The 576,716-nt window shown below is 39.2% G+C and overlaps 8 protein-coding genes and 2 long non-coding RNA genes across 14 annotated transcripts; 4 read left to right on the top strand and 6 right to left on the bottom strand.

The window, feature by feature from the left end:
• Nucleotides 1-57,479: 57,479 nt before the first annotated feature.
• On the bottom strand, nt 57,480-150,027 carry CREB3L1 (cAMP responsive element binding protein 3 like 1). The gene is made up of 12 exons (XM_032235261.1): nt 149,516-150,027; nt 108,959-109,187; nt 102,015-102,175; nt 94,275-94,353; nt 90,641-90,798; nt 86,886-87,035; nt 83,598-83,656; nt 78,413-78,481; nt 70,935-71,034; nt 63,852-63,972; nt 59,954-60,218; nt 57,480-59,070 (listed from the first exon to the last, which is right to left on the bottom strand). Exons 1-12 carry the CDS (start codon nt 149,603-149,605, stop codon nt 59,034-59,036), a joined length of 1,518 nt encoding a protein of 505 aa, XP_032091152.1. The 5' UTR covers nt 149,606-150,027; the 3' UTR covers nt 57,480-59,033.
• LOC116520854 lies at nt 123,368-140,589 on the top strand. Its single transcript, XR_004256850.1, has 2 exons — nt 123,368-123,490; nt 137,955-140,589. It is a non-coding gene; the product is annotated as an uncharacterized LOC116520854 (long non-coding RNA).
• A 99,806-nt stretch (nt 150,028-249,833) lies between the features above and the next one.
• Nucleotides 249,834-377,859, top strand: PHF21A (PHD finger protein 21A). 4 transcript variants are annotated; one of them, XM_032226718.1, is made up of 18 exons: nt 249,834-250,270; nt 299,068-299,109; nt 299,763-299,918; nt 309,909-309,941; nt 311,532-311,597; nt 344,984-345,175; nt 349,881-350,132; nt 351,332-351,418; nt 353,029-353,328; nt 354,642-354,740; nt 359,698-359,749; nt 360,237-360,316; nt 360,952-361,012; nt 365,418-365,578; nt 369,382-369,537; nt 371,473-371,548; nt 371,818-371,921; nt 373,486-377,859. In XM_032226718.1, the coding sequence occupies exons 3-18, from the start codon at nt 299,865-299,867 to the stop codon at nt 373,738-373,740; spliced, it is 2,028 nt and encodes a 675-aa protein (XP_032082609.1). In that variant the 5' UTR covers nt 249,834-250,270; nt 299,068-299,109; nt 299,763-299,864; the 3' UTR covers nt 373,741-377,859. The 4 variants fall into 4 exon arrangements, with proteins under 4 accessions (XP_032082609.1, XP_032082627.1, XP_032082601.1 ...); XM_032226736.1 differs by lacking the exon at nt 365,418-365,578 and adding an exon at nt 365,344-365,366; XM_032226710.1 differs by having other exon boundaries at nt 351,329-351,418.
• On the bottom strand, nt 359,686-370,959 carry LOC116514911. The gene is made up of 4 exons (XR_004256170.1): nt 370,463-370,959; nt 369,867-370,005; nt 360,976-361,020; nt 359,686-359,742 (listed from the first exon to the last, which is right to left on the bottom strand). It is a non-coding gene; the product is annotated as an uncharacterized LOC116514911 (long non-coding RNA).
• Nucleotides 377,860-384,957: 7,098 nt separating the features above from the next.
• Nucleotides 384,958-429,283, bottom strand: LARGE2 (LARGE xylosyl- and glucuronyltransferase 2). 2 transcript variants are annotated; one of them, XM_032226662.1, is made up of 15 exons: nt 429,104-429,283; nt 403,881-404,026; nt 402,609-402,868; nt 401,483-401,565; nt 399,945-400,068; nt 396,150-396,321; nt 393,754-393,858; nt 392,516-392,628; nt 391,923-392,048; nt 391,598-391,744; nt 391,069-391,232; nt 388,853-389,131; nt 388,040-388,186; nt 386,603-386,798; nt 384,958-386,499 (listed from the first exon to the last, which is right to left on the bottom strand). In XM_032226662.1, exons 2-15 carry the CDS (start codon nt 403,966-403,968, stop codon nt 386,302-386,304), a joined length of 2,202 nt encoding a protein of 733 aa, XP_032082553.1. In that variant the 5' UTR covers nt 403,969-404,026; nt 429,104-429,283; the 3' UTR covers nt 384,958-386,301. The 2 variants fall into 2 exon arrangements, with proteins under 2 accessions (XP_032082553.1, XP_032082545.1); XM_032226654.1 differs by lacking the exon at nt 429,104-429,283 and adding an exon at nt 415,846-416,098.
• A 107-nt stretch (nt 429,284-429,390) lies between these two features.
• Nucleotides 429,391-446,683, top strand: PEX16 (peroxisomal biogenesis factor 16). The gene is made up of 11 exons (XM_032226675.1): nt 429,391-429,604; nt 431,992-432,027; nt 436,103-436,179; nt 439,192-439,325; nt 439,785-439,885; nt 440,939-441,019; nt 441,166-441,318; nt 442,980-443,052; nt 443,681-443,800; nt 444,650-444,714; nt 446,243-446,683. The coding sequence occupies exons 1-11, from the start codon at nt 429,469-429,471 to the stop codon at nt 446,299-446,301; spliced, it is 1,035 nt and encodes a 344-aa protein (XP_032082566.1). The 5' UTR covers nt 429,391-429,468; the 3' UTR covers nt 446,302-446,683.
• Nucleotides 446,684-447,366: 683 nt separating this feature from the next.
• On the top strand, nt 447,367-451,215 carry C1H11orf94 (chromosome 1 C11orf94 homolog). The gene is made up of 3 exons (XM_032209148.1): nt 447,367-447,828; nt 449,603-449,676; nt 450,648-451,215. Exons 1-3 carry the CDS (start codon nt 447,710-447,712, stop codon nt 450,782-450,784), a joined length of 330 nt encoding a protein of 109 aa, XP_032065039.1. The 5' UTR covers nt 447,367-447,709; the 3' UTR covers nt 450,785-451,215.
• A 922-nt stretch (nt 451,216-452,137) lies between these two features.
• Nucleotides 452,138-499,394, bottom strand: MAPK8IP1 (mitogen-activated protein kinase 8 interacting protein 1). Its single transcript, XM_032213081.1, has 12 exons — nt 499,342-499,394; nt 493,359-493,464; nt 477,613-477,843; nt 470,740-470,821; nt 469,272-470,144; nt 467,998-468,073; nt 464,509-464,681; nt 463,266-463,375; nt 461,770-461,889; nt 460,123-460,193; nt 454,768-454,866; nt 452,138-453,405 (listed from the first exon to the last, which is right to left on the bottom strand). The coding sequence occupies exons 1-12, from the start codon at nt 499,392-499,394 to the stop codon at nt 453,333-453,335; spliced, it is 2,067 nt and encodes a 688-aa protein (XP_032068972.1). The 3' UTR covers nt 452,138-453,332.
• A 24,479-nt stretch (nt 499,395-523,873) lies between these two features.
• CRY2 (cryptochrome circadian regulator 2) lies at nt 523,874-563,022 on the bottom strand. Its single transcript, XM_032208635.1, has 12 exons — nt 562,739-563,022; nt 552,200-552,308; nt 545,238-545,380; nt 538,091-538,275; nt 536,100-536,188; nt 534,670-534,810; nt 533,233-533,544; nt 530,646-530,797; nt 530,191-530,393; nt 529,361-529,450; nt 528,908-529,041; nt 523,874-524,825 (listed from the first exon to the last, which is right to left on the bottom strand). The coding sequence occupies exons 1-12, from the start codon at nt 562,930-562,932 to the stop codon at nt 524,808-524,810; spliced, it is 1,770 nt and encodes a 589-aa protein (XP_032064526.1). The 5' UTR covers nt 562,933-563,022; the 3' UTR covers nt 523,874-524,807.
• Nucleotides 563,023-571,478: 8,456 nt separating this feature from the next.
• Nucleotides 571,479-576,487, bottom strand: SLC35C1 (solute carrier family 35 member C1). The gene is made up of 2 exons (XM_032226641.1): nt 575,312-576,487; nt 571,479-573,424 (listed from the first exon to the last, which is right to left on the bottom strand). The coding sequence occupies exons 1-2, from the start codon at nt 575,874-575,876 to the stop codon at nt 572,865-572,867; spliced, it is 1,125 nt and encodes a 374-aa protein (XP_032082532.1). The 5' UTR covers nt 575,877-576,487; the 3' UTR covers nt 571,479-572,864.
• Between the last annotated feature and the right edge of the window lie 229 nt (nt 576,488-576,716).

Here is a 576,716-nt window from a genome sequence, read left to right as displayed (position 1 = left end):
CAATAAAAAATGTTTTTCTGATCATTCCACCACAATATATAGCCATCACATCAACAATATCCCAAATAAGAATCAATAATCTGGGTGTTTACCCAAAGCTAAATTATAATTACACTAAATCTTCAATTCAAAATCCTTATGGGTATCAGCAGAAAGGATAGTGGGGAGAAAATTACAAAATGTGGGTGAAGATATGATCAGATAAATGAGATAATTTACAGGTAATGCTCAACTTATCACCATAATGGACCTGGCCCAATACAGTTGCAAGTCATGACGATTGTTGAATGAGGTGCCCATATGATCGGCTCAGTTAAGAACCTTCATTTCCCCAATCTGGTCATTAAGCAATCATGTGGGTCATTAAACAGAGCATGGGGTATCTCTGGAGTGGGGGAGACCCTGATAGGCCTCAGGTCCACACTGCAACAACTGTCTAGTTCTCACATGACCTGTGGGAGACATGGCATCAGGCAACCTCTGGGGCTCCAGAGATCATGTTGGAGAAGGAGAGCAAGCCATTCTGCCCCTGAGCCTCCCTATACAGTGGAGGCTATGTGGCTCTGTTCCAGAATTGGACACCATTTAGGAAGTGGTCCGAATTAACTGTGGCTGTTCTAAAATGGCATTTGCTTCTGGGATGAGGCTGAATGTCAGGGTTTCAAGTAACACCTCCAATGAAAGAAAACTCTGAGGCTTGAAGTTCCTCTAAGTTCCATTTTATTAGAGATGTCGTATTGGCGCATTTGGGAAAACCCGAATCTGAAAGCTTCCAGTTTTTCCCCACCCAAAAGAAAGTTCAAGTCCCTGCCCAGCACTCACATGTCCATCACATGATCCAATCAGGTATCATCCAAAACAGGAGATGCCTCCCAGTTACACCATCACAAATGCTATGGCAAGGGCAAGATGTCCTTGACTCTGAGAAAAGAATGTTATTCTGACAATATATCACCTATACTCCTTATAATCCTCCTCCAATTTTCCACAGTAGAAAATGTAGCAGGCCTGAAGGCCCAATGTAAAAGATGGCTTCCCAGTCTGACATTGTACAGTTTCCATTGTGTGAGAAGGTTGTGCAGCGAAATCCCTGCTTCCAGAAGGCGATCTATAATATTGAAAAGGTAACAAAGGTGGGTTCCTATCAGTTTGGACCAGTTTGGCTGAGCTTGGCCTGCCAAGCCCCCGAATTGGTTCTCTTGGTGGCGCCATCTTGTTTTTTAGTACTATGCATTAACGTGTAGTGCGCATCAAGCGTGCATGTGCATGCAGTGCTTCCCTGAGCGAACCGGCAGTAGCAGCTGCCGGAATCCACCTCTGATAGGTAAGTGACCAATTGGTGATGGGATGGGGAGGAAGGGGTAGGATTCTTGGGCATGGGAGGCAAGACAGACTTACAGCGTGTTGCAGCAGTCATAACGTAGGGTACAAGTTCTAAGTTCATTCAGTTCATTCATTCAGCTATCACAATTTCAAACCATTGCTGAACAAACAACCATTACCGTAAGTCATGGATTACTTTCATGTACTTGCATCAGACATATAAAAACATATATGTCATGATGTCGCCATAGAAGTGTTATTTTTACAGCATCATAGCAGTTTTCTAAGGATATCATCCATCAGATAGAAACAGTAACTGCTGTAATTTTCTGCAATGGCTACTGATGCACAAGACTGTTTCAGGCTTGCTATATCATGTCAGTTATATCTAATGATTTTTCAAATCTGTTGACAGTATGTAGTGCAACAGAATTTGAGATTCTTACATCTAACTCTCCAGAGACGTGATAATTACAAAACATCATGGTATCACACTGGCCCATTTTTAAAAATTTGACATGCTCAAATAATGTTCCTTCTTTCAATTATATTCAGTGGTCTGTGGTAGTATAATAAAGAGATAAAGAGAATCATCTTTTGAAGTACTATTTGAAGAGGTTAAAGATCAAGATTCTTAAAGTAAATGGATTACGAAGTTTATTAATTTGATGAGTACTAAAGTAAGTTGTTTCTGGTCTCTTAATGGCCTTTTATTTGACTAGGGGTAAGACTTTAAAGACTTGTTTATAGATACTGTAAGAGATATCATATGAGAAAAGATTTTTTTGCTGTATTTTTAGACGAAGTGGTGTTACTATGTTAAAACTAAAATAAAGGAATAAAAATTGATTATATATATATGTGACTTTAAGTATATATATATATATATACACACACACACACACACACACATACACATACACATACACATACACACACATACACACACATATATACATATATACATACATACATACATACATATATGTGTTTTTATTTGTGCTGATAAATAAACAAAGGGAGACTAGTATAGATCTATTTCAAGCTATTTAGCTCTCATCAGCTAGCCATACCCTTACTGGGATTCGAACCTGGGCTATATTACATATTAGGCAGACATCTTAGCCATTAGGCCACAGGCTCTGATCCGTTATCAGCTGAGCCAGGGAGAAAGGTATATATTTAAAGTCACAACCCCTGGTATGCCCCAATTATGGGAGGAAGCTAACTGCTTCCATTCTCTGTCAATTGGCTCGTCACAAGAGTCCATCACGACAGAAACCCAATATTTTTACTGTTTAGATTTAGATTTTAGATTTTAATAGCATTTATAGGCCGCCCTTTTCCATGAGGGGACTCAGGGCGGCTTACAATAACAAGGAAGGGGAGTGAAGACAAAACATAAAAAGAAATGTGCAATAACTGAAAAATACTAAAAACACAACATTCTCTCAGCATTCGGGAGGGGCGGAAGAGTTTATCCCCAGGCCTGACGGGCTAGCCAGATCTTGAGGGCTGTACGGAAGGCCTGGACTGTGGTCAGGGTACGAATCTCCACGGGGAGATTGTTCCATAGCGTCGGAGCAGCAACTGAGAAGGCTCTCCTCCGGGTAGTCAAGGTAGTCAAGATAAGAGCCAAGGTGGCGCAGTGGTTAAATGCAGCACTGCAGGCTACTGCTAGATCAGCAGGTCAGCGGTTCAAATCTCACCGGCTCAGGGTTGACTCAGCCTTCCATCCTTCCGAGGTGGGTAAAATGAGGACCCAGATTGTTGGGGGCAATATGCTGACTTTCTGTAAACCGCTTAGAGAGGCCTGAAAGGCCTATGAAGCGGTATATAAGTCCACTGCTATTGCTAGTCGCCAGTCGGCACTGACTGGCGGATGGAATACGGAGGAGGCCCGCTCTATGCGATCTGATGGGACGCAGGGAGGTTATTGGCAGAAGGCGGTCTCTCAAATAGTCAGATCCACTACCATGGAGCGCTTTATGGGTGGTAAGTAAGACCTTGAATTGCACCCGGAGATCCACAGGCAGCCAGCGCAGCTCGCGGAGGATAGGTGTTATGTGGGCGAACCGAGGTGCGCCCACAATCACTCGCGCGGCCGCGTTCTGTACTAGCTGAAGTCTCCGGGTGCTCTTCAAGGGCAGCCCCATGTAGAGCACGTTGCAGTATTCCAGCTTAGAGATCACAAGGGCTCGAGTGACTGTCGTGAGAGCCTCCCGATTCAGGTAGGGCCGCAACTGGCGCACCAGGCGAACCTGGGCAAATGCCCCCCTGGTCACAGCCGATAGATGGTGATCAAAACTCAGCTGTGGATCCAGGAGGACTCCCAAGTTGCGGACCCTATCTGAGGGGTATAAATTTTGTCCCCCCAGCCTGATTGATGGTACGGTGGTCAAATTATTGGGAGGAAAACACAACAGCCACTCGGTCTTGTCTGGGTTGAGCACCAGTTTGTTTGCTCTCATCCAGTCTTTAACAGCTTCCAGACCCTGTTCCATCACGTCCACCGCTTCATTGAGTTGGCACGGGGCGGACAGATACAGTTGAGTATCGTCCGCATATTGGTGATACTTTATCCCGTGCCTCTGAATGATCTCGCCCAGCGGTTTCATGTATATGTTAAATAGGAGGGGGGACAAGACCGACCCCTGTGGCACCCCACATGTTAGGGGCCTCGGGGACGATCTCTGCCCACCCACCAACACCGACTGCGACCTGTCCGAGAGGTAGGAGGAGAACCACTGCAAAACAGTGCCGCCCACTCCCACCTCCCGCAGTCGTCGCAGAAGGATACCATGGTCGATGGTATCGAAAGCCGCTGAGAGGTCAAGGAGAACCAGGATGGACGCAAAGCCTCCATCCCTAGCTCTCCAGAGATCATCGGTCAATGCGACCAAAGCAGTTTCTGTGCTGTAACCTGGTCGGAAGCCGGACTGGAAGGGGTCAAGATAGTTTGCTTCCTCCAAGGTACGCTGAAGCTGGAGGGCCACCACTTTCTCAACAACCTTCCCCACATAGGGAAGGTTGGAGACTGGACGGTAGTTATTAAGAATAGCTGGATCCAGAGACGGTTTCTTCAGAAGGGGTCTCACCACCGCTGCCTTAAGCTCGGTGGGAAAATGCCCCTCCCGAAGAGATGCCACAGCAACCGCTTGGATCCAGCCTCGTGTCACCTCACTGCTGTTGGCAACCAGCCAGGAGGGACACGGGTCCAGTACACAAGTGGAGGTACTCACAGCTCGCATAGCCTTGTCCACATCCCCAGAGGCAACTTCCTGAAACTCAACCCAGAGATGGTTTGCCAAGTCTTTCCCCTGTGTCTCAGCTGGCTCTGCAAGAGTGGAGTCCAGGTCCGCTCGAAACCGGGCAACTTTGTCCGCCAAGAACTGAACATACTCCTCAGCCTTACCCTGTAAGGGGTCCCCCGTCTCCCTCCTATTTAGGAGGGAGCGGGTTATCCTAAACAGGGCGGCTGGGCGGGACTCGGCGGACGCTACCAAGGAGGCAATGTATGTTCTTTTTGCCGATCTTAGAGCGCGAGTATACTCCTTGGTGCATGCTGTTACAAGTGCCCGGTTCAATTCGGACCTGTCTAATCTCCACAGGTGCTCTAGGCGTCTCCTCCGGCGCTTTATCTCCCGGAGCTCCTCGGTGAACCAAGGAGGCCTCCGGGGGCCGCTGACCCGGAGGGGCCGTAGTGGCGCAATCCGGTTTAGAGACCCCGAAGCTGCCGAGTGCCAGGCAGCGACAAGGGTCTCAACCGAACTGTGGGCGAGAGTATCTGGAATAACCCCAAGCTCCGTCTGGAACCTAATGGGGTCCATCAGTCGCTTGGGGCGGAACCACCTGGTCGGTTCCTCCTCCCTACGGTGGGGGTTTGGCCTCCGGAAGTCTAGCCTCAGTAGGCAGTGGTCTGACCATGTTGCCTGCCATACTGTTGCCTTTGTTATATTTGTGTTTTTATTTGTGCTAATAAATAAATAAAGGGAGACTAGTATAGATCTATTTCAAGCTATTTAGCTCTCATCAGCTAGCCATACCCTTACTGGGATTCGAACCTGGGCTATATTATATATTAGGCAGACATCTTAGCCATTAGGCCACAGGCTCTGATCCGTTATCAGCTGAGCCAGGGAGAAAGGTATATACCAATCGGCTCGTCACAAGAGTCCATCACGACAGAAATATTGGGTTTCTATCGTGATGGACTCTTGTGACGAGCCGATTGACAGAGAATGGAAGCAGTGAAGCTTCCTCCCATAATTGGGGCATACCAGGGGTTGTGACTTTAAATATATACCTTTCTCCCTGGCTCAGCTGATAACGTATCAGAGCCTGTGGCCTAATGGCTAAGATGTCTGCCTAATATGTAATATAGCCCAGGTTCGAATCCCAGTAAGGGTATGGCTAGCTGATGAGAGCTAAATAGCTTGAAATAGATCTATACTAGTCTCCCTTTATTTATTTATCAGCACAAATAAAAACACAAATATAACAAAGGCAACAGTAAAAATATTGGGTTTCTGTCGTGATGGACTCTTGTGACGAGCCGATTGACAGAGAATGGAAGCAGTTAGCTTCCTCCCATAATTGGGGCATATCAGGGGTTGTGACTTTAAATATATACATACATACATACATACATACATACATACATACATACATACAATTTTTGGTAATTCTTAATGAACTTTTGCTGATTAGAACTGAATGATGAGTCTTTACAATGTGTTTATTGATAAGAGATATGTGAAGAAGAGAGCTTTTGTTGAAATATCAAGGAAGGAAACAAATTATTGAAGTTGTTTGTACTTCTCTTTATGGAAGGGGAAATCACAAGTCTGTGCATGCATGTATTCTTTACTATTTTTCTCCATGTCAATTTTATCAAAAGGCAAACAGAACAATATCAAATAAGACATTTTGGACTATCCGAACCATCACACAAGCTATATTGATGTGTTCTAGTAATGTGTCAGCTTTAGTGTTTCATTTGAGCATAAGATGATTTTAACTATGAAGGAATATGTTATGTAAGTATTAAACTGTGTTCTTATAAGTGAGTTGAAGGGCAGGATTTCCATTTCTAACTATAACAACCAATAGTTAAAAGACTATAGCACTCTGAAATGTTTTCAAGTACTCCACATTATCCAAGCAATTACTGATATGGAAACTGCACCTCCGGGTTTTCCTTACAGAATAGGAAAAGGTTGAACATGAATATTGGAAGAACTTTGGCTGATGACACCATATGGGCCATCCACTGTACACAGGGAAGGGATGAATGCAAAATGCCATGCCTGAATCCTGCTAAGATGATTAGAACAGAATGTTTCTGCCTTTATTAAAACTGTCATGTTCCATTTTTGATTTACTAAACAATAATAAAATTATTGTTTATCTGTATTCTTTTTAAAGATGAGATATTCATATCAGCCTCAAATCTTTGAACTTGAAGTCTTGAAGCTGGGTCATTTCAATACAGTACAAAAAGCAGGCATCCTAGCAATTTATTTTTGGGAGATGCATGCTGTAAGGACACTTTGGAGATTTCAGTTTTTGTGTAGCCATCATACACCGTGATCATTCCTGAGATAATAAATTCTTTTCTAATCCATCCTTCTCTCAAGCCATCTTTCAAACAAACTCATTTAGCTTTATGGGATTTGCAAATAGTCAGGCTACAGTTACCTTATTACAGGTTATGAAATGTGACAATATAGACAGCATCACAGAATCCAAGTCAGCTAGTCCAAACAGCCAAGTCAGCATGGCCATATTTCAGGCTATCTGTAAATTTTTGTACCAAGCCTCCTTGATTAACACAGCATCAAGTTACAGCCAGTGGTTAAAATGTAATCGCCAGATTGTTCCTTTGCTCAGTTCAAATGCTGCATGAAAGAAGCAGTGCCCACCAGCCGGGAGGAGAAAGCACAGCCATATGCAGGGTAAGAGAGCATACTACTAAGCAAAGGGCAACGAGCTGAATGAAGAGGTGGAATTGGCAGGAAGAGAGCAGAACTGAGATGTGCACCATGTGTTGGTTCCTGCATGTGTTCAGCCTCTTCAAAAAGTCTCATCCAGCAAAGGAAGAAGGAAGCATTAGCAAGTGAAAACCATCTGTCAGAGGAGAAGATTAAAAACATGGGGGCGACTACCTCAAATTATTCAGCAAACAAAACTGCCTGCAAGTGGGCTTAGGAAAGCTTCCTGGCAGAATTGTGTTGGCCCTTCCTCATGGAAGGGAGTGTGAGGGAGTTGCCTCACCGAACAGATGAAGGCAAGTGTAGACGGGGCAGCAGAAGCTGCCACCTGGCTTTTCAGCTCTCTTGAAGGTCAGAACTACGTGTTCCATGTGGGCTGCTCTGCATCTGGTTTAAATAGCCCGGCTCTCTCAGTTTTCAGGTAAGAGAAAACCATCTTGTGCTTTGTGTCAGGCAGTGTGATATACTGGGGCGGTTCTCCTGCATATATTGTACACTTGGAATGGGCAGCATTTTGGAACCATATGCTAAAAGGTGCTTCAAGTGTGCAGGATCATGAATCTAGGTCTAAAACGTATGAAAGAGATTCTGTGCAATCCCAGAAAAATATGCATTTTGTTTAAGGAGCTGTGGACAAGCACTAAATCTGTGATCTCCCACCCTACAAAAAATGGTTTGATATCAAATCCAAACTGTTGCATTGTAACATACCATGTTATACAGTACTTTCCTCCACTCAACAGCAGTCACTTGTGCAGAGCAAGAGTTGGTCTTACTCGTAGAGAGGAGAACAAAATAAACTATAATGAGTGCTAGTGAAGTAAAGCTAACAAGTCTGGTAATGCTATACATATTTCTATTGTATGTCAAACTCTCCTTGATCTACACAAAAGTTATTTAAGAAGAATATATGCAGCTCAGGATTGAAATGAGGGGTCCTTGGTGCTCTCTGTGCTTGGTCGTTTTCTTGCAGATGTTTCATTACCCAAACTAGGTAACATCATTAGTGCACAGATGATGTTACCTAATTTGGGTAATGAAATGTCTGTAAGAAAACAACCAAGCTCAGAGAGCACCAAGGACTCCTCTATACAAAATCTGTTAAGAGTAGGCAGAAGAGGCACTGACCTGGAAATCAAGGCTATTAAATTCCTTCTCAAAAGTCCCAAACTTTCCACTTTGAGTCTGAGGTAGTATATACTTCCCCTAAACTGCTAAATTCCTTTGCTCCAGGTCCTGATGGAACTATAGTAAGCTGAACCATCTTTAGCAAAGCACAGACAATGATAATACCTCTATACTTGCAGCAATGTCCACCTAATACTATGGCACTGTGATTTTCCTTGGATCAGAGGTGATATTCAGCAGGTTCTGACCAGTTCTGGGGAACCGGTAGGGGAAATTTTGAGTAGTTTGGAGAACCGGAAAATGCCACCTCTGACTGGCCCCACCCCCATCTATTCTCTGCCTCCTGAGACCCAGCTGATCAGGAGAAAATGGGAATTTTACAGTAACCTTCCCCTGGAGTGGGGAGGGAATGGATATTTTACAATATCCTTCCCCTGGAGTGGGGTGGAATGGAGATTTTGCAGTATCCTTCCCCTGCCATGCCCACCAAGCCACGCCCACAGAACTGGTAGTAAAAAAAATTGAACCCCACCACTGCCTTGGATCATACTTATTTTTCACTTCCCCAAAAACTAAATCTCATTGTTTGAAAAGCACAGTAAATATCAGCTGCACATGGGAATGCCCCTCCCCTTTAATTGGAAACATAATTAAACAGTGTTTGGTTTGTTTGTCTGCTGTTTTATGTTCTCTTTACAAATATGTACAGCAAAACCAATATCTACTACCACATCCATTCCATTGAGCCTGGTGATCAAGTGTACCTTAAACCCTGGAAAAATGACCCCCTACAACCTAAGTTGAGGGATTCCTACCAGGTGTTGTTCACACAATGTTGAAACTTGATGGGGCCAAGCCATGGATTCACTATACCAAGGTGAAAAAAGCTGCTACCCCAGAAGAATTCCACCCCCATCCACCCACCACAGAGTGTTATCCAGGATTGGACTAGTCTATAGAAGGTATGATATTTATATTTAAACAACAAAAAAAGATCAAAATATAAAGATACAGAAAGCCTCTGGATAAAGTTGGCAATATTAACAACCATAGGGACTTCAATGTAGACTTAAAATTCAGGAGCCTGGGGGGAAACAGTTACTTCACAACTGTTGAGGAAATGGCAAGGATGACTGGCAATACTAATTTTGGATATGTGTACATCTTCCACCAGAATCTGGAAAGGGGATGGTTTTAGAAGGTATATTCCATGATAAAGAATGGGAAAACATTCACTTAACAATTAGGAATTGCTCATATTTATACAGGATTACCAAAGATAAGGTAAAGGTTCCCCTTGCACATATGTGCTTGTCATTCCCGACTCTAGGGTGTGGTGCTCCTCTCCGTTTCAAAGCCAAAGCATTTCAAAGCATGACTAAACACCGACGGTGCATGGAATGCTGTTACCTTCCCACCAAAGGTGGTTCCTGTTTTTCTACTTGCATTTTTTTACATGCCTTCGAACTGTTCAGTTGGCAGAAGCTGTGACAAGTAACGGGGCTCACTCCATTACACGGCGCTAGGGATTTGAACCACTTAACTTCTGATCTTTCTGATCAACAAGCTCAGCGTCTTAGCCACTGAGCCACTGCATCCAACTACCAAAGAACTATATCCAAAATGCCACTTGAATAGAAAAGCTGCCCAAAGGCAACTATTACAACCAAATTGTGTTACCTGTGGGGACTCATTGGGTAACTAAAGCAGGATTATGCTTTTCTTACCCAAAAAAGCATCTAGCAGCCAAAAGGCCCATCTATGTTGGAATTTATTCAAGGTGTTCCTTAATAGGTAACATTACCCTAAAAGAGATATGGCATTAGTCATGTTTCTTGCCCCATGTGGAATAAACTGTACTAAACTGACTTATGCAGCAGATATCATGTTTTTACATTGTGAATTAGCCCACCAAACATCATGTCACCTACCCAAGAACCAGAGCCCGTTTTTGGGGACTTGATTATCCAGGACTCTGGTTCTTGGGTAAGTGACAAGTCTTAAAAATTCTACCTTCTGATTGGAATGGCAAATGCACTTGGGGTTTTGTGGTACCAAGTGTCATACCAATACCTGATATTATCATAATACCACCAGGAAGTATAGGGATCGAAGAAACAGTCCCAAGAAACCCCAAGAAATTCCAGATGCCTTTTGGAAAATCACCTTGGGGACAACCATGATCTGGATGATTGAGAATCTCCATAGACCTTTTTCCCTAACAAACTCATCTCATCATATCCATACAGGAAAAACCATTGGCCGAAGACTAATACCCTCTATGGATATCACATTAAATTACAGGAATATTTTAGCACTAGGAAACATATTTAGCATGTTCAACAGAACCATCACAGCACTGATGGATCTAAATGAGGAGCAGGCATGAATTAATCAGATGGTACTTCCGAATAGGCAAGCTTTAGACATTGTTTTCGCTGCTAAGAGGGCAGTATGTGCCATTCTGCATACTCGCTATTGCACATATATTAATAACTCTCTGGCTGACATCAACAGATCCATACATGAAATGGAGGAGTTGATGAAAAATAACTGGGACATCTGGCTCATCAGATGTTTACTTTTGGAATTGATTGACATCTTGGCTTCCTAGCTTTGGCTGTCTAAAATCCTTATTTTCCTTTCTAGTTCTCACTGTATGCTTTGGGATATCTAGCTGCTGTTGTATTTAATATTCATCTATGATAACCACCAGCTTGAAGTCCTGTCTGCTTCAGAAGACAGATGGTAGAGTAATGGTACTGAACTCTTTGACTACTAAACATGATCCAAACTACTTTCTGGCCATACAACAATCATCACAAGGGGTTGCCACAAAAAAGAAGGAGTCAACTTATTTTCCAAAGCACCCGAAGGCAGGACAAGAAGCACTGGATGGAAACTAATCAAGGAGAGAAGCAACTTAGAACTAAGGAGAAATTTCCTGACAGTTAGAACAATTAGTCAATGGAACAACTTGCCTCCAAAAGTTGTGGGTGCTCCAACACTGGAGGTTTTTAAGAAGAGATTGGCCAACCATTTGTCTGAAATGGTATTGGGTTTCCTGCCTGAGCAGGGGGTTGGACTACAAGACCTCCAAAGTCCCTTCTGCTATTCTGTTTTGTTATCACCTGAGATGTATGACTCCATGGGAAAGGGAGAATGGGAAATGATAAGATAGCCTATTCATCTACATTTAAGACAGGATATTTCCTCAAGTTTGATACAGCCAGCTTGCCAAAAAGAGAGGGAGGGTAGGGGAGCGCAGACAAATTATAGATTAGAGTTATAAAAATGTGATTTCCCCCCCCTTCTTTTTATAATCCTGTGATCCTTGTATTAGGATGGAGTCAGGAGAGAGACTGAATAGAGCCGAGCGTTTACTAGCAGGATGCCCTTCCTGTCACCTAACCAGAGTTTACAGCAGATATTTTCTCTTTGGGCCCTGATAGAGAAACATCTGTCTGCTGCCTAGGATTGAACTCTCAACCTTCCGAGTGGGAGGTGAGCATCTTCACCTCTAGGCCACTACATCCCTCAGATTTATAAAGGGTGATAAGCAGTAAAAAAAATAAATGAAAATAAAAATCACAAGGAAACTGTTAAACCAACAGGACATGAAACCTGAGAAAACTGTCAGGATAATGGGACATTAAACAGAAAACAAAGTAATTGCAGATCCCTCTCAAATCCTGTGGTGGGAGTGGAAAGGCAATAAGAAATCTAACGATTTATGACTGGATATTCCTTTAAGGGAACTTGTTCTGTACTATATAAAAGGAAATCAGTTTTTAGTGGCCAGCATGCTTGATTTGGAATCTATTCCCAAGTATCAGTTATTCTGCACAGAATAAAACTTTGCAAAGATTTTTATGTTTGGTGTAGCTCAACTGGGCAGAGCACGCCAGGCTAAGAACCTCCAGCATTCCTGGGGCAGCACTAAGAAGCCTGATTAAAATGATTTAAAGGGCTGATAGATTCAGAAGAAAGGATGAGCTAGAAAAACTATTAATCAACTTATACCCATAAAGCATCTACTCTGCTCCACTTGGCTGCCCATCTGGGACCCAGACAATGTGCTTTTGCAGCTCATCTCCCAGTCCATAAATAAAATGGCATAAGTTTCGCTGTGGTCAAAATGGGACTCTGAAAGGACACAAAGAGCATCTACAGGGTAGCAGTAGTGGTTGATCCCAGCAGAAGCACCACTTCCCTGTCATACCTATACAAAAAACATGCTGAACCAATCGATAACAGAAAAGTAGAAATGCATATAACAGCATCAACACAGCCTCGGAACTAATAAGCACAACAATAAAAAGAAAATATTTCCTTGTAGTCTCTCCATCCTTTTCCCTTTGTCATACATAGCTTATTGTTAGCCTGCCATCCTCAGAGAATTTAAAAATCTGTAAGCCATATGAAAGAAAACACAAGGTGATAGCAAACAATGTCCAAAATGAGAAAGGAAATAGAAGTACATTGTGGTTTGAAATATAGTTTCTTCCAATTTAATACAGTTGGCAGAATTTTTTGAGTTTGGAGAAAGAGTTTTATTTTGATTTGGTTTTGGAGCGTGGAAGATTTTTTTTTGTTCAGTTTTCAGAAATTTTATCTGGCTAAACCTGTGGTCTTTCTTGTAAATTAGGACAGCATTTTCCCATTCTCAAAAAAGAAGAAATGCACTGGAAAACAAAAAAAGTGATCAAAAGAAACCATATATCTTGATAAACAAAATATGCATCTCTTAATTTATACCTAGCTGAAATAGGGGGATCTTCACAGCAAATTACTGACAGATAAATTGAATGTGTAAGATTAGATCCATGTTTCTCAACCTTGGCAACTTTAAGCTGTGTGAATTTCAACTTCCAGAATTCCCCAGCCAGCATGTCCACACACCTTAAAGCAAAGTTGAAAAACCTGGATTGGAATATAAGTAATATCTCATTTCATTGCACAGTATTTCATTCTGTTCCTTAATAAATGTCTTCATTGTTTTGTTTTTTCTATGTCATCAAGGATGCAGTCTTAAGAAAAAAAATATTCACTGAATTCCAGAAAATGTATTCAGGATCATATTGTATCAGAGATGCATAGCTAACAGATGCTAAAATGAAGTAGCAAGCTGTTGGCACTGGAAAAACACCAGCTCTGGAGAATAACTGAATCCTAAACATTTCCATAAGTCTGGAAAAGGAATTGGACTCAGTAAGGATGGATTCCAGATGGTTCAGGGAGGGCTTATTGCCAGTTTGAGAGAAACTGAGGCAGCGTTGGTGGTAGTTTCTGGAGTCCAAAAAACACAAATGGGATTCTGTTGCTATGCAGGTTTTGGGGAGTTAAGAAGCTGCTCTGGTTGCACAAGTGAACTTTCTAGTATGTGAGAGGGGCTTGTATTGTCTTTATGATCTTTCAGGAAGGAAACAAGGACTCCCATTAATTCCTAACAGTCAAAGTGTTGGAGAGAGTTTTACTAATCACATAAACACCAGCCCACTGTAGGAAATATAGAGACAAAGCAGTGCTTGCAACATCTTTGCTTGGCAACTTCTAGCCAGGGAGAACTCACTCTACCTCTAAGAAATTGGTTGTCTTATTCTGGTCCATGGTTGTAACATAAATTTAATTGATCAAATCATTGATTGGATGATTGAGCTGCTCTTGCCATCTATACGTGTAGACTCTTGTAGATGTAATCCTGTCTTGCAGAACTCAGCAAATAAATCATAGCCCTCTTTTACATGATGGATTTGGAGGTATATTAAGTGCTGAAAACATAGTTGAAATGAGAAGAGAAAATCTTTCCTGATTGCTAATAATAATAACAGTGATGATGATGATGATGATGATGATGATGATGATGATGATAATAATAATAATAATAATAATAATAATAATACACTGCTATGGATGAAGCATGTAACAGTGATACCCATTGTGATTGGGCACCATGTCCGAGAATTTTACAAGATACATCAACAAATTGCAGCTTCCTGCAATAACACCAGCGGAACTGCAAAAAACTGTGCTACTCGGAACATCTTATATTTTAAGAAGATACTTGGTTGATACCTAGGACGCTGGCAGCAAACCGTAACAACCATTAACACCAGTCACTGGTATTTGTAATGCATTTTTGAATGTTCAGTTGGCTGAGTTTCATGTTTAATGAATTAAGTAAATAATAATGATAATAATGATAATGATGATGATGATGGTGATAATAATAATAATAACAATAATATGAAGAAGCAAAAACTATTGGGAACATCAGGTTCAGAAGGTTTTAGAGAATGAGAAAGTCAAGATCTTGTGGGACTTCAGAATTCAGACTGACAGGCACTTGGCCCACAACACACCTGACAAAACAATAGTTGAAAAGAAAAAAGTATGGTTCATCGACATTGCAATACCTGGAGATGCACGAATTGAAGATAAACAACAAGAAAAAAATCACAAAGTACTGGGACATGCAAATTGAAGTTGAGCGACTATGGAAAAAGAAATCATGCATTGTCCCAATTGTAATTGGAGCCTTTGGAGCAATACCTAAAGGGCTACCTCGCTATTTGGAAATTTTAAATTTATCAGACTTGAACATTCTGATTCTACAAAAAACCACCCTACTTGGAACAGCTTATATCCTCCGACGCTACCTTAACAGTTCCTAGGTCCTTGGTTAGGACTCGAGCTGTTGAGCTACTAACCAGCCCCAAAGGCTGTGAATCTCACCAAAGATTAACTAATAATGATAATAATGATAATGATAATGATGATAATGATGATAATGATGATAATGATAATAATGATAATAATGATAATAATGATAATAATGATAATAATGATAATAATGATAATAATGATAATAATGATAATAATGATAATAATTCCGCCGTTGCCAGTCCCAAGCCCAGATGAGAAAGGAGGAGGGTTGGGGTCAGGTTGGCAACCTGGCCCCATAAAAAAAAACCTGCCAACTCATACAATATGATGAAAGAAACGAATAAAAATTCTATACCACATCGGTCGTCGCACGGGTTCACAAGGGCCGCAGTGGATGTTGAGGTCCCTGGACATCCGTCGACAAGTGGGCTACAAGTGGACCAGCCAACAAAATGGGATTTTCGCATACAAACGGGCAAAATACTGGCACATAATACACCAGACATCACACTGATGGAGAAAAATAAGGTTACAATCATAAACATCGCAATACCAGGTGATAGCAGGGTCGACGAGAAGGAATATGAAAAAATCATGAAATACCAGGACTTAAAAATCGAAATTCAATGATTATGGCACAAACCAGCAGTGGTAATTCCAGTGGTAATCGGCACACTGGGTGCTATTCCAAAATCACTGGAATTACATTCAAAACAGTTAAAAATTGACAAAAAGTCAATTGCAAAAAGCCGCACTGCTTGGATCTGCACACATATTACGAAAACACGTTACGATGTCCTAGGCCCCTGGGTGGGGCCCGACTAGTAATCAATGGCAAATCCAGTGAAACAACTGGCCACTGTGATACAATTCTGTCGTTGCGATAATAATGATAATAATTTGAAGGGTGTTTCCAAGCATTCAATTACACTTTATATTGTCCATTCTGCCCATAGGGTACTAAAGCTTATGAAGAATGATTGCTCCTGGCTATGATTATTCAGTGATCTGGAAAAGGAACCGTACATTGGCTCACAATGTATTCTTCTGTTTATTTCTACTTCATGTTCTTCAGAGCGAAGGGCCAAACCACATTTTACATATAGCGATTTTCCCTGCTGTTTTTGTTTTTGTTTTAATTTTAAATGAAAGCAGCCTTCTGAGAATACAAATTTAACACTTTTTCTCCCAGGCTATTAAACTTCTTTTCTATGCACAGAAAAGTAGAAGGGGAGATATTGAGAGGACAAAAGTGCAGAAAATATCCACTCTTGTCACCCTTATTTCACCTTGTGAATGGTATGCATGTGTGGGTTTAACTCAAAAGTGAGTTTCAAGTAACTGATGTTCAGGAGCATTTTCAGAGCTCGTTATAGAAGATTGTATGTAGAGTGATGATCTGGAAAGCATGATTCAAGGGAAAGGAAGATGGAAAACAAAGCAAAGCAAGGTATGGCAAGAAAGGAAGGAAAGAAGGAAAGAGAAGGGAAGAAAAAGAAAAGAGATAGGATAGGGTTAAAAGAAAAAGGAAAAGGAAGATAGGAAAAGGAAAATAACTCATGGAAATGAATGAAATGATGTATATAAATGCAAAGGAACAAGGAATAGAAAGTTAAAAAAAAGTTTGTTTCTAAAATGCCTTGTGTTAAAAAAGAATAAAACTGCAGAAAAAGAGATGAAGAATGAGTTGGAAAAGAATAATATTAGGCACAGTAAGAGTTGACCTAGTTGGTTTTGCAGGTCACAGAATAAATAATTAATTATGAATTATTGCTATTATTATTAAGATATGCTCTTATATTATAATAAAAAAATCATTAGTACGGAACACTGTGTCTACTGATGGGAAAGAATGCCAGCCTTAGACAGCAAAATATCTTATGTGACCGACCATAAATATGAAAGAAGTTTATAAAAGAATAAGGAAAGGGTTTTAGCTCTACATCTTGGAGATGTAGATACAAGATACATATGATGAAAGGGAGAGAAATCTGTTCATTTGGGAAGTTTGTGGGTTCAGCTTTTATATTGCCAGGGGAGGTTTGGTGGTTTGATTTGACCATGTAACTTATTTACACAGAATATCTCCTTTTACAAGATAATTCCTTTATTTCAGTTTTTAGCTGCCAAATCCTTACAAGACAGCTTTTACTGGAGGAACATAAAATTACAAAAAATAACAAACCAGCAAAAGGCATAAAAATGTATGAGAGGCAGGAAAAACATAGCTGTAAAATTTATTAAAGAATAATAAAATAATAAAGTGGGAGCAGAACAGCAAGTATCCTACTCTAACAATGTCATAAAACAGATAAAATAATTAGTTTATTTGTATAACACAAGTTAATAGGATTGTCCTATGATTTCTATTAAAATGTAGAATCATATTATTCAGTTGGTCTTTAGGTGTAGATGTGTAGCTTGTTTTGAGGTTATGCACTTTGAGTCTGATACCATGGCTAAGTATTTCAAAATTGTTGGACCAGCTCCAACCTGATAGCTACTACATATGTTGAACTATTTCATATAATTCTCAGTTCAAGGTCATGCATGCAATTTTAGGAATTGTAAACAGAGACAGCTGGAAACTTTGCAGTTGCAAAAGACAATTATGTGACATTATCTTATTGTCTTTCCCGGATACTATTGTTGTGCTGCCACTATTATACGGAGAAAATCTACCAAATGAATCAAAAAGAGGAAAACAAGGGGATATCTCAATTAAAGCTGCTTCTGCTCTCTAATATATCTAATTTTAGATCAATCTTTGAGCTGGCATAATAAAAAATAAGAGGCCAGGCCTTGCCATAATTGAATCTCAGTTCAACTTTTTTTAGTTTTATGAAATCCACTTCAGTCCCTACTCTCTGCTTCTAATTTTGTAATGTGCAGATAAATGACAATCCTATAATTACACAGGGGCCTGGAGAAAGCTTTGTTTCAAAGAATGGCATATATATTTAAAAATGTAACATAAAAGAACACAGAATTGGACCTTAGTCCGGATTGATTTTTTAACTACCTTCCACAAGGTAGTTCTGGAACTTCTGGGACCAGGTACACAAACACGAAACCTTCTTCGTTCCAAACACAGCAGTTTCTGCAAAGGTTGATGCCAATAAACCTTGTAAATCCACTCTTACTAAGAGCTTTGGCTCTGGAAGTGCTAAATATAACCTGTGCATTCAACCCACACTCCACCCGCCTGAGACACCTCCACACACCACAGTCTTGTCTATTTCTGGAAGAAACATTTAATTCCACCAACTTTATGTATCAAAGGTGTTCTTTTTTTAAAGCCTTTATGTAAAAAGCTTATGCCATCCACCCCTTTTGCTAGCTGCTGATGCAGAACAGGAATAAATGAAGGTGGAACAGGCAGAGTCTCAATAAGTATTGTCCTTTCTTCTAGATAAGGCTCTTCTTAAATTGTTCTCCCTCAGTCACGGCATTGGATGGGAAACCCATACGCACAGTGGAGTGTGGTGCAGTGGAGGTGTAGTAGGGGGGGAGTGCAAGGTGATGGAATGGCAGGGGCAGTAGTGGACAGAGATGGGGAAGTTAACACCCTACATTGACATGCACCCTGGAATTGTAAATATGGATTGGTTGCCAAGTGCCCAGATATTGATAACATGCAACAGCTCTAACTTCAGGTACTTTGCCTAACTACCATTCATTCAGTGGAGTTTCTAAATGAGTGATCATTAAACAAGGATTACGGTACTTATATATCTAGTTAACTTGTAGATAACTATATCTATAGTTATAGTTGTGCCTATGAACATATTAATGAACGCCACGGACATTAAGTGAACCAATGGTTTGCTATGGGGGTGGTTTTGCTGAAAATCAGAAATAAATGCCAGCTTTTAAAATGTGGGTATGTGACTATAGAACACTGCAAAAAGCTATAATTGTTGCTAGGCAACAACAGGCGTTGATGTGAAGTTGGGGCCAATAATTAGAACTTCAACTCCAGAAGTACACCCCAGGTAGGTCCGTTGTAACTTCAAATGGCCATTAAGCAACCAGTCATAAGTCAAGGACTACCTGTAACATTGATCCATTCCTTGACCTAAACATTTCAGAATGCATTGAATTAACCATAGAATAATCCAACCCAGAACTGAGGGAAGAGTAAAGTCGAGTGCATATCCTTCCAACTTTTACAAAGAACAATCTAGCTAAAAAGTTCTCTGGTCCAATCCTTGCTTAATTATAAAGTGAGGGCCCTTAGAGTTGCTCATTAAGATGTATTAACTGTATTGCAAAAAGAGCAAGTGTACAATCAGCCTGATAATTGAATCTTATCGCTACATTTCTGTTTAGAGTAATTATGGTATTTCTAAATTTGTATCTAATACATTAATGTATGTTTGTAAAATGTGCATATATGTGAGCTTGTATGGTAGTCCAGACAGAAAACATGCCCAGATGATCTAGTCAGAAATGTTTGCCTGCCAACATTCCTTCTGTAAGCTAAGATGCCTCATATTCTGCTTCTCCCTGGCTGGGACTCTTTCCCTGACTCCAAGGTCATTCCTACATTCCATTATAGAATTTATACAGTAAATGTTCAGCTGATGAGTAAATAACTCTTGAATAGGGAGGACTGAGGGCATCCTAAGAAGAACCGATCAAGAATCTGATGATGGATTTATTCAGGAATGGGACCACTACAAAGTACTTAGGCAATTCTTACAACATGCAATTGTAAGGTGTTGGGGGGGGGGTTGTTTCTGAATAATAAGAGTTGTTGAACTTGGAGTTTATTAATCCTTACTTTTCCTTTGCTCAACATTAAATCTAGAGAGGCTAGAGAGGCTATATGAAAAATGAAGTTGTGTTGTTGTTTTTTTCACTTCTTTTAGCCATATGAGAAGGAGGGTAAAATGTGAACAGAAATTAGTCTGAACTGGCCAAAATCCATCTCTCACCCCATCCCACCCAACCCCCAATTTGCCCATGATATGGTAGCTGATTGTCCTTCTATGAATGTTTTCTAGACTGGATTGGAATAATAATAATATGGATCAGGAAGTGATAGCCTGCCTAGAATCGCCGGTAGGACTGTAAATATGGTCCCCTACTATGCAGAGTAATGTGTGTGTGTCTACTCAATGGAATCCAAATGGAGATTCCAGCATATTGTAATTTGTCACTATTCTGCATATATTTTAGATGGAACCTAATTTTTCTGATAGCTGCCCACAGGAAGTACACCAAAAGTCTAGCTCACAGACAGCTGTTCAACATCTTGTCCCTTGTCTCTGTTTCATTTTCCTCATTTGATTGCAGGTCAGATATTGATAAAAACGCCAAGCTTTCCTATATTCTGGTTTGAAAAGTGATTGTTTCCCATGTACTAACATGTGTTAATAATAGTTACCCCACCATGGACCAACACATTGTATTCTTAGAGTATTATAAATGGGGCTTAGCGCCCCCAGATATTGTACGTCTTTTTTGCACTATAGGAAAAAAAAGTGTTTGCATCTATTCTTAAATTGCTTAAGAAACAAAGTTTGAACATTTTGTCCTGACTGACAACTCGGTGAGTCACTCTCAACAGCTATCACTGCATTAATTATAACTAGAAATGGCAAGGCATGGAGGATATCAGCGTGTTAGATGTTTTCTGGGTTACAAGCAGATACACATAAAGATCAGAGCAAGGGTCCGATGGTGTGGGCAGAAGAACATTAAAAGAATCTTTGGCCAGAGCGGAAAAAAAAGAAGAGGAAGACAGTGTCCAACAATGCAAGTAAGAGTCTGGAACCAATCCTATCATTTGTATTGCATTGCACCTCTCTTCCAGAGAATTTTGAATAATAATCATCAGCTGGTATACTCAGAATATGTAGCCTGTGACAATGCTATGAAAAAATAAGCCTTTTTGTATTAATCCTTGATAATCTATTGTTCTGCATAATAGTTAGGCTAGAAAGCGTTTACAGCAATTTTCAGGATTTTATGACACTTCATCTCTCCCTGATTTTAAAGTATTTCCCTCTATGCAACCGCCTATTCCAAAAAGGTTGTTTCAGGCTGATTAATGAGGGTTAATGACCATGGAATCTGTCCCAGATTTCTATGAAGGATCACAGCCCCCTTCTTCCTTTGCTGCTTTAATCTTAGCATTTTAAACCAGTGCTTAGGATAGCAATTGTTTTAGGGGGCCCAATACAGACGCGGGGAGTCTGGCTAAAGCTTCTCAACACGCTTTGCACAACTGGCATGTTTCTGAGTGTAACATGGCTCAAATGTATTTACTGATAGAATATAAATCTTAGCTGGACAGTAACATTCAAAGCAAAGTAATCAGTGTTTAAACAATCTAAACAATTAAACCCCTCCCCACAAACTGAAACAGGGCAGCAGATAATTAAAATGCCAAGTTAATAAAAAGCCTGGCTAAACAAATGGCTTTTGCTTAACATCCTGAAAATCAGAAGGCGGTTTTCAAGAATGCCTGATCAAACGCCTCTGTTACCTTAGCATTCATCCAACCTATAGAAAAGGTTCAAGCTGGTCTCAGGTCTTAAGTGCAGCTCTGCAGAAAATCAGACCCGAGTTCAAAATGCATGTGCATTTGCTAAATGAAGGAAATAAGGGTAATCTGCCCCGCAGGAGGTTCCAATATCAGTATAGCAACATTATTTTCTGTGTAAAATGTACAGCCAGACCAGATTTTCAGAACAGAGAATTGCTCTCTCTGTATCAATCTCCCCAACCGAATTGGAAGTTATTAATAGCTAAAATTGCTATATGATAATAACCACAGAGAGTTGGTAGCACAATGCAAGTTGAAAAAAAAGGTACCACTCTAAATCCAAAGTAGATTTAGGTTGTTCAAACATTAAGTATGTGTGCATTTTTTTTTAATCACAGTAAAACAAAGAAGCTTGATATTCTTTTTAGCTTTCCTGATGAGGAATACAGGGACATTCCAAAAAGTGTTCGCATTTTCACCTGCAGAAACTTAAGATGCAGCTTTGTAAGTCACAGGAACGAATTGTTCTAAATCAGGAGAAATGAGGCTGTTTCATTTCCTCAGACTTCACATTACACTTTGGACACTTCTCACTTGATCACTCCAATTTACTATGTTGGTATACAATGTGCAGGTGGCTTTTCTACAGTATGTGCTTCCTTGTCCTTCATACAATATAAGTGCATACTAGCATTGTCAACATTTCACATAAAAAGTGTAATCGCATAAAACAGTTCCCTATCCTGGGCCAAGAACGGAAGTGCTTTGCTGGAGATGAGACAAATATGAGCGCAGGGCAATCCCTGGTTCAGACACAAATCAGTGCCAGCAGCCTTATCACCCAAGAGCCAAAAACTCTGTGTTCAGCTGTTGGTAAATCCAGACTGGACACAAATGGCTGCAGGTGGTTTTTGCTTGTTCAGTCAACCTCCCTCCTCCCTCCCTCATTGTATTCCCAGTTTCCTATTTACTAAACTCCAGAAGTTTTACTATCCTTTTTATGGCTTAGGCGGGGAAGAGATGCTCAAAACTAAGGAACAGATTTTATGGCTGGAGGCTATTATCTTGATTTAGCCAACCGGTAGAATTTACGAGCTACTCATATTCACCAACCCCTCTTACTTATAGAAGGTTCTCACTTAACACGTGTGTGTGTGTGTGTGTGTGTGTGTGTGTGTGTGTGTGTGTGTGTGTGTGTGTAAAAAAGATTAAATGGCAATAGAGCTGTATGAGGTCAGCAGGATTTATTTCAGGAAAAGCCCAAGATTGGAAGGAAGGAAGGAAGGAAGGATGGAAGGAAGGAAGGAGGGAGGAAGGCCTGTTTTAATATTAGGACCCACCGTGATCCCTGTGCACCACCTTACCTGTAGGAAACCTGCTTCTTGATAGCCAAATGCAGGAATTGGTCGTCCATCCCCGAGGACGGACCTGCTGCGGCTTCGGAGGGTTTCAAAGTGGGCCCAAGACTTGACGGCAGAGATTTCCCAGCTCCCAGGACCCTCCATTCGTTTCTGGCCAGCCTGCGCAGCGGCGTTTTTATCTCTTGGGCTGCAGCCGCACCGGCTTCAGCAGCATCCCAGCCGTTCCGATTCCGGGGCGCTTCAGCCATTCTCCTCGAGCGGCTCTTTTTGCGCTCGGTTTCTTCCGCGCCCACCTTCCCCCGCCGGCTTGCTCGGGGGCTCCGGTTGATCTTGGACACTTTGGGGCAGGTGGATCGGATTTGTTCCCCTTTTCTTCAGGAGGGAAGCAAGCAGCCCGACGTGTAGCAGCCTTCTTTTTCGGGGGAGGGGGGGCTCAGAACCTCGTCTTAGTCCACTTTTGGGGGAATCCAAGTTGCCGGGACGGCCGGGGTGGTGGTGATTGAAATCCCCCAAAACTTCGTTCAGATGGAATGAGCGCCCAGCGCGTCTCTGGCGCTCTGGAAGAGGGAACGTAAAGGAGAAGACTGAAGTTTTAGTCCGAGAAGAAATCGGGATGGGAGGCTCGGAGAAAAAGACCCGATCTCGAAGCGAGAAAAGCGGCTGCGTCTCCTCTGCCGGCGGTAGGGCAAGACAGAGGCCAGCGCAGGTGGCTTGGCGGCTTCGGTCCAAACACTCGGCTCCCAAATCCGGAGCCTGCAGGTATATTACCGTCGGCAGAAGAGCCAAAGCGGAACAAGCGAAGCGCTGGTTCCTGCAGCTCCGGAGATCAGAAGAGGCAGGCAGAGAGAGAGAGAGAGAGAGAGAGAAAGAGAGAGAGAGAGGTGGTGGGGGGGCGTCGCTGTGTTCACTCTACCCAAGATTGCAGTGTCACCTTAGAGACACGCGGAAACGGCTTCTTAACCCTTGCCAGACCAGCGATAGGAGAAGGGAAGCCTGAAAGTAAGTAAGTTTGGGGTTCAAGAGATACCCACCCACCCAGGGGCGAAATTCAATTTTTTTTTTTTACTACCGGTTCTTTGAGTGTGGCTTGGTGGACATGGCAGGGGAGGATACTTCGAAATCTCCATCCCCTTCCCACTCCTGGAAGAGGGATATTGCAAAATTCCATAACAGCCAGAGGTGGTATCTTCCGGTTCTCCGAACTATTCAAAATTTCCGCTACTGGTTGATTCTCCAGAACCTGTCAGAAACTGCTGAATTTCACCCCTGCACCCACTCCTCCACATCCGATCCAGGACAGGTTGGCCAAGATCAGAACAGTGCAGGTCAAGGTTTTGCTGGCTGCACTCTATGGTTCTCAGTCACCCAGCACATAGTTGTCCCAAAGGTGCTTTTTCAGGAGGCAACTGGACTTTCTGGTGGAGTTTTTTTAGGTTTAGGTTTATTGGACTTCTATTCTATTGAAGATGTTTCGCTTTTCATCCCAGAGGTTTTTTTCAGCTCCAAAGAAGCTTCTTGCTGAAGACGAGGTGAAGAACCTTCTTGAACAAGAAGAGAAACATCTTCAAAAGGAAAAAAAAACACACACACAAGAAAGTCCAACTGCCTCCTGAAAAACTTTTGCTATGAAAGCAAAAGTTGGACTTGGAAGAAGAAGGACAGAAAGAGTATGGGCCAGTGGTAGTATTCTACTGGTTCGGACCGGATCACCCGAACCAGTAGGGGACATCGTGGGTGGCCCCTCCCACTTGCCCTGGCTCTAAGACATCCCATTTAGGCCCTTTTTTTTTGCCAAAAGTGCACACATCTGTTTACATTTGCAAACCAGTAGGGAAGGTAAGTGAATCCCACCCTTGGTATGGACACTTTTGAATGTTGAGGACCCTTGAAAATACCAGGCCAAATACCAAGGAAGCCAACTGATGGATCATTGAGCAAATCAAACCATAGTTTTCACTTGAGGCACAAATGACCAGGCTGAAATTAATGTACTTTGGAAATCCCAAAGGTGTTTTTTCAAGAGGCAACTGGACTTTCTGGTTTTTCTTTGAAGATGTTTTGCTTCTCATCCAAGAAACTTCTTCAGCTCTGACTGGATGGTGGGAAATGGAAGGCTTTATGCTCCTTGAAAGCAGCTGGTCATTTGCATTCTTTTAGCGAGTTCAGTGGTTAAGAGACCACCCATGTCAAAATTGAACAACCCTCTCTCAACAGAGGAGGAGGAGGTGTGTGTGTGCGTGCGTGCGTGTGACTTGCGTGCCTTCCGTGGCGTGCCCAACACCTTCGGACACCCATCAGGTCACCACCGAGTGGCAGAGAAATCAGGCTTCAGCAAAAGGGAAAAAAGCCCTCTCTGCTGCTCTGCTAAAAAAGCGGGAACCAAGGCCAAGAGATATCAGGACGACTAACTATATTCAGTTAACCCCCAGAATGGTAAGAGGCTGGATTGGGAGCTCTGTGAATTTGCTTGTAGGACACAGAATGCCATGATCGTAGGATTTATTGGGCACCAGTTTTAGTTCATAAAATATATCTACAAATATAATTGGAAGGGATGTGTGTGTGAGAGAGAGGGAGGGAGAGAGAGAGAGAGAGAGAAAGAGAGAAAGGAAGAGAGAAAGTTTGAGTTTGAGTTTTGAGTTTTATTAGAATTTGTAGGCCGCCCTTTTCCCTGAGGGGACTCAGGGCGGCTCACATAAAACTGGGAAGGGGGGAACACAAACATCAAGATAGAAGACATGTAATAAAATGGTAGGCAACATACATTCATCATTCGGGAGGGGTAACTATCCTTATCCCCAGGCCTGACGGGCGAGCCAGTTCTTCAAGGCTATGCGGAAGGCTTGGACGGTGGAGAGGGTACGAATCTCCACGGGGAGCTCGTTCCAAAGGGCCGGGGCTACTGCTGAGAAGGCCCTCCTCCTTGTGGTTGCCAGCCGACACTGGCTGGCCGATGGAATACGGAGGAGGCCTAGTCTATGGGATCTTATTGGTCGCAGGGAGGTAATTGGCAGAAGGCGGTCTCTCAAGTATCCAGATCCACTGCCATGTAGGGCTTTATGGGTGATTAATAGCACCTTGAAGCGCATCCGGAGATCGACAGGCAGCCAGCGCAGCTCGCGGAGGATGGGTGTTATGCGGGTGAATCGAGGTGCACCCGCAATCACTCGCGCGGCTGCGTTCTGAACTAGCTGAAGCCGCCGGATGCTCTTCAAGGGCAGCCCCATGTAGAGCACATTGCAGTATTCCAGCCTAGAGATCACAAGGGCCCGAGTGACTGTTGTGAGAGCCTCCCGATTCAGGTAGGGTCGCAACTGGCGCACCAGGCGAACCTGGGCGAATGCCCCCCTGGTCACAGCCGTTAGGTGGTGGTCAAATGACAGCTGTGGATCCAGGAGGACTCCCAAGTTGCGAACCCTCTCTGAGGGGTGCAAAATTTGACCCCCCAGCCTGAGTGTTGGAATATTAGTCAAATCTTTGGGAGGAAAACACAACAGCCACTCGGTCTTTTCTGGGTTGAGCACAAGCTTGTTAACCCTCATCCAGTCCATAACGGCCTCAAGACCCCGGCTCATCACATCTGCCGCTTCATTGAGTTGGCACGGGGCGGACAGATACAATTGAGTATCGTCCGCATATTGATGGTATCTAATCCCGTGCCTGCGGATGATCTCTCCCAGCGGTTTCATGTAGATGTTGAATAGCAGGGGGGATAAGACCGAACCCTGAGGCACCCCATAATTTAGGGGCCTAGGGGACGATCTCTGCCCCCCCACTAACACCGACTGCGACCTGTCCGAGAGGTAGGAGGAGAACCACCGTAGCACGGTGCCTCCCACTCCCACCCCCCGCAGTCGTCGCAGAAGGATACCATGGTCGATGGTATCGAAAGCCGCTGAGAGGTCAAGGAGGACCAGGATGGAGGAATGTCCTTCATCTCTGGCTCTCCAGAGATCATCAATCAATGCGACCAAAGCGGTTTCTGTGCTGTAACCGGGTCTGAAGCCTGACTGGAAGGAAGAGGGAGAGATACACACAAGGAAGGAAGGAAGGAAGGAAGGAAGGGAGAGAGAGAGAAAAAAGAAAAAAGAGAAAAAAGAGAGAGACAAAGATAAAAAGAGAGAGATAAAGAAAGAGAAAGAAGGAAAGAGAAAGAAAGGAAGAAAGAAAGAAAGAAAAAGGGAGAGAGAGAGACAAAAGGAAAGAAAGAAAGAGAGAGAAAGAAAGAAAGAAAGAAAGAAAGAAAGAAAGAAAAAGAAAGAGTAAGTTCTCTTTCTTTTTCTGACCACAATTGAGGCCAAAATTTTGGTTGCTAAGCAAGAGTGTTGTTAAGTGAGTTTCACCACCTTTTCCAAGTTGGCCATGCCCACCCGGTCACATGACCACCGAGCCACTCCCACAAAACAGGCCACACCTACAGAATAGGTTCTAAATATTTTGAAACCCACCACTGATATGACATCACCTATCTCCAGTCTATAACTCAGTCCTTTCAACAGTTCCAAGAAGACTCCACACCCATTTGCACCACTCAGGTGACCTTGATGACACAGTTAAACCTCAAGGTGACACGAACTACTTTCCAAATGAATGCAAATGATCAGCTGTCTGCAAGGAGTATAAATCTTTCCATTCCCCACCATGGAACAACCATGACCTGGATGACTGGGAATCTTCATAGACATCTACTTTGGACATATTATGTGAACACCTAACTCTTTGGAGAAGGTTGTAATGCTAGAAAGTGTATAAGGAAAGAGAAGAGGATACTTAGCTGTAAGGCGAATGGAATAAATTACAATAGCAATAGATGCACCATTGCAGGTCTCTGACCAGCCAGGTTGGGGACAGATTGTCTTGGAGAAAATCTGTCTACATGGTCCCTAAAAGTCACTAAAGACCTGATGGCACATTAGTCAGTCAGCCAGTCAGGTACAAAGTCCAGTTGCCCAGCAACATGGTGCAAAAGACAGCTGCTGAATGTATTGGATCCAGGAAGAGGAATTGATGGAGGACCAGGACTGCTGGCTGAGAGTGGGTGATCATTTGGTTTTGATAATTGCTACAAAACAGGCATTCCCAAAACTTTGTCCTATTCTTCTCCCAGGGATTTACCAGCAGACATTAGATTTCTACTATTGTCACATCTTTGACAGATGTGTTATCGTCCACATTAATCTCCCAATCTGGAAAGACTAAGGTAGAGAAAAAGGGATGTGGTGACTCGGTGGCTAAGCCACTGAGCTTGTCGATCAGAAAGGTCAGCAGTTCAGCAGTTTGAATCCCAAGTACCGCGTAACAGAGCGAGCTCCTGTTACTTGTCCAGCTTCTGCCAACCTAGCAGTTTTAAAGCATGTAAAAATGCAAGTAGAAAAATATGAACCACCTTTGGTGGGAAGGTAACAGCATTCCGTGTGTCTTCGGCGTTTAGTCATGCCGGCCACATGACCATGGAGATGTCTTCAGACAGCGCTGGCTCTTCGGCTTTGAAATGGAGATGAGCACCACCCCCTAAAGTCAGGAATGACTAGCACACTTATGTAAGGGAAAACTTTACCTTTACTAAGGTGGAGAAGACAAAACTGACAGATCTGGAGTGGTTTGAACCCCCTCCATTTGCTCATTCTCAAGGGAGGACATTCAACACTCCCACTTCTTCTAGCAGAAGGTTAAATCTACAAACCAAACAATAAAAGCCTTACAGCTCATGTCTCAATTGTCAATACACAGTCCCTCCTGTTCCACTTGCTCCTCCTGGAAGTGGAGAAGAATATCTAAGCTAGAATATCTGACTTGAGTCCCACATCTTGGAAAATGAACAAGCTACAATTGATTGGAATTGAGGATGAACAAACAAAAGACATCATGCATAGTGTTAAATATAAACATAGCAACTCTCTGAAATACCAGAGAAAATGAGTTACAAAGGAATTTCAGTTATTCTCCAGCCTTAGGTAAATCACTATCAGCCCTACAAGGTAGACCAGATCAGGGAACCAACTCCATAGGAAGATTAGCGCTGTACTTTATTATGACATGCTATAGGAATGAAATCTTGCAAGCCTGATTGTGCTTTACCTCCCCTCCCTCTATAAATCGGAGAGGTGTATGCTTAAACTCTTCCAAATGCTATCTTGTTTCTCAGACTTAAAGAATGTTTCAACCTTCTTTGCCTATTTTCCTCTTCTGGACTCTCTTCAAATACTATAATGTAATCCCAGTTCTTCATCTGTAAGACTGGAATAATACTGAGTCTATTTTGACAAGGACATTCAAAGAATTTTTTTAAAAAAAGAATCCCAAGGTTCTTTCATTCAAAAGGAGAAATAGACCTTGGTAGGATATTGTTCATAATGAAATTTCAAATAGCACATTGCATTAGGGCTATCGAAACGATGAAAAAGGAAAGTGAGCTTTGCAAGGCTTCTTTTTCTGCAAAGCAAATGATCTTCCTTCCTTCCTTCCTTCCTTCCTTCCTTCCTTCCTTCCTTCCTTCCTTCCTTCCTTCCTTCCTTCCTTCTTCCCTCCTTCCTTCCTCTTCCCCTTCTCCTTCCTTCCTTCCCTCCCTCCCTCCCTCTCTCCCTCCCTCCCTCTCTTCCTTGGAGAACTATATTTTTCTTGATCATCTTTATCTGAAATCCATTTTTTCCTTGACTGCAAGAACAATTCAGTACTGCTTGCCAAATGTGATTCTCTCCAGAGCTAATAACCGAATTTTTACTGAGATTGCAATGTGCAATATAGTTGAGCAAATGTCAGGGGTACTTATGGTTATGAAGATAGTGCTCATGGAGTCACTGATAATCACACATAATTTTTAAAAAAGCCCCACACCAACACCATACAGAAACACGCTTCTGAGTAATTTCAGTCCTAATTTGTTCTTGTCTTTTCCACTTCCTTGTCCATGTACTTTCATTTTCTAACACCAAGGAGCAAATGTTCAATTATTTTGATTGATTATTTGAGGGAACAAACATATTTTTTTTATAACTCACCACAATTTAATGTGTCCTGTAAGAAAGCTATTTACCTCCATTCTTTTTACAAAGCTGCAATTACTCTGTTGTAGGACAGGGATTAGCTTAAGTGTAATTGCTCAAAAATCTTTCATATAAACCCTCTGATTTTGGATCAAAGGAATTATGGAGTAGTATATAATTTATCTTAAACCCAGTAGAGGTTTGCTGCTTAACCTTCCCTATCATTACTCTGTTTCCTTTCGTATGGAGTCTTTCCACACTGGTAAGATGAAATCTTCCCAACCCATTTTTGAATTCACGGAAAATAGTACCCGCATGACATTGCCAAATCCTACCAATCAATTACTGCCTCTGTTCCCAGTTACTGTCATCACCTCACTTCCTTCAAATGACCAAATCTAACGGATTTATGCACCTCAAGACTGCCTTAGACACGCAGAAGAAAGGGGAAATAGTTACATAATGATGTCTGTCTTGCCATCCATACAGTATAAACTCTTTGGCTCAGGTAAAATATTTTCCACAAGGGAGGCATAGTCTTTACTGTAAATTTAACCAATATGATCATGATGCTTTTTTTTTAAGCACAGATACGTATTTATTCAACCCAGGTGTTTTTTTTTCTTAAATTACCTTATGGAACTAACCAAACCATTTTGAGTTATAGTGCACCTCTGTCTTGTGATAGTTCATTGCTTTTTCTGATTTTCTCCAGGGTTTTGCTCATCATTCACCTGATATTTCTAACCCCACACACAATCTTCCCACGTCTCCCTCCTGTCTTGTCGTGACTTGTCATTCAGCCAAACTCCAAGCTTTCAATTCCTCCCATGACTCAGTCCCACCAACCCCCAGATGACATGAATAGACTGCCAGGTCTGGGTTGCAAAAATCCATACAACCAACTAGATGGCAGCGAAGTGGTACAGAAAAATTCTATTGGTTTGTTCTCTTGCCCTGTTTTTATGCCCCTCCAGTCAGAGTTGACCCTGAGCAGTTTAGGTATCCAATACAGCACAGTAATCATATTAAAAACAAAATACTTTATAAAAATGTAACCTAATGCACTAGACCCATTTAACAAGGGAAACCACAGGAAGAACCAAAAACAAGGTCTCAGATCCCAAGGGCCAGTTGGATGTTCAGGAATTCAGGTAACGGGCTGATATGAGATCTGGTAGAATTTATTTATTTATTTGTATCCTGCCTTTATTATTTTTTTTACAAATAACTCAAGGTGTCAAATATATCCAACACACCTTCCTCCTCCTATTTTCTCCCCAATAAAAAGCCTATGAGATGGATTGGGCTGAGAGAAAGCAAATGGCCCATGGTCAACCAACTGGCTTTCAAGGCAAAAGCAGGCCTTGAATTCGTGCTCTTCTGTTTTCTAGCTTGGTATCTTAAACCACTAGACCAAACTGACTATTCCAGAGAAGGCCATATTAAGAAGACCCTGCTTCAGAGGGGGTATTAAGCCAGTGATGACTGGTTCTGGTGAACAGGTAGCGGAAATTTTAAGTACTGTATATACTCGAGTATAAGCCTAGTTTTTCAGCCCACTTTTTGGGCTGAAAAAAGCTGCCTCGGCTTATACTCGAGTCAGTGAAAAATTTGCCCGAAATGGAGGAGAAAAAGGGGCGGGGCCATGCCGCTGGGTGACACTCGTGAATGGCCCAGTGCCCCTGTGAGTTTCCCCTCCCTCTGTGTCAGTTTGCCGCGCAGCGCGCACCGCACCATCCCCCCTCCTCACGTTCTAATGTAATGCAGGGCTGTCTTACGATTCCCCTTCCTCCCCCTCCTGCCGCTCTGCAACGATGTCCCACCTCCTCCTTGTTATGGCAAGCAGCCACATAGCGATGTCCCACCTCCTCTGGTACAGTGATCCAATGATAGGAATCACTGTGCCGTGTGTCATAGGAGGCGGGACATCGCTCCCGCGGCTGCACGGGACATCATCATCACAGCGGGACATCAGCATCATGAGGTGAGTGAAGTATTTCATTGAATACACCGCTAGTTTACTGTTTTTCTTTGAAATAAATATTCAAAAACATTATTGGTATCTATTTTTATTTTTGAAATTTACCGGTAGCTGCTGCATTTCCCACCCTAGGCTTATACTCGAGTCAATAACTTTTCCAGTTTTTTGTGGTAAAATTGGGTGCCTCGGCTTATATTCGGGTCGGCCTATACTCGAGTATATACGGTAGTTCCGAGAACTGGCAAATACCACCTCTGGCTGGCTCTGCCCCAATCTATTAGCTGCCTCCCGAATCCCAGCTGATCGGAGTCCAAGCTGATTGGTTGGTATTCTTCTGTTGCCCTGCACAGGAGAACAGAGCTGGAAAGCAGGTTAATGGGATGGGGAGGGAATGGGGATTTTACAGTATCCTTGCCCTAGGGTGGGGTGGGGTGGGAATGGAATGGAAATTTTACAGTATCCTTCCCCCAGGAGTGGGGAGATAATGGAGATTTTGCAGTATTCTTCCCCTGTGATGCCCACCAAGCCATGCCCACCAAGGCACACCCATCAAACCATGCCACGCCCACCGAACTGGCAGTAAAAAAAAATGAATCCCACCACTGCCCTGCTTCATGGCCATGCAAATATCCCTTCCCAAGGAAGGCTCCAGCAGGGGACCTTCTTTTCCAGATATTAATGGATAGAGAGAAACTCTTGGGAGAAGATGGACCCAAAGATATTCAGGTCCTGAGTCATGAAAGGTTTAACAACCAACACCTTGATGTGCACCCAGCTGTACACTAGTAACCAGTGCTACTCTAGAAGCAATTATATTAAGTAAATAAACTGACTGGTCCTATAAAGTCTGAGCTGTTGTGTTCTTAATTTCTTGCTAGTGGCTGTCCAGATATTTGCAGTTTCAATACTGTTCAATGTGTGAAACATGCATTTATCAAGTTGTATTGTATAAACCCAGCCTTAAGGGGTCTTCATATTCAGTTTGAATTCTGATCGGTTTCCACAATCTGTTTAACTGATCTTGTCACCCACCAGCCTAGGAAGCAATCTAAGCCTCTCTACAGGGAGTCCTTAACTTCCAAAAGTTCATTTAGTGACCACTCAAAGTTATAACCATTAAGAAAAATGACTTGTCACCATTTTTCACACTTATGACCATTGCAGCATTCCTGTGGTCATGTGATTTACATTCAGAAGCTTGACAATTGGTTCATAGTTATGACTCTTGCAGTGTCTTGGGATCGTGTAATCATATTTTGCGATCTTCTGACCTGCAAACTCAAAGGGGAAGACAGATTCACTTAACAACCGTGTTACTAATTTGATAATTGCAGTGATTCACCTAACAAATGTAGCAACAAAAGTTGTAAAATGGGGCAAAACTCACTTAACAGATTTCTCCCTTAGCAACATAAATGCTGGGCTCTATTGTGGTCATACATCGAAGAGTACTTAAATTACAGGTGAAACTAGAAAAATTAGAATATCATGCAAAAGTTCATTTATTTCAGTAATGCAACTTAATAGGCGAAATTAATATATGATAGACTCATTACATGCAAAGCAAGATAGTTCAAGTCATGATTTGTCATAATTGTGATGATTATTGCTTACAACTCATGAAAACCCCCAATCCACAAACTCAGAAAATTAGAATATTGTGAGAAGGTGCAATATTCTAGGCTCAAAGTGTCCCACTCTAATCAGCTAATTAAGCCATAACACCTGCAAAGGGTTCCTGAGCCTTTAAATAGTCTCTCAGTCTGGTTCAGTAGGAATCACAATCATGGGAAAGACTGCTGACCTGACAGTTGTTCAGAATACCATCATTGACACCCTCCATAAGGAGGGAAAGCCTCAAACGGTAATTGCAAAAGAAGTTGGATGTTCCCAAAGTGCTGTATCAAAGCACATTAATAGAAAGTTATGTGGAAGGGAAAAGTGTGGAAGAAAAAGGTGCACAAGCAGCAGGGATGACCGCAGCCTGGAGAGGATTGTCAGGAAAAGGCCATTCAAAAGTGTTGGGGACTTTCACAAGGAGTGGACTGAGGCTGGAGTCAGTGCATCAAGAGCCACCACACAACAACGAATCCTGGACATGGGTTTCAAATGTCATATTCCTCTTGTTAAGCCTCTTCTGAAAAACAAACAATGTCAGAAGCGTCTTATCTGGGCTAAAGAAAAACAGACCTGGTCTGTTGCTCAGTAGTCCAAACTCCTCTTTTCTGATGAGAGCAACTTTTGCATCTCATTTGGAAACCAAGGACCCAGAGTATGGAGGAAGAATGGAGAGGCACACACTGCAAGATGCTTTAAGTCCAGTGTGAAGTTTCCACAGTCTGTGTTGATTTGGGGAGCCATGTCATCTGCTGGTTTTGGTCCACTGTGCTTCATTAAGTCCAGAGTCAACGCAGTCGTCTACCAGGAGATTTTGGAGCACCATGCTTCCTTCCGCAGATGAGCTTTATGGAGAGGCTGACTCCATTTTCCAGCAGGACTTGGCATCTGCCCACACTGCCAAAAGCACCAAAACCTGGTTCAATGACCGTGGGATTACTGTACTTGATTGGCCAGCAAACTCGCATGGCCTGAACCCCATAGAGAATCTATGGGGCATTGCCAAGAGAAAGATGAGAGACATGAGACCGAACAATGCAGAAGATCTGAAGGCCGCTATTGAAGCATCCTGGTTTTCCATAACACCTCAGCAATACCACAGGCTGATAGCTTCCATGGCATGCCACATTGAGGCAGTACCGTATATACTCGAGTATAGGCCGACCCGAATATAAGCCGAGGCACCTAATTTTACCACAAAAAACTGGAAAAGTTATTGACTCGAGTATAAGCCTAGGGTGGGAAATGCAGCAGCTACCGGTAAATTTCAAAAATAAAAATAGATACCAATAATGTTTTTGAATATTTATTTCAAAGAAAAACAGTAAACTAGCTCTGTAAGTGGAAAAGAGGGTCAATAAAAACAATATGGTATCAACAATAACTTTAAAAGTACAAAAACCTTAGCTCATTCAGCAACCAAGCTAAAACACGAGTTAAAATCCTTCAAAACTCATAGGCTCATAATATACATTCTACCAGTGTCCTGCCTGTGCCCATTGAATATACAGCCTGTCCTGTGTCCATTAATTACAGCCTGCCATTGCCCATTGAATAACATATACAGCCTGCCTGTGCCCATTAAATATACAGTAGCCATTGTAAAAATTTGCTCTGGATAACAAATTATTATCACACAATACCAGTGTATTCAATGAAATACTTCACTCACCTCATCTCCATGCAGTTTAAATTCATCTCCCTGGAACACTAAGTTCTCTTTTTATTTGCTAAACTGTTGGACTCCTACAGTAGCATGCAGCTTCATTTTCAGACTTTGCTCTATTGAATGATGCCAAATAAAACTTAAAAAAGAGGAGATTTCTGCAAAGTTTGTCCAAATGTATGCATGTACAACATACCTGTGTTAAAAATTCTTCTCTGACACACACACACACACACACACACACACACACACACACACACACACACACTTATTTCTTGGTTATCCCAAAGGGCCACAAAAGCATCCCATTGCCACTGTTGCTTTCAGCATGTTACATTCCACCATGGATATCTTTAAAGAAAGAATTTGAAACTAATAAAGGATGTGCTGTCCAATTTCTTAAATGAATTATATTTGGTGTAAATAAAATGAACCCTGAAACAATTACGTTGGCCATTGATGTGTTTGACCCTTCCCTTGGGCTCAGCTTGGTCATCTCCTACAGCTATCAGTCTTTTGCATACGTGGATACCAAAAGAACAGTTTACAGATAATCCTTATTTAGTGAACATAACTGGGACTAGTATCTTGGTCATTAAATGGTTGTTAAATGAAACTGTGACTGGGCTGAGGATCCTATTCAGTTTTCCTTTGCTTTACAGGTCTTTTTCACCATCATTATAGCTGCAAACAAAACAATCACTAAACAAGGCAGCAGATACAAGGGGGTAATTCAGTCCACCTCATCCCTTTGTAAAACACCCCCCACCCCCAGCCGCTCTGTGAAACACCCCCCACCCCCAGCCGCTCCTCAGCCCCACCCGTTCCCAGACACCTGATGAGTCAGCACTACTTTCCCAGATGGGGACAGCGCACCCAACGCTTAGGTAGTCCGAGAAGAAGCGGGGAAGGGCCCCACTTCTTCTTCTTTCCACCCCACCTCCGCAGAAGGAAAACTCAAAGCATCACAGCGATCCCGGGAAAAAGAGGCGAGCCGGGGAGCGGCGGCATTTCTCTCTCTCTCCCTCTCCCTCTCTTTGCCGCGACCTGCTGCCGGCGGGCAACAAGGACGGCCACCCACGCCGCAGATCCACGTCCAGCAGGGAGGAGGAGGAGGGAAACCCACCCACCTGTCAGCCACGGGAGAAAGGAAGTCGGCGAGCGGAGGAAAAGACGGGGGAAAAGGAAGCTCGGCGGGTGAAATGCGGTCCCCGCCAGGATCTCACCTCGCCCTCTTAGCCTCCCCACCCTTGACACACATGCATGCACACGCACCCTCCGCCTAGCCCGCCAGAACATTCCCGGGTGGGAACAGCCGGGGGTGGGGGGAAGAGAGAGAGAGAGAGACGCGATCGCGTTCCCGGCAGTCCAGAGCAGGAGGCGCTTTTTTCCAAAAATAAACACCGTGGATCATCTATCTCAGTGTTTCTCCACCTTGGAGACTTGAAAGTGTGTGGACTTCAACTCCCAGAATTCTGGGAGTTGAAGTCCACATATTTTCAAGTCTTCAAGGTGGAGAAACACTGATCTATCTAATTAATATAATTAGTTATAATTAGTTGGGAGGGAAAAGCGCTTGGTGCAAAGAAGGACTTTCTTTCAACCAGCGGAACCCCCTGGCGCAATCGGGCTGCGATTGGCGGCCGTCCTTGCTACAATCCGCGCCGAGCTCTGATGAGGGGGAAATTAGATTCCGGCTGATGCGGCAGGGGCTGCGCTGGTGGGGACGGGTGGAGGGGATGGGACTTGGAGTCCTACCATCTTGGCGAGTGGGGAGTCTCATCCCACCCCGCCCCGCCCGTCCCCGCCAGCGCAGCCAGGCTGCGATCGGCGGCCGTCCTTGCTACAATCCGCGCCGCCCGCCTCATCAATGGGGTAAAGTCCTTACGTCCAGCTCTGATGCGGGCGTAAGGAAAGTCCTCTCTTTCCCCCTCATCAGAACACAAGCCCGGGAAGCGAGTGGAAGTTCTCTGCGCGACTGAAACGGAAGCCACGGCAGGAGAGTGAGGCTGCTGCCGGCCATTTCACCTCGCGCAGAGAACTTCCACTGGGTCCCGAAATGGAGGAGAAAAAGGGGCGCCCCTTTTTCTCCTCCATTTGGGCAAATTTTTCACTGACTCGAGTATAAGCCGAGGCAGCTTTTTTCAGCCCAAAAAGTGGGCTGAAAAACTCGGCCTATACTCGAGTATATACGGTAATTGCTGCAAAAGGGGCCCAAACCAAGTACTGTGTACATATGCATGCTTATACTTTTCAGAGGTCCGATATTGTTTTATGTACAATCCTTGTTTTATTGATTGCACGTAATATTCTAATTTTCTGAGATTGGAATTTGGGGTTTTCATGAGCTGTAAACCATAATCATTACAATTATGACAAATCACGGCTTGAACTATCTTGCTTTGCATGTAATGAGTCTATCTCATATATTAGTTTCACCTTTTAAGTTGCATTACTGAAATGAATGAACTTTTGCACGATATTCTAATTTTTTGAGTTTCACCTGTACTTAGCAGCAAGTTGATGGACGATGTCCCTCTGTGTCCAAAAACTACATCAACTTTCACAAAAGTAGAAAGATACAAAGATAGACAATGGTTGGATCCAGTGGTGAAATTCATTTTTTTTTAACTACCGGTTTTGTGGGTGTGGCTTGGTGGGCATGGCAGGGGAAGGATACTGCAAAATCTCCATTCCCACCCCACTCTGGGGCCAGCCAGAGATGGTATTTTCTGGTTCTCCAAACTACTCAAAATTTCCGCTACTGGTTCTCCAGAACCTGTCAGAAGCTGCTGAATTTTACCCCTGGTTGGATCCGCATATTATATGCTAAGCCAGGAGAGCCATTTTGGCTGGTGATTTCACATTTTGATTTTGTACTTTTTCCTCTCCCAAGGCATAATGTGTTTTTATTACAGGCTCATTGGAACTCCCCTAGAACATATCCACCAAAGCAAATAGTGATTCCTTCCCCCCATCTGTTCATTCCTCCTGCTTGGCAACCACACTACACTTATGCCAGGCTTGCTTAAGCAAGTTTTAGGAGTCACAATTGGTTCTATCCATCTAAACTGTAATCTAGGACTGTTGAAACATAATGGCTGAAATTCACTCAGTGTACAAAGCTAAGGCTTCTAAATAGAAGCTTGCAAAAAATGGGATGAGGACTAGATCATAGCAAAGACTTACATTGTGGTCATACATCAAGGACTACCTGTCTTATATGCCAGAAGTTGTTAATCAAGGTTTCCATGTTTCTCGTGCAATCTTTGTATGAAAATTGAGTTTTTACCAGTAGGTTTTACTCTGTTGCTTTGCAACCAGCGGGGTTGCAAATGTCTTCTGCAGTTAACATTGAACGATTTTTACTTAATCGGCTGCTCAGTGGAAAAACTGCAAAAGTAGTTCTGAAGCAGCAGGGTAAGCTATTTCCCTTGGGTGGAAATTCCCATCCCATCTATTGTCTCTACAGGGTTTCCCCTCCTGCCTGAAACCAAATCATCGCTTTGTCACCATCCTTCTTGTTTCTGGCTGTTCTGAAGCAGGGCTTGGGTGCTTCCCCAAGAAAATATTTTCTTTTCCATGAAAAGCATACGGCTCAGGGGAGATGGAGAATTGGGTTGAGGCATTGGCTGGCTGGCTGGCTGCCGTTTTTGTGCTTTTCCCAAGGGTCCTCTAGAAGGAGGATTGATGGGAGTATAGAAAGTGGGACAGTGGAGCAAAAAGCCTGCAAAGGATGCAGGGGAAATTTGAGTGAAGCCAATGGGATTCTTAATAGACTAAACCAAGGATGTCAAACTCAAGGCCTCAAGGGCCCAAATCCGGCCCAGGAATGCTTAGATCCGGCCTGTGGGGCCACCCTGGAAAAAGTGAAAGATCAACCCTTGGTGCTTCTGCCAGAGAAAACTGGCTCCTAAGCTCTGCTTTGGGCTGGGACTGCCTCCTGCAACCCTCTGCCAGCGAATACAGAGCTCGGGAAGGCGGCACTATGGGCCACCACAGGCACCCCTGACACGAGTGAGGTGAAGCTGGCCACGCCCACCCTGGTCACGCTCATCCTGGCCCGAGGTCAAACACAACCCTGATTGAAACCTCAATGAAATTGAGTTTGACACTCCTGGACTATACTTTAGTGGTTAGAAAAAGGAGACAAAATGGTCTTCAGCCCTTTCTTAGCCAGGAAACGTAAGGGTGACCTTCAGATGTTCATTATGGCTCATCTTACCTGGGAGATGGAGATGAATAATCTTGCCTGTTACTTTTAAGTTCTTGATGGAAAGATTGCATTAAATGTCATACTGCAAATAGCCTCCATTATTATAATTTGCTGACTATAATCAATAGAGGCCTGCAAAATTAATCAAGAAAGAATTGCTGGGTGGTGAAAACCACTGTCTAAAAACTTTGTTTTTTGTTTCGAGATGGAGAGAGGCAGCTTAAAAAGCCAGTGTCCTTATTATCTTTGCTGTTACCCAGAAGGAAAATCTCATTTGGTAAACACCTGCTACAATTAGAAATCCAGTTAAAAACTCCTATATTCTGGAAAACAGTTATTCAATTTCTACCTGAATGGAACTTTCTTCTACTGATGGCACAGTTCCCCTTGGCTGAGAGAGCCATTCGTTGCTCAGAAATTTATTTCAAGGAAAAAGAGTCCTGTCTAAAGTAATTTGTCTATGGGGATATATGTATCTGAAAGCCTCCTTAGTCACAATATCTTCCCAATGAAGAGCTGAAGAATCTATTAAGGAAGATGATTGAATTTATCAAGCATAGCTTGTTCCTTATAAACTTCATTATGATGATTTCTTCTGGTGCCATTTCTCTCCAAATGGCCCTCTGCCCACCAGTGCATGCCTTGTGATATGTTACAGCAGCAGCAGGTCAAGGAAAAAAAACAGACTTACTATTCTTCAGTGAGTTTCACTAGTTCGAATTAACTACTTGTTTATTTGATTTCTATTCTATCTTTCTCTAAGAGTTCAAGGTAGATAGTTATTTCCTCAAATTTTGTCCTTACATAATAATCCCAAAAAAGTTTGAGCTAAAAAATAAAGACTGACCCTAAGCAATTGAAGGGACGTGGTGGCTCAAAGGCTAAGACACTGAGTTTGTCGATCAGAAAGGTTGGCAATTTGGCGGTTCTAATCCCTAGCGCCGCATAACGAAGTGAGCTCCCGTTACTTGTCCCAGCTTCTGCCAACCTAGCAGTTCGAAAGCATGTAAAAACGCAAGTAGAAAAAATAGGAACCACCTTTGGTGAGATGGTAACAGCGTTCTGTGCACCTTTGGCATTTAGTCATGCCAGCCACATGACCACAGAGATGTCTTTGGACAGTGCTGACTCTTCGGCTTTGAAACGGAGATGAGTACTGCCCCTTAGAGTTGGGAACAACTAGCAGATATGTGTGAGGGGGACCTTTACCTTTTAAGCAACTGAAGGAATTTGACATTGGATTTCCCAAGTACTAATTTAGTATCGCCTGAGAGACAGTCTGGCATACTTGTTAAAGCAATAGGCTAGAAACCAGGATACGACGAATTCTAGCCCTATTTTTAGATACAAAGTGGGTGATTTTAGCCCAATCATTCTCTTTCAGTTTTAGGAAGAAAATAACTGCCTGGGTTGGACATTCCTTTGAAGGTTTTGGTTTTATTTTCACTCCCCTCAGAAGGTGTTAGCTCTGGGATGAGTGCGAAAGTGAGACCTTGCTTAATGCCCAGCTGGCCTCCCTCAGCATCCAAGAAAGAAACCACTTAACTCCATTTTGCAGAATTAAGAGTACTTTTACTGGTTATTAAAAGATAGCATCTAAGTAAAGCAAGGTCTGAGGCAAAAGCACGGGAAATCATACATATCGATATCTGTCCAACCTCCTCCCCCTGGTAACCCCCATCCCATCGTCCAATCTGCAAATCCTTCAGGTGTCATGTGGGTTTCATCTCCAAGGAGCATCATCAGGTTGGTATGCAGGACGGTTGGCCTTGACCAACTCTAAACTCCAGTCTTCAGCATGCGCAGTAGATGGTGAGAACAAAACTCCCTTTTAACAATCTCTCCTGTACCAAATCTTCCCCTCCCAAATACCAGCCCCCCCCCCCATTTCAATGGCAGCTGAAAACAAATAGCAAAGCAGAGGCTGACAGCAATGGCAAACCACTTCTGAAATCTTGTCAAGAAAACTGAAGGATTATGTCCATGAAGTTGACAAGAATCAATCTAATACATTAACCGATATACCATATACCTGCGATGACGAACCTATGGCACACGAACCTATGGCCATATCTGAGGGCACATGAGGTGTTGCCCTATGTCAGCCCCAGAGCACATGTATGCACTGGCCAGCTGCTTTTCAGTCTTCTAGAGGGCAGGGGAGGCCATTTTTGCCCTCCCCAGGCTTCAGGAAAGCTTCCGGAGCCTGTGGATGGCAAAAAATGGGCCCAATGGGCCTACTGGAAGTTTGGAAATGAACTTCCAGTAGCCTGTTGGGCTGTTTTTCACCCTGCCCAGGTCTTCAGGAGGCTTTCCTGAATCCTGGGGAGAGCAAGAAACGGCCCAACGAGTCTGCCGCAAGTCCGGAGGCTTCAGTGAGGTTTGCACACATGTGTGTGTGTGGGGAGCATGGGGGGGTTGTGCACGCATGTGAGTCATTGCATTATGGGTGTGGGCGGGCACGGGATATCACGCATGCCCTTTTGGTACCCTAGCAGAAGAACGTTCGTCATCACTGCCATATACCAATGGTTCTCAACCTTTTCTTCACCATGGACCCCCTTTAAAAACCATTTGTGGCCACAGACCACCAAGACTTAACTCAAAATTTAAATCATAACATTTCTTCAAGTTTTTGTGGGCCCTCTTTGACATCTTGCTTCCCCCCCCCCCAGTCTGCAGACCACAGGTTGAGAGCCCATTTGCAGTAGTTGCAGAAGTAACCTATTTAAATACCACCTCCTTTTTTATTCATTCAAATGAAGAATGCTTGCTGCAAAATAGTTTAGGAATCAAATTAGGGTTTTTCTTCATGTGCACAAGCACATTCCAGCAAGCATGTTCTTTTCCTACCCATTGGCCTCCTGGCATTGTCTTCATGTCATCCTCAATCCCTATCTAAGCCTTTTAAAATTTGTCTTTAGCTGTTCTACAGTTTAAATAGAATTCTACATTTTAAACATATACCAAACAATGGTACCTATACTATGGTTATGATCTTGCAGGCTTCATCAACCATTAGGACGGTTGCCAAGGTAAACTCTCAAATGGCACCTCCTGACCATTTTAAGCTGGCCCAGCTACTCTCCCTCCACCCTTCTCTCCAAACCCTGTGATTTGTCTTTTAGGATCATTCTGCTTTAGGTTGTAGTCTAAAGTCTGGTTCTTTCAAATTGGATTCTGCCTCTCTACAGGTGACCAAATTGATTACTGGCTCAGAGAAGAGCTGCTGCTGATCAAGAGGGGTTGGGGGTGGGGATTACCCAGGGAAGTGAAAGAAAGAACCAGCTGTTTATGGCTTCACAATAAATGAAGAAATGCAGTCAAGTGTTGTTTCAAGCTGTTTTGAACCTCTTTTATAATATAGCATTAAGCCTGTGACAAAAAGGAGTACAATAATCAGTTGTGCTTTAGCCTGGCTGCTCTTGCGAGGATGTATTTAAAGAGAGCTTGACACTTACCCAACATCAGGAAACTTTTTTTTTGATGCTTCTGGTTTAACTTTGTTAAAACTTGCTACTCCTCACAGCCCCAACTCTTCCCATCATACCAAGTAGTGCAGTTGATGGATATTTTCCCCAAAGCTGATCACAGAACAAAACAAGGCCAAGGGAACCGATTAATGTGCCTTTGGCATCCTAAAGACAGCACCATTCACTCACCTTGTGCCTGAGAGGCAGCAAATATTATGTTGATATATATTATTCTGCTAGCACAAGACCTGGGTAATACGATACTAAGGCAACTTGGAGAAAAAAGCTGTAGATGAACAGCAAATACTTCATTCCTTCCTGAAAGCTATCTCTGGGAGTTCTGTCTTTTATTTCTTTTGATCATTTTAATAAAATTTTGGTGCTTATTCTAAATGAAAGTAATCAATTTTTCACTTCTTATAAACAGAATATCTTGTTTTAAGACATTACAATAGATGAGATTTTTTTTAAAAAAAGAAATATACTTATTTCAGTGAGATTCAAAAAAGAACTACACTTATTTCAGTTATAAGTAGATTCAATAACAAAAACCATGAAGCTCAAAGCTTAGTTCCTTATTTCCTTTTATTGCAGTCATGAGTTTGCTAACACTACTAACATTGTGATTCATTATTCATCTGCCTTTTATTTAATTACCCGATGCAATATGATTTGCCTTATCTGGTTGTTAGGGCTGTGATTGTTTATACAACATTGTTATATAATTACAGTGTTAATACTGTTTTCATATTCGTTTACATCATACTGAATATTTAATTTCTATGGCTATTTAAGCTTCTGTTCTTTTGATTTTATCTGCTGATAGCAGGATAGGGTGAACTATACATTTCAAATTCTTATACTTAATTCAATTTGCATGTTGTCTTGTTTAAAAAACGACCTTTAAATATTTGAGCTTGAACAAAGTTCAACAAATAAGAATCAAACTGCTGTTGAAGGAAAGTTGACGTACAAATTTCTTTCTTTCTTTTCAGAACTTAATTAGGGATATAATAAAATCAGAATACAATTAAACATGCTCAAACAAGTTCTGAAAACAGTCCCCAAAAGATATACTTCAGCATAAAGCTGCCTAAGGTCACTTGACTAGTTGATTTATCTATCTGTCAAGACAGCCAATAATGCAACCTTATCCATATTGGCTTACAAGTAAGTCTTAATGAATTAAAGGGGAATTTGCTCATGGCAAACTTGAAATCAGATTTCACTCTGAATCTTGTAGCTGTAGCGTTGTTTCTAGCTCTCATTTTACCACTAATTTATTTGGCTGAAATTTCACTTTCTTAATGTCTGCTTGTCAGGCTGCTCTTCATAAGCCCAGGAGGAGAGCCAATTAAAAAAAAATGACAGCAGCAGTGCTGTCTGCCTTCTTCGAGGCTGAGCAATTTGCATCTGCTTTCAAGCCTAGTAGGAGGTTTTAAGAAGATGTGGACAAGAGGACACATCAACACAGGTAGGCCTTGACTTACAGCAGTTCATTTAGTGACACTTCAAAGTTACAATGCCACTGAAAAAAGTGACTTAGGACCGTTTTTTCACAATTGCATCATCCCCATGGTCATGTGCTCAAAATTCAGATGATTGGCAACTTTTTGTTACTTCAGACTGTTGCTGTGTCTCAAGGTCATGTGAACAATTTTTGCGACCTTCTGACATGGGGAAGCCAGATTCACTTTACAACCATGTTACTGGCTTAACAACTGCAGTGATTTAATTAACAGCCATGGCAGGAAAGGTCATAAAATGGGGCAAAACTCACTTAACAAATATCTCACTTAACAACAGAAATTTTGGGCTTTATTGTGGTCGCACGTCGAGGACCATGTGGGATGGTAGTAGAGCATTCCAGAAACTCCAATCATCCTATAAGTTATTTTTATTTCATTATCTTTTAAATAAATCCATTTTATTGTTTAAGAAACTTTAAGAAACTACTATTATGCTAAACTTTTCAACAGAAGAAAAGTATAGACAAATACAATATTAACAAAACAATATACATTCAGAATTAATGATTGTAACAGGAAAAATGAATTATGGATGCTGATGTTACAAAGGACTTCAAAAAAATTAACCTTATTGGTTGAAATTATTATTCTTTGCCCTTTTGTTTTAAAAAGAATCTAATTAAATATTTATTAAAAAAACAAATTAGATGTAAATTTTTCCTTCTAAGAATGTAATTCAATTGGCCTCACAGCCCCAAATGCCACAATGCTTGATGTCTTATTAGATTCTCAATTCTTAATTTGCAGCCAAGAGGAACATGTGCATCTTATCACAAATTGATTGATGTAGTTATATTAATCCTGTTGAGGTTTACCCAAAATGTGACAATAGGACAAAAACAAATCATACGAATTAATGGTTTAGCTTCTGAGATGCATCTCCAAGAGCGAGATAGCTGCAACTTATTAATACATTCTTGTCTGATATATAAGCAGCAATTTTATTTGTACTGAGTTCATTTTAAATCATAGCTACTAAATGGCAAATTGTGTAAAGCAAGTAGCCATTGATTTATCACGTGAGGACATTCAAATCCATTATTCCAGAATCACACAAATAATTAACATTGATTCCATCAATTTCACATTATTTTGCAAACCTTTTAGAAACAGTCTTTTCATAATTAAGTTAATCCAAAGTCACCATGTAAGAGGTCTAGTTTATCTCTGCTGCAAAGCAAGCAGAGATGTTATTTTTAACTTGGGATGGTTATCCCACGATGTAAATATTTCATGGATAAAGAGATCCAAACGATATCTCTTGATTCAAAATTCCAATTTATCCACGCTGGAGGAGGAAAGCTCTATGGGAGTTCAGGATAATCTCTTGGTTTTTTTTTCCTCAGGAAGAGAACCTGTATGTGAAGTCCAAGAGTTTCTCTGGGCTAATCCATAATCCATTATTTCATTAATGTCTTTGATCCTGTGACATTTCCTCTGACACCTGCACAGCACACCCAAGAGCTAATTAGCAAAGCAACCAACAGAGAGAGCAAAGCATGATTTCCAGTCACTTGGAAGTGACATTTTCTTCCCTTGATATTCTTGCTGCAGTTGATAAAGGCTAAAGTGTTGATCTTAGAACAAGAGCTTTTGGAGTGGTACAAAAAAACCCAACACCTTATCAGACAAATCTGCCTTTGTTCAGGTCAGAGAAGTAAATGTTTCAGGTGGAAACTGAGGATACCTGGGAATGGGGGAATCCCATCACTCAGCAGTGGGTTGGGTTGCTAGCCATCCTTGGCAAGTGAGTGTGAGATCTGCTCAGAAAAGAGTTGGCCCTTTCCAGGGTCCTTCACACCTGGGCTTGAGGATAGCAAATGAAATGAAATACAGATAGACCTAGCTTTATGACCATTCATTTAGCAACCTTTCTTAGTTATGACAGGGCTGAAAAAAGTTCCTTCCAACTGGTCCTTGCACTTAGGATCATAGCATCCCCAGAGCTAAGTGATCAAAATTTGTACACTTGATTTGTGGTGGATGCAGTGTCCCAGGGTTATGTGATTGCCATTTGCAATCTTCCCACTGACTTTTGACAAACTCAATGGAGGAAACTGGATTCACTTAACAACCGTGTGATTCACCTAACAACGGTTGTAGTTGTAGTTTATTGGGATTTATATGCCGCCCTTTTCCCTGAGGGGACTCAGGGCGGCTTACAACCACAGGGGGGGGGGGAGGGGGGGGTGCAAGGTCAAAAACAAAACAATATGTGAACAAAGAAAAAATAGTAAAACACAACTTTCATTCAACAATCAAACACTCGGGCGGGTGAATTGGAAGCCTATCCCCAGGCCTGCTGGGAGAGCCAGATCTTGAGGGCTGCGCGGAAGGTCTGGATAGTGGTGAGGGTACGGATCTCCATGGGGAGCTCGTTCCACAGGGTCGGAGCAGCAACAGAAAAGGCTCTCCTCCGTGTGGTCGCCAGTCGGCATTGACTGGCAGATGGGATTCGGAGGAGGCCCAGTCTGTGCGATCTAATTGGTCGATTTAGGGAAGTAATCGGCAGAAGGCGGTCTCTCAAGTACTCAGATCCACTACCATGGAGTGCTTTAAAGGTGGTCATCAGTACCCTGAAGCGCACCCGGAGACCAACAGGTAGCCAGTGCAGCTCGCGGAGGACAGGTGTAACGTGGGCGAACCGCGGTGCGCCCACTATCACTCGCGCGGCTGCATTCTGGACTAGCTGCAGTCGCCGGATGCACTTCAAGGGCAACCCCATGTAGAGCCCATTGCAGTATTCCAGTCTAGAGATCACAAGGGCTCGAGTGACTGTTGTGAGAGCCCCCCGGTCTAGGTAGGGCCGCAACTGGCGGACCAGGCGAACCTGGGCAAATGCCCCCCTGGTCACAGCTGACAGCTGGTGATCAAAAGTCAGCTGTGGGTCCAGGAGGACTCCTAAGTTGCGGACCCTATCTGAGGGGTATAAATTTGACCCCCCAGCCTAAGCGTTGGTATATTAGCCAAATTCTTGGGGGGGAAGCACAACAGCCACTCGGTCTTGTCCGGGTTGAGTACCAGTTTGTTAGCACTCATCCAGTTCTTAACGGCCTCCAGACCCCGGTTCATCACGTCCACCGCTTCATTGAGTTGGCACGGGGCGGACAGATACAATTGCGTATCGTCCGCATATTGGTGGTATTTTATCCCGTGCCTCCGAATGATCTCGCCCAGCGGTTTCATGTATATGTTAAATAGTAGGGGGGATAAGACCGAACCCTGTGGCACCCCACACGTTAGGGGCCTCAGGGACGATCTCTGCCCCCCGACCAACACCGACTGCGACCTGTCCGAGAGGTAGGAGGAGAACCACCGCAAAACAGTGCCTCCCACTCCCACCTCTCGCAGTCGTCGCAGAAGGATACCATGGTCGATGGTATCGAAAGCCGCTGAGAGGTCAAGGAGAACCAGGATGGACGCATAGCCTCCATCTCTGGCCCTCCAGAGGTCATCGGTCAATGCGACCAAAGCGGTTTCTGTGCTGTAACCGGTGGCAAAAGAGGTAGTAAAATTGGGCATACATCACTTAACAATGCCTCGCTTAGCAATAGAAGTTTCAGTCTCAACTGTAGTGCTAAGTCAAGGACTATCTGACCACGTGGGATTTACACAGAAACTGTTGAGGCTTAAAGTAGAATGTGTTAAATCAATCTTCCTTGATTTGGATGTGTTATACGATTATAATTTTCAGATTTCCCAGCCAGAGGTAGAAGATGTGACTTGGGTATTTGGTGATTTGAATGCTGAAAATTGCAGTAATACTTTGTGCATAAAGAAAAATAATGCAGCTGGATTCATGCCTATTCTTAGTCACATTGGATTTTATTCAGTTTTGCCTTACAGTGTTGTCTGTGTCTTTGCTAATAATAATCCAATATTAATCATATCTTAAAATACAAGCCCGGCCATTGTCACTTATTAAACAAACCACAGATAAAATGCAACTTGCTGCAGTTTCATAAACAGGTTAAATTGTTTTATTTCAATGTCCTTTTAGATTCAGTTGAGTGATTGGAGGTGCAAATCTTAGGTTTTATTTGGACCTCGTATTAGTTTTTGTGGTCATTGTTTAATATTTTTTCTTAATTTAGTTATTTATTAGCTATTTATTAACAATAATTATTTATTATTGTTTTCTTTTTGTTTCATACGGTATGTCACCGAGAATCCTTTGGGGTTCTGTCAAACAAATTTATATATATAAACCAATGAGCAAAATACAGGTTCCACATTAATAAGTATAAGGTCTGATTTCTTAAAATATTTTAGGCGTGACTGTTGATTACAGAATCAAACTATTACTAGATTTAACCAGTGAAATAACAGGAAATAGGAGAGGAATTTCCTGAACTTCAAGGACATTGTTAGCCTTGAAGCTTTAATGTCGCCATTCGTAGTTTGGATTGTTGTTTGGATTGTTGCAAGGATGACAGACCATTGCATCCCCAAACAGCTCCTCTATGGTGAGATGTCTCAAGGAAAGTGGTCGCACAGGAGACAAAGGAGATAATACAGAGACACGTTGAAAGCCTCTTTCAAGTCCCCGGAAATTGACACCACCTCCTGGGAATCCCTGGCACAACATGGCGCATACTGATCCACCAAGGCTGCCAAACATCTGAGGACAGAAGAACAACCAAAGCACAAGAGAAGCCAGCACTCTGCAAAGCGAGAGCTGCAAATGCTGCAACAGTGGTGCCCACACATGTCTGCCCAACATGTGGCAGAACATTTCATGCCCATATAGGCCTTACCAGCCACCTGCGGACAAATTGTGGACAGCCCACAACCTGATAGATGTCAAGGTCCTCTTTGAACATGATGCACAAACATCTGTTTGGGTTGGATATGCCATTTTCAGTACTCTTTGGAACAATCTCTCTTTGCTGAGAAGTCAGCTTCACTTCTCTCCTATCCGCCTTCTAACTTCTAGATCTAAACCAAGTGGAAAGAGAAAGCACAACTATACTGCCTGGCAACCAGGACTCCATCACCATTTCAATTGGCATGTAAGTGGGAGGGAAATTGTTCTACTGCTCCATCACAGTCACATTGCTTTTTAAGGAGGAAAATGAGTTAAAAATTAGAGGATTAGTCAAAAAAAGATCTGAAATGGAATTGCTAGGAGGATCAGTTCTCTTCAACTGCAACAAAGATTTATACACTAGGGTTATAAATACATTCTGAGTTAAAAGCTAAGGAAAGCAATTGCTTGGAGTGTGGAAAATTCACTTATTTGCTTTCCCAATTGCTTTTTTTTTAAAATTAGAAGAATAAAATAACATGAATTGGGGCGGAGAGTTTGCTGGGTGCCAGGAACCCAGCAATATACCAAATTATGTAGCCTGCCTCTGGTCTACAATGTTGAACAGCTGAGAGAAACACCAAAAGAGGCTAATTCAACTTCTAAGCACCTCTCTCTCTCTTCTAATCTATCCTTCATTCTGCTGGTTAGGTACCAACATAACCCTTTTCTTCTCTGTCCCTCATTTACTTATTGTATTATTCCAAAACATTAAATAGCACTTGGAAGTCCACCTGTTCCAAACATGCCCCCTCAAATATTAAGCACACATTGAAGAAAGTTCAGTGAGGTAGAATGATAGTGCCAAGTGATCTTAGTTCTCCCACCCACCTTTATGGTCAAACACAACCTTTTGCTAAATTTTGAAATGGAAACTAAATTGCACAATCAATTCATCAGGGGCAAAGTGGGTTGATTGTGCACACAATGGGCAATAACATTTGAACTGTATTCAACATCTAAGAGCTGGGAGGTAAAGGATATGATTATCTGTTTCCAGCTTTCAGCATTCTGCAGCATATAGGAAGTCAGATGGAACAGGACTGTCAAGCACCATTCCAAAAGACTTAGGAAGCTAAGAATAAAAATGTCTTAATGCATCAAAAGAACAGTGCAAAGTGAAGGCGACAAGCAGAGTTATTGTGGAGCTAAGTAAGCACACAGAAAATTACTGCAGCTAGGTGATGTTCATTACTAATTTTTTTTTAAAAATTGCCAACTGATCAGAAGAAAATCACCTGGCTTGCTTCTATGTCTTTAAGAGCAATACCATTTCTTTCTAGGATGTGAAAATTTATCTGTGCTGATCCTTGAACATTAAACTGCTGCGAAAGATACTGGAGCCAAATTGTTTTCAGTCAGTTGGTTATTCTTCTGTAGGAATCTAGCTGGAGTTGGAGGAGCAGCAAAAAAGTAAGTATGCTTATTGCGTGTTTTCATCCAGCAACATTTACATTTCTCAGGAATGAGGAAGACAGAGTTGTGTCATGACATCCCCTTGTGAGCAAAGAAGTCAAGCGTTGAGAGGGAAGTGAAATAAAACTGTCTTTCCATCTGGTTCCACCAAACAATGTAAACACAAATCTTTGGCACAATGAGAAGCTCGGCTCAGAATGCAAAACTCCCAGCTGGCAGGCAGTCACAGGACAACCGTTTGAGCCCCGCCCTCATAGCATTTGAAATCCTGGGGAAATAACCACCAGATGTGAGCGCACATCATTCACAGGTGTGGGAGTTCGGCTTTGAAGAGAAGCTGGCAAAAAGATCTTCCAAATGGTACTATGACTGCTGAAAATTGTTCCCTAAAAGGCCAGCTAATGTTTGTTCCATGACTTCTCCACCAGAAACCATATCCATAAAATAGGATGGCTTTTTCTTTTTACCAAGTTAAATATCGCAAGTATGAAGCATGTACTTCATACCTAGTAGGTGGTGCTAGGAACTTAATGGCCAGTGGTCATGATTTTCTGGGCAGCAGCTGATGCTAAGCTATTGTGGCTTTTCTTAACCAGTTTTTGATTTGTGTTAGCTAATTTTATTCCCTTCTAGTATATTAGGTGAAGGTTGAAACCCCCAAAACAGTTCTGTTCAGAAAATTAAGGTTTAGGTTCCCTTCCTGCTATTTCAGGGGTGTCAAACTCATGGCCTGCGGGCTGGATGCATCACACACTGGCCACCCCCACCCCCAGTTTAGCGAAGGGGGGGAAGTCGTGGTATGTCACATGACGACATGATGGCGCGAGTTTGACACCCCTGTGCTATTTTCTCCTTGACACTTTTTATTTTTGTGATCTATTTGTTATCTTTTTATTTAGAGAGTAGAGGCAGTTCATTAGTGACCATTCAAAGTTACAACGGCACTGAAAATAGTGACTTATGACCATTTTTCACACTTATGATCGTTGCAGTACCCCCATAATCATGTGATTTACCTTTGGTTGCTTAACAACTGACTCCTATTTACGACGGTTGCAGGATTCAGGAGTCATGGGACCCCCTTTTTGCAACCTTCTGACAAGCAAAGTCAATGTGGAAACCAGTTTCACTTAACAACCCCGTTACCAATGTAACAACTACAGTGATTCACTTAACAACTGTGGCAAGAAAAATTGTAAAATGGGTTAAAAAAATTCTCACTTAACATAAATTTTAGGCTCAATTGTGGTCGTAGGTTGAGGACTACCTGTACTCAAGGGAATGAACAATATAATAATATATAAACATTAAGACTCCAGTATAAAGTTCATGTTAAAACAGAAAGTTCTTTAGCTATTCCGACATAAAGTCTTTTCACAGACTACAGTTTAAAGATGTAAATTATGTTCAATAAACAATTGGCAATAAGCGTAGGCTTTTCAACCCGGATACAGCATGTTCCTTATATCAAGCTTTGTTTGTTTTCTGGTGAACCTCATAAATCAACCTGATCCACAAACCAGGTTCCTCTTGTAAATTTTGAGATAGTTGTAGAAACAGCCCAACTTTTCCTGGTGTGGAATTTTCTGTTAGCAGCACCTATAAATAAATGTGAGACTATATTGCATCTCCAAAACTCATTGTCTATGTTTGCATGACATAAATTGGCCAGTCACAATTTGCATTGTGAAAATACAACTTATGTAAATAATGTTCAGTGTGTCACATAAGCTTGAAGAATTGTGTTCATTAGGCCACAGTTACTGTAGGTACATCATTCAACTGCAGTCACTTTATGTGCAGCAGCAGCACCTGGAATTGTAATGGCTCAAACAAAAAGAAACTCTGGGTGAGGTCTATTGTTAACAAAAAAATAATATCACTTGTATAGTGAATTGGAGCATTTGGATGTGAATTCTAAGAATGAAAACTGTTCAGATCTAACAGTTGGATGCAGGAAGTGAGGGAATTGTAACGTGGTTTAGTGTTGACATTTCCCTCTGCATTACCTGAATTACCGGAGACTTTAAACAATGTGGTTAAGGCAACAGGCTAGAAACTGGAAAACTTCTAACTTCTAACATGCCTTAGCCATGAAAGCCAGCTGGTTGATCTCATTTATTCTCTCTCAGCCCAACTCATCTCATTGGGGCTCTTGTTGTGGGGGCAATGGGATGGAGGAATATTATATATGTTCACCACCTTGTGTTGTTTATAAAAATTATAAGGAATAAGGGATTAAGAGACATGGTGGAGCAGTGGTTAAATGCAGTATTGGAGACTAATTCTGCTGACTGCTGCCTGCCGGGAGTTCGATCCTGACCGGCTCAAGGTTGACTCATTCTTCTGAGGTCGGTAAAATGAGGACCCAGGTGGTTGGGGGGGCAATATGCTGACTCTGTAAACTGCTTAGAGAGGGCTATAAAGTACTATGAAGTGTTATATAAGTCTAGGTGCCATTGCTGTATAAATAAAATTAAATAAATTTCCAGCAAACACCCTAGGTAAACAAATAAGATGCAACTAAATGATAAATGGAGGACAATTATACTTTAAAAATGCAGGTACAATGGAAATGTTGATAAATATAAAAGTCTATGTTTAATTGTGGAATACCACTGATGGGTCTTACAGTTTACACTAAACCATGGTTTGTCAAGGCATGGTACTGTTCATCCATTGCACTAAAATATAAATCTTATTTAAAGTTATAAGGGCTGAGTTCAAACTTATCTATTGCCAAGGGATAGAATCAAGGTCATGTGAAGTGTTAATACCACTTTACAATGCCTTGGTAAGGCCACACTTGGAATACTGCATCCAGTTTTGGTCGCCACAATGTAAAAAAGATGTTGAAACTCTGGAAAGAGCAACAAGGATGATTAGGGGACTGGAGGCTAAAACATATGAAGAACGGTTGCAGGAACTGGGTATGTCTAGTTAATGAAAAGAAGGACTAGGGATGACATGATAGCAGTGTTCCAATATCTCAGGGGCTGCCACAAAGAAGAGGGAGTCAAACTATTCTCCCAAGCATCTGAGGGTAGGACAAGAAGCAATAGGTGGAAACTAATCAAGGGGAGAAGCAACTTAGAACTAAGGAGAAATTTCCTGATGGTTAGAACAATTAATCAATGGAACAACTTGCTTCCAGAAGTTGTGAATGCTCCAACACTGGATGTTTTTAAGAAGATGTTGGATATCCATTTGTCTGAAGTGGTGTAGGGTTTCCTGCCTAAGCAGGGGGTTGGACTAAAAGACCTCCAAGGTCCCTTCCAACTCTGTTATTCTAAATTCAGGTAGTTTGTGGCCTGAACTTGTGTTAATATGGGTTTTTTTAAAGGATAGATTAATTAGTTGGCATAGTGATTTGGTTCATTGCTAAGTCATACCATAGTTTTATTTTTGTATTAATATATTGAGTGAACCTAGCCAATCATAGCTTATTGTCATGTATAGCCCTTCAACATATTATTATAATGAAACTGTAGTAAAGGTAGTCTTCTACTTCTGACCAAAACTGAGTCCAACATTTATATTGCTAAGTCAAACATTTGTTAAGTGAGTTTTGTCCCATTTTATGACCTTTCTTGCCAAAGTTGTTAAGTGAGTCATTGTAGTTGTTAAGTTAGCAACATGGTTGCTAAATGACTCTGGCTTCCCCATTGACTTTCTTGATCAGAAGTTTACAAAAACTGATCACCTGACCCTAGAGCATTCAACCATCATAAATATGAACCAGTTGCCAAACATCTGAATATTGATCACGTAACTAAGGGTATGCTGCAATAGTTTTAAGTGTGAAAAATAGTCATAAGTCATTTTTCCTGTTGTGCTGTTGCAACTATGGTCACTAAATGAACTGTTGCAAGTTGAAGACTACCTGTACAGCAAAACAAGGCTAGAGAATATTTACAGTAAATTGAGCAATGAAATTTCATATTACAGTAACAGTGGCCTTTTGTCTACTCTTTCTTCTTGACAAAATCCTTCCCAAATAACTGTGTTATATTGCACAGAAATGTGAATTAACATGTTCCTTTGACATGTTAATAGCACGTACCACCAGTCCACCCTGTTTTCTGTGAGGCATACTCTGAATGAGACACCCCCACAAAGATTAGGCCTGCAGAGGTGTCAATGGCACAGAGCTAAACAAGAAAAGGGATCCATCAGAAGGACAATTCTTCCTGCAGTGCCTCCTGATTGTGGTAACTCCTGCTACTTAGATGAAAGCTCCTGACAATCAAGCATTTATGAAGCCAAATGAAAAATGCAGAACAGCTGTTATCATATGGAAGTATATTGTTTCAAAAAAGAAAGTGTCTACAGTTTCCATGGCATGAGCAAAGTTGATCTAAAAATATAAGAAAAAGATTACATTGGCCATGGGAATAGTGTACTGCTGAAGTCAACATGCTAAGTTCTCTCCCTAGTTTACGCTTGACACTTGAAATGTGAAGAACATTTTCTATTTTAAGAAAGTAAAAATTCAAAATATTTCTACTGAACCAGACTGAGGGCATGTAGCCCAGCATCTTGGACTAGATCTGGAATTCAGTGGGCTTTCAAATTAATGTTTCTAATTAATTGTGGTTCTTAATGCTACGAGTTTTCATATCCCCGCAGACAAAGGGCTCTGATATGTATGGCTGTGTGCAGTTCTGTGAATACTGTTAATGTTAAAATTTATAAAGAGGAAGAGTGCCATTAGAAAAAGAGTATTCATTATCATTACCATAGCTTCCTTTTTCACTTGAGCTTGAAATGCAGGAAATTAAAAATATGAACACCCAGTTATCATGCAACTTGTGAAAACAGCCTTCATGTGTACTCTGATTGCAAGGATTTGCTCACATTTTATGATGGAAAAAGCTGGCAGCATCCTCCAGGCTGTGATATTTTTAGATTGGTGGGCGTTTTGTGCTGAAAGATTACTTGAATATTTTGAAGCAGGATCTGCAAGTCTTTATTTGCAGGCCAAGCTTCTTAATTTAATATTCCCAAGATTGCTGGGGTGTTGCACCTTCAGAGAACAGCTCAAAAGAGTTTGTAGTCTACTTTTCCACCCTTAACTTTTTATAGCTCTAGACAATTTTATTTCTTGAGAGATAATCTGTAATTAGTTATACACCCACTTCTTCCTCCCAGGTCATGCTACTATCACCAATGGAAATCCAGTATTAATTGGAATTGCTGGGGGAAAGAGGAGGAATCCTATTTATCTGTGGGCCTTGATAGAAATGTTACCAGAGGCAGTACCTGCTTATGACCCCTTTACTTCTTGCAACTTTTTCTAGACATAAAAAAGGTTTGTTTTTAGAAACATGACTCCAAGAGAAATGGAGGAACTGAGGAAGTACCTTTTTGGTTTGGGTAGCTTATCCCCTGGCACAAATTCTATTGCGCAGTCCGTGGGGTGGTGAGGGGGAGGAAACTGCAGTCTTCTTCACTGAAAATCCCTGCTATGTCTCTGTATTCTTTGGGCACTTGTGGGTCGCCTGGCAACGTGTCTGCGGTTGGGGCAGGGTCTTGAACTTTCAACTGGGTGAGGAAAACCTGGAAGTCTTCAGATTCGGGTTAATGTCAGGGTTCCAAATAGCATCCTCAATCAAATAAGAATCTGAGGCTAGAGATTAGAGAAGGGAATGAGTGGAAAACTGCCTTCAGCTACCCGATGGGAGTTTCCAAATTAAAGTCATGCCATTTGGCTTGCAAGGGACCCCTACAGTTTTCATGCAGCTAATCAATGAATTGCTGCATGAACATATGTATCAGGGGTTCTAGTCTACCTGGATTACATTCTCATATTCAGTGAGACCAGAGGTGGGTTCCTATTGGTTCGGACCGGTTCGGACAAGTAGGTAGTAACATGGCCTACCATACCCCCAAACTGTTTTTCTCGGCAGTGCCATAGGCAGTGCCATCTTGTTTTTTGCTTCTGTGCATGTTCCTCTAAAGTGAGACTTTAGAGGAGCACGTGAAGCTAGTGCAACAAGTGCTGAAAAAAACTCCTTGCGACCAAGCTATATACTAAACTGTCAAAATGTGAATTCCACAAAACTTCGCTAGACTATCTGGGCTACCGGATATCCAGTGAAGGAGTGGAAATGGACCCAGAAAAAGTAAAAGAAGTCTTCAACTGGCAGCTCCCACGTACCCATCATCGACTTCAAAGTTTCCTGGGATTTGCAAACTTTTACAGACAGTTCATCCCAGTGTTTGCAGAAGTAGCCTTGCCACTGACAGAAATGCAAAAGATGGGGTCTCCTCCTACAGCACAGGTGAATTTGTGCCAAGGGCTAAGTTACCCAAACCAAAGTTTCGTACATATTACTAGCTCCAATATCTGAAAATATCTCTAGGTCAGAGTTGAATCTTCCATTGCAAAGCAGAGCTAGCTCCATAACATTTTCTGTTGTTGTTGCTTTCCCAATGGCCAGAAAACATATTTTCATTTGTTTTAGAAAGCAAATATCCTTTTCTCAGAAGAGTGAAATTAGGCCTCCTGCAATATGACTTTTCCCATCCATTATATATAATATTATTGTTGATTATTACCAGGCTGTGGCTGCAGGATTGGAAAGATAGATTGAAGAGAGGAACTGCTCTCATAATTTCTCAGTAATGCATGTTCTGTACAAGCCTTCAGAGAAGCCCTTTTGGCTCGGGTGGAAGACCTCTGCTCAGGAAAGCAGGGGTGGGCGGCGGCGAAGCTGTCACCATTCAGGGATGGATAGTGGGGCTACACAAACATTTACTAAACTAATAACCTCTCAGTTAAATAATGAACAATCCGAACAACAGAGCTGATGCTGCATCTTTTTTTTTAATTTTGCTGCTTGAAAGCGACTGCAGAGCCGAGAGAAGGAGGAAAGAGCGATATATTAGAAACAAACAGGGCAAACATCAGTGGCTAGACTGAGTGGAAACAGTATGTTGCAAAGAGAGGAAATTCACAGGTGCAAAGCCCGCAATAACTCTTAATAAAATACAATACAGAAAATAGGACTTAAGGATCTCCAAAATACATTATCTTAAGAGTTGGCAATAATACAAAATAAAATTCATTATGTACAAACAATTTCTGCTTTTGGTCTCTGTACAACAATATGAATTTGAGGCACATGTGGACAATTCTCAGAAGTTATGACTAATGACAAGGATGTCAAGGATACACACTTGTTGAGAAGTGGTTCTTTATGCTGGTTTCAGATTTTTTGAGAGGTGAATACATAGAAATTTGTAGTGTGTGTCCTAGTGGACTTTAACAAAGAATTGCTGGGGAAAATTTCTGTATATTGACTATTGAAATGGCAATCATTGCAGAACTATGCTGATCTATCTGTCCCAAATGCATGTATGTAAGTTTGCATATGTGTGTATTGTGGGGGCGGGAGACATCAAGATGCCCACTATCTTTGGTCCTCTGCATATTGAGGAGGAACATTTGTAGAAATGGTCAAACAAAATTTCTTAGTCCATATGGAGATGGGTCATTTATGGCAATCTCATCTTTTAAAGGAACAGTAAGATAAAGAAGGACTTCATTCAAATGGGCTGCTGTTGGACTATTTGAAAGAAAAGCCAAAGTTTAAAAAACACCCAACAAATATCAAAGATTGCAATATCTTTTACTTCTTATTCAGAAGTAAATTTCAGACTCTCCAATCATCAGATAAAAGGACTGATTTTATTGATTATGATTTGTATTCATGAGAAACACTTTTTAGAAGACTATTTTTTTTCTTAACTGGACATAAACGTGATATGCAATCTGTTTCACGTGGTGATGTCATATTTGATCAGCAAAAGTTTCTTTTTGAAATATCCTCTTATCTGGATATTTAATTGTAAAGTATACAACTATGTAAAAAAACTAATGCAAAAATCTCAAAAATCAGTAGCTGAACAGGAATGTTTTTGTTGACATAGAAACAAAAATTATTTGGGAATGATGGAGTTGGGTAGTAGACTTCAATTACAAGTGAGAATACATTAGAGGGTGGAGGTGCTATCCCTGATTATGGAAAATGTGAAATCTGACAGAAAGATCAGTATTAATACCAGGGCCTAAGTGTGAGTGAATAAGAGGTTAAACTCAAGGCCAGCTTGGAGCTGTCTAGGTAGGACATCTCCTCCCACAGTGCAAGCCTGTTCATTTTACTCAGAAATAATTCCCATCCAGTTGTATTTATGAGTTTGTCAGTTTAGACTGCAATCCAACCCCTCAATTTTGCAATCCTAGTCATGCTTACTTAGAATTAAGAATGATGCTTACTTCTAGGTAAGCATGCAAAGGATTGCAACGCCAGTCACATCACTAGGAAAGGATCCTGCATCCAGATGGAAGAGGCCCGGAGAGTTTGCAGCTGCTACAAATATTCAGCTGTGTCACTGGAGGTTCCATTCCTGCAGAAAAGATAAAACCAAAACATTACCCATATATTTTACCACCTCTTATTACCTCTTCATGTCAGTCAAAGACCATTGAGCGGATCCTCCTTTGGTTGGATTCTTTGGCAGATTGTTTCAGTTCCTCAGAATACCTTGATCTCTCCGTTATTTTCAATTGCCCTAATGTCACATATAGTGTCAGATATTATACCGGCTACAATCTGTCACAAATTGAATAGCAAAGGTTCTCTTTCAGTGCTAGAGCTGAACACATTGTCTGCAAATAAGCCCTTAGCCCTGGCAATGGTTAAAAAAGGGATAATTAGCAAGGGAGAAGAAGGATAGAGCCTTGAGTGGGCTAGTAATTCCTAAGATGAAGGCCAGTCTAATCAATCTGAAATACACATATGTCATATAACATTCTGATTCTAACATATTTTTGATAGACATTGAAAATTATTCTCTGTTAATTGAGGTTTCCATAGTCCATAAAGCTTCTTTGCCTGAGATTTGAAACAGATAACTTATAGTTGGAGAAAAAGAACCAAAAATTACTCATTCTAGTTTGAGCTTTTGTGATGCAGAGCTTGCCGTAATGCATGTCCTCAAAGTACCACACAACTCCTTAATTGTTTCTGCTGCAGCGGATCGATAGTGCTACCCTGCCGGAAATTGAGAATGAGAAAGCCCAGCCTGTTCTTTGTCTTTAATAGCAGACTGACTGGCAGAAATCATCAACAATGAAGATTCTGATATAGACTCATAAAAACGTGCAATATTAACTGCTGGGGTCGGCAATCACTGAATGGCCTAGAAATTGGTTAAAAATGAGACAAATTTATTTTAAGGTCTAGATAGGAATGGAAGCCTTGATACAAGCAATCACAACTCTGCTTACCTCTCATGGAAGCTTTCCTTGGAATGAGTAAGAGTTGAGCTGGTCTGATTCTGATTTGGACCTGTAACAGGGGTTTTGTTCAGATATTTGACTGTTTCATAAGCCGCAGTCAGGCTACTGTGCACGTCCGCTTGTGGCTGCTTCTCTTCTTCCACATTTTTTTCAGCTTCCCACTCTTCAGGATGCTCCACAGAAATGAAGGAGCTGTAGGTCTCCTCTAAGGAGCCCCTGTGCTCATCATAGAACAGCAGGCTCCGTGATTGAACTGCATAAAAGAAGAGCCCCTTTAAGCAGCAAAAACACATTGCCTATTTATTTGTTATGTCTTTATAGCAATAAATGTCATCCTTGTAATTTCCACCTGTCAGGAAACTATATAACAATCAAACTGCCAAATAATTGCCTAAAATATAATATAGTTTGGATCATTTCTACTTTCTACTAAATTAAACTAAGGCTGTTCTATGAGGTCTCATCATTTGGCTTCAAGAAATAAACAGCAAAAAGCAAGTCTCTTCCTCAAACCCAGTGGTGGGTTCCTACCGGTTCGGACCGGTTTGGCTGAACCGGTAGTGGTTTGGCAGCCTGGGTTGCTGAAACCGGCAGTGACCCAGGCCTGCCATGCCCCTGAACTGGTTCTCTGGGCAGCGCCATAGGCACCACCATCTTGTTTTTCACTTCTGTGCATGTGTAGAGCAATTTTTATTGCACTGTGCATGCACGCACAGGAGCAAACTGGCAGTAGTGCCTGCCGGAAGCCACCTCTGCTCAAACCCCTTATTTGGGTGCAAAGTTTAATTCTGACGGCTAAGTCTTCAAAATGTATAACTTGATACCACCAATTGTAATAAGATGCTTTTTTTTTCTTTTTATGACCCTGTATTCCTTAATTCAGGATAGAGTTAGGGTGACAGAATGCAGTTGAGCATTTAGAATGCAGTTGAGCATTTACTGGCCAGATAGCCTGGTTCCCTATCACAGAGAAACTATGGAGTTAGATTAATGTCATTGTTAAGGATGAAAAAGAGACTGCTGAAGTAAAAAAAAAAAGTAAGAAAGCGAATTGATTGTTAGAACCGAGGAAACTGCCAAGAAAAGAAGCCAAAGTCAAGAAAGACAAAAATCTCAGGAAGGTTCTTAGTTCTAACCAAATGTGGAATACAAAACAGTGGCTAGCAGATGGGAAGAGGCCTGTCTAAGGACTAATAATAAGACAAGAGGCTTAATAGAATGTGAAAACAATCATAAATATCTTTAATTTCATAGGCTAGCAAAATAATGCTGAAGATCATTCAGTGCAGGTAAGAATTATACATGGAAATGGAATTGCCAGAAATTGAAGCTGGTTTTAGAAGAGCCCAGGGAACAAAATTATTGCTAATGCAGGTTGAATAACTGAGAACACAAAAAACATTAAGAAGAAATTAATATATACTTCATTGTATATAGAAAGGCCTTCAACTGTGTCAACTATGTTAAGATCTGGAAGGTGCTTTGGAAAATGTGAATCCCAGAACATCTTATGATCTTGTGCAAAAACTGTACCCTTCCCTGTATGGCGAAACACACTAGGTCAGGGTTGACAGAGGAGTAACATACAAGCTATGTACTTCCCCTTTATTTATTCAGACTACATACCAAATGTACTGTATATGGAGGGAAACTGAATCTATCTATCTATCTATCTATCTATCTATCTATCTATCTATCTATCTATCTATCTATCTATCTATCTATCTATTTAGTTTATCACTCATGTACAAGATAACAGGAATAAGAATAAACAGGAATAAGAACACAGGAAATGAGTACAAATAAATGGGGACAGTAGGACAGGGATGTTAGGCATGCTGGTGAACTTATGCACGCCCCTACTTGGAAGATTACAAAATTTAAAATTAGAGGAATAAATATCAATAACCTGTGTGGTAAAGCTATTCTGCAATATGCTCAATATGTGCTGCCCTTGAATAGAAATCATGACTGAGGCAAAATGTGGCTGCTATAGATTATAGACGTTGAAGGTGTCTGCATTGGAAACTCTGTACAAGATGTCAGTTGCCTGTCAGACACAATTTAAAACACTGGTGTTGATTTTTAAAACCCTAAAGAGCTTAAGATGGTATCTGTGCATATCATCTCTGTCTTACAAATCTACTGAGTTGCTTACATCAGCAGAAGAAGCCCTTCTGAAGATATCTTAGCTGCCAGAATTTGGCAGTCTGTTATGTGGGATGGGGCCTTCTGTTGTGCAACTTCCAGGCCACAAAAAGGTTCTCCCTAGGGCAGTGGCTGCTTTCCTACTCCCATTATTTACAAAAATGCTAAGAATACATCATTTAACTATTTGTTTTTAATTGTTAATCTACTTTATTGATGCTAACTTTAACTCTACTGATTTTAGTGTTCTGCATTTTGATTAATTGGTGGAAGCCACTTTGAGTACTACTACTAATAGGAAGTAGAAAAGTAGATATGAATTTATTAATGAATAAAACAAGGTAAGTTAATGGTTACGAAAAAGAAGCAAAAAATTGGAACTTTATCACACATTCTGAATTAATGACTATGAAAAAAAAATTGCAACCAAAACCTCTGAAAGATGTTACCTCAAGATCTAATTATCCCAGTATTGGACAAATTACAGCCTATTGGCCAGAGATTTACATTTTTCCATTGCTCCCTGAAATCACACTGCTGAAATTTGGAGCACAACGGCCCAATTTGAGGACTGCAATTCATGTGTGTAAGTTAAATAAGGTTGGGAATAGGAATGGGAAGGCTCTTGGAGGATTCCACATCTAATTCCCACCCATAAACACCCCAAATCACACAGTATTAGAATTGATGGAATGGTGACTAGATATGTTTTTTTGGAAAAAGTTAAAGGACGGGAATGAGAGCAGGAGTTCTGGGGGTTGGGGGCAAACTTATTCTTGCCCTCACCAACAGTCTCTAAATTGCTCTCCCCAATTATTTCACGTGATTATTCAATTTATGGATTTTTTTAGGCTTGCAATGGGAGTGCCTCATAAAGGCTTCCCCTCCTGTTGTGGCCGGCAGGAGCTGTTGGAGCTGCCACCAGACACCGACAGTGAGGGGCCCTATGAGTCGGCCCTGGAGGATGTGGAGGACCCTGGACAGGGTCCTGACTCCGAGCAGGGCGCAGAGAGACTGGTTGGCCACCAGGTGGTGCCTGAGCCTTGGATCAGTGGGGAGAAGACAAGAGAGAGTGATCCAGAAAGCAACAGTGAGTTGTTCCGGGATGCACGCCGTCGAAGGACTACTCAGCGTCAAGAACAACTATGTATTTACAGGAGGTAATTACGCTCAGCTGATGGTCATTAAGCTCCTCTCCAGACTACAAAAGAGACTGCTTGTGCCATGCCCTTCTTGCAGAAGTCAACGCTTTGACTAAAGAGAAACAAACTTGGCAGGCTGGATTGCTGCCAGAGTTTGTCTGAAGTGCTGCCAAGGTTTGTCGGCCTTGCTGCCAAGGTCCTTATCTGTTTGTTTATTTGGCTTTCAGCCACCGAGATTCTGGTCTTGTTATTAAAGGACATTCCATTTTACGCTTGTCTCGGCTTTCGTTACTGGACAGAGGAGGGGGTCAGAACACCCTCCCATTTGTATCCTTAAGCAAATGAACAGGAAGCAAAAAAAAAAAGCCTCTACACTCTTAATAATATTGGTGGGCCACCAAGTGTCCTTAGAAATTAGAAGAGCAGAGGGCCCACAACTCAAACTCCCACATTTTACCTGCCCCTGCAATACCATGATATATCTGTGGATAAAATGAACCATGATGGGGCTATCCCTGGAAAAGAAGGATCATTAAGTATTAAAGAAGCATTAAAGAAGCTTTTAGTAATGAAGGAAAAGTTCACATTTGACTCACTTTTACTTGTTGTGTAAATGTCTGGCGTCGGAGCTGCTTTTACTGTTTGTGATGTTGTTGAGAATTCTGGGAGACATGGCATCATGGAGCCCAAAACCAGAACAAAGCACAGCACCAGGACCTATGAGGGGGAAAACACATAGTAGAAACATTCAGTGCACTGACTGAATAAAAAGGATATTTGAAGAGAGGAATAGTAAGAAAGAGAAGAGCTGGAAATCATCAAAACAACTTTGTAATGGAGAAGTAACTATAACAAGGAAAACCCAGTCTCACTTCTCTATTGAGCCATAAAGCTTATGAACTATTCATGTGGGAAAGATGAGCTATAGATGTAATAAATGAAATATATTTAGGAAAATCAATATACCGTATTTCTAGTTTATGGCTACATTTAAAAAATTTTTTAAGATATGTGTGTTTACAAGAATTTAAGAACAGATTTAAATTTGTAATCATTCCAGTCTATCACAGGGAAGTTTTACTTATTTATTTGTATATCACATTTAGAAACTACCTGTCAGCTTCTGCTTTCCTTACTTGCTATCGGTTTCCCTTACTTGCTATCGGCTGGGTAGAAACGGGGAGGGTGGGGGCATGATATTTGGGATGGGAATAAATGGCACAGGAGGTGATAAGGAAAAGGGAGTTTTCTTCTCACCATCTTCTGCACATGCTGGAGCCGGTATTTGGACCTGGTCAAGGCCAACCGTCCTGCATACCAACATGATGATGCCTTTTGGAGATGCATCCCACATGACACCTAAGGGGGTTGCAGATTGGACACTTGGGTGGGGTCATTGGAGGGAGGGGTGGGTGGGTTATCATTTGATATGTACTTGTTCGCGCCTTTCTGGCTCAGATCTTGCTTTACTTTCGCTGCTATCTCTTCATAACCAATAAAAGTATTTTAATTCCACGAACAATGGAATTGGGAGTTTTCTTTGTTATTGAGAGAGGCATGCCTGACACCACCCATCTCCTTCATAGAGCAACTCGAAGTTAGTGGCAAATACATTCATAGGCTTTTCAAAATGATATCAGGCTTCCAAATACCCCTGGTCACCGTACACACTCAGCATATTTTTCATCCAGCCCTTTAAACTATATGCTATAGGTCAGAGTTCAGGAACAGTCTACATTGAGCCTGCCACTGAGGAGGAATTGAACCTTGCATATTCTATTTAATTTTTTAAAAACTTTTGTAATATGTGTTTTTTTAATGTTGTACGCCGCCCTGAGTCCTTGGGAGAAGGGCGGCATATAAATCCAATAAACCACAAACCAAGCACAACCTTGCATGATTTGTTTCACCCTACAAGCACATCTTTAGGTAAGAATAGGAGGAATAATATTAAAGTCCTACTGAAACAATATTCTTTTTCTGCTCATCTAAAATTGATATTCTTTCCCCAGCAAGTGATTTAGGGATGAAGAAAATTTCATCTGCTCAATTTTTGCCTATCAGGGGGGGGCGTGGCCTGTTGCCGAGGAGGGCTCCACCGAGCTCCTCAGAGATCTGGTCTGTATATCTAAATAACATCATAGATAGCACCCCTTTTTGGCTAAGAAAGGGGCAGGGAGGGTAGCTCTGTAGACTAGGGTCTATTCGTAAGCCACAGCCTTTTTCTTTTTTTGGCTGTGGAAGAGATTAGATCCAGCCGAAGCGGAGCTTTTATCTCCGGCCAGTTCTTCTCAGCTGCCTTTTTTTTTTTTTGGCAGCCCCAGACAGGCTAGCCCCCCCCAGGACAAAACAAAGTTTTTTTCAAGCTAGATTTGATACGGGAGGGTACCACCCCTGTGAGATTTATGCTTTTATTACTATCTTAAATACCAGCACCATTCGTCTTAAAGACTTCTTTGTTTAAATAGACTTCAAAATGGCGATTTCTCTCCGTGGATGATTACTGGATGTACTTAGCCGGGCTTATCTTCCTGCAGACCGCTCCTTAACAAAATAAACTCTTTTTCTTTGGAAATAGAGGGGAGCGAAGCGCTGCTTACTTGTTTATTTATTATGGCACCCAGATCAAAGAAGCGTCTTGCTACAAATGTATCTAAAGAATTTAAAGAATCTTTTTTTGGAAATACAGCCTTTGTCTCCTACGCCCTCTACTGGAGAAGTTTTAACACAGGAATATCTCTTTAAAATTTTTGATGCCTTTAAGCAAGAACTTAAGGAATTTGTATTGCAACTTTATGATGATCTAAAATCTAAAGTTAATCAAATGAAGGCGAATACGTTTGCAGCCGTGTCTGCCCTGTCGGATTACTCTGCTGAAATAGAGAACAAATTGGAAAGTCTGGAGAAGGCTAATTTTGATTTGACTACCAATATTCAAATTTTACAAGAAAAAATTAGAAATAACGAAGAACAGCTTATGATGCTAAATTTTGATAGGAAGGCATTTTCAATAAGAGTCAGAGGATTCCGTGAAAAGGAGCAAGAGAATTTGAAACAGACCTTTGCTGAAGCCTTCAGCCATGCGCTGGGAAGCCCGGGACTTAACTTTGATTGGCAGATTCGGAAAATCTATCGCCAGAACTCATTGACAGCGGAACAGCGACAGCTCCCGAGGGATATAATTATACATTTCTCTACCAAAGAATCTAGAAACGCGATTGTGCAAAAGTTTCATAATAACAGTCTCCGAGTTGATGACCAGGACGTGATTGTCTTCAAAAATATACCTTCCCAGATGTTGAAAGCAAGAAGGGACTACACCTTTTTAACTAAAGAGCTTAGGAGTCAACAGATTCGATACAGATGGGAGGCCCCTGCCGGCATCACGGTTACATTTGAGAATCAAAGATTTCGTCTTAATTCTGTTTCAGAGGCTCAAGATTTCTATTGTAGGATTCTGAAGGCGGGACTTCCTGATGCGCTTGGAAGAGAGGAGAGACAAGCGGAAGGAGAAAGCAAACGGCTGGCCATGCGGCTGCAAGATGGAGGGGGTAGCCCTCCTCCCTCGGAGAAGCAGAAGAACGCAGATCGAGAATTTAGATACTTCAAAAGACTTCCTAAAGTTGAGGACTGAATGGGGGTTTGAGACCTCTCTCCGGTAGAAAAAGTGGACTAATTTTTATCAGAAGGGAAAGCTGGGTGAAACTACTTTGAGCTAGATTCTAAAGTAACGTTAGCATAAATTTGATAGTGGTTAAAAGAATGCGGAATGATTTATGTTGTTTAAACTTTGTTAGATGGGACTATTTTAAAATAGAAGGTTAACTGACTCCTGCTGAAAGTATTATTTGAATATGATCCATGCTATTTAACTTTTATTTGAAGGGAAAGTTGGTTGTAATAGTTTTGAGTTACATTTCAAATAAACGCTAGTATAAATTTGATAGTGGTAAATATTAGACAAGCAAGAGATGAGGGTAAAATGCATGTGGAATGAACTACGTTATTTGAGGTAAATACCAGACAAGCAAGGGAAGAGGGCAAAATTTATGTTGTTTAAAGCTTATTAGAATAAGAAGCCGCTTGGGATTATTTTAAGATAACTGTAAAAAGAATGCGGAATGATTTATGTTGTTTAAACTTTGTTAGAAGCGACTACCTTAAAATAGAAGGTTAACTGATTCTTGCTGAAAGTATTATTGGAATATGTGGAATGATTTATGCTACAAATCGCTCTGAGTTATATTTTAAACAAATGGTAGTATAAATTTGATAGTGGTAAATATCAGACAAGTGGGGGATGAGGGTAAAATACATGTGGAATGAACTAAGTTATTTAAATTCTATTAGAAGGGGAAGTCGGTTGGAATTATCTTAAGATAGAAATTGATTCCTGTGTAAAGTAATATCTGATCTACGCTGCTTAACTTTACTAAGAAGGGGAAATCTGGTTAGATTATTTTGAATTACTGTTTGAAAAAGGGGTAAAGAAAGATCACTTACGTTGTTTAAATTTTACTAGAAGTGAAAGTTTGATTACTTGTCTGTAAAGTTATATTTGAATATATGGCATGAACCACGTTGCTTAAATCTTATTGGAAGGGATCATAAGGTTTAGGAAGGGAACGGGAGAGCCTACAGAAGGTCGGGGTAAATAGCAAAGAAGTAAGAGATGAGAATAAAATATAGATAGAATGATTTATACTATTTAAGCATAGATAAAGATGGGGGGCTGAGATCAACGCAAAGAGTGGTTTCTTTTTTTTCTTTTTTTTCTTTCTTTTCTCTTTTCTTTTTTTCCTTTTTTTTTTTTCTCTTTCTCTGCTTTTCTTTTTTTTTTTTTTTTTTTTTTGATATATTACTTTTATTTTTTAATCCATATGTATACAAGATATTTTAGACAGAAGGTAGTGCCAGGTGTGGGCCCTGGGAAGTCGGGAGGATTAGGGATGGGGATTGTGGGGGGTGGGGTGGGGGGTGTTAATATAGTTTTAATAAGAACAAGAATGTATTTATATACGGTGGTTCTTTTTTTTTTATTATTATTATTATTATTTTCCTTGGTTCACTTTACTTTTATCAGATCAAACAACACTCGAATAAAGGCATACACCAAGGAGGGAGGTAGAGGGAAGGAAGAGGGAGGAGTAAGGAAGGAGTAAGGGGTATGTAAGGAGTATGTAAGGAGGGTGTCTGGGGAGTAAGGGGAGAAGGAAGGTTTGAGGGGAAAGGGAAGTAGGAGGGGAGTGTTAGAGGGAGAAAGGAAAGTTGGAGGGGGTAGATGGGGTGTATGGAGGATGCAAGGGTTAGGTGGGGTTGTGAATGATGAGTTGTGTTTCCTTTTTATTTGTTCGTTTTATTCCCCTTTTCTTTTTTTTTTTTCTTTTCTTATAGTAAATACCCTGTATATAAATGATTGCAAATGGAATGTGAAAATTGAATAAAATATTTTATACACAAATTTTTGCCTATCAGGAAGAAGTTATTCACAGGCCCAGAAAACTTTACCAGAAAAGGAGAAAACTTTAAAGTTGTAATGAAAGGGGGGGAAAAAGAGTGGGATGGTAATTTGGGCTCAATTCATCAAATAATAATCTTTTATTTGGTCACTTTGAATCTGCAGCACAGAGAATGCATATCTGAAGCTGTCTTTATTTTCGCCAGAATGGAACAAAGGTAAATTATATTTTAAACTTATTCAACTTTCATTTAAAATTGATAGAAAAATTGTACCATTATGGGTTTTTTTACAATGAAGTTTCCTGTGACAGCTATAAAATGGATGTCAGCTTTTGCTATTTTTATACCAGAGGTAAGAGCCCATTAGCATTCATTAGAAAAATTCCTTGGTTTGGAGTGGGAAGCGAGGAGGATGAACCACACATTTAGCTGATGGTTACAGGAAGGAACATTACTCATTCTATGAAGTTTGCAATATAAATCTTATGCTGTGGATTCAGCATATGCAGAAATACCATAATTCAAGCTACATTTGGTGATTAGAAAATAATTATATAAATTCTCCTGATGCAATAGCTAACAAAAGTTTATTCGAAGTAAGGAATAGAAGAAGGGGAAGCAAGTTGATTAAGCAAGTAAGCTCAAAATATTCATCCCTATTGTTTTTATTCTGCAAAAGTGACTTTACAATACTAAGAGCAATTTTACACTGCAGCCTATTTTGCTTGCCTTATGCAATGTCCCAGCTGTTTCTTAACTGAGACAGAGAAGATGCTTAGTCCAAATTGCAGCCATGCATTACCCTTTCAAGGGAATCCAAACACGAGAAGCACAGCCTTCAGTACTATCTTTATTGTAAGATTGAATTAACAGAATCTTGCAGGTCTGAAAGTACCTCTCCTGTCCCTTACTTTTATTCTCCTGAAAATTAGAGAGGGTCCCTTCTGGGATGTTTTCTCTAATTTTTGTCCTTTGTGTTCAAATTTCATTTATTATTTCCCTGCCTATAGCTTTCCCCCCTGTCTTCCAAGGACATTCTCACATACCATTATACTATGCAAGACTTGATTGCGAGCCACTCCCTTGCTTTTTGTTTTTTCCATTCACACAGGGAAGACAGCCTGATAGGTTGGCTGACTCCTGTGTAGAATGGTCTATTAATGCTTGTCTTTCCCTTCCAGGGACTGTTCCTTGTTCATGAGTCCCTGGGTGTTTCCTTTGCTTTCCTAGATGTGTGCACATAGATGCCTTCACTGCCATTCCTTTCCCACATTATGTTTTCAGACACTAACTCAAACCCTTTCTATACTACCCCCCCCTTCAGAAACCAATATTTATAACCTCAGGATTATAAAAATCAGTCACTATTAACCAGCAGAGATTGAAACCTAACAGCTTAGAAAGAAATGACTACTCTGGGCATAACCAGCTATTGGGAGAAAGCAGTGGTGGGTTTCAAAATTTTTTGGAACCTACTCTGTGTGTGTGACCTCCTTTGTGGGAGTGGCTTGCCGGCCATGTGACCTGGTGGGAGTGGCTTGCCGGCCATGTGTTCTCTCTCTCTCTCTCCTTCCTTTTGTCTCTCTGTCCCTTTTTTCTTTTTTTCTTTCATCTCTCTCTCACTTTTTTTCTTTATTTTTTCTTTCTTTCTTTCTTTCTTCCTTTCTTTCTCTTTCTCTCTCTCTGTGTTGTCTGTGTGTGTGTGTGTATGTGTGTGTGTGGCAGTGGTGGGTTTCAAAATTTTTTGGAACCTCTTCTGTAGGTGTGGCCTGCTTTCCGGGTCCACTGGTGGAACCTCTTCTAACCGGTTCGGTAGATTTGACGAACCGGTTCTACCAAATAGGTGCGAACTGGTAGGAACCCACCTCTGGGAAAGAGGGAGCATAACAGATATTGTGTTGTTGGAGGTCGCTATTAGAATGGAACAAACTTTCAGAGACCATCTTCTCTGAAGGGCTTCAGATTCCCAGATCAGAAAACAGCTGATTTGATTTGAAGCTGGAAATGTGGGTGAGGTGTACATTTGCAATGGACCAGGAATGGGAAAACAGCATCCTTTTCTGCCTTCAGGAAGTGATGAGCATCCTTAACGGCAATGGGCCAAACAGCAATTGGGTAATCTGTCCTTAACTTTGCAAACTTTCAAAGCCAAGATCACCATGAATGGAAAATGATATGTCTACAAAGAAAGTTTTAAAAGGATACTACATAGACCTTACCATCAGGCATGTTCCTGTCTGTGTAGAGACCATTTTGTAAGGCCTGGAAACCTTCCCTGCAATCAGAGATTGTAGCTTTTGTAACTGCTGCAGAAGAGTCCTAGGAAATTAATTAAAAAAATAACTTTTTCATCATCAGAAGAAAACACATATAAAATCAAGAGCTCTAAAAATAATATGTTTATGTCCTTCTCTAAGAAAATACATCATTTCTTTAATAGATTTAAATGGTTGCTTATCTCACAAAAATGACTTTGGGAGACTGTTTTATAATAGTTAAAAAGTACTTAGTAATGAAAACAGTCCAAATACCCGAAATGAACAATTTGTACAATGACTTGTATACCATAGCTGAAAATCATATATTATATATTTATTATTGAATACAGGAAGTCCCTGGGTTACAGCCACTCGTTTAGCAACTGTTCAAATTTACAAAATTGCAGCATTGCAGTGTCCCTGCAGTCATGTGACCATGATTTGGGCACTTGGAAACCAGCTTCCAATGATGACAGTTGCAGTGTCCTGCGGTCGCATAATCGCCAATTATGCTCTTCCCTGCCATTTTCAAATTCAACGGGGGAAGCTGGTGGGAGGTTACAAGTTGCTCCAACGAGTCCCCCCTACTTGCACTGTTTTTTGTTCCCAAGGTACCCAGAGCGGCATGGGGATGTTGTACTCCACATTCTCTACTGCCTGCCCATGGCACTCACTTGAATGTAGCTTTTGCCAACCCACTGTAGGTCTTGCTTGCCTTCAGTCCCTCTTAAGATGTCGTGATCACATGAGATTCTCATTGAATGACCTGCATGGTCTTCATTAAAACAACAGCAACTGGAATTGCTGGGATTGCCATCACTAAGTGGTGTGGTTGTGCACCATTGTGCTTTATGACCATATCTCTCAGCAACATAAATTTCAGTCTGTACTGTGCTTTTGTTGTAAAGGCATCCTACTAATAGTTCACACTCTCTCTTTTGTTCCTTTTGAGTCAATGTTAATCCGTGGCAACTATCTGAACTATTTCCTGTAGGACTTTGTTGTTGCTGCTGCTGTTGTTTTATTTTCTTCCTAGGACTGAGAAAAAGATCAGCCAGTTGGTTTTGTACCTAAAGTGGGATCAGAACTCAAGGTCCCCTAGTTTTTAGCTTGGTGCCTTAACCACTACTTTAAATTGGCTTAACTAGGTAGGGACTTTGGATTCTCAAAATGGCGACTGCTGGTCCAAATAGTTGATTTTTTTCCTGGCACAGCTACCAATAGGAAGATTGGACTTGATTAAGGTTAAGGTGCTCTTGGCACAGATATGCCTTCTTGAGGTTTTATGATTAAATGGTTTTTAAAATGTTTGTAACCTGATAATTCATCTAATAATAAATCACGGAATATATTAATTTGAACTGCATTTGTATCTGAAAAGCTGGATACAGTTTCAGAAGAACTACATTGTGCCTTGAAAAGAATACTCTTAAGTGGAAGAAAAAGTACAAGAGACAAAGATTTGGTATTCTGAATGCAGCGGCGAGTCCAGAATTGGTGGGAGAATCAGAGAAGGGTCATTACTTGTCCAGTAGATGGCAGACATCAGCTATCAATAAAGCTACCAAACCTACTGAAAAGCGCAGAACCTTTGAAAAACAGAATATGCTTCAAGCTTCCAGAATCCTAAGTTGCTCTATCTAACTATAAAGTAGGACCAGAACCAGATGTTGAGCATAAGAGAAATGCATCTGTTAGAGCTACTGAATGAAGGCAGAAAGCACAAATGGAGTGGAAAACTCAAGCACAAATCAAGATTATTTGAGGGGAGACATTCTGGATAAAAAAAGTCAGAGTACATCTAAAATTGTACCCATAGCACATTAAGCAAAAACAGATTCCTGTATTATTCACGTTTATTTACTGAGAGCATTTATTTGGGCACGTAATTCAAACAATAAATTGATACAAACTCTGAGCAATGAGAAAAAAAAATGCCAAAATCAAAATTCAACAATGCTAGCTAAAAACAATTAATCAATTTCCAAAGACTTAAATTTAGTACACGCTTCCAGATAGGAATTCTTATCTTCCTGACTCAAACACCTGAAGAAGCCAAGATTTCACTACTTTGCTAAAGGCCAACAGGTCTCCAAGGGTAGCATCGTGTAGGGTAAAAGTAAAGATAAAGGTTTCTCCTGCCCAGTCCAACTGGAGGGGACAGTACTCATCTTCATTTCTTAGCCAAGGGACCCAGTGTTGTCTGAAGACATTTTCTGTGGCCATGTGGCCAGTATGACTATATGCATAGGCACACGGAATGCTGTTACCTTCCCACTGAAGTGGTACTTGTTTATCTATTCACATTTGCATGCTTTTGAACTGCTAGGTGGACAGGAGATGGGGCAAGTAACAGGAGCTCATCCCAGCGCTCAGCACCTGGGTCTCGAAACTGGGCTGCCAGCTTTCCAGCTGACAACTCAGCATCTTTAACCACTGCGCCATTGCACGCATCCCCCACATAGGGTATATTACAATATCAAACTGGGAATGTCTACAATTTGAGTGACAGAGAGAAGAGGTTACCAGTCCAGAAACAGGTACAATTGATGCAAAAGATAGAATTCTGCTAATATCCCCTCAGAAGCAGGAGTTGTAAATCTTGGAGGACTCCGAAATTGTATTATACTCCCCAATGAAACTATATCACAGTAGGACAATGTCAGTAGGTCATTGCAGGGATGTTTTTCTGTATTTTATCAGCTATTACTTCGTTTAATTTTCACCTTTCATTGGCAGTTAAGCCAATTCTGAGGGATCTTGCTGTTTCCCCACATTTTTTACTTGGAGTAGATATCTGAGTTCCCTGCATGTCTTTTAGTCCAAGCAAATTCCTTGGGTTGAGATGTTGTTACGTAAGACACTGTGCCACAAAGACCAATTCTAGGGAAGCTAAAGTACATACATTTCTCCTTTCCAGTCATTATGATTTGTAAGTTGGATTGGAAGGGCAAAAACAGTGACCAGTGAGAGACACTCCCCCCACCACCCCATTGGGTTAAGAAAGACGACAAATTTATAATCTCTTGATTAAGATTCAAATCCTGGCAACTATTAATGTTATTTTTGTGGCAACACAAGTTGTTTGTGATCACCTTCTTCTGAAATGGTTTTTAGTTATAGTCCACAGACTTTTGTGATCTCTCATTTAAGTACTAATCAGTTCTGATCCCACTTAGCTCTTTCAAACTTGCCAAGCTTGACTAGATGCTGCCATCTGCAGTGGTTTATCTTCTGCTAATATACATCCCCCCAAAGAACCTGTCAGCAATTGCTTTCCCAAATGGGACTATGCCCTTTTCTTTTCTCTGTCTGTGCTATGTAGTATAATCAGAAAGCAATTTCCCAACTAACAGTCAGCTCACAAGGTCTAGGAAAGCATAGCACTTCCCCACAGACCTCTAAATCTACAGGGATTTCTCTGTCTCCAGTGAACTCAGGGCTCAACAAGTTGTCAGCTTTCTCTACCCGGAACCTTTCCAAACTATTATTAAAGCAGAAGTTCAGGCCTTAATCAGTAAAATGAATTGTGAAGGAGGAACCAGATGCAACAGGGTTGCCTTACCATATTTTAAACTAAGAAAAGAAACACTTCCCTTTAAATAAACCTCCACCCTCCCCTAATATGACAGTTATGTCTAAAACCACTAAAACCACTTAATAGCTGTGTTGGATTCTTCCAAGAAATGAGCTTTAGGACTGGAATCAGAGCACACTGCCTTCCTGACATTTTTTTCCGGTGTCCTTCAAATTTTGTTCTCTTTATCTATTCTGTGTCCTTGGCTATAAATGCCTTTCCATAACTCTGGTTCATACCTATTTGACATTGGCACACATCTCGCCTGTGAATCTAATCCTTGATACATTTCAGATTAACTAGCAGCCAGCTGAGTTGACCTACCATGCAGAAGAGTGAGGAGGCTGATTAAGGTTGCAGGTGTTGTGTGCACCTGCTACATGCAGTGTCTGGCCACCAAACTATATTTCAATACTATTGGCAGAAGATCATCCTCCGTATACTAAAGGCAGCTGGACAGTTTATAGAGAGCAGAACAGTTCTGCCTTTGGGTGCAATGCAGTAATGTGGCTTTGGTGCAATGGAAGAAAGCCTCCTGCCTTAGCACTGAAATATGGTTGAACTCCCAATCATTTTGTGAACCTAGACTTGAGGAAGGATCCAATTTATCCTTCGGTATATGTAACAAAAGGGGTTGAGTCAGCCTGATGGAGGACAAGTCCCTAAAGATGCACTTTCTATTTGGCCCTGTTGTGGCCCACCAGCAGCCAGCAGAGCTGGTGGCAGACTCAGACAGTGAGGAGGTTGGGGAGGAACATGGGCCAGTCCTGGAGTCTGGGGAAGGCTCTGATGAGGGCTCTGTGCCGGAGGCAGAGATGGGGCCAGGGCCGTCTGACAGTTATCAGCTGCCTTCAGAATCGGACATCAGTGAGGCAGACGAACAACTGGAGCCTGTTCCCAGTGTGCACATGCACAGAGCTGCCAGGAGAAGGGAACAGCTAAAGAACAAGGGTCGACTCAGGAGTAAAGCCACAGGTGGACGGTGAACGGTGCTTCCCTTAGGGAATAAAGAGGAGCGAAAGGGGAGTGGAGTTTGCAGGAGACAATTAGTTCTCATTAGGGTTAAGATCTGTTCCTGACTTCTTGCCAAATATTTTCCGCTACAGAGTGGCGTTCGGAAGATATCGGACTGGCAGCTATCCAAGCCTGATAAAGGTCTGTAGTTGTGAAATCTCTTGAAAGACTGTTGGCTGGGACTTTGCTGGAGAGGAATTCACTTTAAACTAATTAAAAGGGTTTTATCTGGACAAGGAGTCTGCTTCGTGCTTTTGGGAAGCCTAGGCCAGAATAGGCCCATCACCAATAACGGACATTCACCACTTGCTGAGCACAGGAATGGTTGATGGCCTCCACCTCCCCACTCTCAGCCAATCATAAATGCATCTCACACCCATGTTTCCCAGCTCCCAGCTTCGATTCAAAAATACTATATTCTGACTTGAGACATTCAGAATGGATGATCTCCCTCTCTTCTTTCTATTCCAGTAGCAGGCCTAGTTCAGGTTGGGGACAGTGCCTCAGATGTGTCCTCTGCCCTTCTGGCAGGTTGCTGCTTCAGCAGTCATCTCATCTTAGGGCTGTGGGTCTGCTCTGATCTCTGCTGGTTGATAGTGGTGGAATTTTGTTAATATTGTGGTTGCTTCACTGATGACCTATTAAGTCCATGAGCTGTCCTCCCCATTAGAAATTCCATTCAGGCCCTAAATCCCCCAGTGAGTACTCTAAAAGTCTCTGCCCAGACTGGGTGAAGCGTGTGCCCTTTACTTTCCTGATCCCTGCCAAGTGCCCTCAGTACAGTAAAGCTTTCCTTCATTTTTCTCTCCTTTACATTTTTTAAAAAATTGTTTAAATGACAGCATAGGAACAGGGCTTCTTTGTTTCTATGAAACTGGGGGCTACTAGTTGTAGCCTTCCATGGACGTACAGAGAAGCAAGGGAAAGAAAGAACAACAACCTGTTGCCCCTTGCTTTGGTTTTTATCGTGACCCAACAAATACGTGCACGACAAAAGCGCGCCAACAAAACCGCGGGGAGAAAACTGCAACGTCAAAATCGCATCCACAACAGCGTGCGGGCAAAACAGCGCCCACAAAAGCATGATTAGGGTTAAGGTAAAGGGTTAGGGTTAGGTTCAGAGTTAGGTTTAGGGTTAAGTTTAGGGTTAGGATTAGGGTTAGGGTTATTACGTTGTTTTCGCGTTGTTTGTTGAAGGCGTACTTTTGTCGGCACGCTGTTGTGGGCGCGATTTCGATGTCGCGGTTTTCCCACCGCGGTTTTGTCGGCGCGCTTTTGTTGTCCGCGCATTTGTCGGTGAACCGTTTTTTATAGCACCAGAGTTATGATGACACCACAAAGGATTGTGGCTGATGATGATGTTTTTTAAAGAAAGAGTCTGCTTTAGTATCAAGGGAGAACATGTGGGAAGAGAGACGAAGGCATCCATGGGAAAGCAAAGAAAAGGCACTGTACTTGTGAGGAAGGAGTAATCCCTGAAAGGAAAAGGAAAGGTAGACTGTTCCACACAAGAATCCACTAGCCAGATATCAGGTTTACCTTCCATATAAGGACACTAAGGACACTAAGAACAACAAACCAGGTCTTACTCTAATTCCAATTCCAGTTCAGACTGGAATTTCTGTAGTAGCCCTCAGAAAAGGCTGCAGGCAGCATACTTGAGAAGCAGTTTTGGCTGCAGGATATAATTGTTCTTAGAGGAAACGGTCAGCTTAAGAATTGGTCTGGAAAGACATTTGTAGTAGAATTTCAGTACAGTGCTGGGGTTGGAATACACCCAGGAAATGTGCCTATTTTTCTCTCTCCTTGCTCCAATTATTCAAACAGCAAATAAACCACAGAACTTCAATCCTGGCTGTCTCAACACAAAAATTCCTAAAACTTACTAACCAAATACAACTGATTCATTGCTGGGAAAAAACAACTAGGACAAAAGAAAACCCAAAGCTGTTCCTGTCGGGTAATCTAACATCTATCAAAAAGTAGATATGTAAAAGAAATATATTGGAGATTTATTTGCTAGACAAGTCAAAGAATGCATTAAATGTAATCTCTTGTAGCAGGAACGGATAGTGAATCCTGTAATATTCAACTTGAAGCATTTTGGGGCCTGCAAACTGCAGTATGTGGCATATACTAATGGAGATATAGGAGAGGTTATATAGAAATATAGGATATACTTGATAAAACTGCATATCAACATGCATGTATAAGGAAGTACATATACATGTGTGAATATTTAAGGAAAGTACATAAAGATAATACAGGTAGTCCTCGACTTCCAATAGTTCATTTAGTGACTGTTCAAAGTTACAACGGCCCTGAAGAAAGTGACTTATGACCATTGTTCACATTTATGACTGTTGCAGCATCCCCATGCTCATGTGATCAAAAGTCAGATGCTTGGCAACTGACTCATATTTATGACAGTTGCAGTTTCCTGGGGTCATGTGATCACCTTTTGTGATCTTCTGGCAAACAAAGTCAATGGGGAAGTCACTTAACAACCCTGTTACTAACTTAACAGCAATGAATCCCTTAACAACTCTGGCAAGAAAAGGCATAAAATGGGACAAACTTACTTAACAAATATTTCATTTAGCAACATAAATTTTGGATTCAATTGTAGTCGTAACTCGAGGATTACCTGTATACAGATTTTAAGACTGCTGTAATAAAATCCGAAAATCTGGCACGTATGCACTACTGACGTGAATTAAAGATCATCTGTATTATTTATATCACGAAGGAAGCGGTGGATCCAAGGTGATCTTTTTTCTGCATTCTCCCAATTCTTTTCCTTAACAGGACATTTTGGTAAAGATAGGAACATTTGGGTTCTCCTCACCTGTTTGCATTTTCTAACGTCTCCACCTTTTTCCACAGTTCATTATTCTCAGATGTATATGTTTCAACTCTGGAGAAATAAAATAAAATAATGATGTACACCCATTCTGCTCCAGATTCTAGTTCCTAAGCACTCAAACCAAATGGAATGTTATTTGTGTGAAAGCAATTAAAGTGCACACATTTTGTTCTGTAAATAGAAACAGGGAAAGCCTGTGCAGGCTGGGGATTGTGGTGGGTGTGCATGGAGAGAATGGAGGATTTTAACCTGTTCTTTTCTCTGCCACAATTCTGACAAAACTGGTCTTTCTGAAGCTTTTATTTAGAATTCAAGGAAGCCTCTATTAGGCATGTGGTAACAGTTGTACATATCAGACTGTCTCAAAAGACTCCGCAATGATGATTACATTTCATTTTAAAAACCCTGAAGAGAAAACATGCAATTTTTTTTTTTTTAAAAAGAGGCATTTTAAATGAAATTAATCCTAAATTATCAGTCTGCCTAAGGCCAGGCCCATTTTGGCCCCTGAAGAAATTATGCAGCACAACCACTGATATGAATTCCTCTTAGAAAACATGAAGGATTTTCTTCCAGGCCTTGCCCTTTGCCTGCTCGTGGGAGGCCTTGTGGCTTGCTTCTCAGCAAGACAACACCCACCATTTGCACCATTTGAAACTAAAACAGCAATTTTGGAGAGGCCATTTTGTTGGGATTTTGGCAATCAGAGAAAAACCTACACTTCCATTCTACCCTCCCTCATAATCCCAAAGCTGTTCAGGCTTCCTTGGGACTGCTAACATTTCTATAAAGAATTTGTGTGGATTAACTTTAACTGCTTGGGTAATATGACATCCAGTTTGGTTTTAAGCATTTTCTGTGTTTGCTCCCTGCCAGGAAACAGACTCTATCTGATAAATGATTTGAAGCAGCTTAGCACTCTGACTAAAAATACAGAAATCAGGGATGCGTAAGCCCTAGTCATAAATCCTGTGTTTGTTCTGAGGACTGATATGTTGCCTTAAAATTAGGAAATATTCAGGGTGGTTAAAAATTGTATTAAAGATGACAATAAATAAAACAGGCAAAGACAAATGCAATTACACAAAGTCACCATGGATTCCTTGGGATTTTTATGTGATTCTCACTGTACACAATATGTACCAAGAAAAGCAAAATGGCTATTATTGTCTGCACTGCATTTTGAGTCCCTCAAAATTACTCACAATGTTTATTGCATTTATTTTCATTATACATCAGAAAATAGGCAATAATGATTAGCCAAAGCAATCCAAGGAGTAAACAACACTCCTATGCCTTTTACCAAGAGAAGCACCCAATAGTAGAATAAAATCAATTCAAACGCTCAAATATCTCTCAAAAATAAATTTCATCCATAGGAACAAAATAACAAGAAATTCAGCAGAAACTTTTGCTTAGGTAGAAGCAGGCTTGAGTATAAATGGGGATGTGCCTTTTTTGTTATTGGTATATTTTCCCCCTTTTCTTTGTTCCATGTTATTACATGAAGAAAAGGTTTAAGAAAAGATTAAACTTAAAAACAGTAATGTAAAGTATAATAAAGACTGCATTAACTTTTAGATCATAAAACTCTTATGGGTTGCTGTGTGTTAATCAGGGTACATTTGGAAGACTGTGTCCAGTTCTGGCTACCCCGTTTTAAAATGGACCTTAGAATGAATTCAGAGAAAATCTCTTATGATGGTGTATAGGCTGAAAACCAAATTCTATGAGCTACAGCTAGTAGATTTGCACAGGTTTCGCCTGGAAAACAAAAGAAAATATAATCGCAGACCTCAAATATCTGAATGTCTGTCGTGCAAAAGATGGAAGAGATTATTTCTTTCTCCAGGCCTGGAACCAGTGAATAGAAATTCCAAGGAGGCAAATTTCAGTTAAGCATTAGAAGAAATATACTGAAAGAGCTGTTTGGCAGCAGAAATGGCTGGCCTGGGAGGTGGTGGACTCTTCTTTGCTGGAAGGAAATAGATGGAGTCTGAATAGCCATCTGTTGGGGATGCAGCAATAGCATCTTGCACTGCTGACCTTGCATTGAGCAAGGAGTTGGATGACATGATGTTCAAGGTCTTTTCCAGCACTGTGATTCCATGGATGTGAGCTGTAAACATCTTGGCTCCTTTTCCCTCTTTACTCAGCTATTTGGGCTGCTTGGGAAATTAAGGATTTTTGAAGGGGTGAGGGAGAGCACTTTATTTTCCATTCTCCTATGGATTCATTTGCATAATGTTACAGAGTGAAATTACTGCTTTAAACTGTGCTCTGAAACACACATCACATTGCTCTATTATTTATTAGATGCCTTTAATAAATAATTTTGTTAAATTTATTAGTTTACGAAACGGGTGGAAATTGTGTATAACAACAAATCAAAGATGTATCATCAGCAAAGAGGTAAAGGACAGAAAGACTAGACATAATCTCGAGGTGTTTATTTGACTAACCATAAACAGGTTCTGATTATTCCATGGCTGATGAGTTGCATAAATCATAATTATGCTTTGATACAGCCTCTGAAATGTGTGATACTTGATAACATTTGGTGGCAGAATAGTTTCCAATCTTCAGTGGAAGTAAAAAGAAAATGGAGATGTACAAATGAATAATTATGCTTGTGGGAAAATAAGATTATTTAAAATCATTTATTTTAAATAAAATAAAATCTATGAGGAGATTCAGAAAGGGTTTGAGCTTGAGATCTCTCAGACTGGGAATTATAATAAGAGTGAAGATTTTCTAATAAGTTGGAATAATATTTTCATATTTTAACCTGCACTCCTTATTGCTTATTAAATTAAGAATTATATAATCAAAAGGCTGGAAGGGACCTCAGAAGTCATCTAGTCCAACCCCTTGCTTAAGGCAGGAGCCTTATATTATCCCAATCAAGTGGTTGCCCAGTCTATTTTGAAAACCTCCAGTGATGAAGCATCCACAATCCTAGGAAGCCAGGTATTCCATTGCTTAATTGTTCTCACTGACAGAAAATTTCTCATTACCCTTCGGTTGGATGTCTCTGTGACAAGCTTTAACACATTACTTCTTGTCCTGTTTTCTGATGCCTTAGAGAACAAAGTAAATCCTTTCTTTTTTTGTAACAGTCCCTTAAGTCCTGGGAGATAGTTATCATGTCTCCCTGATCCTTCCTTTTTGATAGGCTAGACATACCTCGTTCTCTCAATCATTCATCATAGAATTTGGCCTCTAGACTCTTTATCATCTTTGTTGATCTTTTCTAAACACTTTCCAGGACCTCAACATCTCTTTTTGTATCATGGTGAACAGAACTGGATGCAGTATTCCAAGTGTGATCTCACCAGTGTGATAGAAAGTGGCACTATCACTTCTTGTTGTCTTGATGCTATCCCTCTGTTGATGCAGCCTAGGAATGCATTGTCTTTTTTGTTGGCTACAGCACACTGCTGGCTCATACTACTGCTGAGCAGTTTACTAATAGAACATTTGGACCGCAATAAAGAGGGAGGTTTCCTGAAGAACATTGTATTACAAGCTTGATTTGGAGAAGAAAATGGATACAAAGAAATTAATTAATATGGAGGTGAAAGAAGATCTGACCATAAACATTTGTTCTGAGTCAACCCAATGTCTTTTGGTGCAATCCCCTTTCTGAATACACAAGACTGATTGCAGCCCTTCATACAAATAAATTTCTATATTTTAGACAAACTAAATCCTAGCAACGTTTATTTATTTAGTTGAACATTAATGCTCCTTAATCTGAAATCTTTATCTGCTTTTAAACGATCCAGGTAAATGTGACATGGGATCTATGATCAAGATCTCCTATAGCGCGGGTGTCAATCCCATTGTGTCATGTTGCTGTCACATGATATTTTGCGACATTTTCTCAATCACAGAGTTGGATGTGTGTGACGTATCTGGCTCACGGGCCGCCAGTTTGAACACCTTGTCCTGTAGGTTTTGTGTTTTTGTTCATGGAATTCTTTGAAACAGGGAAAGTGCTAACAGCTTGGAGAGGAGGAATTTCAGTGGAAAAAAATGACATTAAAAGAAATAGCAGGCCAATCCCAAGCAACACTTCATCATTTTGTTTTAAATACCATGTGAGCTTTATTTGTTTGTTAGTTTTTTATACTACCTTTATTTCTGGTCAAGTAAAGATTGTGTACTCAACTAATGTTCTGGCCTGCTTTTTTTCTTCACAACAATCCTGTGAAGTGATTTGGGCTAAGAGATTTGGCCCCAAATCAACCAGCCAAGTCTTCTAGGGAGGCCTATAACTAATGGCCTCCTGGTTTCTAGTCCAGTACCTTAGCTACCACACCAAACTGGCTCTCTAATTAGGCTTTCTAATTAGTCTTCCTTTTATTTTTACTCAGAAAGATTGATCTCTCATGATACATTTATTTTGGCTCAAAAAGCTCTAATCTGTTTTTAGAAAGTTGTTTCTAATATATAATTTTAATCTTTTTTGCTGAAGCTTTAAACCTATTACTTTTTACATCTGAACCAAAAAAAAAAATCCTGATCCTTTATTTTTCTTAAGGCAAACTTTACATGGAGCGTTAGGTACCACAACATATAATTTTGTCCCTGACTGCCAAACTGCCCTTTTAGTACACCACTGTCTGCTATAGGTCATATAATTTTTAAACATTAAAGAAAATGTATAAAGGATAAAGGCAAAAGAAAATGACAGAAAGAAACACTAGCAGGTCTTATGGTTGCAGGATCAATCTGAGTTGGTCACCAGGACCAGAGGTTTGTTCTTCCACTCTTTCAAACTCATGCTGGAGCCCATACTCAGGGAATGTCTCAATCTCCAGGACACATCTGGAGATTGAGAAGTTCCCCAAGGATGGACTCCAGCATTAGTCTGAAAGCTTGGAAGACCAAATCTCAGGCCCTGGTGACCAACTCAGATTGGACCCTGAAACATTGTCCCGGGACACATATATTTGTCTTTATTCACAGTCTTATGATTGGTACAGATGCAATAATACAAGAAGAGGCAATTCTATTGGGCAGTAACCAAACCAAAACAAAGGCTAGTTTGTCTATTAGATAATTATCATACTAGAAATCCCAATCAAGTTCAAGAGAAACTGATGACCTCACAAGCCTAGCATCAACTTCATAGGGTGACCCAGAGAAAATAATGGCCTACTTTTTCTCCAAGCACTCTACATATTCTTTCTTCTTTCTGCGACTCTCCTGTGCAGAAATCTAGAATGAAAAAAAAAAGAAATATTAGTTGCACTCCCAAGAATAATTCCATGTTCAGTAAATATAGCAACTTATGGTCAAAAACAGGAAACTGCAAGAAGGATCACCCACAATTACAGAGGAGTCCCCTTTGAATCAGGACTGCTGAACCTTCCTCTTGTGATTTATGTTGCTGGACAAAAGAATTGCTTGATGAATATTAGCACAGTTGACAGATTGTGGTTTTAGACCAGGAAATGGCATGAATTCTTTCCCTGCATTAAAGTTCTAATTTAATTTGGGGAAAGGGGGTGCTCTTCTAAATTAGAAGACACAGGACGGTTGTTTGTGGAAGCTGTCTCAGAGGAAGGCTCTTTTAAAGAAGCTGCCAGGAGAAGATCTTTATGATTTAAGGAGATGTCATCAGGTGCAACACACACACACACACACACACACACACACACACACACACACACACACGGCTGCAAATCATATTCTCCCTTTTGAATCCAGATAACTGCACAGACCTAGAATATAGACTGAAATGTTATGACTATCGTCAGGGCTGGTTCAGGAAGTGTTGCTTGAGGCAAAGCAAAAAAAAAAGTGTCCTTCCCAATTCTGCACATAGAAGCCAATCCAAATGATGGTTGACTATTATTTCAGATTGATGGTAGTCCAGCATGCTCTACCATATCTGAGAATAACAATGGCAATTTGGAGATATATAGCAGATTGCAATATACCTATGGCTCAGACTTTGCTTCTCCAGCCTGAAGCAAGTGCCTGACTTTGTCTAATGACAGAATCAAGTCTATCCGTGAAGCAACACTCTCTTATTGATCACCCATAAATTGTCACAGTTAGCAGACAGTCTATTATATAAATTGCATGCATAAATTTCTTGGTTTTGATCCCCGTGTTAATTTAGCCTTTAAAAAAAAATACATATAAAGATCTTGGAGACTTGTATTCAATCAGTACAAAGTGACCTAGATGGACTAACAGAATTATAGGACTAGGATCATCTAGTCCCAATCCTTTGCAGGGTTCAGGAGAATCAATTAATCCATGAAGTTGTTTGCCTAGTCTCTTCCTAAATACTTTCAAATATGGACCACCCACAATTTCCTTAGGTGGACTTTTGTTGTACAAAGATTACTGTCAGGAAAGATTTCCTTATATTTAAATGAAATCTCAATAGCTAGCTGCAGCTTATATCTGTTATAGCTACATACAGAATTATTTTCTGTAATAGAAATGGTATGTCTCTCCATAGCATTTTTGCTGTTGCATTCTTGTACTGGTGACCATTAGCCTCTGGTTAAGCGATTTTAAGTCTGAACTCACATGACTCTTCTTGTATGCTTATGGTCGAGCTGAGCATATGTTTTTATTTTACATTTATTCTTTTATATTATATGCAGAAATAAAAGTTCTTGGCATCTTCATTTTAAACATTCTTTCAAATAGCAGTACTAAAGGAGAACTGGAAAGTAACTGCCAGACTGACTAGACAATAGTGTGACAGAGAGACCAATAGTTTACTCACTCTATGCATATGTTATAGATTAAATTGGATTGTCTACTCACATTAAATTTCTCCATATTTGAACCATCTTCCTAATGTATTATTCTATGAAAGGATTACTCCTAAACATTTGATCTCAGGCCACATTGCTCAATCCAATATATAGATTTCTCATAATCTCTACACAGATCTGGGTGACATAAGTTGTAGTCTAACACATCTGGAAATTGGCAAGACCACTCTAGGATATCTAATACTGTACAATATTTTGCCTGAGAGACATCTCATAATGTTCCCACAATATTAGTATAGCACATTGTCTTCTGAGGTTATGTGAGAACTTTATTTTAAATATATATTGATGAATCAAGTCTATGTTATATTCAGAATGCAAATCAGCCTGCAGACAAATGACTGTGGCTTAACCTCTTGGTGGATGAGAATTGCGAAAAGAAGGTGAATCATTCTTGCCAAATGGACTGTACCTTATGTTTGATTTATAGAAAGTGACTAACACAAGCTGTTGGTTCATGAAAACTCTCATTTAGGAAGGAATGCACAATTATGGATGTGTGAATCAGTAAAAATCCTATCCAGTTTATTGTCTGAGTTACTGACCACAATTGCAGTTTGATAAAAAATTTTTTTTTTGCAATCTTTGTAGGTTTTCCAGACAACCTTTCACAAATTTAAATATTACTAATAATGGTTCAAGTTGGGAAATGGAAATATTCTAGATGAAGACAATGGAAAATTACTCCCATACTGTTGGTAAGAAAATTAAATATAAGGGTCCAGTTATTTGCCAGGAGTATCTTTACCTTTTGATTGCATTAGTACACTATTTTCAGCAATGCATTTTCTTTTCAAAAGTGTGTTTTGTTTTTGCAGATTGCAGGAAAAAATTAAATGTTACCTAAATTTTAAAAATATTTTAATAGTTCATACTGCTAGGCAGCATAGTGAAATGGAACATTCAACTTTGCAGATTCACCCTTATTCAGAATCAGTATTGTAGACATTCACTTGGATAAAAAATACAACCAGCTGATGGAACTACATTTAAGTGTTTTTTCACATTTATAAATGAGAAATAAGACAGTAATATGATGTAAATACTTCTTATCTTGACATGTATACATGTACTTTATAGCAAGGATGTGAAACTGGAGGCCCATGCGCTGGATGCGTCATGTGCAGGCCACGCCCATCCCAGCTCCGTGAATGGGGAAAATGTTGCAAAACATCACATCACAGCAATGTGATGTGGTGAGTTTGACACCCGTACTTCATACTAATGTTAAGATTGTTCACTCAGGTCCCAGTTAGTTAAATTATTGTTTCTCTGGTTTCCATTTATTTCAGCTTTCCCTATGTTGAATTTTAGATTACAATATATCCTCAGGGATATATTTCCTGCAAGCAATTTGCACACTAATCACATGGAACAGAGAAATAGATAGACAAGTAGGTAAACTGGTAGGCCTGTACATAGATGATCAAAAGTCAATTTATGTTGAGATTCCAAAAATTACTCTTTCCGATTCTTGATTCCTTTATAAATTAATAAAGTGGCTTTGAAAAAGTCAATCATTGCATGATTAAATATTACTGGGTGAACAGAAATCAAAGTAATATCTGCAACTATATTTATATATAACTCACACCTGCCTCTCTAGCACTGCTCGTTACCAGTCTTATACAGTTGGAATAACAGACCTTGTTCTTGATCTTTCGCCTTACTCTCTTCAGTGCTTTTTCTTCTGCTTTAGTCAAAGGAAGCTTGGTTGGGATGGGATAACCCTCAGCAATCAGGGTGCGCTTTTCCTCCTCAGTTAGGAGCAGGGGCCCTGAAGTCCCCTGTAGTTTCTGGGAACAAGAGCAAGAACAAACCATTTTCCCAAGATATACTTTATAATCTTATCCCAATTTTTTTTGTGCAAAATAATGCATTGTCAAAGTCCTACACTGTAAGCATGAGCACAAGGACTATCAAGGAACGAGAAAAAAGGGAAGGAAATTCTTGTATATCAAATACAACAATATTTTAAAAATTTCTAAAATAACACAGCATTAACATAATAACATTTTAAGCAATAGTATAGTTTTCAAGGAGAGAGCAGTTGGGTTTCCTGGGCCACAGTGTAAGGGTTCCAAATAGCATCCAAAATTAAATCAGAGTCCGAGGCAAAGCATTCCTCAAAGTTCCAATTTATTAAGACAACCATGTTGGCACATCTTGGAAAACCTGAATCTGAAAGCTTCCCGGTTTCGCCCACCCAGCTGAAAGTTCAAGATCTTGCCCTCACACCCACAAGTCCATCACATGGTCCAATCTTCCACTGCCATGCTGGCAGTTCCACCCACGCAGTTCCAGTCAGGTGCAGAGGTTCAAAGACAAAGGATGACCTTGACTTTCTAGAAAAAAATTGTTATGACTACATATCATCTACCTCCGTACAATCCCCACTGCCCATTTTCCCACAATAGAAAACGTATAGTAAAATAATAGAAAGTGTGGCAGGCCAAAGACCCAAAAGAAAAGATGGCTGCAGGCCTGAAACACAATTCTTTAGCATAGACCATAATCATGTGGCTCCATGAATCCTGACTTGGAAGGGCTACCTCTTGTTTATATGTTAAGATTAGGTGAAAGAAGGTTATTTAAGTCCTAAGCCTTTAAAGATAAGGGCTGAAGTACCACTCTAAAACCCCTCAAATGTCTACGAGCACAACCTCAAAAAAATCCAATTCTAGACAGAATTTTAAGTCACCATTTCAGGTGAAATTTTCTGATGAGCTTTTATAGAAAGTATATTCTGGAGCAACCTAGCCTCAACAAAACTTAAGGTTATGCAGGAAGAGGGTCAGGACCATCTTTTTAAAAAAGGTGTTGATGGAGCATTTGAAACTAGGCAAAAGCATATCTGGTCTAAGCTGCTTGACACACAATAAGGACAGTCATTTCCAGGACACTCCCAAATTGGATAACCTAATTTAAAATAGATTAAATGGCTGACAAAGATTCAGGGGGCCAATAGCTAATGAGTGCTTCCAGTGAAGCTCCTTGAGCAAGGGCTAGAGACTTTAATTCAGAGATATTGCCCAGCCTCTGGCACTGCAAATTTGTAGGGTCCCATCCTATCCTTCACCCTCCTCTTCTCTCCTTAGAGGCCTTCTGAAAACACGAAGGAAATGGATTTAACTTTTATTCTGGTTTTGCAATGGACCAGCACCAATGTTACTGTCTTGAGGGACAGAAGGAAAACAGCAGAAATGGGAAAACTAGGAGAGAGAAAAGCTGGCATAGAGATGGATGAGTGAAAAACTAGGATTGAAACTGCGGAAGAGGGTATCTTACTCAGTGTTTCCTCAGTCTTCATTTAATCCAAATTAACCTCAAGTGTCTTCCCTCTCTCCCCCCTATATATTACAGATCTCAAGTACTCATTCAGAACCTCCATGGATTCCTTAAGCTTTGTTGGAAAAAGAAAGACAAAGCTAAGTATAATTAGCATTTTGATGACAATCGATTCTAAATCTCTGAAGCAGCTTTGCTTTCAAGCATATCATAGCCTGATAAATGCCTCGTGATGGCACTATTTTTATCTTTCTCATTTCTGAAATACTCTTAATTAGTAGCAAATTGTGATTCTACCAGTGTGTGAATACATGAAATATTTTCACCTTTTAACCTTTCTTCTAGATTCTACGATCCATTGTGAATTTTATGCTTTGAGCAAGGAGATGAGTTATTCTTAGTCTTGTCAAATGCTCTATCCAGAGTGCAGACTACCATGTCTCCCTATTGGACAATTCTCTGGTTCTTCTGTCCTCCTAACTTTCTGCTCCAGTAAGGTGATTGCCAATCACTTTTCTTCCTGGGGTGTATCATACTGAATATAGGTACCTTTACATATATGTGTTTGCATAGAATCTGTGGGGGGATGGGGCCAAAATAAGTAAAGTGTTCTGACCTAGGCTTCCCCAGCAGAAGAAAACTGAGTCCTTGTCCTGATAAATCCCTTTTATTTAATTTACAGTGAATTCCTTTGCAGCAAAGTCTTTCCTCTCCCACAGTCTTTCAAGATAGTTCACAATTACTGACCTTTATCAGGCTTGGAGAGTGGCCGGGCCGGTATTTTTCAGATGCCGCAATGCGTGGCAAGAATGCAGAAATGAACTAATTGTCTCCTGCAAACATCCCTCCCCTTTTGCTCCTCTTTTATTCCCTATGGGAGGGGCCATTTACTGTCCACCTATGGCCTCATTCCCAAGTTGACTCTTGTTCCTTGATGTTCCCTTCGCCTGGCAACTCTGCGCATGCGCACATTGGGAACAGGCTCCAGCTGTTTGTCTGCCTCACTGATGTCTGACCTCGAAGGCTGCTGATAACTGTCAGCTGGCCCTGGCCCCATCTCTGCCTCCAACGCAGATGCAGAGCACTCATCAGAGCCTTCCCCAGACACCAGGACTGGCCCATGTTCCTCCCCAACTCCTCACTGTCCGAATCTGCTGCCAGCTTCACTAGCGGGCCACAACACAAAGTAGTGGATGGGACATCACAAGAAAGCTGGGGCTTGCATCATAATAGTCATCCACTTGCTGATTTGGACTCCCAGTGGACACTGCTGTATGTGTTTATGTGTGTCTATAAATTACATTCATACATTCTATGGTGAAGCATCCATCCATCCAAAAATGAAGCTTAGAATAAAAATAATTCTACTATTGCCATGTAGTTTTCACATAGTGTATCTTCTGGAGCTACTATGCTCAACAAGTAGAATATTGTTGGCTCAAAACACCACCGAAACTTTTTTTTAAAAAAATACTCCTTTTCTTTTCCTCAGTTACTGACTTTTCCACTGGGTGTTTTTTCCTTTCTAATAAGTCCACTGGTGCACCATTTCATTGTTTTGGAAAAAGGATGTCCACTACAATTAGAAAAAGACAGCCAACTGAAAAATTAGATTCATAGGCCTTTCAGCCCTCTCTAAGCGGTTTACAGAGTCAGCATATTGCCCCCACAATCTGGGTCCTCATTTTACCCACCTCGGAAGGATGGAAGGCTGAGTCAACCCTGAGCCGGTGAGATTTGAACCGCCGAGCTGCAGAACTAGCAGTCAGCTGAAGTGGCTGCAGTACTGCACCCTAACCTCTGGGCCACCTTGGCTCTTATTCCAGAATTATGGATAAATTACAGAATTTGGAATCAGGTGAAGGGACAATATTGATTCTGTGAAGCCAGAGTGTAGTGTTGGCCTTGAAAAAAGCAAAGCACATCAGACAATAGCAGCAATTGTGGTAATAGGAAAACCATACTTTGAATGCAGAGCAGAAAAATGCACCCAAAGGTTGTAGTTGTACTGGGTGAGGGTGAATATAGAGCAACAGTTTCAATTCCTGCCCTCCTAAAATGATTGCTGGCTATTGGGGCAACCTGGCATGGTTAAAGCTAACTCTCTTCTTACATGTGGCGCCGTGAGGAGTGGAGAAGAAGAGATTGCTGTAGAAGACCGAGCAGTGGGGCGGGCTGGGCTGGAGGGAGGCAGGGATCTTGGGCTCTGAGATCCATCACTGTCACTGCCATGGCTGCTGGGAGGTGTTGGTGGCATCTGCACCAAGTCATCTAAGTCAGAAAAATATAGAAAATGGGTTAACATCAGACTGAAGGTTGGGTCAAAGATAACAGCAGAAAAAAGCTATTTGGTGAAGAAAGCTATAAATCTAATCAGTTCCAGCTAGTGTGAATTATAATCTGAGCCTTCATTTGTGAGAGGCAATATTCTTTTTAGGAAATGACAGAAATAAACCAGGAGATTCACCTTCTCTTCATCATTTGTTAACATCTCACCATCCTTACTTACCAATGGGCTTTATTTTCTTGTTTTGGTTTTATGTAAAAAAAAAAAAAAGGCCTGTGTCAACTGCCTAACTAATACTCCAGGACAAGTGGAAACTTTGAGAGAGATAGGCAGTACAGAAACATGAAAAAGAAATAAAGAAATAAAAATAAAAACTTGTCTCCAGGTTTAAGATGTATCCAGATCTTGGAACTAAATATACTTGGGGACTGGGTCTAAGGGACTTTTAGGGCTGTTTACTGGCAGTAGTTGGGCTTCCATAGGGAAGGGCTAAAAGAAATCAAGTTGGCAGGCACAAAGATATATTTGACATCCTACCCCTTTTGAACATGTGTTTTGTGTGTGTGTGTATGCACAAAAAGAGAGCAGGGTTTCAATTACATAGTTACATCCACCATCTTATCTCTTTTTTTTTTTGATCCTCAGCCCCACAGATGCCCTCAACCAAAACTGTTACAGCTTTCCCAAGTTCTTATTTCTTTGATTTCATTTATTGAACTTTGATTATGGCTAAGATAAAATCAATGAAATGAAGCTGATTTCCTTGTCTCTTCCTCTGTCTTCTAAAAGATGAAATTGTCCCAGAGGCATATCAGGAATTAGAGAATCTGAAGCTTAAGTGGAGTTTACCTCACAATAGATAATGCCAATGGGGTTATCAACTGCCTTTAATTCTTGCATTCATGAGATATCTAGTGTTTCTTTCAGAAGAGCATGATCAACACACTCTGTTCTAGGTCCAATAGTAGGTGATAAATATTGATGGCAATCTTGTATGTCCCTGACCTCCTTCTTGTCTGTATATCCACATTGTCTCCATAGAGCTACCTCGTGCATTTTTTTTAAAGGTGTACAGCCAAAACATTTCCACTGTTGCATCTATTCTGTCCTGAATAAGTTACATCCTTCAGTTGCTAGATTCCAGTCGTGGGAGTTGTCTCACAAGTCTTTTGGAACAAGTTTTACTATGTCATTTGCCAAAATGTGGATTCGTTAACTGCTGGTTCTCCCACGAATCCTCTAAATTTCCTGCTGATAGAAGATGGTGCTCTTGCTAATGCTTACATTATGTACATATATAAAAAAGCCTGTTCTGTTGGGATACATTGTGAGCCAAACATTTGAGAGAGCCTAATATATTCTGTAAATTATTGTTTGCTTATTTGAATATGAATTTCCAGTACTCGAGAAGGACGTTGCAGTTTTAAAGTAAATAAATAAATGTGTTCATTTGGCTAAACAGGTCCCTCTGTGCAGCGTTAGTGACTGCCAAGCAGAATTCTTGATATTGTTATCTTTCTGGAATTAAGCTAAGATCTTTATACCAGGCACATTAAAAACTGGCAGTGTTTGTTATTATCCTTCCAATGACATGCAGCCAATATCTAATCCAAAAAAGCCAGAGAAATGTGGGCTGGATTTCAAATAAGACTACTGAAACTAGGCAAGCTTTTACTGACTTAATTTAAATCTGTCTTAAAACTTAACAAAGTGATTATGATTTTTGTAAGGTGCTCAGCTATTGTAATGATGAAAAGACTCCCATTTAAGGAAAGACGTTTCAGTGTCTAATTACTACAGACTACACCAGCCCTTTGCCTTCTAAAGAGAGGGTGGACTTCTGGTGGACCCAAGGAAAAGTCTAACCTTTAAAAATCGCAGGAAATGTTGATTTATTTTAAAAAAAAATAACGACAATCTACTAATTCTCACTCCAGAAAGGCTGGCAATTTGCTAACTTTGAGCCATCTTTTCATATCATACAAAGCATCTACATAAGGAGAAGGTCAAAGAACATGAGGCAGATCCAGAAGAAGATGGAGAGACACCCTCAAAGACACACTACTACAGCATAAATTAACAATGGTTAAGGCTGCCAGAAGAGCAAGAACCAGAACTTTGTGTCCCTTAACACCCAAAGCAGTAAAAGAGGAGAAGAAGGAAGAGGAAGAAGAGGAAGCTTTCCAACACTGCTGATCCTCAAGGTTTGCATTTCACAGACTTAGGCCAGACATAATATTGCTGAAGGGAAAAGAATATGATTAAAATAGTTTGGTCTTTAAAATTATATCCAGAAAATGGAAATTGCCCCAATCAAACTGCTATGAAAGTCAATTCTCTTAAGAATTGTTCTTGCATTCTCTTAATTAACTATTTTAAATGACAGGGCAGATACATGCTCCTTTTTAAATTAGAAATTCTAATTTAATTATAGTAATGCCTAATAGATAAGTTTGTAAATTTTGATAGATACTGTTGTATTGATCTGCATTTCATATTCTAGAAATATAGGGAAATACTACTGGTAGATAAAACATTAGGAGTAAAACTTCATAATGTCACATACTCACAATGCCCATCAAATCCTAGTAGTAGCCTTTTTCAAAGAGATAGATGTCAGTGCTGGTTGCTATCTATAAAGCCCTACATGGTTTAGGGATTGCCTTTCTCTCATAGTAGCTGCCCAGCCACTTTGATTCTATAGGGTTGGTACACTGGGGGTTTCTTTGATGAAACAGTCATCTATTGGAACCCCAGAAATGCTTCTTCTCAGTAGCGGTTCCTGCCCTCTGGAATTAGGTTCCCTCTGATATATGGGTGGCCCCCACTTTCCTGTTTTTTAGAAGAGCCATGAAGCTGTGATTCTTCATTCAGGCTTTTGACAACGGAAACTGAGCCTTCATAGCATATTATCTGGTTTGTCACAATTGCCATCTTTTATCATAGATCTATGGATCAAATTGATCAATTTCATCAAAATCAATCTTTGAATAAAATAATGCTTTAAATTTGCAGCTCTCTCCCAATTATTGATTTTAATCATTTTTAATCTGATTGATTTTATTGTAATTTTATGTTGTTTTATTGTTGTACATCACCCAGAGTTGTTGAGCAGTTGGGCAGCATGCAAATTTAATACATTATTTTTATGGTTGGTAGTACAGTCAGCCAGTTGTTTACATTGGATTTGTCATTTTTATCCACTATGGTATTGCACAGTCAGCCAGATGTTTAGATTGAATTTGGCATCCACTCCCCACGAATCCAGTCCTTCCCAAGGACCTGGGATAAGTCTGTTTGATGGTGTTAAAGATATTATAGCAGGATGTGGTTGTATTATCATTATTGTTATTTTGTCTGGAAGTTTACTCTAATAGCATAAAGGCAATATGGTCTATAAAAATAACAGATATGAGGTTGGAGAGCATTGAAAGCTCATTGAGTTATCCAATTTTCTCACCTGTTGGCACATTTAAAAATTGATTAACTTCTCTAGGTTCAGCTTTGATTACAGGTTGGGTAGTCATTTCTATAGGTGCCTGAAAAACAATTGAGAAAAGTATTAATGATTTTCTAAATATCTTGCTTTGAAGAATAATGGATTTCTCAATGAGACTACATCATTTGCAAGGACTCAAAACATTGTCCCTTGAGGGAGATAGACAATGAAATATAAATAAAAACAAAGAAGCAAATAAATAAAAAATAAAATTGTGCTGTATGTTATCATTTGCTTCTGGGATCAGGCTACATACATCTCTCAGGTTTCTTCTGAGATAATTGAATTGAATTGAATTTATTGCATTTATATGCTGCCCTTTTCCCCGAAGGGGACTCAGGGCGGCTCACAATCCAAGTCAGGGAAGGGGGTACAGATAAGGGATAAAAAAGACGAACAGAACAATACACAATTTAAAAGCACACAACAACCATACCATTCGAGGGGGGGGGGGCAAAAGCTCTTTAGCCCCAGGCCTGTCGGAACAGCCAGGTTTTAAGGGCTTTGCGGAAGGCCTGGAGGGTGGTGAGGGTTCGAATCTCCAAGGGGAGTTCGTTCCAAAGGGTCGGAGCAGCCACAGAGAAGGCTCTCCTCCAGGTAGTCGCCAGTCGGCATTGGCCGGTGGATGGAATTCGGAGGAGGCCTAATCTGTGGGATCTAATCGGTCTATTGGAGGTAATTGGCAGCAGGCAGTCTCTCAAGTACCCAGGTCCAATACCATGAAGGGCTTTATAAGTGACGACTAGCGCCTTGAAGCGTATCCGAAGACCACTAGGCAGCCAGTGCAGCTCGCGGAGGATAGGTGTTACGTGGATGAACCGAGGTGCACCCACGATCGCTCGCGTGGCTGCATTCTGGACAAGCTGAAGTCTCCGAATGCTCTTCAAGGGCAGCCCCATGTAGAGCACGTTGCAGTAGTCCAGTCTAGAGGTCACAAGGGCATAATAGGGCTCCATACAAGGATGGTGAGACCATAATCCTTCTAGAGATCACTACACACTATTTTTTATTATTATTCATTTGTATACTATGGTAAGTGGTATGGTATAATCTGCTCTTTGCACCAACTGGCCTCCTTTTAGAAGAGAAAGATACATTGTATCACCAATTTATACTAAATTGGTAACACAATGCACCAAAATATTCTGGTGTATCAAGAGGCATTGAATTCTGTGCCATTGCTTGAAATGTATTTCCACAGTGGGTTATTATATTGTCAGTATAGACAATACATCAATGAAGGAAATCAGCAAAGTATCCATTTGCACTTTCATAATGGAAACTTGTCTACTTTCTGTTTCTTCTCCTTAAGCATTTGCCATTTCTCCAGTCATTGGTAGCTTTATAAACTGGGTAGCCTTTGTACACTATTTATGCACAGCTTGTTTTCTACCATTGAGCATGGCAGTTCCCAGGTACATGCATACATGCAACGGTGTAAAAGCTACAGCTTAATTATGGCTAAACCAGCAGAGATTTAAAACTGTAGTGAGTGTCAACATGCCTAGTGATTGCAGCCACTATTATTCTAACTTTTTCCCTAGTCATCCTTTTTTTTATCAACTTGCATATTAAAGGCTGATTCCATATGAGTGTCCAAAATTGCTTGACTTGTTTCCAAAGACAATATAATTAAAAAACAAGAGCATTTGGTAAAGAAAACATCATGTACATGTGATAAAGAAGTGCATTGCACAGATACCGTGTTTCCCTGAAAATAAGACAGGGTCTTAATTTCTTTTGAAACCCAAAATAAGCGCTTGGCCTTATTTTTGGGAAGGTCTTATTATTTTGGGGGTGCAGGAGGCGGCGAGCATGGTCATCTCATGGCTGCTGCTATGTTGCAATATTTTTGGGAAAGGCTTATTTTCAGGGAAACAAGGTAGTGTTTCCATGATTGATAGTCATTTTTGCTATTATCTCCTTCCTGTCTCTAAAAAACTTACTCAGATTCAGATCTTTGATCTGTTGTAATATGCGTAGGACAGTTTTGCACAAACTTTGGCAATACAGAATACCCTCTAATGTTCACTGGATTTTCTGCAGGGCTATTTAACAGCTGTTTCTGATCAAAGGAGACCAAGAGTTAATATGAAGAGCCATTAATTCCCAGCTGCACCAATGTGATCTTCTCTTACCAGCTTTCTTTTCCCACCAAATGCCAGAGATTTTTTTCCCCATTAAACAGATATATTTCACGCTGTCTCAGACTGTAAACATAGCCTGGCAAAGGAAGTTAATATGGTTTTCAAACACACACCACATAGATCTACATTTGGAAATCCAGGGAGTTCAAAGTTAAAGCAACAGGGGAAGTTTTGTGTACAAGTTTGATTTGAATGGTGTCCTTGTTTTTCCCTCCTACTTTTATCCACAGTAAGTGAAAGGAAGATAACCCACAATTGAGTCCAAATGAAGGGAGTTCTCTTACTTCACAGGTGAAAAGCGCTGAGGGGTTTTGGCAGCGCGAGAGAAAGACTTCAACGTCAGTGCTGTATATATATATATATATATATATATATATATATATATATATATATATACATACATACATACATACATACATACATACATACATACATACATACACATACACACACACATATGATTCTCTGACCTTTCAAAGTGCAGAATAAATGATTTTATTGAATTGACACATAGTTCATTTTCTGAAGCCTCTAGGCCCACACCTAATCAGGCAAACCCTTTAAAATTAACTCATTGGCAATGAAATACGGTGGGAGGAAATTACTACCATATCCTTCAGGACATACCTTGAAGCACCACACTTTAATTTATGCAATTTAAATTGATGTTACAATGAAACCTGTTGTGTGATTTGGAAGCAAATAACAAGGACACTCCAGGTCGGAAGTTATCAGATGCCGCTTCTTGACATTTCACACACATCTATTGTTCCATTAGTTGTCTCAGTGAAGATGGTCAGTAAAAGGGAGGGGGGCGTTTTAAGTCCCCATTGTAAGCTGCTAAGAGTAATCTAGAACTACGAGATGGTCGGCAAAAAACAAACTAACAAACAAATGTTGTACCATGCATATTAGAAGCACTCAGTATACCTCTGACCACCATTGTGAGGGAAAAACAACAAGAAGGGCAAAAACGGAAAGAATGGTTGAAAAGACATCATAAGCTGAATCTGGGCCAAGCGTTCTGATTTGTCATCTTGCAACATATCCTGCCCCTTTCCCCAAATTGGTATTTTCCAGATGTCCTGGACTATAAGTTTCTAAATTTTGATTGCTATTCTGGGAGCTATAAAGGACTTTGCACTGACAAGGCTGCTATGCTTTACCGTCTATACAGCAACCTGGTGTACCTTTAACAGACCAACAAAATGAAATGCCTTATAGGAAGATGTTTAAGAAGACCAATCTTTATTTGTTTAAGCTTTGACATCTCCACTTCAGCTTCTTAAACACTATCCTAGAATTATGCTCTTTAAAAAACATTTGAAATATCAAGGATTGCTTCTTGTGGGGAATGGTAGCCTGGTGTTCTCTGAAAAGCAGAGAGCCGCTGCAGCTTTTGAAAGGCTGATGGGAGATTTTTGGCTGGCTCTTATTTTCCTGGATCAAAGGGAGATCAATAGATTAACCACCTGTGTTTTGATTAAACTGAAAAGTCGGCTTAGCTTTTTGCAGCTAGATCCAGGAGCTGAGTTCTCGGGACCTCTGGATGTTCATCTATACTCATAGCAGAGCCATTACAAACATTGCTGCTTTGCTCTCCCTTCTCTTAATCACTTTAAGAAGTAATCAATTTCAACTTTGTTCCTTTTGCAGCAAAGATAAGATTCCTTGGAATGAGTTAAATCTTCTTTTGAGGCTACAAAAATACAAGAGAGACTTTGGTTTATTGAACTTATTTAAGTTTTATTGGCAAAAAATCAATTAAAAGAGAATCTACAAAAGTTTTCAATGGTTAAAGGTGATGGCCTTTATTTTTTATCCTGCTATTTTTATTTTTATTATTTTTACTTTTGATGAAAGTGCTTTACACAATTCATTAGCCCTGATTGCACAGTGGTTAAAATGCAGTACTGCAGCTACTTCTGCTGACTTCTGGCTGCCTGCAGTTTGGCAGTTCGAGTCTCACCAGGCTCTAAATTGACTCAGCCTTCCATCCTTCTGAGGTCAGTAAAATGAGGACCCAATTTTGGGGGGGCATTAGGCTGACTCTGTAAACCACTTAGAGAGGACTTTAAAGCACTGTGAAGCGGTATATAAGTCTAAGTGCTATTGCTATTGCTATTACTAAATTGGTTAAAGAGAATAATCCAGCATGGAATGTTTGTTAATTATTTCTAAAGTTCTGCATAAAAAAGGTCTCAGTAAAGACACAGATGTGACTTAGATTGTGATGTTTAGTTACCATGGAGAGTGCTGTTTTTACATTTTACCAAAGACCTCAGATCATAATTCTGTGAGTTTTCTTTATAAAAGAATATCTAATCCTTTCAGATGGAGATGAAATGAAGTGTTGCTATAGAAAGAAGTTGTTGAAAATTGTAGAAAGAAATTAAAATAATATTTTTGAATAAATAAAGGTATAAATTTGAAAATGGTTTGGGATACAAAAAGAGAGAGAAAATACAAAAATTTGGGGCTGAACTAAAAAGAAAAGGAGAATAAACTCTCCAGGGAATACAAGTCTCTCCCAACAAATTAAGATTTTATAGCAACAGTTATCGATGTTATCAAGAAGAGAGGGAAATAAAATTGAACGATGCAAAGCAAATAAAATTTGAATTTGCGAATAAATTAGGGAGGTGGTTGGCTTATAAACTGCAAAGACAAAGAAAAAAGAAAATGGTAATGAAATTACAAGTGTGACATACTATACTAATGGACAATGTTTTTACACAAAAAAACATTTTTTCAATTTTATTTTAATCTGCATGAATGACATGATATTGTCTTGAAGAAAATAGATGAATATCTTGGAGAATGAAATCTACCAGGGATTACAAATGAACAAGTGCAACTGATGAATGGACGTATAATGATAACAAAAGTCTCAGAAGCAATTAAAAAGAGTAAGCCAGGAAAGATGCCTGAACCAGATGAATAGAGTTTGTATTGTAAGTGGTTTGAGGATGAACTTTTACAACCTTTACAAAGTATAATGAATTATATTCTACAGGCAGGAGGGATACCAGAGACTTGGAAAGAGGACAACATACCATTAAGAGGAGCAAAATTTGATGTTGGTAAGAAATTACAGATCAATATCATTATTGAATAATGGTTATTAGTTGTTCACAATGATTGCAGCTGAAAGATTTTTTGATAAGATTCTGAAAGATATGAATTTTAGGAGAATTTTATAAAATGGCTGAAATGGATTTTTACTTCATAGATAGCACAAAAAATCATTAACAGGGATTTAACTAAAATATGCGAGCTTGGTGATAGGTTGGGTTTTCTTAAGAAATAAAAGATTACTGAATTTAGAAGATCATGGTTTGAGATTTGGGTGGCATGGATATCTATGGTGTGATAAAACTAAGGTGAATATAGACTAAAAATTGTGATGTTAAACACAGGCTATTCTGAGAGAATGGACTAAACTGAGGTTTTACCTGAAAACATATTTATGACTTTCAGCACAAGAAATATTTTATAGATGAGAAATAATAAGCAAACATAAATGGCTAGTCTACTGAGATGTACTTGATTTTTTTCCCAACAGAAATGTAAAATGAAATCAAGAGAAGGTCTGATAATAAAAGGATAATCTTGTCAATGGTTTTATTATGTACAATTGATGGTAAGATTTATGGTGGATAAAAACGTAAACATGTTATTGTTAAACAGTTGCTGAAATACATTATGACACAGAAGATGAACAAGTGAAAGAATGTATAATGATAAAATGAGCGAAAACTTTTTGCTATAGAATACAAATGGACCAATGAAAAAGAATATGGTTGAAAGGATTGAAATTTACATTATATTCTAGACTTAAAGAGAATTTTTATAAAATGACATATCATTGGTATTTGTCACCAGGGAAACTGGTGTATGTATAAATGTATTTTGAATCTTTGCTGGAAATGTGAACAATGTGAAGAGACATTTTATCATGTCTGTTGGACATTTAAAAAAAGCCTAAATATCTTGTATACAAATATATACATTAATTCAGAAGATTTTAAAAGTTAAATCACAAATGAAACCAAATGCTTTTCCTTGGATATTAATAGACAAGAAACTATTAAAAAGTTATGAAGCTTTGTTTTTATATATGACAACTGCAGCGAGATTATTATATGCTCAAAAGTGGAAAAGCTCAGAGGAATGTTGATGAAGATGATAAAACTTGCAGAGATGGCTAAATTAACGGCTTTGATCAGAGAAAAAAATGACATTTATGTTCAACTAGAAAAGATTTGTAGACTTTTTCATGAAATAGAAAAATGCACTTACAATTTGTGGTTTGATGATTAGAAAAAAATGGATAATACAAAAAAAATGGGTTTTTTTATAATCACTGATTAAAGAAAATTTTGTAATTGTACTTATAGTTGCTGAAAAGGAAATGGGAACTTTCTTCCTATTTTTTCTTTACAATTCATTCCATATTTTTGCTTTTTTCTTTTCTTTCTTTTAACTGCATCTGTTTTTTATTTGTGTTGTAAAACTTGAATAAGAAATATAAGAAATGAAAAACATCTTTGAAATGTCACCAGCAGAAATATTTGTATTTTTACAAAGTAACAAAAATAAAGAATAGTAGTTCAACAGAAAAATATCTCTTCTTTTGCAAAATCACTAGCAAAAGTTGAAAAAAGTTAGTTCAGTCATCCACATGTACTGAACAATAACTCCGAATGTTCCCATGCTGCCTGATGGTAATGGGAGTTGATCAAATATATAATTGCAACAGATTGTACTACCATGTTTCCCCGAAAATAAGACAGGGTTTTATTTTCTTTTGACCCCCGGAATAAGCACTTGGCCTTATTTTCGGGGAGGTCTTATTATTTTTGAGATGCAGGAGGCGACGAGCACGGTCACCTTATGACTGCTGCTGTGTTGCAATATTTTCAGGGAGGGCTTATTTTAGTGCATGCGCTTATTATCCAGGGAGGTCTTATTTTGGGGAAAACAGGGTAGAACATTAGAAGGTGCCTCTTCTGAGAAACTGGCCACCTTGTAATTATTAAAATTAGTCTATTTTAGAAGAAAGAAAATTTGAATTGTATCTCAGATGTTGGCTTCATCAAGGATGATGATGCATTATTTGTAGACAAAACAGTTCTAAAATAGAAACAAATGGGCTTGTTAACCTGTAGGAGCTTCTGCAGGAGATTCACTTTACAGTTTTTATTTTGGGTGTATTTTTCCACTTATGCTGATCATTAATAATCCTGTCCACTGTTTGAACTAGCATCACTAATAAAGTCTGCCATTTCTGAATCAGGATCGAAAGCACGCTATCCAATTATCCTTCAATTGCTCACTTTTCTCTCTACTATGTTGCTTTTTAAAATGTGGTTATTTCAAATCAGCAGTGATTAAAATAAAGATTAGGCACTTTTTTCTTATTTTTATTTTCCACCTTGTAGTAGCCTTTCTATTCAGAATGAAGGATGAAGAAATCATGTTTTAAAAAATGCCACACTCTCAGGTCCTGATGCTCAGATCATGCCAAAAATTCTTGGTGCAATGAACTCACCTCTTTGGGGACTGGCAACCTTTGCAGTGGGTTAAGATTCATCATGGGAACTGCATGAGTTGGCAGCTGAGTTTCAGGTATTTCTGGCACCATGTTCTGCTCCTGCTTCACCATGATGGAACACAGCTTGTGCTGGAGTGTCCACATACCATTTTCTAATTCTAAGAAAAGAAGCACATCACAGTCAAGTCATATTAGTGCTGTATATGAGAAGCACTGCACCATATAATGAGGTGTATTCTCTTCCACGACAGAAGTAAACGTGAAGGAACAAGCAGGGGTGGGCTTCTGGAGGTTCGCAGAGGGTTTGGGAGAACCTCTAGCTAAGATTCTGTACAGTTCAGAGAACCCCCAAATCTCACTCCTGGCTGGCCCTGACCACCATGCCCCTCCCCTCCCAGGAGTTCCCACACACATGCAGGTAAGTACAAGGCGTGTACGCCCTTGGGGAGGGAGAAAAACAGGTGCATGCAGAGGGCGAAAAACAGGCCCACCGTAAGTTTGGGAAGGCCAGAAATAGGCTTGTTTTCGGCCTCCAGAGGGCCTGTGGAGCTTGGGGAGGCAGTTTTCAGCCTACTGGAGGCTTGAGGAAAGCCCCCAGAGTTCGGGGAGGGCAAAAAGGACTTCCCCGCCATGGTGCAGGAGGCCAAACTAGGCCATGCCCACCATGGCCACGCCGACTCAGCAACTGAGCAGAGAACCCCTTGCTAAAATTTTTGAAGCCCACTCTTAGGAACAAGGATTTTAGAGCTAGGAAGCAACACCATAAGATTTTCTTTGTTTCAGAATAGAAAATATATTCTATTAAACTCTAGTATATGGATATGCTACACTTTACAGGCCAAAGGCTACATTAAAGCCTTGCCCAGAACATCCCGGTCACTTTAGGCATTGTGCTTCAATTTTAAACAATTTTAGAGGTTTTTTAAAAAAGAAATGGAAAAATTCTGCAAGATCACCAAATATAAGGTGATTTGGTGACATTTCAGGTGAAGCTGGTGAGACTTCACCAGCCTCACCTGAAATGTCACAAGACCTCAAAGAAGATCTTGATTAAATCCAACCCCATTTTGACAATATTTAAACATTTAAAGAGGCTGATATCACACAAGATGGTTGATCTCTCCTATATGAATCTTCTCTGTCAGGGTAGTCTGTCCTATATTGGCTTATGAAACAAGTATGTTTGTAGGTTGACTCAAGAAGTTTCTTTAAAACAAGGATGGACAATATTTTCTCAGTTAGACCCAGCAGGGTTAACTTTTTAATCCCTCCCTCTCCCCCATGATTCTAGAAAGCCAGGGTGAGGTATTAAGGGTGGAAATAATAACATTTGACTTTTGAGAAGCATTTTGCTCTCAACACATCCTTATTGTCCTATTTTAAATCCCAAGCAGTTCCACAGAAATGTGTTCATTTTGCTTCCAAACTTCAGCAGTAACAGTTCAGTCTGTTTTTAGCACTTTGGGAGTTTAAGGGCAGGAATGTGAACATTTCATTCGTTCAAGGATTTCTGGTCCTGTTTTCATTCTTATGTTAAATTGAATGTGCACTGCTCCAATTCAGTCATTTTTGCCATCAACTTAGGTCGCATGGACTCAGTGTATTCTAGGACTACAAAAGGAATATGTGAACAGGTTTGAGGTGTTTACCGCTGCATTGTGAGAAAAAGTTTAATGTCGCTATCAACCTGGAAATACTTTCCTCAAAAGAGTAGAAATCCATACAGCAACTCTTATGCTGTTAGAGAAAGCTCTCTTTTGTTATCTCTCCTTCATTCTGCCCTTTCCCAGATTTCTCAGTCTCCATTCTTCTGTGCTGTATCTCACAGCCATGATGTTCTTGTCATGTTCTAAAAAATTGCATTCCACTATGAAGCAGCTGGCATGATGCTTCTAAAAGATGCAAGGCACTTTCTGTCTCTAGTTTTATTGGTAGCTTCTACCTCCCTGGTCAACTCTTTGGCTTAGAAAGGGAAGGATTTGGGAAGATTTTGTACTAAGCACAGGACCATGGAGAAAAATGAAGAAGCATTTACATTAAGATCTAAAAAACTTTATAATAGAATGAGGAAATACTCATAATTAGCACCTGGGTATATAAACAGCACACTGCATCATTTTCATTGCAAATAGCCATATTTACAGAATGTTAGATGTGAAGGAAAACCAAGAGCAGGAACAGGAGGAGGATGAAGAGGAGGAGGAATAGAATGGAATGGAATATCTATTCATAGAACTTGTAACTTTCTATGAACACTAGTGCCCCAATGCTCCTTTTCCAGCTGTCTTACCTAAAATATATCTCTTCTAGATATTGAGGGGGTTTGGAGAGTAAATGTCCTCCCTCATCTGAGGTGAGATAGTTCAGTAACAGCTCTACAAGGAAGAAGGATATTTCTCTGGAGCAGAACCAAACAAGAATGACCTATGAAAAAATTGTAGTGCTTTCACCCCTTCTCTTCTTGATGTCTGGCAGCACTCAGCCAGGATAATCCCTGACCACTGTGGGGAAACTTATTCCCTGCTTTTATGGTTTTCTAGCTTTTTTTTTTTTAAAGAAAGGCCTTTCTTCTCTTGTATATACTGAATCTGTGCCATTTCCTTTTCGGGCTAACGGTTGTCCTTCAACCACTCGGACACCCACAGGGTCCCACAAATAACAGGATCCTCTGCTAGGATTGCTCTAAAAATATCCTGTCATCATGAATCATCCCAAAATGAATTGTTTTAAAAATAGGTTTTGAAATGACTGTGCTTCTCCATCTCCTGCAGACAAATCTGCTGGTAGCAAAGAAGCCCACTTAGGCCTCTACATGTGCCAATAAGCATTAACTCTAAGCAGTAGCTTTCATTCGGTCTATACCCAAAACAGAAGTATCAGGGAAGGTGCTGATTTCCTTGCATCCACACCCAACAATCTCAGGGTCCCTCTCAGAGGCTGCCCAGAGCTTGGCAGTGGGGAGAAAAGAGTAAGTTGACATATTTTATTTAACTTCCTTTTTCAGTGTGAGTATTACAGAGCTTTTCAGGGCAAAAAACAGTCATTTAAGCCTTAGTACATGGAGCTTAGGGGATGCAGTGGCTCAGTGGCTAAGACAGTGAGCTTGTCAATCAGAAGGTCGGCAGTTCAGCGGTTCGAATCTCTAGCTCTGCATAATGGGGTGAGCTCCGGTTATTTGTCCCAGCTTCTGCCAACGTAGCAGTTCGAAAGCACGTAAAAATGCAAGTAAAAAAACAGGGATCACTTTGGTGGGAAGGTAACAGTGCTCTGTGCGTCTTTGGCATTTAGTCAGGCCAGCCACATGACCATGGAGACATCTTCAGAAAGTGCTGGCTCTTTGGCTTAGAAACAGAGATGAGCACCACACCTAGAGCCGGAAAAAACTAGCATGCAATACAATGCAATGCAATGCAATACAATACAATAGCAGAGTTGGAAGGGATCTTGGAGGTCTTCTAGTCCAACCCCCTGCCTAGGCAGGAACCCTATACCGTTTCAGACAAAAGGCTATCCAACATCTTTGTAAAGACTTCCAGTGTTGGGGCATTCACAACTTCTGGAGGCAAGCTGTTCCACTGATTAATTGTTCTAACTGTCAGGAAATTTCTCCTCAGTTCTAAGTTGCTTCTCTCCTTGATTAGTTTCCACCCATTGCTTCTTGTTCTACCCTCAGGTGCCTTGGAAAATAGTTTGACTCCCTCTTCTTTGTGGCAGAGATATTGGAACACTGCTATCATGTCTCCCCTAGTCCTTCTTTCTATTAAACTAGACATATTCAGTTCCTGCAACCGTTCTTCATATGTTTTAGTCTCCAGTTCCCTAATCATCTTTGTTGCTCTTCTCTGCACTATTTCTAGAGTCTCCACATCTTTTCTACATCGTGGTGACCAAAACTGAATGCAGTATTCTAAGTGTGGCCTTACCAAGGCATTATAAAGTGGTATTAACACTTCACACCAAGTTTCTGTAATGGCAACAATATCGTATCTGCCCTCTTTTATTTGAATTTCTAATTCGCCCTGTTTATTCCTCATACTCTGTGCATTGGTGTATAGACATTTGAGTCCATTTTGATTGACCCTGTGTTTACTGTCTACATAACCTGTGTTATGGCTGACTGCCCCTATTTTCTTGCCACTTGTATGATTCATGCACATGGTATGGCATTCACTACTAAATGCTTGGTTTTGCTTGACAGCGGGAGTGATAATCTTACCCGCACAAACATCTGTGTTACATGCACTGATAACCCTATGAATTTTACATTGCTGGGGACAGAAATGTTCTGTATCAATTAATTCTCTGTCCCCGCTGTGTGGGGAAACCTTTACTTTTACATGGAGCTCAGTTTTATCTAATGGAGCGGGTATGAGGTTGAGGCTTAGACTACTGGGTTGGGAAGTACTCAAAATTCAAGGACATAGGCTGGCCTGAAGGACACAGCTCAGGAGTCAAATAAGTTCCACCAACTTACCCACTCCCCTGTGTCACAAGGTCAGACAGAAAAATGACTCCCACCCCTTAAGGTCAATCAATTTTAAGAAATGGGTATGTTAGCTTTAGCACTACTTGGAAAGCTGAGGAGAAAAGGGAAGGAAATAAAATATTTCCATTTTTATCACACATGAAATTGTTTTCAGTGCTTGTGTGCTTGTAAATTGAATTACACTGGCCATCCAATTTTCAGCATAAGAGCAAGATTGATTGTAGACAAACACATCAGAATATAGCTATAGGCCAAGTGGACAGGGTCAATGCATTCCAAGCCAGCAATCCTTAAGCCTGAACCTGCATGGATATGACTACGGTTCAAATTTCTTCTGTTCACAAATTAGAAGAGATACATGGAAGAGGAAACAGAGGACAGAACTGGGGAAAGAAATTACAAGACCAGGAGACTCCTCAAGAATATATTCAGATAAGAAGTTCTCCATCCCTGGTTTAAAGGGAAGAGAAGAAAAAAAAATTTTTTTTGTCAGCAAGAATGATAAATTATCAGATTCATAAGCAGTAGGAATAATAACAACAGAAGAGAAGAGAAAGAACGGAAGAAAATCAGAAATACAAAGACCTGCAAATAGAAGTAGAATGATTGTATTAAAGAAAGCAAAGTTAGTAACAATAATAATAGGCTCCTTGGGTACAATCCCAAAACATCTGGAGCACCACTTGAACATCACTGGCATTCAAAATCACCACTACCAATTGCAAAAGGAATTTAGTTGGAAAATCTTACATTCCACAACGATACCTTTAATACCATCAAACTGCATCTGCTATCCCAGGTCCTTGGGAAGCACTCCCTAGGTGGGTAAAAATGCCAATTCCAGTCTAAACATTTGGTTGAATATGCATTGAACCATAACAATAACCTCCATAAGTAAATTGCTCCGTTCATATATAAATGTTATTATCATAAAAATTATTTCTTGCATTTAAATAAAATTTAGGTAGCTGCAAATGATATCTATTATTTTTGTTCCTAATTTCTGATTACAATGAAGAACTCCTAACTAACCTTTTATTAATATGGAGAACTTCTGCCACCGCAGGAACTTGCAGCTATGATTACGACTATCGATAAAAATGCCTGATTGCACCTTTTCTAGTCATTGTAATTTTACCACCAGAGCTTTTAAATGCTGAAGGAATGGTGGCTTTGTTGCAGAATTTTTTCCTGTCATGGCAAATACTGTGACTTATATATTCATTTAGCAAAAGACCAAATGAATCTACAGAGCAAGATATATTGAGAATGTGAATGCATGAAGAGAATACTAGCAATTTCTCTTTACTAGAGGATGAGGCTAAGTAGATTTTTGTTGCTCTAGGACTTGTGATCGCTCACCTGGCTCATAGTTTTGTGTGGGGGACAATCGTAGGTCAGTTTCAAGCTCTTCAGAGATGGAGGAATGGAAACAGTGGATAGAGGGAACCAGAAACAAATCAAAATTAGTCCCCCTAAGGGAACTAATTTATTTAGCATTGTTCAGAAAAAAAAACTCTTTGGCAAAGAACACTGCTTTAAAAATATGTACAGTAATGTTGTGTGAATAATGAGAAATAGTGAGAGATCAGTTTTCTGGACAATATCCAGGACTTAAATAATCAGTTATATTAAATGACTGTAAGACAGTAAGCATTCTCCTCTCTTAAAACAGTGGGTTATTGGCTCTTTGCTGTGACTCATGAGGCCAAACTCCATGTTTTGTCTGTTTTAGAAGATCCTGAGGAGAAATTAAAGGTCAGCTCTATTTTTTTTATATCACAGCTTTGTTTTATTTTGAAGAACCCTTTATTTCAATTTCCTCCATTATTGCTGCTTTCAACAAAGGAGACTTGAAAAAGGTGATGTTTAGTTTCTAATTTCAGCTTGTTCACATGTGTATCACAGTCCTGTGAATGTTTCTTCAAGGGTAGGTTTTACCATATTCAGTTGGACTCACTTCCTAAGAAACATATTTAAACAGTGTAGTTTTATTTCATTATTCCCTCCCCCCTCCCCACCCGTTTCTTGAACTATCCCTTATTTGGTTTAAGCACAATCACTGCCTTCCCCAGATAAGCTTATGAGGCTTCCTGATTATAAATTCCAAAGAGAGAGAATGTGGCAGGCAGATAAAATCTATATATGTTTCCGGTTTGGCTTGACTCTTTTTCTATTTCCAATAGCTAGCTGAATAATGTCAGCTGTCTTATCATTCGATGATTCAAATCAGTTAAAAATGGGTTAGATTAATTGGCTGGAACCAACTTTAACTCTGGGCCCCTTTTAACGACACAGGAAACAGGCAGTTTGCTAGCAGCAGATCGTCAGCTTTCAAGAGAAACAGCTCTTTGGAAGAGACACAGATTGGACCTGCTTGTGACAGTATCTATCACATCAGCAGAGGATACGGTGCAGTTTAGGCATATGCTTCTGGATCCAGCTTTCTACTCACCACTGGCATTGTCCTCTGTCTTGACAGGCATAAGAGGGCTCTGTGGAGCAGAGTCTCCACTCAGGGAGTAGCTGTGTTCTGCCTGGATGCCAGGAGTGGGAGGATCCAGATCCATGTCCAGCAAAGGGTTTTTTTCCACCAGCATGGGGTCATCAAAGAAGCTGTTGAACAGTTCATTGGAAAAGTCCTCCATGTTCTCAGAGAAGTGGTCAAAGCTCTCGGAGAAATGCTGGGAAAGGAAAGAAAAGTGTGAACTGCATCATCTCCATGAGAGACTAGAGGGCCTTCTACTGAAATGCATCCCAGGCCAGATACACTGGAAGCCAAATCATTTGGATCAGAAAGAACTATATCCATCTTTTATTGTTTCTGTTTTCACAGCTTCAGAAGAAGCTAACCAGCCAAAATCCACAATGAAATACATGCCTGCCCATTTTCTTCACCTTAATTTAATACATTTTATTCTCTCTGTATTCTGTCTTTTCCTACAACAAGCTATTGAAATGCATTGATTGGAACATCAGAATTACAGGTTTGAAGCATATTACTTTCTTCTTACTTTGAAGCCTTCTAACATATTTCTTTATGACACTCTCATCATCTCCACTAGTATGTACACTGTTGGTGTTCATTTTTCAAACTATCAAAGCATCTATCGGGTTTCTGTGCAGTGATGATGATCAAAGGCATACATACCTAAATTATTTTTTATAAAAAGCAACTGAGGTATTGTGATGTTCTCATAAATAACTGTGAAATTAAGTTGTTATATAAACCTTCTCATAGTTTGAGGATGTAACATTATTTATCATGAAAAGAGATTTTATGGAATACTATAAAACATATCCTTCCAGTGGCTTTTCTTCTATACAGCATATCCGTTTGCGGAAAGTTTTGCCATATAATACTGTGGAGAAACCTTGGCAGAAACTCATGTACCATGGTACTGATATTTATTCAAAATACTGTTCAGTATTAATACAATGCAAAGGTTTGTTTCATAATGTAATCCAATTCTATGTAACCTCTGTGCAGAGCATTGTAACTTTAGAAGCAGACTGAACGGTAAAGAGTCATGAGCATCTTATCATATATGTTTACAACGAAAGCACGGGCCACAAGTCACAGTAAAGATGTGATACTTGTAGAAGACATAATAAGTCATACCTTTGCTTCAGATCATACTTTACAAAAAAGTCCATCCATTTCATGCATATCGCTATAGCTATATAGGACTGCAACTGTTGTGTGAGCAGTACAATTCCATTTAAACTCAGTGAGTCCAGATTTATTTTCTTTTCATTTTATACTGTTTGCTTTTTACACACACACACAAATCTATTGCATGTTTATTTTCACAGGTAAGTAAGAATTAAATTTAATTATAAATTATGTAATATGAAAATATTTTAAAAATCAGACTAGACACACCCACTACTAAAAGTTACATTACTGCTTGGATGAAATACCCATTCATCTTCACCATAAGAGTCTTTGAAGAAGTTGACATAGAAGTTTAACAGAGAATGTCTATGGAGATTCTGATGTCAGGGTTCCAAGTAACACCCTAACGAAAGAAGACTCTGAGACTTGAGTTTCCTCAAAGTTCCATTTTATTAGAGATGTCATATTGGCACATCTAGGAAAACCCAAATCTGAAAGCTTCCAGGTTTTCCCCACCCAAAAGAAAGTTCAAGCCCCAACCCAGCATCCACATGTCCATCACATGATCCAATCAGGTACTATCCTAACCAGGAGATGCCTCCCAGTCGCCTCATCGCAGCTGCAGGGCCAGTTAACCTTGAATTTCTGAGAAAGAATGTCATTATGGCTACATATCACCCACACTCTGTAAAAATTCCTCCTCTCATTTTCCCACAGTAGAAAATATGGCAGGCCGAAAGTCCAAAAAGTAAAATATGGCTTCCAGGTCTGACATTTCAATCATCCAGGTCATGGTTGTCCCAAAGGTGCTTTTCCAAAAGCTAACCAAACTGTATTGGTTTTTTCCTTGAAAACATTTTGCTTCTCATCCAAGAAGCTTCTTCAGTTTAAAAGAGAATATGGGAAAAGAAATAAATATTACCAGCTGAATGGGAAGGGGACTATATTGAGAGGACCAAATTACAAGGAAAGAAAACTACTAGTGTAATTTAAGCCCCTCCCCACAATTTTCCTTGTAGGGAGGAATAATCTGCCGCCTAAACACATTTTTCTGTATCATGTTCCTTGTATCTGAAAATGGTATTCCAGACCATTCTGTGTGAGTGATGTTTATTGCAGGACACATACTATAAACATTTCTTTCAGCACTTAGCAGTTATGGAGATGATCGTTCAAAAGTTGTTTTGTCATCTTCCTTAGTTTTCTCCCCCAAATATCTCACCAGGATATATTTCTTAATATTTTGCTATTTAAAATATGTTACCGTTATCTCTTCACACAGTGACTAAGTTCTTCCTCACGTTCTGTTGAAAATTGGGTTCCACCACAAAACCGCGATAGACAATTGCACGCTCGACAAAAGCGCGTACGTGATGTCATCACAGCGCGACGAAAACATCGCGCTGTGAGCGGTAAATTTAAAATTAAAGCGAAAACCTTACCCTAACCCCCCCAAATCTAACCCTAAACCTAACCCTAAACCTAACCCTTAACCTAACCCTAAACCTAACCCTAACCCTTAACCTAACGCTAAACCTAACGGTAACCCTTAACCTAACGCTAAACCTAACCCTAACCCTAACCCTAACCCTTACCTTTATGTGAATTGGCTTGCTTTAATTTTATTTTAATTTTATTTATTTTTTAATTTTTTTCGTCGCGCTGCTGATGACGTCAGGTACGCGCTTTCGTCGAGCGCGGTTTTGTTGACCGCGGTTTTGACGGGTCACGGAAAATTGTACCCCTTCCTATTTTGCTCAGCTTTCATGTAAGAAACAGCAACACTATATCCAAATACAATATCCAAAATCAATCCATCCATTAAACTTTAAATAATGCAAAACTTGAGGAACTTAAAAACAAATACTATGTTACAAATAGGGTCACAGAAATATCAAGAAGCCACCTCTGGATCAGAGGTGGTATTCAGCTGGTTCTGACCAGTTCTGAAGAACCAGTAGTGGAAATTTTGAGTAGTTCGAAGAAACAGTAAATACCACCTCTGACTGGCCTCACCCCCATCTATTCTCTGCCTCCTGAGTCCCAGCTGATCGGGAGGAAATGGGGATTTTTCAGTAACCTTTCCCTGGAGAGGGGAGAGAATGGAGATTTTACAGTATCCTTCCCCTGCCATGCCCACCAAGCCATGCCCACAGAACCCCACCACTGGATTACCCCCATACCCACTTGCACTGCATTACTCTAGTTCTGTATAATCTGCAGCATCAAATCTAAGATTGGGAAAGGCCTAGGTTCATTTAACCCAATATTGTCTATACCAGTAGTTTTCAACCTTTTCTTCATCACAGACTCCCTATAAATACCTTTTGTTGCCATGGATCCCCATAACTTAACACAATATTTTAATCATAACATTTCTTCAAGTCATCGCAGACCCTCTGTGATGACATCATGTCGCCTGGGGTCTGCAGACCACAGGTTAAGAACCATTGGTTTATACTAACCAAGCCAGCAGTGTGTGGCGGCAGTCAAAAAAGCCAATGCAATCCTAAATTGCATTAACAGAGGGATACAATCAAGATCAAGTGAGGTACTAATACCAGTCTATAAAGCCTTAGTAAGACCACACCTAGAGTACTGCATCCAGTTTTGGTCACCACACTGTAAAAAAGATGTTGAGACTTTAGAAAAAAAGTGCAGAGAAGAGCAATCATGATGATTAGGGGAATGGAGACTAAAACATATGAAGAATAGTTACAGGAACGGGGCATGGCTAGTTTAGTGAAGAGAAGGACCAGGGGAGACATGATAGCATTGTTCCAATAGTTGAGGGGCTGCCATAGAGAGGAAGGGGTCAAGCTATTTTCAAAGGCACCCAAAGGCCGGACAAGGAATAATGGATGGAAATTGATCAAGGAGAGATTCAACCTAGAAATAAGGAGACATTTTCTGACAATAAGAACAATCAACCAATGGAACAGCTTGCCTTTGTAAGTTGTAGGAGCTTCATCACTGGAGGCTTTCAAGGAGAGATGGGACTGCCATTTGTCAGAAATGGTGTAGGGTCTCCTGCTTGAGTGGGGGGCTGGATTAGATGACCTACAAGGTCTCTTCCAACTCTTTTAATCTAATAATCTGACAAAGCAATAGTTCTTCACACTTCATATCACAGATCACATCCAATATCTAGAAATTTGTGTTATATGCCAAAAACTAACTGTATTCTTATACCATACATATCCAAGTCATGTAAATAGATGTTCACTCAGCATGACTATCTTTTTTCACAATTTAGGATGAAATACAAACCAAGCCTGTCCATTCCATTTACAGGTCAAAGTATTGGCCTAACCCAGAAAATGATTTAAATTGGTAATCTGATGGGCTCAATGAAGTCATTCTTTTCTGTAGCAGTGGATAACCTTGGAATTCGCTAGTGATGAAATCTTGCAAGCTGTATGCTGAATTAGCAAGATACCTCAGATGCTCTAGATGTCATTCAACAACTGCATATTTATTTCAGATTTACTGTGCAAAAATATATAATTATTTTGATTTGGTATTTAGAAAGGGAAAGTTGGTGTTAGAAAAGGAAATGCTTTAGATGATGACATAAAATGGTCATAAGTGACAAATGGAAGGTCAAAGAAGGCTAATTAATCTTCATGCTGCAATACAGTATTCAAACTTTTTATTAAGCTGATTTTTTTAAAAATCCATGGCCATAAAAAACTAGTAACACTGGGCTATAATGTATATAAAACTTTAAAAAACAATACTCTTTTTTTCAAAATTTCCTGACAGATTACAAGAAAGCGTTTCTGTGCAAAATGTAAGAAGTCAGAAACTTCAGCTTCAACCCTTCTGAGATTAAGCGTAATTGTTTTAATTTATTCATTCTTGAGCTTTGACAGCTGGTTAACTGACTTCAAGCCAGCCATCCTCTCTCAACCCAATCTGTCCCACAAGGCTATTTTTAGAAGGAGTGGAGAAAGGAATGTTGTGTACAGTGCCTTGAGATCCTGGAGAAAAGGCAGGATGTAAATCTGACTAATTTACTAAATGTTTACATAAGAACAGTATATACATAGTTAGATTCACATATTGTCTGAAGTTAAGATTGCCTCAAATGAGTTGTAATAGCTGGATACACGCATTAGTCTAGAGCAGGGCTGTCAAATTTGTGGCCTGTGGACTGGATGCGTCATGCACTGGCCACGCCCACACCCGCTTTAGCGAAGGAGGAAAATAGTCACGATACGTCATATGATGCCACTGTGATGACACGAGTTTGACACCCCTGTACTTCTTCTTCTTCCTCTTGTCCCATAACCGTCATCAGACATCGGCAATCATGTTGGCAATCCTATTTTTATCAATAAATTTTATCAAAAGATGACCTCTGTACTAGAGGATAGAATGTGTCTTGGAAACCCAATGGCTGACTTAAGCTAAAACCAAAACAAAATCCATTGCAACTAACAGCCAGTTATTTGCTCAGAAGCAGGAATGCTAATAATATTATGCCTAAATTCTACTCAAACCTAATGTGGTTGTTTAAAAAATATGTTTCCTGTATTATAATGATATTGCCTGCCTTTATAAAGGTAGCATCTTCAAGGAAAATATGGGTATGAGTAAATATTTAAAGTGGTGATTTATATAAAATGCCAACAAGAAAAAAAAGTGTAGTAGTATCCTTCTGCTACTCTGATCTTACTTTCCTTCAGCAACACTGGTTCTTTGCTTTATCCCAGGGTGCCAAAATCCCTTCTCAGTCTTGCCAAGAAAAAGACAGAGGGAGGAGATGACCTGAACACCCCGGATACAGCCAAGCGTAAGTTCCTGTTCCAACACAAAGATCTGTTTGTTTTATTCAAAGACAATATCATTGTGTAAATAAATGCCAGGCAATAAGGATGCAGTAGTACAGGTGAATAGGACCGGTATCAATGCCATTTACCAGATGTCAGTCATAAGCTTTGTTCTTAAAAGGATAAAGGGAGTTCAGTTAAAAGAAGGCTCTAATTTAATATATACTCAGTCAATGGAACTATGACAGAAACCTCAGCATGGAATTATTGGTGCTTTCAACTGCATCTCAGTTGTCGGCATTGTGAAATGTTTCAAAATGCACACAAGAGGTATACACAAAATTATTAAAACAGACTGAATTGCTATAAAACTCAAATGAAACTATATAGAACCTTTAGGTTGCTCAAAGAAATTATTTCTAGGATGCTTACAAAGAAGGCAACATCTAATATCAATGTTCAATCATGTTCAGTTAGTGCTTCTGAACATCAATTGCCCAAATTTGTAAGATAAACTCACCATTCTACTAACACAGTTGCTCACGTTTTTATCTGTGTTTTAGAGGTTATACATCTGATACAAGGCAGTGAATTGAACCTGGGCATTTTGTAAAAATTAATCTCTAATAGTTAATCACTGGTTTACTAAACGTGATGTCATGAAAGTTGGAGAAGAGATCAAATGAAAATCTAAAAAGAAAACAAAAATGAGAACATTTGGATTTGCTAACACTCTTTAAAATATTTTATTTACATTTCAGCATCTTTCTATTTAGCTGGATCAGGAGCTCAAAAACCTGATTTGCAGATTTAAAGATAATTCAGTGATGAATTAAAGGATTTGGCCAGATAATCTGGATAGCTGTCTTGAAAAAGGTGGTCTTGTGAACTGGGAGAAAGGTCCAGTGGCAGTTCCAATATCACATATTTGCTGAGAATGATAACTGCTATTGCTATTGCTAATTGATGTTGGAAGGTAATAACATTAAATCTGTAACTTCTTGAATGAGTGCTTCACAGAAGAAGACAAAATTTGTTATCTCTTGTCTTGTCTCTTTACTGGCAGAACCAGGTCAAATAGGCTTACGTTATAGAAGAATAAATTTAACTGAATATTAAGGAGGAATTCTTGACAGGGAGCAGAGTGAAACCAAGAACCTAATAAATATGAAATGCCCTCAGGAGAGGTCTTGAAAATGTACCATCAGGCTTGAAATTTTAGGCCTGGATAACCTTGAACTACGCCGTCTACATTCTGACCTAAGCTTAGTATACAAGATTATCTGCCATAACATCCTACCTGTTAATGACTACATTTACTTCAACTGTAATAACACAAGGGTTATCAATAGATACAAACTAAATGTAATCCACTCTAATCTTGATTGTAGGAAAAACGATTTCAGCAATAGAGTAGTAAATGTGTGGAACCCTCTATCTAACCCTGTTGTTAGTTCCTCTAACTCCCATAACTTTTTACCTTAAACTGTCTACTGTGGACCTTACGTGTTTCTTAAGAGGTCCCTAAGGGGGCATGCATAAGCGCACCAGCGTGCCTACTGTCCCCATTTATATGTACTCATTTTATGTGTTTATGGCTATGTTTTGCTTATTTATATCCATTTATTTGTGCCATTTTTTCATGTGTCCATGTCTATAACTATGCTGATACTTGTTTCCTTGTACTTGTTGACTAATAATAACAATAATAATAATAATAATTAAAAAAAATAATGTAGGCTGGACAGCTATAAATTGGAATATTCTTCCTTTAGATTTCCTGCATGAAAAAAATGCTAAGGCTTGCGACTATCCAAGATTCAAAGAGTCTATGTTGTTATGTCTCATGATGCGTCACCTTCCTCAACTATGCCTTTTCCTTTTATCTGTGACCAAGTCCTCATTTACCAGATTAGTACTAAAACCACATATTGAAATAGTTTCTTCCTGGGTCCCACTCCAACAAGTAGTTTGCTCACTTATTGCAGTTTATGCTCTGAGATAAGGCATAATTATGGTAATTGCTGAAGATGGTATAAGGAGTAGAAACTCTTGAAGGGAAAAAAAACCACTCCTTGCACACTTCAAATTTGCACATTCCATTTAATTTCAGACAAGGCAACAGATGCAGGGATGAATCACAGTTTACATGGAGTAAACATGGAGTGGGTGAATCAAGATTGAAAAGAGTTAAAAGCTATTAGGGACACCCCCTAATGAGATCAGAGGTCCCCATTTTGCCTTTTTTCAAGCTTGTTATCTCCAGTGGGTGGAGTTCATATTTCCATACAAAACCATTATGACCTGTCAGTGACCCAAAATAATCAGCAAGAGTGTGAATCTAAAGCAGTCTGGAATTTAGTAGCTTCAATAGCATTCCCCTCTTTATTATTCCTTATATCACTTTCCAAATATATCAGACTGCAACCTATATTTTTCCAACTCCCAAAGATAGTAAGATGGGAGGGGAGAGGAGTTGCAGCCCAAACTTTTGCAAGGACTCAGGTTGGAAAAGGATGATCTACTAGAAAAGAAAATATGTTTATTAAGCTGGCAGCCTAAAAGCTTTTGGAAAGAGGATACTATGCAGAATCTTCTCTGTGGTTTGAAAATGCATTTTATGCAAAGACATTATGCTAATTTACTGTATAAACGTGGTATCTAGTAGTTCTGCTTCATTACTGCTTAGGCAAATTTCCTAAATTTAAACCAGGAATTGCACATTCTGGCCTCAGATGTGGCCAAGCTACAACTTCCAGCATCCCTCAGTATTCATCATTTAAATGTGTTTCATCACATTTTTGTTTCAATTGATAACATGTTTTTTTTTAATGTTTGAATCCATATGCATTTTTGTGCTAGTTTCTCCTAATGTGCAGGGGCTAATATTATTATTTTTCTTTAGATGCACACTTTTTGCCAGCAATTCTTCCAATATAATGCTTTTCATGCATGCTTTTACTTCATGCCTTCATTTTATATGCATTTTGGGGAGAGGCAAACTATCCATAATTTTTTAAAGAGAATTTCAGCACATAAGCATATTCCAGTTCACACTGGGAAACTGGCTGAGTTAGCATAAACATGTGAATTGTCCCAAGTAAAAAGATCTTTTGCTGCAGGCTTCATAGAGCAAGAACTTTTCTGGGGATTTACCAGCTGGTAAAGTATCAACTACCATGAGTCAATATATGTTGCGAATGGATCACCCTCTATTTGTGGAGAAGGCTGCTGATTTTAAAGGATGGGTGGGAAAATTAGAAACATAGATTCCACATCTTCTGTATCTCCTCACTTTCACCAGTGTTTTGTTAATCTTTCTCAATCTCTTCTTCACTACTCCTTCACAGCCAAGAAAAGCCCATATGTGTTCCTAAAGCAGCATTACTGAGGAGCAGTCATGGTGGGGACAGCCAAAGTTCACCAGCCCCATTGTGGGACTATGGATTGTCCCTTTTCCAAGTCAACATTCCAAACTGCTCCTTCCAATCAGCTGTCTCCCATGCACTGGGAGATATGAGGTGTATCCCTTGATAAAATGGGTGGGAGTCATCTTGTCTAAGCCTAAGCTACCTTTAAACTCCCTAGGAAAATCTGCTCCTGCTTAAGCCATCTCATTCTTGGAGCGAGCATGACAGACTGCCAAGCCATTGGCTGTGGCACCCGTTTTCCTTCAGGGATGGATGCAAGATTGAAAAGAGGCCTCCTAACATATTTCCACCACATGTTCTCATTATTGCACCCTCACAACACACACACAAGGGGGGGGGGAAGGAGAGAGAGACGGAGGAAGAGAGAGGGGGAGGGTAGGTGTATCTCAAACTGCTGGTTGAAATATCATAAATATTCAGCTTTCCATCTGTCCAAGGTGGGTAAAATGAGGATCCAGATTCTTGGGGGCAACATGCTGACTCTGAAAACCACTTAGAGAGGGCTTAAAGCACTGTGAAATGGTATATATGTCTAAGTGCTATTGCTATTCCTGAGAATCAGTTTTCCGTCAAAGGCAACAATTCTCTTCTGACTTCTGGTTATGCATCCTTTAGATACAGCTTTCCTCACTGCCTTCAGATACAGTCCTGATATTCCTATATTAAAATAAAAAGAGAGCAGCAAAAAAACAGTATGGCTGGATGGAAGCCCACATGCAGAAGATTTAGCTTCTCTGCAAGTCAGAGGTTCTCCTCTAGCTGGCCAACTGTGCCAAATCGGGAGGGAATTCTTATAAGTTTTCCCTTTTCTTTTTTGGAAATATATATATTTTCCTTCTCTGCCTGCCAAGACAAATCTCCATTTCCAGCTGTGACATCTGTGTTTCCCTTCTCTCCTTTCAGTAAGGAATGAACCTTCCCCCACCACACTCCAGCTTCACAGTTGAGGTTTCCATCACTCTACAACAAAAGAAGCAGCTCTAACTTCCACCCATTCTTTACATGCTTTAAAAGAAAAATGCAACGGTAAATTTTAGTGCTCATTAAACTGACAACGCTAATAAGAGACAGGCATCACATGCTGAATGGCTAAGCATAGTTTGGTCTGACAGTGAGGTTTAATGTACCTCAGCTCTTACTAGGATCTCCTCCCTGTACCATATTTGCTTTTTCTTTTCAAGCTGTTTCATATTCTTTCTTCTTAATCAATATATATCAATAACCATTTAACTTTGGAGTTTCCATGCTTTCCATCAAATATGGTCACTTTATGTCTTCAGTATATATGTATAGTGATGGACACAAAGATATGCTCAAGGAACACATACATATAAAAAGTGTGCATGCTAAATGGTTTATGGGCCAAAGCTCTATATGCATAGTTGTCTGGATACACAAAATGACATTTGACTTCCAAAAGGACTGCATTTTAAAACTGTTCTTAACATAGTTTGAGATGAATTTTTCTCCTTCATTTTTCCAGTGGGTTACTCATCATTTCTAATTTACTTTCTCAATCAGACATTCATAGTTATTTTTCATACTTTTTATAAATTCAAGTTCATACATGGTAATCACATTACAAAGCATGATCAGATCTAGGCAACAGCCACAGCCCCATTCAATTCATAAACCTGGCTGTAATTTATAGAAATGGCTGGATAAACAATGAAAATTTTCCCACAAATTATTTTTTTTACTAAACATCAAACCTATTCTGAGTTATGAGAAAAAGGCTTTGCACATGGACTGCTTGGCGGAAGGGCTGGATAAAAATGTAATAACAATAATAAACTACAAATTAAATCAACTAATACAGTGTTTCCCAATCTGTGTGAACTTCAACTCCCAGAATTCCCCAGTCAGCATGCAGGGGAGGTGGGAGATCTTAAAGTTGCTAAGGATGAGAAACACTGGACTAATAAATGGAAACAGGCTGAATTCATAAGCAATAAATAAGCCAAATGAATACTTTGGCCTATAAACAAAGGTGACATTCATTCTGTTATTAGATTTATTTCTAGGAAGTGTTAGCCAAGTTAATCTGTTGCAGCTAAGCCAGTAGTGGGATTCAAATTTTTTTACTACTGGTTCTGTGGGCGTGGTTTGGTGGGCATGGCGTGGCTTGGTGGGCATGGCAGAGGAAGGATATTGTAAAATCTCCATTCCAATTCCATTCCAGGCAAAGGATACTGTAAAATCTCCATTCCCTCCCTACTCCAGGGGAAGGTTACTGCAAAATCCCCATTTCCTCCTGATCAACTGGGACTCGGAGGCAGAGAATAGATGGGGGCGAGGCCAGTCAGAGGTGGTATTTACTGGTTCTCTGAACCATTCAAAATTTTTGCAACCAATTCTCCAGAACTGGTCAGAACCTGCTGAATACCACCTCTGAGCTAAGCCCTTCCTCTGCAAAATCTAAGGTCTCTGATGGGAGTCATCTATACAGTCACTTTAAGTATGTCTCTCACTATAAACTGCAATTGACACCCAGATAAGCATAAAAGTATAAGAAGACTGCTCTTTCTCATTTTGGAATACAAAATACAATATGGGTTTCCATTACAGAAACACAGATCCCAACTGAATACCTGGCAAAAAGTAAAAAAGCTGTTTGACTGTAGAACCAATTACCTAGACAGATGTGGGTTCCCCTTCATCAGAGATTAGATAGCTACCAATCTAAGATATTTTAATTTGGATTTTCACCTGAAGCAACATTTGGACTCAGCAGCCTAAATACCCTCTTCCAACTTTCTCTGACCCACATTTCTGGACTTTAAAAATCTGGATGGCCACTTGATGGCAACATAGAAGTAGAATTTTAGGCATCTCATTCTCACTCTTTAGTGGCTATCCAGAAATAAAGCTCTAGATTCAGTATTATCCCAAAGCACATGGGTTTTATCAAAAGAATCCAATAATATCAGTGATACTGTCCCCTTTAAATTTATCTGCAGATCTATCAAAGGAAGCCCTATAGTTCAGTGTCTTCTTTCATATCACTTTTGCAAGGAAGTTGTATAAGAGACTAGTTATTTTAAAAATCCTGTCCAGTTGTTTGAATTCTGGAATCCTTGAGTGTCTAAAGACTCTGGGCTAACATTCCAACTTTTCTGGCAGCAGCAAGAACAATGAGTGGGAAAGGGGGCATTTTTACATAATCAAAACCAATAGAGAAAAAGGAATACACTTCCCAGACAGCACTGAGAAATATTATTTTTCTATGTGTTAAAAGTTTTTGAGAACCAGCAGTGGAAGATGATATGTAAATTAGCCACATTCTTTATTCAGCCACACGGAGGGCTCACCATTTGTTTTACTGTAAATCATTTCTCATGAAAAGATATTTACCAGATTTGGGTTATACAAAATCTAATGCTGAATCCCACATGTGCTAAAGAGGGGGTCATTGGCACAAAACAAAACAAAACAAAAAGGGAAATATTCTGAAAGCTGCAACATTCTCAGGAGCGAGTTTGAACGATTGGGTACATGCCCAGATTCCTATCTGAGGAAGACACCAATCCTTTGCTTTTTTCCTATGACAAGTCAATATCCACAAGTTGCCTCTTCAGTTACCTTTTCTTCCTCTTGATGGCCACACAATCTGAACCCAGAGGGCAAAACATAGTAAAAGTGGGCATTTTAATCACAACATCTGAGGAAGCAGCTTTCTTAATTTTGTCTTCATGCTACATTCTACCTGAGGTATAGATTTACTTCACCATTTTGGCATTTATCAGCCCTATCCCAATATAAGCAGATACTCCTCGAAAACATGCTGAAGTACAGTACCATCAAGCTCAAGTGATCAGTTTTTCATTGAAAGATTGAGTGACAGATCTCAGAGATAAATTACAAGTATAGCTTTGATTATTAGAATTTCTCTGACAGCCAGAGACATAAGGGACATTCAGATGGATTGTGGAGAAAATGTGTAAGACAGAAACCTCATCCTATATTGAAAGGCATACAGCGTGAATATTTTTAAAATGCATACCCAGCCTGCCTTTCAAATGCATGATTCCTAAGGTGTTTCATATCAAATATAAATAATAAAAGCTCAAAAACAGAGTGGTGTGATTTATAAAAAATATGGTAAATAAACATTTTATTAGCAAGAAAGCCTGACTGAACAGGGGTTTAAATATTGTACAGCAGGCAATCAAAATCTCTTAATAGCCCATTCCCATATAATTTATTAAATCCTACTGGCTGAAGATAATTCTTCAAAAGTATCTCAAACTCTATTCAATCAAGTTTTTGTTTTATAATAAAATGTTCACGTTTTTTTTTTATTTGGGGTCTGTGGCCTTTTGGGTGGAGTAAGAGAAAAAAATGCAAGCTCTTTTCCTGAAGAACTTAAATTCATTGTCTCCAAAACTGCTAAAGAGAAAGAGAAGAACTGGCTGACAAAAGTAGGAGAAATTACTTGAATCCCCCAATAAAAGCCATGCCTGGAAGCACATAAACTACCATAAATTAATCTGGAACAGAAATGCAAATGTGAGAATCCCCCACCTTGGCTAGGACTAGACAACAGACACGTCTTATGCTCGGGAGGATTATATCGGGAAACATGAACTCTACATTCAAAATGTGGGGAGGATAGCAGAACTTTTGTTAGCATTTTAAAACGGCATAGGAAAGGTTTCATTCTCCTTTGTGTGTGTACTGAACGGAGGAGCTGCTTTGAATGTATTTATGTCTAGACAACATAGGGTGAAAATTGCTGTGAGGATCCAAAAGAAACAGGCCCGAGAGGAGTGAAAAAAACAGCAGCAACTGGGCGAGGAAAGACCAGAGGGAACTAGAGAAAACAGAAAGGAAGAGGTGAACTCCCTTAGCAGCCGGCCAATCCAAACGCCTGAAAAGGGTTAACCGAGTCCCTGAAGAGACTTTGTAAAGAAACAATAAGAAAGCTATCAGCTTATTGGACTGTTCCTAGACTCCCTGAGCCAATGGGAAGAGCTGCCAGCTGAGAAGGCTTTTTGGTGCGCAGATCAAGAGGAGTGCAGGGTTAGAATGGAGCAGGCTCTGCTTACGCGGAGTAAGGACCCCGGCCAGCTTCCTTTGAAGGCAGATCGGTCTGCAGATAACAAAAATAATCAGAATCGCTCTGTGGTTGCTTCTGAAAGCACAGCCCCGACACAAGAGTTGTAAGTGGCTTAGTAATGCTTTCTGCCTCTTCAGTCTGTTTGCTTTTACCGCAGTTACTTCTTGCTGCCTAGATTTAATCTTATAATCAGAGTGCGATTTGGAAGATGGAGAGAAAATGCACTCTTTGTGCTACAGAATACAGGCCCTGCCGCGTGGGAGTGTTGTAATAGTAGACTCCATGTAGCATGGTCGGGGAAAAAATCTCACAATTGGAAAAACACAGACAAAAGCCACTTACAAACCTCCCGGTGTTTCCAGCCCCCAGCCCTTCAGAAAACATTTTAGTCTGCTCTACAATTCTTCATAATCCAGAGAAAAAACAAGGATCACCAGGAGAATGTCAATGCTGTAACTGAAAAAGCAGCAAAATGGAAAATTTCACCACCTGAATATTCTGGATCTTCTGGTATATTCACCCTACCCCACTACACAAAAATAAATTGCTAGTATCTCCCATTCATGTTTTTGAGGATATACGTTCTTGTGCATTTTCTGCTTTGCAAGAAAATCTCGCAGGATATATATTCATTTGCATTTCTTGTTTTGCAAGAAAATCTTAAGGTTGGCATAATGGGCAAAAATATGAGAAGAAAATAAGATCAAAGTATTACAATCCTCCAAAGTTTCCTAGCCTCTTGGCCAAAATTCTTTTGTTGCATGTAAAAGTCCCTGGAAATGTTGATATAGTAGCATTGCACTGTGATCTGTTTTTCAGCCAGATACTTGAAAGCTGGAACCATGATTGCAGGTTGCTATTGTAGCTGGGCCAAAGGGGAGGGAAGGAGAGAAGTTTTAAATTCAACAGTGCATATAGGAAAAGACAAACTGCAGGAAAAGGATACTCAACCTCAAAGTTAAAATGAGGCAAGAGTTCTCCCCAATGGACCACCTTCCAACAAAGTCATCAGAACCACAGCAAATCAAAGGTGAATTGCATTTTTCATCAGCTTCAAATACGTTGGCCCACAATTGGAAATAAGGGTAGAGAAAGCTGCTGGAATTCTTTTCAATCCCTTAAAAATAGTTCCACTACAAACCATGTGAGCCGTGAGGAAATAAAAAGGGAACTTAGAACAGAGAAGTCATTAACTTTTTCCAAATCTTTGCCCAATTGCTTCTCCCATTTTGGTGCATGAGAGTGGCTAGAATTTTTCTCCAATTCTTAGCAGCGCCACTGGTCATGTGGCAGGGTCTCAGGAATAGAATAGTTGATTGCTCCCAATCACCTTTCCCATAGGAATATCTTAGGGATTTTTCCCCCTAGATTTTTTTTTCCTGTAGCACATTATCAAACTTGATTTGGACTTTTTTGGGGGGGTGGGGAGGTAAGCTTCTCTCCGCACACCAAATTTGGTCCTTATTTCCAATTGAGGACCAACTGAAAAAAATGCTTATGTGTGACTGCTTGCTTTATATTTTGCCTTTCCTTCAAGCTGCATATAGTACTTTCCTCCCAACAACTCTGTGAGGTAGATTGGATTGAAAGTTAGTGATGGACTGTAAATAACCCAGCAGATTTCATACTGGGCTTGAACCTATTTTCTTCACCGTTCTTCTAGCTCCTTAACCACTAAGTTATGCTGGTTCTCAAGGTGTGATTGCTGAGTGTTTTTATTTCGGTCCCCAAAATGACTTATTTTCATAATTGAGGGCCTTGGCCTCCTGAGGCCCGTAAATCTATCCTCTGAGTCATGTGGTAGTGGGGGGAGAGAGTTACTGGGAATCAAGCCACACAATATAGATCTACTAATCAGGCTGTTGAAATTTTCTGCTGAATCTTTTCAAACTTCCCCTCAAGTTCATGAGTCATCTTAAGCTGAAAAGGTATCTATTTTATCAGCTAGCTGATAAGCCTCTCAAGAAGTACAGTAGTAAATCTGGCTTGTCATAACAGCATTCCAGTTATTTTACTTCAAGTCAGAAACATTCTTCTGGCTTGCTCCACCAGTAAATAAATGCTTAGTGTTAACACCAGTGAATGATACATGCTGGCACTGCAGGAGGAAAACTATATAGAGTCAAGCAACCAGGTCACAGTCTATAAACCTCTCTTTCTCTTAAATGTTACAATGCTAGCCCAACCCCCAAGATTTCAATTGTCAGTAAAACTATTTTGGAATATTTTATGCATTGAGACATATGCAAAAGAAAGCCAGGTTAAGAATGCTTAGGCACAGCCTACTCTAGAAGAACATGACTTTTGTGGATAAATACTTGACTTGTGACATCAGCAAGAAAAGAAAAGAACCACAGAGCAACAAAAATGTCTAATCTGATATTGGTAATCTGGGTAGGCAAAGAGGTGAAAACAGAGCTAGCAGCCTTTTAAAAACTGGATACTGATCATTACTGGTAAAATATCCAGAGAAATGGAGTCTATTATTGCAAGACAAAAATGGTCAAATCCAGGGAAGGCTCTGCTCTTGTATCTGTCTCTGTTTCCCTGGCTATAAAAAAATTACTCTGTTGCCTCCTGCTATTAAGAATCACCGAGGGCCAAATTAGATATGAGGTTGACAGATCTGGAAAAAAGTTGGCAAGCACGAAGAAGCGAGAAGCTCTCCTGACTAAGCGGTCCAGCATCCAAGGAGGAGCAGTAACTTTTTCAGCATGCCATTTTCTTGATCTGGATTGTTTCCCTACTCCCAAAAGGTTATTATTTGCCCTGTATATTTTCTTCTTCAGAGTACATTAGGGAATGCTGAATTTCTATTCAAGGGCTATCCTGAACAACATAGTCTGCTTAGACTTTAGTTAAATATCTGTAGGCAGCTTGAGAGGTGAGGACTAACATAACTGAATAAATCTCAGTTGGCTGGGATTTTTTTCAATATGCTCAGCTATTAACTAGTTACAATGACTGAGTTCATAAAATGAGCCATGATAATATAAAATACTTAATATTATGCCCTAGATTAGTATTTCTTAATCTTAGAAACTTTAAGATGGGAAGACTTCAACTCCCAAAGTCCCCAACCAGCAGGGAAATTCTGGAAATTGAAGTCTTCACATCTTCAAGTTGCTTTGTACAATGTGGGAACTTGGTATGGCGCAGGGGTGGGTTCCTACAGATATTGGCACTGGTTTACTTTGCGTGCACGCTGTGCGTGCATGCGCAGTTCACTGTAAATTGTTCTGCACATGCCCGAAGATCATGAAAAGCTGATAAAAAACAAGCTGGCAACGGCAGCAGAGACGGGAACCAATTCAGGGGTGTGGCCAGCCTGGGTCACTGCCGGTTCCGCGACCCAGGCCAAATTACCACTGCCGGTTCACCCAAACCAGTGCTAACTGGTAGAAACCCACCTCTGTATGGAGTATTGTGCAGTGTTTTATTTTGGAAGCTAAACGGATTGTACATTTATCTGGTTCTATGCTATCCTATCAACTTTTTTTTCCATTACAATAACTGCAAATCATCTTGAATTAGTCATGGATTAACACCAAGAAGAACTTGTTTTTGCAATGCAGTTTCATTCAAAAGGCAGCTGGGTTTTGTTAAGTATAACTTATTAATCTGCAGTACAGATTGTCAGGGAATGTAAATTTATTTCAAGCCCTTCCTCTTTGAAGGGATTTTGTATTAGATACTGTATATGTGATGGTAATAATGCTCCAGTTCCCTCTGCCTCCTTGGAGAAAGTAGAAAAACAAAACAAAACCTGTCCATTCTTAACAGGTTTTGCAATTTATAAAACTGTATTGTTAATCATACCTACGAGGCATCAAAGAATGTAGTTCAAATTTCCCTCTTGAGGTTCTATCAAATATTTACTATACTCTGGCTTTAGCTTTTAAGTTGTATGCTCCTGGAGGGGACCCCAACTCCACCCCATACACACTTGAAAGCTTAGCTTTGCTGTCCTACCACAATATACAGATCATGAAGAGTCTTGAGACAAGAGTGCTGAAGAGTTCTTAAGATCTAGTTAATATTCCCGATGCTCAGTGGACAAGTTGTGATGGACAGTCCCACTGCTGTTCCTGGGAAATTATAGGTAAAAGATTATAATCATCTATACCTTCCCCGCCTCCCCGAGAAGATTTTACTCTTCCCACTCCTTTGCGTAAAGAAGCATGGGGAGGGGGAGGGAGGAAGCAGGCCATGATCTTCAATTTCTGTGTTAAAGAGATTTGATTATTTTGGGAAAATTCAGAGGGGACAAGATTGTGGTCTTTCTCTGGGTTTCTAATGTGGCTGAGCTGCAGTGGCGCAGTGGTTAGAGTGCAGTACTGCAGGCTACTTCTGCTGCTTGCCAGCTGCCAGCAGTTTGGCAAATCGAATCCCATCAGGTTCAAGGTTGACTCAGCTTTCCATCTTTCCGAGGTGGGTAAAATGAGGACCCAGATTGTTGGGGGCAATAGGCTGACTCTAGAGAGGGCTGTAAAGCACTGTGAAGTAGTATGTAAGTGTGCTATTGCTATTTACCTTTTCCTTGTAGGAGGGTTATATTATTTGCCTTGTGTTCTATTTTTAAATGTAGTCATTGACTTACAACCATTAGTTTAATGACTATTCAAAGTTCCAATGGCACTGAAAAAAGTGAGTTATGACCTCACATTTACAGCCATCACAGCATCTCCCCATAGTCATGCAATCAACATTCAGGCATTTGACAATCGGCATGTATTTATGATGGTTGCGGCATCCCAGGAAACATGTGATCGCCATTTGCAACTTTCCCAGCTAGTGTCTGATAAACATAGTCAACAGGGGAAACTGGATTAAGGCATTGACTATGTGGTTCACTTAACAACTGCAGTGATTCACTTAACAACTGTGGCAAAAAAGGTTGTAAAACAGGGCACAACCCACTTAACAATAAACTTGATGAGCAATAGAAATTTGTGGTTGTAAATTGAGGATTATCTGTAAATAAGTATAAGTATAATCTTTATTGTCATTGTACTTAAATACAACGAAATAGGAATATTACAAAAAATGTCTCGACGATACTGTTTTCTGCTGGAAACAGAATCATAGTTAGTATTATCCATTGAGGACCACGTGCTAAGCCATGACATCGGATACTTGCTTCTAAGCTTTGTGTCTAGTGTTGTGTGAAACCGGGTCATAAGGACTTACGTTGTATCAATACAATCTTGTAAGTAAACTGGTTTAATGAGACATGTGAGTATTTACCACAATAGTTGGAGTCACAAAATCACTAAACCATTTGTTTTATTTCTTTTATTAAAGTTATTTGCCAAGCTATAAACAGAATGATTGGTTTCATGCAATGTGATAAACTAGAAGTAAGCATTATATTACGGCTTGATAAAGTGTGTTAATGCAGTCTGTATGTAGTAACAGCACTCTCTCCTAGACCTAAATCAAAGACTTGAGACTTGGCTCGGCAAGAAGTATTTTCTTTGTTTATACAATATATCTAACTCGATCAGACACTAACCCACTCAAAACTTCCAAGTAATTCTATCTGTACACAGTCACATTAAATATAGAATTGGTTGTGCTTTTTTTGAAGAACCGTCTGGGCGGGCAATGCACTCTTCAAAAGTAATTCAGCAGGAGGCCCTTGCACATAAAAACCCACTCATTCAAGTTAATACAATCTTAAAGTGATGGGAAGGGAAACAAATATCATCTCTAAATTTTCTGCTCAAAAAGCCCTTGCCTGTCATTCACTATTATTTTCCCCTGTTTGTCAATAGGTTCTCAACAAAGCACCTTTCCAAGCTAAAAATATGTTGGGCAAGATCTTATTACACATATTGTCAGGTGCAAGAAAACAGGAACCAAGGCTGTTCAGATGCGTACAAGTGAACCATGGACTCAGCCTGGTCATCTCCTACACATATTCCTGTATGTAATGTAACTGGTCAGAAAAATCTATCATTAGGATTTTTCAGTTTTAATCTGTGGCAGACAATCACATGGGAAACTTAGTCAGAATTCATGATGAGCAAAATCACTCACTAGAGATCATATCAAATCTTTGCGGCCATTATAACCAAGTCACACTCAAAAGGAAGGAAAAAAACCCAATAGCTTTAAAAGGTGAAGAGCATCACTGAAGGTGGCAGGAGCATTTTTTTGCAAGCCTTAACTCAATTTCCCTTGGTGCAATTCATCATTGTTACATGGATACAGTGATCACACTGACAAATTTTATTAGAAGGTACAAGCTACAGCTGCAACTCACTTCAGAAGCAGACTTCATCAGCAGTAACTCATGAAAGTCTCTGCCCTTTAACAAGATTTTGTAGTCTGAAAAGATGGTACCACTTTTTGCCGGTATAAATTAACATGGTTCTCCTCCTCCAACAACCATCTAGTAAACTCTGTAGAATTTCTCATTCTCCTAATCTTTCATTGTCTTCTCCGCTGTTTCAATTAGCATGTTTCTAATAACCCATTGGATGATACAGGGACAGTCACTCCCTCACAGCCTAATTGACCAACCCCTACAGCAGAGTTCCCCAACCTTTCGGGCTTTGCAGACCCACAAGGGGGGGGGGTTTCCATGGGAATGGCAGGCAAGCATGCATGCACAGCTCCATTTGCATGAGCAGCAGTTAAGCACACATGCAAGTATTCACTCGCTGGTCACACAAGTGAGGATGCACTCTCACATGCTGCTTCCGTGGCCTGGTAAATTTAAGAAATAAAATGAACTATCTAGGACAGTGATGGCAAACCTTTTCAGCACCGAGTGCCGAAAAGGTTGTACGGAAACGTGCGCATGTGTGTGTGCTCTTTGGGGCTGCACTCTAGAAAATCTGAACTTCTGGGTTCTAGCACGCATGCATGACCAACAACCAGCTGGCCAGCGCACATGCGCAGACTGCCGCACATGCAAAGGGATCGTGCTCCGGAAAAGCTGGACTTCTGGGTTCTGGCACACCATGCACACCCAACAATCAATTGGCTGGTGTGCCAGTTGATGCCAGTCTAAAACTGAAGAGGAGAACAAAGCTGATCTATAACATTTCATACTGGAAGTAGTGAGTTAATTCATTACCTACTTGATGATGGCCTGATCAAAAGGGATCAATAAATGTAAAGCAGTTCATTCAATTATTAAATTATGGGGAAGAATGCAGCATCCAATGGAGCTTCAATTTGACTTGATAATAAAATATTACATGTTACATGAATTGTGTAGAAAATAAAGATCAGGCCATACTGATGGCCTTAAGCCATAATACCAAACAAGCTGAGCATGAGCGTGTCCAAGCTTAGCTTGATATGCTAATTGCTGTCATCTGCCCAGAAGAAGCCAGAGAGCAAATCCATGAACAAAGTAAATCAAATCCTGTCTTAATTCTTTGGCTTTTTCTGATGCCTGAAGCCAGAATGGTTATATATAATGCTAAGCTTAGCCAACCAAGCAGCAAACAATTTATTAGCTTCACATTCTTGAAGGAAGAATCAGGATATATTTCCTGTTTAAAGATGCTCATCTTAAAACACCAAAAGATATATTCAATTAAACACAAAGATTTTTAAAAAATGGCTCACCTTCTCTTCATTTTTTCTATTCCTTTATTAACTTTCTTTGTCATTTAAAGAACCAGTCCTCTCTTTGGCTAGTTTCTTGCTTTTCATAAATATATACATATTTTTCCATTTGTTTATTTTAATGTTTTAATCCACTTGTTTATCAAGATTATTTTTCTTTTGTCCTAATCTCAATTTATTTGTTTACTTTTAGAGGTGGGAACATATTGAATTACCGTATATACTCGAGTATAGGCCGACCCAAATATAAGCCGAGGCACCTAATTTTACCACAAAAAACTGGAAAAGTTATTGACTCGAGTATAAGCCTAGGGTGGGAAATGCAGCAGCTACCGGTAAATTTCAAAAATAAAAATAGATACCAATAATGTTTTTGAATATTTATTTCAAAGAAAAACAGTAAACTAGCGGTGTATTCAATGAAATACTTCACTCACCTCATGATGCTGATGTCCCGCTGTGATGATGATGTCCCGTGCAGCCGCGGGAGCGATGTCCCGCCTCCTATGACACACGGCACAGTGATTCCTATCATTGGATCACTGTACCAGAGGAGGTGGGACATCGCTATGTGGCTGCTTGCCATAACAAGGAAGAGGTGGGACATCGTTGCAGAGCGGCAGGAGGGGGAGGAAGGGGAATCATAAGACAGCCCTGCATTACATTAGAACGTGAGGAGGGGGGATGGTGCGGTGCGCGCTGCGCGGCAAACTGACACAGAGGGAGGGGAAACTCACAGGGGCACTGGGCCATTCACAAGTGTCACCCAGCGGCATGGCCCCGCCCCTTTTTCTCCTCCATTTCGGGCAAATTTTTCACTGACTCGAGTATAAGCCGAGGCGGCTTTTTTCAGCCCAAAAAGTGGGCTGAAAAACTAGGCTTATACTCGAGTATATACAGTACTTTTTGATTAGGATATAAAAGTTTCTCCTTCAAAAACAGATAAATTGCACCTCTTGGATCCAATTTTTAACATCAGGAATATTACCAATTTTCCAATTTCTCAAAATAAAAGTGTTCTTTAAAGGCATAGGTTTTATGCAATCTCATAATGTTAGAGAGTTATTTTTAATTCTTTTTTATGTTGATTTAGAAATGGGTTTGATTAATATGTGATAGATGTAGTTATTTTCCCATTTTACTGGGTCATTTTTGGTAGGAGGGAAACTTGGGGAACTATTTTTTGCAGCATTTGATATTTTTATCTGGTTTTGGAGAGGATTTTTGTATTTTCTTTCTTTCTTGCTAAAATAAATAAATGATAATCTTTAAAAGCCTGCGCGGTAGGAAGCAAAAAAAAATGGATGGACATTTGTATCTCTTCTTTCTGAGCCTCTTAAATAGCATTCAGACATTCTGAAGAAATTAAATGATGCTAGCATAAAATTTTTAAATAGTTTAAAATAATTCCTTCATTTGATGAGATAGCCCCTTGGTTTGGTTTTAAAGGTATTTAATTTATGTCATACCTAGCATTAACTGTACAACTTAAACACCCCTGTTGTATTCATTAATATCTTTTTTTAAAATCATATTTAACATCGATATAAACTTTTTTCCCCAAAGGTTTAATTTATTTAAATAAGTTTCCAATTTCTATTAAATAAGTGCCACTACTCAATTATTATCTGTATTCTATAATGTATTATTTGCATTTTATAATGCAATAAAACAACTTGGGGGAAAATACTCTTGAGAATGAACAAAAAATGCATACTTTTCTGAGCAATTGATTACTTTTACACATATTGAATCTGTTCATCCAGTAATAATGCTTTCTAAGTCGTTCTATAATCTTTAACATCTTGCTTTTAGACCCACCTCAAAATAAAATTGAGGGTCACTTCCCTTTCCTTGACTAACCATTCAGTCAATATGAGAATACTGCATTGTAGGATTATGATGCTACAGTACGCCGACCTTTGGCTACTTCCCCAGGTTCTTACATTGATAATCAGAATTTTGGACAGAGAAGCAATACTTAGATCTCTAATATTAAATTACTTTTAATGAGCCATTGAAATTCCACAGCTCTGTACAGGACATTTTGGGAGTCCTCCTGAGCTCTTGGCTCCTGCTTAAACAGCTGGTGGGAGCTCTGGTTGGGAGCATTTGTGTCTAGATTTGGCTGGTGCAGCAGTTATAAATCTCCAGGGACCAGGAGGTAATGGACATAGTAACACATATCCTGTTCTCTATATGGCTGGAGTACTATAATGCATGTGAGATAGGGATGACTTTGGATGTGATTTTAAAAGCTGCATCTGGTCCACATGCAGAAGCTTGGTGTAGATGATCTTGGAGAAGGAATCAGGGACCATTAGGGAAACACCAGGTGCAAAAGAAAAAGTCCAGAATAGAGGAAGAACATTGCAAGGAGACTCAGACTACTCCCACTCACTCCCATTCTGAGTCCTGAGTATAAGAGGGAAGGCTTCACTAAGCAAGTAGAATCTGTTTTGTTCCGTTGAATATTTGGAATGGTTGGAGTGTTAACTATAGATCCTGCTTAATATATTATACAGTTGTCCATTGTATGATTCTATTGTTCACTTATGGTTTGAGTTTGCTTTATATTTGTTTCAGATTTAACATTTGATGTGCTGGCTCTATTTGGCTTGGAGTGGGATCAAACTATTATAAAAAACAAATTTAAAAAATTGAGTTAATTTTGGCTATATGGGGAAGGCCACACGGTACACCACTGTTTATTGTAGCATCTGCATGATTCTTAACAGAAGAGAACAATGCATCCAAGCAAAACCTTCAAGACCTATAACGTGTTTCTCTAACTGCTCACAGAAAGTCATGAATTTATCACAGTAGTGGTCTTTGTGAGACACACTGGAAGGAGAGGACAAGGGGAGACTTGACAGCTCTAGACCAACATCACCACGGCAAGAGTCTTGTACATGAAACAGCAACAGTGGAGGAGGAGTACTTAGGAAAGAGTGATTAAGACAGCTGTTCTTGATTCAAGAGGAACAAGAGTGTTTGCCTCACTGTCTAATTTTGTAGAATTAGAACAATTCTGTTGACCTAGTCAATCAACCAGAAGGAATTAGATTTAGTCCTAAACAGACCTAGTCTTGTTTGGAATTTAACTGTATCATGCCATATAAATATTTACCAGATGGTTAGCAGTTCCTTCCAATAACTGTACTAGAGATAAACTTCCAGGAAGCTCATAAAAAACAGGATTTTTTCCAGGCATGGTCTCAGTTCTTGCTCTCAGCAACACAGCCACACAGAAGAGACCAAGTGTAGAAAAAGTAACAGAAGCAGATGAGGGACAAATTCATCCCTCTGCTCACGGTGGCACCAACTGTGGTCTTGCCGGTATGAATTTTCCATCCCCAGGAAGGATACCACCACCACCACCCTGCAAAAAAATGAAAAGTGGCAGCTTCTTTTGCTGGATCTGAGAGAAATTTGAGTCGTTTTATATCATTTGAGTCGTTTTATATCATTTGCTGGCAGCCACAACTGCCTGGGAAATATGATGGCTGGGTTGTTGCAAACACAGCCTGGGGTATTTGTTACTAGCCATGATGGCAAAAACGATGCAGTGTACGTGGTGTTTTGCTGTCACCAAACGTTATACTCTACTGTACTATATTTGTACTATGAGCCAAGGTGGCGCAGTGGTTAAATGCAGCACTGCAGGCTACTGCTAGATCAGCAGGTCAGCGGTTCAAATCTCACTGGCTCAGGGTTGACTCAGCCTTCCATCCTTCCGAGGTGGGTAAAATGAGGACCCAGATTGTTGGGGGCAATATGCTGACTCTCTGTAAACCGCTTAGAGAGGCCTGAAAGGCCTATTAAGCGGTATATAAGTCTACTGCTATCTACTGCTATTTGTGTTGTGATGCTCCCTTATTTAATAGCTTTTTCAATCATCCAATCTAAAAACCATCACTTTAGCTTTTTCCATTTTCAGCAAAAAGTCCATAAGAAGATTTAATATCTGCAAAAGTGCTTGTTATTTTATCTTTTGTTGTGGGTATTTCAATTTGTCTTCATTTTATACACAGATAATAATCTTGCTGGCCAGTAAAATAGTATCCTTTTCTACGAATGTATCCATCATAAACAAATATATTCTTCCAGAATGACTCAACAGTTCTGCCTTTTACAACTTTTACTCCCTTTAATAATAAACATTTTCCTTTATTTTAATTTTGTAATCCATAATTGGGCATTAAAAAAATAAAAGAGGTCCCCCCACCCCATGTCCATAGCACTTTAGTCCCTTTCAGTATGCCATACTTCTGTAAGCATATAATCTTCCGGGATCTTCACATTTCCCTTCTTTTCCTATTTATCTCTTTGTTTAACACAGTCAGCCAATCAACTTCCCTAACAAAGTTAAACATTTTTCTTTCCCACGGAGCTATATCATCTCTAATTTGAAAAAAAAATACTTTAAATAAGGCACTATTCCAAGTTGAACTAGTCCATGTTTTAATTTTCTTACTCCCAAAATCCCAGCAACCTTTTGCATTTAATTCTTCTCAAATCTTTGTAACTGATCCCTTCCTTTTTTATTTTAATATTACTTTACTTTAATATTTCTTGAATCAAAAACACAATCACCCAGGTGCCATTAAGTGCTCTACTACTCTGAAGGTGTCCTTACATTCTAAATTTGCTCCATTTAAACATACATTAGAAAGTGGATCTGGCATACTCAGTGCCCTTTAAAATAGGCTTCGCACGAGGCTGTGGACTTTGTGTTTTCTTCCATAGCTCCTGGCACTGTATTCATAGGTCAAGCACAAGGTAACTCCAGATCCCTCTGGGCTTCCCTGGAGGAAGCTGCTTCCTTGGAGTTCATGTGGGCAACCTCATGACTTCTCCTGTTCCAGAGGAGCTCTGTTGGCTCAGGCATATCACCTTGATGTCATTCTTTGTCTCTGCATCGCCCCTGCTGTTTTATGAAGATGTCCTCTTGTGCCATGTTTCCACTTGGAAGTCCAACTGTTACGATTTATATCAGTAGGAGGACTGAAATAATTGAACTGAAATTGAAAAATGTAACTTGTTTGGGGCTTAGCTTGAGTTACTTACCTAGTGGAAGGGAAACTGCTTTGCCTTACAACTTATCTCAACAATAAATACAAATACTAAATGTACACGTATGCACATAAAACCCAGTGACCTGCAACCACAGAAACTGTTTCAAAGAATAGCGGTGCTCTGACAACAATGCTAACTTTATACTTGCCAAAAATACTGCAAGCATATACAACACAAATCTGCTTGTAATATAAACATTCTTTTTATCTTTATAAGCCATTCCTTATTACACATCTTGTTAAATAGCAGATTCAACTGTCCAACGTACACATTTGCAAAGATACAACAAGGTATCAAAGGCCTGGACTCTTCCTACACTGGAAGGAGCAGCAAAAATCGTGGTCACGTTTCATTTCTGGTAAAAAAAAAATCTGCGGCTTGAAGAGAAGTAACTCTAGAATAGGGATGAGAAAAATGTTGATTTTGTTTCAACTTGCATTTGTAGCTTATTTAAGAGCGACACACAATTTCATCCAGAATTGAAGCAGACATACACAGGTTTTTTTCTGCCTACTTTTCCCCATAATAGTCCTGTGAGGTAGATTGGGCTTTCATGATTGAAAGTGGACTAGACTTAGAGAAATATGGATAGTTGTAATATGTATTTCTAGTTGAGATCAGTCTTCTTCAATTTGGTGCCTTCTAGTTACATTGAGAAAATTGATCTGAATAGACTAATCTTAAAATCTGAATTCTCACAGATTGTATGAAATATCCCTCATCTAATTTTGACTCCGATCAATTTAAAAGAAGCTTTGTTATAGAACTTAGTTTGGATGGATATTTATCCTCCAGATCAGAGGTGTCAAACTCAGGCCTGGCACACGATCTGGGCCATGATCTGGCCCATGGGGTGCTTAGATCTGGCCTGCGGGGCTGCCCTGGGAACAGCAAAGGACTGGTCTGTGGTGCCTCTGCCAGCAAAAATGGAGCTCAGGAGCTCTGTTTTCGCCTGCAATGACCTCCTGCAATCCTCTGCCACCAAAAATGGAGGTCAGGAGGGTCACAAGCTCTGTTTTCCATACCAATGCACCCGGGCCACCACAGGCTCTCCTGACACGAGTGATGTCAAGCTGGCTACGCCCCCTAGCCACACTCCCATCCCGAAGTCAAACACAACCCTGATGTGGCCCTCAATGAAATCAAATTTGACACCCTTGCTCTAGACTAATGCTTTACTTCCCTTGAGCACAAATAGGTTTTAGATAATTTCCAATGCAATCCAACATATTCTTTATTATGTCCAATTTTCCTTCTTTCTCCTGCTTCCAAAGATGTATGCACTTTTCTTTTTTTTTGCTCCAATTAATTGAGCATCTTGGGCTCAATTTCTGGAGGTTTTGAATGGCATTTTGGAAAGCTAAATGTTGGACAGCAGGAGTTGTTGCTTTCATCTAGACCCAGATGGGAAAGTCTTTTCAAGCAGCAGCTAATGGGGTGTAATTCTTGGTTTCATTATCACTTCCCTCTCTGCCTCCCCTCCCCAAATCATGTTCTATTCTGAACATTTCAGAGATTATTTTTAAAGGAACTTTACTTTTATTATTGCTACTATTTCTGACATGTCAAGGTTCGTCTCTCTCTCTTCCATCCAACTGCAGAGGGGGGGGGAGGATGTGTATTTACCTCTATTAATATCAACCAAAGCAATGACTCAGTCTCCTTGGCTCATTTTCAGCAGAAGTGCTTTTTAGCCAGAAGCTTTCAAAGAAGACTTTCCGAGGTTATTCTGCTTTAGATCCAACCCTGTATTCTAGGTTAACAAGATCCAGTTGGCTAATCTCACATGTTGTCCTCCTGATTTGTATAATGGAAAAGGCTAATTCCATACCAAGTATGTTTTTTTGTTTCTTGATGTTCATCCCAGTTTGCTAATTGAAGTTTTTCCCCTTCTGCTTCAGGTTGACAGGGACTTGGATGAGTTTATGAAGTAATAGGAGCAAGACAAGGAAGAACTAAAAACCAGGTTTGCCAGGCAATGCAAATAACCGAAAAGATACATCTTCTTACCATACGGATATGGCAAGATCTTATAATCTTCCATCAGGAATGATATGGATGCATAACTCAATGTATTAAGATCTACTGCGAGCTGGCCTGAAGCCTACCAGAGTCATGCCCAATTGTTCCATATTCTTCCTGGAGAGTCAGTAACCCTGGCAGTTACTCTAGAGCAGTCGAGTAATCATCCACCGTGTCAGTAAGAAATCATACATTCATTTCCCTTAGACATTAAGGGCAAGGAAGAAGAGAAGGATTCCAAGTTGGATGATAGAGATTACATCATTATGGATAAACCCGTGAGCCTGTCCAACTGAAACAATGCCAATAGACCAAGATGATTCAAGAGTGTGATACATGCATCTCCAGCTGTTGACACTCTCTTCTTCAGTTGCGCTCTCATAGCTTCTTTTGCCTCTTGCTTATTCTTCCTTTGGAGAATCATTTCGACAAAAAGGTGGAGCTGAGACACTTACACAGGGAGTGGCATCTGAACCAAACTGTAGTGGCAACATTGGCACTTGCATTTGGACATCTGATATAAGTATATAAAGCTTGGCATCTGTGGGGTAATATTATCATGCATGTTTTGTCATTGTCCCCCATTTGTCCACTCTGTGGACAACCATGTCAGGATCAGACTGTAACTATAAACAGAGCACTGATCTGGCAGATGTACATCCCGAAGCCAAGCATTGTAGAAAAAGCTATTTTGATTTGTCATGAATTAACCTGCTAAAATTTCAGAAAAGTATTTTAGTCCTACTGGATCATATGCAAGTTTAAATATTAATGTTAATGATGTTGTTTGATAATGATGCCCGGAGAGTGCTACATATCTAATTAAAATATTGGACTAGGAGGGGGCATGTTCAATTTTATCCTCAACGATGAATATTTATTGGACAAGTTATCCTAGCCTCATAGCTTGCTGTGGGAGAAAGAATTGCAGTAGGAGGGGGTATTAAATACATTTGAGTTGAGCACCTCTTGGAGTACAGGTGAGCTGTAGATATGAATATAACAGATGCTTTTCACTTGATGAGTGTATTTAGACCTTATGTGTGAGAAACTTTAAAGTTACACAGACAGAAATCAAAGCATCTTGAAACATTTCTGAATATCTCTAGGGCTGTAGAAGAAGAAGTGGCAGAGCCTAGAGGCAAGGTCAAAAGAAAGATCGGTCTAGAATCCATACATAGCCACAAACGTACTAAGTTCAACACACTATGAATTCTGTTGACCCTTATGTAACTTCTAGCAAGTGTTAACCATTAGTTGAGAATGTTCCTCTGTTTAATTGGAACCTCAAATGCGGTCCTGATTTTTTGCATCTGAGAGGGGCAGAAGAACACACTTGAAAAGAATGATCTAAGGTAATTAATTTACTACTATAAGATTGGTACAGTTGAAAAAGATGGGAATTGCAATTATTTCTTTCAAGACTCTTACCTTCTCCTAAGTAATAAACATTTTGGGTCTTTTTTTTAAAAAAAAATGAGGATACAAGAGGAAAGAAGGAAGACTTCCACTGCTATGTCTATACTGTATGCTTGCTAATTTTGTTAAATCGTAAACCATGTTTTACACAGCATGATGACTAGGTTCATGTATCATGCTGAGCTATAATAGCATTTGGTTGGGTTTGCCTTGGTATAATGTGTGATTTGTAAATCATATATTATGACATAGCATTATGACTGAACTAGGCTGAAATGGCTTCTTCAATAAACCCTATTTGAAATAAAATTTGCTCTACTGTAACCTCAGCCATTGCATGGGCCAGTCCTATTCATATTGTGCACTTTTATTTTAATTTATTAAATTCGTTTGCCTCCCATCTCACCGCTCTAAAGGAAATTCTCAAAGTTAGGCCCTAATTAATTCACCTCTTTGAAAACATTTCCTATGTTTTCACTCCTTGAGGCTGGACTAACCAGACTACAGTACAGTAAAGTAACTAGCCATAACTCAAAAGGTTTCTTTATTAAAGGATAAACTGTCAGCCATTTATCAAGTAGAAAATAGGGTATTTTCTATGCAGACTAGAGAGCTGGGCAGACATAAGCACTGAAGACATCTCTGTACCTCTCAGAACAGCTGGGAAAGCTAAAGTCCATCTGTACTACAGAATCCAGCAAAAATGGAAATTACTGAAGAGTGCCTGGCTAGTTTATTTTAGTTCCAGCCTGGGAAAAGAGAGGGAATGTTCAAGTGGAATTAAATGCATACGACTTTTTTAATTAAGTAAGTTTGGCATCCTTTGCAAAAAATAGTATTTGCCATCTCTTTGAAGGAATATTAAAAAGTTTACAAAGCCAAGTGCATACTACGGTGCAAATTAAATGCTAAATGGTCATTTAATGACTACAAAGAAGGGTCATGTTTCTCTTGCTTCTTTTATCTTTCAGGTGACATTATTGAGGACTTTTAAACCATTTTATTTGATCTTCTTTTAGCCTGTCTGCAAAAGCTCTTCACTGTATCTGTAGCCTTTTTTCACCCACCTTCAAATAAACAATACGTTTTACAATAGTATATCAGGTTAATTTGATCTTTATGTGTAATTTCTTGCCTGCATACACACAGCCTTAGAAGTAGGTGTTCTTACAGTGGAATGAAGCCTTGTTCAATCCCAACACAGAATAGCAATAGCAATAACTTATATACCACTTTATAGTGTTTTACAGCTTTCTAATTGGTTTACAGAGTCAGCATATTGTCGCCAACAATCTGAGTCTTCATTGCCAACCTCAGAAGGATGGAAGGCTGAGTCAACCTTGAGCCGCTCAAGATCGAATGGGAATGCAGAGTTAGCTTGTAATACTGTGCCACCATAGCTCACAGAATAGAATAGCTAAGCCTTGGGACTGCTTCAGTCTGTTTTAATCTGCAATAGCACTTAGCACTAGTACTTAGACTTATATACCACTTTATAGTGTTTTACAGCCCTCTCTAAGCGTTTTACAGAGTCAGCACATTACTCCCCCAACAATCTGGGTCTTCATTAGATAAGGATTAGGCTATCTAGTGCTTTTCAGATATTTTGGATTTCAACTAACATAAGTTCCAGAAAGCATGGAGAAGGTGTTGTAGAACAAACATCCAGAAGGTACCAGTGTATGCCTCTGGGTGGTTTAGCCTAATAGATACCAGTACATTTAGGCTGGTAGATACCAGTACATTTCATAATGCAAGTGTGTGCTGTTTAAAATCTTACATGGTCCTTCTCACATTGCCCATCATTTTGCTTCACTAGTTGACACCAGGTGCTACAAAAAAGGGTGGCAAAGTTGTGAGATCACTAGTGAATCACAATGATATAAAATTGTAGAAGTATTCTTGTTTCTTTGTATCCAACTTCCAACATAAGTAGAGAATGGATCCATCTATAAGGCATGCTTGAACCTGAGCCTCCTTTTCCTGCTAATCTTGCTGGGCACTGGATTATTGTTGGTGACTGAGCTTTGTTCTGTCTATCATTACTCCAATGCAGTTACATGCCAGCTATTTCATTAGGGGCTTTTGCTTGCTTCTTGCTTTAAAGCCAATAATGAATCTACTTGTTGTCTCAATGCCACTTGCCTAGAAAACTATGTTTCTAAATGCCGTGGGCATTAAAGAGAACAGTGGCTGTGATGGACTGTAGAAGCAACATCTCAGTTTTTCAGCACACAATCAAGTCAGCCAAAAGCCTTCTTTGAACTCTTGAGTTTTGCTTCATTTTGAAGATCAGGACCTGCTACATTACAAACATCTGGGAAATGTCTACTCTTAGCTTGACATGTCTAATTGGATGGTCAGGGAAGCTGAAAAGTAAAGTATGAAGGTAACATACTTTCCTTCACAGCAGTGAACTGAGCACAGTGGCACACAGCCCTTTTATTCTAAAAATCTTTTACTTTCCCTGCATGCCATGTACTTCTAATGCTTTATATTAAAGTATTTTGTGGTCTTGTGGACAGATCTGTTTGAATGAAAGACCAGATGGAATACCCTCTAGGCTAGATTAGAAACTTGAAAAACATCCTGAAAGAAGAAGTAGAAGTAGAAAATCACTTCCAACTCCCAACAGTTGCTAAGAAAGATTGCAAGATTATCTTTGTTGCCATTAGATGTCAAGCTCAACTTAAGATCTTCCTTAGATTCTCCTGATGTTGGCTACCTCACCTTTCATCTCACCAAAAGGTAAAGCTTCCCCTCGCACAAATGTGCTAGTCGTTCCCCACTCCCGCCAAAGAGCCAGTGCTATCCTAAGACATCTCTGTGGTCATGTGGCCGGCATGACTAAATGCCAAAGGTACACAGAAAGCTGTTACCTTCTCACCAAAGATGGTCCCTATTTTTCTATTCGCAATTTTACATGCTTTCGAACTGCCAGGTTGGAAGAAGCTGGGAGAAGTAACAGGAGCTCACTCTGTTAGGGGTTTGAACTGCCGAACTGCTGACCTTTCTGATCGACAAACTCAGCCACTGGGTCACCACATCCCTTTCATCTCACCTACTGTAGCTCAATATGCACTCATGATGCTGATCTGCCATAAAACAGAATAGCTAATGGTCAGATCCCACCTCCAATATTATGCCCATTCCTAGATTGCACACTTTCATGATTCAGAGAAATTGGGGTTGGTTTACAAGTATTAGTACGCAGGCTGCTGCATTTTGCATCTAATGCTGTTTCCAAGTCAACTTTAAGAGTATATCCAGGTAGAACGTGTTACAGTAATCCAATTTGGAGATAATGGGGACATAAATGACTGTAGAAGAATTGAAGCAATGACTTTTGAAGGACTGCTTGGCTTTCAGAAGGACAACTAGAGGGGTTATGCTTGATTATCTGTTGACTCTTGGATACCAAACAAAGATAGTCCTCAACTTACTAGGACCAGTATTTCTGTCACTAAGCAATGCAGCCGTAAAGTGCAACATCACGTGATTGCATCAGTTAGTAACAGAAATCCTGGGAATCCTTGTTACTATTGTAACTCCAGACATGTGGGTCATTAAGCAGGAAATGGAAAGAGTCCCATGTAAAGGGGTGGTGGTGAAGGAGACCCTGGGAGACCCAGTGCAGGCTGTGCATGAGTTGGGGTGGGATGATGCAGTGCAGAGCAAGCTCAGAGAGTCCAAAGAAATTGGGTATGAGGTGTGCACATTAATACTGTTCAGTGCAGGAAAGCTGGGGAAAGAACACACTGCAGCTCTGTGCTGTAAGAAGCCCCTGAGCCGCAGCACAGAATGAGGTGCAGCCCAAGATGCAAAGTGAGTTCTTGCTGCCCTGAGAAGCTACAGCCCAGCCCTCATCCCAACCTCCGTCACTTTAGATGACCTTTGCCATCTTATTGCTCCTGCTATTAGCAAGGTGTGCCTGGTCTGGTCCTTTGCAAAGCAGCTACTGGCCACATGAGACCATCTTCCCCAGTTCTTGTGAAAAAACCACCAGGCAGACAACTGGGGAAGAATGCCTTGTGCAGCTAGCAACCGCCTTGCGAAGGGCTAATATGGGCATGCTTGGTGAACAGTGGAAGCAAGATGGTGGCAAAGATCAGCTGGGATGGCAAGGGCCATGGAGTGCAGGGCCAAAAGAGCATAGATAGTTGGGTGGGTAAATTGAAACATCCTTGCAGTCATAAATGGAGAAAGGCTGTCAAATGCTCAAATTTTGATCACATAATCACAAGGGTGCTGCAACAGCCATAAGGTTGGAAACTGGTCATAAATCCCTTTATTCCGTATGACAGAAGCAGAAGCTGGGCAGCCAATTCTTTGAGAAAGTTTGATTTGGGTTCCTGCCCTGGACTGGGTCTCTACTCAACTGTCCACCTAAATCATCATTTCCCAGCCTTGGTAGCTAAGAGATGTGGACTTCAACTCCCAGAATTCCCCAAACAGCCATGACTAAACTCTTTTGAATATGGAATTACCGTACTTAATTCTTTTCAAGCATATATAACCAAGAAGTCATCTGCAAGAATCACACTGTTGTACAAAATATTTCCCAGATCAAAATATTGGCACTAAGGTAAAATTGATTTCCCAGTCTCTAGGTTGTATTATGCCAGAGTCAAATGTGTAGTTGGATCTAGTTCAACGTGACCTGATTTAACAGTCCCAACAGCTATAGATTGCCTTTGTTATTTAACGAAATATTTAATTTGTAAAGATGTCTGTTGTTATTATTGGTTGTGGTTTTTTTAAAATCTAAATTTAGAATTGTTGGAATCTTCCACAAATATCTTAGAACGGTCAAGTCAATGAGAACAACCTGCCATTCACAGTATTGATAGACACAGAAAGACTATTGTGGAGTTTCAACGTTGAGAAACAGTCCAGTTTAGTGACTCTGATATCAGTGGCCGAGAGCCAAGAAGAAGATGAACAAACAAACACGGTTAAGGTGACGGTAACATCTGAGAGGGACCATCTATGTTATAACATTAAGAAAAACAATGTATGAATAGAGTCCTTTTGGAGAAATTAAGCAATGGTGCCAAAATCTAATGCTGACTGCAGAAAAAGTGCAAAATATTTTTAAACAGTTCACTGCAATCTATAAGTAAATATAAAGGAAGACTAATTTTACTCATGGACTCTTTTCAAGTATGAAATCTGACTACAGGTTCCCTTCAGTTCAGGGTCATGGGATCATGAGAAGCAGGGACTGCTGCGAGTCCCATCCCCAAGGGAGATACACCTGGTGGGACCCAGAAGAAGGGCCTTCTCTGTGATGGCTCTCTTTCTCTAGAATATCATTCCCCCAGAGATTAGAACAACTCCCCTCTAATACTCTTCCAGAAGGTGCTAAAGACCTAGTTCTGCCAGCAGGCCTGGAGAACCCAGAGCGGGATTGAGCCCATTACATGGCTCGTGTGATCTGATGTGGCTGGGACATGGGGTGGGGGTGATTTTATTATATTAGACTATATTAAATTATTAGTTTCTTTTTATTAGTTTTATTATTTTAAATGTGATTTTATATTCTGTAAGCAGCCTTGAGTCGCCATGGGCCGAATAGGCAGCAATATAAATACAATAAAATAAATACATACATAAATAAAATAATAAATAAATAAATAAAAATCATATGATTGGTCAGAAACGAACATCATCCTGTTGCAATATTTTTAAGACCTGCAATTGTGTAATAGTAAAAAAATATATGCCTTGCCACAAAATACTCAGGATTCAAGCCACATAGCCTACCCAACCACACCCTTTGTGAAAACACTCCATTCACGGTGTAGGGTCTCCTGCTTGAGTGGGGGGCTGGATTAGATGACCTATAAACTCCCTTCCAACTCTGTTAATCTGTTAAAACCTTTTGTGGCCATGGACCACCAAGACTTAACTCAAGATTTCAATCATAAAATTTCTTCAAATCGTGACCCTCCTGTGATAACATCATGGCCCTGTAGCTGTAGAGGTTTGTGCCCAATACGCTTCTAAATATGATTAAACTTCCAACTCCTGTCCTTTCTACTATTGCATAGATACATGACAGCAAACCTATGGCACGTGTGCCAGAAGTGACATGCAGAGCCCTCTCTGTGGGCACGCACGCAGTCGCCAGCTGCTCTTCTGGTTTTCGGCATGCACGTGGTCACAGACTCCAGCTGGTCTTCATAGGTGCCAGAAAACAGCCTGAAAAATGGCCTGAAAAAAGGCAAAAACCGGTCAGGCTGTTTTCAGGCCATTTTTTGGACCATTTTCTGGGCCATTTCTTGGACCATTTTCAGGCTGTTTTTAGGCCATTTTTTCAGGTCAAAAACGACCTGAAAAATGGCCTAAAAGCGCCCCCAAAACAGCCAAAACCGCCCAAAAAACAGCTTGGCCGGTCAGCTGGTCTTTAGGTTTCTGGTGCTCCGGCATGCACACTCACATGCGTTCCGATTTGGGCACTTGGTGCTAAAAAGGTTCGCCATCACTGGCATAGATGTATCGCTTGTAAAGGCTTGGGATCAACTCTGTTGGGTTTTGAATGAAGGAGAGCAGAAATGTTTTTAGAATTTTTTAATCTACCTCTGGATGGAAGAATGGCAGCTAAAATACAAGTAAAATGACTATATTTTTTGGTGATAGCGATTAGCTTTTTAGCAACTGCTGCATTAATAATCATTCCAGATAATCGAAATTCTTCAAGAACTATCCCTGCAATGTAAGCAACCTCTTCCATGGCTCTTTAACATTCCACTCTTGACAAATTGTGTTATTTCCTTGCTTTCCATTCAGACTGCAAACAATAGGTAAAGGTAACACTGAGTATTGCCTATAATAGATTGTCCCACCTTGTCCTTCCAGCAATTCCTAAAAGAAAAGGAGGGAATAGCAAACACTCACATGCCTCCATAAACACACATTCACTGTGATTACATGAACAGACTATTTGATTAGAATGGCATGCCCATGGATGTTCCTTACAAAACAGCCAACAATATGAGTTCACTAAGAAGGGTTTAGAACTGCATTTATAAATAATATAAATAACATTTGCTGTAAACATTTTGGCTGACTAGAAAACCATCATTTCCCCCAGTTCTCTAAATGTTCTGCATACTTATGTAATTATGACAGTTTAGCAAACATTAGCCAAAGTAGGACAATTTATTATATTAACTAATATAGTCACTGGTACAGAAATTTTAAAGCTTGCCAATCTAACATTCCATAAGATAGGAGAAAACCTTTATTAAATCTATTAATAGGTTTTCTCCTATAAAAATGCCATAAAAAGTACAGTATAACTCTCAATGATTGAAAACAAAGCAGTAGTGTATTTTAATACATAGATATCAAGTTAAGCAAATTGGCCAGTCAAGTTATCATGAACTACTCTGAGGAGTAGTAATTCTCAATAGTAGAAAGTATATTACATCACTTTTTCCCAGGACCTTTCTCCAACTGAAGCTGCCAAATGCTGTGTTTGCACGGCACACTCACCCATAGAGTAGATAGCCATATTTTAGCCTAGTACTTTATGTAATATTCTCATGACATTGTTTTTTTTGGTTCTGCATATCATGGAATCTCACAAAATGAAGCAAACCATAGTACAGTTAAACATGTGTAATCCTATCATGCAAGTGCAATCATGAATCGAATCTGACACCTTTTCTGTATATGTCATAGCTAAAGTCATTGTACTCTGATGTTTCCACTGATTCCTTCATTTTTTTAAAAGTGTAAAATATCCATGACATCTGAGAAAAGAACAAGAGTGAACGTAAAGTACTTTACTTTTCCTTAAAGTGAAATTTGTAGTTCTGCTATAACATGAGTGCTGCAAAAATCCATTCATTCACAGATGGCAACAAAGAATTAGTGCATTCTGCATCTCTCTACTGCCATGTATTGGTCATATGCATTTTGCAGCTTTGATATAATGGCCTTAATTCCTATAGCTGAGAAAGAATGAGACCTACCGAAGACTGCATGCCTCATTCTAGGAGGGGAAAAATGTTTCTGTGGAGGCAGAGAATAGTTCAAAGTTTCTGACAATATTAAATTGCAGCAAAGCAGTATATTTTAAGACCGTTTGCTCTTAAATACAGGCTTCGTAAGAATAATCAAATGTGGTATGAAATGGTAGGGAGGGGGCATGGATTCTTCCTGTCTAAGTGAAATCTCAGTCCACAAATTACAAACATTGTAAAGAAATTGTATGTAATGCAAGAAATTCTGTTCTAAAATCACCTTGGGAACAGATGATTGGTGCTCTTTAGACCAAAGGATTTTTTAAACAAAACTTTTTGTGTTATAAATTATTCTTAAGCTTTTCACTGAATATTAGCAATGCATATAAATACAGAAGCACAGAAATATATTAATTTCCTAAGCTTTTTCATTATGGCTATATCCTCATATTAAGCGTATCATAATTAACCAAGTTTCTGGGTTCACACAATATACTAAGGAAAATAGATGATTATTAATTACTGAGTGTGCAGAGTATGTGCACTGCCAATGGCATTTGAAGTTGTTTTTTTAGTATTTCCATTTATACAAATAATTCAGTTATTAAAACAAATACTTTTTAATTTCAAATACATTTTTTACCTCTTTCCAAATGAAATATTATTTTAAAGGAAAGAGGTAGATTCAGATGAGTTGGTGCTTTTAGCAATTTAAAACACAGGCATTGAAGTAACCCATCAAAGCACATTAATGTCTAGTAGACTGAGTTATTCCTTTTTGTTTAATCATGTATCTATTTTTATTCTATCCTTTTTCTAGTCCTAATGTATTACTATTGTGGGGGGGGGATAAGTATTTTTTTCCCCTCCCTTCTTCTTGAACATATAGAACCTCTATAGTTCTGGAGAACTTGTATAAACTACAGACAAAAGGATGAAACTAGAAAATATCTAAAGGTGAATTCATTTCACCTTAGATGAAAACTTCACCAATTATTCTAGTGTCGGAGTGATTGCCAATTATGAACAAAAATATTCATTAGTAATGATTGTCATTTTTCTCACTCTTCTAACAGTAGAGTTGTCTTAAATGTGCTGAAACTTAGAGTTCTACAAACAACTCAAGAAGGAACTAGATAAATATGTGGAGGGAAGGATCAAGACTCTAACAATGCTGCTTCTTTGATAATATCTGGAAACTCTTCTTTTAGTAAAAATGGATCTAAATAGAGCTTTTGCATTACGCTGGCTATTAAAATGTGACATTTACATGATATGCCCAAGCCAGTAAACTCTAATATGAGTTTTAAGATTTGAAGAACTCCTGTGCAAATACAACTACAAAAATATGGAATATCTTATTTAAGGGGGGGGGAGGAGAGTTACTTCTCAATTAATACTAATCTACAAGTAAATTCCACCAATTTTCCTAAGGTTTTGCACTGAGGTTGCAAGGCAAACATGTCATCAATCCCAGCTCCCAACCCATGTTCCCACCTGCCCATCGGCCACGCTTTGGGCTGGTGCCTATATGCACTCTTGAAGATGATGAGATGGAGTGATAGCCATATAAATCACTCAAATATTACAGAAGAGATAGATTTTTCATGCTAGGTTAAACCCAGTGTTGTCAGTACAGCATCCTCCCACATCTGGCTGCTAGGTATCAGATGCTGAGCAATTATGCAGATCTATATAAATCAACCGACAGCTTTCCGCCTTGGCTGGTAGCCAAGAATGCAGTGCCCGAGCGGCACAATTTCCATCGGAAAGCGGTCGCCGTGTAGATAGATCAGTATGCAACACGTGTTACTTAGCCGGTCCTGCCATTAAAAACCGGTAACCGGCAACCCCTGATTTTAACACGAGGTAGCTGGAGACAAATCCAGGCGCATCTCGGCATACACCTGGCTTCCTTCTGCCATGCAGGAACCCTTTCCTCCTTCTTGCCTTGGCCAGTAGCAGATCCATTCACCCACCCACCAAAAAAACCCTCGGAGGGGCTGCCTTACAAACCTTGCCAGCCCCCCAGCCCTGCTTCCACTTACCACATTGTTAAGAAAATCCGCCTCATTCAAATCGCCCAAGTCCAGGAAGCTGGAGGCGCCCCCGGGGAAGGGCTCTAAGATACCGTCCATTGCGGAAGACTCGAGCCCGAGGAAGGCGCGGAAGAGGTGGGAAGGAGGGAAGCCGCTTTGTTCCCCGCCAGAGCTGCAGGATCCGTCCTGAACGGACAGGCGGTGAGCCTTACTGCCGCGCAGCCCGGCGGAGCAGTTCCTCGGGCGCCGGGCAAAGGAAGGCTGCGCCTCCCTCTCCCGAAGGAAACCTGTAATCCATGGGGAGAACCGATTGGCCCGAGCGGGGGGACGCTTTCCCAGAGGGAGCGGCGGGCGCTCGCAATGGGGGCTTTGAGAGGGTGGGGCCGGTGGGGACCCCTCCAGTCGGGGGAAGAAGGGGGAGCCGGGAACGGGGATGGGGTGAAAGGAGCGGGCGAGGGCTGAGGCAGCCTCCTGGAAGGTTGGAAGGAGGAGCGCCTCCGGGATCGCTGCCCAGCTGTGACCGTCACACGCCTTTCCCCAGTCCCCGGCCGTCTGACCGCCCCCCCCCCCCCCGTGCCACGCCTCCTGCCTCTCCCTCCCTCGCCTCGCTCCGGGATATTTAAGAACCGGGGCACCCTCCTCGGGCTCTGATGCAATCGAGGGGACCCGCCCACCCCGCCGCTTCCAATGGGAGATCGGGACCGGCAGGAGGGAGAAGGCAAGCGGCGCGGCGTTACGACGCGCTTTGCCGTTCGGTAGTATTGAGGTTGCGACCGGCAACTTCCCAGCGGCGGAGAAAACGGCACTTGGAATCATCGGCGTGGTCTGGATGCAGGAGAGATAATGATGATGACGATGATGATGTGACCAAAAGATGGTCTGAAGTTTCGCCGTTTGCATTCTTCCGGGAAACAATCGGTGCGATCCTCTTGTCGATTTATAGGAAGATTAAATAAAAGTGATGTTAAGAGAGGAGGCGTTGGAAATCCAGACAAGAAATAAACGGGATTGAAAGGGCCCAGTCCTGCATAAAGTTGTCTGATGGCCATCAGGATGAGAAACTCAGTTCCTACGGCATAATAAAAGTGTTTTTAATTTTTAGCCTGGTGTCCAGCATGGTGCATCCCATTGAGGCCAATCAAATTCATTCAGGCAACGGGCTTTCTTCTGAAAGAGTCTTTGCTGTGTTTCCCAAAGCAGCAGTGAACCATTAAGACTATTGCCACTGACAGCACCTTAGTAGTGGAATAACAATGAAAGAACTTCTCATTGCTTTGCAGGCAAAACCCTTTTCTCAGTGAAGATACAACTCATTTAAACCCTAACCCTAACCTTTCTCATGATCTGATGGGATAAAACCAGGAGAAGGGATATAGAGCCGAGGTGGCGCAGTGGTTAGGGTGCAGTACTGCAGGCCACTTCAGCTGACTGCTATCTGCAGTTCAGCGGTTGACTCAGCCTTCCATCCTTCCGAGGTGGGTGAAATGAGGACCCAGACTGTGGGGGCAATATGCTGACTCTGTAAACCGCTTAGAGAGGGCTGAAAGCCCTATGAAGCGGTATATAAGTCTAACTGCTATTGCTATTGCTACAAATGTGTGAATCTAAAGGAACTACAGTCACAAATTAGAAAGGAAAGTGAAGCAGATCTGCTCATCAGTAACCCTGTAGTTCAGAATGCACACTGCCAGTAGAAGTTAGTTTATTTCCTGTATCCTCTTTAAATACTCTGTAATTATGTATAAATCTCATCATTTAAGAGTTTAGGGAAGATTATAGGGCTTCCTATAAATGGGATTATAGATCTTTAGCCAATTGCTTTTTCTTTCTCATAAATATCTAGATAAAATGTTTAGGAGAAAAGGTTAGGAAACTTTTTAAACAACTTTGAGAGTCAGTTCAGTACAGTATACTCTTCAGATCACTGCATGTAGAAATTATTTTCTCTACCATATTACAAGGTAAACAATTCAATACAAATTACAATACTTCACCTGATTAGTACATGATGTGGTTTAAAGTTTAGAATTAATTTGAACTACAATGTGCTGGTAAGCTTTTTAGTGAAGCAACAACATGAAATCTCATGCAAAGGTGCAGGTCCAAAATCAAAATAACCAAAATCTTCATGAACTACACATATAAGAACACTGCATTCTGAAAGAATTTTGGAATTCTCATCTAAAGTTTTACAAAAACATATAATTTACATCAAAATGTAAAATTTGGTAATCTTGAGATTGTCTTTAAAATGTAAACTATTTAACTTTATGAATCCATTAATTCTACCTAAGAATGGCATCTGCAATTATAAAAATGAAGACAAAGTTGTTCACAAAGATTCTGGGTGAAAAGATAAATTTTGAAGAACGTATTCATGAGGATCAATGCGGGTTTTTATCTAAAAGACACTTAAAGTACATTCTTAGAAATGTGTTGGATATTTGGAGCAACGTAATGAAAAACAAGCTGCATTGATTTTCTTATATAGAGAAGCCTTTGACAATCTGAATTGGGCTTTCCTATTCAAAGATTTGGAAGATATGAACTTCAAAGAGAACTTCGTAAAATAGGGAAATTTCAATTTTATACTTCACAGAAAGCACAAATAGTTATTAATGGGCAAAGCCTGTGAGATACAAAAAGGAACAAGACAAGGATGGTCAATCTCTCCTCTCTTGCTTATTTTGATTCTTGAAATGCTGAATAGAGACATAAAACAAGATGAGAGAATAAGGGATTTTGCAAATGATTTGGTATTGGTTTTGGAAGATTTTTAAAGGGAATTGAAATATTAATGGGAAAGCGAAGAATTTAGTGTGTTTTGTTATATTTTAAGAACAACCGAAGATGGAGATATTTTAAAAAACATGAAAATAGAAGATCAGAGAGAATTGATGAATAAAGTAGGTTTTAAAATTAAGAAGAAACTTAAAATCAAAATCATACTGGCTACGACAAATATGAAATGTATCTTATTTCAAAATAACTATGTTAAGACATGCAATGAAACTTTAAAAGGTATGTTAAGTTAGGAGAAAATGCAATTGTCATTCTTGAGTAGAATCCTATCCTGTCTAGAATGATGCTTTTGTTCCAAACAATATGTTTTGACAACTGATGCATCTTTTCAATAGTGGAAAAAAAGATAAATCTAAATTTGTGTGGCAGGGAGGGAAAAACCCCATAAGTTAAATATAAGATATTTCAGGATAAAAAGGAAAGAAGAGGATTGGGTCTACTTGATTTGAAATTATATTTTGCAGCTTGCTGTTGGGTTTAGATGAAAGAATGGGGGCTGCTGAGAAACAGAGGGTTTTTGGAGTTAAAAGGACACGACCTGAGACTTGAGTGGCATGGATATTTGCGGCACAACAAAGTCAAAGCCAGTGTGGATTTTAAAAATAATTATGTTAGACATGCTATATTGAGAATATGGAATAGATGCAAAACCAGATTTGGCAGAGGAACATAATTGGCCATGGTTTTGTTATTTACAGTTATTAAAAAGATTGAAAGAAGACAAAAGAGTTTATGGTTTTGAACATTGTCTAAGACTGTATTTGAAATGGAATTATGCACAAATGCTGAACATGGAATTGATAAAATGGTGTTTGATTTTTTTCCAAAGAGTAGTTAAAAAAAAATTTTTTTCAGACTCGGAGCCAGATTCAAATCCCTTCCATTTCCTGCTTCCTTGTTCATTTTATTCCTTTGCTTGGTAGACAAAACTCTTGTTATCATAAGCCAGGAAGGAATTAAAGAGGGAAAAGAGAGCAACGTAGTATTGTGCTATATTTTCCTGTCAATAGAAAAGAGAGGCTATAGTTAAAAATTTCACAAGCAGATAATGTGTTTGCAAGTGGAAGCACATACATGCAAGGGAAAATATGTACACCATGGCTTAGTTTTTCACTCAGATCTCTGGAAATAGCTTAGAGGAATAGGGCAGTTTGGGAAGAAAGCATTAATTACTGTTGTTTTTATGGAGAAATTTCATGAATTCTCTATCTTAATGAACAACCAGAGGCTGTGCCAGAAATAAAACAAAACCATAAGTCGAGCTATGTGAAGGGGTTATATCTTCTTTAGTCTGTGATAGCACTCCAGATAAGAACATCAGAAATTGCCAAACTGTCAGAAATCTGTGGAGGAATCAGTGCACCAAATTATTGGGGATGTAAGAAAGCAAATATCCTGCCCTAGGTTGGCACATAGCCTTCTTCTATATAAAAGGTAAAGGTTCCCCTCACACATAAGTGCTAGTCATTCCCAACTCTAGGGGGCGGTGCTCATCTCCGTTTCTAAGCCAAAGAGCTACCCTGTCTGAAGACATCTCCGTGGTCATGTGGCTGGCTTGACTAAATGCCAAAAGCGCACGGAACGCTGTTACCTTCCCACCGAAGTTGTCCCTATTTTTCTACTTGCATTTATGCGGTGCTAGGGATTCGAACTGCCAATCTTCTGATTGACAAGCTCACCGTCTTAGCCACTGTGCCACTGTGCCTATAAATGGAAGCTCATCATTAGAAAGTACCTCAAAAGTGTAACACTGGAGGATGTGCTGCCAGCATTCATAGGGAAATTGCCAAAGCCCACCAATCAGGGGCTATGATATTGACAATGCTATGCTGTTCACCTGGCACACTGACTTGTAGACTAGCCAATGGGGCCGCAGATTCCTTTTGGATTCCATAAGGATCCTTGAGAACACAGAGAGTGCATTCAGAACCATATATTTTAAAAATGTGGGGAGCGGGCAAAGAAATGAAGTTGAGAATCACAGCCAGTGAATAGCCATGCAGTCACGTATCTAAAATGAGTTTGGATTTCTGAGCTAAAGAATTTATTGGTTTAGTTTGTCCGGCCTAAATAAAGGCTTCCATAACATTTCCCCCTCATGGACATGGTTACCTACTCAAATAAATGCAAGATTATGAGGCAAGTTACATTACCTTGATATCCATTTGGGGAACTGAACTATTATTCATTTCATATCCCTAACAACCTGGATTGTTTTTGTTGCATTGTGTTTTCCAGCTGAGGCTGCTTTTCACTAGCTCTCTTGACCAGATTTCCATTTATCCCCTCTTTTTCTAGCTGATTTTCCTCACAGCTACTGTCTACAATAACTTTCACAAGGAATGTGTTGGAAAAATATGCCCTGATTCTGATTAAATAAGTAACATTTCAATGGTTGGGTATTGTCATATCTCTGAAGGCTTAACTAACCTTTCCTGGGTGGGCATGAGGAGAATATTTTTATCAGCTTTTTAGAAGTTCAGATAACATTTTAAATATATACTGGGTTTCTCCACAAAACTCTTCAGAGGGGAAAATAAAGAGCAGCCCTTCTGTTTTGTTTCATCATCTTCCCAGTTCAAATAACATTGTTTTTAGTCTTCGGCAGCCTCACCCAATGATAAGTAATTACAGACTTTCACTTGGAGGAAAAAGAGACAAAATAAAGGAAACCTTCTTTAGAAACTCATCTTTCAAACAGAAACCCCCAAATGTAATGCCTGTGGCAGTGTGTCAAACCCATTAACCAGAGGAAAATGCATGCTTATGCAGTGATAATGGGAAGAAGTGTTAAAGCAATTTCAAAGGAAACCCTACTCCCTACTAGCACTGACGATGTTACCTGGTTTGAGTAATGAAATGTCTGCATAGCAATAGCAATAGCAGTTAGACTTATATACCGCTTCATAGGGCTTTCAGCCCTCTCTAAGCGGTTTACAGAGTCAGCATATCGCCCCCACAGTCTGGGTCCTCATTTCACCCACCTCGGAAGGATGGAAGGCTGAGTCAACCTTGAGCTGGTGAGATAGCAGTCAGCTGAAGTGGCCTGCAGTACTGCACTCTAAACACTGCGCCACCTTGGCTCTCTCAAACAGCAAGCTCAGAGAGCACCAAGGAGCCCTCATGTCAACTGTGGGAAATAAATATTCTCCTTTATTGATCATTTCTATATGTGTCCAGCTGCTGTATTCAGTTATGGAAGGACTTTGGGAGATTTGTAATTTTATGGTTTTTGTTTTTTTTTTAGTAATAAAGAGTACCGTAACTCCTTTTCACCTGCTCCAGGTTTGAACTACAAGCAGACATTCATACCTACACTATACCAGGAGTGGAGTAGTATGAAAATAATGCTGCCTTATTCAATATGTATGCAGTCTGGAAAGGAAACAATAAATAATATATGTGAAAATATAGAAAGGCCATAATCTCACCTTTACCTAACTCGGGCCTTTATCCCCTTTCATCCATTATTTGTGCTCCTCTTGGCTCCATCAAATAATTCTTAATTCCACAACAGGAAAGCATATATTATATGAAATACATTATATAATATTAGTATTGATATGTAGGCTGGCTGAGTAGGATTTGCCACATGTCTCAGATGCAAAAATAAATTGCTTTGCAGGCTACATCCCTTGAAATTGAGTGTGAAGTATGGCTTTGCTACTATGCCTTAAGTATCACGATGTACTGGCCGGTCCTTATTCCAACAGCATAGAATACCATATTTTTATACACAAAATAAATGTCTCAAAACATAATAAAGCTATGTTGTAATAAAATATTCCATAAGGAACAAGTGATGGCCCAGCTACTTAGTAGCATCTACCCGATGTTAAATGATCTCAAAAAGTTAACCAGGATCAGATCTGATTTATACACTGATGAAATTACAGGAACTATGGCTATACACTATACTGAGAAATCAGAGAAATATTCTGGAAGAAGATGAATGCAAACCATTATTGTTGCCATGAAAGTTACTTGTATAGTTCATACTGATGTAATAATCTCGGATCAAACAGTTGAAATTTTGAGTTGAAATAGACTTTGCTTACAAGTTATATGGAATATTATGCTTAAAAGTAAATTATTACTTTTACCAACATTTCTATACTCAGCGTATAATTCTTGTTTTATTCCTTTAGTGGAATAGCTTAGAATTGCACATCTTATTGGTGCTGTTTAGAAAATGTATTTCTTTTGCATGATTAATAGCTCAGTGGTTTTTATTACTATTATGCTGAATATTTTTATTACTTTTTAACTATTAAATACTATACAATAGTTATAGTTATAGTTGCGTTTATTTATAGGCCGCCCTTTTCCCTGAGGGGACTCAGGGCGGCTAACAACTTGCATGGGAGGGGAAGATATACAATAACATAAAAACACAATATATGATTAAAATCAAGCAACATTCATTCAACATTCGGGTGGGGGCAGATTATGATCTTTACCCCCAGGCCTGGCGGGATAGCCAGATCTTGAGGGCTGTGCGGAAGGTCTGAAGGGTGGTGAGGGTACGAATCTCCATGGGGAGATCGTTCCAGAGGGTCGGAGCTGCTACTGAAAAGGCTCTCCTCCGCGTAGTTGCCAGCCGGCACTGGCTGGCAGATGGCACTTGGAGGAGGCCTAATCTGTGGGATCTTATGGGTCGAGAGGAGGTAATTGGCAGGAGGCGGTCTCCCAAGTACGCAGATCCACTACCATGAAGGGCTTTGTAGGTAGTAAGAAGCACCTTGAAGCGCACACGGAGATCAACAGGTAGCCAGTGCAGCTCGCGGAGGATAGGTGTTATGTGGGTGAACCAAGGTGCACCCACAATCACTCGCGCGGCCGCATTCTGGACTAGCTGAAGCCGCCGGATGCTCTTCAAGGGCAGCCCCATGTAGAGCACATTGCAGTATTCCAGCCTAGAGGTCACGAGGGCGCGAGTGACTGTTGTGAGAGCCTCCCGATTCAGGTAGGGTCGCAACTGGCGCACCAGGCGAACCTGGGCAAATGCCCCCCTGGTCACAGCCGACAGGTGGTAATCAAAGGTCAGCTGTGGATCCAGGAGGACTCCCAAGTTGCGAACCCTGTCTGAGGGGTGTAAAATTTGGCCCCCCAGCCTGAGCGATGGAACACTAACCAAATTTTTGGGAGGGAAACACAACAGCCACTCGGTCTTTTCTGGGTTGAGTACAAGCTTGTTAGCCCTCATCCAGTCCCTGACGGCCTCGAGACCCTGGTTCATCACGTCCACCGCTTCATTGAGTTGGCACGGGGCGGACAGATACAGCTGCGTATCGTCCGCATATTGGTGGTATCTTATCCCGTGCCTCCGAATGATCTCGCCCAGCGGTTTCATGTAGATGTTAAATAGTACGGGGGACAGGACCGACCCCTGTGGCACCCCATATGTTAGGGGCCTCGTGGTCGATCTCTGTCCCCCGACCAACACCGACTGCGACCTGTCCGAGTGGTAGGAGGAGAACCACTGCAAAACAGTGCCTCCCACCCCCACCTCCCGCAGTCGTCGCAGAAGGATACCATGGTCGATGGTATCGAAAGCCGCCGAGAGGTCAAGGAGAACCAAGATGGAGGCGTGGCCTCCATCCCTGGCTCTCCAGAGATCATCGGTCAATGCGACCAAAGCGGTTTCTGTGCTGTAACCAGGTCTGAAGCCGGACTGGAAGGGGTCCAGGTAATCGGCTTCCTCCAAGGACCGCTGGAGCTGGTAGGCCACCACCTTCTCAACAACCTTCCCAATAAAGGGGAGGTTGGAGACTGGACGGTAGTTGTTAAGTACGGCTGGATCCAAAGATGGTTTCTTCATGAGGGGTCTCACCACCGCCGTTTTAAGTGCGGCGGGGAAGTGCCCCTCCCGAAGCGAGGTGGTAATAACCGCTTGGATCCAGCCCCGTGTCACCTCCTTGCTGTTAGCAACCAGCCAGGAGGGACACGGGTCCAGTACACAGGTGGAGGCACTCACAGCCCTCATGGCCTTGTCCACGTCCCCGGGGGTAACATCCTGAAACTCAACCCAGCGATGGTCTACCAAATCGTCCTCTCGTGCCTCGGCTGGCTCTGCAAAGGTGGAGTCCAAATCCGACCGAAACCGAGCAACTTTGTCCGCCAAGAACTGGGCATAGTCTTCAGCCCTACCCTGAAAGGGGTCCCCCGTATCCCTCTTATTTAATAACAATAACAATAATAATACAATATTAGTATATCTTTAACACCATCAAACAACATTTACCCATCTCAGGTCTTTGGGAAGGACTTCATAGATGGATAAAAATGCCAAATCCAGCCTAAACATCTGACTGACTATGCAAGCAATCATAATACTGGTGTAATATTAATAATATTATAATATAAAATAAGGCAATAAATAGGATATAAACTGTATTATTTGTCAAATTTAGATAATCTTATCAGCATTCATGTCAGAAGCACCTACATAGTTAAACTGAAGGGTGCTTCTGGGTTGAAAGGATTTGCCGGTGACAGCACCATTGTCCATGGGATGTCTGATTGCCATAAAGAATGCATGCCCATCTCGCTCTCAGATTTCATGACTGAAAAAATGCTAAGAACTGATTAAAAGTAGTTATATATAAAATAAATAAGTAAACATGTATTGTTTAATAACTCAAGCAGTTAAATTGCTTACCCCAAGGCATCCAAATCTCTGTTGATGTTTGGAAAGTGACTAAGTATTAACCTAATAGTGCTGTTAACAGAATGATAGAGTCAGAAGGGACCTTGGAGGTTCTCTAGCCCAACCCCTTGCTCAGGCAGGAAACCCTATATCATTTCAGACAAATGGATTTCCAATCTCTTTTTGAAAAACTTCCACTGTTGGAGCACCCACAACTTCTGAAGGCGAGCTGTTCCACTGGTTAATTGCTTTTACTATTGGGAAATTTCTCCTTAGTTCTAGTTCTCTCCTTGATTAGTTTCTGTCCATTGTTTCTTGTCCTACCCCGAGATGCTGTATAGCAATAACACCTAGACTTATATACCGCTTTACAGTGCTTTGCGGCTCTCTCTAAGCAGTTTACAGAGTCAGCATATTGCCCCCAACAATTTGGATCCTCATTTTACCCACCTTGGAAGGATGGAGGGCTGAGTCAACCTTGAGCCTGGTGAGATCTGAACTGGCAAATTGCAGACAGCCGGCAATCAGCAGAAGTAGCCTGCAGTACTGCATTCTAACCACTGCACCACTATGGCTTTAGTCTCTATTAGTCCTCTAATTAGAACTAATGTATGTTAAACAGTCTCTATTTAATATACATTAATCCTAATTCATTATCTATCTCCCCCATACCATGATTCTCTGTTGTTTCCTTGCTGGTACGGTATATCCGCTACGGCACCAACAACGTTGATTCTCTTTATCTCTCTAGAATTTTTACCTAGAGTAACAGGAAGCAGACATATATTCATTTGTATTCAGTGCACTTGCTGAACTTTAGTCTTTTCTCCGTCAATTCACCATGGAAGCAAAGCAAAAGGTTTACATCTTCTGCCTCTTCCGTTCAAATAGGTTGAAACTGTCACTTGGTCTTTTCTCTGATGCAGAGTTCTGACGTCAGGTGGGTTGGTTAACAGCCTGAAGTGTCTCTGACTCATTCAGCAGGAGTGAGATTTGTAGCATGCCCTTTTCTATTTCACATACATACATACATACACACACACACACACACACACACACACACACACACACATAATGTGAAACCTGATTCATAACACGAGAGGCAGTGCCATTCAGTTTAGGCTTTAATAGGCATCTCCATGGCAACTGATTTTACAGGCATACTTGAAGTGTTACTACTATAGCAAGTTCTAATTATTGTCCCTTGCCAGTCAGCAAAAGCAGATTATTATGTCTTTATAAATCCGTTTGCTATGTTGGATAGGCATGGAAGAAGTTGTACTGTGTTGCATCTGGACAGCAGCAGAAGATTATGGAAAACTGATTTAGCTGATACAAAGATAGATGTTAGTGGATTCAAGATATACACACACACAAACACACACACAGAAACACACACATACAAATCTTCTTCCCATCAAAATCAACGGAACTAGTTCCATGTTCTGTTTTATTAGCTGATTAACGAATTAGCTGATAGATGGAATCTCCTATTTAATGCCTGTGGTCATCAACACACACCCATGTACATACCAAAATCCTTGCTTTTTTGGATATGTGTGTGTGTGTTATTATGTTTAGACTATTTTAACTTTGAAAAGTTGGCATGCTTGCAAGCTGTAAGACAAAGTACCAACTTTCAGTTTTTATATATTGATTCATTTCCAATAATGCTAATTCAGGTTGGTTTCCAGTATAAATTGTAATTTAAAACCATCATATTCATCATGACTGAAACTTTTGTGAATGGAAAATTGTTCTGTCAAAACAATTGTTTTGTAGAGTGCTGAAAATAGATTTTCAAATTCAAAATGTGACCATTAGCCCCCCTAAAATCAATTGGCTTGGTAAAGCTTGTGAATGTAGTGTATCTGGATGACGAAACAGAGTAGCATCCAATCCCTTCTCATGTGGCCACAGTTTTCAAAGAGCACAATGTTCTAGATAACTCTCTTCCCCAGCTGTATTTGACAGACACATTCACACAACACTGCAAGCCTGGCTTATCAACAAGGATAACAGATATGTAAGTTGCTGATTGATATTTCTGACTTTGGACTGCCTAACCAGGAAAACATTTTCTGTTTCTCCCCCCCTCTCTTTTTTTTTAATGTAATAAGAAAGATAGAATACTGGGGCTATAGGTACAGGTAGTTCTTGAGTTAAAACAGTAATTGAATGGTCACTGAATGAATGGTTGTAACTTGAGGCAACCTGTACTGTACATTTTTGTATAGCTTATCACATTTGCATGAATTTGTCCAAGTATGAGTTATTCAAAAAGTCATACCTAAGCAAATTATGGTTCGGGGCAATCAATGAACACATCCTATTTTTTTCTTTCCCAATTGTTTGACTGAATTATACACATGGTTGATGGAAAAATTAGTGCAATCTTTAGCCAGTGTCTGGACTATAGGCACCAGAAGTTCTTAAACGGGAAAGCCACTTGGATTAACCTGTGGAAAAGCCCATGTAATAAATTTGTTCAGAACTTTGATTAGAGGAGAATAATTTTCTTTGCTAGATGGCTCTTATAAACCCTATTTTATGTCATCCACTGGTGCAGTAAACCTCAAATATTAATTATTGCATACTGATAGATGCTATTGAAGTTTAATGATAATTGGAATTATTTGTGCCACTTATACTCCATTGCACTGCGACTGATTTCTAATAATTCAGGCTATTCTACAATGTAATGCTATAACAGATCAAGGAATGCCATTTGCTTTGTAATATTGAAATAGTGTATTAATATTACAGAATACAAGAGCTTATTTTGCATTTGAAAACTGTTGTAAAATAAATCAACCGACTTTTGCCTTGATGAGTATACTTTCATGTTTTACTTTTTGATTTATTAAGTAAAAATATGTTTTTGAAGATCTTAGCTATAGAGATGACAAGCATTTCACATTGTATTGTCCTGAAATATTATTGTCATTGGGTAATTAAGTCTGCCTATGATATAGAATTATTGCTTAAATATCTTGAGCTGCCTGTATATATTTTAATTCTATTGCAATTGTAGTTTGTTGTTCTGGATCTAAAAGTTTCAATAAAGGTAGCAGTAAAAATACAGTACCTTCTGATTCTTCTCTTTTGTTTAGTTGGTAGAAAAGACACAACAGTGCTGATGAAGTAGGGTTGTTTTTAAAAAGCCTCTGGGTATTTGCCTAATCTTCAGTTGGGGAAAACCAGCAGGTTTTTTTTTTAAGCCGAAGAATAATGCTGAATCAGGCACAGTGAATAAAGACAAAGATGGAAAGAATAGCAGAGTGGTTAACTCTACTGGGAAGATAAAATATTAGAATGAGAGACTTCAACCATTTTTTGAGGGAAATAAGATAGCTGCTGGGATTTTTAAAAAGTCTCTGTTTCATTGAGTATTAAAGGAAGCAAAGCATGCAGGTAAATTAGGAATTAACTTTAAATGTCCGTTGCAATTCAGCTTTGCTGAACTAATAAAAATAATTCAAGAATTTATTTGGTGCCATAATTACCACTGATTGCAGAGCATTTCAGGATTCAGATACATGATGGGGTGGGGTTTTTTTGTTTTTCGTTTTGCAAGGACAGCTGAATCTTAACAGCTGTCCGAGCACTGCAAATTTGATGAGGGTCTAAAAAAGGATACCGTGAGATATTGGCTAGTCTATGGAACTTAGAAAGGCAACATTGAAAAAAGACACTCTAACAGAGGCAGATATAATATTGAAGGGAACATTTGAAATTGCTATCTCCATGGAAACTACTGCTAGAGAGACTATAAAAAGCAATCCACTGCTAAAGATAAACAAGACATTCCTTGAAAAGAAGGGTACTAATGCAATGCTATAGATGACGAGTCTGATAGTGAAAGTGAAACAGGAATAGCTACTGTGGAACTCCATAACATAAAGGGGAGGAAACAGATCAACAATGGTACCGCTCTGATGATAAGTGAATAGCAAAGCCTTATCAAACGGAATTGGAAACTCATTCTGCTGCATCAGTTGTACTGCAGTGTGGATTAAAAGCAGTAGTTCAGAGGAGCTGAATTAAAGATACAGAACTATTTCTTTAAAAACCTATACTAGTGGAAAGATCGTTCCTGTGGAGTGATAACTACAAGCGAACATTACATTAATTATGTATGTTGAAGGTATATAGCAGGAGTGTCAAACTCAATTTCATTGAGGGCCGCATCAAGGTTATATTTAACCTTGGGGTGTGTGACTTTGGTGGGCATGGCTAGGGGTGGGCATGGGCAGGGTGGGCATGGCCGGTTCAACCTTCTGCAGCCCTCTGCCAGTGTGCAGCCCTCCTGGGCTCCTTTTTCACTGGCAGAGGGCTGCAAGAGGCCGTTGCAGCCAAAAACAGAGCCTGAGAGGGCCATACACAGCCCTTGTGAACTCCATTTTTGCTGGCAGAGGCACTGCGGACCAGGCCTTGACTGTTTCCAGGGCGGCCCCGCAGGCCAGATCTAGCACCCCATGGGCTGAATCTGCCCCATGGGCCTTTGAGTTTGGCACCCCTGGTATACAATATACTGTGAACACTGATGGCCCAGCACTTTAAGGTGATATAATACTCATGAAACAGATTAGAGAGCTCACCAGCCTCCCTGCTACATTTCCTCTTGTAGAGACCTACTGAGAATGAGTTGAAAAAGCTACCGAATAATGCAGTACCTGCATTCAGAGATGCCATTGGACCATTCAGGTGCATCAAAGGTAAAATACAGATACAGGAAAATGTCACACCAAGGTTTCACAAAACATAGTCAGTTCCGTATACTGACTGTGTGTCATGACGTCAGTGGTGACTTTTAGTGACCACACAGATAGCTAGATCTTCAGGGGGATCTGTCCCCAACTTACTCCTTCAGGACTTCTACCAATACATCCATAGCTGCTATAATTGAGGCTGTAGCTGGCTCGCTGTGTCCTGCTCTCCAGGCCACTGACTTGGGGGAGCCCGAGCGCAGCTCCTCCGAGGAGATGCTCAACAACTTCCACGAGGCCAACAGCCCGGCGCTGTCTCCCCCAACCAGCTTCATCCAGTCCAGCAGTCACGAGGCCTGACCAATGGCAGCATCCACCTGCCACCCCACTACGCCCACGGGGGACCCCCCAGCCTCCCTCCCATGCTGGGGTCCCTCTGCCCATGTCTGGAGGGGCCCCATCCAGCCTGTCATTCCAGAAGCTGCCTGTCACAGGGAACTTGGAGGGTGCGAGGCCGGGGCCTGCGGGAGCATCCTCCATGGGGGCTCTTTCAGGGGCCACCATGGCTCACTTCCATGCAGGGACCACCTCTGAGGGGGAGCCATGGCCAGTGCGAGTGGCAAGGCCCACCAGGTGGGCAAGACCCTCACAAACCTTGCCGCTGCTGGCAACGGCATGACCCTACCTGGAGGGAACCATCCTGGGAATGTTTCTTCGCATGCTGTTGGTAAATGTGCCCAGTCCAACATCTTTCCAGCAATTGAAAATTGTTTCTCACGTGGACAATTATATGTTGTGTGTTCTAGAGTCGGCAAACCGGACAATCTCTATATCTGCACAGACAATGGAACAACAAAAAATATTGTATACCCACAAGCATTGTGAAATTAAACATATTAGAAACTTGCGCTTTGTCTTTTCTTTCTTTTCCATTTAACCAGACTGGGCCACAGCAATGCATGGCCAGGTACAGCTAGTAAATAATAAATCACAACTGGCTTATTTTTGAAGTAGCATCATTTCAATGGAGATCAGTTGACCGCAGTTGTTTAGGCACCCACTGCTGATTTAGGTGACATCACTTCAGAGCTGAAGAAGCTTCTTGGATGAGCAGCGAAACGTCTTCAAAGAAAAACCAGAAAGTCCATTTGCCTCTTGAAAAAGTAGCTTTGGGACAATCATGACCTGAGAATCTCTATAGACTCTGTACCTGAAGAAAATAGGAAAGTGCTTCTGAAAAACCTCAGTAATAGAGAGTTCAGAGGAGTATGGCCTTTAAGCAGATACAGTAAATATGAGTTTGTTTGTTATTGTTAATAAGACATTTTCCACCCACACTATGAATGCACAAGTGCAGAGGGGAGGGAGGGGGAAATCAGGCAATCATGAATAAGACCAAGCTGTAAGATGTGTCACAGCTGGAATCCTTTTCAGGGTTTGTTGATTATTCCAACCGTATCTGTCCAATATAGTTATCATGCTATCCCCCTTAAACAAGCTTTTACAGAAGCACAGAAGGTGGCGGAATAAAGCTCAATGCTCGCACATGTGTTTATTGATGCAATTCTGGCATAGTTGTATAACTGAACAAGAAATACAGCAAGGACCACCAATACCCTTTACATCGTGCTTCAGAAACGAATTTTTCGAAATGGACAAGGAACAGCCATTTGATTTAAACATTTCAACCAGTACTTGTAAGGAAAGGAATTTATCTTCATCACTAATAATAGCCACCACTGTTAATTTTCAGTCCGTGTAAAGGGATTCTGCTTACAGCAACGACTTGAGTACAGAGCTTGGTTATTTGGTGGGTACAGATATAGAATAGAAATCAAAAGACACACAAACACCCAGATATAGACAGATTGCCTCATTACCCAAAAAGTGTAAGCAGTATGAACAATCCATATCAGATGAAGACTTCTTTGTCATGTACTTTCTCATAAGAGAGAATATGTAGGAAGGATCCAGCATTGGCTTAAATCTATACAACAACTTAGACTCTTTTAGAATCACAACAGAATTTTCAGCTTAGAGAGTTTCAACAAGGCTGGGATAGTACCTGAGATGAGAAGTTCTGTCCCACATATCCAAACATTTGTAAATAAAATTTGTTGTTAATTTTCAGCAGCCTTCTTCTGAACATGGCTTGTTTATCTTGGGCTGCTCATAAATATTTACATTCTTGCATCTTTCTAGAAGTTTCAGGAAAGTAAGAGCAGAAAGTCCTAACTCTAGTATCTTTTATTGAATCAGCAGAAAAGACACCACACACATAAGACAGAAAGGGTGAGTCCACAATGATTTTAAATCTAAATTGCCCACTCTCCCAATGTGGTTTTAGGCTCTCACTGACACCAGCATCATGATTTTTTAAATTGTGTTTCAGAAGGGCAGGGGGAAAGGAACACCAAACAATACTTCTGAACTAGTGGCATTTGTGTGGGTAAGGGATAGTCTGTTCGGGATGCCACAAACAGAGGACACTAAAACCCACTGTCTCTGCTGGAATCAAAATTGAAGGGTCCCAGCCTTTGTGACAAATGCTGGCATAAGTCTCAAAATAATTTACTTTTATGTGCAAAATATTGTTTTGATGAAGAGAAGTTCCAAAATGAAAGCAACTATTCAGAGCAAAAACAGGATGCCCCCTGAATGTATTGGACTTTACCTTCCTTTTTTAAAAAAAAAGAATTATGAGACTTGAAATCTAGCATAAGTGGAGAATATGGGCATTGAGAAGACTCACCCTCATGCTCAAGACCTGGGAATTGAATGGACTGAAGAAAATAGATGAATTTTACAATACCAAATTCTCACCATGACTGCTCTTTTTAAATTATAAAGAACCCCATAAGATCATAACATGCTGATCCTGATCAGGTACAAATAAAGTAAATAGTACAGTATTGTTGTTTTTCAAATACTATTATCCTTCCTTCTATCTTGTGAAAACTGTTTTACCGCTTTCTATATCAGTGGTGTCAAACTCAATTTCATTGAGGGTTGCATCAGAGTTACGTTTGACCTTGGGGGCTGGAGTGGGCGTGGCCAGGATGGGGATGGCCAGCTCGATGTTACTTGTGTCAGGGGGTTTCTGTGGGGGCCTGAGCACTCTGCCAGTGAAAATGGGCTCCCAAGTTCAGTTTTCGGCTGCAATGGCCTCCTGCAACCCTCTGCCAGCAAAAATGGAGCTCGAGAGTGCCACACACAGCCCTCCTGAACGCTGTTTTTGCTGGCAAAGGTACTGCGGGCCGGTCCTTCGCTGTTTCCAGGGCATGCCTGCAAGTCAGATCTAAGCACCCCGTGGCCAGATCCGGCCCCTGGGCCTTGGGTTTGACACCCCTGGTCTATATTTATCTGTCTGCCTATCTGTCCGTCCGTCCATCCATCCATCCATCCATCCATCCATCCATCCATCCATCCATCTATCTATCTATCTATCTATCTATCTATCTATCTATCTATCTATCTATCCCTACCTACCTTCCTACCTTATCACTCATTGAAATTTGAGAATGCATCATTTTCATCTTCCCATCCCCATGTTTTATCTTCATAATCATACAACGAGGGAGGTTAGGCTGAAATATAACCCTGTGAGCTTTATAGTAACTGAGGGAGGAGTACCAGGTTTCCTCAGGCCTGCTCTGATGCCCTCTTCACACTTCCATCAGATAGGCTCCGTTGATTCTATTTTCCAACAGCTGCTTCTTAAGCAGCCAATGACAAAGAGTAGATGGCATTAGTGAAACCTCATTCTGTCAGTTATGCATAAGATAATGTTGTCAGTGTAAAGGCATTTGTGAAATTTAAACTGGCAGGATGTATTTTCTTCATAATAGAAAGATAGTTGTGCCTAATGATTTGGTCTGGTTCTACTGCTTTCCTAGGTAAGAAATGGTTAGTAAAGTTCATTAATTTCCCAGTCAAATAAGAAGCAACCATTCTGGGTAGTGCGCATTTTCTGAGAAGCATAAAATCTCCCTGAAGTTGAGCTTGACTTTCAATGACTTCATGGACATGTCCATGCAGTTGTCTTGACAACAGCACCAAAATGGATCACTATGGTCTTTTGGGATGCTGTTATTCTTCCCAGTTTCAGCTTTCACTGACAATACAGTTTTCTGCTAACTCTCACTTCTTTGTTCACACAACATGGCTGATTTGGAGAGTTAGTTTACATTATAAGGGAGCATAGTGATCGAATGATTCTTTTGCACCAGGCCATTACAGTGCATTGGTTTCAGCCAAGCATTTTTTAATATATCATGTGCTTCTTGCATATATGATCTGTTTATCCCATTTCTATCTCCCATTTTTGTTGAGGAATATCAGAACAGTATTGTTGGATTTTGTAATCTTAAGAGTTCTATGAAATAAGTAAGTCATAAAACCATAGGGTTACAGCAGGGGTGTCAAACTTGATTTCATTGAGGACCACATCATTGGGAGCCAAGTGGGTGTGGCTAGGGTGGGCGCATGCAGCCCTCCCAAGCTCTGTTTTCATTGGCAGAGGCACCACAGGCTGGTCCTTGGCTGTTTCCAGAGGTCTAAGCGCCCCATAGCCATATCTGCTCCCAGGGCATTGAGTTTGACACCCTTGGGTTAGAAGGTCCTTGGAGGTCTTCTAGCCCAATTCCCTCTCTGGGGCAGTACTCTTCAAATCACCCCAGACAAATGGCTGTTCAACTTTGTTTGAAAACCTACTGTAATGGAATACCTACAACTCCAAGGTTGTTCTACTACTTAATAGCTCTCACAGTGAGAACAAATTTGAATCTCTCTGTGTAAAGCTTCCCTCTATTGGTTCTTATTCCACCCTTATCCTATAGAGAATATGTCCACACTAGTTCTCTGAGACAGAGAGAGAATTTTGATAGTGAGCTTCATGTTAGAACTAAAATCAAAATCATGTTTCTATGTACCAAATTCTTCTGTGGCTCTCTGCTTCTCATCTACTGGTTATCCATGATACCTATAAGTTATAAAGAGTTTCACCTGTCAATTTCTGTAGATGAAGATGCTCTCCAAATCAGAGGAACAGGGCAGGACATTATTTCCTAATCAATCTGCAATCTCTGCCCAAAATTGTTGTATTTAAAAGTTCTGGCCCCAGAAAAGGATATTCCTCTGCTTCAGGACAGCTTTGAATATTAACTGCTCGGTTTGATAATTTCTTACTCCACATACTTCATGAAATTGCACCATGCAGAAGTGCCAAGCATACAATATAGAACAACATTTGAGGCAGTCAAGAAAATGTGACAGTTTCACAGAATTCTCCAGTTTTACAGGCATTCTAACAATTCATTTTCACCCCAGCTTGACTTCATTTCTCTTGAACATGAATGATGAAAACATAATTTCTATTTTTAAATAACCTTCACTGGTCCCTTATACGTGGATGTTAGGTATTCTGTGTTGCCACGAGCCACATATCGTCTAATATTTGCAAACAACAATATTGCATCTTTGGTTCACTGTCATCCTGTCATCCAATAATATACACCCCTTTTCATTTTTTCCAGATGATCACAAAATAAAATCAAAAAGCAATGATATGCTTTTTGTTCTTTTTCTAACATTTTCAATAGGTATTATTTTGGCAAGCATATGCAAAAAGAATGAGAGATGGAAGGACACACATACATAGCCAGAGAGGGAGAGCTTTTCTTTCCCATGCATTGATATCCAGTTTCAAAGCTTGCCTGAGGAAAAGATATTAATACTCACCAAGGGAAATATTTGCAGAACAGAATTAATAAGCAAGGGAGGTTCCAGTCACAGATTTATTCACAAGTTCTCTACTGAGGTCTTCCCAAATTTCCAATTCTACATTATAAGTGAAACATTAACTGAAAACTCAGTTCTTCTGAGGTCCTTTTCATTTTTCCCACCCTGGCATCTTCTGAGTGCATTATATTGTGGCCCGCCAGAGGCCAGAGGAACTGGCAGAAGTTTTGGACAGTGAGGAGGTTGGGGAGGAACATGGGTCAGTCATGGAGTCTGGGAAAGGCTCTGTGTCAGAGGCAGAGAGAGGGCCAGAGCCGTATGCCAGTTATCAGCTACCTTCAGAATCAGACATCTGTGAGGCAGACGAACAGCTGGAGCCTGTTCCCAGTATGCGCATGTGCAGAGTTGCCAGATGAAGGGAACAGCTAAAGAACAGGGGTCGACTTGGGAGTAAGGCCAAAGATGGATGATGAATGGCCCACCCCAGAGGAAAAAAAAGAGGAGTGAAAGGGAAGTAGAGTTTGCAGGAGACCATTATTTCGCTTAATTGGTTTGTGACTCCCCGAGACTCCTTGTCAAGTTTTGCAGATATCAGCCTGTCAGCTCTTTACGCCAGATAAGGTCTGTAAATCCTCCTTTGAAAGACTTTGCTGGATGTGAATGAGCAGAATTCACAGTAAATTAATAAAAAGTTTTTTTTGTAGGGACAAGGAGTTTGCTTCATGCTCTTGGGAAGCCTAGATCAGAACACATCATTTCCAATGACCGGCATCTTTTGTGGGTGACACTGGCCATTAGTTTTAGTCAGGAATTTTATAAGTGAGAAATACTTTTTTTACAGTGCTACTATTATGGCCCAGCAGTGGCCGGCTGAGCTGTTGGTGGACTCTGGCAATGATGACCATTATGGGACTACTCTGGAGGATGAAGAAGACTCTGTAGGATGTTTGGAGTAAGAGCAGGGACTAGAGAGGCCTGTTGGCCACCAGGTGGCATCTGAGTCAGGGAGGAGTGAGGAGGAACAAAGGGAAGTTGTCCCTGATATGCGTGTGCGTAGAGCTGAGAAGAGAAGGGAGCAGTTGTGGAGAAGACGTCATAGAAGGAAATAGGGACAGGTGGCTACTGTTGTGGCCCCTCCCAAAGGGGGGGGAGCGATGGAAGGGGAATCTTTGCAGGAAACCACAGTCCTCTTTACTAGCCCTTGAGAAAGCATTCCGTAAATCTAATCTTGGTTTCTTGAAGATGGCGTTCTAGGCTCCTAGCCAAGGGGTAGCTTTATCTTGGTCATTAGTCGTGGCAGACAACCAAGCCTGTGTCTACATATTCATTAGAATCACGTGACAGAACAGCTACTTGCCTAAATTCTACCACATTTATGGGTATCAGTTATTCAATATTTTCCTTATCAGTATCATTGACTCCGCTACACTTTCTTTTTTTGCTTTTCAGGAAATCCTTCTGTTCCTTCTGTCCATAGATGCAGCTCCAACAAGGCATGGCAATGCCAAAAAGCCAAAGCAACTTAAGTATCTTAAGTCTAGACTAATCTTAAGACTTAAGTCTATTATTTACTAGACTAAGCAATACATATTCTGATTCTTACTACTGATAATTCTCAACTTGCATCCATTCATTTTGCGGCTGTTCGAAGTTACAACGGTACTGAAAAGAGGACTGATCATTTTTCATACTTACGACTGTTGCGTTATCCCCATGTCCACATGATCAAAATTCAGATGCTTGGCAACGGGTTCATATTTACGATGGCTGCAGTGTCCCAGGGTCATGTGATTACCTTTTGTGACCTTCTGACCAGCAAAGTCTACAGGGAAGCCAGATTCACTTAATAACCATGTTACTAACTTAACAACTGCAGCTGTGGCAAGAAAGGTCATAAAACAGAGCAAAATTCACTTAAACACCATCTCGCTTTACAACATAAATTTTGAGCTCAATTGTGGTCATAAGTCGAGGACTATCTGTATTGCATATCTTCTTTCCCTGTCCCACCTGAACAATCTCATATTTGTTGTGTCTAGGATTTTTGTGCCCTTTCATGCATATATTGCCCATCAGTGCATTTCCACACACTACCCTCCCTTTTCTTTAATGGTTACTTGGAGATAATTTCTGTCTTGGATCATACAGTCCCAATGCTGCAATTTACTTGCTGACCTCAAAGGATCTGCACTTCCAAATTACAATTCTTTAGCAAAGCCCCTGTCTAGTGGCTTGTGTGTCTGTGTGCCAGTAGGTGTGTACTTTTTTAAAAAAATTATACATAAATGGTTAAACAGTGGGTGTGGATGAGAGGAACCAAAACAGAGGAAAACAAGGGCAGAAGGCTGATAGTATCAGGCTATGAGAGATACAGAAAGGAAAAAGGATCACTATATTTTGGGCTGCAAGAGTTAGTCTGCTTCTTCTGTATTTATCACTGCCATAATTATTTTAATTGCACTGGATGGTTTATATTTAACCCTGTTTATGCGTACATGATCTTGTGAGGTTATGGTGACTCTGAATTCAAAGAAATCCAAGACCTGTAATTTAAATGTAGCTAACAAAATGAGGATGGAGGCCACTGAATTCTGAGCTTTTCCTAAATATAATAAAGGTAATGTACAACTTGGGGATTCTGTCAAATTGCAGGCACTTCTGCCTCCCCTGCCCATCCTTTAAAGGCCTTAATATGAGAGCTTATTTTTCGCAATGACTGCTTAGAAACCAAGTATTGCTCTCTGTCTGCATGAGGGTAAGTGTAGCTTGGTTTGAGATAAAATATTTTCTGTCAATACAGTAGATTATCAGTTTGCATACTGGGGAAAGAGTTCTATACAAATAGGTGTTTGTGCACATATGTCTCTGTGGGAACTATATATAGCTGCACACAAAAGATAAAATTGGTTGCTTTATGAGTTTCAATTTACATTACAATAATTCAGATTTTCCCCCCTCCAAAAAGTTGTTTGAAGCAAAACATAGCATTGATTTTATATTTGCTTTTTTTTTTTTTACAGACTCATATTTTTGCAATAACCATAAAAGTAGACAGGAAGACCTGACATGATCTCCTGGCATTAAGAATGCATGCCTTTACTAAATTTATTTGAAGTGCTGTTTTCTCCCTATTAGTGTTTTCTGGATATTGACATCCAAATAGAAACCAGAGATGCAATGCTTGTAAATGACGATTCAGGTTTTAAAACTTAATTTTGATGGCTTTGTTCCTTTTCTGATTCTGGGGTCAATGAGCCATCTGTAGCCTAGGGAGAAGCTTAATTAAACTCAGATAGTACAGAAAAAGCTTCCAAGAATCTGCCTGCCTAATATTCCTCCCCACCCAGCATATCTGTCCTTCATGCACATCTGGATAAAAGCTTGCATTCAAAGAGCAAAGAAAGCAATAGCTTTAGGCACCATTTCCTCGAGTAAGGCTGTGTTCCTGACAAGTATTGCAAATTCTTGCATCATATCAGAGCTACAGAACACCAAAAATGATAACCTGGCAACAATTCCTGTTGTGCAGGGTTATCAACTCATAGTCAAAGGATATTCTATCATTTTTCTAATGGAATGTTTTTTAAAGTGTGATCCAAGGACTCCTGGGGGTCCTTTAAGACCCTCTCAGGAGTCTGCAGAATCAAAATTAGCCGTCAGCCTATGGTGAAAAATAATACAATATTAAAATCCCATCAATCATGTGAAATGCCAGCGGGAGCAAATGTGTCAATTTTAATTTTTAATATAGTAAATTTCAATGAATATTTCAAAGAAAAACTCTTGGTTTACTCCAGTGGTTCCCAAAGTGGGTGGTACTGCCCCCTGGGGGTGGTGGAATGACTTAGGGGGCGCTAAGAGGCAAGGGGGGCAGCAGGGGGCGCTAAGAGGCAAGGGGGGCAGCAGGGAGGTGCTAAGAGTTAAGGAAGGTGGTAGAGGAGTGCTGGAGGTGGCCTCCTCTCAGGGTGCAACTCTCTACTTGGAATGACAGGGCCATAGAAGGGGATATAGTGTGTTGTGTGTAAATAACAAGCCCCAGAAAGGCCATCCAGTCTCCAGCGAGAGCCTCATACCAGCAATAGGAAAGAAAATGGAGAAACACACATCTATGGGTGCATTTGAAAGCAAAGCAGAGAAGCCAACTCATTTCTTTCCCAAGGCTCCTTCTCCCCACTTGGGAGCTCCTCTCAAAATCCTTTCCTGGTATCACTTCAACAAGCCCATCCATCACATTAAGAATTTACTGAACAGTGTAGTAGTTACTAAATTTTACTGAGTTTACTTAGTTACTAGTTACTAAGGTTCTTGATAAATGACTATCAGTCTTTGAAAACCTGGTATCACTGGATCATGTTCAACAATTTTGTTGAATTAACATTAACTAAAAAGGTTTTAAAATTGGATTTTGAATAAATGTGCAATTAATTGTTACAGTTTTGAATTTTACTGTTACTATCTTCCTTCCACCGTGCAAACCGCCCAGTGACATGACCCCCCCAGCCATGCCCACAAAGCCACGCCCACAGAACCAGTAGTAAAAAAAATTTGAATTCCACCACTGGGTGGGGGGCACTGAGGATCAGTTTGTAGCACCAAGAGGGCGGTGGACTGAAAAAGGTTGGGAACCACTGGTTTACTCCATAATTTTTTTTATAATGGGAAAGGTCTGGAACAGTGGTGAGATTCAATTTTTTTACTGCCAGTTCTGTGGGCGTGGCTTGGTGGGTGTGGCAGGATACTGTAAAATCTCCATTCCCTCCAAATTCCAGGGGAAGGTTACTGCAAAATCCTGATTTCCTCCCGATCAGCTGGGACTCGGGAAGCAGAGAATAGATGGGGTTGGGCCAGTCAGAGGGTATTTACCAGTTCTCTGGGCTACTCAAAATTTCCGCTACTGGTTCTCCAGAACTGGTCAGAACCCAGACCAGAAGAAAACATTCCCTCTGGTCTGGAGAGGGGAAATAAATTAAACCACTAATCTATTTTTAGTATATCAAATATTCTTCTCTCAAGCCTTTGAATACTGGTTCTGCAGGGTAGGATGACTAAATCATGCATCCAATAATTTGATTTTATTGATGGTATAGCTCTAAACAGGGTGATGTCCAGAAGCACTGAAAGTGACCATCTCCACTTTTCAGTTACAAGATGTGGAACATTTCTTAGGATTTCCCCCCACATTGATGACTGTGTCACCAATCTGCCACAACATTCTAAGACATTCACTCTAAGAAAATCGCATAAAAAAGTCAATGTGCCCAATTGCTTTCAGCTTCCACTGACTATGACAGTATAGACCACAGAGAGCCCTGAAGAGAGTATCAATTGACAATGACTTCCTTGATGGAGCAAGTAATCAAGCCCTTTTACACTGCTCAAGTGTCATTTATGGGATAGGCAATCTGAAAGAGCACAGCTGCAATTATGTGACATTCATTCACCAGCTAACAACAAGAGGCAGAAAGAGGTTAAGAGAACAAATGTAAATACCACATTTTCATGGCATCAAATTCAAGTGGAAAGGACAGAAGAATCAATTCCCCATTCGCCTTTCAGAATCCACTTCTTCTCAACAGCCTGTCCAGAGGACAGTACAGCTTTAGCAACTTCAGATTGGACCGGAAGGGATTTAACCACTGGAGCAAATTGCTTGGAAAGCTATCAGGAGAACTTTCTGCTCAGCTGTTCTAACCATTCTTAGAAAGTGCAGCAAGTCTCAGCAGTAGAAGGTATCTGCAACCTCTTGTCAATGGCTTCTGGAACTATGAAAGGATGAATGAATTCACTATGAATGAATTCACTATGCCAGTGTTGCATCACCTAGCACTAATTACTATGTGGTCTTTCTGTAGCCATCAGAACTTGCTTTGGGAGTTTTAATGTTGGTTTCTTTGAAAACAAAATCCCCCAATTCTAGTCCTCTAGGCAAAATTTTGCAAAAGAATGTGTTTGCTGTGAGCAGGATTTTTTAAGAAAAGTAGCAGAGCAATTAGCAGGCTTTAAAATTTTTAGCTAATTTGAGGTGCCATATGCAATGAACTAGTGATTTGTTTATGGTTTTGTGCTGCCCCAGATAATTGGGATAATTGAGAACGCCATGCATTCATGCGATGTGCATATACAGCTGGTGGTGAAATAAACTTTGCAGTGGCAATAAACTAGTGAGAAATAATGCTATCCATTTTGTCACAAACATTGCTGAAAAGTAACTCTGAACATATTTACCCTACAATTGCTTTTTCTCATTTTCCTCAAATCAAATTAGTAGACAATAACTTAGTAATAAGCATAAAGTTAACTATCATCATTCTAAATTATGATCTATTTTGTTCCTCATATAACAGATGGTAACTATACTAAAGACATGGGCAATATCTATATTTTCTATATTATTTTTCCTTGGACTTTACTATTTATTATTTTTCATCCCCTCCTAGTTTAAAATGCAATTCTGGCTAACACATCAGAGATCTGATAAAGTAGATTCAATAGCATAAAAGCTTATGTCATCATACATTTAGCATTTTTAAAAAATGTTTAGTTTTTTATTGTGTTCTCTTTAGGCCTAGGAATCGGCTTAATACTCCATTGTTAATCCATGCTATCTCTTTAGCCTGGATCCCATAGAAAGGCAAAATTGTTACTCTTTAGACCAGGGCTGTCAAACTCGCAGGCTAGATGCGTCATGCGCTAGCCACACCCATGGCCAGTTTAGCAAAGGGCAAAAAAGTCCTGATACGTCACATGACACCAATGTGATGCCGAGAGTTTGACACTCCTGCTTTAGACACTTATTAGAGAATAAGTCCTATTGTGGCCCAGCAGGAGCCGTTGGAGCTGCCGATGGACTCCGATAGCGAGGACCCCTATTAGTCTGCTGTGGAAAATGTGGAGGACCCTGGGCAGGGTTCAGACTCAGAGCAGGGACCAGAGAGGCTGGTTGGCCACCAGGAGGCACCTGAGGCATGGAGCAGTGGGGAAGATCAAAGGGAGTTTGTCCCTGACGCCAGGCAATGGAGGGCGGAGAAACTGAGGCAGCAGTTACGGAGACAGACTCATAAGAGGTAATCAAGCCAAGGTGGCTGTGGCTTGGCCACTCCCAAGAGAGTATATAAGAAGAGACGTTGGGAGGAATCCTTTTGCAGGACACAACCATTCGTACTAATCTGGAGAACTCCTTGTCTGGTCTGCCTTGTGTCTGTTAGAGTCTGGGTTGCTGCCAACATCTTGCCAGTGAGTCGTGTCTGGGCTTTCAGCCAACAGGATTATAATTGCTGTAAATAAAGAGTGGCAAACAGCTAAGCCTGTGTCTGTGTTCATTACCGGACGGAGGGGGGGCAGAAAAAAGTGCTATTTGCACCAATGCAACATATCTCTTCTGAGATTATAAGTGAACATAAGTCTATTGATTTCAAAAGATTTAAACACATAGTTGTATTTGTTTTACCTCTTCTAGAGATCTTTGTATGGCTTGTTTGTGATCTAATTCCAGTTTTGCCTATATTGGCCATATATGAAGAAGGCAGAAAACTATTCAAAGAAATTTCACAAGTTTCACTTTTCATTGTGGCAATTTTTCTGCTGAAAATCTCCTCCCATGAACACTATCTTTCTTTCCAAGCAGAATTTTTATGGCTATATTTGCAATGGACAAAGCAAACAAAGACATTTGTGGCCAACCCAGCATTTAATGTAGATTTTTAACTACCCTGCATTTCTAATTACACTGTAGCATGTTACTCAATGAATGATATACTGGACAACTCATCTTTGTAAGAAGTTAACTACAATTTTAAAAGGATCTGAAACTGAAAAGGAGCTTATTTATATTGTATAGATAAAATTGTTGGAACTTTTTTCTCCCCAGAGCTCAGCAGAAGCATTGGACCGCCGTGACCCGTCAAAACCGCGCTCGACAAGCCGCGCCCGATTAAACCGCGTCGCTGATGTCATCAACACGGCGACAACAGCCAGTGCGGAGAAAGAAGGGCGCTTTAAATAGTGCTTTGAAAGCAAGCCGATTCAACTTAAGGTAAGGGTTAGGTTTAGGGCTAGGTTAAGGATTAGGGTTAGGGTTAGGGTTAGGTTAAGGGTTAGGGTTAGGGTTAGGATTAGGATTAGGTTTAGGGTTAGGTTAAGGGTTAGGTTTAGGGTTAGGTTAAGGGTTAGGTTTAGGGTTAGGTTAAGGGTTAGGGTTAGGGTTAGGTTTAGGATTAGGTTTAGGGGGTTAGGTTTAGGGGTTAATTTTAGGTTTAGCGTTTACAGCGTGCTTCTGTCTCCGTGCTGTTGTCGCCCTGTTGATGACGTCAGCTACGCGGTTTCGTCGAGCGCGGTTCAGTCGAACGCGGTTTTGTGGTGGAACCTTGGACCACAACATTCCAACATTCCAAATGTTAGGATCTGAACAAACCTGTGCTCAATCCAGATAAGACTGAGTGGCTTTGGATGTTGCCCCCGAAGGACTGCTTGGACAGTCCATCCTTAACCCTGGGGGGTGAAAATTTACGCCCCTCAGAGAGGGCTCGCAATTTGGGAGTCCTCCTGGATTTGCAGGTGAAATTGGAACATCATCTGTCGGCTGTGACCAGGGGGACCTTTGCCCAAGTTCGTCTGGTGCACCAATTGCGGCCCTATTTGGATCGGGAGGCACTTCAAACGGTCACTCACGCCCTTGTCACCTCGAGGCTGGCTTATTGCAACGCGCTCTACATGGAGCTACCCTTGAAAAGTGTTCAGAGACTGCAGTTAGTTCAGAATGCGGCCGAACGAGCGATATTGGGTGTGCCGAGGCACATCCACGTTACACCTGTCCTCCGTGAGCTGCACTGGCTACCAATTGGTCTCCGGACTCAATTCAAGATGTTGGTTATCACCTTTAAAGCCCTACATGGCTTAGGGCCAGAGTACTTTCGAGACCGCCTGCTGCCACATACCTCCCAGCGGCCAGTAAGATCCCACAGATTGGGCGTCCTTCAGATGCCGTCAGCCAGACAGCGTCAGCTGGCGGGCCCTCGGAGGAGAGCCTTCTCTGTGGCTGCTCCGACTCTCTGGAACCAGCCACCCCCGGAGATCCGGACCATACCCACTCTCATGGCCTTCAGGAAAGCTGTAAAAACCTGGCTGTTCCGGCAGGCCTGGGGCTGTTGAGGTGCAGCCCCGATTAGAATGAATGTATGAGGGTGTTGCTGTTTTTAAACTGTTTCTTTTCTCATTATGTGTTTTTTTTTATTTTATTTTTTGTAAGCTGCCCGGAGTCCTTCGGGATTGGGCGGCATATAAATATATTTAATAAAATAAATAAATAAAATTTCCAGTTAGTTTGCTTTTAACCATGATGATTCAATACCTCTGGAGTGCCTCCATCCCCAATACCTCCCCAATGCCTCCATCCAGGCAGATTCAATACCTCCCCAATGCCTCCATCCAGGCAGAAAGAGCACATTGGTTTCCAGTGTTGCCGGAGGACCAACTAAATAGAATGGTTAGCCAAATAATTAACCTAAAGAAGGCATGTTTGTTTGTTTGTTTGTTTATTTATTTATTTATTTATTTGTCTTGTATGCCGCCCACTCCCGGAGGACTCCGGGCGGCTCACAAAAGACAAGGGAAAGGGGGAAACTAGACAAAGACAACATATTAAAAACAAAGCCAACATTCACAATTTCCGTGGAGGTAGATGTTTCTCAGACCCCCCGGCCTGCTGGAACAGCCAGGACTTGGTGGCTTTGCGGAAGGCCGGGAGGGTAGTAAGGGTCCGGATCTCGACAGGGAGCTCATTCCAGAGGGCCGGAGCTGCAACAGAGAAGGCTCTCCCCCGGGGAGTCACCAGCCGACATTGGCTGGCAGATGGAATCCGGAGGAGACCTAACCTGTGAGATCTAATTGGTCTGAGGGAGGTAATCGGCAGGAGGCGATCTCTCAGGTACCCAGGTCCGATGCCATGTAGGGCTTTATAGGTAGCGACCAGCACCTTGAAGCGGGTTCGGAGACTAATGGGTAGCCAGTGCAGCTCGCAGAGGAGAGGTGTGACGTGGGTGTACCTTGGTGCACCCACAATCGCTCGCGCGGCTGCATTCTGGACTAACTGGAGTCTTCGAACACTCTTCAAGGGCAGCCCCATGTAGAGCGCATTACAATAAACATAATGTATGTTAGTGCTGGGAATTTGTGATCCTAAAAAATAGATTGAATGTTGAAATCGTATTTTTTTTTTGTTATAGACCTTATGCTTCTGCAATAAAAATGGTGTGTGTGTTTGTGTGTGTGTGTGTTACAGCTAGCCTCCAGTGTCTGGTTTCTTTTTTTCCCAGAGTTATGAAGATATATGAGCCACAGAAGTCTTTAAAATAACATTCCTTCTGGCAACGTCTGTCATCATTCAAATGAGGAGGTGAAGTGAAGTTGTATGAAGCTCATTTCATTCACTAGATTGTCTTTGAGAGCAAAGCAGCACCCTTGCCATACCCTCAGGCGCCTCCGTTCTGAATTTCTTACAGTACATATACACTTCAGGAAGAAATGGAGCAGGTGAAAGTGGAGGAATCAGTTTTAATTGGATTTCCTTTACATAAAACTATTGTTGCAAGGAAAAACTCACTTTGCAATAGGGGCAGATATCTGTTCCTTGGGTGCAGGGTGGCGGCGAAGGTTCGTTCTCCGAGCTTGTGGATTGGTATCCCAATATTTTGTTACCAGGCTAGGTAACATCTTCGAAGGAGTTTAGGCAAGGGCGAAATCAACTTACCTTTGCCACCGGTTCACAGGACATTCTGCGCATGTGCAGAGCATAAAAAAAAGTGATTATGTCCAGGCAGGTGGGCGGGGCCTGCTATTGAGCGCACCTGCAAAGGTAAGTAGAACGGTGAAGGGGAGGAAATCCGCTATATTTCCGATGATCAGCTGTGCCACTTGATTAAATTAGCTAGAAAGCAGGAAATCCGAGGTTTCTAGCTAATATAAACCATGCGTCACGACTGATCATTGGAAATATTGATACGCCTGAACTGGTGGCATTCAGGTGAACCGGTAGCATTTTTACTACCAGTTCAGGCGAACCGATCTGAACCGGTAGCATCTCACCCCCGAGTTTAGGGGATGTCAGTGTCATTCCCTAAACTCCGCTGAAGATGTTACTTAGTCTGGTAATGAAACATTCGGATACCAACTCACAAGTTCGGAGAACAAACTTTCACCCTCAAAAAAGTCACTTTCCAGATTTCTATTTATGATAACAGAAGAGGAGCCTTCTGCTTTTTTCTCATTCCTTAGATCAACCTTCTCTCAATATGGTGCTGAGCAGGTGTGTGTTGGATTGTAACTTACATTGTTCCCATCAGTGGTGGGTTTCAAAAATTGTTCGAACCTACTCTGTGGGTGTGGCCTCCTTTGTGGGAGTGGCTTACTGCCCATGTGACCGGATGGGACTGGCTTGCCGCCCATGTGACCGGATATGAAGATGCCGACAACACTTGTCAGAACCATCTTAAATTACCTCACACACAGCACTGGCATGCATAAGAATATGATGTAAACTTGTTTTTTAAAAGGCATCTTTGGTTTGCGTTAAAACAACTTCAACACACGCAATGTTCAGATTGCACCACAAACGCAGTAGTCATCCTTACCTTTCACAGAGGCACTGGGTTTTATAAATATGAGCATGATAGTGTAGAATAATCGTATCCAAGGACCAGTGGTGGGTTTCAAAAAAGTTTGGAGCCTCTTCTGTAGGTGTGGCCTGCTTTCCGGGTCCACTGGTGGAATCTCTTCTAACCGGGTCGGTAGATTTGATGAACCGGTTCTACCGAATAGGTGCGAACTGGTAGGAACCCACCTCTGGTTCCCATCCACACAACCAGTGGCCAGGTTGGCTTGAAAAGATGGGTTTTAGAATGTCAATATCTTTGGAGGTAATCAGACTGAGGAAGGCTGCTTTTCATTACCTCTAAATTTCTCACTAAAGAGAAAGTATAAATTGGCTTTTAAGACCCAGGCAGTATAATAGTTTTCCTCACATTTACCTAGCCCTGTGCAGGCTAAAAATTCTGGGAACTGAAAGCCATCATGCCGAAAATTGCCGAGGGAGAGAAAATGGTCGTATCCTAAGTGGCTTCAATATGAAACGGCGTTAGGTCTAGTATTAAACTAAGCCTAAGATGTCTAATAGTGTTCCACTTTAGCTTCTGTATCCAGAAACAAATTTGATTGGCGTTTGAACATTTCTTCAATATTGGTGTCAGGCAGAGGTGGGTTCCTACCAGTTTGCACCTATTCGGTAGAACTGGTTCATCAAATCCACCGAACTGGTTAGAAGAGGTTCCACCAGTGGACCCGGAAAGCAGGCCACACCTACAGAAGAGGTTCCAAAAATTTTTGAAATCCACCACTGGTCCTTAGATATTATTATTCTACACTATCATGCTCATATTTATAAAACTCAGTGCCTCTGTGAAAGGTAAGGATGACTACTGCGTTTGTGGTGCAATCAGAACATTGTGTGTGTTGAAGTTGTTTTAACGCAAACCAAAGATGCCTTTTAAAAAACAAGTTTACATCATATTCTTATGCATGCCAGTGCTGTGTGTGAGGTAATTTAAGGTGGTTCTGACAAGTGTCGTCGGCATCTTCATATCCGGTCACATGGGTGGCAAGCCACTCCCATCCGGTCACATGGGCAGCAAGCCACTCCCACAAAGGAGGCCACACCCACAGAATAGGTTCGAACAATTTTTGAAACACACCACTGGTGTCAGGCTAATGTTTTCTTTTGTACCTGAAAGCAACAGGTAAGCCACATGGCAAAGAGGCCTCTGTCATTCCTGCCAGCTTTTGTGGCACTCCTCTCTCTAACACCTTCTGCTTACAGCCTTCATTTCATTCTGCCTAACGATACAGTTGGCCCTCAGCTGTGTCCATCTGCTCTATACTGGTAACTGACTGTCAAAGGACCTCTGCATTTTTGGGCAAAGCTTTCTCCCAGCCTGGCAACCTGAATGCTATTTGACTTCAGAAGATGGGAAATAAAGCATGGATAATTTACTTGCAAGGCACATGCTACGCCATAGAGGCATAGAGTGTTTGTTTATTTCTTTTTTTTTCTCCAGTGCAATAATTATCAGAACGAGACAATCCTAGGTAAGGAAACAGCACCACCGGGAAGAGGTAAACCTCAGGGACAAGCCGCCTGCTTTCTTATCTATGCTTGACATATTTGTCCCTTAACAAATGCTGAACTGTAGGAGCTCTTGATCCTCCACAGCTGGGCCCAATGGTATACTGAGTGGATGCAAGGCAGAGGTGGGTTCCTACCAGTTCACACCTATTTGGTAGAACCGGTTCGTCAAATCTACCAAACCAGTTAGAAGAGGTTCCACCAGTGGACCCGGAAAGCAGGCCACACCTACAGAAGAGGTTCCAAATTTTTTTGAAACCCACCACTGACTTGCATGCTTCAATGCCAGAGTTTCTGAGCCAACATGACTGCAGGAGGAATTCTGGGAGTTGAAGTCCACAAGTCTTAAAGCTGTCAGGTTTGAAGACCCCTAGTTTTTTTTTTTTCTAAAGGGTTTGGGGTGCAAGGATCTTGTAACTTGACAGCTTGAAGACCTGCATGCTTCAATGCCAGAGTTTCTGAATAGCTACTTGGACCGACCTAAGTACTAATTCATAATTTCATATCCGGTCACATGGGTGACAAACCACTCCCACAAAGGAGGCCACACCCACAGAGTAGGTTCGAACAATTTTTGAAACCCACCACTGATGCAAAGATGCTAGTTACAACACTTTTGGCAGGCACAGCTTGTGTATTGACATACCCTATTTCCCCCCAAATAAGACCTAACTGGAAAATAAGCCCTAATGTGTCTTTTGGAGCAAAAATTAATATAAGACCTGGTCTTATTTTCGGGGAAACACAGGTAGGGTGCTGTATTAGCTGTAACCCTATTGGATTGCAAACATTTATTGCTGCCTCCTAAAGATTAACAACTAAGCAGATTTTTTATGATGGGACAGTAGTCTTCGCTCCCACCCGGATAGTAATGTAATTTTTAACAAATCGGTTAACTCGTTAGAAACTGGATTCATCTATTTACTGATGGCAAGAATTCCACAAAATGCTTGGAGTCCGCTTCTTCTAAATGCTAGCCCCCAGGTAAGGTGCACTGATTTATGAGTGTTACTTTTTCAGTAGTATTATTTTTATATGTTACTATATCACAAAATCAAGAGTGAAGGTGTGCTGCTTTAAGTCAGATTGAATATGACTGCCTTGGATTATTCATTCCGGGGACTTATTATGGTACTTGGAAGCTTGACACTTTAATGGCCTTGTGGTCTTCTGTAATTGAATGTGGAAATGGCCTTGGGAGACACGAGGAAGCCAGAGGGGCATAGCAAATGACTCAGAAGGGGGTCTTCTTAGTTTCTTGGACTTGTAAAGGCAAATGGGTAGAGATATATATTTCAGATTTGCAAGATTGCTCATACTTTGTTTATACTGTGAGCTGAAATTCAGAGGATACAGAAGGTACCAGGTGAGAATGTAACCTTAATGTAACCTTATAATAAAGTTAGATTTAGTACTTCTGGATGGATTTCTTATTTGGACCACTGCACCAGCATCTTCACATGTACAGATGGTCCTCGGCTTACAATAAATTCACTTAGTGTCTATTCGAAGTTACAATGGCACTGAAAAAGTTACTTATGACCATTATTCACACTTATGGCCACTGCGGCATCCCTATAGTCATGCGATTTCACATTTGGATGCTTGACAATTCACATTTATGACGGTTGCAGTGTCTCTGGGTCATAGGATCAAGCTTTTGCGATCTTCCGACAAGCAAAGGCAATGGGGAAACCAGATTCACTTAACAACTGTGCTACTAATTTAACAACTGCAATGATAACAACTTAACAAATGTGGCAAGAAAAGTCATAAAATGGGCAGAACTCACTTAACAAATTTCTCACTTGGCAACAGAAATTTTGGGCTCAGTTGTGGTCATAAGTTGAGGACTAACTGTGCTAAATTTCAGTCTCCATCATGACCACTCAGCACTCAGTTTTGCTATCTGGGAGAACTTTGTATGACAGATGGCAGAGAGTGCATTTGATCATTTTACTATTTACTATTCTTGGTTCACAAGAATGGATTCCAAAACCCATGCTGAAGGTTGTCCTTTCATTGATAACATAAGCACTGTCTCCCATCTCTCCATATGGGAGAACAGGAGTTAACCTATTCTCCAAAGCACCTGAAGGCAGGACAAGAAACAACAGATGGAAACTAATCAAGGAGAGATCTAATCTAGAAATAAGGAGAAATTTACTGACAGAAGAAAGGATCAAGAGAACTGTTTGCCTTCAAAAGTTGGGGTGCCCCATCATTGGAGGTTCTTAAGAAGAGATTGGACATCCATTTGTCTGAAATGGTGTAGGGCCTTCTGCTTGATCAGGGGGTTGGACTAGAAGCCCTCCAAGGTCCCTCCCAACTCTTACTTTGCATAATAGCTACAGTTTCCCCAGCAGTGGCCATTAAAGTGGCCCTTGCCAAACCAGAATATCAGGAGCAAGGAACAGGATAAAAAAAAAACACCAAGCAGGATGTTTTTTAATGGACAGTCCAACCAAAGAGAAAGATGATGTAAACAGTTATGAAGCAAGGTTAAAATATGTCCAAGACATTTAGGAGGTTGTACCCACACACAAACACAATTTGGTAAGGGTATCGATATAAGCACTCTGCACTTTCTGATTGCCTTGGCCACTAGCTCCGAATCCAAAGCAGGTTTGAGTTTTGAGAGTGAAATCTCATACATGCTTGGACCAAAGTGCTCATACTTTGTTCATACTGGGAGCTGAAATTCAGTGAATACAGAAGGTACCATGTGGGAAAACCACCCTATTGTGTAAAATATCTTAAGTGAGGGTAGATATCTAGATAAATGGAAGCACCTACAGCACTTTTGGAGTTAGGAAAAATATGAATAAGATTGTCCTAAACTCACTCTGCCTTAGGAAAGAAGATATATTTAATAAACAGCTAGAATAGGAATTTCAGAAGTTTATTGTTGCTAAAGATGTTGTCACCAAAATACATTTTTATGTCCAACTTGCAGTTGCACACTTTCAACTTATATGTGGGAACACTCCATACCACCTCCCAATTGACAACTAACTTATGCAGATACAGTACATTTGTGATGATAATGGTTTCTTGACAGACAATGGTATAGTTAGATGGACTCTCTAGTTAATGCAGTATAGGAAAATTGCCCTCTGCTGGCTGGACAAAGCATGAATCAATATGCTTAAGTCCCTGGCGAAAAGTACACAATGGGTTCCCCTTTGGCAGAATTTTGCCAAAGAAAACTCATCTTAGAATTTCAGCACAGATAGCAATTTTGCAGAAGAACAAGCAGCAGATGGCTGACATGCATAATGGCATTAACAGGGACTTTCCCTGAACTGGGATAGTTAAGCAGGAAAACATATAATGAGTGAAGCAACCTTGATAGACCCTGGCCTAGTAATGGGGTTAAAGCAAAGGGAAGGGCGACCAATTTTGTAAATGTATTTTTTGCAAGCATATCATGCTGAAGGAATGTGCTCAGCCATTTACTACTCCAGAAAGCTGTGATATTTAGGGAGGTAAAGCTCCTATATTGTCATGACAGTAAAAAACAACAACAACTCAGGAGGATTTCCAAGGCTCAAAAGTGAAAGTGTACAGATGAAGTAATGTATGGGCACTTTGACAATGCAGCAGCCTCCCCATTATATCACTGACTTAGGACTACTCAAAGAGTTGAAAATCCACCAGAGTGCCTCCCGGGGGCCTTTGTCATAGGCTTAAAATATGCGAGAAATTATCATCGTTCTCTTTTTACAGTTTTGTAGCTCTAAGAGCCTGTTGAAGACAAGTGACAAAGAAGCATCTAGGAGGAACAGTAGGAATGAGAACGACCTACTTACCTATAGATAGTCTTGTTGTGGAGTCCTGGGAATAAAGCACAGTGCAACTGTAGGAAGTTATCACCCAGCCCTCTCCCAGAAAAAAATGAAATATCCTAAGAAATATTGAAAAGGCAGAATATTTCTCTGGATGTGAAAAGGAAGAAACATGTTTTAAAAGACAGAATAGCTGCCTGCAGCTTCCTGCCCATCCCCCTTTGTCAATGAGCCATTAAAGCCTGAGCTAGTCCACTTTACATAATAAAGAGTTCTCCCCTTCAGCTCCAGAGTGCTGGGATTAAGGCATGCTAATATTGGCCCTTTACCCAATTCGCCACATGGCATCTGAGAACTCAACCAAACCTGGATTCAAAACGCAGCCTAGAGAGTTGCCCCTGCATGGGCCCAAGGGAGTCTGACAACCAATCAGAATACAAGCTCAAGATCAAAGGCCAGAGAGAGGATAAAACCAGGGACTCAGCTTCTCTTCTGCCCTTCTCTTCTCTTCTTCTCCACCAACGTTGAAGCATGTGATCACCTTTTCTGTTCAGGACTCAAGCCATGTGGTCCTGTCCACCAATAAACCATCTTTCCAAGCAGCCTCCATGTCTCCAGTGTCTTTTTCCCCATTTGGAGCCGAACCCAGAAGGACATTTCTTCCAACACAAGCAAGCACACTTTGTAGACATTTGCTTTTAAGGCTTTATAACATCCACTGAACAAACCCCAGGGGAATTTCTCATTTTCTTGGCTCTGCTTGAGGACCTTCAACTCTACTTTCCTTGGCTTGTATCCTCATGTTCTTCAAGTGCCAGAAATGGAGAAACTAAACACACAAACACACACACACACACACACACACACACACACACACACACACACAAAGGTTTTAAAACAAAAACTGGTTTTGGCATGCTTGTTCCAGTGCATGGAGGTGATGCATGTTTGAGGCACATTGCAAATTATGAACCCTTTAAAAAAAGAATTAAGATTTTTAGGATATTTCAAAGAATATACTATAAGAATTCCCATCTAAAACTTTTAATAACGTAAAACACTTTGGAACTATTTTGCATCAGCTTAGGTTGAAAGCATCTGGTATCATTCTGTCTATTTTAATTGATAGAGGCTGCTAATTAGAGGTCGTTCCCATCGATTGTTGATTCCCCCCTTTCATTAACCAGAAATGCTAAGAACTAAAACTGGAAACTTTTCATATAATATTTATATTCCATTATTAAACTTTTCCCTCTTCCTCTAAAGGAAGACAATGGCCATAATCTTTGTGACATCAGGATCTAAGTTTTCTTCTGGCACCAAGTGGCAGCAATTCCAAAACAGTGACAAAAAGAGAGGGAGAGGGATATACATACATACATACATACATACATACATACATACATACATACGTGTGTATGTATGTATGTGTATGTGTATATGTATGTGTATACGTATACATATACATATACATATACATATACATATACATATACATATACATATACATATACATATATATATATATATTAGATTTTTACAACCCCTGGTAAGCCCTAATTATGGGAGGAAGCTAACTGCTTCCATCATCTGTCAATCGGCTCGTCACAAGAGTCCATCACGACAGAAACCCAATATTTTTACTGTTGCCTTTGTTATATTTGTGGTTTTTTTTTATTTGTCCTGATAAATAAATAAAGGGAGACTAGTATAGATCTATTTCAAGCTATTTAGCTCTCATCAGCTAGCCATACCCTTACTAGGATTTGAACCTGGGCTATATTACATACTAGGCAGACATCTTAGCCATTAGGCCACAGGGCTTACCAGGGGTTGTAAAAATCTAATAGATACCTTTCACCCTGGCTTCACTGATAACAGATAAGAGCCTGTGGCCTAATGGCTAAGATGTCTGCCTAGTATGTAATATAGCCCAGGTTCAAATCCCAGTAAGGGTATGGCTAGCTGATGAGAGCTAAATAGCTTGAAATAGATCTATACTAGTCTCCCTTTATTTATTTATCAGGACAAATAAAAAAAAACCACAAATATAACAAAGGCAACAGTAAAAATATTGGGTTTCTGTCGTGATGGACTCTTGTGACGAGCCGATTGACAGATGAGAGCTAGCTGATGAGAGCTAAATAGATACATACATTTTGGCCTTCTTGGTGATTGAAATATTCATTCATAATATTAATAAATGCATTCATGGGATATATATTCCACTTGCCTTCCAAGAATTCAGCACAGGATTTGTGAATTCAGCCTTCATTACCATGGCTCAGACTGAAAGATTCCCGGAATTCACAATCCAATGAAGCCAAGTTATCAATTTTTGACCTTGCTAATTAGAAGGGGGAAATTATGTCCTCATCGCCTCATCCCTATGCTCACAATCATTCATACTATGACACAGCGTCCATCTTTCTGCTTGTTTTCAAATTTAAATGTAAAAACAAAATCTGCATTATCAGTGCACTGAGGCCAGAACTAGGCTCGGTTTACTCAACGTGCCCTTTTCTGGCCCTGTATGGCAGGTATGGGTCAGTTGCAATGTGTGGAAAATTAAGCATGTCCATTAATGGAACTGCTCTTATGGGATTGTTGTAGGATTACATCTGCATCGCAGCAGCAGGAAAAGAAGGTTAATGATTTATTTAATAATTTCATCCCTCTTCATATGATAAGGCTGTTTTGGACTAAATCCAAACTATACCACCTATCAAGCTTTCCTATTCACAAGATACGTTCACTTCCTAGATCCAGTTTAGTGTATCAGGTGAACAAGGACTAGAAGTTTACTGTTTCTGTGGATTGTCCGGAGACACCACCTAGCCTACATCTTAATTAATTTTTTAAAAAGGAACAATACAGCTAGAAAATCAATTTATGTGTCTCCAAAGAATCAAGATCACGTGATGTGTTAATACCACTTTATAATGCCTTGGTAAGGCCACACTTGGAATACTGCATTCAGTTTGGGTCACCACAACGTAGAAAAGATGTGGAGACTCTGGAAAGAGTGCAGAGAAGAGCAACAAAGATGATTAGGGGACTGGAGGCTAAAACATATGAAGAATGGTTGCAGGAACTGGGTATGTCTGGTTTAATGAAAAGAAGGACTAGGGGAGACATGATAGCAGTGTTCCAATTTCTCAGGGGCTGCCACAAAGAAGAGGGAGTCAAGCTATTCTCCAAGGTTAGAACAAGAAGCAATGGGTGGAATCTAATCAAGGAGAGAAGCAACTTAGAACTGAGGAGAAATTTCCTGAGAGTTAGAACAATTAAATCAGTGGAACAGCTTGCCTCCAGAAGTTGTGAATGCTCCAACACTGGAAGTTTTTAAGAAGATATTGGATAACCATATGTCTGAAGTGGTGTAGGGCTTCCTGCCTAAGCAGGGAGTTGTACTAGAAGATCTTCAAGGTCTCTGGCAGCTTTGTTACTCTATTCTATTCTATTCTATTCTATTCACCATGAAACTAAAACAGCACAATAAACTTTAGTGATAGTTAGGAGAGATAGCCAATCCAGAATTCTTCTTCACTCCCTGTTCCAAATCAAAGGAAGAATGATAGACTGCAGGTTTTAAAGACATTGGAAGAGACTTGAATTTGCTTCTATGTGTATCTTAGTGGGAGGTCTCTTCAGAAACTGATAGAAGCATTTATTTGTTGAAGTGCTTAAGTGCTTGTTTTCAGCTACTCCCAACCTGTGTATCTTCATAAATTAAAAAGTAACTCAATATGTCCTGCAAAGCTTGGATACTGGATTGGATACTGGATTGTGTAAACAAACTGTGATTAAGTAACCACAAGTAAGCTGTCACAAGAACATGGGTGCTGCATAATGAAGGGAAGCTTTGCACTTTCCAGTGCAAATGAGAACTGTTCTTCTCTGGCATGCTGAAATGTCCTGCTTCAGACTTTGGGAACCAGAGGTAACAAGGTTTGAGGAATGCTAAATTCATGGGAAGCAATCGATGGGGTGTGATTTAATTCACAATCAGAATGTTCAGGATCTGCCTGGTACCCTTTCTTCTACCAGGGGAATTTTTTTTTACTTCCATGCATAGAAGAACAAACATATGAGGGGGAGAAAGGACATGTGGAGTTCTAAATGCTGCTCACCCTCCTTTTATCTTAGGTGAATGTGAAAGTGGATTAATGTTTGCATCTTGGCCTTAGGTAAGTGGAACAAGCCTTTAACACTTCAGATTCAAGCCTTCTTCATCCTGCATTTATAGTGTGTTTGTTCCTCTCTGCATTTGTTCCCAGCAGGAGCCAATAGAGGGTGCCAAAAGAACGGATATGGCGACACGAGCTGAAGAACATCCTTCTTAGCTTTTCTTCCTTCCAACTTGCTATTTGTCCGATTCAGCAGAAGCCTGAATTGTTGTTGCTTTTTAAAATTGGGTTTTGCAGTGCAAGAAAGTTACACTTCTCTTTCTCTCTCCCGCCTTCTCATTTTTCTCCACCAATGCACTGCTTCTTCTACAAAAGCTCATTATCTGTGTCTGATCCTCCCCAGAGCTGTAGCTGAAGAATACTGTGACCTTCTCATTCCAAAAAAAAAAAAGAAGACAACAAATGTACTTGCACATACAGTGCTATTCCCTGTATGAGATACAATTTGCAGAAAGAAGTGGGAAGGCTCATTGCCTTGCTTGCAGCAGTCTGATGTGGCAATTAGCATGGGCATCCCAAGCCTGAAAAGTCAAGAGGCAATATAAAAACAATGCAGGCATTTAAAACAAGAATGCTGGTTGTATCAACTCATTTACGTGCAATTATAGGAATCTTGATCTTGCCCTGTTGTTCATTCCTAGTTACTACTGTATTTTTCAGAGTATAAGACACACCGGGGTATAAGACGCACCAAGATTTTGAAGAGGCAATTTTTTTTTAAAAAAAGTTTTTGCACTCTGCAGACCTCCCAAAAACGGGTCTGTTTTTTTTTTTAAAAAAATGGGGGGGCATGAATAGCCTTTGAGAGGTTTATAGAGTGCTCCAGGAGGGGGGGGCAAAATTGAGCAAAAAATGGGCCATTTTTCACTCATTTCTGCCCTCCCCAGCACCCAGGAGCTCTCTGAAAGCCCCTTAAAGGCTATGCATGGCCACTTTGGTGAAGAGGTTTGGGGAGGCAGAAAATGCTGTATTCAGTGTATAAGATGCACCCAGATTTTCAGCCTCTTTTTTGAGGGAAAAAGGTGCATCTTATACTCCGAAAAATATAGGTAAGTATAATCTAAGCCTCTTTTACAACTTTTAAAGCTTTTTAGAGTTTATCAGGAATTTAGATTCCCAAACCTGGAAGTAATATACTTGACAAAAATAATCTGGGAAACTTTTACATACCAGTAAAGAGAGGCAGTTAGGTGTAGTGGTTAAGATATCAAGGAGAGAAGCAACCTGCAATTAAGGAGAAACTGCCTAACAGTGAGGACAATTAACCAGTGGAACAACTTGCTTTCAAAAGTTGTCAGTGCTTCATCACTGGAGATTTTAAAGAAAAGACTGGACAATCCCTTGTCTGAAATGGTATAGGGTCTCCTGCTTGAGGAGGGGGCTGGACTAGAACAGCATTTCCCAAGCTGTCCGGGTTGGCAGCCCAGCACGGGGGGAAAGAGGGAAGAAGGGATGGTTTTATGTGAGTTTCATTTGTCCACTGCTCAAGCAAATGGGGCTGCGAGCACCAGCACCCGCCACTTGTTCGAGTGAGAGCCCACCACTCACACAGCCCGGTTGCAAATAGGCCATGTCCCGGTAGTGGGTCACGGCACCACAGCAAACAGCCCTGAACTATAGAAGACCTCCAAGGTCCCTTCAGTTCTATTCTCATCATTATTAAGATATCAGGCTAAAATCCAGGAGACTATAAATTCTAGTCCCATTTTAGGCACAGAGCCTTTTGGATGATCTTGGGCCAGTCGTTTTTTTTCCGGCAATGGCAAATAACTTCTGAAAAATCTAACAAAACAGCAGGAACTTGACCAGGCAGTGGGCAAGGTATCATCCTCTAAAGATGCTTTCCAAATTCCTTTTATAAAGCATATCCCGATGACATTGTCTTTGCCTAATCCCCAGCCCATACTTCAGGCAGCTTAGTGTTGAACAATGGTATGTGTAATGCCTGACCAGTTCTGTGTAATTTGTTTGTATAACGCTTGGACATTCAACCCAATATAGCACAACCAGCACAAACTGTGGAAAGGACAACCCTGCCATACATCAGAAACATCTCAGAAACTACAACAGACTATTACAATTACCCGGCATCACTGTAGCACACAAACCAACTAAAGCGCTCCAAAACATCCTTAGAAAACAAAATGACCCGGCAGCCAAGAAGGAAAAAACAAGTGTTATTTAAAATATAAAGTGTAAGGACTGCCACTATGTAGGACAAACAGGCAGAAGACTCACAGAGCACACCCATGAACACCAACTAGCAGTTAGAAGACATGATGAAAACTCTTTACTCTCTCAACACATGGATAGACTTAACCATAGCTTCAATTGGGAAACTGTGAGCATCGCAGATTAAGACTAGTGCAAAAATGCTAGAGAATTCCTGAAAGCCTGGCACTCAGACAAATCAGCCATCAACAGGCACATATGCATAAATAGCATCTACATACCATTCAAAAGAAACAACTCAAAAGCTGAAAGGGAAACAAAAGGACAAAACACTTCTTTACCTGCAATCAACACCCAGATTTGCAGAGACTAATTCCAAAATCAACATTGGACCAACAATCAAGAAGCAAACAATACAACAGCCAGGGAATTGCTAAACAAGCTAACAGACCACTCTCACCATCACTGACAGGGCAAGCCACTAGTATATAAACTGAGAGCAAACCCCTCTCTCTGCTAATACTGATGATGTTACCTAGTTTGGTAATGAAACATCTGCAAGAAAACAACCAAACTCAGGAAGCGCCAAGGAGCTGCAGTTCAATCCTAAGCTACAAATATTCTCTTCTATCAGTATAATACCCTGTTTCCCCGAAAATAAGAGTTCCCCGGATAATAAGACCAATCAGCTTTTAAGTGTATGTGCTAAAATAAGCCCTCCCCAGAAAATAAGCCCTCCCTAAAATATTGCAACACAGTAACAGCCATGAGGTGACCACGCTCGCCGCCTCCTGCACCTCAAAAATAAAAAGACCTCCCCAAAAATAAGGCCAAGTACTTATTTCAGGGATCAAAAGAAAATAAGATCCTGTCTTGTTTTGGGGAAAACATGGTACTATATTGTGTAAATCCTTGAACTTTTGAACAATTGCTATTATAATTGCTAATATAATTTGTACTAAGATGGAATATTTCTAAATTTCATCATGGCTTCATCTCTTTCAGTCTAGGCATCTACATTTATTGCAAGCATATTAATTATTATAGTAAGTAGTTACAAGCTAATGTGTTTTTGAGAAATAACCTGTCTTTTGCTCATAACTTAATCTGACCATTATATTAGTGCACACCTCCCTATACATTCTTTAGGGAAAATTCCAATGATCAAATACAATTCCACTGACATTAATTTGTGCCTTTGAAGAAGGAATTAGGTACCCCACCAAACCTGACATTTACATTCTGTAAATGGAATCTTGATTAATTCCATTTGTGTTTCTTGAATCTTTCCCTCCAGTCTTTGGTTTTCTGTAGGTTCTTGCAATCATCTTGGTGCACACAGAAGTTCATGTCATGGTGGGATTCAGCCAGTTCGCACCTATTCGGGAAAACCGGTTGTTAACTTTCTAAGCAGTTCAGAGAACCAGTTGTTGGAAGAAATCTCATTTTGTTTTTTGTTTTTCCATTTTACAGGGCTAATCCTGTAAGGCAGGAAGGAAACATTCTGGTGTTGTTTCTAGTCTAATCTTTATTGCCCTGCTTACAGAAACTGCCTCTCCAATTAACCCTTATTACATTGTAACAACTAAGGTGAAGCACCCATTGACATGAGTGATGTTGGGTTGGCCATGCCCACCCAGTCACATGACCACCAAGCCTTGCCTACCCAGCTAGGGCACAGAACTAGTTGTTAAGTCATTTGAAACCCACCACTGCATGGGACCTAGAGTGAAGTACTGTAGAAAAGAATTTGGTCCGTTTCCTCTTTTGGCACAAGTGACAGGTTGGCAGTGTAGAGCTGCTCCAAGCCTCTGATCTATCACTAGGGTTAATTTGGGATGTGGGCAGAGACATGTTCAAAAATAGCCAATTGACAGGTTACCGGTATGGACCACTTCTGCACTTCCAACTTGTCAGCTGGGCAATTTGAAAGGTGACAAAGCTGGCTCTTCTAGGTACCATCTACACTCACCCATCCTTACCCATTATACATATAGAAGAGTAATTGGTAGTTGTTTTCATGAAGCAGTAGGAAAGAAAAGAAACCAGGAATCCACTAATCACTTTGCTAAACGTGTCCTACATTTAAACTGCAAGAACAGCACCACTCACCAAACTCATTACTGAAAGAAACTCTGCTGCTAATCACCATATTAAGACTGTCTAGCCACTATGGATCAATCAAATGGCGTGAGCAAATCGGGTGTCTTAACATGACTTTCTATATAATGCAAAAAAAATAAACAAATAGACACACTTTTTAAAATGATCAATATCAAAAATTATGGGTTTAAGATTATAACTAACAGGTGTAACATGTCCTAAAATCAGAGATCATTGACTTGTTTGTTGGAATTAGAATTTAACTTTATTCTTTATTCCATGATTCTTATGTCATTAATATTTATTTTTTTAAAGACGATTCAGTTATTAATCAAACTGAACAATGGGTGAGCCTGTATAAAAACTTCCACTTTTGTCTAATATACTTAAAATTCTAAGGGTTTGCACAGCTGCTTAAACATCAGGCCCAAACTGAAAACAGAATAAATAGACTATCTACCTTTTAATACTGGAAATGCAAGTAAATTCTTAATCTAATTTGCCAGGATTTCAGGGGTTCTAAAACATAATTCTGTAGTGAGTTCACAGTGGAATAAATCCAATTTCATTTTCATTCAATCACCCCCTCTTCCAAATTAATTCATAATCCTAGTTATGCAATTAAAAGTCTGGACAATTAAAACTCCCATGTTCATATGGGTGCCAAAGAATATTGGAGTCTGATCATTCTATAAACATGTAATAATTAGGTTATCAGTTTGTAAAAAAAATGTAAGTAAAATTAACATAGATATGTCTTTAAAAATATGAACTAATCACAAAGTTACATTCTTAGAATAACAGAGTTTGGAAGAGACCTTGGAGGTCTTCTAGTCCAGCCCCCTGCTTAGGCAGGAAACCTTACACCACTTCAGACAAATGATTATCCAATATCTTCTTCATTGTCGCAACATTTATTCTTCCCCATAAATTAATGGGTATTTTCAAACCTCTATTAGCTTAATTATTAATAGATTTTATACAATATTCACTTATAGTAACAAAGATACTTTTCCTGAAATAATTATTCACCAATATTTAAGAGAATCCAAACTTCACTTTGTATATTTTATCAGTATTGTTACTGATAGCTTGAATCAATCCCCCTAAAGTTGAAGGCCCTTTCATTGAAGATTATGGGTTTTAAACAGCCAAACTGTTCCAGCAATGGTGTTTTTCAATTTTCTATTCTAGGGCTGAGAGTGAGTGATGGCCCCAAATTATCCAACCAATTTTCATGATATCGGACCCAAGCCCAGAGATGAACAGTAACATTCAATCAAGTTCAATCCTTTATTTGCTTACTTCTAATGGGTAGAATCCTGCCATACTAAAGCTATAACCTCCTAACCTACTAAAGATATCCTAAGAGAGTCTAGTGTGCGGTTACCACAAACCTCTTTTCCCCTTCCCCAACTTGGGACCATGTAATCAATAATCTGGGCCTCTCTCTGGGAAAATTGCAAAAGTCCTCCCTTCTGCTCCTCCAGGTGCACATTCCATCAAATCAGGGGTGGGTTGCTGCTGGCATTACTGCTGGTTCGGTCCGCACGCATGCGCAATTGCCCATGAATAGGTCTGTGCATGCGCAGAACATTTAAAATGGGGAAAAATATGCTGCGCCGACCAGGGAACCAGTTCAGAGGTGTGACAGGCCAGAGTACCTGCCAGTTCCGGCGACCCAGGCCCGCAAACCACTACCGGTTTGGCTGAACCAGTCCAAACCAGTAGGAACCCACCTCTGCATCAAATGTGTAAAAGAGGACTAGAAATTGGGTCTTTCTACTCCTAGTTCAGTACTTTAAACATTAGTTCTCCACTGTACATATTTCTATTGAAATGTTATTATTAATTAGCAGTATACTTGATTTGTTCCAGATTGTCATACAACCAGAATAATTGTCATATTGTTAAATCACAAAATTTGGTAAAGAGATTTAATAATAATTGATAAAACCCAAAACATTATTTTCGTGCCTAACAATATATTCAATTCCAGGCACCTGTAACTATGAATGGTACCAGACTATCTATTAAGGCATGGCAAAGAAATAAAATTAAATTTAAAGGATCTTGATGGGTTCCATGATTGGTGGGGAAATAATTTTATTTATAACAACCCAAGAAGAAGGGATAAAATAATGCATGTCAGTATAAGAAATAAAAGATAAAGAAATCATATTCCAAAAGTTTAATTGTATCATATCACAAGTTTTTCTGTGTTTAAAGAAGCCAGCGTAGCACTTTCCAGATTCTCAAACTGAATTGCTAAATTATCCACAAGTGAGCTAAGATTATTATAAGCTTGATATATCTTCACAAAACCAGAATGTGCAGGATGTTATAGATTGCCACACTTTCTAACATACTACGTGCTTAAATTGCAGTCAAATTATTTGCATCTACAGTTAACAAAGATACAAGCTTATCCAATTTCAGAATAATTGTTACACTGGCTTCACAAAATGATAAGGAAGGTCTGCATTTTCCAAAGATTAATTATCTAATCCTAACAAAATAGAGGCAAGCTTTCTTTATATTTTTAAAAACTATTCTGTAGGGGATTTGTTTGTTTCATAGAACTATATCTAATACTTACTACAACTTTAAGGATATGTTTAAGTCTTTCAAATGAGCTGGAGAAATCCTTGGAAGATCCACTTAATTTTAAAACTTTCATTCTGTTCATCATCTCGAAAGGATATAACTCAGTTTAAAAATCTTTTAAAAAACAAAAATTGATTGGTCCCAAGTCATTTGAATTATATCTAAGGAGTATTTGTTCTAGATATATAATTATGCAATATTGTTTTCCTCCTTGTTCCTTATAAATGTTCTTAATATGAACATCAATGAATAAATATTCTGTTTCAGAAGCATTTAATTGTTCAAGTTCCAACTTAACAGACCTGAACCTGTAATAAAATCCCAAAGTGCATTAAGTGCGTTAAAAAAGCTTTCTCCTCTTAGACATCTTCAGTTTCTGATATCCTACGAAACAAATGAATTTTTTCTAAATACAAGAGATCTTTTTCTCTGCTGAAAACTAGCAGATACAGACAAATACAAGTCTGGATCTAAAGCATTTCTGCCCGGTTTGAATCTGAATACTGCACACCTCTAATGATCAATTAGAATGGATTGGAAAAGACGATTCTATAAGTTTAGGTCTGCAATTACAGAACACCATTAATCAGGTCAGGTAAAGATCAAGGAACTTCAATTAATTAAATGTGCAAAGTTCATTTATTTTTTACTACAATTTTGGGGGGGGGGAGGATTACAGTGTTACGTACATTCTTCCTCCATGGTTAGTTTATGGTCTAAAGTATTCCATAATTTCAGAAAATGGGTTGAGTAACCTGGTTAGTGTTGCATGAATAAAACTAATAGTTTGATAAGATTGTTAAGGACCACAGATTTGAGCACAGAAACAAACCCTCAAATAAATTAGTTGTAATAACGCATCACAACCCGTTACATTCCCTTTAATGTTAATTGACATCTTTGGAGTAAATTGCTAAAAAAAACAACCTCTAGAAGTGGCAAGCAAAATCTGCTAAGAATACGTCTTAGTAAGTTCAAGAATAAATGCATCTGGTTTGCCCAGGGTCTCTAGTTGCAAATGAACCAGTGACACAGGATATATGTCAAATTTACCAACCTATCTTGACAGTCAAAGTAAAACCTTGCATCCTAATTCAGGTTTGGTGCTAATAAAGCAAAGAACTGTTGGATTCCATAATTATCTCTAACTGGAACATTGCTTCAACTTTTTTATCCACTACTTCCCACAATGACAGACCATTGCTTCTTTGCAAGCCCTTGGCCATATTTTTCTTCCTGCTCTCCTCTTGACACTTCACTTCCCAACTATTTTGAAAAAGAATATTCCTTCTACCGGTACTTCTTAAGTAAATGAACATAATACATACATATATTAAAGTCAATTAATTCTAACGTCAGCAGTATCATGAGATTGTCATGATGGAACATCAACAATACATGAGATTGTCACTATCCCCAGAGCAGGACTCAGGAGTATCTCTCAGTTCCTCACCTTTGCATGGCTTAACTAAGCGGCTAGGTTTGGTCACAACTATAGTCTCTCTGTCACATGATATGGCTTAGCTAGATAAGAACATTAATTGCAAATTATACTGAATCCTTATTAAACATCTAATTGCCCTCTGTAAGTGTGGAAGTGCAAATCCCTTTTATGCCCATTGCAGTTTAAAGCTATTGTGTCTTCTTAATGTCCTTTCTATGGCAGTAATGGCCTCCTGCCTTTTAGATAACCTCCAACTGAGCATGTCAAGATCTTAAACAGCTGTTACAGGCATGTTATGGTTTTGCAGCTGTTTCCTCTGGATTTGTTTGCTGCAGATTTGCCTTGAAATACTGTATAGTGATATAAATCCATTATTACAGTCACATTGATGATTGGGGGGGGGGGTAGCATCCTAACAGATAATGCTTTTGCCCACCATTCATGTGATCTAGATGGCTTTGAGCAAAATTATCACCCAAGAAAGATGCAGGAAAAAGCCTATATTAACCTACTTACAAGGAGATTCAACTTTAGTAATTGAGCTTCCTACTTTATCTTACCTTTGAGATTATTAACATCCTGCCTTTATGTAATTGACCAAACTGCCACTTCTCTTTGGCTCACAACAGATAAAAAAAATCTCAGGTCCTTTTCAATCAGCCTGCTTGATAGGGTCAAAGGGATAGCATATAGGCATATAGTATGAACAGCTAACCCATTGGTGAAATTCAATTTTTTTTACTACCGGTTCTGTGTGCGTGGCAGGGGAAGGATACTGCAAAAGCCGCATTTCTTCTCCACTCCTAGGGGAAGGATATTGCAAAATCCCCATTCCCTCCCCATCCTGGGGGAAGGATATTGCAAAATCCCCATTCCCTCCCCATCCTGGGGGAAGGATACTGCAAAATCCCCATTCCCTCTCCACTCCTAGGGGAAGGATACTGCAAAATCCTCATTCCCTCCCCTCTCCTGGGGGAAGGATACTGCAAAATCCCCATTCCCTCCCCTCTCCTGGGGGAAGGATACTGCAAAATCCCCATTCCCTCCCCTCTCCTGGGGGAAGGATACTGCAAAATCCCCATTCCCTCCCCATCCTGGGGGAAGGATATTGCAAAGACTACATTCCCACCCCACTCTGGGGCCAGCCAAAGGTGTTTTTTGTTGGTTTTCCAAACTACTCAAAATTTCACTAGCAGTTCTCCGGAACCTGTCAGAACCTGCTGAATTTCACCCCTGAGCTAACCCCAATTAGGGAGGGATAAGGAGAGATAGTTTGAAACTGAGACAATCCTGGGGTTGAAATTAATTCCTCCTAAGGAGACCCGCTTTACAAATAGGTAGAAGAAAAATTAATAGATCTACTTTCCAAAGTTCTTAAAAAACATCCCTGGAAAATTGGTCATTATGTCTTTGGGTTCTTTTTACTTTTTCTCTAATGTGCCCCTATTTAGATAAGACATCCCTGATTTCCATATATAGATAACCTCAATGTTGGATTACTTTTACCCCTTCTTTATGGGATGGCGGTTGAAAATGCTCTACAAATTGCAGCTGGCTGAAAATGCAGCAGTCTAGCACATGATAGATATGGTATTCATATCCACATTTAGCATTTATTTTCTCATTAATTAAAAACAACAATTATTTTCTTTCAAGCTTTCAGAGCAGTTCTCTCAAACATGTTATCCTACAGAAGGAGGGACACCCGTTTCCAGAATTTTCAGCAATGCAGACTGTCTGTTGGAAAGGGGGAGGGGGAACTGTTTCTGAGTATTTAGTGCAAACCTATCAACTTCAGGAGCTGATTTGCATGTCTGCAAAGTCCTCCCACATACCAACTAAGAATGTAATGTCATTGTGCAGACTTGGCTTAAATAGCAAGCACTTTTCTTTCCTTATTTACTGTCATTTCCCCACTTCCTTAATAATTTTGCCTGGAAAAAAAAACATGCTTTGAAACTGATGAAAAAAATGTCCTTCTGGGTTCAGCTCCAAGTGGGGAAAAAGACACTGGAGACATGGAGGCTGCTTTGAAAGATGGTTTATTGTTGGACAGCGCCACATGGCTTGAGCCCTGAACAGAAAAGGTGATCACATGCTTCAATGTTGATGGAGAAGAAGAGAAGGGCTGAAGGAGGGGCTTGCTAGGCTTTTTATAACCTGTTTAGTCCCACCTCTCTGTTTCCTGTGTAAGAAATGTATTCTGATTGGTTGTCAGACTCCCATGGGACCATGCAGGGGCTACTCTCTAGGCTGTGTTTTGAATCCAGGTATGGATGAGTTTTCAGATGCCATGTAGTCAGTTAAGTAAAGTTCCAACATTATCATGCCTTTACTCCCATCCCCCTTGGGGCTGCAGTGGAGAAGTCTTTATTATGTAAAGTGGACTAGCCTGGCCTTTTCAATGGCCCATTGACAAAGTGGGGATGGGCAGGAAGCTACAGGCAACTATTCTGTCTTTTAAAACATGTTTCTTTTCATATCCAGAGAAATATTCTGCCTTTTCAATATTTCCTAGGATATTTAATTTCATTTTTTTTTCATTTATACTTTATTTGTATGCCGCCCTTTTCCCTGAGGGGACTCAGGGCGGCTCACAATTGAAGGGGGGGGGGGAAGACAGACAAGTTACAAAACATAGAGTCATACACCGTTAAAAACACAACAGTCACACCATTCGAGTGGGGTTACAAGTCGTTAGCCCCAGGCCTGTTGGAACAGCCAGCTTTTAAGGGCATTGCGGAAGGTCTGGAGGGTGGTGAAGGTACGAATCTCCACGGGGAGTTCGTTCCAGAGGGTCGGAGCAGCCACCGAGAAGGCTCTCCTCTGGGTAGTTGCCAGTCGACATTGGCTGGCTGATGGAATTCGGAGGAGGCCTAATCTATGCGATCTTATTGGTCTAGAGGAGGTAATTGGCAGTAGGCGGTCTCTCAAGTACCCAGATCCAATACCATGAAGGGCTTTGTAGGTGACAACTAGCACCTTGAAGCGTACCCGGAGATCAACAGGCAGCCAGTGCAGCTCGCGGAGGATAGGTGTTACGTGGGTGAATCAAGGGGCACCCACGATCGCTCGCGCGGCCGCATTCTGGACCAGCTGAAGTCGCCGAATACTCTTCAAGGGCAGCCCTATTTTTCTGGGAGAGGGCTGGATGATAACTTCCCACAAAATTATAAACCTTCAGTTGGCCAGATGAATGTATTTCTTTCATCATGGTCAAAATGGCTGCTTTTGCTGTTTTAAAATATGCATTTATTATGCCTATACTGTATATACACTGCTCCCAATAGTCTCAGAAAAGAGGTGGGTTGCTCCCAGTTCGGCCCAGATCGGGTGAACCAGTAGTAACAGCGGCAGGGGTCTCCACCCATCTGCCCAGATGCTTCTGCGCATGAGCAGAAGTGTTGCATGTGCACAAGTTCGCGTGCGCACACGAGCAAACCGGTAGTAAAAGAAATGGAAACCCACCGCTGTCTCAGAACCTGTTTCAGTAGGACTGTAGTATTTAGTTGCAAGCCATTCATGGTAGTGTTCATACTGGTGCTTCTGAATATGTGCACGCACGCACAATCACACACACACACACACACACACACACACACTATAGTGTGTGTGTGTGGAGGGGGGGAAGGTTTCATAATAGTGTGTGAAAAATACAAATAAATGAAGAGGTTGCCACACATCTACAGGACTGGTCAGCAATTTATCAAAGCTGAATAAGATTTTTGTTCTAGTTAGAGTCGATCCTTTCCACTGTTCAATTTAAAATCATTTCTCCTGGAAAACTGCCAATCAGCAATATTAGTCTTCTGCTCCCTGAGCCAAAGCATATTGAGTCTCCAACTTTTCCCCCTATCACCTAAATTCTGTTCCCGTTTCCTTCTTAGCCTATTTTTTCTCAGCCTGTATTATACAAGAAGAATTGTGTTAGACTGTGATAGCCAAAAATTAGAAGGCTGGTAGCACCTTTCCTAACTACCAAATTTTATGAAAAGGCATTAAGCTCTTGTGAGCTGCAGCTCATTTCCTCTGGTGCGTAAAGTGGCTAGACTGATGTGGGATTTAAACTAGAATGAGGTGGGGGAAGGCAACGGTGTGGAAGACAGATAGGTTGTGGAAGATAGAAGTTAAGTGTGAGAGAGATTATAGGTACCTTATCAATTAATAATTTCACTGTGTTAATTAGCCGTTGTGTTTGCTGAAAGCTTTTGAGAGACTGAAATCTTTTAAGGTGTATAAGTCCATTCTTTGGCTTGAAGGAAAGGGGAGGAGAGGACAACCAGCAGCAAAGTGGATGAACTCAATTGAAGTAGCTCTGGGTATATTGTTGAAGGATTTGAAGGACAGGTTGATGATAGATTATTTCAGAAGAAATTTATGTTTGTGATTGCTAAGTATTGACAATGACTTTATGGCACCTAAATCAAATTCTGTTGCACGAGTTTTGTCCCACTTGTCCTACCCAGAATACAGAAGGCATTGCTTGCAGAGGATAGTGTATATCACATTAGAAAAAGCATGTGAGCAAAGGTGGTATTCAACCGGTTTGGACCAGTTCTGGCGTACCGGTAGCAGAAATTTTAAGTAGTTTGGAGAACTGGCAAATACCACTTCTGGCTGGCCCCGCCTCTGCCCACCCGCTCACCTGCTCGCTGCTCATGCTGCCCACCTACTTGGCCCGCCCCACCCCACCCCATTCCACCCTGCCCAGTTACTCCTCATCTCGCCTCCCTGGCATAGCACACTGTGTGGCTCCTCGCTTGCATTTACCACACAGTCTCTGCAGCTCGCCTGCCTTCCCATGTGTTGCCTGCAGTCCAACTGAGCAGGCTTGATCAGCCTGCATGGATAAGTAAGCCTGCGAGTCACGGCCTAGCTAGCTTTCCCCCCCACCTTCCCCATCTGCCTTCCCTAGTCCCTTTCACATGGACCGTGGCCCCGCCATGCTTGCCTACCTTCCCTGCAGCCTTCCTGGCAATCCCCATGGCCAGACATGCTTGCCTGCCTACCCTACTACCTTCCACATGACCCGTGGCTTCACCATACTTGCCTGCCTTTCCCATGGCTTTCCTGTCAGTCCCTGTGGCCAGCCTGCCTTCCCTACTCCCTTTCATGTGGCCACTTGGACTTGCAAGACAATGGAATGTGCATGCACGAAGAAGATGGTGGTGACAGCAGCTGCTTTTTCACCAACCAGGGGACTTTTCAGCAGCCTGGCCAGCCGCTGGCCTCTTTGAGAGCCGGTATTGAAAGAGACAGTGACTGGGGGCCGCTGAAAACTCTGGTCAGCTTGCCTTCCAGATTGCACGAGCTGCTGCAGAAGGTAAGCAACCAAAGAGGCGGTGGTGGGGGAGGAAGTGGGGAAACAGGGGTGACTAGCAAAGGGAGGGTGGGGGTAGATAGAGAAAAATCCTAAAAGTTTTCCTACCTTTTCCTGTGGGCGTGTCTAGGTGGGGGGCATTTGACTGGGCATGGGCATGGGTGATGTCACATTGGCATGTAACCCATGTTAGCATCACTTGTTCCTTGTTGCTTGTGAGTTGCTTCAGGTTAGATGGCTGTTTGTATGTAAATATGGGCATGCCACACAGTGCTTGAGAATATGCAGGGTTATTTTTTCTTAATCTGCATCTCACTCAGGACACTTTAATTTATCGACCTAGCACAGGGGAGTCAAACTCACTGCCTGTGGACTGAATGTGTCACGTGTTGGCCACCCCCACCCCTAGTTTAGCAAAGGGGAAAAAGTCATGATTTGTCACGTGATGACAATGTGACACTATGAGTTTGACACCCCTGACCTAGCATATTTTGCCCCATTGATAGTTTGACTATGATCAGTTCTTATCGTAGCATTTTAGATCCCAAATCCTCTGAAGATTAACTAGGCCTGATCTTAGGGGATCTCAAAATGCTCTTCTTGTACCAGACGGTCTGGAAATTCTCCATTATTGAGATGTGATCATCAGTACCAGCTAAGCCATCTTTTAAAAAAAACTTCATTAAATATATTTTCTAGCAATCTATTCATAATTTTATCCTCTCATCTCTATCACAAGTGATATGACCTGAATCAGCACTCCTGAAGTATCTGTAAATTGAAAACATTCAAACTGAACTTGCATAAAAAAATAAATGGACTATGGACTATAAGAAAATATCATAGAATGATGTAAATTAACGTCTGAATAGGGGTGTGTTCCGGCAGTCACTACTGCCAGTTTGCTTGTGGGCGTGCCCCATGTGTGCTTGCACGTGATGTCCGCTGCACACATGTGCAATACAATAAAACTTGTTTTGCACATGCGCAGAAGCAAAAAAACAGATGGCGCCACCCGGAGAACCAGTTTGGGGAGGTGGCAGGCCTGGGTCACTGCCAGTTCCAGCGGCCCAGGCTGCCAAACCACTACCGGTTTGGCCGAATCGGGCTGAACCAGTATTCACTGGAATAATACATATAAATAAGAGAGGTTTCAGATCTACCTTCTCATGGGGTCTGAATATTTTAGGTTCTCTCATTACCTTGATAAACTGACTTAAAAATATTTTTCAATGTGCTAATTTAAAATACACAACTCCAAATGAGTTTTCAGTAAAGTAAGACCGCTGAATAAACCCATACTTCCAATTCTTGAAATACTTTCAAATATAGCATATATAATGGAGAGCTACTATTTACTATACAATTCATTTTATATGTTTTGATTCTTTTCATGGCTTGCGTTTGATTAAAATACCTTTGCCACCATGTTATGTGAAAAATACTAGTAGCAGTGTACATAAGGACAATATTTCACAGCATCATGTCCTAGGGTTGATTTCTGTAATGTTTTTCTTTGAATCATCATCCAGATTTCCGGGTGCAATCATATGTTCAGTCTCAGTTACCAACACAAATCTGCATGACTCATGAAAGCCGGGGTGATGGCAAATCAGCTGATGTACACTTCAAATGTGAATTACTAAGCCCTCGGGAATGTGATGTGTGCTGACTATCTTCTGTGTCATTTGGAGTCCCATACCCTGGAAAGGCCATTTAAGTGGAAAAAGCCCTGCACACTCACCATGCCAGATTGTATGATGCAGTTCTGAGAAGTTATTGATGCAGTGTAGATATTATTCCCAATGCAAATAGCAGCTTGGAAGCTAATGGGATTATGCTAGGAAAATGGTGAATGAAGGTTAATTTACACACTGCCTTTCAAATCCAGCATCACAGTGCTTCCTAATACAATTAGGCATAAAATAAAATTTAAAAGCCTTTCCAATAGACTTCTCCTTCCTCATCTTCTGCAGTCCCAGCACAGCTCAAATGCCGACCTGCATATGTGTTAATTCAATACATGCAAATATCCTCATGGCATGATAAAAAATTGGACCCTTTTTATATTTGAAGCATCACTGAGCTGATGGGTTTTTTTTCTTCATATTCAATGGTTGCCTGGTAGGCATGCATGATATGTATATTGTTGTGCATACCACCCAAAGTCAGGTGCCATATTATTGTTTAATAAACAAACAAGCAAACAAATTATTATGAATTGATACAGTATGGTGGTATGTTGCAGACATGGGTTCCTCCTGGTATGGTACGATACGCCAGAAGAGGTAGTGAAAATCTGGCGTACCGGACTGGACCGGTAGTAATGGTGGCTGGCCACGCCCCCTAAGTGACATTCAGCAGTTTGTTTCTGGGACAACTGAACAACAAACTGGATAAAAGGCAGGATTCTTATATGGTTCTATGTTTTTGAAGTCTTGGGGTTTGTGGAATATGGGCTTTGTGTTTCTAAAAGAGTTTGGATCATTCCCTGCTTGTGAATGGAGCCAAACTTTCTATAGGCTCATTATCTCATTATCTCTATCTGGCAGGAATGTGGAATGTAGAATGAGTAATATTTTATTTGGGGAGGGGTGTTGGTTGGTTTCTTTCTCCCTTCAACAGAGGGAAGGGAGAAAGAAAGAAAGAAAGAAAGGAAGAAAGAAAGAAAGAAAGAAAGAAAAACAGCACAGCAATTTAGGGCTAGAAGTCTACTCAGAGGTCATCTAGTCCAACCCCTTGCTGCAGCAGGAAACCTTACATTGTCTTGATTATTTTGGTGCCTCTAAGAGAGGAAAATTGCCAGAAAGGAGAAGGTGTTTACTAGGACAAGGCTGCCATGCAGAGGAAGGCAGAGATAGTCCTTGACTTATGACTACAATTGAGCCCAAAATTTTGGTTGCTAAGCAAGAGCGTTGTTAAGTGAGCTTCACCACATTTTACCCAATCCTGGTGAATGACATCAAGTTGGCCATGCCCACCCAGTCACATGACTGCCAAGCCACACCCCCAAAATAGGCCACGCCCACAGAATAGGTAGTAAATTTTTTTTGAAACCCAACCCCTGGTATGTTGTATAGCCAAAGCAAAATATCAAGTGCATAGTGGCTTAATTGCAGAAGATTTCAAAGGTCATGACTCTTCTACAACCCAACATGACAGACTTCAGAGGATAATTAGAACTTCAGAAAATACAATTACTACCAACCTGCCTTCCAGTGAGGACCTGTACACTGCATGAGTGAAAAAGAGGGCTGTGAAAATATTTACAGACCCCTCACATCCTGGACATTAATTGTTTCAACTCCTACCCTCAAAACAACGCTATAGAGTACTGCTCACCAGAACAACTAGACACAAGAACAGTTTTTTCCCAAATGCCATCACTCTGCTAAACAAACAATTCCCTCAACACTGTCAAACTATTCACTAAGGCTGCATTACTATTAGTCTTCTCATCATTCCTATCACCCATCTCCTCCCACTTATGACTGCAGGACTGTAACTTTGTTGCTTATATCCTTACGATTTATATTGATATTGATTGTTTCCTGATTGCTTATTTGCACCCTATGACTATCATTAAGGGTTGTACCTTATGATTACGTTATGATTCTTGACGAATGTATCTTTTCTTTTATGTACACTGAGAGCATATGCACCAAGACAAATTGGCCAATAAAGAATTCTATTGCATCGATTCTATCTATTTAAACTTTTTTTTTAACCAGAGGACTCCTTGTTGAAGCCAGAAGAAAAAATGGGACATCATTCTGTTGTTTCATTTTTAAAGCTTATAACTGAATATGCAGTTGTGCAGGAATGCAAGTGAAAAATGGATGCCTTTCCTTGCCATAGTTTTCCTTGCCACAACATCCTTCTTTGATCCCACCGTAGTTAACGAAGAACTCAGTTCAACAGCTTCCGCCAGTAGTAATTAATGCTGTTGCACTGGAATGCACATAACTCAGTATGGCAGAGAAAACATCATCGGAAAAAAAAAGTGATATTGGTCTGAAGGGGAAAAAATACTAAGGAAGATAGAGCAGGAGAAGAATAGCCTGCTATACCAAGGGCTGCCTTGAATAAGCCAGATGTCACGGAAACCAGGAAATAAAATAAAAGCTCAGATTGGCCCCTTATCTCGTTTGCTCCTTGGGGACCCTCTGAGTCCTGAATTTATCTTATGTTATTCCCGTAACTGCTTTCTATTGCAGGGAAATCAGCACTCCTTTATCTCATCCTGCACTTTCTTGTTCTTGCTTTACCTCTCAGAAGAGCAGCAGCTCAATAAAAACAAACTCAATCCTAACTGAGTACTACTGTAATTGATATGCAAAGCAATCTCTGGACTGATTTCTTCCAGAAGAGTTTGGAAATTGTCTCACAAAAGAAATGTGTAAGATGCCAAACAGCATAAACACGGAAAACTCCAGTGTAAAAACTATTTTAGCCCACCAAATAGTGAAATAGTGAACAGGCCAATTCAGTATGGCAAAAGAAATACACACAAAGTAAATTCAGTATAAATATCAGATACCACGTAATCCATAAATGAGGGTCCTTGGTGCTCTCCGAACTTGGTTGTTTTCTTGCAGATATTTCATCACCTAACTAGGTAACTTCATCAGTGTCCTGCCTGCAAGAAAATAACCAAGCTCAGGGAGCACCCAGGACCCCGCAGTTACAACCCTGAGCTACAAGTATTCTCTTCTATCGATAATCCATATCATTTAAAACTCTAAAGTTTGCATTGCAGTGAACCAGATATCAGACTTTACAAACTGAAGGTCTTTATGGAAGAAGAAGATTGTAATAGTCTAAGACAGTGTAGCTAACCTTTTTGGCATGGAGTGCCAAAACAGGAGTGTGTGTGTGTGCGTGCACATTAGCAGCATGTGTGCGCTAGAGCACCAAAACCAGAAGACAGCATCTGGCCAGTGCGCATGCACCTGGCAGCAAGCTGTACTTCTGGGTTCCATTGCGTGCATGCACACCAGTCAGCTGGTCTGGAATGCATGTGCCCACGGCCAGAAACTTTGCCAGGTTCTGCCCCATGCATGTGCACTGGCTAGCTGGTCTTCGCGCATGCACCTGATGGAATTAGGAAGTGCCACTCTGCCTGCCACCTCTGGCACACATACCATAGATTTTCCATCACGGGTCTAAGAAGCAGGAGTGTTTAGAATTGAGTTGAGAAGGAAAATGGGAGATGGAAGGAAAGATAACTAACAAGCAAAGATGAAACTGGGCAAATTCAGTTTGTTGAACAGATGTCGGTTCCCAGAAAACTCAAAGCCACCTTAGGAGTATTGCAATGCAAGGAAGACAGGGAGCATGGGAATTATCTATCCCTTACAAATATCCAGAGGGAGAAGAAGAATTGAACTGGAGACCCTCAGAAAGAAAACCCAAATGTTGCTACGTATGTGAGATGGCCAGTTATGTTTAACTCAAGCCCTTGATTAACTCTTTAAGAATTTACTTGTAACTATATTTTAGAATAGACAAGCTTTTTTTTTTTTAACTGATGCAATAGTAGAAGCAGCAGAGACAATTCATGTCTGAACTGCATAGCAATTAGGCCATAAAGTAATTCATTATATTTCAAACTTGTTTGAATGTAGGCAAAGAAGGAAGGGAAGAACTGAATGTTTTTTTTAAAAAAAATGCATTAGGTCAGTGCTTTTCAAACTTGGCAAATTTAAGATGTGTGGACTTTAACTCCTAGAATTTCCTGGCTGGCTGATGTATTCTGGAAGTTGGTCCATTTATCTTAGAAACACCACATTAGTTAATTCTGTTTGTTTAATATCTGGCTGGAAAAGTCATTCAAGAAACTAATATCTTTCTGTTTATGTTAGGAATTTTTTAAAAAATGGAATATATCACAAAAGTCCTTGAGTGCTATTTTGTTTAATAGTCCTGAGACCTCATGTGAACATCGTGGCAATTGTGTGTCAGTCTAGAGCAGGTAGCAACAGCACTTAGACTTATATACCGCTCCATAGTGCTTTACAGCCCCCTCTAAGCAGTTTACTGAGTCAGCATATTGCCCCCAACAATCTGGGTCCACATTTTACTGACTTCGGAAAGATGGAAGGCTGAGTCAACCTTGAGCCAATCAGGATTGAACTCCTGGCTGCGGACAGAGATAGCCTGCAATACTACATTCTAACCACAGCATCACCAAGGCTCAAACACCACAATAAACAGCAATTTCTTGTGAATGAAGGAGCATGACAAAGGCAGAAAAAGGTAGCCTTTGGACTGAGATCCTATTAGGGGTGAAATTCAGTAGGATGTAACAGATTCTGGAGAACCAGTAGTGGAAATTTTGAGTAGTTCGGAAAAACCAGCTAATACCACCTTTGGCTGATCCCAGAGTGGGGTGGGAATGGAGATTTTGCAGTATCCTTCCCCTGCCATACCCACCATGCAACACCCACAGAACCAGTAGTTTTTAAAAAATGGATTTCACAACTGGATCCTATATCTTTCAGAAGCAAGGATAAAACAACAAGAGCAAGCATGGCAGAGGGAGTAGGTTTGAGGGTGAAAGCCCCTGGTGTTCAGGCAATGGCTGGCAAAACCCATTCTGCATTCAACGGGAAAGGAGAAAGTCTCTAGCCTGACAAAATATTTTCTACCAAAGGGTCAGAGATGAAAGCAGTAGTTGGGGGAATAAGACCTGGTGCTATGTCTACAGTTGACCAGGAACTTCCTCCAGTTGATAATGTAAGGCCATAATTTTTTGTGCACACTGTAATTCAAGCTTTACCAGAAGTGAGGTGGATTGGGCAAATAAATGCTTAAACAGCCACAGAAGGGAAAAGAACACATTGGGCAGATGGTTCAAGAAGAAATAACCCGTAGAAAGGCAGAACACAAAAAGTGTTCAAAGACCAGGAGAGAGAGGAGCGGGAGGGAGGGAGGGAGGGAGAGAGAGAGAGAGAGATGCAGATTGCATTTTCAGAAATTAGTCCATATTGAAAGATGCAGAGATAAATAGGTAGGGCAGTATAAAAATATGAGGGGACCTCATTTTCTGCATCCGTATGATGTAATAAAGTATGCAAACCAATAGAGATTCAGAGACCACTTCTGAAGGATTACAGAAGTAGGTGTCAGGTTCATGGACTTAGGAATCAAACAACTGCAACCTACTTAAAAATCAATCCAAAAGTGGTAAAAGAGAGAGTCTTCAAACATTTAATGCATCGCCTACCAACTCCAGTCATGTTCTACATTCAAATGAACCATCATGGAAAGGGAAAGCAAAAAAGAAGTATTTTGAGTTTGTCAAAAGTTCCAAAGGAGAGAAAAGACAAAGGCTCAGATAGGAAAACCTCTTTAAATGGGTGGTTCAAAGAGAAAAAGAGGGAAAAATAACTCTTTAAAAATTGAAAAGACCATAATGCAGAAAAATGCCTACTATATTTATGGTAAACCAGGATATCAAGCTAACGACTTTCCCAGAAAAATGGCAAAAGCCACAACCTTAGCTAAACTGCACAGTTCCCAGTTTGTTAAAAGTATTTAATAGGGGACAATCAAAGTACTTTACAACAGTCATGAAAAACGTAACAATTTATGGTCATAGTCATATAAACATTCACAACAGGGAATAAAACCAAATAACTGAAGAACAAATATTAGGAAGGATTGATATTGCATAAAAAGAGACTTTTAAAAGAGACATATAAAATGCATCAGTTCTGGAGTCATCAATGTGTAAATCACTGTAGTCCAGTGATGACTAATCTTTATAAGTCAGAGTGCCCAAGTGTGCACCCGAACCCCCAAAATGTAATGCATGTGACCACCTCCCGTGCATGCATGCATGCATCCCATGTCCCACCCTGTGCATGCGTGTGATTCCCTGCACTCACATCCCTGTGTATGTGCAGGTAACTCCCTACACACGCCCCCCGCATGCACACATAACCACCCCACACACATATGACCCTTGTGCATGCACATGTGACCTGAGGACCAGCTGGCTGGCAGAAGGTGCGCACGCATGCGCGACAGAGCTCAACTGAGGCAACGGCTTGCATGCCATAGGTTCACCATCACAGCCTTAGCCAAACTATATGTGTCCCAGTATAAGCAGAGGTGATGTATCAACCAATAGTAGGAACTCCAAGTTTCTGATTTACAATGACAGTGAACATTAAGGGAACACCCTTAAATTGTGAACCATCTCCTTCAATGTACTACTGTTCTACCTACTGCATGCATTTCTCCTAGATCCCCACATCAGAAGCGGACTCCCAGGGCTTTAATCTAATCAGGGTTCTGCTTATCTGGCCTTGTCCAATCCATCACTACATTATATGCAATATCTTAAATTTGGCAAGTCTTTTGATTTGGTGGTAACAAAGAATTACTGTAGAGCTGAAATCTCTTCTCCAATTTTCTTCTGATCACACTAGCAGCTTCATAAAAATATTAAATAGCAACAGAATCTGAGAACAAGACTGACAGTAAGGGAGCAGATTCCCTACAAACAGATGTAACCACAAAGCTGAACCAGAGGTTCATGTTCATGGTATCAAAAGTTGCCACAATAGATTTGATAGATCAAATAAAATTAACTGAGCCATTCTTCCTCTGGTCTCCCTCTCCTGATAAAGGGCCTTCATCAGGCTGACCAAGACCAAATCTCTAGAATGGAGCTAGCAAGTGACATAAACAAAAATAAACATTTAAAACAATTCTGCTTAAGACTTCCTTCCTTCCTTCCTTCCTTCCTTCCTTCCTTCCTTCTTTCCTTCCGTGATATGCTGGCAATTAAGAATATATTTCCCTTGCATGTTGAATGTACAAAAAACAGTAGGATGCAAATGATTTTCTGTGGAAATTCCTGAGTTTATAAAATGTATGTGTATCATTATATTGGCAGAATCTTGAAGGCAAAATGATCTGTCTTATTTGAAGGAAAGTGGATTAAGAAGATGTAATATGGAGGGGGAAAAACATGTGGAGCAGCAGTTTAATGCCTAAGCATTCCATTCTAGATTGTTTCTTGATTGCAACTTATCTCTCTTCTTTTACCAATAATCAGCCTATAGGAACTATCTATACATGTATAGATCTGTGCGGAAAAAATATCTTGAAAAATGATGGAAAATAAAAATCTGCTACTTTTCTACTGAAAATAGTTGCCTTTCAAATGTGATTTTTCTACAGAAAAACTGTTAAATATAACATCAGGATCATTTTAATACTCCTGAGCTAGAACTTGATCTTATAAATTATTGGGGAATGGAGGGCTGTTCTATAAATAAAATTGGCTGTAATTCTGCCTTTAAACAAATGTTTTCTAAAATAATCTTTGTTCAGATACTGTATGTAAGCTTGTGAATTAGGCAAGGCCAGATATTCTTTTGTTCAAATGTTGGAGGCTTAGCACAACAGTCACCATCAAAAACTTATGCTAGTTTTGATGTTTGATTTATTACTGTTTTATGATGCCACAATTATGTATCTTTTACAGTGTTGCTTCATTGGCATGGAATGCAGTAGAATATAAAATACCGTAAGTAAGAGCAATGAGCTCTTAGATGAAGAAAGTAAAAAACCATAATTACATATTTATTTTGGGTATCTTTGAGTCACGATTCCTGGAAACTGTCTGGACAGGTCCCTGCAGGCTTCCCCCCTCTGCCTTTCCCCCCTACAATTTTTGTTGCCATTGCTTGCCTCCTAAGCCTGCTATAGTTAATGACCGAAAGCCACACAGTTGACTTTGAGGCTAAGGTGGGACTAGAATTCACAGGCACCCAGTTTCTACCCTGGTGCCTTAATCATTATACCAAATTGGCTTTCTATAATGATATTAAAATATGTGAAATGAGCAGCATGGAAGAGTTGAAGGTTCACACTTAGAAAATTATTGGTTGACAATTGCAATGTGAAGGAACTTGAATCTTCAGAAATTAAACCACCAAAATCCCATATTTGGCACAATACATTTTAAAGGAAAGGAACGTAAACATTCAGGCTCAAGTTATCAAGAGTAATAAATGGGGAAATCATGTGTAAATCTGATGTGCATGAATTAACCATGATTAGAAATGCAAAGTACTAAGAACTGACATACATCTGTGATTTTGGACTGTTTTAATGCATAAAATACTGTAGGGCTTAAAGATTCTGGCACAACTCTCATTTAACTTGCAAAGGATCATGAAGTTTTTAATCCTCTGTTATTGGTATTTTTCTTGTCCTAAATATTTTCTGATAAAAATGTGGTGGCTGAAGGCAACGGAAAGGAGTGATGTATCAGTAGTTTCACTACATATCTGTTCTCTTTGCTTCAGACTGATAGCCTTTTAGACCCCTTCTCTAATTGTATGATCATTCCTTTGAGGCTCAACAAGAAAGGCAGATCTCGGACATATTGGGATGCAGATTTAAATATGGTAAACCTCTAGAAATAACACACACAAACACACGTATGTATGTATATGTATGTATGTACATACATATGTTTATGTGTGTGTTATTTCTAGAGGTTTACCATATTTAAATCTGCATCCCAACATGTCTGAAATCTGCCTTTCTTGTTGAGCCTCAAAAATTTTTGTAAGTGCTTTATACAGCCAATGTCCATATCACAACAATAATCATGTTTACCAGCTAGAAAGGCTGTAAACTAGCATACAGAATAATTCTGTGGGTTAGAACACAGTGTCACATTTGCTGTTTCTCTTTCTGAAGGCTAGCAAGCATGATTAGCCTTCAGAAGGAGCATATTCCAGAAAGCTAGTGAATGCAACTAGCCTTCAGAAGAATGGTGTTAGGAAGGCTAGAAAGTGGACACAGAACAAGATGAGGCAACTTTGCATGCACTGGTGGGACAGGTGGGTGGCTGAGATGGGGAGGAAGAGGTAGGCAGCTAAAGTGGCCTATTGTATGGGCAGGTGGATTGCTGAGATCCCAAAATTTGATCATGTAACCATAATGGCTATAACTTTACACAGGGACATAACTCCTTTCGTTCAGCATTGACGTAATTTTAAGCAGTAGCTGAATGAATGGCTATAAGTTGAGGTCTACTTGTATAAAATTCCTGTTACTGCTAAACTACAATTCCCAGAATCTCCCACAGCTGCTAAGCTGACTAAGGCTGCTGAGAATTGTAGTACAGTACAGGGGTGAAATGCTCTAAAGTCTGCTACTGGTTCACTTCGCGCACCGCATGTGCTAAGAAGCCTTTTCTGAGTCTGCAAAGGTAAGTAGAACAGCATGTATGTGTGTGTGGGGGGGAACAGCTATGCCACCCAATTTAGATTTGCTAGAAAGCAGGATTTCCTGCTCCCCCCCACAGGATTTCCTGCTTTCTAGCAAATATAAATTGTGTGGCACAGCTGATTGTTGCACAGCTGATCATCGGAACTTTTAAAAACTTTTTAAAGCATTTTTAAACTACTGGTTCAGGCGAACTGGTAGCATTTTTTACTACCGGTTCGGGCAAACCATCCTGAACTGGTAATATTTCATCCCTGGCACAGTAACATCTAACTCCTGCCTTACACCATAGAACAAATTGAAAATAATTTTTTTTTAAAAAAAATATATTTTATTCATTTTCACATTCCATTTTACAATCACTTATATACAGGGTATTTGCTATAAGAAAAAAAAATAAAAAAAAATAAAAAAAAATAAAAAAGAAAACACAACTCATCATTCACAACCCCACCTGACACTTCCATCCTCCATACACCCCATCTACCCCCTCCAACTTTCCTTTCCTCCCTCTAACGCTCCCCTCCTACTTCCCTTTCCCCTCAAACCTTCCTTCTCCCCTTACTCCCAACACACCCTCCTTACATTCCCCTTACTCCTTCCTTACTCCTCCCTCCTCTTTCCCTCTACCTCCCTCCTTGGTGTATTCCTTTATTCAAGTGTTGTTTATTATAATCTAATAAAAAGTAAAATAAACCAAGGAAAAAAAATTTAAAGAAAGAAAAGAGAAAAGAAAAGGAAAAAAAAAGAACAACCGTATATAAGTGCATTCTTGTTCTTATTGCGACTATGTTAACACCCACCCACCCACCCCCCATAAATCCCCATCCCTACTCCTCCCGACTTCCCAGGGCCCACACCTGGCACTGCCTTCTATCTAAAGTATCTTATGTTCGTATGGATTAAAAATAAAAGCAATATATTAAAGGAAAAAAAAAGACCAAAAAAGGAAAAAAAAAAAAAAGAAACTCTTTGTGTTAAGCTCAGCCCCCATCTTTATATATGCTTAAATAGTGTAAGTCATTCTATCTATATTTTATTCTCGTCTCTTGCTTCTTTGTTATTTACCCCAACCTCCTGTAGACTCTCCCATTCCTCTTCCTTAACCTTGTATTCAGATAAACATTTATCCAAATTTGTATAGACATCAATATACAATCTAACTCAAAAATAATCCCTTCTAGTAAAATTTAAGCAGCGTGGATCATTCCACATATTCAAATATTACTTTATAGAAGAATAATCAAACTTTCCCTTTCTTAACCTTAATTTCAAACAATAATTCAAAATAATCTGACCAAACTTTCCCTTCTTAGTAAAGTTTAAGCAGCGTGGATCAAGTATTACTTTACACAAAAATCAGTTTGCATTCTATCTTGAAATGATCCCGACCAGCTTTCCCTTCTAATAGGATTTAAACAACGTAAATCATTCCGCATACATTTTGCCCTCATCCCTTGCTTCTCTGATATTTACCACTATCAAATTTATGCAGACATTAGTTTAAAATTTAGCTCAAAATAATTTCACCAAGCTTTCCCTTCTAATAAAAATTAAATAGCATAGATCATTCCACATATTCAAATAATACTTTCAACAAGAATCAGTTTACCTTCCGTTTTAAAATTATGTCATCCAGCTTTCCCTTCTAACAGAATTTAAACAACATAAATCATTCTGCATTCATTTTACATATATACATTCAGTATCACCCCACCAATATACGTAAATCATTCCACATGCATTTTACCCTCATCCCTTACTTCTCTAATATTTGCCACTATCAAATTTATACAAACATTAGTTTAAAATCTAGCTCAAAATAATTTCACCAAGCTTTCCCTTCTAATAAAAATTAAATAGCATAGATCATTCCACATATTCAAATAATAGTTTCAACAAGAATCAGTTTACCTTCTATTTTAAAATAATCTCTTCAAACTTTCCCTTCTAACAAAATTTAAACAACGTAAATCATTCTGCATGCCTTTTGCATATATACATTCAGTATCACCCCACCAATACATTCCGCTTTTTCTGCCGGAGAGAGGTCGCAAACCCCCATTCAATCCACAACTTTGGTGAATATTTTAGAATGCCTAAATCCTCAAACTCCGCTTTTCTGCTTCTCCGAGGGAGGGGGAGCTACCCCCTCCATCTTGCAGCCATGTGGTCTGTTGCTTGCCTTCTCCTTCGGCTTGTCTCTCCTCTTTTCCAAGTGAATCAGGAAGTCCCGCCTTCAAAGTCTTGTAATAGAAATCTCGAGCCTCCGAAACAGAATTGAGACGAAGTCTTTGATTCTCAAATGTGACCGTAATGCCGGCTGGGGCCTCCCATTTATATTGAATCTGATGATTTCTAAGCTCTTTAGTTAAAAAGGTATAGTCCCTTCTTGCCTTTAACATCTGGAAAGGTATTTCTTTGAAGACAGTCAAGTCCTGGCCATCAACTCTCAATCTATTATTGTAAAATTTTTGCATGATCGCGTTTCTGGATTCTTTTGTGGAGAAATATATGATTATGTCCCTCGGGAGCTGTCGCTGTTCCGCTACCAACGAATTCTGGCGATAGATTTTCCGAATCTGCCAATCAAAGTTAAGTCCCGGGCTTCCCACCGCATGGCTGAGGGCTTCAACAAAGGTCTGTTTCAGATTCTCTCGCTCCTTTTCGCGGAATCCTCTGACTCTTATTGCGAATGCTTTCTTATTAAAGTTTATCATAACAAGCTGTTCTTGGGTGTCTCTAATTTTTTGTTGTAATATTTGAATATTAGTAGTCAAATTAGAATTAGCCTCCTCCAAACTTTCCAATTTATTCTCTATTTCAGCGGCATAATCTGACAGGGCAGACACGGCTGCAAACGTATTCGCCTTCATTTGGTCAATTTTAGACTTTAAATCACCATATAGCTCCAATACAAATTCCTTAATTTCTTGTTTAAAATCATTAAACATTTGAAAAAAAAATTCCTGTGTTAAGAATTCTCCAGTAGAGGGCGTAGGAGACAAGGGCTGCGATTCCAGTGTAAATTCTTTAAGCTCATTCACAGATTCTTTAGGCACATTTGTAGAGAGACGCTTCGATTTTGACCTGGGTGCCATTATAAATAAACAAATAAACAGCGCTTTCGCTCCCCTCTGTTTCCAAAAAAAACCAAAAAAAGTTATTTTGTTAAGGAGCGGTCTGCAGGAAGGTAAAACCGGCTACGTACATCCCCTATCAGTCACCAACGGAGAGAAATCGCCATTTTGAAGTCCGTTTAAACAAAGAAGCCTCTAAGACAAATGGTGCTGGTATTTAAGATAGTAATAAAAGCATAAATCTCACAGGAGTGGGACCCGCCCGTATTAATCCTAGCTTCAAACAACTTTGCTTTGTCCTGGGGGGGGGAACGCCTGTCTAGGGCTGCAAAAAAAAGCAGCTGAGAAGAACTGGCTGGAGATAAAAGCTCCGCTCACGCTGGATCTAATCTCTATCCACAGCCAAAAAAAAAAAGAAAGGCTGTGAATTACGAATAGACCCTAACCACAGAGCTACTCCCTGCCCCTTTATAGCCAAAAAGGGGTAATATCTATGATCTTATTTAGATATACAGACCAGATCTCTGAGAGAGCTCGGTTGAGCCCTCCTCGGCGACAGGCTCCGCCCCCCCCAGAAGCCAAATTGAAAATAATTTAAGGGAAAGCATGTGGAAGTTTCTGACATTCCTGGTTGCAAGCAATACATTTTCCTAATCCTTTCAATATGTTTTATGTCTGACTCAGGAAAAAAAATTGATGATAACAATCACTGCATGTGGTCCTTGACTTACATCCACAATTGGGATTGGAACCTGAGAAGGTTGCAAATGGTGATCACAGGACACTGCGACCATAGTATATATCTGCTGGTTGCCAAGTGACCAAATTTGCATCAGGTGGCTGCTGGGATGGTGCGGTAGTCATAGGTTTGAGGACCAGTGATAAGTCACTTTTTCCAGTGCTGTCTTCACATAGTCCTGAAATGAATGGTTATAAATTGAGGACTGCCTGTATGATTCTAATTCTGTGCCCATCCATATTTGGGTAGTTTAAGCTTACAGTGCAGAAAAAAATAGCCAAACCAAACTGAAACTTAACCACAACTGTAAAAATCAATTCACAACATTTTGTGATAAATTAACATTGCCATTTAAAAAGTTGCACATTGGCTCAACATCTGATTTTTCTTTTTTTCCCCTCTGATAATGGAATGGAGTGGGAGATAGGGATGTATTTTAATCTATTTCTAGGTTTTGGGTTATATTGCAAGATATATATTTGTTATTATTATTATTGTTCAGGAATATATTTTTGTAGAATATGTTCCTGGTGTATGAAAATAGATTCATACAGTATGAAAAAATGGTATATCATAACAACATTTTTCTTGAAAGTAAATTCCACTGATTTCAAGTTTACATTGTGTTGTAGTCTTAATCACCTAAATGCCCCCTGTTTGAGTTCCCTGCTTATTTGGTACTGAAAAAAATTGCTGCATTTGTGATGTATAATCAATGTTTAAAGATATATGTGAATTACAGAACATTAATTTGTTCTTAAAGAAATTAAAATAATTAATTGCTTGGAAACCAAACAGCAAAAAAAAAAAGTTTAGACTGAAGCAGGTTGCTAAGTGAGGGGATCTAATGGCAAAGAATCTGATATTGCTCATATTTAACAAAAAGAAAAAAAAAACCAATTCATGTTTTCATCTGTGTGGGAAAAGATAATGGTGCATGCGTGGTAATCAAAGATTTATTTACATAAAGAAAATTGAACAATACATTTTATTTTAAATATTTCCATTCAGCTTTACAATCCAAAGTTACAACACAACCTCAATCAATCTAGAATATTCAGTCTTTAGAAGCAAAGAACAATAGCAGTACTAACAGAAGTCATATTTAATATTATCTCTCCCTATTTCAAAACAACTGAATCAGATAAACTGAATATGCACAAAAGGAAAAGATCTTAATAGCATATGCACATACTAATAGGAAAGAGATCAATCAAGCTTGTGGAGAATGAATTCCAAACCCCGGAAAACACTACAGAAAATGAATGTGGGTGAAAGAGTAATTCAAAATATCCTGTCCTCCTCCCAAACTATTTAGCCTTTCTAGGTAATAGCTGAACATTTTCTTGGAAGCAAGATATAATTTCATGCACAAGTTTAAATATTCTTGCTCAGTGAATCTTAAACTGTATGAAAAAAGACAAGATCTCTGCAAGATACCAAGTTAAATATGATGGTTTGTTGCAATTTTACATGTTGCTATCTCAATGTACCATTTATGTGAAGCTATTTAGTTTCAAAATAAGAGAACAATGAGTATGTCAGGTGCAGAAGTTTTGACAGTCTTTTAGTCACTTTATGACACCTTGCAAAACATCTTCAAAACATTTCCTGCAGCCAGTTAAGAGCTCTTATATAATCTATACTTTTAGATTCCCCACACCCCCGTTCTTCTTGGGAAAAAATGTTCCAACTCAGAAATATTTTGGCCTCCTTGTATATACTCCAGGTATGAGATCTCCCCACTGATTTTCAATAAGATTCAAGTCTGAAGATTGTAAAGCCATTCCGAGCTTTTATCTTCCTTTTCTATAAGTATTTCATGGTTGATTTGAAAATATGTTTCAGGTCATTATCTTTTATCCAGAAGGTCAATATCAAATAATTGAATTTTATTTCTGTTTTCTCATGTGGTTCTTAAGCACAGACTGTATGATCACTTTTCTGCGGGTAGGAAATACTTTCCAAATGAAGTAAGACAACCTTGGAAACATAATATGAATGAATTAGCATCAACTAGCTATCACTAATGTATGGTTCTCAGAGTGATATTTGGTCCAGAGTCGAAGAACAAAAAACAATAAAATAAAAAAAAACCCAAGCTTATTGTAATTTATATGAAAAATAGATGAAACAAGTGCTCAAAGTTTCCAAAGGTAATTTCTATGGATATCAATATAAAATATCCTGATCTTATAAATAACCTCATAAAAGTTACTAGTACCTAAAATTATTAATTTTTGCTGCTTCACACATTATGTTAGACAGCCATGGTGGTCACATTTTTGGAACTTCTGATTCAGGTCACATTTGCCACAAGCACTTGCAATATTATTATGCCAAGATTTCAACTGAAAAGGATTTTACTGGGAAATCCTTTCTCTATTTTCTATTCTACCCCTTCCCCAATAAACTCTAGTCAATCAATCAAAATAATAACATTCCCCCAGCAGTGACAAATTTTAAAACTTCCAAGTTCCCAAATCTAAGATATTGAAAAGCATCTAAGAAACCACTAAAACCATGCCCAGTATGGGGAGAATCTTCCCAAGAACTGCCAGGATTGCTGAAGCACATTCAAAGTACTCCCATACCAGAGGTGAAATCCAGCAGGTTCTCACAGGTTCTGGAGAACCGATAGCAGAAATTTTGAGTAGTTCAGAGAACTGGCAAATGCCATCTCTGGTTGGCCCCAGAGTGAGGTGGGAATGGAGATTTTGCAGTATCCTTCCCCTGCCATACCTACCAAGCCATGCACACAGAAATGGTAGTTAAAAAAATGAATTTCAACACTGTCTCATACCCTGCAGCCTTGTGTTGGATTCATGGATGTTTCCAAACCATATTTACATAGGGACCTATACACACACACACACAAGGAGAGAAGCAACCTACAACTAAGGAGAAATTTGTTGGCTGTTAGAACAATTAATCAGTGGCACAACTTGCCTCCAGGAGTTGTGAATGCTCCAACACTGGAAGTTTTAAAGAAGAGATTGGACAAGCATTTGTCTGAAATGGCACAGGCCAGGGTTTCCTGCATGAGCAGGGGTTTGAACTAGAAGACCTCTTCCAGCTCTGTTATTCTGTTAATGCATAATTTGCATGAATCTATAAAGTGAGATTTCCAGAGCCTAAGTAACTATGGCTAAGCTCATTCCACAGATAAATCACAGTGGCTGAGAGACAGTTAGTAGCCTAAAGTCATCCATAGGGATTCTTTTGATCAACTAACTATGCTTTGATATAATTAATGCACTGATTAATTAATATATTTAATAGGGATACAATAATTACATTAAAAATTAAGTGTGCTAATATGCTAAAGGTAACCGTGGGTGGTAAAAAGTAAGAAAATAGTAGTTTTCAAGGTGACTCTGATTTGTTCAGAAGACACTGTGTTTTATGTTGAGGCTTTAAATTATTTAATTTAATTTAATTATCCCAAAAGTGCAAATTCATAATTCAAAGCATAATCATGATCAGATTTAAGTTTGCAACATTCTAGTATTTTCCCCCCTCTGACCAGTCACTGAATGCTGGATATGTGTTTCTCTACACTTAGTTTAGAATTATTCACACAGCTGGCTTCTTTTATAATTTAGTTTTGTCCTTTATCATATTCATCTCAGATGAAAAATAAAGTAAAAGAACAGTGGTGGGATTCAAATAATTTAACAACCAGTTGTCTTCCCTAATGACTGGCTGGGTAGCGTGGTCGAGTGGTCATGTGACTGGGTGGGAGTGGCCAACTCAATGTCACTCACCACACCCAGCCCCACATCCCTTTGCGTATAGGCTTTGGGCCTATACGCAACACCTCCAGAAATGAAAGAGTTAACCAACCCTCAGTTTCTTGATGAAAATGCCCCCCTCCCCCAGTGAAAGGATGGTGAGAGACCAGAAAAGCATTCTGCTCCCATTACCAAGAAAAGTAAGCTTATTAAAAAGCAATATATTGTGTTATAACAGTCAACTTTTCACACCTGAGATGGCAGAGGCAGTAAATCCCATTGACTCCTCAGAAGCAATTTACAATTAAAGCCCATTTGCAACCCAAAAATAATAAATAAATAGCAGAAGGAGAATGATTGACAATACTTCTGTGCAGACAATTCTGAAAGAAACTAAGCTAAAGCTGGATTAACCCCTTCCTTCCTTATCCCCCTCCTTCCTTCCTTCCTTCCTTCCCTCCTTCTTTCTCATCATTTCCATCTTTCTTTCCTTCCTTCCTTCCCTCCTTCCTTCTCCTTTCCATCTCCTTCCTTCTCTCCCTTCCTTCTCCTCATTCCCATCTCCTTCCTTCCTTCCTTCCTTCCTTTTCCAGTCCGTTTTTCAGCCATTTTCCTGGAAAATGGCCTGAAAATGGCTGAAAAGAGGCCCCAAAAAGCACCCCAAAACACCTGTTTTTTGGCCATTTTTTGCTGTTTTTCACCCGAAAAAGGCCAAAAATGGCCTGGAAAATGGCCCCAAAACAGCCGAAAAACCAGTGAGGGCAGGACCAGCCAGTGGTGGATTTAGTCAGTTCGCTGAACTGGGCAGAATTTTAGTAACCAGTTTACCCGAACTGGCTGAATCCCACCTCTGATTATGTGCAAAAAAGAAGAATAGTAATGGGAAACTTCAACTATTGTCACAATAGACTAAAAATGTCTTCCTACTGTAACTGACCATTTTAAAAAAGCTATTCAAGAAATCAGCTTAGAGGAAGAATATTCATTCTTAAGTGATGACCAGATTCTTATTCAAAGCGTTCGCATTACTGAGCCCATGAAGCATAAAAATGAAAAGTTTCTGTGGAGATTCTCAGTCATCCAGATCATGGTTGTCCCAAAGATGTTTTTTTCAAGAGGCAGCTGGCCTTCCTTTGTTTTTCCTTGAAGATGTTTTGCTTCTCATCCAAGAAGCTTCTTCAGTTCTGACTAAATGGTGGGGAATGGAAGGATTTATATTCCTTGCAGTCATCTTGTCGTTAGCACTCTTTCAGTGAAAAGTCACTGGGAAAATCCAACAGTCCCATATGATTTTAAAAGAGCAAAGTTTGATCTAGTAAGATTTATCTTACATTATTCAGTATTACACTCAGAAAGAGAAGAACAGAATGGATTATTCAGAACAAGAGCTTTATTAGCTGGCTGGCATTCCAATCTACAATACTTTATTGCAGATCTACTATGTACAGTAAACCATTGTATGGAACTGACATATACTCTTCAGCTATCTTGTATATTTAAGGAAGAATCCACTATCCCAGTTTTAAATCTAATCATCATGTTCAAACTCACAAAAGAACATAAGGAAATCAGGAAGAGAGACAAACCTTTCTTGAAGAAAAGTCATTACTGAGTCATATATGGCATTGTGCAATAGTGATTCATGTATCTCAGTCTACCATCTTCCAAAAATTTACATATTTGGCAATAAAACATATCTGCCAATGATCTTCAAAAACATTGGCAGCAGTGGCTTATAATGGGAATGGCAGGATTAGGGACAAAACTGTGGAGAGGGTGTAGGAGGGGGACTGATGGTTTCCTATAGAAGAGAAATCTATAAATCTGAAATGGATTATCATTGCAAATACTATTTTATTGTGCTGATTCAAGCTAATTTGACAAAGCTAATTTGCATAAGGGTAACCAGCTTCTTTTTTTCTGAAGGACTGCTCTACTCTTTGGATTATGAAGGTGGGAGTTAGATGTGTCATTTGCATATGAATCACATAAGCCAAATATTTCCTGGCTAGTCAGTATTCCTAATAAAGTTGGCATTTCACAATTAAGTAGTATATGCACTTGCGCGTTTTACTAGAAGATTTCAAAATATTACCTTGATGTCAGTCATTTCCCCCTGCATATTGGTTTCTACATGCTCTCTGTGCATTACTCCAAAACCATTTCCATGTGCAATTCTCTTCCTCCTTCCCCACCCCCTAATCTATCTATTTCTAATCCAGCTATCGCACATCCAGGATCACACTGAAAGTAATCACCCATTAAAAACACTGAACTTACTAGAGCTAGAAGCTGGACTGTTACCCTGCTGGTGGAAACTTTTCTCTCATCCTGTTTCGCACAAGCCATTCCTTCAATTTCCCCATGGCTACCACATTTTGAACATCTTTAAAATGCAGTAAAGGAATAGCACTTTACTATTTTGCAAATCCCTCATCACTGCAAGCACTCCAGCTCCTATTATTCCCAACTAGCATGATGAAAAATGGGGAATATTGGAAGTCACAATTAGTAATATCTGGAGCACCTAAATTATTGACCTTGCAACCATATTTTTCTGTAGCTTACAAATTCCTGGTCCCTAGTTTTATAACTCTCCCTTATTTTTCTGTCCTCCTTTCTCCCCTCTTCCCACCTTCATTTAAAGTTTTGGTCTAAACCTATTTCAGTCCTTTCTTTGAGGGCTCCAGGTCATTTTTGTTCATTCAGCTTCCTTCCCTCATGGCTAGCTCCTTAATCATCCTCCAACATAGTTCCTCCTGATTTTAAGCATTATGTGAATCTTTTAGATTTCATTCTTTGCCATACTCAATCTTACATTTTATAATCATTGAGATTCCTTTTTATTTCTTGGCTGGCTGCAGAAGCTAACTCTATTCCTAAAACATGTGTGTCTGACAATCTTCCCTTTGCAACAGTGGCGAATATCTGTAGCTCAATTGTAGGATGAAGGTGAAAATTTGTTCTCCATGCTTGGTGGTTGGTTTCCAAATGTTTCATTGCCAGCAGGGGTGAAATCAACGTACCTTCGCTACCGGTTCGGAAATGTGAGCATACGCGCCACCTCAGAGCATAAAAAAGAGGATGTGATGACATCTGGGTGGGTGTGCAGAGCCTGCTACTGAGAGCACCTGCAAAGATAAGTAGAACAGTGAGGGGGGAGAATCTGCTTTGCCACGCAATTTAGATTAGCTAGAAAGCAGGAAATCTGACGATTCTAGCTAATATAAATCATGTGTCACAGCTGATCATTGGAAATACTGGTTTGACCGAACCGGTAGCATTTTTTAACTACCAGTTCAGGTGACCTGGTAGCATTTTTACTACTGGTTCGGGTGAACCAGTTTGAACCGGTAGCATTTCATCCAATTACCAGGTTAGGTTACATCTTCAGTGGAGTTTAGGGGATGTCAGTATCCCATGAAGAACACTGACATCCCCTAAACTCTATGAAAGATGTTGCCTAGCCTGGTAATGAAACATTCGGAAACCAACTCTCAAGCTCAGAGAATGAACCTTTACCTTCAACCTTCCCTTTCTAGAATTTGGATTGTTATTATTATTTTTGTAAATATTTTTGCTTCCTGAATAGTCAGAATGTTTGTGAAAGTTGATCCATGATATTACATTAGCTATGACTTCATTATTACAATATGCTATTGTTGACATAAAAGTAATGCCTTCAATATGATTCATTGTCAATAGATGGCAGTACTGATGTGCTCAATACTCTGACATGGTCTTAGCATCTGAACTAGCTTTAGTTCAGTTGGCAGTAAATGTCTGTGAGAAAAAAATGATGCTGCAGTTATTCCTGAAATTGTGTTGCATTTATTCATGAAATTCTCAGTCTGTAGTAAGAACTCATCAATATACTTCAAGCAATGCGTCATGATTTTTTAAAAACTGCTGTAGAGTCCCTCCAATTAAAATTTGCCATGATTGCTTGTGACTTATAATTATGACTCTTGTATGCTGCCATGAATATTGGACTTTGTTAGGACAAAAAATGTAAAGATGGTGAGCTAGGAAACTTGTATGATCAAGAGCAAAGTGAATGACCTTTGCTAGCAGCTAATGAGTTTCACATAAGAAAAGTAGATGAACTGATTAAGGACAATCAACAGATCACTCAAGGGGAAGTGCTGTCAAATTTGGCATTTATCAGGACTATGTGGATCACATTGTTGATGTTCTTCAATATCAGAAGAGTTGTGAAAAGCCTCACATGCCGTCAGCAGAGATAAAAATTCAAAAGTTGAAATTTGCCAGCAATTGTTGTCATGCTATGAGAATGAAAGGAAGGAACTTCTTCATAGCATAACAGCTGACAAAACATGGCTCATCATTATGATCTAGAAACTAGACATCAGTATGGAATATCACCAAAGTTTCATTTGAAAAAAAAAATCAAAACCTACGTTTTGACAAGAAAATTCATGGTTAAATATTTGGGGGTACTCTTGGACTCAAACCTCTTCTCCATCCTCCACACAGTCATTCATGCCTTTATCATCTCCCAGCTGGGTTACTGCAATGAACTGTATACAGTGCTATATTTGAAGACCACTCAAAAGCTTCAGTTGGTTCAGAGGGCCTGCCTTAGCATGCCTGGGTGACACCCTTATTTTGATTGCCCTTTGGTTGCCATTGTGCATCTGGGTTTATGCTTATGTATGCATGTATTTGTGTGTGTGTGTGTGTGTGTGTGTACGTACACATATGCCTTAGAGTAGGGTGGTTAGATGCAGTGGTGGGATTCAATTTTTTTTACTACCGGTTCTGTGGGGGTGCCTTGGTGGGCGTGGTAAGGGAAGGATACTGTAAAATCTCCATTCCCACCGCACTCCAGGGAAAGGTTACTGCAAAATCCTCATTCGCTCCCAATCAGCTGGGACTTGGGAGGCAGAGAATAGATGGGGGCAAGGCCAGTCAGAGGTGGTATTTACTGGTTCTCCAAGCTACTCAAAATTTTTGCTATCAATTCTCCAGAACCTGCTGAATACCACCTCAGTTTTGTTTGATATATGATGCATATATTTAGCATTAGTCTTCTGGATTTGCCATTTGTTTATTTCTTTGACTGTATTTTTATTTATTGCACTTGTGTTTAATTTTTTTTATATTGTGAGCCACCAAGAGTTGATCTAGAGTTAGGCAGTGCCAGCTGAAATACATAGATAAGTAAAAGAGCTCATTTCAAGGATTATTTGCTTATTTTATTATTAAGATATCCTTACCTATGGAGATGGAGACACTATTTTTTATTCAATACTCTCATAGGCAAACACCAAACTACAGAATATCTCAGACTATCAAAAAATATAAAAACAACCTTGTTTCCTAAAAGAGTTATATGCTAAGCAAAAGTGTTCGCATGCTCTGAATTAATTCTGGAAAGCTCCTAGAGAATTTTAAAATTGTTTTAGTCCACAGTGTCAAGTGTCCATTCCTTTCTACATAAAAACCTATTAATTATTTCAAAATGTCATTATTCACCAAAAGTCTGTAATCATATTACATCCCTGTAGAAAGAACACTCAGTGTCTCTGGCATGGCCTTCAATTTGGTAATGTTGATTTAGCTGTTCTAGCAACTTTAATCAGACAATATGATATAAAAAAAGAAAAGCTGACATAAAAGCAACTAAATGGCAACAATTGTAAAATCTGTGTACTATGTTTTGGGTATGCGTGCTATTTCCTATTGATTTGTCAATTCTGAAAAATGCCCTTACGCCCTTCTCAGATATGGAAATAAGGACATGAATTGTACTACTTTTTAATAGCTTTGGATTTGTCAATACACTAAGGAGGATAATGCCCATGGAAGTGGACTCTAATTTATCTGATCATTAAAATATTTTTATAAAACTGTAGATACAGTTGAATTCTATGTCTGTATCTGGTAAGGCCAATCTACAAATCTGAATTGCACCAACAAAAATACACTTAGTAATAATCTTCACTATGATAGTAATTGATGCAGATATGGTGTTAGGAATAGCTACTTCCTTCTTCCCTTTTAATATTCCATTTGATGAAAATTTCTTGAAAATTAGAAAGAATATTTTCTGTCTTAAAAATATTACAGAATTTTGATCCATAGGGTATTTCTCTTCTATTTAATTTTTTGATTTTTAAATTAAAAAAAATCTTTTAAAAAAAGAAAAAAACCCGAATGAACTGTCTATACTACACTGCCTTATATATTAATTGTATCAATAATCACTGGTTTACTGATAAATGCCATATAATATAATATACAAAATATTGTCATAGATATAAAATATTATTGTAAAGTATCATAAAAAGTATGTCAACATGAACCATGTTCATATTGCTTCATCCTTTGATTAGTAGAGAATACAGCCTTTTCCAGGATTAATAATTTACAGATTTACAAAATCCATTCCTTAACTTAATATCTCTTCCAATTTCTCAGTAAAATATCCCCCTCTGCCCATGTTCAGTGCAACCATTTTGCAAAGCTTTGGTAAATAATTCAACATCACATTAATATCTTTAACTTTTAAGAGTTTTCTCGTAAATGTATTTATATACATTAAAATACCATTCCAAAAAAGTAGCATATCAAATGAAACACAAAATTTTTTTACACCTTCGATAAAGAAAATCAGATGTCCATTCTTTCAAATAGATTTTTTGTGGGAATCCAAAACATTCTAAATATAATTTTTAATGAAGTTTAATCTCAAATCTGTTGATACCCTATCCTTAAAAAATGTAAAGCCATTCATATTTTTTAATTTCCTGAATGTATGTCATCCCAATTAATGTGAAGCCATCTTAAAAGCCCTGAATTTGATTCACTTTTACAAGAAAAATTCCCAAATAATTGACACTTTAATATTTCTGTCCATTTCCCCAAGTTTTCTGTGCCAGTTCTGTATCTTACTGCTGTGTACTTTATGCCTATTATTCTTCAAAAGTATGTGGAAATTGCAGCTGTTGTTGCAAGAGCTAGGTTGCTGAGTGGTATAAGGTACAGGTCTCATGTAATACCTGGTACTGGATTGGTTGCCAATCACTTACTGAATGCAATTTAAGATGTTGGCGCTTGAACATTAAACTGTTAAAAAGATAAGGTACCGACCATTAACAGGACTGCTTCTCCTTTTATGAATCTGTCTGGCTGTTAAGATCAGAAGGAGACCCCTTCTAAAGATGGTTTGATGTCAGAGACCCAACTTTCAGGCATAGAAGAGATCCCCTTTTCCTGTGCTGTTTAGTCAATATTCTCACTATTTACAAAATCTGTAGAGATATATCCCGTTCATAGAACTCTGGAGCAGATGACCATTTCGATGGCCATCCCAGCAGAGAGCATTTAGATGGCTGTCTAATTTTCTCTTGAACTCATCCAATGAAAAGGGACGCCTGTTTATATTATTAGAAAGTCTCTTCTAACATCCAATTCAAATCTGCCTTCTTTAATTTAAATCCAATATTTCCATGTTTTGTATTCTGGAATGAGACAGAATGGGTTTGTTCTTAAATACGTTTAAGTATTAAAAAGGATCATAAGATACATTCATTTCTCAGATTTACGCCCTGCTTTTCTTTCAGAATACATGGTGTTTGCTGTCTTCTGTTTTTCCATATTAAACTTCAACCCTGTGTGGATGGTAAGGCTGAGAGAATCCCTGTGATAAAGTCATCCCGAGATCTTCCATGGCTGTGAATGGAGCCTTAAGTTATTGAATTTCTCAGTGGTTTAAAGATAATGAAGATAGCAAAGGCAACTAATTCATGGCCTGCAAGTGTAGGGCTACCATATCTGCAAAATAAATGGATAGCCACTAGATGGAAGCAAGGAATTACCGTAAAATTATCTGTATCATCTTGTTATGTTTTGATGGTCTATCTGTAGTTAGGTGGATCTGTTTTCCACTCTTTTTAAAGCTTGGGACAATATTTGTTCTCCTGCAACCATCTGGCTTCACTAGTTCTGTCTTTCCAGGAATTCTCAAAAACAACCAAACAATTAGCTAATTCTTTTGATAGCCATGGATGGAATTCATTTCATGATAAAGATTTAAACTTATTCAACGAAAAGAGGTATCTCTCAATTTTGCTTCCATGCAGTTCAAACTTCAATTTTTCTTCTTTATCTCGCCATTCACAATGTCCTAGTGGAACACACAAGGTTTTTGTTGTAGTAGTAGAAAGAAACAAAGGAGGGGTTTTCCTTTTAGTGCTTGTGAACATTTTGCTTTCTTTGCTGATATTATTTTTTTCCCTCCCCCCCCAAAAAATAACATTTAGTAAATTCTGGCATCACCTAAATGATTTGTTTTTATCATCAAAATTACCAGATCTCTCTCTCCTGCATGCACACATACACAAACACACATACACACAAATCAATGGAATTACTTTTTCCTGGCACTTGAAAGCTATTAGTGTAGGAGCTAGTTACATTTCCAGCAAGGAAGTTCTCCAAATGAGATGCCACTATAGAGAATGTTCTATCTCCAAGTGCCACCTACTTGACTTCAGAAAATAAAGATACCCACTGTTGAACCTCCAGTAATGATCAACTGCATTTTGCTGTGGGCTAAGGCCTTTCTATTTTCTCAAAGCTTTTTATCTACGATATTTTATTTTGATGAGATCTTTATTCTGCTCTTTTAAGGTTTCGCATCCTGCTGCTTAGTCTTTAGAATTTTTATTTTGAAAGGTGCTTTTTATTGTATCTTTGATATCATAAAGCCACACAATAAATGTATTTAAGGAGGAATGCATATATTTGTTACTTTCTTTTTGAAATCCTGTGCCTGTGCTTTCTAGGATGCACATAAGGAGGGTTCCACCACAAAACCGCGTTCGACTAAAGGGCGCTCGACGAAACCGCGTAGCTGACGTCATCACAGCGCGACAACAGCCCGGAGAAAAAAGCACGCTGTGAACGCTAAATCTAAAATTAACCCCTAAACCTAAACCTAACCCCCCTAAACCTAATCCTAAACCTAACCCTTAACCTAACCCTTAACCTAACGCTAAACCTAATCCTAACCCTTAACCTAACCCTAACCCTAACCCTTAATCTAACCCTAACCCTTAACCTAACCCTAAACCTAACCCTAAACCTAACCCTTACCTTAACTTGAATCGGCTTGCTTTCAAAGCGCTATTTAAAGCGCCCTTCTTTCTCCGCGCTGGCTGTTGTCGCCCTGTTGATGATGTCAGCGACACAGTTTCATCGGGCGCGCTTTAGTCGAACGCGGTTTTGTCATGCCACGCATAAGGAGCAATAAATAGAATTTTACCTGGGATTCATTTAGAGTTAGTGTCATTTAGGATTGGCCAGGATTATGTTCATGTAAGAAATAACTTGAGAAAGTTCTACAGGACCTGGGAGAGCTCCCTGGGAGACTGATTTAAGAATGATTGACATAACATAAGAATGATGAATTGGAATATGATGGACACATACGTGTGTGCACATACCAATTCCCAATGTGCTAAACCAGTTTTCAAGACTTTTTGCCAATGGGATTTTAGTGCTATTCAGAACAGCTTCTTTTAAAATGACTTCCATAGCTACACCGTTTATAGTAATTTATAGTAACCCGATTATAGTAATTAATTTTTTTAATTACCTAAAAAGGATAATGTCTCTGCAGTATGGGGAAGGTCTTTTTCTTATTTATTTAGGAACTTTAATCTTCAGTTACATTTTGGAGCTTGTGAATTGTACAACAGCATGTAGTATATCGGGCAGTGATTTTACTAATTAGACTTTAAAAATAATGTGATCAGAATTGTTTTAGAATAGTAAATAAAATGATCAGTAATTGTATTAACATATTGGTTTTTATTTAAATTATTTCAGTTGTTTAGAAGTACCTGAAGCCTTAACATGCAGGGGACTTATTTTTAAACTATTTGGATTTAGATTTTTTGCAATTTAAATTCAATACTTCCCCATCCCAGCAAAGTAAGTGATTTATATTTATCCACTCATGAATTAAGGATTGGTATAAATTATCCCAGAATACTTATGTTGATTGACTAAACATCCTGATACCACCTGCAAAATAATGAGTGGCATCTCCTGCAGTGGGCTGTGAACCTTTCATAGGAAACGGCAGAATGAAAGAGAGATATTTGTGACCTAAGGTCAAGTGGGTCTCATAGCAATCTTCTTCCCAAGTAATTCCACTATTTGTTATTTCTGCAGCACAGACATGGCCCGGATAGTTTATAGATCTTACCTATCGTACAATTAGTGACATCTTCCCTCAACGTTGCTTTGTGCTATCTGTTATGGAAGAATAGCTGGATGCAACAAGTTGCCTTTTAAAATTATTATTGAGGAAAATATTCATATGGGGAATTTTTGTTGGCCTAGAGTTGCTAGTTACACAGGTATTTCAAGGACAAAGGAAGGGCTATGCTGTAATTGCACCAATTCCTTCGGTCACTAGACTTGATAGTTATAGTTTGCCAGTTTATTAATCCAAAATTTAGAGAACAATTTCTGAGAGAGATAGGCAGTTAAAAATATGAAATGTAAATAAAATAAATATACATATTTTTTAAAAAACCCGCCATCTGATTTGTTGAGGCTTAGTCTAAAAAAACTGACTGCCTCCTAAAAGTGCTGGAAAAAAACTGTCCTGCTGCACTTTAATAAACACTGAATGGGAAAGATATCAAATCTGGTATTTGGATCAAAAGTGCAGCAAAACATTATATTTTGGAAGTTAATTTATGAAAGACTAAGGAAACTATCTTCGTCTTTTTCCTTCTGCTGGTATTAATTTGCCTGCAGCCCTAAACTCCTATTTTTTGCCTGTTGGCATGCCCTTCAATCGCAAATACTATAAATCAGCAGCATGTTTTCTCTACATTTTGAGGCAATCTCTCCACTCCAACCTACCCCTTCTCTCAGCAGGAGAAAAAAAATCCAGAAAATCCAGATTCCTCCATATCACATCATTCGTGAATTTGTGCAATTCCCAGGTTATCAAACCTGGATCAAAGCCATTCTATTTCCTTTCTTGTTGGATATGGAAGTTTTTCCTTTTAAACAGCAATGACTTTTAGGTACTTCGAAACAGTTTGACCTCTAGACCTGGCACAGAATGAATCCTGTCACTAGACTGAATAACCACACCAGTGGCTCTTGCTAGGATGAAGCAGCAGCCCCTGACTCATCATTTTGAGTCTTCTTAGCTGTTTTCCTCAGTTGGGAGACTGAACAGTGTGTGCCACCTGGCCTGTCAGTGTTCTCTTGGTGTTTAATCAATTGTCTTCCAGGACAACTGCTCCTATGCAGTGTATAATTTTAAAATGTTTTTAAAATATAATATCACCAACACAATTACTTAAAGGAGATCAGTTTTGAAATAAAACAACAGCTAGAAAAAAGTCATATAGAACCTTAACCAGCAAAACAAATATGCTGTGGGCTGTGTCAAAACAGGGGAGTGGGGTATCAAGGGGACAGGGATAAACACATTTCTTCAAAGTCGGAACTCAACAGATACAGGTTTATCAATAGGTTTCTGTTCTCAGTACTCATCATAAATTACTCTTGCCCCAGGATTTCTCACATCACCACCTGTATTTTGCATTTCAGATGCTGATTTGAAAATCTAATGAGGATTAGTTTAGATCTCTGCTGTTATCAATGGCTGGATGTACACTTTGTACAAAGCTATGATTTTCTCAATCATTGTTTGCTGCATAAACATAACTCTCTTGCTCGTCTACAAATCTACCTTCTGAACAAGCTGCATGAAAGTTGTCTACTGGATTTCTACTTTTCTTTTCCATTTCCTTCACTCTTGCCCAAACTCCTGTCTCCCACTGTTGTCTCTCCTTCTTTTGAGACATTACCACGACATACATGGCAGCTACTATTCCCTGCATGTTTTGCATCTGATCTCCCTCTCCAGATGCCTTAGGAAATTTCTGGTTTACAGGTCTGTTTGGATTTAGTAGCTGTTACACAGTGTACACAGTTGCACCTTAACATCCAATGAACTCTGTGCTGGGTGCGATTTCAAAGTCACAATATGGCTAAGCTTTTTTTTTTTAAATCACTGGAGGTAAATTTTGGTTGCAAGGATACAATTGACAGAGAATCCAAGTGTTTTTAGACTTTTATGCTTTTTAAAAATTATATACAGTGAAACTACCGGTATTTACAATAGGTAATTTACAATAAGTATTTACAACATCCCTGCTTTTACCTGGTATCAGGTTTACTGGTAAATCTCTCTCTCTCAGAGACTTTTTCCCTCTAGCACTCCTGCTAACTGCTTCACTTCCCCGCCCCCCCCCCAATTTCTGAACTTATCAAGAGAGTAAAAAGAAAGGAATGTGCTGGAGTTGCAACCAGGGGTGCTCAGCAGAGTCTGTTTCCTTTCTTGGATCTGCTCAGCCAAAGCATCTGCTTCAGTGGTGAACTCTAATTTTTTTTCCTAACGCTTCTGTAGACATGGCTGGGGTGGTGGTCATGTGACTGGGTGGGCGTGGCTATGTAGTCATGTGACTTTCCCCCCCCCCCAAAAGACAGAAACTCACTTTAACCATGTCCTGCTGGAGCAGGGGGTTGGACTAGATCACCTCCAAGTCCCTTCCAGCCCTGGATTGCTGTGCTCTTTCAAAGTATCTTCTGAAGCTGCCTCTAGTATGAGGTCTGTGGTCCTCCCTCCGTCTCTCTCTCTTTCTTTTGCAGCAACCCCCCCCCCCCATTTTTGGACTAGCTGGCATCAGGAAAGTTTCCTGGGAGCAAAAAGGACCTTCCCACCCCCCCTTTTTGGCCTAGCAGGCCGCAGGGAAGCCTCCTGGGAGCAAAAACAGACCTCAAATGCTAAAAAAAAGTTTAAAAAAGTTCCTACCATCACACACCACAGCTGATTGTCGGAACTTCTTTTAACTTTCCATTTTTTTACTACTGTTTCAGGTGAATGGTAGCATTTCACCCCTGGTCTGCATCTCCTTCCTGGGAAAAAGAGCCTCTCTCGTGGTCTTCTTAAAGATCAGGGCAGCCATTTTCCTCCTTATCTTGGGTTTTGGGTAAAAAATTTGTTTGTCTGGGATTTCACTTGTCTTCTTCCAGGGAACCACCCATACTTTTCTCTTCCTCTCTGCAGAGAAAAATGACTATTATTCCACACATGCACCACACTTTCCTGTCCTTTTCTCTCTCCAATTTTTCATCACACCAAGAGGATGTCCACTAGTAATTGGGGAGTCAGATGCCCCTCCAGGGCTCCAGTCCACCACACTTATGGTGCCAGGCTGGACCAATGCAATTTCTGCCTTTACATTTCCTCACAATGGCCCTGGCTAGCAGCCAGATCAGCTGATCAGGCGGTGCAACAAGGTCAGTTACAGTTGAAGGCCAGAATTGAGCTTCTTCTCCCCTTCTCTCTCCATTTGCTGACTCATGCCAGCAGAACAGTAGCTGTGCTAGGCCAATAAAAACATCTGCCACATTGGCATATCCTGCTGAGGCATAAAATTCATCTTTTAAATCACCAGAGATTACCTCATAGGTTCTACTGTGTCACAGTCAAACAAGTTATTGACAGAACATTCGAACACGGAACACTTTATTGGAAGAATATATGCTGTATATTATGTATACACCTATAGAGCCAGTTTGGTGTAGTTGTTAAGGTGCTGGCCTAAAACCAGGAGAATGTGAGTTCTAGTTCCATCTTTGGCATGAAACCTGGCTATTTTTGGTCCTGTCACTCTCTTCCAGCCCAACTCACCTCACAAGTTTATTGTGGGGATAATGGAAGGACAAAGGATTATTATATATCTTCACTCCTTTGAGTTAGTTATAAAAGTAATAAAGTATCTATCTATCTATCTATCTATCTATCTATCTATCTATCTATCTATCTATCTATCTATCTAAAGATGTGATATTTTGATGTAAATCAGTTATTATGGCTTTCATCCAATCAATTAAAATTTAGTTATAAATATGTCTCTGGCCTTGGCTTGAATGCTTTTGTCTGATATAGTTTATGATATTAGTGTAGCAGTCATTACCTGGTAGGGAGAAGTACTGAAACTCTTCGTAGTTGTTTACGTTATAAATCAATTTAGGGAAGTGCAGTACAACCTAAGCCACTAGTGGGATTCAGCCAGTTCACACCACTTCGGGAGAACCGGTTGTTAACTTTCTGAGCAGCTTGGTGAACTGGTTGTTGGAAGAAATCATTAGGGCAGAGAACCGGTTGTTAAATTATTTGAATACCACCATTGATCTCAACCATATGAAACCTCTGCTCATGCCACAGGACCTTACGATGTTCTCCAAGTCCTTTACCCCAGGGATGATATCAGAATGAAAGAATCCCCCTTATCTACATTGCCAATTCTCTTAGAAGACATATGGTTTAGATATACGTTCATCCTAACACTGAAAGCTAGACTGCTCACAATTTTTCACTGGTTGAATTTTAAACAAACGTTATATATAAAGTCCTCTGTCACAACATAATTTGTAACATTTTGTTTATTTTTTGCTTTCTCTTTATAGACCTTCAGATGCTGATCAATTACAATTCCCATTACCTCACATCATCACAGCCCTTGAGCAAGAGCTGCTAGGAACTGAAATCCAAAGGTATCTGCAGCGTCAGAGATCCTCACTCTATAGCTTTAAACACCTGATAGCACATTTAAAAATATATTGTAACTACATGTAAGTTTAATGGAACTAAACATCATTAAAATATGTTTACAAACATCAAAAATGAAATATTAAGATGGAGATACGATACAGTTAATACAATTAATCTGTGTGCCAGAAATAACTGCATATCTAAATAACTATGGTATGTGGAATATTGTATGCATGATAGAAAAAAAAGGAAATATTTTGCAATACTATAATTCAGTTCAAAACTCACTGTGTAATATCTCAGAAAATAATGCCCACAGTTGTAGGAAGCTCGAATGATCATTCCAGTAGTTATATCCCAGTTTGGCTCACAGCTTCCAGTCTGAAGAAAAGTAGGGTATCTTTGACTGTAATGCTACTAAAAGTGGAGAAAATTCGCAGCAGGGAAAACATTTTTTAGAACTTGTTAATTTTTAATAAACAAACAAAGAAGTCATGGAAATAGAGACTGACACTATAGTGACTTGCAAAGTGTGCCATATGTTTCAGCTTATGCCCACAGAAGACCCAACTATATATGTATCAAATGTAAACTACTTGAATTACTAGAAGAAAAAGTAAAGGGTCTAGAGGCCACTTTAGCCACTTTGAAACTCAATGAACAAAGCGAGAAATCCCAACCTAAATAAGACTACACCAAAATAACACAATAGGGAGCAAACAGCTTCTAAAAAAATAATGATGACCCCATATATGATAACACCCAAACTGAACACAATAGGGAACAAACAACTTCTGAAATAAATAACCCTTCATATGCACCTAAAGAGCAAGACGGATGGAAACTTTTAGAAGAAAACAACAACCAAGAGCAAAGCCCCTACTATCTATCTAACCCACTCTAATAAAGCCCCTCTGGAACTGAAAAATCGCTTTCATAGCTTCCCTATGGAAGAAATTATAGGGACACTCACAAAAGAGCATTCATCAATAGTTTCTAAAAAAGAGACACAACCCAGCATTCCTGAAACAGGAAGGAAAGTATTCCAGACTTCCCTAGGAAAGAAGGCAAATATTGGTGATAGGAGATTCAATTCTTAGGGGAATAGAAACTACAACCTGTAGACTACCCAGTCAATCTAGAAAGGTATATAGTCTCTCTGAAGCAAAAACCAAAGATGTAACTGAGTATCTTACTAAAATAATCAACCGCACGGATTACTACTCCCTTCTCCTACCTGTGGGGATCAATGACACAACAATGAATTTGAAAACAATAACAGAAGATTACAAACAACTAGGGAAGAAAGTTAAAGAATTAGGAACACAAGTGGTGTTTTTACCTACATTTCCAACAAAAAGCCAACATCCAATGAGGGACAAAGGATTTTACAAACGAACCACTGGCTTAAAAACTGCTGTCGTCAACACAATTTTAGCTTCCTAGACCATGGTCTGCATTACCTATATGAAGGGGTACTGGCAAAGGATAGAGTGAACCTCACAAGAAGTGGAAATAATATATTCGGAAAATGTCTGGTTTATCTTATCAAAATGGCTAAACTAAAATTGAGGGAAGAGTGGACCCAATCTTCATGACATTTAGAACCTAATCCCAAGCAAAAAGTACTAGATAACCAATCACATAAGGAGAAAGGTAGTAAAAAGAAAAAAGAAATAATAAAAAAAGAAAAACACAAGTAGAGAGTGATGGAAAGGATGGAAATCCCAGTTACAAAGTAGGAGATATAAGAAACATACCCAAGGCCTATAAAGGACTCAAATGCCTATACACTAATGCTCAATGTTTAGGGAACACTCAGGATGAACGTGAAGTATTAATACCTGAAGGTAGATATGATATAGTTGCCATTACTGAAACTTGGTGGGATGAAACTCATGACTGGAATGTACTGATAGAAGGATACAAACTAAAAAAAGAGGGGATGGAGTTATATATAAAACAATCACTACATCTCTACAGAAATACACAAAACCAAGGATGACAATCTCCTAGAGTCCATACAGGTCAATATAAAAGGGGAAAAATCACATTGCTATAGGTGTATACTACAGGCCACCCAACCAAGCAAAAGAAATAGATGGACTCTTTGCTAATCAATTAACAAATGTATGTAGAAAACATACCACAGTAGTAATGGGAGATTTTAACTACCCTGAAATCAACTGGGAGACAAACTCTACAGCAAGTGAGAGATTGAACAGATCCCAAACCAATTTAGCTGACAACTTTGTCATCCATAAGGTAGAGGAGGGAACTAGAGGAAAAATTATACTGGACCTAATTCTTACTAAAAGAGAAGACATGATAGAGGAAGTTGAAGTTGCCAGAATCTTAGGCGAGAGTGACCACGTCATACTGGAATTCAATATAATGCAAACATAAACAATAGAATATAATCCAACCAGTGTCTTAAACTTTAAAAAAGCTGATTTTAAGAAACTCAGAGACAGCATAAGCAAAATTTCATGGATAAAAATCCTAAAGGGAAAAAACAACTCAAGAAGAGTGGGAAACACTGAAAAACATGGTCAAAAAAGCCCAGTCCAACACAATACCACTGAAAAAGAAAAACAAGAAATCCAAGAGGAAACTAGCATGGTTGCACAAAGATCTCTCTGATAAATTGAAAGACAAAAAGGATAAGTACAATAAATGGAAAGAGAAATATATAAAGGCTTGCAACAAAAGCCAAAGATAATGTTCTTTAAAAAGTTTCTTTCAACATATAAATAACAAGAAAAAAGTCAAGGAAACAGTTGGTCTATTAAAAAGAGAAGATGGCAAGGAGGTAATGGGCAATAGAGAGAAAGCAAGAGCTGCTTAACTCATTCTTGGCACCAGTCTTCTTCACATAAAAAGAAACTTACCAAATAAACTTACCAACCTACCAAAAATATAACTGTAAAAGGCAAACTAGAAATAAAAACAAGCAGAAAAATGGTAAGAGAACACCTGTCTGTCCTGGATAACTATAATTCAACATCGACCTGATGGATTACATCTCAGAGTCCTGAAGAAGCTGGCAGGTGTTATCTCAAAACCATGGGAACATATTGGAAAAAAATAATCAAAAACAGATCTGTGAACATCTTGAAACAAATAAAGTTATAACTAGTAGCTAGCATGGGTTTGATAAAAACAGATCCTGCCAAATCAACTTTATTTCATTCTTTGACAATTTAACTAAATTAGTAGACTAGCAAAATCTGTGGACATAGTATATTTAGACTTCAGCAAGTCATTTGACAAAGTAGACACAACCTACTTCTTGGTAAGCTAGAAAAATGTGGGATAGACAGCATCACCACCAGATGGATTTGTAACATATTCAAAGAGTAGTCCTTAATGGCATTACATCTACATGGAGGGAAGTAAGCAGGTTCCATCGTAGGCCTAGTACTCTTTAATATCTTCATAAATGACAGATAGAAGGGGAACTCATCAAATTTGTAGATGACACTAAGATGGCAGGAATAGCCAACATCCCAGAAGACAAGCTCAGGATCCAAAAAGATCTTGACAGATTTGAACAAGGACCCTATTTAACAAAATGAAATTTAATGTGGAAAAAAGCAAGGTTTTATACCTTGGCCTGAAAAACCAAAGGTACAAGTACAGATTAGGCGAGATCTGGATCAAAAACAGTAACTGAGAGGAACCTTGGATTCCTAGTGAACAGTCATTTAAACATGAATGAACAGTGTGTGGCAGCAGCCAAAAAAGCTAATACAATCCTTGGTTGTATAAAGAGTGGAATAGAATCAAAATCACATGAAGTATTAAGTACCACTTTATAAAGCTTTAGTAAGATCACAAAATTGGAATACTGCATCCAGTTTTGGTCACCACATTACAAAAAAGATGTAGAGAAGTTGGAAAAAGTTCAACGAAGAGCAGCTAAGGTGATTAAAGGCCTGGAGACTAAAACATATGAAGAACGGTTGTAGGATTTGGGTTTGGCCAAAGGAGAAACGGAGGACTCTAGACGGAATGTGATAGCAGTATTTCAGTATTTGAGAGACTGCCACATAGAGGAAGCGGTCAATTTATTTTCCAAAGCACTAGCAGGCAGGAGGAGAAACAATAGATGGAAACTAATCAAGGAGAAGCAACCTGGAATTAAGGAGAAACTTGCTAACAGTGAGGATAATTAACCAGTGGAACAGGCCTTCAGAAGTTGTGGGAGCTTCATCACTGGAGCTTTTAAAGAAGCGATTGGACAGTCACTATCTGAAATGGTGTAGGATCTCCTGCTTGAGCAGGGGCCTGGATTAGAAGACCTCCAAAGTCCCTTCCCTCTCTATTCTGATTCTGAAGAAAAGTAAGTACCTTTGACTGTAATGCTAATAAAACTGTTGAAATTTAACTAGCTTTTTACGATCTTATATATTGGAATTATCTAAGAACATTAGCAACTTTAATGTAACTCCTATGTCCCATCTGGTCCAAGTTTCTATTTCCAAAGCAGTTTAACATAGAATAAAAAGATCAATAAAACATTAAAAATAGAATATTGTAATAATTTAAAAAGTGAACAATAAAAATAAAACAATGGAAATTTTCTTTTTTGATTTCCAAATTCTTGAAGATTTTCTTGAAGATTATCACATTGAAAAAGAACTTCTTTTTCAGTAAAAACTGAGCATCCCAAAATTAAAATGGATTTTACTACTAAATAAGCAAGATGATACTGCAGAACATGGAAATCCATTCCTCTTTTTAACTTATTTCTCAGTTTTGTGTACAGTAGTGTGTAATCATCAGACTCCATTTCTAATACACAGTATACTCTCCCTATTAAATTTTTTTGCACCCAGTTCAAAGATGTCTGGAAATGTAATTTTTTAAAATTAATTTCTGTGCTCATGGAGTAGATGATCATAATGTTGCTCGCTTTTGGTTTAGCTTGTAACTCAATCATCAGTTTATAAACTTATTTTTAATTGCGTTATATAAGCTGTATTTAATAAACCATGATTAAAACATACTATGGTTAGTGCAGTATATGATCTCAGTTTGGAGGTCAACATAGAGGAGGAGGAGGGAAAGATGGCAATAGGACCTATCTAGGTAAGGAATGCCTAGGTATGTTTTCCCATGTAGCTCTTTAAGATTTTAATAAAAAGGTAGAGTAAAACTATCAATAGTGTTAACACTGAACAGATATTGCTTGCACTTTATCTGGGAAAGAAATGCCCCAGAAATTATCAGTATGACTTTGCAAAAACTTCCTAAATGCAGAACGGCACTACAAATCAGTACACTCCATAAAGGGCCTATAATGCAGTAATTATATTTCAAAGACATACTTCAGAAATAAAAATAATTCTAGCACAGGTTTACTTCAATTTGTGTTTCTATTATTTATATAAGCAAGTCCATTAAAATAGGTTAAATGCAAATAAAGTGATTAAAAATCTCTTGTGATTAAAAATTGTAACTGTATTGTCCTTAAAAAATCAATTTCTAGCAAAGGGCAGCTTACTACTTATTTAAAGTACTTTTATATTTCCTTGTAAAAGTTTTCTAGACAAACCCTCTACAACTTTGTGTCTCTGTGTGTGTAACATATATGGTATATTAAAGAGCTGAAATAATTATTTCAGAAATTAAATCAAGATGTAGCAGCATAAGATGTAGCAAACATAAATCTATATACTAATTGGGAAATGATTATGTACTATTCAAAAGTAAAATTATATTCTTTATAAAATTATAGAAAATTTAACAAATATTCATTTAAAGAAAATCTTTATATTTATTAGCCAATTTCTTACCAATACAAAACAACAGTAATATTCTTTAAGGTTATAGTTCTTCAGAATCTGTGGCTTCCCTATATTGCCCAATTAAAAGTTGTGATAAACAAAACTGAACATGTCTACAGTTGTGAAAGCTTTACTATCACAGAATACCACAAGCTGCTCCTATTTTAAACATCAGCAGAAAGCCTAAGATTATAAAATATATTACTCTCATCCATTACTCATAATTATTGCATTGTTACTAACGGCACAATTAATTCATCCAGGTTTCCCCGCATAATTTATTGTTCAAATACAGGTCATAAACTTTCAAAAATGTTTGTGCAAGACCCCTTTCCTTACTGCAGCCCCAAAAAGCAGTGGGCTGGATCCAATCTTTGGAGATGGACTAAAATTAATGAACTTGTTTGAGAGATGCCCAAGCCTGCTTTGTGTTAACCAGAGTACTTAGTGAGAATGTAAGTAGCATCATCTCAACCTGTCCATACAGCTCTTCAATTTGTAGCTTATCTAAAGATGACCATAGTATCTGAAACATTTTTGGTAATCCCTTTAGGACTGCTTGAGTGTATAAATGAGTGTGCTTGATTCGGAGGACCTGCCGGGAATTGCGGGGGCTATGGGGGTGGCTGAGGGGGCTAAAGACACGGGAGAGGGTCGGGGTATTGCGGTCGTGACAGGGAGGGGCAGATACGGCGGGGACTCTAGGGCAGGCCATTACCGGGGAAGGAGGGTTCGCTACATCACAGAGATCCCTCCTTCCGGCCCTAGGAGTCCCACTCCAAGACCAGATGGTGTAAGTAATCAGGACCCTGGTCTCAGGCTGTTGTCGCTAAATGCCAGGTCTGTTGTACATAAAGCACCTCTCGTCCGGGACTTAATTTTAGACGAGAGGGCAGACCTGGCATGTATTACTGAGACCTGGCTGGGCCCAGAGGGAGGAGTCCCCCTCGTAGAACTGTGCCCAGAAGGTTTTCAGGTGCTGCATCAGCCGAGAGCCCAGGGAAGGGGTGGGGGTGTGGCCGCTGTTATCCGGGAGTCGTTAGTTCCTCGTAGGGTCCCTGCTCCGGAGATTGTCGGGTGTGAGTCTTTGCTGTTAAAGTTGGACCTCAAGGGTCAAGTGGGTTTGCTGCTAACGTACCTGCCTCCCAACAGCGTTGCAGCAGCCCTCCCCTCGCTCCTCGAGTCAGTAGCCGAGCTGGCAGTTGAGTTCCCTAGGCTGATGGTCCTGGGGGACTTTAATCTGCCGACGCTCGGTGAAAACTCTGACGGGGCGCTGGAGTTCATGGCTTCCATGACAGCCATGGGCTTGACTCAAGTAATCCGAGGCCCAACCCATTCGGCGGGACACATGCTTGACCTTGTATTTCTCTCGGAGCAGTGGATGTGTGATCTTGGTCTGAGGGGGAGTGACATCATACCCCTGTCGTGGTCAGACCATTGCCTACTGAGGCTCGACTTCCGGAAGCCCAACCCCCACTGTAGGGAGGAGGAACCGACCAGGTGGTTCCGCCCCAGGCGTCTTATGGAGCCAGTAAGGTTCCAGACAGAGCTTGGGGTTATTCCTGATACTCTCACCCACAGTCCGGTGGAGACTCTGGCTGCTGCGTGGCACTCGGCAGCGTCAGAGGCCCTCGACCGGATTGCGCCACTGCGGCCCCTCCGAGGCGGCGGATCCCGGAGACCACCTTGGTTCACCGAGGAGCTCCGGGAGATGAAGCGCCGGAGGAGATGCCTAGAGCACCGTTGGAGGTCCGATAAGTCCGCATCGAACCGAGCAATGGTAACCACCTGCACCAGGGAATATACTAGGGCACTTAGGGCAGCTAAAAGATCACATATAGCCTCCCTGGTTGCGTCCGCAGAGTCCCGGCCAGCCGCCCTGTTTAGGATAACCCGCTCCCTGTTGAACAAAAGGGAGGCGGGGGAACCCTTGCAGGGCAGAGCTGAAGAATATGCCCAATTCTTAGCGGACAAAATTGCTCGGTTTCGGACGGACTTGGACTCCACATCTGCAGTTCCAGCCGAGACTCAGGGGGACCAAGTACAACAGCTCTGGGTTGAGTTTCAAGAGGTTACCCCCGGGGATGTGGACAAGGCCATGAGAGCTGTGAGTTCCTCCACCTGTGCTTTGGATCCGTGTCCCTCATGGCTGGTTTCTAACTGCAGTGAGGTGACACGAGGCTGGATCCAGGCGGTTGTAACCGCCTCCCTTCGGGAGGGGAACTTCCCCGCCGCACTGAAGGCGGCAGTGGTGAGACCCCTCCTGAAGAAGCCATCCCTAGATCCAGCTGTCCTTAATAACTACCGCCCGGTCTCCAACCTCCCCTTTTTGGGGAAGGTTGTTGAGAAGGTGGTGGCCTTCCAGCTCCAACGGTCCTTGGAGGAAGCAGACTATCTAGACCCCTTCCAGTCAGGCTTCAGACCCGGTTACAGCACTGAAACCGCCTTGGTCGCATTGATGGATGATCTCTGGAGAGCCAGAGATGAAGGACATCCCTCCATCCTGGTCCTCCTTGACCTCTCAGCGGCTTTCGATACCATCGACCATGGTATCCTTCTGCGAAGACTGCGGGAGGTGGGAGTGGGAGGCACCGTGTTACGGTGGTTCTCCTCCTACCTCTCGGACAGGTCGCAGTCGGTGTTAGTGGGAGGGCAGAGATCGTCCCCAAGGCCCCTAAAATATGGGGTGCCGCAGGGTTCGGTCTTATCCCCCCTACTATTTAACATTTACATGAAACCGCTGGGAGAGATCATCCGTAGGCACGGGATTAGATACCATCAATATGCGGACGATACTCAATTGTATCTGTCCGCCCCGTGCCAAATCAATGAAGCGGTTGACGTAATGGACCGGGGGCTCGAAGCCGTCATGGACTGGATGAGGATTAACAAGCTTGTGCTCAACCCAGAAAAGACCGAGTGGCTGTTGTGTTTTCCTCCCAAAAATTCGGCCATTAATCCAACACTCAGGCTGGGGGGTCAAATTCTACACCCCTCAGAGAGGGTTCGCAACCTGGGAGTCCTCCTGGATCCACAGCTGTCATTCGACCATCATATAGCGGCTGTGACCAGGGGGGCATTCGCCCAGGTACGCCTGGTGCGCCAGTTGCGACCCTACCTGAACCGGGAGGCGCTCACAACTGTCACTCGGGCCCTCGTGATTTCTAGGCTGGAATACTGCAATGTGCTCTACATGGGGCTGCCCTTGAAGAGCATCCGGCGACTTCAGCTAGTACAAAACGCAGCCGCGCGAGTGATCGCGGGTGCACCTCGATTCACCCGCATTACACCTATCCTCCGCGAGCTGCGTTGGCTACCTGTCGATCTCCGGATGCGCTTCAAGGTGCTATTGACCACCCATAAAGCCCTACATGGCAGTGGATCTGGATACTTGAGAGACCGCCTTCTGCCAATTACCTCCCTACGGCCTATAAGATCTCATAGGTTAGGCCTCCTCCGCATCCCATCGGCCAGCCAATGCCGGCTGGCAACCACAAGGAGGAGGGCCTTCTCAGTAGCGGCCCCGACCCTTTGGAACGAGCTCCCCGTAGAGATCCGCACCCTCTCCACCGTCCAGGCCTTCCGCATAGCCTTGAAGAACTGGCTCGCCCGTCAGGCCTGGGGATAAGGACCATTGCCCCGCCCGAATGTTGTATGCATGTTGTGTATTATTTTATTATGTGTTGTTGTTTTAGTATTGTATTGTTTTGTATTCCCCTCTCCCTGGTTTCTGTGAGCCGCCCTGAGTCCCCTCAGGGAAAAGGGCGGCCTACAAATAAAATCAATTCAATTCAATTCAATAAGGGTGAACTAATCTTACATTTAGTCCCTTGTTTATTCTAAAACTGAACTCAGCTTAATTAAGAGGTTTACACATCTTATTAACATCTTATTAACTATTAGTGGTTTATTTGGGATATGTATTATGGATTCTGTCAAACAAAGTATTCTGATTTATAAACCATGGAATACAGCTTAAGGAAATATGACATAGCTTCTTTAACACATGAACCATTATTATTCCCTTGTAGCTGCTGTTAAATGGCCTACTGCCTTTGAAGTTGATGGCTATATGATCTAATTATCAAATAGTTAAGGACTAACAAATTCATATGTTACCACACTCACAAAAAACAATGTTCTCATTCAGGCTATGCATATATAAAGTATATTAAACTTTTAGCTTTCTATTAAGTATTATTAAGGACATAATCAACTCAATGCATAGTTGAAACTGAAAACAAACCATAGCATTATATATAATATCATAAATCTAAATATAACTTCTATGTCATTAAGTTTTGCATGTACTGCAAATAGTTTCATACAATCTGGCAAAAATTATACAGTCTGTATGATATTTTATTCTCAATTATATGAAATATTACTTATTTATTTTGCATGAATTTTAGCAATATAAATTCAAATTTTAATCTGAGTATTTAATTCAAAATATAGTACAAGTATACAGTCTTTGTAAACTATACATTTATAAATCAAGTTGTAACAAAACTTCATTGCAATTCCAATATAGACAAAATTTCAAACATATCAAACATTGGATAACAAAAATAAATCGTATTTTCACTTTGTGTTAATTTAATTTCTTAACCTTAGGTTAAAATTACAGAAGTTTTCTGGTGCTTTGAAAATCTTTTGAACAAAAACAAGACATTATAAACTTTAATTAAAGCCTAACATTAAGACATAATTAACATTAAGACACAAGATAAAATAAACACAGGTAAGAAAAGAATCTTACAATCAAGCAAGTTAACATACATATTGATTTTACAGAGTACATCCTGCTCACTCAAGTTATGCCTGGGATGCTAATATGATACATCTTTCTTCTACTTGGTACACTTGTGCTTGCACAAGACGCTTTCCAGGATTTGCTAAATTGTTCCAACTGCTTATGCTCAAGCAACACAACCAATAACTAACCCCACTGGTTCAGTTCACACAATACATTCAATTAAAACATGGTCGGCTGGTTTGTGGTCAGCTATGGTTCTATAACCTCAGCTTGTCTATTATGAAGTCACCCAAGAACTCGCCCTCTCCTTTTAATTTTACCCAGAGCCACCCTAAATATGTTAACTTTGTAGCAATGACCTCCATTTATTGCAGCGATATTTTCTTTCAGCGAGGTAGAATCCGAGGGCTCTTCCCATTGTTAGAATGGTGCATGTATAGTTATTTTTCTCTCCCTCCCTACTCGCCCCCCTCCCCAAACCTCGCAGCCCTTACTGCCCTGTTGCATCAACTTCCTGTCCAAGATCCTCGGTTTGGGATGATGGTGAGAATTCTTGGGTCTCTCACACCCCTTTCCCTCCTCCGGTATGTCAGCTTCCTGTGCAAAAATCCCGTACGCCAGGCTATAGATGCCTGTGTGTTGCCGCTGCCCTTGGTGCATCCACTTCCTGTACAAAGCCCCCTTGCATTGGGGCGATTGTTCTTTTTTTTTTTAATTATTATTATTATTCCTGCCTTTGGTGCATCAACTTCCTGTACGGATTCTTTTGCAAATGGGTGAAGAGCACGTTTGCGAGGACACTACCAGCTTGTTCGCTGCTGCTGTTGTTGTTCTTTTCCTATTGCCCTGGTGCATTCGCTTCCTGTGCAGAATCCTTTACATTGGGGCGGGGTGGGGGGGCCGAGCGAGCGAGGATGCTCGGCTGCATTTCTCCACATTCCTTAGTGTATCCGCTTCCTGCGCAGAGCCACTTGCAATAGGGGGGGAAAAAGATGCTCGCACTTCTGGTTTCCTCTGGCTGCCGCTGCTCCCACCGCCTGCCCCAGTACATGAGCCCTGCTTCGTTTCCTCCCTCCCTCCCTCCTCTGCCTGCCCCGGTGCGTGATCTTTTCCTGCCACCACTGCTACCGCTGCTCTGCGAGAGTTTGCTGCCCTACTTCACTCTACTTTAGTTTCACTCACTTTACATCCGGGTTTTTTCCCTAGGCAATGGGTGCCGCACCACAGCCCGTTCCTTAGGCAAAGGGAAATAAATTCGCTGCACCGACACGTCAAGTAGTCCCTCTGGAGAAGCCTTGAGGCGCCCCCTCCTCTCCCCGAGCAGGCTGGCCACCCCCCTTCCTCCTTCATTCATAGGGAAATAAGGTGGGGAGCCCCGGTTGAAGGGGGAGGCCCCCTCCTCCTCCGCTTTTGTCCCCCAAAACCTCGGCTCCTTCCTTCGCTTCGGAGAGCGGCCGAAGTAAGCCGCGTTTGTGTGCGAGAGAGTTGTGTCGGGGGCGCGCGGGCAAGCGAGGGAGTCAGGAGCGCGCGCCGCTGGCAGGCCAGGCAAAAGCAAAGCAAAGCAAAGCAAAGCAAAGCGAAAAAAAATAAAAAAAAAATCGGAGGGCCGGTGGCGGAGGGATTCAGGCGTGCGGGTGCTGCGGCCGGGCCGGGTGAATGGGATTGAAGAAGAGTTCAGCTTCTCGGCTTGTTTTTGTGTCACAGTTTCTCTTCTTCTGCGCCTCTTCTGCTTCGTTCCTTTCTTCCTGCCTGTCCTCTCCTCCCCTCTGCAGGAGGAGCCCCCCTGGGAAAGGGGAAGGAAAAGGACCCCTCAGAGGAGAGAGAGAGAAGAGAAAAGCAGGAGGAGGAGGAGGAGGAGGAGGGAGCAACCAACCAACCATCTTCCACTCCCAGCTTAGATTAAAGAAAGTGAGAGGAGGAGGAGGAGAGAGAGAGGAGCCAAGAAGAGGGGGACAGGGAGGCCCAGAGGAGCAGCTGCACCGCCTTCTCCCTATGAAGAGGACTCCTTTCCCCCTCAAAGAGAGGTCCTGCCAGGGGGACCCCAGCCAGACCACCTCGGCGGCAACATCACCACCACCAGCAGGGTGTAGTATCCCACCTTTTGGATATTCTCTCTCCCCCCTCCCTTCTTTTCCCCTTTCTTTCTCTCCCCCTCTCTCTTCTCCCCCCTACCCCCCCGGTCCTCTGTTGCCTGCCTCGGGAGTTTCGGGGGGTGGGTGGGGGGAAGAAACAGAGAAAAAGGGTGGATGGTGTGTGGGTGCGCGCTGGGAGGAGGGAGTCCACCATGGAAGACTCCGGAGCCAACTTGGAGATGAGGAACCACAACTTCAGGGTAATTCACCCGCCTCCCCCCTCCCTCACCCGGAGGTATAATGCCTAGGGATGCGGGGAAGGGGGCATGTCCTTTCTCTGTCACCTGTGAGGATTGAAGTAAGTTTCTGTGAGAGGAGGAGGTGGTGGTGGTGGTGGTGGAGCGGGAGGGGTTAGGTGACACATTGGAGAGTGTGTGTGTGTGTTGTGGGGGGGAGAGAAATGACACATTTTGCAAAGAGAGGGGAAGGGAAGAGGACGATTTTCCCCACTCCTTCTGCCCAGGATGATCTTTTTTTCTAGGCCGTTTTTCCGTGGGGTTCATTTTCTCCTTCCCTGATGCTGCCGCCGAGGAAGTTTTATTACCTTGAAGATGCTCCTGCTTTGATGATCGAGGCTTCGTAGTAAAGCTGCTGCGGCGGCGGTTTTTCCTCTCCTCCCTTCTTCTTTTTTTCTTCTTCTCTTCCCCTCTCCCCCCCTTGCCTTTTAATTTGTCTTGGTAGCCCGAGTAGTGCTGGGAAAATTCCGTTTCTTCAGCAACTTGTTATTCTGAAGTCTCTCTTGCCCCCCTCACCCTGGGGCAGCCCATTTTGCATGGATACAAAGCTCAGTGCAAGGACACCTTTGGGATTTCACACTCCTGCTCTGGCACATGTTTGCAGTGACTGGAGATGTGTACCTTCTTCTCTCTTCTCCCTCTCTTTTCCTCCCATTTCTCTGTGTTAGGTACAAAGAGTAGTGGGGTGTATGTGGGACTGCCATTTAGTCTGGTTGTTTTGTGCATGTGTATCTTGTTACTTTTCTATGTGTTTGTTTCTTTGTTATTCTGAGCTTACTACAGATGGGATTCTGTCCCTCCCCCACTTTACATGTCTACATTTCAGTTGTTAGTTTTAGGATTAAACAATTGATACTTTTTGTTGTGGCTATAAAAAATGAATTAGATCAACACAATGAAACCAAGTGACAGAAAATGAGGTTTTATGATCAGTATGCATTTATCTGTGATGCTTTGCTAGTGACAAGGATGTTCTAAAAGGTGTCATTCCATTTAAATTCCAGGTTATAAGTATTTATTTTAAATGACACATTTATGTGGGGAATAAAGTGTTAGTAAAATTAGTGAAAACAACTCCCAAATAAATGTGCTGTTGCCATTTACTGTGTCATGTTTGAAATAAACTTCTCTAAGTAATGATTTGTACACTTTGATGAATTAATACTTAGTGAAATCTATGTTCTTGATTATGGTACAGAGATCTTGGCTGTTGAGATTGGGTTTTTCAGATATATTTTCAATAAAGATGTTATCTTAAAAAGTTAAGACTCTTTAATACAAAACAGTATAAATATGAGGGAGGATGTTGTAAACATAATGATAAAGTTATGTGTTTTTCCACTGAATAACATTAGATTTGAAATTAGTAAACCTAGGCATGCAAATCAGAGTAAACTATTTATTATTATAGTACAGTATTCAGGAAAAGTGCAGTTCCAGCTCATTATTGTTGAAATACTATTATTCTGTAACACTAAAGAGTAGCAACAGCTTTCAGGCAAGCACTATTTACAATTTTCAAAATACATATGATTCTGTAATATCACATTCCAGTATTGCATACATACTGTCCAGTCTTAAATAAATGTATATTATATTTTTGAAATTTCAACCTTTTTGAAATAAAAAGTTTGACACCAGAAGGTTTTATAGAAAGAGAATAAGAGTTTTAGGAACTCACTTTCATAGAACTGCTTGCATTTTATTTATCATTTCCTTTGGCAGAACTTTTCTGGTTTCACTTTCTATCTCTTTCCTTTTTTTCTTTTTTCTTTTCTAATGGCCTAAGTATAGTGACCACTACAATCTGTGTATATTAGTGAATATTAAATGTTCTTTTCTTATGGAAAGTAAGTTGAAATGGGATTGAAAGTCTTGTTTAGCATGCTGGTATTTCTGCGGAAACTGAAGTTAGCTGTCATCAACACTAGTGATCTTGCTAAACGTGAGGAACTTTGCAAATCTCTAACTTTGAATATATTATAAATATATTTTTTAAAATACTTTTCACAAAATATTGTCTTACTACATAAAGGGTTGCTAAGAATTTTAAGTAAAAGCACTATTTATTTTTTACACATTCTAAGAATGTCCTCACAATTCTAATTCTATGGATTTGAGTAAGTTGGTCAGAAACTTTGGAAAGTATTATCTCTAAAGTAATTAAATACATTGTAGCAGCATATATAATTGTTCTTAAATGACAAATTCAGGATTAATTTCTCATATCTCTTCTACAATAGTGGCTATAGTAGTCTGGAGAAATAAAATAGTACATTGTTATGCTTCTTTTTAAAAATGGACCATTTGCTGGGGAAGGGGTTGTTGGCACATTTTGTTCTTTTGATTGGCATAACAAATGCCAAAAAGTTAGACTATTGGTTTAAGTTTGGGTATTTATGGGAAATTAAGGGGTGAAGGCTGTCTTGCCATTTCTCTAATATGCAGCATTGAAGATGTACTTTTTAAACAGAAGTGCGTCTTGAATTGTGGTATGTTCTGTTTTACTATTTACATATGATTGCCTTTAAAACTGATCAAATTGTTTACTTCTTTAAGACTGTACTTCTATATAAGCCTTGGTTGCTCTTCTGAGTAGACATGTTTTAAATGCAAGGAAACTGAGCCAGACTTTCTTCTGCCTTTTTTGTTCATATTATTTCAAATCAAATAAAATGAATTATTACATTTTATTACAAAGTGTAAAACACAGTATTTTTGCACTGTAAACACAAACATATGTGATACTTGGTATCAATATTGGGGCATGTTTTCAAGAACAGCTACCCCTAGACTAGTTAGACCTGACTCCCAGTGGCAATTCCCTCTGAGCTATTAAGGCTGTTGAACTCCAACAGATTTGGCGCACGAGTTAAGTGAAGCAGATCTAGACTTTATTCGAAACAATAGTTAAGCGTGGAATCAGCTTATTTTCTCTTTCAGTATTATAACAAGTTATTTTGATATTGAAGCGCTTAACATTTTTGGTACTGCATAAGTGTTCACTATTGGCCTTCAATATTTATTTCTTGTAAAAATAAAAGTAATTAAATTCCAATAATTATTTTGATGTCACCCATCTCTTAAACTTATTTTAATTGTAGCAGGATCAGATCTAATTGCATGCTTAAAATTTAATTGGAATAATACAACTTCAGGTGAAGTTTTTTCTTTTGTTAATTCTATATGGAATAAGTTTCATTGCATTTTTGGATCCTATATTTCTTATACTGTAGCATTAATAACAGAATATAATACTAAAGCAAAGTTTTACTGTTTCATTCACATACATATGGAGGAATTTTTTTTCTAAGTACTGATACCCTAATTGTAAGGCACCTATAGAGAATTTAAATTGGGGTGAATTTATTTAGTATTTTTGGAATAGATTCAGCACTAAAATTTATTGGAAACTTAAGTATTCAGGGTATTACTTTGAGTAGCTTATACCATTCCATATTAGTCCTAAAAAATTATTAAACAATGTACTTAAATGGAAGCCTGCTGAAATCAATGGGAATAACTTCTAAGTAGATATGTATAGAATTGCAATAGTGAAATTGAAACTCATGTGGTTAAAGACATGTTTTCATTCTTTTCACTTTTAAAGAATAATATAAGTGGACATACTCACAATAAATCAACTATGTGATTTATAATCTTTGTGATACTTTAAAAGAGAAGCAATAGTTAATTCTTGGTTTCATCAGAATATTTTAACATTTGGACATTTAAATTCATGGTGCTGTTATAAAAATACAGCTGACTGTAATTGTATAATGGCCCTACATTGCTGTTTTACATGGTTCCTTGTAAATTTTGGATATGAACCCATTTCTTTCTTGTCTTGTAGAAGCTTTTGAATAGTTTGGCTTTTTAAAGAACTCATGGTGTAAAGAGAGATCACTGCTTCTTCATTAGTTTAAGTTTCACATTTTACATACAGTTAATGAAGTTCAGAACTTGAACTAATATGATCTGACATAAATTGATAGTTTAAAGGATTAAGGTATTTTGGGGTAAAGGTTTTTATTTATTTACATAAATAATTGTTAATGTTCCCACACTTTTGTAGAGTGTAGGTGGTAGCCTTCACAACATTAGTTCTATGAAAAAAGCAATGTTTTGAGAGGAGGTGGGGTTTATTTTTTTGAAGGCCAGGAAATTGGGTTTATTCCATAACACAGGATACAATCACAGGGCCTTTTTGTGAGAATCCATGGGATAGGTTGAGAAAGATGGTCCTGAAAATGCATTAATTGCAAGGAGGAATAATTGATTAATTTGTCTCAGAGCTGAAAGTATTTTAGGAATGGTATATTTTATGTTGTGTAGATATTTAGAGTGTGATGTGTTTGCAGATAATTGAGTATGAAGTAGGAATATATTGACTGCAAATATGTCAGAGAATAAAGAAATCCCAAGTTATTATCTTACTGCTTTGGATATTAGACTAGGCACCATAAATGACTTCTTTACTATTACACTTACATAAGTATTGTAGATTTTATTTATCTTTGTTATTTTATTTATGCTTGTTATTGCTCAAAAATATTTTAGTAAAGTATTTGAAGAATTAAACTTACCTTAATTTGCTTATTGAGCCATAGATGTTTTAAAAGATGTTCACAAACAATTCCTACAGTAGCTATGGTATTTAAAAATCCTCTGGTTGTTAACTTTTGTCATTCATGGGGAATCTTTTAAGAAGAAAAACCTCTTTGCTGTGTTTTTTACAAGTTTTTGAGGACCAAGGTGTTTCTTAGAGTTACACTCTCATTTCACTTGGTGTCGTATTTTTATTTTCTTTCAATTCTTGTAGTGTTTTTATGAGACATTATATTGTATTTTTTATATTTGTAACATAGAAATGCTTAATGAATAATATAAAGTGAACATTTTAATATTTATCCTTGTTGTATGTTCTAAAATTTTAATCTTGTACTACTTTAAAACTAAAAAGTGGGAAATGATTTAAATGTAAAATTTCAAACTTTTAAAAGAACTTGAGATCTATATAGAAATAACTGCATTTATAAACCTTATTTATATTTAGAACAGATACAACGTAATCATTACAGTATATTAATCAAATTTTGAAAGTTTTTTTTAAATCCAGAGTAATTATTTGACACATTAATACCATGATTTTTATAGGTTGTTATTTATAGGATATTCAACTTTGAAAATTTGAAGAGTGGCCTCCTATTTAATACTTTACTCATTATCTTCTACAACCAACTCTGGCAGTGATTATCTAAAACCAGAATTCATCCCATGATGGAACTGAAAGCTGGGAATTTTAGGATTATAGTATGTATTATATTCAAGTTACAGAGTGGACAGTAAAAAAGTGCATTTACACAAATGCTTCACTGGTTGGAAACTTATTCCATACAGTCTCTGTTTTAGTTGCTCGGGACAAAACCAATATTTTATCAGTCTAGACATATAATAGATGCAGTATTTGTCGTCAACATCGTAGATATGCAGTCCAGAAGAATGCACCAGTCCCTTGCCAGTGTGTTCTCCAGATCTTCTCCATAAGATAGAAAACATTAGCAACTGGGTTGGGAAATGTATGTGGAGCAAAGGGAAACTAGTCATATATAGTATATGGAATTCTGGTTAGATCTTCTTGATTGGGATCCACAACTTACATCTAATTTACTGCAAGATGTTAACCATTGCTATCTTCCCATTTAACTTCTAATGTTACACTTCTGTCTATTGATGGTAGAACAAGCAACGTATAGCAACTGAGGAAAGTTTAATTTCTACTCTTTCAATGAAATAAAAGTTATCACTATGCAGAAATGGGTTTTAAAACATTTATTGTTGTACTGAATAGGAAAACAATGAGAAAAGATGAAATGTGTAAGCGGTAAAATGAAAAAAAATATGAGGCCTAACACTGATCACTCTTTTTGACTGTCAGTAGGCTATTTTTTTTTTAAAAAAAATCACCAACCCTCACATAAACTGAAAATATGGTGTGTGTTTTGTTTTTTGACTGCATATGGAACACAAACTGTCAGTACTTGAAGAGCACTAGCAGAAAGGCATTGATTCATTCTTTTCCCCTCCTGCTGTGTATCCTAGTATTGTTAACCATGGCTATTTGAAGACAATATATTTGGATGCAGAATCATAGTTGATCTCCTCAGTCAATTAGCCATCCAAGCTTAAGGATCTTTTAAACCCAAACTTCTGAGTAATCACAATATTTTTTCTGATAAACTGACTTATAGTAGCCATGGCAACAGCTGTCTTGGCTTTTTATGGACAGTTCTGTTGCTGCATCTGCAGGCTTCATCAATACTTCTGCTGCCTACAGAGGAAAGTGCAATAGAACGTCTCCCTTATACTTTTAACAGCTTTGCATATTATACTGTTGCGATGTACTATTATGCACTTTCCATGTTCCAAAACTTTATAGACTGTTCTTTTTGCCAAATAATTTTTTAGATGCTGGAGTTTTAAGTACTGCTACGGTAGTGAAATGCTGTGATAACCGTGTCATCTTTTTGAACATAAATTGTCATAAATTGTTTCTAGGTTCTTCACTACCCCTAAGGAAGTTATTTTAAATAGATGGATACATTTAAGATGTTGTCATCTTAAAGAAATTAGTTAACAAATTTCCCTTTCTTGAACTTCATAGTAAATACTTCAAGATGACTTTTTGTTGGAAAAAATACAGGTTTGTATTTAACATTTGAGGAAGGTGAAAAACAAATTTAAGCAAGTGGTTTTTAACAATACATGTCTTTAAGATACATGTTTTAAGTGATGTAATCGATATGTTTACCAAAACATTTTAAATAGAAGAAGTTTCTGTCATAATAAATGGAAATGAGACTACATGTTAACATATTTTTTTTATTTAATGAACAAATTTAAAAGTATATAGTATTGATTTTGTATAATTTACTATTTAGTATCTTAGAAATTCATTAGTGGTAATATATCATTATATTTAATGTAAGGATACTGCAATATATGTAATATATCAGTTGAAATATTTGATCAAACTGTCAAAGTGTAGTTGCTGTGCTAAAATGTTTATTTTCATAGATATATAAGATTACTTAGAAATTACTTCTATAGGAATATTTTATATTTTAGGACATAAAAACTTTGATTTAGAGCAGCATATAGAATTGAGTGTATAAACTTTGAATTTTCTAGGAATTGTGATGTTCATTTTAAAATTTAGTTCCATTCCACACCTCCCCGATTGACTATAAATAGTATTCTCAGAATTTTATTCATCAAATAGGTGTAGGATTAAATGATTTAACTTTTTTTGCTATCCTCATCTCAAATTTGGATCTAGTTAAGCTGGATGTAAGGAGAGGAAAATAAAAGGATATCTTTATTGCATCCACATGTCAGATGTACTATATATTCTAGCATGTAGTCATTATGTTGTGGATTATTTTAAAATAATTGCATTTTAAAAGTAGAAAGTTCCAGAATGTAGTTGTTTATGATCCACTTTTCATTTAGTAAATATGATAAAAGTGGCAGTGATAAAAATTTAAAGCTAAAATGTTATTGTTAATTATAATTAGCTAGCACTGTTTGGAAAAGACAATGTCTCTTTGAGCTAATTCATATTTTGATATATATGATTGATTTGGTGATGTATCATCTATATAAATATGGTTGAAGGCAAGCCCTTGCACCCCTAAATGTAATTGTGCATATGAATTTGGAAACATTGGAATTTGAGAATCAGCCTTTTAATTGCTTTGATTTTTGCTCCTTTAGAACAGGTAGTTATAAAGTTTGCTAAAAATGTGTACAAAGAAAGCTGCAACCGAAGGATAAGAATTTGGGTGTCTTTCAGGAACGGAGGAAAAAAAAGAATTTGGGTGTCATTTTCATGGACCCCTGGTTTGGCCATAAAAAATGCCGCATTGTTCTATTGGGCATGTCACTATCTTTACCCCTTGTGTGGAAACTAAACATTTTCAAGTTGTAAAATGGTTTAAGAAATAATGTTTTACTCAGAATAAAATGTGAAATCCCTGAGGACCTCTCTCCCTTGAAGATGCAAAGCTCTCAATCAAGATTGGAGGGCTGCTGTGGTTGTAGGGTAACTTTAATTGTTATGGGTACTTCTGAATACTCCTTAATTATAGTTACTTAATTAACTGGCCTTAGTTCTCCCTTTTCATACAAGCAATAGTGTTATTGTGTACAGAAAACTTTATGAATATATACCTAAGCAGTTATGGTATTTTTTCCCCCAGTTTTATCTGCTAATTGAATTGTTGAATTCTCATTGTCTGTGTTTGAAGAATCTCCCCACACAGATTTTGGATTAAAATTGTATGTTATTTACATGCTTGATTCTGGACATATACACAACACTTGTCATTTGAGTACTCTTATATTATTGATCCTTCATTTAGCTTGACTTCAGTGATGGCAGGTATAGTATGTAGATAATTCCACACTTAAACATACAGAAAGAGATCAAACATGTTTGGGATATGAAAGAGTTTCACATAGGAAGATTTGTGACCATATTTAGCTTCTATAGATAAGGAGGTGATACAGATTATTGACCTATCTCTAACAGTATGATGGGTTAATACTCTCTATCACAAATGAGATGAGATTTAAACACAAATAACTGCATGTTTAAACTTGCTTTATTGATACAGAAAGTGTTTCTATTACTTCTATAGAAGTAAAATTGCATTATTTGGAAACTTTAACGTACTTTGCATCAGTGCACTGATTGTGATTTAACTACTTTAATTTTTCAATTATGAAATAATGGACGAAATAAAATATATTTTCATATTTATCTGACTAGAAAAACATGCTGATATTTAGGACCTTGGCAGAAAAATGCTTTCAGCTTTTTATAACCTTTATGGTTAATGTTTTTTAATATTTGAAAATAGCCTCTTTAACTTTTCTCCTTTATATATGCAGCCGACACTCTTGCTTTTTGGGCTTTCCCTCTCTAACACACATGACTCTCCACTTGAACTCTTAAAAACACTATATTTGAGAATGCTGTGAAGTAAAAGAGAATGCAGACTTCTAGGTGGGTTTTAAAAGTTAAAAGCCACATATTTATAGTAACACAGATAATAACATCTATACATCCATAGAATAAATGTGATTTTGTGCGTATCCCTTTTCTTTGTTTAGCAATTGCCTTGTTTAACAACTGTTCAGAGTTACAGTGTTGAAAAAATAACTCTATGACCAGTCCTTGCATTGATGACCTTTGTAGGTCTATAAAGCAAAGGAAAACAAAAGATCGTAAGTATAGTTGCAGTTTCACATAGTGAGCACTTCACTTAACCACTTGCACTGTTGCTGGTCCTAATTGTGGGAGCTGGTTGAGGACTACCTGTATTTTCTCTGCCTATCTCTAGCTTTATTTTTATTTCATTATTTATTGAACATGTAATTCTTGATTTACAACCATTTCATTTAGTGACTTTGATGTTACATCAGCATTGAAAAAAGTAAGTTATGATTGTTTTTCACGTTTTTGTCCGTTGCAGCATTCCTGTGATCAAAATTCAGATTTTTGGCAACTAGCATGTATTAATGACGGTTGTGGTAATCATGTGATCACCTTTGTGACCTTTTGACAAGTAAAGTGGATGGAGAAGCCAAATCCACTGTTACTAACTTAACAACTGCAATGATTCACTCAACAACTGTGGCAACAAAGGAAAAATCACTTAACAGTTGTTGGAAATTTTGATCATAAATTGAGGACTATCTTTGCATTGGGAATTTCTTTTAGAAATTAGGGCCAAGAAATAGTAATGATCAACAAAATAATAAATGTACTTTCGAGGAACACTTATATTGTCATTTTTGGCTTAACCATAAATTAATACCTAAACTATGGTTGATTTGCTGAATATATAGTAGACAATCATTGATTGGAACAGAGAGGGAAGGTATTTGATTATTAGTTCCCAGTAGCTTCTCCCAGTATGGCTATTGGTGATTGGCTACTAAGTATGATAGTCGGAGCTGGAATACAAAATGTACTGAATTAGCTGCAAAACATCCAGTTCGAATGCAAAATGGGCTGTTTCAAGTATTTTGGAGCTCTTTGGGTGCAGGCTTCATCTTACATTCAGAATAGTTATTTTGATCTGGAAAAAACTCTCCAAGTATTCAAGACAGGTTACTTTGCCCCTCCCCTCCCCATTACCATATTTTTCGGAGTATAAAACGCAACATTTTTCCTGAGAAAAGAGGCTGAAAATCTGGGTGCATCTTATACATCGAATACAGCATTTTTGCTTCCTGAAGCCCCACCCCTTCACCAAAATGGCCGTGCATAGCCTTATGGAGGCTTTCAGAGAGAACCTGGGGGCTGGGAAGGGAAGAAATAAGGAAAAAATGGGCCGTTTTTTGCCCCAACAGCACTCTATAAGCCTCCATAAGGCTATGCATGCAGGTTTTTTTGACAGAAAACGAGCCTGTTTTCATGAAAAACTGGCCGTTTTTGCTCCTTTTTGGCCTTCCACACCCCAGCCCCCCTCCAAGGCTATTCATGCTTTTTATTTGAAAATAAATGGGCCTGTTTTCGTGAAAAACAGGCTGTTTTGAGGAGGTTTGCATAGTGCAAAAACTTTTTTTTCTTTTTGGAAAGCTCTTTAACTGATTGATGAGAATTACATTGATCAGGTGCTGTGCCAGCAGGAACAAAGTTAGGTGCTGTAGATTGTCAGCGATTTCTTTCTCCAGCACATGGATAAATACACCTGGAAACATCTCCCTACCTACCTACTCTCTCTCTACCTACCTACCTACTGTATTTCCCTCTCTCTCTCTAGTCCTTTATCTTCCTACCTACCTACTCACTCTCTCTCCCTACCCTACCTATCTACTGTATTTCTCTCTCTTTCTCTATCCCTTTATCTACCTCCCTACCTACTCCCTCCCTCTCTCCCTCCCTACTGTATTCCTCCCTCCCTCTCTCTATCCCTCTTATCTACCTACTTACCTACTCTCTCTCCCTACCTACCTACTGTATTTCTTTCTCTTTCTATTTCTCTCTATCCACCTACCTACCTACCTACCTACCTACCTACCTACCTACCTACCTACCTACCTACACTTTCTCTCCCTCCCTCCCTACTGTATTTCTCCCTCCCTCTTTCTCTCTATCCCTCTACCTACCTACCTAGTCTCTCTCCCTACCTATCTACTGTATTTCTCTATCACCCTACCTACCTACCTACCTACCTACCTACCTACCTACCTACCTACCTACACACACACATACACACACACACACATACACACACACACACACACACATACTCTTCCTACCTACCTACTGTATTTCTCTCTTTCTCTCCCTCTATCTACCTACCTACGCTTTTTAAAAATTTGCCTCTTTTTTTTATATACTTTTTTATTTTCCATTTTCATGACATACAATCACATGTATACTATTACGTAGCCAATATCCTATTGTATTAAGTAGTAATTACATTAGTTCCTCTTGTCATCAACGCCCAAAAAGATGAAAACCCATTATTAGCTCTTCTGCTGTCCATACACCTCTTTCTTCTACCTCTCCCCTACCTCCTTTCTTCCCTCCATCATCCTCTTCAAAACTTGCCTCTTCAAAACCTTGGTGCATCTTATACTCCTGTGTGTCTTATACTCCGAAAAATACGGTAGTTGTATCTCATTTGAAACTTTGAATTTGTTGTATTCAAAAGTTTTGCATATCGCTAATTCAGAGTCCCCTTCCTACTGGTTTAAATGAGTATTGTTTAATTTCTTTCCTTACTGATTTTTACTTTATATTGCAGAATGATTGTAATAGTAATTGGACAATGCATTGAACTAAACTTGAGATGTAGTTTATTTTTAGAATCTTTGAGGAAAGCAGTTTATAAAAGCCACTTTATAAATTTGTAGCAAAAATTATAGTTTAATGTTTTTAGATATCAAAGATAATAACTTTTTATGTTATATGTAAAATATTTGCAAATTGGTTTATGTATTTGTTAATGGATATAGAAATTTGCTTATCTAATAGAGGGTTCACACTGAGAAATAAATGTTTTTCAGCTGAGTAACATAGTGAAAACTGATTGCTAGATCACAATTGGTGTGAAAAAAATCTTGTTATGTATGTATTTATATTAAGTCAATATAAAGTTTCATGTTTTAGAACAACATTTTTTAAAGGTTTCTTATTTAGTGTATATTATATTGGCTGTTTTGAAGATTTTTTTTAAGTAAAAACCTATGTGTAAAATGAAGTAAATGTGACAAAAAGGAGGGAAAAGCTCAATAGAAATCTATATAATAATGAAAATTAATCTAATTATTAAGCTAATTGTTAAACTGTGTTACAACTTATTATGTCCTCTTGCTTTTAAGATACAGAGATTTTTCAAAAGTAGATAATAAATGTATATCCTTGATCCATTCATTAAAATCAGAATGTATCTTTCTGATTATGTGAAATTACCTTCCTTACTCTAGGCTCAATAAAACCAAACTCTTCATAAGATGACAAATTCCATATTTTAGAAATACAATTCAATCTCATTAAGATTCTTATCTATAATATTTATTTCCAAGAATATATTAATATAAGTAGTAACTTTAAGCCAAAACAAATCTATAACAGAATAAGACCAAATCATATGGGCATTTCTTACATTGTCAACATAAATAATCTAGTTCTCCATGACAGAGGATAGGAGGTGCTACCACTGTTATCAGTCCTGATTGGTCCATAGACTGAGAGAAAGTATTGCAGCCATGCCTCTACTCCTTCTGCCCAGTTCCTCTCAGTCTATGGTCCAAATAGGCTGATATTTTTTTATTCTCTACTGCAAAATACTCAAAATCCACTTAAAATAATTTGAACTAGGATTAAATTAAATTCAGAAATTGGCTACTTATTTCGCAAATTTAAATTAGGCTTCAACAAAATTTGCAAATTATAGTAAAGTGACGAGAAAAGGAAGAGAGCGTTTAATGTGTTTCCCTGATGGGATGCCAGATTACCTGTCCATGGTTGGGATCTGGTTGCCAACAGTAGAGAGAATTGGCTTTCAGGTTGGTGCGGCTGGTTTTACCTTCCAACGAGATTTGCGCGGCTGTAGTCCAGCGATCGGGAAAGCCGTTTGCCGATTAGTGTGGTTTTAGAGTCAACCAGCCACCGCTCCGTACCATTGCAAATCCCCTGAGGCTCTGAGTGAGCTTGTTTGCCGCTGCTTCACAGTGCCGCAAATCATCTGACTTTGAGTCAATCACAATTGAGCTACCAGTCATTGGTGGCCTATCACCGGTGCTTTGCAGCAGGAGTGCCAGTCCCACAGACTCCAGTTCTAGCTTGTTTTGGTGCCAGAAGTCATTGGACCGTTTTTTGGGGCAGTTACAGTGTCGGGCGGCCATTTTGTGGGACAATTCTTGCGGTGGCCATTTTCTTTGCGTGCATGAGGCCAATGAACTGGCCCAGACCAGACCAGACCAGGCATATTGACTGTTGCCATAAGCTGCGCTGCTCCCCTTCCAGCGGACACACTTGGACTGCTCATATTGTGTGGTCCCGTGAGTACAACAAAGGAAGAAAATGGCTACCAGAAGTTCTAATTCGGAACATGAGATGAATCTCAGACCTGAGAGTGATAACCACGGGCTTGACAAGGAGTCAATTAGGCCTTTCACCAGAACCACAGCTAATAAAACCCAGCTAAGCAGCACCAATCTAGAGTGGCTCTGCATGACGAATAGCAGGCAGAAAGCCCTAGAGAAGCGGGTTGCAAGTGCAGAGCGCCTGCTGGAGGCTCAGAGAGATAGCAGGTCTAGGCCTGCATCCAGAGGCTCGATTTGAGATTCTTCCCCAGCAATGCAATTGGTCAGAAGCAGAAGGATGGACATTTCTCCTTCACCATCTGTTTTCCACTCAGCCATCAGGGGTGTAATGGGAGATCCCTTGAAGGGACCTACAGGGATTTCCTCCCTCAAGTTGCCCTGGCCCCCCAGGCTTCTGAATCATAGATTCCTGTAGATGAGGATATCAAAGCCCTTGATCACTTACCACCAAGCCTTCAAAGAATAATGGCCTCGGCAATTTCTCAAGGCATTGCTTCAGGCTTGAAGCAACAGGGCACTCAGGTCCAAGGGCACAAGAACACTCAACCCCAGGCTCACACGGGGGCTCCCGTGGTGGATCACATGTGGAGAGCGCAGATCACGATCCCCTTCGCTGGCTAGTAAGGGATCAGTCCTGGGAGAAGAACCTCAACATGAATTAGTAATGTCAGAGGATGAGGAGCCAGCAAAACCAGAGGCTCCATCATTCTCTGGTCTATTTCCACCCTCTTTTTTTTAAAACAGCTTTTGAGTAAAGCCAAGGCTACTACCAAACTGGGCGGGGGGATACCTTATTGGTCTCCACTGATAGCGGTAAGGATTTGACACTCAGTATGTTCTCTAAGATGGCCATTGATAATGAGGAAGTACTAGCTCCGCCTTTGTTTCTGGAGGTAGTAAAGGGTCAATGGGCTTGTGCGGGGGCTTTCCTGAACCCAGGGGGGAACGACAGACATTTTTACAACCTAGATCAGGTGTTCTCCCAGGTACTTCAGGTCCCATCTGTCGATATCCCAGTTGCAGCCCGGCTGCTGTTGTCTCAGGAGACATAGTGGACAAGCTGAAGCCCAAGGATACAAAAGCGGAACTCATTTTACGGAAAGGGTTCCAGGCTTTAGCTTGAGCCATTAAATCGGCAGCAGCTGCATCTTTCTTTAATAGGACCACTCTTTTGTGGTTGCAACAATTACAGGAACACATTCCACCTGAGGATGCTCGTATGATGAAAGATATCAGTAAAATCATTGCTGCAACCCAATTTTCAGCAGATGCCACACTTGACTCCATCAAATTTGCTTCCTGAGCGTTGTCTGCTTCTGTGGCGTCCAGACAACTTCTCTGGCTTAAGAACTGGCAAGCGGACAACAAGTAAAAATTCCACCTAACATCTCCCCCATATGCAGGAGGGTCCCTCTTTGGTGAGTCCTTGGAACCTATATTAATAGAAAACAAGGACAAAAAGAAAGTGCTTCCCACTACAACCAAGCGACAGGAGAACCAACCTGTTCCTTACCACCGATGACCCTCTTTCCGTCCCAGTCAGCCTGATTTCCATCAGAACAGGTACTATGACCCAAGGATGGATCGATTCCAAAACAGGAATTATTTTTCTGACAGGAATAGGAACCAGGGCCAGTCCAAGCGGACCTTTCTGCAGAGGGAAGTGAATCTAATTCCACACTTCCCATAGGTGGCCGCCTAGATCACTTTGCGTCACAATAGGAATGTATAACGATGGATGCTTGGGTTCTTGCCACTGTACAACAGGGCCTTAGATTAGAATTTCTCTCCTCCCCTCAGAATCTCTTCAGGTCCTTCCCTTCTTCTAGGAACCCTGTAAAACGTAATCTGGTAACCCTAACCCTAACACTTACTGGAAATTTGAGCAATAGAACCAGTTCCGTTGTAATAGTGGGGGTTGGGGTTTTATTCCAACCTCTTTATAGTCCCTAAGAGTTCGGTGGTGGTGGTGGTGGAGAGTGATCATTGATCTGGGACATCTGAACTGATACATCGTCTATAGACGTTTTAAAATGGCTCATTGAGGTCCATATTACAAAGGATCAGTCAGGGAGACTATGTGGCCTCCATAGACCTCACTGAAGCGTATCTGCACATCCTAATATTACCATCCCACCTAAGGTACCTCAGGTTCGTTCAGGAGGGGTCTCATCGTCAATACCGGGCATTGCCCTTTGGGCTGGCCTCAGCCCTGAGTTCATTCACAAAGGTTCTGGCAGCATTGGCAGCTTACCTTCATTCCATCCCAGTAAATCTCCAATGCTGCCTCGATGATGTTTTAGCACAGGCCCATTCTTATGATCAGGCCATTCATGACCTTCACCTCACCATTAGCACCCTTCAGCAGGTGGGATTCTCTGTCAATTTTTTTAAAAGCCACCTCACACTCACCATGAGAATATTGCACCTAGGAGAAATAAAAGACTCGGGGTGCGGTTGGTTTTTCCTGTCAGGATCGACGGTCCAATCTGCAAAAATTAGTCTGTAAGATGCGTTCTATGCGGGTGGTACCCATAGTAGACCTTTCATGTCTATTAGGCACAAGGATATTGAGCATTGGGATAGTCCCCTGGGCGCACCTTCACGCTAGGACATTACAGTGGGCCTTAATCCCACATCAAATGCAAATGATGACCAACTATGGCCGTTCCAGGGTCTCCATAGGTCTGCCTGTTGCTCTGGTGGTGGCGCTCTGCAACACTCAACCGGGGATTGGAGTTTAGAGAGCCGATGAGAGTAACCATGACTACAGATGCCAGTTGGTTGGGGGGCATTGATGGGCTCGAAGCTGGCACAGGGCCATTGGATGGCCACAGACCTGTGCCACAATATAAACTATCTCGAGCTGAAGGCAGCCCATCTGGCACTGCACCACTTTCAACCGGACTTGCAATGCAAGCACATTTACTTCTCACCGACAACATCACCACGAAGACACACATGAAGAGGTAAGGTGGGACACATTCGAAAGCTTTGTGGACAGAGGCACGCAGACTCATCTTGTGGACGGAAACGCACATGGCCTCGATTGTAGTGGACCATATTTCCAGGACTGCCAATCACCAGGCATATTGGCTCAGTCGAGCAACTGTGGACCACGGAGAATGGCAGCTCCATTCAGACCTCTTTCTCTGCATTTGCAGCTGCTTTGGGATACCAGTGATAGAACTTTTGCCACTCCGCCAAATGCACAGCTCCCTCGTTTTGTCTCCAGATATCAGACATGAGGGGCCGAGGACTCGGACACTCTGAGATGCAGTTGGCCACCAGGTCTCTTGTATGCTTTCCCCCCTTCCCCTTCTTCCAGGGAACATCAGGAAGATAGTGTTAGAGGGGGTGAAGATAATCCTGATAGCACCAGACTGGCCCAGGAGACCATGGTATGCAGACTTCATACAACTGTCTGCATACCCACTGTGGAAAATTTCCAGGGAAGAGATCTGTCTGTGCCAGGGGGTCTTGCTACACCCGGAGCCCCAGTGGCTCTAACTGATCACCTGGCACTTGAACGGGGCCTCCTGAGAGAAGCAAAGATTTCGGCTAGGGTTATCTCCACATTGGAGGCATCCAGATGACTGTCGATCACAAGGATATACAATGCCAAGTCGTCGGTGTTCATCAGGTGGTGTGAGTCAGCGTCCATATCTCCATCTGACGCCTTGATACCACAAGTCCTGGAATTTTTGCAGGATGGACTGGACAAGGACCTTGCCCACAACACTCTGCACTGCCTAATTGCAGCGCTTTTGACTGTCCTACCTGGGGAAGGTCAAGTTCCCTTATCCCACCTACCGCTTATCAAGCAGTTTTTAAAGGGTGCAGCAAATCTGGCTCCTCCAATCATACACCGATTCCCTATGTGGGACTTACCATTGGTCCTTCAGGCACTGACAGGACCCCCATTTGAGCCCATCCACACTATCTCCAGCTCTTAACTCTGAAAGTCGCATTCTTAATAGCTATTACATCGGCCAGTTGTATTTTGGAGCTTGGAGCTCTTTCATCTCGAGATGACGTGCATTTTCCATCAGGACACGGTAACACTAAGGCTAGACCCTTCCTTCCTCCCAAAAATAAACACTCCCTTTCATAGGGTGTAGAAGATAGTATTACCCAACTTCTATCTGGCTCCATCCCACGCAAGAGAGTGTCTCTGGCACAGGTTGGACGTCTGTAGGGCGCTGCACGTTTACAAATGGTGGTGTTCTGCAAGTCAGAAGCGTTGCTGGTGTCTTTCCAACCAGCCACTCTGGGGGCTAGGGTCATTCCAACAACCATAGGCCGATGGTTAAGGAGAACAATATCTTTGGCCTACAATACACAGAATAAGACTCAGGGTATTACCACACATATCAATTCGAAGTGCTGGTAACTCGACAGCAGGGGTGATTAGAGCGCCATTTGAAAACATCTGTAGGGCAGTCTCTTGGGCATCCCCTACTTCCTTTATTCGTCACTATAGGCTAGATGCTTATATGTCAGCGGAAGCGTGTTTTGGATATAAAGTGTTGCAGCAGGTAGTGGCTCCTCCAGCCGCTACAGTTCCATAACTCTCTTCCCCACCCTATGGATGGTAGCTTGGGTACGCCCCAGCGGTAGCACTTCCAGTCCTCTGTCATGGAGAACGAACGTCGATTCTCATGACTGGGACGGGAGGTGCTACATCCCACCCTAGTTAGTCATAGCGGATTATCCAGGGAGGGGGTACCCTTGTTGTGAATTTCTATTACAGTTCATCATATTCCATGAGACCTTGAGGAACTGGACAGAAGAAGTAGATGCGTGGCTGCAACACTTTCTCTCAGTTTATGGACCAATCAGACTGATAACCACTGCCCTTTACCATTGGTTTTCCAAAATTGAACATTCCATTCTTCAAAGAAAAAAAACTATATCAAATATATCTAATGTTAAACGTAAGAAAAAATCCACTCCAGCTAAATGCTGAAAGAGACATTTTAAAAAATCTAATAATTTTCCTCCTCTTACATTATGGATCTACAAATAGTTAAACACTTTCTTATCTATATTTAACAAAAATGCTATATTACATAAACAAATATCCCTGATGTGCAAAACTAATTGTCTAGTAATCAAATCGACCCAACATCTTTATAGATGTAAAAAAAAAGTCAAAGGTAAAAGATAACATTGAAAATCTAATAGGATAAAATCATCATCATCATGATGCCACAATTTAGCTAAAGAAATTCTAGGGACTTTAGTCCGCCATATATTTTTTCTCATTAACTCAGATATTTATGTAAAATACCTAATGGGAATTATTATTGGAATCCCTTTAAGATATACATTAATCTTGATGTAATATTCATTTTCTTACCACAAATTTACACTAAATATTAGACTGAATATTATATTATTACATTAAAAGAAAATGTTTTAATTGTCATCAATAGTAAATATACTGGGAGTTGTGCATTATTTTATCTGAGCATAAATTATCTTAAAATGATTCTGTGAAAAACCTCGTAGACTTTTTTTAAAGTCATGTTTTCGCAGATCCATTCATGCTATTGTGATTAGGATATGAGCAAAAACTTGGATTTAAAATACTAAACTGCTGAAATATTAAACTATTATAATATGCTAGTTATATAATAGTATATTATATGTCTATAGGTCTATAAGTTTGGTATGGATTGCTTTTCAATATTTATAACTTAGTAGCCATGTGTGTTTATGTATTGTATCTTGGAATCCAAAGAAGTTTCAGTATACAAGCCCCTTTATCAGCCACTTTATAAGGGTAACTGTGGTGTATTGTCAAAATTTGAAATTAAACATTTTTAGGAAATGGGAGACACTCCGTTCTTTATGGTCGTCACCACCTGATCTTGTATCCTGTTCCCTGTTATAATACTTATTTTTAGGAAGTTAGCTATTTTGAGAAATAGAATAAGAAGTAATAATAGAAAAAGAAGTATTGCTGGATATATTGGTCTTCCTCAATCTGCTGTCCTACAGGGGTAACTGGTTGTACTTCCCATTACTCCTAATCTATTGAATGTAGATTATGATGCTTAAAATTCAAGATATGTGATAGTTGCTTCATGATGGAAGATTATCAAAAATTTTACCAGGGAGGGCAAGGTCTAAATTGTGGAAAGTTGGATTTTTCTCCATGGGCAGAAAGCAAAATGAATTTATAGTTATAATCTTTTTCAAAGTAATTCTGCCATGTTAAAAATATATGGATCCCAAAAATTAATTATGTATTTTGAATTTGAGAAGGAGAGTCTGATGAAAACAAAAGTGGAAGATAAGACTTATCTTTGATTGTAGAATGGTAATTTGGTGACACAGACTTTCTTGCATTAAAGAGGTCCTTAATTCTTAATAATTCTTGGCTTTTATTTCATCTGTATAAAATTGCTTGATGAATTCAGATGTAGTTTTAATGAAATTTACACAATTTCTTTTCTCAATGATAACTAACCTGAGATCTGCTAAAAATAATTTGTTAGTTTTTACAATGTGAAATAATTTATTTTTGTTGTAAAGTAGTAATATGGCTGCTCCTGAATGGCCAAGTAGAAACTGGATTAATGTTTTTATATAATGTAGACTTTGTAATCTGAACCCCCAGTCACATGAGATATGAAAAAGTATTATAAATTCTATATTTAATTAATTTAAGTTATGAAGTAAATAAACGATCAAGAAGCCAAGTGAAACAAAATTCTGTCCAAGTATTACAACAAACAAACCAGGAACATAGTATTCTTTGAGGCATATGTAGTTATTTGTGTGCTTTCAGTATTATTATATTCAAGTCAGATTCTTTTCATTGACATTTACACTAATTTAGAATTTTTTGTTTTTATATATATATTTATTGGCTGAGTTCACACATTATGCCAAGCCATGTTTAATTTTCCAATAGTTTATTGAATAAGCCTTAATGGCTTGCTTCGCATATTACTGAATATAAAGTGGATTGATACACGTCATGAAGGCGAAATCAAGTACATTATCACTTTATACAATGTGTGAATTTAATCAACATTTAGTCAACATAAAGAGGAAAAGAGTTCCTAAGAGGAACACTTTTTTCATTGGATAAATTTTAAAAGGGACCAAGAGGATTATTGTCCAGTTATTAGAACTAATGATAAAAATTAGGTCAGTTTTTGGAAAATAGTCCAAATGTAGCAAGTTCTGAATGTTGCTTAATTTCTTAAAAAGTTGTAGACTGGTAATTTATATTAATTTTGTTTAAGAAAATGGACGGTATACTATAGTAAAGGGGAGTTGCCTCCATCTGAAATTAAACAACAACAATACAATTTGTCAAAATTTTGTTTGTGTTTAATAAGGAAGAATCTTGTATCAGTGATGGCATAGCTGTTTGAGAAAATCTATAGGGAATCTATAGTGATCACAAAAAGAAGGAAACACAAAAATAGTGTATCAGAGAGTTGACTCTTAAGTGAATAAAAGAGAAATCATAATCTTGTCAGGTCTAGCAGCCAAAATATTACTCAGAACTCCAGACAAAGAATGAAGTCTCATTATATTCAACAATGTCAGTGGAGAGAACTCATATCTAGTGATAGCTTTGTAGAGAAGCTTTTGATAACTCAGCAGGTTTGTTGTGTTTCAATGTGCATTCCATGTATATAGGAAGCTATATTTTACTTGTTTGACAGTTTAGCCTAAAGAATTTAACTAGCTAATCTCCCCTGAATTTATGGAAGCTATTTAAATTTTATAGTTCTATAGTGTGAACTTCCTTTATTTTTCTTCTTTCTTAAATATTGTTCTTTTGTATTCTATATAACAAAAAAGTCCAATTAGAAAATAACATAAACATTTTCTAGAGAAATTAATTGGTCAATTTACACAAGATTTATTTGCATAGATGTTTAAAATGTACAGGTAATCCTAAATTAATGAGGGCAAATTGGGACCAGAGTTGCCATTGCTAACTGATATAAGTGAATATCTGTAGCTCAGGGTTACATTTGGGATTCTTGGTGCTCTTCAGTCTTCCGATTTTTCATTATCCAACTAGGTAACATCATCAGTGCTAGAAGGGAATGGGATTTGATCTCTGTTTAGATACAAATGGCTTGCCCTGTCAATGTTGGTGGTTCCTTGGTTAAGCTGCTAATTATTGTCAGATTGTTTGCCTGTGAGTTGGTAGTTCTGTGTTGTTAACATCTTGGTTGTTGGTGTAATTGTTAATCTTGGTATTAATCTGTTTATCTGGGTGTTGATTGCAGGCAAGGAGGTATTGGTCTTTTGGGGTTTTTTTTACGTTTAGACTATTTGTTCTGAATGGTATGCAGATGTTATTTTTCTCTATGTGCCTGTTGATGGCTGACTTGCCTGAATGCCATGCCTCCAATAATTATATTTTTTTGGACTTTTGTTTGGTCTAGGATACAGTTTCCCATTTATGTTGTGTTTTGTGAGTTAAGGAATTTTCATCATGTCTTCTGAATTTTCAAGTTGGTGTTCATATATCACAGAGAATTTCCAGCCATTAATGTCCGGATTTGAAATCTATGTATCTGAGGGAAACTCTACAGTAATTAGGGAAACTCTGACTAATTAACATTTAAAAATGCAGTTTAATACAATCAAAGTTAAAATAGAAATTGTTTGGAAAAGTTAAAAGCAATATCATCCAAAAATGGACTTTGAGGAAAGTAATGGCAGTCTGAAGATGGCTCTACAACAAGTGGAGCTGATGACCACAGCAGAATAAAGAGCCAGTGAGTAAACAGGTTTTTTGATCATTCCTCTCTGGATAAGGAAAGAGGACTTGAGATCACTCCCAAGCCTTCCAGGCAGCTCTCCTTGCAAAGAGGCTGCAAAATAGCAGTCTCCAGTGGGTATAGAGTCCTGGGATCTTGTTCGAGCTATGGTCATCACTTTTCTAATCATTTTTGGAAATAGGTTTTTAATTGCTTTTGAGCTATAAAAACCTTTGGATTAACAAGTTTTATAGCACTGGGTGACTATCCTTGAATTCTTAATGAAAATTGTTTTAACTACAAGTTTAAAAACTTTTTAGAAAAGTTTAAAAAACAGGAAAATAGTAATTAAAACTTTGATCTTAGAAAGTTACAAACAGATAAACAGTACAAGATAAATTTGAAATAAGATTTTTGGAATTAATTTCAAGAATCCTTCACATGGGAAAATGCTTTTGTTTTGAATTTTGTTTTTTAAACAAACATAGTAACATTTTAAAAATTAAATGTTAGAAGGATCAAATCATTACAACTAAAGGAAAAGAACACTTCAACTCAACTTACAATTACAGAATAAAGCTAAAACCATTGGATGTATTAAAATTATTTTGAAAAATGGACTCGGGTTAATTTTAAAAGTGTCTTCCTGTATTGATAAAATGTTTTCAAAGAATGTTATAGAACAGAAACAAGTTCTGCTGGCAATATGAAGACTGAATTGAAAGTGGATTTCTATAAAAATGCAAATAAAAAGATGTTATGCTGGACATATAAAAGAAACTGACTGATGTCTTAATAATTACAATGGATAAACAAAAACCAAACCAAGATGTTGACCTGAATAATTTTCCTACCTTACATTTACAAAAGGGACTTGTTAAAGTTTTGAGAAATTTTGTGACAAAAGAAAAAAATGAAAAAAAAAAGTCATGCTCTCTGGCATTATTTGAAGATATTAACAATTAAAATTGTCAGAAGTAAAAGGACAGAATATGAAGTTGATTTGTTTGATCAAGATTAAAAAAGGGATGTAACTTCTGTCTATCTGCCCAGAAACTGAGTTTAAATTGTTTGGACACGCCTCCTTGGCTTGACCTTTCCTGATGGCTGACAGTAGACCAAGCACTAGCAAGGCCAAGGCTACTCTCAAGAAATCTTTATTCAGACATCAGGCATTGGAAAAGCAGTTTACCAAACTTCAAAAAGCTTCAATGCGCCAAGCTAGTACTTCTATGACTGCTTTGGTTCCATCACCTCCACCAAGCAGAGAGGTGCGACCTCTCATCATATGCGCTCCCTGATTTTCCAGTGTTATAGGTGCTTGTTTCGAAGATACCTTTGTCCCATTTGATTGCTTTCCTGCGGCAGAGAGGTTTGGAGGAACTATCCCAAGCACAGTCAGCTTTGGCACTTGACTCTTCTGCAGAAAATCTTCAGTTTCCAACAGGCGCCAGCTCAGGAAATGTGTGCCTACATAGCCGAGGCTATCGTTCAAGGGGTTGAGGCCGCATTCCAGTGCAGGAGCCAAAGGGTATCGCTTCCACCTGATCCACTGGTTGGCAGACAGGATACTGCAGCTGGCCATCAACTGGGCTGGTAGGAACATACTTCCCCGCCTCATTCTGTTGTCAGTGAGGATTTAATTTGGAGGAAGGGGAGGTTCTTGAACTGTCTGAGGATGAAAGTTTGGCACCTGACAAACCTGCCTTCACCTATCTGTTCATGCCATTCCTGTTTAAGTCCCTCCTATACAAGGCTATGACCGTGACCAACATGGATGGGGCGGGGGGTTCTGCTCCCCATAGGGAACCTCAGGACCTTGGTGAATGGCTGTTCACTGAGCCAACTGCTGATCAGAAGAATATTCCCTCCCCTCAGTTGTCTAAGGATGTCATTCAACACCAATGGGCCCAGCTGGGCTCAGTCACTTCACCTAGTGGCTCTGACTGGCATCTTTATACGGTAGTTCCTGACTTGGATGAGCTGCTTCAATGGCCCAAGGTTGCTGCTCCCATAGAAGCTCTACATCTTTGGCCCTCATTCCCTCTGACTTCATGGAGGATCTGAAGATTGAAGATAAGAAGGTGGAAACCTCTTCTGAAAGACCCACTTGGCCTCCACATGGGCCAAGTCTTAAAGCCTCTACGGCAGCCTCATTCTTTAACAGGGCTTCCCTACTGTGGCTTCACCAAATATTAGCATGGATTTCCCCTGAGGACACTAGCCTCCATCAGAACATTAACAAGTTGGTGGCAGTGCTGAGTTTTCTGCCAACATCACTTTAAACACCACCAAGTTTGCCTCTAGAGCTTTGGCTTCTAATGTTACTTCTCGTCGACTCGCCTGGCTTTGCCACTGGCAAGCTGACATGCAATTGAAATGACACCTGGCATCGGTGCCCTTCAAGAGAGGTAGTCGGTTTGGGGAGGCTCTTGATCTGGTCCTTATTGAAACCAAGGAGAAGAAGAAAATTCTGACCTTCTATCTAACACCGAGTGGACTGTAGGTCCGCCCCTTACCTTCGTAGGCAGCCATTTTGGCCAGCTGAAACTGGGTTTCCTGCTGTCCAGTTTCAGCGGTCCTACTCCCAAGAGCAGACTGTCCTCAGGACAGGTGCTCCTTCCAGGATAGAGGCAGGCATCAGTCCTCCAGTAAACCCTTCAGAGGGACTGGTAACAGACCCTTTCGGAAGTCCAAGTGACTCCCAGTTAGACACTTTCATTCGTGTTTGTCTGCAGTTATTCATGACTCAGTGGAAAAACACCACCACCGATGCGTGGGTCCTGCAGACGGTGAAACTAGGTCTCACCCTAAACTTTATATCCCCTCCTCCTCATCTCTTTATTATTTCCCTACCCCAAGAAGCCCCTTCAAGCAGGGCCTCATGGAGGCAGAAATACATCACTTCTTGGATATCAGGACAATATAATTGGTTCCAAGGGATCACGCAAGGACAGGTTTCTATTCAATCCTGTTCCTTGTCCCAAATAGCTCGGGGGTGGATGGGGTGGAGAGCAATCTTGGACCTAAAGAAGCTGAATGGACACACAGCATACAAATGTTTCAGGGTGCAGTCTCTTCAGTCCATCCTTGCTTGCATGCACGAGGGGGACTTCCTCATGTCCATAGATCTAAAGGAAGCCTACTTGCATGTTCCCATCTGCCGGTCCCACAGAAGGTTCCTGAGGTTCTCTCATGCAGATCATCATTACTGTGCCCTTCCATTCAGCCTTTCATCGGCTCCCAGGACCTTCACCCAGCTGTTGGTGGCCGTGGCAGCTCATCTCAGATCCGTACCAATTCACCTGCAATGTTACTTGGATAACATTCTGATCTAGTCGTCATCCCTTCACTGCACAATGCAAGACCTGAGCATCACACTCATAGCACTGCAATGGCACAGGTTCACTGTGAATGTGGACAAGAGCCATCTGACACCAGGCACAAGGCTCCTCCACTTGGGGCTGGTGATAGATACCATACACTGCATGGTTTCTCTCTCCCTGGACCATCTACAGCATATGGAAACTAGTGGACTTAGTCAGTTCCCAACGGAGGATGTTCCTCCTGTTATCCCGCCTGCTCAGGAAGATTATTTCCTGTATAGAGATTGTTCCATAGGTGTATCTTCACTCCTGCCCATTGCAATGGCTTCTTCCGCATGAGAAGGACGGCTCCAGCACATCCAACTTACCTGTCAAGGTGCTAACTTACAAAAACAGTTTTACTTGTGATGCAAGTGGGAAGTTTGTATGTGTGTGTATGAGTATATACATAACAACATGTGTGTGTGTGTGTGTGTGTGTGTGTGCATGCAAGTAGGTAAAGAAATAATATTTAAATATTTATCTACTTGTTTGGCTTTATATGGATATAAATCATCATAATTTAAGACAAAATATATAATTGATGATGTATCATGATATTTGTGAAATATGTAGCAAGCCAAAGATGCTGCAAAAATATAAAGAGGAATTTTAAAAAGATTTTAAAAGGATATACTTTACAGGGGAGCAGCCGTTATAAATCAAATAAATAATTTAATAATTTAAATTAAATTAAAAACACTAGTGACAGTGAGAAACTCATCTCATATTAGAAACTGATCTCATAGAAGATACACATCAGCATTTTGATGTTCTTATCTTTGTTAGTCATGTTCTGTGTGCCATAATCCATAACACATAAATATGTCTAAGAGAGATTATGATTCAGTATAGTATTTATACCAATTATTTTCCTACTATGGTATTCTTAGCTGAATTTTTTCCTATTCACCTGGAAGACATCAGACAATTTTTTTTCCTAGAGTCCCTTGGTGATATTTGAGAATTTGAGACCAATTTTCCAGTTCTTTGATATAGTCTACTTTGTTAAATAGATTGTTACAGCTCCTCAAGTACTCCTTTTTTCCCTTTACATCTTCCTTATTATTATTATGGGCATTGAAGGCCTGAGAAGTTGTTGTTTCTTGAATGCATGAGAAAGCTTTTGGATGGGCTAGATTCTTAGGGCTCTAAGGGTGCAGAGGGAGGTCAATGCTCTCCAGTGTCCTTGGCCTCCAGGACTGGTTTATGCCTTCCCTTCTCTTCCCTTTATCCCAAGGGTGATACTAGCAGAGAGAGAAGAAATCTGGCCTTTTGCTCCCCACTGGCCCAGAGGGCCTTGGTTTGCCGACCTGGTGAACCTGTCGGTGGATCGGCCCTGGAGGATCCCTCAGGATAAGATCTCACTCAGCCAGGGGGCTCTGGTTCATCCGGAACCACAGTGGCTACATTGACCACCTGGGGCTTGAGTGAAGCATTCTGAGGGGGGACAATTTTTCCTCCAGGGTCATTCAGACTGTCCAGGCCTCTAGGAGGCCCTCCACACACCGCATATGTAGCTCCACCTGGTGGACCTTTTGCACCTGGTGTGATAGGAAGGGCATTCCTCTTACAGGGGTGACAGTGCCCCAGATCCTGGATTTCCTCCCGGATGGACTGGACGGGGCTATCTCCAAGTACCATCAGGAGACAAGTTGTTGCACTGGCTTCTGTGCTGACTTGTGGGAGGCTACAGTCCCTGACACAGCATCCCACAGTGCACTGCTTCTTAAAGGAAGTGGCTAACTTGAAACCACTGGTGGTACACAGGTACCCTACTTGGGACCTGTCCAAGGTTTTAAACTCGCTCACCGGATCCCCCTTTGAGCCATTGCGGACAATCACCTTGTGTTTCCTTACCCTTAAGTTGGCATTCCTAGTGGCAATCACACCAGGTAGGAGGATTTCAGAACTGCAGGCCCTCTCTGAGAGATAGCACCTCTGTATTTTTCATCCCGACAGAGTAGTAATACCCCTGGACCTTTCCTTTGTTCCCAATGTGTGCACCTGGTTCCTCAGCGCCCAGAAACTGATCCTGCCAAAACTCTGCCTGGCTCCTCCTCATTTCCTGGAGAAGACATGGCACATGGACATCAGGAGGGTCCTCAAATAAAGAGGACTTCCTCCTTTAGGAAGTCAGAGTCTCTATTCCTGTCCTTCCAGCATTCATTTCTGGGCAGGAAAGTAACTTCCTCAACTACAGGTCGATGGCTAAGGACATGCATCGCCAAGGCTTACAATCTGCAGGCCATGCCATTACCTGGGCGAATCACCACAAACTTTACCAGGAGCGCAGCCACAACTGTAGCATGGGCAATGCAGGCTTCCTTAGAGGAGGTCTGTTGAGCAGCTACGTGGTCCTCTCCCTCCCCCTTTATCAAGCACTATAAACTGGACAGCTTTGCCTTGGCTGAGACACTGTTTGGCCGACAGGTGCTACAGAGTGTTCATAAGGGACAGGGATTCAGGAGACTGTGGTCCACTTGTAAGGACAAGTCAGCTTTGCTATGTCCCATTTCTGGTTGTTATCTCCACCACAGTGGAGAAAGGGTGTTGGTCTTACCTTACCTCTTTTCATGAGGTGGAGATAACGTTCAGCCCCACCCTGAAGGAGGCTGGTCCTCCATCCGAATGAACAGGACTTCACCTCAAGACACGTCGAGTCTGTCACTTCAACTTTGCAGAAAGCTGGGAAGCCCTAGCAACAGGAGAGTGTCTTAACAGCTCTGACAGACTCAGTCCAATCAGCAAGCAGACGAGGTCAACCCATTCCTGGATGCTATCTCCACCTCATGAAAAAAGGCGTATCAGGTAAGACCAACCCCCTTTCCCCCCAAATAATGTGTTTTAGCTTCTCCAATTTCCCAGCTGTATAAAGAATGATCAGGTTCTTCCATTGACTCTGAGTCTTAGCTCTCTGTGTTGTTCTTTTGTTGAATCCAGACACTGATTTAATAAAGGCCCAATGTTTATAACTATAAGCTTTAAGAGCTGTTCCTAGGCACCTGTATTCTTTTTTTGGGCATCCCTGGATTTGATAATGTTTTCTGCCCTGTGATATAATGTCCTAAGTGAACAAATCTGCTTTCCTCAGCCTGCTTCCTCTTAAATTCTGCTTAATAAATTAACTGGTCCCTTGTGGAGCTTTCTCCACTCCCATTCCAGTGCTCCTTCAACTCCCTAAGTTCCTTCCCTTCAAGGAAACGTACCTATGTTCATGCAGCCAGATACCTAGTAGCTTTCATGTTATAGAAGCCAGGGAGATAGTTGTCTAACTCCTACCAAGTCTCCTAGCATAGAGTTGTTCTTAAAAGTATCTTCAGCACATATGATGACACTTCTCATTTGTATCTCAGTTGACTTAAACTACATATTACTTTTTCTGAATGTCTCTCCCTCTTTCTTATGTATTTGACCCATAGCTACCTATGAGTGAGGGACACAGCCTTTTCATAGCTTATATATGGGTTCTACAGCCTTGAATACTTCCAATGGCTCTATTTTCCAAGTCTTTTTGATAGGAAGAAATTGATTCTCTGTGGGTGTTTACCTGTGAGACCCCCTTCTCCAAGGAATATTAGTGATTTACTTATTCTTTCTTGGAGTCAAATGGCAGCCTAATGTTTTCTTAGTAGGTTGCCATTCCTTAAAAAAAAACATAATGTCAATCCACCAAAAGATTAACAAGGCCCTGGTTTTTGTAGCTGAATCCAGCCTAAATGCATTAGAACTCTTTTCTAGGGCTAGAGCCACGAGTACAGCAACATGGATTCAAAGTCAGTATTATCTGCCAATATCTTCTGAAGTACAAATGTTTGTGACTCTTAGAGTAAATTCTATTTGAAACAGAAGAAGGAAAGAAAGATCTTTCAGCCATCTCTGCTCTCTAAGCAACTAATTTCCTTTAGCGCTGTCCATTCTCAATGTATAGGTAAGTCGATGGATGTAAGAGGGCTTTGAACCTCATGCTTCAATTGCCAGCTGCAATAGCAGTAGTCTACCAGTAGGTTTTTGTTTGGGGGTGGTGGTGTGAAGTGTCACATCTCTTAACTTGTACAAAGAATGTCACCAATTACAAAATAAAATTCTGTTAGGCATAGCCTATTTGCTGAGCACTGGGTACTTTACAGAGTTTTTTAGAACTTCATCAGAGAATTATAAAACATACCTCAGCACTAGTTTATTTTTTTCTCCAAGAAATAGCAAAGGATAAATCTAAATGCTACAAGTCATTATTGATTTGTTTTCCATAGACTCAATACTATATCCCAATAGAACTCAATACTCAATATTTTTATTATTTTGTAGTACCACAAATGAAAAAAAAATGGAGAACCATTCTAGATTTCTTTATGGGGTAGGCAGAATGCATAGCATTGCAAGTTGCATGTGGAAAGGTCCAAAATCCATTTTAGATTGCCTTCAGTTAAGGACTAAATCTCAAATAAGCTTATCTTCAATAATACTCCTGGGTTGATAGCATTTCTACTTAAATGACTTCACTTATTCTCCTTTTTCAACAGAAAATGCATGACATCCAAATGTAATCTAGTCCTTGTCCCTTTTGTCCTTTTAATTATGCCTTTGATTATGGCATGCTTAATTGTTTTGCATATCATGATAGTTCTGGCTCTTCTCCTAGAGCCCAGGAAACAAAAGGTATGGGACTTAATTGGTACTCCATCTGCAGTCGTCATAATTCCACATAATCATATTCCTGTTTTTTTCCAGGGTCTTGTTTAAACTTTAAAATAAATGAATATAGTTGTGCCCTGTTTCACTGTAGGTTCATTTGAAGGCACCTAATAAGTATATTATTTAAATAAAATGTTATTTAATAAAGACAGAAGTTGGACAACAAATTAAACTTTTAAAAATTAAATTAAAAGTTTTTTTAAAAAAATATACAGGTTGCAACATCCTTATCTAACTTGGATATTTACCTTTGTCAGTTGTGGATTTGCCAGCTGCAAAATCTGGGAGTTTAGTGTTCTGACATTTCAAGTGCACCCATTTTGGGGAAAGCTGAATTGCGGTAACTGATATTACTGCAAAATTGACCATATGGAATTAATGGATGTCTGATTTGAAAATCAACTGCAAAGTGCTAGGCAAATACATTGCAACAAGCTGTTAGATGTTTTATGTGATCTGCACAAGACTAATTGCAAGGGTGCTTTTCTTTTTCATTTTTTACTGCTTTAAAGTAAGGTCATTATTCAAATATAAAACATTTGAAAGAATGCAGAAAGAGAAATTAATAAGAAAAAAAATCAAATATATAATATATTTTCTACCTCTGAGTGTGACCAGTATATGTATGTATATATAAAACAAAAACCCAACAACAGTACTTAAACCAGAAAAACATGCTTTCCATTCTTGAAAATAGTTCTAATACTCTGCATCTGGAAATAAAGTGAAAGCATTAATACACAATGGAATCTAATTTGTACTTATTAACATATTGATAATAATAAACATCAATTAATATAATCACAAATCATCTATCTACATTTAAGCTGTTTTCCCAACTTTTTAACTTTTGATCTTTTAGCCATGATTGATTCCCAGTTCCTTCCACTTTGTCCTATATAATTTTTCTCTTCATTTCTCTTTTTAAATATTATTGATATCATTTTTCAATCCAGTTTTAAATCTTAATTTTAAATTCTAGTTCTAAACTACTGATGGGGTAAACCAGAGAATAAATGGAACAGTGATTAGTGGCACAGAGAGAAGGATTTTGAGAAGTATGGAAGCTTACAATGAGTACAAGGTCACAGAGTTCTCTGTACTTGCTTTAGAACAGGGTCTGCCAACCGTTGATGATGTAGGATTACGCTTTATATTTTGGGTGGCCTTGAGGTAGGTATACAATTTCACGTGTATATGGGATTGGATTTTCTTATTACAATAGGGAAACAATCATTTCTGCTGTTAATTTCCAAGAATCAACTTGGAAAATCTTTTTGTCTAGTGCCATATTTATGCCATCTTTGTGAAATTATTGTTCAATCATGTATACCATTTCTTGAACAAAATTTACAAAGCTGCACTTCAATGAATGATAGCATGTTTAATGCTAGAAGAAATGCTTACCAGCAGAGCAAACTTTTACAAGATTTTATGTTAAGTTGTGTTTGGTGATTGTAAGTTATCTTTGAAAAATGAAAATGTATTATCCTAATGTAGATGCTTTTTAGCAGAAATGCTCATGATTTTATCAAAATACATTTTTCAGGTCCACATCTAAATTATCTCTAACCATATCCTGCAAATGTACTCATTTTACGACTTTATTGTAAAAGTGCAGTTGTTAGTTTAGTTAAAGGGCAATGGCAGAACAGGTATCAGTCCAAATCCCTAATGTTCCTAGCAGCAGAGAACAGGTTTTTTTTTTTTTGCATGAATTGTTTGCTCCTTTAAGGGAAGGCACAGAGAGGATGAAGTGTAATACATTAATCTTGCAGGAATGCTTTCTTTGACAGAAAAAAGTAGTTTCCACTTAAAGGTTCATCAGAAGGTAGACTTTAAAAAAATGTCTTCAAGAAATCTATTATGTTTTAAAAAATTGAATTACAGAAATAATTATATTTAGGCCAAGGCTAGGATAAAAAAAAGTTGCAAATCCGAGCGCTCCAGAATTCTTCATCAGGTAAAATGTGCTAAGTACATATACACAAAGTGAAAGGAGGAGGGAGAGATGGCTAAATGTTCAAACAACAGCTTGCCTTCTTGGCCTTATGATGGCATGTGGAATAGAATATAAACATTCAGAATTGGTTCTCCCAGAAATTTTGCTGGAGATATTTGAATGAAGATACTATAGTTTATTTTTTAATTTTCGAGCTCATTTCTTACTTAACAAATGGTAACTTCACTCTTGAAGTCTTCAGGTAAACTAATAAAGTTTTTGACCTAGTAAAAGTGTTGGAAAATCTTATCACCACTTTTTTGTTTTCTGATAGAGAAAGGAGATACTAGTTTGTGACCTACTATATCTGATTCTATATACTTTTCCTTCAACTTAGTTATTTTTCCCATTATAAATAGAGGCTTTTGAATTTTAAAATAATAAATTATTTTAAATAAAAAAGAAAAGCAAAAGAAAGCACAAAGATGACATATTATATAAAATATATATAACAAGGGCTCCAAAATAAATGAAAAAAATACAACAGAAAAAAGATATAAAGTATAATATGTTGTTAGAACAATAAACAGTTATAATTCTATATTTAATATAAATATTTGTGTGTGTGTGTACATATAGAAGTGTATTTTTCTAATGCACTAATATTGCTATCATGCTTTTTAAACTTAGTGTACTTTATATAAATGAGTCCTATATTTCCTTATTTATCCATACAAAGTCTGCATCTATAGGTAGTTTGCTTATAAATAGCAAGTATAATCAGGTCTTCAATCCATTGAATAAATAGGCTGTACATTCAACTTTCTAATGTCGCAATATCAGTCTTTTAGCTGTAATAATGGACGAATCCAATAATGGAGAATCCGTTTACAATTGTCAACTTCCATGTACTAGATATGTAATTCAAGAGACTATTTTCCTCTGAAATCTTTTAGCTTTTTCCCATGAAAATTTTAGCTTTTCAGAACTATATAAATGTATATAAATGTCACATTTACATAATCCACTACCTTATCCCAAAACTTAGTAAATATAAGATGGTATAATAGCTATATATTGCCTAGAAAATGGGAAAGTGTCTTAACATATACTAGAGTATAAGTAGATCTTAATCTATGACTTATACAAAAACAACAAAAAAAGTTTATACGACTCTATTGTGTTTGTGTTGTCTAGGATAGAATTTTGTTGGAGATGTAGTAAGCATGTTTCTTTAAAATGCATGTTTTACGTCTTATACTGTGAGTCCCTAGTACTGCATGTAGCACTTAAACACATTTCAGTGCAGATTATAGAACTCTAGAAGTTGTTAGCAAACTGTAACTTTTAATTAGTAGGAATGAATCATTATTAAATATATTTAATTACACTTAAATATAAATTAAATTATTTCAAAATTAGTTATCCTCTTAGCCCTTCTATTACTGTTTGGAGTGTAACCCCATAAGACCATTCAGATGCCAAGATATCCATTCCAAAATAAATTTCATATTTCTAGCCTATTTCTGAGACCTTATGTTATGTATTACAAAGGATAGTCATTTATTTTATAAAACTTCTTTATATTTATTCAATTTATATTTTTTGGGGGTTGCTCTTGAATATTCTCTTATAGAGCAAAATTATAAATTTAAACATTTCCCCTTTTGAACCTCTTTCAAGTATGTTCCTTGTTCAGGTTTGTCCTTTATTTTTTCCAAGAAAATATATTAATTGTCACTATGTAAGAAATATCTTAGAGGAATTTCATCTATGGAAATTTATATTGAGAGCATGCAGTTGGAATATAGGTTTTATATAAATTTTTTGGTGGAAGTAGTTCTGTTCAGATTGTCCTTCATTTCCAGGATACAACTTGAGAAAAATTGACTTACAGCATTGTACCTTTATTATGTGAACAGATGCACAAAAATTCAACTGAAATGAGACCTATCAATGAATTGCCCATGCTGCTTTTGCATCACACCAAAAGTTTCCAGAATTAAAAACAATCTTCATTGATTTGGTCAATGTTTCTCAATACACTTGTTAAAGACTTTATAAAATATTGATATCATTGAATAAGCATATACAGAAACTAAAACAATGCTTTAAAAATGCAATCTGTCTAATCCATATGGTACTATTTTTTTTCTTTGTAGGTTTCTCAGGTGTTTTTAAACTTGTCCTCACTTGGGAGTGTGTGTCCCTTTGCAAGATAAAACCCACAGTTAGTAATTTGTTAGGTACAAAAAAAGTATTGTAATTTAGGATCAGGGTGATCATGTTATTCATTTAGGAATGTCTCATTAGCCTGTCAATTTTATTTGAAGTAGAAAATACTTTTAAATATAAATTTGTCCATTTAATAGGTATTAATTTAAACATGTTTCATTGTACTTGGTTTCCATGGAAATAGTGTACAGTTAATGTTATTTATAAGGTGGAAGTAAAATAGGGTGTCTAATGGGACCCCTGCAGCTCTGATGAGGAGACTTTGGGGGAAGGATGAAGGCTCATGGGGTTTTTAACAACGTTAAATGGAAATATCTTGTAACTGCATGTAAAAGATCAACGTTAACTATAAACAAATACTTTATTATTAGAAAAACATATTTCCTAACTTCTTTTTTTATTTCTTTAAAAAAATGTGTATGTATGTGTTTGTGTGTGTGTATTTGTCTTTGTGTGTTGTGACTAAAAATAATATATTAATGGAAGATTTGAAAAAGTTTATAGAAATCTCTATTACAATAGACTCTGGTTATCACATGCTGATAATTGTCTGAAGTAATTTTTAATAACCTTTTTGTATTGAAGTTTTCTTAGTGCTTTTGCACACCAGTTTCCCTTGCATAAACCATCTATCAGGTGCTTTGTTGATTTATATAATAAAGTAAGTATAGTATGGATTCTAGGCAGTTTTGTTCAAATTATTTGTTTGAGGTTTTTTCCCAGTCCTATACAGTATGTTGCATATGTCCTGCTGGAATTCCTGGCTGACTTCCTATGTAAATTGTTTTTTACACTCAGGGACTAAATGGAGATTCCCAATGCAGGATTACCTATGAAAACATTACAAAAAGGATAGCATATTTCCTTCCAACTTTTCTAACAAAGAAATAGTAACTCCATATTTTAATTAATACTATTGCTTTCATGCATAATTTCTGATTCATTCCAATTTTTGGAATATAGCATAGTATATCTGTGACATTGAAAATAATGAAATAATTATTCCTGTCTATATTCTAGCAATAAAATATATATGATTTGTTTTCATGTTTTCTAATTATTGACCCATTGGTTTTTGGAAAAAGTGCTGGCTCTTGATTTAACTGGTATTATATTTTTCATCTAATAAAAGAAATAACATTTCTGACTTAAATCTACTCCTGTTGAACTGTTACGTTGAGCTAGGGCCTTGATAGCGAACCTGTGGAACGTGTGCCATAGTGGCACGCAGAGCCATTTGTCAGGGCACACGCATGTGCGCGCTGACCAGCTCACTTCGGCCTTCCTTTGAGGCAAGTTTTTTTGCGCTCCGGAGGCTTCAGGAGCTTCCCTGAAGCCTCCAGAGCACAAAAAACTGGCCCTACGGGCAAACTGGAAGTTTGGGAACGGACTTCCGGTTTGCTTGTAGGGCTGGTTTTAGCTCTCCGAAACATTCAGCAGCCCTCGGGAGGCTTCTCTGAAGGTTCCGGAGGGCTAAAACCGGCCTATTTTGTAGGAGTCTCCCACGCTAATCTCTTCATCCCTCAAAAACTTCTTCCCTCCAAAAATCCTGAAAATTCAACTGCAGCTGATCTGATGATGTCACAGTGTTACTGATTGATTTTTTGCAGCTCTTCAGAGGGTTGGAAGCTAAGTTGCAGCTTCAAAGTGTTCATCCCAATCATCTATGGATAGATTTTGGCAGGGAAGATTTTCAGTGCCAGAATGGAAACACTAGTGTGTTGCACTGGATTCTGTACTGAGGCAACTGACCTCCTTTCTACTGCCTCAATGAAAGTTCACCCTGTATTCCATTAGCCATTGCTTGTGAAAAAAATCCTGCATTCCCATTCTCCTAGAGGATGGAGAGGAACAATATAAGGTGGAAGTGGTATTAAACTCTAGAGGCAGAAGGAAACAGGTTGAGTACTTGATACACTAGAAAGGCTACCCAGAGTTAGAAAGGTCATAGCAGGCAGCCACAGATGTTCAAGCATCGCAGTTGGCATAACATTTCATGACCAATATTCCAACAAACTCCATTCTCGAAGTCACAGACTTAGCAGGAGACAAGCCCTGACCAAGCTGAACAGGAGGAGTTATTTTATGGGATGGAGAAAACTTTGAGTATACCAAGTGGAAAAATGAATCAGCTCCTTCCACATCAGGCATATAGTACAAGACATAGCAGATTCCCAAGTGAGGGATAGCTATCCCTCAACTGGAACAGATGATTTACAGGAAACCCTGGGTGCTCTATGGGAATTTCTGGAGAAAGAGGGAGTGGCAGTGTTACATTTTGTTCTAACAGCTCATAACCATTTTTCCCCGGGAACTTGGAAAGAGGTAGATGGATCTAATGAGGGAGAGTGATGGAATGGGTGGATGTCCTTGGGGGGCAAGGGAGAGAAATGCTGCCTAAGAAACATTTAGAGAAGAGAAGGGGAAGCTCCCAAAGACTTAATGGCCAGAGGAGGAAAAATAGAAAGGATCCACTCTAATTGATCAGACAATTAAAAGTAACGGCTGGAAGTTTGTACTTTTAGTCTTGGAAGATTCTCTTAATATTATTGTTAGTTGCGAAGTCGTGTCTGACCCATCGCAACCCCATGGACTGCAGGCCTTCCTGTCCTCTACCATCCTTTGGAGTCCATTTTGCTTCGGTGACTTCATCCAGCCACCTCATTCTCTGTCATCCCTTTCTTCTTTTGCCCTCAACTTTTCCCAGCATTAGGCTCTTCTCCAGTGAGTTCTTCCTTATCATTAGGTGGCCAAAGTATTGAGTTTCATCTTCAGAATCTGAGCTTCTAAAGAGCAGTCAGGGGTGATGTCCTCTAGTACTGACCAGTTTGATCGTCTTGCAGTCCAAGAGACTTGCAGGAGTCTTCTCCAGCAACATAGTTCAAAGACCTCAATTCTTTCCTTATGGTCCAATTTTCACAGCCATACATTGCAACTGGGAAAATCATAACCTTGACTATATGCATTTTGTTGGCAGAGTGATGTCTCTGCTTTTTAGTACACTGTCTCGATTTGCCATAGCTTTCCTCCCCAGGAGCACGCATCTTTTAATTTCTTGGCTGCAGTTCCCACTGCAGTCTGTGGTGATCTTAGAGCCCAGGAAAATGAAATCTGTCACCACTCCATTTCTTCCCCATCTATTTGCCAGGAATTGAGAGAGCCAGATGCCACGATCTTAGTTTTCTTAATGTTGAGTTTCAAGCCAACTTTTGCACACTCCTTCTTCACTCACATGAAGAGGCTCTTTAGTTCTTCTTCACTTTCTGCCATTAGAATGGTATCATCTGCATATCTGAGGTTGTTGATATTTCTCCCGGCAATCTTAATTCCAATTTTTGATTCATCTAGCCCTGCCTTTCTCATGATATGCTCCACATATAAGTTAAATAGGCAGGGTGACATTATCTGTTAATATAGCTTTACAATGAAGTAGAATTAGCTTGTGTACAAATAGTCCTTGACTTACAAGATTACTTAACAACTGTTTGAAAGTAAGACTGAGCCAGAAACAGATGCTTTACAGCTCATAAAACACTTCTGGCCATGGTAAAATGGGACACACTCTCCCCAATCACATGACCCCATTTCAGATGCTTGTCAACCAACACTCCTTTGCAACTGGTTGCAGCATCCTATGGTCATGTAATCAAATTTGCAATGTTTTTTTTTGCCAGTTTCCTAAGAATGGATTTGCACATAAGACTATGGTGTTTGCTTAGTGACCATAGTGATTACCTTAATGATAGCAGCAAAAAAGTGACATCTAATTTGGTCATATGGATGACTCAATTTATGATGGTAATGACTTAGGACCACGTATCCGGTCCCAATTGCATTTTTAAGTTGAGGACTACCTGTGTTCATGTTTCCTATCTGGTTTACCTGGGAGGTCTGACAGAGTAGAGTTTTTGAGTCAAATATAGCACCACTTAATTGTCATGCCATCCAGCCTCATTTAATTAGCTTGCTAATCATTATCTTCTGGGATTCTTTATTAAATGTGTTATGGATTTAATAATTTATTACATATTTGAAAATATTTTTATCCTGCTTGATTCTTTTATAAATAACAAAGATGTCAAACATTTCTGACATTCCTTCTTCCTATTTTCCCCAGAACAACAGCCCTGTGAGGTGGGTGGTGTTGAAAGGGAGTGACCGGCCCAAAGTCATGCATCCAGCTTTCATATCTAAGACGGGGACTAGAACTCACAGTTTCCTGATTTCTAGCCTGGTAACTTAACCACTAGACATACCTTGCCACAGTTTTTCTTTTTATTTATTCTTGGCAATTTTGCTGAATGCTTTGCAGATGTCAAGATATGCTACATCTGCCCCTACATCTGATAACGAAATTGTCTGCTCAAAAGATACAATTAATCTAAGACTTGTTCTTGATGAATCCATGCTTATGAAATGGTCTAGAATCTTCCTAGTATTAATATCAGACTAATTAGTCTAAAGCTTTCTGGATCCTCCTTCCTCCTCCTTTTTTCCTTTGAAAATTTTTCTGACATCCCAGGATTAAATTCATCTAAATCTGGAGGCTTTAAATTAATTTTTAAAAAAGTACCAGTAGTCCTTGAATTATGACCACAACCGAGCACAAAATTTCTGTTACTGAGACATTTGTTAAGTGAGTTTTGCCTCATTTTATGACCTTTTTTGCCACATTTGCTAAGTGAATTGCTGCATTTGTTAAGTTAGTAACACAATTGTTAAGTGAACCTGGCTTCCCCATTGACTTTGCTTGTCTGAAGGTCAAAAAGTGATCCTATGCCGCAGGACATTGCAACTGTCATAAATATGAATCAGTTGCCAAGCGTCTGAATTTTGATCAGTGACCATAGGGATGCTGCAACGATTGTAAGTCTGAAAAATGGTCATTAGTCACTTTTTCAGAACCGTTGTAACGTTGAACTATCACTAAATGAACTGTTGTAAATCGAGGATTACCTGTACATAATCCCTGACCATTTTTCTACCCAAACTCAGGCTTCCATTTTACCCCCTTCACTCTTCATTTCACAATTATTGATTGGATACGTACTGTTTTGTTGGGAAAGACTGCAGCAAAACAAGTTTAGTCTGTTTTACTGTAGAATGAAATTGTGATAAAGATCGGAAAGTATTATTATTTTGTTATGCTGAATATAACCTACGTCTTTAATTCTTCATCTATAGAAAAAGTGAGTTATATTTCTCATTACTGAAAGAGAAATATGATTGCATCACTATATGGCTGAAATCACTATTACAATTTGCAGAATATTAACATATCGAGCAGAAGAGTTTTAGTTTGCCATTTCCTTGATATGTTCGTATTCTTTTTATACAACTAAAAGTCCATAGGACAGTGCAAAATCTGAACTCACTTTAATAATTTGAATTGATATCATCCAATCAGAAATTTACTACCTTTATGAATAGTATATTTTTAAAGTATCCACTGATGAGCTATGTTGTATGAATATAAACATTTTTAATATGATTTATCTTTATTTTAAAGTAATTTAATTATTACTTTTTTACAGGCATTCAGATTAAAATTCATTTTTAAGAACTTCTGTTTTAGTCATTATTGAAAATAAATTGCTTGCTTATAAGATAATTAGTTAATTTAGGAATGTGTGTTTTTTATATTGAATGAAAATTAAAATTCATTTAAAATGCTGCAACATTTTGTTGCTGTTTAATTAAATTATATTAAATTGCGTTGGATTTTGCACATATCAAAGTAGTAATGTTTTTGTTAAATATGATATAACAATAGTAAAAAGAAAAGGCTTTTTTTAGTTTTGTAAGACGAGTAGTACTCAATACTTCTTATAAACTTATTGTATGTAGTATGTCTAGTAAGCTAGGGTTGAAGAAGACCTTGTCAAATCTTTGGGAAATAACAATGCAGTATTTGATTTTTTTATACTTTTATTTAATTTCTCACCAGGTTTGCCACAGACGTCCTCACAAACACAAATTCTAATCTAGATTTTTTAGGGTCATTATTATAAATTTGTTATTATTAATCCTACATTGTGGGTGCATCATTATTATGTTTAGTTTTGATTTGCAAGTAGGTTAGCGGTCAACTTTCATGTTTTGTTCTGCCAATTCGTCAGTTGTTTTAAAATTTGCCTGTCCATTAATTAAGTCTCTGTATCTTAACACTTTATTCATATCTGTAAAATTTGGGTGCGTCGTCCTTTCTGTCGGGGATAGCCAATTCGGGATTTTCATATAGTGGTTTTTTAAAAAAAATTGAGCCAGTTTTGCAATAACACATTTCTAATTAGATGTTTTTGAAAGTATTTGTGTGTGTTTTATTTTTATCATCCCATAGGAATGTATGTCAACCTGCTTGCAGATCCTGGCCTTCGAAAGTCAAGATTCTTTTATTCTTTAACTCTATCCAGTCCTTCACGCATGTTGTTGTTACTGCTAATGCGTATAATTCCCAATTTGGTAATGCTAAACCTCCTCTCTCCTTGCTATCTTGCATTGACTTTAGTTTAATCCTTGCTTTTCATCCTTGCCAGATGAACCTAGCAGTTAGTTTGTTTAATTCCTGGAATAAAGTTTTACCCGGATTAATAGGTGCGGCTTGCAACAAAAATAAAATTCTTGGTAAAATATTCATTTTAACTGTGGCTATAGGTCCCATTAGTGATAGCTGAATATTTTTCCAGCTTTGTAAATCTCTGTTTGTGCCACTAGTTTATTATAATTGTTGTATTTAATTGTAGAACATTTTGCTGACACCCAGATCCCCAAGTGTTTCACTTTCTTAGTTATTTGCATTTTAGTTACTAATTCCAATTCCTCTTCTTGCTTTTTTGTCATATTTTTAGTTATCATTTTTGTTTTGCTTTTATTAATTTTTAATCCTGCCACTTTGCCATATTCTTCTAATTTTTGAATTAATTTCGGACTGGATTCTAGTGGATCTTCTAAAACAAATACTAAGTCATCGGCATAGGCTTGGGTCTTATATTCTTCATTTTTAAATCTTAGACCTTTTATTCCCTGGTCCTTCCTAATTTCACTTAACAATATTTCCAGAGTTAGTATAAACAGCAAAGGAAAGAGGGGGCATCCCTATCTAGCTCCCTTTTTATTTCAATCTTCTCTGTTAGTTCTCTGTTCATCAGAACTTTGGCTGTCTGGGTGTTAATAAAGTTTTTCTATCATTTTTGTAAATTTTTCTCCGAATTTCATCCTATCTAGTTGTGTTGTTATAAATTTCCAAATTACGATGTCGAATGCTTTTTGTGCATCAAGGAAAACCAGTACCAATTGCTTTTCTGGATGCGCCTCATAATATTCTATTATGTCTAGGATGATTCTCACATTGTTTTTAATGTGTCTGTGAGGTAAAAATCTGTTTTGGTCTGAATGTATTCGTTCATTTAAAACTTGTTTAATTCTTCCTGCCATAATCGCTGCAAATATTTTATAATCGGAATTCAATAGTGAAATTGGTCTGTAGTTTTGGATTTCTTTTAAGTTGGATTCTTCTTTCGGGATTAGCAATATTATTGCTTCTGGCAATGATTCAGGCATCTTGGCTTTTCCTAAGACTTTGTTAAACATTTCCACTCTTAATTCTTCCAATATTATTTGATTATATTTGTATAACTCCACCAGGATTCCGTCTGGTCCTGGGGTTTTATTTTTTTTCTGGTTTTTCAGGGCTAATTCTACTTCGGCTATCGTTATTGCCTGTTTATCACTTCTCTTTGTTCTTTTGAGATTGGAATTATCTTTTCTGGGTTTAAATATTGTTTTATCTTAGTTTCCTCCTTACTATCTTGCGTGTATAGTTTTGTGAAGTATTTTTGAATAATACGCTTCTTTTCTTCAGATTTATGTTGAATATTTCCCTCGTCATCTTTTAATTGATGTATCATCCTTTTTTCTCATTCATTTTTTAATCTGTATGCCAGCCATCATCCAGGTTTGTTGGCTTGTTCAAAGTAATTTTGTTTGTCCACTTTAATTTTCAGTGCTGATTCTTTTTTAGTTATTAAGTTAATCTTATGTTTTATCATCTCTCTTTTTTCTTTCTTAATTTTATTCTTTGGGTCTTTCTATAATTCAGCTTCGGCTTTCCTAAGTTCTTTTTGCATATGTTATTGTTGCTCTTTTTGTTTTTTGATTTTTCTCGCAATGTAGGCGATTGTGAGGCCTCATGTATGCTTTCATGGTATCCCAGAGATTTTGAATTGAGGTGTCTTCTTTTTTATTTATTCTAAAAAATAGTTTTGATTCTTTCTCCAGCATTTGGGTGTATTCTATTTCGTTTACGATATTTGGGTTCATCATCCATCTTTTTCTTCTTTTTTGGCCTTTCCATTTTAATTTTATTTGGTTATGATCTTCCCACTTATTTATTTCAATTTCGATTTCCTCTAATTGATTACAAAGTCCAGATGATATCCAGGCCATGTCAATTCTCGATAAGGACTGGTGGGGGTTTGAATAAAATATATATTGCTTTCTTGTTTTGTGCCTTTCTCTCCAAATATCATGTAGTTTATATTCCATTGCCATCTCCAAAAAGGATTTAGGTAACATATTTTTTTTGTCTTATTATTTCTTTTACTTTCATAGTCCATCTTTTTATCTACTATTGCATTATAATCCCCAATTAAACAAATATTTTCATATTCTAATTCATTTATTTTGTTGTGTAATTTCCTATAAAATTCCTCTTGTTTCTGATTTGGTGCATATATCACTATTAATAATATCGGTTTTTCTGTTGTCTCTAATTCAATCATTAGAATCCTGCCTTCTTCATCAGAGTAGACTGTTTTGCAGTTTATTTTTTCCTTTATATAGGTTTAGGTGCTATCCCTCTTTTTTTAATCTGCCAGTGCTGTATATAGTTTCCCTATTTTTTTGTTTTCCAGTAAATTAATATGTTTCCTTTTAATGTGCACTTTCTGTATGCAGGTTATGTCTGCCTTCAGTTTCCTAAGTTTATTAAACATTTGCGCTCTTTTCTTTGGTGTGTTCATTCAAGTTTCTTGCTTCTGTTCTTCTTTCCTGTTTCTTTCCTTGTCTTCTGCTGTTTCTTCTTCTTAAGTTCTACTTACTAGGTCCTCTTTACTTCCTTGTTCTTCTTCCCTTGTGAAGTGTTTTTTGTAAAATTCTTGCGCTTCTTCTATATTCTCTATTTTGTATTTTTTTCCTTGCCAAAAGCCCAATATCCCTTCTGGTACCAACCATCTGTACATTATTCTGTTTTTATTTAACTGGTTAGTTAAAAATCAGTAACATCTATGTTCTTCGTGGACTTTCTGTGGTATCTGTTTAAGAGTAATCAACTCTTTTCCCTTGTATGTTATTATCCCTTCTCTGGTTTTTTAGTACACTTCGTCTCTAGTTGTTTTTTGGCAAATGTTACATGCACTTCTTTAGGTAGCCTATGTCTTCTGGCATAATTGGAATGCACACGGTAAGCCTCATCAATGTCTCCTCTCAACGCTTGTTCTTTTCTCTGTAAAATTTCAGTGAAGATTTCGATCATTTTTCCTTTCAGGTTTTCCTCTTTTTCTTCAACTATGTTTTGGAATATTAGATAAAATGAAGCTCTTTCGTTTTCAAGTCGGATTATTGATTCATTTAACTCTTTATTGACTTGTGCATATTTCAACCCCATCTTCTGATCTGTTTGTTCTATTTTTGTTTCAATGTTCTGGATTTTCTGTTCGTTGATTGTTAAGGCATTCTGTATCTTTTCAATTTTGTCATCCATGTTTTTGATATTTCCTTTGACTCCTCCCATTTGATTTTTAATTTCTTCATGGTTCCTTCTCATCTCTTCGTGATTTGTAGCTATCACTTCTTGGGTTTTCGTCATTGTCTCTTGTATCATCTGAAGCATCAATTGCATACTTTGCATTGTTTGTGCTAGTCCCATTGTTCCTGCCATTGCTCCGCCTTTCTCCAGCCCCAAAGCACTCTCGATAGATCTTTGGTTTGAGGGTGAGGATGTTGGTGAAGCAGGGTTGGATGCTGTTTTTTCTCTGTCTTCACTAAATTAGTACTAGTTGCCTTCTTTATCCCTCTATTTATCCTCGTCCACAATTGCATACAGGTTCTACTTTACTTCTACTTTATCACAAATATCAGTGGTTATATATCTCAATATTTAACAATAATTAACCTTTCTTAATATCACGTTTCAATATCTAGACAATCCTATATATTATTCTATTCTATTTTTAATCCTTAACTATTATATATCACAGAATTATATATCACACTATTATCTTATGCAAATAAATATTTCTCAGTTATGTCAGTTATACAGATACTCAGTTCTAATAATTAGTTTCTCTATGGTTTTCTTAATCCACCTTATGTCACAGCCAATTTCTCTTGCATCAGCCTTCGCAGCTCAAATTTATAATCCACTAGATGTCGCCCTTTCCTGTCCATTCGGTCAATCACAGTCAGTAATCACAGCAGGCCCAAGGGCAAAGACAGAACAAAGGTGGGGGGGAATAAAAGAATTCTCCAACTGTCCCAAACTACTGTCCCCTATCCAGTTACAACTCCCGAGGAGAGTAAGTACTGTATATTTGTAGAATAACCCTCCCCCCAAAAAAGTTGAGCTCTTCGTTACCTGGATTTATTGTTCACGATTGAAACTCTGCTCAAAGTTCAGCTATTCTTTGGAGGAAAAAAAGAACAGAAAAAAGAGCAGAAAGGAGAAGAAAAAAAACAACAACCAGCCTGACTGTTATACAATCCTTTGTTTGCTTTCCAGGTCTTCTCAACAGCCAATATATCTGCTTCCATTGTAAATGCCGGCTTTTGGTGCTTTCTCCTCCCTCTCCTATTGGGTTTCCCTCTGCGGTCACTTCCCTTCTATTATTCACACTGCCATTTTCAGCTCTCCACCCCAGCTCTCATTGCTTTTCGGCAAGAATCTGGACTGTAAAAACAGTCTTCACCACAGAGCCTTTTTCTTTCCAGCTCACCTGCTCCGCCAATTTCGTGCTGTCCTTCTTTTTGGGGGGTTGTCGATGATAACAAATGCCTCGATTTCAACTTCTTTTTCTGTTTGCTTCCCTCTTATGCGGTCACCATCACTCTAGTTCTGTCCAAGTGACAGGATAGATCCTTGTCCGTTTAGTGGGTTTCTCCTACCCACTGGGGAGTTTGCCTTACCACCCCAGTGTCTTCAAAGTTTCCCCCTGAATCTGCTGATCCCTTCAGGTTCCACAGTACTGAAACATGAGCCCAAACAAAGAAGTTTTAGTTACAGGTTACGGGAGCTGCCATTCCTCAATCCTAGTACAATGATGTCACCGCCGGAAGTCCGACTTGCATCTGTTAAATAACTTGTACATATTCTCCATTTCATGGATTACAGTATGAAATTAAATCTTGCTTTTTAAATTTATAACTGAGTACCTGTATTTTGAGGCAATATGCGTTATAAATCATTTACTGTAGTACTGTATATTTATTAGAGCTTTCTAATAGGAAATATAGGAAGTTATTAAATAATTTCACTCTATTTTTTGTGTGTATTTAAGATGATAATTTAGTGTGAGTGTGGAATAATCAGGATAAGATCATAAACTGTGCAGGAAGTTATATGACTCTTGGAAGAGCTGAATTTGTTTTTCAGTCTAACTTAATTCAAAAATGTCCTTATGTTTTTGTAATTTGAAAATATGACAAGAAAATTTGCACAATTTAAGAACTGAATAGTGATAATATAATCCATCTTTAGATGTATGCATAATGTCATTTAAATGGGTTTTAATTAAAAATTTAGCTTTTCAAATATTTCCTGGTTTGATGTTTTGTTATTTCTCAAAATTTGTACTACTGTTTTCAAAATCTGAGTTATAGGGGTGTAGAATTTCAAACTTCAATTGAAAGGAGTTGTTAAGAAATAAAGAGAAAAAGAAGTATTAGTAGAACTGTTTAGTTGATTTTATTCATCATTTTTCTCAAAATATACCCAGAATTTAAATGTAAGCTTCACAAAAACTAAATACCTTTATTAATTGTTAGATCTTGGCTAAAATTACAGCGTGGGATGTGTTTGGTCAAACTGCAAATTGCCCCTAGCAGGACCCAGGTTTGCTAATGCATTCTGGATAATTGAGAAAGCCAAAGAATACTGAAAACAGCTATGCACCACAGATATCATTTGGTAAAATAGCAGTGAAGGCCTTAGAAAATATTCAGATATTTTGTGTCTATCCCCATAAAAATCAAAATTGTGCCAGTGGTTTTCCATGATACTTCGTAATTGGACTTTGAAGAACTAAGGAAGAAAGTATACTAACTCTTTTGAAATCAGAACACTCCTCACACTACCATGAGTAGCCAAGAAATAATACATCGTAGAATTAATCAACCCAGAGTTCTCATTTGAGGCACAAATAACTAGGTTTAAATTATCCTAATTTTGGACAAAATTGTGATTAGTAGTGGTGAAGTCTATAATGCTTTGACTGGTGAAACAAAAAGGGAAAAAAGGGCAGTCAGCAGCAAGGTGGATGGACTTCATTGCAAAGCAGTTGGTGCACCATTGCATGACCTGAAGGATCAGGTTAAGGACAGATTTTGGGGAAAATCAGTGTGATTGTACTGATTTGATGTCACATAATCATCATCACAACCTGAATTCCATTTCTGAGAGCCAAGAATTCTTGATTAGAAAGTTGACTTACTTGACTTAAGTCTTTAGCGTCTGTACGGCATCGCCAATCCCTTCGCTGTAGAGTCGCATGCATCCCGAATCAACGGGATCCATGATTCTAGGCTGAGTACTACTTGAGCTCGCCGGGCCCAAGAGTTGACAGAGCCCCTTCTGTTGGAAAACGGTGGGCACCTCGAGAAGGCAGGGGTTGTCTTGATAATGAGAGGCTATATTTTGCGCGTCAATTATCCTTGCCCACTGATTAGAAAGTTGGTTATAAACTAGAAAGATCTGGGTTACTTACAAATATTAAGCAATATTTCAGTAAATTTTAATCTTGAGATTATTGAGCAAATTAAATAATCCCATTTAACAATACCACAAATATTTAATTCATTAATTCATCCTGGTTTGGAGTTTGGCTGTGCTTTCAGGTATTTTCAGCAGGCAAAAGGGAATAATGATTGAATTCTGTTTAAAATAGTTGTCCATTTGGAAAAAGAATATTACCCTGTTTTGATATACCGTGATTCTCCAAAAAGACGACCCACCCTGAAAAGAAATCCTATCACGTTTTTGAGCGCATGCGATCAAATTAAGCCCCACCCACAAAATTAGCCCTAATTAAGACTCTGCCCACCGCATGCAGGGTGCAGGGGATAAGGTGAGGCACACAGGTAAAAAATAATCATCCTGGGGTGGACCTGCCCTACTTACCAGGCCTCATATACTCCGACACCTGCCTCGCCTTCTTCTGTGGCCGCTTGCCACCACTCGAAACGCATTGTCCAGGACTCCATTTTGCCTTCAAATGCCTGCTGGAAGGCATCTGAAGGTGAAACAGAGGCTGGGACGATGTGTGCGAGTGGCAGCAAGCAGCCACAGAAAAGAGGGCTAGCATTGGGCTCCTGCTGGGCGGGGCTGTTGGTGCCACCACCGCGAGATGAGTCAATAATTAGAACCTTCCAAAAAGAAGGCCTAGCAGTTTTTTCAGGGGTCAAAAGAAGATAAGACCTGGCCTTTTTGGAGAAACACAGTAGCAAAGTTCTCAAAGGTACTTTTCCCCACTTTCTTCCAATTCTAACTTTCCTTCCTTTCTTTATTTAATATATATATTGTCATAATTTCATAAACACCATTTTTGACAGTTGTCTCCTAATTGTATTTTTATTCAAAAGTTAGTGTTAGATATATTGCTAACCCATCAATTCTTCTCTCTCTCTCTTGTAGGGGGACTAGAGGGCTGAAGAGGATACTTGTTTAGCAAAGTTGGTAAGCTGCTTTATTTTTTTGCAGTTTCTACACAAGTGAATTTAGAATGTACGCTTTTTAGCTGACATCATTTAAATAAAGTATATTGTGTGAAATATTTATTACAGAACATAATGTTCTCAGAAGGGGATCTTAAAGCACCAGTATAAACTTGGTATATCACACTTTAAAAGGTGGTAAAAAAGGTCTGGATTCAGAATTATTTAATTTTAGTTTTTAATAGTTATTTTATGGTTATTATAATGGCTCTGAAAATAAAATGTTACAGATCTTTTCTAAATTAATTATTGGAAGAAATGGTTTAATTTCTCAGTATTATCTTATTTTCATTTAATATAAAGTTATTTTGTTTAATAATAACTTGAGAGATCATTTTGTATTTGCCATTTGTTTTAATAGAATATTTTAGGAATATACATTTTCGATTTTATGGCCATTTATTATGAAGTAAGTTAAATCAAACTTTTAGGACTTAGTATCAGATAAGTGTATGGCTCATAGTTTTGTTTTGTAAAACAATTATGCTGCAAAGTTGTTGAAAGTCTTGAGATAAAAAAATGGATTATATGCTTATGTATCTTGATCTCATAATTAGTTCTATGAATAGGACTTTATGGTTTTTTCCCCTTTTTTATTAAAACACTTTTTAATAGGACTACTGGAAAGAACAAAGTTTTTCTTCTTATTAAAACGAGCATCTGAAGGTGTGGGGATTTGGTAACCTCAACAGAGCAAGAAAGTGGAGAAGGCAGAGAATGGAGTTGCAGACTCTACAGGAGGCTCTGAAAGTAGAAATTCAAGTTCACCAGGTAAATAACATTTTTTCCTTTTTTCACTTGCAAAACTTATTAGAAACAGTTCTAATTTCAGGAGATCAGGCAAAAAAATACTAGTTTCTTGGTAAGTTTTGGCACATTTCTAAATTCAGCACTATGGTTAGTGTTTGTCTGTTTCTATTTCTTTTGTTTGTTGTCTACAATTTTCTGGGACTCAAAGAAGTATTCATTGGTCTTCAATAAAATATATATTTCACTTATACATATATATAAAACTTATAAATGATATTAATTAAAAGTCTTAAGAGACACAGACAGAAAAAGCATAAAAATAAAACAAAAATAAATTTAGTTACCCTATTTTTCGGAGTATAAGATGCACCGGAGTATAAGACGCACCAAGGTTTTGAAGAGGCAAATAAAAAAAAGTAGGTAGCTAGATAGGGAGAGAAAGAAAGAGAAATACAGTAGGTAGGTAGGAAGAGAGAGAGTAGGTAGGTAGATAGAGGGAGAGAGAGAGAAATACAGTAGATAGGTTGGGAGAGAGAGAGTAGGTAGGTAAGTTGGTAGAGGGATAGAGAGAGAAATAGAGAGAGAGGGAAATACAGTAGATAGGTAGGGCGAGAGTAGGTAGGTAGGTAGAGGGATAGAGAGAGAGAAATACAGTAGGTAGGGAGGGAGGGAGAGAGAGAGAGTAGGTAGGTAGGTAGATAGATGTTTCCAGGTGTATTTAACCATGTGCTGGAGAAGGAAATCACTGACAAATCTTAAGACTTTGTTTCTGCTGGCACAGCACTTCATTAATGTAATTCTCATCAGTTAAAGAGCTTTCCAAAAGGGAAAAAAAAAGTTTTGGCACTCTGCAAACCTACGAAAAACAGCCTGTTTTCTTTCAAATAAAAGGCATGAATAGCCTTGGGGGGGGGCTTGCAAAATGCTCCTGGGGGCAGGGGTGGGCAAAAAAGAGCAAAAAACTGCCCATTTTTAATGAAAACGGACCTATTTTTTGTCAAAAAAATTGCATTCATAGCCTTATGGAGGCTTATAGAGTGCTGCTGGGAGGGGCAAAAAACGGCCCATTTTTTGCTTATTTCTGCCCTTCCCAGCCCCCAGGTGCTCTCTGAAAGCCTTCATAAGGCTATGGATGGCCATTTTGGTGAGGGGGCAGGGCTTCAGGAGGCAAAAAATACTGTATTTGATGTATAAGACGCACCCAGATTTTCAGCCTCTTCTTTGAGGAAAAAAGATGTGTCTTATACTCTGAAAAATACGGTATGTGCTCTTAACATTTTTTAATACTCCACCAGTTTTTTTTCTCAGCCAGCTGAGTTCTTTACTTTTTCTCAACTTTCTGAAACCATGAATGTTACTTTACTATTTCCTTGTTGTCAACTCATAAATTATTGTTATTGAAGCTGAGTTGAACATACTCAGTTCTTACTTACAATCCATGAAACATTAAAAATGGAAATATAATTCATGAAACTAAATTACAAAATTTGAATCTTAAAACTTCCTGGAATGCTTTATAAAATTTATAAAATTTACACTCTAACCTTGAAAGCAGCATCTATACAGATACTGCAAGTTATTACAACTGACAGGCATGCCTTTTTTGTCTTATTGTCTTCCTTACTTAGCTGTAGGAACATAATACTGTGATTTTAGCATTTGTTTTCTCTAAAAGGCACAGTAATTTGTCTTTGAATTGAAAGACATTGAAGTCACTCTGGTCTCTATTATCAAGATTTAAGTGGGTGAACTTTAAGGAATTTCTATTTCAGGTTCGTTCATTTGAATTCTTGGTGAAGTGCTAATATCCACTAAAGGGATTCCAGCTTCTGCTGGTAACCAAAGTGAACAGAAGTTGCCCCTGGGCTAATACTTGAATGCCAGTGAATAAATAGTTTGCATATTCAGGAGGTTCCTACAAGAGGGATAATTCTTTTAGTTTTGTGTTAGTTTCCAATGGGTTAATAACTTTTGAGTATTGTATTTTTTTCACTATAAGACGCTCCAGAACATAAAATGCACCTAGCTTTTGGGGAGGAAAACAAGGGAGGAGGGAAATCTGTCTCTGCCTCTCACCATGCGTCCAATATTCATCTGGCTAGCGTCTTTGCAGCAAATAGCCTGGTCAGTTTCAGCACATTATTGAAGTCCCAGCACGTGGCTTATTAGGGCTCTGCTCTGTTGCATCCACCACCGGTTAACTGAGCTGAGCTGCTGCTGCCAGGGAACGTTGGAGCCTTCACTGCCAATCAGCTGATTGGCTGTTGGATCGGCCTCCCGGAATACTGTCAATCAGCTAATGGTGGTGGCGTGGATTGCTGGTCACCACCGATCGCCACCGCTGATTGCCGCTGCCAAATGGCGATTGTGGTGGTGGTGATGGGCAATCCTCACTGCCTAGAACAACTGATTGGCGTTATTCCAGGAGGCCGATCCAACTGCAACAAGCTACTCTGCAGCGAAAGCTCCAGCCTTCCCCGTCGGGGGCAAATGCAGGCAGCTGTTACAGGTGGCGGTGATGATTCTTTCCCCCCCCTCCCCGCCTCATTATTCGCTCTATAAGAGGCACAGACATTTCCACCCACTTTGGGGGGGAAAGTATGACTTATAGTGTGAAAAATACCTACCTTTTAAGATGGCCATTGGCATTTTAACTCCAGGCATTTTAGATACAACTGATTGCCTAGGTTATATCCAACATGCACAAAAACTGTATCGTAGAACTTTGTAATTGGTTCAGACAACTTGAATTTTTTTAGTCAGCGATGGCAAAAGTATGCTGTCTGCTAAGATAGTGATACCTTTCTTCCAGATCTTTCTGAAATACAGGTTAGGCAATTGCCAGTTGAAGAATGTTTGTTTAGCCACAAATCTTTAACTTTTGGTTTGTTTGACTTCATTCTGTTCCTGTCCACTTTAGTCTTCACTCTTACCCTTGACTTGCCACCTAATGCTGAATGCTGCCATCAACTTGGAAAAGGTAGTCTGTTCATACCTCTTGAGATATAGTGTACCTCTTAATATGTGGCTTCTGGGAATTGAGGAATTCCTTTAATAGTTGCATTTGAACCTGGGATCATTGTTTCCACAAGGTGGTGCTACGGGACTATTACTCTGTATTTTGACATTATTTTGACATTTAAAGTAGGCCTGTATTTTATATCCCATAATATCTAAGAACATTGTGCAATCTTTCAGGTCATCCACTGATTTGGGATGATATGCTATTATTATGCTAAATAACATCTAGCTCTGATTTCAAGTGAGTTAGTAAATCTGTATATCTCTATATCAGTATCTTATTTAATGGAAAGACTGAATAAGAGCTGTTGCACTGTATCCACGAAAAAGCTAGATTTGACAGCAAGAAATTCTTTAAATTGAAACAGCTTTGATTAGTGTGCCATTTTGTGGTTCACCCAGTACATGGAATCTGGGCAAAATAAACTTCTGCAATACACTTTATACAGAGCTCTCTACAAAAATATCTCAAATTTTAATTGTTAGGTTTTTGAGTAAAAAACTACATTGCTGAATCAGCATCCAGAAAATGCTTTAGAAACTGGATTGCCTTAAAGGAGGCATGCATATCAGAAAAACTGTACATAGGATGAAAAAGATTTGACAGATGCTTTGACAGAAAATAATTTTGATGGTCAAATATGGCTTGGATTAGTTTTAGAAAATTGTTCCAGCTCTTAAAATTTGATTATAGCCAAGATTTGATTATACAGTACATTCAGAAAGTATTCAGACCCCTTCATTTTTATCAATTTTGTTATGCTGCTGTCTGATTCTACAGTTGTTGAAATTCATTTCTCATTAATCTACACTCAATATCCCATAATGACAAAATGAAAACAGTTTTAGAAATGTCTATAAATTTATTAAAAAGAAAAAATGAAATATTACATTGACATAAGTATTCAGATTTTTTGCAACAATACTTGAAGTTTAGTTCCAGTGCCCACTATTTCTGTTGATTGTTGCTGATATGTTTCTACAGGTACATGTTGATTGGAGTCCACCTGTGGTAAATTAAATGTATTGGACATGATTTGGAAAGGCACATACCTCTTTATAGAAGGCCTCATAGCTAACAATACATTGTGTAGCAAGGAAAAAGCCATGCAGTCAAAGGAAATGCCTGCAGAGCTCACAGACAGGGTTACTGCAAGGCACAGATCTGGGGAAGGTTACAATAAAATTTTTGCTGCACTGAAGGTTCCTAAGAGCACAGTGGCCTCCATAATTCTCAAATGGAAGACGTTTGGCACAACCAGGATTCTTCCAAGACCTGACTGCCTGGTCAAACTGAACAATCGGGGGAAAAGGTCCTTAGAGAAGTGACCAAGAACCCAAAGGTCACTCTAACCAAGCTCTAGAGGTCTTAAGTGGAGATGGAACAGAGTTCCAGAAGGATAACCATCACTGCAGCCCTCCACCAATTTGGGCTTTACGGCAAAGTGGCTAGACTGAAGCTTCTCCTCAGTACAAAACACATGAAAGCCTGCTTGGTGTTTGCAAAAAAGCACCTCAAAGACTCTCAGACTGTGAGGAACAAGATTCTCTGGCTTGATGAGACTAAGATTGAACTGTTTGGCCTCAATTCTAAATGTTATGTCTGGAGGAAACTAGGTACCGCTCATCACCTTCCCAATATCATCCCAACAGAGAAGAATGATGGTGGCAGTACCATGCAGTAGTGGTGTTTTTCAGTAGGAGGGACTGGGAGACTGGTCAGAGTTGAGGAAAAGCTGAATGGAGCAAAATAGAGGAATATGCTAAATGAAAACTTGTTTCATAGTGCTTAGAACTTCAGACCGAGCGAAAAATTCAATCTCCAACATGACGATCCTAAGCATACAGTGAAGACAACACAGAAGTGGTTTAGGGACAACTGTGTGAGTGTCCTAAAGTGGCCCAGCCAGAGCCTTGACTTGAACTCTATTGAACATCTCTGGAGAGATCTGAAAACGGCTGTCCACCGATGATTATCATCCAACTTAACTGAGCTTGAGAAGATTTTCAAGAAAGAATGGTAGGAAATCCACCAATTCAGGTGTGCAAATCTTGTCACATCATACTGAAAAAGATTGAGGCTGTAATTGCTGCCAAAGGTGCTTTATCAAAGTACTGATTAAAGAATGGTCTGAATACTTATGCCAATGTGATATTTCAGTTTTTTCTTTTTAATAAATTTACAGACATTTCTAAAATTCTGTTTTCATTTTGTCATTATGGGCTATTAAGTGTAGATTAATGAGAAATGAATTTCAACAACTGTCGAATCAGGCTGCAGCATAACAAAATTGACAAAAGTGAAGGGGGTCTGAATGCTTTCTGAATACACTGTAGGTTAAATCATAGGACCATATACATATCTTTTTAAGCAGAAATAAGCTGAAAATATACTATGTAAGTAGGACTGACATAAATTTGAGTTGGACAATTTTTGTCTTCAACAAACAGTCCTTTCCTGGAGAAAAAAGTGGATACAGTTGTGACATGGACAACATCTCAAGTAACATACCGTGTTTCCCCGAAAATACAACCTGTCCTGAAACTAACGCCTTGGCACATTTTTCGTGTGGGCAAAAATATAAGCCCACCCCTGAAAATAATGCCCCTGAACAACCCTCCCTCCAGCCAGGCAGAGCACCACTCACTGACCTAGCAGTATCCTGAAGGCGCCAAGCCGTGGGAGCCGTGGGGAAAAGGTGCTCATGTTGCTTGCCGCCTTTGGGATACTGCTAGGTTGGGGAGTGGCGTTCTGCCTGGCCGGAGGGGAGTTGCCGGGTGGCTGCTCCCTTGCGAGTGGGCTGCCGAAGAGCCGGGCACAGTCTCAGGGGCAAAGCAGCCATGAGGTGACAATGCTCACGAGCAGTCTCCCGGCAAGCCCCATCTCCAGCCGGGCAGAGCGCCATTCACTGACCTAGGGGGTATCCCTAAAGCACCAAGCCATGTGGTGCTCTGCCTGCCCCCCAGCTCCTGTGGCTTGGCACATTAAGGATACCCCCTAGATCAGTGCATGGAGCTCTGCCCGGCTGGAGTGGGGGGTTGCACGAGTGCCTGTTCCGCCGCCAGCAAGCATGCCTCTCAGCCGCACCCTGCCCTGGCCCAGCTTTCCCTGTAGGGGCAGGGCACCGCTGCGGCCCTCCGAGCATAACTTCTCTGGCTTCCAAACTCCAAAACTCAGCTGCCGAGTCTTCCAGCAGTGGCCGCTCTAGGAGTGCACTCTATGGTTGTGGGCTGGCTTCTGGAAGACACTCTGTCCAGAAGACTCTCTGTCCGGAAGACACTCTGTCCGGTCCACAACCATAGAGCACACTCCTAGAGCGGCCGCTGCTGGAAGACTTGGCAGCCAAGTTTTGGAGTTTGGAAGCTGGAGAAGAAGTTATGCTCGGAGCACGGCGGCTACCCAGGGTGATCTGCAAGGTTGTCAGTGTAGGAGCGCAGCTCATCCTTCTGGTGTCCTACTGGCCACGGTGGCCGTGGTTCGCTGACATTCGGGCACTATCGGTGGAGAGACCTTGGCAGATTCCGGCGGACAGGGTTGTCCTTCTTCAGGGGTCAGTGGAACACCGGAATCTCAGTGGTTCCAACTGACTGCCTCGCAATTGAGCAGCGTGCTCTCCAGAGGGGTGCACTGTCAGCCAGATTTATAGATACCATTCAGGCGTCAAGAAGACCATTGACTGTCTTACTTTTGTCTTTTAATATATACATTTTCAGATCCATACTTTTCGTTGCATGTTACGATATTACTATTATTATTTACATAACAATGTGAAATCACAGTTGCCAATTGTTTAACTGATGTTGGCTTACATATATATTGAGTTCTTCTCAAGAACTTAGGATGCTGTAATTTTTAGCACAGTATATGTTTGGATCCAAGCAGCATGACTTTTTGTAATTGACTGATGGAAAGTTTGTTAATGTTTAGATTTTCTAAGTAGGATCCAAGAATTTTTGGTATGACACCCTATGTGCTGATAACCACTTAGACCACCATGGTTGGTTTATGCCATAATGCTTCAACTTCAATTTTCAGATTTTGACATCTTGTGATCTTCTCCAGTTCTTTGTCTTCTACAGATAGTTCTCAATTTACAACCATTCACTTAGTGATTGTTTAAAGTTACAACAGCACTGAAAAAAGTGACATGACCAGTTTTCACACTTATGACCATTGTAACATCCCCACAATCACATGATCAAAATTTGGGCACTTGGCAACTGACATGTATTTATGACGGTTCCAGTGTCCTGGGAGTATGTGATCTCCCTTTGTAACCTTTCCATCTGGCTTCCTCCAAGCAAAGTCAATGGGGAAAGCCAGCAAAATTCATTTAACAACTGTGGCAAAACCGGTCATAAAATGTGGGGCAACTCACTTAACAATTGTCTTGTTAGCAACAGAAATGTTGGGCTCAATTGTGGTTGTAAGTCAAGGACTACCTGTATTTTATTCTCACTTGGTATTGCCATAGCAATTATCCGCACTTTCTTCTTTTCAACCACAATTAAGTCTGGTGTGAAGACTTAATTTAAACCAAGACCTTATCAGTTGGAAGTCCCACAGTACTTTAATCTGCTCACTTTCAATTACTTTTTCTATGTTTCTTTTCTTTTTTATGTTCCTACCAGTTTTTCATTAAAGGTTCCCTCGCACATGGGTGCTAGTTGTTTCCAGCGCTAGTTTTTCGTTACTGGCATACACTTTTTACATATGTTCCAGTGAATCATTTTGGTGACTGTTACGGTGTTTATAGGCAATTTGTGGTACAGTTTCTTCTGTTTCTTTGCAAAGCCTGCACTTAGAACCATTTGATGTTTTTCTCAATTCTGGTCTTGATTGCATTAGTTCTAATGGCTTGCTCTTGAGCAGCCAAAGTGGACATAAAGAATTTTCCACGTATTATGTTAGAAGATAAATCTGTCTTCTAATACTTTTATTAAAGAGTTCTACCTTCTATCACTGAAGTTGTTCTAATTTAACTCTTATTTCTTTCACTTTGTCCCAAAGAAAATTGTCTACTTCTTGCCAAAACCACTATGATGCCAAAAACTGTTTCACATTCAAAATCTCACATTACCTTTAATCCTTTGCATATTTTGTCAAGTTTTTCATCACAGATCAATAATGCTTTTTAGATTTCTGTTTATTATTTTGCTGTGTATATGTAAATTGTACATATATAAACATTTTTACTTAAATTCTTTGATCCTGATGCTGTTGTAACTTCTGACTTACAGTCTTTGATTACGGTTTTGTGTCTTCTACTTGACTATTTCTAAAACAGTGTCTTTATTAGAAATTTATTAGAAATTGTAACATGTAGAAAATGAAATTCATGTAATCTATGATCTTTAGAAAAGTAAGTTTAAATGCCTTATCTTTTAATTTAATGATGGAGTCTTTAAAACCTATGAAATAAGATTCTATTGACTTCAGCAAAATAATCATACTTCGGATACTTGAGATAATGTTTAATTAAGGTATTTTCTTTGTTGGAGATACAATAAAAAAGTTGGAAGGTGAACTAACACAATTTAGACCTACAATACTTTGGCTACATAGAGTGCTGCCACTCAGTGATGCACACATTCCTCTAAATTATATCTCTAGTATACCAATATTAATGGATACTTTGTGCTAGGGTGATACTTACCCAGATTTGCATCTGGCTTTGTTGATGTCAGTTCTTTGTCACCCATATGATGTAAATTTGATATTTGATTGCTACTGAAGAAGTGTTTAGAATGCTGCCCTGTTAGATTTTTGGAGTTCTGTTTACATCATTGTAGTCTATGGAAGTGGAATACTGTTGACTTGATCCTTGCCTATCTTGGCTGATAAGTTCTAACAAAGCAATTACTGACTTGGTAAGCATAAGTGGCATAGAATTTTTCATAATCATTTCTGAAGGAGGCAATATATGTCCTTTCCTAAAGAGAATCTCCATGGGTCCAAAATATGCCTGCTTTGACTATAATTTAACCACTTAAATTATTCTAGTTACCACTGGCCTTAAAGCTATACTGCGGGGATAGACAATTTGAAGGGACTTGTAGGCATATTATGTTTTAATAGACTTATACGACCAACTCATCTCAATTGCAAGTATTCCTTGACTTATGACCACAATCGAGCCCAGATTTCTGTTGCTAAGTGAGACCTTTGTTAAGTGAGTTTTGCCCCATTTTACAACTTTTCTTGCCACAGTTGTTAAGTGAATCATTGCAGTTATTAAATTAGTAACACAGTTGTTAAGTGAATCTGGCTTCCCCATTAACATTGTTAGAAAGTTGCAAAAGGTGGTCTCATAACCTGGGACACTGCAACAGTCATAAATATAAGCCAATTGCGTAGTATCTGAAGTTTGATCATGTGACCATGGGGATGCTACAATGGTCATAAGTGTGAAATACAGTCATAAGTCACAAGTGCCATTGTAATGTTGAACGGTCACTAAATGAACTTGTAAGTTGAAGACTTCCTATACATGATGACCCTGGTAGCTAATAACATTAAAAATATAAAACATTTTTAAAAAAACATAAAAACATATAGAACCAGGGACAAATAAGGCATCAGTCAAGACAGGCTTGAGCACAGAATCAAGTCTTCAAGGTAGGACTTATCGCAGGCCAACAGAGACATGGCCAATCTAACCTCTGGAGGATGGGTGCCATAATAGGAAAGGTTCTCTTAGGTCTGCCAGGTGATATTCTTTAACAAATGGTATCCAAAGCATGCCTCTCCTGCCTGATGAGACAGGAATGGTAGAGACAACTGGGGAGATATAGTCCCATAAATAATCTGACTCCAAGCCATAAAGGGCTTTAAAGGTGACTACTAGCACCTTGAATTGCACTTGGAAGTATACTGGTAGCCAGAACAATTCATGGAGCAGTGGTGTCACATTTGTTGAAAAAGAGCAACACTAACCTCATATTTGCTGGACCTTACTAATTACTAATAAAATCTGTCTTCTTTTTCAGAAATTGGTTGCCCAAATGAAACAGGATCCACAGGTAAAATACATTTTATTAATGCTATTAATTGAATATTATATTATTAAAGTTTAATGTAAGATCCAATTTAGTGTGTTTGTCTGGATTACTTTTTGAAATAAAATTAAAACATTCATAAATATATTCAGTATATAAGTAGTTGTATGTTTGATACTTTGTTTTGCTATTCAGAAAATTGTGATTAATTTTGGGTTTGTGTTCAACCAGTGCCTTAACACTTATACTTGCTTTAATTCATAGTTTGTAATTCTTTGTAGTTTGTAAGACAAGCAAAATCATAGTTCACTATCAGTGGGTGAATCTATAATTTGCTTTGAATCCAGAAGTAAAATTAAACAAAGCATGGAGCTAGAATAGTGAATGAGGTCTGACATGCGGTCATGTTACAGGTAGACTGCAGTTGAGCCCAACATTTCTGTTGCAAGGTCAGATTTGCCCCATTTTATGACCTTCCTGGCCACAGTTGTTAAGTGAATCACTGCAGTTAAGTGAATCATTTGGTCATTAAGAGAATTTGGGAAGGTTACAAATGGTCATCACATGACCCAGGATAGTACAACTGTCATAAATACATGCCAGGCACACAAATATTGATCATGTGACACAGGGATGTTGCAATAATCATAAGCGTGAAAACCGGTCATACGTTTTTGTTTCAGTAACATTGAATGGTCACTAAATGAATAGCTATAAATTGATATTCCAGAATAAATCTATGTTTTTATTATGTATGAATTAAGTAAGCAGTAATATCAAATTATAGTTTAGTGTGTTGTTTATAATTTTTCAAACTGAAAAAGTTCTCCTGAAACTATGTTTTGTATAGAAGTTATGACAGATATATAATTCACGTACATTTCCTTATAAAACAGCAGTTGATGCACTGAATATTTTACAATTGTAGCTTTATTAAATATCCTACAATACAAGGCACATAGTTTGCAGTATTACCATAAATAAAAGAGCTTTGCAAGGCATTTAATGGTGTGCTTGGTGAAGCACTGAATTCTGGATACTGTAGTTTCTGCACACTTGTGTATAGTTTCAATCAAAGCATTGACTCTACATGTACACTACTCTAGTAAATTGTGTTAGAATTTTAAATAAAATAAAATTCAGGATTTTATAGCTAATAACTATTATTAGGTTTATTGTCTTGCCTTAAATGTAGAGAACAGAATTCCAGTGCTCTTGCTTTTAAGGAACTTGATAATGTTCAGTTAATTTATAATACATATGTATATGCATTATAACTTTTTGAAATATATCTGCTTTTACCTCATGCACATTGTAAGATCTAGAAGCTGGAGATCAGATTTAGTTTTGTATTAAAGATCTTTTGAAATAATTTAATTTTTTAATTAAACATTTTAATTAAACGTCTCCAGTAAATCATACTTCGTATTTTGCCTTCTGTCAACTGTGACATTAACCTGAGAGTCACTAAACAAATATAGTATCAGGAAATTCAAATATTCTTTGTACATTTAGATGCTTTATTATTTTAGTGTATTTTTGCTTTATTAGCAGTCTTATTGCAAATCTGTATTAATGAGCAGAATTGTTGTTATACTTTTTTTTTCTAAGCAGAATGCTGACTTGAAGAAGCAGCTTCATGAACTCCAAGCCAAAATCACGGCTTTAAGTGAAAAACAGGTAGGAAACTGGGATATCCTTGACATGGATTCCAAACATTTACTACTTTAGCAATTTTGTGTGTGTTTAAAAATAGATGTGGCAAGCCAGCATTTTAGATTCAATTTAGTGTATGTACAAAACAGAAATAATTATTTGGTATTTGTATCGTGTATGTATGTATGCCTTTGAATCATACAGTCTTTGACTCCTAGCAGCTACTTGGAGAAATCAATGCAATTTTCTTGCAACATTTGCCAGTTTCTCAGGAATGAGTAAGTAACTGGATTGAAGTCATGCAGCTGTTTTTTATGCCTAAGGCAGGACTGGAATTCATAGACTCCCTGCTTGTAGTCTAGTGCTTTTAACCACCACACTAAACTGAATCTCATTTGGGACAATATTTTAAGTGCAGTTTATTTGGGGATGTGCGATGCTGGAATCTAGCTTTAAAACTGTAATGTCATAAAAGAGTATTGTGTATATTCTAAAAGATACAAATTGGAAAAAAGTGGCCACTTAAGAAGAAGAGGGGTGACTCTATCAAGAGTTGCATATTGCTTCCAGTTTGCCAGTGCATTTGAATGCTGGTGATTAACTACCAGGAAATATTGTCTAAATATGGGTTAAACATTAAAGATAGGGAAGAAATGACAGATAACTAACAACTAGGCTTTTAGACTTTATATAAAAACCATCCATTAAAGTGCAGAAATGTATGGGATTGCTCTATTTATCTCTTAACCTTTTCTCATTTTTGAAAACCTTATTTAATGAAGAACAGAACAGTTGAATATTTGAAAACTCAATGTGTGTTTATGTGTATGTAATCACTTAGATCTCTCAAAAGCACCTGGCTAACCATTTCCAAGAACAGATTTTTCTTTATGCTTACTTTAATATTTTAATAGATGATTAATTAATGGGTTAATTTTCTCTTCTGGAACAGCTTTTCTCAATCCCTTTCTCTCAAAAGGTCCATGTGGTGTGCCCCCACTTCCACTATTTAGGAAAGGAATTTAAAAAGGCGAAGATATCAGGAAAGTTTTCAATTGTTAAATCTTATAGTTTGGGAGATGCCTACTGCTGTGTAATTCTTATTTTGTGTTTTATTATATTTTTTATGCTGTGCATTGCAGTGCTTTGGGACTGGATGGATGGAGGGATGGATGGATGGAGTGTGAGTGAGTGACTTACATTACATGTTTGAAAGGCCTGTCACATATGTTTTCAAATCTATATCAGTCCGGAATTTTTGACTGATACACAATGTACTCTGGAGCATATATATGCACATAAGCATTCAAAGAAGAAATATCTGATACATCTATGAATAAAAAAATAAATGTATATGGCCACCTACTTGCCAGAGTGATTCTGGGTGGCCAACATAACATTAAGAACAAGAATCAACATAAGTAAATTATAAACTGATATATTCTGGCAATCAAATACATATTTTGATTCTTTAAAAATATTCAGGAAAGGACTGAACCTCAGTGTAAGATACTTAGAATTGGTTACAACTGAAGTGATTATAAACCTAAATAAATACAGGTAGAATTCATAATCACTGTCAAAAACTTTTCTTAAAGTCTCCTTGACATTTTTTCCTGAATTCTGGAATGTTCTGAATAGAACAAAAAAAAAAGTTTAAATCATATAGGGGCTTGAGTTACACAAAGGCTTTAGTGTGTTTATTACTGATTTATAAAACCATCAATCTCACTTTTACATGAAGCAGAAGTAGGAACAATTCTTTGGTTAGTGTATGCCTCTATATTATGTTCAGATGCTCAATGAATTATATTTGTTAATATATGCTAACACAATATCGGAATGAGGTCTGTATAAACATAAATTGTATTGAATGCATTTTTAAAGAATTGATATTTATCAAATTTGTCTTCATTCCCAATGACTCTGGGAACTTACAACAACTAAAATGAAGAAAATACAATAATAACAGTATAATAGACAGTGAGAATGGCAGACTGCAGGGATCAAGCAAAGTGTATTACTTTTCCTTGATCAACACCTGGGCAAAGATCCATATCTTCAAGCCCAGACAGAATTGTTAAACCAATTATGTAGCTCAGAATATTCTTAGCAAAAAACAATAAAGAGTAATTTAGGAATAATGATTCTAGACTTGGATAAATAAAATATCAGCTATTTAACATGGGCAAAGTAAAAATTGTCCTGGCTAGGAAGAACTTGACTTCAACTTTGTATACCTTTCTCATATTTGAAATATAGGTATTATTAACATGATATTTAATACATTAGCTTCTGCTTGAATTGTTAAATGAAAGTACAATTTTTACATGTAAAAGAAAAAAATAATTATTTATTGTGACTCATTTATCTTATATTATCCAATTTAGTTGGCTATTGAATTGAACTTTACCATTTGAAATCTTACTTTAATGCTAGAAAATTTACTATTCAGCACTGATCTGTTGTTAGATCAGTGCTGAAGTAGCTGGGTGTATTACATTTTTGCGTTCATAGTGGCATGGTCATATGGAAAATGACAGTTCAGTTTCTATTAGCTTTCTGTCATGAATTATATTATCTAATTGTTTTAAGGAGGGTAATTTTCATACTTAAGAGAAATTGAAACCTCTACTTTCTTTTTCTGAGAAAAAAATGATCAGGTTGCAATGAATGTGTGTTAGGAATTAATTGTGTTTTCATGGCAAATCCCATCAGAAATTTAAATTTGTTACATTAATTAATTCAGTGAACTATTTTTAAGTTCCTTGGTTAGCCCACAGGATTTTCTAATAGTTTCAGAAAAGTTTCATATGCTAATAGATGAATTTGCAGTTATTCTTTACATAAATAGAGATAGACCTTTGTATTGTCATGACGTTTATAATTTGTTTAAAATAGAAAATATGGTGTTTCCTAATTTTGTATCAGAGATCTTCATTGTAGGGAGCTGCATTCTGTAACAAAGTTAAATGTTAACTTTGTTAAATAACAAATGTTAACACTTAACATTTTTTATTTGTGAACCTTTGGAAAATATTCATTTTTAACTATTAATCTTTTATTAATGTATATATATATTAGTGACAAAAACTGTCAGATAAGAACAACGTAGCTTGTGCTTCCAGGAGGTTTTGATTGAATTACAAGTAATTGTAATTGATTATAAGTATTGAATCTTCTGCATGGAACTTTGTATACAAGCCCTCTTCATTTGGAAAATACTTCATAGTGTTGACATTATCTTGACAAAATAAAAAAAGAGATTATGGAGTGATATATTGACCCAAATTTCATAGTGAACTTGACAGAAGTAGGGCTCATGTATCTGTAGTTTCAGCTGCTTGGCTAGTCATACTGTATGCGATGACTCAGGTAATGCATTTTTTTTAAAATTTGTACTTTGGTGAATCTTGACATGTCTTTCTACAAAAAGTTATTTTTTTTTCTTTTTTTCAAAAGGTTTGCCCCTAGAATAAAAATAAATTAAAAGAACAGGTATCTTAAAGGATTTAAAACAAGTTAAGTGACTAATTCAAGGTCACCCGGTTGTCTTTGTGCCTAAGGTATATCTAAGGTGGGACAAGAACTCAGTCTCCCTATTTCTAGCCTGATGGCTTAATTGCTACACCAAATTCATTACTTCTTTACATATAACTTAAACCATAGTATTGGACCTTTTTACAGTTCTCAGGGCCATCTATGTCATTTATTTGAGGTATGTGAGTTAATATAACATAACAAGTAGTGTGTTGTGGAAGTAGAGCACTGCATGTGTTTTGCTGCCAATTCTATATCCCCTAAGCTAGGGGTTCCCAACTGAAAGGGCAAGCAGCTTAGATGTGTGGCTGTATCCCAAAAAGGAATGATGCTGAAAGAAAAACGGCGTAGAAGAGAAAAATATTGTATTACTTTCCTTCTCCCTCTCTTAGAAGTGCCAAGCAGCCAGATGCTTTCAAGTTGTATTCATAGGCCCAGGCCAGAGCAGCCTCTTTAGTGGAAAAAAGTACTGAAGACAGAGGAAGAATGTCTATTGTAAAAACTAACTCTATAATTTTTATTTTTTGATTAAAATTATTTGCCACCCAACTTGTTTTGAAGTGAGTTTGGGTGGCTTTCAGCATGAAAAGTGTTAAAATTACAAAAGAGAAATATTTCTAAAACAATCAAAATGGAAATAGCAATCAAAAGTAGAATTACAATTAAAAGATAGAGACGGAGCAGGATGTGCAGAGGGGAGAGGTGGAATTGCCTCTTAATTCATCAACCACCTCTAGCGTGATGCTCCTCCCCCATTGAGGCCCCAAGCCATCTGACAGAGGCATGTCTTCAGGCCCTTATGGAAGGTCAAAAGGAAGGGAACCAATCTTACTTCAAGGGATAGGATGTTCCAGAGTTTAGCAGAAAAGGCCATTCTCCTTGATCTCACCACCGGAATTTCTTGACCAACAGGGTCTGCAGTATGCCCTCCTCTGCTGGTGCAGATGGGGCAGGCTGGTCCCAATGTAGTGAGGTAGTTCGTCAAGTAACCTCGACCAATGCTATGTAGGGCTTTAAAGGTAATAACTGACACCTTGACTTGCACCTGGAAACAAACTGGCAGCTATTGTAGCTTATGAAGCAGTAGTGTAACATGGACCACAAAATCATTGAATCAAGACCAAAAGATGAACACTTTTATTATTCCTAATAAATACTTCTCTAGAGAAGGTTTACAAGGAGAAATGAAGAGAAAAAAGCCCACTGCACTGGAAGCATCCAGAAAAATGCTTTCTCCAAATCCCTAGCAAAATGAACAAGGCAATATTTAAACAAGTTAAAATAAAAACATACTGACTGAAGATAAAAGTATCACTATGAAGTAATTTAAAAAAGCACAACTAGTCAAAAGTTTACAGAAAGACAAATGATCTAATTGCTGTGGAAAAAAATCAGAACAAAGATAGGCGGGTGTAAATGGCAAAGCACTAGTGCCCTCCTTTTGCAGTACAGGTGACCCTTGACTTACAATAGTTCATTAGTGACCATTCAAAGTTACAATGGCACAGAAAAAAGTGACTTATGACCATTTTTCAGCGTCCCCATAATCACATAATCAAAATTTAGATGCTTGGCAATTGGTTCATATTTATGACCATTGCTGTATCCAAAGGTTATGTGATACCTTTTGTGACCTTCTGACAAACAGAGTCAATGGGGAAAGCAGATTCATTTAACAACCATGTTACTAAGTCAGCAACTGGAATGTTTCACTTCAATGTGGTGTAAGTCAAGGACTGCCTGTACCAGTAAATGAATGTCTGAGATTATGAAAAAAAATGTTGCATAGTGAATAATGAAACCTTTAGTATTTATTACAATATTTACATTTTGGGATTCTTTCTCCTTGATTATCTGCCTGTTCCAAGGACTGGGGTTTCTTCCCCCATCAATGAACAGTATAATTAAGAGCGTAAGAAAATAGCATAAGTTCTCAGACATTCATTTGTTTACTGCTGCTGCAAAAAGGGAGCACTAGTGTTTTGCTATTTACACCCACCTTTCTTTGTTATGAAACTTCTGTGAGAATTGAATTGATTGAGTGATAGTAGGAACAAAACTATCTACAATTAAATCACTTGTCTTCCAAAAAGTATTTCCAATCTGTAATTATATTTGTGATTTTAAATTTGTGGTTGAAAAAGTTTTGCCTACACATGAAAAGTTACTTTTGTTAAAAGAAAAGTGTTTCCTTTGTCACAATATTTATCTAGAGTAATTTTTTATAAGTATAATCTTTATTGTCATTGTACTTAAATACAACGAAATTGGTTTTAACCTCACTGGTGCAAAATTATAACAGAAACAAAAAAAGAAAGAAAAAGAAAAAAAAACTAGCGTGTGCATGGAGTGATTGTGGTTGTATTTAAAAGTCTCACAGCCCAAGGATAGAAACTATCTTTAAACCTGTTTGTTTGGCTGGCTATACTTTGATGTCTTCTGCCTGATGGTAGAAGTGCAAAGAGACACTGACCAGGGTGTGAGTCATCCCTGAGTATCTTCCTTACTCTGCTAAAGCAGCGAGATCTGGCAATGTCATCCAGTGGTGTCAGAGGGCAACCAATGGTTTCTTGTGCCGAATTGATCACTCTAGTGCCTTCCTGTCCACAGCAGTTAAACCAGCATACCATACGGTAATACAATATATGAAGACACTTTCTGTGGTGGACCGATAGAAAAAGGTCATCAGCTGTTGTTCCACCTGATTTTTTCGCAGGACTCTAAGGAAATGAAGTCTCTGTTGGGCCTTTCCAATCACCAGAGACGTGTTGTTTTTCCAGGTGAGATCTTGACTAATAAGCACTCCTAAGAATTTAAAAGAGGAAATCCTCTCAACACAGCCCCCCTCGATATACAGTGGGGCAGGTTCTTCTCTGTGCTTCCAGAAATCTAGCACCATCTCCTTTGTCTTACTAGTATTTAGATGTAAGTTGTTTCTTGAGCACCATGTGGATACCTTCTGGATTTCTTCCCTGTATGCTGATTCGTCCCCTCCAGTTATGAGACCCAGCTCTGTTGTGTCATCTGCAAACTTTATTATGATGTTGGATGGATCAGAGGATATGCAGTCATATGTATACAGCGAGTACAGGTATGGGCTGAGCACACAGCCCTGAGAGAAGCCTGTGTTGAGCTTCAGCGTGGAAGATGTAAAGGACCAAACCCTTACTGTTTGTGGACAATCCGTCAGGAAGTCTTTGATCCATTCACAAGTGAGGGGAGGGAAATTCAGGTCAGTCAACTTTTCAATGAGAATTCCTGGTAAGATGGTGTTAAAGGCCGAGCTATAGTCTATAAAAAGCATTCTGACATAATTCCCAGATTTCTCAAGGTGGCTCAGTGCAATATGTAGAGAAGTGGTGATGGCGTCCCCTGTCGACCTGTTGCTTCTGGTGTTGATTAAAATTTGGTGGAAGACAGGATCTGAGGTGTTGTAGGACCAGTCTCTCAAAGCACTTTATCACTATAGACGTCAGTGCAATGGGTCAATAGTCATTCAAGCTTTTTATGGCTGCTTTCTTCGGAACTGGGATAATTGTGGCTGCTTCCAAGCATGATGGGACTCTAGCCTGTTGCAGGGAGAGGTTAAAAATCCTTGTCAGGACCCCTTTCCCCAACACCCTGTCTGGACCTGCAGCTTTGTTGGGATTTACAGCCTTCAGCTCAGCTCAGCTCAGCTCTCACTTGATGTTCATCCAGGGTGTGAGTGGCTGGAGGTCAGAGGGCCTTTGGGCTAGAGCCACAGAAACTGATCTTTTGACCCCAAAGCAGGTGAATAAGCTATTTAGCTCCTCTACTAGCAGGGCATTAGCATTGGCTATTTTGTTTGTATTGCCCTTATAGTTGGTTAGGTGTTGTAGCCCCTGCCACACTTGTCTTATTATCTTCCAGATACTTCTCTACCTTTTGTTTGTATTTTTGTTTAGCTGCCTTAATGCCTCTTCTCAAGTTTGCCCTGGCTTCATTGATTTGTCTTCGTTTCCTGTCTTGAAGGTGGAGTTTCAGGCTCTCAGAAGTGATTATACCAGAGTTTACGATTACTGTAAACTCTGATACGTTTATTCACTGTTATATTGTCTGTGCATATTTTAGTGTATGAGAGTATAGTGTCAGTGAATTCTTGCAGCTCCAAATGTTCAAATGTACTCCACTCGGTAGTCTCAAAGCAGTCCTGCAACTGGCAGAATGCTCCCTCCAGCCCGATTTTGACAATTTTCAAGACTGGTCATATCCTTTCCTAAGGGGGATATATTTTGGGCACAGTAGCAGAGAGATGTGGTCAGACGTACCCAGATGGGAGAGGGGAATTGCTCTATATGCCTGTCTTAAGTTTGAGTACATATGGTCTAGAGTATTCTTACCTTTGGTGGTACACTGCACATACTGCACAAACTTAGGGAGAACAGACTCCTAGACTGGCTTGATTAAAATGCCCAGCCATGATAAAAGCGCCCTCAGGGTAAGTTTGCTGCTGCCTCTCGATGGCGTCATGTAACTTAGAGAGCGCTGCCCTAACATTTACATCAGGTGGAATATAGACAGCAGTGATAACTATAACAGAAATCTTTCTAGGTAAATAAAATGGCCGACAAATGACAGTTAAGAATTCCACATCTGCAGAACAGTGAGTATAAGCAACTCTACTGTTAGTACACCAGTTATTATGTGTGTAAATACAAAGTCCTCCACCTTTGCTTTTACCAGAGTTCCTGTTTCTGTCAAAGCGGTGTGTGGTGCAGTTAGTTAGCTCCACTGACGCATCCGGTACAAGTGGATGAAGCCAAGTCTCTGTGGTGATCATCACACAGCAGTCACAATGAGCTTATTCGCTGCCATCCATAGCTCTAGTTCATCACTTTTGTGGACAAAGGATCTAGAGTTGGTTAGGAAAATTTTGGTAATGCTGGTCTGTGAGGCTGCTTCCGTAACCGAACTAGCAAACCGGCTCTGCATCCCCCGCTTTCTGCTTTCACTCTCTTCTCTGCCTCCTAGGCCCAACAATGATCCATGGAGAGCCTGGCAGTCTTACTATGTCACTTGGTATATTATGAGACTGCTGGAAGTCGCTGGTAATATCTAGTTGATTAGAAGATCCAATCTTTAATAACTCCCTGCGGGTATAGACTAGTTTTTGCCTAACTCTACTGTGGCACCAGCAGCTCAAAGCCGCAGCGTCTAAGCACGCCGCCATCTTAGGGGGGTGGAATTATTAATACTATAGAAGAATCTATAACAAATTGACAACCTACAACTTTGTAAAGTTTCAAAGATATCATTTTTTTTATTTGTTCCACGTTTTTTTGTCTTGTGTTCACCCCTCCTTGTATAGTGATTGGTGGAAGAAATCCTTTTTGTTACTATTGTAAACTTGTGCTTTATTTTAGACAGTAATTAAAAACACTGTAGTTTAGTGCAAATATTGGTAAAGGTGCTGGAAATAAAATTATATTTTACATTATGCTCCCAAAGCACTTTCACAAATAGGAGCATAACTTTATTTTTACTTTATTTTTTATTTTGCTTCCTTTTCTTTCCTTTCATATAGATAATTTTTTAAGCTTGTTGTTTAACCTCATAAATATAAGCAGATTATAAATGGAGAAAACAGAGAATAAAGAAATGAATGGGACTTTTTTTTTCCTGTTATGATCTTATTTTGCTTTCATATTTTGTGAATTTTGGTTTATGTCTATTTTATATTGCTGTTTTGGTTTTATAAATGGTTTGAAGCAATTCCCAACCCCAGGCAGCGACGAAATAAGTCAACAAACATCTTTCTATCCTTATATTAATTGCATGTATGTGTGTGTGTGGGGACTTTCTTATTTGAATATTAATTTAAACACATATGTTTTCAAATAAAATACATAGAAGTTACTTTGACACATTTATTCTGGAGAGATTAGTTTGGTCTCTTTTTTATGGCAACCCCTGAGATATCGGAAACACTGCTATCATGTAATCCTTAGTCGTCTTTTCTTAAGACTAGACATATCCAGTTCCAGCAACCGTCCTTTATATTTTTTATCCTCGAGTCCCCTAAACATCTTGTGTGCTCTTCTCTGCCCCTTGATGTTGATATATTTTTCAGCTTCTAAAAGTCATTTGCTTCATTACTATATTGTATCATATCCTTCTTTCAGGAATTCAAAGAAGTAAATATTTTAGTCTCTCACAATAATCTTATGAGTTAGAATAAAAGACAATGACAGGCCAAAACTTTCCTAGTAAGGGTTATCATCATTTGGATATATAAAGCTGGGGCTTCTTAGTCCTATGCTAAAACCTAAGATGTCATACACAGGTGGAACACTTACAGAGCCTCTGCTGGTGTCAGATCAATCTTCTCCCACTGGAACAGACTAAAAAAATGAATGTACAAATTCATTCTGTGCTCTTCTAAACTTCAAAGAACCAACAGTTCTACATTTAAAATATTGTTCTATATTAGATAGTGCATCAGTACATAATGCTCTATTTCTTGAACAACTTTCCCAAAGGAATTACAGCTGGTACTTGCAAAATAAGACACTTAAAACAACTGTGCTAGCTCAGTCAGAAGTAACAATTGCAGTAACTGCAATTGGTCAGGGATGAATGTGTCAAATTACAAAATTATCTTACATTTTTTACATAAAATTCTATACTGAAAAACTGCAAAAGAGATGGGTCCAAAATAATGAATATTTCTATTTTCTGAAGAATCCCTTTCCATTTTAATAATATTTAATTCTTTCTCAAAAGCTTTGCCTCATTGGCAATCAACAAGCCTATTTAAAATATATTCCAAGCATAGGTTTTGGCCATTTTTATATCACCAACAGCTATAATCACATTTGAGCACCAGTTTCAGTATCCCACAACTATGAATTTATAAACATTTGCCATTTTTTGACAGAAAACAGTGACTTGCTTTACAACTTAATGAAAGACTCATAAAATTGAGCCTGGACACTTGGTGGCTCACTTAACAACCACAACAATTTATGACCAACATTCCAGGCTCAACTGTGGTTGTAAGTTGAGGACTGTCTGCAGCTGGAGTAGTGAAGCTGATGGACTCTGCTTCTCCCGTCAGCTGGTTTAATTAAGTCCAATTCTGCCCCTCAGTTGCCTGTTGAGCTGACAATTGCTCCAGTCCTTCAATTGCAAATTCTTCCTTTCTGGTATTTGGTATTTGGTATTTTGTTTATTTGTATGCCGCCCTTTTCCCTGGGGGGACTCAGGGCGGCTCACAATCCAAGGGGGGGGGAAGACAAACTTTTACATATAAGACAATACATGATTAAAACGCAACATTCATACCATTCGGGCGGGTTCTGCTCCCCTGCACAACACAAATCTTCCTCCATATATCTAGATTCTGTCATTCCCAGCATTTTCCTTTTATAATTGGAAACCAGGTGTGATGCAATGTTCTTTGTGATGCCTAAAGTCCCAGGGGAGAAAACAAAAACAGGAAAAGCTCATGCTGGCCACTGCAAACTTTTCTTTCCACATCCTATCATGTAAAACAATGAAAGTTATGTAATCCTGTGTAATAAGTACCTCGCTGCAGCTCACTGATATGCCTGCAGTTTTCATAGCTTTAAAAAAAAATACAGAGGATTCAATAAGAAATCTTCAAAAGATATGACAATTCTTAAGTTATGACTATGTGCACCTGATTTCAGAGGGTGACTGGTAGAACACTATCTTTATCTTCATTTCCAAAATCCTCAGTAGACTGTTTTTGAATATAATTAAGAAGTTCATGTTTTCTGTAGAAACAGTTTCATTTTCTTGTCTCTTAAATGTGAACAGAAAGTATTTGGGAATAATTCAGTGGGCAAATTTGCTTTTATCATCTTGGAAATTGTGAGAAAAGAAAATAGTCAAATATTGCAAGTTTTCAGCATCTTATCACAAATGGTTTTTAAATTCATCTGATATTTCAGAATGCTTTCCTGAAATCACATGTGGAAAAAAAAAACAGATTTTCAGAAGACTTAGCAAACTCACAAGATTTCAACAATTTAAATTTTGTATTATTTAATCTGATATTACTCAAGATTTTTATTTATGTATATTTATTAGGTAATCAACACCAGTGGACTCTTAAGTTCCCCATCTTCTTGTATTAATAAATTTTGATATGTTAACTATCTTTGCCTGTTATTTCTTTGTATAAAATGACTGTTGGCTTACCTGAATGGTCGTTCTCTAGGCACTGCGGGAGTGTTCAAGCATGGGTTAACTTCAGCTTGCTGCCCAAGGACTGAGTTTAAATCTTTAGTGTAGCCACGCCTCCTGCTCCCTTTGGAGGTCAGTTTAAAAAACGAAGAGGTAAAGTCCAGAAGGATGATGAAGAAGATGAACTATTTCATCAGGAGCGGTGATTCGGCTCCGCCAGATTACCCCAGGGCAGGGTTGGACACTCCTGCAGCGCCTAGAAAATGACCATTCAGGTAAGCCAATGGACATTCTCCTAGGCGCTGCTTGAGTGTCCAAGCATGGGACATACCCAAGCTATATAGTCCCAGGGTGGGAAACAGAAACATTCTGTTGTTCTGAAGCCACTAAGACTCGCCTCAGGAACCTCCTTCCAAAAGAGGCCTCCAATGCTGCAAAGAGTCCAATTTATAGTTACGAACAAATGGGGATGGCGAGGTCCAAGTCGCTGCCCTGCATATCTTTTCAATGGGCACCTGGGTTGCTCATGCGGATGAGGTCACGGCACTCCTCGTGGAATGAGTGATGATGCGAGGGGGAACTGGCCGGGTCTGAAGTTCGTAGGCCAGCTTAATGCAGGCACGCAGCCAACACCCAATAGTCGAAGAAAAAACCTTCCTTGCCATTGAGGTGGGCTGGAAGGAAATAAAGAAGGATTTGGACTGCGAAAAAGAGGCTGTCCTCTTCTTATATATGCGTATTGCCCATTGTATGTCGAGTTTGTGGCAGAACCATTCTCTGGGATGTCTGGGATGCGAGCAGAAATCAGGGAGAATCACCTCCTGTGACTGGTGGAACAAGGTGTTGACTCTAGGGATGAAAGAGGGGTCAAGCCGAAAAATGACCCTGTCCGGATGCACAACACAAAGGTCCCTGATCAACAGGGCCACCAATTCAGAGATTCTGTGAGCCGAAGTGATCGCAATGAGAAATGCAGTCTTAAACGATAAGTGGCATAAAGAGACAGAACAAAGTGGTTCAGATAGAGCAGAAGTCAATGTCTGCAGAACAATTGTCAGGGTCCCAAGTCGGGTATGGGTGGACCTTCGGGGGACATAAGTTGGCAGCTCCCTTCAGGAAGCTGCGAACCCCCCCCCCAAAATGGCCGCAGCGCATTTTGGAGCAACACCGGGCTGCCGTCAGAGATCTGCGGTGCCCAATAGAGCCTCCAGAGCTAAGAGGAGTCTTCTGACGGATTGCAGGGGTACCTGATCTCCCTACCCTGACCCCAAGGCTCTCTTGCGGCTGCTAACGAGCCTCCCGGTGCTGCCAGAGCCTCCTGGAACAAGGAAGGCTGTAATGCTCCCAGCAGCCTGCTCTGCGTGGTGAAGAAGCAGTTAGACAAAGGGAACTCTGTTCATTGGTAAAACAAAAAAACCTAGGTCTATCTAAACTACCACAGTGGAAAAAAAACAATAAAAATGCTACACTAATGCTATTAGGCGAAATCCAGCTTGCTATTCAAGGATTGGAAATCTCAAATACATCCTTTTAGAGCGACTGAGATTTTCAAACTGACCTCCAAAGGGAGCAGAGGTGTGGCTACACTGAAGATTTAAACTCAGTCCTTGGGCAGCAAGCTGAAGTTAACCCATGCTTGGACACTCCAAGCAGTGCCTAGGAGAATGTTTCCTGTGCTGAGACCTATAAAGCTATTTCAGGGACAACTTAATATTCTTAATATGGCACTCCTCCCATGAAGTTTTAATAATCTATGTTAAGTTTACCATACCATAAAAATCCATGCCAACCAAATCTCAGTTGTGTTCTTCTAATTCTAGATTATTTTATTTATCAGCAGAAACCCATTTTTTTTTCATTCAGACCAAACAGCAGACTGCAAATAAATTCAAAATCAAGTAATCCTAACCCTCCTCTTTCTTCTGCATCTTGAGAAATTTATATTTAACCCTTGATTTTTTTTACCTTCGTATATTAATCTATACATTTTTGCCAATTGTTTAAAAGGTGCAGCGTTTTTCAAAATAGGCACTGTTTGAAACAGAAACATTCCGGGTAGTACATTCATTGTTATCACAGAAATTCTTCCAAACAATAATTGTAATTTTTAATCTTCAAATTATCCTACTTTGGACACATTATACGAAGATTAAACTCTCTGGAGAAGGCTATAATGCTTGGAAAGGTGCAAGAAAGCAACATAGATGGACTCAGTTATAGTGGCAATAGGTGCATGATTGGAAGTTCTAAAGAACCAAGTTAGGGACAGATCATCAGGGACAAATATCTGTGTTGTCCTCACAAGTCGATACTGCCTGAATAGCACATAATCAATCAATCAGTCAATCAATCAATCAATCAATCAATCAATCCTACCCTATTTACTAGGCTTCAGAATTAGAACAAAGTTGGAAGGGACCTTGGAGGTCTTCTAGTCCAACCCCTGCTTAGACAGGAAATCCTATACCACTTCAGACAAATAGTTATCTAATCTCTTCTTAAAAACTTCCAGTGTTGGAGCATTTACAACTTCTGGAGGCAAGTTATTCCACTGATCGTTCTAACTGTCAGGAAATGTCTCCTTAGTTCTAAGTTGCTTTCTCTCCCTTGATTAGTTTCCACTCATTGCTTCTTGTTCTACCCTCAGGTGCATTGGAGATTATGAGAATGTACTGATACAATTTACCAATTCTTTGTTTTCAGAAGTTTTTAAATATTAAAAGATCATTTTAACTTTACCTTCTTCATTTGACTTGTACAGAAGCAGAACATGTTAAGTACTTGAAATGCAAAGAGATACCATTGATTTGTGTAAAATATTAAAAAACAACATTTTCTGAATCGAAGCAGCATGTAGTCAGGTGAAGTCTAAAGGTCCAAGTTTGTAACAGATTTGTCAGCCAGTCCAGTTCAAAGTAAGAGTTATGAAGTTCCAAGCCAAGGCACATGTTGTTGTCAACAGAGAGCTTGAATTGTTGTACTGTTTTAATAGAAGCAGACCCTCTGTAATCCATTTAGCTGGGTGAGATTCCTTCTGCGGTGAACAGTCTCACAGAGTCTCTTTGCTCTACTCTCTTTGGAGTCTTGCATTGGGAGCGGGCAGTAGTAATTCCACATACATCTTCAGAGAGTGATGGCATATTTTTGTGATTTTACCCTACATCCTTAGTTGCCCCTATGTATTGGACGGCAGTCTGTCTGATGGCATTGAGCCAGCTGCTTGTCTGTCAGTACTTCTGAAGTTGACTCTGGCATTGGCTGCTCATCATCAGTCCCCTTCGTTGACTCTGAATGTGAGCTCATTATGACAACTTCAAACAGTCATTAAGTGACTGTAAGTTGAAGTCTATCCGTATAACCAGCCAGGAGCTGGTTAAAGCACCTTTTCTCAGCTATGGCTGAAAAACTGCCATGTTAATGCTTCAGCAACAGTTTAGCAAAGCAGCTGATAGCAACAGAAGTCAATTTAAAGGTGGCTACATATTGACTCAGAGCAATGAAGATTCAAGCAATAAAGAAGAATAGATTGTTTAGAAATAAGAAACACACATAGCTTGGTTGGCATATGTGTTAGTGTATTGTAGTGTAGTATATGGTATGGGATAGGATAGGATAGCACAGCCATAATAATAAGTTTTTAAGTACTGTAGTAAATAAGTACTAAGTACTGTAACAGGTAATACTACTTATTATAATAGAAGCCTCCCTGAAAACACAAGGAAGATAAAAACTGTTGTTGTTCTACCATTTCCCAAAGAGGAATTATGGGGAGCCAAAAATAAATCATTGGGAAGAGTATATTTTTAAAAGCAGGTGATTTTTTTAAAATATGAATTGATTTTTTTAAAAAATAATATATTTTAGTGCGTTTTATGATCTGATATTTGTTCAGTGGGTATATGCTTGAAGTTATCTGTTTTCAAAATGGAATGCTTGGATTGTTTTATGTCTTTGAGTGTAGTAATATAAACGTGCAGTGTGCGTGTAAGTTTATGAGGGTGTATGTACATAAACACACACACACATTTTCAAAGTGACCATATAGATGAGAAAGCAGTCTGGTGCTCCCAGAGGACTAAGTTGTCTAGGACACTTCTAGATAGTATCAAGTAATCTCTATTTTTGTTTTACTGATCTTTCTTAGCTATAGACTGGCTACTAAGCCTTAAAGAAGAAACTGTTTCTTTTTATCCTCTCTCATATACAATATAGAGATTGCTTTATTTTCTTTCAAAATCAAATATTGAGCAAGTACTTCTCCTAAAACTTCCCCATCTTGTATGGACTAATCAATACTTATTTGTTTCAAATTAATCTAAGCTATTTTCACTCATCCTTTTGCTCTAAAAATTCAGTAGTTGGTGAATGTAAAGATTAATTTTATTATTTATCTATAGATAAATATCAGTTGTATGCCACTGGATTTATTTGACTTATCAAAAATGGACTTTGGATTTGCTCTACTATGTAGAAATCTTTTTACTATTTTTAAATGAATACTGAACAACTTCTCTGATAGAATGTGTTGCATTTTTCCAAGTCCAGTTGGTGTGATGTGTTTTATTCTGGAATTTTTACTGATTTTTCTTACGCTCTTTAGGGTAATATAAGAACTTGTTTGACAAATGTTTGTCAGCTTATATAAGTGCTGGGTCTTTTAATTAACATTTAATAAAATGTTTTGTTAAAAACCTCACCTGCTTCATCATTTGCATATTTTATTGTGCTTGACATGCTTGTGCTCTTTAAAGTTAAATTTAAAGAAATACTATGTACTTTGACCATATCAGTCCTGTGTTGTTTATATTTTACAAAATTACATTGAAAAGTAGCATTCATTAGTTAAATATTATGACACTGGACAAATTGTTCAAAGGTTTGAAAAAGGAATCTTAAGAAATATTAATTTTTAAAGTATTTAATTGTGTAATATATCTGATGTGCTGCAGCAGTTCAATAGAGCCAAAAATGTTTTGTTGCAGATTTTTCTTTGTACTCAGTGTCCAATGCATCTCACTGCAGTGTCCAACAATAGTCAGCCAGCATTGATGGATCAGTTGCTATGATAATGTTTTTTCATTATAGCAATACCCTTATGAAACCTTTCACATGTTTGTCACTAACTGCACCTAGATTTCTGGGAAAGAAGTCCAAGTGTGAATGCAGAAAATGAATCTTCAGTGACATGTTGCACTTCATGGTCTTGCATGCTGTAATAAGTTTGTCAACCAGCTGAATGTAGTTTGGTGCTCTGTAGTTGCCAAGAAAATTCTCAATGACATCCTTGAATGCTTTCCAGGTGATTTTCTCTAGCCCTACTAACAGATCTTCAAACCTCTTGTCATAGATGATGTATCTGATCTGTGGACCAACAAAAATATCTTCATTACTCTTTACATCATTATTCTTGGAAACTTCTGTCTCAAATAAGAAAACCTTTACTTTCCTTGTTTATATCTTTCACAACATCTTTTATCAGTCCAAGTTTTATATGATATGGAGGCAAAAATGCCTTTATTGTTTCAAGAAGTGATTCAGGTGCCACATAGTTCTGTTCTGGAACCCAATTTTTTTCAGAGTGACTATTTCTTTTAAATGTAATGCTGCTGTCTTGCACGGATGCCCATTCACATATGTAACAATAATACTTTTATATATCTGACCTGGATTTCAAGCATACTATCCATAAATATTCCACTTGTACTTGATGTACTGGATGTGCTTCAACAACAGTTTCTTTTTCTATGTTCCTTTCATGTGTTTAGCATTGCCAATAGATATTGAAGAGTGTATATTGCAAAACCAGATGATTTCTATAAAATAGTACATGATAAATTATTGGTTACTTTTGTGATTACCAGCCAAAGATCTATAAGATACACCAAATGGTGTCAGGAAGCAAAATCTATGTTGTCTAGTGTCATAGAAGAAAAAGCTAGACATTTTAAAATATTACAGGAAAATTATTTCTATTTCACTTGGTTTCATGGTAATTTAGCAAATACAGAAAAAGCTATACTTGACTGGAAGCAATCACTGTCTGTGGAATTCTGGGAGTAGAAGTCTACCTATCTTTAAAGACTCCTGCATTGTATAGGGAGTTGGATTAAAAGACCTCCAAGGTCCTTTCCGATGCTATGATTCTAAGACTGACCCAAGACATTCCCTTTCTTCCTGATGTGTGAGTGTTGAAATGTAATGCTTATTTTTACTTGAGATTAGTAAATATGGTAAATCTGTATTTTAGAAGCACATACATTACAAAAAGACTGATGTCAAACTTATCTGAACAATCATACAAATAGGTGTAATTGTGTCTGTTATGGATATTCTATCTACTACTATGGAAGAAAAATGCATACAAAAACCTTATTATGTAAATAAAGGACACATGAAAAATGGAATGTTTGGAAGCTGCTGTTAATGCTGTTAGAATTGATTATCTATTTATATTGATGGAAGCCCCTGTGGTAACATTTCTACATTGGAACAATTGTGCATATTACTACTTAAAAAAATACGGATAGCAGAAGACAGGTTTACAGTCCTTGGTAGTTCTCAGTTTGTGAGTGGAATTGAGAGTGCAGTTGTAAAGGTGATGTCACATGATGGCATTGCTTAGTTACCCCAATCCCACAGTGCCTATTGCCTTTGTTAAGTGAGGATCATAGGACATGTAGCAAATCCCAGGCAGCTCACCAATAGGCAGATAAGGCAGGGAGGGGCTGGAGGGAGTTGCTGCTGGGAACAAGTGCATTAGTGGCCCACAAAGGATGGGGTGAATTCAGCCTGTTTGGAAGTGGCTGCTGCTGCTGCTGGGAAGAGGAAAGTGAAAATGATGTGCTGCCAGCTTCCCCATTGACTTTATTTGTAGGAAGTAGGCAAGAAAGATCACACATGGAGATTGCATGACTGTGGGATGCTGCAACCATTATAAGCCAGGTGCCTAGCACACAGATTGAAATCATGTGACCACAGGATACTGGGAATGGTTGGAATTTTGAGGACTGGTATTGCAGGTATTCTCTTACCATTGCTATGTTCAAACCAGATTTGATATTCAAATTGGGCAACTTTTGATATGGGTATTTGTAATGAGGCATGCAGCTTTAGTGAAATTATGATAATTCATGCCGTGCAGGCAGACGGTTATCATAAGATTTGCATGTCAACATGCCTGTTATTTATAGAACCAATAAGTGTTTACTTACTTCAGTGGCCACTTACTTGTTGAAAGCTGAATCTGAAATAAGTGGTCATTTGTACTGGAGGGCACAGCAATTCAGTCAGGTCAGTAATTGCTAAATCATTTCCTTTAGTAGAAAGGATTACAATTCAATTTGGATTTGAAACGCTGTATGAATTAAAAGAATTGCATATGTTGCATTTATTTACCTTATTTAAGATTGCATGTTATTGAATGTGATACCTAATTTTAATATCTTGTAATATTTTTATTTGAAATATGCCAAATTAATCAGAGAGTAAAAGAAAATAGGCATTTGTTGTCAATAAACCATTACAAAAATCTCACTATTCAGGAAGGTTTTCATGAAGTAGTGCATCATTAATATATGTCAACATGCTGTAAATGTGAAAAAAAAATTAATCTTCAGCAGTGAAAATATCCTATTAAATTTTTAATCTGAAACAATAAAACATGCTGATTTTGCAAGGGAAACTTAACTCTGCCACAGTTCAGCATCAACAATTTTCTGTAAAATAAATAATTTGTAACAGGATAGTCTTTAAGCTTCAACTTTTAAAGAAAGTAAATCTCCTATTTTTACTATTGAAAAAACCATCAATTACCCAACTGGTTTTTGTTTTCAGTTTCATTGTGTGTTTCATTTTAGAGCTCTCAGACCTTTATGTGAATTTGACCATTCCTTAGACAGAATAACAGAGTTGGAAGGGACCTTGGAGGTCCTCCAGTCCAACCCCCTGCTCAAGCAGGAAACCTTATACCATTTCAGGCAAATGGCTGTCCTGTCTCTTTTTAAAAACCTCCAGTGATTGAGCACTCACAACTTCGGGAGGCAAGTCACTCCATTGATCAATTGTTCTGACAGGAAGCTTCTCCTTAGTTCTTTTTACAATGATAAACTGAATCTCATGAGTGGTTGAAAACTGTCGCATGAACTAATACTGATTCAATTCTCCATATGCTCATAGAGTGGGAAGCAAAACCACACCCACTTCATATGTGTTTTTCTGTTTGTAAGTATTTATTTTTGTACAAACATGTTTTACATCAATTTGTCTATGCTTTTATGTTTGGCCAAGAGCTTTTTCCAGATGACTCCTAGGCAGTGGTAAATTATGTGAAATGAAACAAAAGAGAGCAATGTCTGGAACTTAATAGTAATTGTTTTAGTATTACACAAAATCATTCTTGCTTATTCAGATATTTAAATAGTTATAAGCTTTAAATATTTTAAAGGGTTTTTTCCTGCTGTTTGATTGCTTTTTTATTTCATATTGGGAAACTTAAAAAAATATATCTTGGGATGAAGGATAGGACTATGACAGACCTTAGTTGGGAAAATCTATACTTAATTAAAAACCTGATTCTTGTAACCTTTAATAGGGTGAAATGGTGCACCATAGGGCAAACCGTTTTCAATCAAGATACCTTAAATGGGCTAACTTACAGAATGCATCCAAAATCCAGGACTGATCACTCCTGTGAATTGAAATTTGGCAGATTTCATAACATATTTTAATACATAATATTATCATAAAAACAGTTTGTGATATAACATTTTCTGTGTTGATACTTGGCTGTCTATACAGTTTGATATGGGTTATTTTTAAGGTAGATACATCTCTGAATGTATCTCAGCTTTTCCAGTGAAGGCAATATGTTAGAAGCTCTAGCATTGTTGAAGGCATTAAGGAACCAGGTAAGGAAATATTTTTGAAATGATGAACCAACAAATCTTAAGTTGTTTAGTAAAGACCTAAATGCAACTCATATTTTCTCTCACCCAGAATATTTGATGCCAACGAGTTCATGGTTTAAATCAGTTCTTAGTATTAAACATTTGTGAAATTAACCCTGAAAATACAAATTCCAATATTCATTATTCCCAAATTGCAGACTGGAAGCATTGTCCATGGACTCTTGAATTAAGATAATCTTGTATCATACTTTACAATGAATACTGAATGTCAGGTTTAAACCATTTCATCAATCATGCATGTTGCCCAGTTTTATGAGGCCTTTATTTTAGGTTGGGGTAGTGTGTGCTGAGATGCAATCTTATAGCACAGTGTGGTTGTTATAATTTTACATTTTAATTAATATGTTGCTCGCTGAATTGAAAAAGATACTTTCAGTGTACTTTGCATCAGCTCTAAAATATAACCCATTTTAACATTATAGGCATAGATATGCTCAATTGCTCCCTGTGTTCTCATTCTTTCATAGAACTTTTATGAGAGCTATATGATTGTCTCATTTTAAGAAATTGATTGAATAATTCCTGGCATGCATCATTTTAAGTATATTTCACTGAACTTCAGTTTTATTTTTTTGGTCTATTTTCAGTATGTCTCTACTTTTTCTTTTGTTACCAAAACCTCAGAAAAATGACTGTTCTAGGTATTGTTTTTTCACACAAAGATACAATATTCCATCATTTTGATTGTGTGAACAATAGTTTTTTAAAAATAATGTAATCAAATAAAAATAATAACTGGATGATGTCAATTAAGATTCTTAGTCAACCAGGTAGAGTTGTCCAGAAATTGAATCATGGTAACTGGACTTATTTTTGTTGGTTTGAAATATTTCACTGCACATCCAAGTGGCTTCTTCAACTGGATGATGCAATATATATATATATACATTTTTCAGTTGAATATAGCAAATTGAAGTATGTATAAATAACACTAAAGGTTATAAATAAGACAATGTATCTACCTGATTTGGTGTAACTGTGGCTGGTCATATTAGTAACTAATATGAAATGATTAACCTTTTCCAAAGAGTTCATTTTCTCTTTTCTGTGGAATATTTTTTTAATACAGCATTCATCACAACAATTTAATTCTGATGGAAATATAATAGTGCAATGAAAGTGATTCAATCTTTTGGGTATTTTTCATTCTTCTTTAATAATTTACATGATTTGCTTGAAAATCTTAAAAAACTCCACTAGATGGCAATCTCAGCAACTGTTTCTGAACATCTTTCATAGTTTCTGTACAAGTTTGTAACAATTCATGGACAAAATATTACCTTAGATTATATCCAGTGATATAATTCTATTGATCATATGTGTACATCTCTGCTATACTGCTACAAATTTGATTTTTTATATGAGAACTGGAGAGGAAAGGGGAAACAGCCCTATCAAATAAACTACTTGCTTAATATTTGTTGAAACTTATTGTGTGTCTCAGAACCCCCCACCCACCCATTTTGCCAATGAACAAAAATAGATAATAACATGAACTATTTATACCTTTAGAGTCATTTTGATATAGTAGTTAAGGTATCAGATTAGAAACTGAGAAACTGAGTTCTACAGTAGTTCTACTTTAGACCTAAACCTCTCAGACCTAGAAAGGAAGCAATGACAAACCATTTGTGAAAAACACTTCCAGGAAAATGTCAGACTTGTCTAAGCAGTCTCCAATAATTGGAGATGGCTTCAGATTAAATGGAAGAAAAAAAATCTTAATTCCCCCCCCCCCAAACTTCCCTCTTTTCATCAATTCACAATTTTTTACTTTATAAATGTAGTTGCAGGTAATAAACAACCTGTATCTACCTTTATGTAGTTTATGAAAACAAAATGATTTTTTTGTTGATTTTCATGCAGTTAAAATATATTTTATGACTATATGAAAGGGGGCTAACTTAAATGCACTGAGAAACAAAAGATTATCCTATGAAATAAACACTCTACATTTAAAATTACTCTGTAAGCTAGTATTCAAAGTATCATCTATGTATGTTTCTTAGGTCTTAAGTTTCGTGATCTACATATCCAGTGAGAGATCACACAATTTCTATATTGATGGATATAATCAAAAGTACAATTATTTTCTATATTTGGCAATAAATGTTCTACTGATGGGAAATCAGGTGATTTCATGTGTGTACTTTAAAAGTTGCCATTTGTTCCCCTATTGTATAGCTTCTTCTCTTTATTTTTGTATGTGGAGGCTTAACCCAAATAGTATAGTGTAGTCAATATTGGACACACTGCTGTCATCTTCTAGATCAGTGGTTCTCAACCTGTGAGTCGGGACCCCTTTGGGGGTCAAATGACTCTTTCACAGGGGTCGCCTAAGACCATAGGAAAACACATATTTTTGATAGTCTTAGGAATCGAGACACCAGTTTTATGGTTGGGGGTCACCACAACATGAGTTACTGTATTAAAGGGTCGCAGCATTGGGAAGGTTGAGAACCACTGTTCTAGATCAGTCTGCTTGCTTCTGGTAGACAAATGGGAGGAAGGTTGGTACAGCATCTTAGTGTATAAGAGTATTTTGAAAGACAATGGTAATTTAAAACATTTTTCATTTTATTTGAGACAATTAACACTGTTAGCTTTTATGAGCTTCAGAGGGTGTACTTTGTAGTTAATCTTTCCAGTTTTTCAAAAGTTTGCTTGTGTTTTCTTTGAGGTCAGTCCAACATATGTTGAGTCAGGAATATTGCAATTGGCTTGGCTGCTGTGAGAATTAAGTGAAGCATCAAAGTGTTTTGTTTTATCCCAGCAGAATTGCTCTTATATTCTCATTTTCATTTTTAGTGATGTTGTAATAGTGTTTCTTTCTGTTTTAATAGATCTCTAAAATTATTTGTTAAGTTGCATCCTGAGATCTCTGCCTTTCTTGGCTTTGGTTTCTCTTCTTAGCAAGTTCCATTATTTGTTCTGTTTTATTTATTGGTGTTTGAAACTCCCTTTTCACATTCATCCCTAAAAGGTTCTTTGATTTAATTCCATAGTTCCTAATAGTGGCATATCAATAATTATGTAACCATAAATAATGCTTCTATATTTAGTGGCACATCAGTAATTCAAACAACTGAAATGTTCTTAAACATTGTGGTATATGATCAGATCATGGAAACTGGTTGGCTTTATTCTTCCTCTCTAGCTTGGAATTTATATATGAGCAGATTGTGAGTTATTCTGTGGTCAATTTGTAGTGACATCTTTGGTGTTATAACTGAGATTCTTTATTTTTTTATACCAATAATACAATCAATCTGATTTTTGTATATCCCATCTAGTGATGTCCATGCATAGAGGCACTGTTTTAGTTGTTGGGAAACTGTGTTATAATGATGAAACCATAAAATCAAGAAAAAGTGATAAGGGGTTTTTAGCTTCATTTCTGTTTCCTAAGCTATACATTTGAAGTATATTTCCTCTTTATTATTTCTAACTTTGGCATTCCAGTCTCTAAACAAGTCCTCTCTCGATCGAGAGAAACAAAATCAGACTTAGCATATCTGGCAGAGTCTTGCCACTTCTTTGTTAATACAAACTTGATGTGCAGATGGGGATTGAGCTTCCTAAAACAGCAAGTCTTGGTGTTCTCTTGTATTCATGGCTCCACCTCCTAAAGGAGCAGGTAACGGGTGTGGCCCTTGCCCCGCTTTAGTTGGTGTGCCAATACAATTGTGCCTTGAGTGAGATGCACTGAAAAAAGTAGTTCTTATTATCAACTCCCATTTGGGATTATTGTAACTAGATCTACTATAAATGGGATTGTCCTTGAAGACCATCTAGAAATTGCAGTAGCAATAATACTTACGTACCACTTCACATTGCTTCACAGCCCTCTCTATGCAGTTTACAGGGTCAGCATATGGCCCCCAACAATCTGGGTCCTCATTTTACCTACCAGAAGGATGGAAGGCTGAGTTAACCTTGAGCTGGTCAGAATTGAAATCCTGGCAGTGAGCAGTGAGTTAGCCTGCAATACTGCATTCTAACAACTGTGCCACCACGGCTCACAAAATTATACTGTTGCAAATTGTGGCAGCCTGTATTCTTGTAGGCTAGCTTGATAACATAACATCATGCTACAGCTATGACATTGCATTATCTATGGTTTATTTTGATGTATTATTTATGGGGCAGGTTTATTATACTGGCTGTATGTGTTAGAATATGCCTATCTGCTGCATAAAAACTGGTTCTCCAGAGAATCTCTATCTATTAGGATGTTCAAATAAAACGTTCACATTCTTGCTAGGACGCACCCTCCTGTAGGAATGCTAGCTCAGAGATTCTTCTGGAGACTTTCAAAGACTTGGCTATTCTGGGAGGCCCTTGAATTTTATTTTTACAGTTCTGAGATAAATGTAGGATTATGAATATTACACTGTATTCTTGTTATTTTTTTTCTTAAATAACCTTTACCATGTAACTTGCTGGCTGATTAGATGTGATATGAGTGAAGCAGCATAATAGACCATAGCAATAAATAATGAATTTAAGGTCCATTATATTTTATTCATCAGCGGGTTGGACTCTGTCATGTAAATGACCTGTCCAGATATATAATTCTAAAATACTTATTGATAAGTAGCATCAAGCACTTCTATAGAATATTAGACCAGAGAAAGTTGGCTTAAAGTATTCTGTATCTGCTATCCTGCAATAAAATGTGGGAACAATTTTACTGTAGAAAATTAAGTGAATTTAGTTAGTGTTTATGCATTCCAAGTGCATTCTTCAGAGAAAAATCTTCTTCACAATGTTATCAACAGGAAATATTCTTACTGTAATCATTCAAAAGACTGTCCATCTGACAGATGTGTTTACAAGTTACTATGCAACTTCCCATCTTCTTTGAATATGTCTGTGGATTCAGCAGTATTTTAGAAAATATTAATGCCTGGTCTCCATGATAGAGAATTGCTGTAACTTACCACTGAATGCTGACTGACTCAGCTGCCTTCGTGCCTTAAAGTGAATTGCTAATATGCACTAAAATGTCTTTTCTAAACAGCTTGCTCATCTCCAAAAGAGTATGCTGAGCCAGCACAGCATATGAAAATAAGGCATTCTTAACTTTGTGTAGTGAGAGAGATCATCACCAATTTCTGTGTTGGATAAAATACAGGCATATAGTTCTCTTAATAGAGAGCTGGATAGTGTTGCCCACACCCGAAATGTTTTGGAATAGTGGGGTCTTCTGGATGACCTAACATTGCAAAGTCTGCAAGTCTGCAGTGGAAATGAAATCTTTTTTCTTGATTGTGTATTGATTGGGTTTTAAAACTATCTTATGTCTTTTCTGCAGGTTTCACACATTTCTTGCTTCTAGATGAAGGAAGACAGTCTAGTCTAACTATATTTTTTAATCAGCCTTTTCTTTAAAGTATTTCTAAACAGAAGCCTAAAAACCCAAATCATTTACCAAAAGCAGTCCTCCAACCTACTAAAAACCATTTAATTACAGTAGCAGGCAGAATACGCTCAGGGAAAATTGGGATGTCTTAGTAGGTATTTATGGATTTCTTAAAACTTCACAGAAATACAACTCAACATCTTCCACATTCCAAGCATTCCATAAATAGGAAGCGTTTGTAGAAAAAGTTATCTGTCTTGTTTTAAAACTGTGGAGTTACCTCAGACAAGGATACAGGGGAAACCTGCTCCTGATCTTAAAAAATCGCCAAGTTGATAAAGTGATCTGTAAAGGTAAGAAATAGCATTCTTAAATTTGTGCTGGACATTTTCAACTCAAACACTAGCTGGAGAGGCGGGCCAGAAAGTTTTCTGTGATTAAAATGTTCCATTTTATGCAAATTTGACAGTTTTAAAGTTGTATGATATCTGCTCTTCAGGAAATTTTTTAAAAAGACTGAAATTACATTGTCGTTACAGATTATTATATTGTCTGTTGTCCAATATTGTTTCCAATATAGGAATAAAAATATTTTTATCCTCAAATCAAAGTTTTTAGGGATTTTTGTTTTACAATGATGTTTCAGACATCATAAACCAACTAGATTAGAGAAAGAGGAGGAAAGAGGGTAGGAAGGGGAAGAGGAAGAGCAGGAGTAGGAGAAAGGTACAGGGAGAAGGAAGGGAAAAGAGAGGAGGAAGGAAGAAAGTAGAGAAGGGAGGGAGAGAGAAAAGAAAGGGAAAATAAGGTGGTGTTACAACAGGAGGAAGGGATGGTAAACAAAACAACTCAAACAGTATATTATAACCTATTAAATGAAATAATAAATGTATAAGAATGATAAATGTTAAAACACCTGTAACCAAACGACATCCTGTATGTGATGATGGTTTTTTTTGTTTTTTGTTTATTTATTTATTTTTTATTATTGTGTGTATGTGTTGTCTATGTAATAAAATAAAAAATATTTTTTTAAAAAATAACCAACTAGATTTATTACTTTCACATTATACAGCATAGTTTAGATTTTTAGGAAGACTGGTGAAATTGAGATGAATACCCCAGTTGAATTCATATTTATTTGCACAGGATTTTCTGTGTAAAACATATTTCTTTGCCCCTAACATTTAGGCCATATTCTGTAACATTGAAAATGTATTACAATATTTCTAGATTACTGAGTCCAAACAGGCAGATTACAATATAAGATTATAAAACACAAAACATTAAAACTTCTTCATCTGAAAAAGAAACAACATAATCCCTGATGTTAGAACAATTCCTCTATCATTTAGATGTCAGATGTTCTGTGGAAGACTTGTTTTGACTGCCCTCCAAATACTATAAGAAATGATAATATATGTATCTCCAGAGGTAAATTTTCCACACAAGAGGGTATGTTACAGGAAAAATTATGTGCTTTCTCTCTCTCTGTCCACCCCTCCCCCTTCTTTGGGGAAAATTCTTAGAAAGCCCCTTGGGGCTTGAATACACTGTATGGATTGGTTCTTGCTGAAACAGACAGAGTTAGGGATACCTACGTGCCAAATCCTATAAAGGTTTTATAAGTTTATAAATACACATTGTAAGCCTGTTGCGGCCATGATTTCCCACTTAGCCCTTATGGGGCATAACAACAGAATTGCTGGTCCCAGTCTGGTTGCTGAGTACTAACTATAGTCAGTTTGCCTTCTATGTACTTCATGTTTTGATCTCCATGTAGAGGGGTGTTGTTGTTTTTTATTTGAAGATAGTGTTAACTATGAAGAAATCATTGGAATGGCAGAAATGGATAAGTTGGTATTCATTTCGGTTTCCTAGGTAATTCAGATGCAGCAACATTTTTCTCTTTAATGTTTCCAACTTCGGTATTTCAGTCTTCAGTGAACTTGCATATTCTATTGATTTCAAATTGAACTTGATAATAAAATTCATCAACCTCCTCTTCTGTATTGGTGATTGGAGCATAGCATTGAATGATTGCAACATTAAACGATTGTCCGCATAGACTGACCAATCTTATTTGGTCATTTATTGTATTGTAGCGAAGTATTGTTCTTGTTGTGCCCTTCCTAACTATAAAAACAACACTTGTCCTTTTTTAATTTTCATGTCCTGTGTAATAAACAGTGTGTGATCTGACTTAAAGTGTCTAGTCCTGGTCCATCTCAATTCACTGATGCCAAAGATAAAAGTTTGTAATCATTTTATTTCATATTGTTCTGAGTTATTCCATGTTAATGATTCTTATATTCCATGTTCGTATATACATCTATTTTTTTCAGCTTTGGATTTTTCCCCCTGTATGGCAACAACAAACAGAAGGCTTTAATCTAGCCATGTCAAAAATGGCATTAATACTCTGAATTCTCCAATTTTATTTAGAATATTACCAAAAGGGTGTTGATGATTTTAAATCAAAATAAATATTGTTTCATTTATAAGAAACCTGAGTATTATAGGTAAATTAGCATCAAAAAAGAGGTAGCATTTAGAATAGTGTTCCAACCAGGGCTATTTTATTATTGTGGATGTGAACTGTACTCTGTTGCATCACCTCATCCTTTGTTGCTTTTCTTGTATAAATGGCTCTGATCATGCTGAAAGGCCTTTTGTGAAGGATTCTGCAATGAAAATGGATCATGAAAATTATTTCAATATGACAAGTAATTTTATTTTTATTTTGTTTTATATGTATTGAAGTTTTACAGAAAGATAGATAGAAGATTCCCAAAATCTTTTCTAAGCTGAGCGCATATGCTATTAAATTATAGAATTGTGCTTAGCCTGTGTTTAAATGTTCAGTATTGAAGTGATTTTTTTTGTTATATTTCCCATTCTTGCAAAGTCCATACAACCTTATCAGAAATGGGCAGTTGGTGCTGTTGGTATGAAAGCACAAGGGAACTCTCATGTAGAAGGTTAATGGAGTGTAATTATAAAGAAAAATGGACTGTTCACACATTCTATCTCACTATACCTGCTATGAGAGTGACAAGCACTTGATCTTTTTAAGCCCTAGTGCAGAGGTGCCACAGTCTATAATTGTCACAGTCAAACTGTCAAACAATTGTTCTATGAGCTATTGGTGGACTTGATAGGAAAGTTTGCATTCTGCTATGTAGCATTTTTACAATAGTATTTTACAAAGTTCTTATATTTGCTATTCCATATTATATTACTTTTGAGACATTTTATTTCTATGATCAATGTTGCCACTCAGAAACATTTTGCTCCATCAGATGTCAAATGAAATCAATACTTCCTCTTCAAAACTACTGTTATGACAGTTCTAGCTGAGAAGAAAGCCATTCATTCTTCCAAGACACGGTGTCCATGACCTTGTAGATTAGGTTTTAGTGGAAACAGTAAAATGGCAACAGTGTCACTCCTCAGGAGCTAAAGTAACAGCCCCCCCCCCCCCCCCATGAATACCACTGAACAGAATGTAATGCTTAATCATAAGATTAGCAGCCTTTGGGAATCAAAGCAATTTTCCAACTAGTATTCCACTACAGATTATTTATTCTCTTTGTTTTTTCTATAAAGGATAGATGAATGTTATCTACTTTTAACTGAACTTTCTAATTCAGGAGTGGTTTATTTATGTGGGGGGATTGTATTCAGTCTTGTTTAGTGCTGAAGAACTATCTGCAAAAATGGCTCTGTTGACAAAAAGTGGGCAGAATATGATAAAAAATATGTTAAGTCCTTCAAAATAAAACATAAATGAAAACAGTCATTAAGCGCTCAATACTGTGGGATGAGCAGTTGTGTAAATACATAAATACATTCAGATAGCTCTGCTATACAACTTAGCTATTATGCCCAATTATTAATTTTCTTAGGATATAATTATTATTCTTTGATCATTATAAATCATGGCTGTGTCACCTGACTGAAGTATATTTTCTCTATCCAAAGCCAAAGCATAATTGCCTAGAGCTCAGCTTCTAGATTTAAGAAAGGTCTGAATGATCCTAAATGGAGTGGGATGAGTATATGGCAGGATGTTATAGACTGGTGTTGTGGTGATGCTTCAGCTGGGGAAAAACTATGCTTGCCAAAACAGAAAATGATGTGATTTATCAAAGACATATTAGAGGAAATGGATCCTAAGTAGATGGGTAAATTAAAAAATGGACTGATATGTCTGGCAAATATTAGATACAGGATTACAAAGAATGCAGTATTACCCTTTATTTATTTTGATTTGTATGACTGCTCTTTTCATTGACATGATTCTGGGTGGCTTACAAGAGAAAAACACAACCTAAACAGCGTAACAACAAATATATAAACAGCAGCTTGGATAAAACTAGAAAAAAATATCAGAAACTGAGATTGTAAATACATCCTCCCAAAAAGGCAAAATATGATGTGCATTAGAAACGTGTAATAGATTCAGTCAAATCCATAGGTAAATAAAATTCCTTAATTAAGAGTAATGATGCCAAGAAGACTGGATAGAATGACCAAGTCTCTGTCTATGTAGTTATAGGAATTGAGTTTGACTTGAAGAATATTAAAGCAGATTGTGCATTTCTGCTTGTACCCACAAACCTTTGAATTTCTGAATCTCATTTTGGATCCTGGTTTGCATACTTTTTGTAGGACATCAGTACCAGCTGAACAGTATGCTTGCATTGAATTATTTATGTATTTTTATTTTACATATTTCTATCCTACTCTAGCCTTAACAGTCTATATTGAAAATAAAACCAGTTAAAACACCCAGTGTATAAAACTTCCATCAAAAGAGTAGCAATAACATTAGCCAAATAATTAAAATAAAAGTTAAAAATAGTATAATAAAATCTCAGAGGAAGGATCTCCAAATTCTGCTTTTGCTAACTTCTGTGTATCAACAAGGAGGGGACCATCTTTATCTCTGCCAGGAAAGTTGTTTCAGAGTGTTAGCACTGCCACTGAAGCACAATGTTTTCTGGCTTCAGTTCCTCAGACCATCTAATAATGTGGGATTAATAAGTTTTCGAGTTGATCTGATTTCTTGGGCCAGTCCTAGTTGGAGTAGACAAACCTATGGATACCTAGTTGGACCTATATAGTGTTGCAGACACTTATTTACTCCGATGGTGCTGTTTTCTGGCATTAATTATATTGTTAATTGCTGAAATAGAATATGAATGTAAGCAATATCACTTTTAAAAATATGGTTTTAGACATTCTAATAATTATAAGATCATTTAATTTCTTTGGAATAAAAGTTCAGATAGTTAAAATTCCTACTGATCTTCAGTAAAATCTGTGTATGTATGTATGTATGTATATATGTATATGTATATGTATGTATGTATGTGTATATGTGTATGTATGTATGTATGCATGTATATGTATATATAAGCACTTAGACTTATATGCTGTTTTCACAGTATTTTACAGCCCTCTCTAAGTGGTTTACAGAGTCAGCATATTGCCACCACCAACAACAATCTGGGTCCTCATTTTACCGACCTCAGAAGGACGGAAGACTGAATCAACCTTGAGCTGCTCAGGATTGAACTAGTGACAGTGGGCAGAGATAGCTTGCAATACTACATTCTAAGCACTGAATCACCAGGCTCATTATGCATATAAACACTGTATTTCTTGGATTATAGACTTGTTGCATAACTACATTAATTTTATGAAGTAATTAAAATAAACTCAACTTTTGCCTTTATGTATCTGGTCTTTTATAAATGGAAGGCAGTAGGAAGTGTATTTTTCCAAAGTTTTCCACAGAAGACAAAAAGAGCAATGTAGAGCAATATCCTTTTCCCATGCATGTAGATAAAGCCTACTTAAAAAAAAAACTTTAAAAATTTACAGAAATTTCAAGCCTGTTTTTTTATCCACAAGTTTCTTGAAGAAGAAGGCCAGGAAGAATTGAAACAGCATACTTGTTTTTTGTTTTTCCTAATATCTCTTCTAATTTATTCTTTTTATTGTAACCTAGTTTGGGAATGTTGAGGCCTAGCATCTCTTGAATACTGTTCTCTAGCCAGATAAACTAACATATATTCTTCTGCTGTGAATAATTAGAGTAATAGTTTGGCATGTATAATTGGCTTCTGTTCTGTTATTTTCCTTATGGTATTCTGCTTCCTGCAAATGATCCTTCTGTTCTTGCCTACACTTGCTGACACATCATTTTGTACTTCAGAAAGAAACAGTAAATAATGCAACAGTATTTGAATGCCTAAATAAAGAATATGGAATTTCATTGTCCTGATCTCTTGGCAAATGCATTTAGAACTTGAGTCGATAAAAATAAATGCCAAGGCTCTAAAAATTGCCATGTGTCTATTGGCTTATAAGAATTACTGTAAGATAATTAAACAAAGTATTACCATCAGATAAACAAAAAATAAAGTTTGTGTGAAATAAATTATAGAACTGCAATTTATATTCAGAATACCACAAATGACCTACTAGGCATGTATGGATAACAGGCTAACAAAATCAGTGGAAATTTTAATGATACATTTTTTAAATATATTCTTCAAGCTTAAAAAGAACAAAAATAATTCCAAAAAATATGATGCAGCCTAAAAAATGTACCATTCCTAGGCATGTGGAAAAGACAGTGGAATAAAGATCAGGAATATCATGAATAGTTTTGATTATAGGATTGGAGGTCACCCAAACTGGGGAATAACATTCTGTTATATTAGCAATACACAGAGCTCCCATATGCAGGAATTAGATATTATGATAACCCAAGATTGTTGTTGCTTATAACCCTTAACTGATTTGTAATAAAAGTTTGTGAAAGATTAAATGATTAATGCCTTATTCAGCTCCACATTTTTGTCTGAGCTGTGAAAGAGCAATAATTCCTGGGGGAGGGACGTCTTCATTGAATTGCTCACAACTTCTGATCTTAGTGATATGTTATCCTTGCTTAAATTTGCTAGTTTGACTTCGTTAGTAATTGTTAAAATATGAATTTGCTTTCTTTATTTTTATTTGGTATGAAATTTATTAATCAAATGTTTATAGCTTATAATGAGTTTAACAAACCGATAAAAATAAACAATGGAAATATCATCAGATATAAACACACACACACATATATGTAACAGTAATTAAAATGAACTAGAACTTAAAACTCATTGTTAACAAAATTTATATTACATTAATATTAATAGAAAACTATTTAACATAGAACTGTAAAACAAGGTTCATCTTATAACCAGTTACATTACTTCTATTTGCTTTTGAAAAAGATCTTGAAATGGATTTTTAATGTAATACAAAAAAGTATATGATACTATTTCTCTTTGCCCTTATTCTTTTTCTAGAAAAGAGTAGTTGAACAACTCCGAAAGAATTTAATGGTAAAGCAGGAACAGCCTGATAGTAAGTTTCAAATACAGCCATTGGCACAGACAGAAACTAAAATACAAACATCACAGCCTCTACAGCAGCAGCAGCAGCAGCAGCAGCCACAGCAGCAGACCACAGCACCCTCTCCAAACCTGCTTGGATCACAGGTAAAGGGTTTGAATTAGTTACTGTGATTTTGGAAAGCTCTTCCTTAGGCTGGAATTCATCACTGTATAAAATCAATATTAGTCTTGGTAGCAACTAGGAAGCATTTACATTTTGATCTGAATAGGAGTGAGTGAATATTTATAGGATCGGGTAATGCTATCAGAAATCTTTAAGTAAAAACAAAGGTACATATCTTCTGTCTTTGCCATTTTCCTCTCTACCCTTGACTAATGCTCGTCTTGTTTCTATTTGGCTTTATTTCAAATGACATCCAGGAATCTTGAACTATTTAGAGATCTTTGACCAGTTCAGGTTATTTATTTCAGTGAAAGGCAATTAAACTACAGAATTAATGTATAATTAATTGTCTGTAAATAAAGATATACATGCAGAATAATATTATGATATCAACTTACAATCAACCATATATTTTCTAATAAATATAAAATATATAAACTAAAGTAGTTACCCATCGATCTTAATAACTGCTGTTGCAAAAAGCAATCTCTGCATGAAAAAGTTTCTTGTTGCTATTGGTCAGGAGAACCTTTACCGTTTATAGGTTAAATGATGTTAATTGCCATTCATAAATGATGGAGAAACATTTTCTCTAAAAGTGACTATAAATAACATAGCAGAAAGCAATTTCGTTTGTCTTGCCCAATAAAAGATTGTGTGTCTAAATGGTGGAGATAATGTAATAATCCTGACCTTTAAGTTCATTTTTAATAAAATGTTGACACATTTCATACTATCTAACTTTTCATACTGAGGATCAAATTTTCTCATTGCATACTCTGACACCGATTTTATATAAGCAATAAAGACAAGTGTTTTCTTCCCTTGAATTTCAGTTGGACTAATATCTAATATTTATTACAGTAAGACTAGGACAATTTTTATGAATGAATTCTAGTCAAATTAGTGTATGTAGGGTTGTGAACAAATAAAGTAAATTAAGATTTTTCATAACATTTTTGGCAATTTATTGTGTGATAAAAGTTGAGAAGAATAATATGTCAACAGGAAGTATATGCATTTCTATCTTCAAAAAATTGGAACTAAAGAACTTGGTAAAATAACATAGTGAAGGTGTAATGGTACAAAGTAGTTTTGGATTAATATTCTCTTACCAAAATAACATAAGAATTTAGAATACTAAAGATAATGCTTGACTAAAAAGTATTTTGCTCTCTAAGTAGTCATGGTAAAAGGCAACTAATTGAACCTCAAAGCAGTTGCAATTTTTTCCAATGGCTCTGATGTATTGCAAGTAGTAGTAAACAGAATAAGGTGTACAGCTGCAAATATCTGTATTCCTATGTGTAATGGGTTTAGGGCAATGTGCAAACTCTGGCTCACTGGTGCTAGTTTGCTGCTGTCATCTCACCCCAGCCACCTCACTGTGGGACAACTTGCCACAGAACAACTCACCACGGGAGAATGCAGGAGGCAAGGGAAACACTCTCCTCCTCCACCTCTCCTCCTCCTCCATAACTCAGACGGGGGGGGGGGAATCAGGAAGAACGAAGCAGAGAGGGGAAGAGGGACTCCCACCCCCCCACCAGAAAAAAGATCACTTCAGAAAGAGTCACACTTCGCTGTGCAGGAGTTTTTGCCACAGAATTCAGGGTTTTTTGGTGGGGGTGGTAATCCAGGTCAAGGAGAGGGTGGGGGAGGAAGGAGAAGGAGGATATTCCCCTCACCTCCAGTATTTTCCCACAATGAGTTGTCCTGTGGCGAGTGGCCCATGGTGGGAAAGCTGGGGCAACTCAGTGTTGATCCTGCTACAGCGAGTTGTCCCATTCAGCTGTGTAACTTTATTTATTCTGCTACTTATAATAAAGGATCATTTGCATATAAAACAACCCTGTTTCAGACTCTGATACCTGGAGAATTATCATTGTCATTAGTGAAAAAGAACGGATGGCCAACTGGAATATAAGAAAAAATAAAATATTTTTATTTATTCATATCCCGCCTTTATTACTATTATCGACTCAAGGCAGGAAACATATCCAACATAACTTCCTTCTCCATTTTACCACAACAACAACCTTGTGAAGTGGGTTGCACTGAAAAAGAATGACTGGCCCAAAATTACCCAGTTGGCTTTCATGGCTAAGGCAGGACTTGAATTTATGGTAATTATTCCTTTGATAACAGCATATCAGTGTCCCATTAAATTACTGGGGAAAAATTGTCAAATTATATGTACACTGTTGGTAAACCAAGAAAAAATATTAATTAATTCATAAATTTTAATTCTAGAAATCATTTGCTATGAAGTAGATATTTAACTGGTTAGACCAACTTCAGGTTTGAAATTTTAATTGCAGATTTATCTGATGCTCTTCTAACTATTTTTATTAATGTGATTAATTTACATTAAGCAAAACATAAATATTACAGAAATTGTATTGATTAAGTTCATTTTGAATAATCTTACATAATTTATATTAGCTAGTATTAAAAACTGACTATTAAAAGATTATAACTTTACTCTGTTTTATAGTTTAACTTTCAGTTAATATGCTGCTTAAACAAGATGATATTTAAAACTAAAGAGCCCTCTAGTGAAATTGCCTTAAAATTGCTACACTTTTTTCTTTTATTATTCAGTTGCAGACCTTCTTTAAAAGCTTTAAACTTATAAGCCTATTTGTTTCACAATTATTAAAAGGAGCTAGAAGGAAACACTAGCAATAACAAATTATAATATTGTAGAATTCTTAACTGTAGTACTGTGACCATACTGAAAATTCATAGTTTACTGATATTAAAATGTTAAAGTATTATTTCACAATATGAAATAATTGCTAGCAAAACTTTGACCAGTAATACCAATAGTATTTTCTTTTTCAAATTCTTGGGAGGAATGATTCTTTACATTTGGACATTACTCTCTAGGGTCCACTTATAATTAATGTTGTGATGTAGCTAAGAACATATAATTTAAATTATACAAATCAGATTAATCATATTAAGTGGAATCTGATACATCTGATATGAATACTATATCAAAAAGTGTACACCTGTTTTAGAGAAAAGCAAAATTTGAGCATAGTGCAAAGTCATGGATTTCTATGCATACATAGGTGGAGAAATCCTGAAGGTCCCAGGTCTAGTTAATTGTAGCATAACATATAAAGGGGTTAAAATAGAAGGGTTCCTCCTAAAGTCCACTATCTGCACCTTAGGGCCAGTTGTTCAACCTCCCATCTGTGTGCAAACTCATCACTGTCTTGAAGGAGGCCAATGACCGTTGTACTGTCTGTGAACTTTAGAACTTTAACAGAGGGTTGCTTCCCTCTGATAAAATAATCCTATCCCAACTGAAAATATAATACTGCAGCAATAAATCTAATACTAGACACTTATTTAGAAACTTCTGCTATAATAAAAATACTTTGCCAGTGAACAGTCCCATATGATATTTACTGTTGCTTTTCAATTGTCAATGACTGGGAGTTTCCAAAAGTCATATAATGATCTCTTAATTTGGGGGAATTTCTTGTCTGGACTGAATTTCACATATTAACCTTTGTCTACTTGAACCAAAAATTGTTTAAAAACAAATACAGTTTTATGACATTCTACAGATACAGTGATATTTCCATATACATATTCACATCTATATTTATTGCATTAAGCACATAAGGTAGACGTTTGCACAAAATTGGAAATTATGTGTCATGAATGCTTGGCTGGATCCTAGGCACATCACACTCTAGAATAACTGGAAATGTGCAACATTTTGGTTATTCCTGGATTTTTTTCAAGGATAATCCAGAAAGAGCAAGACTGACACAGATCACTCCTCTTTTCCCTTCTCTTCATGGCCTAGGTACTAGTTTGCCCAGGGACTTCACAGCACATCTCCCTGCTACCATTTTGTATTTGAGCATAGCATAAGTGACTGATCCATTCCACTTTTTGCTCCTTTTCCCATAGCTTTCCTTCCCTGCAGTTGCTGTCATTCTATATGACCAGGCATCTTGTCCCTCACCTGGCCTTCCCATTTCCTCCTTCCCTGTGGCTGTAATTGCCAAACTTGAATTCACGAATGGGATACTCAACCGGCCCAGCAACTCATTCCTCTCTGGATGTTCCCATCACCTTCCTTATTCTTATCCTTTATCCCTTCTTAGCTGCCACACACACTGATGGCTTTATTTTTCCCTTCTGTCTTATTCTAGAGGCCCTATGTCTGGAACACACATGTTCTGGGTCCATGTGTGGATAAAATACCTATGTTATGTCCCAAACATGGTCCACCAAGTTTTACCAGTTCTGTGTACAGGATAGCTTGTGCACTGAACATTCTGGATATTACTAACATAAATTGTTAAGAAGAGACACACCTTTCCAAAAGTCTAGAGATATGGTAAGGACACATTCCAAGGAGCTGAAAGGCAAACATTGAAGGATGCATACAAAACTTGATTACTGCTATTTATATTTCATCAACTCTGAACAAATCATGACCTAGTATTTCTGTATGTTTAGTTGTCAAGTGTATATGAGATTTGCTATAAAGTATTAATAAATGTATTGATTGCAGGAAAAAATATCAGTGTTTAAATTTTCCATAATTTCCCCATTGTGCTGTATTACTTCTGTTTCCTCACAGTTCTCAATAATAAATTTTTCTCAGTGGGTGGTGCAATCTTCCAGAAAAAATGTATTTTCTGTTTCTCTTAGAAAACTGTAACTACAGCTTCTATGATCACCACTAAGACACTACCTCTTGTTCTGAAAGCAACAGCAACCATGCCTGCCTCTGTTGTGGGTCAAAGACCTACAATTGCCATGGTGACTGCCATCAACAGCAGCCAGAAAACTGTCCTTAGCACTGATGCACAGAACACGCCTGTCAACCTCCAGACAACAAATAAAGTCACCGGTCCAGGAACAGAGGCAGTACAAATAGTGGCAAAAAATACAGTCACATTGGTAAGCAAGCTGGGTAGCTCAGCACTTGAACCATTTTTCATAATAAACATAATACGAAGTTATGTATACTAGAGAACAGAGTATATTATTTATATACTTTGAGAATATATATTATATTCTGATGCTTCGCTTAAATTACAATTAGATAACACACTTATTTTAGAAATTTTCAATTTTAATTACTATTCCAGTGCTGATTAATATTGTTACAGTACTACACAATTATGTGTCATTAACATATGTTCCAATAATAAGATGTTAAATTGATTCTGTATGATTCTTAATCTCCTTGCTGAAAGGACACAGATTCCTTAATCTTGATTTTAAAATTTTATGCTTGGGGACACTCTATTTGAATGGTATATCTTCTGACTTAGTTTATTTTTTTCAATTTCATTGCTTGTGAAAAAAATAAACCCACAAGACTTGTTCAACTTCATTAAATATTACTGCCACTGGGTCTATAAAATGGTACCTTGTACAATGAGTTCTTGCCAGCATTTTTTCACTCTATAATAATTACAAGCACTATTATGATCAAGGATCAGTTGACAAAAAGTCAAAGAGTTGAAACCTATTAAAATGTAAAATTTAATTTTGAATGTGAAGTCAGCTATTTAAACAAATACAATTTGGATTAGAAATATAACAGTGATTATCAGTGTACTGTTAAATATATGAACCATCTGAATATTAACATTTGAGAATTAATCCAGAAATGCATCTGTAAGTAAATCTACTTATGACCTTAGTATTCTAATAATACATTATTTCCTATGTGTTCCTGGATAATAAATAAAATCATTCATTGTGCAAAGAAGTGGTTTGGGCTACTTTGAATATGAATGCTTATGCTTTTAACATAGTTAAATGTCTTGTGAAATACCATTTGAATGGTTAACAAGACTGATATTATATTCTAATTATTGTAGAGCAACCTGTAATGTATAAAAATTCAAAAGGTTCAGTTGATTAGTACAGTCTTATAATGATAACATAGGTGTACATATTTATGAGACAAGGAAAAAGGCTAGTTTTATACTTCCTAAGTAAAAAAGACAGTTTCACTCTTCAGAATCAGTTTATGGTGGAAAGACTGGCTAGCATTATATAACTTCAAAATGATTCATCGTACCCATACTTTGCCTAAAGCTGCTTTAGTTTCATCGCCACCTGAGCTCACTCCTGTTGTTTAGCAGGTTCAAGCTACAGCTCCTCAGCCTATCAAAGTGCCACAGTTCATCCCTCCTCCCAGACTTACTCCTCGTCCAAATTTTCTTCCACAGGTGAGTCTGTTCAGAATAGATGGCAACTAACCAAACTGTGTAAAACTCAGATATGACTTTGATTTGAGGTTTTAAAAAGACGACATTAGATATTTCACACACTGAATAAGAATTAGGGCTGTCAAATCCAGGTCGCAAGAATCTGAATGACCAGGAGTACCATTCAGATTTGTCAGATGACAGCAGTGAGTTAGCATTGTAGCTACCGTTATCTATTGTATTATAATACAGTCTGTTGTTGAGTTGGATTCTTGCAGTCAAAACATGGTAGCCAGCAATAAATTCTGCCCAGTGAATTCCTTTTCATATTAAAGCTCCATTTCTGCCATCTTATGGAAGTGTTTTGTTCCAATTGTTTCTACCCGCTTCATCAGGTCTGGCAAGAGAGGTATGCTTCAGGCCTTGTCAATTAAAATCTCATCTGGTGGGACCAGAACTTTGCCTTTTCTGGCTTAGAAACTATCCTTCCCACCCAAGATCACCTTGTCCCTAACCTTGCTGGCATTCAAAATGCCTTAAGATCTGGCAGTTCTCCCAGGCTTGGAGGTCAGGAAGTTATCTGAGGCTGTGAATTGGATTAACTTTTTGTTGCTGGGCTGTACCCAGTTGCACCCAGTTTATTTATCTGTATTTATTATGATCTTTTAATTTTGTTTCTTTTCATTATACTAATGTATACCAATAAAGTCTTTGCCACCTAGCTGTTGCCACTGTGATGAGTTTGTTTGTAGTTTAATTAGTGCAATTTGCTCTTACTGTTTTCTAGAAAGGATCAAATTTGTCATGGGAAGATTGGTTGAGCAAATAATTTTCTGAAATAAATTCTCTCCAACTATTGAAGGCAAATGCGCAAGGGTAATATAGAAATCTAAATGATCATTAGATTGCAGAGAAAGTTTTCTTATTGTTTTGATGCAATGTAATGGTTGTCCTGAATTTTACATCCCACAATTAGTAGCCATATGTATAACAACTTATATGCAGTGCTTTGAATGTCTAATACTGTTTCTTTCACTAAATGATTCTTATACCTCAATGATATTATATTTGTCACCTTCAGCTCCATTCCCGTCTTTTAGAGGACCATAAAGTCAAGATTATATAAAAACATCCTAATATGTTAGATTCAACATTTAAAATAATAACTTATAAATTTATAAATTCTCTCAATTAATGCAGAGATGTAGAGTTAATACAAATGCAGTTGCATTTAATTTATATTTATTTTGTATAAATAATTCCTCTTACTGTTAATATTCTTAAAGAATACAGCATTGGAAATTCAATATATTCTATGCTACCATATCAGGACTTGGAAAAGAAATCACATAACCACTCTAATTTTTATTACAAGCTAATTTATAAAGTAATGTTTCTTTAGTCTGAATAATAAGTATGTGAAGCTTCCTGATGCAGAGACAAGAAACAGTTTTTGGTACCATTTACAGTTGTTATATTTGGAATCAACCAAGTTTGAGACAAATTTCAAATTAAGTAACTTTGTGGTGATGTGTATCTCAATGTAAGACAAATACTGTTGTCTGCTAAGTCATGTTTGTAGGAAATAGTCTGACACCTCTGTCTGTCTGTCTCTCTCTCTCTCTCTCTAGGTTCGACCAAAACCAGTTGCCCAGAATAACATACCTATAGCCCCAGCTCCACCTCCCCCTATGCTTGCTGCTCCTCAACTTATTCAGAGGCCTGTGATGTTGACCACAAAGTTCACCCCCACCTCCTTACCCTCTACACAGAATTCTATACACCCAGTTCGTGTTGTGAATGGGCAAACAGCAACCATAGCCAAAACTTTTCCAATGGCACAACTCACCAGCATTGTTATAGCAGCCCCAGGTGCCAGGCTTGCTGGACCTCAGACTCTACAGATCAGCAAACCAAATGTTGAGAAGCAGGTACAGCTAGAGGAATGTTGTTTGGTCAGTCTATCCATCAGAGCTATTATTATTTGCTTTCTTTGTTTTGCCCGAGTATACAATTTTCATTTTCAGCAAAATATGTTTCCGTTATTTTGCTAACATTTCTAATTAATCTGCCTTCAAAATAAGATAACAATTTTGCAACAACCTTTAATTTATCATTGGCTACACAAAGGTGTTTAAAACCTGGATAGTTGAAAGAACATTGCCCTAAAATAAGAGAAGTAGTCATCATTTTCCTGACAACACATCTTTTTAAAGCTGATTTTGAAGCCTGCTAATTAGAATTCTCAAAAGTTGCTTTTAAGCCTGACAAATTTTCCATTGATGTCTGAGGAAAATGATCCACTTTTTATCTCTTTTGGGAAGATGCAACATATATGGGCATTAATTCACAGTAAAATATGAACACAAAATCAGCATATACCAAATTAGTACTCCGGTTTGCGCAGAAGGGAAGGGCTAGTGTTTCCTTCCATTTTGAACTAACAAAAACTTGAAACTTTTAAATATCTTTAACCATGATTGACTTATTCAGTAAATAGCACCAAATACTTCCAAAGTTGTTTCACGGTGATGCCAGACTAGACCATTAGAATAAACTACAGTTCAAACAAATGTTTCAGACATAGCCAATATTCACCCATAACCATAAGCCAGATTTTAACTATGTTTTATTGAAAAATCTATAGCACATTAGTTTGTAGGGTATATTAAACCAAAAAGGGACAAACCACAATGTGGCTTACTATTAAGTACAAGCCAATCCAAATCCATATTCCATGTGTTGCTCATATAGCATACTGAAATTATCTTTGTCACCTTGGAACAAATTGGTAATATTTTATGACTTCACATCCATGTCATAAAGTGATTATTGTGTCATTGTGGAGGAACTTATGATCTAAAGGATTCTGCCATATACTATTATACTTCAGGAAAAGCCACTCATGGAGAACTAATTATCAGGCACATTTCATGTACTAAAGCACAAAGAGGAGTTGAGAGTGCCTGTTCCTAACAAAATGGTGTCTAAGCAAGCTTTTCAGGGAGATCATTCTTTAAAATACCAACTCATCTATAGTTCTGCTCCCCAGGTCTTTTACTTAAGTGTTGGAGTTTAGGGAGCGGGGGGGGGGGGCTGGTCTGCCGAAAAACTAAGTATTATTTGGGATATTTTCACATAGTTAAGGGTTTTCATCATTGTTATTCTGGTTAATAAAAGGAATTGCCTTTTGTTTCATTTTCTGCTAAATCAAGGATTATATATTCTGTTATTTCTATTTCAGACAGTCAAGCCCCAAGTAGAAACAGAGGAGAAGCCAACAGAGATTCATACTGTTACCTCTCCTGCACCTCCCAAGCCAAAACGAGAAGAAAACCCACAGGTACCAATAATTAAAATATTTTTTGGGGGGAAGTAATCTAATATATTGTCAGTTGCTAATATGCAAAAATGTGGGTTTTGTTTATTGTCTGAAATCTCTTAAATATCTAGGAATAATTTCTTCATAATGCCTTTGAGGTATATGTTAATACAATTGATGGTAATTCAGATTAACAGTAATACTAACAAAAGTTGAAAATACATGTGAATTTATGAGGAAGAATAAATGTGGTGAAAATAGATTTAATTTCAAGATTAGATTACAAATTTAAGAGAGATGTCTCTGTATCCCAACTAGATATTTTAAACAGATCATTAAGCTTCTGATGACTTTTTAATAAAATGGTTAGACCCCAACGTTCTTTCTTTGAATTTCTAATTACATATGAAAATGAAGCTTCTTATTTTGCAGAAATTTAGTTGTACTATTGAGCAAACATATTACCTTCTTTTTAAATTAAAATTTATGGCTATATAAACCATACTTAAGATACTATGGCTACCACCACAAAGTTATTATTGGCTTCTTTTAAATCCTGGCAGGTTCTACTTCTAATCAGAACTGAGGCAGAGGTGGTATTCAGCAGGTTCTGACCAGTTCTGGAGAACTGGTAGTGGAAATTTTGAGTAATTCAGAGAACCGGTAAATACCACCTCTGAATGGCCCCACCCCCATCTATTCTCTGCCTCCCAAGTCCCAGCTGATTGGGAGGAAATGGGGATTTTGCAGTAACCTTCCCCTGGAGTGGGGTGGGAATGGAGATTTTACAGTATCCTTCCCCAGTCAAGTTAACCAATAATTGAATGATATAAAAATTGAATTATAAAAAATCTGGAATAAAAAATAAAAGACTCCCCTATGCTTAAGATTAGGAACAATCTAAGCTGCTCAAAGTTAGTGTAACAGGAAGAAGCTGAGTTCAATGCAGAGATGTTATTATTTTCCTTTTTTTTATTATTTCCTTTGTCTTAATATATTTTAGACTGTGTTTGTTAAAAATCTATACCGTGTACGGGCTCTTGAAGTCGGGGGGGAGGGAGGTGGGGTGATAGGGGGAGGAGGGGGAGGGGTGATATATAGTATGTGTTAGATTTTAAAGTAACGTGACTGCACTTGTATACTGTTGCTCTATAATTCCACTGTAAAAATAGGATAAGCTGAATATATTAATAGATAGTAGAAATACACCGAAGGGAGGAGTAGAGGGATAGAAGAAAGAGGGGTAGAGAGGGTGGGAGAGAGGACTGGAGGGAGGGTGAGAAGGAAGGGAGGGAGTGTACCGGGAGAGGGGAGTCGTAGTGGGGGAGGGGAAGTAGGATAGAGGGGAAGGATGGAATAATTAAAATAATAACAATAAAAATAAAAGACTCCGATTTTAATAAGTCAGCCATCTCAATTTAAAAAAGATGTTAAATGTGCCTCATAATCTTAGAGATTAATTCATCAAAACATTCTTCAAATGTATGGACTCAGCAAATCTCAAAAGTAGTTATCTATTTTTCTAGATTGGATACAGTATGCGGTATATTTGAAGACATGTTAAAAAATATTTGTTGGAGATGATTCTGACAGTTCCATGGTGGTGGAATATTCTTAATATTATTATTAAAGTTTCAGCAAGGGAGTTAAAGTTTGAAAATGCCAGTTTTTTGATAAATTGTATTTAGAAAATCCTTGAATTTTGTGAATAATTTGAGGTATATCATGTCACAATTGTTGGGAAAAAATATTGTAAAATTTTCTTGGGAAAGATACTAATTCACCAGTTGTCAATGTAGGCTGAAGAAATGTGTGCCCTCTGAGTCTTTGAATTGACTCTTTTATTAGTATAAAGAATCAATTTTTAAAATATCTAGCCACTATGTCACTCAGGTCTTCAATGAGTTATAGGAGGTGACAGTTAGGTTTATTGTAGTTGGAGGTGGGGTGGGGAACAATGTATAGTTAGTTGAGAACATGATGGACTTAATAAAATAAGTTTTCTTTACTATTTTTTACCACTATTTAATAGTTACGGCCATGCTCTACTACAAATACCCTGCACAACTTCAATGTGTTTCAACCAATGTTTCACCTGGCTTGAGCTGCCCTTTAATTACCATAACCTTACCCATGCTTGGGATGTTGATGAGATGTCCTTTTTCATTTGTTTCATAGTTATATGAAGACTTTTGACATGGTCACCAATCCAAATTGCTAGAAACTTCCCCAGAATTTTGAAAAATTCCTCAAATTTCATAAATCCTTTAGAGTGGACTGTTTTCATAGAATATCTAACCCTGCAAGGGAGGGTAGTTGCCAGAAAGATGACCTACCAATTATGATTGACTTTTCTAAATGTTAACTATCAGATCAAAGGGCTGAAAAATCAGTGGTATGCTACTGTATGTCCTAGGCCAGTAACACATAGTCCCATAGTCAATCCCACAGTCACCATGGAAAGCAGGAAATGGCACCATTCAGTTGTATCTCAGTATCCCTGCGTAAGAGAGTGAGGGAAATTGCCAGACATATACTTCACAGCGCAGAGAATCTGTGGTGTAGTGGGTAAAACAGGTGCTACTTCGCCCTCAGGGACAGATTCTCACTGAGTTTGACCTAGTAATTATCTTGTCTAGTCTACCTCACAGGATTATCATGGGGAATATTGGAGAAAAAATAACTATGTATATTATTTTGAGTTCCTGAAAGGAAGATGGATTATACATTTAAAACAAATAAATAAGCAAACCAACATATTTGAAGCTTTTAAGAGAATACTTTAAAAGAATACCCTTAAAATAATTATTAACAATGTATGACATTGTGTTTCTCCTTTCAGGGATCACATGAGGTTATTTTGAATGTCTTTTATTAGGGACTTAATACCACAAAGATTCAAATAACCACATTCAAACCCAACATTTTAAGAACTATATAGCATGCTACTCTGGCATTAATTCCTACACATTTCTGATGGTGACAGTTTTGTTTAATTTTAAAAAAGCATGATCATTTATATGAACTCTAATTTTTGAAATTATTTTCTGTTTTATATATATCATTTTATCCCAGCTTTTCTTAGGATAAACTAGGGAGAAATGTGTTACTTGTTATGTTATTCCCAAGATGGATGTAAAATATACTATAATTAGAATTGTAACATATTTTACGGAGAGTGATTTGGGGCAGCTTCAGATGGCATGTAAGGAAGCCAGGTCCCTAGAGAGTGAGTTTACTGAGTAAATAAATAGGAGCTTGCCTATTTAAGTTTGACTAAGAATAGGGAAGAAGCAGGCAAGACAAAATAAAAGAGAAAAAGCCAAGGAAGATAAAGACTGATGATTGATGAAAGACTGTCTATGGAGAGTCTCAATCATCTAAGAGATGGCTGTTTCAAAGCTGCTTTCCAAAAGGCAACTGGACTTCTGAAAGCACTTTGGGGCTTCTGCTGACTGTTTTTCTGATAGTCCATTGGGCTGCTGTTTGCTTATTATACATGATTGGATATTTCTTGCTGTTGATCTAGTTGTGAGGAAGATTGTAGGGAAGCCAGCTCCCCAGCAACATGCAGACAGGAGATTGGCGGGGGAATTCCTGTATAGGAACCAAGGAGGAGGCTTTATGTGCGTGTTGTTCATTCTTTCTTTCATCAGAGGAACACAAAGGCAGAAAATTACTGTTGTGATCAGTATGAGATGTGCCATATTTGTTTTCTTTGCTGAAGGCAAGAGCTCTAGTGTTACAAATGCAAAAAGATTACCATCCTGGAAGAGAGGTTGAAAGAACTATAGATACAATTTTTACTCCCTGGCTTATCAGGGGAGATAGGAAATTCATAAATAGGTCACAGGAAGTGCTTGTGGAAAGTCAGCTGAATTAAGAAGTTCCCTGGAAAACAGAGAAAGCAAAATGGGAGGATTGAAGAGATGGAGAAAAGCAATCTGGCTTTTAAAATTGAAAGTTGTAGAATAGATTCCAGAATCTCACTGTTTATTATATTTTTGAATCAAAAGAGAAGCAGCTGCCATAAATCTGAGGAATTGAAAGAAGGGGATGCTACAGGTTCTGCAAAAGTAAGGATGCCATCATCTTCCCTGGGAGCAGGAAACAAGTGATGGTGATGCCCTGTTTCAGTCTATCAAGAGGAGTATAATGCTTTTCTGGGCACACTTTGGAATGTGACAAAAAGCTTCCCAACCCATTGATAAATATCCCTTCTTTCTGATCCATATGGGAACAAATACATAGCCAAATACAATCTTGAAATCATTGCAAGGACTAAGAAGCACTGGATAGGAAGGCAGAGTTACTCTGGGCTCAATTTTTGTTCTCTTCCATCTTTCCTGTAAAAGGGGCATAGCTTAGAAAGAGAATCATCCAAAGGAACAATTAGATATACTGATTAGGTACCAGACTGCTTTTGTTTCTTTGATACTGGAATGCATTATTTAGGATTCCTGGCAAGAGATAGGTTGCATGGTATGAGAACTGGGAGAATAAGTTTGCAGAGACCTTGGTCAGAAGGACTGAATCCTATAGGGAAGGAGAGGGCACAATTGAAAATAGTATGATGCTGATAAGGAAGTGCAGAATGTAGTGGTATCAACAATGAGCATGCAAATACAGGAGGAATAATTCAAGTTGTATCACCAAGTATTCCAGCATCGTTACACAAATGCACAAAGTGTGGGACACAAGTCAGAATAACTAGAATGCTTAATGCAGGAAGAATATGATTCAGTTGGTATTACGGAAAGCTACTAGGATCAAATTCATGATTAGAAGTAAAGCCTGAAGATGACATTTTAATTGTCCAGACCTATTTTGAAAAACCAACTCAGGCAAAAATGCAGTGTCCCAAAATTTCTTAAGAATTGATGCATATTGTTGAATCATTTGTATTAAGAAATGACTATTATCAGCTAATTTAATTTTCTATAATACTGTGTGATTTCAATTTTTTCTCTTAATTCAGAAACTTGCCTTTATGGTTTCTCTTGGACTTGTTACGCATGATCATCTGGAAGGTAAAAAGATAATCATTTTTTTATTTTTTTAAATCAATAAAACATCAAAAAACTGTTTGCAGTTTTTTAAAAAAATAATCCTTGTATATTTGTAACCTGTCATGGACTTACTGCATGGAAAAGAGTTCTCTGCAGCTGTTGATTTTGACTTTAATGCTTTTTGTCATTAATTTGCAATATTCATGGTAAAAATTCATACACTATAATGAATCTTGAACTAATTATCAGTTGAAAATTTTGCTTGATTCGTTAGTTGATAAAAAAATATAAAATTAGATTTTTAAAAATGTAGGCTGTAATGTTTTAAGTTGAATTGGTGTCATGTACTGATGTATTTTCAATCTATTTTATGTAATACAGCTGTTTCTTTAGCATTATATTTGTCAGAAATGATAGATTCTGACCCTTAGTTTCTCAGATTCTAAAACAAAATTTTGTGTGCTTGGAAATGCTTTTATTTTCTAACCAAATTATTTCTTTCCTCAAGAAATACAAAGTAAAAGACAAGAAAGAAAACGAAGAACCACAGCAAATCCAGTTTACAGTGGAGTTGTTTTTGAGCCTGAGGTAGCAATCTCTTATTTATACTTTAGAAATAAAATCTTGCTTTGATGCTCTCATGTCCACCCATCCAGATATGGGATGGGCAAACCAGCCTAAAAAGAATGTTAAAATTATTAAATTTGATGTTTAGCAAATGACTTCTATGAATGATGGCTGTCCTTACTGCATCTGAGAGAAGCAGGGTGGTTTGGGGTTGCTCTGTTTTCCAGTACTCAATTGCCACTCCACGACTTGCATCATTTGATACTGGCATTGCCTAATAGTTCAATTATACACACCCTCAAAGACACTAGAAAACTAAGTAGACAGTTCTGGGTTGCTCTGATATATTTCTAGAAGTTAGAGACTAGCTGAATGATGAAGATTTAGATCAAATCATTCTCTTGCTGCTAGTAGAAATAGCTCTGTTGTGTTCTATCAGTATTTTCATGAAAGTCCATGTTCTCTGGAGTAGGTGTTCTAGTTAACACAATGATGAATGCATTTTTTTAAATAATGAAAGCTTGCTCAAATCTTTAGAAATGATTTTTAGTAATAAAGCATATTTGTTATGTTATATATGGATATGCATCGGTGATTCTATAGATTTCCGTTAACAAAAAGTTTTAATAATTACTTTGTTCCTATCTTTTACAAAGCGCAAGAAGAGTGCGGTCACATACCTGAACAGCACAATGCATCCTGGGACACGTAAACGAGGTAAATTTCTAATTAAGAGAAGGGATTATACATGAGTAAAATACGTTAAATAATCATATAAACAGGAGAATAGCTTTTCTGGTTTAGCCAAGTCCCATCATAATATAGGATTTTGTTTCTTATAGTGGCCAACCACATGCTTCCATGATAGTCACATAAAGAATATGTAGACATTCCTCTCTCCTGCTGTTCTTTTTCAATTAATATTTGGCGGTATCCTTTCCCTACACAGATGTAGTGTAGAATTTTCAAAATTAATAACAGTAATTGTTTTCACACTATTCAAGTTAGCATCCATAACTGTATATTTTGATAATGAATTCCTCAGATTAATTTTGCACTATATGAAGAAGTGTTTTTTGTCTATTCTAAATTTCCTTCCTGTTAGTTTCATTAGCTGACCTCTAGGAATTGCAGCAATATTTCCTACAAACTGTCAAAATACCCAGCATAGCAAAAAGATAGAAATAATACAGATATTTGCTAAACCTTGATATACTACTTAACAGCACAAACGCAAATACTAATGAGTCATTAAAAAAATCATGCAACACTGGAAAGAAATTAAATTAAGCTTGCATGCTCTATGAAGGACAGTACTTTTGTTTCCTTGTTACAAATAAATACATACATATGACATAACTGACATAACATGTGCATTAGAACAACTCTAGTCAGAGCCAGGGTTATAATTCTTAATAAAAGCAAAAAACCTTTGTAATAGCATTGACCCAAAGAAGAAATAAAGGATCTAGCAATATATGGCACCCCAGAAAACAAGGTCAGCGAGATTTATGAAAATGGCCAATATTGGAATCATTTGGTGAATAAATTGTCCCATATAGTCACAAAGAAAAATGAAAATTGAGATGAGTGATGAAATGTAATCATGCTAAACAGAAAGTGGAATCAGATTCTGGTGTTTTAAGCTTAAAAGTTTCCAAGTTTTGAGAGAAAGAGAAAAATATCTTATTTTTCTATGCCAAGCATGATTGTATGCATCTCAGTTTTATCACTCCTTAGTTAGCTTTTTCTGAAAGGTAACTAATTTTTTTTGAAATATTTTTCAAAATATTTCAAATATCACTCCTTTTTCAAAGAAGAAAGATGCTTGATCATCTTGATCATTTTAGATGTCCTTTTCTGTAGTTTCCTCACTTTTATTATAACCTTTTTCAAATACGGTAACCAGAACTATACACAATATTTCAGGTACAGGGATAATTATAAATTTGTACAATAGCATTTCAGTGTTGGCAGATTATTTTTTTTAAAAAACAAAACCTTTCCTCTATGAGACAAACTGCTCCCATTCTGACAGTTAAAACCCCAAACTCAGAAAAATATTTTTTTTAAAAAAGACTGATTTCAGGTGTTAAGAGTGAGCATAGAAGTAGCTACCTCCCAGAGGTTTCTTATTCTCATTTCCAATTTGAATTTGTAAAAAGAAGGTTTGCCTCTTCAACCATTTGCCATTAGATGGCTTAGTCATATATGGATGAATCACGCCTGGTTGTTTACATTATGTACTTAAAATATTTTCTTGATAATATGCCTGAAAAAGCTTCTTCAAGCATTTAGATTTTGTTTTGGATATAAAATACTGCTGATGTAATACAGTGTGATGGGTGCTTTATTAGTTGCACAATAGAGCTGAGCATTATATAATATCTGGCCTTGATTCTGTTAATGCTTTTTAATAATTCCCTTGCTGCTGAGCTTGTTTAAAAATAAAATTGATAACTTGAAATACAAACTAATTTTAAAACAGTACTTTGTAATTAAAATGTGTATTGATGAACTTTAGCTATTGTTCTTCTAATAATGTACTTGAATGTACTGTATATATGAATATAAGTGATTAAAAGGTTTAAGAGTCAATTGCAGATTCCACTGTGCAAGGTTTTTTTTTCTTTTCCAAAATATGTCATTATAAGTAAAGTGGATTTGATATTTTTTTCCCATTGCTTTTGACATTTTGTTCTTGATCACATAAATGAAACTTTTATACAGTGGGGCAGAAAAGTATTTAGCCAGCCACCAATTGTGCAAGTTCTCCCACTTAAAAGATGAGAGAGGCCTGTAATTGACATCATAGGTAGACCTCAACTATGAGAGACAAAATGAGAAAACAAATCCAGACAATCACATTATCTGATTTGGAAAGAATTTTTTTGCAAATTATGGTGGAAAATAAGTATTTGGTCACCTACAAACAAGCAAGATTTCTGGCTCTCACATACATGTAACTTCTTCTTTAAGAGGCTCCTCTGTCTTCCACTCATTACCTGTATTAATGGCACCTGTTTGAACTTGTTAGCAGTATAAAAGACACCTGTCCACAACCTCAAACAGTCACACCCTAAACTCCACTATGGTGAAGACCAAAGAGCTGTCGAAGGACACCAGAAACAAAATTGTAGACCTGCACCAGGCTGGGAAGACTGAATCTGCAATAGGCAAGCAGCTTGGTGTGAAGAAATCAACTGTGGGATCAATAATTAGAAAATGGAAGACATACAAGACCACAGATAATCTCCCTCGATCTGGGGCTCCATGCAAATTCTCACCCCGTGGGGTCAAAATGATCACAAGAACGGTGAGCAAAAATCCCAGAACCACACGGGGGGACCTAGTGAATACCCTGCAGAGAGCTGGGACCAACGTAACAAAGACTACCATCAGTAACACACTACGCCACCAGGAACTCAGATCCTGCAGTGCCAGACGTGTCCCCCTGCTTAAGCCAGTACATGTCCGGGCCCGTCTGAAGTTTGCTAGAGAGCATTTGGATGATCCAGAAGAGGATTGGGAGAATGTCATGGTGAGATGAAATCAAAGTAGAACTGTTTGGTAGAAACACAACTCGTCGTGTTTGGAGGAGAAAGAATGCTGAGTTGCATCCAAAGAACACCATACCTACTGTGAAGCACGGGGGTAGCAACATCATGCTTTGGGGCTGTTTCTCTGCAAAGGGACCAGGACGACTGATCCATGTACAGGAAAGAATGAATGGGCCCATGTATTGTGAGATTTTGAGTGCAAATCTCCTTCCATCAGCAAGGGCATTGAAGATGAAATGTGGCTGGGTCTTTCAGCATGACAATGATCCCAAACACACCACCTGGGCAATGAAGGAGTGGCTTTGTAAGAAGCATTTCAAGGTCGTGGAGTGGCCTAGTCAGTCTCCAGATCTCAACCCCATAGAAAAGCTTTGGAGGGAGTTGAAAGTCCGTGTTGCCCAGCGACAGCCTCAAAACATCACTGCTCTAGAGGAGATCTGCATGGAGGAATGGGCCAACATACAAGCAACAACGTGTGCCAACCTTGTGAAGACTTACAGAAAACGTTTGACCTCTGTCATTGCCAACAAAGGATATATAACAAACTATTGAGATGAACTTTTGATATTGACCAAATACTTATTTTCCACCATAATTTGCAAAAAAATTCTTTCCAAATCAGACAATGTGATTGTCTGGATTTGTTTTCTCATTTTGTCTCTCATAGTTGAGGTCTACCTATGATGTCAATTACAGGCCTCTCTCATCTTTTTAAGTGGGAGAACTTGCACAATTGGTGGCTGACTAAATACTTTTTTGCCCCACTGTATTTGTTTCTACTACCCTTTACCTGTTTTGTACAGCTTAATAATTAAAACAAGTTATCTATGAATGCTTAATTCCATGTTTCCATCTTTTGTCTGTAATTTTGTTTATCAATCATCAGAAAACTCTTAGTAAAATACTGCAGAGATATTTTCAATTAGAATAATAGTTCACTTTAGAATAATAGTTTACTTTACTAGGCAATTTTATGTCATATTTATTTTATGAATAACAAAATGCTCTTTATATGATTGTTCTAGACTTAGAATGCTTTATTATTTTTAAAATTCCTTAATAAACCAAAAATATTTTCCAAATCTAATATAAATATTATTGCCTAAATGAAAATGTTATGGATAGCCTCCAAATGAAATTGAGACTTAGAAAATGAATGAAGTATTATTAGGTACTGTTTAAAGGATTATGAAGATATTTCAGTCAATCCAAGGGGTATGGATCATGGCGACTTTTGGTAGAAGTCAGTTGGGGGCTTGATATGGAGGGAAAGATTGAACACTCAAAACATTAAGACTGAAATGATATACCATTGTTAGGATAGCAACCTTTACCCTTCTGAGAAACTGCACATTTTTTTTCTCATATCCTTTTTGAAATTATTCTTGTAAATGTCTTAAAATTAATGTGAGAATCTTGGCTTCCTTTCACTTGTGACTATTATACTAACTACCTCTCTGTACCTCATCGCTTCCTTTTTCATGCTAGCCAATGAGGAGCAATGTCCAAAGGTATGTAAGATTATTTTCCTCCCCTTTTTGTTTCCTTCTGTTAATATGTAGGTCGTCCACCTAAATACAACACTGTGCTGGGATTTGGGGCTCTCACCCCCACATCCCCTCTGTCCAGTCATCCTGATTCCCCTGAAAATGAAAAGACAGAGACATTTATTTTCCCTGCAACTGTTCAGCCTGTATCCTTACCCAGCCCCAGCTCCATGGACGTAAGTAACTCTTGCTGGATTAAACACTGTTTGAAGCAAAGCTACTGTGCAAAAACTTCAGAATTCGTTTTCTTAAGAAATACTTTAAATTGCACCAAAATGTTCACTCCTCTTCTGGACTCTGCATTACTGATATTTATAACTATTTCCCCTCTCCTTGCCACTTTACCTAGGATAGATGGATTCTATAGTATCCTAGTATATCTAAGATATTTTCCCTCCACTCATTTTTTTCAGATGCACAGACAGATTAATGCAGTTGTGTGCACGTTTTAGCAATGGAGTGGCAGGAAGGAAATAAAGTTTCTTTGGTCATATTCATGGAGTCTAAAACAACTTGCTATGGCCAACTCGTCACAGCCAACTTGTGATTAACTCGCCACAGCCAACTCACCACTTGACAACTCGTCATAGCCAACTTGCTACAGAACAATTCAAATCTGTATTAATTGTTTTAATCATTTACTTTTACTATTGATGACAACTTTTCTGTCAAAAATGTTGTAACTCTTGTATTTCTGGATTCATTTTCTTTATTTTATTATTATTGACCACTATTCTGTTGAAATTAATTTAACCTTTGTATCTGTTGAATTCTCCTGCAATGAATTGTCCTGCAGCAAGTCAGTTGTGGTGAGGTGGTTACAGTGATTTGGCTGTGGCAAGTTGTCCCATTTGGGGAGGAGTGCCAGGAGGAAACGCTTGCTGTCCAAAAAGAACCCCAAGCAAGACTAAAATTTGTTTGTGAACACCCAGACAAAGACAAAGACTTCTAAAATAATGTGCTCCAGAAAAAAAAAACCAAGTTGTTTGGCACAGTACCAAAGGACATGTTTGGCAACACCACCACCCCCAAAAAACCCAACCAACCACATCACCCTTACTAACCATAAAGCATGGTGATTAAAGCTTTGCTATACATCACCTGGGCAGTTCCCTATCATATAATCCACTAGAATATTTTCATTGATACTTGAAAATAATACGAGATCATTTGTCAAAACATTGAAGCTCAACTGAAAGTGGACCTTTCAACATGACAGTGACCCTAAATCTGCATAGAAAAATGGGGGGAAAGTTCTTCCCAGTCCGTGCTAGAAACTGGTAGACGGTTAAAAGAATCACCTACTTCAGGTTGTTTCTGCCAAAAGGGGTAATACCAGTTATTAAAGCCAAGGTTGCTTTTTCCATGAAAGAAGTGGTACATATGTTAGTCTTTTGTTGAATAAATGAATGCAAAATCAATTTTCCTAGCTTTTTTGTTCAGTTACATCACATTTATATACTGTTTGAATGAAGATTAAAATAATAATAACCCTATATTAATATTAGAAAAGAAAAACATTTTATGTGGGTTTATGTATTTTTTTCACATGACTCTACAAGTTAAGAATGTTGATCCCCTTATAATTTGAATCCTGCGCAACCTCCCTTAATTTTTGTGAAACTGATTTTACATAGAGGCAGTCCTTGACCTACAACCATTCATTCAGTGACGGTTTGAAGTTACAGTGGTACTGAAAAAAAATCACTTATGACTGCTGTTAACACTTAATGACCGTTGCAGCATCCCCATAATCACATCATCAAAATTCGGATGCTGAGCAAATGGCATGTATTTAAGATGGCCGCAGTGTTCCAGATCGTGTGATCACCTTTTGTGACCTTCTGACAAGCAAAGGGGAAGCCAGATTCACCTAATACCTATGTTGCTAATTTAACAACTGCAGAGATCACTGAACAAATGTGGCAAGAAAAGTTGTAAAATGGGACAAAACTCATATAACAACTGTCTTGCTTAGCAATGGAAATTTTGGGTTCAATGGGGATCAGTCAGCTAAAATTGGGATTGGAGGAGATCAGGAATGGGCCCAAGAAGTTTTTTTTAACTTTGAAACTCTCTACCCCCAATATTTCTTCCTTAAATTGAGTCCTAGGAATTCATCAGTCATTTGATATATTGTGCTTGTGGAACCAGACCATGATAATTCATAGGTCAAGATAGCATACTCATGCTGGAAATTAATGATGTTACCTCCAGTGTGTGAAGCATTGATTTTCATGGAGGTAGAAGGTTTAAGCATTACCCACTGCTTGGGAGTAATCCCATCTCCCAAATGGTTGATACTCTGTCATTATTTAATACATTACTCGTAATAAAGATAGCCTACCGTTGTTTTAAGGTTAGTTGAAATAGCTTACATAATTCAGAACCAGTTTGCAAGCTGTGAATCGTCTTATTCATCACTATTCAAGTTCTTATGGAATGCCATATTTTACAGAGAATAGGCTATTTTTACAGATCTTACTACCAGTATTTATTTCTAAATCTGAAGAGTTTTAGAAAATGAGATTCAGTTGTAGCAACTTTTCGGAATTGCCTTCAGCTCATCAAAAAAATATTGTATAGTAATATCTTTTCTTCTTCTGATCTTGTTATTTTGACTTCTTTTAATCTTTATCTGTGTACAATATGCTAAAATTAAAATCCAGTTGTTAACACAAAATACGTAACTTTAGCAGCTTCACATTTTTCAGCTGAGATGTATTTATCATAGATACCTGTTTTGGTTGCTCTTTTTACTGAATTCTCAGATTAATTAAACTAGAAATAGATAGATCTGTTCTTGGACTGAATTCATAAATGCACCTTCTGGCAAATGAGTTTAAAGGTGGAACAGATTCCCTTTCCCTTTGCAATCTTTGAAAACTCTTCTGAGATCTGCTTTAGAAGTTGGAGGCTATGGACAGAGCTGCCAAAAAGAAAAAAGGGAAGTCCCATACTTTAAGTAGATATTGAAAACATTTGATTTTCCGAATGTTGATGTAAGTGAAGCCACAGCACTTAATATATCATTTTATTAGATTATTAAATTTTCTACATTTCTCAGGAAAGGCTGTGGTAAAAATTAGAATTAAATTATATTTACCCTCCTAAGTTAACCCAATATTTCAATCCATTATGTTTTTGCCATTGTTTTGTAGCCAGTTATATACAATTGTATTTGAGATAATTCAAATTCAAATAATTCAGATTTTACAGTCTTATTTCCGATTCATTCATTTAGCTTAAAATGCTTCTTAGAGTAGATATTGATCATTTTGTTCCTCTCCATCAAAAATCTTAACTGTGTGACTATATAAAATAGGTTCTCTAAATCATTGGTCCCCAACCTCTAGTGGACTGCCATTGGTCCGCATCATGCCAAAAAACGGGCCATGCAAACAAGCGAAACCCCATCCATAGAATGCAGGCAGTTCCTTTGAGGAACTGCAAGTGTTATATATAGGTTGATATGGTGATCATTCATTAATGGAGTAACCAGAGGTTGAACCTACTCAGTGACAAATAATTTACTTACATATTAATTTAAACTGAGTAGTCCCTCTTCTAGCATGCAAATGTACATATTCCCTCATTCTTAAAAAAAAATTTTTTTGTACTAGTAGTAGTAGTGTTAATAGTATCATCCGGGAACTAATATTACATTGATATATTGCCACAATATTTTAAAATTGTAGTTGATTGGGAATTTCACCCTGACACTAAATTTCTTTTCTTAGCACAAAAGAAATAATGTTCTTGCTTGACAAGTCTACTTACTACAAAAAAGTGGTGTATTTTAAGAGGTGATGTTACAAATTTTCTTAATAATTTTTATGGTGAAAATGGAACAAGTTATACTTTGGGTAGTTTTCTTTCTTACATAAGATTCTCTCATGCTTAAACTTTGCTTTCATTTTTAATGTAGATTGAAAATATTTAAAAAACACCTTTCTTCCTGTTTTCTTTTGTTTTATAGGGTGATATCCATGAAGATTTTTGCAGTGTTTGCAGGAAAAGTGGCCAGCTACTTATGTGTGATACATGCTCACGTGTATATCACTTGGATTGTCTAGACCCACCTCTGAAAACAATTCCTAAGGGCATGTGGATTTGTCCCAAATGTCAAGACCAGGTATTGTTGTTTCACATAAAAAAAAAATAGGCACAAAAAAAGTACAAATCAGTAGGCATTGCTAAATTGAATGAATTTTGCAGCTCTCAGCTTATTTGTTATAAGGTTGCCTCTGTTTTCTACATTGTAGGATATTTTTCAGCCATTATTAATGTCATAACGTAAGAACTGTGGTTGTCAAAGGCAAAGTCAGAAACATTGACCAAATCTTTTTTTTTGACCCATAAATTATCCATAACTATTTCTCCCCACCCAAATTAATATTTTTATTTATGTCATTAATCCATTAGTTTCAAGCCAGTTAAGGAAATCTATATAATCATACATACCATTAATCTCAAAACAAAGGACATTTATGGGAGATGCACATTCCAAAATGTCCAATATTTCCCAAAACATTTCTCAGGGTTGTTGGTTTATTTTGTAATGTTTCATGTGGTAAGTTGCTCTGCAGAGAAATAGTTGACCCTGAAAGCAAATATAAGTCCTATTATGGGATGAGGAAGATCAATAAGGAAGGACTGTAATATCCAGATGTGTCTAAACTCCCTTCTCTATTTGCTACTTCAGTTTAAGAAATGCATTGCTATTCATTTATAAATTTAAAAAGAGTCTGTGTGCAGTAAACATTCAGGCAATATATGCAGGTTAAAATATGTACAGAATTGTATAAAATTCAGTAGACATAGCAAATAATAATAGATTTTAAAAATACAATCAAGTATTAAATGAAAAAAATGAAACTGCTGTGAGTCATTCCTTGCTTTGTGGCTAATGACAGTTTTCCAAAAGATGGTATTACAGCAACAAAGGCCATTCTTCCCTAATGACTGCCAAATTAATCTCCATAGGCTGTGATGAGGACAGTGGTCAGATGTAGTACTATGACAAAAGACATTTTTTAATATATTGTAATGTTACTTACTTTCTGAAAATCCATGCATTTGGTGTTTATTTCGAGCTACTTAAAACAGCAGTTTGTGAGTCAGAAAGTCATCGTCCTCTTTACTGAAAATGTAATATCAGATATGTTGCCTTTGCATTCCAGTTCAGTTTTTTATAATTCACAGCAGGAAAGATTTGTAGATTTACAGGAATTGCTGAGGCTGTGATTTAGCTGGTCTCCTTTGTGGGAGGTAAAACACAAAAGAGTATTTCATACTGTTAATACTTTAAGGCCTTTTCCAGCCTGTGGAGGAGGTGTTTTTGCATGTGGTAAATGAAATGATTACCACCTTGGGGAAGAGTGTTGATGTCTTTTTCCAGCTAAATAATGCTTTATTAAGAAATGTAACCAATACTCCCAATTGTATTTATTTACTTATTGGAGGGGGAGGGGAGAGAATCTGTCTTCCTTGACAGAGCAGTTGAGTCATGTGAAGCATACTTTTCACTAACATAGGCACTTAGGGGTTAATGTTTAATAACACAATCCCTGCCTGCCTGTTACTGTTTTGTTATTTTCTGACTGTTTTATAATTCAAATTATTTAAAATATGTGTCTTTATTTAGAGGCATGGCAATAATCTAAGCTCCTTTAACAACTTCATAGTAGCAAGGTTATATCTTCCATCCCTCTATTTTCCTCAAAACACAATAATATATCACTTTAGTACATTTTTTAAATTTAATTTGTGAATTGTGCATTCTTTATCAGAATTTACACCCACTATGCAACCAGGTGCTTTTAGTGCTTACATACAGTATACCCTTACTCTTTTCTTTACTGAAACCTCAACTTCCGGCCATCCCAATCCAACTGCTTGTCTTGGGCTTAGAAATAAATCCTATAATAAATTAAAGTTGTTTAATTTTATACAACAATTCTAAAAAGACAACTATGAATGTATATATTGCGAATGGTTTGAGGGGCTATATTAAATCTTCCCTAGAAGTAGAATATGTGAGCCAAATGTTCTTCCTCCTTTCTTTCAGATGCTGAAGAAAGAAGAAGCAATTCCATGGCCAGGGACTTTAGCAATTGTTCATTCATATATTGCATACAAAACAGGTAAATTAAGTAATCTATGATGGGTTTTTGGGGGGGAGGGGGAAGTAACCAGAATGGTTTTTCTGCTCAGTTATTAAATGGAAATAATAAAATCAATAACCAAATATTTGATAATCAAATTAGCAGGACAATGGGATTATTTTTAGTGAATCCCATCTAAAACATCAGGAATAATTTAGCATCACAATCACTGCCATTTAATGCTGATGGTAAAAAAAATCGATGTGAGCACATCTGTATAGTACAACTAATAAATCTCTCTTCCACAGCAAAAGAAGAAGAAAAACAGAAATTACTAAAGTGGAGTTCAGATTTAAAGCAGGAAAGGGAACAATTAGAACAGAAAGTCAAACAACTCAGCAATTCTATAACAGTAAGTATTAACCATTGCCAGGTGATCATTTATTTGTATTTCCTTGCTTTTCACTAAGAAGAGCCATGAAAAGGTGATTTTTTAAAATCCCATATCAATCTAGAGGTGAGGGGTCCTTGGTGTTTTCTGAGCAGTCACCCAGTCAAGGAAATGCCAAACCTGCTAACACTATACAGCCCAACCAAAGAACCACCAAGACCACTCCTACCAATACTGACAGGACAAGTCACTGGAATACAAATGACAGCAAACCCCCACTCAATACTAGCACGTATGATATTACCTAGTTTGAGTAATGAAATGGCTGCAAGAAAACATAAAAGCTTAGAGAACACCAAGGACTCCTCATTTCAACCCTGATCGCATTTTGAGTGCTTGGTAACTCACTCGCATGTATGATGCACTCTTTTAATTTGTTATTTTCTTTCAAACTCAGCAAAGTTTATCAACAAACATGTTGGTTATTTGTATACTATTCAGTTTCAAATTCTGTTTTATGTTTTTCAATTTCAATTATTTTTTATCTACCTTAAGTCTCTTAATTGTGCATGTGAAAACCATTGGATGCTAAATTATGATATTCTTTTGTATAGAATTTTATTTTCTTGGACAGATTGTTCCTGTTGGATCAAGATGTGTATATGGTAAATCAGAAATATGCCACAGATAGACAGAAAGAAATTTCAGCCATTCAAAGAGAGGAATTTGGTCTTTAACTTGCTTTTTAAAATTGAGAACCCAAGACTGATTATTTCACATTACTAAATGTGGTATTTTTCTATTGTTATCTATAGTACAGCATAAACATACACTATATTGCCAAAAGTTTGGTCACCTGCCTTTACTCGCATATGAACTTACTGTAAGTGACATCCCATTCCTAATCCATAGGGTTCAATATGACGTCGGTCCACCCTTTGCAGCTATAACAGCTTCAACTCTTCTGGGAAGGCTGTCCACAAGGTTTAGGAGTGTGTTTATGGGAATTTTTGACCATTCTTCCAGAAGTGCATTTGTGAGGTCACACACTGATGTTGGATGAGTTTAATGGCCTACCACTTTGTGGCTGAGTTGCTGTTGTTCCCAAACATGTCCACATTCTTATAATACAGCTGACAGTTGACTGTGGAATATTTAGGAGCGAGGAAATTTCACTGGATTTGTTGCACAGGTGGCATCCGATCACAGTTCCATGCTGGAATTCACTGAGCTCCTGAGAGCAACCCATTCTTTCACAAATGTTTGTAAAAACAGTCTGCATGCCTAGGTACTTGATTTTATACACCTGTGGCCATGGAAGTGATTGGAACACCTGATTCTGATTATTTGGATGGGTGAGCAAATACTTTTGGCAATATAATGTAGCTTTAAATCAATTGTACATAGAGCTACATGCAAGCAAAAATGTTTTTTAAAGATCTTTCCATAAATGTAAGTCCATTTCAGCTAAATGCAGTTAGTTCTGCACACCACTTTCACATTTTGCTTTCTTTCTTTTTTTGTGTGTTAGTTAAGACTTTTTCAGCCGTGTACTCACTAAGATTTACGTTCTGTTTCACTTCAGAAATGTATGGAAATGAAGAACACAATCCTGGCAAAACAGAAGGAAATGCACAGTTCACTGGAGAAGGTAAAACAGTTAATTCGCCTCATCCAAGGCATCAACCTTTCCAAATCCATAAACTCTGAGGGCAGTTCAGCAGCCATTTCCAATGGCATGGACTCCGCCAGTAATGTGACAGCTGCCACCTCCACCCCAGCATCTTCCCCCTCCCAGAGCTGCATGGTGAACTGTAAGAAGGGCAATGAGACTAAATAACAGAGCACAATAAGAAGGAGCCAGAGGAGATGGCAGCAAAGCAGAAGAACATAACATCCTCTAGTAAAGGAAATGGATTTCTTCTGGAAAGTACAAGAAACTCTTTAGTTCCAGAAAGAGTGCGAAGATGCTCGTGCCGGGCGGCACTAAGTTTGCCAATTGATCCTTCTTATTCTGTGTGTACATGCAAAGTTTGGACCATGTTACATGAATAGTGCCAGCTGGAGGTTCTTAGCCAGCATCATGCCAAGTTAAATAAGATATTTACTCTCTATATTTTACACCAGAGTGTGCCTGCAGCAGCCTCCACAGCCACTATAGGTTTGTTTTTTATTTTTATTTGGGGGTAGGGAGCAGGGAGGAGCAGGTTTCAGACCTTATCTATAGACCAGTTTTTGTTTAGCTAGGGGAACTTCAAATCCAAAGAGCCTGTGGGCTTTTCCTGTTTCTAAATTGTCCATTACTACTAAACCAAAAATGCAAAAATAAGAATTAACAAATCCTAGTATCCTAAAAGGGGATGGGGAAGGGGAGAAAAACTTATCCAGTAAGCAGTATTTACAACTGTTTTTTACAGAAAACACAACAAAGGATGAGGAAAGATTTTTCAGTAAGTATCCAAAAGGCTGAAGATTACTAGACTGGCAACTTAGGGTTGTCCCCCCCCCTCCTTTCTCTCTCTTAATGCATTCAGAAAATATATTCAAATGCAAATAAAATGCATTGTTGATTTAGTTGCTACATTAAGAAGGAAGCTTTTACTGAGGTAGGGAAGGAGACTAACATGATCAGCCTGCGTTTTTTGTAAAGCAGGCCATGAGTGAAAAGAATTTTTTTTTCTCTTTTTGGTACATTTGTCCAGCAAAAACAGTATCCCAAACAGCACAGCACATGTCCCTAATGTATTGCCCAAATAGGTAAAATATCTATTTCCTTTGTTCCTTTCTCTTTTGGTTACAAATGTAAGGAATATAAAAAACTCTTTTTTTCAGGCTGACAGTCCAATAAAAAGGTAGATGGGACCTTGCATGGTATAGATTAGAAGTAATAGTGTCAGTGAGATACAGTGAGTCTTTGTGAGTCCGTGTGTCATCGTTTTGGGCACTGTTTTTTATGCAAGGGCAAATCTTTGTATCTGGGGAAAAACAACTTTTTTTAAATTAAAAAAAGAAAAAAGATATTGAGGTCTTCCTAGTGTTACTTAAAATAAGATCAAGGTAAGAAACATTGTAAAAAAATTACAAAAGTGCTATTTGTTTCCTAAACAAGTGATTTCTATTAAAAAGGTGTCAGAACTGGAGTAAATTCTGTGTACTTAGATTTTTTTAAAAAAAACAACAACAACAACAGATTTTATTTCTGGTATTGCCATAATGCTGTGGTTTCAGTTTGAAAATACCTTGGGGTGGATATCTTGATATTTGTCATGCCATTGAAAACAGCCTTCACGATTAAAACTGAATCTGAGCTGAAACCATTTTTTAAACTAAGGGGATTTCTTCTCTGTAAAAGCACAGAGAATAGCATTGACAGCATTAATCATTTTTATTCTATTGCAATATAGCACCTAAGCTGAGGGAATAACACCTCTTATCTTACTTTTTAAGATACTTGTCAAACTAATCCTGCAATGATCAAAAGGCTGATGCTGGACATCAAATCTGTAAGCCTGAAATAGCCAGTTTTGTATATATCAGTGCAATCATCCAACATGTTTTTGGTGGCAGAACTCATGTCACTAAATCATGACAATGTTGGCCCAAACATTATCTGGATACATGTTAGCAGAACTCTTATTTCTGCTAATTGTTAATGATACAGGTGCGCTTATTTACATTAAAGATCTATGCATCATTATGCACTTTATTTGTACACTCATTTCAAGTTTGCTAGTTATTGTGGCTGCTCTGTTCTTTTGGGGGATTTCATTCTTGTCCCTGAAGCTTCAATCATTTTTAGTTAGGCTTCTTGCTTTTAGAGCCCAGCAACTGATGGTTTATTCTCAAGTTAATTAGTGAACAATAAGAAAAAAATCCTGTCAAACAGAACTTGCTTTACATTTGAAAATGTCAGGGTTAACTGTCATCTCTTGATATTTTGTAGTGAAGCTAGCATATTTCCAAAGATTATAAATCATTAATGAGTATAAATGAAAAACAGACACTCAGATTGACAGATGCTCTGAGTATACAATATCATCACAAGAATGCACAGAGCAAATATTACTAGAAACACAAGTTTATAAATTTTGTGTCTTACTAAGCCAACCAGTTAATAAACCATTTCATATTATTGCCTGCCTGGGATGTTTTAGCAAGCAAGATTACATGTGTGATGAGTTGAATTTGACTTTACAGGTTGCAAGCTTTTAGCCCTGTGTTAAGACAACTTTTAGAGAAAAAGGAATCAGTGAAACCCAGTTTTATCTGCTGATGGTAGCAAACAATATCTTAAATATTAGTTACTGTATTCCCATTTTCTGGGTCCCTGGATCATGAGTTCACTTTGAATTCACTGGAGTTTGGTAGCCATTGTCACCTCCTGTCATTCAGAGGGAAATGGAATAAATGCAGAATTACTCTTCCTGCTCAATGTGACTTAGTGACTGAAGCTGTGATCCCATGGCAAAGTTATTCTCTTCCTTTATATGCTGTAACAGGGGTGTCAAACTTGTGTCATCACGGCACAGTCACATGATTTATCGGGACTTCCCCCCCCCTTTGCTAAACCGGGTGTGGGTGTGGCCAGCGCATGGCACACCTGACTTGCGGGCCGCAAGTTTGACAGCCCTGCTGTAAATTATGAATAACAAATTTTTGAATCAGTGCCTCAGGAAGCAAGGGCAACTTCTTGTTTATAAAGAAGCATAAAAAAGTGTTGGGTTCCAGTTTTGTATGAAGGATATGATTTCTTGAGGCAAATCTCCCCTGTACTAAAAATCTGTTTTGGATTTATTCTGATAAAATGAATAAATCTTTTGTCTTCTGACTACTAGGATTGCGATCTAGCACTATTTGATATTATGAATAAGGCTGTTGTAAGTTTATCATTCTGCAATTTTATACATGCATACTTTTCTTTGCGTCTCCTGCTCTGGCAATGTAACCAGTTAAGATGAAGGGAAAGAGAGGAAAGCAATCATTAGCAGGTTATTCTGAAATCTCAGTGTCCAGAAACAAAATGTTGTTAATAGATTTGAATTTTGAAAATTGAGCACAAATTATAAAATAAAATTTGGACTTTATAGAAGGATTGTTCCATATTTACAGAATGGATAAAGATTTTATTGAACAAAAAATGTGCAATGATGTAATGAATGTTAGATTTTCTTCAATGCAAGGGGTTGCTCTCAAAATAAAAGGGAACCTCAGAAAAGACAACATTTCTTGTTAGATAAGATTTCCATTGTAAATTATTTTATTAGATAGAATTACCACATTCAGTGTTTCTGATAACACTTCATGTCAGCACTGTGTCAGAGAAATATTCAAAAACATCATTAGAATTAGGAGAAACCATGCTTATGGTTGCTAGTGGCTTACAATTAATCTTGGTTTCCTCCTCCATCATTTTCTACAGCCTCTACTCAGTGCCACATTGGCTGTTTATATCTTGTCAGCTGTATTGGTGTATCACAATACATTCTCTTATAAATGTGTGGTGCTGTATATCATGAAATTCAATGTGAATGTGTGAGGAAGTAATTTGGAGTTAAATATTTTGATTTATATTGTAAAAAAAGAAAGAAAGATGGGCTGGTCCTTTGTGGGACTTGATGCAGTTAATCTACTGGAAAATTGTATCAAATAATTGTGCAAACACAGATTTGTGATGCAGCTGTAGGCCAGCAACATGCTTCCCCTTGGCTTAATATTGTGATTCCCCTTATTTTAAGATTTTGATCCTATTTAATCCATTGATTTCCTTCAAAATGTGAACACACAGCAAAGCATTTTTGCAGTCATTCTACAATCTTTTTCTTTTTTTAAAAAGTTCCTACTTAAGAGGTGTGCTCTTGATCAATTCAGAATTGCAATATATTGTTAATGTATGACCCCTGCTACAAATCCTACCATGTTTCCCTGAAAATAAGACAGTGTCTTATTTTCTTTTGACCCCCAAAATAAGCGCTTGGCCTTATTTTTGGGGAGGTCTTATTATTTTTGAGGTGCAGGAGGCGGTGAGCGTGGTCACCACGTGGCTGCTCTGTGTTGCAATATTTTCAGGAAGGGCTTTTTTTCAGGGGAGGGCTTATTTTAGTGCATGCGCTCAAAAGCCTGATTAAGCTTATTATCCAGGGAGGTCTTATTTTCAGGAAAACAGGGTAGGATTACAAATTATGTTCCCCTTTATAGTTGTTTTATTTTCTCCCCCCTCCTCCACAAAGCAACTCAACTCTGAAAATGAGTGAAAGCAAGAAGGTCTCACAAATGGATTTGGTTCAGAAAAAACACATATGCCTCATAAAAAGGGGCTTGATTCCCTCCTCCATCTCCAACTGATTTAAGTAGTGTTGTGTAAAACATGAAGTTATGCTATATTCCTGGGCTCTACCAATGTGATATAGTTGAACACAAAAGCAGGATGGCCTAGTTCTTTCCCAATGTGTCTTCCCATTAACACATGATCATAAGACATAACACATGATAAGGTTCTGTAATATTCTTCAAATATTGATAAATGTATTGCATATCTAAGAATGGATAACTGGCTGTTGTTTTATGTACATGCCTTGCCATTTTTTAGGGTAGCTCTACGCAGCTCTTCCATTTTTAAAAATCATGATATTTAGCATTAAATATCTCCCTGTCTCTCAACACTTATTCTACCTCAGTTAATCTAAGGTCTCCTTTGTGAAATACAAGATCTTTAACATGAACAGTTGGGGTTACATGTCACACAAAGCCATAATATGATTTTTGGCATACTGTATACAAATCAGACATTATGATATACTCAGCAAGATTTGGTTTAGCCTGAAATATGAACCCTGCTAAGGAGTCAGTTCTACTCTACATAGAACCATAAATAACTGTCTTCAAACAAAACTTAAACACTTGGGAGGAAGCAGTGACAAGCATGTTAGCTTTGTCTCTCTTCTGTAATCCTTTTCACCACTCTTTATGTGTAGAAGACTCCTGAGATGCTCCTCTTACCCATAAAGGTTTTCCATGCCATTTAGATCCCTGATTTAAAATCACAAAGGAGTCTTTCCTTTGCAGATTTCCCTCTAAATATTGAAGGTGATAAAAGCAATGATTTGGGGTATTACATTTGCTGTATATATCCTTTAGATATTGCTCTTTGGAAACGGTTGCTGAGTTTTTAACTTTTATTTCTTTTCTCCAATATCTCAGTGATTTTTGTACATTGTAGTTGTGTATTTACATATCAGCCTTGATGTCAGGAACATGATAGCTGGATCGTCTTGTTGAAGCGTCTTGTTCTGAGAACCTTTTACTTCAGTAAGAAGTACACCAAACTTTTCTATTAACTGTTCTACTCTTTATTGTGGCATAAAGGTAGGTCTTGGGGAACAAGATACCCTTTTCATGATTGTATCCCTTAAAACACCAAGGAAAAATCCCATTTGTGCTCATTTGTATTATGAATATAAGGCCAACAGGAATTAAGCCAGGACTGAAATTTTGGTATTTAAATAAGAAACTCTTGGTTTAGTTTTTTTTTTAAAGGAATTAATAAATGCCAGTCTATTTAGGCTTCCTTGTCAAGTACCCATGATGTATTTAATGTTACATTGATTTGTATCTTATTTTGTAATTTACTCAATTTTGCAGTTAAGAGATATTCCTGCTGACTTCCCTATGAATCACCTGTGTATTTTTATTTTTAAGATCTTATAACAATACTTAGTGATCATTGGAACAGGACTCCTTGCAGTAACTAGTGTGTGATAAAAAGTGGCTGACCTCACGGAAAACTCCATTTTTGCTTTTCCAGCAGTAAGTCTCCAGCCCTGTATATCCATCTTTGAAATCACATATAGGAACGCACAGTCTTATGCAGCCAGCAGTTGGCTGCTCCATACCACGCTGTCTATTCCTTTTGCAATGTACATTCCAACTAAACTCAACTACACTTGTACTGTCTCTGCAGCCCAGTCCTTATATCATTTGTAAGATTTTAAGTGAATTGAATGCAACCTGCTTCACAGATGGTCGCCCTGTGAATGGTATACAGATACGTGACTTGGTTTAGCAAAGGATTTTGGTTTTGCTTTCTTTTTTAAAAAAATTAAAATAAAAAAGAAATAGCCTGGTGCTCATAGTAATTTTTCAGTCTCTTTGCTGCCTTCTCTCTGTAGCCTTCCACTCCCTTGTGGGTTTGGTAACGTCATGTCTAGATTTTAGTCTATTAAACCGGGAAGAAAAAGAGGGTGCAGAATAAATGATCAATTTGTATTTATTTAACATTTTACTAAATAAAACAATAAAATCTATTGTCTCAAGTTTTGTTTGTCATGGGTATACCCCTGCTAACAGTCATGAATTAGGAGAAACAGCTTTTAAACTTGGCTTGTCAACATAAACATGATTTTTTTCATGGGCACTTCCATTGAGCCTGCAAAAAGGATGCAGCTATTTAAGAAGTTCATTACAGTTACTGTGATTCTTAAAGTGGCACCTTAATTTTAAACTTGCAATGGAATCCAAAACAAAAGTTGCTTTAATGATTGGCAAGAGACTATTACACTATTGTGAGGTTCAAAGTGTTTCTTTCAAATCATGTTTAAAACTGAACAGGTCCAGTTTTTATAATTTCATGATAGATCCATCGAGTTTTAGGAGCTAGATAGATGGAAGGCTATTTGTCTTGAGAGTTGGAGAAGTTTGCACAGCCTGTACGTTTGCACAACTCATTTATCAACACTAACGCTGGTTTTCTACTTTTCAAATCTAACAGAGATTGTCTCTATCCTGTCTTGTATTCCCTCTTGTTGGGGAATCTAATTCTTGTTAGTTTTACTGTTGTGGTCTGACTACAATATTTTTGGCTTAGCTCCTTTTTCTAAACCCTTTTCCTTTACTACATCCTTATAAAGCACACGTGAAAAAAAACTTATTTAGCTATATAGTACTGTTTCTGCAGTGTTTATTTTTATGTTTACTTATGTACCCAACTAATTGGAGAATTCCCCCGCCCCCATATTTTCTTGTTCACAATTCTTACATAAGATTTTTGCCACTCATTTATTATATAATTCATGTTTTCCTTTCTAATCTCTTACAAAATTTGGGGAAAAAAATCATAGCTCTTCAGCAGAAGAATGAGTGATGAACAACTTTAAAGGACACCATAAGTAAAAGCTTGTTTTCTGCATCTCTATTTCCTTGTCAAAACAGTGTTGTATTTGGGAGTGGATATTTTGTTTTTGTTTTATCCCTATTAAACAGTGACCTAAAATGGCTTTTTTGGGGGGAAAACAATATACAAAAGCCTAAAATTTGGTGGCTCAGCTCCCCATATTTTATATACACATGGCACATTAGAAGCACCTGCCATTTTGAAAAGATTGGGCATTGGGCTGATATCAACTAGGCTGCTGTTATTGCCCATGGTTTAAGGCAGCATTCTGGGAATAGCATCATCTTGGAGACAGAATTTCCCATGCTTTCCTAACCTGTGATTTAATCTTTCCAGCTGCTCTCACTAGTTCAAGAACAGGCAATTTATGTTGCCACCAGCCCTGGCCAGCAGTGTAATGTGGGCAAATGAAGGATCACCCTTTTCCCAATTACTATTTAGTTCTTCATATTTTTGATTTCTGTTCTGTCTTGCCTTAGGTTTAGCACTAATGCATTAATTAATGAAGTAGGAAAACTGAACAAGGATAACTTAATACACAGAGCTCTCTATGCAGCAAAACCTACCAGATTTTCTCAAGAAAAAAATGATTTTTTTTTACTATTTGTTGCTTCAATCATCATTTAGTTTAGGGTTCTTTCGCAAGAAATAATCACAAAATTCCAATCAGAGGCTTGAAAAGTAATTTCTAAAAACTTTTATTATTATTTTTAAAAAAGGACAAGAAATACAACCAGTTCTCTATATTTTCAACTTGGACTAGGATCAATATTTATACGACTCCACCTTAAATTAGGATGGAACACTTCAGTCCCATCACTTTTACATTCCAGTTTAATATCAGAAAAATCAGAAGAAACAGCCTAGCAGCAGAAAGTACTGGAGATGCTCCAGAACACAAAGATAAAAAGGAACTGTTAGAAAATTCAAGACACACAATTTACATGTAGTAAGAAATCAGTTTAAATTATATAAATAGTAACTGAAGAACTAACTCCTTGTGATCCAGTGTTTCATAACTATGAACAAGTGCTAGGTTGAAGCTGCTCCCAACACACAATCCAGTAGAGCATTCATTAAAAGCACATTGTTATAAGGGTTGTGCAATCTTTGGATCTGATTCAGAAGATGTGCTTCAGAATACACAGCAGTACAAATATACTGTGACTCAATAAAAGAGTTATTTCTGTTTTCAGGAGACTTCTGCAGATACATGATCCTGAGGACAATGCTGCTTTAATGAGTGGAAGATACTTTACGTTCCAAATCTCTTCTTTTTAATAACATTTAAAGTACTGCAAGCCAAATGTTTACCATCTTGGAACTCGTAGGTTTTTCCAATCAAAAAATGGATTTTCTTTGATTTTTGAATATGATTTTTTTGATCAGATTCCCTAAGCATCTATACAGGTGACAGTGTGCAGGAAAAGATTTCCAAGACTGCAAAGATTCAGCTGCCTGAAAGTTGAAACTCTAGCTCCATCCCTGAGGCAGGGAACTCTGTTGTAATTTAGGGATGGGAAATACGAAAGGCCTTGGATGAACTTCACCTTCCTCCATGGAGAGGAGAGTTTGCTTGGCAGTGCTGAGCATTAAATTACAGCTGAACTAAGGTGATTTCGTGAGTGCAGAAGTCAAATAGAGCTGTGGCATAACGGCACAACCACCTCTCTTAGATGGCGGAACAATGAAAAGAGGCAACAGAAAGGAGACTACTTCAAAAATACCTTCTTAAATTTTTCAAAAGCATTTGCTTAGCCAAGCCTAATTCAAAAACTCAGTACAGGTAGGCCTCAACATAACAACCACCATTGAGCTCAAAATTGATGTTGCTAAGTGAGAAATTTGTTAAGTGAGTTTTGCTCCATTTTATGATCCCTCCCCCCCCCCACATTTGATAAGTGAATCACTGCAATGGTTAAATTAGTAACCACGGTTATTAAGTGAATCCGGCTTCCCCATAGACTGTGTCAGAAGGTCACAAAAGGGGATCACATAACCAGGACACTGCAACTGTTGTAAATATGAGCCAGTTGCCAAGCGGCTGAATTTTGATCACATGACCACAGGGATGCTGCAATGGTCATAAGTGAAAAAAAAGCTCATGTCGTTTTTTTCAGTACTTTTGTAACTTCAAATGGTCACTAAGTGAACTGTTGTACATCGAGGACTACCTGCATTACGGTGGTGCTTAAAAGTTCATGAAATCTTGAATTCTCAGTATTTCTGCATAAACATGGATCTAAAATATCTTCTAGATCATCCTACACACTTCCTAAAATTAGATAAGAACACAATTAAGAAATGAATTGAAAATATTTGCTCATTAATACATTGAGAAAATGATCCAAATCTACATATTTGTGTGTGTGGAAAAAGTGTATGAAACTCAAGGACACAGGTGTCAAACCCATCCCGTCACATGATGTATCGTGACGTTTTCACCCTTCACAGAGTTGGGGTGGGCGTGGTCTGCACGTGACGCATCCTGTCCACAGTCCGCCAGTTTGACTCTAAAATGCTCAGTTTATTTGAAGAGACAAATAAGAGTCAGGAGGTCAATATAATGATAATCAGGTGTGAGCATGGGAAGTTCTACCTTATTTAAAAAAACAATTCTACGATCTTCACAGCACGGTTGTAGAAGTGTGTCAGGGCTCAAACAAAAGATTTCTGAAGACCTTCAAAAAACAGTTGTTGATGCTCACCTGACTGGAAAAGATTACAAAACTATTTCCAAAGTTTGTATTTCACCAGTCCACTATCAGGCAGATGATATGGAGGCAACTATTGTTACCTTCCCCAGGAGTTGTTGACTAAGCATCACCCCAAGGGCAAGGTGTGAAATATGCCAGGAAGTTTCAAAGAGCCCCCAGGAAACACCTAAGGAACCATTAGATAAAAGTGGTATATATGGCAATGTTGTAAGGAGAAAGCCACTACTCTCAAAAAGAAAATAAAACAAAAACTCTGCCCCTCTACAGTCTGTGAAAGACCACATGGATAAGTCAAAGACTATTGGAAGAATGTTGTGTGGATGGATGAAATCAAAACAGAAACTTTTTAGCTTGTATGAAAAGTGTTTGGCAAAAGGCAAATGCTGCATTTCACCATAAGGATTTTAACCCATTTGTGAAATGCAGTGCTGGTATCAGGCTTGGGCCTCCTTTACTGCTTTTAGACCAGGATGATTTGCCATCATTGATGGAACTATAATTCTGAACTATAATACCAAATTATATAAAAATTGTTCCTGAACTGAAGTTCATGGATCATGCAGCAAGATGATGACCCATGACATAAAAATTGTAAAGTAAAAATAGGATTAAAGCAGAAGAAAGTAAATGGTTTAGAAGGGCAAGTCAAAGTCCTGATTTCAATCATATAAAAACGTTGTGGGGAAAAAACTGTACAAAAAAACAAATGGTTGTGGAAGGATCCAAAATAGGCAACTCATGCAAGGAAATCTGTCAACAACCCTAAATTAAACCTGTTTCATAAGGAGGAATGGGCTAAACTTCCACTAGTACAGTGTGTAGTACAGATCAATAGTTGTTGAAAATGTTTAGTTGCAATTACTGCTACCCAGGTTTGGGTGGAGGGCATGATAGCAATAGCAGTTAGACTTATATACCGCTTCATAGGGCTTTCAGCCCTCTGTAAGCGGTTTACAGAATCAGCATATTGCCCCCAACAATCCGGGTCCTCATTTTACCCACCTCGGAAGGATGGAAGGCTGAGTCAACCCTGAGATTTGAACTGCCGAACTAGCAGTCAGCTGAAGTAGCCTGCAGTACAGCACTTTAACCACTGCGCCACCTCGCTCATGATAGCTACTAAAAGCAAACTTTCGCACTCATTTGTCACATATAAATATGTAGTTTTGGGTCACTTTGTTCAGTAAACCAATGAATCTACTATATTTTGACTCATTCATTTAATTGGGGTTCTTTTTATCTTGTTTTAGGAGTTGGGTGGAGAACAGATAACATTTTTAGCTTATATTTACATAGATCTATTGAAAATTCAAAAGCGCTCACCATTTTTTAAGCATCACTGTATATGGCATAAAGCATTACTTTATACCATATATTCTCAACAAAATATGTAGTATGGATTTCTTTTCACTTAATCATTTTCCGCACATGACATATGGTTTTTAGTTAAGAATATGGTTAAGCACAAAAAGCTCTTCAATCAAATGGCCATAGCTAAACAAATAAGAAAGAAACAGAATAGTTTCTCTTGCAAAAGCTGAGAAATATTCAGAGGCAGGTAGGAAAAGAAAGAAGATCAAACATTAACATTAAATGAATTGTCTTGCTTCAAATTTGATTTTCAGGGAAATGCCAAAAATGAGAAAGGGGATGAGGCGAGAAATAAGATCCGAGGAGTCCTTGGTAATCTCTGAGTTTGATTGTTTTCTTGCAGATGTTTCATTATCCAAACTAGGTAACATCATCAGAAGTTTACCTAGGATCCCCATTCAGTTTCCATAGTGGCCAACTGATACGTATAAAAAAGAAACTTGTGTTACCCAACAACAGGTTTTAGAAGTAGATTGCTTCTGAAGGTAATTTGACAGTCCAAATCAATTATACTACTCAGAAATCTGGTGGGCTCCCTTCATGGATCTATTCAACTGAAGACTAAATAACCACCTGTCTGTTTAATTTGGACTCCTGCACTGAACAGGGCAGCCCCTTTCAGCTCTATGATTTGAGCCATTCCAGCCGCTTCTCTTTTAAAATATGTTAAGAACAAAGGCTAGAGGACAATGGGCAAAGAGAAGACACTAGAAAACAGTAATGGCAGCCCTTGCTATTTGATAAACAGAAAGAGGAAAAAATGCTACAATTATGAAAAAAAATGTTCCTTTCCATCTTTGAATGTCGGTGAACACACTGTATTAAAACAATGGACGTGAGAAAGGGAAAGCACTTAAACCACACGTTTTCCCTCTCTTTTCCTCTGACTTCCTCTTTACAGAACAATCTGTAAAAAGAGGCAGATGCATACAAGTGTAATTTGCCTAGTTAATCTGAGAATAGAATTTGCCACAAAATATAGCCCTGAGTGGCAGCCGTGGCTAAAATTCCATTCACAATCCAGGCGTAGCCGTACCATTAGGTCACCATAGCTAGGAGGACTGGATTTCTGATGAGTCTCTCTCCAAGAGTTCTTGAGCCTCGTCCATTTGCAGGTCACACGATCCTTTGGTATCCTGGTTGCCATTCATAAACTTCTCTCTGCAGTGAGGTATTTTAGTGCTGCCGCACCATACTTGCGGGACAGGTCCTGATGGAATTCTTCCCTCAGAGTCTGGAGGCAGTTCCGATAGCTACTACTCTGGCGGAATTTGGAGATGTCAAAACTAGGAGCGTGAGGCATATGGATCATGAAGGCGTTGGGCAAAACAAGCAGCTCATACTCCTGTGAAAAGGTAGGAAATGGCTGACAGGAAGCTATTCCCTTCAGCCCTGGTCTTCCTCAATAAAAAGACAGACAGTGGACTGCTGAAAAGCCACATACTCACCTGAGCATCAAGCTCCATGATGTGAGACACCTTGTTCCAGCCAAAGCCTACAAACCGCTGGTCATAGAGGGGACAATCACGCCTTACTACAACGTAAGGCTCAAACTGTGGTTGCCAGTCCACTTGATACGGCACTGTGGCTGTCCGCCATTTGGCATAATCTGTTGGCGCATGACCCTGGGGCCACACGTGATACCTGTACACAAAATATATACATCATTGGGAAGCACTAAGTGAAAATACTTCAATGTTGTTCCTATATTGAAAACTAAAAGATTGAAAAACAAGCTTAGATTAACCAGACTTCCTTATTACTTCTGTCAAAAGTCACACTTCTTGGATTGACACAAGATACTATGTTCATTTATTTATACAATTATTTACTAATCATTCACTTTCCATTGGGCTTACAATGCCATACAATAAATATTGAACAACTAAAAATTCCCGACAATCCAATTAATGTCTTAGGACAGCTCTGTATGATCAGCATTCAAATGCTTTGCAAAATAAAAATGTTTTTCCTGAAAATCAGGAGTTGGGCATATTTCTTATTTTAGGATGCAAGCTATTCCAAAGAACGGCTACCCATGTGAGAGTACCACAATCCCAATGAAATTGGCCTTATCTCAGGTCTTGTGCCTTTGCAAAAATAAAAGTGGGAGCACAAATATTCTAGGAAGAAAAATCCCAATTCAACTGTGCTGCTAAAGCTCAAATATTTCCCACTGAATTTCAGCAGAATTATGATTCATTTTGGGGGTTCACAATGATTTGAGAATAAAAATGGACATTTTTTTTCTAAGCAAACCTCAGATGATAATGGAACATGGAACCAAGTTTCTAACCACTTAATCATTTAGGATGAATTGGATTGTATGGAAGAAGCAGCTTTTCCCCCTGATATATATCCATACATATTGCAGACAAAACCAGTCATTTTTTTATGCCTTGAAACAAATGGGAGATAATGGGGCGGGGGAGAGCAAAATAGATTACCACACTCTAAAGTATCAATGGAAACCAAGCTATTAGCAGATTTATTTAAGAAAGAAAGCAAGGCAATGGAAGCAAAGTAATAAGGGATTTGCGGGGAGGGGGAGAAGGGGCAGAAATTGGGAAAAGAAAATGGTTTAAAAGATCAGAGAAATGCAGAGTAGGAAACAGTCATGAGAAATAAAAAAAAGTCTGAAAGGAAATAGTGCCAGAAAATGAGAGGGCTGAACGTAAGTTGAACTGGGAGGAGATATATTCATAGCCAGGGAAAAGAGCATTGAATTCATGTATCAGTTTCAAATAATCAGCTAAATATTGGTGCATAAACTACTGAAGAGAATTGTGAAGCTGGTTTTGCCCTTTAGTTGCTAAACATGATCCAGCAATTGTTTAACCCAACCTCTGGTTCTTGAAAATGGATCTTTGCTGATCAGCACTTACCTGAAAGTATAGAGGGAGCCCATGTCCAGCATGGTGAGCAGCTCCGCTTTGGATTTGGGAAAGTTGAGGCGGTAATGCAGAGTCTCAAATGCAGGCACTATGAGAGCTACCTTCTTTGGGGGCAGCTCCAGCTGCATGATGGAGGACCTGGAAACAAATGGCAAACAGAACATTTCAAGATGTCAACACTCTGGAGAGTATTAGGACTAACATATTTCTTAACCTAAGGCCGTGATGATGAACCTATGGCCTGCATGCCACAGCTGGCACGTGGAGCCATATTTAGTGGCACGCCAGTCGTCAGCTCTGGCACACATGCGTGCGCCGGGCAACTGATTTTCGGCCTTCCGGTTGGCCCGTTGGGGCCATTGTTAGCCTTCCCCAGGCTTCAGGAAAGCATCCGGAGCCTGTGTGTGTGTGTGCATGCATGCACGGAGGGGGTCACATGCACATGTGCAGATGGGTGGGGAGGATTGAATTGATGCAGGCACACATTTGTGCGCAATAGCGTGCACACACACAATTTTGGTACGCCATAAGAAAATGGTTCGCCATCACTGGCCTAAGGAATACATTAGAATAAAATTAACATAGGAACTCCTCCGGGTCAGTATGGCCAATAAAGCCATCTGTAACATCAGTGGAAAGAGGAAATGAAGAAGGCAACAACTTCTTCACAATGAAGAAATTTGACACCAGCTAAATGGGACAACTAAGACCTATATGGAGTGGCACTGAAGAAAAGACTAAGGACTTCACAATATGAAAAACATATTGTTGCCTTGACCCACTTTGGACCTCAAGAAGACACACCTGAGATAATCATAGAGGCCATACATCGGCAGGAAATCAATGTCCATCAGAAAAACGTGGGAGGTCTGTGCATTTTTCAAGGCCATGTTGCGCAAGAAGTTGACTGGGTAAAACTGCCCTTCCTTGTATACAATGTGATAGGCAACATTCTGACGGTTACTCAGCACCTCCGATGCTTGAGCATAGCGTAGAAACTGCTGGGCCTCCGCATCAGACATGTACAAAGCCAGGCTAATGGGGCCTGTCCAGTGTTTACATATCGCCTCCAGCATCTGCAACCTGCAAAATCAATAAGACAAATTGAGAGCATCGCATATTATCATTAGTCAACCAAAAGCTATAGAGCCCAGACATCCCAGCCCCCCCCCCAAACCCTTCTAAAATACAATTTAAATGCTCTTTAGTTCCCAAATGTAATTTTGGTGATGCTCCATCACTCCATTTTTAAAGTTTGGTTTTCTCCCATTCCTATTGCTTTGCCATGCCAGCTGTTGTCTACATTTGAATATAAAAATAACAGATACCTTAGAAATAGGTATTTCAGCAATGTTCATATTACGACCAGCACAAGTATTTGTGTTCAATCAGATTTTCTGTGATATTCCAAAAAAGTGCAATCAGCACTGTATCCTAAGATCAAAAACTATTTACACAAAATTAAAAATCAAATGTGTGTAGGAAATATCCTTGTTTTAATATTAATAATATTTTATCTTTGATTTTTAATAAGTACACACATTTATAGTCTGTCTGGAGAGGACTGATTTTGTATGGCCTCCATGTCAGTGTCAAAACATGCTCTTTAAGCATGCTCTCCATCTAATTTGCACCACTAAACTCATTTAGTGACTCATGCAGACCTTTTGTTAATTGGGTCTAATCATTTCCCTTCCATAATTGTTTCTGTCCAGAAAACAGATTACTTTACAATTTTGGCTCATGTTAAGGGATGCAAAGCTAAAATCTCAGCATTCCCTCACAAAATAGTTTAAGGATGCCTTGATTCAAGAAGGGAACATCTAATGCAAAGGAAAGAGGTTAAAAGAAACATCAAATAGTTGAAGCAGGAATGGGGGGGGGGAATTAATTACTCTCCTAGCCACTGTGAGCCTCCATGCTTTCCTAGTACCAAACTGATTGACCTTGGGAACCAATATAACAGCCCTTAACTGGGCTTATGGGGCAGGGGGAAAATGAAGATTGAACATATTAATCTGGTGTCCTCTGACAATGGGATTTACTACCATCACATGCAAAAGTCAAAAGAAACCTTGTAAACATTGCAGGCAAAATCATTTAGTACTGTGATGGCGAACCTATGGCATGCATGTTGGAAGTGGCACGCAGAGCCATTGGTCCAGGCACACAAGTCATCGCCTATTGCTCTTCTGGGTTCCAGTGTGCTGCCCAGCTGGTCTTCACGCACGCGGGAACGTTGGAAACTGGAAAAGCAGCCGCCCGGCGTGCATGTATGTGCCGGGCAGCTGTTCTTTGTTTCCAGCATGCACATGTGCACCAGCCACCTAGTTTTCCGGTTTCTGGCATGCATGTTTGCGTGAACACCAGCTAGCTGATACACATGCATGTGCCGGAAACTGGAAGATCCTCTTCCTGGCACGTGCATGCTTTTATTTCGGCACTCGATGCCAAAAAGGTTTGCCAACACTGATTTAGTATCTTGCCTTCCCTTATGATGGAAATACAAAATGGCCTATGTAGCCACATGATACATGATACATCAACTGGGCATATGCTACATCTATCTTTTTATCAAGACTTTCAATTTATGGACTATAGTTGCAATCTGATGCTATCTCAAGTATGATATTCTACTAAGGAAGGAAACAATAAAGTCTGGATATTTTAGTTTAAGATTTACATATCTTTCCCTCATGATTTTGAAAATAAAATAATATTGGACTCCAACCTTTGGTGGATCCCTTTGGGTTTAATCATTACTGGATACTGTTGGGTATCATATTAACCAAATAATTCTCAGCAAGCACGAGTGCTTATAAAACCATGTTATTAAAAATATTTGAAAAGCTGAAGACTATTTTGCATATTTTGAGATTATAGTAAATTTTCTCACTTTGAAGCCCAAAGTGCCATCTGAAAGCAACACAGTCTGATGGAATTCCACTACAGCAATGAAAAGAACACATGAACCATGTCTACACACCCTTCTGTTCCCCCTCCCCCCCCCAATCTCGTACCTGTCCATAGACAGCTGAGCTACGAGAGTTACATCTATTTCATCAGCCGACCCTGAAAAATCATATTGCAGGAAGAAAAGATGGACGCGGTGCTGAATCAGGCTTTGCCTCCGAAAATCATAGCAAGGATCGTCTTCATCCAGCTCTTCCAGAGCTTGCTGGAGCTAAAATTTAAATGAGTGTATTTGAGACACAGAATGAGATCTCAAAATAAAACAGTTGGTCAAGAATGACATGTAACCACTGTGCATCTTTAATATGCTATTGACTGTAGCACAGGCGAGCAACCTTCAAACAGCCCTCAGGTATTGCCCAAATAATTCAGAGGGTCCTGCTCATTTTTAGCTTGGCAGCAGTGATCAAGACAATGTGTTTGTTGTTGGGTTAATATAAGTTAATACAACCCTTCCAGTAATCCCCATGGTAACTTCCTCCCCATCCATGGTTTCTCATATGCTGATTAAATTAGCTAAATGAATTAAAAATTCCTCAGTTTCAGATATAACAAGGAGATCAGGAAGCCTCTCACCTGGCCACTGGGCAAGCTGGGACAGCCAAACAGCTCTCTGCGCAACAAGTTCCCATCATACTCTAAGAAGGTCAAATAAAGGTTCCTAAAAAATTCCACATGCTTATTTTTGACTCGCAACTTCTTGGGAGAGTTCCAATGAATCACCTGAGGACAGAAAGGTAAAGTGACCAAGTCTAACACTTTCAGCAATAGACAGGCCTTCCCAGCACCCCCTTTGCCTAAACTACAAAATGCCGAAAGATTCAGCCAGACAGAAATCGAAGATTTTCCCAAGGTGACAAAAGGAGATCAGCAAAGTCTCAGCCAGGGAGGCACTGCTCACCTTAAGATCAGACACCTCAGTGTAGCATTGCTCTGAACGGGTATGGTCAGAGAGCTGGACATTCCAGAAGCAAGGGAGCCGGTACACAAGGGCTGGCTTTTGTTTGATCACCGCATTAAAGATGTCCTAGAAGAGAGATTGCAGTTGGCACACTGGGCACTCTGGAAGAGGAGAAAGCTCCAGGATAAAAGCAAGTGAGGAGTCACAGCAGAAGGAAACAAATTAGTCAAATGACAACATCTAATCTTTCTCTGCCTACTTTGAAATGAAAGGCACATTGTGGGCCTAGACTAGTGGTTCCCAACATGGGGCCCGTGCCCCACAGGGGGACAATTTGATTTTTAATGGGGGCAATTTGAACCTTATTAAAATCAAGTTAATGGCCTTTTTAGGTTTCCTCGGTGTGAGTAGAGTTCACTTTTTGAGTAAAGTAAGAATTATATGTCACAGGGTGGGTGGGGATCAGGATTTTAAAGATGCTTAGGTGGAGCATGGCCAAAAAAAGTTGGGAACCACTGTCCTAGACTGAAAGGACAGTAAAAAAAAAAAAACAACACACACACACACACACACACAAAACTAAGAACACTCGCCTGATCTGCTAGTGAGGTGGACAGCATATTCATGAGCTCTTGCTCAGCTGTCACCCGCCACAACTGCTCCCAACCAAGATGGCGCAAACGCTCCAACAGCAACAAGATCACCCCTATGGAAGAGGAGACAATAACTGAGCCTTAAAAAATGTTTTTCAAAATATTGGTCAATCTCTGTGGCTCCCCAAATTTATCCAAATCACGATGTTGTAGTGTTTATTTGTTTACCAAAATATTTCTATGCCACCGACACCTTACCCACTTACTAAGGCAACATTATCAGGGACCACATAAGACCCATGCTTTTGTTTAAAAATAAGCAGCTGACTGTCCTGGCAGTGGGAGAATTTTTAGCAGAATTATTGGATAGAATAATGATTCTCCTCTTTCTCCTGACTCTTAATCCCAGTTTATCATTGGCAATAGTCTTTCCCAACGCACATGGAGAACACAACTGGAAGGATAAACAATAGGTAGGTTCTCATTTAGCGTCTGATCATTTACTCATAGTTCACAGTTATGGTGATGAAAATGTAACTTTGCAACCAATCCTCACATTTATGACTTTCACACGTCTGTAAAGCAAAGGAAAGTTGAAGTAAGATCATCAGATAGTTATGATTTCACTTCAAAACTACTTCACTTAACAACCAAGTTGTTGTTAACTGTAACAGTTAAATGAGGACTACTTAAACATGTGATTCAAAGCTCACTTGTGGGCTGTCTATGCATCTATCCCAAAGGACTGGCTTGCATTCCTGTTTGAAGTTTAATAGTACACAACAAATTATGCCTTCCTAGCTCAGGGGGACGGGGTGGCTCAGTGGCTAAGATACTGAGCTTGTCGATCAGAAATCCATAGCATCACATAACTGAGTGAGCTCCCGTTACTTGTCCCAGCTTCTGCCAACCTAGCAGTTCGAAAGCACGTAAAAAATGCAAGTAGAAAAATAGGAACCACCTTTGGTGGGAAGGTAGCAGCGGTACATGTGCCATTGGCATTGAGTCATGCTGGCCACATGACCATGGAGACATCTTTGGACAGCGCTGGCTCTTCGGCTTTGAAATGGAGATGACCACTGCCCCCTAGAGTCGGGAACGACTAGCACATATGTGCGAGGGGAACCTTTACCTTTAGCTCAGCTAGATCATCACTGCTTACTCGTAGCCTTAAAGTAACAATAGTTGATATGTTAATTGTCCCATCTGAATAGACATATATCTGTTGTGAAGTGCACCTGTATTGAAGCCACGATCCAATGCTGGCCATGGTTTATGGTTCTTCCAGAGATTCCCCAGGTACCAATCACTTTGGTTTTCCACTAGTCCAATCACCTGTTTATCTGGATTAAAGATGACACCAATCAGATCCAGGGCAAGGAGTAGACTTTCCCTATTCTCACTGTACTAGACCCCAATAATTGATTCTCCCATTCCTGTTTTTTTTTAACAATTTGGAAAAACAGCACAGCTGGATGGATTAGAAAACAAATCCATATTATTCCACCTTCCCATAAACCTGCTCAAACCACAAGGCCATTGAAGTAGTCCTCAGTTTATGACTATTTTCATTCAGCAGCTGTTCAAAATTATGACAGCACTTTAAAAAGTGAGTTATGACTGGCCCACAAGGTTACAGCTGCTACACACCCACTGCGGTTAAGTGATCAAAATCTGGTGCTTGGCAGGTCACACAACCAGTGGTAGGATTCCATTTTTTTATTACCGGTTCTGTGGGCGTGGCTTGGTGGGCGTGGCAGGGGAAGGATACTGTAAAATCTCCATTCCCTCCCCACTCCAGGAGAAGGTAACTGCAAAATCCCCATTTCTTCCCAATCAGCTGAAACTGGGGAGGCAGAGAATAGATGGAGGCGGGGCCAATCAGAGGTGGTATTTATCGGTTCTCCAAACTATCAAAATTTTGGTTACCAGTTCTCCAGAACTGGTCAGAACCTACTGAATGCCACCTCTGCTTACAACCACAGAGGCACTCCCCCCCTCCTCCTTCCCATCTATGACCTTTTGTCTGGCCTGCACTATGGCACTCCTTAGAATCTGGGCAGGGTTGGTGCTGAAGTTAGAGGCCTGAAGCCTTCAGCAGTCTGTTAACTACCACCATCCCCTGCTGTTACTGGGAAATACCACCTCCAGCCTCATACCATTTCCAGCCACCCACAGCACAAAACCCAGCTGCCCCCACTGTCCTGCCACGCCCAGTTGCCCTCTTCCATCTTCCTCCTCCTGCTAATACTTTGCGAGACAGCTGTTGGCTACACCAGGCCTTCTTCCCAAGGCCACCAGCACTGTTTTTCATATTATGTGTCCCATCCTTGTGATGCTTCAGAAAGCCTTTGGAAACTTTGAGAGGTCTTCTGAATCATTGCAAGAATGAGGCGGTTCTCTTGTGTACTCACAAGATCTGGGGAAGGTGGCCTCATGGGACCAGCAGCTGGCTTGCAAAATGCCAGGTGGGCACTCTTCAGCAGCAAAAGAAGCACGAAGATGGCCAAGGTCAGCTGGGGTGGCAGAGTGCAGGGTGACAGGGGTCTTGGAGTTTAGGGCAGTGAGGGTGAGTGAGCTGGGGCATGCTGTACCGTGTTGCTGGGCAGCAAGTTTGCACTGTAATGTTGACACTTCCTGGGGCATGCTGATTTCACACTGTACTATAACTCAAGAGCTTCTTGCACTCCCAGAGTTGTAACACACAAATAAGCCCAAGCCACAGCAATAGCAACAGTAATAGCACTTAGGCTTAGATACCGCTTCACAGTGCTTTACAGCCCTCTCTAAGCGATTTACAGAGTCAGCATATTGTCCCCAACTATCTGGGTCCTTATTTTACCGACTTTGGAAGGATGGAAGGCTGAGTCAACCTTGAGCCTGGTGAGATTCGAACTGCCAAATTGCAGTCAGCAGAAGTAGCTTGCAGTACTGCATTCTAACCACCGCGCCACCAAGGCACAATTTATTCTTTCTCCAGCTTCCTTACATCCTCACCGACCTTGCATTCTCTTTCACTGGCTACTCTAAGCTTGTGTCGCACTGCAATCATATGCAGCCGGCATTAGTCCTTTCAGGGCCTTCCCACTGTGGCACCCCCATGCTCCTTCCCTGGGATCTCTCCTCTTCCTGCTTAATGACCCATGCACCTGGAATTATGACGGCAACCAAAAGTGCTTGGACTGCCATTGCTTAACAATGTGGCCATGTGATATTGAACATCATTGAAGGAAGGAAATTCTGATCCCAATTGTGATTGTAAGTCAAGGACTACCTGTAGATTTTAAACTACTCTCCAGAGCAGATCACCAAATAATATAAACCAGATTGGCTACTTGGGAATCCTAAACAGAACTTCCAATTTATCTAGACAGCATCAAATTAGGAAGAATAGTCTGAATTGTAGACCCCTAAACGGCAAAATTGTGGATCTCAAGAACTTGTACCAGCTATATTGGCTATATACTGTATCAGTGCAGCATATTGATATATGAAGCATATTGATATATTAAACTTTAAACTTTAATGGTATTTGTATGCCGCCCACTCCCTAGGGACTCTACTGTATTCATCTTGGAGAGCCATAACTTCCATTCTGAGAAGATCTGAAAAAATCCTTCCGTCTCTTACTTACCTGAGAACTTCCCAAAGATAGCCCACAACTCCGCAATGTCAGTAGCAAATGTGATGTCAGTATCAAGGACGATGACCTTGGAAAGGTCAGAGGGCAAAGCTTTCGTGAGTGTCAGCTTCATCAACCCATAGATTCCAGAGTAATGTTTGTTAGGGATCCAGGAAATGTCTGGCTGTAGCAAGGAGAGAGAAAGACACGGAGGAATAAAATGGCAAGATCACCTACTTAAGCTATGGGCAAGGTCAGCATCCAATCATAATGCTTCTATGGCCCACGACTAATGAAATTCTATTTAACACAGGAAGACAACAAAAAGAGACTCTCTGTCTCCACTGTGATCCAGAGACCCAAATGAGTGTTGTAGAGAAGCTTGCAAAGAATACAGGCCACGCAGTGTGACTAGTATGGGGGCCATCATTAGATTCTTATGGAACAGCAGCAACATTAAGACAAATTACATACGATCAGGCCAATGTACCCTACATTCAAATGGCAGCTTCCACAAGGAAACAATTTAAAGCAGTGCCCCTGCTAGTGACTGTTGTCAGAAAACAACACATATGCACCCACGTGCATGCACACGGACACACACACACCACGTACAAGAGGTACATGTTTCACAATGCTAATCCTGTTAGCATTTCTTAAGAGGTTTGGAGTCAGAGTGGGGAACCAATAGCATTCTAAATACTGCTGAACTACAATTTCCAAAAGCCAAAGACAGTTTAGCTTTTGTCGAAAATGTAAGGAATTTTAACAACATTTGGAGGACCACAGATATTTTGCCCTGGTGACAACGTTTCAAAATTCAGGTCTTCTCCATTATTTGAGGACATATATATTAATCTATAGATCTATATTAATACCTCCCACTAAAAGCCACCAATTCCTCTTAACAAGAGTATTTTCCCAACTATCAAGATAAAAGTAATGCTAAAGAGAATCTGCTTTAGCATCTTTCTGAATCGGTCATGCAATTATCTTTTGCCCATTGTTGGTAAAAGTAAAAGAGGCAGAGAATGCCTCTTCTCTTACACTAGTTTGGTTTTTATTTTACAGTGGAGAAGATCTACAGGTAGTTCTCGACTTACGACCACAATTGAATAGTTGTTAAGTGAGTTTTGCCCCATGTGATGACCATTATTGCCACAGCTGTTAAGTGGATCACTGAAGTTGTTAAAAGTTAGTAACAGGGTTGTGAAGTGAATCTGGCTTCCCCATTGTCTTTGCTTGTCAAAAGGTTACAAAATGTGATCACATGGCCCCTGGACACAGCAAACGCCATGAATATGAGTCGGTTGCCAAGTGCCTGCATTTTGATCGTGTGACCATAGGGATGCTGCAATGGTCAAAAATGTCAAAATGGTCATAAGTCACTTTTTTCGCTGCTATTTTAACTTTGGCCACTACATAAGCTGCTGTAAATCAAGGACTACCTGTAATGCTATCGATAAAGCAGCCCCTTACCTACACCAGAATAAAATTATCCGTGTCCCTAAACCCCATGACTTTCGTCTAAAAGGTAAAGGTTCCCTTCACACACATGTGCTAGTCCTTCCTGACTCTAGGGGGCAGTGCTCATCTCTGTTTCAAAGCCAAAGAGTCAGCGCTGTTCGAAGACGTCTCCGTGGTCATGTGGCCAGCATGACTAAACACCGAAGGCACACGGAATGCTGTTACCTTCCCACCAAAGGTGGTCCCTATTTTTCTACTTGCATTTTTACATGCTTTCTAATTGCTAGGTTGGGAGAAGCTGGGACAAGTAACGGGAGCTCACTCCATTACGCAGCGCTAGGATTCGAACCGCTGAAATGCCAACCTTTCTGATCGACAAGCTCAGCGTCTTAGCCACTGAGCCACCTTATGAATCTGTGTTATGAATTCATGTTATTAATCTGAGCTTATAAATCTGTGTTTCTAGTTCTGTTTGATTATGGAGAACAACATGCGGCTGAGAAATTAAAGTAGAGCATTTAGGGTCACCTATGGGCGTTAAAAATCATGTTATTCCTCTGGACAACTTCATGGCTCTCCTGAATTGAACTGCTCCAGTCAGCCTTTTAATTTCCTGCTCTTGTTTTAGTTTTCCAAGGAGATTAATCTTCTTAGAAGTCCTGAATTGCAGAATGGTATTCTATGTATATGAATTATTTCAACTTTATATCCTGGATGGTTGATTGCTGCAGCCTTGACAATTATTCATTATGCTCAGGATTGAAGGCAATTCATTATCATTTGGATCCAGGATCTAACCCTCTTGGCATTAATGGAAGTGATTTTTTTTTTTTTTTTGCTGAAACAACGTATTGGCACTGACAAAGAAACAAGCTTAGCATCCCTTCCTCCCCCTGCAACAAATGAACCAATGGATGCCAGACTTCCAACCACTCCCTTGGCTCAGAGGTTCTCTAACATGAGACGGGTAGAAATGTTAAGAGGCTTGTGCGTTTAAGATCCAGGCAGAGGGAGAGCACAATTTGGCAGAGCTTCAACGTAGTTAGAAAGATTCCAGCCCCGCGTACCTATGGCATGCACAGCTGGATCGCTCTCTGGGTGGGACAGGGAGACCTAAGACATACAATCTTGCTTTGGGTGCCAAAGCATGTGCACTCATGTTTAGATTGCTGTTTTGACAAATCTGCAAACCAGGGTGCATCCCCCCAGGGTTTCAGCTGTGGAACGTAAGATTTCTTTTTTATTATTATTATAAACTTTATTCATAAATAATGCATTGAAAAACAGTGCATTGTCAGGGTATACCATTTGCAAATAAAAAAGACCAAAAAAAAAAGAAGAGTGGTGTTAAACATTGACATAAAAGTGAATAACAATAATAATGATATAGTAACAATAGTAATAATAATATAACCAACAAGCTTTTAGCTAAGTTTCTTTTTACATTAAAATATTTACGTTTTGGTTGATTATTGTAATTATTTACCTTCTTATTTTCAGTGCTAACATTTATTATCTTACTTTTCTCTAATTTCTACCTCTTCTTTCTATCAATTCATAGAATTTATTCCAAATCATATAATATTCTGTATCTTCTTGATCTTTAATTTTAAAGTTTAATCTAACCATTTCGGCACAGTCAAAAAAATTTTGAATTCATAAAAAAAAAGACTTAATTTTTGAGGATGGGGAAAGTGTCTTTTAGGGTTCCAAGTAATAGACCCATGGCAAGCAAAACTCCCGAGGCAGTTCGATTCCTCAAAGAATAGCTTTATTGGATATATCATATTGGCACAGATCTTGTGGAAACCAAATCTGAAGGTTCCTACAGTTTTCACCTAATTAAAAGTTTTTCACTTTCTCAAAACAATCAGTCACGTGGTCCAACCAGGGCTCTGTCTGGTTGCCTGGTAACATCATTCCTCCTTCCTCTGACCAGATTTGAGAATGTCCTTGGTTCCCAAGAGAAAGTATTTTATTTTGGCTACAAAGTCCCAGCTATCTCAAATCCCCCCTCCCTATCCCTCATTTCCAGTGTGGCAACATTGAAGGGCCAAGATGGCTTCTGTCGGGTCGGCTTCAGGCAGTGATTGGCAGTGTCTATTCTATGCCAGATGTCGCCCCAATGATATTATTGAGTTTGTTAGTGGAGCAACTTAAGTAACTTCAACCCACCCAAATAGTGACCCAGATTCCCACCCAGTCTTCAAAAAAACAACAGAAAGAACAGCAACTGGCAGAAGCATAAAAAAAGAGTGGGGCATTCCAAAGGAAGAGGAGATTGGGTGAAGCGGGCAAGGGGAGGCAGAGGCAACTAAAGTATAGATTTCCTTCTCCTACCTTCAAGTCATCAGCATTGTAAAAGCTAACTTGAACTGAGGGCACCATCCAGGTCTGGAAGACCATCTGTAGTATCTGCCGGGCCACTGAGTCTGTGATGAGATGGAAGTGGAGGGGGTTCTTCCTATCAGACGAGAATAAAGATTATGCTCACAAGAAATGGGAGCAAGACCCGTAAGAAAACAGTCCTATCCCACTCTCCAAATATTTTTCATCATCATCAGATGATAGCATGATAGTTCATAAACCCGAAGCTCACTATAGTCTCATCTACTCTCCTGGGCAGAGCAGGGTAGGGGAGAGTAGATCACATAAAGCAGGGATGGATTTTTGCCATTGTGTTCCAAAAGCAGAGGGAGCGTGGGTGTGTGTGTATGTCATGCATTTGTGTGCCCACACCCATAATTCTATCTGCCCCATGCATATGCCTGCCGTTACTTTTAAAGCCCTACATGGTATCAGACCTGGGTACTTGAGAGACCGCCTTCTGCCAATTACCTCCCTACGACCAATTAGATCCCACAGATTAGGCCTCCTCCGGATTCCATCAACTAGCCAGTGTCGACTGTCGATCCCACGGGGGAGGGCCTTCTCTGTGGCTGCTCCGGCCCTCTGGAACGATCTCCCTATGGAGATTCGGACCCTCACCACCCTTCAGGCTTTCCGCAAAGCCGTCAAGACCTGGCTGTTCCAGCAGGCCTGGGGCTGATGAGTTCCCAGCCCCACTCGAATTGTTGCAGCTGTTGATGAGTTTTTTAATCTGTTTTTTTTTTTTTTGTATTTTGTTTGTCTTGTTTGTTTGCTTTGTATTGCCCCCCCCCTTTCCTATTTTGGTTTGTTAGCCGCCCTGAGTCCCCTTGGGAATAGGGCGGCATACAAGTTTAATAAACTATAACTATAACCCCCCCCCCTCACCCACTGCTTTTGGCGTGTGATGGCATGGTGAACCCACTTTTCACCTTCCCCAGACTCCAGAGGCTTTGTAGGAATCTGGGGAGGGCAAAAATGGCCTCTCCCCCGGGAGGCCGGAAACAGCCCGTTTTTCAACTTCCAGTTTGCTCATTGGGTGAAAAAAGACCCAACACGCAAACCAGAAGTTTGGGAATGGACTTCTGGGTTGCCCTTTGGGCTGTTTTTCTCCCTCCGGAGGTTTCAGGCGACTTCCCTGAAGCCTCTGGAGGACGAACAGCCCAACAGGCAAAACGAAAGTCTGTTCCCGGCAAAAAAATGTCCGAAAATCAAGGCTGAAATCAGCTAACAGGGCAACGCCTTGAGTGCCCTCAGAAATGGCTCTGGGTGCCACCTGTGGTACCCATGTCATAGGTTCGTCATCATGGACACAAAGGACACAAAAGATTAAATCCAAATTTCCTTCATCTTTTCTCCTATATCCAAAATTGCAGCTTGGAAGCCAAGGTGGAGAACATCATCACATTTGAATCCCCCCCCCCTCAAATTCTAAAGACTGAAAGAACCAAAAACTTCAAGAGCTACTGAAAGACATAACAACAACATTTGCCCCTCCATGTTCAGGTTACCTGTGGAAGAGGATAGATTTCACCAAGGTAACTACATCCCGGCTTGCATTGTATCCAGCACAAACAATGGCAACATGGAGGAGCTGTTCAGAAACACAAAAACCCATCAAGCTTGACTCCCAATGAAATTCTTTCCCACGTTTACAAATCAAGCCATTAGACGTTATTCCGCCCGCCATTCTATAAGCTCCTGTGGATTTTGTTCCCATCAATAATATTAATTAATTAAAGAACCAGAGTTCAGATACAAATGGAAGCCAGATGCAAACTAATAGGGGATTCTAACTCTTCCAAGTCTGTCATTCTGTTAATACAACTCCTTTGTCTGCCCTGATTTTGGGGTCCCATGAAGCCTCCTCCAGATTCAAGTGTTGAAAATTGGTTGAAGAGAGAGGAGAAGGAGAAAGGAACGGGAAGTAGAGTAGAAAAGGATGATGGAGGGAAAAAAGGAGGTAGGAGAGAGGTAGAAGAAAGAGGTGTATGGAGAGCAGAAGAGCTAATAATGGGTTTTTATCTTTCTGGGCGTTGATGACAAGAGGAACTGATGTAATTACTACTTAATACAATAGGATATTGGCTATGTAATAGTATACATGTGATTATATGTTATGAAAATGGAAAATAAAAAAAGTATTTTTTAAGAAAATTGGGATCATTTCTGGAGTCACTTTGAATCCAGAAACATATCACAACACCGGCATAAAATAGGTTTGATGTATTTAAAAAAAAAAAAAAAATATCTACCCAAAAATAAGGGAGAGAGAAACAGGGAGCCCTGACCCTATCTAAAGGTGTGGTGTGACCCTTTCTATTTGCATCTTTGCTTTGACTACTGTGACCCTCACATTCCTCAAAGTTAACAATTATCCCACATTACTAGAAGGCTGCCAACTTCTAGGTCTCGTGAATTAGAGCACAAACACTTTGGCAAAGTAAATAGCACAGAGCGTCTAAGCAAAAAGGAGCCACCACAAGGATGTTCAATGGTTTAGGGAACAGAATTTATCAAGGAGATTGGACTACAGTATACCTCTGCTGGTGACTACTTCCCTAATTTGGGCAGACATCTTTCTTCATGAACAGGCAGTCCACAAGATGTCTTCGTAATGACATCTTTAACCTTTACCTCACACTTCTGAACCATCCTCTGTTTAAGGCACCCACTGTAGTTGCTCCTTCCCTCCTGCTCTTTGATGAACTGTGATCCCTGCTGGTTGAAGTCCATTCTCCCCAAGGTCTCCTCCTGTGCCTGAGAGTGGCTGAGCTTCAGCTTCAACTGTTGGTTTTCCTCTTCCATTTTTCGCACCTGGGATGCCAAGGCTTCACGGTCAAGGTACTGACTTGACTGTTCCCCAAAGCAAGGGGGCAGCATAAGGGAACATCCATCTGTAGAAGAAATCCCCAAAAATGTAAACGGGAGAATGGGAAGAACACTACATCTCTGACCACTGAGCCCCACCATGTCATGTCAGGAAACCAGAATAAGAAGCTTATCATATTTTTCAGAGTATAAATTTTTTAAAAAAAAAAGTTTTTGCACTCGGCAGACCTCCCAAAAGCTCTGCAAGCCTCATTTTTTGTGAAAAACGGGACATGGGGGAGGCAAAAACAAACAAAAAATGGCCTGTTTTCACAAAAATTGGCACTTTTTTTGCCAAAAACAGGGCATGCATAGCCTTTAGGAGGCTTCTAGAATGCTCCTGGGGGCTGGGGGGGGGAAAGCAAAAACGAGCAAAAAACACCCCACCTTTCGCTTGTTTTTGCCTTTCCCAGCCTTCAGGAGCACTTTGCAGGCCTCCCAAAGCCTCTGCACATTCATTTTTGTAAAGAGGCAGGGTTTCAGGAGGCCAAAAATGCTGTATTCAATGTATAAGACGCACCCAGATTTTCTTACTTTTTTTGGGGGGGGGGGGGAAGATACGTCTTATACTTCAAAAAATACGGTACTTGCAAATCACAGCAGGAGAAAATAATTTATTTAATTCATATAGATAAGTTAAAATTCCATATATTTTAAAATATTCTCTCCCCCCCCCACTGCTTTGTAATTTACCAGTTTCCTTACATTCCCTATAAGCTGTCTCTTTTTGTTATGTCTTAAAGACTTCCATGCTTAAACAAAATGGTGATTACCCCAAAGGCGGGGGGGGGGGGGGAGTATCAAACTGAATGGTCAAGGCAGTTGATAATCCACATCATGTGTTAAAAATACAGAAACTTTCTCTAGTCTGACATTTTAAAACTCTAGACTTGAAAAAAATCCGATCATTCCCAGCCAATGCATAAAAAAACAGGGCAGACTTTGTCCAAAGGTTTCAAATGCTACCATGGTCTATACTCGCCCACATCCTGGGCCCATTTTTAGGAAGCACCATCTCCCATTGCAACCCCAGATTACCCATAAAGAGGTAAAGCCATGAGATGAGGAAAACCAGAGTCACAGTGGCAAGCAGCAGCTTCAGCTTCACACGCCAAGGACACAGCATGATGGTAGCAAAGGTCAGGTGGGCAGATCCAGCCTCACTGGAGCCAGCATTCTCTAGCCTGCAAACATAAAGGAAGACATGGAGTGTTACCAGTATCCTTCCACCAAAGGAGTCTTCCTTAGTTCCAAAATGGATATGTGGACTTTCCAGAGCCCAGGCAAACAACAGTTGCTAAGACACCACTTTCACAAGAACAAGCATTCCGTATTTAGTTCTGATGAACGTGAATGCATCCCAACTCTACTGGCACCCAACACTGCTGCTTAATCTATTCAGAGACCAGGTGGTTTGAGTCACTGTCTCTTTCTCTCTCTTGCCAATAGCAGTTTCATTAACTCTCCAAATAGCCACATTTGCTTCATGCAGAGCCTGGGCTGATGGTCATCAAGACTGATAATATGGTTCACGATTAATGACAGCAACTGACAATCACAGTTATAGAACACCAGCAAGCATCTTTTGCCGCATCAGTCAGCTGGGAAGACAGTAAAGAAGCTTCTTCTTCTTCTTCTTCTTCTTCTTCTTCTTCTTCTTCTTCTTCTTCTTCTTCTTCTTCTTCTTCTTCTTCTTCCTCCTCCTCCTCCTCCTCCTCCTCCTCCTCCTCCTCCTCCTTCTTTCTTCTTCTTCTTTCTTCTTCTTCTCCTCCTCTTCCTCCTCCTCCTCCCCCCCCTTCCGAGTTTGTGGATAATGGCAAATTAAATCTGCAGGATGCAAGCAAAATCCTAATGAAAGGAAAGAGGGTGATACACACATCAGAAATTACTCTGAAAAAGTGTTTGGGATCTCAGACTGCCAAAGGATAGCACCTCTGCTATTCATCACATCAGACAGATTTTTTTCTAACTTCTGTACCAGAAATTCATGCAGCATTCAAGCAGACATATTTTTCTTCTTGAGCTGGTACAAAAGACTTGGGGAAAAAAAGATTCCTTGTCTTATAAAACATCAGAGAGGTGCTTTTGAAATCTGAACAACTCTAGAATGCAGCTCCTTTAAGAGCAACTGTCACCTGTTCTGGACATAATACTGTAAGAAACCTTATCAAAGATCAATAACCAATACAATTAAAATGCTGTTAAAAATAACACTCATCAATGGACAGAAATATATTTGATTGTTAGCTATTCTTTTTATTTATTTGAAGTCCTTATAACCTGCAGAGTCCTTGATGCTCTCTGAGCTTGTTTTCTTGCAGACATTTCATTACCAAACTAGGTAACATCATCAATGCTAATAGAGTGTGGGGTTTGCTCTCATTTTATATATTAGTGGCTTGTCTCTCAGTGTTGGTGGAAAGGGTCTTTGTAGTTCCTTGATTGAGCTGTTGTTTACTTGTTTGTCTGAGTTGATAGTTCTTTGATTGGGGTATTGTTTGCTTCTTGTTGGCATGATGTTAATCATGGTGTTAATCTCTGCTTATGTGAGTATTGATTGTTAGTGAGGAGGTGTTTTGGTCTTTTTGTTTCCTTTTTGAGAAAGAAGGGACACCTCAGAAACTATAACACTGGATCATAGCTTAAAAACTCCCATTTTTGGTAAGTCAGATATGTATTTCCTTTACATTGTTCATGAAAGATGCAAGTCAGTTTGTTCTAGCTACCAGTTTGTTCCCATGGCAGGGTGACAAAGTATGAATGTATATAATCCAATATGGGACACTTTCCTCTGACTTTGTTCCAAAGTTCAAATTTGGTTTTAAAAAGCACAGCCAATTCCATCATGCAATGATGCAAGAAAACCAAAAGAAACAGAAACGCAAGAGGGTGTAAACGTCAAGATCATCTTTTGTTTCTTTATCATGTATCAATGGCTGCCCACCACAAGAAAAGCAACTTTTTGTCCCTTAAATCAACAGCAATGGAAGAGATAAGTAGATTTCTTGAACAATCCATATGCTTACTTCAGTGTCTTAATATAGAACCGCTGCACAATTTTCGCTGTGCCAGAATTAGGTTGCATGACCCATAACTAACTCATGAGCAGTATCAATTCCAACCCTTTGACACACTGGCACTGGCCTAGCATCACAAGTGGCACTGGCTACAGGATAAGCCGTAATCTACGGTTGCCAATTTGAAAAAAAAAAAAAAGTATTACTGCTGCTTCCTATGGTTTCGGATCTGCAGACATTATCCTCATCCTTTAAAACCAGCATTGGTAGCTGCCTCCAGAAAAGTTAATTAGTTACATTAAAGTAAATCTACTACACCTTCTTAAAATTAGAATATTGAAGTCGCACTTAGGTTCAGATCAGAAGTATTTCCACGTTTACATTTTTTAAAAATAAAGCATTAAAAATCCAACTTTGGATGAAAAGACTGAACATGCTTTTATCATAACCCTTGTGTTAGCTGTTGTGTTGATGCTAAAAAAAAAAGGGATGGGGGCTGTGCTTTTGATGAATTTTGTGTATTTCAACAAGCTGGGTTTAAGAATGTGTTACATTTATGCTGTGATTGCACTTTGCCCCTTTATATTCTGCATTTGGTCTGGACCGTTCATACAAAATTGAACAGCCCACATGAAGGTTAAAAGATCAGAACATAGAACAGTGTTTCTCAACCTTGGTGACTTGAAGTCCACAGGACTTCAAGTTGCCAAGGTTGAGAAACACTGGCATAGAAGCTTTCACTTGAGTGACTTTGACCACAGAGAATGAAACCTGGCTACGGTGAACAAAATTGAGAAAAGTCAACACGATTGTTTTGCACATGGCAGAAAATGCTGCATTTCCAATGAAGCCGTTTAAGGTACTTTTAATTCACATTGCTTTCCTGATGATCTAACTCAAAGAAACCGAACACCTTTAAATCTCAGCCTGTTTCCACTTGGAGGGCTGCTTTCAATCCAGCAACATACAGTCAGCCCTCCCCCCACCATCTCCCCAAGGTATGCAGAGGAAGATTTTTGCATCTGCTTGAAGCCTGTGTGGCTGAATCTTGCCTGCAGCTGGATTGGAAGGGGATACACATGCAGAGCGAGAGGATGATGTAGGATTAAGGCTCCCGATGCTAGTAAAAAGACCCTCCCCAAAACGGGGAAGTTAAGAAAGTGACAATAGCAATAGCAATAGCAGTTTGACTTATATACCGCTTCATAGGGCTTTCAGCCCTCTCTAAGCGGTTTACAGAGTCAGCATATCGCCCCCATAGTCTGGGTCCTCATTTCATCCACCTCGGAAGGATGGAAGGCTGAGTCAACCTTGAGCCTGCAGATAACAGTCAGCTGAAGTGGCCTGCAGTACTGCACCCTAACCACTGCGCCACCTCGGCAAGGGAATTTTGTTTTTAGATCACATCCAGTTTTTACCTCTGGTTACACATTGATGCTATTTTTATTTTGTTGCTAGTGTTTTAATAACTTCAATAGTTTTTTAAATTTGTTTCTTGATAGATAGACGGCTATTATAACTGGCTGAAGGGTGGATGGCTGACATCTCAGAGGTGAGGAAGTCATTTAGAAGGTCCCCTCAGGTGCTCCAATACCTGTGCTCACTAGATGGCTTTGGAAGAGCCATTTTCTTTGAGTCCAAACTACCCGAGAGCGTCTTAAGGATGAAGTAACAGGTAGCCCATCTACATTGCTCAAATTCATTAGAGGAAAATATATGTCTCTGTCTCTGTCTGCCTCCCCTCCCTCTCCTCCCCTTCTCTGTCCAGTGCATGGGTGAGGAACTATGGCCCCTTTACAACCTGTGGACTTCAACTCCCAGAATTCTTCATCAGGAATTGTTGAGTTGAAAGTTGAAATCCAGAGGTTTTAAAGGGGCCATAGTTCCCCACCACTGCTCTAGAGATAGATGTCAGACACAAAAGCAAGAATGACACATGGCAATTCTTCCAAGCTGAGTTCTTTATTGTTTCACAGCTAGAGAGAAAAATCGTGCCAGATTGAGGACTCCGCTACCTGCATCTACAATATACTCTGTGAAATATTAAGGAGGGTCTGTCTTCACCCTCTTTCTCTCACACAAACTATCTGCACCGAGTTGCTTCTTACTCTTCTGGAATGCATCCCCTCCCTCCAGGGGATCCACCTCTTTTCTACATTCCATCACAGTACTAAACAAAGTAATTTCAAGGTGTGGTTGTCACATTTAAAGCTCTTCATGGCTTGGAAGCTACTTTTGGGGCCGTCTTTCTGCAGTTACTTTTTGCCATCTTAATCAATCCAGTAGGAGGGACATGGTTCAGGTACTGTTGGATAAGGAATGTCGGCTGGTAGGACCAAGAAGAAATGTATTTTCTACCGTGACACTTAACACTTTTGGACATCAGCCCCCTGAAGATCAGAGTCACCCTGTCCCTGATGGCCTTCCATAAGGCCTTGAAAACTTGATTTTGTGCCCGAACCTGAGGTCCTGACTGTGTGACAGAGCCCACCTCTAGATTATCTTGATAGTTATTTGGTGATGCCTGGCTGATATGGCTTTATTTTTTATATTCTATATTTTCTGTATTTTTTTTAATTTTACTATTTGCTAACTACAGTCCCATATGCAAGAAAAATCAAATAAATAAACTGCTGAAAATCACAAAACTCAGGCTTGGTCTCAAAGGATCCAATGAAGCGCTTAGAAGCCAAGGAGGTACAGTGGTTAATTCTCAACTCAGCTTACTTCACACAATTATTGTTTTGGGATAAAATGGAAACTTCCCTAAGTGAGGGTCTTGGAAGAAAGGTGAAATAGAAATAAAATACACAAATAATGCTATAATACTTAATACAGCTATGGTCAGGCCTGGAAGCCATTTTTTGCATTGGGCCTTCTCAATGATATAGGAAAATGGCAGGGGGGATTATATGGAGTATGGGAGATATATAGTCAAAATAACATTCCTTTCTCAGAGAGTCAAGGACATGTTGCCCTGCACCTGGAGGAGTGTGCCTGTGAGGCATCTCCAGTTGGGAAGGTGCCTGATTGGGCCATGTGACAGACATGTGGGTGCTGGGCAGGGACGTGGACATTCATTTGGGTGGGGAAAACCTAGAAGCTTTCAGATTCGGGTTTTCCCAGATGTGCAGATATGACATCTCTAATAAAATGGAATTTTGAGGAACTTCAAGCCTCAGAGTTTTCTTTTGTTGAAGGTATTACTTGGAACTTTGACATTAACCCGAATCTTGCCCAGCACCTACATGTCCATCACATGGCCCAATCAGGCACCGTCCCAACTGGAGATGCCTTCCAATCACACCCCTCCAGGTGCAGGGCAAGTCACCTTGACTCCCATACTCCATATAATCCCCCCTGCCATTTTTCCACAGCATTGAATGTGGCAGGCTGGAAGGCCCAATGCAAAAGATGGCTTCCAGGGCTGACAGCTATATTTGTTTTTGCCTATGTAACTAATGTTGGTTTATACATTTACCCCACTTTTCTATTTTAAAACACGCATGAGCTACATCATGTTTTCTGCTGAAAGAGAAAGAAACCAGTAATCTCTGAGTATCCAGGCAGTCATTAAATACTTGCATCAAGAAGTGATTCCCCCCCCCCCCACTTTCCTCCTGAATCCTTTTCATCTTGTGTGCTGTGACTTACTGCTGCTTAAAAGCAGGGATTATGTGTTTTTTTATTATTATTACTGCTGGCCTGTCTATCATTCTTTTCGCCTCCCGGATGAAGAGTAATTAAAGCTTTAAATAAGTAGCCATACTTTTCAAAATCATCCATGAAGTAGAAATGTAGGGAGTGGTCCAAAAATCCCCAATTGTTAACACAGAAATTCATCTACAGTATATATGCAGTCTAAGATCCATGTTTTATGATGATTTAGAAGCAGCGTTTCTCATATTTTCAGTTGGCTACATCTGATTTCTTTCCTTCACAACTAAACTAGCAAGTGTTAGACAGAAAGGCAAAAAATTATTGTGTACTATTTCTAGCTTAATGTCCCACTGTTTCACAAAACAAATCCTTAAGCCTTCAGCTGGTGTTAGTTAGTTTGGTCTCTTAATGACCAAAGGTAATTTTCAACCAGATCAAAGCTCCATTCAGACTAATGTGTCACTAGCTAAACCAAGTGGAAAGTGTATTATGAATGCCTGTTCCTTAATTTTCCTGCTTGCTACAATGAGAAGGCTTTAGTGTACTTTCCTTCCTATTTATATAGTGCCACTTGCCAAGAAGCCCCAGATAATCTCTTGTGATTCCATTTTATATTTTAGTGGCACAGATATATCCCGCACAAAGGAACTGAGAAAGCATCTGCAATGCTTTAAGAGGAAAAGGAGAAGAAACTAATAATTAAAGGATATACCAAAATTGCCCTAAACATTTGGAGAGACAACTATAAGAACCACACTTCTTTTTTTTTAAGAAGAATAAATCTACATTTTTGATTCATTGGACATGTCATTGCAGCTCTGGAAATTACCTGAAGATCAAAAGCAAGAAGAGCATACTGGAAAGGAGAATCATCTCCCATAAGCAACAATTCCCTCAGACCCATGGGTTCTATATTCCTCCTCCTTCGAGCAGTTCATTCATTCTCCTCCCCCCCCCTTTTATCTGTAGAGGGCTGAAGAGTGCCTGTTTGCTCTGTGTGTCTGAGGCCGAGGAGGAGGAGGAGAGAAGCAGCCAGGTTGAACGCTAGAAGACTTGCCCGAACTTTTCTGCTGGTTCTGTGGGCGTTGCTTGGTGAGCGTTGCTTGGTGGGCATGTCATGTGACTGAGTGGGCGTGGTCAACTCAATATCACTCACAGCAAGGTGCCACCCCAACTGGCCATAAGTGATGTCGAGTTGGCCACACCCACTCAGTCACATGAACCCCACCAAGCCACGCCCACAGAATTAGTAGTAAAAAGAAATTGAATCCCCCCCACTGCTGAAGACCCTTCACTTTTGAATACCAAGCATCTTAAAACCTCAATTATCACAAGATGGAAATAAGAAAGGGCTGGTTCTTCCTCCCTGCAATGATCAAAACTGCTGTTATTCAGGAAAAGTTCAGTCTTTCTTAGAAGCTTCTCCAGGGCTCATGTAGTTAAGGCCAAATCTCTCCAAAAGGAAAAAAAAATGCCTATTATAATTTTTGGCAAAATGCTAGTGTGTTCACCTATGAAGCTATGATTTCCTTTTAACTAGAATCCATTGAACAAGCCAGATTAGTCCTACGGATAAGCAAAATATTACAACTTGTCTTGTTTCATTTTCTCCCTTTTCTATCATTAGTAATCAGAAATTAGAGGAAAAAGCTTGAGAATCAATGCCTGTCGTGTTGCTTTTGCCTTGAGCCGCTGTGACTTGGACAAAATACAAATATAAACAAGGACTAAGCCAGAATTTGAACATCAACCAGATTACTAACCAGAATTTGGATATAAACCAGCCATTAGGATGGCTATGAACTAATATTTTAATCTCACTATGACCAGATAAAAACGATATCAGATACTTCTTAATGTACCCTTACCTTTGATTACTACCATCTATATATGCCTTTAACAAGAAAGAAGAGCAAACCATTAATGCAATAGCCCCCTCCAGAAGCTTCTCCTCTCCCACCCAAAAAAACCAAGGAGATATGCATCCATTGAACATGGCACTCAAAATGAAAACCTTCCAAAAAGAGAGCAAAGGATTTTCCATACCAGTCTTTTCTGACCTGATATTCCCTGAAATAGGGATTTCAACTTTCAAAATTATTTAGCTAATCTAACCCATTGTTAAGGACTTGATAAATTGGGAATGTTCTGACCTAGGCTTCCCAAGACCATGAAGCAAACTCCTGGTTCTGACAACAAACCCTTTTATTAATTTACTGTGAATTCTGCTCATTCACATCCAACAAAGTCTTTCAAGGGAGGATTTACAGTCACAGAACTTATCTGGCTTGGAGAGCTGACAGGTCGATGTCTGCAAAACTTGGCAAGGAGTGTCAGAGAGTCAGGCACCAATTAAACGAACTAACTGTCTTCTGCAAACTCCACTCCCTTTTCGCTCCTCTTTTATTTCTTCTGGGAGGGGCCATTCATCATCCACCTATGGCCTTATTCCCCTAGGCGACCCTTGTTCTTTACAGTCACAGACCTTATCTGGCTTGGAGAGCTGACAGGTCGATGCCTGCAAAACTTGGCAAGGAGTCTCAGAGAGTCACGAACCAATTAAGCAAACTAATTGTCTCCTACAAATTCCTTTAGGAGGGGCCATTCATCGTCCACCTGTGGCCTTGCTCCCAAGTTGACCCCTGTTCTTTAGTTGTTCCCTTCATCTGGCAACTCTGTGCATGTGCACACTGGGAACTTTTCATCTGCCTCACTATGTCTGACTCTGAAAGCAGCTGATAATTGGCATATGGCTCTGGCCCCCTCTCTGCCTCTGACACAGAGCCCTCATCAGAGGTTCTCCCAGACTCATGTTCCAACCTCCTCACTGTACGAATCTGCTGGGCCACAACAGGGAAGGATATTGAACAGCCCCTAGGCCAGAAGGTCTGCCTATAAAAAGAAAGCCATAATGTAAATTGTTAAGGGGGAAAAGTTCACAGAAAAAGGGAAAATCTGAATAGAAAATCACTGATGCATTAGTTCTCATGTAAATGTTGAACAACTGCTAGAAAACTGGGAATCCTGCCTATGTTCTGCATAACAGCTGGAGGCCATGCAGTAGCCTCTCCATTTAGTCATTGGGACTATTGACCTCTTCCATTCTGAGCACTTAGGCCTCTTGTTGCAAAGATCTTTCCATGAATCTCTAGCAAAGGAGAGGAAAAGAAAAGAAAAAAACATTGCCCGTGGCCCTGGAAACTACTTTCCACTGGGAATAAATAAATCTGCACCATTGCTTTCTTCAAGTTCTTTCCATTCTATTTATGGTGGAATGTTCTAACATAACTTATTTTAAAATGAAGCTGTTTTCTTTCCAAACCATTATAATGATTCTTTGATAAGGAACATTGCTCTGGCCTGCCAGCAGCCAGCAGAGCTGGCAACAGATTCGGACAATGAGGAAGTTGGGGAGGAACATGGGCCAGCCTCAGAGTCTGGGGAAGGTTCTGATGAGGGCTCTGTGTCAGAGGCAGAGACGGGGCCTGGGCCGTATGCCAGTTATCAGCTGCCTTCGGAGTTAGACATCAGTGAGGCAGACAAACAGCTGGAGCCTGTTCCCAGTGTGCACATGAGCAGTGTTGCCAGACGAAGGGAACAGCTAAAGAACAAGGGTCTCCTAGGGGAATAAGGCCACAGCTGGACAATGAATGGCCCCTCCCAGAAGAAATAAAAGAGGAGCGAAAGGGAAGTGGAGTTTGCAGGAGACAATTAGTTTGTTTAATTGGTTCCTGACTCTCTGAGACTCCTTGCCAAGTTTTGCAGATATTGGCCTGTCAGCTCTCCAAGCCAGATAAGACCTGTGACTGTAAATCCTCCCTTGAAAGACTTTGTTAGATGTGAATGAGCAGAATTCACTGTAAATTAATAAAAGTGGTTTTTGTCGGGACAAGGAGTTTGCGTCATTCTCTTGGGAAGCCTAGGTCAGAACAAACATTACAGAGCGGCTGCTCATCCAAATAGCGAAGCCCAGCCCACAGCAAATACGTTACTGTAACAAATGTAACAGGTGAATTAAACTGGCTTGCAGAGTTTACTGGATACCGATGCAAGCTAAACGTATGGAAAACAACAAAGCTTTTCTGTAGCAGTGGCCTTGGATTTAGATCAAGTCACAAATGTATTTCCTTCACTTATTTCAGAATAGCAGTTCCTAAACAAACAAAACAGTTGCCAGTGAGAGACGCTACTTCCACTCCCCATCCAACCTTTTCAGCTGCTGACTTTTTCCTTACCATATAACTATTTGAAGCATTGTTTCCCTGATTTTGCCTGTATTTACAACATGATATCCAAACGTCATCTGACCAATTAAGCTGCAGCTTGTGAAAGCTTTCTTTCTTCTACTGGTATCTATCTGTCCGTCCGTCTATGCGTCAGTCCATCCATCATCTATCACATTTTGGAATTACTAATCTGCCTCACAGAGGGTCTTTGGACAGGTGTCCATTAAAATATTAACACATAAAGATGGTATAAAAAAGTTAAAATTTAAAAAGAGTAAGGATGATTAAAACAATGTTAAAAAAAATGAATTAAAAGGCAAAGGGTGGGCTTTCAGGGTGTTAACCAGCCTCAAAGCTGCATGCTTTTTCTGTGTTCTTTGACCAAGGCTGCCGAGCCATTATTTCCACACCTTTTATCTTATGCCTTTTCAATAAAATTCGTTAATATGACAAGGTGCAGGTGCTACCAGACTCTTCCTGTTTTTAAATGGATCACAGTAGGCTTATAGATAACATTGGGAAAGTCACGCTTATCAGTACAGACAATAGAGGACAAAAAGCCACCTTAAGGTATTGGGCAATAAAATTTCAACCTTTGCAGTGGGAGTCTGTCTAAAGGGCTGATTGTGAAAGCCTGATTTAAAAGGGAAAAGGAGAAAGGAGAGAGAGGAAAACAAGCTAACTCAGCCGCCTATTTTTAAATGGATTTTCTAACGAACTGCTAATCTGGAAATAATTTAGAATAAACAGGAGTGGGGCTGTCAACAAAGCCTTATGCTGCCCTCACATTCCCATTAACTCCCATGTTGAAAGAACATTCTGCTTGTTGCCAGATGTTTTCTTGATAAAACCCAAATGGTTCCCAGGGCTTATCAGAAAGACTTTTCAATCAACCTTCCTGGATAGTGCAGTGTAAAAGAGACTATCTTTTGGAAATCCAACTTTCACTCTCAGGGGCCATCTGAGGACCACCTTCTGAGCTTGGAGCCAATTGGGTCAAATCTAGTTAGTGCTTGGATGGCTGACTGTCAGGAAATCCCAGAGATGTAGGTTAGTTTGGGGAATTGGAGGTGGGGGGAAGACACATAAAAGAGACAATGCAAACCAATTATATACTGTTGCAAAAATAAAGGCTACCCAGATGTTTCCATAAAATGAACAAAAGAGGAGCTTAACTGAAGAAAAGTTTACCTCCCCCCCCCCCCCCCAATGGTTCCAGAATTAAGAAATGTCCACCCTTGGGAGATGCACTTTCTTTTAGAAAATGAGTTAAGACACAGCTTTTTAATAAGCATTTTATAAAAAGCAGATTTTTAAAAAATGGAATGTGTTTTAGGGTTCTACTTGTTTTTGTTTCTTCTTATTTTGGGCTGAATTTTATATTATACTGTATAAATTTTAATTTATTATTATTATTATTATTATTATTATTATTATTAATTATTATTATTATTATAAAAAAGAACCTGGTGCCTGTCTTTAACTACCCAAATCCTCCTTCTGGGAAGGAAAACAGGTCATATATCCAATAAATGAATAATGCAGTCTTGTTTTCCGGTGGCCGTATGTTCAGGTCCTCCCCAAGATGACCATAGACCAGCCGGCAGATCTCCCTATATTTTAGTGCGGCTCCATATGCCCGATCTTAAGTTTAAGAAAGCCATTTGTTCCCTCCCCGCAAGATTGAAAGGTCGTCAGTAGGACGTCCCCAGAACTAGGTCTCTACGTGTCCTTCACGGACTAATAAACAACATCGCCGTTCAAATACAGTAGAGGCAAGTATTCGCCACGCGCCCCGAGAACTTATTTCTCAGCAAAAACAAAGGAAGAAAGTTTTATTTCGCCTTGGGGACGAATCGAATCTCGACCGCGGCTTCAGCAGACTAGCAGAGAAACAATTCGAGAACAGCTCTGCCCAAGCTGGCCTCCCCAGATAGGGACGTGGTATAACCACCATGCCCTCGCGAAATCACGCAAACCAACTGCAACCACCAGCCTGCAACGCGCTTAAACGCAGGACAGGATCCACCAATGTTGTAATTCACAGGACCTTTTCTGGACCTCCCCGCCCACCCACCCCCAAACCCCTCTTCTTCACACCTGCTGCTAACTTCGGTCCGGGTGATCTTGCGTGCCTCTTCTGAACTTTGCGCGCAGCCGACAGCGCTGCAGCTGCCTAGTCTGGATCGCTTCCCTCGATCTTTGGGATCGGCGCGCGACCGTATTTGCTAGCGCCGGGATCCTCTCCGGAAGGAGGACAAAAGCGAATAAAGAAAACGTTGCCTTCACTTTCTATCGGCTCCAAGAACTCCCGGGTCCTTTGCCAATCGGCCAGGGCAAAAGACCTCCGTCTGTCCCGCCTCTTATGTATACCGTGTTCCCTCCCCCTCCTCCCCCATCTACCTTGACTCCGAGCCTTTCCTTCCCACGAAACGAGCTTTCCCCCTCGGAGCGGCGGATGCCCTTTCCCAAAGGCTGACGCACCGCGAAAAGCGAGGAAGAGTGCTCCCCCCACCCCAACCTTCAGAAGACCAACGTGTCCCTGGAAAAAAAAAAAGGAGGGGGGAAATTGCGTGGTCCCAGAGGCCGAGAGGTTCGCCCTTAATTTGGTGTAGCCTTCCTTGGGGTCCTGACGCGGCCCCTCCTAACCGCACGGGGTGGGGGCGAATCTCGAGAGCCCACCCCGTGTAGCTCTCCTTTGCAGCTCCTTCCACCGGAGGGCCTTTGAACGCTTCAGGGGCACGTGCCTGGGACTCTCGGTTTCTTCTCACCATTTTGGAATGCGTGTTTTACTTTTCCCTCCAGGGCGCGATTGTATATATATATATAAAAGGTGACACAACTCCCTGCATGCCTTGTTTAGTAGTTTGTAAATCCCAGGAGTTCTGTGAGATTGAGATTAACGTCTGGAGAAAGGGAGGAAAAGCAAGAGGCAGAAGCGCCCCCTTAATCAGGAGTGGGCTAGGTTGAAAGGGGGCTTAGCAAAGGCCTGCTGGAATGCCAATTATGCGGAGGCTGCTTGTACCTGCAGCTGCGTCCCTCCTCAAGGCCCCTGAAGAGAGAGGCTCCTAGGGATTCCCGAAGGCACAGGCAACATTTTGGAAGTGTGCTAGAGAGGCAAGTCAATGTGAGCACTTTTCGTGGGTGGGCAAGTGCAGACCAGCCTGCTTTATTCCTCCATCCCTGCCAGGCACGTCTGGACTTGTGCAAGCATTGGGTAGGCAGAAAATCTGCCCTGAAGCCACATTTTTCCCCACTGCAAAACTAGGAGAGATCCTTTGGGAGTGACAACTAATTCCCTCTGCACTTCCTTCTTTTAATGGCTATAAAGGGTGGGGTGGCTTCCCAGCAAAACTGTGCCAGGCTTTTCTACAGTTATTGCTTTAAGAAAGCCTTCTTCTGAAGCAAGGTATCTACTTAAAGCAAGCTTCGTTTGGGTGAACTGTGTTTTTGATTAAATGTGGGAAGTTGGGTCTGAAGGGAGTCGGAAACTATATTAGCCTTGCAGTATCAAAGGGCTCTCTCAAAGGGCCTTTAGTAATCCTCCCCACCCCAATGGATTCCCACCAGTACTGTAATAAGAATTTCACACTGGCCTCTCAATAATTGCTGTCCTTCTGCTTCTGGAGTTCCTACTTCATGGCTTGTGATGTTGTTCTCCACAGATGTATTCAATCCCACTTTTAAAATCACCTTGCGTTAGCGCCATAACATATTCCAAAACAATGTGTACATGAGCTATGCATTGTTTTATTTATCTGGAATCTTCCTCAACTCATTTGTAACAAACAAATTCCATATGTAGCAATCCATACAACTGTCTTTATAATTGCCAAAAGTAAAATTTCACTTAAAGACAAAACACACATTAACTCAACAAGAGAGGCCTACTCCTATTTCTACATCTGCATAATGTTATTCCTAAGTACCACAATATGTGCAATTTACTTTTTCCAGATAGCTGCCTTATATTTGACCAGTGATTTCATTAAGAAATCTACTACAGTCCCCATTACTTTAATTAATCACTGCCAGCTAAAAACACAAGAAGAGGGGGGGGAGGCTTATGCCTTTTTATTAACTTGATGTTACATTAATTTATGTTAAGTTGATATAGCAATAGCACTTAACTTATATAACGCTTTACAGTGGTTTACAGCCCTCTCTAAGCGGTTTACAGAGTCACATTGTAATAAAAATTTCCTCAATTTGAAAAATCACAGCTCTTCAGTGTTCCTTTTTGTTTTAATTTGAAATTGCTACCTTGTTAGCTAGTCATTTCTCTCACCTGAAACTCCTGACCATGTACAAGGCCAGCCTTTTATTTTATGCCCCTTAACTGTCCAAATTAGTCCATTCCCCCAAAGATGTTGTGGTTTGTCAGTTATTGATCAAGAAGACACAATTTCTTTGTACTCTTGTTTTATTATATTTGGTATTGCTTGACTATTATTGCTTGTTTTCATTTTTTATTCTTGCTTTTATTAATATTAAGGAGATAAAATTCTACTTTAGAAAGAAACAGAGGCTTGGGACCATCTTTGGTAGATAAAAAACAACAGGAGGCCATAGAAACTGCAAGCCCAACTGCTGTGCAACAAACAATGCTGTCACACCAATGGTAAGATGCAACAGGCAGCAGAACTGAGTTTTGGTTATAGAAGAAAGGATGGGAAGCATCTCACCATTTGTTCCAAACAACTGGCCCAACCCTGTTGAAATATTTCATCTACCAAAACAGAGTATCATTACAGGCCAATTCCCCACCCACCTATTATTTAAATCTTCTATGGTGGGGTAGTGCAGATAGAGGACTAAAAAGACAGATAACATCACACAATGTAACTTTTTCTTTCATTATGACTTTATTCTCCATTGAAGGCATTCAGCTCTTCCCTACAATGATACAATTCTATAACATCCCACTGAAATATTTTTAAGTCCAGATTCCAGAAAAAAATATGTCTGACACCCCAGCACAGAGATTAGAGGGTTATGATGCCATTTGCCAATGGTGGAAAACCCTGAATAGGATTTGTGGCTTGTATATTATCTGTCAAGACATTTGTTTAAATGGGGCAGAGTATCCTTCCCTGAATGTAACTTTGAGGCTCCTCATTAGACACTGGATCACATAGTGACTATTTGCCACTTGAGAGCAGGAGGAAAAGCAGATTTTCTTCAACTAACAAATATGGCACTTAATTGGATAAATGGCCCAGATATCAATTTATAGAACACTTGCTCCATTTGCATGAAGCCACGTATTTTAAAATGTAACCTGTAACTTACATATAACTTGATTTCCTCATACCTTACAAAATTGACTACATATTTCTATCTCACCATATATATATATTTTACTACTGTTAACTATGTACTTTATGCCATAGGCTAAATAAATAAATAAATCAGAGGTGCGTGCTTATGATCTTACTTCGGCTTTTCTTTTCTTTTCTTTACAGATCTGTGAAGGCCAGTTACTTTTTCATCATTGTTGCAACATTGTTTCATCATTGTTGCTAAGTATGGACTATTTATACTATCTTTTTTTCTTCAGGACTTTTCATTTCCGGATGCTTCATATAAAACAGAAAACTCTATGATCTAGACCTGGAGGTATAAAATAAACAGCCCAGATAAAGGAGGCTTATGTTTCCCCAATCCTGTATTTTCAATTGTGACAATTGCTTCTCTTTCCTTACAAGACGACTTAATCTTTCCCTTCATGTTTCCAGGCTTTGAGCAATGTTCCTCTGCAGTTCCTTGCTTGCTTTGGACAAATATTGGTAACAATATGGTTGGAGGCTTCCTAGTAAGGGTATTCTTTGTTAACCAGTTTACCACGAGAAGGATGTGAATCAGTTCATTCTATCTTGCCTCCCTAAAGCTAACATCCTCTTATACTATGTACTTTATATATTCTTCTGAGAATAGCTGGCCAAAAAAAAAACCCTGTAACTTTCTGTCACTTTTTTAAAATTCTAGCTTCTGTTTGTCCTTAACTATTACATTGCATTCTGTTTTGTTCACATATCCAGAACAGTGCTGTTTGAAGTATTCACTTCCTTAAAACATTTTGATTAACTTCAATTCTTTGTCAAATTACGCCAGTAATATACGCAACAACCAACAGCACCTAACCAACGTCATCTGATCTTGGAATCAAAGCAGCTCATCTCTGGTTAATACCAGGATTTTTGGGGGGTGGGATGGAGAAATATCTGGAAATATCACAACTGTAAACAAGTCTGGGAAATTTTTTAAAAAATCCAGAGGACAGTGGAAAAAAGGCAGTGCCAGAAAACGTACTTGTCTTTAGGGAGACTTTACTTTTTATTTGTCAAATTAGTTAACATCAAGCAGTTGCCCTGTTGCCTTAACATAACATGTGTTTTCATTGAAAAACTAGAAGTCTAGAAGTTTTTTATTTGCCTAACACATTGTTTCACACGGGAGACCAAGAGGAAATCTCAGAGCTATATGCTAAATCAGAAAACTGAAAAAAACATGAAGGAATGAGAGCACTTACTTATCATTGCCAAAAATTACATGGATATATTTAGAAAGTGTCTAGGTGTCAAGCTTAACTTGAAGTATTAAACCAGAGGTCAGCAACCTTAAACACTCAAAGAGCCACAAAAGTCCTAAACAGAAGCCCCCCCCCCTCATTCAATTCTGGAGCCAACTGGAAGTCTGGTTCCCCCACCATAGAATCTCCTCCTAGTGTGGCATCCTTTTTCCTTTACCTGTCCTATCAATTGCAGAGCTGACTGGCAACAGGGAGTCTCAGCAGAGGGATGAAAGAGCCATGGGTTGCTGACCCCTAGATTAAACTAATAAAATCTATAGAGATTACAGCATTTAACTGTTTCACTTTTCTTTAAGTGAAAATGCAGTTATTCTGAGAAATGTTGATGCAGGACAAAAATTCAGAATGGCATTGGCTTCCTGTGCAATGACTTGAAGTTGTTTTACTTCACCCAGACTGAACACAGCAATGGCTCCCTTTTTTTAATGGTCCTGAGACCTCCTTCATTTCCACTCCAAGGACCCAGCCATCTCATGTAAATTTTATTTTAAATGCAAAATAAAAGTTTTCAATGGGAGAGAGGCATAGATACACACAAATTTGCTGAGAACATGTAACGTAAACTGAGACATAAAATCCATAAAGCCTAAATAAATAATCTCTACAGGTAGCCCTCATTTAGTAGCCACATTCAGGACTGGCAACTCTGTCACTAAATGCCAGTGTTGTAAAGTGAAATGTCATGTGATTATGAAATATGTCATTTCTATTGCAGTTGTTAAGGAAATCACTAAGTCAATTACGTGAGACATAAATTTGTGGTAGCGGTTCTACATAAATAATCAAAGAAAAGGAGATGTCTGTAGCTGCACCATCTAACTTTTATCTCTGCTCAAGCCCTAGGATTCCTCTGCATCTGTTCCCATAAAGATTTTAGTCAGCCCCCTATGCAAGTAATTGTTCAGCATGGGCACACTTGGCAGGCATGGATTCCCCATTATTTTGGGTTAATGACTAAACTGGCAACTACAGAGATCAGGGCTTTTGCAAAGCTATCTGACATTGCTTGAGGCTCTGTTGATGTCACACTCTTTCAGGATCTCTCCTGGGCATGGATAGTCTGCCCTCTTCCACTACATCCAGTTCCTTTACCCCTTAATCATTCTTTCTGCCTTCAGGGAAAAACAAACCAACCAACCAACCTTATACTCTTCAGGAAGATGACCTTAAATAGCTCACTTAAAAAAAGAAAAAAAGGAACATAGGCTAACTATCCAATTACACAAACATACAGCAGCAACATTCCAAAATGCTGCTCAGGGTGGGAATTTTGTTTGGGGAAGTGATCTCAAAGGCACCACGGCAATTGTTTAAATAACACAAACCTGGGGCTCACTCCTTAAGAAATAATGCAGAGATGTCACCTTGGAATGCAGTGTTCCAAGCTGTTAAAGAGATTGTGCTGATAACCTGATACCAGGGCAAAGACAGATAGCAGGCACAGTTGGTGTTTCTTTGGCACAAATACACCATGTAGCGAATGCCACCCACACACCACAGATCCTTGCTGGGAAGAGTTATTTCTGGTCCTGTAGTATCCTAGCAATTCACAAGTCTCCTTTTTGGTCTAAAGAGAAGCAACACACTAAAAATAGGGAAATCTCTGTGAAGAAAGGTAACTGAAACAATTTGCCCAACTTGCTTTCCATTTCTTTTCATAGCAAGAATATCAGGTGTTTCAGAGAAATGTATTTGTAACTCCCCCTCTCTTTGTTTGTTTGTTTGTATGTATGTATGTACATATACAACAAATTTTAAAATAAAAAAAATAGTCTTTTATGGAACTAGGTTCCTCATATCTAAAACATGGCACTATCCTCATAGCTCACCCTCCCAAACACATATGCATGTAGAAGTTTACATGTAAAATTGTTATGAGCCACTGGGATCAAGTAGACAAAAAATTGCAGTATATGATTAAGAAAGCCCATGTCTATAAATGAAGCATTGAAACGTATTGGAGAAAAGGCCATGTTTTTAACTGTATATACTCTGTGTGTGTGTGTGTGTGTGTGTGTGTGTATGTGTGTATGTATGCCCTCTTCTAGGAGTATGGTATGTCACCATACTTCCTAGTGGAGTACTTCCTTTGTGTGGCTGCTCCAATATCACACTTTTTAATGATTTACTTCAGTGTCTTCTCTCCCCCATGCAAAATATAATGAGTAGGAGGATGTTTTCCTTGAATCTCATTGAGATCAGCATAAATTCCTCTCTGCAGAAGTTTCTGGTATAAGCAAAAGTTAAACCACCATGCTGTATTCTGGCAATCTTTTGGCATTCCTGGTGCAACCCAGGTCAGGCTTCCAGATTGAAAGGCTGACGCACAGAAGGCAACTGCTCAATCTGTTATCTAATTATGATTTTGCCTGTGATCTTATTGGTGAGTATTTCATACAATGAACAAAAAAAAAAAAAAAACAGAATTCTGCACTTACCTGTTATTTGCTGATAAGAGAGAAGGATATTTCTAGTGCTGGCAGCAGGGGAATAATACAGTAACCTCAGATCATACTCAAACGAAATACTAAAATTAGTGGCAATTCAAAATACATTAGGGAACCTTGGGCTATAGTGTGTTTACTGTCAGGGGATAAACAACAATAATTGTACTCTGCAATTCTTGCTCCAGTCAATAACAATTCTAACTGAATAAACGGGATAATCTTGTGCTCAAGATGGCAATTCTGCTTGAAGGCCAGCCCCAAGAGCATCCTTCAGCAATTTTCAGAGACTTACTAGAACATTACAACCTAAGCTAAAACCATGTCACTAAAGAAGCCCAGCATCTAAAGGAAGAGAGATTGCCGCTGGTTTTAACCTCTCTCTCTTTCCTTCAATTCTGAAATAATAAAGGGATCAAAATGTCTTCAACAACTTTCTCTCTCCTGGATCAATCCTCCTTTTAGGCGCTTTTCTTCCTGGATTCCTTTTGTTTCAAAGTTCAATAGAGGGGGGGGGGAGGAAAGGTCTTGACAAATCCCATCAAGGCTCACAGAAAGAAAGAAGAAAAGGGGGGGGGAACAGGATGCCTGCAGCAAACATGCCAGATCCTGCACTAATGAGAGCTAAAGAGGCACCTAAGGAAAACAGGCAACCACAATTTTAAAGGAAGGACTCAGAGAAAGGGAATTATTCACTGGCAGTAGAATGAAAAACTGCAGAACCAGAATTTCCCATTCAAAAATCTGGCAAATATCAAATCCTCCCCAATTCAGAACTGAGCTCCTAATTCTTTTATCCCAAGGGAGGCAACCAAGAAGTCAACAACAGACAACATCTGGCTACTGGAATTTGCAGCTGAAAGGCTTTTGTGGCCTTTACAATAGCTAGGCAAGCAAGCACACATATAGGAGGGATGGAGTTAGAGGCTCCTCTTCCTTAATGTTGCCAAGATCCCATCCCAATTTTTTTTTGAAGTTGTCTCACTCACTGCTTTATGACCAGATCCAACTCTGCTAGATTTTATAGCCAAAATGCATTACTTTGGGGGTGAAATCATTTCATTGCAACTACCTTTGATTACTGAAATTCAAAGCTTTTATAATAATTTAAAAAACAGATACTACAAATTTAAGGATGCCCATCTTTACTTTAGGTAAGGATCACAATCTTCCTACAGAAAAATGCTGAATATACCAATAGCCTATTTAGGCAGAGAAGGAGCTTTCTTACTCAAGCTCCTTTCCAATATTTCCATCCAACTTACTTCCTGAAATACATTTTCGCCTCCTAATGCCCTGTTATTTTGCTGGATAGTGTCCCCTAATCCCCAGCTACTGGTAGTAGGGATGTGCAGATTGAATGTGTTTTTAAAGATCTCACACAATTTAATTGGCTTGAATTTTTATTCATTATCATACATCAGTGATACCAACTTTCAAGTAGTCCAGTAAATTGTATACAATGGGGAAACCAGTCAGCTCCTGGTATTGCAAGGAATTGCTTCTGAAAAAGCCAGTAGGGAAGTAACTGAAATAAGAGTATACGGTATTTCCCATATTGAATGTTACTCAACATTGACAGGAGCAGACTAGCATTCCTGTAATAGCCGCAGGCAAACAAGGCAACTGATTTTGTTATATCACTTAAATCATCCAACTATAACACAAAAGTTGTACTGAAAACCTGCCAAATACTTACATTTGTAACTCATATTTTTGTCAAATTTATCACTATAGAAAAGTGCTTTCAAAAATATTTTGTTCTTTAACACAAATGAAAATGTAAGTGAAGTAAAATATTTAAATTATGTAGTAAAAATTTGTAAAGTCTTGTGTAATTCAGAAGTCTAATGTTTAGTCTCAAAATAATTTTATCCATTCACTCGCAGAAGCCTCTAACTTTTTTTATTCAAGCAGGATTCATAAAATTTAAGGAAGTTTATCAATAATGTTTTTGTTAATAAACTCAACAATTATTCCAGCTATCATTGTGCCATTCAGTAATTTCCAAAAATCTGCAGCACCATGCAAAATTTACAATGAAATTCTTTGTTTCACAAATCCTCTGAATCATTTATACTGTATTATGGCTGGTATATGGATTAAACCTTGCAGCTGATTTAAGGATCCCATCTTGGTTTAGCTGCTGGAATTAAAAAGATGACCTACAATCTATCAAATTGAAATTAATAGCTATTGGCTTTGGAAAGCCAAATAATTGCTCCATATGCCTGAAAACTGCCACAACAGCAAAACCTATCTACTAATTCATATGCTTTTTCAGAATAATTTGGCATTTTGGATCTTAAAGGGAACAGAATCTCTACTGCTTCTTGTTCAAGTCAAGAATATAAGTTAAGCAGTTAAAGAATGGGACAGGCATGAATGAGGGAAGGTCCCTGCAATGCCTGCAGAGGCAATGGAGTGCAGAACAACCAAAAGGGCAGGGATGGAAGGTGGAAAGATAGGCAGATGGGTGGGAGTTGAAGCGCCCCAGGTGCCCGGATTTTGATCTGTGGGAACCGGGTGCAGCAACCATTTAGCATGGCTGTAACTTTGAACTGTCATCAAATGAATGATTATTAACTGCTTGTAGCCTAACAAGAGAACTAGGAGACCACCTGAACAATATAATTTGGAGCACAGAAAATTCACCTTGCTCCCCCATTTTGGGATCCCCAATTGGGCTTACACATTTTTGGGCCCAGTTTGATTGATTACTGGCAATGCCAGAAATCACTCAGGGATTGGGGGAATCAGGGAATCTAAGGGATCATGCATGGCCAATGGGTGGCAAAGATGGAAAGAGTACAATACAAGATTTTCTTTCCTCATCCATTTAGGCTGTTCTTGCTTTAAACTGCTGGCATAGATGACTGGCATTTGGATGAGAAGGTATGTTTGACCTTTCTTTTAGTTGCCAGTTCTTTGGAAAAGACCTTTAGGTTTCTAAATGTCTAATGTCAGGTACTGGTAAGATTAAGCCCAAATACCCTGCAGCAGCCTGCTAATTCACCATTGCAAGCCAATCCTACACTCCCACAAATATGAGGTCGGGAGGAAGAATTCATATACAGTCTACAGGTAAAGCTTTAATATTTCTCATAAATCTATTTTTTTCTGAATTATCAGCATCAGCCCATTATAAACATACAAGGGTAGATGTTTATTATCACATTAGCTGCAACCCCACAGATATTCACAAAAAGAATGTAACCCTCAGGCCCAGCTTTCTAGTAAATTGCTCACAGCAGTCCTATTCAGCAGGATAAATTGCAGCTGTACTACAGAGTTGCTGACAAGAAAACAAGTTGCACTAATGGAAAGAACCCTCACCTGGAACTGCAGAGTCATCCTGGGCTTGGAAATGTCATCTCTTGTACATTACCATTGATTACACAATTTCTGAAATGATTGAAAGCTTCTGTAACCAGTACTTGTGGGGCACATGGCCAGCAGAAGTATGGGATATACTTCAGAGATATACATAGCAATTTGACAGTCCTCTTCATTTTTGACGCTTCTATAAACAATCTTCATCAAAGGCATAATACCACTAATAACACAGCCCTTCTTTGTTCCCCTGTTCTGTACTGCAGGCCTCACTGGATTATTTCCCAGTTAGTTGCAAAACAAAAGCAAATCAAGCCAGGTCCTACTACTATAATCTATTGCCAAATAATATTTTAAACTCAACATAGGCTTAAATTTCTAAGTTGACATCAAAGAGGTGGATTAAAAATGATACTTGAGAATATAATTGCTGATAAATCCAGGATGGATGTTTATTAAATATGGTAAATGAAATTGCAGCCTTCCATAAATGGTATCCTCTTGAAATTGGGTACTGCAAATCCTATTGTTCCCAGCTGGCTGGAAAACATAGGAGGTGTGGTTAAATTTAACAGTTCTTTATGCTGATTTCTTGCAAAAGCAGCCATTTCTTATTCCAACAGTCTGTTGGGTGAAGAAATAGAGAATGGCGGTGCCATTACCCAGAAATGTAGGAAATGTAGGATATCTGTGGGCAGAAAATTTCAGTGACCTTTTTCAGTTGGGTTTCAGCCTCAGTACAGAACTCATTGCACTTCTTGATCTCTTGGTGGCCTTTTATGCCACAAATCATGATATCATTCTGGTTGGCTCGGGAGTGGTGAGCATACCGTATTATTGCAGTTATTATTCTTTCTTCCTTTATCACCAATTTCATTTGGTGCTGATTTGGAAGAAGATACACAGCCCAACACTTGTGGTGTAATCTTTCAGCTTTCTTCTCCTCTTCCTACTGCTATGTAACATCTATATGAAGCCGTTGGTTAAGGTCACCTACAAACATAGGGTTAGGGATTGTCGGTATGCTGATGATAACCAGCTTTAGATATCAATCCTAGGCTGACCAAGCAATGCGATATCTTAGTACCTTGAGTGTGGGTGAATCTGGATGGGGAAGAAAAGGCTCAGGGCCAATCCTAACAAGATTGAGTGGCCGTGGATTTGGAGGCTACTTGCATCTGGAATGTCCACCAATAATTCTGGATGATATTCCCCTCCCCAAACAGAACTGGTTTGTTTGATACTTATCTTTTGGGATATATGGTTGAAAATGCAAATGATCTTCAACTTTCAGTAATGAAAATCAAGGAGCACAATGACAAAAATGGAAATGCAAGGGTAATGCATATGCTAATTTTGTACTAATTTAAATCCTTCATGAACCTTGGCGATACTAAGTAAATATCCTGCTTTTCAGACACACATATTTAACTCTTCATCTGTAAAATGTAAAACACATAAATTCCAACATGCATTTTTCAGGATTGTTACTTCGCACCAGATATTGAGACAGAATCCTAAACAACAATGTTCATTTGGTAACAGCTAGCATCGGTGTTGAAGAGTTTCCTAGTTCAATTAATGAGTGGCCCAGTTTATCACATCCAGAAGCAAATGAAGCCCTTTATATATAGGTAGTCCTCACTTACTGACTGCAGTTGTGATCTCCAACTTTATTGCTAATCAATCTGGTTATAATGTGAAAAATGATGTGACCACATCTTAGTTACAATGGCAATTTGTTAATTCCAACTGAAGTCATTATTTGAATTACTATTGGTCATTAGTGTGACTTCTGTGAACATGATTAACATCTTCCTGCAGGCTTCCCCACTGACTTTGCCAATTGGAAGCTGACAGTATTATTCAATACCAGTGTAACTTTAACAGACTCTGAATGGTCAGTAAGTGAAGACTAGCTATATATTATTCTCCAAGGCAGGGATTCTGAAACTTTTTGCCATTACAAGTCCCTTAGTATTCTCTTAATGTAAAGAACTCACCTAAAAATCCAAACACCAAAAATGAACAATGAAAATATAATCCAATGAAAACTTTGGGAAAGCTGCATTCATTGTTATAATGTAACTAAAAAAAGTTATTCACACCCCATCCCACCCCCATTCTGTATGCACCTCCCCATGATAACTATTTCAATTTGGGAAACTTTGCTCTAGTCTAGAGTCTAGGGTGAGATATCCCCCAAATCAATAAGTCCAAAATCTAATAGTACCTATCTCCGAATTGATCTCTAAAGAAAGAATCCAATGAGGTATCTGGGCCGACGTCCCATTTATTTTTAAGTCAGCCTCCAAGAGTTTAAACTTTAGGGCGTTTGCTTCTACCCAGAGACGCGCGGAGTTACAGCCTTACAGCCGCGGACTTCTAAATAAAGAAAGACACGCGATCCAGTCAGAGAGAAAGACTTTCAAAGGTAGCAGTTAGCGAATAAGACACCGGGCATGGACCATTGTCAAGCAGACGCTCTTATTATAGCCCCAACTATTATTACTTCACTTTAGCACAGGGCGCCACCAAACCACGTGCTAGTCGGCGCTGCAAAGCGGGAGAGGGCTTCTATTTTTACGGTAAGGTTTCTCAGGGACAGGAGACTTCCCTGGTATCATTCCCCCGTCAGGCCGATCCCCCACATGCTCTCTCCCCCAAGAGAGGACACCCTATTAGACAAGGCACCTGCTGGGCATCCTCTCCAAAGCGGAGCAATGGGAGTCCACAGCACATTGCCCCCCCCCCAAAAAAAACAGCCCGAGCCCCGAGCCCATCTCCTCCACTTAGCAATTTCTTCATTAGCCCCCTCCTCTGCAAAAGCGAAATTTGCTGGCAGCGTTCAGGCCCCCTTTCCCGAAGACAGTTACAAAAAAGGAGCTGCATCAAGCGCCGACTCGACGCCGGAGGTGAGTCGGGGCAACCCCCGTCGGCGCTGTGCAAGGAAAGTCTGTGGCAACCCGCGTCCCCGCGCAATACTCACACCTGGCCGTGGCGCGCGCTGCTGCCACGACGGCGCGCGCCTCCTCTCCAGCCCTTGTAAAAATTTCCACCTCCGGCAAGCGGGCGCGCCTGCTTAGTCTGAACCTCCTCGCGCTCGGCTCATTCTTCCCTCTGACTCGTCTCCACTCAGGGCTCGATTGGTTTCGTTCGCGCCAGCTTCGGAGCAGGTGCTGCGCAGGCGCAGAGATAGAATGCCGCGCCGGACCAGGAGAGAGGCGGGGCCGGGATGGGGGTGTGTCTCTATGTGTCCGGGCAGCAAAGTACAAACCGGAAGTGTGTGCGCAGGCGCAATGGAGGAGTGTCTCCCTCTGTGTGTGAGCTTACGTCGATCTTTTTAGGGCAGCCATGGCTGGATCGGCGCCGGGTTTAGTGGGGAGGCTGCGGCATTTGTGTTACCGGTATCAGGATTACGTGAAGCAGCATCCAGCGGCCACTGCTCAGCTGGAGAGCACAGTGCGGGGCCTCTCTTACTTGCTGCCAGGTAGGAGGGGACGAGCTCCATTGCAGATGCCCTGGGAAAAGCTTTCTCTGTCCATAGGCTTTTGGGTTTTTTTGGACGAAAAGGTTGTTGAACTTATGTTTTGCTCCCTTCGAGTCCCAAATAGGATTCAGGCTCAGCATTTGTAACAGCTCGATAATAGGCAGGCGCCTGGCAGGTGAAGCTTTTGAACCCTGGAATTCCAATGTCGGCGTAGGCTTTACCTGTTGGGTTTCTTTCTGTGGTTTAAAAATTGCCCAGCTGGTTTGACAAGAAAAAAAGGTAACAGTCACAGGCGACAGGGGAAATATAAATAGTACTGCGGTCCTTCTCTTAAATCTTTCAGTTGGCCGTGGATTTGAAATCCTGATTTGGGGAAGGATTTTGGCTCTTTTTTAAAAAACTAATTTCCTTTTAATCAATTGCAGAGCTCGATCTCAGTTTAGGTAGTTCTTTCACTGTAGTCTAGGTTCTGCTTGAGCAGGAGGCTGGACTAGAAGACCTCCAAGGTCCCTTCCAGCTCTATTCTATTCTATTCTATTCTGTCCTCTGCTATTAGAGATATGTTAAATGTCTGCAGCTCAATGCTGTGGAAACTGCAGGTTTCAATCTCTAACTTGGCGACCTCTTTCAAAATTGTTTGGATTGTTCTTGATGTTGGCTAGACAGATCTGGTCTCCTAATAACTGTGGTCACAGCCTTGAGGTTTAATTTCTTCCATTCCACATGAAGAGTCTTAGGAGATCAAAGAATAATCCATCGAAGCAGAACTTCATTCGGAGATCAAAGAATAATCCATTGAAGCAGAACTTCATTCATTGATTATGAAATCAAGATCATTCTCATTCATTTGTCCATTATCTAATATTTTGAAGCATGTGGCTTTTGAACAAGGTTGTTGTCTTTATTATGATTAATATTAACTAATGGTGGGAGTGCCCAAAGGTAAAATCAACATGCTGAAGTGGGGATTGCTGATAACACACTGAAGGCTCAAAGTCCCCCACAGCCCATTTGTTGGTCTGTTGATAGTCCTTGACTTATCATCACAATTGAGCCAAACGTTATGTTGCTAACAGTCCAGTTCTAAATTGTCATTTTGAAATGAGGTAATTGGAACTGTACATAATACCCCTAATCTGAAAGTAAGATTAATGTATGCAAAGGTATGATGACTCTTGCTATTTTATTTTGGTTTGCTCCTCTACCCATAATAATTTTCTTCCTATTTAACTATTCGGCAAGGTTTTCAGACCTTTTCTTTAAAGAATTAGTGGCTCAGTGGCTAAGATGTTGGGCTTGTCGATCAGAAAGGTCAGCAGTTCAGCGGTTCGAATCCCTAGCACTGCATAATAGAGTGAGCTCCCATTACTTGACCCATCTTCTGCCAACCTAGCAGTTCGAAAGCATGTCAAAATGCAAGTAGAAAAATAGGAACCACCTTTAGTGGGAAGGTAACAGCATTCCATGCACCTTTGGTGTTTAGTCATGACCATGGAGACTTCAGACAGCGCTGTCTTTTCGGCTTTGAAACGGAGATGACCACCGCCGCCCCCCCCCCCCCCCAGAGTTATGTTCTAGGAGAACCTTTACCTTTTTTAACCAGTTCATATTTAATAATAGATTTGTAAAACTGATACCTTTTAAAAACCTTTTGAAGCCCAAATTCCAAAATCAGGGTGCTGCTATAGAGAAGACACTACCTGTGTTGATGGTGGAATAAATACAAAACAGGGACGAAAGAAGAAGTAAATCATACATAATTTCATACAGGGGGCGAGGACCCTTTTTAGAATAGAAGTAAATATGAATAAGAAAAAAAAAGAATGCCATGAATCCTTTGGTTACTGCTCATTAAGGAAAAATGCTTTTAAACTATTTTTGAGGTGAGGTTTTAGTGATGTTAATGATTGAAGCTGTTCCATTCAGTCGCCTCCAACTCCACCCCAAATAAAGGGATTAAAGGGTTGTAAAACCCGAAAAAATGTTGGAAGCATGTGTGAGTTGGGGAACCATATAAAATTGTTTAACAAATTTCTGATTATAGTGATCCCTATGGTCTTTGTTAAATATGTTAGATGCAGTGTAAAACCTTAGATTACACTCCAAAAGTATTATGGCAGACAGGAAAACACAGGCAAGACATTTGTTAGGAGTCTATGAAAAATATGTTTCCCAATTTTAGATGAACCTGTCATACTACTTTGAATTACCGTAGTTAAGCACATATATAAAACAGAATAGATGTGGGAAATGTAGATCTCTGGGATGATTATGTTGGCTTCATTGTGTAACTGTTGCTTCACAGCTACTCCCTCAAAACTCTTGCATTGACTGTTCTCAAGTGGTATAAATAGTGGCTCAGGTTTCATTTGTACTTATTTTTACAGGTCGATTTTCTGACTCTCATGAGCTGTCTGAACTGGGTAAGTGAAACTGCTTTGAGGTTCTGAAATAGTAAAATTATCATTGGGTTCTCTCAAAAGTCCATGTGGGATTGTGCTAGGGCCGTGATGGCAAACCTATGGCGCGTGTGGCACGGGGAGCCATACCACGTGCATGCGCGTGCTGTCCAATTGATTTTCGGCCTTCAGGAGGGCTGAGGGAGGCCATTTTCACCCTCCCCAGGCTTCAGGAAAATCTCCAGAGCCTGGGGAGGGCAAAAAACTGACCCAATGGGCCAACTGGAAGTTTGGAAATGGGAGCTGGGGGAGGGCAGAAAAAGGACCTAACGGGCCTACCAGTAGTTCATTTCTGAACTGAACTTCTGGTTGGCTTGTTAGTCCTGTTATCTGCCCCCCATAGGAAATACCAAGCTCAGCTTGGAGGCGAGTAGTGCAGCACACTTGGGACGATTGTGCACTTTGCATTATGGGTGCACACACCCTTGCATTTTTGGCACCCAACAACAAAAAGATTAGCCATCACTGTGCTAGGGGGAAAAAGATATATACTTATTGCATATCCTGGGTTATTAAATAACTTCCAAAAAATTTAATGTAGAATCAGATTTTGACTTAAAAAAAAAACCTCAGTTTTTAGCTTGCAGCTAAGTTGGCGACAGTGTACATGCACCTCCAGTATCCTGAGATCACATTGCTAAAATTGAGTGCCAAAATGTAACACAAGTTTTGGTTTCCCTCCATACAAAAACATTAAGATGGAAATGATAGCAGGAGACTTCTGAGAGACAGAATGCTTTCATTTCCAATTTTGACATATACACCAAAACATTGTAATTGTCAAAAACTCATACTATCAAAATCTAGCTATTTCAGTGCTAATGTTTGATAGCAGAATTAGAATTTGAAATGCTGGAGTTCTCTTTATGACACTAGGTCTCCATCATTCCCAATTTGCGTAACAGCAGAGTATACTGATCAAATTTGATATATATTGTACTCCAATGCATTTTAAGAGTACTATCTTGGAGAAGGCTGTCTTAAATAAATTATTGATTTAAAAATATTGTATTTTTCAGAGTATAAGACGCACTTTCCCCCTCCCCCCAAAAAAGACAGTGAATATTTGGGTGTGTCTTTTACACTGAATGTAGTCCCGCCCATCCACTGGCCCCCATCCTTTGGCCTTTTCCAGCAATTTGCCTCCTTGCAGCAAACAGCCTGTTTCAGTTTTAGCACAGCTTGATTAGCACAAGCAGCTGATTGTCAGTTTGATCGGCCTCCTGGCCATCAGCTATTTCTGGCTGCAGGGACTACCATTGCCTATTGCTGCCTCTGCACGCCCCATTTTACTCGCATTCTGATCCCCGCCACCCGGAACGGGTGGAAAATGACACGTGCCGAGACCGAAAACGGGATGCGGAGGCCGAAAATGGGGCACACGGAGGTGGCAATAGGCTGCGCTAATCCCTGCAGCCTGAAACAGCTGATCATCAAACTGACAATGAGTTGCTTATGCTAATCAGGCTGTGCTGAAATTGAAACTGAAACCCGCTGTTTGCTGCAAGGAGGCAAATTGCTGGAAGGAAGGTTTTTTTTTCATGTTTTCCTCCCCAAAAGCTAGGTATGTCTTATACTCTGGAGCATTATATATTCCAAAAAACATGGTAAATCCTTTGAGTCAGGTTTGACCGCTGGTAACTATATGAATATAGTCTCATTGTATGGTAGTGGTTTGACCTTTTTCCTACTGGAATGTTTTTTGACTTACCAGTCTAATTTATAATGCTGAAATATCATGGAGGTCTTTCATCCAAGTAGTAACCAGGTCTAGTGCTACTTAGCTTCTAAATTCAGATAAGGTTAGTCAGCTGTCTAATGAAATATTTATTTAATTCAGCACTGCTGTAAGAAATTCACATTGTTACTGAAAAAAGGGTTAAAAGAAAATTGCAGGAAATGTTATTTTTGAGCAATCTTACATATAAATCCATATTTATGTGAACATTTCTAGAAGAGAACTGTCTGACCCCATTGTTTACTATTGGCCAACTTGATAGGATATATCTCAGTTTAATAAGCTTCAGCCTCTTCATTCTCCTTTTATGATGAGTTCAAAATGGTTGCTTTTCTATTAAAGATCATTTTTCATTTTGTCTCTTACACTATTAAAAGTCACCTTCAAAATATGGGTTGTGGTTTGCCTGGAAGTCATTAATCTGAGTTTTCAAAAACTGTAATAACTGATCTAGGGTTACAGTTACAGTTATTACAGACTAGAATTTCTTGATTTAATCATATAGAGCAACCCTAATTTAATGCTGTGTCTTATGCTTGCTTCATATTTGTCATGATGCAATCATTTTAATGTAGTCAATATTTGAACATAAGCTAGAAAGTTGAGAAATAAAAAATTTCAAGATAGTTAATTGACTTCTTTCAACGTGATGGGCATAGCGAGAAATGCATATGCTTATAATTGTAAGTATTTTAAAAATAACAAAATTACAATAGTTTCATTCCTTGCCACACTAATATCTAGCATTGCACAATATGTTCATTCATATTTCTTGAGGACATAAAGTTTTCCATCCTAAAAGAAAGAATTTCCTGTCCTCTGCAAAAACTCTTAAGATCTCCGTGTCCCTCAATCCTTAGTTGTTTTTGTTTGATATATCCTACAATAAGACATCAGTGTGGGTCTCTTGACCTAACTTCTATGTTTTGTGGATTTTGTTGTCCATGATAAATTTCAAACTATTTAAACTTACTATAGTTTATCAAATATCATGAACAATTCAAATACTTTTAAATTATCTTTAAAATTTCTGTTAGTATTTTTATTGTTTCAGAAGGATTGTATTATTGATTTTTCTTTTTTTATTTCTTAGCCTGCTTATGTCTGATCTATATTAATAGTCCTGAGGCTTGTGTGAAATCAATTAAAAAAAAACTATATAAGTCGTGATAGCGCAGTAGTTAGATTGCAGTAAAGTAGGCTACTTCTGCTGGCTGGCAGCTGACTGCAATTTGGCAGATCGATATCTGACCAGGCTCAAGGTTGACTCAGCCTTCCATCCTTCTGAGGTAAAATGATGACTCAGATTCTTGGGGGCAATATGCTGACTCTGTAAAACCGCTTAGAGAGGGCTATAAAGCCCCGTGAAGCGCTATATAAGTCTAAGTGCTATTGCTATAACAAATCTAATGAAACCAGAGGCGGGTTTCTACCGGTTTGGCCCGGTTCGGCTGAACCGGTAGTGGCATGCTGGCCTGGGTCGCAGAACCGGCAGTGACCCAGGCTGGCCATGCCCCCAAACCAGTTCCCTGGTCAGTGCTGTCGCTGTTGCCATTGCTATCTTTTTTTTTTAGTTGTGTGCATGCACAGAACAATTTCCATTGAATTGCGCATGCACGCACAACGCTCATCCAGCGCGTGCATGAGCAAACCGGCAGTAATGCCGGCTGAAACTCACCCCTGAATGAAACCCCTAAAACCCCTACTGTACTTGTTTGGCCCAGTCTAGGAACAGTGTTCCCTAAATAGGTTGCCACAACCAAGAAGACCTTCTCCCAATTCTATGTAATAATCTTCTCATAGAGAGAGGCAGAGAAGTGAGCAGGTAGCATATTTAACACTTGAAAGACCAAGGACACGAACAGTCTATGGCTCTTTAATTATTCCTACAAACCGGGGGAAGTATGTGCCATAACATATTTAGTCTTTCTTGAAATTCCTGCAGGGTCAGGATTTTCGTTAAGATTGCAGTTGGGCTCCAGATGCCATTTCAGAAATGTTTATGCTTTTGCATCACAGAACATATTATCAAAAGTATGGCCATTTTGAAAGGGAGTTGTGAATGAATGCACTCTGTTCCTTTGCTTGGATCCTATGGAAAAAAGCCAAAATACGACCAAGACTCATCCTTCAGAAGTAGTAAGAAAAACTGATTTAAATGCAATCTAAAAGTATTTTTAAGTCAGCAATCTCCTTATTTTCCAGTCTTTAATGGAAAAAAAAACCAGTAGCTTTTTACTTTTATTGCTTTTTAATAACATTTCCCCCTCCCCTCCCCAAATTCCATCTTCCTTTTCTCAGTGTATTCTGCCTCCAGTCTGCTGGTCCTACTCAACGATTGGATTCTTCGAAAGGAGCTGCAGCGATCCCTTCCAGTGGTAAGAGAGTTTTGCAGGCCAAAGGAAGTTATTATGAACTTCCTCCTGCCTTTCGCTCTATTGATACTTCGACTCTGAAACTTCTACCTAAATTAACTTCGGGCTGCTCACCTTTTTGCTTGCAACATTTAGCATGATAGGTGATGAAGATTACAGTAATGTTTGACTCCTCAAAGGTTTAGAGCAGCCCTGCCCTATAAGGGGGAAAGGACCATATTGTTCAATTAAAAACTATTGCATAAAGAATGCAGGTAGTCCTCATCTGATTACCACAATCGAACGTAAACTCCCTTGCTAAGCGAGACAGTTGTTAAGTGAATTTTGCCCCATTTTACAATCTTTCTTGCCTTGGTTATTAAGTGAGCCCCTGCAGTTGTTAAGTAAGTAACATGGTTGTTAAGTGAATCTGTCTTTCCCATTGACTTTGCTTGTTAGTGGGTCGCAAAAGATGATCACGTGATCCCAGGACATTGCAAGCCTCATAAATACATGCCAATTACTGAATGGCCAGATTTTGATCAAATGACCATGGGGATGCTGTACCAATCATAAGTGTGAAAAACGGTCATGAGTCACTTTTTCAGTGCCATTGTAACTTCGAACAGTCACTAAATGAATGGTTGTAAGTCAATCACTACCTATACCTGATGTCCCAAACAGCTGTTTAGCAGCTGGCCAGAGCAGCAGCAGCGAGGGAGCTGGTATTGGTAGCAAGGCCTGAAAGTGTGAGAAGCTCTTGACCTCACATGTTTTGGGATGATGGTGAATTTATTAACTTTTTTTTAAAAAAACTGGTGGATCACACAAGGAGTTCCTGGGTGGGCTGCATGTTGTGCAGGCCTGATTTAGATTAACAAGAGAAGAGGTGAGCTGTCCGAGCTTGGTTGTTTCCTTGCAGATGTTTTGTTACCCAATTAGGTGCACTGAAGATAGATGGGTGAAGAATGTCTGCCAGGAAAAAAAAAAAAACTTGGAGAGCAGCCAGGATTCTACAGTTCAATCCTGAGCTGCAGATATTATTATTAGGGATCTGAGTGCTTGGATTCAAATGGCAATGAGGAAGCAGTGAAACTGCCTTTCTTTCTTTTCTGGATAGATAAAAGGATCTTCTTTTCCTCCTAGCGAAAGGAAGAAAAGAAGGCCCCCAACATCTCTGTCTTCCTTATTCAAGCCACTGACAGTTAGAATGCACAAAATTAAGCAGCAGATAGGCTGGTGGGGGGCAGAGGAATCTGCAAAGTGCAGAGATACTGCTTCCCAACTATTAGGTAAAGGTAAAGGTTCCCCTCGCACATATGTGCTAGGGGGCAGTGCTCATCTCCATTTCAAAGCCGAAGACATCTCTGTGGTCATGTGGCCGTGTGGAAGGCGCATGGAACATTTCGCACCAAAGACGGTTCCTATTTTTTCTACTTGCATTTTTACATACTTTCGAACTGCTAGGTTGGCAGAAGCTGGAACAAGTAACGGGAGCTCACTCTGTTACGCAGAGCTAGGGATCCGAACTGCCAACCTTTCTGATCGTCAAGCTCAGCGTCTTAGCCACTGAGCCACTGCGTCCTAGAGGAGGAGAGAGGGTAGGAAGGGGAAGAGGAAGAGCAGGAGTAGGAGAAAGGTATAGGAAGAAGGAAGGGAAAGGAGAGGAGGAAGGAAGAAAGTAGAGAAGGGAGGGAGGGAGAAAAGAAAGAGAAAATAAGGTGGTGTTACAACATGAGGAAGGGATGGTAAACAAAATAACTCAAACTGTATATTATTCATTTAACCTATTAAATGAAATAATAAATGTATAAGAATGATAAATGTTAAAACACCTGTAACCAAACGACATGCTGTATGTGATGATGGGGTTTTTTGTGTTTTTTTATTTCATTTTTTTTTGTTTTTCTGTTTTTTTTATTGTGTATATGTGTTGTCTATGTAATAAAAATAAAAATTAAAAAAAGAACCTCTCCATGTCCCCGCAACAAAGCTCTGCCATGCAGGGCTCTGACGCTGGTTGAAATGGAATGAGTCAGACTTGAGCACAAATAGTTAAAGTTGAAAGACCCACAAACATCCCCAGGAGATCACCCCATTGCTTTTGTATGGAAGTGCTGGACACATCGCACCCCTCATTCCTCACACAGTTGCCTCTGCACAGTAGAAAGAATGTGTGGAGAGAGAAAAAGTAAAGAGATCAACTTTTGTCAGAATTACCAGGTCTGAGGCTTGCATGAAAGAAAGCTTTATTAAGAAAACAGCTTTATGATAGGTACTTACGTCTGTCTGCAGGTAGTGTGTATTGTCTGCTTTCCTCCATTATGAAAAAAAAAAGCAGCTACACAGGTCAAAGAAAAGGAAGAAATACAATAGAAGAGATGAGAGCCTGAAAATATCAGTCTAACCCAGGGCTGTCCTTACGCGCTGGCCACAACCCACACCCAGTTTAACCAAGGGGGGACAGTCCTGATATGTCATGTGACACTGCTGTGACGACATGAGTTTTGACACCCCTGGTCTAACCAATAAAAGACCTGTTACACAGAGATATAAAAGTAACTCAGACAAGAAAAGGGCATAGAAGAGCAGAGACTATCTGTTTATGGAGATTCTTAGTCATCCAGGTCATGGTTGTCCCAAAGGTGTTTTTTCAAGAGGCAACTGGACTCTCTGAGTTCTCTTTGAAGATGTTTTGCTTCTCAACCAAGAAGCTTCTTGAGCTCTGACTGGAATCCTTCCATTTCCCACCATCCAATTAGAGCTGAAGAAGCTTCTTGGATGAAAAGTGAAATGTCTTCAAAGAAAAACCAGAAAGCCCAGTTGCCTTTTGAAAAAGCTCATTTGGGACAGAGTCTATCTGTTAACCATCTCTATGTCTATTGATTCTAGTGATCAGTGGATTTATAGATGCAGAAAGCTGGTGTATCCAGTGTGCAAAATACTGAGAATTAAAAGAAAAATCAAGGATTTACTGTACATTGAAGCTAATCATACTGAGTCATCTCAAAAGTTTGTTTGCCTTTTCCTGTATAGCCACTTTCCCAGCAGAAATTGCTAACATGGCTGAGTGTTCTCGAATGCCTGGAGGTCTTTGCCGAGATGGGAGCTGCCAAGGTGTGGGGTGAGAATGGCCGGTGGGCCACTATTGTCCTCATCCAGTTAACCAAGTGAGTGTTGAACATAGAGATGGGGAATCCGTATCAAAATGCGTTTGATTGGCAAACAAAAGAAAGAGGACCTTTTTACTGGTAGATCCTAAGTGTTTATAACTCATGCAAAGTTAGCGTGATTGTATGGCATGTGTAGTATAAACCACATGGTTTTTAAAGTAAGTTCAGAATAAGTTTGGGCTCTTGTCAAATCTACTTGATTTTTAATTGTGTCCAAAATAATATGCGAACTTTCTTCTTGATAAGTGACTATGATTTTATATAAGCCTTCTAATTTTCATTAGCCAAAACATTTCCAAGAATGATCACAGGGTGAAATTGTATCTACCAACACTGCCAACTTGGTTTATTCTGCTTAAATCCTGCTCTTCATAGTATTTCTGCGCTCCTTTGGTATCTTGATTGTGAAATTGTGTCCCTTTGTTGCTCATAATTGTGCCTTTCTCTGACCCACAGAGCCATTTTGCGCCTCCTGCTTTTGCTCTGGTACAAAGCTGGCATCCAGACCTCTCCTCCCATTGTACCACTAGACAGGAGGGAATCACTGTATGAGAAAGGTGAGTCAAAACCAATTTAGTTAATCAGTATAATCAAAGGGAATGGAGGATGTTCTGGATGCTGTTGAATTATTGTTGTGACCTCCAGTTTTCCAAATAACCCATACTTGAATAATATCAGCAAACATATCTTGTGGGTTTCTTGTATTACTCTATATTAAATATTCATTTCCACTGATGCTGAGCTCAGGCCTGAAATAAATGCATTTATTTGTGCACATGCAGGGACGTAACTATTAAAGAGATTATCATGGTTACCATGATTATTCCACATTTTTGCAATCATGTATTCTTCCATTTGGGGAAAGTTTACAAAAAAATAAAAGGACTTAACAATGAGATCACTACTGAACAAAAATATCATTAGTGCAATTCTATTAAAATTAGTCTGACCAAGGAGCTGAGTCTCAGTGCTCTGAAAAAGTACGCATAACTGCATTCTCACAGACTCCTTTGCAGCTTCCAGCTCTACTTTGTCATCCCAAATTGAGAAGAAAAGACCTAAAAATGAGATCAAATGGCTAAGGGGATTGTTGTGGGCAACTTCTGAATAAATAGCCCAGGACTATCCATTTGTGTTTATTGATCATATTTGCATAGTATACACTCAGGGTAAGCCCACAGAGAAGTTGCCATGAAGTTCTTTTTTTCACAGCACAGATGAGAGTTTGAGCAGCATTTCTGGGGACCTGCCTGGATCTGCTCAGTGATCTGCAGGGTTTTCCATTCCATTTAGAATGTTGAGTATCCCCATCCCCATTCTTGACTGGGGAGTGCTTGTACTGCAGGCTACTTCTGCTGTCTGCCGGCTGCCTGCAATTTGGCAGTTTAAATCTCACCAGGCTCAAGGTTGACTCAGCCTTCCATTCCAAGGTCGGTAAAATGAGGACACAGATTGTTGGGGAAAATATACTGACTCTGCAAACCACTTAGAGAGGGCTATAAAGCTCTGTGAAGCGGCATATAAGTCTAAGTGCTATTGCTATCTCGGTGCACATGGGAGAATTGCACCCTCCTCTGATTGTGGCCTTACATACCTGTATCTTTTGACAGCCCTGGAAGCCAGCTTAGTAGGAAAAGAACAGATCTTCGTGGGGAAGCGCAGTAATCGTGTAGTGAGGTCTCTCGAAAGCAGTAAGTATCATTCTAGCTTGCTTTTTCTGATATAACTTTTTGGGAGGCTAGGTAAATTATTGGCCGTATATGACTTTTTCTGGCCAAATATCTTGCTGGTTGCTGATAAATATCCATGCATGACCTTACTTTTGTCTTAATTTCAGCCCCTACCCTGCACTCTAGACATTGGGGTGAGCCTCAGCAACGTGAGGAAAAGCAGAACCAAAGAGCAATGGAGAGCAACCAACCATCAACACCTTTGGGCTCCCAGGAGACACTTGCTGAGTCTATCTTCGTTACCCGTCCATTATTGCACTGTATCCTATTTTGATTTTCAGTGGTTCTTGTAGTCTGTTCTGTGTGCCACTAGAGTGAGCTGCAGCCTTAGTATAAATTGTCCTAGTTCAGAAGGGTGCTTATTTCCAAGCGGGATCGAGATTTTGGTTTAGTCTCAATTAGAGATACTACCGTTTAAAAGTGAAACAGTGGGAAATAAAAGGCTTGTATTGATTTTAGACATTTCCAAACCATGTTTTAAGGTAGACTACATAGAAAGGTCTTATACAGTATATGGTCATTGAGAAATAAAATCCATTCTCTTTGGTGAAGCTGTTTCCCACATCAACAAAGGCAGAAGTGGTATTGAGCAGGTTCTGACCAGTTCTGGCGAACTAATAGTGGAAATTTTGAGTAGTTCGGAGAACCGGTAAATACCACCTCTGACTGGCCTTGCCCCCATCTATTCTTTGCCTCCTGAGTCCCAGCTGATCGGGAGAGAATGGGGATTTTGCAGTAACCTTCCCCTTGAGTGAGGAGGGAATGGAGATTCTACAATATCTTTCCCTTGCCGCCCCCACCAAGCCACACCACGCCCACCAAGCCATGCTCACAGAACCGGTAGAAATTTTTTTGAATCCCACCACTGAACAAAGGTCACTTACGTCAATCACCTAGAAACAAAATTAAGAATATCACCCATAATATAGCAGCTTCTGCATCCGATGCTAGCAAGGAACATGTATCTTTATATCTTGAGTTCTGAAAAATTGAGAAAAACCCAAACAAGGCAATAGAAACGGGGGATGTTTGTTATAAAAGAAATATACAGAAATATTATTGTATTACAAATTAGTGGGTGTGTTTGAATTTTAGGTACACTCTCTTAAGTTCTTGAAAAACATTGAACTCATCAACCATATACTATTTTCAGGCCTTGAGGTTGGGCAAGGAGAGTATTTTGCCTGGCACCAAATTTAAGGCAACACCACGGTGGTCCTTGCAGCTTGTTCTTTATTTTATGTACCTTCTTCAATGAGTGGGTGAGGGAACTAAGCAGGAAGACTGAGCTCTTGTCCATTTTTTGTTGGGAATACGTCCCACTGAATTCATACAGCAATTGGAAGAAAATTGTTTTTAACAGTATTTCCAGCTATAATAGAAGTTAAATTGCTAGGCACAGGCACAGAAGCTCTGCAGCTTGGCAGCATTGCATATCTGACCACTGCAGTGGGAGAGGGACAGCATGAAGATATTCTTCACTCAGAACAAAATTTGCTTAAGAATAATCTTGTAGATGTCTTAAGTAACTACAGTAAAATACTTCTCATCCAGTTTGAATGAGCAGTACTTTCAAAAAATATTCTGAAGAGAAAAATATTTCATGGGATTTTTTTTTCAGTGCCTCTTAATTTTTAAAGGGAAGAAATTGAAAATGGTTGTTGAGGGACGAAGCAACAAAAGGGAATTGGACTTTTTCTGTGTGTTTGTGTGTGTGTTTGTGTGTGTGTGTGTGTGTGTGTGTGTGTGTGTTCCATAGTACCTCTCTCTTGATTTTCATCTGATCTGCACCCCTCAATTTCTTCTGATATTTTATCTAGCATTTATAACTTCTATTATAATTTAGCCTGCCTGGATTTGAGATGTTCTGTGAGCGATTCCATTGCCTCTTGTTTCTTTGTTCCTTAATGTTTGTCTGAAGTATTGAGTTTAGCCGTGTGGGGACAAAAATCTTGGAAACCCTGGCTTCTATCAGGCATTTTGGATATTGCAAGGTCAGTTTGGAAAAAGCCGTCTTGGTTTAAGTTTTATTTTTACCTTTCTTACATCATACATTTTAATTTCCACTTAATGATACCTTTGGTCCCAGCTGAGAGAGGAGACCCTGCACTTCCTTCAGAGGCTGGAGTATTTATTCAGTTTAAATCCTGCTCTTCTTTTCAAGCAAGTACACAAGGTAGCTAAACAAAATACAGCGATAAACATTTTTAAAACTTAATTTTAAACTTAATAATGAAAACTTTGATGAAGGACATGCTGTTTAGCTGTTATTCTAAATGCAGACAGAGTGAAAACTAAACACAGCTTTCTTTCTTTTTTGTTGTAGTAGTAGTAGTTGCTTTTTATATTTTTGAGAAGATGGAAACTGTCTTAATTTGTAGTTCTAAAACTTTTATTATTAAAATGTATACTTGAAAATCTACAAAGAGCAAACGCAAAATTAAAAGGAATGTTTTGAATCAAACAGCAAGATTGTGACCTTGTTGCTCTGAAGCTCTTAACTGAGAATGAAAGGAAGGATCTCTCTTCTTTGAAAATCTGAGACTAATTGCAATATGATTATGAAAATTCTCATAATCATATAAAATACTTTTGAATCTCCTTGTATTCCCCCCCCCACAGCTTGAGTTTACTGAGTGATAAGAAGGATCTCAACAAACGTGAACGAATGGAGCTGAAACGCCGGACTATCCTGCTACTGTATTACCTATTAAGATCCCCCTTCTATGACAGATACTCTGAGTAAGTCTGCCAGCTTCCACAGAAATAAATGTCCTCTTGACTACCTCTATAAATAATATACAGGACCATAATTTCTGCCTAAGCCAAATTGAGATGATACATTTTTGGATGGCCAGAAGCATTAAAAGCTAGTTCAGAAAGGAGCATTACATCTATAGGGCTCTCATCCTGGAGATGAGAGAAGGAACGAGGTCATCCTTGGGTACCTTCTCAGGGTCTGGCCCCAAGCTCCCCACTTTGGGCAGCCTTTGGTAAAGACAGTGCACTCACCCTGCTGCTTCCTCTGCCATTGCTAGCATGAGGACTTAAGGTACAAGGAGCACCATCTGCATCTCATCGGAAGGTCAGATGCACTAAGAGACACTCCATCCTCCCTTATTCCTTGGCACATCAACTCTTCCATCCCCCAACACTAGCCTCCCAAAATTCTTCCTGGCTTCCGACCATAAAAGTGGCTTCTTAGGCAACTAAGAGTCTCTCAAAGCCAACATATCTGTCTTTGTTTCAAGGCAAACAATATCCATCTCTGCTTCAGAAAGTACCTTTGTTAATGGCAAAGTCCCCAGATTTGTCTTTAGGGAATGGAAGGCCATCCTAAGATCTGTTGCTGCAATCACTACTAGCAGCTAATAATAATGTTGTTATTATTAGCACCGTTATACTTCATGGGAGTCTTGCACAAGCATTTATTATTTTAGAAAGCTATAGTTTGAGAACCTCTGACTAAGATAGAAACGTAGAGGCCTCTGAAATCCCTGACCTTGCTGTAGTTCAGGAAAGCATTTATTGTTGGGAAAGAAGCCACTAACTTCCTTTCCTTGTCTTTTTTTTTCCCATATGCCTTTGTAGGGGTAGGATCCTCTTTCTTCTGCGCTTGTTGGCAGATTATGTCCCTGGTGTCGGCCTAGTGACTCGTAAGTAGAAGTCTGCCAGTTCCCCCCCCCCCCCAAAAAAAAGATAACGTTCATCGGTGAAGGAAATCATGAGGATGGAGTCTCCTCCTCTCTGTATGCTTGTCTGAAGAATCTCTGTATATTTACATGAGGGAGAGTTGAAATGCCTATAGATCAGGGGTGTCAAACTTGTGGCATCATGTTGTCACATGATGTATCGCGACTTTCCCCCCCTTTGCTAAACTGGGCGTGGTCAGCACGTGACACATCTGGCCTGCAGGCCGTGAGATTGATACCCCTACAATAGATGAAGGCAAAGTTGGAAATGTTGAATTTGTTTGATGTCGTCACTGAGGATTTTGAAATGTCTCCCCAGAATCTCTAATTGGTTCCTCAGTTATATTGACAGTGAGACATTGGACTTGTTTTATCAGGCTTGCTTAGTGAAGGATGTCTGGGATCTACAAAACCTTATCTTCCATTATCATGTTAACAGTCAGAGAGCCTAAATGTTTTGGATCTAGCATCTGGAAATTTCTAGGCAATATCTAGAAATGCAGGTTATTACATGAATAAGATAAATGCATAACATTCAGGGTTCCCCCACTCACCTGTAAGGTTGCTACTTGTTCTTACCCAGGCTTCCCGAGAGCATGAACCGGTCTCCTTTTCCCGACAAAAAACCCTTTTATTAATTTACTGTGGATTCTGCTCATTTGCATCCAGCAATGTCTTTCAAGCAATGTCTTTCAAGGGAGGATTTACAGTTACAGACTTTATCTGGCTTGGAGAGCTGACAGGACGATATTTGCAAAACTTGGCAAGGAGTCTCGGAGAGTCACAAACCAATTAAGCAAACTAATGGTCTCCTGCAAATGCCATTCCCCTTTCGCTCCTCTTTTATTTCCTCTGGGAGGGGCCATTCATCATCCACCTATGGCCTTCCTCCCAAGTCGACCACTGTTCTTTAGCTGTTCCCTTCATCTGGCTACTCTGTGCATGCGCACACTGGGAACTGTTCGTCTGCCTCACTGGTATCTGACTCCGAAGACAGCTGATAACTGGCATATGGCCTTGGCCCCCTCTATGTCTCCAACACGGAGCCTTCCTCAGACTCCAGGACTGGCTCATGTTCCTCCCCAACCTCCTCATTATCCGAATCTGCTGTTAGCTCCTCTGGCCGCTAGCAGGCTACAGCACTACTTTTCTCAAAAATTAGGCTGGGTAACAGGAACCTAGAAACTGTGGTAAGGATTTATGACTTCTTTGACATTCCTATCACATCACCTGCTAGGCTCTGTGTGGATTAATTTAGTTTAGGGGATTAAGAAGTGTATTTAATACTTGGTTAACTTATTTCAGTTTGCCCTCTTTTTTTCTGTTGTCAAGGTTCTTGCCCAAACATATCCTCAGGTGACTTTTTCCTCTACAGGATAATTTAAAGGCTCTGGGAGGGAAGGGTGTCATGAACAGCAAAAATTTGGAAATCCAGTTAGCAACTTGCTACTTTAAAATGTCTCCCCCTCTCCCCCCCCTCTTTCAATTTCAGGACCTTTGATGGATTACTTGCCAGCCTGGCAGAAAATTTATTTCTATAATTGGGGCTGATCTGGCTTCGGCTTGAACTACTGCAACCAGAGAAGATTCGAGCTGAAAGCTTGTGCTGACAGAATGACTTTATACAGAGGAAAACAATCATGAGACTTTGGGGAATGGGGGGGCGGGGAAGCAGCAGCACATCTCACTGTGACTTGTTATTAATGGTTTGAGAGAGAAGAATAAGGCTTTTTATTTTTTTATTTTAAAATGCCTTCCCGTCAGTACTACAAAGGCGGCTTAAAACGTGTATGCTGTTTCCTTCCTATTTGGTAATAACTGGTTTCAGAGCATGGGACTTGGGTTTGGGAGGGGTGCGGAACTCTTTTTTGTAAGCATTTTGTACAGTTGTGGATTAATAAAGCCAGGGGACTGCGGTGCCTTTGGGCTAATTGGCCTGGTCTCTTGAATGCTCAGTCGTGAATCCACAGGAAGTAAACCAATGGGAAGCAGAAAGATTTCAAAGCAACGCTAGTAGGACATGGTATTTTTAAATAGATTTCCAGTACAGGGGTAATTAAAATATAGCTGACTCTGGGGCAGAAACGGAAGAAAAATGCTCTATTTGTAGACAAATTCTGAAAACTATTGAGTTACAGATATTCATATATGGCTGGGAATTGTTTATGGTGCTTGTGTCATTAACTTCTGGGGAGAAGGATTCCGTAGGTATCACCTTTCACATTATGGTAAATCTTTGTTTACAGAATTTCTTGCCGCTTCGAAGGTCTCTGTTGCTGTTAAATTCACAAGAGTATTTCTTCAAAAGTTAAGAAGCCTGTTTTGTATGGTAATTTCTGGAAACATATCTCAAAGGGTGCTTATGGATAAAAGATGGGGAGGGGAGGGTCAGAGGCAGAGGTGGTATTCAGCAGGTTCTGACCAGTTCTGGAGAACCAGTAGTGGAAATTTTGAGTAGTTCGGAGAACCGATAAATACCACCTCTGACTGGACCCGCCCCCACCTATTTTCTGCCTCCCAAGCCCCAGCTGATCCAGAGGGAATGGGGATTTTGCAGTAACCTTCCCCTGGAGTGGGGAGGGAATGGAAATTTTATAGTATCCTTTCCCTGCCACGTCCACCAAACCACGCCATACCCAAGCCACATCCACAGAACCAGTAGTAAAAAAAAATTTGAATCCCACCATGGGTCAGAGGGTACCTAGATCAAGCAGAAGTTGGGAAGATCAATTAATGGCGACAAGCATGGGCAACTATGGAAGATGGAACAAAGTAGCTTTCTCTAAAATGGACTTCAACCACACAGTTGAAACAGTATCGGGATTTTTTTTGGAGCGGGGGGGGGGGAGAAGCGGATGCCTGCTTGTTGTTGTTAAAGTAACCTTTGTTCACTGCTCAGTGCATGGAACTCAGCATTGCCCTGCATTCTATACCTTTGTGACAACGCTGTAGCCTTTGAATGCTGCCTTCTGTCGAGAGAAAAATAGATCAAGCTGGGCTTGGCTTTGTAGGCGAGATGGGATTTTTGATCATGTTACTCCTGATGCAGCAACTACTGACTGTGCCAGGTCTTCAAAGGTAACGGTTAGAGCTTTTATGCCTCAGTACTGATCCTATGTACCTGATAAATTCATATCCTGTTTCCCTGAAAACAAGACCTCCCCGGATAATAAGCCCAATCGGGCTTTTGAGCCCATATGCTAATATAAGCCCTCCCTGAAAATACTGCAACACAGCAGCAGCCATGAGGTGACCATGCTCGCTGCCTCCTGCACCTCAAAAATAAGACCTCCCTGAAAATAAGGCCAAGCACTTATTTTGGGGGTAAAAAGAAAATAAGACCCTATCTTATTTTTGGGGAAACATGGTAGTTACGATGGGAAAGGAGCATTGATGGGCCACCTGGCTTGAAAAATCATGTAGTGGTGCTATCTTCCCTATCAATACCCAGTTTTAGGAATATTTTACACTTTTTAGCATTGACAGAACAACTTTGCAAGTGTACAGTGTACAATATGTTTAAGCTCAGTTTCAGGAAAAACCGAGGGATGAATCCAAATACTGATTATTTAATTAATTGAAATTAACTTTTATCAGAAAAGAGTAAAACACTGATATCTGATTGGAATGAGTGAGGCATGATATGCCTTTAAGTTTCAGTGATGGGTGGATTTTTTTTTTGTGGAGCTTTTTGGTATTTTTTTTCCCCACACGACACCCCAAGATAAGAATTTATTTCAGAAAATTGCAATTATATGATGTCACTGTGTAATTGTGTTATCTCAAGGAGAGGTGAGAGATCATGACGACAGATAATATAAAATGCTCATTACCCAACATGCAGTTTTGTCTTTAATAAATAAATTTTATACAGTTACCACTAGCATATTTCAGGGTAGGACATTTCATCATTTGTTCATTACTGGTGTTTTGTTTTGTTTCTTCCTCACTTTATTTTCATGTTTCATTATATCTGTGACATTGTGATCTTGCACACAAGAACTCTTTTAATAACTAGTGATAGAAAATGGCGCTTGGTAATTTTTTTTTTTACTGACAAGTAATATTTGGACTGATACAATCATAGAGTATGAAATCTGAAGGAAATATATATTCCTAGAACAATTTAGACCACGGACTATATTTTTTTTTTCTTTTTGGACTATTGAAAGATTGCAATAGAAAAGAAAAAGATACAATGAACTGCATAAATATACTTAGAGACTAAATTCATATTTTTAAAAATAGAAAGAATTTCATTTGTGAGGATTATCAATAAAAATTAAGGATTATTAAAACAAATTAGTTCCACCCATCAAATATGCAGGCTCATTTCAGTCACATTCAGGCACAATAAAAGTGTGTTCCAATGGGCACCTGCAACAAATAAACACTTATAGAAAGAGTGCCAGTATGATTTCACTGCAATATGATTTTCACATCAAGATTTGCAAGTTCTGATTTAACAAGTGGTGTGCATGGAAGATTGCAAACATGCACATCTCTGACGGGAGGAATTCCTTGGAGGATTTGTTCCTTCATAGTCTATATCCAATACCAATATAAAGAGAATTAAGGTTGAAATATGTAAATTAAGTTTATTGATGATCCATTAATTGAATTTTACAGCATTTTGTTTATGGATTCAAGAAATGTCATGTGGTTATGGAGGATTTATGATAGCTACTGTTAAAAAAACAATTTAGGATTTAGTCACTTGGTTATCTGCCCATGAGATTTGTCAAAAGAAATGATGAGGAAATTGCCCTGTATTGATTTGTTTTTTAAAACAAACACCAGTGCTTTAAGCAGTAATCGTAGCCCTTCCTGATCTTGTGCTCTCCTATGGCAGATTCAGAAGATCTGTCCCAGAAGACTTCATTGCACCCTTGGAGCTCCAGCAGAAACAGTTTGGCTTAGTGGATGGTATGCACTTATTAAATCTAGTTCCTATTTCTTGGCATAAGGCATCACTGGGTAAAGGCACATTGCTTACATCTCTTCCACATTAGGCAGGGGGCCACATTCATGCAACTTGTTTTGTTGTGCCTCTCCCCCTCCTGTCCTGGAACCTCAGGAAATCATACTATTGTCCCCACAATGTGCCCATGCTCCACATTAGGGACAGGCCTGTGTTATGCTACTCTCTATACAGCTTTACCCAGCATTTCCTAATGTTAGCAACTTTAAGAAGGGTGGGCTTCCATTTCCATGTTGGCTGGGGGAATTCTGGGAATTGAAGTCCACACTTCTTAAAGTTTCTGAGATGAACACTGGCTTAAATACATATGAAAATATGACCTCCAATTGGCATGTAGAACAATGATTACTCAGTGCACTACAATTTTTGTTGCATTTTTTCCCCTCTTTGTCTTTGAACCTGGGATTCAACCTGCCAAGTATTTAACTTATCAATCTCAAGTGGCAACAAAGAGGGATTTGGGGTACCGTCTAGTAGTTACCCAGATATGTGCAGTCAAGATACAAACATATCTAAGGGCAGTTTGCGAGTTTGAGTTCAATACCCTACAAACGTAACATGATGTAAGGAAGCTAGGAGACAGGATTCGCCTGGGAAAAGAATTTCCTGTCAGGAAGGCTACAAAAATGCAAGAACAAAATCCTTCCAATTACACTTTCCAATCTGTGCATTAATGGACTTGTTACTAGCAAAGCTTTGCCCTCTCCAGGTCAGTCAGTTCTAGATCAACCAATCAATTACAAAAAGTAGTAGCCATGGAAGTTAGTGTCTCCTTTGCAGCCAAAACAGGACTGGAATGGGGTCTACACTTGTGTGACTAGTGCCTGCTTGTGGGCCCTCTGGGGATATATAACCACCATAATAATATTTCCCATTCCTACTACCTGCAGTATTTCACAAGATTGTGTTTTCACAGATTATGGCCTTCAACCACGCCATCCCAAATTCCAGATACGGAAACAACGTAAGGAGTCAGAAACACTGCACAGAACACATAAAAGCAAAAGGGATGAACCCAATGTTGAAGAGTATTATTACGATGACCTCCTTTGAAAGTGGCAAGAGAACATGCTGTATAGCCAAATGCATATAGCAATAATCCCCATCCTGTTACTTAACGCTATTCTAAAAACTCTCCCTGCAGCTCTGTCTGCACCCCTATCATAAACACAATATTTTAAGGTGAGATTGACGTTTGTAGATTCTCTGTTTTCCTTTCTTGCTTTTAATTCCTACTATGCTAAATAATAATTTGGAAACTTTTGGCTACTGGCTGGAGATAAGGCTTCATCACCAACATTGAGGCTGTGTAGTGAAAAATGAGAGTCCAATACAGTTTTCAGTGCCATGACTATTTCATCAACAACTTCTCCAGTGATTCTGAATTTGGTTTCCACCTCATATTAAAATTATAATCTATATAAATTAATGTTATGAACAGATTTTATAGCCTTCAATTTCAACAATTATTAAATAGGCCTAGCTCTCAAAAGCCTTTCTGTCTTTGTAGTGCCATTCATTTACATAATATTTAGCAAAAGCCCAGATCCAAACTCATCTAAAGGCATTTTAGAGAATGCCTATTTAGTAGGTAATTACATATTTGGCTGAAATAACGGCTGACATTAGAGACAGACATTGTTGTAAAGCTGACTCAGGTTCCCAAGTTCCAATATCTCAAAATCCTTTCTTTTTTATCCCATCTTTTATTATTTTTGTAAATAACTCAAGGGGGCAATGATACCTAATATTTCCTCCTCCTATTTTCCTCAAGATCTTGTGAGATGGGTTGAGTTGAGAGTGACTGGTCTGGTTTTCATGCCTACGCGGGACTAGAACTTTCAGTCTCCTGGTTTCTGTTGCCTTAAATACTAGACCAAACCAGCTGCTCCTTAAGAGAATGTGAGGATGCAGCTATTAAAGCAGATTTCTAGTGAGTATGAAATGGCAGAACATAATGGTAACCTCCGACACGTAAAAAACAGGGCCCTCCACATTATACTGTACATAACAATAAAAGATACAGAGACAGCTTGGCTAATAAGGGCTACTATGTAAGCCACTTTTCCTTGTGGAGATGCAGGATGTGAATCTTGAAAAATGAATGCAGGGGCAAAGGAAATGCAAAAAGAAAGTTGCTTCACTATGCCCCTGAATGGTCATTCCATACAAGCCAAACAGGGCTCTAATATAATACGATTCTGCAATCTTTACAATGTATAATTCTGAAAATTGCAGGCATGTAAGACTTCTCTTAATTTTATGTAGACTACTTCTCAGACTTGGGTGGGTGGGTACATTAATACAATACTCTCTCTTGAAACATCTACGTTGGCTCCTGCAATTCGGTCCTAAGGGCTTCAAACAGTTGTTAAAAGACCTCATAACACAAAAGCAACACGGTTCCTTTGAAACATCAATGTTTAATCATTGTTGTCATCAGAGCAGATCCAGCAGAAGCACAGAGCCCTCTGCCTGGAAAGCTCGGGTTCGTAGGCAGGGGAGGAAGGCAAAGGCACACCTTTCTGCAGTTCTTGGGCCCCCGTTACCCATGCTAGTCCCCTAGCTTTTGCCTCTCCCACAAGACCTCACTACTGTTTCCTGATTCAGCATTGTGCTTAATGGCTGGAGCATCTCCCAGCCCCCTAATATGGATGAATCAGGTGCACGGCTCTAGGCTCACCATAGTATCCAGATTACTCCCATCCCTGTGAGATTAGGATCTGCAGATAGATGAAGGAAAGGGGATAGCACAACCAGAGTTGAACAGAGAGTCTTATCTATATCAGTTAGAAGTACAGTGGTTCTTTCTAGTTTTCACCTTCAGCCTCCCACAACCTGGCACCCACAAGATACATTGACGCTATAACTCCAGATTTCTCAAACTCTTCTCCCTTTCAAAGTCCAAGTGCCAAAGTATGTCCGGTACAGTAGTCCTGGATTACTTTTACAGACATGGGAGGTCAAATACAAAATGGATTTGTATTTACTGGGACTTGTCAGAAATCTTTTTATGCTTAGCTTCCATAGCCGTTTCCAAGATTTTGGTTGATTATTTCCTTATCTTTTATCTAAGCATATCAACTGCCCAATTTTCTTGGTGGAAGTCCAGCACTTCTGTCCTATTAAACAGCCTATGTTAAATGTGGAACGTGTGGCAGACTAGAGCAGTTTCCAGCACGTAGCAGGAACCCACAAAAGTGTGGAGGAGCTTCTTTGCCCAGGCACCAAACCAGCCCCCCTCCTATGTCAAACAGATGGGATATTTCAACCCTGCCTGTTCTCGGGCCAATGCTTTGCTTGATCATCCAGATGTGTGGGGCAGCAACTGCTTTCACTGGTGGCATTTTTCTTTGAATAAAGAAAAAGAGAATGCATTTCTTTAAAAATAGTAATCCCCATGGTTTGCCACCCATCCCACCCATTCTTGACTCCCAAACCCCCTGCCCAAGGAAAGGAGGTGTACTGAAAGAGGAGGGGCTCTGCATATGGAGGGAAACTGCTCCCATGCCTCTTCCTCCTCCAGACTTGAAGCAGCTTTGTCCATGCACAATGGGGAAATGGCCCTTGTCTATACAGGAAGAGGGGGCTGGGCCTGCCCCTACTCTAGATAGATATCCTCTGTGGGGCACGTATATTCCACACATTCCTTGTAGAACTGATGGAAAGCCTTCCTGCAAAAGAACGAGAGACAAAAAGGTGTTTTGAAGAGAAACTAATGTGTGTCATAGAGTACAGACACAGCATGATTCAAGAACCATTGTGCTTCACACACCCATTCTTTTTAAAGTTTTTCATTATTTAGTCCTATATTTTCAAGCACTTTAGGAAAAAGAATCAGATTTCCCTAAAATAATCTTTTGTAACCGGGTAAAGAATGATAAAAATACAGCACATCCCAGAATTGTAAAGATTTGGCAGAATAACCTGCTTACTGCACATATTAAGTGCCAACTATACAGGAAAGGACAATAAGTTATGCAAGAACTTGTGCCAAATAACTGGGAACCAAGTACCATAAATCTGTAGTAACTCGTTTTTTTTAACAAACAGCATTTCAGAAATGGAATTTTCACAGATCTAATAGCGCTGACCTCATGCACATATATTAACGTTCATGCAAATAGAACATTTAGGCACAGATATGTACAAATTGGCCTCAGAAAAATGCATCAGCCTTAATGAATTCTTCTCTCTCCACATTGCGGAGGGCCTGATCATCCGTTAGAAAATGCTGCATATTGAAAAACAGGAGCAGCTCCATGAGCCATTTAAACATCTTAATGATGAAGAATTGAAGCACTAGATTGCTTTTTTAAGAACATCTTGACTCAATACTCTAAGATTTTCCAGGAAACACAGTACATTTCTGCAAACTCACTAACTTCAATGAAGAGAGTTTCCAGTCAAACCTTGCATCTCCCTGAAACAAGTCTTCATGCCATACTCATGGGATTCTAAGCAAACTGAAGACAGAGTTAGAATTCTCAGTAAACTGTGTTTACCCTTTCCTGGACACTGAAAAATCCCTGACCCTAGTAAGTATGCTGTGATTACTACTGCAACCAGAGCTGCATAAAGCTAAAGGTTCCCCTCGCACATAGGTGCTAGTTGTGCCCGACTTTAGGGGGCAGTGCTCATCTCCGTTTCAAAGCCGAAGAGCCAGTGTCCAAAGACGTCTCGGTGGTCATGTGGCCGGCATGAGTAAATGCCGAAGGTGCACGGAACGCTGTTATCTTCCCACCAAAGTTGGTTCCTATTTTTTCTACTTGCATTTTTACATTCTTTCGAACTGCTAGGTTGGCAGAAACTGGAACAAGTAACAGGAGCTCACTCCATTACATGGCACTAGGGATTCGAACCGCCGGACTGCCAACGTTTCTGATCGACAAACTCAGTGTCTTATCCACTGAGCCACCACATCCCTCTCAAAGGTACATACTACATCCATTATCTGTGGCTAGTGCCCCTTTCCCTTAGATCAAATAAAATCCCTAGAAAAATGAGAATCCAGGACATAGCAGCCCACAACTCACCCTACAGACTCTGCAAGTGGCTTGGTGGATTCCTCTGAGACAAAGACATGGCACGCAAATCTATGGTCAGCTGGGTGCTTGGTAATGAACCCAAAATATCTGATGGAGAAAATAAAATTTGTTAGCTACCCTGAGAGCAACATTTGTTGAAAAAACAAGATATAGGTTACAGTAATGAGATAGATAGATAGATAGATAGATAGATAGATAGATAGATAGATAGATAGATAGATAGATAGATAGATAGATAGATGATAGATAGATGATGATAGATAGATAAATAGATAGATAGATGATAGATAGATAGATAGATAGATAGATAGATAGATAGATAGATAGATAGATAGATAGATAGATAGAGAGAGAGAGAGAGAGATGGATGGAGATGAGATGAAGATGGAGCCAGTAATAAATACATAGATAAACCCATACCAATACCTCAATTGTTTGGAATGTTTTTATATATATATTTCTTAATTTAGTTTGTATTTAGAAAATGAGACATGTACTGTATACCTATAAAGCACTAGGTTGGGCACAATTTAGATCCACTTACCAAAGTAGGCCTTGAAGTAGTTAACATTTTAACAAATAAAAATGATTAAAATCCAGCCTAGGACAGCAAAGAAAGTAGCAAGATTTCTTGAAATAATAAAATAAAGCTAAACTGCTTTTAAATTATAGAGGTTCCATAAAGGAAGAAACCGCAACAACTTCTAGAGAGGAAAAAGTGCCACAATAAAGAATAAAAAAGGATCTTGGACCTCACAGAGAAATCAATATGAAAAGATGGAAAATATTTTTACCGGAATCTCTTCTGAAGCCTACGAGGTTTGGTGGGCCAAATATCACAACAAATATGTTTAGGACTGCAGCCTACAGCTTGACTTAGTGTTTCCCACAACTGCACGTAATCACTGTGGTATACCTATGCGGCGGAAGGGTTGAGGGTAGGTAAGTGTAGGTTGAAGAAGGCTGCAGACAGGGCCGACACATACACCTCTCAAATCCCAACTGCGCCGTGCTTCAAGTTAGTAGATCTGACTTTCTGTTCTTTGAGCACTCTCTAGTCAGAATGTTCGTGGCACGACAAAACCGCGCTCGACTAAAGCGTGCCCGATTAAACCGCGTAGCTGACGTCATCAACAGGGCGACAACAGCCAGCGCGGAGAAAGAAGGGCGCTTTAAATAGCGCTTTGAAAGCAAGCCAATTCAACTTAAGGTAAGGGTTAGATTTAGGGTTAGCTTTAGGGTTAGGGTTAGGGTTAGGGTTAGGTTAAGGGTTAGGGTTAGGGTTAGGTTTAGGGTTAGGTTTAGGATTAGGTTTAGGGGGGTTAGGTTTAGGTTTAGGGGTTAATTTTAAGTTTAGCGTTTACAGCGTGCTTCTGTCTCCGCACTGTTGTCGCCCTGTGATGACGTCAGCTACGCAGTTTCGTCGAGCGCGCTTTAGTCGAACATGGTTTTATGGTGGAACCAGAATGTTAACATTCACAGGTGTATAAATGCAAGACCTATGCAACTGTCTCTGAATGACAGGGGCGTACGTTCATTGATGTGCAATGACGGCTTTATTCATGATTCAATAATTCTCACTCTTTTTTCTCTCTAACCAATCTAAATTCTTATTTATCCATTAGTTTATGTTTATTCTATTGCTTAGGAACCTTTAAGGCTGAGATCTTCTCAAAGTTATTTATAATGTGAAACTAACATGTATTATCAATTTATCAATAGTTTTGAAATGAGATAGTTAAAATAAATTTTAATCATTTAACAGGAGCAAATAATATGAAAACTTTTCATTTAAAAGCCGTAGAGAACAAATGTTTTGAAAATCTTTCTGCATATTGTAAAATTCCAATTAAGAATTTTAAATAATATTTCAAACCGCAGAGATAAATATAGGCAATTCTCATTATCCGTGGTAGTTAGGTTTTGCAAAATTGCTGTGAATTCTAAAATATCAATTGCTGAAACCTTAATTAAGAATGTAGGCATCAAGCAGTTCAAATGTTTTGTCACTCTGCATGTCCATGAATAAATATGAAAATAGCAACAATATTAATTTTTCAGTTCCAAATACCTTTTTGCGAATAAGTGAATTCACGTATACCGAGTTCGCAAAAAATGAGAATTGCCTATAGATCCAGCTAAATTTTCTCCTGGACATGAATTATTTATATTAGGAGCTGTCTATCTCCAAAGCTTGTTAACCTGACCTACCTTAAAGATTTTTCGATTTTTCACTTTTATTGTATTTCTATGCTGCCCTATTCCCTGGAGGGACTCAGGGCAGCTCACAAACCGAGTAAGGGGGGGGGGATACAAACAGGAACAAAAAGACAATGGACAAACAACGTCACAATTTAAAAACAATCAACAGCCACACCATTCGAGCGGGGACAGTAACTCATCAGCCCCAGGCCTGTCGGAACGGCCAGGTTTTTAGGGCTTTGCGGAAAGCCTGGAGGGTGGTGAGGGTCCGAATCTCCATGGAGAGCTCGTTCCAAAGGGCCAGAGCAGCCACAGAGAAGGCCCTCTTCCGGGTGGTAGCCAATCGGCATTGGCCAGTGGATGGAATTCGGAGGAGGCCTAATCTGTGGGATCTAATCGGTCTGTTGGAGGTAATTGGCAGCAGGCGGTCTCTCAAGTACCCAGGTCCAATACTATGAAGGGCTTTATAAGTGACAACTAGCACCTTGAAGCGTATCCGAAGACCAATAGGCAGCCAGTGCAGCTCGCGGAGGATAGGTGTAACGTGGGTGTACTGAGGTGCACCCACGATCACTCACGCAGCTGCATTCTGGACAAGCTGAAGTCTCCGAATGCTCTTCAAGGGCTGCCCCATGTAGAGCACGTTGCAGTAGTAAAGCCAGGTGAGAAACTCCAACTATTATCTTTCAACATGAGCAAGTTCTTCCAAATACTCTGTATTATCACCATTTGTTACTTGAAGTAAATACTAGGGGTTGAAGCAACAATACCAGCAACCGATTTAGCTAGTACAAAAATGGTATACTGTGATATGCTTATATTTAAATAGCATGGGACACTGGGGACAGCGTAGTCAGAAGCAGTCTAACTCTATGGGGATGGGTGTGGAGCACCTCTGCATTTTTGTCAGTCGGGCCACTTGAAATGTGATTATTGTATTATCCAACAGTAGACAAGCCTCAGCGGGAGGGGAAACAAAGTCTCTGTAATCTACCAATTGCTTTCTTAATTTATCCAAAATTCAAAATGTAAGAATATCACCACTTGACTACTTTTTACTACTGGTTCTGTGGGCATGGCTTGGTGGGGGTGGCAGGGGAAGGATATTGCAAAATCTCCATTCCCACCCCACTCTGGGGTCAGCCAGAGATGGTATTTTCTGGTTCTCTGAATTACTCAAAATTTCTGCTACCGGTTCTCCAGAACCTGTCAGAACCTGCTGAATTTCAGCCCTGCTTGATAGCCTCATTTCTGAGACAGAATTAGGCTCGTGCGTTAGGACAGCACAACGTATGCTAGCAAACATTTCTCCTGATTCAACGATGAGAGTAGCATGTCAACACAACCATGTGGGGGAGTCCTAGATCTGCTTTTCCAAGACAAATGAATAATCAACCAAAATTGGCAGAACACCTCTAATTCCATAATCGTCAACAAATCCAAACTTCCATCTCCTCTGGATTATGCCTCAGGTTTTTTTGGTTTCATCCCAGTCTGCCCATTAACAATTGAAGATTCTCCGGGACTAGCAGATGAAAAAATCAGCAGAGCACCATGCTCTTTGCAGGGACCCTACAATTGAAATGTCTTCTTCCAGCAGTGTCTTACTGATGTTAAATGTGATTAAGGAGCTGATTCCTTTTGGAAACACACAGGCTGAAGTGTGGGACACAAACCCTCAATTTCAACTTTCTAAAATAGGCAAAATTGAAATCACTCTAATATTTTGGATTCTAAATACAGTTCAGTCATTTAGAAAAATGCAATGATCAAATATCTTGAAATTTTAATCATCTAAGTAGGAAAAAAATCTACTCAATAGCATATGTTGAGTGGGAAGTATCAAAATCTTCAGTATAAGCGCTATAAAATGATTGTGTGGGGTTGCAATCCAAACCCTGTCCCTTTTGTGTGTCGATAGGACATGCATATGCAAAAAGGTAGGGTTTCTAGTAGGACACAACTCCCAACATCCTGTCTATTTTGGCATGTGCATGCGCGCGGGCACACACACACACACGGACACGGACACGGACACACACATCATTCCTACAGATGACTATGTATTCATTGCACGTAGATCATCCATCTACTGTATGCCTTCAAGGTTGTTTCTATCAAACATGAAACCACATTGGAATGGATTTAAATTAAAAAACATACAACCAAAATCCATAGGGTATATCCTTGTATTTTGAAGGCCTCAAACAGGTAACTCTTCCTACAGTTAGTGGGATAGAATGAGATTGAAGCCAGGCAAGATGGTATGCTGATGTTGGGAGAACAACGTCTATAGCAATGTGACATTCTTTGTGATTATTTAGGAGGTGTCTTTGTGCTGCTTTTAATGTTTTGTAAGACATCCTGAGTTTTGGTTACAATATGGGCAGCTAATGGGTCTTTTAAAGGAACAAGCAAACAAAAAGTACCTGAATTTAAGAAATTGCATTCTGTTTTGAATTTTGCTCATAATAGATGAGACATATTTAACATAGACTAGAGTTTTGGCGTTCCTTTTCCATGAATAGTCTAATCATTGCCTGATTATAGGTAACAGGCACCATGCCTTCCTTCAAAAAAGTATAAACTAATGGTAAACAAATATTTCTTGTAAGAAAAGCTGTTGACCCATGCAAAGGTTCAGTTGGAGTCCAGATCTGATTGTGAAAGAAAGCAGAGCTAACAGAGATGGCATTACAGAACTACATAGCAATTTCTCCATGATCACTCCACTGGTTTTCTATACTGTATGTGCACATATTTACCTATTCACTAAAGGAAGCTATTATCAATAAACAATTCAGAGAACAAGACTGGATAATGAACACCACAGAACAAGCATACTGTATGTAACTTGTTCAGAATAAGGAGGATCAGTAATTTTTGGTGTGTGGAACACAATATCTATTCCACAGTACCTCAAATTAGATTTCACATAGTTTAAGTTGATTACTGGGTAAGAATTACGTATGCAACCAATTAACAATTCAGAAAAGACTCAAACCTCTTAAGATTATCTCAAATTTGGAGCTGTGGGTACATAAATAATGAGTGGAGTGTCTAAAGCAAAAATCGGTAGAATCCTTAGCTCTAATACCAAGCATGTGAAGGAAGCTGGACTACATTTTGGGACTGACTTACTTGTTGTTCTTTGGGTGGTATCCACAAAATGAAATATTCTTCAACTGGAAAAAGTGGCTACATTTATTCCCCTGCAGAAGGTAAAAAAAATATCCAAGTTATCAAATATGTGATAGCTGTTTATTTTTTAAACAAAAGAACAAGTTAAATGCTAAGTTAAAAATTAAGGATGTTAGAAAAAATGGTCATTGTATAACTATTTGCAATTGTTTGCTCTGCACAAAAGCTTACTAACCATGAAAGAGAAAATTGCATCCCAAACTTTCCTACTCTCACCAAAAGCTTCTATATGACATGGGAATTTGAAAAGGAAATTTGAGGCTTAGGTAGTAGCAATAGTAACAGAATAATGGGATAATTCCAGGTACCGTTTATATAGGAGCCTAGCTCTGCATTCTATGGTAATTCATCCAGAAGAGTTTGTAGGCCATTAATGCGAGCAAGTTTATCTCTAAAGCTAGACCAGAAATCAAGTGACTGTGATTTCTAGTCCTCCCTCCCTAGGCAGGGAAGTCGGTACTTCACATGGTAATTGCCATAATAAAAATAGCAGTAGGGAACAATATGTGGCACTAATAAATGAGAATATTTGTAGCTCAGAGTTGATATGAGGGTCCTTGGTGCTCTCGGAGCTTGCTTGTTTTCTTGCAGACATTTCATTACCCAAATTAGGTAACATCAGTGTTGGAACTGTCCTGAGTTGTACCAAACAAATGGTGGGATATTAATCTAGCTAACTAACCTTCAACCATCCTTCATGGATTCTCACTGCAAGCATAACTTGGAAAAAAAATCTGTGTTATCTGCAGTCAATAGCATCAGTTTGCTTTCTGGATAAATGAAGGGGTACATTTTTCCTTCTGATAATAAAGACACTGGCTTATTTACCCCAGTAGATACAGTTATACCTTATGAAAATTGATAAAGTAGGCAGCATACAAGTCAATTTACCTAATGATTGATTGATTGAATGAATGAATTAATGAATGAATGAATAAATAAATAAATATGTTTTTTCCCCACAGTTTTAAACACATCCAATTTGTATTATGATCAAAATGATACCTGTCTACATAATATTAAACTGAACTACATTTAATATACTTGTGTGCAAAACAATGTAAAATAACTGTGAATTAATATATGGGTTTATAAAGAAAAAAATACATTTAAAAGTTGGGCAAAACTTTGAGAACAGATTTATCTCCTTCCTTCCTTCCTTCCTTCCTTCCTCCCACCCTCCCTCCCGGTTCCATTGACCATGAATGGTCTTGGCAAGCCATTCTGTTTCAGCATGGCCTTATTTCTTCCTGAAAACTCCTTGTAAATTACTTATGCAGAAAAGCTACTCAAAAGAGCCTTACTATATAGATCTTCAGAAGCCTGCTTAAAATAGTAGCAGAAAGATTTAGCAAAGCTGCAAAGATGATTAGAGCTTAGCAAGCAAGCCTTCGGTTCCATTGTCATATCTACAAGCAGGGAGCATACCATCCATCTATGCACTCAGGGTCAGAAACACTGTTCCCACCTCACTACACTAGCCAGTTAACTCCTGCAGGAAATGAGATAATGAGGCCCTGAAGAATGGAACCTCCAGGGATGTGTGGACAGTGCAGGAAGCAGAGCTTCATATGCAGTCAAACTCACTTTGCTGGGATCCTTGGTGTCATCATTCTTCACAGCAATCTTAACTCCTCTCATGTTGATCTCCAGGACACAGCTGGAGGGTGGGTTAAAGTGCACAGTGAGGCGACGTGTAGTGGCAATCTGTACCAACAAAAAAAAAAAGATCAACTGCCACAAACCATTAATGTTTCTTAAAGTTCCTGCTCTGCTTTAGACAGCAATTTGTCTCCAGTGTAGACAAGAGTTGATTCTCCCCACATCTGCCCTGGCCTTCTCTTCGTTTGGACTAAGCACACACTGAAAGAACAGGGCACAATCCAATATTTCTGGAGTTCAGGTCGTACAGTCTTGGCCCACCTTCTGCATCAACATCTGGCAATAGTGACTTTTCCCTTACCACCCCACATTCAGATCATCATAGGAACATGTCCATAATTTATAAATATTATCAGGTGTCCTATTTTACATCTGGTCTTTGATATTAGGGGAGGGGGGTGCCCTGTGTATTTGCTTTTAAAATATTTTACCTCTCATTGTCACATTATTTTAAGTATAAAAATGCAAACTTAAATTCACAAAATACCATTGCTTATCATGGGCAGTTTTTCTATTTGTAGAGTAGAAAAACATCCAATTTAAAGGAGGGTGTTTTACCTTAAAAATTAATCCAGGCCATTTCTTCACATCTTTTGCGAAGCTGCAGTTGAACTTAGAGCTAGATTGTTTTCTTGTAATAATCATGGTTATTATGTAATACTAACCCTTCATGAGTTTCATTCCTTGCCAGTTTGGTTCTAGACCATATTCAAGATGGCCTTGCTTGTTTTTAAAACTCTTAACAGTCTAAATCTGGAAATTAATGGGAAAATCTGTTACTATAAGCACCTTCCTTTTATCTTCTGGTACTATGATTGCCTATTAAATCCTGCCAAAGGATTTTCTTGGTGGAGAAACCAAAGTAGAACTAATTATCTGAATACATATGTTCTGCTCAGAACTTTGCCCATTTTAAATGGAATTTGAAATCTCTGTTTAGATAAAGTATGTAGGATTAACAAATCCACTTGGTATCACTGGTTGGTATATACTCTTCTTCCTGCCACTTCTTTTAATTATATTTTGGAGTGGAGGGCGCTCTTCATTGTTCTGATATTGTTGTATTCAGGGGTGGGTTCCAGTAGTCACTACTGCCGGTTTGCTCATGGGCGCGCAGAGTGTACGCACACAGTACAATAAAAATTGTTTTGTGCATGCGCAGAAGCCGAAAACAAGATGGCGCCACAATAGGCGCTGCCAGGAGAACTGGTTCAGGGGCGTGGCAGGCCTCAGTCACTGCCGGTTCCAGTGACTCAGGCTGCCAAACCACTACCAGTTTGGCTGAACTGGACCGAACCGGTAGGAACCCACCACTGGTTGTATTGAAGAGCATTTTTTTTTTCTAAATAAAAATGTATTTGTCTTTATCCAAATAAAGGATCGGGGGGTTGAGGGAGAAAGGGAGAGTTGAGAGAATGTACCTTCTGCATAGCTGCACACAATACATCGTTGCCTTTGTGATAAGGAACTTGGACTGAGCCGAGGAATTTCACTCGGAATTGATCCACCCAATCACTGGTTTTGCATGAATCTGAAAAATAAAGACAGTAACAAGAATCATACTGAAATAAGATACAATCTCACCTGTTGAGGTCATCACAATGCCAGATACAATCTACCTGGTCTGTACTGTAAACACAGAAAAACTTTATTTTTATCACCGGAAACAATATGGTTGCTTCCTCTACGCTTCAATCCTGAATGGAACTCAGACTCAAAGCTATCCTGGTCAGAAAGCATTTAAAAGAACATATGAGAAAGGAATGTTTTTCTGTCCATGGTCATTAAAAAGATTTGATATGATTCTGTGATGGTCAGGGCTACTTCATAAAGCTAGAAACAGCTATAATCAGAGTGACTGGCAACAAATTTGGATCAGACAAATTAGGTTCAAAAGGAAGTAACATTAAGGCATGATTTACAGCAGGGGTATTCAACCTTTTTATACCTACTGCCCACTTTTGTATCTCTGTTAGTAGTAAAATTTTCTAACCGCCCACCGGTTCCACAGTAATAGTGATTTATAAAGTATGGAAGTAACTTTACTTTTATTTATAATTTATAAAGCAGAGTTACAGTAAACCCCTACAGCCCACCATGAAAGCTGGAACGCCCACTAGTGGGCGGTAGGGACCAGGTTGACTACCACTGATTTACAGAGAAAAGTCTAGTATCTTCAGTATAGTTAGTGGCGAATTAAGGCTCACTGGTGCCCTAAGCACTGACAAATCTTGGTGTGTCCCCTCCTCCTTTGTACAAATCTTCATTGGCTTTTCTTTCTCAACTTTGTGGTGCCCTCTTGGGCCTGGTGTCCTAAGCACATGCTTTGTCTGTTTAATGGTTAATACAGCACTGAGTACAGTAAATTATTTAAATTAAATTAAAAGCATCCCTTACTCCGGTCCATTGCAGTGGGATTGGGACCCAGTTTGTGTATATTTGAATGCCTTTGTATAACTGGAAATCAAAACCATGCCTTTTTTCTTCCATTCTAATTCTGAATATTAGTTTGATTAACATTTTCTTCTGGAAACATCTTGTACAGGGCATTGCTATTATTATCCAAAGGGAATAGGTTGCATTAACAGCCTTCAAATCAAAGAATGTTAATGGGTAGACTGCTCCAGGCAGAAGCAGAGTAGCAATCCTAAACAGAATCAATACCTGTCATATGATCTGGCTCCTTGGTGACCTCAATAGCATAGTAAGCAGGGAAGATCCCCCGATCACCAGTCCTCATGTTATAAGCTTCATACCAATAATCTTCTGCCTGAACTTCTACCAATAAAGGGTCATCCACTTCCAGCTCCAATTCATCTTCATGACGAGGCACAAACCTAAGTGGAAAACCATTAATATTTTGTGAGCAAAGCTCTAAAAATAAAAGATTAGCCTTATATTTAACAGGGTCTATGGGAATCCAATATCCGCCACAAAAATCTGTCTGAGTTTTTATTCTATAGCAAAGGGCTCATAAATAGTAGAGTGTAAATTTTCAGACCTTGATTTCACAAGCCCTTGCTCACATGAGAAGTACATCGCAATAAGAATTCTGCATTGAGGGTTTCAAGGAGATTTCCATGAGCAGAATGCTTAGCAATTGGATTTTCTCTCTCTCTCTTTTTTTAGAACGGCTGCTTATCTGCATAAATTATTTTTATGATGTCATATTGTTACTAGCATAACTTGCACATGTGGCATTATCTCTTAGATTGGCCTCCAAGACTTAGATTATATGACTTAACTTTGTTTTTATGCAGTACAATAAGTTACCATAAAGCAGTTTGGTGTAGTGCTTAAGATATCAGGCTAGTATGCAGGACAGCATGAGTTCAAATCCTGCTTTAAGCTATGAAAGCCAGCTGGGCAACTTTGGGCCAGTGACACTCTCTCACCCCAACTGACCTCCCAGGGTTGTTGTAAGGAAAACAGAAGAGAAAGGCATGCTGGGAATGTTGGCCACCTAGAGTTATTTGTAAAAATAATAAAGAGAAAGAAAGAAAGAAAGAAAGAAAGAAAGAAAGAAAGATAGATAGATAGATAGATAGATAGATAGATAGATGGATAGATGGATGATAGATAGATATAGATGACAGACAAACAGACAGACAGACAGACAGACAGACATGGATGGATGGATGGATGGATGGAAAGATAGTAAAGCAAAACAGGAAATGCAAACTGCATAGAACAAAGAATGAATTTCCATCCTACATTAGTGGTGTCAAATAAGGAATCTTACATGTACTAATAACCAAAACACAGTAAGAAACAGATTGAACAATCTTTTTGTTTCTTTGTTTACACCTACTTAGAACTACTGCTGGGGTGGTTTGTAACTATATATAATTAAAGATAATCAGCCAGCAAGGAATATATATAAACACAACTTCCTCCTCCTATTTTCTCCACAATAACAACCCTCTGACGTGGGTTGGCCTGAGATTCATGATGTCCCGCTTTCTACTCTGGTGCTTTAACCAACAGATCAAATTGTTAGTATTAATAGTTACATTTTATTACTAATCTATCCTCATCTCAACATTGTATGGTGCTTAAATTGAATGAAGTTTAAAATGTTCAAGATTTTTAATTAAGGATCAAGACCCAAAATTGATTGTGTTTTACAAGGTAACCCAATGTAAGATTTGAGGATTCCATTCCAGATCAGAGAGGATTTTTACCAATTTACTGTTATTGACGATGGATCATGTTGAGTGCATATCATGGGAACTGAAGTTGATTATAGTGATCAGAATGGATTTGCTGTAGCAAATTCTTATAGCAACATCAAACTGAATTTTTTGGCAACACCACATGCATGATAAATCCACAGTTTTGGTATATTTCAGTATCCCAGTGATGTTTTGAAAACTTACTTCTCTTTTCAGCACCACATTTATTAAATTATTATTACTGAATCAAAATAGAAAAATGTAAAACAGCCTCACATTCACTAACACATTACATTTCCATCATAGTGAAGTTGACAGCTAAACCTTGCTAAACATCCTCCTAGATGTCCAAGAAACAGACACATAAAATAATATTTTGTTCATTAATCCCATCCTCAGATTATAAAATTCATACTTAACATTCTTTAAAACTTTAACATATTGATTTATTCCAACTCATTACTCCAAATTGCTTGCAGATTACCAACAACTATCTTACAGTTCAATTATTTATAAAATTATAGATTTAGAATTAACCAAAGCTTTATCCAATTATGACAATGATTTGTGGCATTTGGACGCTGCTAAAGCATCCAGTAAAAACTGTCTATTCAAAATATGCTTTCATTAACAAATTAATTAATTATTTTAGACAATTCAGGCTTTTCTTGCAACAAAGTACTGTAATTATTTTGAAGGATTGATTTACTATAAGCTGATTTAAAATTTTAATGCCATTTTTTGCCCATGAAATAAACAAAAATTATCTGCAATTTCCATGCTAGGATTATCCACTTCCAGTTTCTCAGGGAAACAAGGATCAAATTTAAGCTTCCTTCTGAATATTATCATCCAAATATGTCTTAAAGCCTTTAGTGATGGGAAAAACAAATGACTTTGAGGGGTCATTGGTGCTCTCTGAGCTTGGTTGTTTTCTTGACAATGTTTCATTACCCAAACTAGGTAACATCATCAGTGCTAATAAGGAGCGGTGTTTGATCTCAGTTTATATTCTAGTGGCTTTCCCTGTCAGCGTTGGTGGGAGTGATCTTAGTGGTTCTTTGATTGGGCTGTTTACTATTAGCTTGTTTGGCAGCTCCTTGATTGGGGTATTGTTTACTTCTTAGTTGGTCTGATGTTAATCTTGGAGCTAATCTATTCTTATCTGAGTGTTGGTAGCTGATGGGGGGGGGTGTTTTGGTCTTTCCCTCCTCTTTTTGGTTTGCTGATTGTCTCTTTTGTGCAGTATGTAGATATTGTATATGTCTATGGGTCTATTGATGGCTAATCTGTCACCTCCTAGACCAAGCCAAGTCCAAAATGCTAGAAAATGTCTAGAAGCCTTGCATTCTGACAAATTAGCCATCATTTATGCAGTAGTGCTTTATTAATGTATGGGAAAGTTCAACCAACGTTATTCTGTGTGCTCCATGTTTAATCTGCTGTTCAAAAGCTGAAATATTTTCAATGCATCTATTATATGTGCGCTTCTTTTGGTCATTTGTCACTGTGTATTTTTACATTTCTTTTTAAAGCAACTGGTGTGTGTCTGTATGTTTTAAGGATAGAAAAAAAACCCTACCATCCAGAAGTGGGGTTCTCCCGGTTTTACTACCAGTTTGCTTCACAGACATTTTGCGCATGCGCATGCACAGTTCAATGTAAATTATTCTTCGTGCATGTGCAGAACAATTTACAGTGAACTGCGCACACATGCGCACTACTAAAAAACATGCCGGCAATGGCAGCAACGACTGAGGAACTGGTTTTGGGGGCGTGGCCAGCCTGAGTTGCTGCCGGTTCTGCGACCCAGGCCAAAATACCACTATCGGTTCAGTAGAAATGGGCCAAACCGGGAGCAACCCACCTCTGCTACTGTCTCATTCAGTTTGTGAGTAAAATACCTGCGGAACACTTGATAAGAAAGGCATCACTGGTTAAATGCGCAGGGAGAATCTATCATCTGCCCCAAACTTACCTGAAAACAGCTCGGTGAGTCTGCTCCTGTTCTTCCCCATTGATCATGCAAGAGAAAAGTCCAAAGGACTCGGCACCTGAAAAGAGGGAAAATGCTACAGCCACCTAATCATTCTCCTCCTCAAACCATAATGTTAACTATTATTCAGAAACCATCTTGCTAATCAGAAATCCCCTCTTATTATTTTAAATGCACAAAATATTAAAAGTGGACAAAACCAACTTCCAATGGGAATCCAATAGAGAAAGCAAAAAAACAGACTAAAATGCCTTCATATATATTTTGATCCCTTGAGAACATCTACATGAAGCGAATAAATTAACTGAACAGATAGCTTCTAATGAAAAGAGATCACATGTCAAGACATTTTTTAAAAAAAAAATGCTGATGTGTTTGGAATAGGAGTACATTTCTTTCCCTGAAATTCAAGAGGATGTGTCTAAAAATGGCAGTCATGAGTTTGTGATTGCTCTGTACTTGTGTGTGATGTCTATACATATATAAAAGGGACAGGGCTTTGATCATAGGATTGTGTGACCAATATCTTAACTTTTCTTATCCCCACAGATAACCTACTGCATTTGATTTGTAATATTTCAAATTTCTGTAAACCTGTTTGGTCAGAAGTGGGCACACCTAAAAAAATAGTATATAGATACAATAGTCATCATCAATTCTTCTTTCCTTTCTAATCTGTTATCAGATTTATTCATTCTTTGGATATTGAAGACCTAGAAAAACTATCATTATAGAAAAGGAATAGAATTCTTGTAAGCCCTCACCACAAGATCAGTGCTTAAACCTCAACCTATCCACTTCATTCTATCTGTGGCTTTTTCAGCAACAAAACTCAAATTGTTGAGAACAACCATTTTAAATTGTACAAAGTTGTCCAGACAACTTTCAAGGGCATTGTAATGCAAGAAAGAAATTTCCAGCAAAAATTAAAATCCAGAAGAACGGTTAGCATACTATTCTGCACTGGGCAACCAATACTTGATGGTCAAAGAATTTGAAACACCCTTGCTATTTTCTTGCACTCTACACTAAAATTGCCATTTGATTTTGTGAAACCAGATTAGAAGTTAAGGATGCTGGTTCTTGCAGAATTTTCTTTTGTACACCTAGCAACCTTGTCATAACTCTCGTTATAACAGGATTCAAACCCTTGGCAAGTGTAAGATTCCTCTGTCTCACCTCTTAGGCTCTCAATCCCTCCTACCCTCTCCCTTCTTTCTAGGGCCTGTGGGAAATGACTTTTGCCCAGCACTCACTGGAGGAACGTGACCGTCCACTCATGAAGACATTGAGGAACTTCTTGGAGAAGTGGATGTCTGCCTCAGGGGTGGAGTCCTCAGAGAGACAAACAGAATCACGTTTCAGGGCATCTTCTTCATACTCCTCCCCAATGGCTGATTCATATGGTGAGGACACACAGTTGTCATAGACGGTGGCTGAATCACTCTCGTCACTGTAACCTGAGTAACACTGTTTCAGACTAACAAGTTCGAGCTGCACATCCTCATCCACCACAAGTGTGTATTTGACTGAGTCGTAGGAGAGGGCGCTGGTATCAGAGCTCACAGAGGCCCTCTGGAAACTATGGCGAGGCCGATAGCCACCGTTACTGCTGCTGTACAGAGTCCGTGGTGTGTTCATTTTGTCAGGGGAAGATAAGTAATCCAGCACCTCATCCTCCTCACTGATTGAGGAATTGGGCTTTCCTGTCATTTGTGGGTAGCCAGAAGTGTCTATGTCAGAGCTAATGGACATCCGGTTGTCACTGGACTGTGACATGAATGGCTTCTCAGACTCCAGAGGGTCCAAATTCTTTTGTACTGGTGTTAGGTAAATCTCCTCAGTAGCTTCCAATCTCACATCAGTCTGGTAGCGAATACGATCTCGATAAGCTTCAGGTCCTCTTGTTACTACTACCACAGTTGGGTTCTGAGATGGGAGGCGGTTGACAGCCTGTTGCTTGTCAGGAGCTCGAGAGGAAGCCGTGCAGGCTGATGCAATCTGCGTTGAAGCTGTACGCCGGCATGGGCTCTCTGTGGATGTACCCCGATCTTTGGTGGAGGCTGTGCTATTTTGGTGAGTGACCTCATCGCTCAGGCAAATATGGTCATGGGGCGGTGTCTGCTCACCTGTAGGCAGGTTAAAAAGCAAGGAGAAGGAAGGAACACATAAAATAACCAATGAGATACAGATAACAATGTTTTGATACACTTCTCATAGTTCACTCAAAGCATTGGAGCTTTTTCTACATATTTTTCTCAGAAGATGACATCCATGGAGTTTCTACCATTTTTATCCTTCCACTTAAAAGGATATGACTTATAATTTCCCCTTCCAGCAAAACCATGAAATACCTTAGATCAAGAGACTGATGTGCTTAATGACAACTGCAAGTTTGACAAGGCATCTGAATCTAAGTCCAGTACATGTCACAGTCATTCCAACACATCACATCCCCCAGTGCTGTTCTGTGCGTTTGACTCATGTTAAAAAAAAAAGGGAAAAAGAAAAATGCTGGCCTAAAGGAAGCGAGGCACAAAAAGCCAGCTCTCAAATGGCTTGAGTCCAAGTAGTCAATTAATAAAACTACAGCATTCCTTGCAAGATGCCAGCCGAAGTGAAAAGAGACATTAGAAGATTATGAGGAGGTCCAAGCATTGGGGGCTGTTCCAGCAGGCAGAAGGGTGGGGGGAAGCAAATCTGCCTGTGCTGAGATGAACTCACCCGTTTTCAGGGGGGATGATGACCGAGACACTCGTTCCTGCCAACTGTGCTTTTTCCCCAGAGAGTTGTTATTCAGAGTGTCCTGAAGAAAAGAACAAAGAGGGCTTGTATCTGCAAGGGAAAGTGGCTCATGGCACAAAGAGGCCCATCCTTCTCCTCCTACATTGGCCTCACTCTCTCTCTCTTTCTCTTTCTTTCTCTCTCTCTCTCTCTCTCTCTCTCTCACACACACACACACACACACACACACACACACACACACACACGGCAAGCTATTGTCAGTGTGCATGTGGGAAAGAGGCAGGCATAGAAACAGGAGAAGGGAAAAGCCAAGGTGGTGATGCAGCAGGCTACAAGAAATAGACGAAACTTAAGCCTTCTCTTTCTGGGGCCTCTTCAGTCAGTTGGCTCCTATGAAGGGGAACTGAATTACACAGATGTTTAACTCCTACCCTGTTGTTTCTCATTTAATTCAGACTGCAGCCAGATGGAGGATTCTAAATGTAGCTAGCATTTTAAAAAAAGGAAGAAAAGAACTGGGAAAACACCAGACTGTCCCAATTGAGCATCACTCTCACCCTCATATCACTCCAACGAGGTACTACTTAGTTTTCATATTTCCTCACTGAATCAACTGTAGAGCTGGAAGGACCACAAGGAGTTTAGTCTAATCTGTAGTCCAACTCTGTAATGCTCAAGCAGGCCAATTAAACCATCCCTAAGAAATTTCCAGAGATGGAGAATCCTCAACCTCCACTGTTGCACAGATTTTTATCATCAGATCAAAAGGCCTTCATTCAGCGTTCTGCAATGCCATAATATCCCACCCGGTACTTCTATCTCATTTGCCAATCTTTGCTACAAAGAGTGGGAAGTGCACAGATACCTTCTTATGATAGTGAAGAATCATGTGAACTGGATTAACAAAGCAGCAAATGTGCATAGAGTTGTGAAATATGTATGCGTTTTAAATATAAATGGCATTTGCATTCTAGAATAAATATTTAGTTCTACTTTCACACTTTGGTGCATAGCTGCCCAGTGTCAGCTTGTAGGGGAGATTGTTGGCATAATATGTAAAATGAATGAATGAATGGATGAATGAATGAATGAAATAAAGATACTGAAGCTCATTGTACTCTTCCCTTCAATCTCATCCACTTTTCATGCACTTCATTTTTCTAACTGTCTTGTATTATGCATATAGCAATAGCAATTAACACTTAGACTTATACAGCACTTCATAGTGCTTTTACAGCGGTTTACAGAGTCAGCATATTGCCCCCAATGATCTGGGACCTCATTTTACACACTTTGAAGGATGGAAGGCTGAGTCAACCTTGGGCCAGTGAGAATCAAACTGCATATCTCAGTGAATTACTTATAGATGCTGTTTTATTCTGTCCCTTCCTGCCTCAATCGTGGTAGTACAAAACTCTCTATCTCTACCACTGAGAAATTGTTACATCACCAGTCCACACCTTTATCATTTCAGGTGCTTTCCTTCAAAAATCGAATGGGCAAGAACTGTGTGGGAAAGATTGTACACTGCCCAGAGTCACAATATAAGTGAAATGGGTGGTCTCTAAATTTGATGTATAAATAAATATATTTTGTATGTACCCGGGAGCCAAGCTATACAAATAGAATTCATAACCAGCACTTTGAATTGGTCTCAGAAGCAAACTTTAATCAATGCATTCAGTAATACTGCTGACTTTGCTACACTTTGACTTTGCTAACATGGTTTCCCCTTCTCTTTTCTCCTCCTTCCACACAATTATTTTTTCCCTACAGCCAGGTCAAGTGTAAATTGAAGAAATATAAATGCATCAGAAGATTCAAGCATGGCACTCACTTTCCTGTCCTATATTTTTATGACATTGGGATGCAGTAGTTATTTTATAAATATATCTATAAGTTGGTTATCTCATTTAATGCAATTCAGTCCTACTTCATTGCAATGAAGTGATATAGAGTATCAAAAGACCCCTCTTGCACTGAAAGTGTTTGAGACAATGCAGACTCAACATAATTCCAGAAGCTCACTGAAGGGCATATCTGCTTTTAGAATTTAAGCTGCTCCTGTTCACTCTCATGCCATCTTGACTCTAAGCCGGTTTAAGAAAATCCTGTCCAGATGGAGTCACTACTGCAACAGCTTGCAAGGTATTCAGTCTGAATGTTGGACATCTGTGCCTCTCACCTTTCTTTTCCAGGAAAGTAAATGACCACTCACTTTTCTTCTTGTAGGCAGGTCTTCCTCTGTTTCTCTCTCTTTCTCTTTCTCTCTCTCTCTCTCTCTCTCTCTCTCTCTCTCTCTCTCTCTCTCTCTCTCTCTGTGTGTGTGTGTGTGTGTGTGTGTGTAAGTGTGTGTGTGTGTATACACAAATATTAAACTGAATTTGTTTATATACAAGGTTAAAACACTGAAAAACAAATATATACAGACATACTGAGCAAATATAAGAACATTAAAAGTAAATATCCTTTTCATATTGCCTTATTTTTTAATGTTTTTTTAGAGTATCTTTATCATGAGTGCTGAAGTAGTACCACAGGTATAATAACTCTTGCCTTGGTAAGAGAAGACTGTTGGTTTGAAACTTGGCAATTTTTAAATCGTTCCCCGCCATTCCCTCTGCTTTTTGACAAGCCCAGCAGTGCACCTTTTTACTATTATTCCAATCACCTCAGGGAAAGAAAAATTCCAGATTCCCAGATCCCCAGCAACTCTTATGTTTCTTCCTTGGTATGATTACGTTCCTCCTTCAAAACCTGTTAAAGTACACTTATTTTCTTTTTAGCTAAATTCAGTTTCAAAGTATTTGGCTCAAACAGTTATATTCCTCAGAATGCCAGAATTGGCTTCAAAACCCTGTTGTCTCAAAATATTTTAAGAGTTGAGATTCTGAAAATAATTCCACAGATGCCTAATTACTATTGATAGTAGTATTAATTATAGCAGAAGGTGCATTAACAGATATTTTCTATCAATGGGCAAAAGGTAGCAACTATATTACTCTGATTTTGGTAGGTGGCCTAAAACAGTGTGAAAAGCTGGTCTAAGTCACCGAGTGAGCTTTGTGATAAGTGAAAATTTGAAAACAGATCTCCTCCAAGCATAACTTAGGATAGAGAAAAATAATATGAGGAAAAAAGATTAACTTTCACCTTGCAGTATGCTTGTGACTTTCCTCAATAATTGTGGTGGTTCCCCCCCCTCTTTTTTTAAAAAAAAACTAAAAACTCCAACCACGGACAATAGGAAGTTTTACTGACGTGTTGGCATTAAAGCTTATTCTGAACAGAACAAAGTTTGGCCTCTTTAGTAAAATTTGCAAGGATCACATGGGCTATCTATACTAGTGAAACAATTTTCAGGTTGCAATAATCTAGAGTTAGGTTCCCAATGCTGGTTGCTTTTTTTAAAAAAATGTACCATATTTTTGGTGTATAAGACGCCCCGGAGTATAAGACGCACCAAGGTTTTGAAGAAAAAAAAAAGTCAGCAAACCTCCGCAAAATGGCCCATTTTTTGTGAAAACTGGCTTGTTTCCCTCCCCCAAAAAAGGCATGAATAGCCTTTAGGGGGCTTGCAGAGTGCTCCTGGGAGGGGTGCCCCCCCAAAACAAGGAAAAATGGCCCATTTTTTTGCAAAAATGGCCCTGTTTTTTGTAAAAAAAAAAAAAAGAAGAGGACATGGATACCCATTAGGAAGCTTATAGAATGCTCTTGGGGGGTGGGTGAGGTTAAAATTGAGAAACAATGGGCTGTTTTTTACTCATTTCTGCCCTCCCCAGCCCCCAGGAGCTCTCTAAAAGCTTCCTACAAGCTATGCACGGCCATTTTGGTGAAGGGGTGGAGTTTTGGGAGGAAAAAATACTATATTCAGTGTATAAGATGCACCCAGTTTTTCAGCCTTTTTTGAGAGGAAAAGGTGCGTCTTATACTCCAAAAATATGGTAATTAAAAACAATAATGTCTATGGAGATTCTCAGTCATCCAGGTCACAGTTGTCCCAAAGATGCTTTTTCAAGAGACAACTGGACTTTCCAGTTCTGGCAACTGGATCAGAAAGTTCAGTTGAAAAGGCACCTTTAAGATAAAAACAATAATAATGACATTATGTTTCTGGTCCAACTGATTAAAATAAACTCTTGGTTTGTTTTAGAAACAATCCTTCAGTTAGGATCCGGATCTTTGTTGCCCATTTCCACTTCCCAATATTATTTCCAAAAATGCTTTGGGCCTCCTATAAAGGTCAACAACACTCCTAACCAATAAAAATGGTGCCTAATGCTCTATTTGGAAAATGCGTCTTAACTAGCCCAAAGAAAAGTTGGTGAGCTGCAGGAATTAGCAGGTCCAGTGGTAATATAGAGCTGAGTGCATGTTCACCATCTTGCCTTCTGAGAAATAGATGGGGGGGGTTGTGTTTGGTTACAATCCACAGCTTTCTCTTTGATGCCATATTTCAAATTCCCCATAACATCCTCTCCAAAGTCCAATTGTATCCTGTAGCTGAAAAAGTTGTCATAACTTAACTTCACTCTTTTCTAGAACTAATAGCACCTGAGCTATTTCAGATATTGATGTGCAATATTTTTGCTTTCTATATGACTACACTTTTCTGCCTACACTTTAAAACCCTCCATTGTCAACTGCATACTGAACACCAGTTCCCAGTGCCACCCACCCACCCACCCCAGTCTTCACCATCTGCTTCACAGAGTGGCACCTGTTTTCCTTTGCATTTTCCATTTTCCAATTGTCACAGGGAAAATCTTATTTAGCAAATGAAGTTGTATCCCAGAACAGCATATAATTAAAAATAGTCCAGGGTGGAACCTTCCTCACTGTTGTATAGATGAAAGGAGAGAGAAGGATACAAAATATGGGCAGATTGTGAATAATTAAAGCTTGAGGCCCTCACAGCTCCAGATGAAGGGGGAATATAACAGTACAGAAGGGAAAGCATTCTCTGATACCACACAGTTTAGCAAAAAAACACATCAACCCACCATTCATACATTTTGTATCACTTTGAAGAGCATCCCCAGTTCCTTTAAAGAAGTCTCCTGGGAAGCAGTACTTTTAATACTTTCAACTAGTTCACCGCCTCCACTTTCCCATCTACAACTAATACAGCTGCCTTGAGTCTTTTGATGTAGGCTCTACTAAATGGAAGCTATTGATATCTATTATTTTAAGGCAGACTTCTCAACCTAGTGACCTCTAGAAGTTTTGGCTAACAGCTCCAGTTTTGGCTTCTAGCCCATGCTGGCTATTGATGATAAGAGTTCTGTCTTACTTGGAAGCCATTAGGTTGTAGAAAACCTAACTTAAGTTGCCATAGGGTCCTTTTTATTAAATCATCTTATAGATGTCTGTCTGTAATGTTTTTTTTTTCTCCATACATCCATCATTTTGTTTTGAACCTCACTGAAGCTTCAAAAATCCTTGTGACCTCTACAAGGCAGGAAAGATTTACAGTTTCCTCTATCTCCTTTGCGGATTAAGCATCTAAGATCATTTTGAGTTTTGTGGCCAAGCTCGGGTCACCTAAGATTTGAACAAATCCCATTTATTCACACTTTCTTTCCTCCCAGAAGCACACTCTCTTAGGCTTTTAGCACAATTCAGAAGATACAATAGATCTACCTTCCATGATAAATTATCCCTTTGGCCCTAGTGGTTTTGTTTAACTCTGATATGTCAAGGATTCTGCACAATCCCTTAGGTCAGACCTCCAGGATATCTACATTAGCCTTTATAACCTCTGCAAAAAAATAAACTGTCACATTTTATGTCCATCCCTTAGGAAAGAAAGATAACCATGAAACAAATCCACAAGGTAGACAATATATAATGTTACTAACCCCATAAGGTGACTTTCTGGATGGTGAAACAGTTTTGTCTTATTTCTATGACTTCAGAATGAAAAAGGCCAATAAGGTATGTTAAACAATCCTGGAATATTTCATAGTCTAAAGCCCAGAGAAATGAGATCCTCTCATAGACTGCAATACTTTATATAAGAAACTAATTCTAATTGAAGTCAGGGGAATAGTAAATTTTACTAAATATGCCTAAACTTGTGCTAATTTCTCTCCAGCTCACACTGTGTTGTACATACACTCTGAATAGACCCTCAGTTCATTAGCTGAGCTGCTCTCATCTCAAACAAGCATATTATATAAAAAGGAATTAATTATACCTTGCATTATTTTACATTTTGCCACAGGTAAAAAAGCAATCCATTGCAACCCTAGATAGGGAATTCGTAGCATTGCTCAATTTATGTATGCTTTTATTTCTCTCCCAACCCAATGCAAGGTCTCTGTCTCCACATCCAGAGCTTGCCAATTTTCAGCTGTAGAACACATTTTGAATCAAAGGCATACTGTGAATGGCAGAGAACACAAGGAGGCAGGTGACCTTCACGCATAATCAGAATACATTTTTATGGCCACTAACAATCCTACCCTCCCTCTCTCCCATCGAGAACTGCGCAACACCCTTTTTCGTAAAAGCGATTACTTCTTCAGAGGCTTCACTTCTTTCACTCTAAACTCTCCTACTGCTTAATTCTTCATTGTGACGGGAAGGGAAGGAAAATGAGGCATCCTTCAGCCCAGAATGTCTCCCCTCCTTCAAAAACACAACCCGACCGGAGGACCCGCTGCCCCTCAAATTAGGCAACAAGTAGGAAGCTGAAACAGCCTTGGATATTCGGAGGGAGAGGGAATCCAACTTCCTCGAAGCGGGGGGGGGGGTCTAAAAATCGCCTTTTCTTAGTAAAAGGGAAGAGATAAGGCGGCGGGAAGGGGGTGTGTCAAGGGACGTTGGGTGGGAGGCTGAGGAACTCACCTGCGTCCGAGGCACCTGCGGGAAGAGATTGAGCGTGGTGGGCCGTTTCGGTCTGTAGGTATCCATGGTTACTGGCTGGGGCTCCTTGATAGGATCGGGCGCCGTCCCTTCTTCGGCGGGGGTCTCCCCAGTGGCATCAATCAGGTCCAGCTGAAGCATCTCTGCCTGGAGCCGACTCGCCTCCCCTCCGCCCACTCCCAGAACGCTACTGGTCTGCAGATTCAAATGACTCTGCCAAGATACAAGAGAGGGAGGGAGGAAGAGTGAATCATGAGACTGAGTCGTGCAAGGAGGCAGAGAGAGAGGGGGGAGAGAGAGAGAGAGGTCAGCGACTAACGCGGTGTTTTAGCAGCCGCAGCCACAGACTGTACTCAGGGAGAGCCGCTGAAAAGCAAAGGCAGCAGCCAGCAAGGAGAGGGGGGAGCGGGGGAGTCCACAGCGTCGCTCCGGCTCCGCGTACAACGAAGAGGCGAAGCTGCCGTCCCCCACCATGTCCAATCTTCTTCTGGGAAGGCTACTTGGCATCGTGGACATCTGTTCGATTCCCTTGCTCCTTCGTTTGCAATTGGCATCAGTTCAAGGGAAACGAAGCCAAGTTGCTGAACCTGCATCTAGAATGCGGACCGAGGCACGCACTTAAGGGGAAATGCTTCTTCAGCACATCAGTCCCTACAAAAATCCTAAATATAAAGGATTATTTTTGCAGTGTTATGCTAGGCCCGAGTGTGTGTGTATGTGTGTACATATCTGAAATGGTATAGGTAGGTTCTCCTGCTTGAGCAGGGGGCTGGACTAGAAGACCTCCAAGGTCCCTTCCAGCTCATTCTATTCTATATCTCTTTCGGAACAATGGCTGTTTCTTTTTTAAAATCATTCCCAACTATGGCACACATGTGCCCTAGCAACATCTCCAGTTTTTTTTTTTTTTTTTTTGCATGGCTGTGATTTGCCATCAGCTTGGGCCCACCTTATGAGTGAAACTGGTTTAAGTTCTTTTTAGCTGCATCAAACAAAGCAGTGTTTTATCCTTTATCCTATGTAATACACCAGAGGTGTATAAACTCTGTTAAATTTTATTACTCCCCATCCTGGAGGTGATTGCAGTGTCCTGAAACAAAAGCAATAGAAGAAAGACAGGGATATCGCATTTCATGTGATGGAATGATTTTCATTTGAGGCAAGGAAAGGTGACAAGCACTAACTCTACAGTGGCAAAAGAGTCATCCAGCTTCCTTTATGTCGATATAATAGAATGAAAAAAGGCATTTTATCTCCTTAGCTGTGGCCAAAAGGTAATTGAAGACACCATCAATCAGTAAGTAGGAAATGGCCATAGGTTTTAAATAATCATCGTGGAGGCAACATAAAATGTGTTCTCATCTCCATTACACTGACCCATCAATAGTGATCAGCTATGGAATGGAATGGAATAGAATTAGAATAGAATAGAACAGCAGAGCTGGAAGAGACCTTGGAGGTCTTCCAGTCAAACCCCCTGCTTAGGTAGGAAACCCAATACCATTTCAGACAAATAGTTATCCAATGTCTTAAAAACGTCCAGTGTTGGAGCATTCACAACTTCTGGAGGCAAGTTGTTCCACTTATTAATTGTTCTGTCAGGAAATTTCCCCTTAGCTCTAAGTTGCTTCTCTCCTTGATTGGTTTCCACCCATTGCTTCTTGTCCTACCCTCAGGTGCTTTGGAGAATAGCTTGACTCTCTCTTCTTTGTGGCAGCCCCTGAGATATTGGAATACTGCTATCATGCTGCTGTGGCCTAGAGATGGGGTTCTCGCCTCACAATCCAGGAGGTTGTAAGTTCGATCCTAGGTAGAGGCAGATGTAGGGTCTCCTGCTTGGGCAGGGGGTTGGGCTAGATGACCTGCAAGGTCCCTTCCAACTCTGTTAATCTATTAATGCCTTTCCTTTAGAAGACACTAGAAACCCTCAATGGATATCATGCCATAGTATGACCCAACGATTCTTGCAGTTACAGGGTTCTTTTTCACATCCATCTTCACATGCCTTCAATGTCAATATAATTGGGTGTCCAGTAAATCAAGACTATGTTGTGAGGGGCACACGAGGGCTGCAGTAAGTCATCATTTCATCATTTCAGGATGAAACCATAAAGCCTGCTCATTTTACTGTTACCTCAGCACAGCATTAAGGAGTTATCTCTTTCCCCACATAAATATGCTGCAGACATGTTCTGGCAACAAGTCTTTGTTGTTTGAGTCCCCATGGCATTGTGTTCATTTTGTCCCCTGACCATTAGTAAGACAGTGAACTACCAATATTATTATTATTATTATTATTATTATTATTATTATTATTATTATTATTATTAGCAATATCACAGCTAAAAAAGAGTTTCTGCCTTAACTTGACCACATCCAGCAGACACAAAGTATGCAAAATTGAACATATTTGGCTGTCCTTTCCATCAGTCAAAATTTATTAGTTGGTAGCAAGTGGGAACACAGCAGCCTTTACTGGCCATTTCAAGTTTTTGCAGGCATGTCTCTTCCCTTCTAGCCCCTGATCAGCCGTATAAAACAACAGTTTGTTGTTATATAGAAAAAAATAGATAGTTATATGCTGAGGGTCCATCAGAACTGTGCAAGAGCATTAGAGTCAGTCTCTAAACCTCGGTCAGCAATTCTGTAGTGCGTTAACTGGCCCTCAGTGGTCTATTTTAAGACTGAAATAGTCAGCGATGGAAGGATGAGTGCAACCTTTCTTCTCCCCTCACCAATTGCTTCATGATCAAAAAAAGGAGGAAACTCACATTTCCTCCAGAATGGCCCCATTCATACGGTGGCACCATAATTGATAGGTGTTTTGCCACACTTTAGTATCGTGCAGATAAGGAAATAGAGCAGCCAATCCATTTGTTTTGTTCATCAAGTTGTGCGCGCACAAAATCAGAACAGACCAGAAGAGTCACCACTGGGATCATCAGCAGGGATATGTTATAATCTTCTGCTGATTAAAGGATAGATATTTCAAGTCAGAAGTGGGGAAATATTAAAATATACTTTACTAGGTGGGAAGACCTCCGGGGTAGTATACACTTACCTTCCCTACCGGTTCGCAAATGTGAGCATGCACATGTGCAGCCTTCCACACATGAGCTTGTGGTGGAAAAAGGGCCTAAATGGGATGCCATACAGCAGGGATGGGTGGGCGGAGCCACCTGTGATTCCCGCTATCTGTTTGGGCGAACCAGTCCAAACCAGTCGAATTCCACCTTTGGAAGGCCTCCATATCCACCTATTATTCTGGTAATGTTCTCACAGTTCGAAACCTGACACAGACACTACAATATTCCTGGAACCAGGGGAAAGGGTGTTTTAAATTGTTTACGTGTTTTGTTATAATGGTTTAAAAATTGTAAGGATTTTATTGTTTTGTATGTGACTATGATAGGAATAGTATGATTTTTTTTCCAAATGTAAATAGCCTGTTTAAATTTCTTATGACCAAGCATTGTGCTGGCATACATAAGATTCTTCTATAATTTAATGTGACTTATAAACTAGAAAGTCTACCCTGCTCCAAATATTCATGGTTTATACACCACACCAAACCAACCACAAAGTAGCATCTATTGACTGTTCTCCTAGCAGAAGCCGATTGTAGAGGATGGAATTCACTCATGCTGTGACTTGAATCAGTTTGGTGTAGCGGTTAAGACATCGAGCTAGAAACCAGAAGACTATGAGTTCTAGTCCTGTTTTAGACTCAAAGCCAGCTGGGTGACCTTAGGCCAGTCACTTTCTCAGCCCTAAGAAGAAAGCAGTGGCAAAACCATTCTGAAATCTTGCCAATAACTTGTAGTTGCTAGGAGTCAAGACTGACTGAAAGGCATTCAAAACATAAAAGTGTGACTTGAGAATGTTATCTGTTTACCACCTTATTAAAAATTAGACCAATAGGCAAGGGAGATAACGTTCAGTAATAAAGAAATGTCATACTGCACCATAAGAAAGGACTGAATCCAAATATTGTCTAAAGGGTGATTTAATTTCCCAGATCTAGGAGCAATCTTGCATTTAAGTGATGACATAATGTTCTATCAAGTCATCTACTCCTCCCCCATGATGGCACAATTCAAAGAGCATTGTGTCTATTATCATTTTTTTTCTCAGAAAACATTGGGTATGGTAGGCTCATACACATGTGACATAGAGAGATGTTAGGACAGGCTGACTTCTCTATAACTACTGGTATATTAATTACTATTAGATTATGAGAATTCTATATAGAAAAGTAAGGGCTTAGACGTACAAAAATAATATAACAAGCAAGAAATCATAAATGTTCTTCATATCCACTGCTTCCCATATTGTACAGTTAATGTAATCTGTAAAGGCTAATCACCCCCTTCCCCATTTGCCTCTAATACCAGAAGCGAGCATAAGTAAGAAAAATCGACTATAGAGATAGATTGCAGGGTAACATGAACCATGGAAAAAAAATATGTCGAGTCCCTATCTACCATATGCTTACAAGCTTGAACTTTAATTCTGAAACTTTCCTGGGGAAAATCCATAGTTAAGGGCAAAAAAATATGTCCTTTCATGGCATCCTGAATTTGCTGTTTGGAATGACTGCTTCATTCTGTCCAATTATAAACCATGAGGTTAACAGGTGTGGTCAGAAATCTATCTGAAAAAAATGACAGGAAAGCCACAACAAATGAAATTATTGCAGTGCGTACTAAACATACAGGCTTATGACTCATAAACAGCACCTCATATTCATCTCTAAGTGGAAGCCTCACTCTTCCATTTAGAACATGGCCTATCTAAAAACTGGTTCAGTTAAAATAAATAAAATATAATAAAAAAGACATTCATTTTATTTTAATTTGGTAATATTTGTAGGTACACAATGTTAGTAGGTACTCTGTGGTTTGAAGAACACTGTGACCCAAAGCAGGAAAAAATGCATAGAAAATGTGAAATCTGTATATGAGACCAAGATATATGTAATTGACAAATATATCTTCTTATGTTTATGTAACTGGATATAAACTTATGGGTAAGCTACAACAGTTGTAGGAATGTTGTAGCTTACCTGTAAGTTTATATCCAGTTACAAGTTTATATCCCCCAATAGTTTAGAATTTTAAGGGTATAATTAACCATTTCACAAAAATCCCAGCAGAAGCACGTACAATACACTGATGTGTAAAACATCATCCAGCCACAACTCAAATGTCCTCCTCCTATCCCCAGTAGGAGTTTAGTCACATGTGCAACTAAATCTTCTTATTGCTGCTTGCAAGGAAGAAGCAAATACAGTACCAACATAGAAATCAGATACTGATCTCTTCTGCCACCTACAGGTCATTGCCTATTCCTACATGAATAACCTAAACATACACTGATCAAGCTGAAACAGGTTGCACATGAGAAATTGTCCAGACTCCATTAACACAATCCAATGCTTAGCAAAATGAAATTACAACATCTAAATATTCTGAAAGTATGAATACTACATGCTAAATGGTACTTTCAAAAAATATAAATTTTCTGAATGTTTTTCAATAGTGGATTAAAACCATTTTAGCTGGTAAGGGACAAAACCCAACCAAACTCCTTAAAAGCACAGGGGTGGAAAGATAATATTTAACAATGAGTGGATTGACTTTGTATGCTGTCTGACTCTCAATAACTCTTGGCAAATCCAAAAGGTACACTTAGTTGTGCACTTTTTTTTTCTTTTGTAAAGCAGGGATATTCCATAGTGGTTCTCTACTTGTAGCACTTTCCAAATTGCAGAAAAAGATAAAAGGTTTTCAAAAAGCAAATATTTCTTGATGATGCAAATTGCAAGTTAAAAGAATAAGCTGATATGGAAGGCATTCCTTCATGCCACCTAATATGCTCTTTAGTTATCAATGAAGGAACATTTACTGCGCAATATTATCATAGTTCTAAAAATGGTCTTGCACAGAGAAGAGCAAGAAAAATTAAGCCATCTATACTAAACTTGATATTCCAAATTTCTTTTTTAATTCTCCCTTGCAACATATATACTTGCAACACCCAGTTTTTAAAAGTGCATTTAGACTCTAAACAAAACACTGGATTTTTGAAGGCCCAAGCTTCATTTGATCACTGTGAATAAGTAGTCTTGAGCTTGAAATTATTATAGTTTGCACACAGTCAGCGAAAGGTTTAGACTGGTTGTTTATTATTATTACCTATTATTATTATTATCATCATCATCACAACAACAGAATTGTATCACAGCGGCCAGTTGTTTCGCCGGATTTGGCATTGATTACTAGTCGGGCCCCACCCAGGGGCCTAGGACGTCGTAACATATTTTCGTAATATGCATGCAGATCCAAGCAGTGCGGCTTTTTGCATTTGACTGATTATCATTGTTGTTGTTGTTGTTGTTGTTGATTTCATAGTCAAATGTTTAGACTAGATTTAGCATTTTTTAATCCATTTATTCAATTCTTCCTAAGGACTGGGATGGAGAGATGTTGTTGTTTCCTAATGCATTATTTTGGTTCATCACATAATTAGTCAGGTGTTTAAACTGGATTTGGCATGGTTATCCACCTATTTAGTACTTCACAAGGACTGGGGATAGATAAGCACATGTCGTTTGGTGGTGCTAAAGGTATTGCAGCAAACTGTAAGCTGTCTTTTCTTTGCTTTCTTTTGCCACAGTCATTTTACTTCTATTTGCAGGTCTCTGTATTTTGTGATTTTCTTCAGCGCTTTATCTTCTATTCTTCTGTCCGCAGTTTCTTCTGCTATGTCCACGGTCCAGACTTTTTGGTCGTTCTTATCAACAATTGTTAAGTCTAGGGTGTTATGTGGCTGGTGCCTGTTTCAATTCTAAAATTGCTGACCACTTTAGCTTCTTCATTTTCTATTACTGTGTCTATTTTGTGGCCATATCAGTCCTGTGGGCAAATGGTTTTCTTGCAGATCTTCCAATCCACTGTTGTTCTTACTTCATCATACTGTTGTTTATAGGTAGTCTGTGCAACCTTCTTGCAGCAGATGACTAGATGCTCCACTCTTTCTTCAGCTTATTATTGAGAACGTGTTTAATTCACTAACAAGTACAGTAGACAGAAATGGATGAAATATCCCATGTGGAATTGGAAGTTAGAAAGTGAGAGAAATCCAGGGGCCATGGGTTTTGTGGCTTATGTTCAGGAATGTCTTTGCTTCTAAATGCCTTTTGCCACCTTTTGTCCTGCATGGATGTGCTCATCGTTGGTACTGTGAGAAACAGGATAGTCCCTATTCTTTTAATCAAGCAATATGGTTTGTAAGACAAGTGGGATCATTCATGTTTTTCAGAATTAAAATTGATTTATGTACTTCAATTTGATGCATATTTTTATAATGCCTATTTCATTTCCTTCATAGCAGCAGTTGCTCCATTATTTTAAACATTTCTTTAGCCCCATAGAAATATGTATATGAGTAATTAGTTTGAGTGATTAGTTATATAATGGGATTGTAGCAGTAGAAAATGTAGTCTCTTCTCTACTCTATTTAACTCATAGCTCCATCATTAATTTTTTGTTCTGTTTCCAAACCATATTCATTCGTCCTGAAGACACAGGTTACAACTTTAGCATTTTCATATGCATGGTTAGTCAGCAGTTGTCTTTCGGGATTTGAAATTTGGATCAACAAGCAGAAGCAATTTTTTCAACATGCTGCATTTCTAAAATAAAATGCATGTTCTTAAGTAGTATGCAAAGCACAGCAAACTATTCCTATATACCGATACACATAAAATTTAAAAATAGTGATTAGGAGGAGAAACAAACTATAATAATGTGAAACTGATTTGCCTTTACTTTATATGTGCTTCCATAATAACAGATTTCTACACCACTAAAGATTGAAAGAGTTTAGTATAATGAGATAAATACTATTAATATTATTTCAGTGCATCACCTTCACCAGCTGTCTATCTTACTTCAGTAGAAGAATTCACTGAATGAATATTCAGATCCAAAAAATCTTACCATCATCCTTCCTTGCCCAGATTTTCAGGTTTTGGATTTCAACTTTCATAATTTCATCTTCCATAGGTTATGAAAGAAATTCAAAATTATTGGAATTATCCAATATCTAAAATGCAAGAGGGGGCAGGCACTCAAAAGAGTCGGGATGGTGGCTATGATTACATACATATATGCATAACACATGTAAATAACAAACAAGACAAAGATCAGATAGTTGCAGCCAACATACTGAGGTTTTTTTTGACACACACTCACACACAGTCTACAGACACCTGTGTCCAACCCATTTGGCATGTACTTGGCTAGATGACGCTGGAAGCTTTTTTTAAATAAATAATCCAGCTGAACAAAGGTGGAGACAAAGAGAATCTTATAGTGGTATCTGGGATGAGTTTGAACAGTTAGTCCCAAGGGACAGAGATTCCCAGAGTTGTGGGTATAATCACCTTTATTTTAGACCCTTGCCCAACCCAGTTGCCCAAAGCCTGCAGGAAGCAGGCTTGTGAGCTGATCCATGTGAAGGTTAATGCCTCTTAGAGAGGAAGGGATGGTTCCATTGGTTCTGAAAGAAGTGGTGGTTTGCCCCATCAAGAGATCATTGCTGGATCTGGAAAATAGTTTGTCCAGCTTTTAACCTTCTATTTTAGGGAAGGTTGTTGAGAACATATCAGCCTCCAGCTGCAGTGAATTATTAGACTGTTGGAATGATCAAGCATCAGTGGAGTCTCACGTTTTTTAAAACTATGAAACCATTCCCTCTCGTTTAATTCTTCTGCCCTACCTATCTTTTTCTTTCTTTCTTTTCACTTTAATTTGTGAAGAGTTTTGGAAAATTCATAAACTTACAGACCAGGCTGCAGAGTACTTTGGAGTTTATTTCCAAAGGGACTTCAGAGTAAACAGGAATGAGGTTATGGCACCTCACTGCAACGCTTTAAAGTAGTTGGGATTATTTCTTTCCACAACTGTTATGTGATACCAGGAAAAAGTGATCTGCTTTAAAGTGTTGTATTCCTAACATAATCCAAACCACATTTTGGAAATCAAATCTGAAGCTCTGCACAGCCCTACTGCAGATTGTTTGGCTTGACTTGGCTTACAACTAATTTGGATGATAACATGGCTAACTTTTTTCTATCAGTAAAAACATCCTGTGGTTTTTTGTTTTGTCTATTCTGTGTTGTAACTTCATCCTGCATGGAAGCTCATTAATCCAAAATCAGTCTGATCCATGATCATCTCTTATATATCATGGATTATATACTGACAATTCTAAATCATCACTTTCTTAGCCAAATAGCTACTTCCCCTTATTCCATTTACACCAGTATATCTCTATAAATTTCTAGTTTCCTGGAGTCATACACAAAGCAGCCACTGAGTTTGCATTATGTTAACAGCTCACATTCTTGCTCCTGTAATAGGTAGGAGTAGGAATAATTGCCTATGTCAAGCATATTTCCTGAACGCTTAGCTTTGTCTAGGAACAAGGGCATTTGGAAGATTTCCAGTTGGACCCTTTTGATCAAGCATTGGCACATTTTATTTATTTATTTTACAATCTTTTATACTGTTCTAATAAACACAAACTCTGAGTGAGTTCACAACACAGAAGCTGAACCTCCTCTAGCTCATACTACAACAATGCAGTGCTAGATGGTTATTTAACAACTGATCTGTATGCGCCAGAATAGGCTTCATGGTCTGCTGAAATAAGAATAGGGTAGGAGTCAGGTATACAGTATTTCTGGGTGCAATGTATTCCACAAGGGTGAAAGCTAGAGGAAAGATCCTTGTTGGAGGATCTTTAAGGGTCCATGAGGAGCAGATTACAAAATCATTGGCTTCTATAGACACACTGGAGATAAACCCATTGTAGATGTTCATAATAGGTACAATGGTTCCATACTGCTTTTTTTTCAGCCAACTTAATTGGCCAGGAATCACTATTACTGATTGAGGGCTAAATTAATCCAATTTATTTCTACAAATTGAAGTTTGGCAAGCTTTTCAGCAAGAACAAGTAGGGAGTCCACATTGTAAGATGTAATTATTTTGTATTTCACTGAAAACCTTAGATTCTTGCTGACTTATCTGTTTATATGAATATTTTAGACCAGCATTAAGGCAATGAAATTTATTAGTAGCACATATTGTTAGTAGGCACCTGCTCACTCACCTGAGAATATAACCAAGTCTCATGTTAGCCTCCCACAGTGAGAAATACTTTTTTAAAAATTATACATAAATGGATTAAAAATTATGACTCATTTCTTTTTAAGGGCAACACTTCATGTTTCTTAGTTGTACCTAGTAATTCTTTCCCTATATTTTTTTACCCTCCCCCCCATATATTTTACTGTAACTAGCCAGAAAATATTTCTTAGAAAAATCACTGACTCTATACTCTTTTCCTTTAATTATTCTTCAGGGAGCTTGCAGGGATCCAGATTCAGAGCAGGTACTATAAGCTTCCGGTTCCCTGGGAACCTATGCCTTTGACGATCATCTTAACCAATTTCGTTGTATACATGATGTACAATGACAATAAAGGCTATATACTATATCTTGACAACTTCCAGTATTAGAAGAAAGAGTTTTGATTCCCAACAGCAAAAATAATTCTGCCCATCAACCATTGGGACATGTGGAACCAGATTAGCTATGGAAATCACAGTTGTTCAAAACTCTCTTGCTATTTGGGCTATTTCTTTTCCAATAGTTTTCTTTTATCTTATGCTGCAATTCCTATCCTATGTCTCCAGGCTTTTTCATTAGCTCTGACATATATATGGATACACATCACACCTGACTGCTCTTCACAATAAACAAATGCAAGTTCTAATTTTACAGTGCATGTATTGTTCAATTTGTAATAAGATCGACAGATCTACATTCAATGCAGAGGATATTTTTTGTTTGCTCTTCTGAAGACTTTTATCAAAAAGAAAAATACATTTGTTCACTCCAGATGTCAATGAATAGCAGTCTAGTTGAGAGGTTTTCAATCTTTTTAGTCTGGGGAATCTCTTTGTCAAAATAAACATTTCCCACAACCCTTGATCAAGAGGCAATGCTCCAATGTTAAAAAAAAGAGATTTTTTTTCAAATGATTTCCTCCCTCCTTTTCTGCCTCTCACAGAACCTCACTGGCTTCTCAAGTTGAAAATGTTTGATCTATTTGACTGGAGTTCTCCTAAGCACCTTGTATTTTAAAGGTTAAATGGCATTTAAATTAAAAATTAATGGCATTTACCTGCCAACATGTAATATGCTTTACAGAGTTACTGTAAAGTGTCACTGTGCACCTTCTACTTCAAACAGATTCAGTTTAATTAAGTTCGAGTGAAGTGGATCTTACCATACTAAAATTCTACTTTACTAGTAAAACAGCTGGTAAGTGATAGCTTGAAGTGGTTCTTTGCCTCTCTGGGCCCACAACAGGTAAGGAACATTTGTCCTTGTGAAGGTCACACCTAACACCTGTTCATAGGGACAGAAACACGTGCACAAATCATCTCTTACTGTAATTGCTTAAGACTGCCATTAGCAATGAGGAAGCAGCAATCTCTGCCATGATGTTCAACTAAAGACGTGATTAATTGGTGACAAGGGACAAATAGCCAGAACTCCACAGTCTGCAACAATAAAAGGCTAGACTCTAACTCTCTCTTCACAGGGGCCAGAAGAATCTAAAGAATCGGACTTTCTTTTAAAAAGCTCTGAGACAATAAGAGGAACTGTGTAATTGTTGTGGATCTGATGCATTATCCACTCCAGTTACACAGTCCTAGAAACCAACAGGTTTTCTTTTATTCTACCACAGAGCATTGTATTTCATGTTATTTCTCTGCAGCTTAAAAGATCAGTGTAAACAATCATGGACTTGCTCTAAGAGTAGCCAACTATTTCTTCCATCTAGGTCAGTGGTAGTCAACCTTTTTCTACCTACCGCCCACTAATGGATCTTTCTTGATGGAAAAATTTCCTTACCGCCCACCAGTTTTTGCGCAAGTGCGGAACATGAGCATTTTTCTTTTTTTCAGACATGGGTTCTAAATTTGTTTCACAATTTAACAACTACCTTTACTCTTTCATTTTGATCTGCACTCCACACAGTGCTTTTTTCCCTCCTCTTTTCCCTTTTATTACAAACATCAAAAACAATGCTGTATTAGGTGCCAATTTTTATTAAGTGTCACCATCAAAACAAAATTCCTTTTCCTGCCTCCTTCTTCTTTACCTTTCTTATAGTATTTCACTATATCAAGGATCTCTTTTTCCCTTTTTTATTTTCTCCTTCTTCTTCCTTTACTTATTTCTTTCTTTTATTTTATAAGACAACAAAACTTAATTTATGAACCAGACTAAACACTACTTACTCTCCTCCTTTATTTTATCCCTTTTTCTCTATTTTTCTTCCCTTTTTTGTTAATTTTTTTTAATCTTTTCCTTTTTATCTCCTTTTTTTTTTACCTTCCTTGGGGCAATGTACAAAAGTAAGGCTGAGCTAGTTAGCCCACTTATTATTATTAGCCAACAACAATTCTCTCCTGCCTATAACTTTTCTTTCTCCTATTTTGCAACTGCTCTGCTCCACTTCTGCCTGTCCCTGCTATCAGTTTCCACTCCTCCCCTTCTTCTTCCCACGTGTTTGCTTGTTTGCGTCCATGCGCACGTTGGATAATTGATGTGTGCGCTCACGCCTGGATGTTTTAACCTCCGAAGTCCCTATCACCCACCTGGAATCCCGAAACGCGCACTAGTGGGCGGTAGGGACCAGGTTGACGACCTATGATTTAAGTAAAAGAAAATGTGTGCTATAAGCAGCAGCATTTCAAAGATTTGAACTCCACTCACATAAACTATAAAGATATAAAATGTCCAATGGGTTTCTCATAATTTTCTGCATATAAGATGCTTAACTGATCTTTCAGTTTTGAATAAAGGACCACCACCTTTTACGAAGTTATTTGAAATCAGTTCTTATTGTACAGAACAAGTTCTGTATTTAATGACTATAGATTCTTTGTAGCTTTTAAAAAAAAAAATAATCCCAACCTTCACATATTATGTGATGTCCTTCAGGGCAATTTTTTCTTTCTTTACGAGAAAAGGCATTTATTCCACGTGAATATTTTTCTATCATAAGGATTTTTAATGTGTGCACATAGTTCTTTCTCATCATCTTTTAAGCACAATTTTAATAGATTTTTGAAACTTTGGTGACTAATATATTTTTCTGCTTGCTGTTCAGGTTCGCTTGTCAAAAGGTATTATCACTGAAATCACTTTTTGAATGACTTTTCTTAGATTATTATCTTCTAGTTAATATGCCTTTATTCTTCTTTGCGTATCTTTTTAATGCTTGTCTCAAAACAATGTAGCTTTTTCATTATTGCTCACTGCCCAGAGTCAATTGGATTGAGACAGGCAGCTACAGAAATTAAGTAAATAGCTATTATGTTGCTAATAGTGAAATTCAGATGTGTTAATTGGAACTTCACATTTTCCTCGCCTGACTTGAAATGTTCACTGTATCATTTATAAAACCACACGCTTTCTTGACAACAGAAGAACTTTGAAACTTTTTTTTACTTCTTCAGTTCTTTTTAAATAAAAACATTTAGGCTGAGCTTCTTTTGTCAGTGAGGAGGTAGCAGAAAATTCACACATTATTCCTTCTAAAATTTCTTTACTGTGAGTCACATTCATATTTTGAAATCTGAATGTTCCAATATCAGCAAGGCCAATTAAAATGGATGAGATCCCAAAATAAAAACTACTTTGGACTTTCCTATATAACGGAGAGGTCCTTCTTTGTAAGGGCTTGATGGAAGGCCAATGTAGAAATGCTTTACTTGGACTGCACTCTGGTTTACATGAGACAACTTTTTTTTCAATGGCACTTTTTCATGGTATGCTGATATGTGCATCTCTCTAGTTCTTGAGTCAGCAGAAGAGATAATCAGTATAATTTGTTCTACCCTGACAGCTAAGATCTAATCTGCCTAAACAATGAGGCTTGCAAATAAATTCTTCATGGCTTTACAGTACTTAAGGACAATACAAAGGCAGTGATTAGTAGATTTGCCCTGCCTCAGCTCCCCTCCCACCCAGTATTATCAGCTAAAAATAATAACACCAGATAGGTGATGTTAGGGAGGACTCTTTTAAATAATACGTATTGGCTGTTAATCTGGCTTGAATTCTTGTAGGTCCAATATTGGCAATGGTCATCACTTCTATGTTCTCTAGCAATATTGATATGAAAAACATGTGAGACATACATCCTAAGTATTTGTCTGAAAGAAAAGAATCATACGTGATTAGGGGTGGGCTTCAAAAATTTCAGCAAGGTATTCTCTGCCTGGTTCTGGGTGGTGTGGCCATGGTGGGCGTGGCCTAGTCAGCCTCCTGCATCATTGCAGGGGGTCCTTTTTCACCTTCCCCAGGCTCCGGAGGCTTTCCTCAAGCCTCTGGGAAGGCGAAAACTGACTCCCCCAGGCTCCGGAAGCCCTTCTGGAACTTCCAGGAGGCCTGTTTTTTTCCCCTCCGCATGGGCCCTGCACTTACCTCCCATCCAAAATGGACCACGTGGAGACTCCTGGGAGGGATGGGTGGGGCAAGCCAGGGGTAGGATTTGGAGGTTCTCTGAACTGGCTGTAATGTTAGCTACAGGTTCTCGCAAACCCGAAGCAGCTGACACCTATATGTGATCATCCTAAACCTGGCAGCTCTCAATTGTGTTGATGCTCCTTCTTTGAGAACCCACAGCTAACAAGCCATACTGAGGGCAGTAAAGATATAATATGGTTTGGTTCTGGCTTGCAGCAAAGGGTGAATCCAACCAACTGTAGTCTATCCCTTGTTAAATCATAACTTAACATAATATATGCCCTAAATTAAAGATGTTTTCAACTTGAAAAAAAGTAAGGTATTACATATTTATAAGGATACTACTGATCTTAGTTCATTAAGCAAACATCTCTCTCCTTCCTTCATATAAGAAGTTCTTAATTTAAATCTTGGATGAAAACAACAACAACTGCATTATGAATTACTGTTTGTTATACATGTACAAGGCATAGTGGTTTTGGACCTGACAGAGGGCAGTTTCTCTGAGGATGAAAAACTGTATTGCACAGATCAAGGCTGTCTCCTCCATCTGCACCTGGGAATGAGTCCCAGACTAGAGTCCTCATGCCTAAAATTTGACTTCATAAAAGAAAGCATAGTACCTGCATTTGCTTCATGCCCGAATTCTTCCAGATGCAGCCAAGGCAGAGTGCATTGCAGTAATGGTGCCTCAGGGCGACACAGGCCTCAACTGCAGTATAAGGAGCAGCACAGAGATACAGGCAAGCATATTCAGACTTCAATTTCATCCTAAGTATTCCCAGCCTGGGATCTACCAGATGTGTTTGGATTTCAACTGCTACGTTCCCAAACAACCTGATCAAGGACATCAGGTGAGTGAGTGAGTGAGTGAGTGAGTGTGTGTGTGTGTGTGTGTGTGTGTGTGTGTGTGTGTGGCTGATCTATTGATACTCAGAACTTTTTTTAAAAAAATGACATGAAAAATGAGTTACTCAAGGAAGATATTGATACAATTTTCTCCTGGGATTGAAATAACCTACTTTCAGATTTGAGAAAGGGCAGGATTGTGGGTTACATCCCCAATTACATGACCCAGAATAAATAGGGTAACGTTGATGTTCTTACCCGTAAGGCCAAATTGTCCTTACAGTGTAGACTGATTCCACACTCATCAGTAATTTCAGAAAGATCTTCATCTTCAAACTCTTCTAGACTGATGTCATGGGTGAGCCTAGACAACACAAATATCATACAATTATCCATCAGAGAAAACAAGTATATAAGAATTTATGAAGTTCAGTATGGAAGGGGAAAATAATCCTTCCATACTGAATTCTTTTACTTGGTCTACAAAAAATCTCAAGAGGTTCTGGACTGTATGTATGTGTTCAAACAGCCATCAAGCCATTTTTTTTGCTCGAAAAACCTGAAAATGCAGTTGGACTTGGAACCAGGAGGCAGAGTGAGGCAAGAATATCTGCAACAAAGGAAATTGCTCACTCACAGAGCCTTGTCTTAAAAAAGCAATGTTGCCTTGCAGTGGTATCAAATGGATACCACAGCTGAGCCAGAAATAAACTGTCTCAACTATTGAAACACTCAGGGACAACTTCATGAGATCAAAGGGCCCTGGAGACACCTCCAGGTGGTGAAATATCTGTGATGCCTTTCTTACATCAAAACAGGACCTATACTTGAGGCGTCTAAGAAGCTGCAAGGGTACTTATTTCTCTAAAATAAATTGCTCTATAGTATTTATCTGCTCAATTTATAATACGTGCACAAGACACACATTTTTTAACTACAAATGAAGCAGCACATGCTAAAAAGACCATTGCATTTTGGGATCCCTAGCACCATAGATGTATGTTTTGGTTGTTGCTGTATAGCTTCATTATTTAGTCCAATTTCCTCTCAGTCAGGGTCGATAGGATCAAAGCAGTTTCTTCATTCCTACATACAATATTTGATTTCAGAGTTTTTGAAAGTAAACAATCTTTCCTGATCAATCACTTGTAGAAAGTAGAGATTCTCCTCACTTTCCTATAACCATAGGCTTCAGTCCATTTAAGCAGACATTAATCAGTTTCACACTATCTATAGAAAAGTATACGCATTCATTTTTTCTACTTTAGATCTATAATGTAATACCTCCCTCAGCAGTAACTATCAGAGGAAATTGATAGTACTGCAATGTATAAGAACACTGTACTCAGTGGTGTAGGGCAGGGTTTTTTTGAACAATATCCTATGGAATTGGCAAGAAGTTATATACATAAAAGTCCCTCTCTCATCTATTTCTATCTCTATCTCTCTATCTTTCTAGCTGTCTTTCTACAACCCTAAAAAGTTTGAAAACCCTTAATATAAGGAAGCTTCAATTGTCCAAATGAATAGTCGCAATAGCAATCAAGGAAAACAATCAAATGTTTGACAGGAAATAACTTTAGAAGTCAGGCTTCTTGTGACATTTTGTTTTTACGAGTGAAGGTCCACATAGGACTCACTGCTGTATATTGATCTATAGCCTAAAAAGAAAATACTGTTTAAAATTGTGTAGCTATTCTTGAGTCTTAAGCTGCCCCTGTCTCTGAGCAAGCTGCACTCCTCCAGATGCTACTGAGCTACAAGCCTTATAGTTAATCTGTGTTTTTGAGCCATATTAGCCTTAAATTGCCAGAGCTCAGAAATACCTGAAATGCTACGGCTTTTCTACCTCCGCTGCACTGCACCCCTGTGAACAGAGAGATATAGTGTAACATGAACGTTAATTAAAATATTTAAGGTGAGTGTATGCATTTATTGCCAAAAGAGAAAAGAGACAAGCAGATCAAAGATCTTTTCAATAGTCAAACAGCAGCTGCTCCTGGTTCTAGAATGGTACAATTTAAATAAATTCACCCATTTGTTTTTCAGGAATGAATCTACTATTTTCCGTAAAACTGGGAAAAGAGAATTCATGTAGATTAGAAAAGTGGGATTTAGTATTGTAAGAGTGAACTGTTGTGAGTTTTGGTATACATGTTCCCCTCATCTAAGGTGTGAGAGAAATCACAAGTTTCCATTTCTGATTATCAACCACTCAGTGTGACACTCAAACTGGACAAACTGTGGTTAAATTTATCTATAATTATTGAGAAAAGTCAAATTCAGAAATGAGACTCAATCTGACAGATTGCTTGGGACTGGATTTTATTTAATCTAAAATTCAAGCAAAAGCTTCTAAGCTTCACATTAAAACCGAAGTTGGGGATGGGGTTAAAGTGCCTTAAAAGGCTCATTCTTATAACGAGAAACTGTTGCTCCGTGCAAATTGGTACAATCTGAATATGTAACTACAAAATGCCACAATTCCCAGCCTAGGTGGGATGGTTTAGTATATTTTCCTCTACTTCTGTATTTAGAATAATTATTTTGTAAATATTGTACAAAACAAGTAAAACTTTTTGTTATAAATACTGGCTAGATAAAATCCAGAGCAGGTTGCAGCAGTAGCCACTCACTCCCTAGTCACCTCATGGCATGCTGTATTGCATTTGCTAGCTGATGGAACCTGTACTCCTACATGTTTAAAAGCAACAGATTGAGCCAAGCACCTGGTATTGGACCATGTGTATTGCCCACAGAGGGAGGCAAAAGGTGGCAAGCGACATGCAAGTCAGGGCATCATTTCATAACTGACACAATTCATGTACAGGTGGTTTTTGACTTATGACCACAATTGAGCCCAAAATTTCTTGTTGCTAAGTGAGACAGTTCTTAAGTGAGATTTGCCCCCTTTTACAATCTTTCCTGCCGTAATTGTTAAGGGAACCACCTCAGTTGTTTAATAGCATCGTTGTTAAATGAATCTGGTTTTCTCTTGATTTGGTTGTCAGAAAATTGCAAAAGGTGATCACATGACCCCAGGACACTGCGACCATCATAAATATGAACCAGTTGCCAGGGACACAAATTTGAGGAGCCAGATTGTTGGGGGCAATATGCTGACTCTGTAAACTGCTTAGAGAGGGCTGTAAAGCACTATGAAGTGGTGTATAAGTGTAAGTGCTATTTTCTATTACGTGAATATGGGGACATTACAATGGTTGTAAGTGTGAAAAATGGTCCTATGTAACTGTTTTCAGTGCCACTGGAACTTTGAACTGTCACTAAATGAATGGTTGTAAGTCGAGGACTACATGTACTCACATCAAAGAACCAATTTGGTCCAGTGGTTAAAGTACCAGGCTAGAAGCTAGGAGGCTCTGTGTTCTAATCCTGATTTTAGTATGAAGGCTGGCTGGCTGACTTTGGGCCAGTCACACTCTCGCTCAGCTCAACTCATCTTACAGGGTTGTTCTTGTTGGTGAAAATAGGAGGAGAAAGAATTCCTGTAATTCACCACATTGAATTATTCATAAAAATAGTAAAGATAGAGAAATAAATAAATAAATCAGACATTATAATGTGACACGAAATTACATAATTGTGTCATCTGCACAATGAGGTGCAATAACATTGTCGTTTTGATATTGTCATAGCTTGTGTTAGTTTGAGTCAGTGCAAAATCAATAAAAGCTTGAAATGCCAAATTTTCTCATTGCAAATGAGAAATTCACTCCTAAGTAGCCCGTGAAACTGAAACCTACAGCAAAAACAAAATAGATGCAAAAGCCATTGCCTTGCTTTCCATCACTGAGGAAACTGTAGCCTGATTTGATGTCTGAAATGAAGCAGGTTTATTTTTCCCAACTTCACAAACTCTCATATCCTGGTTCAAAGAGTATCCGGAAATATTCAAGCCCAAGATGCGGGCCTGAAATGTGCACAGTTTAATAATTCCTGCTCCTATCAAATGCTGGTCAAAATAATAAATGATGAATTAAAATCATTTGCTATTTTGACAGGGGATGATGGGAGTTGCATTGCTAAATCTAAATCAAGCAAGGTTGAATCTCTGTGGCCCAGAGGTGGAGTTCTCGCCTCTCAATCAGGAGGTTGTGAGTTCGATCCTAGGTAGGGATGTAGATGTAGGGTCTCCTGCTTGGGCAGGGGGTTGGACTAGATGACCTGCAAGGTCCCTCTGTTAATCTGTTAATGCCCGCACAGGGATTTAGGAGACAAGCAATAGGTCGGTGAGCTTCTAACAGTGAATCTGGAAAGAAAAAACCAAGAGTGGTAGAGCGCCTTTCTCTGACCACATTATAGACGCAGGACACTTAGAATAATTCTATGAATCAATAAAAGTCTCCCTCCAATTCTTCTTTCTTTACTGTGGCTTTTAGATTAGCTAACAGAACAAGATGCCGTTGTGTTCAAATGTCTTCTATGCTTTTTGATTAAGAAATATCACTTATTTCAAGTAGCATCTTGAAAAAAATAGTATCTAGTCTATCCCTTCTGGTGAGATCTACTTAGCTCATATGGATATCAGAGATAACAAACTGAGTTCCCCTCCCAAACAGGAAGTTCTCAGAAACAAATAGCACTTTTCATAAGCAATTACAAAAAGGGCTTATTGAGTTAAAAAGAGAATGGGAAGTGTAACATTGCAGAACAATTGCGTTCCTCGCTAAGGTCAGGTGTCAGGGAAGACAAACACAAGCAGGGAAGGAAGCACAAATACACTGCAAGAAAGAGAGCCCCCCCCCTTAAGTTTATATTTGACAACCAGGTACTACGGAAGTACCTGTTTTTTTTTAAAAAAAGATCTTTTTGCAATTACTTTTTTTGTACCTTCCTCCTTCTTCTTCCTGAGGGAAAAATGCCTCCATTCTAACAGCAAAATACAAAATTGAGAATTAGAAGTGCCATGTCCAATTGTTTCTGCTCCTCAATGGAAATTTAAAAAGGGTACACTGGTCATCCATTCATAGATTTTAACTGTATCTTATCAGTTTCTTCCTTAGATTACACCCAAATGCTTTTAAAAGACCTTTAACACTCTTGCTAAATCAATACATAGAACCATAGAAACCCTGGGAAACATGGGCAGGTTTTTATATACAGAAACATATTTGATGAAACAGAACTAATGCACTGAGCAGCTTTCACAGTAGGCTCCAGCTAAAACCTTTCCTCAGCATTTATTTTACTTGATGGGAGAGGGATACTCTTCGCCAACAAATCCCTTACACCATGAGTAATGTGTATGCAAATAACTAGTGAAGTTGCAATAAAACAATGCCTCCTTAGATAACCAAGAAGAGGAGGGTATCACATGTAACTTATTCATCTCAAGGAGAATATACCTGAACAGGTAACAACAAAGATAAGAAAAGCTGGGGAACAATAGAGAATATATGCAATAATCCTCAAACATTGATTCCATCTTCTACATCAGTGAAGGCACAAGATTCAATAGATTTCTTCCATTAATAGTCATGATTTTATAACATGATTTAACAACAGTCATGATTTTATATGAATGGGCAAACCAAGTTTTTTAAAGCCCATCAGAACAGCCTTTCAAACTCTAACAGTAATATTAATTAGGGTAAATATTTCAAACATAGGGTTACCCCACATTCTCCCTGGTAACAGAAGAAAGTAGGGACCATTATTTTGAAATATCCCATATTATTTACCTTTGGGGTGCTTGGGAGCTGCACTCTGCATCATAAAAAAATACTTAAAGGACCATTTGAGGTTGCTGAGATACTGCATCCCTGCAATTGATGAGTTAGTTTATCTATTTATGCCTTATCTCTAGCACAAGGCTCCTTCATGCATATCTTGCAAATCATCATTGAGCATCAAGGAAGAGCTATATTGACAGTTAATTATTTTCATTTGGCAAATAAGGAATCCTTTCTGGAGCATAGCCATTCGTGACCAAGAGGGGACTAATAGCATCTTAAATGATCCAGTCTCCTTGCTCAATCCAGACAGCAGCATTTCAGTTTCTAACATTACATACAAAGTTTGCAATCAAATTTGCATTTGGGCTAAGGGCCAACAACAAATAAACTTGCTTATAGGATTCCCACGAAGACCTCTGTACTGGGATAGAAAGGAAGCCAAATGACTTTTAAATGATATATATATCATATATATATATCCAGCTATAGAAAATCTCTTGATTCCCCCATCCCACAGGCCCTCCAACAGCCAGATGATTGCCTACCATTTCTCCCACTGATCCTCAATCCGGCTGTCCTCCTCTGTGCTCGACTGCATTTTACGTTCAAGCTTCATTTAAGAGGGTCCCCGTTGTAGGGGAAGGTCATAGGGCCTATTAAGGGAAACCTCCTTCAGACAGGAGAGTTGAGCAGTGTTGCGTCTGTGCTGTCTCTCCTGCCTGTCGCCAGCTTAGGAGAATCTGCTGTTTGTGCTGCACTCTGCTTCTCACAGCACAGTCTAAGGGAGCTCATTAAAAATAAATGGAATCAGCTGTCTGGGTGCAAAAAAAAAGTCCTCTGGGTTGAGATGCTGCCAAGTCCTGCCCTCTGCTTCCCTTGGGAAGGCAGACTCCCTCCCATCAGCTGCAGTCAAGGGAAAAAAAGGGAATCAAGTTACCCAATTAGCAGCAGGATGCTCTGCCCAATCATTCTGCCTTTGACCTTGGAATGACTCTGCCCCAACCAGGCTGCAAATGATCAGGTCCCCACTCCTTTTGGGTGAAGGGTTGTTGTCATTTGAAGTCTGATTCAGAAAAAGAATATTTAGAGATATAGAGAGCCAGCAGAAAGATACAGGGCTTTTTTTATCCCCGGGGTTCAGGGATCACTGCTTCAGGATTGTTATTCCAAGTCAAACATGTATTTCGGCTACATTATCTTGCAAATATTCTTGAATAATTCACAGGTCACCTTGTAATTCAGGAGGACAATAAATCCTACTTCTAAAGGAAAATTGTCCTAATGCATGCATTCACTTTCTCAATCCAGATGGAAAATTAGCTTTGTTGACTATTATTTCTATCAACCACAGACAGTAAAACAGGTTTATATTAAATGCTTATCACAGATGGCCAAGATTTATTAACTTTCCCCACAATATATTTCCAAGTTCTGATCTTCCCATACCTGCTTGGCTGAATATCCAACAATATTGAATTTGCTGCCCATTACAGTCCCTGCTCACAGGAAATGGCTGCTGGGGAAGCTATATAAAACTATTTCCATATGGTGATCAATTCATCTAATAAACTATTCTTCCTGAATGGCCTGCTCACGAAGGAGCTGCCATTAAGATGCTGTTCTAAGTGGCCTTCATGTGGCAGTTGTTTCACATGAAAACATGTTCAAGAAGTAAGTCGCAGTCTTTATTATTCTATCTATCATTGCAACTCTCAAGAGCAGTGAAATTGATTTAAGAGAAGTGCTGCAGAAAGAAATGTTGGTCTTATTTTTCTAAAAGAATTGCCCTGCGGGGGAAGGGATAAATAAACAGCTTCCATGTTGAAAGTTTGTGTTTGTCTCTCTTGGGAGGGGGAGGAAGAAGGTGAGTGGCAGGATGTCAATTCTGGATGACACAGAGATATAGGATTAGAGCTGCTGAAAAGCATTTGAACACACAGCTTGCTTCTCAACTCTTCATGTCCAAAGCAGCTCTCAGCTGCATTAAAACCAAGCAGATTACTTTGAGACACATGTTGGGGATAATTCCAAAACCCAGGTGAATTTAAAGCTTTTTAAATGTTTGCTCAGATAAGTTAGGACGGTCAACACTAACAAGTGTGTGCTCATTAACAGATTCTTGCTGCATTTATTTAAATTGCAGAAACCTGCTGGAACTATGCTATTAAAGAACTGTTCCAGAAGACATTTGGTGATCTATAGTTGAAAAACTATAAAATAACATATGCTTCATTCATTTCAGTAGAATGTCTGGCAATGGAACACTTAAGAGGGTCAAATTATTGAATATATTCTCTTTGAAATACCCTTAAAGTACATTCTCTAAAGATAATGAATAATCATAGCTAGCAGTCCAGATAGAACATGATAGTACTGTTAGTATTGGAATAGCTGGGGTAAAATGATTTAAGTCAGCCCTGCTATTGTGATTCCAGATACCATGAGTTATATAACAGTTACCATAATTTTTAGAAATTATGGAAATTATTGTCCCAAAATATTTGGAGGTACCATATTGGGGAAGACTTAGAGACAAATGATTACCAGCTTATAAAATCAAAGTATGTCCCAAAACACAACACCAAGATTTTTACAACAGATTTAATCTTAATTAACCTGAAAAATACTTTCACTCTACTTACTTACCTGAGTTCTGCCCAAACAAAAGTAAATATTTTATTACATTTGCCTTTTGACATTGTTCTCTCCCTGTAGTCCTGCCTTATCTCTGTTAATGAAGCCTGGTATGCTTTTCTAAATTACTTCCATGTATTTGATATATTGTATTCTTTATTCCTGTCTGTTTTTTTTATTTTCAGTCTTGCTTTTCACATCAGAGCTGCCAGTTTGGATTAAGCCCATAGACTCTCTAGTTCAATCTGACAGCAGCCAAAGCTCAGGCTCTTCAAAAGAGGATGCCAAACTCTTGAATATAACAGGATGGGATAGCTGTTTCCGCTATGCCCAGATTGTAAGTTTCCCAGCGGCTTCCCTTGCCCAGCATTGGAGATAGTATAAGTAGATCAAATAGGCAATTAGACTGATCCAGTAAAACAGGAATGGGCTGACTTCAGGCTCGTGGGATCTGTTTTATTTTCCATAGAACATAAAGCTGCATCAACAGAGTAAAATATATAAGAGTAGCCACAGAGAAAGCGGTAGATGCAAATAGAGTTTGGAGTAGAACCAATCACTTCCAGCAAGCCCCCTTCTATGCACAAAAATAACTTACACAAGCAGTACAAATCTATATCTGATGTACTGTAAATCTAACATAATAATCAGCTATCAAAAATCCTCAAAGACCAATTCAGTTTTGGGTGCTCAAATACTTAATGTTACATATAAGAAATTTTGAGACTAAGACATAAATATAAAAATATCAATCATCCTTAATACTGTTTTTCTTACAAATTGAGTTTACTTATTGTTGTTCTATTCTCATAATTTATTCCAGATCATTTTACAAGGAAACCCTGGTCGACTTTCTGCTGTCAAGCTCACGAGCAGTGAGTACTGTTATTTTCCTTTCAGGAAGCTAAATTAGCTAGAAGAGCATGCACAAATACCCCAATACTATCATTGTCCCTAAGTATGTTTTATCTTTTCACATATCCATCACAACTAAGTTGCTTTGCCATTATTTCTGACATTGAATTACATTGGATAAATAGATTTTCCAAGCTCAGATGTCAGGGCCAAGCAAGACAACAACCTCTCTGGTGTTGCTGTTATGTAGATGTTGATTTTACTAAGTTTACTATAAGATAGTAAACATTTCTCTCCCTTGTTCAACATGTATTCCATTGATTCCTTGATGGTGTTATTACAGCTCAACCAGGGGAACACTGAAGCCAAGGTAACAAATGTCAGAGCAGGATGCTTTATCCTGAAGGATCTGCAACCACCTGTGACTAGAGACACTCCTGCTCATTTATTTATTTATTTTATTTATTAGACTTATATACCGTTTCATAGGGATTTCAGCCCTCTCTAAGCGGTTTACAGATTTTTAGCAAATTGAGTCAGCAAATTGCCCCCCCCCCCCAGTCTGGGTCCTCATTTCACCCACCTCGGAAGGATGGAAGGCTGAGTCAACCTTGAGCCGGTGAGATTTGAACCGCTGAACTGCAGATAACAGTCAGCTGAAGTGGCCTGCAGTACTGCACCCTAACCACTGCGCCACCTCGGCTCCTATATCACTGACCACTGACTCATCACTGACCAGCAAACGTAATCCTCTGGCCAAAGAAATATTGTTATCCCAGCTGCAGCATTATCTCATACCCCACAAGTTGTTGCTTACATGCAGCCTGCCCTGCTGCTGGTGTTTCAATAGAGACCAGATCATGCACACTCAGTATTTTCTTCTTGCTATTGATTGTGACAAAGCATTTGCAGAGATTGCCAGCTGCACAATCAGCAACATTGCTGATGTACATACAATTTTTTTTTGTTTTGTTTTTTACAGTAGGAAAGATTTATACATTTCCATATCTATCAGTTGCAGGTACTTCTTACATTCCTTGATGGTGTTTGGGGTACATGATGGCGGTTCATTTGAGATTACTTCAAAAATGTGTCATTGCCTAAAACTGATACAGTCACAAGCAGATTTCCTGCTAATCCTCAAACCATTTGACCAGAGGTGAAATGCTACCGGTTTGGACCGGTTCACCAGTACCAGTAGTAAAAAATGCTACAAGTTCGGATGAACTGGTATTTCCGATGATCAGCTGGGCTACAGTCAGCTGTGACACACAATTTATATTAGCTAGAATTGTCGGATTTTCTGCTTTCTAGCTAATCAAAATTGCGTGGCACAGCGAATTCTACTTACCATATTTTTCAGAGTATAAGATGCTGAAAAGAGGGTGAAAATCTGGGTGCGTCTTATACACTGAATATAGCTTTTTTGGCCTCCCAAAACTCCTCTCCTTCACCAAAATGGCCGTGCATAGCCTTTAGGAGGCTTCCAGATTGCTCGTGGGCGCTGGGGAGGGCAGATACGAGCAAAAAACAGGTTGTTTTTTTGCTCATTTCTTCCCCCCCCCTCCAGCTGCCAGGAACACTCGTTAAGCCTTGTAAAGTCTATGCATGCCCTTTTTTTTGGCAAAAAACAGACCCGTTTCCCCCCAAAAAATGGGTCATTTTTGGGAGGTTTGCAGAGTGCAATTTTTTTTTTTTTAAATTTACCTCTTCAAAATCTTGGTGCATCTTATACTCCGGTGCGTCTTATCCTTTGAAAAATATGGTACCTTTGCAGACTCGGAGGGCTTCAAAATGTTCCTTTTTTAGTGCTGCGTGGTGAGCGCACCTCAGGTACATGTGCGTGCGCAAAGCGCATGCTTGGTAGCAGACTCACCGAACTGGTAGCAGACTTCAGAGAATTATATCACTGCATTTGGCCACAGGCGTTTCTAACCCAATCCCTGCCTATGATGCTTACTGGCTAAAAACAAGTCACTATGGATCTTCCTTGGTCTTTAGTTCCCACAAGGAATCACAATGGTTTGGAAAAAGCTATTAGAAATCTCCAGTGAATAGAAGCCCCTTTTTATAGCAGGAACCTCCATAGGTGCAACAGATAGACACTAAGGGCTCTTCCAGTAAATGATACTGCCAGTTGGAGTAATCAACTCATTACTTTACAGGCATAGTCCCAATAGATCTCCATGCAGCAGATGCTACTAGTCTGAAATATTGTGCTGATGACAAGGCTAACCTTAGTACCAGGGTGACAAATGTTATATTTTCTCCTCCAGTCATTCCTCTCTCCTTCTTTATAATGTTTTTAAAAATAGTTCACAAATTCCTCATTAAATTAAGATGCTTATTTAGCTCAAATGCCTGAAATAAAACTTGAACTGATTGAACCTTCTGAACTGAGTAAAATAATAATTTTTGTGCGGGGAAATATTTAAGATTTAAGCTTCATTACCCTAACCTGCTTCCTGAGAAAAGTTTCTCAGCACTGAACTACTCTGTTCAGTCTCTCATTTCCAGCTGTCACCTTGCCGTCCTGATAAGAAAGGCAAATTCAAAAACTTAGGAAAAATAATTGCTTTCTGGCCTTAATATTGCTATATTAAAACCTCCTTAAATCAGAGTTTTAATCCCTTTTTCTTAATCCATCTGCATGACTTTGGAATTGCACCAATATTGAAATGTGTGTGTGTACACACACACACACACACACACACACACAGACTATATACATACATACATACATACATACATACATATACATACACATTATATATATATATATTATTATATCTATATATTATAGTATATATATATATGTATGTGTGTGTATACATACATACATACATACACATATATACATACATACACTCACATTTTCTAAATATTTAAGTATATCTTTTCATGTAACAACACTGAAGAAATGACAAAATGTAAAGTACAGCTTGTATAACCGTGTAAATGTGCTTTCCCCTCAAAATAACGCAACACACAGCCATTAAGCTCTAAACTGCTGGCAAGATATACTTAAATATTTACAAAATGTGAGGGGGTGTACTCACTTCTGTAATGTATTGTGTGTATGTGTATGTATGTATGTATGTATGTATGTATGTATGTATGTATGTATTGTATGTATGTACATACTGCATATGTTTTTTATACTGTCTGTATATATTCCTTCCTTTAGATCTGTATTAGAAAAAATAGGGTATATTGAGAGGCAAGCGGGGGGGGGGGATAGCTCATTTTCAGAAATTCATTCAGAAGCATGAAACAGAATATATTGGTAGTAGTAGATTGGCCTGAGCTAATACACATCAGCATCACTTTAACAAAATAATGTAAAGAAAAAACTGAAGATTTTATAATTGCTATATTGATAATATAGTATGACACAGATGCATTTGCAGAAAAAGTAAATATAGTATGACTGAGTAGTACCCAAAATCTTCTTTTGCATTTTCCCTTCCAAAATCATCCAAGGCTCCTTTAAGGGAAATGTTTTTAATGGTAGGAAAGTAAAAGTTCTGATGTTATTTGGTATTTTTATTTCATTTTATTGTTTTATTTTACTCTCTGAACCCCTGCAGTTTAGTGTTGTTGTTGTTTTGTACAGCAACTCAGAGTGGAGATCATAACTGAGTAGAGGAAAATACTAAATGTCATAACTTAAGTTTAACACATTTTCACTGAATAAAAAAAGAGAGGCATCAGTTAATATCAATCAAAGCATCATGAGGCAAGAACACTGCAACTGAGGATTTGGGCAAAGATTTAAGCTCACATTGTACACTGATCTTGCATTTTTACCTTTGTGTTTTTATTCTCAGAATTAAAATCTCCTGGTTTGTGATATCAGTCAACTCTGTTTTATCATTGCTATAAAATGGGCATCACTGGTTATAGACTCAGTATTATATATGAGCTGGATTCACAATTGTGCAGAGCCCGTGTTAAACTAATGATGATTCCAGCAAAAACTATTATATCTGGTTTGTTATAGCTGTCTCATCTGGTTTTAGAAATCTGACCTTGATATTGTTTCTTGCATTTCTAGATACCGTACTGTTCTTTTTATTAACGTGCAAGGATCTCAGGAGACAAATAGTGTATCCAGGAAAGTGATTTGGGGCCAGGCAAAGACTATCATGGGAATGGCTGAGCATTGCTCAGAGCTTGCGGTGATGCAGTGGTTAGAGTGCAGTACTGCAGGCTACTTCTGCTGACAGCTGGCTGCCTGCAATTTGGCAGATCAAATCTCACCAGGTTCAAGGTTGACTCAGCCTTCCATCCTTCCGAGGTGGACCCAGATTGTTGGGGGCAATATGCTGACTCTGTGAACATCTTAGAGAGGGCTGTAAAAGCACTGTGAAGCGGTATATATCTAAGAGCTATTCTATTGCTCCTCTGAATTAACTAGTTTTGAGAGTATGGTTTCTGCTTTCTTATTTGCATTTTTAATGGCAACTTTAACTGCAGACCTTACAAGATTCTTTTCTTTAATTTCAACTGCAAAGAACTTTGTAACAAATGTAACTAGCAGATTTAGTACACCTAGAATACTACTTACTAAAAAAAAAACTTTGCAAAGGTTTTAAAGAATTCCCATGTCTTCTATAATTTCCTACCATAGTATAAAACAAACACATATTGAATTGCTAAGCTACAAGGTTAATTATTAAGCTCTGAATTTGGAATCTATATCTTCAGTGTAATAAACTCTCTCTTACTCTTCCTGGCTCATCTTTTTTCTAAATTCTTCTTTTCATTTAAAACATATATAGAAAATTAGCAGGCCCCAGAGTAAAGCACAAGCCCTAAATGTTACATACATTTCCCATGATGTTTCTGAATGGCACTTGGCACATTTCTGGGAAATAAAATGGTAGGCCCTGCACTATCTTTTAGCCAGAAAACAAATATCAAAGCTTAATTGGGATAATAAGGAATATCCTGGAACGTAACCGGGACATCCCCATTTTAGCAACCATTTTGCAGTAATACTGGTCATTGCTCTTCAAATCCCCAAATTTTGAATTTTGGATTGCCCTCCAATCCAAAAAAGTTAGGAATAACTGTTTTAGGATGACAACATAGCTTTAATGCTTTCTAGAGGAATCATATTGGCCTTCAAAAGAGAATAATAGGAATGCAAACTAAGCACATCACATATACACATGAATTTATATCCCTTTGGCATGTGGAAACCCATTGCACAAAGAAAATATTATTGAGCTGACAATAGTGTGTCAAATACAAATGTTATGCTAAATTTGACTTGAAAAATTGAAGGGCAACCAAGGTAAATGGCAAGATTCATGAATTACACAGTTTCCCTGTCTGGTGCCTCCAAAAGATTGGGACTACAGCTTCCAGAATTTCCAGCCGGGAAAGCTGGGAATTCTGGGTGATATGATACTAGGATATTTGGGCACATGCCAGCTTGATACAGTCTAATGTAGCATATTAGCAGTAATAATTCATAATAATAGATCAGCTCTGTCTTTCAAAGGTTAAATACTGTATATAGGCATGGAAAGATTAAAGCCAACCTTTGGGAATACTGATGCTTAGACCCCTACTTTTGCAAATTGTCTTAAAGAATTTAATTAGCCATTGTATAAAGAAAAAGGTTACAAATTACAGGGCCATTAGCCATATATAGAGAATGAAAAAACACATTTTATTCTCCTTCCTTGTAATGTCATTCCAATAAGCAGTTAATTTGGGAGAGGATTTGGAAGCGCTAGAGTATGTCCTACTAATGCAAACTTTATGGTCACATTAAGGACAAGTTTAAAACAATGTCAAGTTAAACTTCAAATGTGAGTGCTTCTTGTTAAGTAAAACTATATAGTCTCACATTCAGACCATGACATTTATTATTAAGAAAATGTAATTTCTACTTTTCCTATAGACTTAAAGCAAGATGACTGAGCAAGAATGTGGTTTATAAAACAATGCATAATATGGAAATTCCCTCTCCCCTTATATTGTAAGAAAACAAATCATCTAATGAAATGTATTGAAGGGAAATTCAGTGCAAACAAAATGTACTTCTCACACAGCAGATATTTATAGAACGTGCTGCCTCGATACATGTTGTAAGACACCTAGAGTTGTTCAAGTCGTCAGCATACAAATAATTAAGCAGAATCTGAAAACATAGGATAGCTGAGTATTTAGATGGCTTGAAAATGGAATGAGACAAATAAGAAGAGAAATGTGTGTGAATGCTAAAACTTCATAGTCAAAATGGTTTCATTCATAAATAACGTAATAGATATTACCATGCCTGGGAAAACCCCAATGATTTTAGAAATATATAATATTTTGCCATAATGGGCGAAAAAGGGTCATCCAAAATAGTTCAATGAGGATCAGACAATGCTCAATGATCCCAAAATGTTCAATGTCTAATTGGGATAGAGGATCAGAACAATCAGAGAGAAATATAACACAAGATAATGCAGCTGATGGGATGGCACCTAAAATGAAATGACTACTTGAAAATGATGGGAAAATAGACTAGCAGAATATAATTCCTTCATTTAAATAATATACAGATTTTGAATGACCAAATACCACATATATGGAAAAAAATGCAAAAGTTTAAAACTTCCATTTTGAGTTTTGAAAAGCACAGTATGGAATAAAGGGAAGGAAGAGTTTAGTTCTACTTGTTTTGTACTATATTATTGATGAGCTGCAAAAATAACTTCTGAAATTGAATATAGTTTCAGTTTACTACATAAAGACAATAAAAAAAGACATGGAGTAAAAGTAAAAATGACTACTGAGTGTTAATATTAGACCTTACACATATATATGGTTAAATATGCCAGCAATATTTTCAGGACAATTGAAAGAAGAGTACTTCTCAAGTCACACATAAACATTTTCATAACTCAGGGTCACCAGAAATCTCTTTAACAAAGAAGTAGACTGTTTTATGGAGGATAGGTTTACTACTAATTGTAAGTGGAGCCAATGAGGCAGAGCAAACAAAGGGATCAGGTTCATATTCCTATTTAGCCACAGAGCCCCTAGGCGATGTTGAACCAATCACACTCTCTTGATCTTAAAAGATTATTATCAGAATAAAATGGATCATAAGTACTATGTATCCTTTAAAGTTTCTGAAGGAACCACAGGAACATGTAGAGATGTACTCCCTCAAGTCAAGGTTGTCCATAGGTTTCTTAACAATAATATAGAAGTACTTTGTGATGGATTTCTTCAAAGGTTTTATTTCAACTTCTCAGTTTAAATTCATTAGATTCTCTAGTATTCTCCTAACCAAGTAATAATTGGGTCCAAACTTACATACTTTTTAAAAAAAGAGCAGGATATAAATTAAATATGTTCAACATGTTCAATAGCAACTTTCCTTAAAAAAAACCTGTAGCATTGTGGTTGGACTGTCAAATTAGAACTAAGGAAATCTGAAGACAAAGGGGTGCTATTTTTATTACCTTGAGCTTCTGGAAGAAAAGTGAGATAAAAATATAACAAAAACCTAAATATAATATGAGATTTCCTAAATCTGGTGCCTTCTAAATATTATCTATAGTATTGCAATTCCCAGCATTTCCAGGTTATATACTATATAGAAAGGTTGTAACATGGCATTGGATAGAAGATGTTTATTGTTTTCATGTGCTGTTCTGTTTGATCAATCTTGGAGATAGGAAACTAGATTAAATTAAGTCCATCTAGGAAGATGGCTCATATGTTGAGCATAGAAACATGATCGTAAAGATTGTTCTGCTCATTATCAAAACAATTGCCATTCAGTTCCATCCTACTTAGCAAATCTAAATCATGTTATAAGCTGCTTGTTTTGATCTCAGATCTCAGAACTTCTGTTATTTAAAACCACAAATACAACATGCATGCCTAGTTCTTAACAGCAAAGTTCTTAGATGAAGATGGCATGTGGAGAAGCTTAAAAAAAGCTTCTAAGTATCCTTTGGTCATTTGAAAAGATAAAAGATCTTGAGATCCTGAGATCAAGTTAATTTTCTGAGATTTTCTAGCACAAATATTCCATTGCTGCTGCATGTTATCATCATCATCATCATCATCATCATCATCATCATCATCATCATCATCCACAGAATCAGTGACTAGATAACTGAATATATTGGAATCATAGAATCCTTTTCTTTGACCTGATCCACCTGGTTATTGTAATCAGTTTAAGTTAAAGCTACTGTAAAATCAAGCAATATGATTTATGTTTCACAATCTTTTCAGCCCGGAAACCATTTCACTCTCCAATGCACACCAATCTAGAAATGCATCTAATATCTACAAGCCATTCTCATAAAGACAACATTCAGATCCATAAAATAGTTTAAAGCAGACATCCATTAAAAAAAACCCCAGTTACAATTACAAACAGCTACAGAGGCAAACATTGAGGTGCTGACCAAATGCAACATGTAATTTCAGAAAGAAATGTCTTCTAGGCAGTTACTTCTTCTATGCAATGCTAGATTGATGGTTTAAGGTCTGACTGTATTGCCTGCTGAAGCAACTGCTAATTCCTCACAGGCATTATGTTCATATCTGATATTATCTCAAATACTGTAGTTCCTTTTAACTAGCATTCCATTTGCCCCCAAACCTGAAGAAGACATCTGTATTTAAACTGAATAATTTTCTGAAGAACAGTAATATTTTTCTGGGGTAAGAAATGATGAGTGCTTATGAGAGTGAGAAAATCTGTAGCAAATGGCAGGAGAGAAATGTGTGGAAAGGGAAGGCCAGAGCAGTGCAAGAAGCGGTTGTATGCATATTTTCAGGAATACGTGTGTAACAGTGTGAGAGGCAAACAGTGTGGTGAGGAGAGGAGGTTGCGCTCAAGAGTTCATTGAGGCAAGTGTATGCAGAGCCATTTAAATGTCAGTCATATTCAGAGGAAGGTAAAGAAGGAGCCTTCCTCTTCCTCTCCACTCCCAAAAACAACAGGATAACCATGATCACTATCTTTCTGCCACCCCAATTACTCATAGCTCCTCTCCCAAAGGCAGCTAGGCTGCTTTCACTTCCTTCAAGGAGTCCTGTGTGCTGGCCAGTCGGGGACCCCCACTTGTTCAGAAGGAAGAGGGGAGACATGGTGCTGGCATCCACCTGCTTGTTAATGCCTGGCAAGGCTCAAGGAAAAAAAAAGGGGAGGTCAGCTGCACATCCCCACTTGCCTTTCGATTCGACTCCTCGGACCCCCAAATCTCCTACCCTCCCTACCCCTGCCCAGGTGTGAATGAACTAACAGGGAGCGGGAAATCTCCAAACGCCTTCCCTTTTCATCCTATGGGCTGGAGCATGGGTAAGAAGAAGCTCCATTCATCTCATCCTCTGTAATAAACATCAAGGCAGTAGATAACAGGGACGGGGCGGGAACCTCTTTCTCTCTCTCTCTCTTTCAGCAGCCCCACAGAATGAAGGGGGAAGGATGCTCGAGGAAGCGCGGGTGGGGGGAGGTAAATTATGGAAAAACGGGTTAGAAAAGAGATGGCAGAGTAGAGGCTGTTGCTTCCTTCCTCCCCCCGTTTCCCCCCTTTCCTGCCGCTACAGCATCTCTTTTCCCAAAGGCTCTCCCGCGGGTGGCTGAGATGGGGGGAAACTCCAGTACCTGAAACTGGGGGGCGAGGCGAGGTGTAGCCCCAAGAACGGGGAGGATCCGGTCGGGGACGTGGCTCCTTTCTCTCTCTCCGCCATTCTCCCTCTCCATGCAAGCGGGGGTGGGGGGGGGAGAAGAGAGGCGGAGGGGAGGCTGCTGATGCTGGCTGGCAGGCCGGTAGGCGGGCAGGGCGAAGGGAGTGTTCTCAGCCAGACGGCGATTAGTTACCGGGAGCGGACGCGGATGGTGGCGGTGCTGGCGCGGTGGCGAGAAATGGGGTGGGAGGAAAGAGGATCGCTTCGGAGCGTGGGGCGGGCGTGGGGGGGGGGGAAGGGGCAGCAAGAAGACGGAAGGTCGCCCCCACTGCCAGGCTGGAATACAGCAGCCCCGTCCTCCCCTCCCTCCCTCTTCTTGCCAAGAGCAGGTGAAGCTACTGCTCCCCTCTCCCCGCCCCCAAACCTTGGCCAAGCAGGTGGCCAGCAAAGTTGGGGGAGGATGTGTGTGAAGAGAGCTGAGAAGAAGCACCTGTGAAGGAGAGGCAGAAAGGTGGGGACTGGGAAACTGCTGTGGGGCCTGAATGCCCAGCGAGAGTGGGAGGGTGGGAAGAGAGGAGGAACCGGTGGCAGAGAAGCAAATGGGGTGAACTGCGCAATGCAAGTGGTCCAAGGACCCCAGCAAGGCGAGAGGAGACCCCTAGCAGTGGCCACCATGGTGGTAGTGGTGGCAGGAAAGAGTCCTGAAAATAAATTGTTTCCGTTGTATTCTGCCCAGAGTCACTTTTCAGAGTGAGATGGTGGCATATACATTTAATAAACAAATTAAAAGCTTCCAATGTTAATACCAAGAGTATAATCAATGGCTAAGAGCAAGTATCCAACAGCACAGGTCAACCTTGACTCAACAGCCAGAAGGAAATCCCTCATCCTTGCTTCCCCTTGCCCCCCCAAAAGGACCCAGCTCTTCTTCCATGAAATTTACAGAATTAGTACAGGGGAGAGATTGTAGAGATCAACAAAGGATGGGAAGTATAGCGGTTTATATATATATATCAATATCAATCTTACACGGGAAAAGACCGGAGTACAACAAGACCAGCATACCTACACCTGCGAAAAGCTACATATTTGTGTGTGTGTGTGGGGGGGGGTTTATCAGCACAAATGCAACACAAATGTAACAAAGACAACAGTAAAAATAATGGCTTTCTGTCTGGATGGTCTCTTGTGATGAGCCAATAGACAGAAAAAGGAAGCAGTATGCTTCCTCCCATATTTAGGCATACCAGGGGTTGTGACAAAATACATACCTATTTCCCTGGCTTAGCTGATAAAGGAGGAGAACCTGTGGCCTAGTGGCTAATACAGCTGCCTAATATGTAATACAGCCCAGGTTCGAATCCCAGTAAGGGTATGGCTAGCTGATGAGAGCTAAATAGCTTGAAATAGATCTAGTCTCCCTTTATTTATTTATCAGCACAAATGCAACACACACACACACACACACACACACACACACACACACGTTATATATATATATGTATGTGTGTGTGTGTGTGTGTTTGTGTGTTGCATTTGTGCTGATATACATACACACACACACACATATGCTGATCTTGTTGTATTCAGGTTTTTTCCCATGTAAGATTGAGATTGTCTTGGCAGCGTTTCGGCGAGGTCTCACTCGCCATCCTCAGGCTGGTGTTAAAGTGTGATCGGAGCTGCCGTCTTTCTATAAATCTTGGTGGTGTGTGTGTGGAGTGCTGCCATTGTTTCAGCAGGTGGATTGATTGGATGTGTGGCTGTATCATGATTGGTAGATTGGTGCTGATTGGTGCTGGCTGTGTGTCCATTGTTGTTTTGTGTTGTAATGGCCTGGATGGTAGCTGGGGCTCGTTTGTTGACTAGGGCTGGTTTCCAGATGTCTGGTAGGCAGGAGGTATCATCACGTTTATTCATATTGTGGGGGTGTTTCTCTATTTCGATAGCTTCCATAATTATTCTCTTGTTGAACTGTTCAGTTTTGGAGATTAACCTAGTTCCTTCAAAATTAATTTTATGTTCTATTACTTTAAGGTGCTGGAAAAGGGAGGAAATTTTTTCTTTTTTTCTTACTGCATTCTGTGTTCTGCGATGTGTAATAGCAGTAGACTTATATACCGCTTCATAGGGCTTTCAGCCCTCTCTAAGCGGTTTACAGAGAGTCAGCATATTGCCCCCAACAATCTGGGTCCTCATTTTACCCACCTCGGAAGGATGGAAGGCTGAGTCAACCCTGAGCCGGTGAGATTTGAACCGCTGAACTGCTGATCTAGCAGTAGCCTGCAGTGCTGCATTTAACCACTGCGCCACCTCGCAGTGTACATTTATTCGCCTGTACATTTATTCGCCTGTTCATTTGTCCTATGTATGTTGCAGGGCAGATTTTGCATGGTATTTTGTAGACTCCTTGGTTTTCTAGCTGGATTTTGTCTTTGGGGTTTCTTAAGATGTTGGCTATTTTTTGATCAGTGTTGAAGGCTGTCTTGATATTGTATTTGTGGAGAATTTATCTGTGGTGCCTTTGATGTAAGGGAGGAGGGCGATGCCGTTGTCCTGTTCTGCGTCTTGGTTTTTTGGGGGTATCTCCCTTTGGATTAGGTTGGTTTTTCTTTGGAATCCATTGGAGATTAATATGTTTGTGAGAGTGTGTAATTCAGTTTTCCGGTGGTCTTTGATGGCTAGGCATTTGGTTCTGGAGATGAGGGTCTTGGCTACAGAGTTGATCTGTGCAGGGTGGTGATGGGATTGTGCGTTTAAATAGCGGTTTGTGTGGTTTTTTCCCCTGTAGATGGTGTGTCCTAAGGAGCCATTGGGTTTTTTGTAGATTAGGACATCCAGAAAGGAAAGTTGGTTGTTTGCTTCCATTTCCATAGTGAATTGTATTTTGGGGTGTAGGCTGTTGAGATGTGTGAGGAAGTTGTCCAGTTTTTCTTTCCCGTGTGGCCAAATCATGAAAGTGTCATCAAGAGATCTAAGCCAGAGTTTGGGTTTGTGCTCAGATTTATCTAAGGCGTTAGTTTCAAAATGTTCCATGTATAAGTTTGTGATGACGGGTGAGAGGGGTGATCCCATGGGTGCTCCTTCTGTTTGTATCTTTGTCTATTATGGATGAAGTATGTGTTGGTTAGGCAGTGGTTGGTCAGGTCCAGGATGTGTTTAGGGGGGTTGTGTTTGTTCTGGATAGCTGTCAAGGCTGGTACTTGGATGAAGAGGGATATGACATCAAAGCTCATGAGTAGGTCACTGGGTTGTAGGTTTTGTTTCTTTATTGTTTCTATGAAGTAGAGTGAGTTTTGTACATGTGAGGTGATGGATTCTGCGTAGGGCTGGAGTTGTTTGGTGAGGAATTTGGCAAGATTCTGTAGAGGTGAGCTTATGGAGCTGACTATGGGTCTGAGAGGTGTTCCTTCTTTGTGTATCCTTCTGTTTCAGCTCTCCAGAGGGCTAGTTGTTTGGATTTGTCCCAGAGTGCTGGGTGGATTTTGTTGCTGAGTTTGAGATGAAGAGTGAGTAGGTCCCGGTTGATTTGGTCTAGTAGGAATCTTTTCCTAGAAAAACAACAGAAGCCCAACGCCCCTCCACAGCAACTTATGAAACAAACAGTACACAACATATCAGACAGAACCCCCACCACAGCTGAAACCAATGTCCTTTCCAGAGGATTCAACTTTGCAGTTGTCCCTAAACGTATCCCTACTGAAGACATCATATGGAGTTGAAGCTACACTCACCAAAATCAAACCAGATGAAGCCAATAAAATCAGATTTGCAGTCACCAACATCCTTTGCTCCAGTAATCCACCCAGAAGCAACTTACAACAACAAGAAGAAAAAGCACTTACCAACTTTAGGAAAGACAACATAATCATTCTCCCAGCAGACAAAGGTAACACCACAGTGGTGATGAACATGTCTGACTACCAAGCCAAACTATGCAACCTACTCCAAGACCCTGCTTACAAACCTCTAAACACAGTCCCCACCACCTACCTGGAAAAAACCACCAAATCCAAAATAAAAGCCTCTCCCATCAGTAAAGAGATCCAGCAAAGAATCATCCCCAAAGAGAAATCTTCCAGATGCCCCAAACTCTATGGCCTCCCCAAGATACACAAAGAAGGAACACCACTCAGACCCATAATCAGCTCCATAGGCTCACCTCTACAGCATCTTGCCAAATTCCTCACCAAACAACTCCAACCCTACGCAGAATCCATCACCTCACATGTACATAACTCACTCCACTTCATAGAAACAATAAAGAAACAAAACCTACAACCCAGCAACCTACTTGTGAGCTTTGATGTCATATGCCTCTTCACCCAAGTGCCTATAAAAGAAGCCTTGACAGCTATCCAGAACAAACACAAAATGTGTGTGTGTGTGTGTGTGTGTGTGTGTCTGTCTGTCTGTCTGTCTGTCACTGGTCCTTTAGAAGCTCAAACTGGTTTACAAATGCTTCCTCCTCCAGGTTTTGTCTCACCACAGTCTTCTGAAAGAATGATGGGTCCAAAGTTACTAAACTGATGGTGGGTTTGAACCTGGCTCTCTCCAGTGTAATCTTGCACCTTAATCCACCATGATCCAGCCCTCTTATCAAGGCAACACACAACACTGCTATTCCACATTGACCCCACCGCAACCTTCTATTTACACCATGAGGCTGAGATTAAGCAAAGAATCAGAGTCCAGCCCCAGATCACCCAGATCCTTATATCTGGGCAGTTCAGAAAGTTGAATCTACAACTTCCATTGTATTCTATATGGTTCCAATTGACAAGAAGGATCATTGATATACCAATGATCTCCCCCCCCCCCATTTGTAATGATTCCTCTCCTAACTTGAGAAAGTAAAGACTCTTGAAACAGATTATTTCAAAAGGAACCTTTAATCAGTCAGGATGGAAACTATTAGAAGCAAAGCAGCATTTGAAACCCTTTAGGTGATGCAAATGGGATTAATCTGATAAGGACCCCTTCCCTTTGTCCGAATGCAGATTTTAACCAATACACAAGTGTGAAGATGTTTCCTTAACTCTTCTGCCCTGAGAGTCAATAAAACACACTTTCCCATGGCTGCCTCTAGTTAGACATTAAAGTAAGTTATCCCACATGGCTCTCATAAACACCCCCCCAGAGATGTTGGGACCTTCAGTCTTCCGTTGACAGGAAACCAGTTGTAAAGTTGTAAAACTCAGTTGTTACAGATACGCTAGTGATTCTACTCCGAGGCTCCCCTCCTCCCCATTGAATGGCAGTAACACTTTTAGGGATCTGACACCATTGCTGGATTGATATTGTCTACACCCATCCTTAAATTGGCAGAAAATTATAGCAGCATGGAAAGTGCCATCCCTGTTGCCAGTCCTAATCTTACCTTTACTGCTTTGCCTCAATAAATAAATGAACAAGTATAATTTTTGGCTAATGTCATTAATTGGGTTCTTTCAGGGAGTCAGATGTTTAGAGTGGATTTGTCATTTTATCCACTTATTGAGTCCTTCCCAGGGACCTGGGATAGGCAGATGCTGTTGTTTGATAGTCTTAAAGATATCATCACAGGATGTAAGCAATTCCAAGTAAGGCTGTGTCTTTGCAATTGACTGAACGTGATTTCGTCAATGCTGATAGTGTTCAAGTGGTGCTCCAAATCAGGGGTGAAATCAATTTACCTTCCCTACTGGTTCGCAAATGTGACTGTGCGCTCACCTCCGTGCATGTGCAAGACCTTCCACGCATGAGCAGAACATAAAAAATGGGACGTGACCATGTCCGGCTGGGTGGACAGGGCCTCCTGCCACCACCACTACTGGTTCACCCAAACCGGATAAAACCAACTGAATTGCACCACTGCTCCAAATGTTTTGGAATTGCATCCAAGGCACCTATTACTGTTAATACTGTCTTCACTTTCTTTTGCCAAAGTCATTCTACTTCTATGTGCAAATCTTTGTATTTTATGATTTTCTCCAGTTCTTCCTCTGCTGTCTCCAGTTATTACAATGTTCTCTGTGCGGACATATTGTCTTTCTCATCAACAGTTAAGCCATAGTATCATGTGACAGATGCTAATATTATTACGAGTTTCCCAAGTGGTTAGTATAACCCATTTCTCCTAAAGTCTCCTGCAAATGATCTTAACATCTAAAAGCTACACTAAATGTATTTATTTTATTTCAAGCTGAACCTATTCTAAAAATCATAGAAAGTATCTGAAGTGCTAATGCAGTTTTTAATGCCCAAATCATATGGTTTTAATATCAATGTAACAGTAGTCACATCATTTGAGGCTTCTGGAGTCATTTGAAATTTTAGGAACCTATGACTGCCCTTGTTGGACAATCTTTACTCATTCACGAAATGGAAGCCGTACTGGACCTAATAGCTAATTTACAATCCTCTAGCACTGTATTCTTTTCACCTTTGTTCTTTGTTTAGGCATGTGGACACAATTCCAACAATACGCTACGCTACACCCACTCATTATTTTCATTGTTTAAGGTTACATGGCTCAGAAGCATTCTTGGCAATAAAAATAGAGGTAGTTCTCGACTTATGACCACAATTGAGCACAACATTTTTTTTGCTAAATGAAACATTTGTTAAGTGAATTTTGTCCCATTTTATGACCTTTCTTGCCCCAGTTGTTAAGTGAATCATTGCAATTGTTAAGTTAGTAACGTGGTTTTTAAGTGAACCTGGCTTCCCCATTGACGTTGCTTGTAAGAAGGTTGCAAAAGGTGGTCACATGTCCCCAGAAACATCATAAATATGAGTCAGTTGCCAAGTGTCTGAATTTTGATCATGTGACCATGGGGATGCTGCAACAGTTGTAAGTGTGAAAAATGGTCATGAGTCTCTCTTTTGATTGCCATTGTAACTTTGGTCACTAAATGAACTGTTGTAAGTCCAGGACTACCTGTACCACTGGACACCGAGTCTTTGTAGCCAGCTCCCCATTTTCTTAATTAAAAAGATTTTTAAATGTTCGAAGTTAGATGTATGAATTTATCAGGCACCAAAGGATGTCTCTGGCTACATTGATGCTCCTGGGCGCCATGTTGGGCCATCTATCATTTCATAGATTAATATTTCAACTTTTATTTAACATGTTATCACCTCCTGGAACATATGCTTTGACTTCTGACTAGCTGATTTACTTAATGAAATTACCAACAATTTAAAGCATGTGAAGTGTCAAATTATTATTCTTTGACTTCTATGAATCCAGCAAGCAATTTCAAAAATCATTGAAAATTACTCCAAATCCTTGGTTGCTCATGGCAATTTCCCTGCAAATATTTGCTCCATTGCGATTATTTCAGGACAGTCAAGAAAGGTTATTACTCTTTAAAGTCTAACTTAAATAATAATTCTGGGATACCATTAATAAATTATGTGGTAAAAAGATAAATGCAGTAAGAATGTAAAATATAATCCAAGCTTTGAGCTATTTTTTAAATTTGCTCTGAAAGTGTAAGAGTTTGGACATTCTTCAAAACTTTAGCTTACCATAGCAGCTGCGAAGCAACTTAATTGCATGTTATAATCTGAAGAATTTAGTACTGTTCAAAAGCTGGAAAACAAAGTTGGATGATGGATATGATGAAGGTTTGGGCAGAAACAAAGTGATTAGTCAAGCCAAAACAATCTTTAATTTCAGAGTATTTTTAAAACAGGTTATTCAAGATACTTCTAGCAGTGAAAAGCATTCTTGCATAAGTTATATTGTGTTCTTAGTTATCCATTTCTTTCATTTCCCATAGTTCAAATTTCAGCTAAAATACAAATTCAGTTTGAGATACTTCCTCCTGTTTTCTTTAAGTTTGTGTTTCTCAATCTTGGCAATTGTAAAATGTGTGGGCTTCAACCCCCAGAATTCTCCAGTCAACATGATAGCAGGGGTATTCTGGGAGTTGAAGCCTACATATATTAATTAAGTTGTCAAGGTTGAGAAAAAATGATGTAAGCCATCATGTTTGTGATAACCTTGGAGTAATTTAGAGATTAGAAAGATTTTTTTGGTCTTCATGGAGACCAGCAGGGCACAGGTACTGATTGTGATGTCACCTGAGTAAGCAACAACACTGGAGATTGGGCAAACTTAATGGACAAAAAGGATCCTTCTTAAGCCTCTTATGCCTTACATTTAACCGTATAAATAGGAAGGATTAAGGGTTTCTAAGAAGTTACTAGGGGTCCCTTAGTTTGGTATAGTTTATTGACAATAAATACAAAACAACATTGATTCAATTCAATGTAGAGAAAAAAAACATGTATAATATAGTTGCTGTACAACATCTGTACAAAGCGACAAAACATTTTGAGCTGAAACTGAAAATTTAAATTTATATTATAGAACATGCATCTCTTTCCAAGTAGTTGTAAGAAACAGAAATATATTTTCAGGAGACAGGACATCAAATAATGCAGATTAATTATCCTCTATGAAAGCCATCAATGATAGTTTAGCAATTAATAATAGAAACAGGAGGTCAGTGGAGATATTTTGCAAATTTATACAAAATAAACAAATTTATCAAAGGATTATACTGGATAAATAGTGTTAAAATAGTTTGTAAAATTGTTGTTGTTGTTGTTCAATAACTTCTGTTTGTGACCTGATGGACTCCATTTTGCCAGGATTGTCTATAGTAACTGTTTGAGGTTTTGTAAATTCTTGTTTGGATCATTATACAGTGTATAATGTGTATATATATATATTTAAAGTCACAACCCCTGGTATGCCCAAATATGGGAGGAAGGTCACACTTCCACTCTCTGTCTTCGGCTCGTCACAAGAGACCATCCAGACAGAAACCCAATATTTTTTACTGTTGCCTTTTTGTTACATTTGTTATATTTATGCTGATAAATAAATATTTATTTATATATATATATATATATATATATATATATATATATATATATATATATATATATATATACACACACACACACACACACACACACACACACACACACACTGTATAATGATCCAAACAAGAATTTACAAAACCTCAAACAGTTACTATAGACAATATATATATAGTTCGGTATCACCATGACCCAAATATATATATATATATATGGGTCATGGTGATATCGAACTATGTCTTTGATTATTGATTATTGCCTTTGATTTTTCCAAGCATAAGGGTCTTCTCCAATTATTCTTGCCTTTACGTTCTGTATTCAAAATACTAAGTTTTAGTCTCATTATTAGTGTATTCCAATGAACAGATTTTACTTCATTTAGCATTATTTTATTTCTGGCAATTCAAATGAGATATTTTCTCCAGCACAGTACATTTTTCTTCATTCAGCCTTTCTGATAGTCCAATTTTCACAAATGTATTAAAACTGTTGTCTCTGCATGTCAAAAATTCTGACAACCTGTTAGACATTCTCCCAAGTAGCAGTTACTTATTTCATGGTAACAGTCACTATCCCTCTGAATTTTTGAGCATAGGGAAAAAAGTTGATTACTCTTTCAATTTCCTCTACAATACTGGCATTGGGTCAGCATTACTTGACATATTTTTAAGATTTTCGTTTTTGTTTAATGTTCAGCAGCCAATTTTCCACTCGTCTTTCATCTTCAATAATCAAAGTGGAAATATCAAATTAATGGAATTAAGGTGACAAGGTTTACAACCTTGGTACACTTTCTCAATTTTGAAACATTTTGTTGCTCTATATTTTAGTTGCTGCTTCTTGGTTATCATACAGATTCTTCAATAGGGAGATGAGGTGCCTCAATATACCAGTTTTTAAGGGGTATGCACCTTGTGCTGTGTTCTACACAGTCAAAAGCAGTAGTATAATCAATATAGTAAAATTTTTGGAATTCCCTTCCTTCTTTAATTATGCATTGGATATTAGAAAGAGGCAAGTTTTATGTACGCAAGGTTTCAGATGACATCAAATTTATCTTTTAACTCTTCACTGCAATGTCTAGTGGTCCAAAACTCCCAATTTTGACAGTTTGACAGGAATAATTAATATTCCTAAGTGCAGCTGAAAAATGTTGCTCCTACTGCAAAAAGTCCCTTAGAAGCTCTCTGCTAACAAGATACCACTGACATGGTTCCAGATCCAGGAACCAATTTCATATTTTCAAGGATGCGATATTTCTTTTCTTCATTACTGCGAAGTTGTAGGAGGCAGCAATCCTGCTAAGACTACGTTAAAAATAAATATGCAGAAGTTTTGAAAGAATTATGATGATTCTGTGCAATGAAGTGAAGTTGGGGCTGGCTGGAGAATTCTGGGCATTGAAGTCCATGCATATTAAAGCAGCCAAGGTTGAGAAACATTATGTATGGCATATAGGCCTTCATAAGCAACATATTTGCAATGAGAAATAATGACAAAATCAGAACAGAAGAGACCTTTCAGTTTCCCAACATCACAGTAATTCCATACAAATCAGCATCAAACTGGGTCCATCCATGCCACAAACTTCTTAAAGAGAAAGAGGAATTTCATGGCAAATTTTCAGAGGTCAAAAAACTCTTCCAAAGCCAAACAGAACTTTGAAGGAGCTCACTTATGATAGAGTAGTTCACAATTTATTCAATTCCAACAAGTTACGGAAGAAGACAAGAAGCTACACAAATCAGTGAAGCTGTACATTTTGATCTCAAGAAATCTTACTCAGAAAACTACCTGCTTTTGCTTTCAAATAATTGTTTTTTCACCACAAGAGGTAGAAACATGCTTTAGAATATATTAAAAGCCAAGATTGTATATATAAGAAGAATACTGTGACTAATAATATTTTTTATGTTTTTGCAATCTATTGTTTTTTCATAGCAAAATTACAGTCATGTGAAAAAGAAAGTACAGACTCCTGGACTTACAACAGTTCACTTAGAGACCGTTCAAAATTACAATGGCACTGAAAAAAATGACTTAATTTTCATAGTTATGACCGCTGCAGCATCCCCATGTCACATGATCAAAATTCGGACAGTTGGCAACTGATTCATATTTATGACAGACACAGTGTCCCAGGGTCAGGCAATCACCTTTTGTGACCTTCTGACAAACAAAGTCAATGGGGAAACCAGATTCACTTAACAACTGTTACAAGTAATTTGTAAAATGGGGCAAAACTGTTTAACAAATGTTTCACTTAGCAACAGAAATTTGGGGTCAATTGTGGTTGTAAGTCAAGGACTACCTGTACACCCTCTTTGAATTATATTGTTTTACCAATCAGGACATAGTAAAAACCATCGGGTCCTTAGCAGTTCTTAAAAGTAAGCATATCAGCACAAACATCTTGCATCAACCATTAAGCAGAGTAGTGGAGGGGTGATGATTTGGGCTTGTTTTGCAGCCAGAAGACTTGGGCCCTTGGGCAGTCATTGAGTCAACTATCAAGTCCTCTGTATACCAAAGTACTCCAGAATCAAATATGAGGCCATCTGTCTAATAGCTAAAGCTTGGCTGACATTGGATCATGCAACAGAACAATGATTCCAAGCTCACCAGCAAATCTACAACAGATTGGCTGAAAAAGAAAAGAATCAAGGTGTTGCAATGGCCTAATCAAAGTTCAGGCTTCAACCTGATTGAAATGCTGTGGCAGGACCTCAAGAGAGCTGTGCATAAAATAATGCCCACAAACCTCAACGAACTGAAGCAATGTTGCTTCAAAGTTGCTTCAAAGAAGAGTGGGCCAAAATTCTTCTAACAACGGTATAAGACTGATACAGTAATTAGTAATTAATTAGTAATTTAATAAATTTGTATGCCACCCAATCCCGTAGGACTCTGGGTGGCTTACAGAAACAAGATAAAAATTAAAAGTTAAAAATAAAAAGATACAATTTTAAAAACAACACACCATACATTCCGTCTAGGTGGGGCTGGACCTTGTTCAACAGCCCCAGCCTGCCGGAACAGCCAGGTTTTAGTGGCTTTTGGGAAGGCCGAAAGAGTGGAAAGGGTCCGGATCTCTACGGGTAGATCGTACTGCTGTTAAAGGTGGCTCTATAAGCTATTGAATCATAAGGTGCACTTAGTTTTTCACATGTCTTCTTCATTTGGGCTTTCTTTTTGTAAAATAAATGATGACATGGTGTAATGTCATGTGTTGTTGTTCATCTGAGATAGTATTTACCTATTTTTAAGAACTGCTAAGGACCAGGTGATTTTTATTATGTCCCGAGACATAAAACCATAGAACTTAAAGATAATGTACTTTCTTTTTCACATGACTATAGGTGTTCAGTATATCTTTTTTTATTTCAGAATAATATGATTGGAAGGTAAACACTCTAGTAAACATTAAATTTACTATTTTAGTACCTTCAAATTGGTCACTGTTGTTCCAGTACTATGCCTTTATAGAAGCAATAAAAGCTGGTTTAATGATATTTTTACAGATGTGATTCCATCTATAATACTATCTATATACATGTTTAGTGGTTGCATGGAGTGTTTAAATGGAATTACTAGGAACACCATGAACTATTTTGCGTGGTTCATCCAAGTTCTTCCTAATAAACAATGACAACAGAAGAAATAAGGATGTGCTAAATGAAGCAAAAAAAAAAAAAAGATATACCATCTGCAGTACCTTGAATAAACTTGCAAATGAGCAAGTTTTAGCTCCAGATTTTCCTTAACCAATTCCCTAATCTCACGAAAGGCACGTATTTGTTCACTGAGATTGTGTTTATTGACAAAACTTGTTCACTGCCTCTTTCATTAGAGATTTAGAGTCCTTGTGTATTGTGCATTCACATGCTCAACAAGTGGAATTGCTGTTTGGTCTTATGATTCTTCTTACGAAAATGCTTCCCTACTCCATTAGCCATTCTGTGACATTATTTTTGTCTCATTAGTTTCCAAATTCAGTCTGAAAAGAAATGAGAAATCCAAAGTTATTTAACAGTTTGCTCACAAGCTGAGAATGTAAACAGAGAATACAATGAAAACATCTTTATCTACATATATTTACCACTGTCCTGCAGAAAAAAACTGTGATCCAAAAGAGTTTGTTCATTTATGGAAAAAGCGAACCAGCTGAAAACTATGTACAATTGTATCTGCAGCCAATTCTCTTTATTTAAGGATTATATATTTACAAATTCTCCTACTCACTATATTTATTACTATAAAATCAATAGGGTACATGCAGTGCTTTCATTTGTGAATGTACAGAGTGGTAAAAAAAACCCGAGTCATCTAATACACAAGTTCCCAAGTGAGGTTTCAGTATTCACTAATTCTGTGTTTGCAATGACTTCATAAAACAGAACTGAATAGGAGGACTTATAACCATTCATCATAGTTTCATCCATTGCAAGCGGTCACCTGATTGTGATTTGGGTGCTTGGCAACTGGCTCACTATTACAATACTTACAATGTCCCATGGTCACATGATTACAATTCATGACTCTCATTGCTGGCTTCCAACAAGCAAAGTCAATATGGGGAAGCTGGCAGGAGGTCGCAAATGCCAATCACATGATCAGAGGATGCTGTGACTGTGTGAAATTCTCCTATCAATAGCAACAGATACTGCTGCCCGTGACATTATGCTTTACAACCACATCCATTTAGCAATGGAGTTGCTGGTCCCAATTACCTTTATTAAGCAAGGGCTACCTGTACCAGTGGTGGGTTTCAAAATTTTCTAGAACCTCTTCTGCAGGTGTGGCCTGCTTTGTGGGAGTGGCTTGATGGTCATGTGACTGGGTGGGAGGGTGGCTTGGCAGTCATGTGACTGGATGGGTGTGACCAACTTGTAAAATGTGGTGAAACTCAGTTAATAACGCTCTTGCTTAGCAACCAAAATGTTGGCTCAGAAACTCTGGCATTTGAAGCACGCAAGTCTTAAAGCTGTCAAGTTAGTCTTGCACCCTTAACCCTTCAGAAAAAAAACCCAGGGGTGTTCAAACTTGACAGCTTTAAGACTTGTGAACTTCAACTCCCAGAATTCCTCCTCCAGTCATGTTGGCTCAGGAACACTGGCATTGAAGTGTGCAAGTCTTAAAGCTGTCAAGTTACAAGACCCTTGCACCCCTAACCCTTTAGAAAAAACCCCCAGGGGTGTTCAAACTTGACAGCTTGTGGTCTTCAACTCCCAGAATTCCTCCTCTTGCTCTTCATCTTGATGATGTGTGGACAGGCGGGGGGAGGGAGCTGGAACTGGTTCTAAATGGCATGGTAGATTTGTGGAACCTCTTCTATAGAAGAGGTTAGAACTGGCAGGAACCCACCCCTGACCTGTACCATGAATAATGAGCATCCTCTCTATTTTGAAAAATATGGAAAAATAAACACTCCTATCCACAAATTTACACCCTATATAAGTCAAAACAGAAAAGAAAACAAGAGGAAAGTTAAAGATTTGGGAGAGATATATAAAGAGGAAATAGTAATATGGATGTCACAAAACAGTGATTAACAATCTAATCCAACCAAGAAGTTATATATTGGAAATATGAAAAGTAGGAGATAAGAAAGAAAACTGGAGCTAAATAAGGAGCTTAATGGTGAAGAGAGTTTCTGAAAAAAATTATAAAGAATGTATAAGGAGAAACATGACAAAACCAGAAAAGCAAGAAATGAATAAATAACAATGACAATATTCAATCCTTGCAGTAGAGGGCAATAAAACCACAGCAATTTTGCAAGGATCAAAATGTCAAGGATTTCTGGCTGCTAAAAGTGTAGAATCACTGAAAACATCCCCAAATCTCAGGGAGAAGGAACAATGAAAGCATTCCCAAGGATAAAAATGTAATATTTATTCTAACTTATAGCACAATAATCTAGGATAGTATCCATTTCCCCCCTCCCATTTTTAAAAGGAAAACAAGAAGGAAAAGAAAATGTGACTGCAAAGAAAGTTTTTAAAAGGAGAGAAAATAACAAGAATGTTTAAAAATTAGAGAATAGAAAGAAAGGATGCCATACATACATTCATAAGAATGTATGCATTCTTCAAAAATATTTGTAGAATATCTTTGTCAAATCACTGATTCTCTGCCCAATTTATACATGTACTATCACTGTAAGGATAAAACAAAGTAAGCTCCATGTAAACCCTTTTGAGATCCTTAGAGGAAGGGAATATTATATGTTCTGAGTGAATGAATGCTTTATTTGGTAATCAGAAAGTAAAGATTACACTGCTAGTGTATAATTATATTTCTGCTTCAAGAAAGGAAAATTAGAAATGAATTCTCAACATAAATATACTAGCATCAAAGAAACAAATTTGAAACAGAAATGCCTTCTGCAGACTCCTTTTAAGTCCCAACTTGTGAAGGTCCCTAACAAATATTTTTAAACAAAAGGAATCAGCTAAACCATTATGGCTTTATGACTTGTGAACTTCAACTTCCAGAATTCCTGAGCCAATGTTTCTTAAAGTGGGGTCCAAGGACCCTCTAAGGATCTTCCAAGATCCTCTCAAAGGTCCATGAAATCAAAATTATTTGCCAGCCTATGTTACAATAAAATATTAAAATCCCATCAAACAATTATGAGAAGCAGAGGCAGCAACATTGAGTTCAATTTTTAATATTATAAATATTCAGAAACATAACCCTTACGTACAAAAACTCTTTTATGGTCCTCCATAATCTTTAAAAATGGGAAGGGGTCCTGAAAGGATAAGCTTAGGAAGGTTCAAGAAAGAAACTGACCTAAACAAATTAAAGAAAGGTTTGTCTCGGTGTCCATGCTATTATTAAAAAGGCAACAGAGCCCCTCTTTGAGGAAGATAGGCAGTTTAGAAATATGAAATAAAAGTAAATAAACTTATTGTTTTAATGATCAAAGTGGCTATAATTGACATTTTCAAAATGAGATACTATATAATGAAAATGAAATAATAAAATTTCTGATCATTACAAAAAATGCTCATCCCAAATTAGGTTAGTAGTAGACTAAAAGAAAATGGATATCAGCTAAATCAACTAACCTATAAAACAATGTGTCGATTTTTTAAATAATAACTGAAATTAAGGAAACACAAAACAAACACTTTCAAATGCAAGTAGAAGTCATATTTTTTTAAAAAAATTATATGGAATACCAACTCTCTTAACTTCTAGTATTATGTTAATACTGATATTAATTCACATTCAGATGTTAGGTAAATCTAAGGAAAACCAATAGTTACTCAGACTTTCCCTTTATATTTTCCGTATTCTTTGTAATGTCTAAAATAGAACAGTCACAACTATTCCAGTGCGAGCTCTCAACAGGAGGAAAAATGTTGACTCTGAATGTTGCAAATAAACAAGAAAGATCAATATTTAAGACCATTTAAGCTCTGATGATTTTGTGCTTCAGACTGTTCACAAAACTGTCACTTCTGATTGAGTTTTTAGAAAAATGAAACAGAAGTATTTCTTCCTGACAAGCAATTCTGATTGCACAAGTCACAAATGTACTAAGAAAATAAATAAATTTAGACTCAATATTTAATAGTGGGAAGACAACAATCCTGCAAATTTTCAAAGACCCTACGTCATAACCCTGAGAGTAAATCTAATGCAAAGGTATCAATCTGTGGATTAGGTGACACTTTCCTCTTCCAGTCACATTTTGTAATTTCCATGCGCCTGAATTTCTGCAGAAAAATGCAAAATTTGAATGGATAATTTAATTGAGACCAAACATAGAAACCAGAGCCATTAAATTCTGTTTATGAAGTAATGCACTTATTTTCTCTCCAAGCAACATATCAGAAAGTAGGGAAGCTCACAATTTTATCTTCTTCCTCAATCCTTTGGGCTGCCACTTTTATATCTTTACACTTTTGTCTCAAAGCAGTAAAGAAATAGAAATCCAAATTATTTGACTGAGTCATTGCACATCCCAAATATCTAACATTTACAGAACAACACAATAACAGAGTTGGAAGGGACCTTGGAGGTCTTCGAGTTCAAACCCCTGCTTAGGCTTCTATAGCTACTCACTTGCAAAAGTTCTTGTTGTGAGTTCTTTGATCCCTGATGTATCATCATCCTTGCCCTTTTGTGGAGCTCTTCACTGTTTTCTTCTCCAGTATAACATTTCCTTTTTGGAGAAGTACACTGGGACTGCCTTAATACTGTAAAAAGACAAGTAGAAGAGGTGCTATTAAACCTTTCCTCACCTTCTAGAATCTCAAAAGTTGTCATTTAGGTTTTCAAATGTTTACCGTGTTAGATGCAAGGTACAAGTACTAACTATACAGGAGAAATTAATTGTAGATTTCTGTTTACCCTTTTGCTTCAGAGTTTCTCACTGAAGGTGGTACCATGTTATTTCTCTTTCACTTTTAAGCAACTATTAGAATACACAAATCATTCCAAGAGGTTCACTGAAGCTATATTAAAAGTGAAAGTGTGGTCTAATGCCACTGAAAAGTTGCTTAATTTGTGGCTCACTTGTATTGCTGCAGCTTCCATGGGCTGAAGAAAGGTCTGTGGTTATATTACTGAAGTCCTCTATACAGGATGGGACAGAGGCCAATAAACCTGAAAAAAAAATGACATCTCTATTAAAGAGCAGGCCTACCTTTTTATGCATCTCAAAGTACATTCACATAGATGCACATTAATAAAAGAGAAAATTTATAGCTCAAGGTTGAATTCTGGGATCCTTGGTGCTCCCTGAGTGTAGCTGTTTTCTTGCAGATGTTTCATTACCAAACTAGGTAACATCACCAGTGCTAACAGAGAGTGGGATTTACTTTCATTTAATATCAGATTACCCTGTCAGTGTCTTAGTGGTTACTTGATTAGGCTGATTTTTACTGATTGTTTATCTTGGTGGTGGGTTGCTAACCGTTTTGCTCGTGCTCATGCGCACGAGCAATGCTTCTGCGAATGAGCAGAAGCTTCTACACATGCACAGACGCATCCAGGTGGGTGGGCAGAGCCTCCCACTGCCGCCACTACCAGTTCGGCCGAACTGGGCCGAACCAGCAGCAACCCACCTCTGGTTTATCTGAGTTGGCAGTTTCTTGATTGTGGCATTGTTATTTCTTGATTGTTGGTCCAGTATTAATCTTGGTGTTAATCTTTGCTCATCCGGTGTTGATATCAAATGAGAGCAAATCCACTCCCTTTTACCTAGTTGTGTGTGTGTGTGTGTGTTCGTTTGTTTGTTTGTTTGTATGTATGTATGTATGTATATGTCTGTGTGTCTCAGAGCTGATGAGCGTTGAGCAACATACAAATGTAATAAATTATTACAAATCATTAAATATACATACAAAGGCCTCTGTAGCGTGAGAGCTGCTGATAAATCTGCTTCATGCGTTCAATGTTTAGTCGACTCGTCTCTGCGTGGTTCACCATGGGTTTGGGATAGTCTACCCCAATTATACATTTTGCTGCCTTTTGAACTGAATCGGGGGCATTCCAGGGCTCGTAGATATAGCGTGATGGAAAACCTTTCAATTGGGGTAGATACCGCCTATAGAATAAATCAATAAGGACTATCGTTAATTACTGTAAATAATTTATATATGTCACCAGCTAGCCCAATTATGTAAAAAGATGAGCTTGTATTCTTATTTAAAAGATGTTTTACTCCTGTTTGGGAACTGACAATCAAAAACTGTGCTACCAAAGGGAAAAAAAGGGGATCATGGGGAAAAGGAAGAACAAATTTTCATCTTGGCTTTAGTGTGACAAAAGTTGTGGTGACTTCAACCCATATGCTCACCTAATGTAGTCACCACTGGGATCTGTACGACGCCCAAACCCAACGGGACAGTAGCAGTGAAAAAACTGCTGGAAGAAAGCGCTGCAGGAAAGCCACATCCAGCTACCTGCATTCACACTGAAATCTGCATCCAGAAGCAGCTCATCAAATACCTGTCGAAAGGGAAAGAGAGAAAATGTGAGGGAAGATTTTCACGGTAACTTTGACTGGTCTGAATCAAAGACTCTGTTCAGTGGCTGGTACAATTTTGATGTGAGGAAAGAAACAGAATTTTAGACAATGGACTAGGGGTGGGTTCCTGCCAGTTCTAACCTCTTCTATAGAAGAGGTTCCACAAATCTACAATGCTGTTTAGAACCGGTTCCAGCTCCCTCCACCCGCTCGTCTGCACATCATCAAGATGAAGAGCGAGAGGAGGAATTCTGGGATTTGAAGTCCACAAGTCTAAAAGCTGTCAACTTTGAACACCCCTGAGGTTTTTTTTTCTAAAGGGTTGGGGTGCAAGTGTCTGGTAACTTGACAGCTTTAAGACTTGTGTGCTTCAAATGCCAGAGTTTCTGAGCCAACGTTTTGGTTGCTAAGCAAGAGTGTTGTTAAGTGAGTTTCACCACATTTTAAAAGTTGGCCACTGCCACCCGGTCATATGGTTGGCAAGCCACTCCCACCCGGTCACATGCCAGCAAGCCACTCCTACAAACAGGCCATACCTACAGAAGAGGTTCTAAAAATTTTTGAAACCCACCACTGCCGTGGACGTATGAAGTTTGTTGTTGATCTTACGTCAACTATTTTGGATGCCTTGTCAGCTGTACAAAGTTCTGATGTTTAGTGATCCTGATCCTGGAGAATGAATCCAATTAACTGCTGTGTATTTTATTATTGTATGTTTTATTTTTATATTACTCTCCTCCCAATGAAGCCAAGAACAATATACACCATGCCGAAGTATTAACACACATTTTCCATAAAATTGCTTGATAAAAACAATCCGTGTTAACCCAACCTCCATAAAATAATAAAACATTATTATGCATAACAAATAACAAACATATTTATAACAAATTTAGATTCAAGGCAGTCTAAAAAAAATCAGCCTGATCTTGGGGCAGGTGTTACCTTGCAAACACATGTTGAAATGATATTTTGAATAGGACAAAGGAGACGTGAATGAAGAAGTCCTTAAATGACAGAATAGAATGAGCTGAGGCAACCAAACCTGCCCCAGGAGAAAAATCCACAATTGACGTGCCACCATCTCTGAAGCCCCTGTTCTATCCACCATTCTGCAAGCTAGGCCCACTTCTCCTGCTGGTTTTAATACAGGGTTGGAAAGCAGGCCTTTAATATTTGTATTCTGAACTTCTTAGTAAGACTACGCTATCCTTTGAATTTGAAGGCACTTCAGTGCTTCAGAAGCACTCATGTTCCATAACGTCTGTTTGCAACTCCTTAAAATAGTTGTCCCTATTGTTGCCCATTAAAGTATGATGTGGTTTAAAGTGTTTAAATATTTAGAGAGTTGCGGATAGATAAATTAGTGTCCTACACATTTCACAGGATACTTTTGTTACTGAATCTGAAGCCCTGCTCTACTACTTACATCTTTACTGACTAATGTTAACACAACCCACCAGTGCAGCACATACATCAGTACTATACATTCACAATCAACTATCCCAGTAGTTAATTGATCAGCTGATTTCTGCAACTTGTGGACTGTTTTCAATCTTAAACCATGATGCAATAATTCAGTCATGGAACTGAAAGAGCCTGATTCCTTAAAATAAGCTACTGTATTAGGCTCCAGTTAGAAAGAGTTTGCACAGCAATGGAAAATGGATATTATACATATGTATGTAAATAGAGCCATTGTGGCACAGTAGTTAGAATGCAGTATTGGAGGCAAACTCTGCCCACAGCCAAGAGTTCGATCCTCACTGGCTCAAGGTTGACTCAGCCTTCCATCCTTCTGAAGTCAGTAAAATGAGGACCCAGATTGTTGGGGACAATATGCTAACTCTGTAAACTGCTTAAAGAGAGCTGTAAAGCACAATGATGTGGTACATAAGTCTTAAGTGCTATTGCTACATTAGCACCATGAACTAAGTATCTATAGAAACACTGAAACTATATATATAAAAAGCCTAATGCCACTAAACTATATTCCAGTTAAATTTGGTTTCTGGGAATCATTTCTGTTAAGATACTTTTTCAAATATTTCATTCACTCTTTCATTCCTTAAAAGAAACTAAGGCAATACTTTTCCTTTATAAGAGAACAACAACTGTTTCAATTTCTTGTGGTCTATAAAGCCACCCTTTCTTGGGGACAGAGGAGAGAGGAAGGGGAAGTAGAGAAGGGAAGGATGACATAGGGAAGACAGTAAGGAGGGGGAAGAGAGAGGGAGAAGAAAGTGATGGATAAGGTACAAATATGGTGTATGGAGAGCAAAAGAGCCAATAATTGTTTTTGGGAGTTGATGGTAAAACAAATTGATGTAAACATTTAATAATGCAATATGATGTTGCTATGTAATAATAATCATCATCCTTCAGTGTTTTTTTATCACTTCCTGACATGACTCACCCTCACTCCAGATTCCCAGCTGATCCAAAGGTCACCTCTGGTTAGAAAGCAGGCTACAGCATGCCGGGCCAGATGGTGAATCCAACCTTCCTGTCTCAGTTGAGTCATAATTGCATCAATCCAAGGGAAACCTGTCTTGCCTTCTGCCCATTTTGCCAAGGCTTCAGGATTCCTGTCCCAAGGGATCTGGATGCAAATAGGATTTCCATCCATGCGATCAAATTTAGGATTATTTGTGGCAGCTGTGTAAAAAAATTCCCTCCAGAGTAACTGGCCATAGAGCGACAGAGGTGGAGTGTTGTTCTGCTTCACCTAAAGAGGGCAAAACGTTCACGTCATATTGGATGCATTTCTGTCAGTCACCAAATCAATTCTGAGGTAATTTTGGTTCCAAATTAAACCTACCCAGGGAATAAAGTTTTAGGAAGCTTTTAATTGGAGAGCCAAGTATTTTGAGGAAACATCCACTCCAGGACCAAGGCAGCAAGCATTTTAGAATAGAACAGTTCTACTGAACTCTTTACTACCTATTTGATAATCTGATAAGAATATTTGCTTTAAATATTTTTGGTCTACTGGAAATCAGGACATTCAGAATAATGAAAGCAAAACAATTTAAAATATCTGATGCAAAAGGTAATCCTATGAATGCATGTCTAGAAAGTATGAATTGAATAATTAATTCATTATAAAATCCATTGTTTTAGCTTTTATATTGCTGTTGTGTACATATTTCCTTATTTTCTATAGGAACAAAATATATTTATAATTTAAAAATAATACAATTTTAAAAGTGGTTTTTTGAATTTATTTATTTATTTATTTGTTTGTTTCCCATAGTTATTATTGTTACAAATAAGTCAATGTGGTGAACATATCTAACACACCTTCCTCCTCCTGTTTTCCCTATGATAACAATCCTGTGAGGTAAGTTGGGCTGAGAGAGTGTGACTGGCCCAAGATCACCCAGCCAGCTTTCATGGCTACAGCGGAATTAGAACTCACCATCTCCCATTTTCTAGCCTGGTGCCTTAACCACTAGGTGGCACAGTGGTTAGGGTGCAGTACTGCAGGCCACTTCAGCTGACTGTTATCTGCAGTTCAGCGGTTCAAATCTCACCGGCTCAAGGTTGACTCAGCCTTCTATCCTTCCAAGGTGTGTGAAATGAGGACCCAGACTATGGGGGCAATATGCTGACTCTGTAAACCGCTTAGAGAGGGCTGAAAGCCCTATGAAGCGGTATATAAGTCTAACTGCTATTGCTAGATCAAACTGGCTCTCATTTCATCATTTGTACGCATACGCCTAAAAGATATGAATACTCCCAGTACTATAGTTCAACACTATAGTAAAGAAGAAATAAGACTAAGGAAGATAATACCTGGAAAGTGTGCATTGTTAGGGTTAGGTTTTTTTCCCAATTCTCATTGCCTCACCTTTTTGTAAAGTTCCCAAAGTCGATAATAGAATAAGCGACAAGACAAGCAGCCAAATCGAAGATAGGGACTCAACCCTGTGGGGCTGGCCAATAACGAATTGGCATTCATCCTTGGTCGTTCATAGTTTGCAACCCATGCCTTGAAGATAACGGGACAGAAAAAAATAGAAGTGAAAATGAATTAATTAAAAAAAACAAAAGAAAATGTAATATTTATTATTTATTAGAATTGATACAGAAGATTCAGTATTTCTTGATTAAAAATGTTGCTTGTTTTTATGACCAAGCTTATAAATATCTTCAAATATTTATGCATGGGAATAGGAAAGACATCTTAGCAATCTAAAAATAATGCAGGAGCCTGTAGCACTATTTGACATAGAATATCTTGACTCTATTTTTTTTAAACACAGGCCCCATATTTCATCACAGAACTAAATTAATCCCTATGGTTATCTAATAGAACATGATTTCTTGCAACACAACCAACTAAGATCAAATTAAATACAGAACAAAGGTTGAGCTAAATTGCCAAGAAAAAAAGTATATGAAAGATTAGCTTTATAAAGATATCAAATGAATACTCCAGAGGTTTGGGTTTTACTTTTATTACATACTGAGGCATAGCTTGATTCTTGCTCAGATATAATATACAGTTTAATCAAATTTTCAGGGAGGTGGCAAGATTTATACTGAATTAGAATCATTTCCTGAAAACTACATTTGCTTACATTTGATCATCATCATCATCATCACCACCACCACCACCACCACCACCACCACCACCACCACCACCATCATCATCATGATCCTGCAATAATATTAGCAAAAAACTGTGCTACTTGGAACATCATATATTTTAAGAAGGTACTTGCTCATACCTAGGATGCTGGCAGCAACCCATGTCAACCATTAGCACCTATCAATGGTATTTGTGCCACATTTTTAAATGTTCAGTTGACCGAGTTTCATGTTTAATGAATAAAAGAGATAATAATATTAATACTCCAGTTAATTATTTATAATAGAAACTTTATGGAGAAAGGATTTGAGGGGAGGAAAGCAGAAATATTATTTTGGATTACGATATTTCTCTTATAATATTTCTCAGCCATTATAGCAATGGGATTCTATGCATATTCATTAGTACATGGCACATTTATATCTGAAAAACATAAGGCAATGCAACTTGTTCTAAAATCAAATGACTTAGAACAGTGGTTCTCAGGGGTCCATGATATCATCACAAGGCTTGAAAAAATGTTATGATTTAAATTTTGAGTTGAGTCTTGGGGATCTGTGGCCATGGTGTGTGACCACAAAAGATATTTAAAAGGGGTCCATGGTGGGGAAAAGGTTGACAACCAATGGCTTAGAAAACATACCTTCTCTGAAAGGTAATTTTGCAACAAAGATAGGGATGGTTACCTTTCTTTCCAAATGCTTATCCAGACGAGTTAAGGCTTCAGTCTCCCCTCCCTGCCAAACAGCTGGAGCAAGTCCCTCAGTGGGAAAGCCTGAGTGAAAAAGGAGTGCATCTATTAACTTAATATTCAGGCAGCATGATTAATATCTCAAACTGTCTCAGAGCTGTTTGCCACCATGTTTGCTAAACCCCATGGAGAACTGTTTAACTTAAAACAAGTACGGACGGTAACTGGGACGAGTCAAAATACATCTTTAGGGGGAAAAAACCCCATTTGATACATGCATGCAGAAACTAAAGCTTATGCTATTAAAACAGAAAAAATATCTTGCTCTTTTTATTTTGTTTATTTTTATTTATTTATTTATGAAATAACAGGCATAAGTATAAACATAGACATGGACATAGGAAATGAGTACGAGTAAATGGGGACAATAGGACAGGGATGGTAGGCATGCTGGCGTGCTTATGCACGCCCCCTTACAGGCGCTGAGGTGGCGCAGTGGTTAAATGCAGCACTGCAGGCTACTTCAGCTGACTGGAGTTCGGCTGTTCAAATCTCACTGGCTCAGGGTTGACTCAGCCTTCCATCCTTCCGAGATGGGTAAAATGAGGACCCGGATTGTTGGGGGCAATATGCTGACTCTGTAAACCGCTTAGAGAGGGCTGAAAGCCCTATGAAGCGGTATATAAGTCTAACTGCTATTGCTACTGCTATTACAGACCTCTTAGGAAAGGAATGAGATCCATGCTAGACAGTTTAAGCTTAAAGTTTTGGGGGTTTGAGGATGTAACAAAAGAGTTGGGTAGTGCATTCCAGGCATTGATCACTCTGTTGCTGAAATAATATTTTATACAATCGAGAAAATCCTTTTATTTTACAGTTTTAAAAAAAGCTTTTATTGAAAAAAAGGTAGGGGGTTAGGAATTGAAATGGCAACAGTCCCATAGAAAGTCCTGGTTTAATAATGGTAATTAGGGACTGTAAAAATAGCCAGAAATTATCTGGGTGCAAATACATACATTAATAAAAAGAATTGTAAAGATCAACTTTCAACTGAAACCAAATCTTTTCTTGCTGGATTAATGAATAGCTAATTAGAAAATACCTAGCAGAGAAGAAAAATTAATTTGTTTGTTTCCAGAAAAATCAACAATTACATTTATCAGTGACTAAAAACTCCATATGGACTGTTTGCTTAAAAAAGAGAGAAAAATGTAGTTGTGATTTATGGCTTGGAAGATTAGAAAAAGAATTGGAATTAGAATTAGAAATAAAAAGAAGGAAATTATGATGTAACTTTAAAGAAATAGGATAAAATATAAATGCATTTATAACTAGAGTAATCAGAAGTCACTTTATAATCAGAGACTACATATTAACCATCTGCTGATTGCCATATAATAATATTATACTGTATGGCATTCTATTCTCAACTTTTCTATAGATCCAGATATAATGGCAAGATAATAAAGAGAAGGTTTTTATTAATAACAGCAATGGCTCGGAACCATATCAATTTTTGTATTATGGTCAGAAGATTAGCTGACAATTAACTACCTTGTGAACTTCAAATAAAAAGGAATTATAGTTAAGTCAAACATGCTAGAAACTTATGGCTCCCTAAATAATATTTTAACAACTGGGGAACAAAGTAATATTAAAAGTTCTTTGAAATGTTATATAATCACAAAATGGAAATCAGAGCAACATGCAAGAATAACATGGATTATATCAGTGTTTCTCAACCTTGGCAACTTGGCTGGGGAATTCTGGGAGTTGAAGTCCAGACATCTTCAAGTTGCCAAGGTTGAGAAACACTGGATTATATTTTATATCATATAATCAATCAATGGAAGCTGATCTGTTCATTTTCTAAACTTCAGAATATATATATAATGCAAATATTGGTTTGAAACCAAAACCAGATCAGATTAAATATGGAAGGCACTACAGCCCATCTAGGAAGTGTTCCAAACCCACCAAAATTACCTAGTTCCTCTAGAGATGGCACTCCATAGGTTTCATCGTGGTTCTCTTGGATCTCGGTCTTGCACATCTCCATTTGTTGGCTTGTTATGGTACTGACTGGCTTTTTTGGCAGGTCCATGCGACTAATGATGGCCTGAAAACGTTTGTAAGTGAGGGGTGGCTTGTGTCCATTCAGCTCAATGATCCTGCAGGATAAAGAAAAAAAATGAAAGAACAGTTTTGTTCCATGAGATGTGTAGGAAAAGTATATTGTCAAAATCTTCCTTCCTTCCTTCCTTCCTTCCTTCCTTCCTTCCTTCCTTCCTTCCTTCCTTTCCTTGCTTTATACAAATTGTTCCATCCCTTGTTAGCCTTCTAGAAGGCTTCATAGACACACGGCTTTTCCCTCAAATATTAGGGCTGGGAAGTTAGAGGAATCTAGTTGATTTGTCTGTCTGCAAATGATTTGCAAGATGGGAAGGGGTTTTCTTTGGAACTCAAGTGCATTATATTATTTAGCTCTGTTAGTTGAACAACCAGGGCCAACAGATGCAGGACTACTGGAAGAAAAACTGTTTACTCATCACAGATATACAAAGAAATTTGTTTTCTATTATTTGCTTATTTGCTATTACAGATCAAGTATAATGAGAAAAGGATAACCAAAAATGCAGCAGTTCTGGAAAAAACAACAGCCAAGATCAGAACTAACAGAATAAGAGGTAGAATACCGTCATTGATTTATAAAATAAAGTAAATTTGGAAGAGGTCTATCCAGGGCAAAGAAATCAAAGCCTTGCCAGAAGTAGCTCGGATTGTAGAAGAAAATCAAGGTGAATCCAGCATTCCTATAGAATCATTCTCACTCTCAACTCAATGAAACTTGAGACTGGCATGGCTTTATCTATGTATTTGGTGTTTGACTTAGGGTATTAAAACTGGAATGGTGAAAAGTTAACAATGGCAGCCTTTATTAAACACAAAACAAGAAAAGTCTTGGAATATATATATATATATGTATGTGTGTGTGTGTGTGTGTGTATATGTATATGTATATATATATATATATATGTATATATGTATATATGTATATATATATATACATATATACATATATACATATATACATATATACATATATACATATATACATATATACATATATACATATATACATATATTAGTGTCACAACCCCTGGTATGCCCCAATTATGGGAGGAAGCTAACTGCTTCCATTATCTGTCTATCGGCTCGTCACAAGAGTCCATCACGACAGAAACCCAATATTTTTACTGTTGCCTTTGTTACATTTGTTGTATTTGTGCTGATAAATAAATAAAGGGAGACTAGTATAGATCTATTTCAAGCTATTTAGCTCTCATCAGCTAGCCATACCCTTACTGGGATTCGAACCTGTCATGTATTGCATCTTAGGCAGATGTCTTAACCATTGAGCCACAGGTCCTCCTCCTTATCAGCTGAAGCCAGGGAGGTAGGTATATATTTAATGTCACAACCCCTGGTATGCCCCAATTATGGGAGGAAGCTAACTGCTTCCATTATCGGCTCGTCACAAGAGTCCATCACGACAGAAACCCAATATTTTTACTGTTGCCTTTGTTACATTTGTTGTATTTGTGCTGATAAATAAATAAAGAAATATTTATAAATAAGAAATATTTATAAATATAAAAATAAATCTGTTGCAGTGAAGCAACAGATCTGTAACCAACTCCAGAATAAAATACAGCACAACAAGGCAAAACAAGAAAGCTTAAAAGAAAAAACAGGTCAGAAAAGAAAGAGTTAAACAAGAGTGAAGCTGCTGTCTTATATAGACTCTGAAGCAGTCAAACAGCTTTCTGCCCAGCTCCTGCAGGCAATCCTCCTCGTCATTCATTAATGCAAATAGTGCTTTCAAGCCAGACACACGTGCCTGATATTTTTCCAGGGCGGCACGTGTGATGGGGAGGAGCTCCACGTTGCTTAGCCTTTTCAAGGAGCTACGCTCACATGTGTGGCTTTGTGACCCATCTTTCTAACAATGCATAGCATCCACAAAGGGACGGTGTCTTTCAACCCAAATGTCAATCCCTCTTTAGATAACAAAGCTAAAAGCGATCTTCAAAATAAACAGAGCTTTTCTCTGAAATTAGGTGCATTATAGAGCAATGGTGTGGCTATTGAATAGAAAGGAGAAACCAGGTTAAACAGCATGTTCTAGCTTCTGCAACTGACAGCATATTGATCATGAAAATGTAAAGTCAAAGCTTGGGCTCTGCCCAGCTCAATAGGAGTCTTTAGAAAAGCCTCTTTCGGCTGTAGTCCCGCAGCTTGACTATGATGGACTATGAAAAACAAGCTTTGCTGGAATACCCAAGCAATTCTAAAAATTAGAACTCTAGGAAAAAGTTCCTCCTTTTACAAGAGCAAATATGCTAGGAAGCAAGAGCTAAAAATAGACGGGTGGTACAAACAATATAAACATTTCCCATTTTCAAAGGGATACAAAAACTTTTACAGATGAAGAAAGAAAAGCTCACAACTGTCCTGTCCCCCCCTTATTTGCAATATGTTGCTTCAAACCCTACAATGAAGCAGTACAAGGCTTATTTGATTACAGGTTTCAAAGCTGCATTCTAAGCAGCTTCCTAACTGATTAACATTTAATACTGGCGAGGGATTGCTATTTTCAATGACCGCCAAGATAGAAATTTTCCAGACAACCCATTGATGAAAGAAATGTCCTTCTGGGTTCAGCTCCAAGTGGGGAAAAAGACACTGGAGACATGGAGGCTGTTTGGAAAGATGGTGTATTGTTGGACAGGGCCACATGGCTTGAGCCCTGAACAGAAAAGGTGATCACATGCTTCAATGTTGGTGGAGAAGAAGAGAAGGGCTGAAGGAGGGGCTTGCTAGGCTTTTTATAACCTGTTTAGTCCCACCTCTCTGTTTCCTGTTCCTGTGTAAGAAATGTATTCTGATTGGTTGTCAGACTCCCATGGGGCCATGCAGGGGCTACTCTCTAGGCTGTGTTTTGAATCCAGGTATGGATGAGTTCTCAGATGCCATGTGGTCAGTTGAGTAAAGGGCCAATATTATCATGCTTTCCTGTAGCTGCTGGTGAAGTCTTTATTATGTAAAGTGGACTAGCTTGGCCGTCTTAATGGCCCACTAACAGTGGGGATGGGCAGGAAGCTACAGGCAACTATTCTGTCTTTTAAAACATGTTTCTTTCTTTTCATATCCAGAGAAATATTCTGGCTTTTCAATATTTCCTAGGATATTTCATTTTTCTGGGAGAGGGCTGGATGATAACTTCCCACATCATCTTGGAGGGAATCCAACATTTATCCAATACTTTATAAGCCAGAAGTGTGATCAACTATGAGATGGCTTACAGCCCTGCACAATTTTAGTATTGTGGTCTGCAAAAAAAAAAATTCTCTTTAATTGCACAAAATAGATCATTTCAAGCCTAATCTGCATCAAGTGAGGATCTTGCTCTCTAGATTAATCCTTCCCTATCCATTACTTCCAGTCAGAGATGGGAAAGCTTGAAAAAAGAAACTAAAAATAATTAAGAAATAGAAAGAAAAATTTGCATTTTTATTTTCCCCTGAAAAATAAAAAGTGCTTCCTTAAACCTTCATTTTGAATGATACTTAGAACAATGGTGAAAGAATCTGTTTTCAACCCATGAAATCAAGAAATAAACTAATATATAAACAGTGAAGTCTGTCTCAATGTGCTAAAATATACATCTTTCTCCCACTTTTTCCTCAACCATTTCCTCCTGAAAATGCATACTCTGCCTTCCTGTTTGAATAAGTGGAGACCTTCATGCAAAGTAGGGTTGTTTTTTTCTGTTTTCAGTGTTAATTCTTTGCCTGACTGCTTTTCCTAAACAGACAGAAATCAGGAGATGTTCTAATTCCTCAACAATTCAGCAGTTTGCAATGTTGTTTGTAACATTTGTATGATGTTACAATAAGGTTTATGGCGTAGTGTTAAGATGTTAGACAAGGAGAGGGATTCTGATCCACCCTCTGCAATGGAAGCTTGCTAGCTGGCTGTGCCAGTCATTCTCCCTTAGCCCAGTCTACAGTGAGACCTCAGGTCACGAACACTTCTACCCACGACCAAATCAGGTGCCGACCCAAAAATCCACTAAATGTTTTACTCTGTTCACGAACACATCCTCTGGTGGCAATCAAACGCAGCCACAGCGATTTCCCCTGCTGTAGAGATTTCCCCTTCCGTGCCTTTTTTGTGTGCACATGCATGCACAGTCAGTCTTCCTTCTGGTCACGACGAAATCGGGTGCCGATCAAAGTCCTGGAACAGATTACGGTCATGACCGGAGGTCCCACTGGACATTGAAGGATTTTAGAACATAGAATCATAGGACTGGGAGAGACCTTGTAGATCTTCTAGTCCAACTTTCTGCTCAAGGCAGGAGTTTTATAACATCCCAAATGGTTGTCCAGTCTATTTTTGAACACCTCCAGTGATGGCACACCCACAATTCCAGGAAGCAAAATATTCCATTGTTTGTTCTCACTGTCAGAAAATATCTCCTTACTTCTAGATTGGATCTCCTTTTCGGCACCAAGTGCCCAAACCAGAGCGTGTGCATGCACATGCGCACATACATGTCAGAGCGCTGGAAACCCAAGCACCAGCTGGCCGGTGCGCATGCACGCACCAGAGCACCGGAAACCTGAAGACCAAGTGGTCTGCATGTGCATGCACACCAGCCAGCTGGTCTTTGGTTTTCCAGTGCTTCTGGTGCACATGAAGAACAGCTGCCCAGCATGTATGCGCTTGCCAGACACCAGAAGAGCAGCTGGTGATGGCGCACGTGTCCACAGAGAGGACCCTGCATGCCACCTCTGGCATACATGCCATAGATTCGCCATCCGAGGCCTAGACATATCTAGCTCCCTCAACCATTCATTTAGCCCTCAGAGCCTTTATATCATTATTGCTCTTCTCGGCACACTTTCCAGGCTCCCAACATCTTTTTTGTATTGTGATATCAGAACTGGATTCAGTATTTTAAGTGTGGTCTCACCAGTGTGGTATTGTTGTGGGGGAAAAAACAGAAGGAGGTATTGCTATGTTTATTCAGCAAACTCTACAAATTTCTGACTTTATGCTGCTTCTAAATTTCTGGAAAACTTACCTCTCTAGCCAGACAGCACAAACCTGATCCTGCCAATGATTCTGCAAGAATGCTGACAGGATCAGTTCTGTTTGAATTCTGGCCTCTCATTTGGCAAGACCTGAGGCGTTCCTACAGATTTATTCAGTGCACATCATTCCCAAGATTGGGTGATGATGGTAGATTCAAGCCAAATGAGCACCAGCTGGAGCTGCCCCTCATCCTTTGTTTGTGCCAGTCTCCTGTCCCTGAGAAATGAAAATATTGGGAGCAGAGCATAACTGAACATGTTGCTGCTAGCTCTGCTCCATAAAGTCTTATCTTCTGATTTTGCCCAGCTACTGGATGATGCAAAAGGCTGGGCTTGGCTCTTTGCTCCGATCCAATTCTCCATTGTTCTATAATGCATCTAATTGCTGGATTACTTCTGCCTTTTTCCACACGCATTTCAAGTTTGAAAACTGGCACAGGCAACAACATTACTTCATATATCTTCTTATTGAACTATAGAGGTGTTTGTGTTCCAGTAGACTGTTCACATAGAGCAGGCTGGAATTAAAGTCAGGGAGGTAGAAAAGCCATGGCCTACAGAATTCCATCTTCTGGACCAGCCACTGTATCCAATAGCCTGCAATTTTAAGTGCAAACTGCTACATCTGGATGGCCAAGACAATATAGATGTATGTTTCATACACCACAAACCATGCTGTCTACCACCATAGATCCTGCTATCTTTCTTCATGAGCTAGTTTGAATGATTTGCAGCATGATATCTGGATTAATTTGAGCTCCTTTTTCTTGGGGTTTTCAACCCCAAGAAGGTAAGCTCTCCAGTCAGGAATGACTCAGGATTGCACATCCTCCCTAACTGGACTTGACATGACTAATATGTGGTCTCACGCATTCAATGGAGCATATGTTGGATTTAGTATTCTATTCAAGTGGAGCTAGTGCTTTGGAAACTGAGGAGTTTCATATGACTCTACTTCTATGGACAGTTCACTCTCTATATAAACTGCAGCAGTGGTGGGATTCAAAAATTTTAACTATCAGTTCTGTGAGCATGGCTTTATGGGTGTGGTGTGGCTTTGTGGGTGTGGATTTGTGGACGTGGCTTTGTGGGCTTAACAGGGGAAGGATACTGCAAAATCCCCATTCCCTCCACACTCCACTAACCTGCTTTCCAACTCTGTTCTCCTGTTCAGGGCAACAAAGGAAGATTAGCGGGGGTGGGGCCAGCCTATTTGCAGGTTCTCCAAACTACTCAAATTTTCTGCTACCAGTTCTCCAGAACCTGTCAGAACTGGCTGAATACCACCTCTGAACTACAGGTCTGGAAAATTGATTAAAAAGGTCAATTCCTGGCATCTGATGGATATGGATGTTTTCCTGAACTCATGGAGAGATTTTCCCACGTTTCCCATCAATAGTGTCTATTGATGACACTATTAATACCTTGGATACTGACCCAGAGATGGCCCAAACTGACCCGATTAAACCTTTGGTTTACTAGGGAGTTGACAGCTATGACATACAGGATATGGAACATTAACTGCAGTTTAAGTGAAGAATGCTTTAGGATGGATCAGATTGAACATGGCGGGAGACCCTTTGCAATCCTATTTCACTTCAACATCCACTATTCTTTAATAGAAAAGGCATCTTTCCCCAATAGAAACAGTTGATGTCTGGACTTTAGTACATTGCAAATTTGCAGTAGGTTTAACTTATAGCACTTGTATTTGTAGACATAACAGACTTAGTTATGCATTTTATAAATATAGAATTAATTTCTCCTTATTCTTCTCCCCTCTTTCTCAGAACACGGGGGTTTGCTATATATACAAACTGGTAATTTCTGTGTCTATAGGGCCATAATAGAGAAAATGAAACCTTGACCCATTTTACAAAAAAATAATCTCCCAAGTCATCTCCTGTACCAATCCTCAGCTTTGTTTTGTCTTCCTCTTAGACGTGCATATAAAGAGACTGGTATCTTACCTATCTAGGTCATAAAGGGTATGTGAATTCTCTGTTGTCACTTCTACTCCTGCTTCCTTAGCCAATTTCACTATAGCTGCATCTCTCTCTTTTCCAAAAGGCTCTGAGTCATATTCAAAAGTGAGATGGGTCACCCCCCATTCCTGTAAAAAAAAAAAAGCAGGAAATATTAGATAAATACAAAAACAGACCATTTAAATGTGGTAGTAATATTCAAAACAAAATAATGACAAAAATCCATCTGTAAAACAAGGGAAAAAATCCTTTTCTAAAGATTTGCAAATAATATTTCAAAATTCTCCCATGACACTCTCTTGTTTCTTTTTTATAATTTTTATTAAAGAGTTTTAAAAAAGAAAATAAAAACTAATGCAAACGTATATAAAGTAAGAAAAAGAAAATGATCAAAGAGAAATCTAAAAGTGCAAGAAAGAGGAAAAAAGTAAAATACAAAAGAATGAAAAAAGATACAAAGAAGTAGCTTCCAATAATCTTTGCAGCAGTTATAAGTACAATTATATATTTATTCTTCTTTCTATGATCATCTATAAAGATTTAGATGTTTAATAATCAAAACCATAAATCATAAGTTCATTTTTTTCTGAAATGAATGCAAAATGTCCATAAGGGGTTTCCAATTAGCCATAAACACAGATATTGATTTTTCTCTAATCAGAGAAGTTGATTTAGCCATCAGCAGATTCCTTCATCTTCAACAATCATTTCTCCATTGTGAGTACTGCTGAATCTTTGTACATACAATAATCTCACTGAAATTATCATGTGTAAAAACAAAGTACAATGACTTTTCCCCAACCGTTTGTCCATCACAAAAGAAAGATATCAATTCGTTATCAATCTTTAAAATCCTCTAAATCAGTAGATTTATTTGAATGCAAAATTTTCTAGCTTTTTCACATGCCCACCAAATATCTTCTTTTTCCTTCTTCTTGTTCATATTTCCAATATAAATTTGAAGCACTTTTATACATTCTAGACAATTCCTCTGGTGATATACTGTAGACTGTTAAACATTTCTGAGTACCTTTCTCGGGTTATTCCTCTTGCATCAATTTCTCATGTCATATTGAACATTAAAGTTTAACAGCAACTTAAACAGAAGCCTGAGAGATGCACCAAAGACTTTAGGGAGTTTTATAAAGACCTGAGATCTCAATGCGTGCAGTCAGTTTAAAGAAATGGTGAATATTGATGTTTAGCATTCTCTCTAAGAACAAACTTCATTTTGAAGCAAAAGTGCCTATTTAAATGAATGTAGTAATAGTAAATATCACTTCCATAAATATGTAGAAGTCAATAAATTAAAATGACCAAGTTTGCAAGATATATGGAATCTTGGAAGCATAGGAGTAACAACATTCTAGAATACTGCATTCATTGCCTGATACAACAGCTTCCAAGCTCATACTGAATACTAAAGACCTGTACACATGTATAGGTATGTAGAATATTAGAATGTTGAATAACTTTTTAAAAGAATAATTTGCCCCAGCACAACACAGTTCAGCCCAACTCAGTTCAAACACATACATTCCTCACGGTTAAACAACCTGCTACCTTTTTGTACTACAGGTTCCACAATACACTGTCTCTAGCCATGCTGGCTTCAGCTGATAGGTAATATCTGGAACATCTGAAAGATACCAGTTTGTCTGTCTCTGATCTACCTGGTGCAGATTGATGATGGGGACAGGTGTCTTTCCAGTATCACTAACACAGTCCATGTTAACTCTTAAAGGCAAGCCAGAAGCTTTAATTTTTAAATGAATCCAGGGCTATTGATGAAGTATTTAAGCTCCACACACCAGCCCAAACATAAGAGGGTTAACAGACACTAGAGACTCCACTCTACACCCCTGACTAAAAGAAAATAAATTCAGTTAGTGTATGTGAGCTTATTAAATCAATGGTTGAGGAAAGTTGAATCATATAATGATGACCCTGCCTACTCACAAATAAAAAGCAAAATTATGGGGGAAGTTTAAGAAAACGGCCTCCTTAAACCATTAAACGCTCCCAAAGGATGCTTCCAGTACTGTAATACAGTGGTCTCCAATCTTGGCAACTTTAAGACTTGTGGACTTCAACTCCCAGATGGCTGAGGAACTCTGGGAGTTGAAGTCCACAGGTCTTAAAGTTGCCAAGGTTGGAGACCACTGCTGTAATAGATACTTTCCACTATAGAGCATGAAAGCATCTCTGAGGCTGTCAGCTCCCCATAACCATGGAGTCTTTTAGCTTTCTGTATACACTGAGGGGAAAAAAAAGAAGACATTGTCTTCTAGTTCTAAACAATTACTTTAAGATTCATGTTTTAAGCTTACCAACAAAAATCCATGGTAGTAGTTTATTAGGGTCCTCTTTATAAGTTCATCTTATTAACATGTATTAAGCATTAAGTAATATAGCTATTATCAAATAATAGCAGCTGCTTGGCCTGGGCCCTGATAGAAGCCCATTACCTTGGGGGTAGCTGACAGGATAGAGAGGATTGTCCTCCAGACTGTTCTATCATCTTGGTTTTTAATTTTAATTTTTAACTTTTAATTCTACTTTGTTTTTTGCACTTTAAAATTTTTATTACATTGTAAGCTGCCCAGAGTTTCTGTATCGGTAAGAGGAGTGAGATTAGTTAGTCATAGAAATCAATCAATCAATCAATCAATCAATCAATAATATAAATAATATAAACAAACAAACAAATAAATAAATAAGTAATGTTAACAATGCAGTTCTTTGCACTAACAAGTAAAGATAATCAACATGTGGTTTTCTAGAGAGGAGCTCTATTCCATTTCTTATTATCCTTGAATGCTGGCTATGTTGGCTGACAAATGCATCTAACAATATCTAAAGTATCAGTGATTTGCCTATCTCTGAAATGTAGCAAGCAACAAGACACAGAAGGCTCATCAGACACTATCTCATCAGCATTTCTAAAATGAAGATCACCTGTTTAATTTCTTCCACTGATGGTTGGCCAGTTTTCTATGTTTTTAGAAGAATGGTTGGATTAAAATAATCTCTGCTAAAATGGAGGACCACTTTGGGAAATGGACAAAGAAAATCCAACCTTATCGATTTTTTATGAATCGTCTACCTTTTTATTTCAACCAAGATATCTTTTTGGATTTCTCTGGGCTGAAGTTGGAAGCATGGTATTAAGTGGATGTTGTCCTACTTAATGAATTGATCCTATAGCACTGAGCCATGGAGTGATATAATTTTCCATTCCATCCCCCATGCTATTTATGAAGTCACCAGGTAAAATCACAAAGAAGTTCAACTGAGGCATGATAAGTAGATTAATTACATACATTCAGTTCTATTTCTTCCTGTAAGAGTCAGGTGAGACTGTGCTGATATTGGACCTCTGCCTTAGCAGAGCCAGATAAGGGGCAGTCAAACAAGATGAGATCCTTCAAAACAAGAGTAACTAGAGGGTACCTAAACGAGAGATAATTTGATTATTTTTAGATGGGTACATCTAAAGAGTACACATAAAAAAGGATAGTCTTAGATCCACTTTTGTAACTGAAAGCTGAGATAACAACTGCCTGGATTATGTTTGTCCAGTATACTGACTTGTTAAAATTATTCCTGTCTTTGCATTCCAGGCTGGGATGCTTTGGTAATGAAGAATGCTTTCTGTAATGCATTTATGTCAACCTGCACCAAAAGCCAACTTGAAAATTGCAGTTAGAATCAAATGTGATAGACTGAAGTTAATTTTAGTTCTCAGCAGCTCCTTTCTATTTACATGACTCATTCTTTGCACATACTGTATATAGTGTGAAGAAAATCAATATTGTATAGTCAATGATTTAGAGCAGTGATTCTCAAACCTGTGGTCCGCAATGTCGTCACAGGGGATCCAAAAAGACTTGAAGAAATGTTATGATTTAAATCTTGAATTAAGTCTTGGGGTCCAAGGCCATGATCCGCGGCCACAAAAAGTATTTAAAGCGGGTCCGTGATGAAGAAAACGTTGAGGACCACTGATGTAGAGTAGTGTTTCTCAGTTTTGGCAATTTTAAGATGTGTGGACTTCAACTCCCAGAATTCCCTACCCAGCTTGTGTGGGAGTTAGAATTCACACATCTTAAAGTTGCCAAGTCTGAGAAACACTACTCTAAAGCATTAACTATACAGTATTGATTTACAAGGCTGAGAAACACTGTTCTAGAACATTCAAAAGCAAGATAAAAGATTTCAAAAACATTTACAGCCCCTTCTAGCTTTTTGGAGCATATCAGTGCTCAAAAACATTACCCCGACCAGTTAAGTACATGTAGGGCTTTACTTTTTATCTACAGGAAAAAAAAATCTCTACACTTTTAAAATATATACTAATATCTTCACCTTCTCAGCTCTGCATGGCTTTAATCTACACAAGTACTCTAAAGAATCAACAGGAACATAGCTTTGACTCATGCAGAGACCAAACAATGGAAATACATTTTATAGTGATGCATACATACATTTGCCCTCAAGAAGCTCTGTGAAGTAAGTACACACATTTGATTAAACAGCTGCAATCATAGATGAGGAACAGTTGGGATGTATGTTGCCTTCTAATTAACACTTTTATATCCTTGCAGGAAGCAAGGAAGGATACAAGGGAAAGGGCTGGGAGGCAAAATGTAATTAAACTTCGTTCAATTCCTTCATATAATATAAATAGATAAGCATGCATGCAAGATAATATTTTAAGTGTTCTGGTTATTTCACATTGTATCTAGTCCATAGATACAATTCAGTACAAGAACTGTGCATTTACTGAAAGTTAAAATGTTAGTCAAGGTGTAAGAAAAAAAAAGAATGATCTAAATCTTTAACCCACTCATTTACATGTTTCTTAATCAAACAAATGGCATCATTAAAGCTCCTTTTTCTATTACTGGGGACCAAAATAACCTTTTATAATCTTAGTCAGAATTAAAGTTAAGTAATTTTGAACTGGCATTTAACAAAAAAGGGAATATTTCTGGAACAAATTTGAAAAAAAGCCTAACCAAAATAATTGGAGTACATACAGTACGTCACAATGTTAACTTAAATTTCCTGCTGGGCTAATAAGAAAACTCTGTAAGACAAAACATAAAAAAGCAAAACTGGAACCAAAAATACTAAGGTCAGGGTAAATATTGAAATTAATCTGAGTGGCTTAATCCTATCCTATTCCCCACCACCCCAAGTATATTAAAAATAAGAAATAGCGTAGCAAGTTTGCACTATAAGAATGAACACCAGTGGTAAAATTTGAAAAAGGAGACGCAACAGCTCTTAAAATGAAATCCTAAATTCCAATGAACTTCATTTATTATATAGAGAAACGCTAGAAGGAAGAAGTATTTTCAGGAAAAAGTTAAAAGAGCCAATTTTTCTATTTTTGCAAATTTAATTTAATTTAAAAGATATCAATTCAACAGACTTTGGATACAACAGACAGAATCTGTCCATACATTTATGGTTCTGATCAACCACATAGATTTTCCCCATGATATATGACTCTGTCCTACATTAAATGCCATGCGCCATATTATATTTGCATACATTTCACTTACCATTTTATGCATGTATAAATCTCACATAAACTCTTTTAATATGTAAAATCTCCCTTTTGCCATCCATGCATGCATGTAATGTATAAAATGCACAAAGTTCACAATATACTTGTGTAAAATCCGATTCCCATTTTCCACATGTGTAAAAGCCCACTCAGATTTAATAAATGTTCAATCTTTAACAGACACCGCTTCCTCTCATAGTCCATTAAATCAAGGATTTACAGTACATATGACACCCACACCTATTTTCAGATATAACATGCCACAGAAAGGATCTGAATTAGTTTACCACTGAAAGAGGCAATATGGTTTCTCTAGAGATCTTAAATCCCTATGATATGTAATGCTAGCTAGTTTGATGGGAGCAATTATCCAGAACATCCCTATAAACTCTATTATATTTTACTTTGCCATATAATAAGAATGAATTAGATCCTTTGTAACTTAATAAGCCAAGAAGCTTTTTTCCTAATGGAAGGAGAATAAAACACAAGTCAACTGACACCTTCATCATTGAAAAGTACTGTATGCAGCATCCCTGAAAGCTTAAGAGAGTTAAGCAATCATGGCTAATCATTACCCAAATTTATAGTTTATAACCAACCCATTACTGTTGGAAAATTTTCAAATTCTACATCAGAAGCATAATAGGAAAGAAGAAGGGAGTGAGTTCTGGGCTCACTTCCAACCTGTTACTATTGCAGTGTTATTAAAAATATTTGCTCCTAGGCTTTTAAGACAAGAAACTCTGGTAGTTTATACGACTGTGTATATATGCACTTAGGCAATTTTAATTCCTTTTCTGTCCTCCTCCTTCTTCTGTCTTATGATTTTGCCTAGCCCCATCACAAAAATAACATACCCATAACTGAATAGACAAAACAATAGGCAAACTGTATCTATGTGCTAAAATGAAAATGAAGTACTTACGTTAGGCAGAATGAATATTTGAGAGATTATAATAAGAGCTTTTAATTTAATAAGAAAAATCCTTTCAACTGTTTAATAAAATATTCAATGTTTAGTATTTACTATTTTTAAATAAATTTAAAAATAATTCCTTTTTGAAAAATGCCCATTCTAATATACTCTCTTGAAAGCCCATCCTATTACTGGCATTTATTAGAATGCCACTAGACAAAAACCATAAATCACCTCTATTCATGGAAGCATGAAAGAGAACAGCTGGCATATATAGAAGAGCCATATTATTATATATAAAGAGACAGGTATAGGTACCATGATTTTAATTCAAATTAAAAAAATAATAAAATATTAGTATTAGCAGTATAGCTTAGATTTATTGTTAAAATGTTACAAGCAAATTACATTCTACCCAAACACAATTTTCAGACGTAGTTATAATCTTACTTTAAAGAGTCTTGGAAAAACATCAGTTGGCTGCCCTCGTACTACAAATAAACGGGAATTAAGTTTTCTTAAACTGTTGTCCAAATCTTCCAGAGACTGGAGCAAAAACCTAAAGAGAAGAAACAAAATGTAATCAGCAACTGTATCATCTTTGAGCTAGAATAGGTTATAAAACAAATGCTATAAGAACGACTGCTTCGTAGTTGAAAAGTATAATAACAAATCTAGAAAACCGGATTTATTCTGATTTGGTTTGGTTTTATTGGACTTACAGTATATGCCACCCTTCTCCCAAAGGACTCAGGGTGGTGTACAACATAAAAACACATATAACAAAAGGTAAAAAAAGATTAAATAGGAAATCCAATAACCTTCAATTGACAATTTAAATCAAATTTAGGGTGAAATTAAAATTAACAATTAAAATTAATAATTTAATTTATTCTGTTCAGCCGAGGCCGGCTTCTGTCACTCTCCTATTATTCTAAAGAAAATCAAGGCAGGGCAATCTTGAGTTTCTTTCTCATTCATTCAGTCACGCCTCCCTTTTAAAGCTAAACTGGTGTTTACATAACACCATACACGCTGACTACCATCTTCAAGGCCATCTCTGTACTCTTCTGCAAATTGTCTAGCAAGGCACAATTAAGAATCCCTTGCAAGCACCTCTTCTTTTTCCATACCTTTTCAAGAGGGAAAAATTGTAGAAGGAAAGGCAAAACCAAGTATTTTACATGGTAAGAAGGTTCTCAATCTGAAACAATGTCATAAAAAGTACTTCAGTGAGTAATTCATGGACACATATACCTATAAAATATGGTTCACATGAATATGATCCTAGAGTTCAGAGCTTATCAATTGATTCAGTTGTCTGGCCTCTTTCATTTATTTGAGGGGCTCCTCCTCTGCCTCCTGGCATGAAGGCAGGACACTAGAATGGATAACTATCTCAGCATATAGCAGCACAAGGATCTGTCTGCATTTTTTTTCATTGAAAGCCTAGGTTCACCGACAAAACCGCGAAGCTCTTATCCGCACCGACATAAGCGCGGAGGGCAAATCCGCGCCATCCAAAGCGCTAAGGAAAAAGGCGACCCTAGCGCGACGACATAACCACGGAGGGCAAATCCGCGCCTTCTGAAGCACTCAGCACCCTAACCCTAACCCTAACCCTAACCCGAACCTAACCCGAACCTAACCCTAAACCTAACCCTAAACCAAACCCCTAAACCTAATCCTAACCCTTACCTTAATTTAAATCGGCTTTCTGCCGCTGCGCTGTTTTAAAGCACACTTCTGTCACCACGCTGTTGTCGCCGTGCTGTTGTCGCCATGGTGATGACGTCGCGGCTTTAGCGATTCGGTTTTGTCGCCGCTATTTTGACGAGCGCGGTTTTGTCGGGCCACGAAAGCCTACACTAGGTCTTTGAATTATATGCACAGACCATTCTCCAAAATATATATTTTTAAAAAACAACGTATGAGTCTAAGACCAAAATTAAAATGGTTTAAGTCAGTTTAAATTTAGGTCAAAATAGATTCTTTAAACTTCCGTAAAATCTGGGGTAGTAGGTTGATTCTTTAAGTTCCCAAAGATGACATCAAAAAAGATGATAAAAAGTTTTATTTTATTCCATCTAATGGTATCATCAACACCCACTATGGTTCTCAGAGGATGTTTTCCCCCCTTTTAAATTAAATAACACAGTAGTTCTTTGTTGGAATCCATTCCGGGTGTGTTTGTGCAAGGCAGTTTCTGCTGTCTGAAACACACATACACAGGGATGCAAAAACATCGCACCAGAAACATCTTTCTGGCCTAAACGGCCAGGACTCACGATGCAGCCTCATGTAACATGGACTATGTGAGCCAGCTACTCCCACACATGCCCTTTCTCCCCCCTATGCTGTGCTGTAACTTTCTATTCCCCCCTTCCCCTCCCAATGCCATGCAGCTTGTTGTCATATAACTCTTTGTGTAGGTGTGGCGGTCACCCATGACCCAGTGCATAACAGGGCATGCGCAGCCACACTGAACCACACAGGAAAGAACAAACTCCATAACATCCTAATATCCTGATAGTGCATAACATAACATCCTGATAGTACTCCATAACATCCTGATAGTTCATAACAAAACATCCTGACCAGGATTTGACCATATATAGACAGAACTTCCCTGAGCAGTAGATTAGCAATTGTACTTTGACAGGCTGTTTTTAATCACATGTTGATTGCTCCTCCTGCCTTTGTCCTATCTCAATAAAAGGGGCTACCAGACACCATTCTGGGTCGCTCCATCCTGAGAAAGATCATGTCTGTGTCTTTTCTCAACATTGGCCTCATGGACGAACCACGGGTACATCACATTTGGTAGCAGAGGATGGTTACTTCGCAGTTCTTATCTATGGAAAGTCTGTCCATCGCCACATTAGATTTTCTTGATTTATATTCCCATCAAAATATTCTTTGTCATGTTTGAAAATAAAAGGAAACATTTAAGCCATCTGTCAGGAATAAAATCAGAGGCTAAGGGGCATTTGTATAAGTAAATTGTCCCATGTCAATGCATGTATCACTGCAAAGTTGAAATTTTGATTTATGCAGATTATCAGAAAAAATATTGTGATTCTATAAACTAGAAATGAAGGACTGTGTGCTGAGTGCTACAATTCTCCATGCAAGCAGCAAATACTATACATGTAATCATCAACTTAAGACCAGAATTCAGTCCACAATTTGGGTTGTAAATTTTTGCAGTCATTAAGTAAGATATCCGTGTGATTGCCTTGTTCAATGACCACATTGTGGTTGTTAAACCGGGTGCCTCAGGGGACAGGGGAGGCCCCAGTGCTGGTATGTCCAAAGACTAGAAAAGTACCAAGCCTCACAATGTTCTGAAGGCTCTTTCTAGCCTTTGGAAAATAATAATAGTAATAGTGGTAATAGTAACAACAACAACAATGAATCAAAATAACATGAAGTATTAGTACCACTTTATAAAATCTTAGTAAGACCACACCTGGAATACTGCATCCAGTTTTGGTCACCAGACAATGAAAAAAGATGTTAAAACTTTGAAAAAACTGAAAGGAAGAGCAACTAAAGGTCTGGAGACTAAAACATATGAAGAATGGTTGCAGGAATTGGGTATTGGCTAGGCTAGAGAAAAGAAGGACTAGGGTGACATGATAGCAGTATTCCAGTATTTGAAGGGCTGTCAGTTGAGGACCCCCTGTAGTCACTTCTAGCTATTTCCTTCAATGGAAATGGAGAACTCTATTTTTTATAGCACTGGTCTTCTCCTAAGTTTTTTTTTCCAAAATCAGCAAGGATGAGAAGGATGAGTACATTATGAAAAACTGAAAGAAAAAAAATCAATTATTTGTATCCTGCACAAGTCATTATACTTCTTGCTATATTCAAAATATAGAACATTCATTGTTTATTCCAGATGTTAGCCAGCCATTTGTTTCTCATGATATTTTTCTTGCTAAGAAAATTTATTTAAATTTGAAATCAACTCCTCTGAGAATACATAGATTTTTTCTTCTGGCAAAAAATGCAGAATAATCCTGCTCCACCTAATAAATGACTAAACTGGTATGAAAGAGCTAACCCATAATTTATACCCAGAATTTCATATGTAGAGACCCAATTAAGAGTATACTGAAAATAGCAGAACTAGTAGAACAAGAATCATCTTTAAGAAAGAAGGCAAAATCACACTACAACTTTTAGCTATGGAATGACGGACTTCTACTGCTGCTCCATCTCTCACTTTCATAGGTACAAAACTGAGAGATGACTTTAAAATGTGGTGGTATTCTTAAGGTGACCAGATTTTCAGATTGGTAAAGAGGGACACCTTTGACCGGGGGGGGGGGGTTTGATTAAATTGTAACTGTTGCCAAACATCAAAATTTTGATCATGTGACCATGAGGATGCTGCAATGGTCGCTAAGTGTGAAAATGGTCGCTAAGTGTGAAAATGGTCGCTAAGTGTGAAAAATGGTCATCAGTCACTTTTTTCAATGACATTGTAACTTTGGTCACTAAGCCCATTATACCACCTTTCTTGCCACAGTTCTTAAGTGAATAACTGCAGCTGGTATTTTGTATTTTGGATAGAATCTTTTTTTAAATAGCCTAAGACAATTTAAAAAAAGAATCCACACAGAATAAATTGAAGTAAAACATTTCAAACTATTCTTTCTATGCACAATATATTTCAAAGTATTGTGCATAGAATTTTTAAACATGGTTTCATTTCAATTTATTTTGGAGAGAATCTTTTTTAAATAGTCTAAGACAATTAAAAAAAAGAATCCACATAGAATTTTAAAAAATCCTATGCACAATAAATAAAATATTATTTTAAAATACATTAAAAAAATAAAAGAAAAAAACCCAGCTCACTTACCAGCAGGCTTGCACTACAAGTCAACCCAGAATGATGTAGATGTTAATACAAAGAACTGAGCAAATTGAAACGGTGAAATTAGTCAGGGAAATATTTTTCAAAGAAACTTTGCCACCATTTTGGAGCAGACCTCCAACCTCCGTGCCCCTCCCCTTCGGAAAATCCAGGAAGTAACACTCGTGAGCTCTCTAGCCATGTGTTTCCTGGAGCTCTATGGTACTTGGTCATTTTTTCTGATAAAATGAGGTAAAAGGGGCGCGGGGGGGTCTGTTTTGTTGCTTTAACATTTTAATATCTTCAATGAAAGTACTGAGACACAGAGAGAGAGGGATTAGACAGGGTGTCTTTTGTCTTGCCCTGGTTAGGATTTCTTAAGCAAATCCACTGGGCTTTCAACACGAAGCCAGAAAATCGGGACTTTTTTAAAACGGCCCGGAACACAGGACAAATTGTTATAAAGCGTGATTGTCCCACTGAAATCGGGACGTCTGGTCACCTTAGGTATTCTGTGATATAGAAAAAACATATTCCTGCCTAGAAATTTTTTCCAAAACGCTTAGAATAGAATAGAAGGTTAGAATAGAAGGTTATCAGTTCTCAACAAATGAAGTAGCAAACACATGGAAAACTCTTAAAAATATAATCTCCATCCCATGCTGAAGGAAATCAACAACTGGCAGATGATCTGAATGTGTTTTACTATAGGTTTGACAGAAAACTACTGCCACTATCTCCACAATGCCCATCTCAACATCAGCCAAGCCTCCTACAACCTACTCCATCCCATTGGGCCCACCACCTCTAGTGATTACAAGAATGAGGTGCAAGTTCTATTTCATAGACAAAAGTCAAGAAAAGCACCAGGCCCAGACAAGATAACTCCTTCTTGCTTAAAAGCTTGTGCTGACCACTGGCCTCCATCTTCACCCCCATCTTTAACAAATTCCTAGAGATGTGCGATGTTCCTGCTTCAAATGCTCTACTATCATCCCAGTGCCAAAGAAACCCACCATCAAGAAACTGAACGACTTCAGACCAGTTGCTCTGACATTTGTTGTTATGAAGATCTTTGAAAGACTAGTGCTGGCCCACCCGAAAACCATCACGGATCCACTATTAGACCCTTTACAATTTGCCTACCGAGCAAATAGATCTTCAGATGATGCTGTTAATATGATTCTGCACTACATCCTACAACATCTCTCCAAAGATCTATGCAAGGGTCCTCTTTGTAGACTTCAGCTCAGCATTCAATACCATCATTCCGAATATTCTTCTAATTAAACTAAATCAGCTAGCTGTACCTGACCACACTTATAAATGGATCGTAAGCTTCCTAACAGACAGGAAGTAGCAGGTGAAGCTAGGCAAAATCACATCTGATACTTGTACAATTAGCACAGGAGCCCGCCAAGGCTGTGCACTCTCTCCACTTCTCTTCTCTCTATATAACAATGACTGCATCTCAAAAGATCCCTCTGTTAAAGTATAGAAGCTTGCAGATGATACAACAGTGATTGATCTTATTCGAGACAACAATGAATCTGCATACAGATGGGAGGTTGAACAACTAGCCTTGTGGTGCAACCAGAACAGCCTTGAACTAAATATATTCAAAACTGTAGAAATGGTGGTAGATTTTAGGAGAAACCGTCCTATACTACCACCTCTTACAATACTAGATCACACAGTATCAATACTAGAGTCCTTCACGTTTCTAGCCTCAAGACTTAAAATTGACACCTAACATCAAAAGCATCATCAAAAAAGCACAACAAAGAATGTTCTTTTTGCGCCAACTCAGAAAGCTCAAACTGCCCAAAGAGCTGCTGATTCAGTTCTACAGTTGAATTATTTTTTTTTGAAGATTTTATTTTATTTTAATTGAACAAAAACACACAAAAAAAGAATCATCCTTCATTACATCTACAGTTGAATTATTGAGTCTGTCATCTGCACCTCTATAACTGTCTGGTTACCTCTGCAACCCAACAAGACAGACACAGACTTCAGAGGATAATCAGAACAGCAGAAAAAACAATTACTGCTAACCTGCCTTCCATTGAGGACCTGTATACTGCATGAGTAAAAAAGAGGGCTGTGAAAATATCTACAGACCTCTCACATCCTGGACATAAATTATTTCAACTTCTACCCTCAAAACGATGCTATAGGGATCTGCACTATAGACACAAGGACAGTCCCCCCACCCCATGCCATCACTCTGCTAAACAACTAATTCCCACAACACTGACAAATTATCTAACAAGGCTGTTTTACTATTTTTCTTCTCATCCTTACTAGTACCTATCTCTTCCCACTTACGGCTATATCCATATTATTTTTATTGTTTCCTACTATGATATGATTGTTTAAAAGTATCCTATGACTATCACTAAGTGTTGTATCTTATGATTCTTGATGAATATATTTTATTTTTTCTTTATGTACACTGAAAGCATATGCGCCAAAGACAAATTCCTTGTGTGTCCAATCACACTTGGCCAATAAAGAATTCAATTCAATTCAATTCTACTCTACTCTATTTTATTCGAATATGTATCAGTGGATAGAATTCGTTTCCAAGTAAACTGTTTATAAGCCTAAAAATATATAGACTCATTCCAGTTAATTCGGTAGCTTTGTATGGCATTTAACTAGTTCAAACTCAAAAAGTAAAAACAATGTGCTATATTTATATCCTGCCTAATTCGCTCTTTACCGGCGCTGCTTAAATGTGGCTCAAAATAATTTAATGCAGTCTACTAAGGACAAAGAAATAGGAGTAGCAGGTAAGTTAAGCATGTCCAAAGAACAGATTGGGGAGAGGGGGGGGGGAGGAGAATCTTACAGCTTAGATCCAAGCTACTTATAGAACTAACTTCTGCACATCCTGTTCAGCAGTTATTTTAGGTCATTGATGGGTTATCCTTCCTATGTCTTGTATGGATCCTTTTAAATCACTACCAAGTCATCTTCTTACATGGTAACACCTATGCTACAGAATAATTTGCAACAGGAATTGAAGCAAGCTCTTCTTGCCACAGTTTTGGATCCAGTTCTTAAAGCTATAGCATTCTTTAGAAACTGAATAAGTATATGAATACATATTCATTCAGCCTCTCTTGAGGCTTCTTCTGTAAGCCTCAAGAGAGTACCCCACGTAGTTGGCAAAACCACAAAAACAAGAATGGCATAGATTTCAGAAGGTAGTTTTTTTTTTTTTAATTATTTTTATTTTTTATTACACAGACAACAATGGGAAAGGGAGAGGATGGAAAAAAAAAGAAAAAGGGGGGGGGGAAGGGAAAACCCATCTTCACATATAATATGTCGTTTAATCACAGGTGCATCCCTACTAAGTTTATACATCCCGTATCTCTCTATTGTATATTTGATAAGCACCACAATAAGCTAGGGTTTAAAAAACAAAAAACAACAAAATAAAACAAGGGAGAGAGAGAAGAAAAAAAAAGGGTAGGGGGAGGGGGGGAGGCCAAAAAGGGCAAAAAAAGGTCCAAGAAGGAATGGAAAAAAAAAAGAGAGAAAAAAAAACCATCATCACATGCAGCATGTCGTTTGATTACGGTTGTTTTGACATCTACATCTTCAAATAATGTTTACCATCTCAGATATTTCCTCTAATGTAACTATTCAGAAGGTAGTTTTAAAGTTAGTTTGAGATACAGAATCTTGAAAAGCGTAGGAGAAATTTCTCAGTCTTCAGTATAATGGATTAAGGAGAGCCGCTTCAAAACAATTTTTCTGGTCTGAGGTGCCTCTTCGGTGATAAAATATTCAGACACATCATCTCTCACTTCCCACAAACTTTCATACAGTGGGAATAAATATCAGGTGTGGCTCTTTCATAACATAATTGTCATATATGCAGATTGTTGTTCTTTCCTTACATGTCACTTTGAAATCTGTTGACATCTAGAAATCAAGAAATCACTGAACCAATATAGATGCATAACCTAAAGATCCAGGGACATATGCAACCTTAGAAAATTTTGGACAATGTTTTTTAAAAATCAAAGTTTAATTTTTTAATTTTTAAATTGTATTTATTTATTTATTTATTTATTTATTTATTTAAGTTAATTTTAGCCTGGCAGGAAAGAAAATACTAAATATCTGACATGGGAATAATCCTATTAACTATGTTTAATTTTAATTAAATGTACACTTACAGGGTATTAAAGCTTTTGTAAAGACTGAGAGACTGAGTGTGGAATATGGGTGGCAATGAAATACCGAGAAAGAGACTCTTGTGCAGCCCTGGAATAAGATTTTGTGTGTGTGTGTGTGTGTGTGTGTGTGTATGTGTGTATATATAAGGGACTGGGATTCGTTTATTAACTAGGGCTAGTTTCCAGATGTCTGGTAGGCGGGAGGTATCATCACATTTATTCATGTTGTTGGAGGGTTTCTCTATTTCAATAGCTTGAACACTTCAAAAGATAATAATTATGGAAGCTATCGAAATAGAGAAACACCCCCACAACATGAATAAACGTGATGATACCTCCCGCCTACCAGACATCTGGAAACCAGCCCTAGTCAACAAACGAGTCCCAGCCACAAAAACCAACATAGGACGCAGAACAACACAGGACACCATCACCAATCACCCTCACCAAACATCGATTCCATCAACTAATCAAGATGTGACAACACAGCCAACCAATCCATTTAAAGCAACAAAGCCAACATTCCACACACACCCACCTATATTTATAGAAAAACGGCAGTTCCAATCACGCTTTGCTCGCACAAACATGAAGCCAAAGGCAACCAGCCTGAAGATAACGAGTGTGACCTCGTCAAAACATCGCCAAGTTACTGTCAGTCTCACACAGGAAAAGACCTGATACCCGTGAAAATCTACGAGAACACACACACGTGTGTGTGTGTGTGTGTGTATATATGTGTGTGTGTGTGTGTGTGTGTATGTCGTATTTGTGCTGATAAATAAATAAAGGGAGACTAGTATAGATCTATTTCAAGCTATTTAGCTCTCATCAGCTAGCCATACCCTTACTGGGATTTGAACCAGTGCTGTATTACATATTAGGCAGTTCTGTTAACCACTAAGCCACAAGTTTCTCCTCCTTTATCAGCTGAGCCAGGGAAATAGGTATCTATTTAGTATGCCTCCTCCCATATTTGGGCATGCCAGGTCCCGCATTAGGCATAAAAGCCAACTGGGCCAGTCACTTTCAGCCCAACTCAACTGACAGGCTTGTTGTTGTGAGCGTATTTAATTGCCTTCAGTTATTTATCAAAATAAAGGCAGGCTAGATAGGATAGACAGGTAGATCTGAAGCATCTCTACCACAGAACTGCTCAGCTCTCATATTCAAACACACTAAGCAAAGTTATACCCCTCCATCTCTCAAGCTTATTTGACTCAGGTGTCAATACAATCAAGGGTTCCAACAGGAACCAGACGCCAGGCATTTCTCCCGTGGAGCAAATATCACCCCTCTTCTCGGACCTCTCTGCACAGCAGCGGATCGCTGAAAGTGTCATATTGCGCCGGCTTGCTATTTACTCCGGCGCGCTGCTCTCCTCCAAGCGAACCATCAATAAGGCTCTTCATCTCATCCTACTACACGATTCTCGACACGCGAGCGAGAAGTTAGCGAGGGTCAAAAGGGACCAGTAGACGAGGCAGGAGGGGAATTATAAGGCAGCAGGGTCCATTACTCACATTATTATTGCATTCAATAGGAAAACTATTGCATCGCGGCATACAGGACGCACCCTCGACCCCCTCTCAAATTGCTGCGCTTATTTTAACAGATCGGTCACAGCAACGGCACTTAAGACTTATGCATACCGCTTTACAGTCCTTTCTAAGGGGTTTACAGTGTCAGCGTATTGCCCCCAACCATCTGGATCCTCATTTTACCGACCTAAAAAGCCTGGCTGAGTTATGCACGAACTTTCCATTCGGAAGGGGCTGCGCTGCATGAACGTGACACTCGTGCCATATAACGCGCGGGTGGCAGAGCAACCTGACCCGCTCCAACCTAGGTCTCGGTTCCCCCATCCCACCCTCCAACTTGGCGGATGCGCAGGAGGAGCACCGGCCGCCTGACTCCACTCACCGCCAGCGGTTGATGCCCACCGCGGAGGACGCAGCGAACCAGGGGTCCAAGATGTAGATGCAACGCACGGAGGTCGCTTCTCGGATAGCCGCCTGCAAAGCAGGGTTGTCGTGAAGACGCAACCCCCGTCGGAACCAGTGGACGGAGCAGCCGCCGCGGCGCGGCCGAAGGACCGGACCGGACAAAGCAGCCATCGCCGACGCAGCCACCTCCGGAAAGGCAAGCTAGACTCTCCCGCAACTCCCCGGCATCTAAGCCGGCCCACCTCCTCTCCCGGTGCGTCAAGCCACTTGCCGAGCGGCTGCTCTTCTTCCAGTGAGCATGCGCAGCACCGCCCCCCCTCCCTCCGATAGCTCATTGGCCGCTTGAACTACATACACTGACACAGTGCTATAACTTACTGGGTTGGCCTTAAGAGCCCCGGACTGCGGGGGTGGCGTAGCACGTTTGCGCGCTGTTTATCAGGAGGAGAAGGAAGGGGAAGACTGGGTTAAAATGGTGCCACGGGTGAGGTTCTGAGGTAGAATTGAAGCTATTCACTTTAAAAAAAAACATTCCTTTTTGTTTCGGCAGAACTATCGGATCAGAACAAGGATGAAAAAAAATCTGTATGGCTATCAGAGGGAATATTCAATCTTTGTGTACCTTTGCGTAAGGTAGAAACCGCACGTCGGGTTTTCTGCAGCCCAAATGTGGCAGCTTTGCAACAGAGAGGCTTTCTTTCACTCACGGATCCTGGGATGATTGGAGCGTCAGGCGCCCTCTGGAGTCTCAGAGTTGTCTTAGGTTTTATCCTTAAAGGAATGCTTGAAATTATTGAAAAATGTGCCCAATAAATTACTTTGTCTGCTTTAAGTGGAGTTACTTTCAGTCTTCTCCCATAGGTTCCATGCCTAAAAATACTTTAAAGTTCCCTATGTTTATACACTGTTAAACAAGGATTTGTTGAATAAACCACAGCTGGATGAGTTTGTATGCCTAAAAAATCATAAATATGATTTTTACAAGAAATCCAATCCAGTGCTTTCCGTACATTCCATTTCCACTGCTTGTACGTAGTAAGAATTTGTGTTTATGATACTGGTGCATGAAAATTAAAAGTAACGATCTTCTGTTACTCTTCAGCATCTTGTCCTCAAAAGTATATTGTTTATGACATTAAAATCATGTTTTCAGATATTACATTGGTAGGCCTGCCTGTCATGTATTTATGTAATCTTAAAAATGCTACTTATGGCCATCATAAAATCCTGTAGTCTTACTATGATCAGTACCCTCAATCTGTTCCAAAAAGGCTTGAGGAAATGAGTTACGATAGATCTTCCTTGTGGTTTGGAAGGCACCGGATTAGGAAACTAAATGTAACTCATATCTTGATTACAATATGAGTTGTTTACTTCCTAATAAATAAGATTGCAACTAGGTTGGAAGAGTCCTGCGGGATTGGGTGGCCTATACATTTAATAAATAATAATAAAATAATAATAATAATAGACCTCATAGTAATGTTATGCATATATGAAATGGTAGTCTGTATTATTGAAAAGGGTTCCCTGTCTCCTACTTTGTCTGGAACACTATTTGTCTTTCACTTCCTCCTATAGTTCCAGTATTGATTATAATTAGTCCCTGCTGGGCAAGAGAAATTCTGGAACCTTAATTAATGTATATGATGCACATAATGCATACACATATGTAGAGAGAAACAAGTTCTTTATGATTCAACCAATTCATTCTGAGAGGTATTTACTTGATTTATATTTTGTCTTTCCTCCAGGAGCTCAAGGTGATAAATAGAACATATTTTTCTCCCCTTCCCCCAACAAAATGCTGTGGGGGCTGAGAGTGACTGGCCTAAAATCAAACAATGAGTTTTCACTGCAGAAAAGGATCTATAATGACAGTTTCCAAACTCTTAGTCTAACAACTTTTAAATCACATTGGTATACTCCCTGCTAGGATAATTAATGAGAAGAGTCAAAGGAGTCAAAATCCAACTGACTGCACAAAACAAATCAAGATATAAAGTGAATGGTGGTAGCATATCAAGCAAGTTCTCTTCAGGACAGTGGGAGGCTTAGGAAACTTATGGGTGGAGGATTTAGAGATTCTCATATGAGCCAGAAGCCCGGTTTACTACATCCATATGTCTATCTACGTGGGCAATACAGTACAGCATATTCCATTATATATGATACACATCCCTCCAGTTTAGGGGAGAGAGTGGTTGACTCATGATTCTCAGATAGTTGTCTGGCTAATGTATTCTCTCCTCTTCTGTTTTCTCCGCATGGCACAGGTATCTGAACAATGTAGCCTATTTTATGCAGAGGCTAAGGAACATTTTTCAAGGAAATTGGAGCCAGAGTAATCTACACTGCCTGTATGATTTACTAGCAAACATGCAGATTACTTGAGTCTTTAATTTTTGATGCCCATTTTGGCAGCTTCTTAACACAATAAGAGAGGAAAATACAATATTCAAAATAGGAAGAGGATACCTCCCTGCAAACTAGAGTCATATTTCTAATCAATTCTGGCACCATTCGTGCGATTCAAGCTGATCTGTACATCTATGTGCCAAGTAAACATTTACCAGTTTTAATGCATACTAGTCAAATATATGTTTAAAAGTACAAGAACTCATCCAAGAAAAAAGGTCATTCCTGATATCAATAGATGGTCCTAAAATATAGCTGCGAAAATGCAGTTTCTTTCCATGTGTGTCATATAAATCTTGAGCGCTAGCAACAAGGGGCTAATCAGTAGGATCAGCTACCAAGAATTTCCTGTGGCCAAGATTACATAATACCATCTTGTACTTGCCACCAGCTCATTGGTAAGTCAGTGGTGAAAGGTGGACCTTTAAAAACTAATTTTTGTTTATATATACATAGATGAAAAAGTGGAAAATGGACCTGTCTTATAGTACGTATGATTTAATCAGATGAAATTGACAAATGTTCTTTTCCCCTTTCAGCTCAAGTGACAGGAACAATGTCAACACAATTCAGTCCAGAAGTAAAGAAGATTGGGAATCCACCAATTAGGGCTTGTAATAAACATGGACTAGAATTGTAGTTTGTAGTTTGTAGTTTATTGGGATTTATATGCCGCCCTTTTCCCTGAGGGGACTCAGGGCGGCTTACAACCACAGGGGGGGGGGGAGGGGGGGTGCAAGGTCAAAAACAAAACAATATGTGAACAAAGAAAAAATAGTAAAACACAACTTTCATTCAACAATCAAACACTCGGGCGGGTGAATTGGAAGCCTATCCCCAGGCCTGCTGGGAGAGCCAGATCTTGAGGGCTGCGCGGAAGGTCTGGATAGTGGTGAGGGTACGGATCTCCATGGGGAGCTCGTTACACAGGGTCGGAGCAGCAACAGAAAAGGCTCTCCTCCGTGTGGTCGCCAGTCGGCATTGACTGGCAGATGGGATTCGGAGGAGGCCCAGTCTGTGCGATCTAATTGGTCGATTTAGGGAAGTAATCGGCAGAAGGCGGTCTCTCAAGTACTCAGATCCACTACCATGGAGTGCTTTAAAGGTGGTCATCAGTACCCTGAAGCGCACCCGGAGACCAACAGGTAGCCAGTGCAGCTCGCGGAGGACAGGTGTAACGTGGGCGAACCGCGGTGCGCCCACTATCACTCGCGCGGCTGCATTCTGGACTAGCTGCAGTCGCCGGATGCACTTCAAGGGCAACCCCATGTAGAGCCCATTGCAGTATTCCAGTCTAGAGATCACAAGGGCTCGAGTGACTGTTGTGAGAGCCCCCCGGTCTAGGTAGGGCCGCAACTGGCGGACCAGGCGAACCTGGGCAAATGCCCCCCTGGTCACAGCTGACAGCTGGTGATCAAAAGTCAGCTGTGGGTCCAGGAGGACTCCTAAGTTGCGGACCCTATCTGAGGGGTATAAAATTTGACCCCCCAGCCTAAGCGTTGGTATATTAGCCAAATTCTTGGGGGGGAAGCACAACAGCCACTCGGTCTTGTCCGGGTTGAGTACCAGTTTGTTAGCACTCATCCAGTTCTTAACGGCCTCCAGACCCCGGTTCATCACGTCCACCGCTTCATTGAGTTGGCACGGGGCGGACAGATACAATTGCGTATCGTCCGCATATTGGTGGTATTTTATCCCGTGCCTCCGAATGATCTCGCCCAGCGGTTTCATGTATATGTTAAATAGTAGGGGGGATAAGACCGAACCCTGTGGCACCCCACACGTTAGGGGCCTCAGGGACGATCTCTGCCCCCGACCAACACCGACTGCGACCTGTCCGAGAGGTAGGAGGAGAACCACCGCAAAACAGTGCCTCCCACTCCCACCTCTCGCAGTCGTCGCAGAAGGATACCATGGTCGATGGTATCGAAAGCCGCTGAGAGGTCAAGGAGAACCAGGATGGACGCATAGCCTCCATCTCTGGCCCTCCAGAGGTCATCGGTCAATGCGACCAAAGCGGTTTCTGTGCTGTAACCAGGTCTGAAGCCGGACTGGAAGGGGTCAAGATAGCTAGCTTCCTCCAAGGCCCGTTGGAGCTGAAAGGCCACCACCTTCTCGACAACCTTCCCGATAAAGGGAAGGTTGGAGACAGGACGAAAGTTGTTTAAAATGGCTGGATCTAACGATGGTTTCTTCAGGAGGGGTCTCACCACCGCCGTTTTAAGTACGGCGGGGAAGTGCCCCTCCCGAAGGGAGGCGGTGACAACCGCCTGGATCCAGCCATGTGTCACCTCCCTGCAGTTGGCAACCAGCCAGGAGGGACACGGGTCCAGAATACAAGTGGAGGCACTTACAGCTCGAATGGCCCTGTCCACATCCCCAGAGGCAACGTCCTGGAACTCAACCCAGAACTGGTGTGGCAAGTGATCCTCCTGTGTCTCAGCTGGATCTACTGCGGTGGAGTCCAAGTCCGATCGAAACCGAGCTACTTTGTCCGCCAAGAATTGAGCATAATCCTCAGCCCTACCCTGCAAGGGGTCTCCCGCTTCCCTCCTATTGAGGAGGGAGCGGGTTATCCTAAACAGGGCGGCTGGGCGTGACTCGGCGGACGCAACCAAGGCTGAAATATATGATCTTTTTGCAGTTCTTAGTGCTCGGACATAGTCCTTGGTGCAGGTAGTTAAGAGTGCTCGGTTCGCCTCGGACCTATCGGACCTCCACTGGTGCTCTAGGCACCTCCTCCGGCGTTTCTTCTCCCGGAGCTCCTCGGTAAACCAGGGAGGTCTCCAGGATCCACTGACCCGGAGGGGCCGTAGTGGCGCGATCCGGTCGAGAGACTCCGACGCCGCCGAGTACCAGGCGGCAGCCAGAGTCTCCGCCGAACTGTGGGCGAGAATGACACTAGGCCATTCTGTGGATAAAGCAGGGCAAGGAATTGAAATCTGGAAAGGGATTTCTTAAAGTAGCTTTAGTTCTAGTCAGACTATGCATGGGAAACATGGCCTTTAAGCTGCTTTTCTGCAGGGCAAGAAAGCACAAAGGCAAGACAACATCCTGTACTGTTTTTGAAAGCAGCAGGCTTTCTGGAGTGAGAACAGCAGGTATATACCTCTTTGTCTTCCCACACTAATTGTGACCTACTCTTCATAGCCTAGTTGTTCAGAAATCAACTAATGTTCTGATGTAAACAGCAGTACATGCACACACAGCTTGAGGAATGTGTGTGGCAGGGCTGACTTTTCATCTGTTTGCTCAGTCAGCCACTTCTAGTCTGTCTCAAGTTGGGAGGAGTGAGTTAAATGAGATGATAGCCAAAAATCATTAATATTCAGGCATGGATACTGGCTTGAAAGAATGAGTAGAGCAGGTGCAGGGGTTCAGGTAAGGGGGTTCGCTCATCAACTTCTTGCAATTTCCTGTTAGCTAATGATTGTATTGATTAGTGCAGTTAACCTTATACACCCTTGCTTTGACTGCTGCCTTCTTTGATTAGGCCCAGACTTAATTCATAGTGAAATATGAGAGAGTTGTTGACTTTATGGGGACTCTTTATTTGCAAGTTTTAATAAAATAGTGTTTCTTCAATTGGTTTCTGAGATAACCTTTTCACTTGGCAAAGTCAATAACCGTACCGTAATATATCCTCTTCTAACCCTTCTTTTCACAGCATCTTCAAGTCTTGTCAATAACACCAGTCCAAGATGGTATAAATGCATTATTATTTGCTTTTTAACTTTAAGTCATAGAATCATAGAATTATAGTTGGAAGGGGCCACAAGGATCATATGGATCAGTGTTTCTTAGCCTCAGCAATTTTAAGATGTATGGACTTCTTAGATGCGTGGAACTCTCCAGCCAGCACAGAGTCTCCAAGGTTGAGAAACATTGATCTAAATCCTCTATCCTCAATGTACTGAAAAATCAATTAGACTATTCATGGGAATATAGAGTTCAGCCTGTTAAAAGCCTCTGGATATAGTGAACCCCTAATTTCTATAAATTTAATTTTCAAGTTAAAGGAATTCATCCTAGCAATATATTGGATCCACACATCTTTGTCTACTAGAAATCATAGCTGATTTCATTTATATAATAGTTTTTTATTAGAGTATAAAATGTGGTTGATATAATACAATGACTTGGTTCACGCAGCCTGCTTAATCAAAATCAAACTAAACTACAACAGGGTTTAATTTACATTGAATGAAAATCCATTCACTCTATATTATTTGAAACAAATTCAGGAAGCTTATAATAAAAAAGATTGAACAGGTAGAGATACTGTAGTTCCAATTGCTATTTGATTATGAAAGAAATCAAGAGTTCTTTTGAACTACAACTCCCAGTATGCACTAGTCAATGGACTTCTGGGAGTTGCAGTTTACATTCATTTAAAGGCCTCAGGCTGTGTCAGGTTGATAACACTTTTTCTTTTTCCAGAAGAAGACTTCTTATGTTAAATAGGGTTTCTTTCTAAAGTATAAATAAAATTATAGTTGGCAATTCAAATTTAAATAGATTTTAAACATTTCGGAGTCTATTTCATGCATTGTAAACATTACTCAGGAGCAAATTACTCATTACGAGAAAATGTGTTGCTGCCCTAATTCAACACACAGAGTTGAACAGAGAACAGAAATCTGATTACTTGCTCTCTAGGTATTGCTATTAGGAAAGCACCATTTCTTATGAAGAAAGTTTAGGTTGGTAAATTTCATTACCGTTTTTTTGTTTAAAATACTCCTCTTCTGCATTTTTTGTGGGTAATACAGCGAGGTAAGGCCTCAGCTTCTTCTTTTTTTTTTTTTTAAAGTACAATATGCAGACCTCCGACCTCCCCTATCCTTGCCTAATTGCCACTTTTCTCATGCAGCCTAGCACATCTGCTGATCTGCCACTACAGGCCAAGCCACCTTGCTGTGCAGGAATTAGCACTGCCACTTTCAGTAACCATTAGGCCAAACACATAAACAACAAATTAGAAGGATGAGCAATTGCAGCAGCATATTATATGAGCTTTTAGAAATCTGCTTAGGGAGTCTCGGCGTAGGCCTGGTTGAGAAAGGTGCTGTATGACAGCTGGAATATGGAAACATCTGTAATTGGCTGGGATAAGGAAAGATTCATAGTAGCCACAGGGATATGATTTTACCCAGTATTTACACTCTTATTGATTGTTGCCGTGCCTTGTTACATTGATATGTCTGTAAATATTGCCTGTGTTATACTTTGCGGTTAAACATTCTTTTGATTTGCTCAATAAATTTTTTCAGCTTCAATTATGTCTTCATGGCATTCAAACCCACAAGTCTCCTGCCTGTGTTTACTGTGGCAAGATAAAGTATATTTGGATTCTGTCTGTACATGTCTGGTTGCTTGGGAACAATGCACGACTCTTAATGAAAAAGTCAGATTTTATACACTTGTATGTTTTTTTGACCAATTTATTCAGCTTTGAAAGAATTACTATCTTGCTCCTTTACTTTTCATCTTGGTTTTATTTGTATAAAGTTTCATCCCAAAAGAAAACATTCAAAAGCAGTTACTGTTTGGTTAAATGAATAATTTAGGACTTCATGTAGACAGTAAACTCTTTATATAGAACAAACAAGTGTGGAAACCTAGCCTCTTCAATTAATTGAAGTTAGGAAATGCATATGTTTCCCCACTACTGTATATTGCACAATGAACAGTTCCATATTGGGCAGCAATAATTCTTGGTCTGGTACAGACTGACCTTAAAAGACCTAGAAAACACGTCAAGAAATGGTAGGCAGTAATTAGTTCAAAGGTGTTAAGTAGAAATGATCTGCATTACATAAAAGCAATTGGAAAACAGTTGAAGGGGAAGGCAACTGATACAGGAGGATGAGGAGGAAGAATGATATTCAGGTTCCAGTTCTCTCATACTGAGTTGAAATTGGTTTGATGCTCCAAGTTGCTGACAAGCTGAATTAAAAACCTAGTGTAACTACCCCACAGGTTTTGAAAACTAAGCCCTCCATTAGAATGAATCTTCTGCTTTGAGATACAGGTATGGTAGTTCTCAACTTTCAACCGGTTTCTTAGTGACCGTTCAAAGTTACACCATCTCTTTTTCTACACCATCTCAGAGCTACTTATGACTTGGTTGCAAAGTTATAAAGACTGCCATCTCCAGTGGTCACGTGGTCACATTCTGAGCACTTGGCAACTGGTCTGTATTTATGGCCATTTGCAGCATCCTGTAGTCAAATGATCACAATGTACAACTTTTTTTTTTGCCAGAAATATACATTTACTTTTGTATCCCAGCAGAAAAAAATCCAATTGATTGGGTCAGCTTAATGACCGATTCAAAAAAGATCATAAAATTAGGTGTGGTCACATGGTCACCTGGCTTTATAATCTGCACAACTTGTGACCATTATTAAATTGAGGATTATACATATTTGTGTTTGCCTTTGTGTACATTGTTTAAATTTACGTTTAACGTTTACGTGTAACGTACAGGAAAATGGGCCATTAAGCCCAGAGTCTTTGTAGCACAGTGGCTAACCTGATGCATCCAGAAAAAAATATAAGCAGTCTGTAAGGACAATAAACTCTTTAACTAATTCTCCTTCAGTGTTGGGTTTTAAAGAATTTTGCCTGTGAGTCAGGAGGCAATGTATTATCAGTGCCCTCTGCTCTACTTCCCTATCATTTCTACTGTTGCAAACAAAGCAAAGAGCCATTCTGAAAATAACAAATCAACACTTTATTAAACACATTTATCAGTTGCAGATCTACCATGGGGATCTACGCTTTCCAACACAAAATTAGGAAAGTGAGAACAAGGTAAGGACGCTAGCAAAGGTCAAAGGCAAATGGAATTACACATTCCAATGAAGTTTGGCTCCTGAAGCCAAGAAGGCCTTCTTAATAAGGAGAGTGCATATCAAAAACAAATGCACTCACCCAAGAAATGAGCTTTAAGAGCAAGAACATGGTGATACTTTCACTTTGTAAGAGTCCACTAATAACCATTGACATCTGTTTCTTCAACAGTGCTGGGAAAAATAGTTGACTACCTAAAGACATTTAGATCTAGAAGAAACCAAACCAAGGGAGCTTTCAATGCCCTTTCCTATTTTCTTTCGTTCAGTTGCTTTCCAATTAGGCTGTCCAGAGGAATGATAAATGTGCTGAGAAGCACTGGCAGAAAAATGCTTGAGAATCCTGGCATTGGGATTACCTTTTCGCCAGACAAGTTGCAATTCTGTATTTCTTGCAACTTGTTTGCCCCACAAGGGCAGGAGAGCCAGCAATCTAAGAGAATTGTTCTCCTGCTTCTCCAGGAAGCAAACTGGGCAGCTCAGTGTGATGTGTGAGGAGACAAAGAAACATATCTACAGAAGACACACATAACTTCAAGCAAGTAGAGCAAGGACCCAGCTATTCCTACTTTCTTAAAGTTGTTTTTAATAGAACACCCCTCCCTCCCCCACCTTTACTAAAGAGGTGTTTGGAAAAGAAAATCACTTGTAAAAAAATTATCCTTTTCCAGTGATTATTGTAACAAATATGCAGTACATTGGAAATCTCGCCCTGCCTTCTATTTTCTACATGGGTAATCATAGGCTAGGCTTGCCTGGAAACATTAAGCTATCTCTTGCTAGCTAAACTTCATTTTATTCCTTGAGCGAAATGCAAGACTAGTGAATTCAGACCAGATTGTCATTTTTTTCATTTGCTTTTGGAAGAGGTTCTAGCTGTACCTTCTTCATCTCCAACCCTTTTACCCAGGTATATGCAAAAGAGCCTGCTAAAACCATCATGTTACTAGCCCACCACAAAAAGCTCTTGGTTTCTTCATAATAGCAGACAGCTAACACTGTCTGGGCACAGGCTTTGGCAGTCCCAGAAACGTTATGTGTAAGTGGGCTGGTATATTTGATCTGAAGTCCAGTCACATAGCCGATAGCAAAGCCAAATATCCCACTTAGAGTCATCATGCCCCAGAAATGGATGCTTCCCAATTTATCGAAGTGGTATAGTGTGAAGAACTCATTTGTAAACAACAAAAGGGGCAAAAACAAGACGCAAGCATTGATATTGTTATAGAAAGTCAGACGCCAGATGCTGCCATCCACAGCTGGAAGAACTTTTTTAGTGTAAATAGCATTCAGTGAGACACACAGGCTGGCAAGTATTCCAAAAATGATGCCTGCCCAGGACAGAGTGCCTTCTGCTCCCTCTTGATCTATCCCAAGCCAAAAGCCACCTGCAAGGTAAAAGAGATGGAAAATATACTGATTGAACTACAAAAAGTAGGAGGCAAGCCTCATACCTATCTAAAATAAAACAATTTGCAAATTTTTAAAACTTCAGATATAATAGACTATTTTTTTTCAATCTCGGCTACTTGAAGAAGTGTGGATTCAACTCCCAGATTTCTCCAACCAGCTACTCGTAATACTCTTGGTGGATTAAAAAAAAATCCAGCCTAGCCTACAACCCTGAAATTTCCCAATATCTCAGATCTGAATATCAATCAGTGTTTGAGCTGAAATCTCTTGCTGAGATTGAATCACTATTCATTAAGATGCCTCACTCCATAATCTTCTGTCAAAGAGTGTATGTGAGTTTAAAAACTTTTTACTATAAACATAATAGCTGTATTCCAAAGTTGCTTTTTCAAGAAGCAGCTGTACCTTCTTGTTTTCGCTTCTTATCCAAGAAACTTCTTCAGCTCAGAGCAAAATGTCTTCAAAGAAAAACAAGAAAGTCCAGTTTCCTCTTGAAAAAACACCTTTGGGACAACTATGACCTAGGTGACTGAGAATTTCCATAGACATAACAGCTGTATGTTATCTTTACAAAAGTGAAGCTTTATATTCTCCCGTGGCACGACAAAACCGCGGTCAACTAAAGCGCGCCCGATTAAAGCGCGTCGCTGACGTCATCAGGAGCGCGACAACAACGACCGCGGAGAAAAAAGGGCGCTTTAAAAAGCGCTTTTAAAGCAAGCCGATTCACGTAAAGGTAAGGGTTAGGTTTAGGGTTAGGTTTAGGGTTACGTTAAGCGTTAAGGTTAGGTTTAGGGTTAGGTTAAGGGTTAGCGTTAGGTTAAGGATTAGGTTTAGGGTTAGGTTTGGGGGGGGTTAGGTTTAGGTTTACGTGTTAATTTTAGCTTTACCGCTCACAGCGTGCTTTTTTCATCGTGCTGTGATGACGTCAGGTACGCGGTTTCGTCGAGCGCACTTTAGTCGACTGCGGTTTTGTGGTGGAACCATATTCTCCAGCATAAGCCACTATATTGTATAATAATAGTTAGCAAGCTTAAGCAAACTAATAAAAGTTAGAATAGAATCAATTCTATCAAATTCTCTTCCACCTGATATTAACAAACAAAAAATGTTACATTAGTTTAATTCCAAGCATTATTGAGCAAGAAAGATTTACCAGACCATCTGACCCTCAGTTTTTGCCCTGTAAATTGGGAACACAAACTCCCCCTTTTATTACGGCCTTGTTATTATACACAGAGGTGTAGCTTTCCCTTTTCCATATGTTTAGTTAACAAGCATCCCCATTCTCCTACGCTCACAATCAGTAATGGAGATCTGATAGGTTCTATCTCAGATTCTATAGGATTGCACTGTTCTTTTTAGAGCCACTCTGGATGTGGCTCTTATTTTCTATTCTAAAGGATACGAATATGCTCTTTAGAGTAGATTTTGGCAACTTTTAGACAAGGATTGTGAGGAAAAATTATTAAATCAAGAGTGGTAATGCAAAAAGCCTTCTCTACTGACTGCCATGAGTTGTGCACCATGATAACCAATAAAAATGAGTAAACAGTTTTAGAATATTAGCAGTATCTCTATAGTTGCTACAGTTAAACTGAAGTCCTGCAAGCAAACCATTAAGGTTCCTCTGCCTCATGATGCATTTGACACTTGTTTTCTTGCATAAATCTCACTGAATTCTAAGGGACTTATTCCCCAATAAGTAAATCTTTGCACACAATAGATGGTGCACAATGTCAACTTCCATCATTCCCAAGCAGTGGTGAGGCTGGTTGAGGATAATGGGAGATGAAGCCACATGGTGGGGAAAGTGGCAGTCTGGATTGCTTCGCTGGGGCCATTGGGAAGGCTCCACTCACCAATGATAATCCCACATGAAAGAAGGGCGTACAAGGATGTGGTTTGCTTCAGGAGCAAGTAAGAGAGGAGCACATTGAACACGGTGGTGAGGGAGCGGCCCACGTTGTAGAAGGCCACACCAACGAATTTGAGGCACAGGTTGTTGAAGGTGATCATGCCAATGAAGACCAGGGAAAGGGGCAGGACGCTGCGGGAGACCTTGAGGTCCATCCGGATGGAGGGAAAGTCCACGAAGCCCCGCGGGCAGCAGGAGGCCAGCAGGCTAAGCAGCTTGCAAATGAGGACGGTCACAAGGCACTGGTAGAAAGTGACGAAGAGCGGCGCATCCAGGCGCAGCGACTGGCTGCTCAGCAAATACTTGTTGAGGAAGACCATGGTGATAGAAATGAACCAGTAAAGGCAGACCACGACGGCGATCCGGACGGCCCGCAAGAGGAACGGAGACTCCTTGCTGCTGCCGCTATCTTCCTCTTCCTCCTCCACCTCCTGCTGGAGAAGCGGCTCCGACGCACCGCCGAGGGCCATTTTCAGGATCGCAGAGCGCTTCAGCTGGACCCGGTTCATGTTGCCAAGCCTCCGCCGGAGCCCTGCTCCCCGCCGAGAGGGAGCAGAGGGTTGCAAAGGGCTAAGGCATCTCAGGTCGTTCCCGAGGATGTTCACGCCGGGTGCGCCTCCGGATTTAGGCCTCCCCCGAAGCCGCCCGGAGAAACCTGTCCGTCTGCTTCCTCCTTCCCTAGTCCTCCTCCCCGCGGCGCATCCCACTTGCTGCGCCGCCTGCGCAGAGAAGGCCAGCCTTTCCACGCTTAAAGGGGCCGCGGTCGCCGATTGCCGGAAGCAGCCGCGCGCTTTTAAAATACCGCGCTTTCGCTGAGGCGGTTCCTCCTCGCTTCTGGGTTTCTCGCCCGGGACAACCTCGGTTGCGCGCCCGGTTGGCGGTCTAAGCCCGTGAGCCGCTTGAAGCGCCCGTCCGGGAGCGCTGGAATCAACCGCTTGCTTGCGTGGCTGCGCGCATTTCTCCAGAGCAGCGTTGCCACTTTCCACGTTGGGGGGCTAGCAAGCGATCGATCCTTTGGTTTTCGCCCTCCCCCTCTCTCTGAGGTGCTCTTTGGGCCCCGCTTGGGCACTGGAAGAATGGAGCAGCCTTCCCTAGCGCAGTCTTGCTCCAGGCCAGGCGAAGTGCCCTCCCTTTTTTTGGATGGTGAGGAGCAAGTTCATAGGACAAGTTCAGTGCATCCGGAAGGCAGGGCTTGGCTGTTCAACAATTGCCTGACCAAAAAAGACTTCCAAATTTCTCATCCATTTGCACACTGCCTATATTTCTCATGGCCACAATTACTCTCTTGGTTATCTGTTAGGGTTTCTAAGCAAGACAGGGACAAAAACAGCTGTTCCCATTCCACTATC

Source organism: Thamnophis elegans, chromosome 1 (genome assembly GCF_009769535.1).
Source record: "Thamnophis elegans isolate rThaEle1 chromosome 1, rThaEle1.pri, whole genome shotgun sequence".
Lineage (NCBI taxonomy): Eukaryota > Metazoa > Chordata > Lepidosauria > Squamata > Colubridae > Thamnophis > Thamnophis elegans.
This window is presented reverse-complemented; position numbering and strand designations above follow the sequence as displayed.

What these genes read in the sequence shown, in the direction of transcription:
- CREB3L1 (XM_032235261.1), bottom strand. Translation starts at nt 149,605, where the DNA reads ATGGACGGTATCTTAGAGCCCTTCCCCGGGGGCGCCTCCAGCTTCCTG. An exon ending in CGGATTTTCTTAACAATGTG is followed by an intron (nt 109,188 to 149,515) that starts GTAAGTGGAAGC and finishes TTCCTTTCCCAG; the next exon opens with CATTTCTCCGAGAGCTTTGA. An exon ending in GACAGAGGACAATGCCAGTG is followed by an intron (nt 102,176 to 108,958) that starts GTGAGTAGAAAG and finishes TTCTTTTCTTAG; the next exon opens with AATTAGAAAATGGTATGTGG.
- PHF21A (XM_032226710.1), top strand. Translation starts at nt 299,865, where the DNA reads ATGGAGTTGCAGACTCTACAGGAGGCTCTGAAAGTAGAAATTCAAGTT. An exon ending in AACCAAATGTTGAGAAGCAG is followed by an intron (nt 353,329 to 354,641) that starts GTACAGCTAGAG and finishes TTTCTATTTCAG; the next exon opens with ACAGTCAAGCCCCAAGTAGA. An exon ending in AACTCAGCAATTCTATAACA is followed by an intron (nt 371,922 to 373,485) that starts GTAAGTATTAAC and finishes GTTTCACTTCAG; the next exon opens with AAATGTATGGAAATGAAGAA.
- LARGE2 (XM_032226662.1), bottom strand. Translation starts at nt 403,968, where the DNA reads ATGCTGTGTCCTTGGCGTGTGAAGCTGAAGCTGCTGCTTGCCACTGTG. An exon ending in ATGGCTTTACCTCTTTATGG is followed by an intron (nt 402,869 to 403,880) that starts GTAATCTGGGGT and finishes TTTCTTCTACAG; the next exon opens with ATGGATGTTCCCTTATGCTG. An exon ending in CCAGCTTGCCCAGTGGCCAG is followed by an intron (nt 391,233 to 391,597) that starts GTGAGAGGCTTC and finishes TTTAAATTTTAG; the next exon opens with CTCCAGCAAGCTCTGGAAGA.
- PEX16 (XM_032226675.1), top strand. Translation starts at nt 429,469, where the DNA reads ATGGCTGGATCGGCGCCGGGTTTAGTGGGGAGGCTGCGGCATTTGTGT. An exon ending in TCATGAGCTGTCTGAACTGG is followed by an intron (nt 432,028 to 436,102) that starts GTAAGTGAAACT and finishes TCCTTTTCTCAG; the next exon opens with TGTATTCTGCCTCCAGTCTG. An exon ending in GGAATCACTGTATGAGAAAG is followed by an intron (nt 439,886 to 440,938) that starts GTGAGTCAAAAC and finishes ATCTTTTGACAG; the next exon opens with CCCTGGAAGCCAGCTTAGTA.
- C1H11orf94 (XM_032209148.1), top strand. Translation starts at nt 447,710, where the DNA reads ATGCTGCCTTCTGTCGAGAGAAAAATAGATCAAGCTGGGCTTGGCTTT. An exon ending in ACTGTGCCAGGTCTTCAAAG is followed by an intron (nt 447,829 to 449,602) that starts GTAACGGTTAGA and finishes CTCCTATGGCAG; the next exon opens with ATTCAGAAGATCTGTCCCAG. An exon ending in ACAGTTTGGCTTAGTGGATG is followed by an intron (nt 449,677 to 450,647) that starts GTATGCACTTAT and finishes GTGTTTTCACAG; the next exon opens with ATTATGGCCTTCAACCACGC.
- MAPK8IP1 (XM_032213081.1), bottom strand. Translation starts at nt 499,394, where the DNA reads ATGCAGTCGAGCACAGAGGAGGACAGCCGGATTGAGGATCAGTGGGAG. An exon ending in ACTCACCGAGCTGTTTTCAG is followed by an intron (nt 464,682 to 467,997) that starts GTAAGTTTGGGG and finishes TTTTCCACTTAG; the next exon opens with GTTTGTGCCTCGTCATGAAG. An exon ending in TGTGTGCAGCTATGCAGAAG is followed by an intron (nt 461,890 to 463,265) that starts GTACATTCTCTC and finishes TTGTTGGTACAG; the next exon opens with ATTGCCACTACACGTCGCCT.
- CRY2 (XM_032208635.1), bottom strand. Translation starts at nt 562,932, where the DNA reads ATGGCTGCTTTGTCCGGTCCGGTCCTTCGGCCGCGCCGCGGCGGCTGC. An exon ending in ATAAGCATTTGGAAAGAAAG is followed by an intron (nt 534,811 to 536,099) that starts GTAACCATCCCT and finishes GTTATCTTCAAG; the next exon opens with GCATGGGTTGCAAACTATGA. An exon ending in CCCAGTGGTGACTACATTAG is followed by an intron (nt 530,394 to 530,645) that starts GTGAGCATATGG and finishes TTTATTCTATAG; the next exon opens with GCGGTATCTACCCCAATTGA.
- SLC35C1 (XM_032226641.1), bottom strand. Translation starts at nt 575,876, where the DNA reads ATGAACCGGGTCCAGCTGAAGCGCTCTGCGATCCTGAAAATGGCCCTC. An exon ending in TTCATGTGGGATTATCATTG is followed by an intron (nt 573,425 to 575,311) that starts GTGAGTGGAGCC and finishes TTTACCTTGCAG; the next exon opens with GTGGCTTTTGGCTTGGGATA.